General features: G+C 43.2%; 22 protein-coding genes and 3 long non-coding RNA genes across 44 annotated transcripts; 13 read left to right on the forward strand and 12 right to left on the reverse strand.

Moving 5' to 3' along the window:
- Positions 1-6,055: 6,055 nt before the first annotated feature.
- DNPEP (aspartyl aminopeptidase) lies at positions 6,056-16,772 on the forward strand. Its single transcript, XM_051983493.1, has 15 exons — positions 6,056-6,173; positions 6,789-6,873; positions 6,963-7,051; positions 7,135-7,248; positions 7,599-7,724; positions 7,959-8,089; positions 9,002-9,077; positions 9,190-9,297; positions 9,438-9,515; positions 10,099-10,182; positions 14,967-15,127; positions 15,280-15,319; positions 15,697-15,798; positions 16,168-16,335; positions 16,624-16,772. The coding sequence occupies exons 1-15, from the start codon at positions 6,168-6,170 to the stop codon at positions 16,672-16,674; spliced, it is 1,419 nt and encodes a 472-aa protein (XP_051839453.1). The 5' UTR covers positions 6,056-6,167; the 3' UTR covers positions 16,675-16,772.
- Positions 16,773-21,057: 4,285 nt separating this feature from the next.
- PTPRN (protein tyrosine phosphatase receptor type N) lies at positions 21,058-37,996 on the forward strand. Of its 2 annotated transcripts, none has more exons than XM_051983495.1 (23): positions 21,058-21,261; positions 22,738-22,788; positions 23,009-23,122; positions 23,977-24,073; positions 24,820-25,081; positions 25,179-25,557; positions 25,905-26,036; positions 26,334-26,368; positions 26,743-27,008; positions 27,292-27,378; positions 27,709-27,788; positions 27,940-28,004; positions 29,293-29,511; positions 30,072-30,272; positions 30,356-30,503; positions 30,679-30,752; positions 31,183-31,260; positions 31,408-31,527; positions 32,757-32,923; positions 35,989-36,042; positions 36,483-36,547; positions 36,805-36,878; positions 37,209-37,996. In XM_051983495.1, exons 1-23 carry the CDS (start codon positions 21,165-21,167, stop codon positions 37,278-37,280), a joined length of 2,937 nt encoding a protein of 978 aa, XP_051839455.1. In that variant the 5' UTR covers positions 21,058-21,164; the 3' UTR covers positions 37,281-37,996. The 2 variants fall into 2 exon arrangements, with proteins under 2 accessions (XP_051839455.1, XP_051839456.1); XM_051983496.1 differs by having other exon boundaries at positions 21,059-21,261; positions 25,179-25,404.
- Positions 37,997-39,067: 1,071 nt separating this feature from the next.
- Positions 39,068-48,940, reverse strand: DNAJB2 (DnaJ heat shock protein family (Hsp40) member B2). 7 transcript variants are annotated; one of them, XM_051983498.1, is made up of 11 exons: positions 48,850-48,940; positions 45,469-45,566; positions 44,305-44,414; positions 43,804-43,857; positions 43,515-43,628; positions 43,176-43,253; positions 42,777-42,876; positions 42,435-42,505; positions 41,348-42,163; positions 40,437-40,559; positions 39,068-40,107 (listed from the first exon to the last, which is right to left on the reverse strand). In XM_051983498.1, exons 2-11 carry the CDS (start codon positions 45,531-45,533, stop codon positions 40,097-40,099), a joined length of 1,542 nt encoding a protein of 513 aa, XP_051839458.1. In that variant the 5' UTR covers positions 45,534-45,566; positions 48,850-48,940; the 3' UTR covers positions 39,068-40,096. The 7 variants fall into 7 exon arrangements, with proteins under 7 accessions (XP_051839458.1, XP_051839459.1, XP_051839457.1 ...); XM_051983499.1 differs by lacking the exon at positions 48,850-48,940 and adding an exon at positions 45,965-46,098 and having other exon boundaries at positions 43,515-43,625; XM_051983497.1 differs by lacking the exon at positions 48,850-48,940 and adding an exon at positions 45,965-46,097.
- Positions 48,941-61,659: 12,719 nt separating this feature from the next.
- Positions 61,660-76,407, reverse strand: LOC127553080 (tubulin alpha-1D chain). 4 transcript variants are annotated; one of them, XM_051983509.1, is made up of 7 exons: positions 75,938-76,407; positions 75,751-75,792; positions 68,168-68,218; positions 67,173-67,295; positions 64,160-64,382; positions 63,599-63,747; positions 61,660-62,695 (listed from the first exon to the last, which is right to left on the reverse strand). In XM_051983509.1, exons 3-7 carry the CDS (start codon positions 68,168-68,170, stop codon positions 61,712-61,714), a joined length of 1,482 nt encoding a protein of 493 aa, XP_051839469.1. In that variant the 5' UTR covers positions 68,171-68,218; positions 75,751-75,792; positions 75,938-76,407; the 3' UTR covers positions 61,660-61,711. The 4 variants fall into 4 exon arrangements, with proteins under 4 accessions (XP_051839469.1, XP_051839470.1, XP_051839471.1 ...); XM_051983510.1 differs by lacking the exon at positions 75,751-75,792; XM_051983511.1 differs by lacking the exon at positions 67,173-67,295.
- Positions 76,408-76,502: 95 nt separating this feature from the next.
- On the forward strand, positions 76,503-80,470 carry TUBA4A (tubulin alpha 4a). Its single transcript, XM_051983514.1, has 4 exons — positions 76,503-76,615; positions 78,650-78,872; positions 79,180-79,328; positions 79,420-80,470. Exons 1-4 carry the CDS (start codon positions 76,613-76,615, stop codon positions 80,389-80,391), a joined length of 1,347 nt encoding a protein of 448 aa, XP_051839474.1. The 5' UTR covers positions 76,503-76,612; the 3' UTR covers positions 80,392-80,470.
- A 1,341-nt stretch (positions 80,471-81,811) lies between these two features.
- STK16 (serine/threonine kinase 16) lies at positions 81,812-85,020 on the reverse strand. Of its 2 annotated transcripts, XM_051983516.1 has the most exons (8): positions 84,916-85,020; positions 84,414-84,590; positions 83,937-84,156; positions 83,524-83,657; positions 83,218-83,338; positions 82,960-83,055; positions 82,382-82,503; positions 81,812-82,254 (listed from the first exon to the last, which is right to left on the reverse strand). In XM_051983516.1, exons 2-8 carry the CDS (start codon positions 84,497-84,499, stop codon positions 82,116-82,118), a joined length of 918 nt encoding a protein of 305 aa, XP_051839476.1. In that variant the 5' UTR covers positions 84,500-84,590; positions 84,916-85,020; the 3' UTR covers positions 81,812-82,115. The 2 variants fall into 2 exon arrangements, with proteins under 2 accessions (XP_051839476.1, XP_051839475.1); XM_051983515.1 differs by lacking the exon at positions 84,916-85,020 and having other exon boundaries at positions 84,414-84,903.
- A 404-nt stretch (positions 85,021-85,424) lies between these two features.
- GLB1L (galactosidase beta 1 like) lies at positions 85,425-90,933 on the forward strand. The gene is made up of 16 exons (XM_051983508.1): positions 85,425-85,538; positions 85,627-85,793; positions 86,096-86,246; positions 86,370-86,430; positions 87,768-87,862; positions 87,945-88,119; positions 88,205-88,263; positions 88,368-88,489; positions 88,588-88,628; positions 88,770-88,888; positions 89,065-89,139; positions 89,242-89,331; positions 89,481-89,594; positions 89,797-89,931; positions 90,164-90,379; positions 90,521-90,933. The coding sequence occupies exons 1-16, from the start codon at positions 85,482-85,484 to the stop codon at positions 90,719-90,721; spliced, it is 1,878 nt and encodes a 625-aa protein (XP_051839468.1). The 5' UTR covers positions 85,425-85,481; the 3' UTR covers positions 90,722-90,933.
- ANKZF1 (ankyrin repeat and zinc finger peptidyl tRNA hydrolase 1) lies at positions 90,873-95,754 on the reverse strand. Its single transcript, XM_051983507.1, has 13 exons — positions 95,237-95,754; positions 94,834-94,931; positions 94,634-94,736; positions 94,356-94,540; positions 94,107-94,219; positions 93,872-94,019; positions 93,376-93,604; positions 93,058-93,192; positions 92,005-92,473; positions 91,756-91,867; positions 91,494-91,661; positions 91,323-91,402; positions 90,873-91,219 (listed from the first exon to the last, which is right to left on the reverse strand). Exons 1-13 carry the CDS (start codon positions 95,376-95,378, stop codon positions 91,105-91,107), a joined length of 2,097 nt encoding a protein of 698 aa, XP_051839467.1. The 5' UTR covers positions 95,379-95,754; the 3' UTR covers positions 90,873-91,104.
- A 71-nt stretch (positions 95,755-95,825) lies between these two features.
- Positions 95,826-103,163, forward strand: ATG9A (autophagy related 9A). The gene is given in 17 exon segments (XM_051983506.1): positions 95,826-95,924; positions 96,623-96,679; positions 97,202-97,330; positions 97,413-97,456; positions 97,686-97,750; positions 97,964-98,125; positions 98,470-98,611; positions 98,694-99,021; positions 99,024-99,441; positions 99,525-99,678; positions 99,797-99,976; positions 100,158-100,406; positions 100,673-100,851; positions 101,043-101,160; positions 101,310-101,532; positions 101,798-101,943; positions 102,111-103,163. Coding segments are annotated over 15 exon segments (2,517 nt in total). The 5' UTR covers positions 95,826-95,924; positions 96,623-96,679; positions 97,202-97,227; the 3' UTR covers positions 102,117-103,163.
- Positions 103,164-103,421: 258 nt separating this feature from the next.
- ABCB6 (ATP binding cassette subfamily B member 6 (Langereis blood group)) lies at positions 103,422-109,928 on the forward strand. The gene is made up of 19 exons (XM_051983505.1): positions 103,422-104,111; positions 104,192-104,329; positions 104,588-104,780; positions 105,359-105,460; positions 105,626-105,809; positions 105,913-106,034; positions 106,434-106,543; positions 106,809-106,874; positions 106,970-107,095; positions 107,208-107,284; positions 107,381-107,444; positions 107,521-107,606; positions 107,767-107,824; positions 107,961-108,065; positions 108,164-108,338; positions 108,946-109,058; positions 109,172-109,266; positions 109,346-109,414; positions 109,624-109,928. Exons 1-19 carry the CDS (start codon positions 103,596-103,598, stop codon positions 109,754-109,756), a joined length of 2,532 nt encoding a protein of 843 aa, XP_051839465.1. The 5' UTR covers positions 103,422-103,595; the 3' UTR covers positions 109,757-109,928.
- Positions 109,929-109,988: 60 nt separating this feature from the next.
- ZFAND2B (zinc finger AN1-type containing 2B) lies at positions 109,989-114,539 on the reverse strand. Of its 4 annotated transcripts, none has more exons than XM_051983519.1 (9): positions 114,263-114,539; positions 113,604-113,698; positions 111,527-111,658; positions 111,245-111,396; positions 110,923-111,018; positions 110,802-110,841; positions 110,652-110,719; positions 110,475-110,547; positions 109,989-110,270 (listed from the first exon to the last, which is right to left on the reverse strand). In XM_051983519.1, exons 1-9 carry the CDS (start codon positions 114,315-114,317, stop codon positions 110,232-110,234), a joined length of 750 nt encoding a protein of 249 aa, XP_051839479.1. In that variant the 5' UTR covers positions 114,318-114,539; the 3' UTR covers positions 109,989-110,231. The 4 variants fall into 4 exon arrangements, with proteins under 4 accessions (XP_051839479.1, XP_051839478.1, XP_051839480.1 ...); XM_051983518.1 differs by having other exon boundaries at positions 109,989-110,372; XM_051983520.1 differs by lacking the exon at positions 110,923-111,018 and having other exon boundaries at positions 109,989-110,372.
- A 19,132-nt stretch (positions 114,540-133,671) lies between these two features.
- Positions 133,672-138,330, reverse strand: RETREG2 (reticulophagy regulator family member 2). Its single transcript, XM_051983523.1, has 9 exons — positions 138,038-138,330; positions 137,531-137,637; positions 137,403-137,433; positions 136,837-136,972; positions 136,404-136,488; positions 135,859-136,002; positions 135,659-135,753; positions 135,306-135,441; positions 133,672-135,072 (listed from the first exon to the last, which is right to left on the reverse strand). The coding sequence occupies exons 1-9, from the start codon at positions 138,313-138,315 to the stop codon at positions 134,456-134,458; spliced, it is 1,629 nt and encodes a 542-aa protein (XP_051839483.1). The 5' UTR covers positions 138,316-138,330; the 3' UTR covers positions 133,672-134,455.
- A 1,436-nt stretch (positions 138,331-139,766) lies between these two features.
- CNPPD1 (cyclin Pas1/PHO80 domain containing 1) lies at positions 139,767-145,149 on the forward strand. Its single transcript, XM_051983524.1, has 8 exons — positions 139,767-139,976; positions 140,560-140,662; positions 141,226-141,307; positions 141,493-141,613; positions 141,744-141,872; positions 143,033-143,094; positions 143,421-143,538; positions 143,854-145,149. The coding sequence occupies exons 1-8, from the start codon at positions 139,908-139,910 to the stop codon at positions 144,412-144,414; spliced, it is 1,245 nt and encodes a 414-aa protein (XP_051839484.1). The 5' UTR covers positions 139,767-139,907; the 3' UTR covers positions 144,415-145,149.
- A 400-nt stretch (positions 145,150-145,549) lies between these two features.
- On the forward strand, positions 145,550-154,084 carry SLC23A3 (solute carrier family 23 member 3). Its single transcript, XM_051983521.1, has 12 exons — positions 145,550-145,951; positions 146,047-146,204; positions 146,344-146,441; positions 146,645-146,718; positions 146,884-147,065; positions 147,369-147,489; positions 147,595-147,709; positions 148,274-148,527; positions 148,621-148,726; positions 152,891-153,055; positions 153,584-153,679; positions 153,779-154,084. Exons 1-12 carry the CDS (start codon positions 145,826-145,828, stop codon positions 154,009-154,011), a joined length of 1,728 nt encoding a protein of 575 aa, XP_051839481.1. The 5' UTR covers positions 145,550-145,825; the 3' UTR covers positions 154,012-154,084.
- A 75-nt stretch (positions 154,085-154,159) lies between these two features.
- On the forward strand, positions 154,160-257,137 carry NHEJ1 (non-homologous end joining factor 1). Of its 2 annotated transcripts, XM_051983525.1 has the most exons (8): positions 154,160-154,257; positions 155,785-155,964; positions 158,071-158,283; positions 183,998-184,136; positions 189,778-189,836; positions 255,498-255,615; positions 256,094-256,209; positions 256,730-257,137. In XM_051983525.1, exons 1-8 carry the CDS (start codon positions 154,186-154,188, stop codon positions 256,802-256,804), a joined length of 972 nt encoding a protein of 323 aa, XP_051839485.1. In that variant the 5' UTR covers positions 154,160-154,185; the 3' UTR covers positions 256,805-257,137. The 2 variants fall into 2 exon arrangements, with proteins under 2 accessions (XP_051839485.1, XP_051839486.1); XM_051983526.1 differs by lacking the exon at positions 155,785-155,964 and having other exon boundaries at positions 154,171-154,257.
- A 14,455-nt stretch (positions 257,138-271,592) lies between these two features.
- Positions 271,593-279,455, forward strand: IHH (Indian hedgehog signaling molecule). Its single transcript, XM_051983531.1, has 3 exons — positions 271,593-272,261; positions 275,702-275,963; positions 277,834-279,455. The coding sequence occupies exons 1-3, from the start codon at positions 271,950-271,952 to the stop codon at positions 278,490-278,492; spliced, it is 1,233 nt and encodes a 410-aa protein (XP_051839491.1). The 5' UTR covers positions 271,593-271,949; the 3' UTR covers positions 278,493-279,455.
- Positions 279,407-310,635, reverse strand: LOC127553091 (uncharacterized). Of its 2 annotated transcripts, XR_007951657.1 has the most exons (3): positions 310,306-310,635; positions 295,097-295,189; positions 279,407-279,592 (listed from the first exon to the last, which is right to left on the reverse strand). It is a non-coding gene; the product is annotated as an uncharacterized LOC127553091 (long non-coding RNA). The 2 variants fall into 2 exon arrangements; XR_007951656.1 differs by lacking the exon at positions 295,097-295,189.
- Positions 306,776-354,619, forward strand: CFAP65 (cilia and flagella associated protein 65). Of its 4 annotated transcripts, XM_051983529.1 has the most exons (33): positions 306,776-307,178; positions 310,643-310,823; positions 312,432-312,619; positions 313,314-313,416; positions 313,918-314,084; positions 314,433-314,632; positions 315,078-315,220; positions 315,642-315,864; positions 316,583-316,848; positions 318,047-318,247; positions 318,597-318,956; positions 325,183-325,320; positions 326,606-326,851; positions 327,378-327,602; positions 328,211-328,369; positions 330,952-331,117; positions 335,071-335,199; positions 336,546-336,759; positions 337,143-337,271; positions 342,587-342,763; positions 343,568-343,634; positions 344,116-344,226; positions 346,659-346,850; positions 347,112-347,270; positions 348,822-348,971; positions 349,139-349,255; positions 349,567-349,674; positions 350,176-350,235; positions 350,502-350,704; positions 352,523-352,642; positions 353,267-353,638; positions 354,097-354,252; positions 354,338-354,619. In XM_051983529.1, the coding sequence occupies exons 2-33, from the start codon at positions 310,650-310,652 to the stop codon at positions 354,447-354,449; spliced, it is 5,535 nt and encodes a 1,844-aa protein (XP_051839489.1). In that variant the 5' UTR covers positions 306,776-307,178; positions 310,643-310,649; the 3' UTR covers positions 354,450-354,619. The 4 variants fall into 4 exon arrangements, 3 of the variants coding, with proteins under 3 accessions (XP_051839489.1, XP_051839488.1, XP_051839487.1); XM_051983527.1 differs by lacking the exons at positions 306,776-307,178; positions 310,643-310,823 and having other exon boundaries at positions 311,795-312,619; XR_007951654.1 differs by lacking the exons at positions 306,776-307,178; positions 310,643-310,823; positions 354,338-354,619 and having other exon boundaries at positions 311,496-312,619; positions 353,424-353,638; positions 354,097-354,195.
- Positions 340,942-354,404, reverse strand: LOC127553090 (uncharacterized). The gene is made up of 5 exons (XR_007951655.1): positions 354,311-354,404; positions 348,722-348,941; positions 345,736-345,873; positions 342,497-342,628; positions 340,942-341,123 (listed from the first exon to the last, which is right to left on the reverse strand). It is a non-coding gene; the product is annotated as an uncharacterized LOC127553090 (long non-coding RNA).
- Positions 354,620-370,402: 15,783 nt separating the features above from the next.
- Positions 370,403-375,867, forward strand: CRYBA2 (crystallin beta A2). Its single transcript, XM_051991049.1, has 4 exons — positions 370,403-372,311; positions 372,665-372,806; positions 374,881-375,023; positions 375,468-375,867. The coding sequence occupies exons 1-4, from the start codon at positions 372,151-372,153 to the stop codon at positions 375,613-375,615; spliced, it is 594 nt and encodes a 197-aa protein (XP_051847009.1). The 5' UTR covers positions 370,403-372,150; the 3' UTR covers positions 375,616-375,867.
- A 4,997-nt stretch (positions 375,868-380,864) lies between these two features.
- Positions 380,865-383,752, reverse strand: LOC127557754 (uncharacterized). Its single transcript, XR_007952618.1, has 3 exons — positions 383,590-383,752; positions 381,161-381,319; positions 380,865-380,969 (listed from the first exon to the last, which is right to left on the reverse strand). It is a non-coding gene; the product is annotated as an uncharacterized LOC127557754 (long non-coding RNA).
- Positions 383,753-385,339: 1,587 nt separating this feature from the next.
- On the forward strand, positions 385,340-388,295 carry FEV (FEV transcription factor, ETS family member). Its single transcript, XM_051990508.1, has 3 exons — positions 385,340-385,377; positions 386,998-387,107; positions 387,151-388,295. The coding sequence occupies exons 1-3, from the start codon at positions 385,340-385,342 to the stop codon at positions 387,759-387,761; spliced, it is 759 nt and encodes a 252-aa protein (XP_051846468.1). The 3' UTR covers positions 387,762-388,295.
- An 18,402-nt stretch (positions 388,296-406,697) lies between these two features.
- CDK5R2 (cyclin dependent kinase 5 regulatory subunit 2) lies at positions 406,698-409,935 on the reverse strand. The gene has a single exon (XM_051983532.1). The coding sequence runs from the start codon at positions 409,571-409,573 to the stop codon at positions 408,488-408,490; it is 1,086 nt and encodes a 361-aa protein (XP_051839492.1). The 5' UTR covers positions 409,574-409,935; the 3' UTR covers positions 406,698-408,487.
- Positions 409,936-450,359: 40,424 nt separating this feature from the next.
- On the reverse strand, positions 450,360-470,962 carry WNT10A (Wnt family member 10A). The gene is made up of 4 exons (XM_051983533.1): positions 470,256-470,962; positions 468,662-468,924; positions 454,852-455,231; positions 450,360-451,450 (listed from the first exon to the last, which is right to left on the reverse strand). Exons 1-4 carry the CDS (start codon positions 470,366-470,368, stop codon positions 450,953-450,955), a joined length of 1,254 nt encoding a protein of 417 aa, XP_051839493.1. The 5' UTR covers positions 470,369-470,962; the 3' UTR covers positions 450,360-450,952.
- Positions 470,963-475,905: 4,943 nt separating this feature from the next.
- On the reverse strand, positions 475,906-507,543 carry WNT6 (Wnt family member 6). Its single transcript, XM_051983534.1, has 4 exons — positions 507,194-507,543; positions 481,819-482,039; positions 481,194-481,537; positions 475,906-478,567 (listed from the first exon to the last, which is right to left on the reverse strand). The coding sequence occupies exons 1-4, from the start codon at positions 507,268-507,270 to the stop codon at positions 478,106-478,108; spliced, it is 1,104 nt and encodes a 367-aa protein (XP_051839494.1). The 5' UTR covers positions 507,271-507,543; the 3' UTR covers positions 475,906-478,105.
- Positions 507,544-530,190: the final 22,647 nt, after the last annotated feature.

The raw sequence follows: 530,190 nt of genomic DNA on the forward strand, positions 1-530,190 counted from the left end.
TCATTCTTTTGATTTTGATTGTTTCTTAATGTTTCATAGAATCATTAGTTTCATTTCCCCAATTCTAATTTTAAGGACCTTTTGACGTCCTTTTCCATTTGACCAATTCTGCTTTTTAAGGAACTCTTATCTTCAGTAGATTTTAGTGTCTCTTTTACTATTTGGCCAATTCTATTTTTAAGGTTCTTTTTTTAAGAGGACAAATTTTATTTAAAAATTTTTAGGTATACATGTGAATTCATTTTTTTAACATATTTCCTTATATCATATTAGGAGAAAAAATCAGAACAAAATAGAAAAACCATGAGAAAGAAAAAAACAGAAGAATAAAAGGTGAAAACAGTATGCATTGATCTGCACTCAGTCTCCATAGTTTTTCCTCTGGATGCTGATGGAATTTTCCACTAAGGGGTTATTTTCTTCAGTATTTTTGTATTTCCTTTACAAAGTTATTGACTCTTTTTTCATGATTTTCTTGTATCACTCTCATTTCCTTACCTAGGTTTTTCTCTATCTCTCTTTTACTTTTTAAATCCTTTTTGAGTTCTTCCAGGAATTATTTTGCCTGAGACCAATTTACATTTTTCTTTGAGGTTTTGGATTGTAGAAGTTTTGACTTTGTTGTTTTCTTTTGAATTTGTATTTTGATCTTACTAGCTGTGTGTCCTTGAGCAAGAAACTTTATTCTGATTTGTGACCAAAGAAGAACTAGACATCATTATTGATCACAAAATAGAAACTTTTTGATTATATCAAGTTAAAAAGCTTTTGTATGAACAAAACTAATGCAGACAAGATTAGAAGGGAAGCAATAAATTGGGAGAACATTTTTATAGTTAAAGGTTCTGATAAAGGCCTCATTTCCAAAATACATAGAGAATTGACTCTAATTTATAAGAAATCAAACCATTCTCCAATTGATAAATGGTCAAAGGATATGAACAGACAATTTTCAGATGATGAAATTGAAACTATTTCCACTTATATGAAAAGGTATTTCAAATCACTATTGATCAGAGAAATACAAATTAAGACAACTCTGAGATACCACTACACACCTGTCAGATTGGCTAAGATGACAGGAAAAGATAATGACGAATATAGGAAGGGTGGGAAACCGGGGACACTAATGCATTGTTGGTGGAGTTGTGAACAAATCCAATCATTCTGGAGAGCATTTTGGAACTATCCTCAAAAAGTTATCAAACTGTGCATACCCTTTGATCCAGCAGTGTTTCTATTGGGCTTATACCCCAAAGAGATACTAAAGAAGGGAAAGGGACCTGTATGTGCCAAAATGTTTGTGGCAGCCCTGTTTGTAGTGGCTAGAAACTGGAAAATGAATGGATGCCCATCAATTGGAGAATGGTTGGGTAAATTATGGTACATGAATGTTTTTTAAAAAGCCATTAGATTTGACAAGTAAGAGATCACTCATGACTTTGGAGAGCTGTTTGAATCAAATAATGAGGTCAGAAATGAAATTGCAAAAGATTTAGAATTAAGTGAGAGAAGTGGAGGCACAAATTGCAAATGGCTTTCTCAAGAAATTTAGCCCAAAAAAGGAATGAAAGATAATGTTGATAGCAGGAATGGTAGAATTAAGTGAGAGCTTTTATTTTTAATAATGTTTTTTTATTTTCAAAATACATGCAAAGATAGTTTTCAACATTCACCTTGAAAAAGCTTGTGTTCCAAATTTTTCTCTCTCCCTTCTCCCCTCCCCTCCCCTAGACATCAAATAATCCAATATAGGTTAAACATGTAATCCTTCTCAACATATCTCTACATTTATCATACTGTACAAGAAAAATCAGATCAAAAAGAAAAAAATGAGAAAAGGAAAAAAGCAAACAACAAAAAAGGTGAAAATACTATGTTGTGATCCACATTCAGTCCCCATAGTTCTTTCTCTTGGGTCCAGATGGCTCTCTCCATCACAAATCTATTGGAATTGGCCTGAATCACCTCAATCTTGAAAAGAGATGTTTCCATCACAACTGATGCATCACATAATCTGGTCTTTGCTGTGTACAATATTCTCTTGGTTCTTCACTTAATATCAATTCATGTAAGTCTCTCCAAGCCTTTATGAAATCATTCTGCTGATTATTTATTATGGAACAAGAATATTCCATTATATTCACATACCACAACTTATTCAGCCATTCTCCAACTGATGGGCATCTACTCAGCTTCCAGTTCCTTGCCACTACAAAAATCTCTTTGGGATACAGACCCAGCATTGGATCAAAGGGTGTGCACAATCTGATAGCCCTTTGGGCATAGTTCCAAATTGCTCTCCAGAATGGTTGGATCAATATTGAGAGCTTTTTAAGGAGGAGAGACACATAGGTGTGTTTGTAAACAGCAAGGAAGCAGTCAATGGATAAAGACTGAAGATTAGAGTGGGGGTGAGAGGCAATTTATTGGAGAAGAGTGGAAAACAGGGAATCAAGATTCATGTAGAAGGGTTTGCCTTGATGAGAAAGATCACTTTTTTCTTCATGAGAAATAGGAAAGAAGAAAAAACTACATCTGAGTGATCTGAGACCAAGATGGGGAAGGGGGGGATACAACAGTGAACTCTCAAGTGGGCTCCTTTTTTGCACTAAAGTATGAAGTGAGGTCCTCAGTTGAAAAGATGGAAGAAAGATTGCACGGGAAGTTTGAGGAGGGATGAAAGGTTTGGAATTGCTACCAGCTGTGCTGAGTAAGATAGCGAGTCAGTTACAGAGGTGTGAAAGTATGACCTTGCTGCAATGAGAGCCCATTTGAGATTATGTCACATAAATTGTTCGTGGACTCAGTCACAGTATGGTTTTAGGATTTTCTCCAATTCGGTTCAGCAGCACACAAGTAAGACTGAAGGCAGTGGATTATAGAAATAAATCCAAGGTTGGACAAGGAACAGTGATATGATATGGAACAAAGGATTAAATTGGAGAATAGAGTGTAAAGATGAAGTAGTTCATCAAGAGATCAAGCTAAGGAGGGAAAGTTAGGGATGACAGCCTGGGAAAGAACTGAGTGGTGAAACAGCAAAGTGAAAAACAAGGTTCAGAATCATAAGGCAGAAGAAAAGATTATGAGCAGACAAATAAATTTCAGAGTTCATAGCTAAAGCATTGTTGAGGTAAGACATGGGGAAATGGGAAAATTAAGGAAGTGAAAAATTGGGCATTTAAAAGATATATATGCTGAAGATCCTCAGTATAATAGCAAGAGTAGGGATGGTGAAAATGACTCTGAGTCAGGACAGAACTCCTTGAAGAAGAAAGGATAGTGTTTTGTGGGTGAAGATAAATAATAGCTACATAGCTTTTTATAATTACATATTGAATGAATAAACCTCAAAGGAGAAAGTACTGAATGACAGTGAGTGGTAAAGGGAAAGCTTTGAAGTGAACACCTTCTTCACCATAAAAATGGAATCAAAGGGAATAACCAATCAGTCCGTAAACATTTATTAAGTGCCTACTGCATGCTAGGTATTGTGCTCTAACACTGAGGATACAAAAAAAGGTAAATGAGTAAATATGCAATCAATACTAAAAATACTAAAACACTAATCTAGGGAGACCAGGTCAGAAGAGGAAGGGGGTAGGAAAGGAAAAGGCTGAAGGTGAAAGTGGGTGTGTAAACTATTAGAAAGCACAATGAAAGTGATGAGAAGATCTGATATGGGATATGGGGGAAAGGAGAGTAAGGCAATAAGCGATGGGGAAAGAAGTCTGTACAATGACATCAGGGGCTCCGAATCACAGGGAGGAGTAAGAATAGGATGGGGTGGGGAGTATGGGAGAAATGAGTCCAAGGAAAGGATCCTGGCTGTCTTCCATACTTGGAATTGATTCCTTCATCTGTCTCCTGGCTTTCTTCAAGTCAAAGCTTCAATCCCACCTTCTTCACAAAGGATTGGGGAAAATCCACTTAATGCTGGTCTTTCCTCTAACATTATCTGCACCTGTGTCTTATTTGCACATAATTGTCTGCTTATCCTCTCCTCTATTAATAAACTGTCAACTCGGGAAGAGTAGGGGCTGTTTTGTTTTTACCTTTCTTCTTATCTCAAGTTTGGTATTGTTTGCTACATACAGTAGGTGCTTAATAAATAAATTGACTATTTTACAGATGGGGAAAATGAGACGAAGACTAGTGTGTGAGGCACAATTTGATCGTACATCTTCTTAACTCCAAGTCCCACACTCCATCCACCAAGCTAATGAGTTTTCTTCCTCTTCCCTTCCCCCATCTTTCCTTACAGTGGAAAATAAGGTATTAGAGAAAAAAGTAAATTTAGTTACCATTTCACAGATTTTTTTTCTTTTTTTTCCTCTTAAAAAAATTTTGGGGGGAATAAAAATTGGAGAGATCCAAGAGGAAATATAGGTGGTATCAAAACAGAAGATATCCATAAGTATTTATTTTTTAAAAAGAAATAGATGGATGAGAAAAGATTTTTAAGACATCAAAATCTATTTTTAAGTAGTTGGTAAGAAACTAAAAAAATCAAAAACCTATTAAGACAGTGAGATTTTTTAAAAATCAAGACTTTTAAAAGATAAACAGTCATTTCTGTTTAATAATAAAATAAATTATTTTAAAAATAAATGGAAAGAAACTAACATTACATCACAAAATATATTTTTAAAATGTGGGAGAAAGAAATCAAAAAAATAAAAAATAAATGGTGAGAAGCTAAAAAAAATCTATTTTTAAAATAGTGAGAATTTTTAAAATCTATTTAAAAATAAATTTAAAACCTTTAAAAATACATGGTGAGAAATTATATATATATTTAATTGTGAGAAACTGGGAAATATCAAAACATTTATTTTAAAATGAATACATGATGGAAAATTTTTTAAAAATTAAAAATCTATTTTAAAAACAAGGTGAGGAACTAATGTGTATATAATCTATTTTTTAAATGATGAGAAATTTAAAATATCAAGAAATTTATTTAAAAATAAATAAATGAGGGGCAGTTAGGTGGCGAAATGGATAGCACACCACGCCTGAAATCAGGAGGACCTGAATTCAAATTTGTTCTCAGACACTAGCTGTGTGATTCTGGGCAAGTCACTTAACCCCCAAGTGAAAATAAATAAATGGTGGGAAAGTAAGAAATATTAATCTACTTTAAGAATAAGTGAGAAACTAGAAATACATGGAAAAAATCAATTTTTTAAATGATGAGAATTTTTAAAAATTAAGTATTTTTTTTTAATGGTGAGAAGCTAAATTAAAAACACAAAAGCTATTTTTTTAAAAAGCAGGCAGGGGCAGCTAGTTGGTGTAGTGGATAAAACACCAGCCCTGAAGTCAGGAGGACCTGAGTTCAAATTTGGACTCAAACATTTAACACTAACTACCTAGCTGTGTGACTCTGGGCAAGTCACTTAAACCTCAATTGTCTCAGCAAAAAAATAATAATAATAATAATAATAAAATAAGAATTTTAAATGGTGAGAAACTTAGTAAATAAAGTTTTTAAAAATAAATGGTGAGCAGCTAAACAAAAAAAAAGATGCTATTTTTTAAAATGAGAAACTTAAGAAATAAAGTATTTCAAAACTAAATGATGAGCAGCTAAACAAATAAAAACAAGTTTTTTAAATGGTGAGAAACCTAAGAAATTAAAAAAAGCATTTCAAAAATAAATAGTGAGCAGCTAAACAACAACAATAAAAACCCAAAAGCTACTTTTTAAATGGTGAGAAATTTAAGAAATAAAAAAAAGTATTTAAAAAATAAATGGTGAGCAGCTAAGCAAAAAAAAAAAAAAAAAAAGCTATTTTTAAAAAGAAAAAACTGAGCGTAACCTTTCTAAAGTCAATCCACAAAGACCCCGGCATTTCCTTCCAAGACCGCATCAGCGTTTGCCAGGGCTGGGAGCTCGCCGGGTCGGTCCCGGGGAGGCCCCGCCCCCTGGCGGCCCCGCCCGCGCGCTGCTCTGCGGCGTGGCTGTCCCGGGAGCTCGGTCCCGGGGCGGGCTGGAGGAGCCGGCGCGCCGGGCTGTCCTAGCTCCTCCCAGTCAGCAGAGGGCTCCGGGCTGCCGGGCGGGAGGGCGGGGCCCGGGATTGGAGCCGTAATAGTACTCGGAGCCGGCGAAGGGGCGGGAGTCGAGTTCGGTCCAGGAGCGCGAAAGGAAGGCAAGAGTCATGCAGGTAAGGTGGGCGCCTCCCGACCCCCCATCGCGCCCCCGGCAGGGCCCTGGGAGGCCCGCTGCACCCCACCCTAACCGTGGGACTGCAGGCGAAAGTGAAAGAGAAAGCTCCGGCCGCAGGGTGAGGAAGGGGTCCTGACCTTCCGGGGCCCGGGGCGGGAAGGGGGGGGAGGGGGCCTTCTTGCTTGCAGGCTCGGAAGGGCTTTTGTGCATGGATTGCAGAGAATGGATGGGGGGCGCGGTGCGAGGGGAGGGGGAAGCTCAGGCCCGAGGGAAGGGGAGGGGGCTCGGATGGGGAAGGCGAGCGAGTCTCCTCCTGCCGGAGTCTCCCAGCTTGGAGCCGGGGCTGGGGGCGGGGCTGGGGGCGGGGCGCTTGCGGCTTAGACCGGGAGAGTCTCGGAGAGTTGAGGACCCGGGAAGTTTTTCCAGGTTGAGGACGGGGACTTGGCGGGGGCTCCGCGGGACGGGGCGAGGGCGAAAAGGCTCAGGGCCGGGCTGGGCGGAGCGGGGCTGCTTCCCGGGAAGCGAGATGGAGGCTGGAGAAGGGTCCCTTTCGCAGCCCTCCGCGCGTGGCCTGGGGACTGGGGGGCTGCAATCAGAATCTCTGCCTTCCCAGGCTTCAGTAGCGGGAAAGGAAGCGGTTCAGGCAGCAGCCAGAGAGCTGCTCAAGTTTGTGAACCGGGGACCCTCCCCCTTCCACGGTAAGCGCCCAGACCCCTCGGAGAGAGAAGCTGAGCCCCCTGCCGCCCCCCGCCCGTTCCCCTGACCGAGGTCCCCTTCCTCCCGACAGTGGTGGCCGAGTGCCGGAGCCGGCTGCTGCAGGCCGGCTTCCAGGAGCTCAAAGAGGCGGAGAAATGGGACCTCCAGCCCGAACGCAAGGTATGCGAGGCCGGAGCGGGTGGGGGCAGCGGAGGACCCCCGGCCGGGGCTGGGCGCTGAGGGCTCTCCCGTTCCCTCCCTAGTACTTTGTGACCAGGAACTCCTCCACCATCATCGCCTTTGCAGTGGGGGGCCAGTACTCCCCCGGCAATGGCTTCAGCGTCATCGGGGCCCACACGGACAGCCCTTGCCTCAGGGTACGGAAACGGGGGCTCAGGGTATGGAAACGGGGGCTCAGGGTCCGGGAATGGGGGCTCAGGGTACGGAAACGGGGGCTCAGGGTCCGGAAACGGGGGCTCAGGGTCTGGAAACGGGGGCTCAGAGTACGGAAACGGGGGCTCAGAGTACGGAAATGGGGGCTCAGGGTACGGAAACGGGGGCTCAGGGTATGGAAACGGGGGCTCAGGGTCCGGAAATGGGGAACAAAGTGGGGGAGATAAGGCCCAGAGAGAGAGGTCCTGGGCCCAGGGTTGTCTCCTGAGCTCTGGGCGGCAGAGACACTTCATGCAGACGCTGTCCCCCAGCCAGACTGTGTGTGTCCTTCCAGGTGAAACGCAGGTCCCGGCGCAGCCAGGGAGGCTTCCTGCAGGTGGGTGTGGAAACCTATGGGGGCGGCATCTGGAGCACCTGGTTTGACCGGGACCTCTCCTTGGCTGGGCGAGTCATTATCAAGGTAAGGACTGGCACAGGGGCCTGGGGTGAGGCAGGAACCAAGGCCCTAATGCCCCTGTCCCCTCTTAGAGCTGCTGGGGAAAGGTAGGCGGAGACCCCGGGCCAGGGCATACTAGAGGCTGGTTTGGGCCTCTGCTCATCGGAGGTTTGGGAGCCTCAGGGATTGGCCGAGGCCTTGGCAGGCGCAGAAGAAAGGCCTGGGGTCTGCATTGACCTGTTAACCCGCCGGTTACAGAATCCTTCCTCGGGGCAAATTGAACAACGGTTGGTGCATGTGGAGAGACCGATACTGCGCATCCCCCACTTGGCCATCCATCTCCATCGGACTGTCAATGAAAACTTCGGTCCCAACCCCGAGACCCACTTGTGAGAGAGGGGGTCAGGGATGGGGGCGAGGCAGGGGAGGTTAGAGATGGGCCGCCTGGGGACGGAGCTGGGGGAGGGCCGGGGTACCAGCTCTGCGGCCCTTCCTAACCTTTGGAGCATGAGGACTTCCACAGGGAGCTAGTCTCTGTTGATTGAGAAAATCCACAATGACCATTCTGATGCTTTAAGTCAGCTACATTACACATCATTCTGAATTCTGAATGCTTTAAATGAACTATGTTACTTATCGCAATAATTAAAAGTAATAGATACGTGTAGACCATATTATTTATCCTATATGAAATATGTTTGATTTTTTTTTTATTAAAGCTTTTTATTTTCAAAACACATGCATGACATTGGATTTAACATATATTTCTACCATGTTTAACATATGTTGGACTACTTGCCATCTATGGGAAGGGGGGGGAACTGGAACACAAGGTTTTTCAAGGGCTAATGTTGCAGAATTATCTATGCATATGTTTTGAAAATAAAAAACTTTAATTAAAAAAAACTATATGCATGGATAATTTTCAGTATTCACCCTTGCAAAACCTTGTGTTGCAAATTTTTTCCTTCTTCCTCCTCCCCCCTCCCCTAGACGGCAAGTAATCCAACATATGTTGAATATGTACACTTCTTTTATATGTATTTCCACAATTTTCATTATGTTTATACTAAGTCATTTGCTAAAGCAGACCTTCTCGCAGTTACTCTGAAGAGTCCTTTTCCCCTCTGGGGTCCATAGTTGGGAACCACTGTAATCTCAAAGAGAAGTTAGATGAAGGATGAAGGGCTGTTGAGGAATCAGGTGGCCATTTGTAACAGAGGCATGGGCAGGACCAGCATAAATGCAGACCTTCCCCTGTCCCAGCCTCCCTCATTCTGCTGTCCCCTATCTCCTTGCAGAATACCCATCCTGGCCACAGCGGTGCAGGAGGAGCTGGAGAAGGGCGTGTCTGATTCAGGATCTCCTGCTGCCAAGGTGAGAAGGGAGACTCGCTGAGGGAAGGGAAGGGACGGGAAGATGTTGGGGGTGGGGGTGGGAATAAAGGATCCCCAAGTGACCGCTCTCCAATTCATACCCATCCCTGTAGACGAACAGACACCAGTCAGTGCTCATGTCTCTGCTCTCTGCCCAGTTGGGGCAGAAACCTGAGGACATCCTGGAAATGGAATTGTGTCTCACAGACACTCAGCCTGCGGTAAGGAGAGGGGGGACCCCCTGACTTCCAGCCCGGCTTAGCTCTGCAAAATGGAGAGAGCAGACCACAGGGGGAAGAGAGCCGAAAGCGTGGGATTGTGGGGAGTAGAGCTGGCCAGGCTAACTGTCCCTTCTCTCCAGGTCCTGGGAGGCGCCTATGACGAGTTCATCTTCTCCCCCCGACTGGACAACCTGCACAGCTGCTTCTGTGCCCTCCAGGTGTGGAGCCAGGGGCTTGGCAGATAGATGCCCTGCTCCATCCCCATGGCACAAAGCCTTGGACACACCGCAGGGGGTCACTAATGCAAACATACAGGGTCTTGGAAAGTCTCGGGCCTCTGAGGATATGTGGGAGGGAACCAGGGGGCCGCCTCCCGCCTTTTCTTATAGTACTTCCTGTGGTGAGACTGGAGGGGGAATAGGCTGGAGAGTGCTGGAAATGCCTCAGGAACCCCCATTGTTCTGGCCTTGGTGACAGAGGGTGGGGAAGGGAGGGGGAGAGGAACTCCCATTGTTCTGGCCTTGGTGACAGTGGGGAAGAAGGAAAAAGAACCCCCATTGTTCTAGCCTTGGTGACAGAGGGAGGGGGAGAGGAACCTTCATTGTTCTAGCCTTGGTGACAGAAGGTGGGGAAGGGAGGGGGAGAGGAACCCCCATTGTTCTGGCCTTGGTGAAAGAGAGTGAGGTAGAGGGGGGGAGAGTCTCGTGGGCCCCCAAAGCAATCTTTCCTTTAAAAAAAAAAAAAAAAGCAGCGCTTGGGGATGCAGTAGCCACTTTAAAAATGCTTGTGTCTCCCTCCCAGGCCTTAATCGACTCCTGTGCTGCCCCAGCATCCCTTGCTTCAGAGCCTAATGTCCGAATGGTTGCACTTTATGACCATGAAGAGGTGAGACACGGACTTGATGGGGAAGAGAGGGGGAGGGAGGCCAGGGAGCTGGGGAATTTCTGTCCATTCCTGTGTATAAACCTTTTCTAAGGTCCATGGAAAGGGCTGGAGGTAGTAAGAAGTTAGTCACATTATTGGCTCAGCTTAGTATGCATTTCTCCCCCATCTCTGCCTAAAGTTCTCCTACCCATCCATCAAGGTCTAACTCAAATGCTGCCTCCAGGAAGCCTTCCTGGATACCCTCATCCATTTCCTTTTACCCCTGGGGAAAGCAATGGGATTTAGAAGGCCAGCCTACAAGCCAGGAAGATCTGAATTCAGGTCTCGCCCATGACACCTGGCTGTTTAAATCTATGGGCAGATCATTCAGGATCTTGCTTGTAACTGGTTGTTCCTAGGAGACTTTTTAAGACAAGCTATAGGCAAGATGTTGATCTGGGGGGATCCCTCTGCACTGATGAAATCCAAGATCAAGGTTTCTTTATGTTGACGTTCACTGGATGCACTTCTTTTCCCTACTGGCCTCTCCTGCCTTATTTTTCATTTCTCCTTTTTTTTGGTCTCCATCTCTCCCAGCCACTTCCAGACTAGGTTTTCAGCTCCTGTGGGTAAGGGCTCTTCCCCCGCATTGTACCTGGGAGAGTGCCTTGTAAATAGTTTTCATCAGATAGTTTCTGAGTGTATGAAAGATCCGGTTCCACTGGGAGTGTGGACTGCTTGCATTTTTGTTTTTCTTCCCAGGTTATTTTTACCTTCTTTCTAAATCCAATTTTTCTTGTGCAACAAGATAACTATATAAATATGTACACATATATTGTATTTAAGAGATACTTTAACTTATTTAACATGTTTGGGACTACCTGCCATTTAGGGGAGGGAGTAGAAGGAAGAAGTTGGAACAGAAGTGATTGCAAGGGTCAATGTTGAAAAATTACCCATGCATATGTTCTGTCAATAAAAAACTATAATAAAAAAAAAAAAAAAGAAAGAAAGAAAGGTCCCCTTCCCAGCATCAGACTACTTGTGACACATAACCTGGGGCCAAAGTAAAGACTCCTCCCTCCCTCAGCCGAAGTATTGATCAGGTATCTATGTTTAGATCCCTGAGATAACAAAGGCCTGCCTCTGAAAGATTTACATGCCAGGTGGGGGAAGAGAATTTTAGTTTAATAAAAAAGAAGCTAGATTTGGCATAGTACTGGTAGTATCTATAGTTGGACACTACCAGCTTAACCCAAAAGACTTGGGGAAGTTTTAAAACTTAAAACTGTACCAAGCCTTTAGGAACACCCTGAATAAATAGGATAAATAGAGAAGGGGCAGTTACAGTTTTTAAAACTTTACATAGCATCCTAGGATCTCCTCTCCCTCTAAAGTTTTATAAACTCTTCTCCATAAAATGGGATTGATAAAGAGCATTTACCACACCCTCTCCAGGGTTGTTGTTAGGATTAAATGAAATAATAATTATAAAGCACCTGGCATATAGTAGGTGCTTAATAAATGCCTGTTACTTTTTTTTATAAAATGAGTAATGCAGATTATTATTATCTCTTGCTTAGATGAATGAACTGAGGTGGAGAAGTTCATTCAACCAACAAGCATTTATCAAGTACTTGTTATATATCAGACATAAGTATAAGAAGTACAAATGTGAGTCAGTCTCTGTTTAAGGAGTTGACACTACTCAGAATGTGGCACACATTATAAGTAAATAGTTTGTATAATCTGTATCAGACTGGGGAGGAGGGAGAAAAATTTGGGACTCAAATCTTTCAAAAAATGAATGTTGAAAATTGTCTTTACATGTAATTGGAAAAAGTCAAATAATATATTTTTTTAAATAATAAATAATAGTGAGTTGAGGTAGGACCCTCAACTTAGGAAATCAGGAAAGGCCTCTTGAAGGAAGCAGGAGTGGAGCTAAATTTTAGGCTAGAGGTTTAAAGAGGTAAGGTGGGAGGTGAAAATGGATGAGCTTTATTTTCATAAGGGAAAGTTTGTGCAAAAGTCAAGAAATGAGAACCCCCTAAAATTTTTTTGTGAGTTTAAAAAAATATTTATTTTTCTGATTTTCCAATATTATGCAAATATTTTCCATATATTTCCAAATATTATGCAAAAATCATTTTCGGTTTTCACCTCTATAAAATCTTGTGTTCCAAATCTTTTTCTCCTCTCCAAGACATCAAGTGATGTGATATAGGTTAAACATGTGCAATTCTTCTAAATATTTCCATATTTGTCATGCTGTGCAAGAAAAATCAGATTAAAAGGGAAAAAACCAAGCCAACAAACAATTAAAAAGGTGAAAAATACTATGTTTTGATCCACATTCAGTCTCCTTAGTTCTCTTTCTGGATGCAGATGGTTCTCTCCTTCACAAGTCTATTAGAATTGCCTTGAATCATCTCCTTGTTGAAAAGAGCCAGTTCATCACAGTTGATCATCACATAATCTTGTTGCTGTGTACAATGATTTCCTGGTTCTGCTCACTTCACTCAGCATCAGTTCATGTAAATCTCTCCAGGCCTCTCTGAAATCATCCTGCTGACCGTTTCTTACAGAACAATAATATTCCAACATTCATGTACCATAACTTACTCAGCCATTCCAACTGATAGGCATCCACTCAGTTTCCAGTTCCTTGACACTACAAAAAGGGTTGCTACAGATATTTTTGCACATGTGAATCTCTAAAGTTTTTTATTTAGGAAAGTCAAGTGGTGAGAGCTGTGCTTCAGGAATATCCATTTGGCAGCTACATGGAGACTGGATGGGCAAGGGGAGGCCAATTAGGAGACCCTTGCAGGAGTCCAGGCAAGAGCTGATTTTTTGAAGGCCTACGTAAGGGAGAGAATCGGATGGATTTGAAAGGTGCTGACGAGGTAGAACCAACAAGGCTTAGAGATTAATTATGGGGGCAGGGTTTCAAATTTGAGGGACTGGAAGAATTTCAACAGAAATTGGAAAGTTAAGAGCAGGAGGGAGTCTGGGCGAAGATAATGTGTTCTGTTTTGGACCTGATGAGTTGGAGATGCCCAGGGACATCCAGACTGGAGAAATCCATGGGACTGTGGCTCAGAGGAGAGGTGAGAGCTCCAAATGTGTGTCTGGGAGTCATTCATCATGGAAATGATAGTGGAATCTTTGGGAGGAGTTAATGAGTTTAGAGAGAAGAGAAAATGGCTCAACACAAAGGCATGGGATTACAGGCTGAAGGCCAGAAGAGACCATAATGTCCAACTCCTTCATTTCACAGGAAGAAACAGGCACAGGAGGTTGAGTTACTTGCCTGGAATCGCTAGTAAGTTCCTGAGGCAGCCTTCAAACTCAAGTCCTGGGGTCCATTTACCACATCTAGGCTCCTCACTCTGGAATACAGACAGGAACAAAGGCTGGAAGATGGATGAGGATCCTGCAGAGGGGGCTCAGAAGGATAAATCAGACAGGAAAACATCCCCAGCCAAGCCAGAGGAAAAAGAGAGTATCCCAGAGAGGGTGGTCAGCATTGTCAGCATTGAAGAGAGGACAAGAAGGAAAGATAAAGGTGAAGAACTTAACGGCACAGAGACCTTGGGTCTCTGCAGAGAGTCGAGCCAGGCCACAAAGGGGAAGAAATGGGGACAAGTGTGTAAATGTGATAAATGTGGACAACCTTTTTCCTAGGAGTTTGGCTCCGAAAAGAGAAAATAACCAATATTTGATGGGCATGAGAGTCTTAAGTGAAGCTTCAAAGAAGCTGGGTATTTTTTTAGGCCTCAAGGGAAGACCCCCTTGGAGAAGAGGAGGTTGAAAATTATGATGATCGAAGGATCAAGTTGGTGGAGAAGAGAGATGGGGCCGTGTGTTGCAACCAAGGGCCCCCTCCGTTGGGATTTAAATCCAGGTCTTCTGACTCCCAGGAGCATGTCCTTTCCACTACACCATGGCTCTCCCCAGTTGGACTGTAAACCCTTCAAAGTCTGGATCTGTGTCTTTAAGTTTCTTTGCATCTCAAGATCAGTTACAGCTCCATAGCCCTAGTAGGTGCCTCTTAATTGATGGAAGGGAAGATTCCATCTCCAGTGGCAGCCCTTTGAGATCAGAGCAGTGTTTCATTCAGGAAATAATTAATCAAATGAATATTACATGCATGGCACTATTTTAGGGGCTAAGATGGTGGAGGTGGAGATTGAATTTTTTTTGATAAATTTTTTAATCATTACCAACACTAGGTGAATGTCCAGTGAACAGTATAAGCAACTTATTGAATGAGTATTACATGCATGGCACTATTCTAGGGACTAAGATGGTGAAAGTGGAGATTGAATCATTTTTAATAATTATAATATTTTTAAAGCTCTACAAGAGGTGAACATCCAGTGAACAGCATAAACTAAACTTATTGAATGAGTTACATGGATGATACTATTCTAGGGGCTAAGGTGGTGGAGGTGGAGATTGAATTATTTTTAATAATGTCTTTTAAACCACTACCAACAGGAGGTGAATGTCCGGTGAACAGTATAAACAAAAAATGCTACATCGGTCTTGGAAATGACTAGGCATTGCCCTGCCTCCCAGTTTTCATGAAGAAGGATAAAACCATTCCTTGGGGTGGGAACATTGGGCAGTTGGACTTCCCTTCCCCCCAGACCGCTGCTCAGGAGGAGAAGGGGGTGGGGTTTGGTCCCTTCATCTGTCACTGGGGAGCCTTGCTTGGACAAGGGCCCCCCAGACCTCCTGCCCCAGACTGGCTCAGTATTCCTGAGTTGACACCTCCCCTGCCCCTAACCCTCCAGGTTGGATCACAGAGTGCCCAGGGAGCAGAGTCGTTGCTGACGGAGCTGGTGCTCCGGCGTATCTCCGCCTCCCCCAAGAATCTGACAGCCTTTGAGGAGGCCATGCCCAAGTCCTACATGATCAGCGCCGACATGGCCCATGCCGTGCACCCCAACTATCTGTGAGTCCCTGGAGCCCTCTTTACCAACAGTGGGGGTGTTGGGGACTGACCCATGGTGGTCTCTGCTGCTCCCACATCAATCCTGTACTGAGGTTTCCAAGAGCAAACCCAAACTTAAGCTGATTGTAGAACATTTCATCTCTCTCCTCTAGGGATAAGCATGAGGAAGCCCACCGGCCCCTTTTCCACAAGGTAATCACGCCTCCCTCTCAGGCCCTCTGTCTCCTCTGTCCCAGGACCTGTCCTTCGCTTCCTCCTGCTGGACCTCGTCTCTCTCCCCCATGACCTGTCCCCATTTCTTCTTCCAAAAGTCTCTTTCCCCTACTTTCAGGCCCTGCCTTTTCCCCTCCTAGCTCTTTCCTCTCTATTTTCCCTTCCCTATATCCCTCTTTCCCTTCCCATTGGACCCTGCTTATTTTCAGCCTAGGTCTTTCCTTTTCCTCTCCACCCAAAACCCACTTTCTTCCTTCGACATCCCCATAAATCCCAGCTTTCCCTCCAGGAGCACTTAACCAGTGCTGATTAAGACTGATGGATTGGAGCCCCTTTCCCATCTTTTCTCCTCCCAGGGACCTGTGATTAAGGTGAACAACAAGCAACGCTACGCTTCCAACGCCGTTTCCGAGGCGCTGATGCGCGAGGTGGCTGGACGAGTGGGGGTGCCCCTTCAGGTGAGCATTTGGGCCCAGACCTATAGTTTGGGGGGGGCAGCCCCACTGACAGCTGCCTCGGTGGGTAACATCCCAGGAGAGAGCCCTGCATGGAAACTCGGGACCCCCGCAGCAGGTGTGCCAGTGCTCAGTGTCCCAGCATCAAGGTTGCTGCCTTTATTAAACAGAAGCATCAGGAGTCCTTCAGCCCCTTCACCCTGGAGGTTATGATGGCAAAGCCAGGACTCCCCCAGAGAACAGAGGTTTAGTCCCTCCTGGTTCTTCACACGTGGTTCACTTCATGACTCAGAAGTCTTAAGTCCTGATGGACCTCGCATCTCAGCCTGGCCGTTAGCATCCTCACATAGACTCCCCTTCCTGTCTCTGCAGGAGTTCATGGTTCGGAATGATTCCCCCTGTGGCACAACCATTGGGCCCATCCTGGCTGCTCGTCTGGGGCTGCGGGTGCTGGACTTGGGCAGCCCCCAGCTGGCCATGCACTCCATCCGGGAGATGGCATGCACCTCCAGTGTGCTGCAGACCCTCACCCTCTTTAAGGTAATCCAGCATCTGCTCTCCCTTATTCGCTTCACGTGGCAGCAGTGTCTCCAGCCTCTGGGATTGGTTGCTGGGGCAACGTCATCCCTCTAAGTGACGAGGCTGGTCACCATGGCAATGCCACGAAAGCATTCAGCAGACCAGCTCAGCCTTCCCAAGGCTGAGGGGCCTAGGCCAAACCCCAGAATTAAGGGAAAGAAAATGGAAGAGTAAGAGGGAGGATTTCCAGGGAGAGTTGTCATACAGACCCTAATACCTAGCTACTCCACCCTGCTTTGCCCCATCCAGGGCTTCTTCGAGCTGTTTCCTGTGGTGAGCCAAAATTTTGCCGTGGAATGAGACGTCTCAAGAGCTTCTCTTCCCTTCCTCACTCATTGGGCTCAGAATGTCAGTTCTCACCTGACTCAGAATTGAAATATTAAAATGAATTTTTCACTTATTCTTGCCCTTCTAGGTTTTTTGAAAGAGGGGAACACTGAGCAGGGGTGGGGGGAAGGGAAGGTATTGAGTCCCTGGTACTAGTGGAACCTGAAAGGAAGGTGAGTTGATGGAAAGAGATTTTGATCCCTTGTCTTTACCTCAGAAGTGAGCTGGCAGGAAGAATGAGGAGGTGGGACTGGCTGCGGGTGGGGTTAGTGCCCCACCCCACATCTTGGTAGTAGTGGGGCAAAGAAGCTGCTTTCACACCAGACCTCGTCCAGGCAGAACCTTCCCTTCCCGTCCTCCTTCCATGCAAGGATCTGAGGCTGCAGGGACCTTGCTGTATTCTCTCGGCATTAGTGCCCCTCTCCAGTGAAGGAGCTGGTCCATGGAGTGCTAAGAGAAGAAATGAGCTCATGCTGGAGCAGTCTCCTTGCAGTCTCAGAGCAGTCTCAGCTATTCCTATAACTTCAACATTATCAATGCATTAACTAACTCTTTTCTAATTCTAATTAACTAACAAATTCTAACTCATTATCAGTGAGAATTTTCTGAACATCCTCTGGTTTATTAGCCAGGATCTTCATGCTCCATTATGAAAGCAGGAAGGGGAAAAAGTGAGAAAGCATCTTCCCCCAGAGTCACATAATTGAAATGTCAACATTTACATAGCACTTGTGATAGCTTGCGAAGCACCTGATCAAATTGGTTCTTGTTTCTTTATGACAATTCTGTGAGGTGGATAAGGCCACAATTATTAGTGTTCCCACTTAGCAAGTAGAGACACAGAAGAACAAGCTAATTGACTTGTCCGTTGCAATGTAGTGAATCAGGGATGGAGTTCTCAGAAGTCTAGCCTCCACCCCCCTGGGTGTTCTGACTCTCAATCCAGTGCGTGGGATCCTGCCATCGATGGTACAGCTAAACACAGAACAGTACCAGTCATCATGCTCCATGACATTTAGTGCTAATTAGAAAAGGGTTAACTCTTAGCTCTATCTCAGCTCAAACTTCCTCCCTTTCTAGTACCATTCTCTCCTCTCTGCTATCTTGTCTCCTTTTGCTAAAAGAAAGATTGCTTAAGTACTGTGAAGGGAACAAAGGTAAGAAAGATCTGGATGACTGGGTCCCACAGGCTGGAACATGGAGCTGGATCTACCAAGATGAAATTTAGAAGGAATCAGTACAAGTTGCAATGGAATGAAGGCTGTCCTTGGAGTCCAGAAATCTACCTTTGATTCGCTTCCCAATGATCCTCCCAAGATATTTTTTAATAAGTTATACATAAAGTAAAACAACAACAACTTTGGAGGAATTTTCCTCTTTAGAGAACTGAACAAATCATAAGTACTCCCCCAACACCTCCAAAGGCAAATACACAATGTAATATTTCACCTTTTTTTCCAATGAATTTTACCACTACAAAGTAGGGGAAGCATACTTAGCATTATGTCTGAAAAAGATCTGGGGGTGTTAGTGGACTGCAAGCTCACCATGAGTCAACAAGGATGGGTTGTTGCCAAGAAAGCTAATACTGCCTTGATTTGCATCGAGAGGCACGGCTTCCAGACATAAGGAGATGACTGTGCCAGTCTACAGCACCCTAGTTGCACCACATTTGGAATATTGTGTTCATTTTGGGGCACCATAGTCTAGATGGCATCCGGGAGGGGAAGAGCCTTGGGGCCACCAAGGAAGGAGCTAAGACTATTTAGCCTGAATAAAAAAATACTGGTGGAAATTCATAGCTATCTTCAAGTACAATATTTGGAAGGTAGTCTGTTAAGGTGAAGCTTTTTTTGTTTGATCCCAGAAGGCAGAATTTGGGGTAGTAAGTGGAAATATCAAAGAGGACTATTTAGACTTGATATCCCCAAAAAAGTTTCCTATCAATTAGATCTATCCCCATATGAAATAGGCTGCCTCTGAAAGGTAATGAGTTCATCTTTCCTGGAGGCCTTCAGGCAAAGACTGGATGATCATTTGTCTGGTCTCAGGGATTCCTTTTTAGGTATATATCTGGCTAAATGACTGCTGAGGTCTTTTTCCACTGGGAAATTCTACAGGCAGGGATAAGGAGGGTTGGGGGATTAAATGGATAGTCATGAAGCCAAACGAACCTAAAAATCTTAGGCAATGGCAAGTAGTCTAGAACATAGATAAATGTAGGAATACAGCTTGTAAGCCCATCTAAACTCCAGCACTGTGCACTATAGGTATTAAGAATAAACGTTTATTGAATTGGTGGGCAATGGGTAGCCATTTGAAGTTTTAAAGCTAGGAAGATGTGTATATGATGGGATCAGAGCTTTAGTTTAGGAAAACAAGTCTGGTGGTTGTATGAAGAATGGCTTGGAAGTGAGAGATTTAATGTGGAGACCCACGGTCCAGTTGAGGGTACCTGAACATTTATGGAGAACCATAAGGTTTGCTAATGGCCTTAGGGAGGTGGTACAATTTTATCTCCATTTTAAAGATGAGTCAGAGAGATTAAGTTATTTGCCTACCTAGTAAATGTCAAAGGCAGGACTATCTGAGCAAAGGTTTCTGCTGACTCCAGCTTCTATAATCTTTGCTTCTCCACGAGTTGATAGGAATAGGAGAAAGAGAGGAGGAGGGGCAAAACATTGCAAAGAAAGAAATGGATTGAATTGCCAAGTAGTTGAGGGAGAGAGGAATCCAAGGTGACAGTTTTGAAGCTGGGTGACTAGAAGAATTTCAATGACATTGAGTATAAGAAATTAAGAAAGCAAAAGGAGAAACAGATTAGAGAGTGAAAGGAGACAGATGATGGGTTTGATTTTAGATAAGCTGAGGTTAAATTGGAGCTGCTGTTCCTTTGCCCTTGAATGCTTCTAATTTTTCATCTCCAGAATTAAGTGTATGATTGGGACAATCCCTGGGTTATACTCCTTTCCAGTAATCTTTCTCTTCACAATTCCCAACTTTTCCTTAAAGAGGAAGTGTCCATTTAAAAGAATTAACAGACTTACTCTATACCATTTCCCATCATTCCCTTGACATGATGGACTCCAGAATTACCTGGATAGCAAAGACAGATTAGTTCAATCTGGTTTAGTGGAAAGATTCCTGGATTTGAGTTTATTTACACCTTATCTCTAACACTGTAGCAGTATGACTAAGCGACGAGTCCAGTGTGAGCCTGTTTCCTCACCTGGAAAATGGAGATAATGCCACAAGCTTGTGAGGATCAAAACACTTTGCAAACCTTAAGATACTTCAGAAATAACTTGTCAGCCATTAGTGTTATTAGTACACCAACAATTGAGAGACACGCCAATTTAGGAAAGTTAAAACTTTGTTGGACATCAACTTCTTCTGCAAGAATGTAGGAGAATATGTATTTCTATAGTATATATAATATATAGTACAGAAATATGCATTTATATGTTTATATAGTATATAGTAGCCAGGCCCACTGCTGAGTGTATTTACAAATATTACCTCATTTAGGTCTCACTACAACGCTTTGAAGTGGATGCTGTTATTAACCCCATTTTACAACCAGGGAAATTGAGGTTGTGACTTGCTTAACATCACACCACTAGAGATCCATCTATTGCACTGCCAGCTGCTTCTGTACCACTGATTTTACAAGCTTATTGATAGCAGCTGGACTGAAAGAATCTGGCATGGAGGAGGGCCGAGCTCATTTCCAAGACAGGTGACTTGATAAGAGTTGTTAGGAGCACAATTTCAGATCAAAGTGCATGAAGTCTCCTCAATTAGGGTCTATGTGGAGGGGCACTTTGGGTCCTTGGACACTCTGGAGCTTAGACGGGGAACAGCATCTTGACTACTCGGCCCTCCTCATTTCTCACGGTTTAGCTGTGACCCCTTTCACTGTCAGGACTCCCAGATTCTACCCCGAGGGCCCTATAGGATAGGCTAAAGAAATTGCCTTCTTTTCCCTTCCACACTCCAAGGAGTTAAAGGAAGATCTTTATGGAGACTAGGCTGGAAAGGAAATGGGAAGGATGCAAAGGCTAATTCACCCTAATTCCGTTGCCCCTTGCCCCTTGTGCCCGCCCCCCCTTTGCTAGTTAGGGGTAGGGTCTGATGGAACAGATGGCAATTGGGGGTGTGGCTTGTACAAAGGGGTGGACATTCAAAGGAGGGGGTCTTCATGATGCAGACCCCCTTGAGGACCGGGGTATGACGACATTTATGACGCAAAAGCCAGTCTGAGAAAATAAGGAACGGGGAGGTGGGAGAGTCGGCGCTGGGCCCGGCCAGGATTGGAGGAGCGGCACAGTGAGGGGCGTGTGAAACCCACCTCTGAAGTGGGTGGGGTATGCCGTGGCCCCGCCCGAGCCCCCTTGCGTCCGGCTCCCGCCAGTGTCGCTGCGGTTCTGCCGGGGGAGCCTGCGCGCGCCCAGCGGAGGAGGATGCGGCGGCTCCCGGGGTTCGGGGGGCTCAGACCGCTTTTCTGCCTCTTGCTATTGACCTCTCGCCTTGGGGGCAGCAGCGCCACCAGCGCCCACGGTCAGGAGGAAGCCTGAGGGTTGGGGGGAATGGGAAGGGGGCGAATCCCGGGATTAGGGATGGAGGGGTACACGAGTCCGGAGGGAAGGGGACTAGGATTCGGAAAGGAACTGGGTAGGGGGGTGAAAGGAATCAGGGGGAGGGAGCAAGGGGGCGTAGTCTTGGGGGTGGGGCCCGAGATACGGAGGCGGGACCTTAGGGAAGTGGGCTGGGGGTGATGGGGCCTTCGCTTCAGACAAGGGGGTGGGGGTGGGGGTGGGCTTCAGATTGGAAGGGTTTAAGACCGAGGTAAATACAAAGGCCAAAGAGAGTTCTGGAAGAAGGCGGGACAGGAAAGTGGGGAGAATAGAAGGGAGTCTCTTGGGGATCGCAAAAAGGTTCCGGAGAGGAGTTTGGGTATCCCAGGCTTCAAGAGCCTAGGAAGCCGGTAGCGGGGTTCAGGGGCTCTGAAAGAGAAGGTTGGGTCGCAAGAAAGATCGAGAGGCCGGGTCAGTCCTGTTGGAAAGGGGCGATGGGGGAAAAGGAGATAGAGGGGGGAGGGGGTCTCTCTTCCCTCTAACCCCCCTTCCCCTCACCCCCCGGCTCGGCGCTGACTCACGGCTGAGCGGCCGGAGACAGAGTCAGTCGCTGACTCACGAACTGGGGGCGGGGGCGGGGGGGGGCGCGTGGGAAAGGGGAGTGAGCAGGCTGACTCCTAGTCTGACACCCCCCCCTTTCCAGGCCGGTCCTTGTCTTTGAGGACCGAGGGGAGAGCATCGGGTGGCCGTGTGGGTTCTGACAGTGGGGATGGGAACAGGCCTCGCGCAGTTGCCTCGCCCATTCCCCTCCCCACCTCCCATCACGGCCCCGAGCGGCCGATTCCAAATCCTCGGCCCCACCCGGGCCTGGGCGTCAGCACCCTGGACAGGGGCAGCCTGTGCAGGCCGGCCTGGGGACTCTGGAGCAGCCCTGAGGACGGCTGCGGTTTCCACCAGTCCCACACTCCCTGCTTCCCACCCTCAGAAGCCCCTCCTGCCCTCAGGGCCCTTTCCCCATAGGAGGGCGGTGGTCTCCGCCCTTCCACATCCCCCCCATTGTTCACTAAGTGGGAGGCCTTCCATCCTGAAGGCCTAAGAAGTAGCTGAGCTGGTCCTCCTGGTCCACTAGCCCCAGTCATGCTAACAGCCCCCTCGCGTAGGTCTCCTGAAGGTTGTGCCCCTAGGAGCAGCTGTGGAAAAGGAGTGTGTGCAAACAGTTCCATTGCACATATGGGGAAACTGAGGCTTTCAGCAACCATGTTGCCAGGCTTGGGTTCAGGCCCTAACACTTCCCTTCCCCGAGGATTCCAGACCCCTCCTGCACCATTTCTCCTGGCATATGTACAACCCTGGCTAGGATGGCTCCAAATGACCTCTCCCAACCCCCTCTCCTTTCCCCATCTATGACTATTTAATTTGCTTGGCTGGCAAATTGATGGACTCATCTGTCCATCCACAGGCTGCCTGTTTGACCGTAGGCTCTGCTCTCACCAGGAGGTCTGTATCCAGGGTGAGTGGAGAAAGGAAAGTCAGCCACGTGGCAGTGAGAACTGTGGATGGGAAGAAGGGGAGGCTGGGAGGAGGCAACGTTGGATCAGGAGCTGAGGGAAGGGAGTCCTATCTCACCTGGTCTTCCCGTTCCCTCAGGAGATAAGGGGGGGTCCTAGGGCTATGGAATATGTGAAGTGGGGTGCCTGGCTGCCCAGAAGTACCACTCCTTGTCCCCCTAGATGGTTTGTTTGGACAGTGCCAGACGGGTGCGGGGAGAGTCCGGCCCCTGCTGCAGGTCACCTCACCCATCCTCCAACGATTGCAAAGTGTGCTTCGGCAGCTTATGTCTCAAGGTAAGTGAGGTATAAATAGGTTGGGGAGAGAAGGGCAGGGATCTGTCAGCTAAAAGTGGGAGAAATGAGAATTGAAGCTTTCCATAGAACGAGGTGTCTCTTTCCTGTCCTGTATCTACCCTTACATCTATAATCATCCATTTTCTTGTTTATTTAGTGGAGCCAAGTCATCATTCGAGTAGATTGCCTTTTAATGAATATTAGAAGATTCCAAAAGGATCATTTAGACCAGAACAGAGGCTGCAAGGGCCAGCACACAATGCTCTTGGCCAGTCCCATATTTTCATTCTGCCTAAGCATCAGGACCAGGAACCTAAGAATTGTGTTACTGGAAAAAACTTAAAAAAAAAAAAAACCATGAATTGTAAGGTTAGGGCAGACCACACAGGGGAAGAAAGGACAGAGATGGAACATACATGATTCCTTATGTACTGCCTTCTCTAGGAGCTAAAACTAAAGTGCCCTTACTTATCTAGGAAGCACAGAAATGAGAGCTGCCTCAGAATCACCAAGATGGTTTCAGAGAAACCCAGCATCGTGCTACTATAATCCCTGCTGAAAGGCTAGTGGATCTCTTGAACCCAGAAATCCTGAATCTGGCACCAATATGGTGGGTCCCCAGGAGTGGGGGACAGCAAGCTGGATGAGATAGGGAGATTCCATTTCAATTAAAAACACAACAGAAAGATAATTTAGAAAGAGGTACTCAAAGATACATAAAAATATACCCATCCTGCCTGGCTCATTCTCATTCCCTTCAACATACATATTGGGAATCATTTTTTGCTCGTTCGGATTTTGTGGATGAACTAGCCCATCCCAAAGTACCATCCTCTTTGGGTTTCTCCTCCAAGGACTATCCTGGCAGGATGACCTCACTCAGTATGTGATATCCCAGGAGATGGAGCGGATCCCCCGGCTCCGACCACCAGACCCTGGTTCCAAGGACAGGTAGGGCCCGGGGACACGTGGGACAAAGACCCCCAGCACAGGCCAATGAATTTTGTAGCCCAGCTGAAAGGGTTTTGTGCTGAAAAAGGAGATTAGAAGAACTGAAAAGGTTCAGGGGAGAAGGAAAGGGCCGAGGAATGGCAGACGGGCATTGTAGGGCTGAGTCAAGGTGGTAGCATGATTTTGCCAGTCTCAGCCAGCCTGCCTCCACTCCAGGAATTGACTATCGGTAACAAAGTAATTAACTGCCCTTCTGCTCATCCCTCATTTCACATGCATATATGACATTCCTGGACCGTGAAGGGACGGGCCATATGGATGGCAGTTCCCTGGTGCTCAGCTCTCCTTGTTTGTCTCCTGAGGAAGTGAGAGCAAAAACAAAGGGGACAAAGAACACTGAGATGTATAATGTAGACAAGGCACGGAGGATGATGGGCATCTGAGTGACCTAGAGCTCTGGAACCCAGCATACAGCCTGCTGCCATGATTGGAAAGGACGGAGATTTGCCTTCCCTTCCCCACTCCCCACATTGTTTCTAACAACTGCTTTGGGGGGGCCGGGAAGACCAGTTTGGGGGGAGTTGTCCCAGCCTTGCTCCACGCTTCAGCTGCCCCCGATGTAGAAGTCACACCCGCTCAAGGCCCGAGGTCATCCTTCAGTTGATTATAGGACCCGGTGTTCCACGGCTCTTCCCCCCTGCTACCTGTCTGCCCTTCCCCACCACACACATTGCTTTCCTCCCCAGATCCGGCCTGGCATCCCGGAGACCGGCTCTCCCTGGGGAGTTGCTTCCAGCCGGCCCCCCCACGGGCTCCAGCCCTGCAGCCCAACATCGACTTCAGAGGCCTCTGCTGGGCGGGGGTGGGGGTGGGGCTGGGGCTCTGCTGCCTTCCCTCCCGGCTGACCTGCTGCCTCCACTCCTGGAGCATCTGCTGCTGCCCCCGCAGCCCCCACTCCCTGCCCTGAGCTATGAGCCCACGCTGCTGCAGCCCTACCTATTCCACCAGGTGAGACCTAAGAGCAGCCGTTCCTTGGCTGCAGCCGCCCCCACTCCCACCCCACCCCCAACTTTCTTCTGACCACGAACTCTGCTTTCCCATACAGTTTGCCTCCCAGGAAAGTTCCCGAGCCCTGGAGAACCCCCCGGGGCTGGTCACAGTAGTCCCTCAGCCGAAGGCCGAGGCCCCGGCCCTCTTCAGCAGAGCTGCTTCTAAGAATGCGTTTGGTGCCCACCCCAGCCTTTCCTACAGGAACCCTCCAGGGCCTGTATCTGCTCAGCTGTTCCAAGACCCTGGACTCCTCTACCTGGCCCAGGAGCCCCCCGCTTCAGGCAGGCTCAAGGGTCAAAGGCTACAAGAACAGGCAGGCAACAGCCAGGGCGGAGACTCTCCACAGACCTATGGGGAGGAAGGGATAGGGGGCACTGGGGAGCGGGAACCAGAGCCTCCTGCTTTAGTGTCTCTATCACCAGGCCCCCAACCAGGTAACTTCTGCCTACCTACCATTCCATCCTCCCTCTCCAGCTTCCTATTTTCTCCATCCATCTCTCTCTTCTTTCAGCTACTTGTCCTGTCTTATGGGGAGCTCAGCCCATCCAGGCTATGGCTCCTTAGATAAAATCCAGAATGCCTTTAACCCCTTTCACATGAGTAGTTTTCTCAAAACACTGGTAGACGGGCTAAGGAGTGGGCTGATTTCCTCAGTGGATATGCAGTCGATAGGTCCTCCTCATTCCCTCTTCTGCATCGCTTGTTCCCCTGGCACCACATCGCTTCCTCCCCTCTCCTCCCATCCCTATCTCCAAGCCTTCTCTCTCTGATTCCTTGGCAGATGTGGTTCTGCAGAGACTGGCAGCAGTGCTGGCTAACTATGGGGTAGAGTTAAAGCAACTGAGTCGGGAGCAACTCAACAGCCTCTACGCTCTAATGCAGCTTCTGCCCAAGGGTGCGGGGAAGAACCGGGGTGAGTGTCCAGCAGGAGAGATCCAAGGCCCCCAGGAGCCTTGGATTTGGGGGGGGTGATCAATATTCCATGGATACTATGCGTGACCAGGTATTAGAAATAAGGCAAAGAGAAGGAAAGCCTTTCTCATGGAAAGGATGAAAAGGAAGAAGGAGGATGAAAGAGAGGAGCTCATACAACAATCTGGGGGGCTAATGGATCCTAATTAATGTCAGAAATGGCACCTTGATCAGAAGTTCCCTCTTTGTGCTGGTTCTCTTCATCCTGCCTGATGAGTCTTTTCTATCCTTCCCACAGGTGAAGCTGAAAATTCTGATGCTGTGAGCAAGAAAGTAAGACAGGATCCAAACTCTGCTGAATTTACCCCAACATCAACCCCTCCTTCTCAGAGACCCATGGAATGTTATAACTGGGAAGGAATTGGAGCAATTGCCTCTAATCCAACATCCCTTATCTACAGATGGGGAAAGTGCATTTAGAGAGACGGTCACATCACTAATCAGAGGCAGCACCAAGAACTTCCATCTACTAGTCCAGGGTCTCTCCATCACTTCACGTGGCTTTGTCACACCCCGCCACTCCAGCCTCATTATTGGAGGCACCCATATGACAGCACTCTCTGTGCCCCAGAGCCCCAGACACAAGGGATCAGGTTTTAGTTTGCAGTGTTTCTACCTTCAGGTCTCTCTTTTCCTATTTTGGATAGATAATGGAAGGAGACATGCAGCACACGGGAGACAGTGGAGAATCCCCCTCTGCCACGGCCTCCTTATCTGAACTCCCTGCTGGTGGCGGCACCCCAGTTCTTGTCCAGGGGGCCGACGTGGCAGGCCCCTCAGAGCCGCCCCCTTCCCTTGGCATGCCTGTCCTGATGGAGAAGAAAAGTCCATTGAGTCCGAAAGGACTGTCTGGGGGAGATCAGCCCCCGGCTCACTCTGCAGAGGAGTATGGCTACATAGTGACTGACCAGAAGTAAGGTTCTTGAGGAGAATCCAGAGGCAGGCAAGGGGGTGAGAGGAAGGGGGATAGTTGGCTACCTGCCTTGCATAAAATATGGGCAACAAACCTCCTGGTTAGAAAAGGGAATATCTGATCTGAGAGAAGAGGGGAACTGATTGATGATAATATGGTGGGAGAGGGAGGTAAGGAGGCTGCTTCCCGGGCCCTCCCTGCTTTGCAGGGCGTGTCTCTCCCAGGATGATGTAGCTGAGAAGTCCTTCCTTCCTTCCTCTTCCTCTGCCCTCTCTAACTTCAGGCCCCTGGGACTGACCGCTGGAGTCAGACTGTTGGAGACCCTGGCAGAACACATCCACATGTCTTCTGAGAACTTCATCAATATCAGGTGGTACCGATGCCGTGAATGTTGGGGTGAGGGGTGGACCGAGAGTAGGGTGAGAGGCCAGAGTCCTCTTCCTCTCCCTGGAGATGTTGGGGATCGGAGAGGTTGGGGAGCAGCAGCAGCCAGAATGGCACCGTGTTCTCTCCACATGTCTGGACTTGAGGGCACACTTCTTAGGGGCGTGTGCCCATTGTCTGATCCAGAATTGGCCCCAGATCTTCATGTTTCCCCTAGAGAGCTTAACTTATCCTTTCCTCAGTCCTACCAAATACAGTTTTACCATCAGCAACTAAGTCTTGAAGATCAGACCATAACTTGACTCCTGCCTTTCAGCGTGGTGGGATCAGCCCTCACCTTTCGAATCCGGAACAATGAGCAGAACGTGTCTTTGGCTGATGTGACGCAGCAAGCTGGTAAATGTCACCCCCAGTCCCATCTTGATCCCTGCCTCAGGTCTGTTCACCATCATCCTGATTAACTCAGCTTACCTACGGTATGGCGTAGCAGGGGGTAGTGTGAAGGTTCTTGCAAGCTGAAAAAGCCTAAAATGTCTCCTTCTTGTAGGACTGGTGAAGTCAGAGCTGGAAGCAGAGACAGGGTTCCGAATCCTACAGACAGGGGTGGGCCAGGTACGCCAGGAAATCTTTCTATTAAGCCTGAGGCTGTTGTGTTTGGGGATGCGGAAAGGGGTGTTAGTGGTCCCCGGGGAAACTGAGCTACAATTTGGAGATCAAAGGCTTGATACCTGGGAGGGACCTCAGGAGGGTCCGGTGTCCGTCAGGCAGTAAATGAACAAACATTTGTATGCAAAGAAGAATAAGATCTCTGCTCTCCAGCTTACATTCTGTTTAGACAAATAGAATAGAATGTGTACACTAGTTTTATATACACACATATATATTATACACACATGTATATACACACATCCATATTTATACTCTCATATACCGTGCTGGTAATAAATTCAAGGTAATTTGAAGAAGGGAAAGCATTATTAGGAGGAATTAAGGAATGTTTCACAGAAGATGAGCCCCAGATGAGTCTTGAAGATAAGGGACGTGTGACTTTGGCAGGCTGCTTAGCATTCTCTAGGACTTGGGCACTGCATGTGTAAGTGAAGTCCCGACTTTCACTGCCAGTTCTGATATTCTTTGGTTCCACTGAGATGGTGATGGGCCCAAGTGTCCAGAACCAAAGATCCCCTTTTCACGCTGTTCTCTTTATCACCAGCAGGGGGTACTGCTGGATTTGCCAAATGAGAGCATCTTTTGGGTTTCCACGAGAAAAATTTTATTTTTTCCTCAGTTACATTCAAAACAACAACAAATTTTATATTTGTTTTTAAAATGTTTGAGTTTTAAGTTCTCTCCCTTATCCCCGTCCACAATTAAGAAACTACATGTGAAATTATACAAAATAATAAGAAACGGTTTGGATAAAACTGGGAAAAGGGGAAACCATAGGTCAGATTAAGATACGGTTTTGTTTCCACAAATTCTTTTGTAACTACCTGGACTAAAATGAAAATATCCAGAACACGCGGTCCCCCTAGAAGATCTGCTTTACTACCATGCCTGAAATTCTATCGTTTTGTTTCTTTGAATCAAACATCTCTTTTCTCCTCTTTTAAAACGTAGATAACCTTGGGAAGAGCAATAGATGTATTTTTATACATTAATATGACTTGAGTTGACCATATTAGTGACGGAAACGTGCCACGGTAGTCCCTGAGACTAAATGCAGGCTTTGACACTTATTTCTGTCTATTTAAAATGAGAGTATCAAGTGAGATTAGAGGTTCTTTACCTTTTCTGACCAAAATGGAAAGTGAATGAGGATGGGGAAAGTGACGTAGTTTCATTTCCATCTCCCTTAAACTCAGTGAACTCATTTCCCTACAAAATACTGTGTCAATAGCGTGAAGAAGCAGCTGCCGTGCTGCCCCGGCCGGCCCGAGGGACCCCTCCGCTTCGCTCGGTGCTGCTGACCCTGGTGGCCCTGGCAGGTGTGGCAGGGCTGCTCGTGGCTGCGGCCTTGGCCGTCTGTTTGCGGCAGCATGGGCGACTTCGGGAAAAGGAACGCCTGGCAGCCCTGGGGCCCGAGGGAGCCCACGCAGACACCACCTTGGAGTACCAGGTCTGGGGGGCTCGGGGGTCCTGCTTAGAGTTTAGAACAGGCCAGGAAAATTCTTGGGCCTGATTGGGTGGATGAACAAGGCAGGATGCAGCCGAATTAAAGTAGTGAATTCTGTGCCTGTGAATATGTGCTAGCAGAGGCTGGATGTGGAGCAGCCCTCCCGGATACTAGGGAGTGAGCACCTACCTGTATTGAATAATCTCTAAGATTTCTTTCTACTCCAAGGCCTGTGAGTCACAAATCCCATTCAAATAGGCCTTCAGCTGTAAGAAGAGACTTAGAAAAAAAGAATCCTTCCTACCAGAACTGTATTCATTTTTAAATCAACCACACCCAGTAGGTTCTGGGAGAACAGATAAGGTCCCACCTCATCTAATCTGGTATCTCCTCCAGTATCCCACCCGTCTCTCTATATTCTAGAGGTTAGGGATAGGGTCGTAATTATTTCTTGAATGAATAAATGAATAAAACTGAACAAAAGGTCCCAATATGTAAAACTCAGGTAGCTATGGATCCCACCTGATGGCTCCTGAACATAGTCTTACTTCTTGGGTCCCCAGGAGCTGTGCCGCCAGCACATGGCCAGCAAGTCTCTGTTCAGCCGGTCCGAGGGACCTCCAGAGCCTTCGAGGGTGAGCAGCATCTCCTCTCAGTTCAGCGATGCTGCCCAAGCGAGCCCCAGCTCCCACAGCAGCACCCCGTCGTGGTGCGAGGAGCCCGCCCAAGCCAACATGGACATCTCCACGGGACACATGATCCTGGTGAGGGTGGCAGCTGAGGATCAGCGGGCTGGACAGGGGTACCTAGAGGAAGGAAGGTCCCCAGCTATCCTTCTGCTTTCCAGGCCTATATGGAGGACCACCTGCGAAACCGGGACCGCCTGGCCAAGGAGTGGCAAGCCCTGTGTGCCTACCAGGCAGAGCCCAATGCCTGTAGCCTGGCCCAGGGCGACGCGAACCTCAAGAAGAACAGGAACCCTGACTTTGTGCCCTGTAAGTCCCTTTTTGTTCCAGGTTATTGGGCCAAGGGATGGTTGGCTTGAGTGAGCAGCCCAGGTATCTCTGGTGGGGAATCCTTTCTTGGTGGAGGGGCTGGCTGGCAAGGGAGTTGTTAGTACCCTGATAACCCAAAGATGGGGGTACGGGATGTGTTTGGGGTTCTGTGCAGATGACCATGCTCGAATCAAGCTGAAGGTGGAAAGCAGTCCTTCTCGGAGCGATTATATCAACGCTAGCCCCATTGTGAGTACTGAATTCCCCATCACCAGCAAAAACCCAAACCCAATTCCCATCCTGAACTTTTTTACCTTTCTCTTGGTCACCATTTCTGCATTGAATTGTTTTGGTACCCACCCTGGTCTCAGCCCCTAAAAGCAGTACCTATTATTATTCTAATAATTGACTTTTATAGAAGGCTTTAGTCTGCGAAATGCTTTCCTCACCATATCCCAGTGAAAGAAGGTATTATAAGTCCTATCATCTCCATGTTAAGGATGAACCCAACGTCACACCACTGATGGGCTAGGTTTGTCCAAATTTAACTTTTTTCTGCTCTCCTACAGTATCCTTTAGCATCTAAACTAAGGTCCAAACCCACCCCCACTCCTCCTGCCCCTGGCGGTGTTTCCCAGTTCTAATTTGACTCTCCTCCACCCCAACATGATGGACCCAGATTGAGCACGATCCTCGGATGCCAGCCTACATCGCCACCCAGGGCCCGCTCTCCCACACTATTTCGGACTTCTGGCAGGTGAGCTCCCAGAGGAAAGTGGGAGCGAGTGAGGAGAACTATCCCAGGGGAGGTCACCTGGGGAAGTGGGCAGGGATATAATAGAGCCGATGTCCTCCCCATCCCAACCCCCTGACCCTTCTGACACTGAGATCTCTCCTCCCTCAGATGGTGTGGGAAAATGGCTGCACGGTCATCGTGATGCTGGCCCCCTTGGTGGAGGATGGAGTCAAGCAATGTGACCGCTACTGGCCGGATGAGGGCTCCTCCCTCTATCATGTCTATGAGGTTGGGCAGGACCCCAAGAGACCATGGGAGGAAAGGGAGGGTGAAAGGAAGGAAACAGAGAGGGAGGAGAACATTCATGCAGAAAAGGAAGAAACAGAAGCTGGCACAAACTTTCCACTCTTTAAAGAAAGAAGAGAAGGAGTCTGGGATTAAGAGATCTAATGCCTCCCACCAGCAGTCCTTGACTTGTCTCTCAATCAGTATTTCTTAAGCACATGCCCTTTGCTCAGCACCGTGCTGGATACCCTGTGGAGATAAAAGAAGTTTAAGATATAATTCATGCCCTCCAGCAATTTATCGTTTAGCTTGGGCAACCAAAGGCACAGACACATGAAAAATTAACTAGTAATACAAGGCAGCAGGGATGGTTTAGAGAAGGATTTATGATTATAATAGCACTTTGATCCTCATGGCCAATCTGAGAGCTAAGTAATACAGATGTTATCCCCATTTCATAAATAAAAGAGCAGAGTTATTTTAGGGGACTTTCCAAAAATTACACAGTGGTTTGGAATTGGTACTAGATGAATTCAGAGACCTATATTCTAATCCTGATCCTGACTCTTGCTTGTTTTCCCTTTTGAGATCTTTACTTCTTCACATGTAAAATGAGAGCGTTGGACCATTAATCTCTAAGGTCCATTTTAGTCAAGTCAATGAGCATTTTATTAATTGAGTACTATAGGCCAGGCTTAAGGGATACAAAGAAAGGCAGGGACCTGAGTTCAAATCTTATCTCATACACTTAACACTTCTTAGCTGTGTGACCCTGGGCAAGTCACTTAACCCCAATTGCCTCAAGGGGGAAAAAAAGAAAGAAAGAAAAAGAAAAAGAAATGGTTCCAACCTTGATGGATCTCACATGTGAGAGGAAACAATATACAGAAAGCCATGTTTGTACAAGATAGATTCAAGGTAAAGCGAAGGTGTTCTAGCAGCAAATGCTATCATGAATGCCAGATGGATAGCTCAAGACAACAACTGCCTTAGAGGAGTTCAGAAGAGGGGGAGAGGTTCCGGTTAACTAGGGTGATTAAAAAAGACTTCAAGAAGGAGGCTGAGCTTGAAAAATTCCAGTAGGTGGAAGGGGAAAGGTAAGGTGATGGGTCTTCAAATGGGGGGAGAGGTGTCCAAAGGTTGAAAAGCCCAAGATATACACTGGGGATAGGGAGGAACTCCCCCCATTAACAAAGGGGATCACCTGGAGACTGAGCCCCTTCTCCATGCAGGTGAACCTGGTCTCAGAGCACATCTGGTGTGAGGATTTCCTGGTGCGAAGCTTCTACCTGAAAAATGTGCAATCCCAAGAGACTCGGACCCTCACTCAGTTCCATTTCCTCAGCTGGCCAGCTGAGGGCACCCCAACCTCGACTCGGCCCCTGCTGGACTTCCGCAGGTGAGCACCAAGTCCTGGGATGTGGGATAAAGCATCTGGAGGACAGGGATGGGACTGAGCGAGAAACAGCTTTGGTCTGGCTTGAGAGAAGCAAGGAGAAGAGAGCTTTCATAATTCAGGATAAACAGTAGCACGTGTGTTCCTGGTCAGGGGGACCAGGTTTAAGGCAGAAACTCCTTTGTCCCAGACCCTTGGAAACGGTAGAAGCTGAGGAGAATTGGGGGAGAGCTCACCATGAGGTTTGGGGTGCAGTTCCCCATTATCTCTCAGCTTACCCCTTTCCTCCATGCAGCAGCTCATACTACCTAGGCTCATCTCCTTTCAGTCCAATAATGGGGGGTGGAGAGTGAAGAACAAGCTGGGTCACAAAATCAGAGCTTAACAGTTGAAAGGGAACCTAAAGGCCATCTAGTCCACCCCTTCCCATTTTTCAGATGAAGAAACTAAGGTCCAGAGGAGTGATTGGCTCAGGGTGACACAGCTAGTAAAATGTTTGAGCTGGGATTTGAACCCAGGGCCCCTGACTCCAAATCCCATAGCTCTTTCCCCTGCCTTGAGGGCTCACTCTGACCTCTCACCCTGAGCTGCTTTCCCCTCTCCACATCCTTCAATCCAGGACTGTCTTTTCTATGTCCATCTCCTTTCTGGGTCTGTTCTGATTCTTTTGATTCTCCACCATTTCCATCTCCCCCTTATCCCTGCTTGTTCTGTCTCCTCAGTTGCTCTTCCTTTTCTCTCTGTCCCTCAGTCTCTCTCTCTCTGTCTCTGTCCTTCTCTCTGTCTCTCTCCCTCACAGCTGCCAGTGTCATTTTTGTGATCTGCAGCTAGTATTATGGCTTCAGTTGCATAGTCACAAAAGTGATCATTGGCAGGTGTGGCTGCCGCACGGACAGGATGGATGGGGCCCCAGGAAAGCCCCCCAGCAGGCTGCCTGAGAGGACAAAGGCCCTGGGGACCTTGACAGAGGGCAGGGAAGAGAGGGAGGAAAGACATTATTGTTTCTCGGGGCTTTGGTGGATTTGCTTTGGGGATATTTGCTGAGAAAGAATCCTGTTTGGCCACAACACCATAAAATCTATGGAGCTGCCTTTGGCAATGGCTTCTACCGCCACCCCCTCTGGGACCCTTCCCTTTGGATAGACAGGCAGAATGCTAAGGTTTTTATTTGTACTTTTCTACACACACACACACACACTCACCATGAACACACTGATCTGTCTCCCATATTGCACCCACCCTGAAAAAAGGGAATGAAGGAAAAGATAAGGGAAGCTGAGGTTAATATGGGAGACTTGGATTCAAATTCTGAACGTTTGGCAAGGTGTGTGTTCAGTGTCATCCTCATACTATCTGACTTTTGTCCTGGAAAAACTATATGGTCCTACTTACTCTCCCCCCAATCAGGTGGATAACCATTCTCAGAAGGAGGCTGGTCCCCCAGGTGTCACCTGCTCAAACCTGGCTCCAAGCTCCATCCATCTTCCCCGGGGAGCTGGGACGGGCTTCAGAAACTAAGCTAGTAGATCTTGTAGATGACTTACCTTTCCTCCCTAACCTGAAAAAAAGATCAGTGAGTTTTAGCATTTCCAGTATGAAGGGTGAGAGACAGAGACAATGAGTGATAAGAGACAAATCACTGAGAGATAAAGTAAGGAAAAATGAGCTATGATTAGAGTGTCAGAAAAGAATCTGGGTTCTAAATGGACCAAATGACTTATGGACACATGATTCAACTATGCAATCCCATAGGAATAGAATTATTGAAAATTTTATATTCTAAGTCCAAAATTTAAAAATCCAAGTGTTACTAAATTCAGGATCTATTTACAAGAGGACACTTTATACATAGCAACACAGCGTGCTGGACTATAATGTCTTCCCATGATACTCATCCCCCATTGGGTTCTAACAAGTATCCATCCCAAGGTCTGTCCTCCTTAACTAATTCAAAGAACTAAATCAAGCTTGGGTAAGAGTGAAAATAGTCTATAGAATTATAAGAAGGAGCTGATGGGGGGAAGGAACCACCAAGTGATCCCAAGGGGCTGAGGACTATTCTCTATTACAAAATGTCCCTCATGGCCAGGAATAAGGTAGAGGGAAGATTCCCTTGGGGACATGGAAATAATCCTCCCAATAGAGGGATTCTAGAGGCTTACACTCCATCCTCCCACCCTTAATCCCCAAAGATAAGTACAGCTTTCTCCTATATCGGTTGAAACTGAGGTGTGATCTCTAGTTCTTGCCCTGTCCCCTTCCCTGCTCCCACGCTGTTTTAGGCTGTTCCCTTTCAAATTACCCCAGTGATTCTACAGAGGGCTTATCAGGTCACTAGACAGTTGAAACCACACCCCCAAACATGACTAAACGGGGTATCAATGGGAAGCCTTAAGGGCAAAGAGGCACCTAACCCTTCTCTGTTCATGGCAGGGTCCAGCCCCTCCCAGGATGGTACCATGTTAGTTCCTAATGACAGCACATAAACTATGTCTCCCTTCCCAAATGATTTATGTCTTTGTTTGGCATTTTGTTCACAATCTGGTCTCAGCCCGTGTCTTCAGCTATTCTTCTTCATACAGCCCATGTTTTGGCCAAACCGGATTACTTAGTTAATCCTCAAATTATACCTTTTATCCCCCACTTCTGTACATTTATTCAAGCCATCCCCCCAAGCCTAGAATGTACTTCCTCCTCTTCTCCATCTTTGAGATTCCCTGTCTTCCTTCAAGGTTCAGGTTGGGTGCCTCCTTCCTTGTGAAACCCTCCCTGATGTACCGGAATTCACCGCCAGATATAAACACTGTTGTTCTTTTAATATGTCTAGAGTTCTTAATGGAAAATCTTCCCTTTGCCCCTTTCACCACTCATTACCTTGTATTCTGCTTACCTGTGTGTACATGCTGTTCCCCCTCAGCAGAATGTAAGCTCTTTGAGGGCAGGGAACCATATTTTTCCCCCTTTGCTCTCCCAAGGCTGGTCATAGTGTCCCATGTATAGTCAGCACTTAATAAATGTTGTTGAATTGAAGTCTTGTGCCTCTGGCTCACATCTAATTTTTGTTGTAGGAAGGTGAACAAGTGCTACCGTGGACGATCCTGCCCTATCATTGTGCACTGCAGGTAATGAGCTGTGTATGTGTGTGTGATTAAGTACCATCAGGACAAGAGTGGGAGTGGGTGTTCAGGTTATATTCCCAGGGCTGCTCCTTGTTGTCGCCCCCATCTCTATCCCATTGACCTGCTCTTGTCCTTTCACATTGGGGTGGGAAAAGTGAACAATAGAGATAATAGAAAATTAGAGAACTCTTTCTCTAAAAATAGAATTATTAATATCAGTGTTCCCTGAATTTCTTCAGTCTTAGAGGAAACCCCCACAATTTAATCCCTGATTTCCATACTTCATTTTTTTTTTGCTCTTTCTTTCAAACTTTGGTCTCCTCGATCCTCAGATCTCTGTCATGAACACACATTTCCAACCCCAATCTGATTTTGTATATCCTTTTCCCTTTCAAACTGGACCTGAGCCCTTCCAACCCAATCTCCCAAACCTTTCATTTCAGTGATGGAGCAGGGAGGACTGGTACTTATATCCTCATTGACATGGTGCTGAACCGGATGGCAAAAGGTGAGGACATTCCTTGCCCTTTCCCTCACCTCTGCCTTGTCTTCAGTTGCTCATCTGAGCCCCAAGCCTCCCTGGCTTTTATCTTTCTGCAAAATTCAGTTCTACAGCTGCCTCAAGGGATTAGGGAGGGACAAGTTGCCATACCCCGATATTCTTTCCCAATCTCCCTCTTGGAAGGCTTGTCATTGCCAGAGACCCTTCCTCCTCTGCGATCTCCTCCCATCTCCCCTAACTCCCTATGTCTCCCCCTCTGCCAGGAGTGAAGGAAATTGATATTGCTGCTACCCTGGAGCATGTTCGAGATCAGCGGCCCGGACTCGTCCGCACCAAGGTAGCTCTCCTCCCCTTCATCCCTGGGCTCGTCCCATCTCTCAACTTCCCCTCCTCTCTCCTTGGATCTTTTTTTAACCACATGCCCACTTGGCCCCAGTAACAGCTGGTGTAGCAGACATCCATGAAGCAATTTGCCCTGCCTCTCTGCATGTTTCTATCCTTTCATCCCAGCTATTCCCCAAATTAGGCAAGCCGTTCTTCCTGGTTTTCTGGGGTTTCTATCTCCTGGCCCTGGTTCCTAACACAATTCTTTTGCCCTCTCCATCTCTCTCCCTTTCTCTCTTCTGATCCTGATCCATTTAACACAATTCTCTGTCCCTTTCACCAGGACCAGTTTGAATTTGCACTGACAGCAGTAGCAGAGGAAGTAAATGCCATCCTGAAGGCTCTGCCTCAGTAAACAAACCCACTGTTTCTGCTTCCTGCCCCTCCTGTGGGCATGGTTCAATCCCTGTGCTCTTTAATGGTCTGTACAAGCATCTCTATCCTATGCCAGCATCCCCTGCTCTGTATCTCCTGTTCCACTTCCCAGAGCTGAATCTGAGCCCTCTCCAAAAAATGGAATGGGAGTCAGACTCTTCTCCTACACATCCCGATCTCGGGGATTTCCACATTCAGGAACCCCAGGTTCCACTAACGGGCAGTTGTCTGAAAGATAAGAGAAGGGGGGGGGGAAGGGAGAGCATAAATTTATACCTACAAGCTTCTTCCTTTCTTCTTCCACCTGGCCTTCCAGTTCCCATCTCCCCAAGGACCCCAGGGCCAGGAGGGATTGCCTCTTATTGTACACCTTTAGTATGAGTAAAAATATTGGGGGTCAGGGAAGCTTCCAGCCTTGAACTCCACTCCTCCTATCTAACCATTCTCCCAGGCCTACTCTCATTTTCCTACCTTATAAAAACCTTACCTCAAGCCCAAACTCCCCCTGGGGAGGAGGATCCAGGCATCTGGCATCCTGCCCTTTCTGGACCATCCCTCCCCTATCTCCTCACCCCACCACCCCACCAAATGACTGTCTCTCAACTCCTTTTCCCTCCAGTGTTCATCAACCTTTCTAGAAAGATCTAATTTTGTATCAATGTGAATAAAGTCCATGTTTTGTCTGTGCAACTGCAATTTTGACTCCTGCTTATCTCTATCTGCCTGCCTTCCAAGGCCCCACCTCTGGTCTCTTGTCTGTTTCTCCCAGTTCTGGGTCTTGGTTAGCTGCCAGGTTTATCTTTCTCTTGTGAACAGAAATTAATAGTTCTTTCTTGGGGTGCCAGTGGATCAATCTCCCCTCTCTACCTTCTGGACCACCTCAGTGATTTATGGTTCCAAATATCCCATCTCTCCACCACGGGAAGTCCTCCATCCATGAACCCCCACCCTAAATCAAAGTTTCATATATTTCTTAGCAGGAAGAGACCTTGAAGCTTGTGATGTTTTCATTTTATAAAATATACATAGATAGAAACTGAAGCACAAAAAGGGGAAATTTTCCCAGGGTTCCAGACAGCACCAGAGCTGGGTTTAAAACCAGAAACTGCCAGTTTTCCTTCAACTATAACACACATGTGCAAGCAACAGCTTACTGGGCAGATTTACTTGTAGCTTCACTTGTAGTCCTGCAGCTATACATTCAGGTGCTGGTTTTGAGAAGCTTCAGACAGGGGCAAACATTGCAACTCACCCTTCCTCCTCAAGCCTGGCCAAGCAGATGGTGCTGAAGGAAGCACCGACCAGAGAGCAGTTAGGGTTCCTGGAGGGAATCCCCTAACAGTGCATCTCCCTACATCTGCAATGGCTCACATTAAAAATCTCAGATTTCCACCCAATATCATCCCCATTGTATAGATGGAGAAATCCGAACTCGGGTTAGCTGCCCTGTCCAGGGTCACACATCTAGTGAAGGGGAATTTGAGCCCAAGATTTGACCCTGCTGTCAGAAGCCCTGTACCCCATTCATCACACCATGCTTCCTCACTCCATGTTCAGTGAGCAGATGGTGGTAGCCTGTGGATTTTCCACCCCCAAGCCTAGACCCAAGTCACAGCTGCGGACGGGTACCCAGGAGGTACCGGAACCCAGTTTTCAGGGAGATTCCACAATTCGTTCATCAGACCGAACAGGGGAGGAGCTACTTTGAACCTCCCCCGCCGTCTTCACCCGGGCTGGCCAATGAAAGGAGGCTCCGAGGACAGCCCAAAGGGTCTCCAAATATCCTCAGTTTATTGATTTCCAGTGTTTCACTCATGAATGCGCTAAACACCTACTGGCCCAGCAGGCCGTCCCAAGCCGACATGGTGGAGCGCTCGTGCTTCCTCACCCCTACCTCCTCCCCTCCTCGGGGCTCCATAGGGAGAGGGGCCAGCTGCGTCCTCACGGAGGGAGGAGGGTCGCAGGCCGGAGGAGTCCGCGCAAGCGGCCACGTGCCCTTCGGCCCTCCTGCCGGCCCCATTCAGCTGTCCCCACACATCTCACCCTCGCAGCCGGTTGGAGCCAGCTCCGGTTTCCCATTCCGCGCCCCATTCCTAACTCCGCACCGCGCCCAGCAGAGACCCCTGCCCCACCCGGACCCTCCCCCGCCGCCGCCGCCTCCGCCTCCGCCTTCTCCTCCGCCTCCTCCGTCAGCTGGTCCTGCTGCCTCCGGGCACGGCGCTGGGCTGCGAGCCGCTTTGTTCTCCGGGCCCCTTCGCAGCACGGATGACTGGAGCCCCCCCTCCCGCTGCTGCGCCCCCACCCCACGCAGAGGGACTCCACGCCTCCTCCCCCCTCCGGCGGAGTCCGAAGGGGAGACAGAGCTGGAGGAGCTCAGCCCCCCGGCTCTCCCCCTCCCCAGCCCCCACCCCCTCTCCGCCTCCACGACGCCAGATAGGATCCCTCTGAGTGGTCACAGGACGGGAGAGAGGCCGCCTGCGGCTGGTACTGGTGGAAACTGCATGTCCTAAGATGCATTGCTCCCACACCACTTACAGTTTCACCCAGGCAATCTATGAAGGGGTACATAGCATTGTGGGACATGTAGTTTCCAAGGGCTCCCGAACACGGCCTCTTGGGAAGTCTACTACTACTAACCCACCGCCCACCTGCCCCTGAAGCACACCATCCAGGCCATGGCTCAGAGCTCAGCATGGATGGGGGAGAGGAATGGAGGGGAATCCCCCCACCCTGCACCCAGGGAAGGGCGACATCCTGAAGGAGTTTTGTGGCGGCTCTGGGTCCTGGACATCCAGTTCAGAATACATCTGGGGAGAGAGCAGGGCAGAGGTGACAGGAAAGAAGGGTCAGCGCCAAGCAGCCTGGGGCAGAGCACAGCAGTCAAGCGGGGGCTCCCCTAGAACCTTGGGGTTGCGAGGAGGGGAGGGAATTCACAGTCCCCAGATGGGCCAAGTCTTGGGGGTCGTCCCTTACCCCGTACCATCCCCCTCTCTCCTGGTTCCCCCCCCCCCATTTTCCAACCAGTCCAAAAGCCCAACAGGGGATAGGAACAGCTCAAAAAAGAAGGAAAGGAGGGGAGCTGGGTCAGAGTGTCGGGGCTACTGAAGGAACTCCTTAGCCATCTTAGCCTACCTACCCTGGAGACCCTCGGCCCTTCCGGCTTCTTCCTCATTTAGCACCAAAGCCTTGTTGGGGAAGAGGGAAAGGGAAGGGTATCTTAGCCAGCCAGCCAGCAGGAAAGGGGGGAAGAGAGAGGTGTCTGAGGAAGGAAAAGCAGCAGGGACAGCTTCGAGGAATTGTAGGAGGGAAGCAACAGAGATAGTCAGATCTCATCACTGCCCCTCACCCATGTGGCAAAGGCAGACGCTCTAGAACTGTGTAAGAGGAACAAAGGTTGATACCCGTGTCACCCCTCACCACCACTCTAGGATAAACTCTCCCAGACCACCCAAGGCAGGGTCCGGAGTAACTCCAGGCAGAGTCCTTCCCTACAGATCCCATCATATGATGGAATGAGTCCCAGGGACAGAATTCCATCTCTACAAAGCCACCCCATTCCACTGCCCTCAGGTTCGGCACCCACTAACCCCTGCTCAAGGGTAACCTCCTTCCTGATGAACCTTTCCCTGTCCAGTCACTAGGCCCGGGTCCCACCTGACCAAGCCTGACTGCTCTGGGCTGGACGTAAGCCAAAGAACCACATCTTGTAGCAGCAGCAGTAGCAAACCCCAAGGCCATAGCAGACTCAAGCCCGAGTTGGGGCTAATGGTTAAGAAGCATCGCCCAAGGGGTCATGGAGCTGAGGTGGAGCTTGGACAGTGTTAGGGCTATGGACCAAGCTCCGGCCGAAGAGGAGACCCTCCCAGGAAGCGGGCTTAAGGTGAGTGGGTCCTGGTCTTCAGAGGATGGTACAGCGAGATGCCTTATCCTCAGAAGCCAGGCTGGACTCGCTGGCCACTCTCTGGGCCCCTTCTTGAGCCACCCCCACCCCTGGATGCTGGGCCCCGGTCTCAGGGTGTCCCCACCACTGGTGGTCCCGCTGCCCACCTGGAGACTTTTTCTCAGTGGACTCATGGGACCGGGTCTCGGGGCTCTTCTGCTGTGGACGGCCCCGCCGGCCACCTGGAGACTTTTTCTCCTCCTGGGCCCGGGGCTCCGGATTTTTCTGCCACTGGCCGGCCCGCCAGCCTCCTGTGGCCTTCTTCTCAGTTGCAGCTGAAGGTATCGAGGCCCGGTTCCCAGCTCCGTGGGCTGCCCGGTTGTCTGGACTCTTCTGTTGTTGGCCGGCCAACCGCCCACCTGTGGCCTTCTTCTCAGTTGAAGCTGTAGGTATCGAGGCCCGGTTCCCAGGATTCGGGTGCTGATGCTGAGTGCCCCCCCGTCCAGCTACAGGTGGAGCCTCCTTCTTCCTCTCCGCTGCTGCCTCCTTCTTCTCCAGTGATGCTGCCTCCTTCTTCTCCGTGGCTGCCGTCTCCTTCTTCTCCACGGCTACCGCCTCCTTCTTCTCCGAGGCTGCTGCCTCCTTCTTCTCCGAGGCTGCTGCCTCCTTCTTCTCCACCACTGCCTCCTTCTTCTTCTCCGAGGCTGCTGCCTCCTTCTTCTCCACCACTGCCTCCTTCTTCTTCTCCGAGGCTGCTGCCTCCTTCTTCTCCACCCCTGCGTCCTTCTTCTTCTCCGCTTCCTCCTTCTCAGACAGGCTATAGGCCATGGCCAGCTGCATGTCCTCATCTTCATCGGAAGGTTCACTGTCCGAGAGGGCCGCGGCATGGAATGGCTTGAGCAGAGGCCCAGGAAATTGTCTGGTCAACTGCAGCTGCTCTCGGCGACTCAGTTCCAGCCCCAGAGCCAGGTCATCAGGGATTCCTGTGGGAGATAATCAAAGATCTGGCCGGTGCCTGCCAAAAATCCTCACCTATTTTCCCACTTGTCCGTTTATACTCCTCCGCTCTGTACCCTATCCCCAGAGAGCTCCCACAAGTAGAAGTAGGACTTCTTGGAGTCCTTCCCATACCCACCCCTTTAACTCCTGCCCTATGAATAAGCCAAAGGACAATTTCTCCCACCCAGGAGCCCAGAAAGAGGGATGGAAGCTAGGAATTCCTGTCTAGGAGCTGATGATCATGCTACCTCTTACCATTGACAAGGACTGACTTCAGCTGCCCATCCTCCTCAATCTCCACCCGTTCCTCTCCATTCTCCCTGATTCTGTAACAGATGACACAGTTAGTTTCGCTGGCTTGTACCCTGCTCACCAACAATCTCCAAAGTCCTCTGCCCACATCTCCCTCTTCCCAGACAGAATCAGGCCCCAGAAGGGACTTCAAAGATCCTCTGCTCCAACCCTTTCATTAAGATGAAACGATCCCCAAGTCACACAAGGACCATATATGGCAGGTTCAAAATGAAAAGCTGAGTATAGAATCTCTCAATCTATGTCCATATACTTTGTCCACATCATACCTACAAGGAGTCCTACCTTCGAGTTGTAACTCGATGGCCATCAACAAAGGCTGTAGAGGTGGTCACAGAACGTAGGGAATGGGCCCCAGGACTGAAGGAAAAGGCTGAAGCAAAGGCTATAGAGATGAGGAGAAAGGAGGAGAAAAATAGACTCATCCAATGGTTGGAGGAATCAGCAAAGACAAGACTGGATTTAGGAGCCAATTTGTACTGTATTGTGTTGTACCAAATAAGGATGCCTCCTGAGACCTCCTGACTGAGAGAAGGCTTCAGGAGCTAGAGTGGAGTAGTAGGCTGGGGCAATACAGATCAATTGAGCAAATATTGGAAAGCAAGCAGAAGGATGGATCAAAGATTAAGAGTTGAAGGATCATGGAATTTAGGGACTGGAATGTAAGAAAATAGCGATATTTACCTGGGTGGGCGGAGAAGGGGGACCCAAAACCAAAGAAGGCTCTGGTATGCAGCATGCCCTGACCAGGGCCTAGGTCATCTGCAAACAGCAAACAACTCCATCAGCATCGATTGGACGGAAGGAGGGAAAGAGACTTACCAAGGTCACTCTTCCCTTTTCTTTCTTTTCTGAGGACTCTTGCCTGAGACATTTCAAAGATATGCTCCTCTTTCCCTATAGTACTGCTTTGGAGCTCATGCCTGAAAATTGTTTTTGCCTCAAGGACTCAAGTCTTTTCACTCCCACTTCTAGTTTTAAACCTCACCAGAATGGAAGAGGGATATCCCATCACCTACTCACCAAAAAAGTCAGCAAATGGATCTTGGGTCCCAAAAAATTCCCTGAAGACTTCTTCAGGGTTTCGAAAAGTGAAGGTGAATCCACCAGATCCAGCCCATGGAGATTCTGAACCTGCTGGGGGTGGAAAGTGGGGATAGGACAGGACAAAGATATGGCCCTCTGCTCCAGGTAGAACGGTTTATGGAGGATGCATATACTTGCTCCCAAGGTAAGCACTATATCCCCTCCCCAGCCCACCAGGAATTCACCATTTCAAATATGCATTTTCCTCTATCCCAACTCTACCTACCAGCCCCAGACAGTCCATCTTTGCCATAGCGGTCATAGAGGTTCCGTTTACGCTCTAAAAAAAAATGTGAATGTCAGCTCTTCCCATTGCCTGGGTCAACAATACAGCCATATCTTTCCATCCCCTCCCCTGGCCATCACAGTCCTGGGGCCAGCTGGTTGAGGTTGTCCCTCTTGGTGTTGCCTCGGATAAAGAATCAGTGGGTAAGAGAGATAACTGCAAAAATGAATAAATGAAGATTAAAGCCAAAAGAAAATCCCTGAAGATCCCCTTAGTGGGCAGGAGAGATAAATGCAAAAATGAATAAGTGGATAAAAATCAAAATTAAAAGAAAATTCCAGAAGTTCTCTTCAGAGGGGAAGCAGAACATACATTATCTTAGGAAGATCTGCAAGTTGAAAGAAAACAGGAAAGAAAAAAAAAGTCTATATTGGAAGGGGTAATGGTTACAGGAATAGATGAAAATTCACTCTGAAGTGAACCAGGCTTCAGGCCCCTCACCATCAGACAGCACTTCATAGGCCTCTGCCACTTCCTTAAACTTCTGCTCTGCAAATTCCTTGTTGTCAGGATTCTTGTCTGGATGCCACTGTAGCGCCTTCTTTCTGTAACTACAAGGGGGAGTGGAGGGCAGTGTGAGAGGGCCCCCCCTTCCCGAGACTCAAGTCCCTCTTCCCATCCCCTCCTTATCTCTAGTATTTGCCCAAAATTGCCTCCCATAAGAACTCACTTTCACAAAAATCACTGGGAAATTAGAAAATAATGTCAGAAACTCTACATAGACCTACATCTCCCACCCCATACCAAAATAAGATCAAAATGGGTACATGATTTGAGGGTAAAGAGTGAAAACATAAGCAAATTAGGAGTGCAAGGGATAGTTTATCTATCAGATCTTTGGAGAAGGGAGGAATTTGTGACCAAAGAACTAGAGAACATTATGAAAGGTAAAATGGACAACTTTGATTACATTAAATTAAAAAGGATCAAGAAAAGAGCAGTCCCAGCTCTAATCCCTCCAAGGAATCTCCCCAGAAGTACCAAGAATCCTTATGCAAACCTGCAATGGCCACTGAGGGGACAGAGACAAGAGTTTTCTCCATTTTCCCTAAGTGTTGTCCCTTTAACCTCAGCTCTAGTTTTACTCCAACCCATGATAATCAGGGCCCCTAAGTCGGAAAGCAGGCTGCCTGCCCAGGGACACCTCCAACAAAGGGAGAAAACTAAAACCTAATGGGACTGGGTTCAGGAAGGGAACTTGCAGTGCAAGCTGCACAAGCATTTTCATAGGATCAGAGCCTTCAAATAGGAAGACACTTAGATCATCTTGTCCAGTCCTCTCACTTTCCAGATGAGGGAGAAGATCAGAAAGATTGAACTCAGTTGTCTAAGATCATGCAGCTATTAGTAATTAATAGAATTTGAATTCAAACCCAGGACCTCTGCCTCCTAATCCAGCACTTTTTTTTCACTATATGACAACATCTTCATTTTGCTCTAGCTTCCTCACGTTGCTTCCTCAACCCATGAGACTTGTAAAAGTCTTTCATAGGGCTTTGTTCTCTCATTCTGCTAGCAGGCACACCCACTGGTGCTGGCTTGCCAGGAGGAAGTTTCCTGGGAATAGGAGAAGCTTCACAGTTGCCCAGGGATGGGGGCACTTACGCCTTCTTGATGTCATCAGGGGACGCATTTGAAGGCACACCCAGGATCTCGTAGTAGGATGCCATAGCAGCCCGTCTGTCTATCTGTCCCTAATGAGGCTGCAGAAGAGGAATTTGTCAGTAAGAGACTAGAACTTCCCCAAGTGATGGAGAGGAACATCCTCCTCCAGGGAAAACTCCTAAGCAGGCGGGCAGCTCAAGCCTCCCTCACTGGGTTTCAGGGCAAGGCATTCACATCAGCCTTCCTCTCCAAGGAGTTTTAATAGCCAGCCCCGATACGAGCCCGCCCTGGCTGCTGCCCATGTAGCAAACCCGGCTCAGGCCCGGCTAGCCCTATAGAGCTCCGTGCTCTCACTCCCAGCAGCCCCCTCCCCTTGGAAACAGAGCGGTCCCTCCTCCCCAGCCCAAGCTAACTCCAGCCCCCCGCCCAGGCCAGCCCTCCGGCGCGGCGGAGCCCCGCCCCCCGCCCCCCGCCCCCTGTCTGGGGAACTGCTAACACTGGCTGCCTTCGCTCCCGGCTCTGGCTCCCGAACTGCGTAGCTCGGCCCAGCGTTTGTTGAGTGAAGGGGCCCGAGCATGCGCCCGAGTCAGGGAAAATACTAGACTGAGAACCGCTGGCTCCGGGCCGGCTCGGAGAAGGGAGGTGGGGTCCAAGGGAAGAAGGGCGGGCGGCCGCGGCTGCTCCGAGATGGAGGCGGAGCCCAAGTTATTTTGGGCTCGTACCATGACGACACCGGCAACGGGACCGACAGGCCTAGGCAGAGACAGACACGCTCCAGGGATGACGCACTCTCTAAAACAGAAGCCCAGCCAGGCAAACAGGCTGGCACAAACAAGGTGCCAATCTCCCTCTGGTATTCATTGCGTGCCATGGAGCAAGAGCCCTCCCCAGACGCCCGCCGCTCACACGTCGTTGGGCGTACAATCCGGGGACCCCCACAAACATAAAATCTAGGCATCCGGGCTCTAGAGCTGGAAAAAGGACCCCGGAGGCCATTTAATTCAACCTCCTGAAATAGATGAGGAGCGAACCCTCAGTGACTTGCAACCTGCAAAGCTGGGATTTGAACCCAGGTTCCCCGATTCAGGCAATAAACATTTATTAAAAATTTACCATTGCTAAGTCTCACAGCTTAGAAGAAATGGAATTTTGACCCAGATCTCCTGTTTCCAAAGCCAGCAGTCCCTCCCCCCCCACTCTAGATTTTATCTTATTTGCAGTTCTAAATTATCTCCCTCTCCCGCCCTCCCCCACTCATTGAGAAGGCAAGAAAAATAAAATCCATTACAAAGATGTACAGTCATACAAAACAAATTTCTGCATCAGCCATGGTCCATTGATTTCTTTCCACTATACCAGTTCCTTCAATTCAAACTGATTTTTAAAGAATATTTTATTTTTCCCTAGTTGAATGTAAAGATAATTTCTAACATTCATTTTTTTAATTTAAATTCCAAATTTTCCCTCTCTCCCTCCTTCCCTCACCTTCCCTTTCCCTAAGATAGTAAATAATTTGATATGTTATACATTTTCAAACATACAAAACATTCAAATGGATTTTAGAAGCATTTACGGAGTGTCAGGCATTGTGCTAAGTGTGGGGAATACCCAGATTTAAAACAACATCTAAATAACCTCCTCTCAAGTAGCTTAATTTATCCTGACACTAGCAGATACTGGGAGGAGAGCTTCCCAAGGGAGATTAGAAGAGACCTTTACTAAAGTCCTTGTTTTCCCCTCAAATTTATGCTCCCAACTCATAATCACCAGGTTTCACTTTTCAATGCAAGTACAGAGAATTTGATTTCACCCTCTGCTTACTTTCATCTATAGATGTCTTCAGTCAAATATTTCTACATCTGCCCTGTGCCTACACTACACTGGAAACTGAGGAAGACAGAAGAATGTTAGATATGGTCTGGGTCCTCAAGGTCCTGTCCCCTAAGCTTAAATGTCTCTAAAGGATTGATCTCTTTTCCATTCTCTACACTTTCTTTTACTGATGTCATCAGATCCCTTGGGTTCAATTAGCATCTCTAGGAAAATGACTTTCAGACCTACATATTCAGCAGTAATTTCTCCCTGGACTCTAGTTAGGCATCATAAATTATCTATTGGACATCTCCCTGTAGATGTCCCACAGTCATCTCAAAGTCAACATACCCTAAATGGAACTCATTATCTATCCCCATCCCCAACAACCTTTCTTGCCTTTGCTTAGGACATCTATCCCTTTCAGTCACCTGTATCATAGTCTTTCCTATCCCTAATCTCTCTATGCTCAATGAGTTGTGAAGGTCAGCAGTTCCAAACTCCCCCACCTCATTTTTTTATATCTCTTTCCTTCTTTATATTCACCATCACCTTAGTCTGGTCTTTTGGCTAGATTAGTGCAATAGTACAGAGAAAGCTAGACTACATCATGAATAGAGCACTGATCTTGATGTCAAGAAATCCAAGTTCAAATCCACATTAAGACACTCACTAGCTGTGTGATCCTGGGCACGTCATTTAACTTCTGTCTTAGTTTCCTCATCTATAAAATGGGGATGTAACAGCATATACCCTTCCAGAGTTGAAGTAAGGAAAATAGAAGTAATATTGGTAAAGTATGCCATACTGTTATAAATAACCTACTTATATTCCCTGATTCTGATCACTGATCTTAACAATCTATCCTGCACACATCTGCCAAAATTATCTTTCCAAAATGTGGGATTGACCAGGTCAGTCCCCTGTGAGAATCTTCTGTGGCTCCCTAGTGCCTCTAGGATAAATTACAAGCTCTCATGCTTAGTAGGCAAGGCCCTTCATAGTCTGACTCCAGCCAACCTTTCCAACTTATTTCCAATTCCTCCTTTTCATGAGCTCTATGTTTGTTAAACTAGCCGATGTGGTTTTCCTCAAACTCAGAATTTCTATCCTTTTACAAGCAGTAACCTACCTCCCTGAATAATTCACCCATATTTCTCAATTCTTCCAATCTTTGCCTTTCTTCAAAACTCAATTCAAGCTACACCTATAGCTGAATCAGTTGAACTCACTCTCCTCGGATAATCTTGTATGGACTTAGATGTATCTCTCCAATAGAATGTAAGCTCTTTGAGGGCAGGAATGATTTTTATTTTGGCTTTTTATCCCCATGTTTGGCACAGCACTTAGCACTCTGCAGGCACTTATTGAATTGAAGTTTATACTCCAACTGTCAAGGTAAGGAGATAAGCACATAAAGCTATAGCTTTAAAAAAGTAATTGAGAAAGAATGGTTAGATTTTGTCTATCTTGGCTCCTCCACTTTTCTGAAACATTTAATCTTACCCACCCTCTCCTCCTGAACTTTCTATACTCCTTGGGCTTCTTCTCTCTCAATTTTTCTCCTACCTCCTTTCTCTGCTCCTTTCAATTTCTTTTATTGGTTTACCATCTTCTTCCTTCCCCCTAAGTGTGGGTGTCCCCCAAAGCTCTGTACTAGATTTGCTCTCGCTCCACTCTTTTTCTTGGTGATCTCATCCTGTTTCCATGGATTCAATTGTCACCTCTGTGCACATGACTCTAAAAATCTATGCATCCAGCCCAGCCCTAAGCACTTCTCTGAACACGCTAATCCTAAACCTCCAGCTGCTTGCAGTACATATCTGCCCTCATATCATACTGTCACCTCCAGCTCAACAGATCCCAGACCAAACAATTTCCTAAACCTCTCACCTTCTCCCTTTCTATTGTGGTATGCATAAGCATCTTTCTCGTCTCAGGGCCAAAATTTTGGCTTCATCATACACTTTCCCTTCATCCTCCCAGGCCACAGCCAATCACTTGCCAAGCCCTGTCAATTCTATCAACACAACATTTTTCACATGCATTCTCCTCTCTCCACCCTCCACTGCTACCATTCTAGTCTGGGCCCTCATCACTTCTCACTTAGTCTATTTGAAAAGCCTTCTGCCTGTCACCACTCTAATGCTTTTTTCAGAGACTGCAAATAAAACCATGGTTATGAACAGATCTAACCATGTTACCCTCCTATCTAAACTCTACTCCACCTCCCTAAAAAAACCTTCCATGGACTCCTCACTGTTTCTGCATAGCGAAGGCTATGGTAAATAATCTAAAATCAATTGTCTCTCTTCCTCTCATTCACTACAGCCATCATCACCAACATCAACAAATATTTATCAAACACGTACTATGTGCAGATTACTGGCTAAATATTGATATAAAATGAGGTTTGATACAGTATCTCTATCGAGACCTTGTAATATCTAATTCGGGAAACAGGAATTCTCATAAAAGGTTAATAGGAATACTATACAAATAATCAATAGATGTCAAAATAAACTATCTAGATAATAAATAATATAATATAGGTCATTACGAAGTCTGACCCACTCTCACATGCTCTGACATGATCCATGAGCATGAGTCATGGAGCATATGTGAAGCTAAGCTGAGTTTCCCAGGCTGCTTCTGGCAGGCCACTTGTGCTCTGGCTTGGCACTGAAAGACTTTGTGTTTTGGAATGATTCAGCAATATCTTGTTGGTCCCTGTGATGGCAGAAGGAGGGGAAGTCATTGAGCAAAATAGAGTCACCTCAATGCTATTGATCTCTCTTCCATCTACTGAGTATGTAAGGACTCTGGGAGGCTCTCTCTTTGACTTCTTGTGAGGGGTACATCTCTTTCTGATCCCCCACCTAGTTTTTGAATGCTCAAATGCTAGAAAGCCAGAGTATATATTTTTCTAAGTGAGCTTGAGGTCCTAGCTGCCCCTTCAACTTTATGTGTCTCTCTTTGAATATAGGTGATTAAACAGTGATCCTGAATGTTTTCAGCTTCAAAGGTTTCCTTGTGAATTCAAAAAGCCATGAGATTCTGAGTCTCTTGGTTAGAATTGATAACGGGAGTTTTCTGAAATTATACCATTCTCATGGAAGATTACCATGAATTAGAAGATGACCCCAATCCCTCATTTGGCTTACCAGAAGATGTGAAGCTTGACAGTTGTTCAGGCAGTGGAGAATGAGCAGAAATTCCTATTCATGATTAGGTTCTAAGTATCAATTTCTGAGTCTACATTTCCTGACAAGTGAGATTATGGCTTTATTCCTCTTCCTGCCAGTGATCATCTTCTTCAAGAAGAGTGCTATTTATCTGTGTGACCCTGAGCATGTCACTTAACTCTCCAAAAAAGAAGAAGTATTGTTGCAGAAAGATCTTTTTGCTGCTACTCAGCTTCACATGAGGGCTGCAGGATCACAAGCATCCATGTCAGGTACACGTGCTCAAGAAAAAAAACACTAGATAGAAGAGGCAGCCAGGGGTCTGAAGTTCAGACTCAGGTTCACTGATGTGAAAACATCAGTGCTGAGGGTTAAGAGGAGGCCTTCTCCCACCTTCACAGACAATAACAAAGACAATTCCATACTAACTTTCTAGAATCAGGAAGGAAAAAAAAGACTAAAAGTAGTCTCCTTTTACCATCTACTGAATGAATGATTCATTCTGGAACAGTGGCTAATGGTTTAAAAATAAACCCCACTCCCCTTACTCCCATCAGGGGATGAAGGAACCAGTAAGAAAACTGCTTCTTCATTTCAAAGCACAAATTCTTTAGTCCTGAGACAGAAGCTGAAAGGGGAACAAAGCCTGTGAATGCATGCTATCCATAAGATGGCCCTTGCTACATACAGAACTGGAAATGTTGTTGTTCCATCATATCCAACTCTTTGTGAACTCAATTGGGATTTTCTTGGCAAAGATATTAGCATGGGTTTGCCTTTTTTTCCTCCAGCTCATTTTACAGATGAGGAAACTGAGGCTAACAGGTTTAAGTGACTTGCCCAGAGTTATACATCTAATACATGTCTGAAGCATAATTTGAACTCAGGTCTTCCTGATTTCAGGTCCTGCACTCTAATCACTGCACCATCTAGTTGCTTGAGGAATACAAAACAATAAGCAAAGAATTCAGAGAAATAAGGGAAGACTTCCACGAACTAATGCACAGTAAAACAAGCAGAACCAGGAAGACAATATGCACAAAGGTGACAACAATGTAAGTGAAAAAAAAAATACAATGAAACAATGTTTTGTAATTATCATGACCAAGTTTTACCAAAGAAAATAAACGAGAAAATCACAGAACCACAGGATTTTAAAGTTGAAAGGGATCTCAGCTGCCATTGACTCTGACCCATACCATGCATGAACATCCAGTACAATAATATAGTAGGTAAGTGATCATGCAGCCTTTACTTGAAGACATTTAATAATGTAGACTCAACCACATCCTGGAACAATTTATTCCACTTTTGGACAGCTGTAATTGTAGAGTTGTTTTGTTGTTTTTTCCCCCTCTGACATTAAATGTAAAATTGCCTTTTTGCAACTTCTACTTATGCCTTCTATGGTCCAAACAAAATAAATTTAATTCTTCTTACATGGGACAGTCAAATATTTTTATGTAACTGATGTTACATAAATTTTTAGAGTCTGCAAGGTGTTTTATATCCTATATAATATCTTATTTAATTAAATGTATACAACAAACCTGAGAGATAGATTATATTACCCTTATTTTATAGATGAAAAAACTGAAGCTCAAAGAAGATTGCTATTATGTCCTCCCATAGGAAGTCTTTTCTTCTTCAAATTAAACATTCCTAGTTCTTTCAAACATCCATCATATGACAAGGGTTCAAGGCATTTCCTTGTGTTGGTTGTCTCCCTCTAAATGCTATCCTGCTTAAAATGTCCTCTGTGAGCTCTGGTACCCATGATGGAACCACCATACTCCAGATATGGTCAGCTGAGACAGAGTATGAGTCAAAGGTCATTAAACTTATTTTGTTTCATGGACCCCTTTGGTCATCTGGTGAAACCTGCATATCCCTTCTCAAATAATATTTCTGCCCTACATTTGTAATTGAAGAAAAAGCTAAATTTTAGTTAAAGATTAAAGAAATTAAGATGTAATTTTCCCCCATCCAAGTAAAATGGAGCCCTTGAAATCCATGGTTAAGAATTTATCTCCCCCTTATTCATGGAAACTACATTTGTCTTAAAATAGCCCAACATCACATTTGCTTTTTGATTCCCACATAACACTTCTAACATATTAATCTTTCAATCCATTAAAAACCACTATTCAATCCTATATTACTTTTTAAAATAGTATTTTTTTCCAGTTACACATAAATTGTATTAAGAAAATAGACTAGGATTTAATAGTTATTGTCCTTTCTTCATTTTCTTTTTTTTTTTTTAGGTAATAAAAGCATATGTGATTCCCCTCACCTCCCTAATTCTTTTGATAGCTGTCCTCTTGAGAAAACTTTATGAATATTTTTAATATTGTATCACCTTCTAATACAATTTTTTTTGGTACCTACCTAGTGCTGCCTTACTACTCTGTAAATTGGGACATACAATTGGATAGCCAGCCCAGTAAGAGAGGACATATATCAAAGAAAGGCACTTCGAGTACAGGATGAATTGGGCTCATAATTGAACAAGGGGAAGATAGTAGGCTAAATTACATCTGGGTAATTAGAAAGCATTTTTAGAAGAAAGACAAACTCTTTTCCAACATAAAAAGTCAATTCCCAGTAATGCTGCAAAATTTTTGAATCTTAGAATATTGCCAAATCTCTTAATAGTATAAAGAGATCTTAGGTGACTTTCCTCCCAATTCCTAGGCCCCCCTCAATCAAACAACCATTTTTCTCTCTCCCTTCCCTACTTCTGTGCTTCCTTTCCCTTTTCTCAGTTTCATCCTTGGTTGCCTGCTTCAATATGGCCCCAACTTCAAACTCACCTCAGGTGCCAGGGAAGCTCTTTTTAATTAAAGCTGAAAGCCCAGGATCTTATTCCAGGACAGCCAGATCAGAGTGTCCCTACTTGCCTGAAATTGTAATGTCTTGAATAGGAAGAGACACACACCCTTCCCTTCCTCTAGAATGACCGAGTCATAGTCTGAACACAAAAGTATCAGGTAGATCCAGGAAAAAAAGTATCAAGAAAGATGGGATCCTCCCTATTCTGGGACAGGGGCAATAACTGAGTGTGAAATATCTTTAAGAGAAAGGGAGACAACAAAATGACAAAGAAAGGACTTAGGAGAAAGAGAGGAAATGAAGGCCCTAATTCATTTTCTAGTGATTTGATTCCCATTGTTACTTCTGGAAGTGAGCAGAATATTCTGAATCATTTTCCACCTTCCTTTCACTGTTCCTTGAGGAGTATTGGTAAAAATAGCTTGTTATGACTTTCATATATGTATAAAATAATTTTGATGTTGTAAGGAAGCAATGAGTCACTAAAGAGAACTCAGAACAAATGGGTAACCTGAACTAGATGAGAATGATCACTGGACAGGAAATGGCTGTCATCTACCATAAAGGAATGAGGGTAGAAGGCATTCTTTGAACATGAACCTAAGGATTTTCACAAAAGAAAACAGTAGCTTCAAAAATAAAAAGACAGAGATTCAGACACAAAAGGAAACTGGTACAATAAAGGCAGGCTCCAAGGAAAATTATCTCCACAATTAAGGCCACAAGGACGCTTGGGAAATTAGGCTCAGATGGTTCCTTAGAATAATTATTGAAAAAGCCAAGCTTCAATCAAAGAGTATATTGTGACAGCTGAAAGAAAACTTCAACATGCAGTCATTCATCAACAGATATTTCTTACTTGCAATGCAAGGAGATCCAAAAAGAGAGATATTTCAGTATAAACACAATGAGATTTTATAAAATGACTTATTTTATATAGAAAAGCAACAAAATCAAAAGAAATACTCTATTCTGATTGGCTACACTAACAAAATACAGGAATATATACATACATTTATGTATTCTCATTGTTCAATTTTCATTGTTAAGAAATTTCTGTTGTAGTGGTGACTAGTTGGCACAGTGGATAAAACACCAATCTTGAAGTCAGGAGGACCTGAATTCAAATTTGACCTCAGACACTTAACACTTTCCAGCTGTGTGACCCTGGGCAAGTCACTTAACCCCAATTGCCTCAGCAAAAAAAAAAAAAAAAAAAAAAAAAAAAAAGAAAAGAAAAGAAAAGAAAAGAAAAGAAAAGAAAAGAAAAGAAAAGAAAAGAAAAGAAAGAAATTTCTGCCGTAGAGAAATATGTGAAGCTCCTGACAGAAATATGAAGAATGGGATGAATGTTTTGGACATATGGGAATTTGTTTTATTGACTCTGCATGTTTGTTACAAGAATTCTGTTTTCTTTTCTTCCTTCTTGACCCCCAGTTAGGAGGGTTGGGGTGAGAGAGAGAAAAAAAATTAATGCTTGATAATTAAAAAATAAAATGAATTTTTAAAAATATAGCTAGAGTGTAAGTGATATATAGCACTGAAAATCAAAGTAGGTTATAGCTAATATACAGTACAGATGATTATAGCTTTTAAAAAATCTGTTCAAGCAAGATATAGAGCAGGGATATTTTTCTCTGATAAGAATTATTATGCTTTTTTCTTTCCCAGCAAACTACAGCAGCCCTGGAATTGCTTAAGTTTACTCAAATTTAAATGTTCCTATTTAGTTAAACTCCATTTCAAGTTGAAGTAATTTTGACAGCCTGCTAGGAAATATGCTTCAGAGAAAAGGAAGGAGGCAAAGAAAAACAAGCCAATGTTCAAGAACAAGACTTCCAAGGACCTGGTACCATAGAGGCTTCCAAGAAAGTATACTACAAGACAGTTCAGCAGAAGCATTATGAGATCCAAGTAAGAAATAGTGCTTTACACAAAGACAAGGGAATGATTTTCTATGGGTCAGAAGAGAGCAAAAATGTGACAGGAATGCACCACAGAAGGGAAGCTGTGTCTGGAAGGAACTAAGAATGATGTTAGGGCCTGCACCAATGCTAATTGGAATTTAAAGTGATTTGACAGTCCCCAACCTCAAGATGAGTAGAGGAATGGGACTGGAGCATTCCTGAACAACCCATACTGGCAATACCAACTTATGACTTTGAGAGTATCCAAATGTGCTGAGTGGACCCCATGTGGTGATTTGATGGAAGCACAAGGTTTAGAGTCCCATTGGATGAGTCATAACCTGCATTGATGAAAAAAATCATCCAAATCGGTGAACTGACAGATCATTCTGAGTATTTGAATAAGAAATATATATTCTATAAAGTCATCTTTTTTATACTTAGTAAACTTTTTATTTTTATATTTTGTCAGATTGGGGAGAATTTTTAATTTAAATGTTGTTTGTTGATATCTATTATTTTTATATCACTTTTCTTTCTGACTATACCTTCTGCTATTATCACCACCATGACTTATACTCCTCCTCAATAATAATGAGCCATCTTTCATAATAAAGAATTTTTAAAAGGGTGTGTGTGTATGTTTGTATGTTCAGGGAAAGGAACTCAACAAAATTATACTAATCTAGTCCACACCCATAATCCCTCACCTTGACAAAGAAACAGGAGAATTGGACTTCATCAGTTCTTCTCTTAGGACAAGCTTGGTCTTTATCATTATACAGAGTTCAGTTTGGGACACTTATTTGGTTGTTCTTTTTATTTACATCGAAATCATTTTGTAAATTATTTTCTTAGACCTGTTCATTCTGTATCAGTTCATAGAATCATTTAAAGCTGGAAGGGACCTGAGAAATGCTGAAATCTAAATGCCTCATTTTTTAGATAAGAAGCTAATTTCTAGGTTCAGACACAGAAAGGTGAAATGATCGCTCAAAAGTCAGTGTTTGTGGTAGGATTTGAATCTGTCTTTCTCGCTCTAGCACATTCCCCATCCACTTACCACAAAACCATGTTTCTCTGATTCTTCATATTTATCTTTCTATATATCTATTTCATTCATATAGCACAATTTATTTAGCTATTCCCCAATCAATGAACAGTTACTTTTTTTTTTATTATGAATAGTGTGACAGTGAATAGTACATGAGGGATTTTTCTGTTTTAAAACTCTTTAGAAGTATATGCCTAACAGAAACTCATTCTTTTTAATGCATTTATATCTCTCCCTACCTTTTCCTTTCATTTATTATTAAAAGTTCCTTTTGAAAAAGTCCAACTTGGTTGTACATGTATGACCTCTATCAGATTGCTTGCTGTCTTGGGGAGAAGAGAGGTAAGGGAAAGAGGAGAAAAAATTTGAAATACAAAATCTTACAAAAATGACACAAAATATAAAATACAATTGAGGAAAAAGAAAAAGTTCACCTTGTCTTAGCTGAACTGAGGGGAAATAGGATTTGTGAACATACAAAGGAAAGAGTGTGGTGTGAAAGGCCAGCTCTGGAGATGCTAACAATTAGCCCTTAGTGAGATCAGAAAAAGCAAATGAAGCTAAAGGGCAGTTGGGTAAGGAGAAAGACTGCCTGAGAAGCAAAGTTACACCTTCTCATGTGGGCAACACTGGTGTGAAAACTTCTGGCCAGGTGTTGAGCCCTTACAACCGAAGCAGCTCAATTTTTTCAGCCTACCCTGGGCTCTGAGGAGTTAGTTCACATACAGCAGACACACAAGAGACTGACATAATAAACTATAATGCCAATTTGTTAATTTACATGGGAGATCAGGCTGGCAAGAAAACCACTGCTGGATGTCTATGTGAGCTCTCCCTCCTGGTGGTTAAGTCCACTCAGGAGACCAAATTACAAAGAACCAGAAGGTTTCTCGGTGAGTCGAGAATTAGAACAAACCAAGATGGATTTTCTTTAGGGATCCTGCCATCAAGCTGTGGTAATATGGTAAATTATCCTTCACATGGGTGGGGGTTGGGGGAGGGGGGGAGTAGTTCAGTCTAAAGTACTCAAAACAGTCATATATAATTAGAGCCCTCTTTCCCCTATGCTATACTGAGTATATGCTGGCAGACTTTTCTCACCTCATTCTGCCTTTTCTAGACTCCACATAGACCATACCCCCTTCTGTTAAGACAATAGTATCCCAGATGTTACTATGTAGTTAAGAAAATGACAGTTTTATTTGCTTTAGTTACATTTTAGCTTGACAAGTATCCTTACTAATGATTCAGGAGACACTGGCTCCTAAGGGAGATTTAGGGAGCTGCTCTAGTCTCATCAAAACCCCATTCACACCAAAATAAAACAACAGAGATCATCTCAGGCCTTGATTGAGAATGCTGTGCTCTGTAAATTCATTCTTTTCCATGCTTATCATTTTTACATATTTATTTATTTTATACTTTTTTCACCTTCCTCCCAGAAAATTGGCAAAGACTATAAGTAATGGAAATAATCAGTGATAGAGGGATTATAGAAAGATTCTTTCGCCTGGTGATGTCATTAGCATTCATGGGTTCAATTCTTATCTCTGTGCAGATGACTCCCAGAGTTATCTGCCCCTTCCTAAACTATCTTTTAAGCTCCACACTTGCATCATGAACTGCATATTTTGAACCATAAGTCTCATAAGTATATTAAACTCAATGCATTCAAAATAGAACTCATTGTCTTTCCCCAAAAATCCATTTCTCTTCTGGACTTCCCTACTGCTATCTAGGGCATCACCATTCTACCCATCACCGAGGCTCACAGATTTGGTGCCATCCTTCACTTCTCTCTCACTCACCTCTACATTTCCAATCTGTTGTCCAAACATTTTGTTTTTATTGCCATAATACACCTGTCCGCTCACTTCTCACTTGGAATAGTCTTGCAATAGTCTTCTAATTAATCTCTTTGTCCCAAGTCTCTCCCCAATTCAATCCATCCTCCACACTGTTGGCAAGTGATTTACCAAAATCATAGACAAATAATGTCACTCCCACCCCACAAGAGACACACACAGAGCCCCCTGCTCATATGATTCCAGTGGCTCCCTAGTACCTCTAGGAAAAATTATAAACCCCTCTTGTTTGGCATTTAAAACTCTTCAAAAGCTGTATGGTCCTGATTTCCTGACAGTTCAGCGGTATAGTAGATAGAACTCTAGACCTGGAGTCAGAAAGATCTAGATTTAGATGTCATCTCAGATATTTATATTAGTTGAGTGACCCTGAGCAACTCCATTTCTTTGCATATTATATATGTGTGTATATACACATACATTATATATATACACACATATTTACATACATATGCACATATATGCTTTTTTATTGTTCAGTCATTTCATTTGTGTCTAACCCTTCATGATCTCATTTGTGATTTTCTTTCCAAAGATACTGAACTGGATTTGTCATTTCTTTCTCCAGATCATTTTATACTTTTTTCACTTTCTTCCCAGAAAATTGGCATGATGAGGAAACTGAGGAAAACAGAGTTAAATGCCTTGCCTAAGATCACAGAGTTAGTAACTGTCTAAGGCCAGATTTGAATCCAGGTCTTTTTCAGTCTAGCAACTCAATGTATTGTACCACCTGGCTCTGTGTGTGGTGTGTGTGTGTGTGTATGTGTGTGTGTGTGTACATGCACACACACACGCAAGTATATACATACTTACCATATACACAATACATACATGTACATCATATCTACCCATCTAATATGTATATACAGGTATATCTATTTACACATAAACTATGCACAACATGTATATAAATAAATATACATGTATATTTATATATTGTTTATATACATATATAAAGAATATATATACATACATAGAATGTGTGATATGTGTGTATGTGTGTAAATATATATAGTACATAAATATGCATACATGTACATATACATATACATTCCTGTATAGAGATCTATTAGAATGGGAACTCTGAGAACAGCAACTACTTTTTGCTTTTGTTTTTGTATTCACAATTTCTGTGTCAGGTGATATGACATAATGAATAGAATTGCCTTTCCAGTCAGGAAGAGCTGAGTTCAAGTTCCACTTTTGATACATACTAGCTGTGTGACTCTCGGTAAGACACTTCTCAGTGCCCCAGGCAATTCTCCAAGTCTATAAGTTGCAGAATAGGAAATAAATTGCATTAGTTAAGGGAACTCCTTACTCAGAGTTCCATATATTGATAAAATAAAAATTTTAATGGTTTTTTAAAATTTCCCAGTGTTTTATCATAGTGCATGTCCAGTAGTAATGTTCCTGTTGACTGATTTCACTTCACATCCAGAAAATTGTCAAAAAGAACAAAAGATGGGAATAGTCATTGATGGAGGGTTGTGAAAAGATAGGCACAATAATGCTTGTGATAATACACTGTTAAAGGAGTTGTGAATTGTTGATGTGGTGCAGCTTCTAGGGAAGATGCAGCAATAACCCGAAGGTCCCTTGGCCTGGGAGTGATGTCGTTGAAAATGAGTTGTTTCTTCCCATAGATTATCCTGCCCCAGTTTACTCTATATGACAGGGTGCTATGGCTACAAATGTTGCTGGATGTCAGATAATAGCCTGTTGGTCAGTGATAACATTAGTCTCAGAAACTAATGAGCAACAATAGTGGGGTGCTTAAAATTGATATAAGCACAGAACAAAATTGGGTGTCTGCCACTTGACTTAGTGACATTTCCGGCCTAAAAACATACCTCCAAAAGGTTCCCAAGTGAGCTCTAGGCAGAAAATTATAGATAACTTACCTGCTCACAAAGTCAGAACCAGACCATCCTCTATTCTACCTCTAAGACATAAAATTAGCATATTAATAACATGAAGCACCTGGTTTCTCTAGATTTCCTATAAATTTATCTTCTGGTTCTTTGCTAACTTCTTTTGGAACTTAGCCCATCTCAAATGGCCTTACTATTATAATGAACTTTGTCCCTTGACTTGGAAATGGGTCAGTGCCTGCGAATTCTTTAGAGACATCTCCCAATGCCAGTCTGGAACCCCAATATTTTGGGATCCCCCTTGAACCCTAACAATTTCATTGCTTGATTAATATGATTAATTAGGGACAAGCTTTTTCAGATGAGAGCTTTCACTTTTTTGATCATTTTGGTTTTGTTTTTTCGGTTAATATCATTGCAGTCATTTATACTATTTTTCTGGTTCCTTTTGTTTTACTTTGTATCAGATCATTTCAGCTAAGTAATACTTTGTATTTTATGTTATCAAAAGACTGGAAACAAAGTAGTTTGAGGTATATGTACGTAAAGAAGTACTACTTAGCAAAAGATACAATGAATATGATGAATAGAGATAAGCATTGGAAGACAAATGATCTGATCCCTAAACAACCAAATTAAATAAACAATGAAAAAGTATCAAGTATTTACTATGTAGCTAGCACTGTTGCTAAGCTCTAGGGACACAGAAGGGGAAAAAAAAAAAAAAAAACATTCCCTGCCCTCAAGGAGTTTGCTTTCTAATAGGGAAAACCAAAGATAGATAGAGGCAGATAGGTAGGTAGGTAGATGGATGGATGGATGGATGGATGGATGAGAGGAGAGAGAGAGAGAGAGAGAGAGAGAGAGAGAGAGAGAGAGAGCATACAAAGTAGAAGCAAGGTAACCTTGGGTGGGGAGAGGAGGACATTTTAGGCTTAGGGAATGTTTGTCGAAGCATGGAGATAGGAGATTGTTATATGAAGAAGTAGGTCAGAGATGACTGGATTGTCAGAGTATATAAACGATGGTAGCCTGTTTGATTACAAAGGCAGGAGACAGCAGGCTGTGAAGAGCTTTAAATGCTAACAAAGGACTTTTGTATTAATTCCTAGAGGTAGTAAGTAGTCATTGGAATTGGAGGGTGGAGGGAGGCAGGGTGGGAGAGACTTGAGAGAGTGACTAATTAGAAAGCCACTGCAATAGTCTAGATGAACTGAACATGCTGGTGCATGCCTCTAAGTAATCCCATCTCTCAGGAAGCTAAAGTGTAATTGCTGGATCAATTGAACTCAGGAGTTCTTAGCTGCAGTAGAAATGCAACCTCTCTGGATCTTAAAAGTCCCCTCATTCACCACCCAGTCCTGGGCATTTCTTACAAGGAAAAAATGCAGAAATAATTGAGTTTCAGATAGATGTGATTGCTAATCCAGCATGCTTTATGATTATAAAATCCTGTAAAATCTTTTTCAGTGAACTCCCAAATTAAAAAGGCTGATTTATCCCCCTTCATTTCTCCTGTCTGAGAGCAAATTCAGAGCCTGAATAGAAAATTTGTGGGATACAGAGGCACCAAGTGCTATTTCTTCTTAAGGTCAGAACCTCAATTCCCATTCAAATTTTTAAATCTCAGAGATAGACACAATGAGGAAACACATGTGGACAAAAAGAATAAAACACTTTATTTGAAATAAGCTTCCAAGTTCTTTATTTAGTACTCCTCTCCCTCTTCTTCCTCCCCTTCCCCTTCCAAACTATCCATGCCCACTTCCTCGTAATCTTTCTCCAGAGCTGCCATGTCCTCCCGAGCCTCAGAGAACTCTCCTTCCTCCATACCCTCACCTACATACCAGTGCACAAATGCCCTCTTGGCGTACATCAGGTCAAACTTGTGGTCTAGACGAGCCCAGGCTTCGGCAATGGCGGTCGTGTTGCTCAGCATGCACACCGCCCGCTGCACCTTGGCCAGGTCCCCGCCAGGGACCACGGTGGGCGGCTGGTAGTTGATGCCAACCTTGAAGCCAGTGGGGCACCAGTCCACAAACTGAATGGTACGCTTGGTCTTGATGGTGGCGATGGCAGCATTGACATCTTTGGGCACCACGTCGCCACGGTACAGGAGGCAGCAGGCCATGTATTTGCCATGACGAGGGTCGCACTTCACCATCTGGTTGGCCGGCTCAAAGCAGGCGTTGGTGATCTCGGACACCGAGAGTTGCTCATGGTAGGCCTTCTCGGCCGAGATAACAGGCGCGTAGGTGGCCAGGGGGAAATGGATTCTAGGATAAGGCACCAGGTTGGTCTGGAACTCCGTTAGGTCTACATTAAGGGCGCCGTCAAAGCGCAGAGAAGCTGTGATAGAAGAAACAATCTGACCTATGAGACGATTGAGGTTGGTGTATGTGGGACGTTCGATGTCCAGGTTTCGGCGGCAGATATCATAGATGGCCTCATTGTCCACCATGAAGGCACAGTCGGAGTGCTCAAGGGTGGTGTGGGTGGTCAGGATGGAGTTGTAGGGCTCCACCACGGCTGTAGAAATTTGGGGCGCCGGGTAGATGGAGAACTCCAGCTTGGACTTCTTGCCATAGTCTACTGAGAGCCGTTCCATCAACAGGGAGGTGAAGCCAGAGCCGGTGCCGCCCCCAAAGCTATGGAAAATGAGGAAACCCTGGAGTCCTGTACATTGGTCAGCCTGGAAATGAGGAAAAGGCCAGGAAGGAGAAAATGAAAAATGTGACAAGATGCCACAAGTGTGAGGGGGGAAAAAAGACAGAAAAGAAAATTATTTGAAATCCTTAAAGTTTTTTTTTTTTTAAACTTTTGAAAGCCTTTCACAAGACACTTCACAGAAATGAGCAAAGGGTTCAAGGGATCCTTTTTGCTATGCCTCAAAGAAAAAAATACAATTTTTTCATCTTCCTCTTCTTTTATTTTGGAAAAATATCTGACATTCCAAAGGATCAATTTTCTGCCATTTGCTCTAGACATGATTTAAGAACCAGTTTATGCCCTCCCATTTCCCTAGACTCCTGTTTCACCCTAATTTTGGAAGCACTATGTAGTGAATGGTAAAAACTAAAAAGGGTGGTTTGTTGATTTTGTTTTTGTTTTGCTCTTAGTGAGTTGCCCAAATCAATCACTGGGTAATCAGCAAATGGCCAGAGAAAGAAATTAGTATCCTTTTCATCTATGTTAGTCAATTATAGGGATCCTTGTGCTTTATACTAGCTACCTATCTATATTTATTATGTAGGCTTTCCTGTAGGATATTTCTGGATTTCATAGCTCTCTCAACCAATCCACTGGCTTCTATATCTTGAGCTGTCACCTACTATGTGTCTAACAATGCTGTAGGATATCAACAAGATATGATCCCTACCTTCAAGGAAAATACAGTTTCTCACTTTCAAATTCTGTTAGTGGCCAGCCATTTATGTTCTAATTTTACTTCTGGGACCTCAAAATGAGACTTTCCTCTTAAACTACAATTTCCTTTTCCCCTGTCTGGTCTGACTTCTTCCTCACTACAACAGGAAAGGACCTAGCTGCCCCAATGCCCCTATGATCCCTTCTTCTTTGAATAGGCAATCCTTACCAGCTTTCGGATTCGATCTAGTACCAAATCAATAAGTTCTTTCCCGATAGTGTAGTGGCCTCGTGCATAATTGTTGGCAGCATCTTCCTTGCCTGTGATGAGCTGCTCTGGATGGAAAAGCTGGCGGTAGGTACCAGTTCGAACCTCATCTGTAATGAGCATAAACTTTGGTCTTTCCATGTCTTATGGTCTGGTTGAAGGGATAGAGTAGGCTGAGAGACTTAGGGGGCTGAAGACACCCTACTTAAAGGTCCTTATCTTTGTATCCTCATCTAGTTATAGTTATTGCTAAAGTCCTTCAAATCAATAAATATTTACCAATGATAATATATCCAGAGCAGTATGCTTTACTTTGAAGTGCAAGTAGGGGAATAGAGGATCATCTTGAACTAAAATAGATCCTTGAAGCTTAGGGACTAAAAGACAGAGTTTTGACTCCAATTAATTGCTGTAATAAGAAAAATTAAGAATAAAGAATATTTGCATCTCCTATGATCTCCAGTGGAATAAAACAGCTGGATGTGGTAAATAGGGCTAAGGACAAGTGCAAACTGAACTCACCAATTACTGTGGGCTCCAAGTCCACAAAGACAGCCCGAGGCACATGCTTGCCAGCCCCAGTTTCACTGAAGAAGGTATTGAAGGAGTCATCACCCCCTCCAATGGTCTTGTCACTGGGCATCTGCCCATCAGGTTGAATGCCATGCTCCAGGCAGTACAGCTCCCAACAGGCATTACCAATCTGCACACCAGCCTGACCCACATGGATTGAAATACACTCACGCTAGGAGAAAAGAAAAGAAAAAAATATTTGTGAAAGAGAGAAACTGGTCTTCCAGAAGAGGGTTTCCTTTTGTGCCTCAGTATAGATTATGACAATTTTGAACTAGAAAGGATTGTAGAAAATTGCCCACTCCAATGCCTTAATTTTACAGATAAGGAAATTGAACTCTAAGAGGGAAAACTGAAGTTCCTAGGATGATGAAAAAGGTCTAAATAATTAATTTTCTGGTGTCCAATTCATGAGAAATAATAATTCAACTAACAAGAATCTAATATTTGATTATTATATGCAAGGCATAGGGAATTAAAGAAAAAAAATAACATTGTCTTTTCTCTCAAGTCATTTATCAGAAGTAGGATCTGATGCTAGATCCTTAGATCCCTAATCTAGCACTCTACCCACTATGTCACGTGGAAAGGGGGTGTGTCTCAAGCATTGAGAATAACCTGTGTAAAATGACACGGATGTGAGAATAAACAGGAAGGGGTTTGATTAGAAGGAAAACAGGAAGAATTTGATTAGGATATAGTTGACTGTAAAGAGGAATAGTATGGAATAGTTCTGGAAGGGAAATTGGGAGTCAAATTGTGGAGAGTCTTAGGTAATTATCAAAAGAGTTAATATTTTATTCTGAGAGTAATGAGGAGACACCAAATGTCTTTGGGCAAGGGAGGAGCGTGGTCAGACATATGAATTAAGATTCTGGCAACTGTAAGAAGTTCTGGTTGGGAAGAAAGGGATGATGATTCAGAAAGACAAATTAGGGAGATATTACAATAGTCCGAGTAAGACATAACATGGATCTCAAATACAATGGCAGTAGTGTGAATAGAGAGGAATAATGAGTGCCAAGGATTTTATTGCCAAGGTAGAAGGGCAAGGACTTGATCTTGAATGTAAGGGAGGAGGTGGGAATGGTGGAGAGGAGAGGATGAGGAAAATTCTCAGACAACTTCAAGATTTAAGTTTAAGTAACTGGGAGAATGGCTAATGTCATCATTAGAACTAGGAATATTGACAGTAGGATTTTGAAATGAAGATGATGACTTGTTGAATTTGATGCCAATTGGGCATCCAGATGAAGCTGGTGAACATGCAGCTGGAAATGTAAGATTAGAGTGTAAGGAGATCAGATGTTGACTAGAAGGTATTAAATGCTAGGGTGCCCCAACCTAACTTTGAGCCCTTCAGGCTGAAACCCTGAAGGGCAATTGTAGATTGGGAAGTGTTGACTCTAATGACAAAGCATCTTGTAGAAAATTCTGCAGTCTGGCAAAAAAAGATACAGCTAATTCTTGCCAGAGAGGAAATGAGGATCCTTTAAAGGATGAGAGCTAGATTTAAGTGACAGTGCAGGAAACAAGAGATAATGAGGAGGAAAAGTGGAAAAGAGAGACTTTTTTTTGTTCCCATTTAAGCCAGAGAATTTAGTTGAAAAGGCAGGAATGGGTCTGGAAGCTAGAAATCCTCAGGGAGAGCTCAGTGAAACTGCTGAGGCTTTTTTCCTCTTTTAACCATACATATTTCTAGAGTGTAGTATTTATTTAATATGTCTTCAAAAAAAAGTCCCTTGATTTCCTCACCATATGACCTAAGACTGAGGGTCAAGGAAGGTCTGAATTTTTAATCCTTGTTCTAAAGCAGATTTTTGAGATCCAACAAGAGAAGGAAAAAGGTACCCATTCATGTACTCCCTCCCACCTACCCCCATTCTGTGATTCTGTGGTAACTAGATTAGCTAAACCCTTTTGTTTCTTCTCAATTTTGCCCTGTCCCCAAGTCCCAGATTTCTCAGGATTTAGAAATGAAAAGGACCTTAGAAAGCATAAGATCACAGATTTGGAATTGGGAGGGACCTTAAGGGACATCTAATCAAACACACTCATTTTACAGATGGGGAAACTGAGGGCCACTCAGTGGCTAAGATATACATGGTTAGAAAGTAGAAGGTTGGGATCTGAGCTAAGGTCTTCTGACTCTTTCTACTATATCATAGTAATCAACTCCCTCATCTTACATATCAGGAAAATGAAGTCTGGAATGGTTGTGCTTTGCCAAAAAATGAAAGTTAGTAAATAGTAGGACTAGGATTCCAACTCAGGTCTTTCAACTCCATTCTCAGTGGCTCTTTCCACTACACTATACTGCTTCTCTGACCCTGAGTAAGTGCAACGAACTTTTACTTGGTATTGATCCATTAAGGGGAGGAGTTAGACCTATTCCCTAACACCAATAAAAGGAGTTCCAAGGAGTTTTGACTATCTGGTATTTGTGACATTGATGGATATGAATTGAACCTAGGGAGATGCAGTAAGGCTGAAAAGATAGGTTGGAATCAGTTTGTAGAGGGTGTTAAATATTAAACTAATAGATTTATAGTAACTTAAAGCTAATTTCAAGTAAGAGTGTGATATGATTATATATCTATGTACCTAAGAAACTGTCTAAAGGAGGTATTGAGGAAGAAATGAATTCAGATGAAAGCAAAGGGGTCAGAAGGAAAGGGAAGCAATTAGGCAGCTCCACTAGAATCTGTGGAGAAAATAAAGGAAGCCACATCTAAAGAGGGATTCTAATTCCTCTTTGTAATTCTACTTCTAATTTCTAAAGAGGAATTAATTCACAAAGAGATGGTCAGGTAAGAAACTAACCTGAGTTCATTTCAGAGTGCTTTACAATAGCTTAATAGGGTATCAGACTCTAGAGAATTTAGGATTTAGGGCATTAATAAAAAAAAAACTACAAAAAATATTCTGAGTACTTTTCTGTTTTCTCTATAATTGCTATTACCTTTTGAAGGGGACCCCTGAACTTCTTGTGCTCAGTATTCTTAGCTGAATGAGCCCGCATATGGTTCAGACCCCAATGTCCCACTCCCAAACCGCTTTGCCTCATTTTAAAATCTGCTTTTCCCTAAAAAACAAAAAGCAAAAAACTACCCCAATCCCTCCTTTTTCTATACTGCAAGTTTCTCCTGCTTCTAGCATACACTCTCAAATTTTTATGTAAATATATATTGTTTGTTCTGGAATTACTCTTCCTAGCAACACATCTCAACACACCCCAACACACACACACACACACACACACACACACACACACACACGAGACATACACACACCCCAGTACTCTAAAGAGAAACTGGATGAAGGAGGCACTGGGGAGAAACATTCAGATAAAAGCAGAAGGATCAAAGGGAAAGGGAAGCCAATGAGCAGCTCCCTTGGAATTTGTTGGGAAAATAAAGGAAGTCACTTCTAAATGGGATTTGTCTTAATTCACACACAGCTGGTCAGGTAAGAGGATGAAATGAGTTCATTTCAAAGAGCTTTAGAGCAGATTCTTGGTCAACTCCCTAGACTTAATTTGGGCCTTTAATCATTAAAGAAAACTACCAACTTTCTGGGCTAGTTCTGTTTTCCCTGTAATTGCCATTACCCTTTTGGGGGAAACCAATGAACTTTTTCTTCTGCTGGATATTCATAGCTCCAAGAATGCAAATATGATTCAGACCTCACTATCTCCCCTATCACCTAAAACTCCTCCCCTCTCAGGAAAAACACCTTTCCTTCTTTACCGCCAGTCTCTCCTGTTTCTGGGACACTCATCCTTTTACTGAGACTTATATTGTATATTGTACAGTTGCTTCTTCCCCTAGTAACACACACACACACACATACATACACTATTCTGAAGATTTCTGTTATAGTAGCAAACAATCCCCCTTTTTGACCCTTACCCTATGTTACTTGTCACCACCACTTAAACCCCTTCTTTAGACTTACCATCTTGCTCTGATGTTGTATGCCAAATGATGCTTCAGGAATGACACTGATCTGAATGAGTGAGAACAGCCAGAGAGATCTCTTCTTATAATCTGGGTTAGACTCTCAGGGGGGTGTGTTGTTAGAAACAACCTCAGAGAAGCAGACTCGTCAGCTTGGTTACCATGGCTTGAGCTTGCTGGCCCACAGCCCAAACAGAAAGCTGGAGGAGAAGGTGCCCTGGGCTCTGTAACTGTGGGCATGGTAACAGGGCAGGTACACAGAGCCTCTGTTGCCCCAGCTTGTTTCCTGGTGTCACACCCTAGGCCTTCACAGACCGCAGAAAAGTTCTTAGGGAACTCTTTCCTTAAATTCTAACCCCAAATGTCTAGATGAAGTTTTGGAATTGGGATGGAACATCTGCAATGACTCAGAACAAATAAAGCCAAAGGGAAGTAAACACCAAATACAGGTATGGAGGATAATTGAAGGAATCCTAGAATTCTATGAAATGTTCATTTCCTCATGCATAACATAATGGAAGGATCTTTGGATTTGGCACCTGAAGGCCTGGGTTCAAATGGCAACTCTCCCAATGATTACTTGGGCAAAATACTTACTTGATGATCTCTGTTTTCTTAACTATCAAATGAAATAGTTGGATTTAATGATTTCTGTGGTTACTTACTTCCAGTTCTAAATCTTATGAATACAAAAGGTGAAATTCATTTCTGAAGCTCAACTCTTCCATCTACATTGTAGTCAGCCTCCTCTTTCCATAGAAAGAGGCTTTGAAAGACTGTACTTAAACACACGCCATTTCGTTGGTGTGCCAGCTTGGTTTTTAAGCATACTTCCATTGCCATTCTTTCTTTGTACCACTTTGACCACTTTCTCTCTTGTAGGACACTCATGGTATAACAGATAAAGAACTGTTTGAAGTCAGGAAGACTTCATATCATGCCTTAGGAGCATACTACCAGTGTGACTTTGGGCAGGCCATTTAACATCCAAGTCTCAGTTTTTCTTAAATACAAAATGGGGATATTAGTGATCAAATTAGATCATGTATGCACAGTGTTTTGCAAACTTTATAATATTATATAAATGTGAGTTATTATTATAGGTCATTTCCCTCAATCCTTCTTCTCAAGGCAAAATATAACAAAAATATCCAGGAGGTCATTCATTCTATTAGTGGAGATACATTTCTTCTCTCCTTGCATTATTTTAAAAGAAGATCATCTGGACATAGTAATGTTTGGGGAGGAGAGGGATTTAAGGGTATTGCACAGCAAACATGGTCATGAGAATTCTTTATTTTAGATCTTGATTGTTCCATTCTATGAATAGAATGGATTTGCCTGTTTAGATCACTGGCAGATATTTACTGGGACATGTCCTGTAATAGCTCATCAAAAATGAGGAGAGCTCTTTAAGTCTCATCCACTGAGGATAAATTAATTGGTTTAGACTAGTTGGCACTGAACTGGTAAACTCCAAGGGAGTTCCCTTTGCACTTTGTGCTAGGTCTTTAAAAAGGATTGTTATATACAGTATATATACAATGTTATACAATGTTATGCACGTGTAACATATTGCATATTCAGGCTCTTTTTGTTTGTTTTTGCATTTCCTTCCCCCTCCCCCATTTTCTGAGACCAATGAGCAGAGAGTGGCTTAGAAGGAGGAAATGAGGGAACACAGGAAGAATATGACTCCCCCTTTTACTCTGGGAAAGGATTAACACCCCCAATTTAGGGTATTTCACCAATGTTCCTATCACATTGGGACCAAGATTAATATCTCTAAAGCAGGACTGAGAACAGGCAGAGGATGGACACAAATAAAGATGTCACTGGTAACTATATGTGCACGCTGGTCTTCAGGCTGTGAAGTATGGGGGGGATGGGGAAAAGTGCTAGATATTGGCTTAGGAGACTCGAGTTCAATTCTTGATTGTCATTTCCTGCTTGTGTCATCTTGAATAAATCACCTAATCAATCCCTCTAGACCTTAGCTGTAATGAAAGGTACTACATAAACCTCTAGGTTCCTTTCCAACTAACAATCTATGATCCCATGATTCTGCCATGGTCTAGAACTCTAAAGTCCATGCTTCAAAGAAGCTCATTCAGCTTGGAGGTCAGGGCAGCTCCAGGATGCTGATGATAATATCTGAGTACAAAGCTACTCAGATATTTCCATATGTAGAAAAAGGGATTATGTGATTGTTTTCCAAGCCCTGAGGTCAGAGACATGGGGCAACCAAATAGGAAACTGGGAAATTCCTAGTCTGGAATATTTCTACAGAGGTTTCAATATATAGGCATAGAGGTCCAAGGGAAATGATAGGGAAATAAGGGGGTGGTCTAAAGCACGAGCAGAGGAAATAATTAGGGAACATACAGATCACTGGACAAATACAAACTAGGCCATAAACATGCGAGTTTTTTCATAATACCACCAATTAGGGTAAGATAGAGGGGTTGCTTCCCTAGCCATCCCAAGTTGCTTATTTTGGGGGAGAATCTAAGCTTTCATAATAGTATCATAAATTTGGAATGCCTATACTGATCCCCCAGGGTGAAAGAAGGACTAATTGGAGTTCTTTTTGTTTCTAAAAGAATAAAACACAGGGAGATACTATTCTCCTCTAGAGGACTGAGGAAATGCAGACAAAGGTAAAACCTACTGAAGAGGAAAGAAAAATGGTGTCTACTGTTCATGGCCTGTGTGTGTTTGTTTTTCATTTTTCCCTGAATATTTATAAAGGAGCTAAGGACCCTTTTAGTATCATCTATAGAGACCTAGGTTAAATATAGATATTTCCAAAAAGGAACTCTTATTCTGTGTTCCCTTCCTCCCCTTCCCTCACCCATAGTCTTCAAACCAACAAGATACTCCATTTGCCAGCTCCAAGAATTTTTCTCTGGCTATTCCCCATCTTGCCTAAAATATTCTGCCTCTTCATTTCCATCTACTGACTTCCTTAGCTTCTCAAGTCTCAGTTAAAGTCCATTCTACAAAAAACTTTTCCAGTCCTCCTCAATCTTGCTTCCTTCCTTCTGAGATTATTTTATCTTGTATATATCTCTTGTTCATATAATAATTCTTTGAATGCCGTCTCCTCCATTCAATTGTTTCTTGAGGACAGAGAATGTTGCCTTTTCTTTGTATGCCCAATAGTGCAGAACTTGATACATAATAGCAATTAATAAATGCTTGATTCACCAGTGGGGGTATAATGAAAAAGAGAGGGTGATTTGAAGGATGAACTCTAGATTCAACCAGTCCACGTGAGCTCTGACACTATGTTGCTGGGATACAGTTACATCTCGGGAGCTTGTCTGGGAGTCCAAACTAAGGATTAAAGTTACACAGTAGGACTCCCTAGAAAGAAAAAAGGAACCCCCCAAAAATGAATTTCTTATGGAATAATTTCCAACATAGTGATATCTGAAATAATAGGAGACAACAGGGCCCTTCCTAGAGCATCTCAAATCCCAGTAGATAGCGAGGAGACACAAAGGATCACTTTGATTTATGATAAACTCAGGAAAATTTGAGTTCAAAACCTGTCTTGGATGCTTACTAGCCAGGTGATCACTTAATCTCTTTTAGCTTAAGCTTCCTCATCTATATAATGAAGATTTTATATGTAATAGTATCTGACAGGATTATTAGGATTAAAATACCTGTACAGAACTTTGTAAACCTTAAAATCCTATATGAATGCTAGCTATCAAGTTGGTTATAAAGATGGTTTGCCTAGGCTTTAAGGGCTGTAGACCAAAGGTTCCAAGGATAGAAATGGTCTTTCTTCCATTTAGTTACTTGAGGTCCAGAGACTGAAAACTGCATTGGTTGAGGGGATATCTAAATAGAGGCTATCATAATCCATTAGAAAATTGAGGTTGCAAAAAATCTTCACTTTCTAGATAGAATGAAAAACTCCAGAGAATAGGAGAGGAGAGTCAGATTCACAGGACTGTTGTTGTTTTTCCTTCATTCTCAAAGAGGACCATGACATCAGGGAGATAATGCCAGGAGATAATGGTTGTAAATTATTTGTATTTAAGTGAGGGAGAGCTGTGCTAAATCACCAACTTCACTTTCTCCTCCAGAGCCATCTGGATCCAGTAGCAAGACATACATCAGGATGACTGAAGATAGCCTTGGATGCAGTGGGAGACCTTGCCCTTTTTAAGCTAATAGGTCTCAGTTTGTTTATGGAAAAACCCATTCAGTGATTCAGGATAGATTGGAGATTAGTCAGTAAAGGAGAGGAGATAGCCAAAAAAGAGAGACCAATGAGGCTATTAGAAAAGTTGTAAGAGAAAGGGAAAGTCACACATGACTCAAAGGTTACAAACCTAAGTGATAAGGAGGCAAACTTCAGTAAGTATTGGGAAGTTGGCAAGGCGGAACAAATGAGTTGTTTTAAATGTGCTCAAATTTAAATTCTAGGAGGCAACTAAAAATATGAAAGGTACTCAGGAGAAGCTGGGAAGATATACCAGATATTTCCACTGTGGATATGTAGGTCTCAGGGACCTGTTTGAAGAGGGCAATTTTGGGGGTCACTTTATAGAAGCTTTCTAGTACCTATTTTTTGTCCCCACTAAGATTTGCAATTAGAGAGGCACTATGATAGAACTTGATTCAAATTCTTTCTTTGTAAACTTGGTAATAGTAGGACATTTAACCTCTCAGCCAGTTCCTTATTTGTTGCTGTTGTTCATAGAGAACCAATGACATCATGGATGATGTCTAGACTTGTGTATGAATTGGATTTAAGCTAAGCAGAGCTATATAAAGTCATCAGCTTCACACTCTCTCAGAATCATCATAGTCCAGTGGCAGAACAAAAGTCAAGATGACTGGGATACAGTGGATGATTTTGGTATCTTCTCTGTCTAATCAAGCCCTAAGAGCCCTATAGCTGTTGTCTTAGCATGGACTTCAAGGGCACTGGAACACATTTTTCTCATCTGTCCAATTCCTCCAGGGAATTCACACGCTTGGGATAAATATCCCCCAAACTCAAAAGGGCCATGAGACCTATCCATTTCCTTTAACCTGGTTTAGCCCATCGGCTGAGACATGTTAGCAGGGTGTGGCTACTGCCCATGCTACATTTTCTTAAGAGTCTTAGGTAAGAGTTGAGTGCACAGTGGACACCAAAGGTGAATGAGAAATTCTGAAAAAAAAGCTAAGTAAACTCTCAAAACAAAGATGCTAGTCCTCCTTGAATGTCCCACATTCCTTCTTATTTGTAAAACGAGAGGAATAGATGGAAGGACTTCTAACTTCCCATCTAGCTCTAAATCTAAGATCCTATAGATTGATGACTCGGCCTTATAGTTCTGACTGATCATTATCTAATGTGAAAGAGAAATTCCTCTAAAAAGCAAAATAGATCCAGCAGGGCAACAACATAACATTGAGAAACAAAACTACTGGGTTCTAGTCAATCTGGTCTATCCCACAAATGCATCCTGATCATATATTTATCTCTCTCCTTAGCTGTCTAGTTAGCTAGGACGAGTTACTTGACCTCTCTCTCAGCCTCAGTTTTCTCAACTATACAATGAGAATTTTTTATGTAACAGCTCCTACTTCATAGAATTCTTAGAACTGAAATATCAGTATAGTACCTTGCAAACCTTAAAGTGTTATAGAGGTGCTAGCTATTATTAGATTAAGCTAATAAATATGACTTAACTAATCTTCATGAAACAGAGACCAAAGGCTCCAAGAGCAAAAATGTTATCTCTCCCATTTATATTTTCCTTCCTCTTCTCTGCCTATCTGAATCCTACTTATCCTCTAAGGAAAGCCTAACTCAAATTCCATTTCCTTTAAAGCCTTCCTTGGACATTGTCATCACTCTTTGAACATCTATAATATATGTTGTCTGAATAACTAATTATTTACTGATTATATATTGCCATGGTTCTATTACTTATCTTTCCATATATATGCCTTCCCCTTCTGGCTAAGATCAATGGTTCCAAAGAGTATGTCCTGAATTCCTTACTAATGTATCCCAAATTGTATAATTTATACTGATAATCATATAGTGTACTTCAATTTCTCATGGAAAATGATATTATTGGGAGCAAAAATTTTTTTGAAAATGTACTACATTGTAAACTCTTTGAAAGTTGATGAGTTTTCCCCCTTTGCTTGTGTCTCCACAGTGCTGAAGATATTGTTTAAAAGTAGACATGTAATTTATTTCATTTTAAGAGGGAGCTCTCCTGTAAGGAGCCCACCAGTGTAAATGACCCACTTCTTTGCAATTTTATAGTCTTGAAGATGGGTTTGGAGAACCCTAAGAAATTAAGTTTCTCCATTGACATCATCAACACATGTCAGAGTGAAATCAGGTCTCTCAGTACATCAATTCAAACTTTGTTCACTGTGCCACTGCCCCTTCATATATCTATCTATAATATATGTACCTATATATAATATTTATGTATCTATATATACGTATCTATAATATTTATACATATTTATATCTATGTGTACCTACATATACATACATCTATATTTCTGTACCTATATATACATATCTACTATATAAATGTGTACCTATATATACATATCTATAATATATATATGTACCTATATACACACATATCTATAATGTATGTGTACCTATATATACATATCTACAATATGTGTACTTATATATACATATCTATCATATATGTGTACTATATATACATATCTATAATATGTGTACCTATATATACATATCTATATGTGTACCTATATATACATATCTATATGTGTACCTATAGATACATATCTATAATATGCACCTATATATACATATCTATATTTATGTACCTACATATACATATCTAGAATGTAATGTACTTATATGTACATATCTACAATATGTGTATCTATATATACATATCTATAATATGCACCTATATATATATATATCTATATGTGTACCTATAGATACATATCTATAATATGCAATTATATATACATATCTATATTTATGTACCTACATATACATATCTAGAATGTATGTGTACTTATATGTACATATCTACAATATGTGTATCTATACATACATATCTATAATATGCACCTATATATACATATCTATATGTGTACCTATAGATACATATCTATAATATGCACCTATATATACATATCTATATTTATGTACTTACATATACATATCTAGAATGTATGTGTACTTATATGTACATATCTACAATATGTGTATCTATACATACATATCTATGTGTACCTGTACCTATATATACATATCTATAATATATGTACCTATATATATTTAAGTGGTGCACAAAATATTTATCAAATGATTGATCCGCACTTTTGTTCCCTTCCTTGGCAGAAGTGGAAGCAACCTCTTTTACCACGATCCAAATAAGAAGGTCCAATCGGGAAATGTGAGTGCAAAAGTGACCCCTGAGTTCAAGGTGAGACGGATCTCTCTAGCACCTAGGGCACTGAGAGCACTGGTAAAAGAGACAGTGATGATGGTTTTGAGTGGGGAGGGGGGGTGAGGGATGTGAAGTCGTACTGAGAACTCGTAGCATCCCTTACCTATATATACAAGGAGCCGCCCCTTAAATTGTTGCTGTCTACCTGTAGGGAAAGGGAAATTGACGCAATTACTCTTGCAAAGAAACCTCAGGCAATCTTTCAGAGTCGGGCACCGGGGCTTCCTCTCTCCAATCCCTCGGATTCGCCAACCTCTATCCTTTTGGGAAACTCTGGGGGATCGTGGTACCTGCTGGAATTAATAGTTGGCGTAGCCAGAAGAACGTTCAAGAGTTGATTGACGCTGCAGCTACCTGGAATCTTGTCCTGGGAAGAAAGGATGGCAAGGAAAGAAAGCGGGACCTGAGCACCTTTTCTCTAGAAAACGTGTCAGGAGCGCGGGTCTGGATCAGAAAGCCTAATCAGACAGGATCTAAAGGCTCCAGGTGCAGCCATCCTCCCCCAACGGTTGAGAAAGGAAGTTCCGTAAGATGAAAAGTTTCCCCGCTCTCCTCCCCATGCTAGCCGGCAGAGTCCTTGACCCCGACTCTATTCTGAGAAAGAGGCGTCAGAGTCTGGGCTCGTGCTCCCAGACATTGTGCAGCAAACGAAGGAAGGGTTCGGGCCGAGTGTTGCAGGGCACTCCTAGGGCTGGAGCCTCCCCTGGGTGGGACGGAGGAGAGAGAGCTGGTGAAACCGCCCCACCGGCCGACCGCCGCCGGGGTGTGGTCTCAGGGACAGCGACCTCCCCATAATGTTTGGTGGGCGTGGCATCCGCCTAAGCGTCCCCTCCTTTGTGGGCGTGTCGGATGCGCTTGGCCCCACCCAAGTCATACAAGAGCAGTGCGGCACTGCAGCTAGCGCAGTTCTCACCGAGATCCGTCACGCAGACTCAACGTGAGACATTCCAGCCCGGACCCCTACCATGGTGAGTGAGGCTCGAACTGGAACCCCATCCCCGCCTCTAGGACCCTCCGCTTCTCCCTTTTTTTCCGTAGGACACCCCCATAGCCCCAGCTCGGGTCCTCAGCCCCGCGGTCCCAGTCCCTCCTACTGGGCACATAGATTAAAAAAATGTTTGATATGTGTGTATATATGCATATGTATGTGATATGTGTGTGTATTTGTAAGGATGTAGTGATATTTGTGTGTTGGGGTGAGTTCTGGCTAGGCTAGGCAGGCTGGAGCAGAAAGCTTTACGACCTTCAGGAAAACGCAGGAGGGGATCAGGGCTGGGGGCATGGGGCTTATGTGGAGTATAGAGAGGAGAGGGCCCCAATCTCTTCTCCCGTCCCATTTTCCCCACGCACAAGTGCGTCCCTTCCCCCTCTGCTGGGTAGTCACGCGGCCTCCGCTGCCCCCCTGCACCTTGGCCTTCCCGCGCGAGGGAAGTCCGGCTCGCTGCCCCCCCATCTGGGACCACTGGGATGGATGGAACACGTGCTTCGCCGGAGAGCAGGCCAGATTATCCCGGGGGTCTGGTCGCGCATCCTTCTTCCTTTTAATATCGGCCCCGCGAGCACTCCTCCGTGACTCAGCACCCCTCATCTGAGTTGGGTAGTTGGGGGGTGGGGGTGGGGGGCGAAGAGATGCTTGGGAGGCGCTCACCGCACGGCGGGAAAGGGTTTCGGACGGTGCAGAGAGTTAACCCCTCCCCCTCCGGCCCGCACGCTCTGATGGGCAGAGACAGCTGGGGATGGGGAATGGAGAGAGTTGGGGTTGAGGCCAGGTTGGTGGGGGTGGGGGGGAAGGGCGAATGGTATTTATAGCCGGAGGTTGGGGGGGGGGGTTGTGCTGTAATCCAATCCCGTCTGGAACCTCTCTGGAAATTATATCGGTGTAGGGTGGGGTGGGGTGCAATAGTGGCCCTTGCGGAAGGGGAATGCGGAGGGAGGATGGAGGGCACTTGCCTTCGGGCCCCACCACAAGTTCCACTTCCTTTGCTGAACATTTTGTAACCTTCCTTCTGCCATGCTGCGGTGGGGGTTGGGAGGCCCTCCTGGACTCTGATCCTTAATTCTTCTCACCCTGGTTCTTCAGTATTTAGTCTCGCACTAAAAAGAACCGTCACCTTGAACGACATTTGCTATTATTCTTATAACCCCTCTGTGCTTTGCTCACTTCCTTCCTTTCCAGCTCCCTACCTTTCCCTCTGCTTTCCCCCGGCTTGGTACACAGTGACAAGCTGACGTGGTGCTTCGGGCTTGAGAGCGTGGGGGTGGAGGTGGGAAAAGCAGCTGCAGTCTCTGTTTTTTTCTTTTTTTGCTCCGGAAAGGATGGGATTTAAATTGGGAAGCAGGGAAAAGTAATAGGATACATATTAAACCTGATAGGGCAATGTCCTAACCTTAATTTATGAATGGGAGAAATTCCAGCTGCTCCTGGAATTTGATGTTTTTATCATCAAAGTGAAGCATCTGTCAGAGGTGATTATGCAGACTTCCAAAGTCTGAGAGCCTTTTGATGGAAAGGCTGTTCTGGTCCTCTATTACAATGTGGTAGGAAGGGCAGCTAAGTGGTGCAGTGAATAGAGAGTACCTGGGTTCAAATCCCAGCCTCAGACACTTATTAGCTGGGTGACTCTGGAAGAGTCATTTAACCAAGATTGTCCCCCCCAAAAGTGGTAGGGATTTTGTGCTGTTCTCCTACATCTTGTATATAAGAGAATTAGCTCCTGTTCCTGCTCATTACTTATAGTTAGCCATCTCTAGCCATTTTTGGTGAGCCCATGGACATCTTGATGAGTGTTTTCTCCTCTCAGGAGATTTCAGAATCGATCTTCGATCGTTTTAAAGGGTGCACTGAGTGTGTTGCTTACATGATGTATTTTTGGAGCTCTTTATCCATTATGAGTCTTGAATCTCCCAAGCATAATTCATCTTAAAGGAGGATTTAGAACTGATGATAGGATGGACATTCTGGCAAGTTTAGGGCTCATTTTGTCACCTCTTCCGCCCCTCAGCGTGAATGCATTTCAGTCCATGTGGGGCAGGCAGGTGTCCAGATGGGCAATGCCTGCTGGGAGCTGTACTGCCTGGAACACGGTATCCAGCCTGATGGGCAAATGCCCAGTGACAAGACTGTCGGGGGAGGAGATGACTCCTTCACCACCTTCTTTTGTGAAACTGGAGCTGGCAAGCATGTGCCTCGGGCTGTCTTTGTGGACCTGGAGCCCACAGTGATCGGTAAGAAGATGGGTATGGGGGTTGGGGGGGGGGCTTGGGATGCCTGGGTGAGGGAACAATCTGGGACAAACAACTGAAAGTAGGTCCTTGGACCCTACGCCTGCCTTCCTGTCCTTGCCGGAAAGACCCACCGGCCTGTTGAAGTGAGGTGTTCTGATCTCATTCCGAACTTGACAATGAATACAGTTTGTTGCTACCTCATGACAGGCTAAACTAAGCGCAGAGTGTCTGGGGGAAGGGTGAGGGGTGCTTAGCAAACGGCACCTCCCCTTCCTCTCCTGACATCGTACGGCCACCTTCCTTCCAGATGAGATCCGAAATGGCCCCTACAAACAACTCTTCCACCCAGAGCAGCTGATCACGGGTAAGGAGGACGCTGCTAACAATTATGCTCGTGGCCACTACACCATTGGCAAGGAGATCATTGACCCTGTGCTGGATCGAATCCGCAAACTGGTGGGTCGTGGGCTTGGGGTTAGGTTGGTTCGGGAGGCGGCCGGCTCTCCCTCCCGGACTCCCCTCCGTGACGGCTCTCTTTGCCTTCCAGTCTGACCAGTGTACGGGACTCCAAGGCTTCCTGGTATTCCATAGCTTTGGGGGCGGCACCGGCTCCGGCTTCACCTCCCTGTTGATGGAACGGCTCTCAGTCGACTACGGCAAGAAGTCCAAGCTGGAGTTCTCCATCTACCCGGCGCCCCAGGTTTCCACGGCCGTGGTGGAGCCCTACAACTCCATCCTGACCACGCACACCACCCTCGAGCACTCCGACTGTGCCTTCATGGTGGACAACGAGGCCATCTACGACATCTGCCGCCGAAACCTGGACATCGAACGTCCCACCTACACCAACCTCAACCGCCTCATCAGCCAGATCGTCTCCTCCATCACGGCTTCTCTGCGCTTTGACGGCGCCCTGAACGTGGACCTCACGGAGTTCCAGACCAACCTGGTGCCCTACCCCCGGATCCACTTCCCCCTGGCCACCTACGCGCCTGTTATCTCGGCCGAGAAGGCCTACCACGAGCAGCTCTCGGTGTCCGAGATCACCAACGCCTGCTTTGAGCCGGCCAACCAGATGGTGAAGTGCGACCCTCGTCATGGCAAATACATGGCCTGCTGCCTCCTGTACCGTGGCGACGTGGTGCCCAAAGACGTCAATGCTGCCATCGCGGCCATCAAGACCAAGCGAAGCATCCAGTTTGTGGACTGGTGCCCCACTGGCTTCAAGGTTGGCATCAACTACCAGCCGCCCACCGTGGTCCCTGGCGGGGACCTGGCCAAGGTGCAGCGGGCGGTGTGCATGCTGAGCAACACGACCGCCATTGCCGAAGCCTGGGCTCGCCTGGACCACAAGTTTGACCTGATGTACGCCAAGAGGGCGTTCGTGCACTGGTACGTAGGTGAGGGCATGGAGGAGGGAGAGTTCTCCGAGGCTCGGGAGGACATGGCAGCCCTGGAGAAAGATTACGAGGAGGTGGGCATCGACTCCTACGAGGACGAGGATGAGGGGGAAGAGTAGAGCGGCCACCTGAAGCCATTTTACTGTTTGTTGCAAAATCCTTTCGAAATAAACAGAGTCTCTGTGTTTTGAAACTAAACTTGCCCCCACCCCTTATGCTCTGCGCTCTCTTGCCACGTTTGTGAGCTGCTGCCGCTGCCGCCTCTCCTCCCTGCTGCCGCCTTCCCTCCCTGCTGCCTGGTACCTTTTCCTTTCCTGTGGGCTGAAGGTAAGGACTGATGAGGATGATCCCTGTCCCTGCGCAGGGGCCTGGCCCTGTTTCCTTGCGTTCAAGGCCCGAGGGCGCTGAGGTCAGACCAAAGAGGACCACAGAGTTGGACGTGTCCTGGGGGGGGGCTCCTTCCTCCACCGCAGCCAGCTTTGCCCGCTCCTGGCAGGACGCACTCTCTTCAAAGTGAGACCGCAAGGCCAGTTTTGCTCCTCGGTGTGAACGAGCTCCTGCCGCCTTCACGCTGCCTCTGCGCTCTCCAGAAGACAGGAGCTTGAGCCAGACCATTAGCTTCCTCCCATAGGGAGGCTCTAGTTGGGGCAGGGAGGGCCGAGTCCCTGGGTGGGGTGCCCAGCCTTCCCGGATGGGGGAGGGGCAGGGCACTGGTGCTATCAGTGGTGGTGTGTGAGTGTGTGTGTGTGTGTCTCCTTTGTGCCCCTGCCATCCCTGCATGGCCGGCTGTTCTCTCCCACTGCTTTGCCGGGGACCTAGAGCTATGGCATTAAAAGTCGGGTCCTCTCCCCTTCTGTCTGTGCTTTCTTTCCAGATCCAGCCTCGCCTCTTGGGGGCCTCCTGCCAGGGCTCCAGGGGAAATTACCACTGTGCTGATAGGTGGCCCAGGGCCCAGCCCTGCGTCAGCATGGCAGGGGGGGGGGGGGAGGAAGCATGTGTCACAAGGGCAGCGGGCGCCAGCCCTGCCTTCTCTGGTGATTCAGGGACGCGGTGCCCTTCCCTCAGGGAGTCGAGGCAGCAGCCAAGGTTGGGCCCCATTTATTCAGCAGGCCCTGCAGCAAGGGGCACTGCCACAACAGCTTGCTTATTAATCATTAACTCGATGCGTGCTAGGAGCATTCGGAAAAAGCCTGGGCTAAAATGGCTGCTGCCACCAGCACCCTGAGGCTGTCAAGACCTGTTTGGTGGCTTGCTGCTGGCCTGCTGGCCAAGCCGCTCAGGCTTAGCCATCGCCCTAGAGACTCGGGAAGGGAAGGGAAAGGCCAAGGCTGTCTGCTTTTTTTTTTTTTTTTAAAACAGCCTCGAGTTGTCCCAACCCACGTTTGGTAAAGGGTTGGTGTCACAATCTACATCCTAAGAGAGGCAGCTACTTCTTCCCTACCCTCCAAGTTTACTAACCTTTCCCATCTACTACCTAGAAAGTACAAACAGACTTTGATACCTTTTCTTCTACCCCCACAAGAAAACAAGAGACAAATATATGGACATGTTTTAGCTTTACTTCTGTATTTACATATTCTGAAAATGCTATTCCCACCCCACAGACCATGAGGTGAGACAGCAGTCCAATTCAAGGGCCTGATTGTACAGTATGTGACCATTTCTTCACTTCTAGATCAGCCAGAACCCTTCTCAAGGACCCACTCTTGGTCCTTTATGGGTAGGAGCTCAGAAGCACCTAGATATTCTTGAAATTGTGGATGCAAACCTATTGTGAAAGTCCCTTTGAGGAAAAGTAGTTCCCTCTTATAGAAAGTTCTCTGTTCTCAAACTGCATGCTCTCTCAGATGTGAGTGGTATGTTGGCCTGGAGCTGTGGGCTGCAAACTTTCCAACTGATTGAGGAGGAGAGAAGTATGTGGCCGGCACTGGGGGTCCACAGTCATCATGGAGGCCAAGAGCTGCCGTAATTCTGGGGAATGCCTAAGGGAGTACAAAGGTGGCAAGCTACACACATACATACAAGCACACACGCTCTCCTAAGGCATAGGGCCTTCCACGTCACAGAAAGGTCAAAGCTTCTAGAAGGGCCGTGTCTCCCTGCACTCACCTCGGGCTCTGGGGAATGCTGAGCTGGTTCTGTACTGCCAAGGCCACGCTGTCCCCTTTCTGGAACACCATGTCATAGGGGCCTTCCCCAAACATCATAGCATACAGCACACAACCTAGGGACTGAGCACACATCTATGATTTCTAGGAAATGGGACCCAGGGCCCTGTATCAGCAACATTTGTGAATTATCTACTATGTACTAGCCCAGTCTATACCAAGTGCTATGTCCCCCCATTCCTCGATGTGGGCAAAGGAAGCTGCCTGAGCCACCAATGTGGGGAAGGGAGAGGTCTGCTTGGCAACTGAGCTAACTCAGTGGCAGAACTGTTTGTGGGTTCCCCTTCCCTACTGGCTCTGGAGGATGGATGGAGCTCCAGACCTACGTACTCCTGTTCAGAGACTCTGGCTATACCACTTCCTGTGTATTGCCACCAGTTTATAGGAAGGAAGTGGAGGAAAAGAACAACATGACAGATTTCCTGGGGCCCCAAGCTGTAGAAAGGCAGATGTGCCCCATTTTCCCCTTAAGGCGTCACTCCGAGGTAGACAGAAGCCTCCAACTCCTTTTAAGCTCACCCAAACATCAGTCCGTTCATCAATGACACAGTGACTCTGTACAGAGAAGAGTTCAGGGGCACGATACGAGATGGTGCAGCGCTGGGCTGCCCAGTCCTGGAAGACAAGATTCCCAGAGGGAGGAGTGCATTAAGGGCTACAACTCCACCATTTTCAAAAAATTCCCTGTTAGAACCTGAGGAGTGTAGCCTGACTTGCAGTGCTGATTCCACCCCATCTCATCTCCAATATCCCCAAGCAAAGTTCCCAGGGTTCTACCTGCAGGGCTAGTGCCTGTCTGGAGCCTTCCACTTGGATTTGTGCCTGGTTCATGGAACCCAAGTCCATTAACACTGGCTGCCCATCATCTCCCAGCAAAATATTGGTTGGTTTCAGGTCCCTGTAGGAAAGGAAGCAGGACTTATGGCCCCCTGCTGAGGATTACCAGGGTCACAAGTACTCAAGAAGCCTGAGCAGGCTTCTGGCTAAGAGCAGAAAACAGGTCTGGTGCCTATCTCTGGGTAAGCCATTTCATCCCTCCTCCCACACCTTTCCCCAGCAGACATATGATACCTTCTCACTGACCTGTGGGCATAACCCTTGGAATGAATGGCCTCCAGGCCCCGGCAAATGCCTAACAGCAGCAGCAGGATTTGCTCCTCAGACAGGAAGCTGCCTTTGTCTTTCAGGCCTTCCACTTCACTCCATAGTGTACCTCTCTGTAAAACACAAGGTGCTTCCGACTCTAGCCACGGCTGGCTGTGTGTTCCTTTTCGTTTGATGGGGCTCTCACATTCACCAAGCTAGGATCCTGTCTCCCATCAAAGGTGGGCAGGGATTTCAATAAGAAAGTCCAAAGGCCTGTACTCATTCACTAGATAACTTTTCAAAAGGGCCGATGGGCAAAACCTTCCCCCCCAACACAAATCCTGATTCCACAAATTCACATCTATTTCCCTTTGGCAGAGAACTTTCTGGGTTAGCAGGGGGAGGCTCACCTTGAAGAAGGGTAGCAGCAGCCAGGCCTCCTGCTTGGAGCCCCGGTCTGTCAAGCAATAGGCTTCCAGGCGGAGGATGTTGGGGTGCTGGAAGAGCCGGTGCATGTCAGCCTCTCGCTGCGCCTCTTCCTGGTCCTGCTGCTCATGGCACAGGATTCTTTTCAGGGCATAAAACTGCCCATCCTGCAGTCCTTCCACCAGGTCCACGTAGCTGAACCCGCTTGGAGCCAAAGGAGACCACAACCACTATTATACAATGCCCAGCGGGACGCATTTTCCCCTGGAGCAGAGACCTCCTGCGAATGGGACCCTGGCCCTGCCTGTGGGGCCCGGCGCTCGGGCTTATGGAACTTGGAACAGCCAGAGGCCCGGCGGGTTCAAATTCCACGGCAGATACTATCCGCGGAACCCTAGGGGCTCAGTTTCCTTGGACCGGGATCTCCTCCCCAGGTCCCCGCCCGCCCCGGGGGCACTCACCCCTCCCCCAGCTTCTGTATGAAGAGGTATCTCTTGTTGTCGATCGTGAGGGTCCCTCGGGAGCAGACACACAGCGTGTGGCCCATGGTGCCTTAGTCATCCTCAGGGCGGGCGCGCCGGCTGCCCAGCCAGGTGGGCAGGGATGAGCGAACGCTCCGGGGGGTCCCGTCCAAAAGGCTGCAAAGGGAACCCGGGACACCGGGGCTGAGGCCGAACTGGAAGGGACCGGGGGACAGCCCACCACGGGGAGAAGAGGAGAGGAGCCCCAAGCCTACAGCGGCGCCCCAAGATCCAGGCACTGGGCGGGGAGGGCGGCCGGCGCTCCGCTCCCCACTTCCAGTCAGCGGGGGCTGCAGCCGCTGATCGAGCGATCGAGGCGGGGCGAGGAAGGAGGGAGACAGAACCCGCGCCCGGCCCCTCCCCCTGGGAGCCTCTTCTCGTCCTCAGCCCAGAGTCCTCGCTCCCCTGGACCCCAGCCCCAGGGGCCCGAGCTGCCACGGACCTGACCCAGAAGCGCGAGCGGCCGCTGCTGCGGCAGCGGCGCAGGAAGCGGTGGTGTGACGTCATCTTCCCGCGACGTGGCAACGTCTCCCCGTATCCTAGCAACCGCGTGGCTCTAGGAGCGATGTGCGCCCGAGACCGGAAAGCTCGAGTCTGGGCGGGGGGCTGGCTAAAGTTTAGCCAGGCGCTAGGGGCGGGCGGCACCTCCATGTCGGAGGTAGGAGGTGGGAAGGAGCAGGACAGGACTTTAGGAGAGGCTGCACCCCTCGCCCCCTCCCTCCCTGAGACTTTGCAGACCTCCCTTTCTAGAGGCAGCTCCTCCCGTCGCCTTCCCTTACCCCCCATTCATCCATCCATCATACACGGTTTTCGGTTTGCCTAGAAGTGTGGGAAAACCCTTCCGGGTCCAGGAACATCTTCCTTAGGGAAAAGAGAAGGTAGGGGGAGGGGCGCTCAGAAGCTAGTCCGTCGTCATCCCGCCCCGCCCCCCGTCTCTCTGCAGGAGAGGGGCCACGTGACGCCGGAGGGGGAGGAGCTTCGGCGGAGCTCGGAACTTTCAGCTACGCCATGGGCTTCTGGCTGCAACTCTGGCTCCTCCTTCTGCTCCACCTGCTGCGGGCGCAGGTGAGGTCCGGGAGGCTTCCGGGGGGCAGGGGAAGGGGAGCGCGCGCGCGCGACCTCCCCTCCACTCCCCGGGGCGCTTGTCTCCTAGGCAGCATCCCGGTCCTTCGTGGTGGATCGGGGGCGGGGCGTGTTCCTGTTGGATGGAGTCCCGTTCCGCTACGTGTCAGGCAGCATGCATTACTCCCGGGTCCCCAGTCAGCTTTGGTCCGACCGGCTCCATAAAATGCGCATGAGCGGCCTCAATGCTGTACAGGTGTAAGAGAGACCCCCTCAGACGGGGGGAGGAGGGGGAAGAGCTGAGCAGGACGCCGGAGAGCAGAATGGGTGCGGGCAGGGGGCTGCAGCCCGGACGGGGTGGGACAGAGGGCGGCAGAGAGCCTCCCGGAACCGCAGCTTTGGAGAGCACTCAACCCGCTATTCCGCTTACAAACAGGACTCTGAGGCTCCTAAAGCTCTAGGGTCGTGTCACAATGCGAGGGAGGGAGAAGGAATGATGGGAGCTGGGGGGCCCCTTCGATCCCCTCCCACTCCAGGGCCTTGTAACCGTCTCCCCCCAGGTACGTGCCCTGGAACTATCATGAGCCACAGCCAGGGGTTTACAACTTCCAAGGCAACCGTGATCTGGTGGGGTTCCTGAAGGCAGCCTTCAGGGAGGACTTGTTGGTGATTCTGAGGCCCGGCCCCTACATTTGTGCAGAGTGGGAGATGGTGAGTGGGGAAAGGGCCAGGACCAAGCTGATCGGCCCAGCCCAGCCCTTCCCACTTGCACAAGTCTGGCCCTTCTCTCCCTTCATAACTCCGTTTGTATCTCATTCTGCATTTCCTTCTTAGGGAGGTCTCCCGTCCTGGTTGCTTCGAAAACCTGACATTGTCCTAAGGACTTCAGATTCAGGTGAGTTTGATCTGAAGGTCAGAGTTGAAAAATATAGAAGACCAGAAGTTGGCCTGGGGACCTGGCTTTAGAGAGGCCCTTCCCATCATGTTTCCTGCCACTTTACAAGGTGGTTCAGGACATGTTTCAGTTTCTCTTACCAACCGTTCAGCTGGGTGGGATATAAGGTCTCTTCCTAGGGAGAATTCCTTAGGAAGTGTCCTTGTAAGTCAAGATCATGTTCAAGTACTACAGAAGGTTAAAAAGCACTGCCCTGAGCTGGTAGTCAATCAGAGTGCAGGGCCTTCAGGAAAATCTCCATGGCCAAGAAGTCTCCAGGCCTAGAGCTGGGTAATCACTCGTTTCAGACATTACAGAGGGTTTCATGATTCCCATTGGCGTTGGACCAGGTAATTCCCGAGAGCTCTTCCAACCATAAAATTTTATGATTTAAAGCTAAATTAAGCAATTCCTGGGAAACTAAAAGAGACTACAATGAAATAATATAAATGGGATTAGAGCTTTTATGAGTTTAAGTCTCTAAACAGTTCCTTATTGTTCATAGGATAGATAAATCTACCCCTTCAGTTAGTGGCACAAATGCTCCTTCTTTAAAGTTCCTCTTTGAAACTCAGAATCTCTGGATTAATAATTACATCCTTGAGTTAGTATTCCTTTATGTTGGCACTTTAGCACCTGCTTGGGTAGTATTTTATTCACTTCATCCAATCAAATGAGTATTTAAAGGCTAGCATTAGTGATATAAAGACAAAACATAGAGTCTCTAACTTCTAGATATAAAAAGATGCAAGTCATTAAGTACATACATGCTAATTGGAGTAGGTTTTATGATGCTTGGCCAGAGGCCATCAGCCTTCCATCTTCTCCGTCCCATGTGACTTTGTGCAGGATGTACTGGTTGTCTTTGAGAAGAAACAAACTTGAGTGGCATCTGGAAGAACTGTTGATGGCCTGCCATCCTTCCCACTTCATATATGTCTCTGAGTTTTTGTCTATTCCTTTCATTCACTCTTTTCTTCTATTCTTCCATTTCCTTCCTGTTTTCCCCAGTTGGAGCCTTAAGCCCATACTGATACCAAGGGCAGGTTTAACTCCTCCTTGTAGCACTCCAGGGTGCTGAACTTCCAGGCTTCCTGGGCCAGTCTCAGTGTAAGGTGGGGGTGGTGCCAGCTTGGTTTGGAGTTTTTAGTGATTCCTACATTCATTAGTAAGAGAGATGGAAGAGACCTTGGTCCAAGATGAAGAATGCTCTGGATCTGTGACCATCTCTGTTCCAGGAGACGGCTGACTGGGAAGAAAGGTAGTGATGGAGCTCAGGCAGACTTCTTTCCTTCTAGACTTTCTTGCTGCAGTGGACTCTTGGTTCCATGTCTTGCTGCCCATGCTGCAGCCGTGGCTCTACCATAATGGGGGCAATATCATCAGTGTCCAGGTGCAGAGGCAAAGGGATCTGGGAGGGTAGGGGAGGTGTGTTTTACTTTCAATCTAAACTTACTATCCCATCTCTCTGACAGGTGGAAAATGAATATGGCAGCTATTTTGTTTGTGACTTTAACTACATGAGACACCTGGCCGGGTTATTCCGGGCATTGCTGGGGAATGAAATCTTCCTGTTTACCACAGATGGGCCTGAAGGGCTCAGCTGTGGCACCCTACAGGGACTTTATTCCACTGTGGACTTTGGCCCAGGTCATCTGAGGAGAGGGTATGGGTAGGGTCTGGGGAAAGTGTATTCTGACTTGTGACATCCTGTACCCCTTCATTCCTACTGCAGCTGACAACATGACCGAGATCTTTGCCATGCAGCGGAAATATGAGCCCAATGGGCCCCTGGTGAGGGGGGCGGGGAAGGGGAGTCAGAAGACAATGCCCATGAGGGAGGGCTGTTGGTTCCCTTTTCCTTTCCTTCTCCCTCATCTTTTCGTCTAACTCTCCAGGTAAATTCTGAGTACTACACAGGATGGCTCGACTACTGGGGTGGGAATCACTCGTCACAGGATCTGAAGTCCATGACCAGCGTACTACAGAGCATGCTAGAATTGGGAGCAAATGTGAACATGTCAGTGGGATGTGGGAGAGGTTTCAGGATGGTAGCTGAGCTTCTGAATACTGATGACTTAAAAAATCATGTTTCTCTCATGCCCTTCCCTGCCTCAGGTACATGTTCCATGGAGGCACCAACTTTGGCTACTGGAATGGTGAGTCCAGGACAAGCTGGAAGCAAAAACAGGGAAATGCAGACTATTCTACATTTAAAGGATAAACAGAGGGTGGGAAATGAGAGTGATTGCTTCTCCTATAGCTGCTGGACTACATTTTTTTTCCTTCTAACCCCCTAGGGGCTGACTGGAAGAAAATCTACCAACCAGTCACCACCAGTTATGACTATGATGCACCTATCTCCGAAGCTGGGGACCCTACACCCAAACTACTTGCCATCCAAAAAGTCATCAGCCAGGTGCCTATCAATATTATGGATCCTTAATATTCTCCTGAAGAGCTCCAGGAGCTCAGAATATGGGATGGTAGGTGGGGTGGGGGTGGTAAGGGGAGCCTGTGGGGTGAGGGGTGGGTCATTTTAGTTGTGTCTTTCTTATTCCTGATGGCTCCTGACAAAATCAATGTTGGGCTTAGTTCCAGGAACTTCCCTTGGGGCCCTTGCCCCTCCCTAGCCCTAAGATGAAGTTTGGACCTGTGACCCTGAAGCTGGTGAGACCCTCATCCCACTTCATTTGGTTCCACCCATTTTTGAGGACTATCTCTCTTCCCTAGTTCCCACTGTTCTTTCCAAATTTCTCTCTGCTTTTGTAGGATGGTGATTTGCTGAACTTTCTAAATGTCCTGTGTCCTTATGAGCCCATTCGCACCCACTTACCCCTAACGTTTGAAGCTGTCAAACAGGTGAGGCAACCTCTCCTTCTCCAGCTGGTTACACCCTCCTGCAGTCCTGCCCGGTTGTCTAACCCTGCTCCATCTCCCTAAAGTCCCTTAAAATATCTCATGCATGCATGCTTCTTCATAGCCTACCTTAACCTCTTCTTTCTCAATAGGATTATGGCTTCGTACTGTATCGGACCTGGCTGCCTCAGAACTTTACAAAACCTACCCGACTCTGGGCACAGAACAATAGTATCCATGACCGTGCTTATGTAATGCTGAATGGGGCGAGTACTCACTTCCAAGACCCCTCAAAGTCTCCACCTCCCCTTTCCTGCCCTCCACTCCCTATTTCTCTGTCTGTTGAGAGGGTGGAGCTTGCAGGATGGAAGGGAGTTGGGGAAGTTCTCCTGGTTTCTGTGATGGAGCAGAACAGCATCAGTGAGAAGTATACCAGCTTGCCCTCATCGTTCCCCCACCCGTTCACAGGTGTTTCAGGGCACTATGGAACGAGACAAGGAAGAAGCAGCACTATTTCTGACAGGGCAGGCAGGATCCACATTGGATGTGCTGCTGGAGAACATGGGGAGGATCAGCTTTGGGTCCAACTTCAGTGACTTTAAGGTGGGACAAGCTAGGAACCACTCTGCCCCAGCTCCTTGTAGAAAATCACATAACTGACTGAATGGGGAACCAGACCTGTATCTCACCCCAGCAAGATTTTGCAAAGGGAAAGGGAAGTGGTTGGAAGTGGGGTTAGAAAATGGGATGCTTATGTGCTTGAAATGATTAGTAGTATGGGTTTGAACTAAGAGTTTTGTAGGTAAGGAACAAATTTCATTTGCCCATCACACAGGGCCTGATACAGCCTTTGGTCTTGGGGAATGCTATCCTCACTAACTGGCAGCTCTTTCCTCTGAATGTTGATGCCTTTATGGAGTTAGAGAATAGGGCATTTGAGACCCAAAAGTTGGATTTGAAGCCTCCCTCTGGCCCTGCCTTCTACTCTGCAACTTTCCAGCTCCCAGGTCCTGCCTGGGATACATTTCTTTATCTTCCAGGTTGGACCAAGGTACTTGGGGAAAAGTTGGGGGGAGGGGAGGTATGGTGTGAAGGGAAGCTAATAACCCTGAGGACAGATTCTTCTACTTTATCTGGGAATCCCAGGGAGCCTCTTTACAAATAGGACTGACCCTTCCCGTTTCCCCACTAGGGCCAGGTCTGGATCAATGGGTTTAACCTGGGCCGTTACTGGACAAAACGGGGCCCACAACAATCACTCTATGTGCCAGGACCCCTGCTCATGCCCAAGGGTGCCTCCAACAGCATCAAGCTGCTGGAATTGGAGCAGGCACCTCCTAGGACTCAAATCCAGTTTTTGGACAGACCGCTCCTCAATGCCACTATACACTAAATATACTGATAATGACCTCCACCTGACTGCTCTAGGGGAGGGCTGCCCCACGCCCACCTTCAGGGAAGCCAGGTCCCAAGGAGTGAGTGATTCTGTAGCTTTTCCTGATGCCTGGTTTGGCAGAGAGACTGGCAAGGTACAACTGAAAAAGTGTTTTCTTACCAAATTTTATTGCATTAAATTTCAGAGACGCTGTTTTCCTCCTCCTTCCATACACGTTTCTGCCCCTGTTTATGCTGTGACCCCTTGCGGTTCTCTGCATCATTCTTTGGTACCACAGCAGAGGTATGAGTAAGGGTAGAAATAGGAGCTGGGGGAGCCTGACCCCTTCATTCACTTGGAAATCCCTTCCCTCCAATAGGCCTGGGGAGGCCGTTGGAAGGTCAGGAATGTGCTCCCCTTCGGTGCTCCTGTAGGCATCGTGTAGAACAGAAAGAGAAGTCGAGATAGTGAAAGGGGACTAGGCCCTGGAGAGAGGCCCCACAACCCCAACAGCGCCTGAAGAAAAGAAAAACAAGGAGCTGACAGGTAGCAGCCTCTCCCCACAAACTTGGCCCCCTCACCCCCCCTCATCCCCCTCCTCCAGCATTGTCCTTTGTACCTCGTGTTGAGGAGGCTAGAAGTCTGAGGGGTGGAAGCCCCAAGCTGGGCGGCCAGTCTGCGCTCTGCAGCCAGAGCTCTCTGGAGATAAGAAGTCACAGTGAGGACAAAACACTGATGGCAGGGAAGCAACTTCAAGATCAAACTCTCTATTGCTGAGGCAACATCTCACCTTCTCCCGGTCGCTGAGCGCGGCGAATCTCTGTTGCTCCTCCTCCTCCCGCTTCTCATACTCCTCTTGTTTGCGGCGCTGCTCCTCCCGGAGCCGCCGGGCTGCCTTGTGCTCTCGCCGGCGAGCGGCTCGATGTGCCTCCATCTCTGCTGTCAGGGGCCCTGGGACCTGGGAAATTTCAAGAAAGAACCTTAGATGTGCCCTGGGTCTAAGGGAGAAGCAGTGCTGCGCACACGAGCTCAGGCTCCCCCTCTCAGCTCACTTGGGCCTTGCTGTAATCGTGAGCATCTGGATTTTTCTCCATGAACTTGCGGAATTCATTGCGTGTCATTTTGTCAGCTGCAACTGCATATGGGGGCCGGGCACAGGAATCCCTGTGGAGTGGATGAGAGAATCAGGTTAGTGTCCATTTTTCCCAGTATCACCTGGGGAGACAAAGGCTATGGCCCCAGAGTCTCAGAAGTGGGATCTGCTCCGTACATTGTTTTGGAATGCGCTTTCCTTCACGAACCTGACTGTGGGGTCAGCACCATTCTCCAGCAGTAGTTGGACTACCATGGTTCTGCCAGCTGCAGCTGCTGCATGTAGGAGGGTGGAACCCCCAGAGCCCAATGGGGCACTGAGCAGGGAGAGGACTGTCGTGTTGGAGGGGAGAGCATCCAGCTGGGGCTGCAGCTGTCCAATGTCTCCTGCTCGGCACGCTGCCCACAGGATGTCCCACAGCTCTTGCTGCCTCGTGGTTCCAGCCTCCTCCTGGGAAGGCTGCACAGGCACTTTGGGTTCCTGGGTAATCTGTGGAAGGGGCACACTTTCTTGGGGGGAGTGTAAAGCCATCTCTACCCCAGCTGCAAGCTCCTGGCTCTTCTTCTTCCTTTTTCTTCTTCTTCTCTTGGGCATTAATTCAAATTCACGAAGATCCAGAGTTCCCAGGGTCAACTCCACCAGCTCTAGCTCCACAGGGGTACTACCTCTTTCAGACCCTGAAGAAAAAAAATGGAAGGTCACGTTAGAGGATAGAAGAACTTGCTCATGGAATATGTGAGCTTCTTAGATACATAAGAATACATAAAGGTAGATGAGCTATATCAGTGAAAGCCTTGTTAAAAAATAAAAAACCTGCTGAACACTGGTGGTAACTACCATACTAACCATAGGAAAAAGTCTCCCAGCTTATGTTAGGAAGATTTACCCAGTGGGGATAGCCAGGGGACTGAAGACTAGCAAAGCCCGTGGCTCCTTGCTTTGTTTTTGTAACGTCTTGTCAGTATATAGTAGCTTGTGATCAGAGTCTTTAGTTATAACTGACACACAGGTTTGCTCTGAGAAGTCGGCGATACTGGCTGTGGTCCTCCCCTCCTAGAGGTCAGATCTGCTCTGGCAGACACCTGTCTCTCTCCACAGAAAAGCACAAAAAAGGAGCTAGTAGACTGAAGGCATATACCCAGGGCTGGGTCCAACACACACACAACCACTCACATTCTGGTGCCTTTGTGGCTGAAACACTTGGAAAGGGGGAAAGGCTTAAGTGTATGAGGCACTTTGTATTTCTTGAGGACAGACTCACCACTTGACTCAAAGACCTCCTCTTCCTCCTCCTCACTTGGCCTCTTCTCCTGACTAGTGGTCTTTTTTTCCTCACTTTTCGCTTTCCAGTCTGTCCGAGGAAAATCCAATCTGGTCATTTCCCTTGGGTCTTCTCCTGTATCAAAACAGGAGGCTATGACCTGTAGGCTCCAGTAGGCTCAGCTAGGAGAAGGAATACCAGGGTCCTCACCATGAAGATGTGGCAGGGGAACCCTGTAGGAACCAAATGATTCCCTTTTCCCAGAATTCGGGTCAGAGAATAGGAAGAAAAGTCTGAAGATCTGGGCTAAGCTCTCACCATGAATGTGCACCATGGCCAGCACCTGAAGTACACGCTGAAGCTCTCGGAAGGTAGGTCTACGGGTAGCAAGGGGAATATCCCAGAGCCGGGGATCCCCCCGCTGCAGTGGTGCTCCACGGCCCCCGAAGAAGAGAGCCCGGCCAGATCGGGGGGCTCGAAGCAGTATAGTCCCTGCCTCCCCCAGTGGCCCTGCCCAGCCTGGCCCCGCCAGCAGCTCGCGCACCTCCTAGAAAAGACAGCAGCTCAGCTCTACAGGCTACTTTACTCCATCCGTCTGTCCTCCAGCCAGACAGTGACTCAGTAATCACGAGTGAGGGAAGGCATAGAAGGGTTAAAAATTAAAGGGAATGAAGCCCTAGAGATTTCCACTCAAATTCCTCCTTAGGAAAAATATTGGTAATTAAAAAATATATCCTATTGCACTTAAATTTGAAGAAACTGAGCTGAGGGAGAAGCAGCTTTTGAGAAGAGATTCCAGTCTTCGAGACCCCACCTTGTAGAGGGCAGCTTCGTTGTAGCGCCGTAAGCTGGCTCCAGCAGACCGCGTGGGTCCAGAGCGGGCATCCTGCAGCCCCTGGGCCGTCCCTCGCCGTGCCCGCACGGTGTAGCGATGGAAAGTTTTATGTGCCACCACTTCCCTCCTGCAGACAGCAGAGAGGTTCTCCAGGTCAGAGAGCTGAAGCTAGCTGGGGAGTCCCCTCAGTCCAACCCCAGGTCCTGCTCATTACCCTCTAAAGACAGCACCAGCAAAGTGGCCTGCTGCAGCCATGAGCACCACGCAGCACTGAGGCCCCCCGGCCTGCAGGGCCTTGGACAGCACCTCTGCCTCCTCTGGGGGCTCCTACAAGGAGATTGAAATCTTGACTGGAGGCTGCATAACCTGAGGAGAGGCCCTTTAGTGTGACTCTTCCCCCTTCCCCTCCCCCCCAGCACATGCTAGCCCTGCGGACCCTGCAGGACCAGACGGCCCTACTTGCCTGCCGAGGCCCCAGGAGGCAGCGGTAGGCAGAGAGGAACTGGCCCTGGGCGTTACAGAAAAGCACACGGTGGGGGTGGAAGACGCGGGGGGCCTCCCGGCCTCCGGGGTTCGGCATGTTCTCCAGCTCCTCCTGATCTAGGTCTGAGTCTGAGTCTTCTGAGCCTGAGATGCTGGACAGGTCTCCTGGAAGGGGTCAGAGGGTTAGTGTGGGACCCCTCAGGCATCCCACCCGTGGTTGCTGCTCGACTCCGCCTCCCTCTCCTCCCAGCTGCTTACCCGAAGAGCTCTGCTTTTCAAACTCGTGGGCCGCCAGGGGAGGCCGGCCTCGAAGCCGCTGCTTCAGGTTGAAGCGATGCCAGTCGGACCTGTAATGCTCTCTCTGGAAACGCGAGGGGAGGGGGGGAGAGGAAAAACACACTCAGCCCCAAGGACAGAGGACCCCATTCCTCAAGACCCACCTCAAGACCCGTCCGCACCTGATCCTGGCGGCTCTGCAAGGATTGGCCACAAGTCGAGCAAAGCATCCGGTCGGACACTTCAGGGTGGCCCTTGGGAGCCGCATCCTTCTCAGACTCTGCAGAGGAGGGAGAAACCCTCAGGTGCTATGCCGTGGGGGGAGGGAGGGGGGAGCCAAGGGGGGTGGAGAGTGAGGAAGGAAACAGTCATGGAGCCCGAGATGATGTCCTCCCTTCTCCCAGGGATGGCCCGTCCAAGAGGAGGCTCCTCTCAATGACCCAAAGGGTGCCGTGAGTACTGACGCCACAGCACAGTAGGAGAAAGCCCTGAGCCCAGACACGGTTGCGGAAGGGGGCGGGGCACAAGTGTCCGAGGCCGAGAGAGGAAACTCCCCGCCCCCCAATCCTCCGGGCCTTCGGCTACCTGAACCGGCCGGGGTCGGGGCCAAGGCCTCGTCCTGCGCTCGATCCACAAGGCGGAGGCCCTCCAGGAGCGGGTCGCCGGGCCCGAGGTCAAATACGGACACTGAGGCGGGAGGCGGGGCTCGAGCTGGGTCCGGCGGCATGGCGGCGGCGGCGGCGGCGGCTTCTTCCACCTCCACTTCCACCTCCCGCACCCAGGGCGCCACTGAGACCACCAGCCCTCTGACCGTTACCAGGGAGACGGGCGCCGGCGGTGACTGCACAGAGTCCTCGCGGCTTACGGGCAGGTCCTCGGCGGGAGGCCCTCGGCACCCACGCCTCTTCAGTCCCACTCAGATCCCAGAAATACCACCTCGGGTCCGTCACTACGGGGCCCCACGAAGGACATACCGCGGCGCCGTCTCTTAGCCTCGCCCTCTAAGTTGCCTTGTATTGGTTCCGCTAAATCTCCACCCGCTATACACCACATGTCCCACCCCCGTAGCGAGCGATTGGTTGTCGCATCTCCACCCCCTATAGTCATTGGTCCGGCTGGCTGCGGGAGACAATGAGTGGCATCAGCCCGGCCTAGCGCTCAGGGTTGGGGCCGGAGTCGGAGCCCTGGACGCCAGCGTCTTCACCACCGCCTGGGCTTAAGGAGGAGCCGAGGACCGGTAACCGGCGACGGAGGGCCCGGAACAGGACGGGACGTACGTGCCCCCTGAACCCAGAACGATCGGGGCTGGAGGGGAGAAATTGTGGGGGAGGAGGAGCGGGGGCGCGCGTGCGACGGGTAACTGGGGGGAACTGGGCGGGGACGCGCACTCCTGGTGTTTTGATATCTGGGTACGCGCGGGCGGGAGCGCGCTCTTGGAAGGGGGGCGGAAGGTGGGGGGTCCGGGAGCGCGCGGCCAGCGTCCCAGTCCAAGTGGACCCGAGGCCCGGGAGCGGTGAGCAGGGGGGGAAGGCGGGCACGGGGAAAGGGCCCCTCCTTGTCGGGCTTGGAAGGCCAGGCCAGAAGGGAGGTGGCGGCCCCGAGGAAACCTGACCCCGTGGCTGCAGTGACCCTGAGGTTGACCCTGCCCGCCCCATCTCCGCCGCCCCTGGGTCTGCCCGGGAAGTCATTGGTTCCAGGGACCAAAAAGGGAAGCGTGTTTCGGGGGCTTTGCCGTGGCTCCTGGACGGTCGGTTAGTCGATATGGCTCGGGAGCAGGGGAAGCCTGGGGCTCCCTGACCTGGGGTCTGCACCGATTTTAGCTTTTCTTAGGGTAGATAGAAGTGGTCCCAGTCCCCGAAGGTCTAAGTACTTGATTGTGTTATGCCGGTAGCAGGAGGCAGTGCCCACCACCCCTGGGGCCCAGCCACCCTCCCCTTCCCACCCCCCATTGTCTAACACCTTCTCCTGCAGCTGCAGAACCTCGGGGCATCAAACACTAGAGTGGAACCGATGCTGTCCATGGAGCTGGTAGGTTCCCTGGGAGTCACGTAAACCCTTTGTTGCTGGTAAAGTGCCTTCTTGTCCAATCATCAGTCATGATTGTCTCTTTTATTCTTATGAAAGATTCTGGGAGAGGAATGGAAAAATCCCTTTAAATGAAAGTGAAACTCCTTTCCTTAGAAGCCACACCTAAGAGTCAGCACTGTCTAGGGCCAGTAAAAGTTCAGCAGAACTTTGTGCAATGACCTCACTGAAGCTAGGAACCATGGCTTCTAACAAGGTTCTTGGCTGGCCCCTTGGCTGAAAGGAAGCTGGTCCCAGAGCAGAGTTGGAAGTCTTGTGGAAGGTCTGGGTGAGGAAGCCAGTGTCCCCCCTTGCCCCACTTTCTTGAGATGCACAAGGCAGGTAGGTGGTGGTCTCAAGGTCTAGATAAAGCCCAAGAACTCCCCTTCCCCACTCTTTTGAGATGGACAAGGCAGGTAGATGGTGGTCTCGAGGACGGACTGGGTGAGGAAGCCCAAGTCTCCCCTCTTTCCCTACTTTCTTGAGGTGGACAAGGCAGGTAGGCTGTGGTGATGGCACAGTTTGACACCGAGTACCAGCGGCTGGAGGCCTCCTACAGTGATTCACCCCCTGGAGAAGAAGACTTGCTAGTGCATGTCCCTGAGGGAAGCAAGTGTGAGTTCCTGGGGAGAGGGCCGTGGGGTGGCTGGGGAGACTCGGCCAGAGAAGGGTGGTCCTGACTTCCTTATTTCCACAGCACCCTGGCATCACATTGAAAACCTTGACCTCTTTTTCTCTCGGATATCCTTTTGTGTTGGGTTACGGGGGAGGAGAATGCCCAAACTTAGCCACTTTCCAAGCAGACTGAGGAGGAGGAGGTGGGGTGGCATTGAGGCTGTGTCTGAGAAACAAAGGTGGGAGGCGCTCAGAGTTAAGGGGCAGAGATGTGGGTGGAAGTGATGGTTTTGGGACCCACTGTTCGGGTATCCTGGTCCCTCACTTACCCAAAGTGCTTTCTTAACGGCCACACGTCTATAACCTGCACCAGAAGAATGGCTTTACCTGCATGCTCATCGGGGAGATCTTTGAACTCATGTAAGTAGACTGAAGAGTGAAGAGTTTCAGCCTCCTGCTCCCCTTTCTCCACTGACAAAGGTAGTGGAGCTGGCCCCTGAGCTGGGGCCACACACACCTCCTTTCTGAGGCTTCTCCCTCTCGGCTGTCCTTTTCACTTTCCCCTGTGCGTCTCCCTGGTGGTGCCCTGACACCAGAAGACAGAAGTACCCTCCTGCTCCTTTTTCCTCCTAGGCAGTTCCTCTTTGTGGTGGCCTTCACCACCTTTCTGGTTAGCTGTGTGGATTATGACATCCTCTTCGCTAACAAGATGGTGAATCACAGTCTGCACCCCAGAGATCCTGTCAAAGTCACCCTGCCGGACGCTTTCCTGCCTGCCCAGGTTTGCAGTGCCAGGTAAGGTCTAATTTTTCACTTATAGCATCACATCCCCTTTGTGTGTAAGACAAAATTTTCTCTGGGAAATAGAAATTTAAGTCTAAACGTCAGCCTCGTTAGTAGTGTTGTGCTTTCTCTTGTAATTATAACTTGTTCTTCAGCACATGATGCTTATTTTTTTCTTAAGGCAGGTCAGTGCACATCAAGGCTAAAACTTGTGGCAATGTTGCTACTGCCATACAATCAGTTGGGGAGTGGTAGCATGTAGGACGCTCAGATGTAGTGACAGGCCTGCAGAATGGCCTTTGGGGCAGGCAGGCAGGTGGGCCAGGGCTCTCTATTCCCGTCCCCTTTTCCACCAGGATCCAAGAGAACGGCTCCCTTATCTCCATCCTGGTTATTGCTGGCGTCTTCTGGATCCACCGACTCATCAAGTTCATCTACAATGTTTGCTGCTACTGGGAAATCCATTCCTTCTACCTCCAGGCGCTGCGTATCCCTATGGTAAGACGGACTGGGAGAGGGGAGCATGGGAAGATGGTGACAGGGAACAAGAGCTCAGCTTCCGGGCCCATGGCTTTTTCAGTCCACACTTCCGTACTGCACCTGGCAAGAGGTCCAGGCGCGGATCGTGCAGACGCAGAAGGAGCACCAGATCTGCATCCACAAGCGGGAGCTGACGGAGCTCGACATCTACCACCGCATCTTACGCTTCCAAAACTACATGGTGGCGCTCGTCAACAAGTCCCTCTTGCCGCTGCGTTTCCGGCTGCCCGGCCTGGGAGAAGCCGTCTTCTTCACGCGCGGCCTCAAGTACAACTTTGAGCTCATTCTGTTTTGGGGACCCGGCTCCCTGTTTCTTAACGAATGGAGCCTGAAGGCCGAGTACAAGCGCGGCGGTCAGCGCCTGGAGCTGGCCAGCGCCTCAGCACCCGCATCCTCTGGATTGGCATCGCCAACTTCCTGCTCTGCCCCCTCATCCTGATCTGGCAGATTCTCTATGCCTTCTTCAGCTACACGGAGGTGCTGAAACGGGAGCCGGGGGCCCTGGGCGCCCGCTGCTGGTCCCTCTACGGCCGGTGCTACCTTCGGCACTTCAACGAGCTGGAGCACGAGCTGCAGTCGCGCCTCAACCGGGGCTACAAGCCGGCCTCCAAGTACATGAACTGCTTCCTTTCTCCCCTGCTCACGCTGCTGGCCAAGAACGGCGCCTTCTTTGCCGGGTCCATCCTGGCGGTGCTCATCGCCCTCACCATCTACGACGAGGACGTGCTGGCCGTCGAGCACGTGCTCACGACCGTCACCCTCCTGGGGGTCGCTGTCACTGTCTGCAGGTGAGCAGGAGTGCAGGGCGGCGGGAGGAGACGGAAGCAAAGGCGGCCGGCTGGGAGGGGTCACCAGGAGCCGTCTCTTCCAGGTCATTCATACCCGATCAGCACATGGTCTTCTGCCCCGAGCAGCTGCTGCGAGTGATCCTGGCCCACATCCACTACATGCCTGACCACTGGCAGGGGAATGCCCACCGCTCTCAGACTCGGGACGAGTTTGCCCAGCTCTTCCAGTATAAGGCAGTGAGTGGGGCCGAGGTTAGGGCTGTGATGGCAGCCGGGGGAAGCGCAGGGGAAGGCTGGCGCCCCTGGGTCTCTCTGGAGTCTGCATCTCCCTGATCCCCAGCCCCTTCCACTTCAGGTATTCATTGTGGAAGAGCTGCTGAGTCCCATTGTCACACCCCTCATCTTAATCTTCTGCTTGCGCCCACGTGCCCTGGAAATAATCGACTTCTTCCGAAACTTCACTGTGGAAGTTGTTGGAGTTGGGGACACTTGCTCTTTTGCTCAGATGGATGTTCGGCAGCACGGTCATCCTCAGGTGATCCAGAGTGCCCATGAATATCTCCGTCATTGTTGGTGGTTCCACCCCCCCCTCCTCCCCCTAGCAAGTTACAGAGCCACTGATTTGGCTGCCCATGGAGTAGGGGGAGGACTGTCACAGGGGGCCCTGTGTGGAGAGACCGACAGCTTCTCTGATAAACCGTTTTCTCCATCTGCAGTGGATGTCTGGGGGCCAGACAGAGGCCTCAGTTTACCAGCAGGCAGAGGATGGGAAGACAGAGCTGTCGCTCATGCATTTTGCCATCACTAATCCTGGCTGGCAGCCACCTCGTGAGAGCACGGCCTTCCTGGGTTTCCTCAAGGAACAAGTTCAGCGAGATGGAGCTGCAGCTGGGGTCCCCTCAGGGGGACCCCTTCCCGAAAATGCTCTTTTCACTTCTATCCAGTCCTTACAGTCTGAGTCAGAGGTATGCCTTGAGAATAAAAAGCTCAAATGTGGCAGTGTCCACCTATGGGCCCTGGACGGTTTGGGTGGACAGAAGCCCTGCTTGGTGCATGTGGCACTAGGCCCCATCCAGGCCAGCCTTTTCAGACATGGGGCCTTGGGACTGTGAGGTCTGGAGTTGGGCAAGATTCGAGCTTGGCCACCTTCCCTCCTTTCAGGGCGGAGAACCTTGGAGAACAGGGGACCCTGTCTTCCTTGGAGCCTTCTGACGACTCCTCTTCTTTGCAGCCACTAAGCCTGATTGCGAACGTGGTGGCGGGTTCGTCGTGCCGAGGTCCCCCCCTGCCCCGGGAGCTGCAGGGCTCCAGGCACCGGGCTGAAGTTGCCTCCGCCCTTCGGTCTTTCTCCCCACTGCAGCCAAGCCAGGGCCCCACAGCCCGAGCGCCCGGTACTCTGAGTGGCTCAGGGTGAGGAGCAGCGGGAAGGCCGAGCTCCGGAGGGGGCTCTCCTTTGGTGGGGAGGGCGGCGAGGGGAGGGGCCAACTCGAGGGGCTTGGTCTGGGTCTGTGGAGGAAGGAACAAATAGAGAGCACTGCTTTGGAGAAGCAGATTCCTCCGGCTCTGGTGATAGAGCTGTGTTCTGGGGCTATGGGGGACAGGGTGGATGCCCGGACAGCCAGTTCTGGAAGCAGCGTGTGGGAGGGGCAGCTGCAGAGCCTTGTGCTATCTGAATATGCTTCCACAGAGATGAGCCTTCATGCCCTCTACATGCACCAGGTGAGTGGGCTGGGGCTCGGGGCACCGGGTGGGAATGTGGGGGGCTGGAAACCACTAGTCTGGGGAATGGCCAACTTGGCAATACAAGGGTTGTTGGGGAGGGGCATTTCCTCCAGTGCCATGCTGCTTGATCCCCTCTATGCCCACAGTTGCACAAACAGCAAGCACAGGCAGAACCAGAGCGGCACGTGTGGCACCGACGGGAGAGTGACGAAAGTGGCGAGAGCGCCCCCGAAGAGGGAGCCGAGGGCTCTCGGGCCCCTCCCAGCCTCCCTCGCTCCGCCAGTTACCCTTGTGCTGCTCCTCGGCCCGGAGCCCCAGAAACCACTGCTCTTCAGGGGGCCTTCCAGCGGCGCTACGGGGGGATCACCGGTGAGGACGAGGCCCACGGAGGGAGAAGGTTGTGGGAACAAGACAACTGGGGCATCCCGAGATGAGCAGCAAGTCAATGATTGCCTCAGCCTCTTTATGTAAAATTGCAATTCTGGGGTGACGACTCATGGAGTAGTTCCTGCCCACATGAGAGCATGGGCACCCTAATTCTGCACACGTGAGCGCAGCATACCCCATAGTTAGGCTGGACAGCCCCCCGCCTGCCCACTGCTCACAGGACCTTGATGGGGGTTCTCTTCTCTAGATTCGGGCTCTGCACCCCGGGCTCCCTCTCACTTCTCCCGCCTCCCCCTCGGAGGGTGGGCAGAGGATGGGCAGTCAGCGTCACGGCATCCCGAGCCGGTGCCAGAGGAGGGCTCCGAGGATGAGCTGCCACCCCAGGTCCACAAGGTAAGGAGTGGCCTCAGCAGCTTCTCCCCCTCTCCCCAGCCGGAAGCCTGAGGCACAGGCAGGGTGACCCTAAGCTCCCCATCCCTTCAGCTCCAGGATGACTTGGAGGAGGGCAGAGCCTCAGCCCTGTCTCTGAGCCAGGCACCTGCTCTCCCTCTTCTTCGCAGGTATAGCCCTGGCTGAGGAAGGCCCTAGGGCCTCGATGAGCAGAAGTTATCCTCGACCCCCATGTGGCTGAGATCAGCTGGACACGGGGCTCCCTTGGGATTTGCTGCCTGGCTGTGCTGTGTTTGTCTGAGTGGGGCCCAGGGAAGTGCCAACTCTGTACTCAAAGTAGATCCAGAGAGCGGAAGGCCAGTCCTGGCAGCTGTAGGGCCTGGGGACACTGGACATTGGCGCAGTCCTGGCTGCCGGGCCCTGACTGCTGGCCCTACCCCCCCAAGCTTCACAGTGTGGTGCTAGGAACCAGCCCCCAAATCCCGGCCGCAGCACTGCCACCTCCCCTTGCTACTGCCTGCCCTGCCCGGGCCATGCCAACTGGGGTGCCCGTGCCAACAGTGGGGAAGCTGGGCCTGGGCCCTTCCCCCTCCTCGTTTGGGTGGGAGTCGAGGTGCTGAAAGACCGTGGACCCACCCTGCCCTCCCCCTTCCCCCCTCGGCCCTGCCTGCTCCCCTGCTCCCCGGGGTTTGTGTGTTTGCCCATTTGCCCTGCTAGGGCTTGGCTTATGCTTTGCACAGCTCCCTCTGGCCGAGATGTGGCCGGAGACCCCCGAGGGAGGGCTTTGCTTTGTTTTGGGTTTTTTTTTTTTAATCGCCGGAGCGGGACTTTGGAGCTCCTGATTTCCTAGGGTTTGGCCCTCCCCCTTTCATAGATTGGGCCCCTCGGATCCTCCCCTAGGTCCTTCCATTCTTAGTCCTCCTGCTGCTGGTCGCCACCTGTCCTGTTCCCGCAATCTCCTGCTTTGGAAGTGGGGCTGGCTCTGCTCCAGGATTTTGATTACCCACCAGGACTACACTTCCCGGCTTGCAGCGCGCAAGGGCGGGGTCGCTGCTCCCCCTCTGGCCCTCGCTGGCGCGTTGCATGCTGGGATTCAAAGTCGCTACGCCGGGCACCGGTAACCACCGACCGATTTGCCGTGGTGGCTTTGGATCCGGAGTGGCGGAGCTCGCCCTGTAGGGCCGTGTACAGCTGGACGGCATTGAATAAAAGAGGGACTTTGATTTGGTTGTGGTTCCCTAGCTGTTTGGTGTTCTCGGCGGCGCTCCCCTTTTCCCGGCCCAGCGCCGAACTCCGTCCCTCCTTTCCCCTCCCCCCCCCACAGGCGGGGAAAAGTTGGAGGAGTCCGGCTCGGACGAGCCACCAGAAAACCCTCCGGTTTTCTGCAGAATGCCGTCGTGGTTATTTGCGGGACCCCTTACCTCTCGGCTAACTCCGTCACGTGATGCAGGGTCGTCCTTGTTATTTTGTTACCTCCGCGTGCAGCGTGGCCTCCGCCCCTCGGGCAGAATTGGCCAATGGAACGTCTCTAACGGAACCTGGGGGCGGAGTGACAAACTGGGTGGCCGGGAGGCTAGGGTGGAGTGGGAACGTGCTTCAGAGGGACCCGAGTCCCGGAGACCCCGGCGCATGCGTCGCCGCTGACCTACCCGGCCATGCTGAGGCTGGACAGCTACTGCGGGGCCGAGGGGCCGCCGACCCCGCGCTGGACGAGCGGCGGCCTGAGCCCCTGCTTCTTCTTCACGGCCGCGCCCGCAGCGCTGTTGGCGCTGGGGGCTCTGGCCCTGGCACTGCGGCTGCGGAGGGTGTGCGCGCCGCGCGCCCGGCCAGCCACGAGTCCGGGTCAGGCTGCGCGGGGCCTCCTGACCTGCCTGCAGCTGCTACTGGGCGGCCTGCAGCCGCTGCTGCCCGTGGCGGCTCTCGTTGCCCGTGCTGCGGCCGCCGCCGATGCCCCCATCCCGGGTTACGCGCTGCTCTGGGCCCTGCTCGGGGCCGCCGCCGGGGCCTGTGCGCTGGCGCTGCAGCTGCTGGAGCGGGCGCCGGCCCGCCGGCACGGATACAGTGCCGGGCTTCTCCTCCTGTGGGCCGCGGCGCTGGCAGCCGAGAACTTGGCCCTCGTGTCCTGGAACAGCCCGCTCTGGTGGTGGTCCCGGCGGGGCCTGGACCAGCAGGTTGGGGGCAGGGCGCGGGCCTGATGGGAAGGGGGTGGCTGCTGAGTCACGGCTGCTGAGTCACGCTTGTCTCCCGGCAGGTGCAGTTCGGCTTGTGGGTGCTGCGCTACGTGGTCTATGCGGGGCTCCTGGGCCTGGGGCTCTGCGCCCCTGGATTTAGGCCCCAAACCTATGCCCTGCAGGTCAATGGAGATGGTGGTGACCTGGAGAGCAGCCAGGTGCCTCATAGCCCCTGTAACTGAAAGTGGGGATCGCGAAATTGTGGTTTGTCTTCAGAAAGTGGGTCCCCTAAAAATGTCCCTGGTGGAAAGGGATCACGGGTGGGAAAAACGGAAGAAAGAACCCCGCTAGATCCCTAGCTCAGACCATGCCCATGGAACTTTGCATTTGCCCCCGAGGCTGGGCTTATGGATAGTCTCCCCTCCCCACCCCCAGCCTGCCCCTAACTCCCGCCTTCTCCCCCCCTCCCCCCACAGCCTCCACAGCCTCCCGGCGCCTCCAGACACACGTCCACGTGGAGAGATCTTGGACACAAGTTGCGGCTGCTGAGCAACCACCTATGGCCCCGGGGAAGCCCGGCCCTTCAGCTGGTTGTGCTGGTGTGCTTGGCCCTCATGGGCCTAGAGCGAGGTCTGAACGTGCTGGTGCCCATCTGTTATCGGGACATCGGTGAGGGCCCCGCACCCACCCCCCTTATCTGTGGCAGCTCTCTATCTCTCTCACAAGTCTGTTCCCCCCTGCCCCTGGCACACCCGGGGTGTTTAAGAGTACATTGTCGGTCTGTTCCTTTCCTGTGACCCGCACCAAATGCTTCCCCACCCTTTGCCCAACTCATAACTAAACTAGCAGGTTCTGGAAGAGACATGCAAATGGGAGTGGGGGCATTCAGGAGAGGGAGAGATCAGCTCTAGCCCTGGAGACCCACGAAGGCTTTGGGGAAGGGGGGGATGGAGGGGGGAGAGTTTGAATCGGGTCTTGAAGGGTGATCACAGTCAAGGCGGAGAGGGGGTTGAAAACAGCAGCACGGGCGAAGGCAGTTGGACGAGGCGGCACCGGCTGTGTCCATTGTGTCTAGAACGTAGGTTAGGAATGGAGTCCTGGTCCTGCATTAGATGGCAGGCCCTTGTGATACCCACACAAGCTGCGGGTGTTAACTGGCAGCCTTTGGGGCACCAGGGTAAGGGGAGGCAGGAATGGCTTCCCCAGAAAGTGGCTACAAACTGGTTCCAACTCTTGTTTTCCCACAGTGAATGCACTAACCGCAAGGGCCCCTTGGAACTCTCTGGCCTGGATCATCTGCACTTACGTTCTACTCAAGTTCTTGCAAGGGGGAGGCACTGGAAGCACCGGTACACAGCTATTTTTTTAACCCACTCCCAATTTCGGGGGCCACAAACAGCCTTCCAGGGGACGGTTCCCCTTCCCTCAACTCAGTTTTGTTTTTTTCATATGATAAACATAGCCTGCTTCCCGGCTTCAAGCCGTCCCTCCTCACGTGCTTGTCCCTTGCCCAGGATTTGTGAGCAACCTGCGAACCTTCTTATGGATCCGGGTCCAGCAGTTCACAGCGCGGCAAGTGGAGCTGCGTCTCTTCACCCATTTGCACGGGCTGGACCTGCGCTGGCACCTGGGGAGACGCACGGGAGAAGTTCTCCGCATTGTTGACCGAGGCACATCCAGTGTGACCGGGCTGCTCAGGTACCTCGCAGGACCGCGGGAGGAAGCGCGGGAGAGGGTCCCGGCAGCAGCGCCGCCTCCCTCCCCTCCCTCCATCCTCCGTCTCTCTGTGCTCGCTTGGCAGCTACCTGATCTTTAACATCTTGCCCACCTTGGCCGACATCATCATCGGCATCATCTACTTCAGCATGTTCTTCAACGCCTGGTTCGGCCTCATCATCTTCGTCTGCATGAGCCTCTACCTCAGTGAGTGCCGATTCCCCGACTCGGGCTCAGCCGGGGAGGGGGCCGGTGTCTCCCGTGGGCTCTCGCTGCTCACCAGCGGCGACAGTCCCTGGGAGCCTGGTGACGGCCGGCTGAGCCGCGTGAGGAGGGAGAGAACGAGCACTTTCTGCTGCCGGTCTGGGGCGGGCCCAGGGTCGTTTGTTCCCTCACAAAATCATTCGGAAAATAGGAAAGCGTGCTCAGTCACCGCGAGACTGCGGGGGGTGGGGGGCAGAGAAGGAGGCGCCCCAGCGTGTCTGGAGAGTGCCTTCTCTGGAGCATCTGCTCCCTCTAGGTTTGTACTTGGTTGATCCTGGCCCGAACTGTTGGGGAAACTGCTGTGTCTTCTCCCCTCCCCCAACTGCTCCTACCACCCTCCAGCCTTGACGATTTTAGTCACTGAGTGGAGAGCCAAGTTTCGCCGTGATATGAACACACAGGAGAACGCAACCCGGGCTCGAGCAGTGGACTCTCTGCTCAACTTCGAGACGGTAACGGGGTAGCTCAGGATCGGGCGCCCGAAGGCCAAGGGGAGGAGGTCCGGAGAGAGGCGGCCCCGGGTCCTGCTCGCGCCTCCGTGGCCGCAGACGAGCGACGGCTCCGGGCTCGGGGCTCTCTGTCTGCGAAGCCAGGGAGTCGGACTAGATCGGCGACTGCCGTCTCCTACCGTCCTGCCTCTGGGCTGGTGGGGGGCTCTGGGCAGCGCAGCGGGGCTGGCGCTTCGGCCCTGGGGCTAAGTCGGCTCTGACCTTCCAGGTGAAATACTACAACGCCGAGAGTTACGAAGCCGAGCGATACAAGGAAGCCATCATCAAGTACCAGGTGGGGCTCCCGGGGCCAGCGGGGGGGCGGCGGGCCTTCTGGGGCCAGGTCGCCTCGGCCCGTGACGCGCCTCCCCTCCGATCGCCGTCCCGCAGGGCCTGGAGTGGAAGTCCAACGCCTCGCTGACTCTGCTGAACCAGACACAGAATCTGGTGATCGGGCTCGGGCTTCTGGCCGGCTCTCTGCTCTGTGCCTACTTTGTCAGTGAGCAGCAGCTCCAGGTGAGGCGCCGAGGAAGGTGGGAGGGGGCCGAAGGGACGGACAGAAGGGCACCGGGGGGAGCGGCCTTCCGGAGCCCTCCCCGCGCTGACACCTTCTCCCTGTCGTGCGAAGGTCGGAGATTTCGTGCTGTTCGGCACCTACATCATCCAGCTCTACATGCCCCTCAACTGGTTTGGCACCTACTACAGGTAGCGCGGCCGCCCCCCCCCCCCCCCCCCCCCCCCCCCAACCCCCCTGTCCCTGCTCTCTCTGTCCTGTCCCGACACCTCGCCCTCCCTCCCCAGGATGATCCAGACCAACTTCATTGACATGGAGAACATGTTTGACTTGCTGAAAGAAGAAGCCGACGTGAGTAGAGGAGGGGAGGGGGGAACGCGGCACCGCGCAGGATCCCGTGGCCGCAGCCGTGCCGTGGTGTTTGTAGGTGAAGGACGCCCCGGGGGCCCCAGCCTTGCAGTTCCAGAGAGGATACATCGAGTTTGAGAACGTGCACTTCAGCTACACCGAGGGGTAAGGGCCTCCCCCGCGGACCCTTCCCCCATCCCCAGCACGTCTCTCCGCTGCTCTCCTCACGGGCGTTTTCTGCCCCTCTCTTCTCTCTTTAAGGGAGAGAGGGCAGGATGAAGTGAGAAGGTCTCGGCCCCCTCGCTAACCATCTCTGTCCTCCCAGGCGGGAGACCCTGCAGGACATCTCCTTCGCCGTGATGCCCGGGCAGACGCTGGCCTTGGTGAGCAGACGTGCCCCGTGCCCCTCTCGGGCTCCTCCCCCACCTACTGGTGCCGGAGCCCCTCCCCAGGGGGCAGGGGGGCCACGGGCTGGCCAGCTCTCGGGCTCAGCGCCTTCCACCGCTTCTCCCGTGGCAGGTGGGGCCCTCCGGGGCGGGGAAGAGCACCGTCCTGCGCTTGCTCTTCCGCTTCTACGACATCAGCTCCGGGCACATCCGCATAGATGGGCAGGACATCTCACAGGTGAGAGCCAGGGAGGGGTCCGCGCCAGGGGCAGAGGTCACCTCCCGGGCCGGGTTCCCAGGCGGCGCTCAGAGCTATTGCCGCTCTCTCGGCTCCAGGTGACCCAGACTTCGCTGCGCTCCCACATTGGAGTCGTGCCCCAGGACACCGTCCTCTTCAACGACACCATCGCCAACAACATCCGATACGGCCGCGTCACGGCCTCAGAGGCCGAGGTGGAAGCTGCCGCCCAGGCTGCCGGCATCCACGACGCCATCCTGGCTTTCCCCGAAGGTGGGAGGCCCTCCCCACAGCTGGCTGCGCCCAGCCCTCCGCCGCGCTGTCAGTCTGCGCGCGTCTCAGCCAGTTCCTGGCACGTAGTGCTGGGTGTAGGTGGCAGGGTGCAGGGAGCACCGGCTAGAGTGGAGGGGCCCGGGCTCCTCGTGCCCCCGTCGCCCGCAGGCTCCTCGCCTGTAAAGCTGCACAGGGCTGCGGGAGGGTCACGTGAGCGAGCACAGCGCTGGGCACATTTTGTCGTTCACTTGTGTCCGACCCTTGGCCGTTTCTTTCCCCAGCCATTTTACAGAGGAGGAAACTGAGGCAGAGGGGGAGAAGCAATTCAAACTCATGAAGATTGATCTCCCTGACCTTGGGCCAGCCCCCCTATGTTCTATCACTGGCTGCCCTTGGCACACATGTGCTAGTGGATAAGGGGCGCACATCGTGCTGGGGAAGACGATGTGTAAATGTCCAGATAGATACAAGATAGATATAGAGAGAACGAAAGACAACGTCAGGGGGAGGGGGGAGGTGAGCCGAGGAGGAACAGGCGGGATGGGGACTCACTCCATGCACGAAGGGCTTCCCAAGTGCTGTGTTCTGGGCTGGGGGGTGTCCCCAGGCTATGAGACCCAGGTGGGCGAGCGCGGGCTGAAGCTGAGCGGAGGGGAGAAGCAGCGGGTGGCCATCGCCCGCACCATCCTCAAGGCTCCGGACATCATTCTTCTGGATGAGGTGAGACTCCCTGGGCCCGGGCAGCTGCACCTTCGCAGCCCAGCCCCGGCCCCTTGGGCCGCTTCCCTAACACCCGTCTGGCAGAGGTCAGTATTCCGGCTTCTTGTTTGTAGGCAACCTCGGCACTGGACACGTCCACTGAGAGGGCCATCCAGGCTTCCCTCAGCAAAGTCTGTGCCCTTCGCACCACCATTGTGGTGGCCCACAGGTATGGGACTGGGCGGCGGGGGGCAGGGGGCACTCCCCAGGAGAGGAGGCTGTGCCCACTGGTCTCTCTGACTCCCCAGGTTATCAACAGTGGTCAACGCTGACCAGATTCTCGTGCTCAAGGACGGCTGCATTGTAGAGAGAGGAAGGTAAAGGGCGCAGTTTCTGTTGGTTCTTGTTTTGCAGAGGCTGTCTCTTATAACAAAGAAAAGAAGTGCAGCAGGACCAGCGAACGCGCCGAGTGTGGAAGCGCCTTCCTAGTATCATTCTCGGGGGTTCAGGAAAAGGGAAGGGTCCAGGGAGCAAGGTAGTTACTACTGCTCAGTCCTGACCTTCATTCTTTCCCTGTCCCACCTAGGCATGAGGCACTGCTGGCCCGAGGAGGAGTATATGCTGACATGTGGCAACTACAGCAACAGGGCCAGGATGAGGAAGCTGCAGATGCGAAGGGCCAGGCGCCAAAAGGGAGTCCTCAGCCCCCAAAGCCGTAACGGAGGCTGCAGGGAGCATCCTCGTCGGTACCGGCTCATGGGAATCCCGTGATCGTGACATTCGGCTTCTCACCCCACTTCACCCTGTTCCTGGGGTACATTTGTGGGAAGGCCATACCTCCCCCTTCAGGGAAAATGAGACCTCAGAAATAAAGTGTGGAGTGAAACCTGAGCTCCGTTCTGCCTTTATAGAGAGCGAGCTTGAGAAAGATAGTCGTAAGAAGGGTACCACTGTTTGGTAAGATGCTTTATTCCTTTCCAAGTCCAACCTGCCTGCTCACCGGCTCAAGGGACAGAGGCCACAGCTCCAGGAAAACCTCTCCATGGGGGACACAGAAGGAAAGAGGGGACGGGGGAGAGGCTGGCTGCTTCTCTCCAAGCCAAACTCCACCTTCCCCCTTCAAACATGCGTAAACAGTAGGGCTTCCGGCCTCAGCTCAGGCACTCCTGGTGTGGTCTTCCTGGATTCCCGCCGTCATTCTTGCTTTGAGCTTCTAGCCTCTTCCAGGGGATCCTGGAAGTGTGAGGGCCATAGCCCCTCTAAGCTGAGCCACCCTCCCCACTCCCGGGCCTAACAAAGGCTGCAGTTGGAGGGTTTCGGGCTTCGGCTTTGGGCCTGGAGCAGGGAAAGGGGAGAGAGAGAGGGAATGGGCAGAGTTAGGGCAGCCCCAGGGTAGAGCCTGCACAGAGACCCCTCCCCTCTCTGTTAACCCCATACCTGCTGCTTTCGGTACTCTTCCTCACTGGCTGACAGTGCTTGGGCCAGGGCTAAGTCTTCTTCCTCTTGAGTCCTGAGAGTCGAAGGTCAGCTTGAGACAGGATCCTTAGCCCCTTCAGCCCCCCACTCAGCGCCTCCCCCTCCCCCCCATGCCTCCCCAGTTCTCAGAGCAGGTACCTGGGAGCCACAGGCTTGCCTTCAGTCAGAGACAGGATCAGCGCCTGCTGCAGGGCTTCATCCTCGCTCTGCCGAGAAAGACAAGTCACTCATCCCGCTCTCACTCGCCACCCATTCACTTCCCCTTCCTGGGTTCCTATCTCAACTCACCAGGCCATTCTGTAAGGCGTGAGTCGGTGACTCAGCAGCTCTAGGAGAGAGGAGAAAAACATAGCACGGGGATGGGAGCACAGGTGAGAAACAAGGTGGGGACGAGCGGAGACATACATACCTGCTGTGAGAGGGGGGCGAGGTTCTAGCCAGCCCTGGGCCAGGCTCAGGGGGGGTGCTAGAACCTAAGCCCTGGGCTCTGGAGATAGCAGCGTGTCTGCAGGGGAGAGATACCTTCTACATATACCCCAGGAACCAGTCACCTTCCCAGCTACCTCTCCTCCAAGGAGCAACCCAAGAGAAGTGCTCCACTGGAAGTGGGGGGGGGGGGGAAGGGGGAGGAAGCTGTTGTTCTAGGGAGCCACTACGGAGTATGGGGCAGTTGGGGAGTGCCTGAAGCTTGGGGGAGGGAGGGTCCCTGAGGAAAGCGCTCCTCGAGTTACCCGGGCTGGCTGGAAGGCAGTCTGTGCCCAGGGCATTCGTGGTCTAGCGGGTGCCTGTGCTTGAGACAGAAGTTTCGGCTGCATCGTTCACAAGTCAACTCCATCATTTCCCGTTGCCGGCAGCCGGGGCGGGTACACTTATTGGTGAAGATCTACGGGGAGACGGAAGACACTTTACACTCATCCACTCCTGTCTGTGGTTGCCTAAAAAGCCAGCCTTCCCGCACAGAGTCTTTACTGCCAGAGGCAGATAGGATAAAGCAAAGCACAGGCGAACCTCACCTTACGTTTGCGTTGGGCTGGGTCGGATCGGCAGTCCCTGTCGATGTGCTCCCCCACGGCACGATCGGGGGATTCCCCTCTTGCCACAGGCACTGGTACATTGCACAGTGGGCACACAGGCACCTGAACATCCTACAGCCAGGAAGGACAGAAGGAAAGGCACTGTTTATCCGATCTGCTTCTGGCAGTAAAGACAGTCTAGGAGAGCCCCAGGACGTGAACTGTGGACTCTGGGAACCCTTTTCCCCTCCTCCAATAACAGCCCTGACATAGCCTCAAGCTTAGATAAAGTAAGGAGATACATTCAGTGTGTATGTAGCAAGGCTCCTACTGTGTATGACAAACCATACTAGGTGAGACCCAGCAGTGTGTATCCTAGAGAAATATGACGGATGACTGGGTGACACAGTGGGTAGAGAACTAAACCTGGAGTCATAAAGTCCTCAGTTCAAATTCGGCTTCAGGTATTAAGCAATGTGACCTTGTGCAAGTCAATTAAGTTCTGGCTGCCTCAGTTTCCTCAACCTATAAAATAGGGATGATAATGGCACCTATTTCCCAAGGTCACATGAGCATCTCCCTAAGCCTCTTTGAAAACACGTAAGGCACTGTATAAATGCAATATATGACACGAATGATGAGTCATAAATACAAATCGGCACAACGCAAGACAAATTTGAGCAATGCTATAAAAGATATATAAAGAGATCTATAAGGATTTAGAGAAAAGACATATCTAGCTGAAGATATCAAATCTTCATGTAGGAAGTGACATTTTATCTGGGTATTGAAGAATAGGCAAGATTTAAACAATTTGGGGAGGAAGGGGCAGCCGCAATCTAATCCATAAGTGGCAACATCCAGGATAGATCAGAGAAGTTCTAAGAGTGAAGACTAGAAAAGTAGGTTGGAGGACTGTTAAGGGCCACAACTCTTGAACTTGAAACAAAGGATTCTTACAAGGTGCTAAGTCAGTGGAATTGAAAGAGACAAGAGTTATTTAGTGTGGTGCTTAACAGTTCTCTAGTTAAGTAATATAGTTTCACAAGATTCACACCTGTGATAAGAGAGCATATAAACTCGGACAAACTGAACCAGAATCAGAACTGGAAGACAGAGACTGTGGTGGCGGTCCTCCTGCCTCCCTCACAGAAACCAAGACACATTTAGGAGGACCTCAAGAAGCTGGGAGAGGCAGAGAAGACAAAGGACTGGTGGCAGGAGCTTAAACTCTCAGAACCAAGAAGAGAGATGGGTCTCTAAGAAAGCTAACCGGGCCCCAGGAAAGTGCAAGACTTGGAAAGAGACAATAAAGGATTTGGACCAATCCCTGGCTGCACTTGTGGTGATTACTGAACTGAAACCAAGGCTGCCTCCAGAGAAAACCTCAACAGAGAACGTTACATTTTAGAGAGACTATCACAGAGGACTATGAATGTCAGGCTTTTGAGTATCAGAGAATCAGAAAACTGATTGATCAATGAGAAATGCATGACTAGTGATACATTTTAGAAAGACTTACCTGGTATAAGGGCAATAGAGGGAGGAGAAAATGGAGGCAATGACCAATTAGGCTAGTTGAATAGCAAGGAGGTTCTGGACAAGTGGAAGTAATAAGGGAAAGCAGTAGATAACTGAGAGATATTTTAGAAGAAGAATTGAAAGTGCTAGTAGACTGAAAAAATGGGAGGGATTAGAAAGAGGGAAGAGGCAAAGAAAATGGATCAAGCTTGGATGACTCGGAGAAAAATGAGAAGGCATCCAGCAGGACATGGAAGATAGGGAAATCATTCTCATACAAATAATGCCTGAAGGCAAGAGACCGGAGGAAATTATCAAGGGTCAAAGTATATGGAGGAAAAGCCTCTTATTTATTGAGGGTGAGGGAAGATAAAGAGGAGCCCTCAGCCATAGATCACAGAGATAAAGAGCCAAGGGAGGAGTGAGATGAAGGACACACAATCAGCGTCCATACGGTCCGGGTTTCTCCAATGCTCCTCCCTCACGCCCCAAAAGAGACAGAAGTCCCAACCACGCCCCAAAAGAGACAGGAGTCCCAACCACGCCCCACGCTCACCTTTTGGTAGGCAGAGCCACAGTGATGCTGGTCATAAGCCACGTGGTCCGCGCAGAATATGCCAGAACAGGCGTCACACTTGAGAGGCAGGAAATCTGCCAGGAGGGAAGGACGCTTACTTAGCCGTCTCTGAGGAGCCTGATGCTAAATCACGCCTCATTCATGTCGTTCCCCCCGCCCTAAGCTCAGCCTTGCCCTTTTCTCGGCCGTCACTGCACTCCCCCAGTCCCCGCCCCGGATTCACTCCCTGTCCGTCTCCAGCTGCATTTTATACGTGTTTATGTGTACATGTACGTCTACACCCACAACAGGACGTACACCTTACGGTGTGCATGCATACACATGTACACACATATAAATGCCCATACAATATACATACATGTGCACACACACACACATACATACATAACGCATTACAGCAGCGCTTTGGGACTTATTTAATTTCTTTAGCCACCACGCTTCCTCTAGGCTCCTCCCACTCCTCAATCCCGGAAGTCCGTACCGGTCCCAGCCCTCGGCAGACCCCAGCCACACACAGCCCCAGGCAGGGGTGTAAAACCTGCCTTCCAGTCCAGACCCCGCCTATCTGGCCCCGCCCCCAATCGAACCGCTTCTAGGCCCCGCCCCCAATCGAACCGCTTCTAGGCCCCGCCCCTCACCCAGGCGCTGACAGGTCGGTTCCGAGCAGTGAGCTCCCAGGTCCGGGAATTCCATGGCCGGGGATGGAGGGAGGAGGGGCCTCTGTGTAGAGGAAGCGAAGAGGGAGCGTTGCGATGGCGCTGGCTCCAAACCTGGGCGGACCTACCACGCCCCCGGGGGCTCCTCTGCCGTGATCCACTCCGTCCCGGGCGGACCCGCTGCTCTCGGATCCGAGACCCAGCCGCCGGCGACCCTCAAACATCTGCAGGCTCGGCTCCGCCCCCTTTCCGCGCCATAGGCGCGGTGACGTCACGGCACGCACCACTACGGGCGCGTCCCCGTCCCGTGCAGCGAGCAACCTCCCCCCACCTCTCCCACCAAGCCCCGCCCCTTCATCCTTCCCCCGTGATTTTCCGTCTCCCCTTCCTCCGCAGGAGGAGCGAATGAGCGAGCAGGTGCCGGAGCTGCCGTGAGATCCTGAGCCTCCCTCACGAGCCCCTATCGAGAGCGCTCTCTGCTCGAACACCTGTAGCGACAAAAGTCTCATAACTTCTGCGCAGCCTCGCGTGGGCTGTGCGACCGTCGCCCCCTCCGGGCGGGTCCTGCCTGGAAGGGCAGAGCAAGGGGGCTCAGAAAAGGGACCTGAGGTAGATCCACACGCTCACCCATTTCTGGGCTAGAGGTATAAGGTCAAGACATTTTCCCTAGCCGCTGTCTTCTCACGTGGGGACGCTTCAAGTTCACTAGTTGTAGGACCCCGGGACGGCCACAGCCTCCCGTGACTCAGTTTCCTCATCTGCAAAGGTGAGGTGATGGTCACGGCTATTTCCCAGCGCTGTCATCGGGATAAAATGTAACATTTGCAAGCACTTTGCAAACCTTACCGATATATACATGCTAACCATCATTAGCTATTGATGTTTTCAATGAACGTGCTTTTTAAAAGCTGATTGATGTCACCTGGTTAATAGGGGGAGCCCATTTATACCTACCCCCTTTCACGAAACGCTGGTCACACAAAAGATCACAATTCCATCCAGCAGCAAGCGTTTATAAACACCTACCAGGTACTAGGCAGCGCCGAGGGAACAAATGAAGAAAAAACAACCTGCCCCTGCTCTCGAGGAGCTCAGTCTAATGGGTGAGACAGCACGTAAACCCAGGGATCCAAGTAAACCTAAAAAAGGAATCAGAGCTCTTATACATACTAGAATGTATGGGAAAATACAGGAATACTATGAGAGTGAGAAATCCCAGCCCAACCAAGAGAAAGGCCCTATCTTACCCAATGGAAAATTTCCCAAAGTCGCCAGGGAAATCACGGGCACGTTGAGGTGCCAGCTTCTCTTCTGAAAGTATTTTTTCCCCTTTCCTCACAAATTTCTCCCACAAGATAGTCTGGAATCATACAGACACATATATACAAACCTACAAACACATACATAGGTATATATGCATATATGTTTATACATATATGTGTGTGTGTCTATCCATCTATCCATCTATCTCTCTATCTCTATCCATCATCTATCTATTCATCATCTATCCATCTATCTCTATCTATCTATCCATCATCTATCTCTATCTATCCATCATCTATCCATCTATCTCTATCCATCATCTATCTCTATCTATCCATCATCTATCCATCTATCTCTATCCATCATCTATCCATCTATCTCTATCCATCATATATCTCTATCTATCCATCATCTATCCATCTATCTCTATTCATCATCTATCCATCTATCTCTATCCATCATCTATCTCTATCTATCCATCATCTATCCATCTATCTCTATCCATCATCTATCTCTATCCATCATCTATCTATTCATCATCTATCCATCTATCTCTATCTATCTATCCATCATCTATCTCTATCTATCCATCATCTATCCATCTATCTCTATCCATCATCTATCTCTATCTATCCATCATCTATCCATCTATCTCTATCCATCATCTATCCATCTATCTCTATCCATCATCTATCTCTATCTATCCATCATCTATCCATCTATCTCTATCTATCTCTCCATCATCTATCTCTATCTATCCATCTATCTCTATCTATCTCTCCATCATCTATCCATCTATCTCTATCTATCTCTCCATCATCTATCTCTATCTATCCATCTATCTCTATCTATCCATCCATCATCTATCTCTATCCATCTATCTCTATCTATCCATCATCTATCTCTATCTATCCATCATCTATCCATCTATCTCTATCCCTCCATCATCTATCCATCTATCTCTATCTCTCCATCATCTATCCATCTAGCTCTATCTATCTCTCCATCATCTACCCATCTATCTCTATCTCTCCATCATCTATCTATCTCTATCTATCTCTCCATCATCTATCTCTATCTATCCATCTATCTCTATCTATCCATCATCTATTTCTATTTCTCCATCATCTATCCATCTATCTCTATCTATTTCTCCATCATCTATCCATCTATCTCTATCCCTCCATCATCTATCCATCTATCTCTCCATCATCTATCCATCTATCTCGCCATCATCTATCCATCTATCTCTACCTATCCCTCCATCATCTATCCATCTATCTCTCCATCTATCTATCCATCTATCTCTATCCATCATCTATCTATCTATCTATCCATCTACCTATCTACCTATCCATCTACCTGTCTATCTACCTATCTATCATTCCTTGGAGAATAAAGAAGAATTGTTCTGTTGTCCCACTTCTCACCCCTTACATAGGCATGGGGTTTCCAGGTCTCATTCTTTCCTCTATTTAGAATAGCCTTGTCCAAAATACTTCAGGCTTGAAATCCTAGGTTTCAAGCTTCAATTGTGTTCTGTGTATGAAGCAGAACAAGTTGAATCACTTTTCTCTTGACAGCTCTTCAGCTATTTGAAGATCATGATTGTATAACTTCTCTTTTCCTCAATCATTGCTTATATAATAAGGTTTTAGGTCACCTCACCACACCCATTGTATCTTATTTTGAATGTGCTTAATTTTTCCATTGTCCTTTCTTAAAGCATTCTTCTAGTATTCTTGTCTACCTAATATGATTTGGCAGGAGAGGTCATTATGTTCCCTTGAACTGAGTATAAAATTATACTATTTATTCCTTTTGTATGTAAGGGTTTTCAGTTTTGGATCTTGGAAAGCATATTGCACTGCTCTTGTATTCATGTTATGTTTTGTAGTATAATTTTTAAAATATATTTCCTAATAAACTGTAATTTCCATGAGGGTGTAGCACCCATTCTGGGCTTACTCTCTCAGCTGGAAATTGGCTTGCAAGTTTGATCCCTAGAAGTCAGCTGCTATGTTTATTTCCCAAAGAAGTGAGGGTAATCCTGAGGAGATAAACTTTCTAGTAGTTCCATTCATGATTCCCTATCTATTGTGCTCCCCTATATTAATCAACTAATCAAACAAATTAATCAATTAATTTTTAAAACCATATTTACTATTGGAGAAGTGGGAAAACTGGGATACTAATGCATTGTTGGTAGAATTGTGAACTGATCCAGTCATTCTGGAGAGCAATTTATGCCCAAAGGGCAATAAAACAGCATATACCCTTTGATCCAGCAGTATCATTACAGGTTTTGTATCCCCATGAGATCTTAAAAAAGGGAAAATGACCCACATGTACAAAAATGTTTATAGCAAGCTCTTTTTGTGGTGACAAGTAATTGGAAATTGAGTAAATGCCAATCAATTGGGGAATGGCTGAATAAATTATGGTATACAAATATAACAGAATATTATTGTTCTATAAAAAATGATGAACAGGCAGATTTTAGAAAAGTCTGGAAAGATTTATATGAACTAATGCTGAGTAAACAAGCAGAACCAGGAAAACACTGTATATAGCAACTGCAAGATTGTGTGATGATCAACTATGACAGCTTAGCTCTTCTCAGCAATACACTGATCCAAGCAAATTCTGATAGTCTTGTGGTGGAAGTCGCCATTCTCATCCAGAGAAAGAACTATGGAGACTGAATGCAGATTCAAGCATATTATTTTACATTTTTGTTGTTTTATTCTTTCTTGTTATTTTCCCCTTTTGTTTTGATTTTTCTTTTACAACATAACTAATATAGAAACATGTTTGAAATGATTACACATGTATAATCTGTATCAGATTGCTGTCTTGGGAAGGGGGGAGAAAAATTTGGAACTTAGAATCTTACAAAAATGAATGTTAAAAACCATCTTTACATGTAATTGGAAAATATTATTAAATGACAAAAAAGCATATTTGCTGAGAAAAATAATAGCTAATCTTTATAAAGCACTTTAAGATTTACAAAGTGCCTTACAAATATTTTCCTATCTTATCCTCCTGACAACTTTGGGAGATAAGTGCTATTATTATCTCCATTTTACAGATGAGTAAATTAAATCACAGAGAAGTTGTGACTTTCCCAGAGTGAAAATTTAAATCTAATACTCTATATACTATTACCAAACAGCACAGCAAGACTAGAAACTTTTAAAAATTCCCCCAAATTCAATGGGTGTCTCTCTCTCTCTCTCTCTCCATACACACACACACACACACACACACACACACACACACACACACACACGCAGGATTCCTGGGGAGAATGGACTCAAAATTAAGGTGCAAAAAGTGTACAGGATACTGATTACCTCATGCTTACTGGCTACTTTTCTCCCCGTCAGAGTCCCCAGTTACTCTGCTGCAGAACAAGGCATCTCTTGGGGAAAAAAATCTGCCTTGCTCATGTTCCTTGGCTCTTTGCTAGGTGTGATATCCCCGATGACCGGTAGGTAGATTCATACACTGCTGGGCTGGGTCCAGCAAATCTGCTGGTACAGTGGCTTCCCAGCAGACACTGCTGCTACTGCTACTGCTCCTGGCTGCTAACTGCTGGCTTCTGGCTGCTACTGCTGCTGAAACAATCAGCAGGATGATTTCAGAGAGACCTGGAGAGACTTAGCTGATGCTAAGTGAAATGAGCAGGACCAGGAGATCATTATACATGGCAACAGCAGGATTATTGATCAATTCTGTTGGACATAGCTCTTTCTAACAATGAGATGATTCAGGCCAGTTCCAATGACGTTGTGATGAAGGAAGTCATCTACATCCAGAGAGAGGACCTTGGGAACGGAGTGAGAATCACAACATGGCATCTTTACTCCTTTTGTTGTTGTTCACTTGCATTTTGTTTTCTTACTCATTTTCTTTCCTTTTTGATCTGATTTTTCTTATGCAGCAAGATAATTGCATAAATATGTTTACATATTTTAACATGTATAACATATATTGGATTGAGGGGAAAATTTGGAACACAAGGGTATGCAAGGGTCAATGTTGAAAAATTATCCATGCATATATTTTGAAAATAAAAAACTTTCAAAAAAAAAAGAGGAATTCCCTTAGCTTCTTTCTCCATTCTCTCAACATCATTAATCTTTTTATTATTATTATTATTATAGCGTTTCTACTATTATCTCATACATCCTGGATTCAGCATAATCCCAAGGAGAGTGAAATCAAACTTTTCTCACATTATCTGGCTGGGTATGCTTTCACTCTGGAGTATTTATGACAATCTCTTAAACTAAACTTTGCCATAGGATAAAAATGAAGATACTGTATTGAATGAACTCAGCTCAGTTCAGCTGTCCTGCTTCTACGTATCCATAATGGTCTGCAGGTCAAGCATCAAAGAAGAGATGGAGTTTTGTACTCATAATTATTTTGTACTCAGATGATAAAGAAACCACATCAACATCAAGAAATATAGTGTCATAAGCCAATTAAATCTCAGGGATAGTTTTAATATCACTTCTATTCTAAAAAATAAATTTTTATTGATATTTTTATTTTTACATCATTTAGATTTTCCTCCTGTATTCCTCCCACTCTGGTCTCTCAAAAAGACATTTTTAACTAAGAATTTTTTTTAGAAAAAAAGAAAAATCCAGCAAAACTGATCAAAAATGGAAAAAATGTAATGTCATATTAATAATTATATTAATAAGATATTAATTAATATAACAATAGTTGTACTTCATATATTACATGTAGTGTTTCACACTCATGGACTCTAATCTTTGCAAAGAAGGATTTTTTTCTCCTCATATATTTTCTTTGGGGCCAAGCTTATTTTTTTTGTGATTTTACAATATTCACTTTTAATTACTTTGTGGTTATTGTTCTTTCTATATACATTTTTTAGTGTTTGCTATTTTTCTGGCTCTGCTTATTTCATTTTTCATCAGTTCATATAAGCCTTTCCATGCTTCTCTTTATTCATTTTAGTTGTTTCCAAAAGTATAGTAACGTTCAATTATACTTACATATCACTTTGCTACCATAAAAAATCCTGCTATAAAAATTTGTGCATATGGAGCCATTTTTTTTTTGTCATTGACTTACTTGAGATATATGCCTAGAAATTTTAATAGCTTTTAAGGAAAAACTTCACACTCAAGATTATTCATTCTCACCCCATCTCCAAGATTAGAATCATCCATTCTCAGTGTATCAGGGGTTAGACTCAAATACTTCTTATGGAGCAAGGCATATGTTCTGATTTTTCCATTGGGATAACTGTTGTGGCCTTTTACTATAGGACATAAGTGACTAACAAGCTCCTGGTTGATCCCTATGCATCCCTGTGACTGGAGAAGACCTTGGGAAACTGCTCTCAATTACAATATGGCATTAGTTAGGTCTCCCCCTTAAAATGGATTATTACCAAAAAAATTAGAAAATTAAATGGATTATTACATAGTTTCTTCTACAAAATGTACTCAATGGGCAAACTCAATATGGAGTATTGAACTGTTTTTTGTTTTCTCTATCACAAAAGAAATTCTCAAAATACACAAAAAACTCACATGTCCACATGAGCAAATATTCAAACATGAAACAACAATCCACTCCCTAAATAACTCTCCAGAAAAGCAAAAACACTTTGTAGAATTGATAAATTATTATTTTACTTTTATCTTTGACCACTCTCTGTGCAACTCACAAATATGGAACTTCTGAAACTAGAGCATGGTTTGTGCTGCCTTAACTCTTTCAGCTACAGCATCTTTCAGATTCTAACCTCACCACCATGCTGCTCACTCAACTCTGGGTTGACATTACCTCCCTCAACCTCCTCTCCCCTCTGATTGGAGAGTTGGAAGGTGGAATACCAAATTCTTCCTTGTTGTTATTTAGTCTCTTCAGTCATACCTGAGTCTTTCTGACCCCATTCAGGGTTTTCTTGGCAAAGATACTGAGTAGTTTGCTATTTCCTTCTCCAGCTCATTTTACATATGAGGAAACTGAGGCAAACAGGATAAGTGACTTGCCCAAGTTCATACAGCTAGTCTCTTAGGTCATATTTGAATTCAAGTCCTTTTGATTCAAGCCAAGGCTTGTACCTAGCTGTCCAAACTCTTTCTAGTGTTTTCCTTTGTAGAAGACAGAAAGTGGGCTCTGAGCTCACTTCTCTTTGCTTCTGCTTGGTACCATTTTGTGTTCCATTCCACTCTGCACTTTCTTGATTCCTTCTGTATGTTGTCTCTTTGCTTAGAATATGAACTCCTTGAGGGCAAGAGTTGTCTACCTTTTTATTAATTGTACCCCCAGTCTTTATTTAGCACAGTACCTCAAACATAGTCCTTAATAAATGTTTAAACAATTGGATTGGATTGGAGTTTCTCCTAGGAGCAGTGTATCTGGTAGGAGACAAAAAGTTTCTCCCAATATCAACTTGTATCAGCTCAAGATTTGGAAAATCTTGAGCTCATGAGGAAACATCCATCTTTATTTTTCCTTCCCTGAATGTGAAGGATTAATAGCATGCTATCAGGGCCCAGGACACATGAACTTTGCTAATCCTCCACAACATTACTGTGAATGATTTGTGTGATGCAAGGAATATAGGAAGCATTTGTCCCAAAGTCCCATAAAGTGTCTTTATCTATAATAAGTTTAATCAAGATAATGGGTTATTGGAGCATTTTATTTCTATATTTGTTCAAAGACAACTTGAGTCTTTTTCCCTTGTGCATTTTCTTTGATGGGTGAAATGATTTTTTCGTCCTCTACATAAACATTATACTAATGCTATGTCCATTTGGGAATTGAACAGTCTTATGCCCACTTCTGGGGAAATCTAGGCACTAAGCATTTATAAGCTTTATTCAGATTTTCCCAGAATTTTACTCTAGAGTGAAGGCAATGATCCAAAGAGAGAAACTGACCTTTGGAAAATCAGCCCCAGGTCCATGTGAGCCAGAGTCTTTGGGGGAGGCAAAAAGAGGGCAGTCTTTAGAGTTCATTTAAGATGCAAAGGTTTGATTTTAAACTCTGGTTCTTAGTCCATTGGGAGAAGCTACACACAACTTTTGGATTTTATCTAAATTTATTTATTTTCTTTTAAGCTAGCCTATTTTCCTTTGCAGGAAATTGGTGGGAAATTCCATTTAGAAAGTTATAAAAATTACAGGGATATATTGGAGAAAATTGTGAGTGGCCCTATGAATAATCAAAATATGACAAAAGTTCAAAGGAACTTTTCATGCCTTTCAAGACACAAACCTGGATTACTTCTACTATCTACCTCCTCTGCCCCTAATCACATACTGCTGAATGGCTCTAGAGAAAGTTGACTGCTCTACAAATTTGTATTCTCTAAACACTCTCAACCCAGAATCCGTGAAGTTTCATTGTTGTTGAAACTTGTTTTATCTGATTTATTTAATGTTTCCCCATTTATGTTCAAAAAACTCTTTAAAAATTTTTTTGAGTTTTAGGTTCTCTAAACATTTCCATACAAATTAAGTTGTAAAAGAAAACAGATTTCTCACCCTAATGAAAATAAAAACCCTCAAGAAAAACTGTTTTAAAAAAAAGAGATAGAGAAAGAGAGAATGCTTCAATGTATATTCAGATACAATCAATTCTTCTCTGGTATGGATAGGATTTTCATCATAAATCCTTCAAAGTAATCGTGGATGATTGTACTATTGAGAATAGCAAAGTCATTTACAGCTGGTCATCCCAGAGAATTGTTATTACTTCATATACAGCACATTTCACTTTGCTTGAGTTCATGGAGGATTCTCCAGGTAGGGTGTGTGTGTGTGTGTGTGTGTGTGTGTGTGTGTGTGTGTGTGTGTGTGTGTGTGTGTTTCTGGAAGCATCTTGTTCATCATTTCTCAAAGAACAATAAAATTCCATGTGTTTTTTTAAAAAAAATTTTGATAATTGAATTTAATTGGCTTCCTTTGTAATCCTCTATGTCATATATTTAAAAGGTTTACCCATTTTAAAATAATGGTCTAATGGACCCTTACTACAGCAAATTGGTGCTTTTCAAATAGGGTCATGAAAAGGCTGAACAGCAGCAAATGGATTCTCTATACTATTCACCACATTAGATGTTCTAAAATTTTTCTCTCCTTACCTCTTTCTTGACTGTCTTGGCTGAAGACCTTGCCTCATTTTTTACTGAAAACTTTTAAATTAAATTAAAATTTTTAATTCTAAATTTAATAGATACCTCCCAGTGAGCATTCCTATACACAAATAGAAGATAAAAAGATTAGATGCAAAAGCATAACTCTCAAGTCCATATAGCATGCTTCTGAAAAAAAGTATATAATAAATTCAGTTTTATTTTCCAAGTTTTCCTGCTTACCTGTGTCTATTTAGGTAGTATTTCCCTTCTGATCCCTTTTGTCTTCCTGTTTCTTCTCTTTTTAGCCTTGCTCTTGCCAGTTTCCATATTCACCAATTGATCTACAGATTGACACTCAAATCCTGAAAGCTGCCTCAATTCAACAAATATTTCTAAAAGTGTCTGCTCTTATTTATGGAGTGATCCAGAATCCCATGGAGAAGTCCATCGGAGCTGTTTTTTTTTTTTTTTTTTAAATTATTGTTTGGTCAGGTAATTAAGGTTAAGTGACTCGTCCAGGATCACACAGTAAGTGTCAAATGTCTGAGATCTCATTTGAACTCCGATCCCCGCTTGCAGGATTGGTGATTTATCCACTGCACCACCTAGCTGCCCTAATTGGAACTACAGCTGGAGCTTCCCACTGTGGATGTATCTTGCCCCACTTTGTACTTCTGTTTGTTTAAGTCAGGTGTTCCCAAGTCACACCTAAATAGACATCTCCTATTACTCTATGTCAGTCTTCCAGGCTTCATTGTTCACACTGACAGCTTGCTAGCCAATCCGTGGTCTTGTGAACTGATTAATGCAGCATTTGTGGTGACTCATGCTATTTCAGCTGGGCAGTTAATTAATCCTGGATTGTATTTCCTGTTTACTAAATGCTGGTGGATGCTGACCCAGAATGATTATGTTGATGATGTACCATGTGTTTCTGCTTGTGTATTTCCCTGTCCAATACACAGCTTGTTTGAACCTTCCTTAGGATCATATATTCAAAAGCTGGAAGGAATTTCCTGTTAGCAGAGAGTCTGGCTGTTTACTCCTCAGCTCAAGTCCCATACTTGAGGGGGATTGATACAAATGATTCATGGTACTTAGCCTTGGGAATAGATAGGAAGGTAAATGATCAACTCATCTTGCTACAGAGCAAACTGGTTACATATTTTCTATAAATATCTATATCTTACTTAATGCTTTCAAAACCTGAGATTCTGTCAAACATTGTCAGGAATATTTACAAAGTATACAGGCCCCACTTATGTACTAGGTTGGAACCTGAAAACCTGTTTTATGCAGGGCACAAAGTATCATGTAGAAATTTGTTAATGGCTATTGGGTCATTGGAATCTTTGGAAAAATATTTAAAGCTCAGTAGCATAGCTTCTTGGGGGGAAAAATAAATACCTAAATCACTTGGATACCATTTCCTTTCAGTAAAATTATTTTTTTTTCCCCCTAAGGCAATTAGGGTTAAGTGACTTGCCCAGGTTCAGTAAAATTCTTTTTTTTTTTTCTTCTGAGGCAATTAGGGTTAAGTGACTTGCCCAGGGTCGGTAAAATTCTTTAAATAGGAGTTCCATAACTGCTTCTGGGACTCATGAATCATTCAGGTGGCTAAATTTTTTGATCCCTAATTGTTTCAGTTTTCTATTTATATTCCAAAGTGGTACCACCAAGATAAAGGGTTTAATATTTACTTCATATTATCACCTTCTTACAATTCTGCATTTCAGCAAAAATCAGTCTTCCTGCTATTTCTCACCTCCATATCTTGAATAGGTTGTCCTTGATATCTGGAATGTTCTTCCTCTTCCCATTCACATGATAGGATCCCTAATTCTCTTCAAGGATGAGTTCAGATGTCTCCAGATGTAAGGAAGATACTTTTAAAAACATTCTTTTTTGTCATTTTGAACTCGTCAAACATCAACAAATATGAGCATTTCCATATACAAATAAGAACAGAAAAAGATTGTATGTGGATCCATGAACTTATATTAATACAGCAGAATTTTTTAAAAGTACATTATACATTCAACATATGCATTTCAAAGTTTCCTTGTCTGTGTCTATTTCTGAACTTCCTTTATATTTCTTATGTGCATTAAAAACAGACTAATTATCTTCCTTTTCCCTTCCTCTTTCTTTCTTTTTTATTCTTCCTTCTTCCATTTCTTTTTCTTCCTTCTTTCTTTTCTTATTTTCTTTCTCTTTTCTTTTTTCTCCTTCCTTCTCTCCTTTCCTTCCTTCCTCCCTCCCTCCCTTCCTTCCTTCCTTCCTTTCTTTCTCATACTTCTGTGTAATTCTTTCTCATTAAAATAAAATCTTTGTTAAAAAAAATAAATCTACATTTAATTCTCCTTGACAGTTCAGATCCAACTCATCATCACTAGCTGGTTAAGTCCTCAGAATAGAGCTATTATTATTCTCAGAGTTCTAAGAAGTGACTCAGTGGGTATCTATAGTCTTAGGTATTAGCTGATGAACTATTAGTGTGATTGTCCTCAATAGTCAGCTAGGAGACCCAGTTGTCTAGCAAACACATTTTTTTTTTCAAATAGCATAGCAAAAACAGCAGTTTTAAAGCTGATATGAGGGCTCTCACTCTCCCACAATATATCCAGAGTCCAGGAAGAACAAAGAGCTGGTAAACACTTAAAGTATGATTGTACTTTGACACATATGTCAGGACAAAAATAATCAAGGCAACTTATAACTACAAAATCATGTCTTTCATTCTAGTGTCTAACCAGTATTTGCTCCTAGTTGCTCAAATGTTCATCTGGATTTACTCCTAGAGTCTGGTGTCAAGGTGAGCTGCTGGACCTGTTCAATCCAGCCATGGTGGCTATGCTGTCTTCCTCACTACAGTGGGTTCCATTGCTTGCCTTTAGCACTATTCTTAGGCTTCAGAATATCAATGATCCACTGGTCTCTTGCCATTGCTCTTCAATTGACAATTATAATCTTTGGTCCTTGGATGGGCTAAGTGACACTGCTCTCTTCTTGGATTATTGTGCTCCATTTTTTTTCAGTGAGGGATAAAATCCTAGGCTTTATTTACCATTCTTTGTGGGGAACTACTTTTCCTAAAATAGCAAACACACTGAATAAACAAATCTCCAATAACTCTAAGTTGAATGTAAGCTGCCTGCTGTTAGTGAGTAAGGCTGTTTAGTTTTCTCCTTTTTTTAATTCCAGAACCTAATAGTAAGCCTTGTAGAGGTTTAATACATGTTTGTTGCTTTTTGAAAATCACATTCTGGATGCTAAGCGAAGTGAGTAGAATCAAGAGAACATTGTACACAGCAACAAGAAGATTATGTGACAATAAACTGTGATGGACTTGGCTCTTTTCAACAATGAGGTGATTCAGGGCAATTCCAATAGACTTGTGATGGAGAGAGCCATCTGTATCCAGAGAGAGGACAGAGTATGGAGACTCAATGTGGATCACAACATAATATTTTTAGCTATTTGGTTTCCATTCTAATTTTTTCCCTTTTTAATCTGTTTTTTTCTTGTGCAGCATGATAAATGTGAAAATACATATAGATGAACTGTACATGTTTAACATTGCTTGCTGTCTAGGGGAGGGGATGGGAAAAGGGAAGGAGAAAAATTTGGAACATAAAGTTTTTCAAGGGTGAATGTTGAAAATTATCTTTGCATATATTTTGAAAATAAAAAAATTATTATTTTTAAAAATAAAAGAAAATCATGTTCTACCTCTTCCCCCCCAAGATAAGTTCAGAAGGGGTGCTAATGTTTTTTGAGCACAACACAGCAACACAATTATTTAAAAAGGCAGAAAAAAATTTAAAGCATACAAAATCTTAATAGCATACACTTTTAAGTTATATTTGTATGACTAATTGCAGGTTTTGGTTTGATCTTCAGATACTGGCTGTGGCCCAAGTTCAAGTATTGTTGATATTTTCTCCTGACTAAGCACCTTCACTGGAGAATCTTGGCCAGAAGAAAAACCTGGATATCCAGTTCTTCAGTATATTGAAGTAATCTTTATTAAATAAGAAATGAATCATGGATATCATTTGGTACCATTTCTATTCAGTCCTTAAGGATACAAACAAAAGGTGCCCTGGCCCCAGAGTTTATTGGGTCTCCATTGGTCCTATCCTTTGTAGGCTATGACATGATTGTACTAGCCTTTTGCTTACAGAGGCCTAAAAGTAAACTTTGTTGTTAAACTTTACTTAGGTTATAGACACCTCTTAACAGTTTGCTAAAGCCTATGGGGCCCTTTCTTAGAATAATGTTTTTTAAAAAAATCTTTCTCAATTATATATATATATATATATTATATATATATATATATATATATATATATATAATATATATATATATATATATATATATATTTTTTTTTTAAACATTCATTTAAAAAGTTTTAGTCCTAAAAGTCTTCTTCCTTCCCCTTTGCCTTACAGGAAAGTAATTGATTATACATATAAAGTCATGCAAAACATATTTCCATATTGCAAAAGAAAACAAAGGAAAAAACCAAGAAAAATAGAGAAATTTTAAAAAGGGATAGACTTTGATCTGTATTCAGGTTATTAGTTCTATCTCTGGAATCTCTGGAATTTCTGGAAGTTGATCATTTCACGATATTGCTGTTATCATGTGCAATGTTGTTCTCACTTCACTTTGCATCAATTCATGTAAGTCTTTTTTTCAGGTTTTTCTGAAAGCATTCTGCTCATTTCTTATAGCATAATCGTATTCTATCACAATCAAATACTACAACTTATTCAGTTATTGCCCAGTTAATAGGAGTTTCCAATTCTTTGTCATCACAAAAAAGCTGCTATAAATATTTTTGTATAAATAGGTCCTTTTCCCTTTTCTTGTACCTTTTTTGGATATAGACCTAGTAATGGTGTTCCTGGGTGACAAATATGTACAGTTTTAAAGCCCTTTGGGTGTCATTCCACCCTATTAACTTTTTAGAGAAATGTGATTTTCACTGAGAGCTAGAGCTACCTGTCACACTTAAGCTATGCCCAATTACAGAAATGTAAATTATTGGCAGTCAAAATACTAGACTGTCAAAGCAAATAAGATACTTTAAGAATCACAGACATATTTGCCTCAAGAAAAGTATCTTATTTTTTCTGCCATTGTTCCATAATTAGTGCTACTTAAAATTACTCACTATGAAGCTTCTAAAGTGGATGATCTACTTTAATCTCCCTAAAATCATATATCCATTCTCAACAGTCCACTTCTAAATCAGATAGTAGGCAACCCTGATTCAGAAGCTGTTTCTGGATATTGGACCTTCCATTTTACTTTTTAATTGCTGCCTGTGACTGGAAGGCTCTTGAAATAGTATTAACTACCATCTATTTGCTCTGCCAATTTGATAAATTAGCTAAAACTAGGTAGTTAAATCCAACAATGACATATTTAGGCTATTTTTCTTTCAGGATAACGCTTAAATTGTTGAATGGCATTATATTCAAATTTGCTATAAAAGGTTATTTTATATTTCAAAACAAGTTTTTATTGATATTTTCTGTTTCTTATATCACCATAGTTATTTTAAGCATCGCTCTGTTCTCCCCATCAAAGAACCATCCCACATGATAAATGGTATTTTTTAAGAGGCAAAAAAATCAGCCCAACTGATTGTTCAATTGAAGAAATCTGGAAAACATGTACAATGTGTCATCATATCTATGGACCCAGCACCTCTATCAGGGGATAGATTGGAAGTGTCTTTTCAACTTTCATTTGAGTCCTGCTTGATCTTAACTTTGTTACATTTACTTTTGATTTTTTGATATGTAATTCTTTCCATTACATTGTCATAATTACCGTTTATATTGTTTTTTTGATTCTGCTTATTTCACTCTGCATCAGTTATTATAGATCTTTTCATACTTCCCTGGATTATACACACATATGCACAATACACACCCACATACTTCTTATAGCACAGTAATATCCTATTATCTACATGTACCACAATTTGTATAGTCATTCTCCAATTGATGAGTATTTACTCTGTTTACAATTTTTAGCTATCACAAAAAGTGCTGCTATAAATATTTGGGAGAATATGGAGACATTTTTCTATTCATGGCTTCCTTGGACCATAATCCAGTAATGAATTTCTGGTTCAAAGGATGTGGCTCTTGTAATCACTTTATTTACATAATTCCAGATTACTTTCCGAAATGGTTGTACCATTTCACAGCTCTACCAATAATTTATTAGTATTGGAGTACCTAGGTGATGAAGTGGGTGGAACACTACCTCTGGAGTGCAGGACTTGAGTTCAAATTCAGTTTCAGATATTTGATACTAATTGTCTGACTTGAGGCAAGTCACTTATTCCTACTGCTTTGTCCCCCACCAAAAACAAAATGTATTAGTATGCTGTACTTTGACAAGACCTCCAACAATGATTTGCCATTTTTTGGTCATTTTTGTTTATTTTCAGGGTATGAGATGAAACTTTAAGGTTTTTTTTTTTTTTTAAGAATAGTTTTTCATTGATTTTTAGCAAGATTTTTTACAAGATTTTGATTTCAAAATCTCCCTCACCACTTCTGAAGATGGTAAGCAGGTTGATATAGTTTATACATATGTTATCATGTAAAACATATTTCCATATTTGTCACAGTTGTGAAAGAAGAAACAGATCAAAGAAAGAATGAAGTGAAAAAATGTGCTTCAAGATGAATTCTCAGTCCATCAATTCTGTATCTGTAGCATTCTCCTTCAGGAATCCTTTCTACTTGTCTGAGATCAATTTGTTGCTGACAAGAGCAGAGTCGATCATACTTGATTATCACACAATGTTGCTGATACTGTGTAGTGTTTACCTGGTTCTGCTCATTTCATTTTGTATCAGTTTGTATTACTCTTTCCAGGTTTTCCCTGAAATTTGCTTGTTCATTTCTTATTGCACAGTAGTATTCCATTATATTCATATATTACAGCTTGTTCAGCCATTATCCAACTGATGGGATTCAATTTCTAATATTTTGCCAGCATGAAAAGGGATGCTGTAAATGTCTATGTGCCTTCTTTTCCCTTTTTTATGATCTCTTTAGGATACAGACCTAGTAGTGGTATTGCTGGGTCAAAGAATATGAAGAGTTTGGTTACCCTTTGGGCATAGTTCCAAATTGCTTTTCAGAATGCTTTGGATCAGTTCAAAGCTCTACCAACAGTACATTAATGTCCCAATTTTCCCACATCCTTTCCAACATTTATCACTTTTTTTTGTCATATTGACCAATCTGATATCTCAACTTTGTTTTAATTTGCACTTCTCTGATCACTTCTTCATATGCTTATAGCTTTGATTTTATTTGAAAACTTCCTTTTATATTTTTTGGTCATTTATCAATTGGGGAATGGCTTGTATTCTTATAGATTTAACTCAATTCTCTATATATTTGAGAAATTAGGCCTTTCTCAGGGTTATTTTAATTTGCATCCCTTATTAGTGTTATAGAGGATTTTTTCATATTGTGAATATTTTGTAAATTTTTTGAGAACCATTAATGTCAATTGACCATTTATCTACTGGGGAATAGCTATCACTCACACACACACACACACACACACACACACACATATTACATTTTGATACTAAACTCATCAGATATATTTGATATTAAGCATTTTCCCACTTTCCTTCTTATCTAAGAAGAATTAATTTTGTGTGAAGCTTTTCAGTTTTCAAATGATCAAGGTTATCCATTTTACCTTTGTAATTGCCTTAGTCTTGTTTGGTTAAACATAATTTCTTATCCATAACTATGAGGGGTAGATGATATTTCTAATTTTTTTATAGTATGATCTTCAACATTAAAGATTGCTCACCTGTTTAAAATGTATTGTGAAATGTGGTGCAAGGTGTTGATTTAAGTCTAGTTTCTGCCAGACTACTTTCCAGTTTTCCTGGTAGTTTTTTATTAGTTTTTTTCTCCTAATTTTTCTGCATCAAATACTGGATTATTTAATTTTATAGCTTAATTCCTTTACCTTCTCCCTGGATTTTAAAGACTATTTTGTGTCTATCCATTAATCTTGCATTTTTTTGTGTTCAAAAACAGTAAAATTCTTCTCTGACAAAGATGAATTTAAAAATTTCCTCCCCAGGTTTCCCAGTTCTGGACCCTGGATTCAGTCCACTTTCCCTCCCACATGATCTCTTTTTGAAATATTTCAGGTCCTACCATGTGTCCAATAAATTTTGTCTTCATTTTTTGGCAGTTGTTCCTCCTGTGGTATCATTTTGAGACTCTGCCATCCTCACCACTTGTAAGTTTGCCAATGTCCCTGTTAAAAGTGTGACACCCACAAGTGAACACAATATGCAGCACAAAATACAGGACTATTGCTTCCCCTGATCTCTACATCATACTTCTATTATTGCACCTCAATTATGCAATTTTTTTTTTGTACTCCCATCACATACTGTTGGCTCAATATTAAGCTTATAGTCTACTTGTCTATCACTTAAGTAGAAACTAGAAGGCGAATTTTTTCCATACTGAACATAATTGTTTTTTTGACTCTTCAGATTTTCATCTACCCATTAGTTTAATTATCAAAGCATCTTTCTCCAGCCTGCTAAGAAATGACCAATTGTCCACTCATTTATAGTCAAAGTAGCAACCACTTCTGGACTAGGCTGGACATCAAAATGAGAGGAGGCATTTATTGCAAAGCTGATTTAACAGTACAAATCACATTTTCCCCATTTTAACAGATGAGGAAATTGGGGTGAGGGGACTAAAATCACACACAAATTGGATTCAGAACTGAAACTTTTGTTGAATCCAGGCTTAGGTTGCAAATGTCCTGCTTCTTATTGACTATTGTGCCATAGCCTCTCAAAACCCCACAAGCTAAGAGGATTTATCTTCATGTCTATTGTGGGATACATGGGGATAACATTGCTCCCAAGTCTCTCTTCACATGACTCCATTCTATCCTGACCAGATACTAGTGAATATTTCCACTTCCCTTTCTTGATTTATCATGACTTACTAATTTTATTCATTAGATGGCTTGGGATGTCTTTCTCATTAAATTGAAAATGGTTTCTACATATACCTAAAACAAAGGGAAAGGCAAATCTTCTCAATATCTATGTGGGCTGTGAGGCGAGGCAAGGCAAAAACAAAAATACCTCAAAAGTTAGTGGAAACCATCAGCCGTCAACCACGAAGCAGCCTTCAGTACTGCTGAGCACTGAAGGGGAGAATTGCGTAGGGCAGAGAACCAGAGCTGCGTCTGAATCAAGTTCCCATCATCCACAAGTCCTCAAACCCACTCCCGTTCGTGGTCTTCTCAAGTCGTCGACACCTCTTGTGGGTGCTCCCTGCTTACTTGGTCCTTAGACAGGAACAGGGTTGCTTGAGCGCCAAAGGAATCAATACCTTCAGTTGATTGATGGGTGGCCACTTGGTGGAAAGCTTTGGTTTGTATCACTAACAGCTCAGTGAAAACCACCATTACCAGACTGCTTTAGACCAGGATAGTCCAAGACACTTTTTATATTTTTCATTGAACTGTTCAAAGACAGAGATTGTGCTTTAGCACACACTCCCATCCGTGAAAGGGGAGAACTGATACTGGCACGACTTACTTCCCCGTGTGGCACAGTAGCACCCCTGGAACAGGGAGGACTGACCTTGAGAGGCCAGGTAGCTGTGCCATCCTGGGCAAGTCTCTTCGCTGATTGCTTCCCCCCAACAACAACAAAAAGAATAATCAACGCGAGATCTTCGCAAATTCCAGAAAACTCAGACAACAGTAATTCAGGATAGCCACGTAAAGCTCTGGGCTGTTTCAGGCATAAGTTTTTTGCCCTTCTCCAGGGCAGGGCTCTAAGCCGTTTAAGTGATCTCAGTAAAGGGCAGTTGGGAAAAGGGAGGAAGTGAGCAATCCTGTCAAGCAGTGGGCAAGGGGGCAGGAAGGCAGCAGCAAATCCAGCCAACCAACACATTTTATTATTCTAGTTGATGCCTGCACAGGTGTTACAGTCCAGATCCAAACCCAGTCCAGGACACCCTCCTTCAGGTCTTCAGCATACCTGATGTCCAGGTGCCCAGGTCCCTCCTCCTCTCCCTCCCTCCCTCTTACAAGTATCCCCCCTCCCTCCCACCCCCAATCAGCTTAAAGCCAGGCTTTGTGCTCATCCAACCCCAGTGCTGGTGTATGTGCTGTGAGTTCCCTCATCCCCCCTCCCCACCCCCCCACCTCCAAACAGCAACCTCCCCAAGTTCAGCTAGCGCCCGGTATGGGGAGGGAGCTGGGGCAGAGCAGCCTAGCTGTAAGATGAAGACAACAGGGAAACAGAGCACAGAGGGGAGCAGGAGAAGAGGAAATCGGTAAAGTGCCTTAACTAAACAACTTGGTGGGACACTAGGGCAAAGCAGCACAGGTCCCTGAGGCTGGAAGGGAAAAGTTTAGGAGCCCATTGGGGTGAGAGGGAGAGTAGAGTGGGGAGGAGGGAGGCAAGCGATAGGCTGCAGGCAGGGCTGGCTTCCCTAGGCCTGCACATATCCACTAACCCCAATTTAAAGTTATTTACAAACTTAGAACCAACGTCAGGCCCAGGTGCAGGCGGGATGGTGGAATGGTCCCGGCTTCGCTGCTCCACTCCCTGCCTAATGCAGCGGGCCGGGAGGAAGAACAGTGGTACCCTCAGCTAACCAGCCAGACCTGCGCCTGCCTCCCCACTCTGCCTCTCCTCCCACCCCTCAGCTGGCTCAGGGTGCCGCCGTAGCCCCAGCCTTTTGGTCTGGCAGTGCAGGAAGAGGAGCCTCAGGAATGGGGGGTGGAGCATCAGGGGGTTCTGGGGATGTGCCTGGCCCCAATCCCAGCTCCACTTCCAGCTGCTCCAGCTCCCTTTGATCCAGTAACTCAAAGTCCTCAGAGGTCAGTGTCTCCTCCTCCTCCTCAGGGGCCAGGGCAGGCAGGGGACAGTCCTGGGGAGTAGGCAGGAGGACAGGGGGGGAGGGAACTTTGCTGCTTTCAGCATGGCAAAGTGGGGTTGACAGGGTACTGGGCACAGTGTCGAGGGAATCACTCACTAGCTCAGGGCTAAGTGACTCCATTGGTTCCCCAAGGGGAGCCCTGATCCCAGCCCTGGGGGACCCTGCCCCATTGAAGTGCGTGTTCACAAAGTGCAGTGGGGAAGTGAGTTGAAGCAAGGTCCCCTTGGCGGCCACCTCCTCTTCCTCCTCAGAGTCCAGTGCCTGTTTTGAAAGGGCATGTTCATGGTCCAGCGGCTCCTCAGAAGGGGCCAATTCTGTTTCTTCCCCCTCTCCGAGATCCCTGCTCAATGCCTCCTCTGGCTCACTTGGCAAGCTTTGCTGGTCCAGATCTGCAGGGATGGAAGTGGGGTCAGTCCTGTGTTTCTGATGACCAGACTCACTAGACAGTAAGAGCCCTGGGGCCAGATTTCCCATGTGCACAGGGAGACCTCGGCAGGGGCGAGAGACCCCTCTGGGGAACCTAGAGAGGGCTTGGGTAGGGAATCAAGGGTGGAGCCCGAGCACTCTGCATTGGAGGCCTAGCAGGGATAGGAACAGAGCAGAGAGGGAGACTTCCCCATACCCTCCGAGACATCTGTCAGCTGGGGAGTCGTGGCCCGGGAGACAGAGAAGCCGCCGCTCTCCAAAATAGAGGCCTCCTCATCTGACAGTTCTGAGTCTGTAATGGCCAAGGCAAGGGCTGTTTTCTTCATATCTACCTGTACCAAAGGAATGGACAACAGCAACTGACCCTTGTGCAGGGCCTGAAGCTTTAAAAAAGTCTTACACACGTTGGGTCATTTAAACACAGGCAAGCAGGGAGGAATCCCCTCTGTCTACGCCTTCCATCCCCGATATGCCAACATTTACCAAATGTGGTTCCCCCGACAGTATGCCTCCCTCCGGGAGCCCCTCACCCCTCTACCCAGGACTCACCACCGGGGAGAAGCCCGCCAGCTCGGCCTCGCTTTCGCTCTCCGTCTCTGCCATGGGTTCATCGCCTCCGGGGGGCATGCTCCTCACCTGCCGCTCTGGGGGAGAAGGCAAAGCGGGCTCAAGGCTGACCGCGGGGACCGGTGTCGGGGGTGCCCCTGGCCCAACCCCCGGCCCTCCCCAAGCCCAGGGGCCGCCCTTACTCCTCTTGTCGTGTTTGTGGTGGAGGGCCTCGGCCTCGGCCTTCATGCTGTAATCCAACTGCATGAGCAGGGGCTCCAGCCGCGTGTACATCCTCTGGATCAGCTCGTGATAAACCACCAGGGGCCACAAGAGGATACTCAGCACTGTGAGTCAGAAAGCCTCCTCAGTTCCCCGGACCCCCTCCTTCCCCCCCGGCCTACTCCTCCACTGAGACCTACACAAATATATGGTCTGGGGGAAAGGGAGGAGCATGGGAAGTGTCTGTGTGGCCCTCACTACGGGCCAGGCACAACCACCCTCAGAAACAGGGACTACTTTACACGGAGGAAATTAAAGCAGATGGAGTTGCAATGACTTGCCCAGGGTCACACGGCTAAGGGAGCATCTGAGGCCGGACTGGGCTCAGTCCTCCCGACTCCAGGGCCACGGTTCTACTGAGGGTCAGCTAGCTGCCGAGGAGGCAACGCCTTTCCTGGCCAGGACCGGATGAGGAAGACCAAAACCTGGGGGCTCAGGGAAAGGTCGGTGTCTACACTCTACTCACAGACAATGTAGGAAATCATAATCCCTGGAACATAGTGTCCCAGCATGGCCAGCACTGCACAACCAGAGCAGACGCGAGCGCAGAACTGCAGAGAAGAGCATGGGTCTGAGAATGGCGCTCGGCTGGCTAGGAGGGGCATCCCCTCCGCGTCACTCTATACCTTGTACGTCACTGAAACCAACACACCCGAATTATGAACCCGAGGCCCTTTGTCCCTGGCATCTCTAAGATAGGGTCGCCTTTACAGCTACAACGATTTAACCTGAAGGGCGAGCAGCCCCAGGACGCTGGGGACCGACCTCTAGGGCCCCCCAGGAGGCCCCACAAAGGTCTGGTCATAAGGACAGTCAGAGCTTTGCCCCCCGCCAGCAGGCAGATCCCCTCCTCCCTCCTGGGGCAGAGCAGGGCGTGGGGCTGGGGCCGGGACATTTACCTGGGCTGGGTTCTGTCTCTTGTACTGCAGCAGCTCCTGAAGATGAATCTGGAAGGTGAGCCAGCTCTCAGCCAGGTATCGGCACAGCTCAGGCACACTCAGCAGGTGAGGCCGGGCGCCGGGCCCTGCACCCTCACTGGGGAGACAAGACGCCGCGTCTGGAAGTCTTAGGCATTAGCTGCCTGGGCCTTCCAGACCCACCTGCTCAACCTAAGCTCTCCCAAACCTCCGCCCCCCCACGCTACAAAAATTGTATTTAAAGTTTCTATTATAATCCGTTGTTGGCATCTTACATGCTTTGTAGGTTTCACCAGATTGCCACGAAGCAGAAAACCCCCGAACGTCCCTATTCTGAGGGTGCCAGCCCAATACGGGGGCTAACCCCGCCATTCCCAACTCAGATGCCCCATGTCCCGGCCCAAAGCCCACAGCAGCCAATGCCCTGTCTCAAGGAGTCGCAACCATTTCCACTTGAGCCTGTGATCCAGCAAACTTTGTGGCTAAATAGAGAGACAGTGCTTCTAGTGGGGCATGGGCCCAGAAGGGAGGAGGGAACCTGCACCTACCTGTCAGAGTGCGTCTCTTCTGGGGTTGAAGCTGGAAAAGAGAAGCAGGTAGAAGGGGGGATGAGTCCCTCACTCCCCCCCATCAGGATGTGGGGTGATGGGCTACCTCCCACTCCCCTCCTGCTCACCTGAAAAGTCAGCCAAGAAGTGGGGCTGCCAGAGGTCCAGCAGCAAGTAGCCCAGCAGAGAGATGCTGAGGAGGAAGAAGGGCCGGAGGGAGGAGGAGGACAGCACCCTTGGAGAACAGACAGCAGCTAGGCTCAGCTTGGGTGGCCCCTCCCCTTCTGTTACCCCCTCCCCAGCTATATTCTCAACTGGTCTGAGGGGTGGCCTGGTCTGACTGGGGGGGAGGGGAGGAGGGGGGTCGGGTCTCCTCTGTCCCTCCCTTTTTACTGCCCCCAGTCTCCAAGTAGCACAAGACCGTTGGGGAGGGGGATAAAGGGAAAGAGACCTGGCCCCGCCCCCCCACCGCGGGGGTCTCTTTTGCCCTCCTCTTCTACCCCCCCGTTTCCAGGTAGCACCACATCGGACCGGGGGTGGCCCGGCCCCGCCCCCCGCTGCGCCTCGGGCCCCGCCCCCGGCCCCGCCCCTCCCCGGCCCCCAGCTCCGGCGGTGGCGGCGGCCGTGGCCGTTACCAGAAGAGGCCGTTGATCGCGGCGGCTGAGACGAGGCTGTGCAGCGGCCTCTCCCACACCAGGAGTCGCTGCGCCGCCGCCAGCACCGCCTCCCAGCCCCGGAGCCGCAGCCACAGCGCCGTGGTCAGCCGTCCCACCGCCTCGGCCGCTGCCTTCTCCTCCGCCTCGGCTGTCGCCTCGCCCATAGCCAGGCTGAGACCCAGTCCCACGCCCAGCCCCAGGCCCGAGCCCGAGCCCGGGCCCAGGGCCCCGCCGCCGCCGCCGCCGCCGCTCGCCATGGCCCAGCAGCAGCTGCCGCCCGGAGCGAGCCCGAGCTGCGCGGCCGCCGCCGGGGGCGCGTCAGGCGGAAGGGGGCGCACGCTGCAGAGACCGCCCTGGAGGCCAAGGACACCACGTGACTAAGGCGGCCGCGGAGCGCGAGCTCCGCACGTGACCGGGGACTAACCGCCCCGGGGGCGGGGCGTAACACAAAGCGCGTGCGCGACCGGCGACTCGCCTCCCGGATGTAAATCCCAGAGTACGGAGGAATCTCAATCATCAGGATCCCTGGAGTCTGCGATTGGGTCCCCCCCTTTAGGCGAGCCTCTGGGAGTCCCCTACCACAGTGGATATTCCTGGTCTTGATTTTCTGGGAGGGGTAATAGGGCTGGGGAGAGGGACGCTTCAACACGGCCAGTACTGCGGGCTACCTCCCAGGTGACCCAGACTAGGGCGTCAGGGGTTGGCAGCCACGGAGCCTTAGGGTCCAGCAGCTATGGGTTGCCCTCATGACCTTGAGTTCCCTGGAGCCCGGGCGCCTGAGGGCGGTTGAAGTGTGCCGGGAAAGGACTGGATCCTTGCGGGGCTGGCACCGGGCACCACGCACTGCCAGCTCCGCCCCGTCAGTTGCGTAGCAAGGACCATCCCCTTGCCCCTCCTCCGGGTGAGAAAAACAAACAAGGGCCAGTGACCCAGTTAGGGATCTTGGGCGGGCGGATGTGGGCTACGCCCTGCTGCTTGCACTCGCCTTGTCATACCATCGAGAAATTCACGCTAACCCAAACATCTTGTGATGATGGTGCGGAGACTCAAGAGTTTTATTAACGCCACCTCAATCTTCTTAAGCACCTCCACGCCGGTTTGGTTGTTTTTGCTCCCGCGCAAGCTTTGCAGTGGTTAATCTTTATCAATAAGCGAGCAAAGTGCGTACGACTAATTAACCAAGCTTTTATTAAGTGCACACTAAGCGTCAAGCAACGAGCTAAGCGCTGGAGATAAAAAGAAATACAAAGTCCCTTCCCTCAAAGGACTTGATTATAATCTAATGGAGAAAGCGTGTATCTAAGTCATATCGCCAGTTACAGAGCAGGTGGAAGGCAACCTGCCCGGGGGAAGGGAAGGGACTTGTGTGCGCTGAGTGGGCGGCCACCAGCCAAAGATTCTAAGAGGCCGAGGTGAGGGGAGAGCATGCCCCGTTTCCCTCCTGGGATACAGCGCGCACAACTTGTTAGGTACTCGTAGCTCTTCTACGTTGGGGTATTGGGTACCCAGAGGGGGCGGATTTTCATAGCTCCGCCTCCCTCCGCCTTCTTCCCCCTCCTCAAAGCTAATGCCGGGGGAGGCGGGGGGCGTCTCGCTCTCGGCTCCGCCCCTCCTCTTGCAAGGAAGGCTGGGGATTGGGGGAAGACTGGGACGAGGCCCCGCCTACTCCGGCGGAACCGGAAGTACGGATCGCGGAAGCTGCGCTAGAGCCGGCACCGCCCTGCTGTCGCTGTCGGATCGGTTGCTGAAGAGGGCTCCTGGGGCCACCTTTTTCCTACTTTTCCCCCCAGGCGGCAGCGGCAGCGGCGGCGGCGGCGGCAGCAGCGGCGGCGGCGGCGGCGGCGGCGTCATGGACCTGTCCGGGCTTCTGCTGGACGAGGAGGGTGCATTCTCGCTCGCGGGCTTCCAGGAATTCACGGTGGGTCCGGCGGAGGTCTCAGGCCTTCGAGGACCCGAAGGGGTCAGGGACTCCCGTGCGGCGGCTCCCGTAGCAGGAGCCTCTCTTCGGTCCGGCCGGTATACGTGAGGCCGAGACATCGTAGGCCCACGGTAGAGAGGGGCAGGCAATATGAGGTGAACCTCGGAACCGCCTTCAGGGTATACGGGGCAGCCTGGTGCTGTGGAATGGGGAAATTGGAGGGAGGGTGTGGATTCAAATCTTACCCGTGAGGGACCTTGGGCAGCCCCCTTCTCCCCAGTGTGTCTCTCTGAAGTAAACTGAGAGGTCCGAATCGTGATTGGATTTAGAGTGTAGTTCCAGGTCAGTGAATCTTCCTACCACTACACCGGCGTCCAGAGGACTATCTCCTGAGGGGGAGGCGGTGTGGCAAAGGAGGGTAAGCTGGCCTTGAATCCTGCTGAGGACTCCGAGCTTGCTAGTTGTGTGGACCTGAATAAGGCCCATCTCAAAGCCTCCTAATGTGGACACCTAGCTCGTCTGGCTAGAGATGAAGGAATGGAGGGTCTTACAATTGCCTTTTCCCCTGTTTTTCCTCTTTCAGTTTCTCCCTGGACATCAGAAACTGAGTGAACGAGTCAGGAAGCGACTCTACTATGGCTGGGACCCAGATTGTGGCCTAGAAGAACTATCCAGTCCCGTGGCAGGTCAGCCTATGTGTGTGGGATACATTATTGAGAGACACCATAAACTTCAGCAGAAATTAAGCTGTCAGAAGTTGGAGTTGAGCAAAATAATATTTTCGTCTGCTGTTCCCTGCCTCAGATTAGGAATTCATTTTCACCGTTTTGATAGTCTAGTAGGAATTTGTTTTCTTCACTGTCACCTGTTTCCTTCTGAAAACGTAATCTAGATGGATATCCTGATGGCTAGTACTTAGAAGTTAAAGTCAAGTAGATAAACATCATTGTCACTTTATGAAGTATGAAAAGGTTTAATTTTTCAGGATTTGGTTGACTATCTCTTCTCAGTATCAATTGGTTGTGAAAACTACCCTCCAACTTAAAGCTAAAATTTACCTAGGAAAGCTACGGTATGGAATGTGAGGGGAAATAGTTCTTTTGATTTGGTTTGTAGTTTTTGCAGTTCTTTTTTTTAGACCATTGACAAATCTATCAATATATCCCTCTAAATTTTGCTATATGAGAATGAAGGTGAAAAGGAAGTTGATAGAAGAGTACTTCTTTATTTTGATCTTTATTTTCTCTAGACATTGCTGTGGAGTTGCTCCAGAAGGCAGCCCCCAGCCCTATTCGACGGCTTCAGAAGAAATATGTGTCTCATGTGTCCCGGTGAGTCCAGAATTAAGGGCAGTGTGTTTGGTGGGGTGGGAATTGATAGGGATAAAACAAGCTCATAAGGAGGGTTGTGGATATATCTTGAATGAAGAATGGAAGATTAGAATAAAGTGAACAGAAGGAGAAGGGATATGGAACTAATCCTAGGGACTAATGCTTATTCCTTTCCTAATCCTCAGGGAGGCATGTATCTCTCCATGTGCCATGATGTTAGCCTTAGTTTATATTGAACGGCTCCGGCACAGAAACCCTGACTATTTACAACATGTGTCATCTTCTGACCTCTTCCTCATCTCTATGGTGAGCCCCCAGACTCTTCAATACCATTTCTTTCTTGGGTTTTTCTACAAGGTCTCCATCTCTCTTGGCCTATTCTATGGATAAGGATGTCAGATAGGGTACTTTTAGTAATTCTATCATGCTTTTCCAGATGGTGGCTAGCAAGTACCTTTATGATGAAGGTGAAGAGGAGGAGGTCTTCAATGATGAATGGGGAGCTGCAGGGGGTGTGGCTGTGCCAACCCTCAATGCCCTTGAGAGAGGCTTCCTGAGTGCTATGGTGAGAATCTGCTTATTTCCTTGACTTACTTCTCCTTGTGTTATTATGACACAAGTACCTTAGTACTACTTTTAAATTTCATGTAATCAGAATTAGTCATTTTGCATTTTGTAGTACAATTATATCACTACAGCACACTGAGCATGTGCCAACTATAGAACCATTACATCACACTAAGTACTAAGTATATGTGAACTAGAGAACCATTATCTCATCAATCACACTGTGTAAACACCCTGCTGTAAGTAATTTTGCTTCAAGTATACTTTTCTCAGCGTTTCCCAATACCTGCGGTTCTCTACAGTTTTCAAATAGTAAATTGCTGTAGTCATTTGCTATAATATATTATGTACTTAATCTGTTCTACTGATCTGCCATTGTATTGCTTAGCCAGTACCAGGTTGTTTTGATGATTACCACTTTATAACTTTAGGATGAGTGGGCCAGGGGCCCCACCTTATCCCAACCTCCAATGAGATTTAGGAGAGTGAGGCCATTTGCCATCACTTTTTTTTCCCCCATTGATTCCTTTGGTATTCTTGACCTTTTTGTCCTTCCAGATGAAATTTATTAATTATTTTTCTAGCTCTCTAAAGTGATTGTTGGATAGTTTTGTTGCTGTAGCAGTGGAAAAATAATTTAATATAATAAATAAATTTAGGTATAATTGTCCTTTTTGTTACATTGGCTCAGCCCACCTATGATTTTTCCAGTTGTTTAGATCTGACTTTATCTGTGTGAAAAGTATTTTGTAATGATGTTCGTATAGTTCCTGTATTTGTACTGGCAGGTATGTCATCCAAATGTTTTGAATTGTCTATAGTTATTTTAAATGGAATTTCTCTTACTACTAGACTTTGTTGGTAATATAAATAATGATTTATATGGGTTTATTTTATATCCTGAAACTTTGCTAAAGCTGTTAATTATCTCTAGTTTTTTAATTGATTCTCTAGAAGTCTCTTCCCTTTTTCTTTTTGTTTAACTTCTCATGTACTTCATATAAGGATTAGCTCTATCATCATTCCTCTCATATAATACCCAAAGCCTTTGGTGAATAGGAGTATTAGTTTTAAGAAAATATCCTGTCCCATCCCCTATTCTCTCTGTCTTGATTCATAAATACTTTCTTTTTCTTTTTCTTTTTCTTTTAACTCTAGGACTGGAGCCTTTACACTGATCCTCGGGAGATCTTTGAGGTGCTGAGTTGGCTGGAGGGCTGGTAGGTCCTGAAACACTAGAGGGGAAAGACTGATAGGGAGAGGGAGGAGAGGAAAGTATGTTAGAGTAAAAGCCACTGAGGGGTATCTGGAGTGTGAAAAGATGAACTCAAAAAAACACATGGCAACATCTTTTTCCTTGTATCAGGTATAGCAGAAAGAAGGATTTTCATGGCAGATTTATTTGACTTAGTTTTTAAAATTATAGTTTTGATAGATCCCATGGACACTTGTATAGAACGTCGCCTTTGGCACAGTGGGAAAAGTTGGTTGGGGCAAAAAACTTTCATCTTGCTTGAACCTTTGAAAACATTTCATCTTCTATCAGTGTTGCTGAGCAGCAGGGACGACGACGTGGCTGGTATACCTACACAGACTTATGTGTGCTGTTGGAGCAACGAACCTGGCAATTGGCTTTGGGCTCACTGTGCCAACGTTTAGCCAAGGTGAATGTGATCCTAGGAGTGGAAGTTGGGTTGATGGGTAGTGTAGGAAAGGAGGTGTGATGAGAGAAGGTGACTTGGGGGGGATAGGTAAAATAAGAGCCAGAAGAACTGTAGAAATAGGACTTTTGAGAACTAGACAGAGATTGGATTATATATATATATATATATATATATATATATATATATAAAATCTTAAGAGAGGATAGAACTCTCCATTTTTTGAAGAAACAGGAGTAGGTTTTGATGAAAGAACAGACTCTTGATGTGTAAGGAAGTGTTTTTGGGCTCTGACATTTGTTTTTCTCTCCCTGACAGCTGGCTTGCCTGTTAGCCTTGGCTTATGTGAGCAGTGTAGCTGTGGCTGTAGCCTCAGTGACTGTGCTGCACCAGACCTTGGGACTACATGGCATTCCTCATGGCATTCCTCCTCCAAAGCTCCCTGACGGTGGCTGTCTCACCCCCAAGTGCCCACTGGGGCCGTGTTCTCTGCCTGCAGCTTCTGTTCCACAGTTCCTACCCCTTTCTGCTAATACCTCCCAGAATCCAATGGGGGAAGTAGGACTGCATTCACTGTGGGGAAGTCTTCTGGCTACACTGACTACTTCCTTACCTCCACCACCTGTGCCAGGCACCCCGAATTCTCAGCATTGCCCTCTTTGTCGGCAGCTCCAGTTAGACTCCCCAGCCCACTCAGCCTGTCAATGTACCAACTCTACAAGCACAATGAGACCTCTCAGTCCCTGGTATCCTCCGCCTGGCCAGACTCCACCCTGGCCCTGGAGCCCCGTGACGCCTGTCCTCCCCCAGCCACAGCAGTGTTCCTTGTTTGGTGCTATGGAACTGGCCCGTCTCAAATCCTTTATCTTTCCTGGATAGATGGAGAGTCTGGAAGTGTGTTGAGGGGAGTTAGGTTGCCTTGGGGGGCTTACAGGACAAAGGTTTATCTGTTAGGAAAGAGGGATTTAAAAACATGGGATTTAGTTTCTCTCTTCTTTTCTGGGTTCTTTGTTCTCTTTCCTCTCAGGGGAAAGGTAAATGGGATGGTGGCAGTGGGGTGGAATATGTTGTCTGTCTTTGTGGCCTTTGCCCTCTCCAGCTGGACTCCGCAGATTTGGCTTGTGATATCACTTGGGGGAAGGCTTGGTCCAGGTGACCTGTGTAATGTCACATGTAGTAGGCCGTGGGAGGGCTCTGCCACCTCTGAAGCTTTCTAGAGTTGATAATTTTTGCTTTTGTTTCTTAGGATGAGTGGGCAAGTAGGAGAGTAGTAGGAGGACAGGATGAATGGGCAAGTAGGAAAGTGGGGGACAAGTTGAAGCTGGTCTGTGTGAAGTCCCTAGCACTTGAGTGCCAGGGGATGATAGGACCAGGGACTCAGAGGGTGCTTTGGAATAACATCAGGAGAGGTGATGGAAAAAGCCCTTTTTGAGTCAAAACTCCAGGGCCTTTAGCCTTTTTCCTTTAGGGCTCCCTGCCCATCCAGTTTACTCTTTGTTGGTACCTTTCTCCTGTGTCTTTTTTCCTCAAGTCTCTAGCCCCCTGGTTTGTACTTCGTTTTTTTCCATACTTTTATAGAAGAATTTGAAGTTTCAATAAAGAGTTTAAGTTGCATGTCCTGGACTCTGTTTCCTGCGCCAGTCCCTGACCCCATTCAAGAGACTTCTCAGCTCTTTAATTTCTCAGAACTTTTCTCTGCATCTTCAAGCCTCCAATTATTTTCATAGATTTTGGTTTCAGTTTCAAGACTGCTCTACGATCCCTGTATCTTGGTGGTCTTCCAAACCCTATCTCTTGTACAGTGAGGTCCTGGAAAGTTGTGACTATGTCATTGTTGTTTTAAAGGTTTGTCACTCATTCTGGGTGAGCTTGACCCTTAGAAGTGGCTCAGGATTAGCCATGAGAAGTAGTTGAAGATTTGTTTTAACCTAGCAGGCCTCCAAGGGAGCATCGTTGATGGCCATTTTGGAAAGCTAGAATGAATGACATGTATGGTGTGCCATCCACACTTTCCTGCTCTTCAGGAGCAGGGGATTTGGGAAAAAGACAAAGACCAAGAACTTGGGGGAAGGGACTTGGACTCAGCAGAACAAGGTCCCCCAGTTAATAGGTGATGGAGTTGACCACAGAGCTGGGCAAAGGTGAATGTGATCTGCTGTGCTGCCGCACATTCCCTCATCCCCTCGTGTTGCTTTGCTGCCACTTGGCCCCTCCCTGAAGTAGGCAGCTCACCCTTTCCGCTGGTGGCCCCAGCCCTGGATTAGAGCAGAAGGGCCAGAGCGCTGGCAGCATGAACAAACAGATCCAGAAACCTCATCCACTCCCCTTGCTGGCTCCCCAGAGCCCCTCATCCCCGCCCTGGGATTCCCTCTGTGGGACCCCTTCCTGGGCCCTCAGCTGGCTCTTGGCTGCCCAGGTAGGAGGAAGCAGGAGATGCCTCCGGGGACATCTGGGAGGTAAATGTGGCTGGGAGCAGTATTTGAGAGTCTTTCCCCCTCACATCTCCTGCAGCACATTCTGGTTCTGGCCTCTCTGCTTTGTGTCTCCCACCTGCTCCTGCTTTGTAATCTTCCACCAGGAGGACTGTCCTATCCTCCTGGTCAGCTCCTGGCTTCCAGTTTCTTCTCTTGTGGTTTGTCTACAGCCATGCAGACCTGGATGGGCAGCAGGTGAGGTGAAAACATGGAGGGGAAACATCTGGTTTGGTGGGCCAGGGGCTTTTAGGAAGGGAGATTCCCCCCACCCTATCCCAACCCCCAGGAGCTTTTCAAGTTAGTGATCTAGCCTTTTCTGCCTGCTTTCACACAGGCTGCCTCTGGTCCAGGCCCCATCCTTTGAGTATCTCATTCCTGCTCTGGTATTGACCAGCCAGAAACCATACCAAGCTACTTGGGCACCTGCAAACAGTGAGCATTGGGCAAGGGCATGGGGAAGGGGTATCGGAAAACCTCTGCAAGGCTAGAAAATGGAAATATTACAGGAGGGGGCAAGAGTGAGAACACGGGTTGGGCGAGATACTATTAATTGGCACTTCTGGGCAACAAAAGTTGGTCTTCATCTACATAGCCTTCTAATTCTTATACTTGTTCTCCCCACCATTTTTTCCCAGGTTCTGATGCACCGAGTCCGTGTGTGGGAACGGGCTGCCCTTCCTTGGGAAGCTGGGATGAGTCTCTCAGGGAGGTAGGTATTCTTTCTTAGAGGGATAGGAAGGGTAAAGGTGGCTTAAGTGGGTCAGAAGGGACAGAGATTGGTTTTTGCTTATTCTTTTCACCAAGGTTTCTGGGACCTAACCAGTTTTGCCTTCCCAACATTCAGGAAATCCTCTTTCTTTCCCTCCCTATTCAGGTGTCAGGTGCCGTGCTGATATCTGGGCTGCTTCAGGGAATACTAGGGTTGTTGGGGGGACCTGGTCGATTGTTCCTTCATTTTGGGCCTCTGGTCCTTGCTCCCAGCCTGGCTGTGGTAGGGCTTTCTGCTCACAAGGAAGTTGCACTGTTCTGTTCTGCAAATTGGGGCCTTGCATTGCTGTACGTGAGTCTCAGCAGCCTGAGTTGCCTCACTTCAGTAAAGATTATTTTGCCCAACCTTTCCATAATTTTATCCCCCATGAATGATTCTATTCGTTGCCTCTTTTCCCCTATGCTTCTCATTCCACTTTTCAACATTGCTCATTCCCTATAAATCCCCTATGGTAATATCCCCTCCCTCACTTTCCCCACTCCCTTATGGTACCTAATTCTCATAGCAAGCAAACTCAAATCACTCCTTTTCCCACACATGCCTTGCGCTTACTGCAATGGTTTCCTGATGCCAGAGTCTATCTCCTTTAGGCCTATCCTCCTTATGGTCGTATGTTCTCAGCATCTGGGATCCTGCCTGCTGCCCTTGTGCCCACTTCGAACTCCTGTTCCTCCAACTCACACCTACGTCCCCGTCTTCCGCCTCTTTTCGGTACGTGGAGGCCATCCTGCCTGTCAGCGTCCCCTGTGTGTGTGTTTCTGCAGGGAGGGAGCTGGGGGCAGGGATTCTGTCCTGTCTCAGTCTCGTTTCACGTAGGTGCTGTTCCCTGTCATCTGCGTTTGGATGCTCTCTGCTTTATTGGGCCTTAGTTTCACTCCACAGGAGCTGTCTGCCCCTAACTTCAACCCTTGGCTGTGGTTGCCTCACCCAGGTATAACCACCCAGATCACTTTTGTCCCCTCAGTCTAGTCAGCGTTTCTTAAGTGCCAGGCACCGTGCCAATTGCTTGAGCTACAAAAAGTAAAAAAAGGGCACAAATCAATTTTACCTTCAAGGAGCTTATAATCTAATGGAGGAGACAACACAGAAAAAGTCAAAGGGGAGGTATGTGTCAGGGCATGATGAGGTCATGAATCTGGGATGGGAAATGATGTGAGGGGGGAAATGAGTTTTTGAGCTGGTTTCATGTTGAACGATGAATTATTGGTGGAGATGAAGTAGTCCCAGAAAATAGTAGTTCTCTGAAGCCAGTGTTCAGTGTTTTCCATTTTGAGCTTAGGACTTGTTTCCCCCCAAGCTTACAGCAGCAGTGTTTAAGATTTTGTGCTTGTGGGAGAAATAGTTTTGTTGTGAGTATAAAAGAGTTAATAAGAATCCTCACTTTGGAACAAGTAGATTGCCAAGACTCTAGGCAGGGAGCACATGGGAGCAGATTGGGCATTTCAGATTTGTGTTAACATCTGAGATGCCAAAGGACTCCTCACCCTCTTTGCAGGTGGATGGGGCTGGCCCAGGTTAACCCTCCGAGGCCTGGCTGCAGGCACCACCATGGCACTGGCGGCCTCTACCAGCTCCTTGTGCTGTTACGCGCTGTGTGGCCGGCTGCTGCAGCTGACACCTCCCCCTTCACACGCTTGCAGCCGAGGCCTGGGCTTTGAGGGCCTGGGCAGCCTGCTGGCTGGACTGCTGGGGAGTCCTTTGGGCATTTCCTCTAGCTTCCCCAACGTGGGAACCATCAGCCTCACCCAGGTATAGACCTTGCAGGTGGAAGCTGAAGGGGAGGTGTCCTGAGGAGGGGAGGGAGTTGTAGCTGTGCAACTGAGCCCCTATCCTCCTACTTAGGCTGGGTCTCACAGAGTGGCCAGGCTAGTCAGCCTCCTGTGTATAGGGTTGGGTCTCTCTCCACGCTTGGCACAGGCCCTCACCACCATCCCACTGCCAGTTCATGGTGAGTACAAATCCTTGCTGTAAGTTTTCTTGCCTACTTAGTCCCCTTTTAAAACTTTTTCTCTTCCTCATCAAAATTTCCAGTTGAGTTAGTGATACCAGGGGATGGGATCTGTCTTAGTTCTTCTCATCCTGAGGTTTTGTCATCCTTGGTACAAGAAGTCAAGAAAGCTTTCTCTGCAAATGGCACAGAGCTGGTCACTATACAGAACTTTGATGTTTACCTTTCCAACAAGCCTTGGCCAAGTGCAGTGTCCTTTCCCCCAGCTCTCTTGCTGTTGGGCCTCTCTTTTGCATTTACTAAAAAGCTTCCATCTTGCTTCATCCTCTCTTCTTTTGGCTACCTGTAATCTCATTGACTCTTCATCTTCCATCTCTTCAGGGTGCTCACTTCTGGGACCTACCCAGCTTTGCCTTCCCAACATTCAGGGTGCAGCCTTTATTTTCCTTTTATCCCCAACCCTCTTTCTTTCCATCCCCATTCAGGTGTTTTGCTCCCCAGTGTTTTGTTCTTAATTATTCCCTTATACACCCAAAGAAAGAACACTGGGAAATGAATATAAATTGCTTGCATTTTCATTTTTCTTCCTGGGTTATTTCTACCTTCTGAATTCAATTCTCCCTGTGTAACAAGAAAACTGTTCGGTTCTGCACACATATATTGTATCTAGGATATACTGTAACCTATTCAGCATGTAAAGGACTGCTTGCCATCTGGGGAGGGGGTGGAGAGAGGGAGGGGGAAAATCGGAACAGAAGTGAATGCAAGGGATAATGCTGTAAAAAATTACCCTGGCATGGGTTCTATCAATAAAAAGTTTAAAAAAAAAAAAAGATAAAAAGTAATGAAAATTTTGCAAGTTCCTTCAATTACTGGGTTTTTTAAAATTGAAAATTGTAGATAATTTAGCTGGATGTGATATTTTTGGTTTTCTGTAGATGTGTTTCCAATACCTGCAGTCTTTTATTGTAGCCATTGATAAGTCTTATACAATTCTAATTGTTGCTCCAGTGTATTGGAATTGTTTTATTCCCCTTGTTTCTTGCTCTTTGATTTGGGGGTTTTGAAATCTAGCAATTATATTCTTATGTGTTTTCCACAAAGGATTTTTTTGAGGTGGTAATCAGTGCATTTTTTTTTTTTTCTATTTCTACTTTCCCCTCATTTTTAATCATTCCAAGACAATTTTCTAGGATTATTTACTGCATTATATTGTGTCAAGATTCTCTTTTTGGTCACAACTTTCTGGTAGTCCAATTATTTTTATACTGTCCCTTCTTGGTCTAGTCTCCAGATCTTTTGTTTTTCTTATGAGATGTTTTACATTTTGTTCTATTATCCCATTCTTTATATTGTTTCACTGTTTCTTGACCCCTCATAGCTTCATTGGCTTCCTCTTGCCCAATTCTAATTTTTAAAAATTATTTTAAGCTTTGAGACGCTGTACCTCCTTTTCTAATTGGGTAACTTTTTTTTCATAATCTTCTTGTTTTTCTTGGATTTCATTTTTTTCTTTAGTTTTTCCTCAATGCCTGTCATTTGAGTTTTGAATTCTTTTTTGAGTTTTTCCATAAATTTTCTTTGGGCAGAGAGCCATTTCACATTATTTTTGGGGGCAGAAGCTTTTTTTGCTAAAGGATACTCTTCTGAAGATGAATTCCAGTCTTCCCTATTCCCATAATATATTTTTTGACGCTTCTTTTTTTTTTTTTTTTTTTTTTTTAACAAGACAGATTTTAATAGAAGGTATTAATGTAAGCACCTTCAATCACTGGGTGGGGGGATAGTGCCTTAAGGTTCCTTTTTTCTTAATTTGCTTCAATAACCATTTTAGGAAAAATATTTTGTAGCTGTAAGATAAGGATAATGATACATTTTCTTACAGCTTACAATTAAAAATAATTTAATCTTAATTTTAAATTATTATTTAAGTTGAAAAACTTTTACTTCTTTATTTTGCTAAACTGATACTTTATAGAAATATGCTGAAGAGCGTAAGCAAAAATTGGATCCATTACCTTCAAGAAATAGACATACAGAATCTATGAATAGACATCTTCAAGAAGAAGTGAAACAGAAATATGACAGGCTGCATCTTAAGCATCATTTAGGATAATTTAACTGCATTCGACTACAAGAATATGGACCAAAGGTTAAAGAACAAGTGAAGGGAGAGGCTGAAGAACAAGTAAAAAAAGTCAATCCATTATTAAAGATTCAAGAACTGAAAGCTAAATCCCTCAGAAGAAAAATTGTACATCAAGAGTTGAAGGAAGATCTAGAGAGAAACAGAAAACAATTTTCTCAAGAATACAGATTTACTACAGGTCCCTTTCTGAAGCCAATGAATGATGACTTTCTTGATCCTTCTGTGGTACTTCCTAGAAGAAAGTCAATATTTTTTACCGAAAATACAGAGTCTTCAGGAAATTCTACTGAAGATTGCTTTTCAGCGATACAGCAGGCGATGGAAGACTCTGTAGCTAAAAGTGATGATGCTGTTTCTGAGCTTCCATCTACATCTCGCTGGGATGTAATAGAATGTAATAGAAAGCCAAATATGAATTGGGGTCCAGTTTCCACGCAAACTAAGCAATACTTAGGAAATTTTAAAGGAAGAAATAATGTACGAGAACTCTACTCCCATCACTATCAGTTTGATAAAGCTCTGTATGTAAGATTCAAGAGCTGTGACTTGCAGAATCCAAGTTAATTTGCTTCATTATAGAAATTTAGCCGTTGTTTTTCCTTCTCATAGTGACCAAGCCCACTGTGACAGAGTTAATAATTAAATGCTAAGTCTCCCCCCCCCCAAAAAAAAATTGTTCCCTTAGCAGTGTCATTCATGTCATAGCTTTAATTATTACTCTGCGTGGTTGACTTCTATCTTTAGACTGGAGCTCTCTAGCCTCATGTTTACAACTACCTGCTGGATAATATCCTCTTGGGTATCTATCAGCCAATATTTGTTATAACTCTAGGATGTGCTGGGCACTCCAGATGAAAACATCTTAGTTTTCAAAGAACTTATGTCCTCTCAAAGGAGGTGACATGTGCACGTGTAAATATTTGCAGTATAAAATGAAAGGGAAGATGGTTATTTCTGTTGGGGAGGCATTAGAATACAGGAAAGGCTTCATGGAGGAGGGGGCCCTTGAGCTGGGTAATGGCTGTAGAAGAAAGAAGGAATTCTAAGACTGGGAGGTGAGGAGGGAATTCAAAGGCACGGAAACAGAATTTTGTGAGGAACAGCAAGAAAACTGCCACAGTTCAAACATACTTCAAATTGAGGTTATTTTCTCAAAACCTAGTCAATCCCTCTCATGCTGTTGCTATTTCTGTTAATAACACCATTCTCTGAGCCTCCTTTCATTCTCATTGAAATCACTCTGGTTCAAGTCCACATTACCTCATGGAGAGGTGTTTGCAAAAATTCAGTAACTGGTTTTTCTTGCTTTGTTTTGTTCCCTAGTCCTCCCTTTTCCATGTGGTCTTCCTAATGCATCATTCTGGTCACAGTATTATTTTTGGACTCTCAAATATCTCTTTATTCTAGCATTCAAGCATAGTGTTCTACCATCTGACCTCAGCTTCCCTCTCTAGCGTCATCTTGTGCGATTCTTCTGCTTCTTTTATGGTGTACATTGTAGAAATGGTCCTGCACTTTAGTGAGAATTTGTTTTCTATCTGTCCCCCTTAATGATATGATTCCTTGAACAAAGCATTTCATTGTTCAGAAATGTTTTGTTTAGATTCCTTGTCTTTAAAATAAGGCATCTCTTCACTGCTTACCTCTAGAGTTCTTGTGAGTGAAGTGCTTTGTAAACGCTAAATGCTCTGTAAGTGAGTTTGATGGTGATTATTTTGCTCAAGCAACTTTTCTCATGCCTTGAATGAACTCTTCTTTGTCTCCAGCTGTTGGAATTATTTTCTTCCTTAGGGCTTGGCCTCAGGTGATCAGTTTCTCCAAGAAGTCTTGACAAACCAGCTGAAAGGAAGTTTCCTTCAGTTTTCACATCACACTGTTAGATGATTTCTTTCCACTTTTTACATGGTTCACTTTATTATGATTATCTGTGCACATCTTTGTACCAGTGTTAGTGGTAATCTCTTTGAGGGTAACCCCAGCCACTGGCACAGTATTGAAACGAGTACCCTACCTAGGTGCTGTGCTGGGAGTGAACCAGGCAGTCATCTTGTCCACTGGCTTTTCCTACTTCTACTCTACGGACATTGACTCAGGGCGGAATGTCTTCATTGTTGGCTTTGTCATCTTCATGGCACTGCTGCTACCTCGATGGCTTCAGGAGGCGCCCATTCTCAACACAGGTGGTATACTTAGGAAGGAGAGCAGATCTCAAGTAGACATGGCTGGAGGATTCCAGTCTTTCATAGGAGAAGAACCGGGGGCATTTGGAGCCAGGAGAATCCAGCGGCCTAAAGGGTGCTTGATATTTTGAGGGGCTGGGAGCTCAAAAGCAGAAAGTATTGAGCTGATGGAATTGGTGAATGAAAGAAAAGGGAGGGGAGGAGGCTTGCTCCAGAAGGCTGGGCTTTTTAGTTCCAAGCGATCATCTGAAAAATGAGGAGGTTGGACCAGATAATGGCTCCTATTTATACAGCCCTCTGCCTTTTCCAAAGTACTTTTTTCACAGCCACCTTAAGAAGGTGGGCAATGCAGGCAGCATTCCCCCAGCTGACAGGAAAGGCCAGAGTGAGCTAAAGGGCCTTCGAGGCTCCGCATGGACCCAACTCTGGAGTCTGGGTTGGGGACGGAGGCCCTTCTCCCAGTTTGCATGACTCCCGAGGGCGGCTGGCCCTGAGGGATTCTCATGGCAGTTCTCCCCCGTGGCGCAGGCTGGGGTCCGGCGGACGTGCTGCTTGGGGCCTTCTTGGCCGAGCCTGTGCTCCTGGCCGGACTCTTGAGCTTCTTCCTGGAGAACACCATCCCAGGCGAGTGGCTGAGGGCACGGTGGGAGTGGGAGGTGGGGGCGTCCCGTAGGAAAGAATGACTCGCTCTGCTGACCCGTTTTTTCTCCAATGGCTTTTCAGGAACTCGATTAGAGCGGGGTCTGCCCTCTCGGAAAGAAGCTCAGGGCCCTCTGGAGCTCAGGAAAGCGGCCCTGGAGTACGAGCTGCCCGCGCCCTTGAAAAATATATGTGCCTGGCTCCCCTGGCCCCTGCGAGGCTTCTGCTCCTCCCCTGAGGAGCCCGAGGATGAGGAGCAAGGGCGTGCGGAGCCCCTAGAAACCGTCGACCTGCTGCCCAGCCCCGACCAGCGCTGACCCCTCCTCACTGGCTGGGGCGGGTTTCTGGGGTCCCGCCCCCGCCCTATAAATTTCATCTAAACCTTAAAAACAGGTGGAGCGTATTTTGTTCGGGCGTAGCAGCAAGGTTGAGAGCGGGGTCACGGGAGGGACCGCCCTATGGGAGGGGCACAGGAGACCACGCCTAAACCGATGTACGGTCCCTCCTCCCCTTGGAAAGGGTGCGCACGCACGGCGGGGAGGGCAGGCGGCTATGACGTCACGGTAGGAAAGGAAAAGCCCGAGTGGGAAGAGAAACGGGCAGTTGGGCTGGGGGCGCGTGACGTGGGTTTAAGAGTTGCGCGTGGAAGGGGGTAGGGTGGGTGGAGACGAGACTCGTCCCGGGCAAAAGTGAGAGGGAGCGCGACTTGAAAGTGCCGGATGGGGGTGGGGCGGGGCTAGGGCGGCTCGCGCATGCACTAAGTAGCCCCAGCTTTCCGGGGAGCCGGGGTGGTCTTAGAAGTTGGGGCTGGTCCTTGGCTCGGGTTCTCGACTGCGCATGCGCCAGGTTGAGCCGGCAATAGAGCGGGGCGGCATCGCCCCCTGGAGGCGATGCGATCCCAAGGTCCTTCAGGGAGAGAAAATGATTTGAGCTGCGGTGGGCTGCAGTGCCCCCTGGCGGTGTCCCAGAGGGAGTTGCTCACGGAGGGTCCGGCCCCGCGGCGCCTTACCCAGCTGAAAAGGCGGGTGGCGATGCCATTCCGGGGTTAGGGTAGGCTACCATTGAGGAGCTGCCCAGGATCTTAGTAGATCCGAGGTGGGAGACGAGATGCCGAGCTCCGCCGCCTTCCTCCTGCCACGTGTTTGCCTCTGGCCCGCTTCCCTTCCCTCCCACGGCTGCAGCTCCCCGTTCCCCCAAACTTGGATTTTCGGTATTTACAAAGGCCCCAGTTCAGCTCCTCAGGCGCGGAGAGAACACGTGGGCCGGCCGCCCAGCGCTCCCCCCCCCCCCCCAGCCCAGCCTCCACTTCCCCAAGGCCTCATTCCCTTGCGGTGGCCCTGAGCTTTCAACGACCTCAAGTTGCTAGCATTCGGTCACTATTCTGATTGGAGAAAGCCGAGATGAAGCTGCATTGGGGCTCTTCTCAAGGACAGAGGGTCATATAAAAACAACACGCTCATAACAAGCCGTAGCTTGCAAGTAAAAAGCACGATGCATGGAATGCTCCCTCTGGCTCTACCCACGATGGCCCCGAGAGTCACCTTCTGAAGCCATTCCCCACAAAGTCACAGCAAGGAATGGTAGTGCTAATTGCCAGCATTCACTTAGTGCTTTGAGGCAGGAGCAATACCTGTGGCCCACCAGTTGGGGGTAGTGTCGCACGGAAGGATACTGTGTCTCTGAGGAAAAGGGGGTATGGTTATGTTCTCTGGGAAATCAGGAACGATCATTTCCGTTCCATAGACTTAAGCCGGGCTCTGGCTAAATACTAAGAATACAAAAGCAAAAAAAAAAAAAATCCTTTGAGGTGCTTGTGTTCTACTTGGGGGAGCAAAGAAGTTCTTGAGGAGATGAGGCTGACTCAGGGCCACTAACGAGTATTCCAGGTAGATCTGTACTGATCTAATGGCATTTTGAGTTTTTTTATTCTTAAATCTGCTTAGTGTTAGCGATAACGGGAGGAATAGACACTTTGTTCTTTTTTTTATTTTTAATTGAGGAAGAGGTTTGAATAGGCTGGGAGCAGGGATGGAAATACCTGGTTATTGTCCTTTCGATGCAAGGCTGGTTGAGTGGGTATTCTCCTACAGATGGAAGAACTGGAACAGGGTCTGCTGACCCAACCATGGGCCTGGCTGCAGCTTTCAGAGGACTCCCTTCTGGCCAAGGCCTGCATCCTGACGGACAAGGGCTATGCCATTCTTCTCTCTGACCTCCAGCATGTGTGGCACGAGCAAGTGGACACGAGGGTGGTCAGCCAGAGGGCCAAGGTAAATGTGGGGGGTAGGAATGGCAGAAGGCAGTGTGCTCTCCACCCGGTAAAGCCCAGGAGGACACACCCCCAAATTAGGGCTTTTGGAATGGAAGAATTAGTGGAACATAATAGAAAGGACCCAGCGCTGGAAACCAAGACATTTGGGACTAGCTTTGTCCCTTTAGACAAAGCATTTAATTTGGGGGGGGGGTCTGTTTCCTCAGCTAGAAAATGAGAAGACTGGATCACCTGAGTTTCAGCTAAAAGCCTCTTCTGTCATTGAAATTCTATTTGCAATAATTCAGAGTGAACATTCTTTCGCTTTGACATTAAAGGCTCTGTGCATCCTTTTGCAGTGGGGTCTGATATTATTTACCTTCCCATAGGCTACACTTTTGCCAAATTGGTCCTTAGGATCAAGTATTGAATCCCATCTCTGCCTTCTGCATACATGTAACTTTGGGTCTGAAACACTTCTGGGCTTCAGGTTCCTCAACTTTACAATGGGAGCTTGACTTCTATGCCTTTCATCTCCATATCGGTAGTTCTGTAATGTCCCTGAATTTTTCTGCCTCCTTGGATTTGCTTACAATGTTCCTCCTGCCAGAAAGGTCATCTCTTTCCGCCTTCCATTTGTAAAATTACCTACCCATGCCTTAAAGCACAGATAAAATGCCACCTTCCTTCCCCATGAGGGTCTGCTCTGGTCTCCCCAGTTAACAATGATCGTTGCAAGACATTAAACATTTATTAAATGCCATTGGATGCAAAGCACTGTATTCCCAGTGAAGGGTAAAAAAGTGAAACAAAATCATTTCTTCTCAGTGAATTTATATTCCTCTGAGAAGACAAAATATGCACATTTAATTGTTTATATTTTTTCTCCCCCATCCTCTAGTAGAATCTGAGAGGAGTTGGGGAGATGAGGGACAGCTTTCTGGAGAAGTTAGCACCTGGTGTAAGTCTTAAAGGATGATAAGGATTCTGAAAAGGAGAACATGCTGTTTTTTGGGGAGATTCTGAAAATAGCTATGATTGTCCACTTTGGCTGGAGTATGAAGCATATGAAGGGGCTTTTTAATGTGAAATAAAGTCAAAAGTTAAGGTTGGAAGCTGTCTAGAGATTATGGAGGATATTAAAAGTCAGTTTCCATTTTATCCTAGAGACCATTATACAGAGGCACTGAGGATTTTGGAGAAGATCAGATCTCTGCCTTAGGAATATAATTTTGGAAGAAGTATGGGGTATGGATTAGAGGGAGAGACATCAATTAGGTGTTGTCCGAGCAAGAAGAGATGAGGAACCAGGCATGTGAATAGAGAGAAGGGGACATATATCTTGTGAGAGAAGTTTTTGATAGGATTTAATCATTTGTTGTCAGTCAGGTAAAAGGGAAAGCGAAGGATTCAAGAATGACTGAGATTACTATCCTGGGTGCCTTAAGAGGATGAAGGTCTCTTCAATACATTTATGGAAGTTTGAAATTAGGTTTTAGGGAAGAAGATGAAGCAGGCTGTCTTGAATGTTAAATTTGAAATCATCTTAAACATTCAGATGGAAATGACTAGCAGACAATTTAATGATCTAGGACTTCATTTCAGAGTTGGATACATAGATTTTGGAGTCATCTGCATACATAATAATTGGGAACTAGCTCATGAAGCAACAGAGAAAAGGATCTAGGACTGATCTTTGGAAAATACCTGTATTTAGGGAAGTAAGAGATAGAGGATGATCCAGTAAGGAAGACTGGGAAAATCATTCAGTTGAATAGAGGAAAGTCATGGAAACCAGTGAATATCCAGGAGTAAGACATGATCAGCAACATAAAACATGAGAAAAATCTATCACATCAATATAGTTGAGGTCTTTAGTAATGGAGCAATTTCAATTAGTGTGGACTGATCTCCTAATGGTGGGATCAAATGCTACAGGGAAAGGGGCTGAAAAATGAGTTGGTGGTGAAATGAATGGGTGAAAACTAATTACCCCCAAACACTAAGGACAATCATAAGAATAAAAATGACCACCTTATTAGATTTGGAGCATTGTCTTAGGCTACTCTGTTCTGCTCTTGAAGGACATTCTGCAATCTCTGCCTCTCTTCTGGTATTCTTACAGGAGCTAAATCGGCGACTGACTGCAACTCCTTCTGCCTTCCTCTCCCACTTGAGAGACCTCATATGCACCTTGTTAGAAGGTTCGGCCGATCCCAAGGGGGCCATTTTCTCTTGTGAGCGTTTGCCAGATGGATTGACAGTGCGTGTTCGAAGTGAGCTCTCTGGTCTACCTTTTCACTGGTACTTCCAATGTGCCTTGGCCAGCCCTTCCATGGTGAGTGGGGAATGGCCTCATTAGGCCCTTTTTAATCTATAGAATTCTTTTCTTGTTGGAGGAAGAGATTTTTTTTATGGTGAAAAAAAATCAGAAATATTGTTCTTTTACTTCTCTAAAACTCTTTTCCCCTAGAAGCCTTCAGGCTAGGAAAGAGGCAGACTTGAATTTTTTTTTTTAAACTTAACTACCACTTTATTTTAGAGGATAATTTAGCTTATAAATTATCATGCATTTGGTCCCTAAAATCCAATTCAATGGAATAATACATAAGTACAAAAAGATGAAACAATTCTTTCTTTTAAATACTCTGTACATATAAAATTAACTTTATACCAAGATGTAAATCAAACATGAGAAATTTGAGGGGACTGTGTAGATATTGCTAAGTTTTCCACTTTTGGTACAAAATGGAATTTCTCATTTAGAGCCCCCAAATAGAGGGAGATCCTAAAAATGTATCAGACATACTTGTACACACTGGGTTTCAGTAATCTAGTTTGTATAGAAATGTTTCCATTAAATTCATATAGTCGATTTTAGAAGGAGGGACTTTTCACTTAGTCATCTGTCTAACCATCTGTCACTCTTTAACAGGCTCCCATATTTGGTAAATTGTGAAAAATTTTTGAGGCAGGTCAGTCGTCATATTTTCTCATGGTTCTACATTTTTCTTTCTGTTAATAATCACATCAATTTTGAAAAGGGAATAATATGGACATGTAGGCTGCTCTAAATCTGGTGAAACTCATGAATGTGATCAAAGGAACAAGTTCTTTCTTTTTCATTATAAATTGTAAGATATTCACGATTGCAACTTTTTGAGCTGGTACATGAGAGAGACTTGATTCTTTCAACCTTTCCCCTTCAAAGGGAACTTGAGTTAGGTAGTTAGAATGCATTTCCACAGCTTTTTAAGGTTCACAAAGCCCATGCCATTTGTTGGCTCACTTCACAACAGCCCTGAGAGTAGATGCCATTAATCTGTAGATGGCGAACCTGAGACTGAGTTGGGATGCTTGAGAGCTAGTAAATGTCTGAGGCTGGATCTCCAGCCCAGCCCTCCGGCCTGCACACCTTAGCTTTCAGTGAAACTGGGAAATCAGCGGCGTGCATAGTCCTTTCCCTCGTGCACATTGCCAGCTGTGAATTTTCATCCTGCGCCATCCTTGTCAGTGTTATTTTCCCCTAGAATACCTTCCCAGAGGGCTCGGTGGGGCAATGGATGCAGATCTGGGATTAGGAAGACCTGAAGTTGAATCAAGACTCAAACATCCTGGCCAGGTCATGGGAGCAGTAACTGCCCCTTCTGCCCAGGCCTGTGGTGAGAATCCAGCGAGATAATAACTGTAAGGTGCTTATTACAGAAGATGCTTGGTAAATACCTCCTCCCTCTCCTCAGAGAACTTCAGCCGTCCATTTTGTATCACTTGTTTGTGCCCCATCACTGGCTCGCTCCCTTTTCTCCTATCTCCTCAGCGCTTCCGGGACATTTGAAGTATACCACATGCTACATGGACATATAGATAATAGGCAGCATCCTTTCTATGTGTGCGGATAGAGAAGGCTGCACCCAAACACATAGATGGTGCAATTCACTGACAGGCCACGAGGAGGCAGAAAGACTGACCTTCACGAATTCAAATGATTTAACTCTGCCTTAGTTTCCTCAATGAATTGGAGAAGGAAATGGCAAATCACTCCCCTATCTTTGCCCAGAAAACTCCAAAGGGGATCACAGAGAGTTGGACCCAGCTGACACGACTAAACAACAAAAATTCAGAGGATTTTGGGTAATAGGCATTTTTAGGACATCGACTTTTTCCTCTGTGGGTTATCAGTCAATTCCTTTGCATGATCATGGATTTCATTGAAAAGGCCTTGTAAACATCTGGGGGAGGGGGTGGAGGGAGGGAGGGGAAAAATCAGAACAGAAGTGAGTGCAAGGGATAATGTAAAAAATTATCCTGGCATGAGTTCTATCAATAAAAAGTTATTAAAAGAAAAGAAAGAAAAGGCCTTGTAAAGTCAGCCATGATTACACCAAGGACCTCACCATCTCTACATCACCATTACTCTTCCATTTATTTTTTAATGTCCAGAGTACATAATATTGTGGTCAGTCTAAGTTTCTGTTTCATACCTCACTTTATATTGCACAGATATTACAGAGTAATGCATAGAGCTAATTCTATAGAGTCTTTCAAGGATCCTTGCATAATCTTAAATAAGCAAAGGAAGCACCTTATTGGAGGAGAGCCTTTAAGGACATCCAGCATTGTCAGATCATAATAAAGGAGCAGTAAACGTAGTGGGATACTGTATTTTCCTCCCATTTCAGATGCTGGTGTGATTGTAAAAGGGGTAAGTTGATGGGGAATATTGTTTGGGAAAGCTTGCCTATTCTTCTATTTTCATTGTGAATGCTTCCAACACATGTAGCTCATTCTCCTAAAGATTTTTACAAAATTAGGAAGGTATTTTGTGAGCAACTCTGTGTGTGTGTGTGTGTGTGTATGTGTGTGTGTGTGTGTGTGTGCATCCACACAATCTTTTAGGGCATTATTTTATCTGTGATTATCTCTGAGTTATCTTTTTTTTCTTTAAAGTATAATCAGGAAAATATTTTAACATGTATCCTTGATTTTGCATTTCTCTACTATTGTCCCTTATGACTTCTTTCTATAAAATCCATACAAATTTTTATAATTTAGTTATCAATTAGATGTGGATCTCCTTCACTCAGCATTTATCTCAAACACTTTTTTGTGTATAAAATGCTGCCCTGGAATCTAGCAGCTCTTGATATCAACTACTTCCAATCCTGTACTAAATCTATAACATTTCTTTTCTGTTCAAAGTTTCTGTACCTTTTTTTCCAAAGATGACAGCAGGGGGCAATGTCTGCTCAGCGATTCTACTTAAGGAATCAACTAGTTCATTCTTTTGCTGCAAGGTGACGGTTGGGTGGCTGTGCAGTTTTGTCCTTTCCTGGAGGACATGGTCCAAGAAGATTGAGACCAAAGAGGCGACTCCCTGAGAAGTCACTTGACACCCTGTAGGCTTTGAGCTGCTATTTTTCAAATGAAAGCAGTCAGGAGGCTCGTGCAAGGAAAACCCTTTTAATTTTAATGTATACAAATCCATAGCATTTAACGGTGCTGGGTCAGCTTTCTAGGGGAGCCAGGAGCTTAACTGTGTCACTCTATAGAACAGCCTCAGTAGCATAAACCAGTTCAGCTAGTTGGTGTTTGGGGTGTGAGGATCGGACCTATATTAAGCACAATTCAGCCGTACAAGTGATGGTGGAGGTTTGGTCAGCCGTAGACTGGGTCTGTCCAGAGGATTTCTTGGCTTGAGGAAAGCTCAGAGTGCTGTCTCTCACTCTGTTTGTTGAATTCTTATCTTTTTAAAGGAAGATGGAAATATCACCTCCATGAATACTCCATGAATACTTGCCTTGTCAGTGAACCTTTGGACCTCATAATCACATTTTATAACTTTGGAATGAGTTTACTAGGGAGAGTGGAGTAGTGTAATTGTCTATGTGCACTTATCAGTATGGGATATGCCCATGAGGATAGGGGGTACGTGTCTCAGTCAAAATCGAGATCTTTCCTAGCAGCTAGCATAGCATTCTGTACTCCGTAGATGCACGTAGGATCTATTTGCTGAATAAATTAAAATGGTGGAGCTGAGGGGCCCTGGCAAGAATGTGATTATTGTTGCTGGTGCTGGTTCAGGTCTGCTTCTGGGTACCGTGAGGTAATATTTTCAATATATTCAATTTAATATTAATATTAAACATTAATATCAACAACAATAATCTTAGCCTATATTTTATAGTGATCTGAAGTTTACAAATTTTATATTAGATGGAAATGAGTCTTAGGAGAGGTTAAGTGGTTTGTCTCTGAACCTACAGCTCCGGAGGGCAAGAGCTGGGATTTCGAGTTGAGTCAGTGGTGGGGCTCCAAGCATGGTTTTCTATCTAGTCTATTAAAAGTATTGTTTAGGGTGGACAAGAACAAAGGCCTATTGTCATCTTTCAAGATCAGAAGAAAAGTCTAGAAGGAAGAAGACAAAAAATACCTTTACGTGCTGCTTTTAGAAACCTTATTGGGCCCAGCAGTACCTTTGGGTGTTAATGACAGTGCTGGGGAGTAGAAAAAGATTTTTTTTTCTGAAAAAAACCTTCCCATATTAACATCTCTCTCCTCCCAGTTATCATTTTCCTTCCTTTTAAGAATCCACTGTTTTATTTTTGTGTTATCTCTTTTTATCTCTACAGTCTAATATACTATCTAGGAATACCTCAGAAATGTTTCAGTTCTCCATAGTTATAACTCAACATTTCTTTCTTTTCTTCCTTCTTAACATTTCATTAATGCTCTAAGTTGTTTATCCTTTAGTAATAGTTGATATCTATATAGCTAAACCTATATACTTTATTCTTTGGTTCTTACTGTGTGGACTGTACAGAAGGGCTAAAATGACTCATTTGTGGTCACACGATGAATCAGGAAGGTTCCATGCTAGGATCTGAACTCAAACCTTCTAGACTTAAGAATCTAGCATTCTTTCCACTATTTGATGCTTCCTGCTAGATTTTTATGGTTTTTCTTTTTATATACATTTTCCCTCTCATTCTGTAGTTATTCCTCATTGTTTTGTTTAGACTCCTTATTCTTCTTTCTCTTCTTTTATGAGAATTTTAAACCGCTTTTCTATTGTTTTAAAATTCCCATCTCTTTGTAGATGACATTTAAGAATCAAAGAATTTTAAGATTAACAGCAAACTAGTCCAATTCACATCCAAAAAAAACCTTTCTACAAAATATCTGACAAATCCTCCTCTGGCCTTTGCTTGAAGAAATCAGTGAGGCTGCCTATAATTTAGATTACTGTAATTATTAGGAAGTTTTCCTGACTTCAAACCTAGATTTGTCTCTGCAGATTCTCCCCATTGCTCATCACCCTTGCTTCTGGGGCCTAATAGAATAATCTAACCTTGTTTTCATTTGACAATACATAAGTTTTTCATAAGTAGCTAAGTTGCATAGTGGATAAAGTGCCTGAAATCAGGAAGACTCCATTTTCCTGAGTTCAGATCTGGCTTTAGACACTTATCAGCCATGTGATCCTGGGCAAGTCACTTAACCCTGTTTGCCTCATATATAAAATGTTCTGGAGAAGGAAAAGGCAAACCACTTCAGTGTGTCTGCCAAGAAAACCTCAAAGAGGGTCATAAAGAATTGGACAGGACTGAAAATAACTGAACAGCAGCAAAGATACTTCAAGATAGCTATCAGGTTTCCCCTAAATCTTCTTTAGGGGATGTTTACTCTAGAGAACAATATGCATTTGATGTGGACTGGATTGATTGGTGTGGATTTTGATTGTCTTTCTGTTGATATTCGACTTAAAATATTCTTAAACTTCTGATGCCTAGATCTGAACACAGTATGCTCCAAATCTGACTTTTGGATTCTAGTATATTAGGATTTTCATCTCTTATTCCTGAACATATTCCTTTCTTAACTCAGGCTAAAATCACATTAATGTTTTTGATTGACACTGAATTCTAGTCATATTCTACTATTAGTCCCAGGTCTTTTTCAGACAAATTGCTATCTAAAACATATCTCCTCTATCTCATACTTATCAAGTTGATTTTTTAAAAATTCAAATGTAAGACTTTACATTTATTCCTATTAAATTCAACCTAATGTTCTGTTTTTTTTTTTGTTTGTTTGTTTGTTTGTTTATTTGTTTTTTTTGGATCTTGATCCTGTCTTCAGTATGTATAAATACAGTCTGCAAATTTGATAATGCTAGCTATGTTTTCATCTAAGTCATTGATAAAAATATTAAATAGCACAAACAGGGATTTGTTTTTTCAATTAAACATCTTTTTCTTCCTTCCTTCCTTCCTTTCTTCCTTCCTTCCTTCCCTCCCTTTCTTCCTCCCTCCTTCCCTTTCTACCTCCCTCCCTCCCTCCCTCTTTTGCAAAGCAGTTGGGGTTAAGTGATTTGCTCAGGACTTGGTATTAAGTGTCCGAGGTTGTATTTGAACTCAGATTTTGCTCTGTCTACTGCTCTGTCTAGCTGCCCCTATAATTATTTTCAATTAATAAGCATTTATTTTCTTTCCCATGCAATCCATTCCAGTGAAGAAGAAAGAAAAGAAAAAAAAATCCTTCTAACAAACATGCAGTGTTAAATTCTGACATTATCCAGATCTCTGGCTAATCTAGGTCTCATTCTACATGTTGAAGCTGGCACCTCTGTCAGGAAATAAGTAGTGTTAAATCTTCTGTTTTCTTGGACCATGGTTGACATCACCTTGAGCAGAATTAAGTCTTTCAAGGTTGAATAGGTACTAGTATCATTTCAATGGAGACCTTTCAAAGTTGACTTTGAACCATAAATGATGACTTTTTGAATCTGACCATTCAGCCAGGTCTGAACCTGTTTTATTATGTATTATCTATTCCTCTCTCCATTTTTCCAAAACAAATTAGCATACTTTATCATAATCTGTGCTAAAATTCAGGGAGATTTGCAGGATTTTTCTACTATTTTCTACCCTGCCAAAAAAGTTAGTGACTTTCTTTTGTTGAAGCCATGTGGACTTTTTCTGATTATTGCTTTCTTTTTCATAGGTTCATTAAAATGTATTTAAAAGAACTTAACATAATCTTAAAGAATTTTGTCAGGAATTAAAGTCAAATTCACTGACCTATAGTTTGCAATTACTGTTTTTAAAATTTTCTTTTTCTTAAATGGGGCATTTTTTTTTTCTGGTATAGTGCTGTTGTAATTTTCCTATTCCCTATTATCATTCTTTTTTATTTTCTTTCATTATCTTTTGAATACTACTGGGCAGTGGCTTAGTAAATACATCCACCACTTTCCATACCTGAGGATGTTATTCATCTGGATTAGTTGACTTACATTCATCCAGAATACCCATGTTCACTCTTCTTATCTCTTTGTTTGTTTTAAGTGTTAACTCCCTGTTAGCCATTTTTTGCTCTTTCTAGACCAAAGGTCCTTCTCCTTTGATAGAGGAAAAAACAAGGGGAATCAGAGTAGTGGCCTCTCCTTTTTCCCTGTATTGTCAGGTGGTCTTGCCTGGAGTGGGGAGGAAGGGCTTTTCCTTTAATCCTTCTTTACCCATAGAGTCAGAAAATCCCTTTTTGTTACCCTGAGCTTTCCTTGATAGCCTCAGCTCATTTTGAGCTTTAGCAGTCTTGTCAATATTATTTTAATATTACTTTTATTGATATTTTGCTTTTTAGGTGTCTTTGATTTTGAATTTCTCTCTCTTCTATCCAGCAAGCCTATCCCTGAGAACAAACATTTTAAAAAGGAAGGAAAAAAAAGCAGTTCAGCAAAACCAGCCAACTCCTTAGTCCTAATAATGTGTGCAGTATTCTATACCTGTAGCCCCATATCTTTGCAGAGATATGTAGCTCCATATCTTTGTTATTTCTTCAACTCTTCTCCATGGTTTAGTTTGGTCATTATAATTATACAGTGTTCAGTTTCTTGCTGTTTTTTTTTTTTTTTTCCATTTTCTTTGTGGTGGCCATTATGTCTGTTGTTTTCCTGGTGTTATTGACTTTACTTTTGGTTAGTTCATATTGTTCTTCCCATGCTTCTCTAAATTCTCCTTATATTTGTTTCAATAATACTTTGTCATATTCCTATATCATAATATGGTTAGCCACTTCCCATTTAATGGGTATCCTCTTTGTTTCCAGCTTTACTATCACAAAGTCCTACTATGAATATTTTGTCAAGTGAAACTTCCCTTGCAGTAGAATCTCTGTTTTGACAATATTCTTAAAATGTTTTGTCTCTCTTGTGTCTTTATCCTTTGTTACTTGCTCTTGCTTCCCTTTTCTATTATATTTTAACAAAAATATAAGTTGGTTGATGAGTTTTTTTGTGTATTTATACTGGTCACTTCAGACAACTATATTTCCCCTCCTCTTTGGAATTGTTTCTCTTTTTATTTTAGAATATGAGATCTTTCCATTTTTCCTGGACTATGGAACTGTTCATGGGATCCTGCTCATCCTTCTTCTTAACCTTTTGAAATTTGTTCTTCCCCCAAACTAGGATCTTTCTGAGTTTATACCTAGCTTTCCCTTCTTCACTATTATTTATTTTTGCCAAGATAACTGGGGTTAAGTGATTTTTCCAGTTTCCCATAGCCACTAAGTGTTAAACTCTGAGAACACATTTCAACTCCGGTCCTCCTGATTTCAGTGCAGGTGCTCTCTCCTTCACATTCAGAATTTAATAGGAATAGTCAGTTCCCCAAGGGTCCCAGGATTTCTATCCCAACAGCCAGTTACTTCTTGTCAGTGACAGTGAAATCTACATAGACTTTTCTGTGGTGAACTTCTTAAGTACCTTTTTTTTCCTTATAAAATTCTATAGCTTATTAATTTTTAAAATAAATCTGTGATTTCTTTTATGTAGTAAGCTGCAAATGCTTTGCCAATGGAGATTGGCATCTTCTCCTCAATTTATTGTCTGGTAGTCCTGAGAGAGAGGGTGAATCACTTGTTCAGGTTCACACAGCTAATATGTGTAAGAGTTGGGAATTGACCAAAGATCTCCTGATTCCAAAACTGTCTTTCTATCCATTTTGCTTTAGCCTTCCTAAAATGTGTCACCCAGAAGTGAATATAATGTTTTGTTGGGGTTTGGGGGAGGCAGTTGGGGTTAAGAAACTTGCCCAGAATCTGAGGCTGACTCCAGGGCCAATGTTCTATCCACTGTGCCACCCAGCTGCTCCAAATATAATGTTTTAAATGTGGTTTAACCAGGGAAGAATATAGTTGGACTAAGTTGTCCTGAGAGCTATGATTCTTTGAAAAAAAATTTTTCACTTATTTATTTACATTTTTAAAATTTTGATAATAGCTTTTTATTTTCAAAATACATACAAAGGTAATTTTCAACCTTGTGTTCCAAATTTTTCTCCCTTCCCCCTTCCCCAGACAATAAATAGTTAATATAGGTTAAACGTGCAATTCTTCTAAACATATTTCCACATTTATCATTCTGTACAAGAACAATCGGATTAAAAGGAAAAATTGAGAAAGAAAACAACAACAAAAACGTTGATCCACATTCAGTCCCCATAGCGTTCTCTCTGGATGCAGATGGCTCTCTCCATCACAAGTCTATAGGAATTAGCCTGAATCACCTCATTGTTGAAGAGAGCCACATCCAACAGAATTGCTCATCATGTAGTCTTGTTATCACCATGTATAATGATCTCTTGGTTCTGTTCATTTTATTCAGCATCACTTCATGTAATGTAAGTCTCTCCAGGCCTCTCTGAAATCAACCTGCTGGTCATTTCTTATAGAATAATAGTATTCCATAACATTCATATACCATAACTCATTCAGCCATTCCTAAACTGATGGCATCCACAGTTTCCAGTTCCATGTTACTACAAAAAAGGCTGCTACAAATATTTTTGCACATGTGTGTAAAGCTGTGCTTTTTAAAAACAACAACAAAACAAAAAGACCAATACTTCTTTTTTTTAACTTTTGGGTTTTTTTTCCATTACCAGAGTTTCTCATAGTACCTTTCCTTCTTCCCCTTCCAGAGAGCTATATCAAATAACAAATGGTGTTTAAAAGTAAAAAGAAAAAAGAGAAAAAAGTCATCATAACTAATCAATATAGGTCAAAAGTTGAAAATGTCTGCAGTGTACTACAGCTGTGTACCCACCTCAGCAAAGGAGTGGGTTGGGAGTATCTTCTTATATCTCTTCCCCAGGGTCATGCTTATATTTTATAATTTTACAACTTTCATATTTGATTGTTTTGTCATTGTTTTCCCCATTTCCATTACTGTAATTATTGCCTATTTTGTTTTCTTTCCCTGCTTAGGAAGCTATGGCTCTTAATGCAGCCTGATATAACATTAGCTCTCTTCCATTTTCTCTCATTTCTTTGATTTCATATTGAGCTTGTGCTCTAGTAATTCCTCAGATTTTTCTCAGAAGAATTCTTCTCTAGTTGTGTGCTCCCTACTTTTATGCTAGGAAAATGGATTTTTTGAGTCCAGCTGTTATACTTGTCTTCACTGAACAAGTTTTTCTCCTTTTGACCCTTTTTCTTTGATGCTTATATTTGTACATAGGACCTTCATTTGGAACCCAACGCTTTCAAGGCAGAATGCTTAGGATATAGCAAGACAGCCAGTCTTGAAGGAGAGCCACAGTAGGGTTGGAAGTGATTTTAGAAATACTATAATGTAGCCTCCCATTGCCACACATGGCCTTTGAGGGGGAGGATGTGTGACTGCGTGAGTTTTACAAAGTGGGAAATGGGCCTCAGTAGGCCGAGGGACTTGCCCTAGACCATGTAGCTGATTGGTGGCAGGTGAAGGCCCAGAACAATTGCCTTCTAGCCCAGCACTCTCTGCCATGAACCCTTTTAGGTATTACAACTTTTGACTTCCTTCCTGAATGCCATCAGTGAGCTTCTTCAGGCTGTCTTCTCCAGCTTATTTTCTTAGCTCTCATTGTCTAGATTGGAGGATAATATGCTTCAAGGCTTTTGCTTTGCCTTTTGTGGACCCCCGAGATTTGCCAGTGCTGAAACACAGTATCTTGAATTTGCAAGGTAGAGCTAGCGAAAGGCCGGTTACCTCCTTCTGAGATATTCCGCCTGTCATTCCTGGCACAAGGTGGACAGGGGCTCTTTAGCATAGTAAAGCTTACTCTGCTTAAGCTACCTCCTGATGAGGCAGATAACTTTGTATTTTACTTGAAGAGACTTTGTAGTGTTCTGAGGTTTTCACTGTAGATCCTCATCCCTATGATATCTTCTCTAGTCCTTGTCAGAATTCCCCCATAAATTTATAAAAGATCTGTCCAATGTGGTGTAGAGGCCTTTGTCTTTTTTTAATCTCATTTGTATGAGCCACTTGTGTTGTCTGTTTATTGTTAATTTTTTAAAGTCAAATGTGCTCTCAAAAATATTTTTATTCCTCATATAAGCAAATGATTCTGTTAACATAACCATATCTTGTTTTAACCGGCTACATATCTCCTTAGTGTTGTTCATAATTTTCCTTCTTCTGTGATTGTTCTGTTCTATAATTTGCCACCACTTGGGAGAATATTGGCGTTAAAAAGATGGATTTTTGCAGGAGGGAACAATTTGAGATTATTTAAAGCACTACACAGTTTCCCAAGTGCCATTTGGCATAATTTCTTTTTAATTTATGACTCAGCTCTTCCATTTGTAATTTGTCCAAGATAAAGATATTGTCCTGTTTCTGGTAAGCTCTTAAAATGTTTCTTTGAATTGAATTGGATGAAATGGTCCAGGACATCTATCTTGTTGCTTCATGAGGCAACTTGGTGGCTTATTGGATAGAGTACTGGAATTGAAGCCAAGAAGATATTAGTTCAAATCAAACCCAGGCAAGTCACTTGGCTTTTCTGTCTCAGTTTTCTTACCTGTAAAATTATAGCATCTACTTCACAGGCTAGTTGTGAGGATCAAATGAGTTATAATATATGTAAAGGGCTTTGCAAACCTTAAAGAGCCATATAGATATTAGCTATTACTGTGCTATAGTCTAGATAATACATTTTTCATTTATCTTTTTTTTTCTTCTGCAAATAACTTTGTATTTTACTTGAAGAGACTTTTTAGTGTTCTGAAGTTCAATGCAATTAGTACAGTGTCATTTGTTAAAAGGCGTTTTTGGAGAAATTTCCAGTAATGGAAAATTATTTGTTTATTTAAATATTCTATTAAAAAAAAAAAACCTCCTGTGATCCAGCTGAATTCTGGGAGAATATTGTTTTTTGCCCTCTTAAAATTGTCCCCTTTTCTGAGCTTTCCCATTTCTGTTGAGGGCACTTGTTTTTCAAATCAGCTGGGTTTGCAACTTCAGTGCTATCCATGTTATTCAGTGCTCTCTCTCTCTCTTTTATTCCATATATCTCTTCAGCTTCTGTGTCTTGTCATTTCTATCCTACATGTCTGTCATACAGTCAGTGTCCTAGTTCAGCTTCTTATACCCCTGTTTAAACGTTGCATATATTGCAATAATTTCTTCTTTGGTCTTCTTGCTCTCTACGTTGCTGCAGAAGGGATTTTTCTTAAGTAAAGGTTTGACCACTCCACTCCTTTATTCACTAAACTCTAGCAAATCTCTCTCACCTTTCAGATAAAATACAACCTTTTTTTTCAATTAAAAAAAATTATTCCTAATTTAACAAGTTAGTATTTTTACATACAAGGTAGAGCAGATTATGAGGATTATGCATGGAACTACAGGTGTCCATTATGTACTACAGAGCTGCCCACAGAACTCCCAGTGGGATCCAAACTCAGTTCCAATGTAATCGGACAATGTTCAACAAAATAAAATAAAATTCAACACGACAGAAACATTAATTTGTAATTTTCTATAATGATGTTGTAGAAGGGATGTTGTCTACAGGGATCCACTTCTACTTGAGTTTGACCTCACTGATGTTTAGCTACTTTTCTTTTTAAGTATGCAATAAATTGAGGAAATTAGTGTGCTTTCAAAGGTGTCCTGTTCATCTTTTTTTCCTTATGAATTTCTTTCTGTGAACTTTAAGAAATGTATAAATAACCTTGTGATTTTTTTTGACAATACTATTATGAGCCCCTTCTCCCATTGAAAGGAGCACTAAAAAAAAAAAAAAAAAAACAAACCAAAAGACCTTTATAACATTTTGATAAGACCTGACCAAGCAAACTAACCCATACTTTGAGCAAGCCTAAAAAAGCTTAGTTGCCAAAGTGCATACTGCTCTGGGCTACTATCTCCCTGAGTTCAAATCTGGCTTCAGATACTTCCTAGCTGGGTGATTCTGGGCAAGTCATTTAGCCATGTGAGCCTCAGTTTCCTCATCTGTAAAATGAACTGAAGAAGGAAAGAGCAAACCAGCATCTTTGCCAAGAAAACCCCTAATGGAATCACAAACAGTAAATGATTGAAATAGCTGAGTATTAACAACACAAAGGCATTTTGCAGCATGATCATCTCCTAGGAGGTGTATAGCATGCTCCATCAATTGAGTCTCTATAGTCATTATAGGTCATTTCATCAGGCAAATTTTTAAAGTCCTTCCAAAACTGTTTTTCTTCATTATTGTTGTATAAATTGTTCTTATGCTTGTTTCCACTTTGATCTGCAATAGTGCATACATTTCTTTCCAGGTTTCTCTTAAATCATCCTTTTGTCATGTCTTATAGAATAATAATATTCCATCACATTACAATAATAATTTTTTTAGCGATTTCCTAGTTGTTAGGCAACCCCCTTCATTTCCAGTTTTCTTCAATATTAGAATTTGTTTCACTTGCAACTAATTCTTCCCATTTTACCTCTCTCATTCTTCCTGCCTGTTTCCCTTTTGATTTTAATGTATTCTTTTTTTTTTTTAACACTAGTTCAGAAACTTTGGAGTATTCTCTCTGTTTCCTCTCAAACTTCTTTTTTATTTTTTCTTGTGTATTTAAAAATATTACATTGACTCTCTTTTTTTGATATTACTATTATTAATACTAACTCTCCTCCTAATTAAAACACAGAGAAAGAAAAAATAGTTTTTGTCATAAATAAGCAGAGGCAAGTATAATAATCCACAGAAACATTTATTTCAAGTGTTAGAGAGAGAAAAACTATGGGAAGTTAAATTCATTAATGCCCTGTTGGTGGAGCTGTGATTTGGTTTAATGGAAGACAATTTGGAGTTTTGACTCCAAAGTTTTTAAACTGTGTCTTTCCTTTGACCCAGGAATACCTCTACTAGGCCTGAACTTCATAGAAATAAATTCAAGAGGAAAAGGACCCATTCTGTGCAAAAATATTGATAGCAGCTCTTGCAGTGACAAAGACCTGAAAACTAAGAAGGTGCCAATTAATTTAGGGAGTATGTGAAAATAAAAGAATATTATTGTTGTTCCATTATGTCTGACTCTTTGTGACTCCATTTGGGATTTTCTTGGCAAAGATACAGGAGTGGTTTACTATTAGTTTGCTATTTCTTCCTTCAGTTCATTTTATGGTGAGGAAACTAGGGCAAATATAGGGTTAAGTGACTTGCTCAGAGTCACACAGCTAGGAAGTGTCTGAAGCTGGATTTTTCCTGACTTTAGTCCCAGTACTCTATCTACTGAGCCATCTAGCTGCCTCATTAAAAAACTATTGCTCCTTGAGAAACATGAGGAAAATAATTTTATTGGAAAGATTCATGTGAACTAAATGCAGAAGGAAGTACACAGAACTAGGTATAATACAGTAACAACATTATACAAACAAACAACTTTTAAAGACTTAAGAACTCCAGTCAACATAGTACCCAGCCACAATTCCAGACGGTGCCTGATAAGACTCACTATTTACCTTTTGACAGAGAGATGATGGACTAGGGTGCCAATGAAAACATGCATTTTTTGGATGTGGCCATTAGTTTTGCTTTTACTATATTCTATATTATACAGTGGTTTGGTTTCTTTTTCTTTTTTAGTTAAGGAAGGAAAATTTTTCTTAATTGAAAAAAAATTATAAAATTCAAAGTATGTCTCTTTCTATACCTTGTATTTGTCATTTCTGTCAGGAGGGGAGTCACTGGTTTTCTGATGGGTTCTCTGGAGACATGGTTGACCATTGAGAGGGTTCTTAAGTCTTTCTTTTTTATCTAGTCATCCAGTTTATTTATTTTGTTCTTAAGTTTTATAAAGGTATTTTTGTTTGGTTTTGTTTTTACAATGTGGCTGCCCTTATATAAATCATTCTGGTTTTATTCACTTCACTCTGAGGTAGTTCATACGACTCGGGTTTCTCAGAAAGATCCTCCCTTTCAGTTCCCAGTTTAGGATCAGGAAGGTTGTTTTCCTTGTGACTATTCCCTTCCCAGTATTATCCTTCTTATAGCTCCCCTCCCCCAGCACTGCTTGTTTCCTCCTGTTGAGTATGATGTATTTTTGCACCAAACTCTGTGTGTGTGTGTGTGTGTGTGTGTGTGTGTGTGTGTGTGTGCACATGCATGCTCAACTCACCTTTGTCCAGTTTAGATCAAAATAAGGTTCATCTAATGCCTACCCCTCCAGCCCTTATTGGTATTCTCTCCTCCTGTATTCTTTTCTCAGAAATATCATTCTTCCTCCTTTCACACCTCCACATGAAGTGGGTGGTGTAAGGAAGGGATTACCCATTTATATAGCATCCCCTATGAGCCAGGCACTGTATTTAGTGCTTTTTACAAATATTATGTTCTTTGATTCTTTTAAAGACCCTGAGAAGTAGGTGCAGTTATTATCCCATTTTACAGTTGAGGAAACTGAGAAAGACGGGTTTAAATGACCTGCCTAGGCTCACACTGCTAGCAAGTCTCTGAGACTTCCTGAACTCAGGGCTTTCTGAGTTCACTGCCTCTATTCAGTGCCTCTAACAGTCTCCCCAGAGTGTAAAAAGACCCAAAGGAAGACTTCCAGCTTGCTGGGTGGCTACTCTGTGGAAAATGTGAAACAGCACAAAACAAGAATGACATGGGATGAAAATTCACCCCCAGCAGTCTGCAATGGGGAAAGGGCTGAGCACCTCAGGGAGGACACAGTTAGGATAAGAAGGGGCTGTGGGGGGCCCTGAGATTTATGAGCTGTGGGATCTCTGTCTCAGTCTGAAGCTGAAGGAGAACCATCTTCCTAATTAAGTCTATGACTCTGTATTACCTGGTAGTATGGTGGAGTTGGGTTTGGCTGTCAGATCATTGGGTCAGTTAGTGTAACCTTGGGTAGGAAGTGGGGGAGAGGGTGTCAGGTGTGCTCAGAGTAGGCTTTTGTTTTTGGTTTTCACTTTTTCTATATTCTATGAGATCCTAGACTAGAGACACAGCTAAAGGTGCTTTGTCTTTGGCTCCTGGTTTCTGTTTTGGAGACGTTCGAGAGCTTGTGAAAGTTGGAGAAAATATCTAGTCCTTCAGCTTATTGATCCCATGATCCAGAAGTCTTTTCCCAAAATTATTTCTACTTAATGGTTTTTAAAATTCAGTTGTTTTTGATATCAGATATCTTGAATTTTCTTATGTTTTTACAATCTTTTGATTTTGTTCTAATATTTCTTGCTGTCTCATGGAGTCACAATCCATTTCTTGAGTAAAGTATATTACTCTTTTTTTCTAAACTATTTGTCTCCCTTACTATCCTTTACTCCAGAGATCTTAACTAAATTTCATTTTCTAATCTCTTATTTCTCCTAGGATTATGTAATCTTGATGAAAAATCCATTTTTTTTTCCCCTGTGAGTTGATACTTGGAGTTGTTACAGTTCTTTTTAAGTCTTTCTTTTTGGGACTCTCTAGATAAACAATATTTTTTGATGCTGTTTGATGATGCAATTGTTTATTCATCTCTAATAGCACATAGTTCATGAATTGGGGCTTTATACCAGGGCCAAACTCTTCCACCTAGCATTATTTTGGCCAGCGTAGTCCTTTTGGGGTGGAGTGGTCGACCTTGATTAGTTTTGCCCTGGATCCCTGGGTTCCTCTGCTGACATAAACCTCCAACATTAAACTTTGCTGGATCTTTGAAGTTTAGAGTGCTGGATCTTAAGGACCTTCTCTCAAGACGCTTCTGGACCGTAGCTGTCTTGGACTGAGTATTGCCATGCTGCTCTGGTCATTTTCTCCTGAAATGTTATTCTGGCCATTGTTTTCTGCAGCCATTCTCCAATATTTCCAATAATCTTCTATACTGGAGCTTTCTGACCACTCTTAGGGAGTCCTCAGGGGAGTCCTTTGGTTTTCCTGCCTCTGGACACAGAACTTTACTGGCTATAAGTGATCCTGACCATCGTGGATCCTGTTGGGAGGCGTCCCTGTTTTGGGGCTAGCATTTCTTTCCTTATTTCCTTGTCCTGTTAACTGACCTCTGATTCATTTCTGAAGTGAAAGAAGTCACTGTTGGGGGAGTGGGAGTAGAGCAGAGAACTGACTTTTAATGAAACTGAGGACTTTGAAGTATTTCTGATAAAATATTAGAGCTGAACAGAATCCTTAAAATACAAACTCTGCTGAGACGGCTGTCTGAATAAAGGCGGACTGCCCAGCTTCCACACACCTACTCCAGTAAAACCCTGACATTTGTCCAGTCTGAATAATGGTCAAGAAATCCACTGTGACGTGCAGTAATGGACTTCTCCCACTAAAGAACCGCATGAGGGCTCAGTCAGTAGGACAAGAGGACTAGGGAAATATGTATACATATTTATACAGTTATCTTGCTGCACAAGAAAAATTAGATTTAGGAATATGGTGAAAATAACTTGAGAAAGAAAATAAAAATGCAAGCAGACAAGAAAAAGTGGAAATGCTATGTTGTGGTCCGTACTCATTTCCCAGTATTCTTTCTCTTGGTATAGCTAGTTCTGTTCATTATTGATCAATTAGAACTGATTTGGATCCTCTCATTGTTGAAGGGAGCCACGTCCATGAGAACTGATTATCATATAGTATTGTTGTTGAAATGTATAATGATCTCTTGGTTCTGAATCACATCTTATTTCAGTATCTGACATTTCTTTTTAAAAAGTATTTGTTAAATCCAATATATGTATAATTTTTTTTACAATTATCTTGCTGCCCAAGAAAAATCATATCAAAAAGGAAAAAAAAATGAGAAAGAAAATAAAATGCATGCAAATAACAACAACAAAAAGAATGAAAATGTTATGTTGTGATCCACTCTCAGTTTGAATTATTTTTTTCTGGCTGCTTAAAGTGCTTCTCCACCCCTCTCCCCCCCCTCATGATCTGAAAAGATTTTGGTTATGATAATCGTAGGAGTTTTGATTTGGGGGTTTCTTTTAGGAGATGACTGGTAGATTATTTCTATTTTCACTTTTCCCTCTGGTTCCAATAGATCAGTTTTCCTTTATGATTTCTTGAAATATAATTTCTAGGCTTTTTTTCTTTATCATAGATTTTGGGTAGTCCAATGTTTCTTAAATTTTTTTCATCTCAAACTAATAAGGTTTTTTTTCTTTACCTTCTTTTTTTTCTATTTTTTTCAGGTTTTTGACTTTGTTTTAATATTTTTTGCTGTCTTATAGAGTCAGTTTCTCCTATTTGGCCCATTTTGATTTTCAGGGACTTTGCTTCATGGGTAAAATTTTGAACTTTTTATACCAGACTGTTAATTTCCTTTCCAATTCTTTCTTCCATTGCTTTAATTTCTTTTAATAATTTTTTTTCCTTTAATGTTCTCATCTATAAAAATATTTTAAAGTTTTAAAAGAAACTTTTGTTTCTTCTTTCAGGAATTCCAGTTGAATTTATTTTGCCCAAGTTGTGTTTTAATCTGAGACTTGCTTTTAAATGTTTTGTAGTCATTTTCTTCTTCTGTGTTTGTGTCTTAAACATTCCTATTACCATAATAGCTTTTAATGTTAGGATTCTTTTTTTGTTTATTCATCCTAATAGCTTACTTCTTGACTTCAGACTTTATGTTAGGGAGCAGCATCTACACATTTCTGTAGGGAGTATCTTGAGTTGAGTTTGTGCCCTCCAAGGTCGATTGCTATTTTCTTGGGCAGTTATGTTATTTCAGGATCTTATGGACAGCTCACAATGGGGACTTGCTAGTTTTCCACACTCCCAAAGTTGTCTTACCCAAGTCAAAGTCTGATCACTGAACTTTGTATGTTTCTCGATCTGCATTTGGGCCTAAGCTGCACATCTTGTGGGCTTGCTTAAGTTGGACTTCTAGCAGACTATTGCTAGATCCAGCCATTATCAGTTAGCTTATAAAGCTTTGCTGGTTTGGTGACAAAACTGCAAATTCCCTTTTGGTTTGGGATTTCAGACCTGGTTGTTCCACTGCAGGCCTCAGCCTGGGCTTGGGGCTAAAAATGAGTTCTACTAGACAACTCCATACTGATCTAGATAATTTACCAGACCAGATCTTGATAGGGGAGTCCAAGAAAAAATTTTTCCAACCCAAAATTGACAAAAGATGAGAGATATAGTTACTGAAGAGAGGAGTTATGGCTGTGTGGAACATTCTAATGCAAAGAGAGGCTTGTGCCAGGGCAAGAAGTTCCAGGTTCAGTCCAAAGAAGTCTTTCTTTGTGAAGGTTCAGGAAAAGGTGCCAAATGGCATTCCACCAACATTTCCTAGTTCTAGATGATAGATCAAGGATAGATTTAGGAAAGGACCTGGTCCTGGTTGATCAGGGAGCATTACAGAAATAAGCAGAAGCACAAAATAGTTTTTAATAGATTGTTTTAGTTTCTTTTCAATTGTTCTAAATGCTCTGAGGAACTTTGTTTTTCTTTTTTCTAGTTCTGTAAAATATTACTTTAAGCATTTGGCACAATGTGGAATAAGTAAATTAATTTAGATAGTATTCTAATTTTTATCATATTGGTTCAACCCACCCATGAGCAATGAATTGTTTCTTCAGTTATTTGCCTCTTTATTTCTTCAAATTGTGTTTTATAGTTGGATTCATATAATTCCAGGTTATATCTTAGTAGCTATACTCTCATATATTTTATAGGTAAATTAGTTTTTTGAATGAAATTTCTCTTTATATTTCTTGTTGAGCCTTTTTTGGTAGTATATAGGAACACACACTGATGATTTCTGGATTTAAATTATTTTCTTTAAATTTGTTGAAGTTATAATTATGCCGGTTAATTTCTTTGGTTTGCTACAGGATTTTCTAAGTCAATTGCCATTTAATTGATACAAAGAGATATTTTTATTTTCTTTCTGCCTTTAATTATTCCCTTGACTTCTCTTTCTTTTCTTATTGCTCCAGGTAGCATTTCTAATGCTATATCAAATAGTGTTGATGGTGGTTATCCTTGCTTTTACTCCTTAAATTATTAGAATTCTCTCTAATTTTTCTGCATTACATATGTTTGTTTCTGGAGTTAGATAGATATTATTTACTGTATTGAGGAAGGTTCTTTCCTATATTTTCTAGAGTTTTTAATAGAAACAAGTGCTGGATTAAAAAAATCTTTTTAGCATCTTTTGATAAGATTATATGATTTTTACTTATATTACTAATATGATTTCTATTTATAATCTATTCTTATGTCCGAATTCTTGACATAAATCTAACTTGGTCAAAATATGTTATCTTTTTAATATATTGTTATAACCTTCTTGCTAATATTTTATTTATAATGTTTGCTTTAGTATTCATTGAGATTATTGGTTCATAGTTTTATTTCTCTGCTCTCTTTTCTTAGTTTACATATCAAGACCATATTTTTAGCCTAAAAAGAGATTAGAAGGATGTCTTCTCTTCTTATAATTGCAAACATTTTATGTAAAATTTGAATTTATTATTCTTTGATTATTTGATAGAATTCACTTGTAAATCTATCTGGTCCTGGATTTTTTTTTCTTTGGGAATTAATTTCAGCTGTTAAATATTATCAAATGCCTACTCTGTTTCAGATACTTTGCTAAACCCTAGAGATACACAGAAAGTCAAAAGATCCTCAGGAAGTTTACAGTCTAATAGGAAACCACTAAAAAGTGATCTGAAAAGGAGGAAGGAATAACTGTGGGAATGATGAAGTCTAGAGGAGCACGATCAGATGGAAAATAAAGAAATGGCTGATTTGGGTGTCTTTCTTAAATGGAGGTCCTAGGAGGATCTTTCTAGTCTCCAACTGTTGACAGGGAAGAGCCCCAGGAACATAAATAGATGAGTTCCAGGGCTGACGTGACTTGGAAAGAGGTACATTTATGACTTGCTCAATTTTTCTTTTCTTACGTTATCTAATTTTGCTAATCTATATTTTTTATAGTTTTATAATTATTATTCCCATTTCCTATAAATTTTCAGTTTCTAAGCATATAATTACATAAAATAATTTTTAATAGTTTGTATTATTTCCTCTTCAGCCGTTCTAAGTTTTCCTTTTTCATTTTGATACCAATCATTTGGTTTTCCTTAAAAAAAAAACAAAACAAAAAACTTATTGTTTATCTATTATGTTTTTTTCCTAATTTTCAAGGAACCAGTATTTAGTTTTATTTCTCATTTGAGTGATGTTTTATGCTTTTGATTTGATTATTCTTTAAGATTTGTAATTTCTGTTTTCTAATTTGAATGAGGATTTTTTGTTTGTTGTTTAAGCAATTGATTTACAGGGAGATGAGCCTTTCTAAGAGGGCTTTTACCAAGAGATAATCTGGAAGCCACTGCATACTCCCATGTCTTCTCCACTAATTGTTTAACCTGTAAAAAACAAAGATAAGACAAAAATTGATATCTATGAAAGTAATGCCCTATTTTATAAGCTTAAGAACAGAAACTAGTATGAAACTTTTTGGCAGGTTGAAGGGAAAAAATTGGTGGCCAAGAGAGAAGGAGATAGGCTGCACAGAATCTCAGAGAAATATTTTCAGAGTAGACTACAAAAGCAGGCCCTGATGGTGACAAGAGACAATTTCTGAGTTAAAAGTGGTGCTAAAACCAAATTCACCCATCAGAATATGTCTTCTATAGTCAGGAACAAGAAACAAGTTAAATTGGAGAAGTTTAAAAAAAAAAAAAAGATGTTCCATAAACACAAGGATGTGAAATCTGAAGCAAAAACCATAGAAATTCAGTGTACTCAGAAGGTATAGATTGAGGAAATCTCACCACAAAAAAATAATATATTTTTGTTAGGGACAACTGATGACAAATACATGGAGCCTATTTTTATTTTGACTTGGATTGGAGCTTGTAGAGTTCATGTTTGTTCATAATGGGGGGAAAATAATCTTATACAATACTGTGTAATCTGTTGAATGAAATCTGGCCTTTGAGATAACTTTGAAGTATAAAAATTACAATTTTAGCAAATAAACAGAATTGCATAAATGTGAAGGAAAAATTAGTTGTATGTCTTGTTGAATAATTTATTCTTTCTTTTTTGGCGAAAGCATTTGGAGTTCTAAAATTTCCCCTCAAAACTATTTTAGGTGCATCCTCTTAAGTTTTGCTACTCTTATTATTTTTTGATGATTATTTCTACACTTTTTACTTTGACCCAGTAGTTCTTTAGAAGTATAGTAGTCTTCCATTTTTATTTATCTTTATGAGTCTTTATTGGATATAATTTTTATTGTACTGTAATCAGTAGATGATATTTAGTGTTTCTACTTTTCTACATTTTTGAGAGGTCTTTTTGCTCTAATACATGGTCAGTTTTTGTTAAAATGCCACATATACTTATGAAGTATGTAAATTCTTCTTTATTTTCCAGTCAGTAATTTCCAGGGATCTAACATCTCTAAGTTTTCCTTTTATTTTTTCTCTTTTTAAAATTTCACTTTTTCTTTTCTTTTTTTTTTTTAAATCTCTTAATTTTTCTAATGTTTTCTTCAGGTCCTTAACTTCTTTCTTATATTTCTTTTATTAAGATTTGTTTAGCTCTGAAAGTGGTACATTAAGGTCCTCTTATATTATAATTCTGTTATATATTTCTCCCTCCATTTAATTAAATCTTCCTTTAAGTGTTTAGATGTTATCCTATTAGAAGTATATAATAAGTTTTGATATTAGTTCACTATGGAGCTTTTCAGCATGATCTAGCTGTCCTGATTATCTCCTTTTGCTATCTATATTTTACATGGAATGATATCTGAAATCATGATTGTTTATATTCCTTTTTTGAATTTAGCTGAAGGATAATGGATTTTGCAAAATCCTCATTTTAACTCTGAGTGATTCTTTGTGTTTAAATGTTACATTTCTTCCTTCCTTTCTTCTCCTTTCTTCCTTTCTTTCTGCAGTTGGGGTTAAGTGACTTGCCCAGGGTTACACAGCGAGGAAGTGTTACGTGTCTGAGACCAGATTTGAACTCAAGTCCTTCTGACTTTAGGGCTAGTGCTCTATATCCACTGCACCACCAAGCTTTCCCAGGCCCCTTGTTATTTTAACTTTAAAGATGTTAAGGTTCTGGGAAGACTTTTGCCCCCCTCCTTAACATGCAGACAGTTCAAACCTACCCATTCCTTTTCCAATTAAACAAACATGTGGACCTTTCTATATTTCTTTTGGTGCCTATGGTTGCATTTAAAATTATCTTTTCTTTTCTGGTGTTTTCATCAAGGATATTTGGAAATCTATATTTGCCTGGAGTATTATTAATTTTATTAGATATGTTATCCTTGATTATGTGTCTTTATCTGCCTTCATACCCGTCTCCTTATGTACATTTAGAAAGAAATCTTTTATTATTCTCTCTAAGGCTTAATGGAGTATTGCATTCCCTATCTCCTACTTACGCCCTTACAATGTCCTGTCCCTATTCTTCTCCTTGTATCCTTAGTTTCTTAGCCCATCATCAGCAATTTAGAGCTTTGCATTGCTGGTGCTATGGGGTTGGGACTCTACCTACTCTACCAGTCCCTCAAGCAGCTTCACTGCCAGTAATGTGGGAGTGCTAAGTGTCTGTTTAGATTTTTTCATTTTTTTTCACTTCTTTTGGATTTGAGTTTCCTATACCATGAAGGCAGAAAAAATTGTTTTATTTTTTGGTGTATTATTGTCTGCTTTGATGTGGTTGGGGAGTTCTTAGGACTGGAGAAAATGGCCAGTTCTTTATCTTGCAACTTGATTCAGTTGTCTTATAAATATGAATGGATCCTTATAAGGTTAATTGTTGTAGAAGAAGCTTCTAATAGTAAAATGAGGAAGATTTATTAAAGACATGAAAAAGCACAGGAGAAGTTGAGTTTTGTGGAGTATGGGGTTTTGATCCTTATTTAAATTTATCCATAGAATAGATTGAATAGCCCAGTTTAAAGGCATCCCAATCTCAGATTCCATTCTTTCATCTTAACTTTCCCCTAATGTCATCTTTTTCTCTTCTTGGGTTTTCTCCTTCTCCCCTCTAGAGGAGTAGCTGGGACAAGGACGAGGCAAGATAATAAATTATTGATTTGACTAATGGGAAATTCCTACTGGAGAAACCATCATACTTTGCTAGTAGGACATTTTTATATTAAAAGCTAAAGATTAGAGAAATATCCTAGCAATGTTTTGATATCTCTAGGCCTTCTTGATCATCCTTTCTCCCTTATGAAGGGCTCATGATCTCTTGATAGCAAGCTGATTATTTTAATAAAAGGTTTGACTATTGGTCACTAACCTTTAGGCTTTGCAGCCTTTATGGGAACAGATTGAAAAAATTAGGATCATCGTTCTTGGTATCAAAGGATTATCAAAGCTAAAATGGTTCCTAATAACTATCCAGATATCCTTCAAAGCTCTCAACCTATTTCTCTCTTATGTTCTTGCTTCGTGTATCCTAGCTTGCACTGTCCATTTTAGCCTGGGTGACCCTCTCATGCATTGGGTTTGTAGGGTCTCACTGGGTTTCTCTCACTCAGTTTTTTCATGCTTGCATCTAAGCCTTTATTTAAGTTGTTGCAAATTCTTGATTCAATCTCTCTCCTCTTTACTACACAAAATCCTTCTCTTAAATCACAATTTATGGCCGTCAGTTGTAGGAAACTTTTCCTTAGTATTTTTACAAAAATTCCAATAACTTTTATAATTATAACATAATTGTAATTCTATTTATGTCACTTTCTTGCTTATCTATTTTGTCTCTCCTATGAGGTGGTAAACCTCTGGGTATATTCTTAAGCCATCTGAATTTGAACATGGCATTCCCTTCCTCAGAAAGCCTATTAATTATTCCCATTATGTCTAGGATAAAATATGAACTTCTCTCTTGAGTACCAGAAATCCTTTGCAGTCCAGTTCCACATGTCTGTTCTAGCTTATTCCTTGGTATTCCCCTTCAGGCACTCTAGGTGCCCTTCTCAGGGACTTCATCTCTGCTAGTTGCTCAGTGATTTCTTAAGACCTTGCCTTGTCTCCACCAAACTGATGTCCTCCTTGTTTTAAGGAGGCCAGGTCTCCCGCTGCATTCAGGGGTTTCCTTCGTCGTGCTGATCTGAATCTGGATGGTTGCAAAGGAGAGACCGGTGACTTTGCCTCCTCACTTAAATCCCACTGACTTGCATGTCATGACATCACTTCCATGTTGTTCTGGTCTTCTGTAAGAGCAAAGGGCACCGTCCCTGACCCGGTTCTGCCCTGGTGGGAATGCACTTGCCCGCTTTGGCCTCTTGCTTTCTCACTTCCTTAAAGCTTAGCTCAAAGACCGCCTGCTACTGGAGTCTCTTCCTGATCCCCTCGCTGTCTAGCGCCTCGTACTGGAAATCGCCGTGTGTTACATTGTGTTAACTCTGTGTGCCCTCGAATGTCCCAGACCAGGATCCTGAGTAGGTTCCCTTATCCCCTCAGCCCTGGGCAGTGCTGGAAGATTATAGACTGTGGAGGGGCTGCCCAGCTATATTGCTGCAGAGAGTTTCTTCTCCTGGGAGCTCTGTACTAAGGAAATCGGTCCCTTATTTTTATTCCTCCTAGAACATAAGTTCCTTGAAAGCAGGGACCATTGCATTTGTGTTCCCACTTCTCAACGCCTGGTGCCTGGCACAGAGAAGGCCTTAATAAATGCTGAATGAATTCATGTGTGAGTGAGTGGAGGGCATGTCCATTCTTTTGGCCTGTTCTTCAGGTTATGGTTATAATACCTGAATGGGTTATATAAGGCTTTTCATGGTAGACATCTCCTTTTTCAAAGGTTTCCCAGCATCTCATACGTCCCCTGATGGGCATGAGTCTGGTACTGCAATGCCAGGTGAGAGAGCTGGCTTCTTTGCTTCGAATGAAGGATGCAGAAATCCAAGACTACCAGGAGAATGGAGCCGTCCCGAGCCGAGGTGAGAGGGGACAAGATGATTTTAGGAGGGTGAGGGTCGCAATGAAGAAGGAGGAAGAATCGTTTGAAGTTAAGAATTGGCATTGGCCTGATTATAATAGGTAATCCATAGGGAAGAGAGAGGAATACTGGGGAATGAGTAGAAATTAGAAATTAGATGCTGGGTCCGAAAGTTCTCTCTTTGTCCAGCCATACCTGGACACTAGCACGAAAAGCCTTTGGAAGAGTGGCAGTAGTCATACAGCTTTGGCCTAGGATATCACAAGATTGGGGTATTAGGAAGCTTACAGTCTCTAAATCTCTCCCCCTAAGAGAAAAGGGATGCTACAAAAAGTGCTCTCTTAAGTATCATTCAGAGGAATGAAGCACTGATAATTTTTCCAGGACATCTCTTATTCATCCCTTCTCTCTTTTTCTACTGCTGCCACATTTATTTAGATCCACATTACCACATTCCAGGACCATGACACTCACTTTCTAAAAAATGTTTTCTACTTTAACTCTCTCTTCCAATCCGTGCTTTATACCACTGCCAGAGTAATTTTGTTATAATTGGTTCATTCTTCTGCTAAAAAAAATCTTCAGTGATTCCTAATGTTTAGGAAGTAAAGTTCAAACTTCTTTGTCTGACATTCAGGATCTTGTGCAATGCTACCACCACCTTGCTTTTCCAGACATATTTCATACTCTCCCCCTCTTGCCAAACCAGTCTATTCTTTGTCCTCCTTACATTTTGTATTTCTCTTGATTCCTTGCTCCTTTACTCTCAAATATTTTTGCTCATTCTGTTTCTTGTGCTTGGAATATTCTCCTTCACTTCGTCACTTGGGTTTCTACATGCACTTTAAAGCCTGATTCAAATGCTTCCTCCTTCATCAAGCCTGCTTCTCCTCCTAATAATGATTTTTTCCTCCTTAGACCACATAGGGTATTTGTCTTGTACATGTCTGATACATTTCTCATGTAATATCTAACGTATCTAATAGGCAGACTGAAGCTCGGGGGAACAACTAGAGCCAGATCCTTGGATCTGAGAATCATCTGCAGAGGATTAAAGTTAAAAATATGGCTGCTGATGAGGTTACCGAGAGAGAGAATATATAGAAGAGACCTGGGATAGAATCTTGGGGAACACCCACAAGGGGCATTTGATGTGGAGGTTGATCCAAAAAAAGGCTGAGAATACAGAGAAGGTGGGAGGATGGGAGAGTAAGAGTGAGTAGAACCAAGAGAGAAAAACCCAGAAGGGAAGAATGTCCAGAAGAGGATGATCAGTAGGCTCAAGTGTGACAGGTTAAGAAGAATTAGGTCGGAACAAAGACCATCACATGGGATGGCTAGGAGATGATTGGTATCTTTGGATAGAATGGTATCCATTGAGTAATTAGGTCAAAATCCAGATTGCCAAGGGTTGAGGAAGTCAGGCAAAAGTTGCAGGTTCCAGGAGAGGGGATGATGGATGGATGCGTTCTCTTGGGGAAGATCGGAGGAGGGGTGATGGAGGGCACATGTAGAGGGGCTGGCCTTGGCCCAGAGAACAATTACTTCTTTGTCAGATGCTGGGAGAAGGGAATGAGTGCGAGGTAATGTAGACTTGTTTAGAGAGGAATGGAGCGGGAGCACAGTGTTGAATGACCTTAATGTTTTCCACAAATTCAGAGGGGGTGTTCTTAGCTGATGGTGGGGGTGAGGCGAGGGATGTGGAGACATCGGGAGGGAAGAAGGGATTTGGAATAACATCTATGGAGCACGAGATATTCAGTTAGAACACATGGTCTACCTTGCTGCAGGACACAGGTGAGGCTGCATAGCATGGATTGTAATGAACCCAGTCAGAAGGGTTTGGGGATTGCTTGTGAGTGATAGGGAAGGAGTTGTGTAATGGGAATAATCCATTACCAGGGTTTGTCAAGTGAAGAAGGGTGGGATAGCACAAGGACATACAAGATTCCGGAGCCACTAGGATTACCTCAAAGTTTGCAAACTTTATCCTCACAACAACCCTGAGAGGTTTACTCTTTTACTTAAAGAAATCGAGGTATAAAGAGGTGAGATTACTTTCCTAGGGACACATGTGCCTAAAGGCAGATCTGGCCTTAGTTCAGTTAGTCAGATAGCTCACATGTGTGCCAGCACTACCAAAGTTGGCTAGGCAGCTCCCAGTCTAATGGGGAGAGGCAGCAGGTAAACTATATACAAACGAGAGGTGCACAGGACAGGTTGGGAGTAGTCCTAGAGAGGAGACACCAAACTTAACAAGGACTGGGAACCTTCAGCTGAAACCTGAAGCCAGAAGTGAATATGAGGGACATGAGTCACTGAAAAGGCTCAGGGAGCATATAGTATCATATTTGAGGAAGAGTTGGGAAGGGAGAAAGATAAGAAGACTGGAAAAGTAAGATAGGTTTTTAAAGACTGAGAACTAAACAGAGGATTTTATATTTGCTCCCAGGGACATGGAGGAGTCACTGGAATTTATTGAGGAGGGGGTGATATCATTAGATCTCTACATTATAGCATGATCAATTTGACAATTGAATTAAGGATATGTTGGAGTGGAAAGAGATTTGAGGCAGGGAGATGGAGCACAAGGCAGTGGTAATCTGGGTGTGAAGTGATGAGAGTCTGCACCAGAGTGGTTGTGGTATCAAAGGAGAGAAAGGTACAAATCCCAGAAATGCTAAATTAAGCTAAAATTAACAGACCTCAATATTGGATTGGGTATGGGGAAATTAGGGTTCTGGGCCCACAATCAAGAAAACCCGAGTTCCAGTCTAGCGTCAGAAATTTACTAGCTGTGACCTGGATCAGTTACTTAACCCTGTTTGCCTCAGTTTCCTTATCTGTAAAATGGGGTTAATGATAGCACCTATCTTGAAGGGGTGTTATGAAACTCATCAATTTTGACTCTAAGAGAGAATAAATAACCTAATCATTCAGTTGGTTATAGAAACTTATCTAACCCTATAAAAAAGTAGGAAGAGAAAGGAAAAGAAAAGGGACAGGCTAGAAGGCAGGGAAGAAACACTAGAGAAAAAGGAAAGAGAAGGGAGGAAGGGTTGATAGAAAATAAGATAGTGGATAGAGTAGATTAAAGAAATACTTCAAAATTAAGGGGGAAGAGTGATAGGAGATAAGGTAGTGAGTGGGATGGGTAAAACACACACACACACACACACACCACTAAGGACAGGGTGGAAAGAGAGACAAAAGTATATACAGGGAAGAAAATAGGATAGAGGGAAATACAGAGCTAGTAATCATAACTATGAATATGAATGGGATGAACTCTCCCATAAAATAGAAGCAAATATTACAAGAGTGGATTAAAAAGCAGAATTCTACAATATGTTGTTAATAAGAAACACATTTGACACAGAGAGACATACAGAGTAAAGGTAAAAGGCTGGAACAGAATTTATTATGCTTCATCTGAAGTTAAAAAAAAAAAAGCAGGGTTAGCAATTCTGATCTCAGATAGGAAAGTACATCTTGATAAAGGGTACTGTAAATAATGAAATAGTAATGATACTAAATGTGTATGCACCAAGTGGTAGAACAGGCAAATTCCTAGAGAAGATTTTAAGCCAATTCCAAGAAGAAATAGACAGCCAAACTATTCTAGTGGGGAATCCTTAACATTCCCCTTTCAGAATCAGACAAATCTAACCACAAAATAAACAAGAAAGAAACTGGGGAGGTTAATAGAAACCTAGATATGATAGACCTCTGGAGAAAATTTCCTCTGAGAAAGAAAGGCAGTACTTGGCACCTACACAAAAATTGATCATGTGTTAGGGCAAGAAAACTTCATAATCAAATGCAGAAAGGCAGAAATAATAAATGCTTTCTTTTCAGACCACAATGCAATAAAAATTATATTCAATAAAGAGAAGGACTTAGGACAGAAGATAATGAGTTCAATTTTAGACATTTTGAGTTTAAGATATCTATAGGATTTTTAGTTCAAGATGTTTAATAGGCATTTGGGGATAATAGACTGGAGGTCAATAGAGAGTTTAGTACTAGATAAATAGCTCTGAGAGTCACTTCCATAGAGATGGCAATTGAACCTATGGGAGTTGATCAAGTTGTATATAGGGAGGAGAGAAGAGGGCCCGGGACAGAGCCCTGGTGTTTTCTCATGGTTAATGGCTATGAGATGGATGAAGATCCAGGAAAGGAGCTCGAAAAGGAAATGTAAAACATAGAAAGAAGAACCAGGAGAGCACAGTGTCACAAATACCTGTATTAGGTATGGATGGAGTATCAAGAAGATTAGAGTCATCCACAATGTTAAAAGCTGCAGAGACCAAGAAGGGAAAGAGTTCAATAAAGGTGTTGGATTTGCCAATTAAGAGATCATTAGTGACTTTGGAGAGAGCAATTGTTCGAATAATGAGGTCAGAAGCTACATTGTAAGAAATTAAGAAAAGAGTAAGAGGAAAGGAAGTGGAGACACTTATTGTGGGTGGCCTCAAAAGGAGGTTTAACCTCAAAAGGATGGAGAGATATGGGAGGATAACTAGTGGGGATGGATGAATAAAGGATTCTTTAAAGTTGGAGAACACATAGGCATGGACAATAGGGAAGTAGCCAGTAAATAGAGAGATTGAAGATTAGTGGGAGAATGGGGATGATAGAAGGGGCAGCTTTTGGAGAAAACAGTATAGAATGGGATTATTTGTAAACATAGAAGCTTTTGTTTTTGGAAGGAGAAAGGCCACCTCTTTACATGAAATTTTAACAGAAAGGCTTCTGGTTAATGTAAGATGAGGATCAGGGGAGAAGGGAAAGTTCTTGGCAAATTTTTTTCAGTAAAATATAAGGCAAGATTCTCATCTGATTAGTTGGGGGAGGAGGAGCTGGGAGAGCTTTGAGGAAGGATGAAAGGATGGGACAGTGAATTGATTAGGTAGGTATAAAAGGATTTCCTGGCTACTTTGAAGGCCTAGTTAACCTCATGGAATTTTAATTTAGAGTAGACCAAATTAGCATGGTTTTGTGAGTTTTCTTCAGTTTCACTTAGCATGATGGGGGAGCAAAGGCAATGGTTGGTGAGAGTAATCCAAGGATAGCGTTTGGCAGGGCAAACTCTTTGATAGGATAATGGGGTAAGGGACAGAATAGAGTTTGCTTCACCAAATGGTCAGGATAAGGAAGGGAAGAGAATGTACCAGTTTAGGGGTGATGGTGTCCTGAACATTGGAAGTGAGATCGTTTTGACTCCAGATCTAGGATTCTACTACACTTTAGTACTACAGTGGAACTGACCAACTGGTTAACTGTTGAAAATGGGTTGTGAAGGGAGGCAACGAACTGAGAAAGTACTGATAGATGGAGGGAATGGAAATCTTTGGTGAAGGCAAAGAACAGGTATAAGACAGATGACACTAAGAGGAAAGCTGACAAAAAATGTTTAAAAAGTAAGATAAAGTCTTTTTGGTTCGTTGTGATGATAATATTGCTGTTAAACTACATTAGGTATTTTTCAGAGGTTTAATTCTATTACATAGTGAGCTCCAAATAAATTATTGATTAGATGAATGAACAAATAATCCTAGACAAGGCTGGATCTGCTCTTTGCTCTTCAAGTATAGATCCTTAAACTCTTTTCTTTTTTCCTTCTTTTCGGGTTACAGATCGATTGAAGACAGAGCTATTTGATGAGACTGCTTTCCTGGATCGGGTCATGACAGAGGTAAGAATTCCTCCATTTCCTTACTTCTCAATTAGCTTCTGTTTCCTAATTCTATCCTGGTCACTGATTAGGGACCATGATTTTCTGATACTTTTAAGCTTCAAAGCCTGTAAGAATCAAAGAGCTTTTTTTTGAAGAAAAAAAAATCACCCACAAAAAAATGGTTTAATTTGACAAGCATAGGTGGTAAGTGACAATATGCTTTTAGTTTTTTTAAATTTTTCAATATTCATAATAAACTAATTTACTAGAAACTAGTAAATACAAATAAACTAGTCTTTGAATCCCCTAAGATCATTTATCAGGGGTTCAGAAAATCAAAGATGTTGACCATGTGGCACTGAAAAAAACATTTATTTTTCACACAGTGATTCACAATCTTAGCATTAGCATGGTGATAAAAATGCAGTTTATCTTGTACTATTTAGTAGCTGTTTTTGTGTTCTAGGTGAGGGGCCCTAGGAACGTCCTCAGTTAGGATTTCTCCACAGTGCCCTCCTCTTTCCAGTGCTGGAGGTTCAGCTGGTTTGGATCAGAGCAGGTTTAAAGCCAGGTGATTCACGTGTCAGGGATCTCTCGTTGAATGGTTTTGCTGAATGTAGAGCTAGGTGTTTACAGAATCCATAGGAGCTCTGGCAACCTCCATCTGGTCCTTTCCGACTTTGCACTTGACCCCGTTATTGGTGCAGTTCATGCCATGGATGTGGGAGATCCTGATTCGGCCCGTGCTAGCATCACCTCATAACTCAGCTCTGTGAATTCCGGTCTTTTCTAACCCAAGAAGATTCATTCAGTGCTTCCTCTGGGCTGGGGGCTGGGAATATAAAGACAGCAGTTCCCACCCTCCAGAAGTTCACTTTGTGCCGGGGGCTGACGTGCTATGTGCAGACGGGACAGTTTGGGGAGGGTGCAGGAGCTATCACGGTGCTTCCCACATGGGAGGTCCAACTCTTTGTTGTTGTTGTTGCTGAGGCGATTGGGGGTAAGTGGCTTGCCCAGGGTCATCCAGCCAGGAAGTGCTAAGTGTCTGAGGCCGGATTTGATCTCGGGTCCTCCTGAGCTCAGGCTGGGGCTCTGTCCACCGCGCCCCCTAGCTGCCCCAAGGAGGGGCAATGTCCAATGAGCTGTTGGGATAGTCCCGCTAACAGGTGGCTGGCTGTTGTCCTTGGGTCGGTACTTGTTGGTTGTTGTACCTGAAGCACTCCAGGTAATGAGAACCTAGATCAGCATCGGGGTCCAGGGCTGGCCTGGCCAGGTAAGGGGGGAACGCCCAGGTGGCGCCCCCCGCTGATGAAATGGAAAACTAGCGTGCCCCAAGCAGGGCGACGGCTTAAGTACGGGGTCAGCGCCGGGGGTCCCAGACCAGTTCTCGGTGTGCGGGGAGGAGCGGGTGGCGGGTCCGCATGCCCCCTAAGCCTCCACAGGTAAAGCTTGCAGAATGTTTCTTCTCGAGCACTCAGGGCTCTGTCCTTTGGGAAGCTCGCTCTCCTCTTAACGAATCTGCAGATTGTTCTGTATGGTTTCCTGAGGCCGCTGGGCGAGCAGCGGGACCCGAAGCCGCGTTTGCGTTGGATCACTGAGGAAGCAGCTCGTGCGGCGCCACTGTCCCAGTCCCCCAATGTCTATCGCAAGAAGCCTTGCTTCCGCTCAGTAACCACCTTGTTCTAGTCCGCAGACTGGCCAAATCCTGGGTCCGAGGCAACAGAGGCCTGTCGCAGTTCCCGCCCAGCTCTCCGGGAACAGACCCACACTTTGCAAAAAAGGGTTTAAAAAATCTTCCTGCTGTTGTCGCTCCGGATCCCTTCTTTTCTTGTGTTTTTCCACTTGTTATGTTATACAGTAAGTACTTCCAACAAGGAGGCCTTCATTTTCCTGCTTGTATTGTCTGCATAGACTCGAACGCTGTGTGCCACTGTTACACAGACACACACTATTGTCTTACTCATCGTCACATGGGTGTATCTCTTATCACCTTGCATTGCCTCAGTCAAACTGAGACCGTTAAGGACCTTAGCTTACAAAGGTCAAGGTCTCCCGCTGCGCCTGGAGCCATCTCCAGTCATCCTGAGCTATCTCTGGCCACTGGAGCCCAGTGGCTCTGGAGGGAAGGCGAGGCAGGAGACCTTGCACAGCCCTCCTTCACTTAAATCCAATGTATTTGCATGTCAGGCATCCCCTCCCTGATGTCATGGTCCTCTTGGAGAAGAAAGAACAACAATAACCATGATAAAATTCTCTCCCACAGGCTTTGTTTATACTTTGTAGCATGTAATGCCTTCCGCGGTACAAGGAAGATGGCAGGGACTCACTAAAAACCCTTTGTTCTGTTGCGGCCCCTGTCCTGTGTCCATGTTGTAGGAACAGAGAGAAAAGGCCTAGGGAATCCATGGACTTGTTTGGGGAAAGGAATAGCACCCTTCTGAGTTATTTAGGCAATACAGCTGTTTCAAACCCAAGGAATATCAGTGTTCAGAGGGACCATGTATCATTTAATCTAGCCTTCCCTCATGTTATAAATGGGAAACTCAGACCCAGAGGCAGTAACTGATTGTACGATGCTATGTGGACTTAAACCCCCTGACTCCTAACTCCTAATCAAGTGCCCTCTGCATTGTGCCCCATTGCTTCAGCTGGTTCTTGTGCATTTGTGAAGGTTGTGGGAGGGAACCACTGGAGAACCCTCATGGTCTCTTAGGATACCCTGTTGTGTTTCTAGTGTGGGACATTTGCTACTCGAACTGGAAGGTTTCTCTGAGCAGTTGTGAGCCCATCATGACCACCAAATTCTTGCAGCTCCGGCAAACAGGACACAGTGAGGTCAGGGGGTCACCCAGGGCTGAGCTGGGAGGATGTGCCATTAAAATAAGCAACGCTGAATAGGAAGATAAACAAACTGTGGACAGAGAGCTCTAAATGAAGGATCGGGGGGCCAGGGCTGACGTCAGAGGGCTGGGGGGTCAGTAGCTGGGGTCTGTGTTTCCTGAAGGGAATAGAGTTGGGCGGAGGGCCAGAAAGATGATGTTCGAGGGGTAATAGGGTGGGTAGCCTTTGGTGGAAGTGACCCAGAGGTCTGAGACAAGGAGAAGAACTTGAGAGGTTGAATAGGGCTAAGTTCGGAGCAATAATAAATCTTGGGTTTGAAATCCATTTTACCTTTACAAATGACAAAAATCTTTTCTCTTTCCTTACTTGGACTTCACTTGGTGATTGCCCTTTCCTCTCTTGCCTGGGATCCTTCATTTCTCATTCTCATCCCTGGTCCCCAAGGAGACCAACCTATGAGGAACCTGCTTAGAGAGAGTCTGGCAGCTGAGATTCAAGAGGAAAACAAAAGAGACAAGGGTTGGATAGAGCAGAGCCCCATAGGGGATGTTTCTTAGGAGTAAGAGCCAGCTTCAGGATTGGGAATGGGGATGGCCAGTGTCCGAGAAAGACCATTACTGTACAGGAGCCTTGTGCCCAAGGGAGCTGGGCTAGAAGAATGACAGAATGCCCTCCCAGCCGTGTCCCTCACGGTCCTTCCCACCCCTTGGCCCTCTCTGTGCATCCTCCTTCCCATCTGGTTGCCATCAGGCTGTGTGGCTGCTGGCGGGCTCTTTATTTATTTATCCCAGCATAATGGGGTGAGGAGGGAGCTGGCCCGGGCTTGGCATTCCGGGGCCGTGCCACAGAGCCACAGGCGGTTTGCATGGGTGTGTGAGTCACTAGGGCCGCATGCTGCTCAAACCAGACGTGGCCAGGCTCAAAATAGAGCTCCGCCCTCTGCAGCTGGCTACCCCTGGCCAGGGACCAGCCCTCAGCACTGGCACTTGGGCAGCTTCATGAAGTGGGTTCCTCCAGGGTGGGGGTCCTGGCGGAGTTACTGCCTGTCATCTCCCTGGCCCCGAGGGGCTTCAGTGTAGTTGGCTACTCCCCATTACAACACTGATCCCAGTGTTGAGCCCAGATCATGATGGCTCTGGTCGAAGTCTACAGGATTTACCTTCCAAAAAGAAACCCAGTCTCAATTTATTGCAATTTGGGATCAACCCCTTTCTTCCCCTTTGGACACCTGGTCATGTCCACTCTAGGGCCAACATCATAACATCCTGCAGCTGATGCTTATGAGGTCTTGGACATGTCTGTCACTTGCCTTCGGCCTTTCGGTGTCGTTGCTGCTACGTAAATTCAGTCTTGGGGGGAGGGAGGGCGGTGATAGCCCCACTCAGAGGTAAGCACAGGGTGTTAAAATGCATTTTGATAAGGCCTTTCCTTTCAGTTTTGGGAGTGCCATGGTTGGTGAAGAGGAGCCCATTGGTGATACTGGACTCTAGTACTCTCTTCCCTAAATTAGGACTATTTTAAAGCAGATAGTGTCTAGTATCAGTGAAACCTTCAATTTGATTTTCTGTATACCTATATTGTCATTACTCTTCCCTTAGGTCTGGCCACTGCATCGTCTTTAGTTTTCATTTGAAGTGTCTTCAAAACAAATCGATCATTTCTTTACAATTTCTTTTTTATCAATGCATAGATATTTCTTGACAAATGCCTACACCAATCCCTTCGGAAATTACAGTTTAATTTGTCGTTAACAAAAACGATCAGGGACATGTCTTTTACTTTGGGGAATGTGATATTAGGATTGACCATTGTGTTTGACTGAAGTTGGATGGCCTCTACACGCTGACTTTCTTTCCGTTGTTACAATTGTGTATATTGTTCTTCAGATGTTTCCTTCATTGCATTACCCCATACAATTAAGACTTTCCAGTGCTCTGAATTCTTCACATTAGTCACACCTGACAGCACTATGATATTTCTTTACATTATGATGGTATGATTTATTACTGATTCCCCTGTGGGGCACAAGTTTTATTTATTTATATATATTTTAATTTACATCCTTGATCTTTCTCCTGATCTTCTGTTTCATATTACCAATTGCGGTTGGACACTCATCTTCATCTGGATAGCCTATAGACATCTCAAACTTAATGTGTTCATTATATGCTTTTCCTCTGCCTTCCTCCCAGATTGCCATCTTTCTTTTGAGGTCACCACTAGCTTTCCAGTTTCCCAAGTTCATGACCATCAGTGTCATTCTATCTTACTCTTTTCCCAACCCCTCCCTTGACATTGCCAACAAATTGTCAAGCCTTGTCGATTCTCCCCCTAAAATGGCTCTGCCATCTTTCCTTTTCTTTTCAGTTATATGACCATCACTTTAGTTTAGGCTTTCATCCTCCCTTCCCTTAATTGTTGCAGTGGCCTCCTAATTGCTTTCCTTGCATTCACTTTTTCTTTATACTATCTTTCTCAGTTCTGAAGCTAGGTTTGATTCTATAACTCCATGGCTTAATAATCAGCACTGACTCCCTGTTACCTCCAGAGTAAGTACAAATCCTTAGCCTGCTTTTTAGTAAATAAAATAAATATGAAAAATAAAACACACCTTATATCTATATAAAATATATTATTATATATAAAATAGATAATAGGTAATAACTATATATGTATATAACATATTTTTGATGATCCAGCCAAAATGGCTTTCCCTCATGGCCTACCTTCTCCTTTTCATGTGTCTTTGCAGTCAGTGTCTGTTCCTCATTCTTAGAACTCCTTCATTCCTTCTCTTTGCCTCATAGAATCCCTTGCTTCTTTCAAGATGCAGCTCAAATCCTACCTTCTCCACTAAGCCCATGTTGTTCTCCCAGACTGCTAGTGTCCTTCCTTTCTTCCTAGTTACCTTATATTTTATTTAGTATTTATTTACTTAATATTTTATTTAGCCTTTATTTAGTATTTATCCCATATACATATAAAGCACCCATAATGCATGTACAACCTTCTTTGACTGAACTTAAGTTCCTCCATAGGGACACTTGTTTCCTTTTTCTCCTTGTAGCCTCAGCCCTGGCACAGATCTGGGTACTTAATAAGTACTTATTGACTTATGGAATGATTAAATGTTTTATCATGGAAAGAGCCCAAAGGAGACCTTGATTCAAATTCTGCCTCTGAGCTGTGGGGCTTCTTTAGTTATAAAATAGAGGGGACTCCTGTAGCTGCTCCTGTCGATAGAGCTGTGGTAAGTGTCAATGACATGATGTTTCTAAAGCCTTCCAGAATTTCTCTACCTCCTGCCTCTCTCACCCTGGTGATGTTTCTGCTCTGCATCCTTCTATTCTGATTAGTCTCTGACACAGCCCGCTATCTGTGAGGTCCCCAGAACATATTTCTTTCAACTTTGGCTATCCTCCATCTCTGGAATTTTCCATCTCTTCTCTTGTTCCTCTTTGGGTACCCTTCTCATCCCTTCATTTCCTCCCCACATTTTTCAGGTCCCCTTTTATTTATCGACTTCTTCCTTTAGAATGGAAGCTCCTTGAGGGTGAGGGACTATCTTTTTTTGCTTGAATTTAATTTTAAATTCGCACAGTGACTGACAGTAATTTTTAAGGAAGTACTTAAATGCTCTTTTTATCTGTCTTTATAAATCTTAAAGTACTATATAAATGTTAGCTATTGTTACTTTGTGGGCTGATATATTGGCATTTTTCTCATGGAGATTAGATTTATTGTGGAGGGACCATCGCCAATATCAACAGATTATCTTTATTGAGCACCTTTGTAGTAAATACAGTGCGGTTGTATTTTTTAAAAATTCAATATGCTTCTTGTTCTCAGGGAGTTTTCAGTCTGGGAGGAAAAACAAGCCAAATGAACACTGATACTATACATTTACACATATTCCAAATGAACTAATAATTGTAAAGCACTTAGCACAGTGCCTGAACATAGTAATCACTTTATAAATATTAGCACTCATTTTTATATAATACATTTACAAATAGCCATATGTGTGTGTATATATATATACACACACACCTTGAGAGAAAGTAGGAGATTATTTGATTATTTATGATGGACTCAAGGTTTATGCCAAGTTATTTGGAGAGGGGGTAACAGTCTAATGTTATAGAAGGAAAGATTCTCTTGCTCTCTTGGGTGGTCTTGCTTTAACTTTCTTTTTCTTTTCTTTAACTGGAAGTTGTGTGGGTGCTTATTGGAAAGTGATTATGTAAAAAGCAAAATGCATTTATGTATGCATTTGCAAATACAGTATTTGTACTATAATATGCAAAATGCATCTTAAAAAAAAAAGGCTTCCTAGAAAACAGATAATTATCTGAGATATAAATTAGAAAAAGTATGCTTTTTCATTAGTAAAATCATTCCTATATAATACATATTCAAATAATCTTATATATACCTTAAGAGAAAGTAGGACATTTTTTGTGATGGACTCAAGGTTTATATCAGGTTATTTGAGGGGGCAGGTAACATTCTAATGCAATAGAGGTACAGATTCTCTTGCTCTTTTGGATGGTCTTGTTTTAAGTTTTTTTTCCTTTTCTTTAACTGGAAGTAATGTGGTTGCTTATTAGAAAGTGATGATTGTATAAAAAACAAAATGCATCCATGTAAGCATTTGCAAATACAGTATTTGCACCAGAATATGCAAAATGCTTATTTTTTGTTTTTTTAAAGAAAAGCATCCTAGAAACTATACATAGGTCATTATCTGAGAAATAAATTACAAAAAGTATGATTTTTCATGAGTGTTAGAATGAGTGATGAAACTGAAAATTTAAATAAAATAGAAAGGGGGTCTTTGATATAACTGATTAAGGCTATCTTCCTCCTTTGAAGCTTGAACCGAACAAGTACTATAGAGTGTCTTCCTCCCATTTCTTATCTCACTACTCCCTTCCAAATGATTGTGGGTGCATGTAGAGTGAAGAGGGTCTTTTGGAAGAGTGGCCATATACTATTTGGCTTGAGGAGAAATTACCTTCAGGACGTTCACTCCGTAGGAGCTGACCAAGAAGGAGAAAGGACCAAGTTGATTGTCTAGTAGCATTCTCAGTTTCTTAGTGAATACCAGTGTGGGCAGAATTGAAAACTGTATCCCTTAGTTACTTCGTCATTTTTGGAATTATCAGTAATTCTGATAGATAAAAATTTGTTTGAAACCTTCATATAATCCCAGTCTGGAGGGATATCCTAATTATCCTTGGTAGATATTGTTGAGTGCACAGAGTTGTCACTAGACTTAGTTGTATTCCACTTCTATCCAAAATAGAAATCACCATCCTCCAAGAGGATTGTCAAGAAACAAGAGGAACTGAAGACTTTGGCCATGGGACCTTGAATGTGGCTATCTGAGAGAACTCCAGTAACTGCCTTGGTGCCTTTCCCTCATTATTTATTGTTAGAGGGAAGCAATATGTATACTTTCCTTTGACTTCATCTTAGTTATTTTTTTCCTTCCTAATGGTCTAGAACCTTAGACCCATGAGACATTCTTACTGCTCACTACCCTAGTAGTAATGGTAATGCTTTAGAGATCCAGGGCTGGTTCCAGTTGTGCCTGCCCTCGTTGGAGCTGTCCAGGTTTGACCAATAGTTATTGACAGATTGAGAGCCTCTCATCTCTTAAGCTGCCCCAGAAGTCTCTGGCTTGAATCAAATGGCCCTTGTTATGGCCCCATATAGAATTCAGAATATCACTTTGCAGTTTGTCCACATGTATAAATATATGTTTCTATAGATATAAAAATTGAGAGAGTCTGTGAATTGCTTTTTTTTTTCTATACCCCTTTTCATGGGGCAGGCTAATGAGATGCATGTCATTAAAGGGCTGATGTTTTGTGGAATGGGAGCCTTTTAAACTGGATGTGCCTGGCTTAGTCATGGCAAATATTTACCAAAAAAAAAAAAAAATAGGGACATACCATATAAAATTAGAGTTCTGAAAATAGTACTGAGAGAGGGAGAACCAAAAAAACCCAGGACAGAAAATACAGCCCAGACTGTTCAGGAGAGAAGGAAAAAGAGATAAAACGAGAGAAACCTCGGCAGTAAAAACAGCATCTTGGTAAACAGACTATAAAAAAAAATTGTGACCTGCTTTCTGGCAGCCCTGGCGGCTGTTGAGCAGGCGAAGGTGGCGGAGCCGGCGTCTGTGTGGACATGCGGTGCCCGGGGCGCACGGCTCCCCCGGCTGCGTAGGGCGTTAAATTTAGCCACATAATGATGGGCCTGAAGAGCAGCCTCTTGTTGACCACATAGTAATTACTGCCTCGCTTTATGAATTTTATTTTGCTTATTCTGTTTCCTTCTCCTTTGGCACGAAGGCATCCTGGGGAGGGGGAAGTCCCACTCCCATAACCCTCCCTCCTATGCAAACCACAGTCTTTGAGGGGGCTAGGGGCCTTAGACCATGAGGGGGAGAGGTGGCTTTTCTGGTTGATCAGGGAAAGGAAAAAGGCTCCCTGGTGCCCAAGATCCTCAGTTTATCATTGGGAAAGGCCCATGTGGGACTTGCAGTACCTCCTACTCAGTGGACCTGGAGAAAGTGACTGTCCTCAAGACTTTGGTCTGGGATTGCTTTCATTTGGCATTTGACTCTGAGAAGCTGGGCTTCCCAACTTAAATCCAGAGAGCTAGGCTTCTGGGTATTGTTTAATATTTGTACTTTAGTCTTAAATAACTCAGTTCCTTCAAGTTCTCACCTGGAGCATCATCTTTCTAGACCATGGAGAGCTTTACTATGCCATAGTTAACAACTCCTACAGCAGCTAGCGTTTTCACAGCACTTTTAAGATTTGCAGGGCACTGTATGAATGCTGTCTTGTGCATATTGTATTGGTCTCATCTCTGAACTGAGCCCCAATACAAATAAAGATCTGCTTTAGATTATGCTGCTCTGGCACAATGACCATATGATAATGTATTTCCACTGGAAATAACTTGTTGAAACTTTAAATCCTGCTCTGGGCTCTAGACCAGCCCCTCTGGCATCGCTAGGGTTGAGCAGCGTGTTTATATCCCAAGTGTCTCCCATCACTCCGAGATGCGTTATTACTTTGAGAACTGGCTACCTCCCCAATCGTGAGGACAGGGTAGGAAGCCCTTGGTTGCAGGCCAAAACAGTCTGGTTGGTGTGGGGAAGGAGATGGTTGAAGGGCTGTTGGACAAGTTGTGTAGGCCAGGCAGATGGGTCATGAGGGGCGAAGTTTCTGAATGGTGACCTAGGCTGTCACCTGTGCCCCCACAGTGGCTCCCGAACCAAGGAAATAGTGGAAAAGGAAAAGCAAACAGGAGCTGCAGTTGGGGCATTTGGTCTGTCCCTCCTTAACCAAGACTGTCCTGTTTGTGTCTAGGAGTGGGATGGCTCCCAAGGCCAAGTGGGAACGTGTTGGGGAGAGGCCTCTTGCTGCCCTTATTTTCCCAAAACAAAGGAAGCTCCTTGCATTGCTGGAAGTCGCGTGCTTGGAGTCTGAGTTTGTTATTGCCTGATAACCCGGCCACCGGCCCCTGCCCTTCTCTTCACCCCATACAGCCTCTGGTGCAGTGTGAGCAGCTTCCGGCCCCTTGTCGCAGGCCCTAGATTCACTTTCCATCCTGGGCTGGGAGGGCAGTGTCTCGTGGTCTTAAAATCCATTGTGCTGAGCAGTTCCCAGGTAGATTCAGGGATCAGGCCCCAATCCTGTCTAGGAGTGACAGACGGGTCAGGGAGTTATTGAGGAAACTGGGGAAGCCCGGGGGGAATGTTTCCTTAGCCTTTGGTGCCCAAGTGCTTCCAGCTGGCATTCAGGGCCAGTGTTGGGCTAGAGGACCTCGGGGGCCCTGCTAATATGCTAAATGAGAGCCATGAGGCAGGCCAAGGAGGAGGAGAACTCTGGCAGCGTGGATGGAGGGCTAGATTTGGAGTCACAGGAACTGCGTTTTAGTCCTGGCACTGCCATTACCTCCTTGTGGGCAGTCGGGTGAGATAGCCAACCTCTGGGGAGCTTGATTTCTTCATGGGTAAAATGAGGGAGTTGGAAGAATTGATCTCCTTGGTCCTCCCTTTAAGCTTGAGATCCAGAGGATCCTATAGCTAGGGCTACTTTTTTAAAAAAATAGATTTTCATTGATATCTTTTGTTTTTACATCACAGCCTTTTCAAATGGTGTCCTAAAATTGCTTTCTTGATGTAGTTTTGATTACAAACCCTGACCCCAAGATTTAGGGTGCTTAGGAGCAGGAATGTTTTAAAGAATGGGAGTGGTGAAGGGAAGGCATTTAATGTATCTTGAGGTTGTCCTGTGCTTTAGTGAGTGGTAACCGTATTGATCTCTGCAGTCATTATCTGAAAAAAAAACTGGATTCATAGATCAGTGCAAGTTTTAGTAAGTTCTTTGGGACTCAGAGGACACACAGTAGAGATGTCTTGGGTTAGAAATGTGAATTATTGGGTACTGTTTTGCAGGGTTCTGTAGAGGAATTCAAACAGAGACAGCAAGAAAACAAGGATGTGAAAAAAAGCTGGTGGATGAGTGGGTGTGAGAAGCTTAGTTAAAAAGAATTGTTGTTGTTGTTGTTTTCCTGCTAGGAAAATAGAAATGAAAGAGCAGAGAAAGTCAGACAACACTATGTGGTAACGAAACCAAAAATTCGGATGGCTTGCCATCTTCATGAGGATGAGATTAAGAGCACTCTGGATTCTATGTTGATGGAGAGACTGATAAAAAAGAAATGGCTAGTCTTAGTTTTGCAGTTGGCTGAAGCATTATCTGTTTTCCATAATTGGAAACTGATAAATGTAATTGGAAGCTTTGAGTGAAGCAACGTGTTGGATGGCCTAAGAAATCCTGGTCTGGTCCAGTCTTCTTGAGAATATGTTTCAAAGTGGTAGAAAAAAGTAGGGCAACAAGCTAGGCTGTGTTAGGGAAGACTAAAGGAAAGGGATAGGATTGGAGAGATTGGAAGAATGAGAGTAATAACAGCTGCCATTTAGAGAATGGGACTTCTCTAAGTCTCTAAGACACTTGACATACATTATCTCATTGGAGCAAATGAAGCAACTGGGGGCTAGTCTGCACTTTTTTGGTCAAGACGAAGAAGAAACTTCATGTTTTATACTGCTTCCTTATACTCCTTGGACCACCTAAGGAAAAGAGGATCTCATGAAATGAGAATAGGAGTGAGTGATGCTTTCTTCCCTTTTTCCTAGCTTCCTTAGACTTGACTAGCAAATAGTAGAGTCCAATCAAGATGCTGATGGGTTTAGGCCTTTTCGGGGCTTTCAGCCATCTCTCTTAGCCCCACTTATTCTTCAGTCCTAGTTTCCTAAACCCCAGTCAGTGGAAATGTAGGCTTTAGGCAGGGCTACTCGGGTCAGGTCCAGAGTCATTTCTATGTGTGAGCATTGGGTGGGAGAGGAGCGTGGCCCTGTCCCTGTCACCAGCAGGGAGCAGTAAACTCTGGCCATACCGGACCCAGACGTTCTTTGTCCGACTGTGTTTTCCCAGTGTCTCCTGGGGAGTGATTCAGGGCCAAGGTGACCGTGGGTTTGGAGCCCAGATGAAAGGATTCCGGGGACCACAAGACAAGGTCCCTTGTGTGGCAGCTGGCTGGAGGATGAGGGAGTGAGCGTGTGGAGGTCAGTGACGTAATTCCTGCACTGTTCAGGGGAGGAGGAGGAGAAGGTTCGTGGTGTGTCTCCTTATAAAGAGGCCCTCACCACATGAAGTAATTGGTGAAGGTGATCCCACCGTGAGTCACCCAGGAAGGGACGCCGTGTGCCGGAGCCCAGGAGGGAGGAATTGTGGATTTCCCTCTTGCTCCTTCTATGTTTTTATGCATCATGTGGGTCATCTTAGTCACCCAGGCTTTCTTGTCTAAGGCCCATCCCCTGGTATTTTTTGTTTGTTTGTTTTATTTCTCATCTATCATTTTGTTCTTGATTTTCAGTCTTTTATCTCAGGTTTACACTCTTGCTTTCGGAAGACCCAAACCACACTTACTGTGTTTGCCATTTGAGGAGGTAGCCTTGTGGCTCCTAGCCCAACTTGGTTTTTCCTTGACTTTAGGTTTGTTTTCCCCTTCCCAGGTGGGTAGCGTGTCCTGGGATTGGAATTCTAAGAAGCCCTAGGGGGCCCCTGAGCCTGGGGTGTCCATCAGTTGGGGACAGCTCTAGTCTGGCCTTTATTGAGGTCTGGGGCTGCATAGAGCTATGGGGAGTGCCCCTGTAATCAGCCAGCCACCAACCCCGTACTGCCTTGTAATAAGGCTGCTCTATATTTGTTCTGTTTATATTCTCCTCTGTAATAATGCCATAGCCCTCATTGCTTTCTCCTTTTGGGGAGATTTTCTGGGTAATAGAAAAATTCGAAATGGTATGCATGCGAAGTCCAAGAAAATTTTACTCAGGATGAGTCTTTTAATTGGTGTGTGTCTGTGTGTCTTTGTGTCTGTGTATGTGTGAGAGACAGAGAGAGAGACAGACAGGGAGAACGACAGAAAAAGAAACAGACAGGCATTATGGTGTTAGGATTATATGAGGAGTGGGTAGCACATGGGCGTGTGCTATGTGGTTGTAGTAGATATGGAATGAATTTCTGCAGGGGCAGTAACAAGTAGGGAATGTGGTTGGAGTTGGGTATGTGTGGGAGATCTATGAAGGTGGATAGTGCAGTGATGGAAAACCCTTCTGAGGCACATGGCAAACCAAGTTTAATATTGAGAATTGGAACATGTGGCCTTAGCTAGAAGAATTTTAAAACTTAATCTCTTGAATCTGATACCTCAGGTAATCTTGATCTCATCTTCTTCTGGCCTGGGTGCCCCAATGCCATCCAATCTTGTGAACATCCTTTATTTCCTTTGTTTCCTGATATCAGATCCAGGAGAAAGTCAGAGAAACGGTTCAGCATAATAGATAGGTGTTTCAACCCACTCGCCTTGCCATAACTCAGCCAGAACAATTCATTGTTGAGCCCTATCAGGAAGAAACAGGACTGAGCTAAGGACTGTTCCTTAGCTTTGTGTTCTTCCTTATAGACTCAAACTAATTTACCTGTTAGTGAGTTCTAGGAGCAGTTATTGCTGAACTGTAGCTTAGCAATCTTAAGACACCTCCCCTCCCCCCTTTCCCCTTCCCCTTGTGGTGCACCCCCCTCCCCCAACTGATTCTATAAATACTTTATTATATGGCACCAGTAAAACTTCAAGTATTTCTTTTTATTAGTGCTACATAATATGGTAATTGTGTGACAGAGTAGGGCTCCTGTGAACAGCCTCCACCCTTTTCCTAGGTGTGGCTTCTCACCACCAAAGCTTGGGCTGGGCCCACAGACCCCTCTGTTCCTCTTCAGGGATGCTGCTAGCTTGGAGGAGGGGGCTGGGTCCTTCCTTAGGTAGTGCTGAAGGGGTCTGGGGCCTTGATGGAGCCGGGTCTGGGCAATGAGATAGCTGTCTTTCTCTTCCTAGAACAACTAGGGTCTTGCTAGGTTATTTCTAACCACTCCATGGGGCATGAGGGCTGCCCTAGCCTTTGAATGTGGCCCTCACGTGGCCAAGGAGGGGGTGTGAACTTGGACCCTGGGCAGTGGTGGCTGCCCCCGCCTGAGGAAGTGTCTGGTTCACGGGCCTTGTCAGCTCTTCTTGATAAAAGACCATTCCTTCTAATTTCTCTAGGACTCATATTCTGTGGTGATAATAGTAAAGCCACATCTCTCTCTGCCTTCTGTCTGCGGTCAGTTCTGTGTCCCCTGTATTTGCTCAGACCTCTCTACAGCGGGAGGTTGGTGATTGAGGCTTGTGTCCCTTGTCTGCTGCTGTATGGAGCACTCTGATGTCAGGCAGTCCCTCTCTGACTCCGTAGCCTCTCTAGCTCCTGTCGAGCTTTAATCAGCATCTCTAGGCAGATGATGCTCAGGTCCGGGTGTACCTAAACCCAGTCCTGGTCCTCCCTGCAGTCCTCCTCACCAGCTGCCCCTTAAAGGGCACTTTATCCTCCTCTACCTTTGAGCTTCCTCTGTCCCCCAGGGTCTCGGCAGAGGCCCACGTTTGCAACCTTAGCGCTCTCTTCAGCTTCTTCCTTTTCTTCCCCCATGTGGCCATTTAGTCGTCAAATCTTAGCTTTGCTCCCTCCAACATGGCCCTTCACTCCTTTTTTCTCTATTTTATGATGTCCAGCCTATTTCAGGCCTTTACCACCTCTTTTCTGGACTGTTGTCCCAGCTTCCTCCTCGGTCCCTCTTCTTAAATCCTCTCTTCCCTGATACATCCTTCACACAGCTCCCAGAGTGATTTCTCCGGCATAGCTAGGTCATTCTCTTACTTAGTAAACTCTAATCACTCCCTGTTGCCCCTAGAATCAGATGTAAGCTTTGTTTCTTCAGAGCCTGTCTCTGGCTTACCTCCTCAGTCTTAAGCGTTCCTGCCCTTCCCACAGCATAATCTCGGATTCAGCCATGGTCTTCCCTGGACGCTAGCCTTTCTTACTGTTCCTCACGTAGTCCTTTATCGCTCACCTCTTTACCTGGGCACGGGCTCCCCCCATGCGTGCTGCCCTTATGGGCTTCCCTCACCTTCATCTCTTAGAAGCTCTTTTTTCTTTCAAGTCTCTGCATGTGCCATCTGATGCAAGAAGCCTTCCCCTCCAAACTACCTTATGTTCACTTTGTGTACAGGTATGTATGGGTGTGGATATATATGCATTGTATGTGTGTGTGAAATAAGTACTACATATCTGTGTGTGTGTCCATGTGTTGGTGTGGTTGTATGGTGTGTAATGTGTGTATAGAGACAGTGAATACCTGTGTGTGTGAGAGGATGCATGTGTAGAGTGTGTATGTGTCTGGGTAGATGTTTATAGAGTGTGTGCATATCTGTGTGTATAGAGTATATATGTGTGTGCACATATAAATATAACATATAACATTAGTACAATAATTTCTATGATTATTAATTCTTGTTTCATAGTCCCTGCCCTCAAGAAACGCACGTTCTTTTAGAGGAGACTATCTCATTTTTGTCTTTATAGCTCCACTGTCCAGCACAGGTAAATTCTTGGTGATTGAATGAAATTTTTCATTTGGAAATATATTTTGTCTTTTCAGTGCTGCCTCCATAGCTGTTCCTGTTTCTTATTTCCTAAAGTGATTGGTTTCTTGCTGTTTACTTACTGATATGGTAAAGATGTTGCATTGAATCTTAGTAACTTCAGCAGCTGCTCTCAGAACTAAGTGACCCTGAATATCAATAGGGAAGAGAACTAGGGACCACTACCTAAAGAGTGGTTAACTGAACTATACCCCTCCATCCCCAGGCATTGGGAGTAGAGTCGTATGGATCTCTTTGCTAGCTGCCCACCTTCTGCATGTGAGCCAAACTCCAAACTGGACCCTGCTGTCCACTCTTCAGTTCTTCTGTGGATCCCTGGGCATCACATCTTTCCACCCGCTGGACTCAGCCAAGGTTAATATTAGACCTAGCTGGGCTGATGTTCCTGAAAGCCACAGGGTGTTGTTAATATTTATGTGGCCACAGAGGCTCATCAATATTCATGAGACTTCTGCATCCTTCCTTCAGGCCCCTAGCCTAGAGAAAATAGTTATGATTAGAACTTCTGGGGCCGATATAATGACTACGTGTTAACCTGTATTCAATGAAATGAGAGTTTGTTGGATCCTAGGAGATGGTGAGGGCATTCCTTCTATGTGGGGGTGTTGGAGTTAATCACAGAAAGTTTCTTAGAGAAAATAACAGAGCATATCAGGTATTAGGGATACCTTAAGTAGATCATTTAAGGCAGGAGATGGAGGGTCTTGCAAAAAAAGTTGCAGAAACAATTTCCTGGCAGAAGGAAGGGATATGGCTAGGGTTAGGGACAGAATTCTTATGTGGCTTTTGGTGAGAAAATCAAAATCAATTTAAGAAAAATAAGGTGACATCTTTTTTACTCTCCACATCTCCATTTGTGACAGTTCTAACTGAGCTCTCCCAGATCATCCTAACTCTACTTCGTTGGTAGAAGCTCATTCCTATGATTTCCCCCCTTTCTCCTTCCTTGGGGAGTTTAGCTTGTTCCTTAAAGGAATAGCACATAGTACAGTGTTTTTTGAACAAATCAAAAGCTTGGTTTCAAAGGAGGCACAATTGTGGTATGGTCTTAGTGTGGATTTTTTTAAGTGACATTAGTAGGGGAGAGGAGCAGGGAGAATGAGAATTTGGAACAGAAAATAAAACAAAATTAATTTTAAAGAGTAAAATCTAACACGGGAGCATTTTGAAATCCTCCTAGTTTACTCAATTCTACTGTTGCCTTGGCATTTTGGTCCCCATATCTTAACAAAAATGTGAATGTCCGTCCATTTCCATTGACATAGAGCTTTTTTAGTTGCTTCCAGCTGGAAACAATCTTCCTCCACTTTTCTCCCCAGTGCTTTTTACTCTCACTTTCCTCCCCCCCCCTTTTTTTTAGTGGGGCAGGGAATGAGGGAATGACAAGTAGGGAATTTTTTTCTCTGATGTGGATCTGCAACTCATAAGAGCATGTAAAGAGAGATTTAGAGCTGGAAGGGACCTTGAAGTCCTTCTAGTGCAGCCTCCAACTTTACAGATGAGGAACCTAGAGAGGATGACGTGGCCAGTCTCACCTCAGTAGGTAAATAGCAGAGGATTGACATGCTTTCCATGGTGCCATGCTCCATCTTGGAAATTTACCTGAGAGGTTGTATGTCATCAAAAACAGGACCGAAATCCAGGTCTTTTGACTCCCGCGTCCTCTCCTTTTTGTTGACTCTCATTTACAGTATTCTTATATATGTAGTTGCTATGTCTTATTAGATTGTCATCTCCTTAAGCTCTGTAACTGGTGAGTTATTTGTATCTCCTCTCTCCTTATTAGCACAGTGGTATAGTGGGTGGTTAAATGGATAGTTGCATGAAATGAATGTGAAATCTTTATTTTCAAAGGACAAAATAGGAATGGGGTAGGAAATAGCACCAGTGGGAAGAAACTAATAGAACTGAGATTATTTAACTCACAACAAATAAGCAGTTATTAAACATTGTGTATAAGAGACTTGAGAGAAAAAACTCCAGACAAAGACAAAATTGAAGTGTAGTTACAATAAATCTTCATGCATAAATAATTAAACTAAGTAGCTATCAGCTTTCCATTTTGAGACATCAAGAAATGAAGGGAATAGTTTGGTGAATTAGAGGCTGGACCAAAATGGCAAGAGTACAGGTTGGGACCCAGCTGAGTTCTCCCAACATTTCTCTCCAAAAAACTTTAAAATAATACCTCAAATTAAATTTTGATGCGGCAGAGCCAATGAAAAGTCAAAGGGAGGCATTTTTCCAGCCTAAGACAAATTAAGTTGACAGGAGAGATCTGTAACATTTGAGGTTCTTGAAAATGATGGCAATAGTAGCCGCAATAGCAGCAGCTTTGGGAGCTCTCAGCCCAGAGATAGTAAGGGAGCAGGGGGTGGGGGAGGTGGGGGGAGTGTCAAACAATTAGTCAAAAGGAGATTACAGAGGACTTTTTGCTGGTACTGGGTGTAGGTGACCTGATCACAGTTCCAAATCCAAGAGGAGCACTAGAACTTGTGTCTACAGGAAGCAGGGGCCCTTCCTAGGGAAAGACTGAGTATAGATCCAAAGAAGTGACCATACTTCCCCCAGAATAATACTACCTTGGAAGCACTGAAAATTTGCAGATCACCAGAACTAGGTCTAAAAGCAGTAGCATGAAAAAGCCTGAAGCTTTATACAATTCTTCCTCACCCCCAGGTGAACAGAGCCCAACTTTAACATAAAGTTACAAGTCAAGAAATAGACTGGGAGAATGAGCAAGTAATAGGAAAAGAACTTCACCATAAAAAGCTATTGTGATAGCAGGGAAGACCAAGACACAAAAAAAACCTAGAATGTGAAAACAGCTACAAACAAAGTCTGAAGACTTTGAAAATCTTTTTCTTAATAGAAGAAGTGCTAATTGAATCCCAGATCTACAAGAATTCTTGGAAGAGTTCAAGAAAGAGGTAAAAGTGGTAAAGTAAAAACTGGAAAAGAACTTAGCGTGATGCAAGAAAACTTACGAAAAAAGAATTAACAGCTTGGGTAAAGAGACAAACTACTGAAGAAAATAACACCTTAAAAACAAACACAGAATTGGCCTAATGGTTAAAAAAAAAAGACAGAAATTCACTGAAGAAAATAACTTCTTTTGAAAGCAAAATAGGTCAAATAGAAAAAAAGAGGTACAAAAATTCTTTGAAGAAAATAATTCCTTAAAAATTAGAATTGGCAAGTAGAAGCTAATGACTCCATGAAATTTCAAAAAAATCAATTTAAAAAGCCAAAAGAATGGGGAGGGGGGATATAAGAAAATGTGAAATATCCTATTGGAAAAAAAACAGCTAACCTGGAAAATAGAGGAGAGAGAATTTAAGAATTATTGGACTAAAAACCATCATTTTTTAAAAAGCCTAGCCATCATATTTCTATAAATTGTCAAAGAAAACTTTCTTAATACCTTAAATCCAGAGGATAAAATAGAAATTAAAAGAATCCACTGATCACCTCCTGAAAGATCCCAAAATGAAAACTTCCAGGAACATTTTAGCCTAATTCCCCAAGAAACCAGAAAGAAACAGTTCAAATATAATGGAGCCACAGTCAGGATCACACAATATTTAACAGTTTCCACATTAAAGGAATGAAGGACTTGAAATATGATGTTCTAAAAAGTAAAGGAGCTAAGATTATAACCAAGAATAACCTACCTAGCAAAACTGAGTATAATCTTTCAGGGGGAGAATGTATATTCAGTGAAATAGGACTTCCAAGCATTCCTAATGAAAAGACCATAGCTGAATAAAAAATTTGACATTCAAACAAAAGTCTCAAGAGAAGCACAACAAAGTAAATATGAAAGAATAATCATAAAGAACTCAATAAAGTTAAACTGTTTATACTCTTATATGTGAAACTCCTAAGAACTTTATCATTACTATACAGCAGTTAGAAGGAAACAGAGGGCATGAGTATAAGTCATATTGTGATGATTTCTAAAAAAAATTTAAGGGGAGAAAGAGAGATACACTAGGAGATGGGGGAAGAGGAGGTGGATTGGGGAAACTTTTTTCACATAAAAGGAGTGGGAAAAGAAGAGCTTTTATAGTAGAGGGGAGAATGGGGGTGGGCAGGCAATGCTTCAACCTCATTCTACTCAGAATTGGTTCAAAGAGGGAAAAAATGGAGATATACATACACATGTACATAAACAGTCAGGTGGGTATAGAAATCTTGTCTTACCTAATAGGGAAATAGAAAGGGAAGAGATTAACAGACAAGGAAAGGGCTGAGATGATAAAAGGGAGGGTAGACTAAAAGAGGCAGAAGTCAGAAACAAAGTAGACTTTTGAGAAGGAACAGAAAAAAGAGAGAGCAGAAGAAAATGAGAAAAGAGAAATTACGCAGTCATTATAACTGTGAATGGAATCAGCTCATCCATAAAATAGCAAAAAGCAGAATGCATAAGAAATCAGAATCCAACAATATGTTGTGCATGAGACATATTTAAAATGGCAAAATTCACAGAGTTAAAATAAAGGGATGGAACAGAATCTATTAAGCTTTAGCTGAAGGGGGAAAAAATTTAGGGATCATGATTTCTGAAAAAGCAAAAGCAAAAATAGACCTGATTAAGAGAGAGAATCAGGGAAACTACATTTTTGCCAAAAGTACATGGAAAATGAAGTAATACAAAAAATTTATAATAAGTTTCTCTGATAAAGGCCTCATTTCTCAATTTATAAAGAACTGAGTCAAATTTACAAAAATAAGTCATTTATCAATTGATAAATGATCACAAGTTCTAAAAACTGGCAGTTTTTAGAAGATTAAATCAAAACTGCCCATAGTCATGTGAAATAAATGCTCTAAATCACTATTGATTAGAGAAAGGCAAATTAAAACAACTCTGAGGTATGAGGTATCACCTCACACCTGTCAGAAATTACAAATACTAGAGGGGGTGAAGGAAAAGAGGTATAATTAAAGGATTGTTGGTAGAATAATGAACTGATTCAACCATTTTGGAGAACAATTTTGAACTATACCCAACAGAGTGTTAAATTGTGCCCATCTTTTGATTCAGCAATACCACTACTAGGTTTGTCCCAAAAAAGATCAAAGAAAAAAAGGAAAGGATTTATATGTAAAAAAGATATTTATAGCAACTCTTTTTGTGGTAGCAAAGAATTGAAAACTGATTGGATGCTCATTGATTGGGAAAATCAAGTTGTGGTGTATGGCTGTGATGAAATATTATTAATAGTACTATAAGAAATGATGAGGGGGATGATTTCAGAAAAACATGACAAGATCTATATGACTATAGTGAAGTGAGAAAAACCAGAAAATCATTGTACATCATAATAGTAATGTTATAATGAAGATCAACTGTGAAAGACTTGGTTACAGTGATCAATAAAATGATTCAAGACAGTTCCAAAGGACTCATGATGAAAAAACACTATCCACTTCCAGAGAAAGAACCGATGAACTCTGAGTGCAAATTGAAGTATAATTTTCTCATTTTTTGGTACTATGGCTAATATGGAAATTTGTGTTATGTTATTTCAAATATAATTAATATTTTGTTTGTCTTTTTGGTAGGTCGAGGAAGGGGTGAGAGAAAGGGAGATAAATCTGGAGCTCAATTTTAAAATATAAGAACACTTAAAAATAAAAGATAAAAATCAAAACAAAAAGGATTGAAGGGATTAGATGAGCTAGAACTTTCTGCCTAATAGCATCACCTGTGAGAAGTTAAACCAGCTAATCTGTAAGCTCAATTTCAGCTTTCAAATTTTACAATTTTAGGATGATTTGAACATCTTACCAAGAGAAAGTTGAGGGTGTTTTCAAAACCTTTAAATTCTTCAACATACTTTTCCCTCTTGCTCCGGGACTGAATGGGATGTTAGTATTGTCTGCATGGAGAGAAGTCCTAAATGGCCTTGGAAAGTGCTGATCAGCTCTACAATTCTGAGATCTACCGTCTGCTTCAGTTGATTGTAGTGATTCATCTTGAGACTGATGTGGAAGCTTCTCCTTCTTTACAAGAAGACACTGACTAAATGAACAAATGAAAAAACATTGCCTAAGGACTTAACTATGTTTTCAGTACTGGAGATACAGAAAAGTCAAATAGCCTATGCTTTCAAGGAGGCAATGCTTGTTTTCTCTTCTTTTTGCTTTTGCTGTGGCAGTTGGGGTTAAATGACTTGCCCATGGTCACAGAACCAGGAAGTGTTAAGTGTCTGAGGCTGGATTTGAACTCAGGTCCTCCTGACTTCAGGGCTGGTGCTCTACCCACTGAGCCATCTCCTCCCCTAAGGAAGCAATGCTGAAAAGGAGCATTAGCTCCTGTGGTCCTTCAGGTACAGGAGGGAGGCAGATGATAATGAAGCTTCTTTAGTGTTGCTTTTCATTCATTAAAAACCATACCCATTTCTGATGTGCCAGGCTTTTGGTGGTAAAAACTTTGTTTTCCATCAGTGTGGCTGCTGAGGAGGCAGGAATTATTGAAGTAGTTGCCAGGATATAACACAAGATTCTGGCTCTGGAGGACAAGCTGGAAGTAGGGCTGGTGATGGGGATGAGAGTAGGAGGGACAGGGGCCTCAATGGCCAAGTTCCTGAGGCTTACCTGACCACTGGTGTGATGGTCTGAGCAATGGCTGATCTCTTCCCTTCAGAGGTTTCTCTCTTGTATAATGGCTTTATGAACTGATACTGATTGACCATTCAGTCTACGAGTATTTATTAAGCACCTGTTATGTATGTGGCATTTTTATTTAGGTGCTGGAAATGTAAACACAAAAATGAAATAATGCATACCCTCATGAAGCTTGCATTCAAATGGGGGGATAAGAGTATGTGTACATTTATAAACCTATGTACAGAGTAAATAGAAAGTGAATAAATACAAATAAATTCAGAATAAGTTACAAAGACAGTAGTTTGGGAGGGAGGGCATTTGCAGAGGATATTACATGAGATTTCATCTAAAGGATGGTGCTTGAGATGACTTTTGAAGGAAGAGACAGATTCCATGAGACAGAATCAAAGAGCAAATGCATTTCAGGTACAGAGGAAGGCCAGTGCAGAGATGGAGGGATGGAGGTGGAGTGTTGTGTCCAGAGACTAGATCTTAGAGTGTGAATGTAATGTGTAATGAAGCCAGAAAGATAGGTTGGTGCTAGGCTATGAAAGACTTTAAAGACTAACTAGTCATCTTTATATTTCATCTTAGAGACTGTAGGGAGCCACTGGAGTTTGTTTTTTGAAATAGCTAATAGCTAACATTTGTGTAGCATTCACTTTGAGCCAGCACCATGCCAAGTGCTTTATAATTTATTATCTCATTTGATGCTCACAACAATCTTGGGAGATAAGTGCTATTATTACCCTTGATTTCCAGTTGAAGAAACTGAGGAAACTGCCTAGGGTTACTAGCCAATAGATATCTAAGGCTCCACTCTTTTTTACTTCAGGCCCAGAGCTCTAGCCACTGTACCACAGGTGTCCCAGGATCATTGAATGGAGGAGTCACTTTGGTGGCAGTGTCTTGATAGATGGTGTCTTGGAAGAGGGAGACCAGTTAAGAAAGGTTTGAAAGGTGAGGGTCTGAACTAAAGGGGTGACATTGTGAGAAGAGAGAAGGGGTAGGTGGAGAAAAGCAGCAGTAAGACTTGGTGTTTAAGATTGGAAGAATGGTGGTGATTTTGGTTGTCTTGACAGAAACAGGAAAGTTTGGAAAAGAGGTGAGTTTAAGAGGAAAATAAGAGTTGTGTTTTGGATATGAATCCAAATTGTCTTTAGGACTTCCAGTTGGAAATGTCCACTTAAGAATCAATCAACAAACATTTAGTAAGCACCTACTATGTGCCAGACACTGTGGATGAAAGTATAAGAATGAAACAAACCCTATTCACATGGAGTTTATAACTAATGGGAAGATAACAAGTACATATAAAAAGATTTGCAGACTAAATACACATACATATATACGTATTTATATGTATATACAAAATAATTAAATATAAGGTAGTTTGGTAGGTGGAGGATCAGGAAGGGCTTCTTGCAGAGGATGGTGCTTGAGTTGCATCTTAAGAGAAAGGACTCTGTAAAGCAGGGTATTGTGTAGGTAATGCATTCCAGACAACCTGTACAAAGGCATGGGGACTGGAGATGGAAATGTTTTTTAGTAAGGATCTAGAGAAAGCCAGTCTGGCTGAATCAAGAGGGTTCGAGGGCAGTAATGTACAATGAGCTTGGAAAGATAGGTTGGGGGAAGTTTGTGTTGGGATTTACAAACTAAACAGTGGAGTTTATATTTGATCCTGGAGATAATATGAAGCCATTGGAGTTGATTGAGTAAGGAAGTCACATGGTCAGATTTGCACTGAAGGAAAAATACTTAGGCAACAGTATGTAAGGTGGGACTGGAATGGTGGGATCCTTAAGCCAGGGAGACCAGTTATGAGGCTGGCTGCAGTAACCTTGAGAGGTTATGAGGTCCTGAACTGAGGAAATAACTGGGTGAATGTCAAGAAGGTAGAAAGGGCAAGATTTGGTAAATGATCAAATAGGCAGAATGAGAGAGAGTGGGCAATCTAGATAATGAAATCATGCCGAGATTAGGAACTTGGGAGGCTGGAAGGAGGGTGACTCTTTTTGACAAAAATAGGGAAGTTTTGGATTAAACTTAAAAAAAAAAAGGTTCTTATTTTTATTTTTGTTGGTTGGGTTATTTTGTGGAAAGATTGTGAAATTTAAGATATCTCTTGAGATGTTCTGTCTGAATAACCAGTAGAGAATTGGTAGTATAAGAGTGAAGCTTAGGAAGAGTCCTAGGACAGGATGCACAGATCTGGAAATCTCTTTGTGTAGGTGATCATTAACCCTATGGAGTTAAAAAACACTTGGGACAATGCTTCCACTACTGAGGCTGGCAGTTCCAGCTAAGAGTGCAGTTATGTTCCCAGCTTTCTGTTAAAGGGCTCCATCCATGTCCTGGATGTGTGCGATGCTGCACTCATTTGATCTGATTTGTGATTCCTGAAGTTGGATCAGGGATAAGTGCAATAAGGAAAATTAATTGATTTTTCTTTAGATGGAACCATACTTTTAGTCTTTGCCTCTGATTTTCCTTTTCTATTGTCTTCCTTTCTCAATCTTTCATCTTTTCACAATTCAAAACAAGCTATGTTTTTGTCTAAATACCTAAATGAGTTAAGGTTGTTCATTAGGGTGGGTGAGAAACTTCCATATAATCCTAGGGGATCAGGCTAATGGTAATTCCTGTAATGGGGGCCAAGTAAATTGACTCCACAGTGGTGTGTTTACTGTCAGAGGTGTGCCCAGAATGAAAAGTAGTATTCAAGGCATCATTCCTTCCTCCGTGTCAGGATGGCAGAGTTTTATGAGGTTTCTTTCGATAGCTTAAGTAGGTAACTTGACTTTTATTTCTAGTGAGTTGGGCCATTTGTGTACACAAGCAGAATTTCTGCTTAATATCAAGAAAAATGCATTCATCTAACTCAGAAATGCTTTTTAAAGTTTGCAGATTACTTTAAGGAAAGGCCTTTTTAAAAAAATTATATTTCAGAGATAAATCTTACATCTCTTTAGTCAAGACCCTAGAAGGAAAACAGATGTTAAGACAAAGAATAAAACCTATTGCTTAGGTTTTGATTGAGGAACAGAGGGTTTTCCGAGACAACTGTCTCATGCAGTGCAGTGGGATTTCTCCACTGTGTACTTTAATGTGGGCACTCTTTTTTTGGGATCAGGTAATTAGCCAAGGGGAGGTAGTAGAGTGGGAACAGTACCGATGGGGAGTCCACATCCCAGCTTTGCTACTTTCTACCTTTATGGCCTTTGGAAAACCTATTAACCTTGCTAGGATCCGTGTCCTCATCTGTTACATCCGGGAGTGGAGCGAGATAAACCTTCAGGGAAGCTCTCAACCTGGTTCTCGGACCCGAGGGATGATCAATTCATGAACCAGTTGCCCTCGTCTGTTAGGAGCGGGCAGCAGGTGGCGCTAGAGCCTTACTATCCCTATGGCAGAGTGCTGACTGAGGTGCTGCAGGGTCTGGAGAAAGGTTGTCCTTTGCTCTGAATGAGGGGAGTGGGCGCCCGCTTGTTGCTAGGTAGGAAACCTTAAGGATTCCTAGGGGGTGTGCCCAGCTTCTCGGGAACAGCCATCGCTTCAGGGGCTTAGTGTGGGGGGGAGAGGAGGAGATAGGAGCTGGGGGGCCGGAGACACTGTCTGTCTCCTGCTGCCTCAGTGGTCAGCCGGTCCACTGGCTCCCTCCCTCCCGTCCCAACTTTCTCAGCTCCAGGGAGCTCTCTGCCTTTTGGGGTTCGCCCATCTGCACTTCCTTGGGTTTCATTATGGCGTGGTGCTAACAAATAGATGCCCAGTTCTTGTCCCCACTTTTCTTTGAAGCTTTAGCTTTGGTGCTTAAAGGGGTCTAGGACTAAAAAGCTTTTGTGTTTTCTACAGACCCCCCCAAAATAGGGAGATTAATCTGGATTTGAAGCGGGAAGTTGGAGGAGCCACATTTAAAACGATCCCCGGGTCACACAGCGGCTGTTTGGGGCTCAGAAGGGGATTTTTAGTGGCAGTGGTTGTGGGGGGGGCGGGATTTAGAACGTGCCCTTCTTACATTAACCCTGGCTCTGCTCCTTATACCTGGGTGATTTGAGATCAGGCCCTTAACCTCCCCAGCTTCAGTTTACTTAGATATAAAATGAGGGAGTTAGACCTTTCTAGTCCTGTGATCCTCTGCTTCCCTTGAAGTAAGTAGTGCAAGGGTTATCTCCATTTTCCAGGTGAAGAAAATGAGGTTCATCCCAGTTAAATGATTCACCAGTCACACAGATGATAAGGGCCAGAGCTAGGCCACAAGTGCTTTTTCTCCTCAGACACACGTCGCCTTTGTAGTAACCTGACGGGAGGGTGATGGGGAGGGAGAGATGGGACATGGAGATCTCTCCCGCCCATAGAGCCAGCTGGGTGCTCCATCCCTGTGTGTGTCAGGAGATCCTTTCACACCTCTCCTTTGGTTCTCATTGCCTGGCCCCTAGCTCTCACCATCTTTCCTAGCATTGTCCCTACCCCCTAACCTCCCCACCCCCTCAGTAAACCCGACGGACTGTCTCCAAGTCTCATTCCTCTGGCTGGTTCCCTGGCCTCCCCCTGTCCCTGGGGCAGGTTTACAGGGCTGGGCGGGGCTGTCCGGCTAAATCCCCTGCGGCCCCTTCAGTTCCTGGTTCTATATATATCCCTGTCCTTCTCTGCACGGGGTTTGATATGGGCTTTATGGGCATTTCCATCCGCTTTACAGACATAGCCATCACAGAGGCGTGTTTCACCCGAGAAACCTCAGAGGAGCCGGGCCTGTAGCGGCCCCGTCTGGCCTCTTGAATCAAGGCTCTCTTCTCTCCTTGCCCTTCATGGCTCCCTCCCCCACTGAGCAGCAGAGCCCTGGGGAGCCCTCAGCCTGACTGGCTGAGGATGTTGGACCCCCAGGGGCGAGGGGAACAGTTGTTAGAGCTCTTTTCTCTACCAGATCAGTTTGAAGAGGTAGTCCCTTTTCTTTACCTAAAACCCGTGCTCCCTTCCACCTTTGCGCCCATTCTAGGGATCCTTATTTGGGAACAAAGCAAATGAAGAGGAAATAGAGAAGTCAGGAGAGAAAGGGATGAATGGCAACTCTGGCTTTAGGTCAATTAGGACAGATGAAGCACTTCCCCTGTTTGAGCCACTTTGGCTCTGTGAGGTTAAACACTGAGATCAAATCAGACAAGAGGATGTTGGTTGGGATATGAAAAGACCTCGTAAACTTCTTGGATTATGGAAGTGGAACAAGTCAGTTTTCCTTGTTAAATTTCCCCATCTGTAAAATGGAATGGTCGAATAGATGATCTCCAAGATCCTTTTCATTTCTAAACCTGTGACTTTCTGAGAAACCTTTTTAGATCTTTCATGCCTCTAGTAGTATGGCTTGCCTGTGTTTCTCCTGTGAGTTCTCATTATCCTTTTCAGATCTGGAGTGACCTAAGTGACCCTTTGAGCCTGGTAGTTTCCAGGATACAAGATGCTCGGGTGGTACCCAGGGATGGGCTGGCATCTGTGACCCTGAAGCCCTTTGCTACTCTTGGGTTTGGGATCAATTTGCTGCCTTTAAACCTGTGTCCTGGGCAGGTCCCGGAGACATCAAACCATCTGTGACTGGGCTGCCTGGAGTGGCCTGGAGAGGTGTTTTCTTTCCTTGTGATGTTTACTGTTCTTTCGTGGGATTGCAGGTTTCCGTGATGGCGGAAGGCTTATAAAATGAGGGAGGTGGGGGCCGTGGCAAGAGTCGGGAGTTGGGACAGGCCGGGCCAGCAGCACAGACACAGCTTTTATAATGGTGCTCGGGGCTGGGAGGCTCGTAAAGGCGACGCAGGCAGATAGGGGGATAAATCATGCGAGCAGTGGGCAGGGTGGTGAAGCCGAGGTTAGGAATTAACTTTGTGTTGGATGAGTCCCAGGTTGTGCGGTGGGAAGAGAGGCCTCTCCTCTCCTTGACTCTCCTCCCTGCTTGGCTCTGTCCACTGCAGCCTAGGACATGTTTGCCTGGGCTCTTCCTGCCCCTCCCCCAAGTTGTCTGGACTAAATCAACAAAGGAGAGAGGACCCCAGAACCAGGGGAGGAGATCAGGAGAGACCTGTCAGCATCCAACTGTTGGACCTTCATTTAGTTTGGAGATGGGACCTTGGGACCCCTTTCTTCCCAGCTGGTGGGCCTTTCACACTGTGCCTCCTCGGGAGGGAAATCTAGGAAAAAGGGGGAAAGTCTCCCTAAGGACTGTGGCGAATGCAGAAGAGTCCCTTTTATAGGCTTTTGCTCACTCCATGTATCTTCTCCAGCTTAACTGATGCATCTGTGTCCCAAAGAGTAGCATGCTTGTCTGTCTGGCTTCTTCAGAAGGCTGAGACTTTCAAGTGGCTCCTCACTTAGAAGTGAGATGGCTCCACCTTTCTTCAGTGGGGTTATTGTGGGGGTGTCTATGGAAATGTACAGAATTCAAGGAGATGGCCTGGTGAATGAGGGAAATAGAAATGGGCATATGGAGCATAGAGAGAGCAAATCAGCCGTGGCTTCTCTCTCGGGGCATGTATCGGTAGAGTCTGCAAGGAGCTTCTTCAGGACAAAGAATATGTTGAGTTTCCTTTCCCTCTTTACACAATCACTTGTATGGCTTTCCCCAAAGCAGATAATTTGAAAATGCCTTGTCCCAACTGCTTTGGTGTCTGGGAGACTTGTACAGCCCTCCCTTCCACTTGGGTCCCTCTAGTTGTCTCTAATCATCATGGCTTTCAAGTGGATGGTTCAGCCCAAACAAAAGTCATTGACTGTTCTTCTTCCTCCCTGGTTCTTTAATAGCATTGCTACTTTTCTTTCTAATTAGGTCCTAATTGAAAACTGGTTGCATTGGATTTTTCTTCTTCTGCTCTGCTTTTTAGTTCCAGTGGTGGAAAACGATTATGTTGAGGTTTGGGTTTTTTTTTTTTTTTAATATGGCAGAATTCTTTTGGAAAGGCTGTCCCCTGCCTGTTGGAGCCCAGCTCACAAACACCAGCCTTCTCCTGGAAGACGGGATCTTTTCAAGTGGTTTGCCCAGAACACGTCGGAGGCCCCCAATGCCTGTGACAGTTTCTGTTAATTATAGAGGCTCTTTCCCCCTCTCACATTAGTCAAAGGAGTTTTGTGTGTTTTAACAGCGTTTTCCCTTGGCCTGAATAAGACTCTGTTCAGACATTTCCCAGGGCTAGTGAGTCGGCAGCACTCCCCAGTACCCGGTAGCAGTGTTTCCTTGTTTGCTTCTCCAGGGGCTTCCAAGATTAAGTTGGAGAGATGCTTCCTTGTAGTACGTTCAGGACTCAGTTGTTTCTTATACATAACTGGTATTTGCATATTCAAAAACTTCTGTAATCAAGCATAAGATAGTATTTGTACATTTGTGCTACTGAGGTCTACTGATCTTTTTGAGGTATTTCTACTCTGTTCAGAGCTCTAGAGAAAGAGTTCCAGTTTGCTACTGTTCAGGCCTTGCTAGCAAATTGTACTCCATACTTGATTTTCATATTCAAATTTAAAAATTGCTCTCCCTTATTGACTTTTGGGGGTTTGTGTCTGTATTTCTCATCTTTGTCACTAAGGTTCTCTTGCCATTTGCCAGTCCTATTATGAAAAATCATAGGATGACTTTTTATCTTGCTTGTGATAGGACATTCTGAAAAAGCACTGATCCTGAAACATGCTGCATCTGAAGACTTTTCAGGAAAATCAGCTTTTCTCATTTTGGCTTGAGAGGAGCAGGAAGTCTTTGAAAAAGAAAAATCATTAACTAGAAACTTTACCTGGGGCATCCTTTTGTTGGAACAGACGATCTGAATTCAGTCCTCGAGTGTATTAGCAGCATGTTTCAGATTAAATTACAGGGTAGGAATCAGAAACCTGGGCATCTGGACTTCACACTGCTATCAATGGTTACAGTTACCTTGAATCTAGGTGACTGATAATCCTGTTGTGGAGCAGATTTGCAGTGGCCAGTTTAGCTTACTCAAAGCTTCTAGTGTGGGGTTATGTGCAAGAACATTTTGATTTTTTAGTTGTTTTCAGATCCTCCCTTTTTTCCTAGCATAAACTACCTTTTTGTTTGAAAAATTATTTTCATTTGGTCCCTGGTGAGACATTGCAATAATTACAGTTATCATGTAGAGATCATAGGATGAGCTTTGGTTCTGTTTAGGGATGTTACTGTGACACTAGCAGTTTTGCAATGGGATCCTTCAGAAATTTAATGCAGCAAACTTTATTAAATATATTTTGTGCAGAACACCGTTGATGAAGAGTGACACACAAAGTTTAGATGTAATCACTGTCATCATGAAGTTTATAATCTAGTATGGAGATAAAACACAACTTAGTTTAGAAGTATAATACCTAATAGGTGTTTTAGAGGGATCCAAAACAAAGTGCTGTGTGGAATTTAGAGGAAAGGTCATTCCATACTGAGAGAGATTGGGAAGTTTTATGGAAGAGGTAACATTTAATTGGACTTTAAATGATGGATAAGTACTTAAAAAGCAGAGAAGAAGATCGACCGTTACTGACTTGGGATACAACATAAGTAAAATATCACAAAAGTGGGATGATAACAGGACATTTTGGGAAATAGAGTAATTTAATCTGGAAGGAGTACAGAGTTTTTGGAATGGAGTAATGGTGTGAAGCTAGGAAAGTAGGATGGCAATTAGGAAAGCTTTTTATGATAGACAAAAGATTTTTTTTTTTTTTGGTATTTGGAGTTTTACTGGTAAATCATAGAGTCCCATTAAAGATTTTTGAATATAGAAATCACAAAACCAGATTTGTGCTTATAAAAAATTAGTCTGAAAATGCTGAGGAATCTTGAATATAGGAAGACCTATTAGGAGGCCACTATTATAGCCTAGGACAGTGGTAGTGAGGGCCTCAGAGTTGGTCTCATTGAAAATGGATTTAAGTACTAGCACAGAGCAATTCTTTTTTGGGGGGAGGGGAAGAAGATGTAGAAGTACATGAAGTTTGTCCTGAAGTGTGTTAGAGGCCTGTTGGACAAATGACTAGACTGGTTTGGCTTGACCCATGAGGCAAAATGACAATGTGTGGGAATTGCAGAGAGATGGGCTTTTTTGCCTTGATGGGAAGAAATAGTTTGTAATGACTATTCAGAAACAGTCTGCTGGGAGGTAATAGTCTTCTTTCTACTAAAGATTTTACTATGAAGAGTGAATATAGAGGACCAGAGAATCTTGAAAATCCCTGCTATCTCATGAGACCACAACTCTTGCTTTCCCAGCTCTTTTGGAGTGAGTGAATTGTTTTAGCCAACATAATCATTCTGGGGAAAGCCATAAAAACCTTATATCATCTCCTTGGGTGCCTTGGGGCACTCTGGTAAAACTGTGAGTCCTCAATTTTAATTTGTTATGTTTGATGTAGGACCTAAAAGCACCATCCAGGAAGAGATATAATTCACTCAACTTATGTAATAGAAAGTAAAACTGAAACCCCACAAAGGGAGAAGCCATTTTCTCTTGATAACATGAAGAAATGCTAATGAAAAAAGAAAAAATTTTTTTTAGGTTTTAGTGATTATAACTTCATCAGCCTGAAAGAAACAGCCTGTTTAGCTTTAGCAGAGTCCTTAGGAAAAGGCAGAATTAAAGAGAATAGATTGTGGAAGTTAATGAAGTTCAGGTATAAAATAAATTCTGTAAATAAATAAAGCTAGGAAAGTGGGTCTTCTAGTATAATTCTATCCCTTTCCCTTCTCTCTTTATTTTTGGCTCATTGTTCAGCATTTCTTCAGGGTATCCAAAGCAGAATTGTCTATTATTGTTGTGTGATCATAGAAACAGCAGAATTGGAGTCTTCTTCAGTTGAAAACAGGGTCATGTTGTAGATTATGTATCTTTATGACATATTTAACTATGTAAAGGGTTATATTGTTACATTAAAGTAAAACATTGAACAAATCGAATAGGAGCCAAAATTCTGGTTATGTGCCTTTTGGTTAACAATGAGGTTGTGTAGAAAGGGCCTCACCTTGCCCAAGATCTTTCTTTTTTACCATTGATAATGTTGTCTTTATGAACTGTGATCACAGGGCGTGTAATATAAAACTTGTGCCCTACAAGAGTTCACAACTACTTTATTTTTCTGTTTTCTTCAGTGACTTAGGGTCCATTTGTTTCCTTGCTCTGATTTCAAGCATTTATATAATTGGGCAATTGATCCAAGCAATATCTTTGTATATTAAATGCTTCCAGGACTGTTTGCTCAAGAGAGGACTTAAGAAAAAAACCATTTATAGCAAAGTCATAAGGAAAACGAATTCAGCCACAAAGGAATCATTTGTAGGTGCTGTTGTATTCCGAGTGGTTTTTAATCATCAAAATCAGGACTACAGAAAAGAGTAACAGCATTCCAGGAATTAGAGACAGACTGGAGCTATCCATTCTTTGCAATAAAGAGCAAAAATTAAGTTGAACCTATGTCAAAAATTGCTTGTTCCATAGCCTGCCAGGCAATGCTCAAGGAATATTGCAGATGGGTTTTTTTCCTCTTGTTTTAGTTCTTCGACCTCATAGGTGCTCCAAGTCAAGATGTCAGGATCTGTATAAGATTATTTAGTTGTTTTTTGGGCAAGAGCAGGGTTTAGATGTTTGCCACTGGGCAGTTTTGGAGAAGACTGAGAAATCTAGGTAGAACTGAAGCTCTGCTTCCTGACCTTTCAGCTAACCCCTTGGAAGACTACAGCCTTTGGATGAGTTTTGGGGAAGAACAAGCTTGCCTTAGGAATTGTACAGTTAGCGGAAATAAGACCAAGCCATCTCAAGTTGAGAGGGAAGATTCCAGCTGCCTTCTTCAGATTGCTTACCAGGTCTTCCACTTCAGTGGCTCATGGCCTGACCAAGGGCCAGAGTTCAAAAGGATAAGTTTCCTAGCACTCTGTTTTCACTCATTTTCAATCTCTTGCTCCAGCTGGCTCCTTTTCCTTCCATCTCTTTCTTTCCAGCACTTATAATTTTTTCTTTTTCTCTCTCTCACTCCATTTCTCCCCTCTCTTTACTTGAAGAATATGTACTCTCTCCACTTTCGTGGAAGTGCCTCTGTAGGAAGCCAGAGGAGCTCTCACCTTCCAATAGAGTCTCTGCATTTAGGAGACTGTTAAAAACGTCTCCTGTCCCTTCCCCTTCCCCCCTCTCCCTCCCCCCTCCCCCAAAGTGCGGCCTCTTCCCGTCCTGCCGTCCGGCTGGCTGAGCGCGTGGGGCAGCTGTGGTCAGTCCCATTTATAAAGCTGGTAAATATGGGACCGGTTTCTGTCCCCTCCAAAGGTCAATATTTGTGCAGAGTTTAATTTTAACTTAACAAGCAGTTGTTTTCTGCAGCTGCCCTGGTGTGTTGTGTTGTGTGTGCTTTCCTCTTCCTCCTCCTTCTCCCTGATTAACTGTACGTGTATATGTATTTTTTGTTTTAAATAAGTTTTTATTTAATATCAGCATATATCAGTATAATTTTCCTCCACGTCCTTCTTCTTCCTTCTCAGAAAACCATCCCATATAACAAATTATATTTTTTAAGACAAAAGAAAAAGAAAAAAAAGAGGAAAAAATTAGCATAACTGATCAGCACATTGAAATAATCTGAAAATATGTGCTGCAATAGAAATCAAACCCATGAGCTTTCACCTCTGAATAGACATGTGCTGACTATGACTTCTCCTATCTCTTCTTTTGAACCATGCTTGTACTTTATAATTTTTTTAACTTTTTTTTTTCTGTATGGTGGTTCTTTCTGTTTACATCATTGTAGTCATTGTATATATTGTTTTCTTGGCTTTGTCTACTTCATTCTGCATCTGTTTATAAAGATCATTCCATGCTTCTCTGAATTCATCATATTCATAATTCCTCACAACACAATAATAATCCATTACATTTATGTGCTACTTATTTTGCCATTCCCAGTCATTAGGCATATAATTAGCATCCAGTTCTTTGCTATTACAAAAGGGGTTGCTGTAAACATTTTAGTGTCTATGGGGATTTTCCTCTTGTCTGTGGTCTCCTTGATACATATATAAACTTAGTAATGGAATTTCTGGGTTGAAAGGTATAGTACTATAGCTGTTTTATTTGAATAATTCCATATTTTTTCCACAGAGGTTGTACTGATTCATAGCTCCACCAACAATGCACTAGTGTATCTCTCTTCCACAGTTCTTTCAACATTGATTCTTGTGTCATTCTGTCATGTACAGGATGTAAGGCGATCCCACAAGGTTATTTTGAATTGCATTTTTCTTATTATTAGTTATTTGGATTATTTTTTCACATGGATCTTGGTAGTTTGTAATTTTCTTTTGAGAATTGTTTGTCCATACCTTTTAACTACTTATTCATTTGGGGAATGGCTTTTAGATTTTATGTATCTGTGTATATGCAAACACATATGCATTTTATAGATATATAGATATAGACATATATCTATTAATTGTTTATATATCTTGTATTCTAAATTCTTGTCAGAGAAATTTTATATGTTTTTCATAGTCCTCTGACCTGCCCAAGTTCAGCTGTATGAGTGACATGGGGGAAGGGAACCCCACAGCTTCTGGCAATCTGGCAGGACCTTTTCTAAGAGCTTCCACATCTTGGTTTAGACTCCTTCAATTCTCTTAGCTAGACCATTTTCACTCTCTTGTAGGAAGTTTTTCAGAAGGTCATGATGTTCACCATTAATCATTCTTCTCTCTCCAAACCTGTTTCTTTTATCACTCTTTCCCCCATCTCCATCCTTTTTGAAGTACAAATTTGGAAGCCAGTGTTGTGTCTCCTCCCCTGGGTCTCCATTTAGATCCAGGATGCTTAATCTTTTTTGTGTGTGTCATGGACTGCTTTGGCAGTCTGGTGAAGCCTATGAACCTGTTCACAGAATAATGTATTTTTTTAAATTTCTTAATTTAATTTTTTTTTTGGGGGGGGGGGCGCTGGGGCAATTGGGGTTAAGTGACTTGCCCAAGGTCACACAGCTAGGAAGTGTGAAGTGTCTCAAATTTGAACTCAGATCCTCCTGACTGCTCTATCCACTGTGTCACCTACCTGCCCCAGAATAATATTTTTAAATGCATAAGGTAAAATACAGAAAATTACAAAGGAAACCAGTTCATTTGAAATAAATGATGTCACTTTTCCCATCTAAGTTCGCTCACCCTCCAGAATTTGTCAGTGGACTCTCAGGTTAACTTTTGATCTAGCTCAATGCTATAAAAAAGTTGGATTTTAGACCAGAGGATCCAAGTTAAAATCTTGAATCTGTGTTTACTGCATTTGTGACCTTGGATAATTTCATCTTCCTGCTCAGGGCCTGCATCCTCAGCTGAAAAATGCTATTGGGTTATATGCACTCTAGTTCTTCCTACTTCTAAATCATATGAGGTCTGAAAATGGGGTGATATAGAAAGTACTGGACTGAAACTTGGGAGATTTGGTATTTAAGGCTGGTTTTACTGTTAACAAACTCAACAAATAGGTAAGTCTGCTGTCTTTGGGGCTCAATTTCCTTATTTGTAAGATGATTTCTAAGGTTCTGATATCTTTCAGCTCAAAAATTGTATTATTACATGAAAAACTTCAGGGTTCCTGGGATACATTCCATCTCCTAGTTTTGCCACACTTAGGTCCCTTCTTCAGGGTGGGGCTTTAATTTCCCATCCTTTAAATTAAGGAGCATAACGACCCCTCTTTAATTTTATGAGGATGAATGATATCCTTTTTACAAGAATCTTGAGCTACTGTCAGAGAAAGTGGAGAGGACTACCTTGAAATTAGCCTTTCCCCACTTGAAAACATTTAGGAAAGGTAGTTCTTTCTGCTCAGCATTATGTCAGATTGGGAGGCTGAGTCCCAAGAATTAGAGGCCAAATCTCTCATTAGTCTATGCTTTGAGGATTCATCATTCTTCCTCATCTGGGCCTGGAGTTCCTCATGTAGGGGTCCCAAGTCAAGGGTTGGGCAGAAAGGGCTTGTCCCTCCTGGCCTAAGGTAAGAAGGTGGGATGGTGGTGCTCTTTGTTCTTCCCCTCCAACCTCCCAACCCACCTCCACCTCTCCTTCCCCTTTCCTTTCCCCTCTTTCCTCCAAACATAGCCTGATCCTAGGGAGAACATGCTGCCTATATTGTGAATTGCTGTAGTCCAGAGACAGAGAGCCCTTGACAACAGCAAGCGCTTCTCGTGACATCATCCCTGTGGCTTTGGGGGAAAGGCTGTGGCTCTGGGCTCTCGAGGGAGGGGGCTGTTTTTCTCTACTTGATCATTCACGTTGGTGCCCGTCTGACTTATAAACTTTAATGGCCAGTTTTAAAGGTTACTGCCATGGGGCACCTTTGTTGCCAGTTTTAGTTTTTTAATTTGGAAACTTTTTTTTCTCCTTGTGGTCTTGGGAGGAAAGATTTGGGGCCATTTGGGGCCGGGGACTGGCATTTGTGGGTGAGGATGAGACAGCCCAGCAGCGTTCTGGTTCTGGTCCCAACAACTAGAAACCCCAGCACATTACCCAACTACCCATAGGAGCCCCCAAATCAGTGTAGTGGCAGGAAGGAAGGGCCAAGAGCTTGGAATAGACAGATGGGGAGAACAAGCTGGAGGGGAGGAGTAGAAGAAAAGTTGGGACTTGTGGAGGGTATTGAAGGGGAATAGTAAGGGAGGGTGTCGGGATAGTGCCTCTTCTGGAGGGAAGAAAACCTTTCTCCTCCACTTAGAGCGATTTATCCCAGCTCCTTATTCCCCATGCCTTATGCTTTGAATCAGAACTCAGCTAAGGAAGGATAAGCTAAATCAGGATGTGAAGAGGGTTTCTTTTAGGAACCAAAGATAGAATTGATAGAACAAGCTGAGGCTTGTCAGCAACTTTACTGTGAGCTAAGATCATGCATAAGTGATAGAAGAACCTCACAGGGCCTTGATGCCAAGAGTTGTGGTCTTCCTCTAGTGGCCCAAGCCAACCCCATCTTTGGGGGTTCTATATCACAACCCTCCCCTCAATTTGGTGAGGCACAAGATACATACTTTCCCACTTAGAGAAACTCCATAAGTCTCAAGCTTAGAGCCAGCTATATTTCCAGAGAAGTCACTGAGACCCCAAAACTATTGGTACCTAGAAAACTCACTTTATAGAACTGTCTGAAATTAAACTCTGTGGGTTTGAAATGAATGTGGCATATTTTGGGAAAGGGACCCTCTAACAGGTAAAGAGTCTTTATGGAGTTCTTGTGGTTAGAGCTTATGTGCATGTTTTTCATGGCGTGGAGAAGGGATAGAGTAGGAAAATAGGTGGGCGGATGGGTAGATACACTAATGAGCAGACATGTGGGCATTTGTAATAGGTAGACACACTAACTGCCACCTTTGGGAATCACAGTGCCTTTTTCTCCTTAAATTAACTGATCAAATTAGTTGGAGAGATATGTAGAGGATTACCTCTTACAGCAGCCCAGGGATTTGGAGGAGCATTTGGGACCAGAAAGAGGCAACTTGGATTCCCCAAACAAATGGCCCAAGGACAGATTCTATCAATCAGACAATTCTATCTCCTTCTTCTTTGGTCTTAGGTTCAAATCTTACCCCTGGCTATTTTTCCTGGGATAGTCAGAGCTGGACTTACTTCTTGTTCCCTGAGCTACAGGGTGGAGGAGGAGGTGTGGGGGTTGGCACGGGGCTGGGCCACAATTAGTGACCTGGAAGCCAGGCTGGGCACCCAGAAGCTATAAATAGCAGGCATGAAACTTTCACTGAGCGTGGTCACAGCCCAGCCAGACTAGCCGCGTTTCAAGTGGTCTGGGTGGGATTTTTTTTCCCTGTTAACCATTTGTACATCTGGTTTCCTCCACATTGGTGGGGAGCAGGAGGAGGGAGGGCCATGAGAAGAAGCAGAAGGCCTTCATACAGAGAATAACTTTGAGATACTCCCCTAGCATGAGTACTCAGAGACTTTTGGGGTCCTAAGTATCTAAAGGACCTGGGGGGTACAGGCCAAGCTTTGTGGCTTCGTTAAAGGGAGATCAGACCTTGTGGGGAAAGCATGAAGTTCGTAAATTAGAGTTCTCTTATAGGGTCTTAGTTCCTTGGTTCATGGATAGGTATATTTAAGAAGGGGAAGTCTTACATGGTTCTACTAAGAGCCTTTGAAAGGAGATTAGAGATTTCCATCTCTGCTCTCCAAAACAACAAAACTGTTTTGATTTGTTTTTGCTTTCCTTTTCAAACTTGCTAACTTCTGCTTTTATGACATTCTCTTCTCATGGAACACCCCTGCTATTCATCTCTAATACAGTGTATGAAGTATTCATTAAAATATATTATTGAATGAGCTTCGCTGTGCACAAGCTATGAATTCAAAGGTGGCAAATACTTTGTCCTCAAGGAATTTACAGCTTGAGGGTGGACATAAATAATATATGCGATTGTTATAAATGACAATGTGATTACACACATAGGAGGGGAAAACAGTATTATGAGAAATTTGATGAGGAAGAGCTCACTTTTAGCTGGGGTTAATCACAAAAGGTTTCACGAAAGAGGTGTTGCATGTACTTGGTCTTCAGAGAAGGGATATGATGTGGTGCAATGGGAAAGAAACACTGGCCTGGGAATCTGAAAGGACTACACTTTGCCACTCAGCCACTTAGCCATCTGACTGTGGTCCCATCATTGAGTTCCTCTGAGGCTTATTTTCTTCTTCTTTTTTTAAAGCTTTTTTTTTATTTACAAAGCATATGCATGGATAATTTTTCAACATTGACTCTTGCAAAACCTTGTGTTCCAAAATTTCCCCTCATTCCCCTCATCCCTTCCCTTAGATGGGAGGTAGTGCTATACATATTAAGTATTTTAAAATATATGTTAAATCCAATATATGTATACATATTTATACAGTTATCTTGCTGCATAAGAAAAATTGGATTTCTGATAAAGAAAACAAAATGCAAGCAAATATCAACAGAAAGCATGAAAATGCTATGGTCCACACTCAGTTCCCACAGTCCTCTCTCTGGGTGTAGATGGCTCTGTTCTCTCTGAACAATCGGAACTGGTTTGAATCATCTCATTGTTGAAGAGAGCCATGCCCATCAAAATTGATCATCGTACAGTCAGCTTACTTACTTTGTATGCAAAATAAGAGAAACAAAATTACCTCCAAGTTCCTTTCCAGTTCTGCCATCTGATTAGTCCTATGATTCCAAGTATTTTGGTGTGGGAAGATATGAAAATCTGTTCCAGGCATGGAGTTCAGCATATTCAAACATCCTAAAGTGGGAGAGAGCATAGTGAAATTAAAAAATTAAAAAATTCAGTTTGGCAAAAGTATAGAATGCATGAAAAGATCATAGGGTCATGGATTTAAGAGTAGAAAGGGACCTTTAAAGCCATCTCGTCTAACATCTCATTTTTTAAAAATTAAGTTTTATTATTTTTCAATTAATAAGCATTTCTTTTTTTTCTTCTGACCACCTTTCCTCCACCCTGCCCCTCTACCTACCCCAGTCCCCACAGAAACAAAGAAAACCTTTGTAACATATTTGCAAGGTCAAGGAAAACAAATTCCTACTTTGGCTATATCCAAGAATGTTTGTCTCATTCTGAATATTTAGTCAGTCACCTCTTTGTTAGAAGGCAGATAATGGCTCATCATTGGTCCCCTGGAATTTTGGTTGATCATTTCATTGACCAATAATTCTTAAATCTTTTGTAATTGTTTTTGCAACATTACTGTTAGTAATTCTCTTAATTCTCCTTTAGTCTTTATCGATGCATCTAAGTTTCTCTGAAAGTCCCCCCTTTTCCTTATTGATTTTTGTAGTACAGTGGTATGCCATTATATTCATCATATCATTTAGCCATTTCCTAGTTGATGGGAAATTTTGTATCTTGTTCTTTGTCACCATAAAAAGAACTGCTATTATTTTTTATGAATAAGAACTTTTCTTTCTTTGATCTCTTTGGGGTATAGACCTAATAATGTCTGATTATTTGCAGCTAAGGAAACTGAGGCTCAGACACTTAGCTATTCCTTGCCCAGGATCACATTGCTCGTAAGAGTAAAACTCAGAAGTTGAACCTAGCCCCTTCATTTCTCTGAGCTCAGCATTCTTCCTACTGTGTCATACTATGCTAGATAGAGCAGTATGAAGTAAGATGAAAATATAGGTTGCAGGAAAGCTGTGGGACATTGGATTCTAGACCAAGGAGTTTGCATTTTATTTATCAGATGAGGAAGATCCATTAGAGGTTCTGAATAGGGAGATTGTATATTTGAATGATTACTTTGGCAAACGTGGCTGATAGACTAGTTAAGGAAAGAAAATGGAGTTAGGCATCCCATCAAGAATTATAGTGCAGGTGAGGAAGTAATAAAGGCAGATTGTAATAGGGGAAGGGAGTAGGGCATTTTAAAGTTAAATAGGTAGGATATGGGTGGCTTCTGCTGAGAAGCAAAAATCGAAGATGATACTGAAGCTTTAAGCTTAGGAGAAGAATGATACAATCAACGGAAACAGGAAAGTTAAAAGAAGGAAAGGTTTGAGATGATTTGCTGTCAGGACTGAAAATTCAAAGTACAGGTCAAGGCAGGGTACATAGATTTAGGGATCATGGGAAAGCAGCATAGACTTAAAAAGAAAGGACCAAATACAATTCCTTAAGGGACAGTTATCCTCCAAATTTAAGAAGCAACAAGAGGAATCAGAGAAGAAAACCTAGAAGATTTATCAGAAAAATGAGAAAAGATGACAACTTCAAAGAAAGCAAGCAGCAGGAAGCACAAAGTAGGAAAGAAAGTGATTAGTGATGCTGTGCAGCAGAAAAATCAAGGGGGATGACGAGGACTCTTTAAAGGTAGCTTTTGTAAATGTTCTCCAGTTATTTCATATTTGCATGCTGTGTGTCTCTTACTAGACTTATACACAGTAAAGACAGGGATCTCTCTTTTGCGTTTGTACCAATGAGTACCACAAACATAAGTCCCTAATGTGTGCAGAAGTTCATCTTACAGCTTTCAAAACTGTCATCCTACTCTGTGCTCTAGTCTTTTTTCTTTTCTCTATGGTTTTTCTTTTTTTAAGATGCTTCAGTGACCTATCTTCCTTCCTTCTTTCCTTCCTCTGTTTCTCTCTGTCTCTCTCACCTTCCCCTCTTCCTTCTTCCCCTCTCTTTTTCTCTATCTCTGTCTATCCCAGAGTTATCAAGTTTTACAAAGTATTTTTTATATTGCTGTCATTGTATAAATTCTTCTTTTGGTTCTGCTCACTTCACTCTTCATCAGTTCATGTAGTTCTTCCCAACTTTTCCTGAAGTCATCTATTTTTATCATTTTTGGGCTACAATATTACTTTCATTATAGTCATAAACCATAATTTCTTTAGTCATTTCTCAGTAGATTGGTACCTCTTAGTTTCTAATTCTTTGCTAGTACAAAAACAGCTGCTTTAAGTAATTCTGCATATTGCACCATTTCCCTTTTGAGGTGATATTTATTTTTATTTTCAGTTTTTAGAGGCTGTACTATTCCATGGCTCAACATAAATCACACTATTAGAAGAATATTGGTGTTAAGATTATGGGCTTTTGGTGTCACTAAAAGAGTTTTGCAATTTCCTAAAGTCATTCTAAACTACTTTTCTGTGTCATATTCAATTCTGGTCCTGACTCATTGTCCATTTATAATAAATGGCCAAGACGATTTTTATAAATTGCCTATTGAATTATATATTGGAAGATGAACAATAACCATTTTTCATCCATTTGGTTTTTCCTATGGAAAAGTTAGAAAAAGTTTTTTGACTGGTTATGGAGCTCATTTAGGGGGCCCTGAAGTATTCTGGTACTTCATGCAATCGAACAGTATCATCCTCAAACAGATGTATATAGAGGATCTCATCATTTATTAGGGAATTGCTCTTCAATCTTGATTGTCTATTGGAACTCCTTCATGACTATAGCAAATACCTTTGAAAAGCATATGATCAAAGTTATGTGCCTTTGCTTGATATTTTTATTTGGAGGATTATCAAATAAGGTCATCTTTTTACTATAACTTTCAGGAGTCTTGTATAATTTTGACTTACCTCATGCAGATAACTCTTAGATCTGTATATTTGATCTCATTTAGTCCAGGCTTAAGTCTAGTCCATTGGTTCATGCTCAGGATCAGAATGTGTAGAGGTGCTCATGGATCATAAAATATAGTAAAAACAATTTTACTTAAAATAGAATAAAATATACTTATTGGTTAACTTTAATTAAAATACCACTCCCTCTATTTCAGTGTTGAACATTGTAATACTAGATCATAAAGGTATTTCTTGAGGGAAACGGAATTTCTGCTAAAATTTTGATATGAATTCCCTAGAAACTGCATTTTTTTATGCCTCAGGTAGCAATGAAGCCAAATGGCTTAGATCAGCCTAGACACCAGCCAATAAAACAGATGCCATTCCTGCCACAAGCACTGACTTCATTTGAGTTCCAGTTTTATACTTCAGCTACTTGTGTAGCATCACTTAGATATGCAACAGTATCTTAAACTTAACATGTCCAAAACCAGAATTGTCATATTTTCCCAAAGTCTTTTCCTCTTCTTATTTTTCATATATATATATATATACATACATATACATATACATATACATATATATATACATATATGTATATATGTATATATGTGTATATATATACATATATATACATATATATATATATATATGATTTACTCAGAATTTAACCCTTCTCCCTAAATTACATTTCCATAGACAAAGCAGAACACAGAAAGAGGATCCTTCCAAGAATTTTCATTTCACACTACTTGCTTTTAAAAAAAACCCATAATTTTACCTATTACATTCAAAACTGTCCTTTTGTTCTGTGCTTCCTTCGATTCTCTTCTCTGCCTTAAAAAATGTTTCAATAGTCAGTCCTCTTATTTGAAATTATTGTTATAACTCTTGCTCCCTTTAATCAAGAGAAACATAGGGGGAAAACCTTTTGTAGTAAATAAGGATAGTCACACAAAATTAATCTACACAGTGGCCATGTCTACAAATGTATGACTTGTACCTTGGACCCATTATTTTTATTACATTTATATGCCATAATTTGTTCATTCATTTCCCAATTAATGGTTAGTTATTCTCTTAGTTTTCAGAAGTATGAGGATTGAGGAAAAAAAAACATCAGATTAAAAGATTATTTAAAACTTTGGAGAGAACAGTTTCAATTTAGTGATGAGATCAGAAGTCAGATGACAAAAGAATAAGAAGCAAGAGGGTAGAGACTGCTTTTCCTAGGAGTTTTGACTATGAAAACATGAAGAGCTATAAGACAATAGCTTGAAGAGGTGATTGCATTTAGTAAGTATTTTGAGAATGAGAGATTTGGGCCTATTTGTAGGCAAGAGAAAAGAACAAACAGATGAGGAAAGACCAAATATTGAGTGTGAAGAGATGATCATGAAGCATTTAATAGAGAAAATATGAAGGAATGGGATTGAGGGTAAATGCATTGGCCTTTGTGAGAATACACAGTTAAGAAAAATGTATCAAGATTAAAGGTGGAAATATGGTTAGAAGAATTGCACATATTTACCCTATGTAGGATTCTTGCTGTCTAGGGGAGGAGCAAAGTTGAAGAAAGAGGAAGGAGGAGGAGATTGAGAAAAAAATGGAACACAAAGTTTTGCAAGGGTAAATGTTGAAAATCTGCAAGAGGTAGTTCCAAAAAAAAAAAAGAAAGAAATATGGATCAATATATTTAAAATGTATTGTGCTCTTGGTTGAAAAAAAAAGAGAAAAGACACTTCTTTATCAGATACTAGAAGAGTAAGGGAGAATGGGGTATAACATCAAGATGTTTTGTGATGTGGAAAAGGGGGAAAGAGAGTTTGCAAAAAAGTGCCCTGTTTTCTCAATAAAATGTGTGACAAGATCCTCAGCTGAGAATGGAGGGAAGTGAGACTTGGGAAAAGAAGATTTAAAAAAATGGCTTCTTTGAGAAATGGCCCTGAGGAGTAAATAAGAGGAGTTAAAGGATTGTCTTGCTACAATAAATGGTCTGGTATCAAATAGCATCTTGTTGGAAAGAGTTGGAATACTTTTTGGTTGTGGAAAAGACTGACCTCTTATTAGTGGTCTCAGATGTTTCAATGAAGTAAGGAGGCAAAGGCAGTGTATTGTAATAAATACTTTTATACCTATGAGTTTTTTCCCCTGTCAAATTTAATCTCTTTGGAGAATAAGCCTTGTAATAAATTGCTGGGCTAAGTAAGAAGTGTGCACAATATAGTGACTTTTGAGGTCATAGTTGCAGATTGGGTAGACTCCTTCACAGATTTAAACTTTATCCATGTATTTTTCCTTGCAGGTCCTCCAACAATTGGCATTTTTCTCTTTGTCATCATTGATCATCCAATGATTGATATTGCTTTGATTTGCATTTCTCTTATTATTAGTTATTTGGAACATTTTCTCACATATTTATTAATATCAATTGCTTACATTTTAAAAAATGCTTTACAAAAGTACTTTCATGTGTATTATTTAATTTATTAATAAATGAGTAGGGATTCTGGGTGTCAGATCACACTTCTCCCCAGAAAGCATTAAACCCTTTGGCACTTAGCCATTATTAAGTAAGATATGATAGAAGATAAGATAGATATGATAGAAGAAGATAGACTTAATTGAAAGCAGGTTGCAAAAGTGAAACTCCTAGCAGGATTTTTTTTTTTCTTTACTGGGTTCTAAAATTCCAGAACTGCTTCTTTGCTGATTTTGAGTGTCCTTCTTTTTCCTTTGCCTTTCTCATTCAGGTTCTCTTAGGTTGTAGATCCATTCTGTTCTTTGAAATTGCTTTGTACATTGCATATCCCCAAAGTTGTATTGTTTTGTGGTAGTGAAGGGCCTCCCATTCCTTACATTCATTATCTTATCTTGTCTGAGTTCAGCTGTGGCTGATTCCATTTGTATATTTTGTTTAATAAAGTACTCCTTTAATGCTTAATTGTGGTGTAGAAGAGAAAAGGAAATCATCTGTTTGTAGATATACACAACAAGATATAGGATCTTACTCTTCATATCTGAAAGCGATGCTGTTGATGGTAATTGGTTTACCATCTTTGTTCTTCCTTTTCCAAAGAACTTTTGTGTATGTGTAAATATGGATATAGATATCTGTGGCATTTTGCTTTATTCCAAGGAAGAACAGTGTTTCTCTTGAGAGGCCTTTCCATTGGACTTTGATCTTCCTTCCTTTTGTTTCATCCTTCCTTAATACTTTTAGCCCCTTGAACCAGGCTAAACAATTCCTCCCTTCTTGCATGTTTACACTCTTCCAGTGTTAATAGAAAGTTATCATGTCTAGCCTCAGATGTCACTTAGACTAACTGTCCAACTCAAACCCTAATCTTTCATCCCTTCCTTCTACCCACTACGATCACTTTTCTCCATTAAGTTTTGTTTCTCTTTTTTGAGACTCCCTTCAATTTTTTTTTTTACAGTGTTGGCACCAAAGTGGTCAATAGTGAGCATAAAGTATGATCTCCTTAGAGAGAAAGAGACTCATTTTCTGTATCCCCAAGAGACAAAGCCTTCCAGATCTGGGATTTTGAACAACCTAGTCATCCTGTTTTTGCCTTTCCTTCTGTCCTAGCATTGTCAACTAGTATCACTTCATTAACATACATTTTTTCTGCTGATTCTGTAATCTTTTGACTTTGTCCTGGTTCTTTCCTCTTGGCCTGTGCCTTCATTTCAATTCATTTAGCATTAATTGCCTACCATGTGTAAAGTTCTAATGACATAATTCACCATTTTTCAGCCTCCTTATAGTCTACTAGTGGAGGGTGAGGAAAGGGCAGCCTTCTTAGAAGTAACAGATATTTCATAGAGCAAGGTACTTAGGTCACAATGATGCTCCTAATTAACATTAGGTGCTATTGTGGTGCTATCCAATCCTGATGTGCCTTCTCAATACTCAAATAAAGATCAATTTGTGGTCTGTATTTAATGTATTTTCATATATACTGAAAAATGATCTTCTATATTTGGTATAAATGGCAATAACTTTCTATTACTTCAAGTATCCCATATTTCATGAATTATGAGTATTTCCTCTACTGCCACAGATTACATTCTCTGTAGAACTCTTGAGAATTTCTGTGACTCACCTGTCAGACTGGCTAGAATGACAGGGAAAGATAATGTGGAATGTTGGCAGGGATGTGGGAAAACAGGGACACTGATACATTGTTGGTGGAATTGTGAATACATCCAACCATCCTGGAGAGCAATTTGGAACTATGCTCAAAAAGTTATCAAACTGCGCATGCCCTTTGATCCAGCCGTGTTACTACTGGGCTTATATCCCAAAGAGATCTTAAAGAAGGGAAAGGGACCCACATGTGCAAGAATATTTGTGGCCAGAAACTGGAAACTGAGTAGATGCCCATCAATTGGAGAATGGCTGAATAAATTGCGGTATATGAATATTATGGAATATTATTGTTCTGTAAGAAATGACCAGCAGGAGGATTTCAGAAAGGCCTGGAGAGACTTACATGAACTGATGCTGAGTGAAACTTCAACAACAATACTATATGATGATCAATTCTGATGGACTTGGCCCTCTCCAGCAATGAGATGAACCAGATCAGTTCCAATGGAGCAGGAATGAACTGAACCAGTTACGCCCAGTGAAAGAACTCTGGGAGATGACTAAGAACCATTACATTGAATTCCCAATCCCTGAATTTTGCCTGCCTGCATTTTGGATTTCCTTCACAGTCTAATTGTACAATATTTCAGAGTCCGATTCTTTTTGTACAGCAAAATAACGGTTTGGTGACGTACCAAAGAGAGAGAGAGAGAATTTCTGTGACTAAAAAATTATTCATCCTGTATCCAACCTGATGGTGAGCCATTCTGAATTTAGGCATTTTCTTACATCAGTTTATCATGTGACTTGTTTTTAAAAATACATTCTTATTGGTGTTTCTTGGTTTTTTATATCACCAAAATTTCCCCCACTATCTTTCCTCCTCTCCTTCGCAGAGAGCCATCACATGTAATGAAAAATATTTTACAAAAATAAAATATAAGAGAAAATAAGCAAAATCAATCAGTATGTCCTAAAAACATCTGAAAATATGTACAAAGTACATAGACCTCCTATCTCTGTAAAGAAGCAGAGTATGGATATTTTACCTGGTTGTTCTTTGTAATTTTGCAATTGACTTTTTTTTTTAAGAGTGACTTGCCCAGGGTCACACTAGTAAGTGTCAAGTTGTTTGAGGCCATATTTGAACTCAGCTCCTCCTGACTCCAGGATTGGTGCTCTATTTACTATATCACCAACTGCCCCTGCAATTCATCTTTTTTTTAAAAAAATAATTAGAACCTTTTATTGACAGAACATATGCCTGGGTAATTTTTTTACATTATCCCTTGCACTCACTTCTGTTCTGATTTTTTCCCTCCCTCTCTCCACCCCTTTCCCCTGATGGCAAGCAGTCCTATACATGTTAAATATGTCACAGTATATCCTAGATACAATATATGTGTGCAGAACTGAACAGTTCTCTTGTTGTACAAGAGGAATTGGATTCCGAAGGTAAAAATAACCTGGGAAGAAAAACAACAATGCAGACAGTTTACATTCATTTCCCAGTGTTCTTTCTTTGGGTGTAGCTGCTTGTGTCCATCATTGATCAATTGGAACTGAATTAGATCTTCTCTTTGTCGAAGAAATCCACTTCCATCAGAATACATCCTCGTACAGTACTGTTGTTGAAGTATATAATGATTTCGTGGTTCTGCTCATTTCACTCAGCATCAATTCATGTAAGTCTCTCCAAGCCTCTCTGTCTTCATTCTGCTGGTCATTCCTTACAGAACAATAATATTCCATAACATTCATATACCACAATTTACCCAACCATTCTCCAATTGATGGGCATCCATTTATTTTCCAGTCTCTAACCACTATAAATAGGGCTGCCACAAACATTTTGGCCCATACAGGTCCCTTTCCCTTCTTTAGTACCTCTTTGAAATATAAGCCCAGTAGTAGCACTGCTGGATCAAAGAGTATGCACAGTTTGATAACTTTTTGGGCATAATTCCAGATTGCTCTCCAGAATGGTTGGATTCATTCACAACTCTACCAACAATGCATCAGTGTCCCAGTTTTCCTGCATTCCCTCCAATAATAGTCATTATTTTTTCCTGTTATCTTAGCCAATCTGACAGGTATGTAGTGGTATCTCAGAGTTGTCTTAATTTGCATTTCTCTGATCGATAGTGATTTGGAACACTTTCATATGAGTGGAAATAGTTTCAATTTCATCATCTGAAAATTGTCTGTTCATACCCTTTGACCATTTATCAATTGGAGAATGGCTTGATTTCTTACAAATTAGAGTCAATTCTCTATATATTTTGGAAATGAGGCCTTTATCAGAACCTTTAATTGTGAAAATATTTTCCCAGTTTGTTGCTTTCCTTTTAATCTTGTTTGCATTAGTTTTGTTTGTACAAAGGCTTTTTAATTTGATATAATCAAAATTTTCTATTTTGTGTTCAATAATGATCTCTAGTTCATCTTTGATCACAAATTCCTTCCTCCTCCACAAGTGTGAGAGGTAAACTATCCTATGCTCCTCTAATTTATTTATAATCTCATTCTTTATGCTTAAATCATAGACCCATTTTGATCTTATCTTGGTGTATGGTGTTAAATATGGGTCCATTGCGATTCACTTTTGATAATTTTTGTAGTTCTTTCTATTTACGGTGTTGGTCATTATATACATTCTCTTCTTGGCTCTATTTACTTTACTCTACATTGATTCCTACCGATCTTTCCATGCTTCTCTGTATTCCTCATATGCCATTTTTTATAGCACAGTAATATTCCAATTATTCATGTATCACAATTTGTTTATCCATTATCTATCAATGGCAACCTGCTTCATATCCAATTCTTTACTATCACAAAAGTGTTGCTATAAATATACCGATATATATATGGGGGTCTGGTTCCTTCTTAAAGCCTTTCTAACTTTGCATAGGACATGTGTGCATAATTTCCATTGGCACAGGCATTGAGAACCCAGGGTAGTTTTTCCATTATAATGAAGCATTGGAAGAATACTGTCTATTGACTGGAATATATAATGAACCATAACAGCCCATTCCCAATCCTGTCAGGTAAGTTATTTACTTAGTTTGGCTGAGTCTTTCATTTTCCTTCCTCGTTTCCCCCTCTCCTCAATCTGTCCCCCTAGAATCATGCAGTTCCATGGCTATGGTGAGTGGCCCTTGATGTATGTGGTGTCTATCCTTTGCCTCTTCCCTCGATGATATCTGGGCTTCCCTTACTTTAATTTATCTATTTATATAGCTTTGGGTCATTTAATTTGCTGAATTCTGCATGTCTTCCTAAGACTTCAATTGCTTTTACATCACTTCTGGGAGAGACTAAGCTGAGGAACAAGTCCAGGATTCCATTCATTTCAGAGTCACCACAACTGGGTTTCCTCTCAGCATCATTTTCTCCTGGGAACATTTCCAAGGCTATCCTTACTCTCTAGGATACTTTTCATGGGCTGAAGAGGAGGGTGACAATCTGGTCTTTAGGTGGCCATTTTTCCTACTACCTTTTCTAGTGTAGCATCTGATTACTCTCTTGCTGTTCTAGTAGAGTTTGGGCTTTATTTCTTTCTTCTCTTATACTTGGAAAAATTGAGAGGCCCATAGAAATGAGTACCATTTGCTCTTTGGTCTTCCTTTTTCTTTTCTTTTTTTTTTTTTGTTCTTCCTTTTTCAAAGAACATTTGATATTCCAGACTGTAGTCAATAGGAACCCCCCCTCCCAAGGCTTATTTCACCTTTCTTGGGCCTGGTTCTGATGCCTTTTTATCTGAGATTGTATCTGAGTATACTATGACAATATTATCTGAGTAGATGAGTATCTGAGATTGAGAGATTCCTTGCCTGTTAAATCATGTGCAAAGAATGCTGGACCTTCAATCAGTAAGAGAACAGGGTCTAAATTCTGCTCCTGACATTAGCTGGGTGACCACAAACATGTCATTTAATTTCTTTTAGTGTATGCTTGTATCTAGAAAGTAAGGATAATAATACCTGTGCTATTGATGTCAGAAAGGTTTATTTTGAGTTTCAAATATGATGCTAAACTTTGTAAAACTTCAAATGCTTTGTAAATGTGAGTTGCTTTTATTAGTGCTTCCCAGCAAGGGGTTCTCTAGCTTCCTGATGAATGTGGAGTCTGTCCTTCAGCTCTAGAAGCTAGACCTCTCACAACTCCATACTGACTTTACAATCCTTAGGACCCTGTTTCACTTTCCAAGCTAAGGAGATTTAGAGTTATTCAATCCAGAAATGTTATTGAAGGACCACATTTTTAAATTATGATTTTAAGTAGTTATTTTTCCTTTAAAAAAAAGAATTTTTTTGATACCTGAATTTTTACATCATGTATATTTTTCACTTTTCTCAGAGAGCCATTCCCATATAACAAATAATTTTTTAAAAGAAGGAAAAAATCAGCAAAACAAATCAGTACATTGAAAAATCTGACATTATAGACAATGTTCCATACCTGTAAAGCCTTACATCTGCAAAGCAGCAGAATGAAATGTCTTCTTATATCACTTGGAATGACCATTATGTTCCCAGCATTGAACACTTGCTAAGAACTGGTGGTTAGGTAGAGGGATTTACTAGATATTAAGTCACTGGTAACAGGGACAATTTATTGTCTCTTAATACCAAGGGCAACCATCTCTAGTTATCCCATCTATCCAGGTTTCTGAAGGGAATTGAAGAAGATATTTTGGATGCTTGATAGTTGGAATTAGTCATGAAACTGGGAGTTTTCCCAGCCTTGGGTTTTGACTACCAGTCTAAAGCTCCATATATCTATCGTCCCATTGATCTCTGTCATCTTTAAGGGGAATGCTTCACCTGAACCCTCTTCTTCCCACATTTTGCCAAGTCACCTATGTGGTTTATTCATTAGTAACTAAGGAAGGAGGAAGTTTACCTGCTTACTGTTTTCTTTCTCCTCCCTATTTAGGGTACCTTTGGAAAGGTCACATTCATTCCCTCTGTTGACCTGGCTTTCATTCCTCCCTCACTCCTCTGCTCAGATGCCCTTCTGCTGGAGCCACGGGATTTCGGCTGATTTGCTGTTCTTTGAATTGGGGATGAGAGAGAAATAAAATCCCTCTCTTGCCCTTTTTCTCCACTTTGACAGGTAGAAGGCCAAGCACTTGACAGGAGTGTTTTATTGTCAACAGGTGTCTAGGATGCCCTGTAACCAGAGCCTGGATGCAGTCCTTTACTGGTGTCCTCACCTAAAGGTGAATCCTGGGGCAGTTACTCTGCTACCCAGGGTCAGCCTGGAGTCAGGGCTGTCTCCTTCTGCCTCTAGGCTGTGAAGTTAAGGAAAACAGTTAAGGGTAAACCAGCAGGGCAACTACTGCCGGCAGGGAGAGGGGGACTACATCTACAGTACATGGTTTCCTCCTTCATAAAACCTGGAGCAGAGAAGGCATGTGATGTTCTTTATCCACAGATGATTTAGGCATTTGAAACAGGTCAGATCAAGTGGGTCACAGCAAGGAAGGAGGAGCATTTAACTGAGAAACCAAAGAGCCTTTAGCTCAGAGTAATTCCTACTCTGAGTCTCAAACAAGTCCTCATCTAGAAGACAGAGATAGAAGCACAACTCCCTTAGGCTTTTTTTTTCCTCCCTAAGAAGTCCTGGCCTTTGGTTTATTAATTGGGAATCAGTTTCCCCTTTGTGCTTCTCTTATAACTTAGTTATCTGCTTGCCACAGAACTAAAACATACAGTCATGCTCTACTCCATATTTCTGTCCTGTCTTTTCTGGAAGCGCCTTAGTCCCCTAGTTAGGCCTGCTCAACTTTGACTAACTTCCCAGGGCTCTGGAATGCAGGGCAGCCATTGGCATGGATCCAGCCCAAACACTCTGCCCAGTGGGCTGGGCAGAAGCCGATAAGAATGAGCACTTTGAAAATACACAATCTGGCTCAGGCAGCAGGTAACTCCTGTCTAACCACTGACCTCCTAGTTCTCTGACCTCCTTAACCCCTAACTACCTAGCTCTTCTAACCTTATTGACTTGGAAGGGAGCTGCTTATTTTAAGTGAATTTCTTACCTTTAGTCCCTGACTCTACAGCTTCTTTGCCTCTTTCTTTGGTTGATGGCATCAAGAGGGGTGCTAAGGTATTTACATACAGCTGGGCTACTCTTGCTAAGAGCATTGGTGTGAACATGCATTAGTTTGGTAGGCTTTATACACTTTGGTTTCTGTAGCTGTTGCAGATTTTAGTCTCAACTCTAAGGAATTTTTCACTTTTTTATTTAGGTTATTGATTTGATTTGGTTTTAGTGGATTTTTTTCTTTTGATGAGGGGGAAATGTTGAATAATTATAAAAAAAAAGACCATTCCAGAGTCTAACCTCCTTGCTGCTGTATATTTTAACCTTTTTGCCTTACCTTCAAGGACTTAGTAATATAATGAGAGGAAGAACCAGAAAAACCTCAGGGACAGCAAAGTGGGAGTTTGAGAAGTTAGTATTCTCTCAGGATTACCCACTGCTTCTCCCCATTTGCTTTTTACCTAACTCAAGATGCTTCATGGCTGAGCTTTGAATTTCTGGCTAATTGAGCTTCTCTTCTGTTCCTAACTTCCCCAGACTTAAAAATCTATAATCGTTTTGATAGTATTGGTACATCTGCATTGGGTAAATATGTTACACCATTTTGTTATTGTGCCTTATACTTAGAATTTGTAGTTTTAAGTTACCTTTTAGGTTTGACTTTAATAGGTAAGGTATAGATCAGCCCCTACTTACTCAAAGTCATCATCATCATCATCATTATCCAACTAACTGAAGTCTCTTTTAAAGTTCAGGAATTGCTAAGAGCTATGGAATTTACAGAATTCAGATTAGCCATTACCTAAGACTTTAAGAAGTTTATAATCTAGCGGGAAGATAATAGTCACAGGGATACAGATATATGCTATAAATGCTTGGGTTGGTTAGAGCGGTTATTTAGAAAGTGGTATTAATGAACCAAAAATCAGTGACTTCTTTCTCAAATCTACTTGGTGGCTTTGCTATTCATATAGCATCATGGCCATAAACTAAAGTAAAATCTTGTCTAGCTATCTAGCTAATGTGGGCTATTAATCACCAAAGAGACAAAGCAAGAGAGTATGAATGGACCATTCTTCCTATTAGTGGAATTTAATTCAAGGTATGAATCCTACTGATAGTGAATTCAATTGAATAAGCATTTTTTGCACTCCTCCTATTTGCAAAGCAAGATGAATGCAAAGGCCTGGGTATATAGTAGCATAAGTGAAAATATCTTCATATAGAATATAATACATATAAATGTTAAAATATATATAATGGGGGGAGGGAGGGGGAATGGCCATATAGAGAGCTGTAGGTTAGTAATTAGCCATGGAAAATTTAGCAGGGAATATTTCATGGAAGAAATGAATTTTGAATCATACTCTAAAGTTGGAAGGTTCCTACATTGTTTCAAGTCTTTTTTTTCTCTAATCCATCTTTTATGTAACTGCCAAATTGATTTTTGTCCTACAAAAACTGGTCAAATAAAATCCTATAAAGCTGACTACAGCAATTAATCAAGAAATTGATCATTATGACAAAGTTGGACTAATACTTGGGATTCAACATTAGGAAAAAAATCAATGTTAAGTATATTAAAAAACAAAAACATTCAAAAGCACATAATTATCTCAGTAGATGCAGAGTATTTTGATGAAATATAACACTCATTTAAGCTAAAAATCCTAAAAAGATATAGAGGGACCTTTTTAAATATAAAAAATATCTCAAAGCAAGCATCATATGCAATGGGGATGTACTACAAGCTTTCCCAATATAGAAGAGTAAAGCAAAGATGCTCACTCTCCTTACTGTTATTTAATATAGTTTTGGAAATGCAAGAAATAAATAGCAATAAGACTAGGAGAAAGAAATTAAAGGTTAAGTAGAACTAAGTAAAGAGGAGATAAAACTGCCCCTACTTGCTGATGACAAGGTGGTTTATTTAAAAAATCCTAGGGTATCAGCAAAGATACTAATTGAGACAATAGCTTCAGCAAAATTAGAGGCTATAAAATAAACCCTCAAAAATATGTTTTCAAATAATTGTAAGATGCATACACATTCAGGAATCAATCTCTCAAAGTACACAAAATCCTTTTATAAATATAATTACAAAGTGCTCCTTGAAGAAATTATGATCTACTTAAATAGCTGGAGGAATGTTCAATGTCTATGAACACTGAGACATAACAGTGTGATAGCAATACTACCAAGTTAATTTATAGTTTTAATGTCATATCAAAGTTTTATAAAGATACTTTACCAAACTTGAGAAAATAATATCCAAATTCATTTAGCAAAATAAAAAATGTAGAGTATCAAGGGAAATAATAAAAGAGATAGAGACGAAAGAAGATTAGCATTTCCAGACCTCAAACTATATTATAAAACAAGTCATTAAAACTATCTGGTATTGATTTAAAAAATAGAGAAGTAGATCAGTAAAACAGACCAGACAAAGGAGAAATCAGAAATAATGAAAGTCAGTAACAGAATGTTTGAGAAACTAGAATACATAAATTACCCTATTTATTAAAAACTGCTGGGAAAATTAGCAATCTGGTAGAAATTATGCTTAGATCAATACATTAGGCTCTATTCTGGAAGACATTTTAAATGAATAAGCAACCTTAATATTAATGGTCATACTATAGAAAAATTCAGATTAGCCATTGCCTAAGATTTTAAGAAATTTATAATCTAATAGAAAGACAATAATCAGAGAGATACAGAAATATGCTATAAATGCTTGGGTTGCTTAGACTGGTTATTTAGAAAGTAGTATTAATGAACCAAAAATCAGTGACTTCTTTCTCAGATCTACTTGGTGGCTTTGCTATTCATATAGCATCATGGCCATAAACTAAAATAAAATCCTGTCCAGTTATCTAGCTAACGTATGCTTTTAGTCATCAAAGAGACAGGGCAAGAGAGTATGAATGGACCATCACGTCTATCAACAGAATTTAATTCAAGGTATAAATTCTTAGGTACTTATCAGAGAAGCAGATAGCTGGTATAGGATGAGCAAGCTGGCCTTGCTGACTGTAAAATACAAAAATGTGCCACAGCAATGGTCGCTCTACAACAACCTGATGTAATGTTAATTAAGGTATTTGAAGAACAAGGGATGGTGGTAGTGAATGTTAGATCTTGAGATATTGATGTTGCAATATGTGCAGTATTTAGTAAGAGGTTGTTGTCCCAGATTTCAAGTGATGTCATTATACTAAACTAGGATAGGAAACCCTGCCCTAATGAGCATTTGCGTGTGTGTGTACGCGCGCGCTATATATATATATATACCTGAATTAGAGAGTTTACTGAGTACCTTCTCAAAGAACAATTCTCTGAAGAAATTGCTGTTTTCTATCTAAATGCAATGATTTGTCTAGAGTTAGAGAATTGGAAGCCCTCATCTGCTCGTTTCCCCCATTCTTTGACCATTTCTCTAAACGCAACATCACTTAAGAGTATTTCTAATCAATAAAAATGACAAAAGATGGTAGTGGGAGGAGTTGTGGAAAGACAAGCACACTAATGCTTTGGGGATAAGGATCTGAATCAGTACAACTTTTGGGGAAAGTAAGTTGGAATTATACAAATAAAATCCCCAAGACTACATCTTTGACCCAGAAAGTCCACTGCTAGGCATATGCCCAAAGGAGGTCATTGGTAAGAAGAAAGTCCCCATATACATCAAAATATTCATAGCAACACTTTATAGTAGCAAAGAATTGGAAACAGTCTAGATGCCCATCAGTTGAGGAATGGTTAGTATGCTGTATGAAATGAATATGGTAAATGGAGAGAAGCAGAGGAAAACTGATATAAATTGTTGCAAAGTGAAGTGAACAGAGCCAAGAAAACAATATACATAGTGATTGCAACAATGTTGTTGGAAAGAACAATAATCATAAAATCAAAAATTTATATTGCAGAATTACAAAAAAATAACCTTGGCTCTAGATAAACAATGTGAGAATACATTTCCTTTAACCCATTTGCAGAAATAAGGGTCAATGGATGTGAAATTGTATTTTGTTCTATGAGTTGATTAGTTTTGCTAATTTTTAAAAATACTTTGTTATTTAAAAAAAGCTTACTGGAAATGAGGAGGGGGGCAGGCATAGAGATAGAAATGTAGGTTATATAAAAAACAAGAGATATTAATAAAAATTGATCTTTAAAAAACCCAGTATGTCCAGGATTATCAAATGACTTGGACACTAAGCTGTTTCATGCTAAGAGTTGTACTTTTTAGTTCTCTTTACTTTTTTCCTTAGGTTGGGGCAGGCAGAGACTACTCCAGAATCCCTTTTTCTAGGGGAACAATTTTATAGATGAAATGTAAAGAGTGAGGAAATGGGACTTAAAGAGATCCAATGCCTGGCCATGCAGTCCCCCACAGGAGCTCCAGAGTTCAGGCCATGTCATCTTTTGCTCTCTTACCAGCTGCCCCAACACCTCCAGGGTGACATTTCCCAGAATGAAAATATTTTCCCTTTACAATTTCCTGCTACACATCCTGAGGTCTGACCATTAATGCTAGCAGGTTTGAGACAATGGTGCTTAAATCAGAAGCTGATTTTCCCCATCCCTTCTAATCTAAAGTTTGGAGATTGTAGAAATGTATTCCTCACTCCCAAGAGTCTATCTTCTTTCTTATCTTTATTTGGGCTTGGTTCACTTCTAAGATGGGACTTGGTAATTGTGCAAGTGTAGATTTGAAATAGGATGGAGAGGGCAGTTGTGGAACCAAACAAAGCTGAAACATCTCACCCAATTTCTGTAGCTTGAGATTTCCAAGGACGTATCTGGAATTTGTTTAGCTGCTTTTACTGTCTTCCAGTCTTGAAAAAAACCAAAACAAAACCAAAACTGCTTCTTGGCCTAGAGAGCATGCAGCAGAATATTTTTTACTACAGACTAATCAAGTGCCAATACTCCCAGACCTCATCAGGTTGGCCCTAAGCAAAAAGCTGGGTTTGGGATGAAGTCAGACAAACTACAACATAGCTTAGGCTGCTAGAAACAGCTGCCCAAGTAGAAGCCAAGCCGATTAAACATAGAAGGTGTCAAGAGTTCAACACTGCCAGACTCAGTTTACTCCTTCCCTAAGGGACTGCATAGTGAATGTGGGAAATGGGGTAGCACCCTTTGCCGTCCCCATCCCTGACCCCACACACTTTTGCCCCCAGATTTAAATGTTTTTGAGAGGGAAAACATTTACAAAAATGACTTTAGAAGTGGGCTTAGGTTGAACATTGCCGGCTTGCTTTGACTCAACTTCAGCCCTAGGTCTGTCAGCTCATAACCATCAGTAAGCATTGGGATTTGGTGGTGCTAGAGGAAAAAGTCCTCAGAGCCCCAGCTTCTCTCTTGCACTCTGGAGGTGACTGCCAGGTTTCTTCTCTCATCCGATATACTACTCAGTGAGAACAGGAAGGGAGACTCAGCCTCCATCAGAGATTACTAAGAGGAAGGTATATTGTTGTGGTGGTTGTTGCTGTTGTTGTTTGTAACCTGCTTTGGGGTTTTCTTGGTAAGAATATTAAAGTGGTTCGCTATTTCCTTCTCCAGCTCGTGTTACAGATAAGGAAACCGAGGCAAACAGAGTTAAGGGACTTGTCCAGAATCACATAGCTAATGAGAGTCTGAGACCAGATTTGAACTCAGGAAGATGAGTCTTTTTGTCTCCAGTTCCAGCATTCTCGTCCACTGTGTCACCTAGCAAGCCACATAGAAAGTCATAGATTGTCCTTAACGTGTGCCATCATTTCCCCTCGCCTGCTGAGGCTACTCAAAAGCAGAGCTGAGTTTGGAGCCCCGAATCCTACACCAACATCTCCCTCCTTAACTTGGATCCCCAAAGGCTTTGTTTTAAGTTCCTCAGAGAAGTCCATTTTCTTAGTTCCATGTATACTCAGGTTTTTTTGTCTTATGCCTGCCTTGCCTTCTTTTCCCCCTTCCTATGCATCTTCCTCCTTTGTCTGCACCAGTTTTTCCCATTGTTAAGAGTTGCTTTTCCTATGGGTCCTAGCTTTGGGGTTCTGCTCTATGAATGGGCAGCAGTGAAAAATGCCATTGTAAGCACGAGGTGTGGGGAGTTGGGGAGATTCCTTTTCCCACTGACATCAGGGGTAGCCCAGATGGTAAGTCCACTCGGATCTTTCCACATTCAGATAACCACATGTCACTGAGTCCCGTAAATGGCCACTTGGCCCCCGGTAGAGCCTGGACCTATTCTTAGTTAGGAATACAGTGAGCAGTAGAATGAAGTTGGGGTAGAGTGGAATCTCCATCCCTCTGTCTCTGTGCACTACTGGCAGCCAGAGCCATTTCTGTGGGAATGGCGAGGCATTCGCACCCTTTAGAATAGAATAAGATCTCTCTAGATGGGGAGGGTCGGTACGCTGCACCTGGTGACAGAGAAACTGCCATAGGCTGTGTTCCCAGCTGTCAGGCGTGTAATTTGGGGCGAAAGAGAATCCTCTTGTGGTGGAGATGCTCCCAAGCACACGGGCAGCTCCCTAAATCACCCCTGCGAGCCACGGGGCCCACTGACTGCCCCTCTCCATCCACCATGCCGAGGAACAACTGCAAGTCCAGGCCAGTTCACAGCACACTGGCCTTCCCCATGCCTTTCTTTGTGGTTGAAATTTCCCTTCAGGCGGGCCTCCCCTGGCCTCAGTCCCCTCAGAGAAGGCGGCTGAGCTACTGAATAGGGAGAGATTTCAGATTTCCCACCTCCTTGGTAAATGAGCTGGAGCTTACAAGGAATGGGGAAGAGGGAAGACTTCTTCTTCTTGGGGAAGGGTAGAAATGGGAAGAAGGAACAAAATCTGCCATTGCACTTGCTGGGAGGCCTGAGCCTTCTCTCTTCCCCCTTTCCTCCTTCCTTTGTACTTCCCTTCATACACACACAGAAATCTCCTTTCCCTGGTTTGTCCCCCTCCAGCCTTTCCACTAGGATCTGCACTAGGGCAGGGTGAGCCAGGAACCCTTTAGGGAGGCTCTGCTTCTCCCTGGGGGTGGGGGGATGCCAGTGAGGAGAGGGGAAGGTGGGGGACTTGTCAGACATTTGGAAGGGTCACAGCTCAGATGTGTCATCTTGACAAGTTTCACCTTCCCAGGCAGCCACCACAAAGGGTCCTTATAGGAGCAGCTTTCCCCATCCCCCACTCCCTCTGCTCTTGTTTTTCTTTTGGGTAGAGCCTGGGGGTCTGCTTGATTGGAAAGGAATTAATTTGTCTAGAACTTCTGCCTGTCCCTTGGGGGTGAAGTACCTCAGGTATTAATTTTTCTGAATCTCTAGACCCCAGTCTTATCCTCTGGAAAGAGTATTTCTGCTTTTATCTGGCAGACCACTCAGGGGGAGCAAGGAGGGAAACAGCTTCCATCACTAGTTATCAAGGAAGGTAAAGGGTGCCTCTTTCCACCGCAAACCTGTGAGCCATTTGCAGGAGAGAGGAGGAGAGACATGGGGCTTAGAAAAGAAGGCAGTCCCAGCTATGTCTAGGAGAGGCTAGAGCTCTGCTGAGTAGTGCAACCTGGTACGATGTGGGGGAAATTGGACGGGGAATCAAGATGTGAGTCACTAAGATCCTATTGAGCTCTGTGACTGGGCAAATCTCTCTCTGGACCTTAATTTCTTTTTTGTTATATGAAAGGATTAGAGACTAGATGAGCTTCTTAAATTCATTCTTCTCAGAAAGTTCAGTGTTCTAATTCTGGTCTTCTTTTGTTCTTTCCTCCCTAATTCTGTTTCTATGCTCTCTGAGAAATCTGGGGGATTAGGCTTCAGTTGACTCATACAAATCAGGATAATATCAGTAGGATCTAGGCTTTCAGAATTTCTTAAACTATGCCTGTCTTATTTCCAGTACATTTTCTTTACAGTTACTGTGAACAAATTGTAGAAGGCTGCAGAATATTCCCATTTTGTAAGGAATGAACCTAAAATCCAGAAAGAGACCCAGGGACTTGGCTGGAGTCTCTTTGTAAGACAGAGCTCCTCAATCTGTCTAAATTCCAAATCATGAAACTAGGTTTCAGATCACTTCAGTCTTTGCAGTAAGGAAGCCCAGAATTCAGATATGATTGGGAGCTGGAAGTATATTGTGGTAATTATTTCATCACCATCAAGTAACATGATGAGGAAGAATATGAAACTAGAGGCAATCCATGCTCTAGGCACTGAGCCTGGGTTAGGCAGACCCAAACAAAGCTAAGCCAGACCAAACACAGATACATCATCTGTCTGTCTTGTCCCTTGTGTGTAGCTTCTCAAGGGCAGAATATCTCGTATACATTGGGCATGACACCCAGGTCATCAAGGTTTCTGATCATAGAAGTGGCCAGTAGATGAGTGGGGAAAATCCTGGGGGACAGCATGGATTATCTCTGGGATTCATCAAGGATCCTGTTTGGGAGAAGTTGCTTTTAAAAAGAATAAAGGAAAAGAAAGACAGCAGATTGGGACTCAAAAAAATCTCTTGAAGATTGGCAAATAACCGTCCTTCCCCTTTTTCTCTGTCCCCATGAGTTCTAACCACGAGGCCCAGAATTCAATTCAGTGAGAATTTGTTAAATGCCTTTTATTTTAAGTCCAGCATTGTACAACGAGAATACAAAGCACAAGCACTAGAGATAAATATGAAGGCAAGAATGAAATGGTCTCTTCTCTCAATGGCTTCTTCAACAAGCATTCATTAAGTACCTGCCATGTACTAGGTGCAAAATTAAGCTTTAGAGATACAGACAAAAATGATAGTCTCCATCCCAAAAGAGTTTGTAGCTGTAAAAATGTTCTCTAACAAATGTCCTACTGTTGTGAGAAGTTCACCTGTGTCAGATTTTATGACAACTACTCCCAGAGACAGGAAGTAACTTGCCTATAGTTATAAAGATAATAATAAAGAATTGAGTCTGAATTGAAACTAGTCCTCTGAGTCCCAATCCGGAGGGACTACCCTATGATGCTTCTCACCATGTTCCTTGTTTTCCCCACTCCTGTTTGAGAGAATCTTTTGAGGAAACCACACACACACACACACACGCACGCACACGTGCGAAAATATCATTTGTCTTCTCTTTCCTTGGAGTAAAGACAAGTGCCATGGTGAAAATTGTCTTTATCCTCAAGCAGGAAACTCCTAACTCTTTTAGGAAGGAATGAGGGAGGTCTACACCCTCAGCTTTCATTGAATTTTTCTAACCCTGTAGCAGAAAAAAGTGGGAAGGGCATCCCTTGTCCTTGACAAGGTCACATGATGGGGGTTCTTTGGATGTTGTGACTGGCTGTGCTGGGTCCTTGGGGGCTGTGCCAAGACAGGGACAGAAGGAGAGATTGCTGGGGAGGAGCTGTTCAAGGCTGAGACTGAGCTGGGTTTCTCAGCTGGAGAACTCCATCCGTATCTTTTTTCCTCTTTATTTGTCTCTCCTGCTTGAAATATTACTCTCCCTAGGAGTATGGTTAAATGACACGACAGGTTTTACATCACCGTTCTTCTTGTCATACCTTCCCAACATCCTGAAGGTAACTTGCAGGAAGAGTTACCTCTTTGGTTATTTTCTAATTGAATGTAGTGATTTTTAATCTAATCTGTTAAAAGCAGAAGTCTTTTTGGTGGGATCCTTGGAAGTCCTCATTGCAAGAAATAAATCTGGACATCAATGGAGATGGGAGTGTCTGCTGAGGAGTAGTGGAGCTGAAACCCTTGGGGAGCTAGGTAGACCTGAATAGTAGAAGAGAAGGGGAGGTAAGAGATTCTGTAGGATATCAGGGTCTGGTTTTTCTAAAAGCCTTTCTCCAAGAAAACTGGGTCCAGAGTCCTGGAAAGACCAGAGAGTGTGGAATAGCATTCATTAAGCCTGCTGGAGATTCACCCTGAAGTGGTGAGAGCTATTAAAAATCCAAGGTGAATTATGGAGATAAGAACTAATTAGAAAATTCTGAAGGAAACTGATAGGAGAATTCTGGAGAAAAGGATTGTTTGCTCTTTGGCCATATGAACGTTACCGGGGGAAGTAGGCTTCATTTGGCAGCTGCCCGATCTGAAGTGGTGTGTAAAACTGAGGAGTGGGGCATCCCTAAGACGATGAGCCCAGGTGTGAGGGCCCTGCCGCGGGACTGAGCTGAGGCGCTTTCTCGCTTTCCTTCCCCTCCCCACCTGGGCAGTGACCCGCATTGTGACTGGTACACTTTGCTCCTTGCTCAGTCATTCTCGAGGCAGGGGGCACTGCTGTTTGCTTTTCTCTGAATCCTGACTCCAGTATTCTCCCTTTGATCCGTGCCGACTGCCTCAGCCAGACTCGGCTATTGTCCTGCCTCGAAAGTTAATGTCTCCCTTTCCTGGGCTGAAGCTGCCACTCTCACCTTTTGTCCCGCTTGTTCTTTAGCCTCTGTCTCAGGGGTCGGTGATGCTAGGCAGTGATGCTCAGAACGAACGACTTCCTCCCACTCACCCTTGGCTAGGATATGTGTCCCCTGAAGGAGGGCCACGCTGCCGGGGCATCTTGTCCAGGGGGAGTTTCTCATCCGGCCTGTCGGCGGCATAGCCGGATAACCTTGGGCATGAGCTTCCAGGACAACATTCCCGTGTGTGTGATGTGGAGGGGGTGGGTGGGAATATAGGGGATGGTTAGTTTATCCATATGGCTCTAAAGTATGACTACACTGAGCTTCTGAAAGAGACCTCTGACTTCCTTTCCTCAGGACAAGTGGAAAGAAGGGGAACATAAAAGGGAAAAAAACCCAAGGCAACAATTGTAGGACTAAACTAGTAGCCTTAGAAAAGGGGAGGAGGGAGGGCTAGCATGTAGGTTATGGGTTTGGACTCTGGCCCAGGGCAACCCCGGCTTCAGTGGCCTTTCATCTCTGACGTTTGGTTTCGAGGCCAAACACAGGGGCTGGGTAAAGATCATCCCAGGAACCTTTGAGACAGGATTATTGAGGCCCCCAGCAGCTTTATGGATTTGCTTTGCTCTAAGAGGAGGGCAGAGGGAGCGCTGGCTCAAGGGTCTCAACTATTCTTACTGGGTAGGCTTTATCTGGCCTGTTTGTTTACTCAGGACGGCCATGTTAAGGAAGCTTTATGGGAATGACTGAGGCAGAGGCCGTAGGTACTGAAAGGTTCGGAGGAGAGCCATGGAGATAGGCGTAGAGGCCAATCCGCGGCCTCTGAGATAACAGAGTCTTTTTGCTGCAGAATAGAGTACCCCTTTGTGGGGAAGTGGGAGGGAGGGGGCAGAGGTCTTGGCCTGGGGAAGAGGGTGTTTAGGTCTAAAACAGGCATGACCTAGGAATTCCCCTTCCCCATTTCAGTGCATTTCCCAGGGCCCCTGGAGGCAGGCTGCCAAGGGGAAGTGCTATTCCTTCTTAGCATGAGTCTGGGTCAGAAGCACGGCTTGGACTCTAGGCTTGTTGCCTAATCTCAGACTCCAGCCATTTAAAACTGCTTCTGCAGTGAAAAGTCCAAACCCACCAGATAGAATCCTACCTGGTGGGAGGGACAGTGGGCCAGACTTTGGGTGGGTGGGTGGGGTAGGATTTGGGGAATGGAGATGAGCATGATGTTGCATTTCCTGGGAATATCTCATACCAGGTTCCTCAAACTGCCTCTGCCCTAAAAGGAAGTTGGATAAATTCCAAGAGATAGAGCTAAGTTTGGGATGCACGGAGGGTCACTTTGCCTCCCGGCTCTCCACTTCCTTCCTGTGCCTAGGCTTGGTTTCCAGGATCAATTATCCCCAGCACAGAGAGAATACTCACAATAATTACTGGTGGGCCAGGCCAGGGTCTCTGTTCTCAGTCCCATGTGAAACGGTAGTTGGTGTGGCTGCCCCCTTGGGCTTTGGCAATTTGGCTGGGAGCCACAATGTGTGTGCACAGCTGTAGAGGGAACAGCTTAGGGCCTTGCCAAGGATTTAGAGCTACTTGTAATATCGGTAGGTTGGGTTGTATTGAGGAGATACCCAGGCATTTTAGCAAGAAAGCACCTACTTAATCCAGGAAGAAGAGAAGCTCTGTATATCCTTTTGCTTTCACCTGTATCTCTACTACCATTCTATTATATGATGGTGATGATGGGGAGGAAGAGGAGGATGGTGATAATTAGCTGGCACTTGCATAACACTCTACAAGTTATTGTTACAGAGCTTTCTTTACAATGAAGCTGTTGATAATGTGGAGTTTGAGAGATTCTGAGAATTTGTTGCTGGCACTTAGTTATGTAGCTAATAAGTTGTGGACCTGGAACTTATTTATGTACAACTCTTTTGATTCCGTAGCCAAATGCTGCTTTTCTTTATGTTGTAGGATTCTTTCGTCCATTGTCTTGAATCCTCATTTCATGTTTTCTGTTTCCTTCAGCCTCAATCCATTTCTCCCACATCCTCCACCACATCTGCGTCCTCACAATCTACATTCCTTCTTTCTCTATTGTTCCAAGATTGACCTCTCATCATTTGCCATAGACTCATATCTGTTAGTTTTTACCTTTTCTCTCCATCATAGAGATTGAATATGAACTTGATTAAAATGATCATCTGTTTAGTGATGAATTGGAGAATTTGGTCTCCTAAACAGATCTCTCAGGGAAAATCAATTAGACCAGACTAGAAACCCATGGATATAACATGAGAAAATGAGATGGAATTAAGAATTGGGAAATATGAAAGATTTCCTGCCAAAGGAAGCGTTCCAAGTGGGATTCTTTCATATAGTTGGGTTCTAATGGGTTTGAAGCTCTAGTCCCACACCAGACTAGCTTCTTACCTTCCCTTCTGTAGGGATGTCTTTTTTGGGGGTTGATGCCAGTTCCATGGTGGAAAAGAGAATTTCAAAGTCCTTCCTTGCTGTGCATGTCAATGACAAAGGTTTTATTTCTCCCATAGAATCTGCCAGAGGCATGCAGTATTGAGAATGGAAAACCTTTTGCTATGAAGCTACAAGATCTCTATGTGGCAGTAACTAAACAAAAATTCCAGGCAGGAAGAAAAAGACAAGGTTCAGGTAAGTAGTTCAGGGTGTGTGTGTGGGGGGGGGGGAGCATTCTCTTCCTCTTCTGGATATCTAGGGTTGAATCCAATCCTTCTGGGACATGCCTGGAGGTGCCAGAGCTCCAAGCCATAACATAGCAGCAAGAAAGCTTTATTTCTTGTTCTCCATTTGCCTATTGAGCATCTTTATTTGTCATAACTGGATACTGATTGTGAGACTGGAGTTGGGACTTTTGAAAGCTTGAAGAGAGCTGAGATTTGTGGCTTCTCAATTGATACTGAGTCCCAACCTCAAAAGTGCTTGTCTGGGACTGAAGCTTCTCTAACCTTCCAGCAACTAGCTCAGTCTATGTGACTCTTGGCAATATCTGTGAGAGTTGTTTGGGATTTAGAACCGATCACTCTAACCAGCTCATGATGAGGAACTTGTCCCTGTCCCTCTTGATGGGTGGGAGATTTCTTGACCTTCTGTCACATCTCTTTAATTCCAGGAGACTCTCAGGCCTCTGATGGAACTTCATCCAATGAAACTGATGGTGGGCTATTGACACAGCCAGAACAGCAGTCCTCTGCACCATCCCTGTCTGTAGCTGAGACTTTGAATATGGTAAAAAAAAAAAAAAAAATCAGGGAAACTTGGGAGCATTTTTGAGAGTAAACTTAAGAGTTTGGGAGATCAGCACTGAGAATTAACCTACTTCTTGCCCCCAGTGGAGTTGCCACCATGTTACCTTTTTCTTTTAAGTACTTAGAGATGTGGACCATGACTTTGAATACTAGATGCATCTCCAATACCCTTACTCTTTTCTTACCCAATAACTTAGGTAATTGTTCCTTTATCTTTATATTCTACTCTTAGTCTGGGTCTTTTAAAGATCAGTTCCAGTGGGAAGAGAAGAGATTCTATCTTTTTTTGCTCCCTCCTCCCCTATTCTCCACATATCTCTAAGAGAGTAGCATATATTTTCAGCCTAAAAGAGTTAGGTGCTCATTTTAAGATGAGAAAGGAAAAGTAAGAAGACCCTAAGAAATAAGTGTCCTGCCTGTAACTCTCTCGGTATGGAAACCCAGGGGATAGGGAAGATGCAGATTGTTTCTCCTTTAATTTGGGTTTTATTCTTCTTTAGGAGACTTCCCTTCCAATGCAGAGACCTCATCTTTCCAAAGTCAAGAGAAAAAAACCAAAGGGACTTTTTAGTTGAACCAAGCTCCCGTACATGCTTTGGCTGTTGAGGAGAATTTTGTCAGCATTGCCTTGAAAGGATCTTCTCAGGTGAAAGCTCAGACCTTGGACAAAATCAGGCAAGGCTGGAGCCTTGGATTGGCGTCCAGCTGTAATGTTTGTGTTAGTGGAGAGACCTTCAGTCGCAGTATACTCGTGACATGCTAGGTTTCCTGACCTAAGGAAGAGCCCAGACCTGGGAAAATATTGAACCCCATTCTTCCACAGGACTCTTCTTTAGACTTTGTATGCATATATTTGTGGTGGATGTACTAGAAACACAACAACAAAAATAAAAGCTTCCAAAACCTCCTGTGCCATCTTTTTTTTTTTTATTTAATGATTACTTTATAATGACATTATCCCTTGCACTCGTTTCTTTTCCGATTTTTTTTCCCCTCCCTCCCTCCACCCCCTCCCCTAGATGGCAAGCAGTCCTTTATATGTTGGATATGTTGCAGTATATCCTAGATACAATATATGTTTGCAGAACCGAACAGTTCTCTTGTTGCATAGGGAGAATTGGATTCAGAAGGTATAAATAACCGGGAAGAAAAACAAAAATGCAGATAGTTCACATTTGTTTCCCAGTGTTCGTTCTTTGGGTGTAGCTGCTTATGTCTGTCATTTATCAATTGAAACTTGGTTAGGTCTCTTTGTCAAAGAAATCCACTTCCATCAAAATATGTCCTCATACAATATCGTTGTCGAAGTGTATAATGATCTCCTGGTTCTGCTCATTTCACTTAGCATCAGTTCATGTAAGTCTCGCCAGTCCTCTCTGTATTCATCCTGCTGGTCATTTCTTACAGAACAATAATATTCCATAACATTCATATACCACAATTCACCCAGCCATTCTCCAATTGATCTATGCCATCTTAAGATAGTTTTAATCTACTTCTGTATTTACACTAAACTCACAGAGCCTGTAGTTATTCCTGTGATCTGAGTAAGCTCCCCAGATTTTGATCTCTTCATAAGTCAAGAAGTACTTGTTTTCTCTTCTCCCCTCTCCACCTTTCTCCTCATGGGCAGTAGTCTCTCATACCCAACACTTTCATCAGGTTCTCTTTAGTTTTGTTTTTTTTTTTTTTTTCCTGTGACTTAAATGAAACCTTGCCTTTCATCTGGAGTCACTTTTCCTATAGTTGACACAAAACATCACAGATTGCAATTTCCTTTTTCTCGATTCTGTCCATCTTCCTATCTTGTTTCAAGGCAAAGATAACAAATTGGGGTGTGTAAATGCCCTAACAGGATCCTTCTGTGCCAGACAAAGCCACAGGAAAGGCCTGGAGTCTCTGTGTCCTTCCTAGCCTCCTATTCTCTAGGTAAAGCGTCTTCCGCAAAACCTAGACAAGGTGCAGCATTAGGAAGCAGCAGAGTGGTCCCCGAGATGGCTTGAGATGTCAGCAGGGACTGGATCCTCGACCCAAAGACCCAAGGTGAGCACAGTGTGGTGTGTGTGTGTGTATAAAATCGCTTAGCCAGCTTCTGGGGAAAGGAGCTCGATTAGCACCTTAGGGTTGAATGGAGCTCTACATTTTTGCCCCATTCCCCTACAGAGGCAGGGCACACAGCTTCTCCTGATGCTGAGAAAAGGAGCCAAGGGCACGAGTCTTTAGGACTTAGTCCAAGAGAAGATCCTGCTGGGGCTGGATTGGTGATTTTTTTCCCGGCTGAGGTTGTTCTTCTCTGTCTGCTCCTTTTCTAGGTGATTCCCAGCTTTCACTAGAGAGCCCCAGACCCCCCTGGGGATGTAGATTCTTCCCCTGGGCCCCCTCGCTGGTCTGCTGGGCTCCTCCCCTCTCTAGCCTCCCAGGCCAACATTAAGAGAACCTGTTACCAAGTGGCTCTGTTGGTTCTCCAGATACTTTCTTCAGGATCCAGAGCTTGGTTTCAGCGAGTGTCGGGCACTGGGCCGCATGGGAACCGGGGAGGAATCCCCAGCAAGGGGCTCGGTGGTCTCTCAGCCATTCATTTTTGAGGGGCTGCTGCCCCAGGGCCCCACCTCCCGCCCACCATTCCAGGGGCCCGTTTCAGGAACTTTTTCGTTTAGACGACCAGATAAAGGTGGTGGCAGAGAGTGGCCCCCCCAGGGCGAACCCAGGGAATCCCTAACTGGAGAGATTGGCCCAGCCAGGCCTTTCTCAGGCCCTGCCCTTGCACCGGCCCCTCCCCCAGGGCCCTGGCCTGGCCCAGCCTCCACCCCAGCTCTACAGGCACATAAAAGGGTCGAATTCTAGTGGCTGCTCCATAAATTTTATTCCGTAAATATTAGTTTTCCCTGTGTTTAATAAAGCAGCGGCCCACCTCCCCGCCCACCCGCCCTTTCCCCGGGGCCGGGGCTGAGGCTGGGGCCGGTGGTGGGAGAAGGGACTCTTTCAATTGCTTTGGAGTATTTTTAGAAAAAAAAATAATACAAGGTGGTTTACATGAGCAAGCCAGCAAAGCAGGAGCAGGACTGGAGACCTCGAGGAAGTGGCTGCCCGGGCCGGACCTAAAAGTAGGGAAATAGCGCCACCTGTTCTGCAGGCCCGGCTGCGGGCCGCCCCTCCCCCAGGCCGGCTCCGCGGCTCGCGGCACAATTCCTGCAGAGAGCTTCCAGGGCATCTCCTGCGCCGCCGGGACGCCGGCCGAGGCCTGCAGGACTCCCCCTCGGCGCCCATTCCCCTCCGGCCTCGGCAGCCGGCGCATCGGGCCCGGAGCGGCTTCTTTCCCAGCCGCAGCCCTGGGGCGGAATCGGGAAAAGTTCCCCCGAGGCCCCCCCAGGTCCCACCCGGGAGTGGGGCCTCCACAGGCGCGGCCAGGCCCGGCCGTCGCACCCACGGCATCCCCGCAGCAAGCCCGGGGGCAGAGCCCGGAGCCGGAGCAGCCGCCCAGCCCTCCGGGGGCCGCTTCCTTTTCCAAGTCCTTACACTCTGCTGGGCCTAGGACCCCCGCGTCTGCATTCACTCCCCGGGGGCCGGCCCGGCCCGGTACTGATCCGCCTGGTGGCCTCCCCCGGAGGGTCCCGGCCCGACTCGCCCTGAGCCCGCGGTCGGGCGCGCTGCCTCTGCCCCCTTCCCTCCCCAGCACCGGCGGGCCCTCCCGTACCCGGGACAGTGAACACGGGCCACCTTAGAGCCCAGAGTCTGTGCCTCGCTTGCCCCTCGGTGCTTAGCACCGGGCGGCCCCTTCAGACCCTGCTCCTCTGCCTGCAAGTTCAACCGGCTGCGCACCTGCTGCTGGGTCTGGAGAACCCAGCTGGGACTTAGAGCAGTTTCCAGGCTAGTGGGTCGGTGTGAAATGGTTCATTCTAGAGGGTAACTGGGAAGGATAAAATTAGCCCATCCTCCCGTCAGGCCTGCCCGGGAGCCCGAGCTCTCGCAGTTCTGTTGGTGCGGAAAGGTGAACTTCCCACTCAAATTTATAGCGCAGTTTCCAGTCTAATGGGTCAGTGTTGGGATGGATAATTCTAGATTCAGACTGGTGAGGACAAAACGCACATCTTTCTGTCAGCTCTGCCCGAGAGGGGTTGTTTTATTTTACTGATGGAAAAGCTGAAGTTTTAAGAGCGAGTCAGACGAGTCAGCAGCTGGCCATCCTTGCCCACAAACATACAAAGTGGTCACTGTCTCACAGGTGCTGGGCCGGGGGTTGGGAACAGTTAAAAAAGGGGGGGGTGAGATAGCCGTCTCTAGGGGGTTCTCTCCAGCTCTGAAGAAGCCCCTCTAAGACACTGTTGTATGACGCTCCTCCAACAGGTGAGGAGACCCAGGAGACTTCACCCCTGAGATGAAGCAGAAAGTGCCCACCAGGTAATCAGAGTCAAAGAGCAATGGTTCTTGATCAGAGATTCTTGCCTCCCAGAAAACCTGGAGAGCTGCCTTTGTCAGGGATGCTTCCTTCCTTGTGAAGTCACCCTTCTCCCCAGCCATGAACCTAGAGGCAGTTCCAGGGGTAGTAGCCGCCTGCTCCATACTCCTGCATTCCTCCAATTGATGGCTGGTCTGGAAGTACCTACCCAGCACTATGGGCCTTGGGGCCTGGGGAGCCTGCAGGAGTGGGGAGCAAGCAGCCGTGGGCTTATCTTGGACGACTGCACTCAAGTTACTTGGCTCTCAAGCCAGGGGCTCACCCTTCACTCACTCTGGGGCCAAAGTAATAGGGTCAGAAACGGGGAGTAGAACCTAGGGGCTGCCGAGGCCTCCTTGCTGAAATCTGGGTGTTGTATTTACTTTTTCATATTGGCAGCTGGAAGGGGAAGCCCATCCCAGCTCGGCATTGTTGTCTAACATGGTTAATCAGATCCTATAATCCTGCTGTGGAAATATTGGGCCTCACTCAAAACAATAGAGACCAAGAATATTGTGGTTAAATTTCAACCAGTTGCCTCCCTGGCCTGTTTGCCTAACCCCTACCCCCCTCTTCTGGGCCAGAGTCCTCCTAGCTTTATGGACCCCTGATAGGATCGACAGCCGGTCAGAAATGAGTGACTGGAGAGGGGTGAACAGACTAAGGCAGAGATAATCTTGCTGGCTGGCACCCCAAGCTGCTTTTCTTCTACCACACTTGGTAGGGTGAAACGAGGTGGAGCTTGAGAAGGGATAGAAAAGCCTGTTTGTAATAGAGGGCACTGGCAGGCAAGCTAGAACCTAGTATGCACTCAGATGTCGGAGCTAGAACAAGAGAGTGGAGAAACCGAGGCACAGCATGGGCAGAATGGGTTCCACTGTAACAACACTGCTTTTCGGACGAGGAGAAGGAAGAGGGAAGCCTCTAGGTTTTTGGATGTGAGGGGGCAGATTGTTGTGTAAAGAAAATGGCAAATAATCGGGGAGGGCGAGAGATTTTCACTAAAATATGACCATAGTATAACAGCATTACAAATGGTCACTTACTAAGTTAAGACTGATATCAGCCAAGAAGGAAAGAATGCTCATTTTATTCATTATACTGCCAAGAAACTTCCAGGGCAGAGGAAGAGATCCGCCAGTCCAAAAACTCCAGGCTAGTAATGATTTTTCTAGTTCATTGTAATACTAATACAATCTGCATAAACATAAAGGTGAAATTATGGTTACCCAAGATGATTAGGGCATGCACTTGGAAATATTTGTCTAGCAGTGGTGATGAAGTGGCACTTACCTGTCCCCATTATCTTGATTAGTACAATAAATATAACAAGGATGGTAAGATAATTTGCATGATTAGTCTATCAAGACAAAAGGTATAGACCACTTTAAGAAAGATAAATAGAAAAAATGGCAGGTGGTCTTATCTTTCTACCATAGATTTGAAGATGTACTTTTAAAATTAAGAAATAAAAAAAATGTTGGAATCAAGATTATCCGTGTCCAGAAAGAGATAAAAGAAAAGTTATTTAATTGGAATTGTGTATAAATTAAAAATGCAAATGGATTATAGGGGGGGGGAAGGGAAAGAACTAATATATCTATGCAATGTCTATTTTAGACCTTGAGCCCAAAGGAAAAGATAGAGAAAGTGTCTGCAGAATTCTTCTAAGGGACAGAAAATACATATGGCTGTCTGGTGGACCTAACTATAAACATTGCCATCACATAAACAAGAAGAATTTTACATGGATAGTTGCTACTGGAAATGTCAACCAAGCTGACCAATACAGTGACGAAAGAAAAGGAAAAAATGCATGCCCCAGCTACATGTGTGTAATTGAAAATAAAAATAAACCTGTATTTTTAGAATATAAAGAATATAGGTCAAAAAACCGCCAAATGCAATTCAATGTTTGCCCATTGTCTAGATTGTCTACCTAAGACTATTTTTTCACCTCCAATAAAGTGATTGAATCAGGGCTGGGCAGGAGGCCCAAAGAAACATAAAATGCTTCTAGGTTTGATTGGGGATTGGGGTGAGATTGGGGAAAGGAGGTAGGTGTATGCTTTAGTTAAAGTTTAGTTAAAATGACTAAAAATGACTAAAAAGTGATAGAAATTCCAAATAAACGAAATAAGAATCCCAGCAAAAAAAAGAAAGCTGATTTCAACAAAACCCAATTTAATAAGCTCAGCTTTTGGGAAATCTTCAGTGGGAAGAAGGGCCAAGATAAAAGGTGCTCAGGAGAATAGAAGTATCTAGGAAGGGGTATAAGAAGCTAAATTGACTAAATCTGGTACAACTAGATTTAAAATTTGAAATGCAAATGGAATAGTCTTAAGCAAGAGATTGGGTTGGGTCAGTAGAAGGGAATTGCAATAAATGGCTGAATTTAATTGAACAAACTTTTATAAAATTCCTACTCCATCTAGGCACAAAGACAAGAACAATTTCTGCCATTTTGAAGATTAAATTCTACTGAGATAGAATACAAACTGTAAAAGGAAAATTGAGATGGAAGGAAATACCAACAGCTAGTGAGGAGGCTTCATGAAATGGGTGCCACCTGAGGTGTAATTTGTAAAAGTCAGCCCTTCTTTTTCCCCATTGTTTAATTACTAGCCTCCTAGTTGCCTAGAAGAGTTCATCTGATTCCCTAACCATTTAACATTCCCAGAGAGGAGACCTGAGTCCTGGGGAAGATGGGGCCCATTAAATTTGTTACAACCCACATGCAGAAATATGCACATGTGCAAATTTGCAGATGGTCAAATGAGTCCTACTCAAAGTGTACAGACACATTTAGAGCTATCTGGAATTATTAGGACTTTTAGCTCTGACTTGAGATAAGCAGAATAAACTCTCTACTCAAATGGGAACTAGTTGTGCTTTTCTAAATCACCAAGTCAAAGGTCTTGAAGCTAGATATTCACAGGTGCTTTCTCATGGGTTCATTGTTAGTGTCTGATGTTTATGGCAAGTCACATAAATAAAAATGATGTTTTTATTTAAAGCTATATATACATATATACTTACACACACACACACACACACACACACACACGCACACATATATAGTTCTTGCCAAAACTGGAGAACCATTTTGAAACATTCAAAATGAAATGTCAAGACAGTAAGAAAGTTTATTATAATTATAATTAACATATATGCATATGTGTACGTATATGCATAAATAAAATTTGTAATAGTTGCCTTTCTTTGTGTTTGGATATTTCATTTGATTTTGAATATCTCAGAGGTACTCCATATATATATGTATATATTCAAAGTACCTCTTTGAGATATATATATGTATATATATATATATAGTTGTAATAGTCATCTTTCTTAGTATTTTGATTTTTTATTTGATTTTGAATATCTCAAAAAGGTGCTCCAATTTTATCCAGAACTGATCTGTTCATAGTAGATAAACCATCAGATCAGGAACAGGTAGGTATCAGGGTATCAGAATGATCCTATCCAGTTGCGGAAAGAGATTGAGACTGCCTTGAGCAATCATCAGCATCATGCTTCCTTCCAAAAGGAGGGCAACGGTAGGGTAAAGATATCAGTGGATTTGGAAGGAGTCAGAAGGCCTGAGATTTAAAACCCTATTTTGCCACTTATTAGCTCTGTGATCTTAGTTCACTTAATCTTTTTGGACCTCAGCTTCCTCATCTATAAAATGGGAATAGTGATATTTACATTGTCTCTGAAACCTATGTAAAATACTTTGTAAACCATTAAAACCTTGTGTAAACCTTGCATTATATTAAAGAGCCACTCACCAGACTGACCCGTGTGACCTTTGGGACTCTGCTAATGCTTCATTTTCCTCCAGAGGTATCTCTGTCCTGCATGCATAAGTTTTGCTTCCACCTCGGTCCCTTTGTTCAGACCATTCCAACCCCATCCCCCATCCCTTTTGCTATTCCATGCTGGTTATAATCTTCAAATCTCTTCATAGAACTAGCAGTATCTCTGTGGTCCATTCACTCTTTAAATCCCAGTCACCTTAGATCCAGCATGTGTGTAAATATACCTTAGTATTTATACCTGTACAGTATAGAGATCATTACAAATCTGTGTACAGTACATATTGATTACATCTGTGATTTGTCAGTGTGGAGATTCACTCCACTGAGGAAAAATCTTGCCCATGATCCCATAGCCAGCACTTGTCAGAGGCAGTATAGGAACAGAGAGGGGTCTTTCTAACAGCAAGCCCATCCTCCAGCCACAGTGCCCTGCTGCCTTTCAGGTATTTGTACAAAGAATCCATTCTTACCATCTTGCTCTTTATGTGTTTTATCATTGTTTTGTGGATGGCCCACGTTTGGTTCTTTAAACTAAATTGTAAATTCCTTAAAGAGCTTCCCAGACTGGGTCCCTTGATTTCCAGAGATAATTGAATCAATTTTAGATCTGTCCCAAAAGGAAGCTATCTAAGGCCTAGATACTATCTACTATTTCTGTCTCTAGCCTTTGTCTGGTCTGAAGCTCAGGATTTTGCCATTCACTGATTCAACTCTAGATCCCTAAACACTGCCACCCTAAGAAGTCTATCATATTGTGTTCTCTTTTTTTCCTTTTGTCCTATCCCACACAATAGTCTCTGTGCTTTTTATAGAGATTTTCTCACATTGGAAAAATCATAGCCAATATACAAAATAAAGGTAATAAGGGGGTAAAAGAAATCTGTTATAAAATGATGTCTCCCAATCTATTGAATCTAGTTGCTATTTACTTTCCCAGACTTATCTGGGGTTAATTCCTCATTTGTTTTAGAAGTCATCCACATGGACCTTTTTCATTCTGAATCTCCTTTGAAGAGAATCTTGTTCTCAGGATTCTTTATGAACCTTTGGTTCTACCCAAACACTTTGTCATGATTTAAAATTTGGTATCAGATCCTTAGTTAATTAGCAGTCACCTATCCATGAAGTCTTGATGTGGACTTATTCACAGCTACTTCCCAAGGTATTAACAGTATTAAAGTATTAAATTCCAAAAAATGAACACGTTTTCTTCCTCATCACCTCAAAACCCTTTCCAAAAGTTCATGATGCCCTGCTTCTTTCCATCTGTGAATAACTCTTCTCTCTCCTTTGTGTTGCTAGGCCCCTTTAAGTACCTTTTATAATATCATACAAACTTTGCTTTAAAATGCTTGAATAGTAATACCTTTTATTCACTCACCCAGATCACAGACACTATACTGTGCCTTGATTATTCCCATATCTACCTGTTGATGGGTTGATTCAGTGAATGGCAAGTAACTAATGTCATTATAGTAGACTAAATCTAGTGACTCAAATGGGCTTTCAACCCATGCATTCCTGAGTCCAAGCTAGTTCTGACTGAGCAAATTTGGAATCTGACTAGCGGTTGATTTCACAGTTAAAGTCTCCAAGTGGCGACAGAGACATAAATGGCATAAAATGCCACCCTTTCTGAGCTTCCTAGTTACTCTGCATTTGTCTTATGCATAAAACATTTGAATTATGAACTCTATTCAAATGTGAATTACTTGAGATGAGGTGCTGTTTTTACTTTTCTTTGTATTCCCTAGCACATAGAAGCCATTTAAAAAATGGTTTTCGATTGATTCAGATAAACTCAGATAACCATAAAGATAACTATACATTGAACAAATCATTTAACTTGTGTTGCCCTCAGGTTCTTATCTGCAAAAATGAGGGGTTCGGATGAGATAACTGCTAAGATTCCTTCCAATTCTGAGTCAATTATCCTGTGATCAAAAGAATGATTATAAACATCATCCCATGTCTCTCCTCCCTTTTGGAGCTAAAACTCTTAAGAGAAGGCGACATGTCCTCCTGCAATAGCTGCTTCCATTGTCTTTCTTCTCAACTCTACAATCTGGATTCTAACCTCATTATTCAACCCAAACTGTTCTAATGGCCTTTTCTCAATCCTCATTCTCATAGACTTCTCTGTAGCCTTTTAAACAATTGTCATTCACTCTTTGATCCTCTCTTCTCTAGGTGTTCGTGCTATTGCTCTCTCATTTTCCTTTTAGCTTTCGGATTACTCTGTCTCTTCTCCTGGATCTTCATTTTATCACACTCATGAATCCCCCCAAGGCCCTGTACTGGGCCCTCTTTTCTTCTCCTTCTATGCTATTTCATTTGATGATCCCTTCAGCTTCCATAATTTCAATGATAAATCTCTATAGAAATTACTCTGGGTTCTACTTTGTGCATACTTGTTTGCCTGTTGCCTTCTTCGTTAGACTGTAAGCTCCTGAGGGCAGGGATGTCTTTGTCTTTCTTTGTATTGCCAACTTTTAGCATAGTGTCTGGCACATAGTAGGCACTTAATAAATGTTTATTGACCAAAACCTCTATTCCTACCTCTCCAGCTGCCTAGTAAACATCTCCAGTTGGAAGTCCCATAAACTGAACACATCCAAAACTAAACATTATCTTCCCCCCCAAACTATCCCCTCTTCCAGACTTCTCTTTTACTATTGGGGATACCCATATTCCCATTTATCCAGGTTGCAACCTGGATGTCACCCTGACTTCTCACTTTCATATTCCATATCCAAAATATTGATTTTACCTTCACAGCTTTCTCTTTATTCTGCCTCCTTTTTCCCCTCTGACACTTCACCATCCTGGTCTGTCCCCTCATCATTTTACATGTGAACAATTGCAGTAGTCTTTCTGCAGTTTACAATTTGAAGTTGCTCTTTCTGTTCTTAGCTGTCAAATTAATCTTTATGTTCTTAGCTGTCAAATTAATCTTCCTAATCTGCACCCTAAAGTACAGCTCTGACCACATATACACCCAGTAGTCCCCCATCACTTCCAGGATCAAATATACCATTCTCTGACATTTGAGACCTTTCATAGACTCCTCCCACTCACTGCCCAGCTTTTATCTTTCCAGTCTTCTTACACCTTATTCCCATCCATGTATTCTGGCCTTCCTTCTTATTGTTCCTCAACTTACTTGACACCCCATCCCACAATTTGAAATGCTTTTAGTTGTTCCTCATGCCTGGAATGCTTTCCCTCCTAATTTCTACCTGCTAGCTTCCTTGGTTTCCTTAAAGTTTCAACCTTCTACAAGAAGTCTTTTCTAGTTCTTAATTTTAGTGCCTTCCCTCTGGAATGATTCCCAAATTTCTCAGGTATATATCTTGTTTGTTGTTTTCCCCTTTGGGCTGTGAGTTCCTGGAGAACAAGGATTGACTTTGCCTTTCTTAGCACAGGACCTGATAGTGGGTGCTCAGTAAAGTGACTCCTAGCTACCTTGTAAGACTTTCACTTTGGGAAGTTAAGATCACTCAGAACCGAACTGCTCGTTTTGTCTTCCACAAACTAAAAAGTACAGAACAAAGAGATCATCAAAGCCAAAAACCATGTGTTGGTAACTTCAAACCCCCCTCCCCTCAATTTGATATTCCAGCCACTGCTACTCATTTGTGGGCAAGTTGCAGATGTTCCAGAGCTGTCTCTGGCTACTGGCATAGAAAAAAAAATGCTCCCATCTCATTACCATTGCTATGGCAGAGATATAGCTTTATTCTATGAAGTCAGGGGGAAAAAACACGATCAGGATTCTCAGGTAATTACACCCATCTGTTAAGTCCACTACTAAATCTGTTTTAGAATTTCCTAAAAGAACGTTTCCCTTGATAGTAGCTCTGGTTGTGTGGCCTAGACCTTAAAAGCTCTTTGGGACCAACAACTAAGAGGAGATAACAGGTAGGTCCCCAATAAGTTTATTTTAACTCAGAAACTTTGAGGCTACTCTGATATCACTGAACAATGACTTTCCCAGGTAGTAAACCACAAATCTGACCTCATGTTTTTGAGGTTCTCTGGGCCTGAGTAACATACTAGTTCAGGACCATAGCTGGCAAACACGGCCATTCCCTTTCTCTCCTCTCCAAGTCCAAAGGCCAGAGCTGTTACACTGGTCCTGAACCTAAGCTTATCATTCAGCACTCTGAGTCTTCTCCCAGAATACATGTATCAGATTCCCTATTGCAAGTGAATTAAATAAAGAAATAAATGAAATAAGGTGAATTAAAAGGTGGCCGGGGGTGATTTTGGCTGTTAGGGGAACTGTTAGAGCTAGTGGTTGAATAAGCAGGCTAATTGTTTCGATGATAATTAGTATAGGGATTAGAGGTGTTGGAGTGCCTTGTGGTAGGAAGTGGGCAAGTGAAGCTTTTGGTTTATTGTGAAAGCCCAGTACCACTGTAAAAACGTCAGCCAACTTCTAAGCCAGACAGTAGTGACGCAGTTTAGCAAGCAGCCAACCAGAGGAGCAGGTTGTCCACAAGGTATCACTATGTTTACAGAAAGAGAGACAATATATGATAAGATGTTAGCACCCAAGTTGGGGAAAGTCTTTTCACTCTATTAGGGAATAATCCATTGAGGTTCTGAACCCAAGTTAGAGTGTTACAGTTTGAGAGAAGAAATCAGAGTTCAGGAAAGACAAAGCTAAGAACTTGTGATGTGAGATTTATGAGGAAAGTAGAGGAAAATTCAAGCTTTTTGCTTAAAAATGAATACATTTAGAGAGGATTTGCCTTTAAAACTGATTTCTTCTTCATCCACCTCCTGCCAGAGAGAGGATGACTTAAACATCAGAATGAGACATATTTTTGGACATGACCAATGGGAATTTATTTTGCTGATGCATATTTGTTATAAGGGTTTTCCTTCCTGTCCTGCCCCTCTATTCTATTGCAGGAGGGGAGAGGACGGTTGAAGAGATAACACATAAAAATAAATCTATCTATATTTTTTAAAAAGACTAATGGTCTGGTAAGGACAGAGCAGTAAGAAACATGAATTGTAGCAGAACTTCCAAAGAACTGTTAGAGAATCCTAGAAGACATCACTAAAGGAGGCTGTGGCTTTCTTTTTATGAATCTCTGTAATAAAAGGAGATGCACCCCTACTTTGTCTGGGCTAGGAGTGGGGGAAGCTTTCTTGATCAGTAAATGAACCAGCAAGCGTTGATTAAGAATGTTCTAGACAATATGCTAGGCTCGCCTGGAGATCCAATTACAAAAGAAAAAACCCAGCAAAACCTGGAGAGGTGCAAATATGCCATTCCTTTGTGGGGAAGGAGAGAAAAGGGGGAGCTGCTTATAGTGCAAAACCACTTCATATATGATAAGAGTGGAATGAGACTTGGATGACTAAGGAAAAAAATTTGAAACACTTCCAGTAGAATTAAGATTGAGATATTTTTGATATGAAATACAGAAGTTTTGGAGGACCAATATCTTGTAAGGATTATAGGGTAGTCTGTCGACCTCAAATCTTGACAGCTGCGATTTAAACTAGATTCTCTAACCACAGATTGCACCCCTAATGCTTATGACCGTGTTTTTTAATGGGGACATTGTGAGAGTGAGGATGAATCGATGCAAATTCATCCTTCCTTATAGGAGAAAATGAACGTCTCTAGGTGCATGCTCTTCCCAGGCTTAATTTGGGAAGGTCATCTTTGGATGTAAAGAATAATGAGCTCTCCTTTTTAAAAGACTCAATCAGTACTTGCTGGAATTAAGAGACAATTGTCTTGGTTCAGTTATAAAAGTTCTTCTCCAATCCTTGTTCTGGGTAAACTGCTTTATGCTAGTCCTGGAGCCCTAGGTTCCACACATACCCACCACACACACACACACACACACACACACACACACACACACACACACTTCTTCCTCCCCCCCCCATCCTTCCCCCACTCCCCCGCCCCCGCCCCCCCTCCCGGCCCTTGCTACTGCCGTTGCCTGGATTTCCTACAAGTTTTCCACGTCCTTTTTAATCTGTAGCTCCTAGAAGTGCGCAATCCCATGTTCCCTTCAGGGGCTTACCCTTGCTGAGTCTACTGAGAGGATTAGTTTACAGTTCTTACTCGCAATTTGACTGAATCAGGCCTCCGTGTCATTTTTACCTTCTTGTTCCTATTCATTTTGTGGTCCACGATGTGCTTAAGGTTCTTATTATCCCTTTCAATTATAACTGGTCATTCTGCCACCTCTATTCGTTTCACTAATTGCTCCATCCTGGTTGCTCTACCTTATACCTTGTACTGGAACTGCATTCTACTTGTTCTGACCACATTTCCAACTTCACAAGACCTATTAAAATCCTATTGTTCTCCTAGAGGCGTCCCACCCCCACCCACCTATCCCAGCTGGCGGGACAAACGCGTGACTGACATCTGGGGTGTATACTCAGCGAGACAAAAATCTGGGGGTCAGATCAGGGAGAGCTGAGGTACGGAGCAGAGCTTAAGCAGAGAACAGAAAGGCTAGGCTGAGCAGCGTGTAGGTATCGAGGTCCGAGGTGCAGCGCCCGGGTGTCGATGACCTCCCCGGGTCTTTCGTTTGTCTCCCCGCAGGGAACATCGTGGGCGGCTGTGCTGTCCAGCCACCGTCCCCTGCCCCTCCCGTCCGGCCGCGCCGAGGGCTGCGGTCAACATGGGGTGAGACCTCCTGCCCAGGAGATTTGCGCTTTGGCAGGGTCCCGCCCCAACCCCCCACCCCCACCCCCCAACCCCAGCCCCCTGCAGCTTGGCTGAGCCCAGAGGCGAGGCCAGGGCGGGGCGGGGCGGGTCCCGGCGGGCGGGGAGGGCGAGCCCAGGAGGTGCAGGGGGCATAGAGGGCAGCGGGCGGGCGGCCGGGGATCGGGGCAAGGGCTAGTGCCTGGGGCCGCCCGCCCGAGGGGGAGGAGGCTGCGGCTGCCCCTGTCGCAGGTTCGCTGGGGAGCGGGAGGGAGGCAGGGACAGGGATAGGGTGCGGTCTGCGCGGGGCCCGAGTCCGGATCTCTTCCATTTCCCCCTCTCACTCGGCCCCGGGCCGCGCCGCAGACGGCAGCAGCTCCCGCTCTGCCCTAGTCGCCTGACCGCCGGGCCGGGGTGCAAACCGCGGGACCCGGCCAGCCCGCCGGTCCGACCAGCCCAGCCCAGCCCAGCCCCACCGGCCCGCAGTCCCGCCGCCCCCCGCCGCCGCCGCGTTGCCAAAACAAACGGGCCGGCCTATTTATTGGCGGCCGGCGGGCTGGGCAGCTCAGAGCCGAGGCGCCGAGGGGGACAGAGCGCCGCCACCAGCCCGGGCCCTGGGCCCCAGTCCCCCACCACCCCGCAGAGCTCCGTCCCGCCCCCGCCGATGGCGCTCCCGCCCGGAGCCCCTCAGCGCCACCCCAACGCCTGAGCGCCCCGCAGCGCCCCCGCCCGCCCGCCCGGCGCCCTCGGCCGCTCCCCCGGGGCTCCCGGCCATGTCTCCGGCCCGGCTCCGGCCCCGACTCCGGCTCTCGCTGCTACTGCTGCTGCTGCTGGCGCCGGCGGCATGGGGCTGCGGGCCGGGCCGGGTGGTGGGAAGCCGCCGCCGGCCGCCGAGGAAGCTGGTGCCACTAGCCTACAAGCAGTTCAGCCCCAACGTGCCCGAGAAGACTCTGGGCGCCAGCGGGCGCTACGAAGGCAAGATCGCGCGGAGCTCGGAGCGCTTCAAGGAGCTCACCCCCAACTACAACCCCGACATCATCTTCAAGGACGAGGAGAACACGGGCGCCGACCGTCTCATGACCCAGGTGAGTGCGACCTACCCGCTACTGACACCGCCAGCGCCCGGCGGCCCAGCCGACCCGACCTGGCTGGCACCTTCTTCCAGGCTGCCCGGCCCGCCCCCTTGGCACCTGCCCACGCTGGTCCGCCCTGCCCCCTTTGGCCTCCGTCGGGCCGGCTCGTGCCCCACGTTGGGCTCCTAACCTCCCAACCTCCCCGAGGAATCCCGGAGGCTCAAACTGGGAGCAGGTGCACGCCAGCCCGCCTGAAGTTCCAGGGTCGAGGATCAAGGTGGGATAGACCGACCAGACGGATAGCCCGCGGGTGGGATGGTGGTGGTACGGTGGGAGAGTGTCCAAAGGAACTCTGACTCGGGGATATCGGACGTCTCACTGTCTCGGGGATCTGCAAGGTTTGTCCCAACTTAGTTCTCCATTCTGCCCGGGGCTGCGCACTTAACTCCTGCACCCAACCCTCTCTGGTCCCCGGAGCGACGCTGCTAGGAGCGCGGGGACAGTTTCCTCTACAACGTCCTAGCAGTCTTCCGCGCCGGCCGCTCCTGGAGTTGAGTCCCAGCCAAGTCGGAGACGTGTCTGGGGCTTGTGAGCGCAGGGACTTGGGGACCCCAAGCAGCAGAAGATGATTTGCGCGAGTACCGGATCAGGAGGGGGAGGGCACCCTGTGGGAGCTGTCCCTGGAATCCAGAGGCTGAGTGTGTTGCGGTGCCTCAAGCTAGATTCTGACACGGAGATCCAAAGCAGAACTGGGTGGATGGGGGGGTGGGAGGGTAGGATTACAGGACTTGGCTAGGGGAGTTGAACAGGAGGGGATGGAGCTTCAGAAGTGGGTTGGCATGTGAAAGGGCCAGGATACTTGGGAAAGTTAGAAGAGAGCTGACCGGAACCTCCCGAGGCCTCTGGCGGCCCGGCGTAGAGCCAGGGTTGGACAGGAGTGAGTCGCCGCGCTGGCTGGAGCAAACCTGCCTTTTAAACAAAGGCGGTAAATGGAGAGAGCTCCGTCGCGTTCACTGTTCCAGCCTCGGGATTCACTCGGGAGTTCCCCGTCTGCTGTCTCTGCGGCTCCTTAGAGGACCACCGCCCCGGCATCTGGGCTTTAGCTGTGGATCGGGAGGGGAGCGCTGGCAGTGGCAGTGCCGGGCAGGCCCTAGTGAGGCCGAAGGTTGGCCGCTGGCGGGCCCGGCTCTGAGGAATGCAGATAAGGATCCCGGCGGCGGGCTCGACAATCATTGACAGCGCCCAGCTTCGGCCCTGGCCCAGGGAGAGAAGGCGGCCTGTCCGGCCGAGCAAGGAGCAGAAATAGACTGGGGAAGAGAGGTCAGGGATCCACTTATCCCGGAGGGAAAGGGAAATGAGAAAAAAGGCCCCTTCGAAAGGGAGAAAGCGCCTGAGCGGGGAGAGCACAAGCGCAGGAGACAAGCTGCTCGGAGCCTGCCTGCAAGCCGGCCATCTAGGTTTTTCCAGAAGCGGCTGCCCTCTCTACCTCTCTCACCCTACCTCACCCAGTTCTCTTCAGCGCCGTCCCTACCCCCACCCCACAAAAGGGTTGCCGCTGTTGACTCCCGACCTGAGGAGTCCAAGGGTCTGTGAGGCTCTACTTGAGACTGTTCAGTGCCCCGGCCCCAATGAAGGGAAGAATAAGGTCAGCTCTATAATTCAAAGTGGTCGTGCCCGGCTTCCTGGAGTCTCAGATATGTTCCCTACTAGTCCATCTCCCCACGCCCACCTCCGTGCCCTCTCAGTTATCCGTTTTGCCTTCAGGTCCAGTGTAAGCGTCAGTAGTCTCTATTTCCTTATTCCCAGGCTCCAGGACTTCAGGCACTAGGGAGTCAGTGGCGACTTCAGCTCTTCCCTACATTCCCTTCCCTCCGGTCCAACTGACTTCCCGGGTCCCCGAGTTTGGGGGGGAGGGCAGTTATCTTGGTCTGCACTGAAGAATCCATTTCTCTTTTCCAGTCTCTATTTGGGCAGGCTTGTGACCCCCGCCCCTCACCAAGGTGCTGAAGGCGCTCTGATCTGGATGAGGACTTCGTTTAGGCTGTCAATGTGTTGCTCTCCACTGTCCAATTCTCCCTCCTTTCCCACTCCCCAACCCCAGCCAGCCTTAGACCTTGAGGGCAATTGTTCTCCTCTTGCCATCCGACTTATTTTCCCACTCCGGCCACTCCAGAGTCGTGGTCAACACTTTCCTGGTCTCTGTCTGGGTCCCTGACTTCAGATCGGCAGGTGTGGACAGGGAAGGACCCCAAAGAAGCAGAGATGGCTGGTAGCTCTAACTTGAAAGACATTCCCTGATGCTCTCACGGGATCTAGGATATAATAATTCAGTTATAAACCTTGGCCGGGGAACAGGGGGGTAAGAATGGGGTGAGGAGGATTGCCGAGATGTTGGGCTGGGTGTATGGACCTTTCGCCCAACCAGGGTGCTCTTCCTACACCTGTCATGACCTGGACAATCTCATCCTTTTCGGGACTTCCAGCCCTGAGGCTGCGGTGACACCTGCTGGGCATAACGGTCCCTGCACCCCCTTTCCTGTCCGGTTCCTGCTAGTCCTGAGAACTTGAAACCCCCTGCCTTTGGACCCAGCCGGGTGGGATGAGAAAAAAAGAGTTCCGAAGTCCCTGAAGCCGAAGTCCGAGGCGATATAAGAGAGGGCAAAGGGATCAAGACATATGTGCACAGATTGGTAGAAGGCTTTGGGCTTGGAAGCAGAAGAGGAGGAGTATTAAATAGAGGCTCTCACTCGGAACTGGAGCTTAGGCAGGGAACTCAAGAAAGGTTTTCAGGGACTTCTGCTCTTAAAGGCCTTAGGAGGCAGGGTCTAGGTCTGGAAGCCAGAAGCTATCGGTTTCGTTCAGAAAGAGGGTGGTCCAGGAGATAGAATTGTAAGGAGCGGGATTCATCCTGATGGAGTGTCTGAGTCAGGAAAAGAAAGGGTTCTATCATTTCATATGCTTCCTCAAAAAAGTACAAAGTTGGGAGGTCGTGGCCACGGGAGCGGGAGCTTGTCCTGTTCCTGCCGGCACGTGCTCCCCACACCCCAATCCTCTCTTATTTGGATTGTCGAGTTTACCCTCCGGTCTCCTGATCTCTGCCTTTTGACACCTCCCCCCTTCCTAACCCCAGGCAATTCCCTTTATTTTTTCACTGACTCAAGTCTTCCAGCACCGAGCCGCCGGCGCGGGCGCTAGTGGCTAAAGCCGAGGTCACTGGAGGATCCCTGAGGTTAGATCCAAGTGAGACGAGACAGAGAGGTCCCCAAATTAGGGGCACAGAGCCTGGTGATTAGGTTAGCCGCTTCTTCCCTGGAACAATCTGGTATCTGGACTGTCTGGGCTGAGCTTCCAGCCCCCTCTGCCCTTCTTCCTCCCCCTCCCCCAATACGAGACAGCGCTTTCGGACTCGGGACCCCAACTTTCCATTTCTGATCCCCTCTCTGCCCTCGCAGCGCTGCAAGGACCGTCTGAACTCGTTGGCCATCTCGGTGATGAACCAGTGGCCTGGCGTGAAGCTGCGGGTGACGGAAGGCTGGGACGAGGACGGTCACCACTCTGAGGAGTCGCTGCACTACGAGGGTCGCGCGGTGGACATCACCACGTCTGATCGCGACCGGAACAAGTATGGGCTCCTGGCAAGGCTGGCAGTGGAGGCCGGCTTCGACTGGGTCTACTATGAGTCCAAGGCGCATGTACACTGCTCGGTCAAGTCCGGTGAGCCTTCGGGAGACTGGGCCCGGGAGGGGCGGGGCCGAGGACAGGGCAGGGGCCGGTCGGAATGAACTGAGGTGAAAAGAGGGTGGGTGGAGAAACAAGGCACAATGGCCCTCAGCAGGACGCGGATACCGCCCCCTTCCTCTGCTTGTGACCACTGGTCCGGCCTTTGCTTGATATAACCTGATTAGCCAGCACTCTGGAGTGGGGGTTCAGTGCCCCTGCCCCGAGCCTGGGGCCACAACCCAAAGTCACCCTTCAGGATGGGCCCAACACCCCCCAAGCCGCACATGAGGAAGAGCAAGACCAAAACGAGATGGACCGATGGAGGGAGCCAGGGGCTGGCAGAACCACTCAGTGCCCGAGCCTTTGGGCTGGAGAGTGGAGGTGTTGAAACCGGGGTGCAGATGGGGAGAATGCCTGAGGCACTTTGTTTGGGGAGCTGGGATTTCTACTGTATAGAACGCGACCCCCAGATCCTTGGAAAGTTCAGAGCTTGGAGGGAATTTCTGTATGCCGCCATGCAGGTCAGGGCCCCCCTCCTACCGGGTAGCTCCCTCTACCCAAGGGGGCGCAGGCGACCCCCAAGCCTTGACGCTGGGCGATTTGGGGCCAACCAAAGAATGAGAGCCAGAATGGGCAGCATGGAGTTAATAAAGTGGATTTACCTGAAATGGCTGCCTTGTCAATCAGAACTGCCTAGAGTCGGGGCTTGCATTACCAATTTCCCACAATGACTTTACATAGTGCCCTTTGGAAGAGGATACAAATTTATTACCCACATTACTGGTTCTTTCCTAATGATTCCTGCCTCCACTGGTCCTGCACAGTAATGCTATACTCTGAGCCCACAAAAGGGTCCATACCAAGACCTTCACACATTCAACACAGCACATGGATCCCTGCAAATAGCTCTGTATCCCAGCTGTCCAGAATTTATTGGCTTTCACATCAATGATCAATGGTCTCACACTGATAGTGTGATAGTGAATAAAATGAGCCTCCCCAGTCCCTCTGATTTCACCCAATACTTCATAGCTAATAAATTCATTCATCACTCTTTCCCTTTAATCTTGACCATCCTGTTCTCACATATTGATACCACACATTTCTGTTACCCCCAATTTCTGCTCATTGACCTTGACTCATCCATTAATCTCACACTGCACTGTCCCAATACATTGAGTCTGCACACTGACCCTAAGTGTGGACTGGAACTTGGTAATCTTTGCAATTTGTACTGACCTGATTTGATTACTAATGTACAAACTTGTACTCCATTCCCTTCCCACCCTTCCCAACCCTTCCCCCGCCCATAACTGGACCTATATTCCACAGACATACCAAATGCAATTAAGGCAGGAAAACTGGGGAGTAGGCAACGTGTGAATGAAGAGTGAGAGAAAGAAGGGAAATGATACTCTATACAGGAGTGGAGATGTAGAGGATCTATTCCTTTTCTTTCCATTCTTCCCCATAATATCACTAGGTTTCTCTTCCTCCTTCCAGTTGTGCAGATACTCTTGTCTCAATGTTATAGGAAGGACCCTTGAGCTTCCCCTTCCATTCTGTTCTCCTTCCCTTTGCCCATTTCCTGTCATGGTTCTTAAAGTGGGGGCGGACTTTGCTGGGGCTTTAGTTATGCTGCATTCCCAAAATGAATGGGGATGGGATGAGGAGAGGCTGGGTTTGGGACTGGCACCGATAAGTCTGCATGTAGTTCTGCATGCAGGATGGAAGAAAGGGAACTAGGCTAAAGAGCTAGTTATCTCCTGCCAACGGGTGAGCTGAGGGAGTGAGGGAGTGAGGCTAGGAATCTGCAATCCATGACAATAACCAAGTCTCCCTACCCTGTCCATTCTCCCCACAGAGCACTCAGCTGCAGCCAAGACTGGTGGCTGTTTCCCAGCAGGAGCCAGGGTTCGCCTGGAAAACGGGGCTCAAGTGGCTCTGTCTGCCTTGCAGCCAGGGGACCGGGTACTGGCCATGGGGGAGGATGGGAACCCCACCTTCAGTGATGTGCTCATCTTCCTGGATCGGGAGCCAGCCATACAGAGGGCCTTCCATGTCATAGAGACGCTGGACCCGCCCCGGCGCCTGGCACTTACACCAGCACACCTGCTGTTCACTGCAGATAACCACACAGAACCTGCTGCGGGTTTTCGGGCTACCTTTGCCAGTCAGGTGCAGCCTGGTCAGTACGTGCTGGTGGCAGGAGTGCCAGGGCTGCAGCCTGCCAGAGTGGCCTCTGTTTCCACGAGAACAGCCCCGGGGGCCTATGCCCCTCTCACGAAGCACGGGACGCTGGTGGTTGAAGATGTAGTGGCCTCCTGTTTCGCAGCTGTGGCTGAGCAGCAGCTGGCTCAGCTGGCATTCTGGCCCCTTCGCCTCTACCACAGTCTGTCATGGGGCAGCAGAACCCCAGGAGAGGGTATTCATTGGTACCCTCAGCTGCTCTACCGCCTGGGGCGCCTCTTGCTGGATGAAGACAGTTTCCATCCCTTGGGAATGGCAGGGATGGGCAGCTGAAGTGTCCCATCCTCATTCACCCCCAACCCACCATACTAGGCAAGAAGCCTCCCCCACCTCAAATCCCTCTATCCCTCTGCCAGGAGGACTCTAGTCCTGGTGGATGGTGAAGGAGAATAGGGAGGGGGGTGGGAAAGGGAAGAAATGCACGCTGGGAGACTTGTCACATTTAACACTAAAGTGAGTGACTCAAGGTTCTTTCCCCAACCTGGCACAAAGACAGTAGATGTGGGTTAAGTCAGAACAAAACAGCTACCGGGGAACCCTCTAAAGACCTCGAAATTGGCTTCTCGCTCCCATCACTCCCAACCAGCCAAGCCTCTCTTCACTGACTCCAAGAGGCCTCATGCTTCCACTCCCAGGTCTTTACCCTTGGGTTAAGGTGCACCTTCCTTGATGCTGCTAGATTTCCCAAGAACAGGGTGGAGAAGAAGGTAATAAGTTCCTGGGCATATGGAGACAGAACTTGCGGAAGTTCTTCACTCAGCCATAAGGACTTGTAACTGCGATACACTCCCGGCCAGCCCTAAAAGACTTGTTATTGGTGGATAGAGTTCTTTAAAGCAAACGGAACCCTGTGATCTAGCCAATAGGATGGAGGCACCCGAGCCCTTCCCCTCGAAAGACCTGTGCGACCCAAATCAGATACCACCCGGGGAGCTCCACAAATCGTGTGTAGGGGTGGGGATGGGGTGGATAAGTGCCACCCAGGCCCAGATCCTTCAGGACTTCGTGGAGGGGGGAAGAAGGCTCCTCACAACGTGAGATGGGGATGAGGAGCATTGGCTCCTGGACTAAGCACAATTCACTCCCCATCTAAATCTCCCCCCACTACACCCCCTCCTCCAGTCGTGTCCCCCCCTTCTTATTTATTGGCGCGGAGGGGGCGGGTCCGTGGGGGCGGTTTTGAAGCATTTTTGTCTTCTCTCTCTTTTGTAATAAACGTTATTTAAGATGTCACAACCGTGGGGCAGGGTCATTGTAATGAGACCAATAAATTGATTCAACGGTGATGTGGGCAGGTCCTTTGCCCCCAAATTCAATTCATATTCTCGCTCAGCTATAGAGGTTGGTCTACACAATGTTTTCCTCCCAAGAGCCTGGAAAATAAGATAGTACAGCATTGCAATCAGTATTTTACACCTTCACCACAGCGCGATCCCCTTGTACTCCTTCCAGACTCCAACCGCTGCTTAATGCAGCTAATTATGGCAGAGGAGGAAAGCTACAAGGAACTAATATAGTTAGGGGATATCCCCGACTTGGTTTATGTTTCCTTCTTCAGTTTGGCCTTCTACGGAATTATTTCTATTTCTTGTCTGAGTCCTACTTAGTATTTGGCATCCTACCTTAGTCTATGGATAGCCCTGCTTTTATTGCAGGCTTTAAGGTTAACAAAATGCTTTCCTCACAAGGAACCTATGAGTCAGGTAGCACAAACAGTATATTTTATAGGTGTTGTAACTGAGACACGAAGGAGTAGACGGAGTAGACGCTGCCTTTTTCTGCACCCCTCCTTAGGGATTCCACCCATCCCAGACAAGGGATGGGCCTGGGTCCCACCTCCATAACAAAGAGAAATTGCTTCTCCAAAAAAACAATGTCTAATTCCAGTTTATGGTTTTGTCCTCCCTTCTGTCTCTCCGCCCACTCAATCCTGTTGAGCACCTGTCAAATAAGCATGTTATGTCGAATGCTCTTTCTGGGTTTTTTGGTTTCAGTTGACAATCTGGAAGTCTATTTCTACATCTATTTAACTCTGACTTCTGTTCTAGGGTTATCTGACCACCCCACCCCACACACAAGTGTCATGCCCTCTTAACTTTTGGTTCTAGATGAATAAGAAAGGATCATCCTCCCACTGACCTGGCAGCAGATAGGAGGGAATCTCAGATAACACTCAGAAGAGAAAATCTTGGAAAACAATTTTAAAGGATGGGTGGCTAAAAGAAGGAAAAGCAGCTTTTGAAAGTCTGGCTTTGGTAATTAGGAAAAAAAGTTTTTTTTTTTTAATTTTGAAAAAAAAGAAAATCTGGCTCCAGCCCCTAATATGCATAACAGCTGCTGCACTCACTAAAAAATCTCCTACCCCAAACTCAGATTAGGTTCAGGAAAGAGAACACCTTTGACTTTTGCCAATTAGAAGTTCAACAAAAAGCAGTGGGTCTCTATGATTTGTAGCTCATGGTCTGAAAATCTACCTCCCTTGAATCAGGGTCTTCCCCTGCTAATGCAAAACATTTTTCCTCTTTGCCTTGGTGAATCTGCACTAATTACTAGGGTGAAAAATTAGCCAAGACAGTGGGTGATTTTCTAATACCTTCTCCAGGCTGGGATTTGAATGGCAGACAAATAGACTGATGTCAGTAGTTCTCTTCTCCTCCTCCCCCCCAAAAAAGCCTTTCTAGGTAGATAGAACATATAGGGCTTGAATTCAGCTGGGTAAGCCTTTGATAGATGGATGACAGGCAGATGTGATAGATGAAAATCAGATGAGATAGATAAGTAGATATGTAGATAAGTAGAATGATGCAAGAAACTCTGAACAATTTCCCCTCCCAGATTGATCCCCCCCACCTTTTTTTTTGATTAGGTAAAAAAGGCCCTTTTCTGCTTCATTTCTTACCCAGCCTTAATCACTGAATGGTGGTTACCTTGATCAAAAGTTAAAACTTAGCTTAAAAAAGTCAAGGTCTGCAGTCATCCTGATCTGTATCTTGCCATATGGACTCAAGCTATCTGGAGGAGAAAATAAGGCTGATGGCTTTGTATAGCCCTACCTCACTTAAATCCAGTTCGTGTAATGGCAGTACCTCCATGGAACTAAGGAAGAACAGCAAGAGTTACAAACCCTGCCCTCAAAGAGCTTTCACTCTAATGGGCAAAGACAATGCATAAAGAATGGATCCGAAAAGCAAAAGAAAGGGATTACTTTGAGAATGAATGTTCCCCTTCTTGTCCTACTGGGAGTATCGTAGTGAAAGAATAATGGCTGATGTTTTGATAGTACTTTCAGATTTATAAAATGTTTTTATGTATCCAATCTGGTCTGATCCTCTATCAACCACATACAATTAGTTTTCATATCCTTGTTTTCTCACTGGTGAGTGCTATAGAAAAAAGAAGGCACCCTAAAAGTTGCACTTGACCCCTCTCTTTCTATTATGGCCTCTGAATGAAGTAGCATCTGAAAGGAGGAAGATAGGTTTTATCCCCTCCAAATCCAGGTTACTGGATTAGTTTACCCTGGTTCTGACTGAAAAAGGAAGACAAGCAAGAAAGAATAAAAAAAAGGAAGGAAGGAAGGAAAGAAAGAAGCAACAAAAGGAGAAAGGAAGGAAGGGACCAAAGAAGGAAGGAAAGGAAAATTGAACAATGAATAAAAAACACTTAGCACTTTCCCTGTACTAAGCCCTCTTCTAAAATAACTCTTTTGTGGCTTTGCTGTATATTCAGGCAAGTAAGTGTTGTGAACACAGAGGGATCACAAGTCTAGATAGGGCAAGAGAGTGGGGATACAATGGAGGTGGGATTTTGATAGATTAAAAAGTTAATTCATGTTAACTGGTTCTAGTCTTAATAAAGAGAGACTTTGGAGTCCAAAGTGAGGAAACAGTAAAGACAATTTGGACTATCATGTTCATTTCTGCATGCCACTGTTTTTCTTTTTTTTCCTTCCTTCCTTCTTTTCTTAAAACAAATTGGCAAGCATGCAGAGGAGCCACGAGCAAAATGATGTGTGAACTGGACACCATTCCATATGAGAATGGATTGAAGGAATTGGGGAAATTTAGCTTGGAAAAAAACAGAGTGAAAACCATCACATGAGCAAGGGATGAAACTTGTTCCAGAGGTTAGAATGAACATTGTAGTACCGGAGGAAAAGTTCAAATCCTAACACTGCCTTTTATTGTCTTTTTGGCTAAGTCACAGTCTTTCTGAGTCTTAATTCCTCCTTGGAAAATAAGGGGACTGAACTAAACAGTCTCTAGTGTGCCCGCCAGGTCTGATTCTATGCTCAGTGGAATGAAAGCTTTGGTAAGGTACACTTTCTAATATAAGGAGAATCTTCTAACACTTCTAATCATTCTGGATATCAGTTTGAAATCATGTAAGAAAAAGGAATAAATTATTTATATCTTTTGATCCACTCACCTCACTACTAGAATATAACCTCAGGGAAATCAAAGACAGAAACAAGATAAAATATTTGTTGTTTGTTTGTCCTTCATTCTGGAAGAGGACCATGACATCAGAGAGGTGATGACATGGCATGCAAATGAGTTGAATTAAGAGAGGGAGAGCAAACTTGCCAGCCTCACTTTCCCCTCCAGATATCTGGGTCCAATGACCAGACATAAATCAGGATGGTTGGAGATACCCCTGGATGCAATGGCATCGTTGTTCATGGTCCATAGATTTGGAAATAAAACAAGTGCTCCTTGTTGGGGAATTGCTGAAAACACTGGCATATGAATATGAACATTAACTTTAAAGAAAGAAATGACAAATATGAGGAATTCACAGGAACATGGAAAAATCAGATGAAATGGTTAAACAATGAAATAGGAATAGATACAAATGGAATAGGCTAAGTCAGGAGAGTTCCTTCTCACTGAATGTCTTCAACTGGAGATTCTATGACAATGTTCAGTCTTGGTCAGATAGGTCAAAGAGCAGATGACTCTAAGAAGAAGTCAGATGACTTCTTAAGTTCTTTTCAATTCCAAACTCTGTGATTCTAGTGGTTGGTTTTCCCTAAGTGATCAGAGTTCCAAAACCTGTTTGAATCTGGGGTAAAATTCGAACTCTGGTCCTCTTGACTCCAGCCCCAGATCTCTATCTACTGTGTCACCTAGGGGTCTGTAGTATAATGACTCTCCAATTATAATAGAAAGAAAATTTGCATTTGAATAGGAGCAGTGAAAGGTGTTATTATTTTTACTTCATTATTGAAGAAGATCAAGACTTTCAGGGAGGTGATACCATGAAAAGCAAGTGAGTTGGACTTAAGTGAGGGAGAGCTGTCCAAGGTTACCTCAATTGCTACCTAATGAGAGGTGAAAAAAGACACTGAAGGAGGACTGAGAGAAAAAAACACTGGATCTGGAATCAGAGCATCTGAATTTGAAGCCCACACCTAATGTTTGTTATCTATAAAACTTTGGGCAAATCACTCTCCAGACTTCAGGTTTTTTCATTGTAAAATTAGGGGAAGGTCATTTACAATGATTTGTAAGATTTGTTCTAGCTCCAAATTCTTTATATGATGATAAAGGACCAAAAAACAAATGTACTTCCCTTCTCTGAAAAGACAGATTATAGGTGTGGAATCAGGCATACTCTGTTAGTCATAGCCAATGTGTTGATTTATTTTGCTTAATTCTGCTTCTTTGTTACAAGGAAAGTTTTTTAGCTGCTGAAAGTCAGTGAGAAATAACAGTACCATAAAAAGTACAAACAAAACACTTTAAAAATAATCTTATTTTATTTTTAAATTAATAAGCATTCATTTTCTCTCCCTCCCTCTTCCTCAGCTGGAAATTAAAAAAAAAGAGAGAGAGAGAGAAACAAAACCCTTCTAACCAACTTTGCATAGTCAAGCAAAACAAATTCCCACATTGGCCATAAAGCATTTATTTTATTTTAAAATTGTTTTCAGGGAAGGTTGTCAGGACTGGTTTTTTTTTATTGCATTTTTTGTAAATAGTATTTTTTTCCAATTACACATAAAGTTTTCTTTTTTGTTTTGTTTTTATTTTTATATTTTGTATTTATTTCATTACATTTTTCTAATTGAATTAAATTTTTTAAATATTCATTTTAAAATGTTGGTTCCAAATTCTCTCTCTTCCGCCTCTCAAAAAGTAAGCAATCTGATATTGATTATATATGTGAAATCATGCAAAACATATTTCCATGTTAGCTAGTAAAGATAGATTTCAATATTCATTTTTTATAATATTTTAAGTTCCAGATTTTTTTCTCTCTCATATTCCTCTCCAAGACAGTAAGCAATCTGATATAGACAATACAAAAGCATTTATCTTTAAATGTATGTGATAAAGTAGTAAAATCCAGAAGGGAGCAGGACCAGGTGTAGGAGTGGGAAGAGAAGGTAGGGACTGAGCCAACAAAAGGGAGAAAGGGGAGCAATACAGGAGAGCAAAATGACTTGTCTCTTAACTACTCCCAGACATCAGGACTGCAAAGCCTATATGGAGCTAAGCTTTAGATGTGTGATACAAATGTAAACAATCGGCTCTCACCCCCAGCAGCAGATTCCCTCTTAGATGACTGGAAGTAAAAGAGGCTGGACCCAGGTAGAGAGCCAAACACCTGTTGAGGCTGTTTGGAAGTCAGAGAACCAAGGGCGGACCCAGTCACTGCAAGATAAGCAGGTTATCTCCCTCACCCTTTTGCCCTCTGCCAACCCTATGGGCATAAGCCACTTTAGCTTGTTATTCCCTCACCCTCACCTGACTTTCAAAGTCTCTTTGTTCACTTTTTGCTTCTTCTCAGACTCAGCCAGCTCCAATCTGATAAAATTGCAATAGGCAGATAGGAACCTTACCAGCCCCACAGTCTCCCTCCTAATCTCACACCCCTGGCAGCTGGGTGCAATTACTCCCACACCTCAGGCACCCAAGTGAGTGAACAGTTTCTAGGTAATAGCTTCTCAGAAACCACCCACGCACCTAGTACAGGGAGATGAGGTATCGGAACTCCCTTCACTTAGAACAAAGTCTAACTTCAGGATTTTCCTTGGCACAGGCAGAAATGAACCCTTCATTTTCCTGAGCCCTCCGGGGCCAAATAATTTATGCCCCTGGAGGGACAGGATATCTATTTCCTTCATCACCTCTCATTTTTAGGGATACTGGTATATATGTATATATACCAGGATATCATATCTAAGCCTCAGGTGGTTTTAGAGATAATTTTATTTAGTCCCCTCATTTTATAGCAGAGGAAACTGAATCCCAGAAAGGAAAAATTATTTGCTCAAGATAATATAGTTAATAAGCAGAAGAAATGGGATTTGAACCGTAGCTAATATAAATTCAATTAATATAAATTTCCACCAAACCCAATTAAATACTAATATTTAAAATTTTTATTTTATTCTGAATTAAAGAATAAAACAAGCATTTCCATAACATAGTCGAATGTAAAAAATCTGATTTAACATATAATTGCAAATCCATTATGTACAACTTGCTATTCCTTTTAAATATATATTAAAGTTGCCAAGTTAATCCCCCCCCCTTTTTTTTTAAACATTCTGCAATAGTACTACATTTTAAAGTAAAAAAAAATAATCTGGACTCACATTATGGGTAGTTTTACAATTTCTATACTAATGAATAACCAAAAAACTACTGAATTAAATAATTCTTTAAAATGAAATATTTGATTAATTTCAACATTTACATGCACTTGTAAAGTAAGTAGTAACATATGGGCTTGGAGTTAGAAGGTATTTTTAGGTCATTTTAGGAATTCTAATGCATTCATATAGCATTTAGCTTCACAAATATTATTTCATTTGAGTCCCCTTGGAAAGCTAAACAACTCTGAGAGATAACTGCTATTTATTATCTCCATTTTGCAGATGAAGAAACTAAGATAAACAGAATTAAGTGACTGAGATCAGATTTGAAATCAGGGCAGCTAAGTAACAAAGCAAATAGAATTTGGGAATGGTAATCAAGAAGAGTCATCTAGCCTCAGATGCTTACTAGCTCTGTGAGCCTGGATAAATCACCTAAAACAGGTTCCTTATCTGTTAAAATGAGTTGGAGAAGAAAATAGCAAACCACTCTTAATGTTGTTTTTTTTTTTTCCAAGAAAACTCCAAATAGGGTCATGAAGAGGCAAAAAATGAGTGAATAACAACTATTTCCTGACATAGGTCCAGTGTTCCCACCTCTCAGCTTCAAGTATCTGGATCATTCCAGTTCAATCCCGACATTTTACCAATAAGGAAACAATGAGAGGTCATGACTCATTCAAGTTCATGAAAATAGAATCAGAGCTGAGATATGAAATCAGACTTTTGGACTCTAGATCTAATATGATGTTGGCTGTACCATGCTATTTTATTTATATACTTTAAAGAAGCTAAGCTTGCTCTTTTTAATTAAATATACTGCTGACAAGAACTTTGTGTAGTAAGCCATCTGATAATATTCAGTCTCAAACTCATCACACCACAAGCCTTTCCTGATGATGCTATTCCTCCATTCTCCCTCAGTGTAAGTCTGAGGTCATTTTTTTCTTTTTAGAACTTGAATCACAAAGGAAAGGGATACACTTCCAGGAGCATAAAGAAGGATGGGAGATTTTTAGAAGTCTATCACATTAGAAATGAGACTGTGCTATAGATTTGGACAATTTCAAATGTGATCTCAGTATTAAAAAAAGTACTACATGGAGGCTGGAAGAAATATCATTATGTAGAGCAAACTGGTAGCCATAAAAAAGGCATTCAATCAAAGAACACTTGATAATATACTGGTTTTTCTAGAAGAAATCATGCCTCATTAATTTATTAGATTTCCTTCAAGAGAAATTAACATAAATATAACAAATGAACAATGAATCCTAGATAGGTTAAGTGGCCAAAAACTATAAATAGATGTTAAAAGAAAAATCACAAATTTCTAATAACTATGTATAAGATTGTTCTAAATTACTACTAATAAGAACAATGTAAATCAAAACAACTCTGGGGTTTAACCTCACCCTCTAACAGATTAGCCAAGATGATATAAGATGGAAAATAGTCATTGCTGAAAGGGTTGTGGGAATAAAGGAACACTTAATTGTTGGTGGAGCTATGAATTGATCTAATCATTCTGAAAATTGATTTAAAATTATGATTTTTAAATGTAATAAAAATATCCACACCCAGAGTTCTCACTGCTAAGCATATACAATAAGCAGGTGAAAGACTAAAATGAAAATATATCAAGATATTCATAGAAATACTTTTTTTGTAGTAGGAAAAATTGGAAACAAGTTGGTGTTCATCAACTAAACAATGGCTAAACAAATATTAAAAGAATATTATTGTGCCTTAGCCAAGAATAAGAATATGATCCAACTATCCCAGCCCTCTTAAAATAACTATTTTAATGAGACTAGGACGCTTTTATTTATTTATTTATGCTCAGATTAGGAATTCCATGAATATTTATTTCATCCATTAAAAAAAATCAGAATTTGAAACTTGGAAGAGATTACAATAGCTATCGAATGCAACTAATTACTGAAAGGAATCACTCCTATAATATACTTGATAAAAGGTCATCAAGCTTCTTACTAAAGAACTCTTTTTTAACCTAATAATATTTTATTTTTCCAATTACATATATAGTTTTCAATATTAATTTTTCTAAGATTCTGAGTTCCAAAATTTTTTCTCCCTTCCTCCTTTCCCAAGACAGCAAGCAAATCGATGTGTATTATAATATATAATCATTTTTAACATATTTCCATATTAATCATGTTGTGAAAGAAAAATCAGAACACAAGAGAAAAACCATGAGAAAGAAAAAAGGTGAATATATATACTTCCATCCATATTCAGTCTCCATAGTTCTCTCTCTGGATGCTGATGGCATTTTCCATCTCAGTTCTATAGGAATTGTCTGGGATTACTATCTTGCTGAGAAGAGCTAAATTTATCATAGGGGATCATCACACAATCTTGCTGTTACTTTGTACAATGTTCTCCTGGTTCTGTTCACTTCACTCAGCATCAGTTCATGTAAGTCCTTTTAGGTTTTTCTGAAATCAACCTGCTCAAAATTTCTTACAGAATGATAACATTAGGATGATGCTCTATTCAATTGAGGGCAGTAGAGTAGGTGCAAAAACATCCCCAAATCCAAATTCTACAGCATTGTGGAAAGAGTGAAGACCATTGGATGAAGTGAAGTAATCCTGCAAATAAAGTGGATTGGTATTGGCTGAGGAAACTTGGTCACATCTTGGAAGGGTCTCCTATAAAACAGCAAGCCAATTTCAAATCCAAGAATTCTGAAATCTGGCCGTTCATTAGAAAGAACAATTCCTATCAAACCCAGTCACCTGCTAGGCTAGGCTGATTCTTCATATGGCACAGAATCTCTTCAGGAAAGGTTGATTCCTTGCTGGACTGGACCAAATAGGTAACTTAGATACCAGGCATGATGACTGCTGAGATGAGCTGGAAAGGTCCTCAGCCCTTGGACTTTTCACAGGAAATAACATCTCTGCTAGATCAGTTGGTCCACTGTATTCTCTGATTTTCCTTTTTGATGGGCAGTTTCAGCCTCCACCAACTCCAGCTCCAGCTCAGCTTGGTATTACTGAACTCTTTCCAACTATTGGATTATTGTGCTCTTTTTGTCTGGAAGGCTACTGAATTCTTTCAGCAGAGGCAGTAAGGATATGCAGGAGTCTCTCTCTTTTTTTTAAGTCTTTCAGGGTTTTGCCCTTGTTTCCTCCACAAGAGATGGAAGAGGTCGAGCACTGAAGGTGTGAGAATTTTTCCTGATTCAGAGCACCCTTCCTTATGTTAATCAGTTACAATTCTCAGATTCCCACTGGGGTCTTGTGTGAGTGAATGACTGGGGATAAAGGTGTACAGGCAGTCTGTGCGAGCTGACAAATCATTGTCTTTGCTGGTCTTTCAAGAAATAATTGATATATTCAAGCCCTAGATATGGAACGCCTCCTTTACATTTCAATGCTTCTCTTTGATTCCTCCCTTCTCTAGCTTTGCTGAAATTTAAAGGAACCCACCTTAACAAGTACAATCAAGCAAAAAAAAAAAAAAAATTCAGACAATGGCTGTGTGCAAAAATGACAGGAGATAGCCTTCATCATTTGTCCTCTGGAAGTCTTGAAAAGTCTTTGAATGGCTCAAAGTTCTGATGTTCTGAAGCCTTTCAAAGTTGTTTTCTTTCAAATTATTGCCGTTATATATTCATTGTTCTCTTGATTCTGTTTGTGTTACTTTGTATCACTTCATTGAAGCCTTCAGTATTTCTCTGATCCCTTGAAGTCTTCACAGTTTCTCTGATCCCATCTTCTGTCATTTCTTATGGCATATTAACATTCATTTACATTTGTTGTGAATATGCCCTCGTGCTCTTTCCTGGATCCAGACTGGCCCCATTGCCTTTAGGGTTCTAGTGTAACCCAAAGGATTGGAAAGGGCATGCTATTTTCTAGCACAATCAACTTGAGCTCCCATCAGCTGTGTTTCCCCCATTTTTGGAGATCCAAAGAAACTAGAACTCCATTTCATTTAAACATTGTTTTTTTCAGAAGAACATTTACTTAAAAGATATATTAATAAACATAAGCATTACCCCAACTCCTCTGGGACATACTACCTCAATATGTGGAGGTAATCTAGCTCAGTTCTTACATATCATTGACCTCACCAAATTCTTTTTCAAAAATAGCATAAATGCTAGATGAATCCTCATCTCCACTATTATAAGCCTGGATACAAAAGGTCACTCTGCTTCTCAGGGCATTAATGCTGGGCTGGCTACAACATCTGGTCTACAACCTAGGTCCAAGAATGTTGGGATGCTCTAGTGCCCTCATGATGACCTTTTATTTTTATTTTTTAAATAAAGCTTTTTATTTTCAAAACATATGCACGGATAATTTGACAACACTGATCCTTGCATAGCCTTTCAGATTTTCTTCTCCTTCCTCTCACCCTCTCCCCTAGATGGCAAGCAATTAAATATAAAACATGTTACAATATATGTTAAATCCAATATTTATATAAGCATATTTATACAATTCTCTTGTTGCACAAGAGAAATCAGATTTTAAAAAAAGTAAATGAGTAAGAAAACGTAATGCAAGCAAACAACAACAAAAAGAGTGAAAATGTTATGTTGTGATCCCCATTCAGTTCCCACAGTCCTCTCTCTGAGTGTAGATGGCTCTCTCCATAACAGGATCATCGGAACTGGCCTCAATCATCTCATTGTTAAAGAGAGCCATGTTCATCAGAATTGATCGTCATATAATATTGATGTTGTCGTGTACAATGATCTCCTGGTTCTGCTCATTTCACTTAGCACATGATGACCTTTTAACTTCACTAGTTTAGTACAAATGAAAAGGTTAAGAGCCCAGTCTTGTTTCTTGGGGTCTTTAGGGATCAGATCAGAATAAAGACCTTTCTTTATTCTCACTGGATGGCATGAGAGAGTCACCAAGTTTCCTTACACAGTAGCGAAGTAAAAAACTCAAGCTGATTTAAGCCACTTTGAAGATGTCACATGCAGCCAATTGAAAAGGCTGCTAACCAACCCTGTGGCTAGTCAACCATAACCAGTTACAAACTATTCATAAATGCCTCCAAATGCAAGTGTGCCCCTCCAAGTCTCTTTCCTTACAAAATGTCACAATTCTCCCAGAAGGAAATTTCTCAGTTCCTTATATGGGGGGATATTACATCAACTAAGCAAGCTAATGGAGTATGCACATGTGCTACCCGACATCCACTAAACATTCAAATATCATAATTTGTTCAGTCATTTCCCGATTGAATTGATGGGCATCCAGTTTGTTTCCAATTTTTTGCTACAGCAACCAAAAAATACTGCCATAAATATTTTTCTATCTACACATCCTTTTTCTCTGTCTTTGACCTCTTTGGGAATATTATCTACTGGTGGTCTTGCTCAAATCAAATTGCTACTGTTTAATGATTTTTGGTCCTAGTTAAATACAAATTGTTATCTAATATGATTTGAAAAACAGTCCTCTTAATAATGCATGCTTATTCTCCTTTCATCCTTCCAATAATTATCCTTTTCCTTTTCTGTCACCTTTGCCAATCTGAAGGATATGAGGTGAAACTCCAATTATTTAAATGTGCGTATGATATTTGTCGTATAGAGAGTTGGTTGGTTTCTTTTAAGCAATCAGGATTAAGTGACTTGCCCAAAGTCATACAGCTAATAAGTTTCTCAGCCACTTTTGAACTCCAGTCTTCCTGACTTCAAGAGCCAATAATCTATCCACTGTGCTTCTTATTTTGTAAAATGATGGGGATTGGACTAATATGCTCCAAGGTCTTTTTCAGCTCTGACAATGATAATTATTTTATAACTCCCTACCCTGTGACCTAAATAGGCTGTTTCAAGTTAACAGAATTGGCACTTAATGGTTTTTACTGGCAATCTGGTCCCCTAAATTGCTTTGAGCACATACCTTAAACCTTTAAAGTTAGTCTTACAACTAACTCCACATCTGGACTATACATGGCTATTAAATTGATGTTAGCCAGGTCATTCTCCTACCCTCCCATTCCATAGTTAAACAGTCTGAAAAGAGAATGATCCATTCCTCATTTCAGAGGAGAGAGGAACAAATTCACAAACATCTTAGGGGGAGTGATGTTGGTTGGGGTGGATATATATGAGTGAGAAAGGGAGGGGAGGGAAAGGAGAGAGACGGAGGGGGGGAGAGAGAGAGAGAGAGAGAGAGAGAGAGAGAGACAGAGACAGAGACAGAGACAGAGACAGAGACAGAGACAGAGACAGAGAGACAGAAAGAGACCGAGAGACAGAGACAGAAAGAGAGAGAGAGAAGGAAGAGAAAGAGACAGAGACAGAGACAGAGAGACAGAAAGAGATAAAGAGACAGAGACAGAGAGACAGAGAGAGACAGAGAGACAGAGACAGAGACAGAAAGAGACACACACACACAACAGAAACAGACTCAGAGAAAGAGAGACAGACAGACACAAAGAAACAGACAGACAGACAGAGCGTACATTTTGTTTGATTTAGGACATTACTCCAACTGGCAGAAACCTTAACCCTTATGCCAATCCAAGGCTAAAACTATTTTGACAGCCTCCAAGGTCTCTACAAATTCCTTCATTTTAGAACACCATAGTCATTAAGGTCGTGTCTAGTACTGCAATTTATCAAATATTTATTAAGCATCTACTATCCATAAAGTACTGTACTTAGAGATGGGGGTACAAAGATACAAATGAAGCAGTCCTTGACCCTAAGGAGCTTCCATTACATTAGCATTTAGGTTCATTTTCCAAGTAAAATGCAATATTTTTATCTGAAAAGATCAGTGATTCCTGGAAGTGAGCTGGGTTCAGTGGAATATACATTGGCTTGAAATCTGGTAAATCTAGGATCCAGACAAGACCCCACCACAAATTTGCTAGATAGTCTTCAGCTATTCCATCACTGGGGTGTCTGTTTTTTTCAATTGTACAAAGTGATCTAACCTTGACACTTTTATCTCCTATGCCTATCTTTTAGTTTTTCTTTTCTTTGTTTTTGTTTGTTTTTTTCAGAACAATTTGCCAAAGGGAAGAGAGGGAGAATTTTGAAGGTCTCAGAATCTATGTCATAGCTAGTGAGGTTTGTGTTGCTTAGCAGCTCTGGAAAAAACTTTTTTAAATCTGGGTAACATAGACATATGATGGCATCTTATTTTTCCCACCCCTCGTCAGTAAATTTGGCTACAGGAGAGGTGTCATGGTCCTTTTGTTTCCTTCTCTTGGAAGGGGCCAATTTTAAGTTTATCTTAAGAGGCAGTTATATAATAGCCTCTTGGTATTAAAATCAGTTCTTTTTCACACTAGGTCTTTCCTCTCTCCTTGGGGCAATTACTTTTCTTTTGAAAAAATATATTTGAAATTTTCAATAATAATTTATTTTTCCAAATATATGTATAGATAGTTTTCAACATTTACTTTATGTTCAAAATTTTTCTTCCTTCTTCTATAACCTCCCCTCTCCCCAAGACAGCAAATAATCTGATATATGTTAAATATATGAAATTCTTTTAAACATATTTCCATATTTGTCATGTTGTACAAGAAAAATCAGTCCAAAAGGGAAAAACTATGAGAGAGAAAAAAAGGAACAAACAAACAGACAAAAATAAAAAATACTATGCTTCAATCCATATTCAGTCTCCATAGTTCTCTCTCTGAATGTGGATGGCATTTTGGGAAAAAAAAATATTGATACATTTTAGTTTGATACAGCAGGCACTTCCCAACAAACATACAAAATGTATTTTCAATAAAACAGTTAATCTATTGTTAACAGAAAGGAGGGATGTGCCCTTTAATTTTGATGATGTGGTATTAACAGTGACCATTGTATTTTGAAATAGTTTGATTGTGGTTCCACATTGATTCTATTTTATATGGTGGATACTATCCTGTTAGCTTGATTTTCTTCATTCTGTGTCCCTTCTTATAAGTCTTTCTGAATTTTTCTAAATAGCTCATATTTATTATTACTCATGTTACAGTAATATTCTGTTACATCCACATACCCATAATTGATTCATCTATTCCTCAATTGCTGGCCACATTTTTTGGTGTGTCTCAAATAATGCTGCCGTGAACATTTTTGGGGATACTTATGGGTCTTTTCTTGTTGTCAATTACCTCTTTGGAACACAGTTCCTCTAGTGGAATCTATGGGTCAAAGGAGATGAACAATTTAGTGACTCTTCTTACATAATTCCAAATTGTTTTCCAGAACAGTTGAACCAATTCACAGTTCCACCAGCAGTGAATTAGCATGCCTGTCTTCCCACAGCCTCTGTAACAATGAGTTTTCTTTTTTTTATTATGAACTTGACAACTGTCACAAATATCAAAATTACCCTATATAAAAGACAGAAAAAGAAAAGGAGGTTTGTAATTTTAACTATTTATGTTATATATTTTTATTTTATGTTTAAAAAAGTTTTTAACTGGTGTATTTTTTAAAATCATCATAGTTTCCCTCAGTATTCTTTTCCTTATTCCTCTCATAGATCCATCTCACATACCAAATAGTATTTTCAAGACAAAAATAAGAAAAAAAGGGGAAAAATCAACATAACTGATCAATAAATTGAAAAAGTCTGAAAATTTGTACATTATACAGCATTTGTGGGACTCCTACCTCTGCTAGGGGTGAGACAGGAGTGTCTTCTCATATCTCTTTTTTGAAGTCATACTTGTTTTTTATGATTTCGCAGCATTAATATCTAATTTTTATGTGTATGCGCTTTGTGTTTACATTGCTGTAGATATTATATATATGCATGTGTACACACACACATATATGTATGTATGTACATATATATACATACATACATATATATATATATACACACACATATAGGAGGTTTCTTTTCCCTCTGCCTATTTCATTATGCATCAATTCATATAAATTTTTTCATGCTTCTCAATATTCATCCCAGTTGCCATTTCTGACAGATAATACCACTGTTACATTCATGTACCACAATTTGTTTAGACATTCTCACTATTGATGGGCATCTGCTTTGTTTTTTAATTCTTTACTAACCCCAAAAGTTGTTGTAAATATTTTGATGTACATTGGGATTTTACTCTTTTAATGGCTTCCTTGGGGTTTAAACTTAGTAATGAAGTCTCTAGATCAAGGGATATGAACATTTTAATTATGTTATTTGCATAGTTCCAAAGTATAATTTGATTTTTTAATGATATATATTAACTTTAACATGATAGTACCCATACCCTTTATAACATCCCCAAATAAGGAGGATCTGCTTACTGCTTGAAGACCATCTTGATGAGAATCTAGAGCAGTGGCTCTCAAAGTACGGTCTAGAAAAACCTGGAGGTCTCTGACACCCTTTCAGAGGATCTACAAATTAAAAAAATTATAATATAGTAATATGTAAATAAACCCTTATAAACAAAAACTCTTTGGATAGATTCTCAATAATTTTTAATAGTGTAACAGGATGCACAGGACAAAAGTTTGATAACTATTGTTCTAGAGGACTTTCCCCAATTGGGTTCAAAGACCTCTAGAAACCATTGAATATTGTATAAATGACCATTCTATATTGACATTGTCACTTTTCTGTTAGAAGTTCTCTGAGATGGTTCTTCTATCTCCTGGGCTTATTATCCCAGCTCTTATTGTTCATTTATTTCAGTTATATCTTCATGGCCCTTTGGGGTTTTGTTGGCAAAGATATTTTAATGATTAGCCATGTGCTTCTACAACTCATTTTACAGATGAGGAACCTGAGGCAAACTGGGTTAAGTTACTTGCCCAAGATCATATAAGTGTCTAAAGCTGAATTTGAACTCAGAAAGATGAGTTTTCCTGACTCCAGGCCCAATGCTCTAACCACTGAGCAACCTATTTTCAGTATCAGACAATACCCAAAGGCCAATCAGTAGCCTGGTTTTCTATAGGTCAATACTTACAATAGTAAGTTATTCCTGTAGTGGGTCTGCTTATTGCCTTCTAGGTGCTCTGTGACATAAGCAGAGCAAGGAATCCATAGCCTAGTCAAAAACTGAAACTGAATTCCCTCTTCCCCATTCCCAATATATTACTATCCATTAGAGACTGAGTCTTCATTAATGCTTGTAACTTGATACAAGCAAATAAATGCCTAAGAAACTTGGACGGTGGGATTTTCTGACATTAAATTGTCATTGGAGATATGATTGTGGAACATTGTCAGCCATTTTCAATATGTTGGTTAATTCTGATTTCCTCCACTCTTTCCCCCCATTTTATTATAACATATGTCTCTCTGAGGAGAGAAAGATTATATTGGGTAATATAGGTGATGTAAAAACAAAATATTTGAATACAATTTTTTAAAGTGTGTTGGTCATTGAAATTCTTCTCTCTTCATAGTTGAAATTATCTTTGTGGCTATGGACCTTGTCCAGATCCCTACTTTACTTCAGGGTGTTAAAGATTCAATTATTTCATTTTATTCATTCATTAAACAAACATTTATTGATTGTTCTATGCCAAAGTCTTAGAGAAGACATGGAGTTTATAATCCAATGTGGGAAGACACAGGCAGAGATTACTATTTTGCCAATATTCAAGTAAGTATGAGTCAATATGGTGTAATGGATGAAGCACTAATCTTGGGGTCAGGAAACCTGGGTTTAAATCCCCTTTCAGGTACTTTCTCGCTGTGAAATCAGGCAATTCACTTAACAGCTCTATGTTTAAATTTTCTCATTTGTACAATGAAGGAGTTGGACTCTCAGACCTCTAAGGTCCTTTCCAATTCTTTGTTCTTGAGGTCCTGCAATATACATTAGAGAGCACATTAACACATAAAAGGCACAATATAATGATCCAAAATGGAGGTCATTCCCAAAAATGCAGAGAAAGTGGCACTTGTGTTAGGCTTTAATAGATTAAAATTCATCAGGTAAGGAAGGAAGAGAAATGGACAGTCCAGACAAAGGGCTCAGTAGGGAGAAAGCACAGGATATGTTATAGAGATATTATATTAGAAAGATAGAAATAGTCAAGCCATAGTACAGAATACATGGATGATAGTCACATGAGATAAGGTTGGAAACACAAGGTAATGGTGTCATGGAGGACCTTGAATGCTATGTGGAATGGTTTGAACTTTACTCAGAAAAAAATAAGGATCCAGGGTTTTTTGTTTTGTTTTGTGGAGAAATTACCAAATATATGCCCAGATGTTAAAAAAAAAAAAAAGCACAAAACCAAAAACATAGATGATCTATAATTTGTTCCATTGCCCTGGGCCACTTTTCTACAGGAAGATCATTTTCCCTTACCCCTTCTATGAGGAAGCTACCCCTCAGTGTGATTTTCTTTACAGATCTACTGATGTCTTGGGTACTGGTTTTCTAACAATATGATCCCATCCTGGTGTCATTAGCAGGGAGAAATCTCCTTATCTTCATTGCCTGCCTTCAAATCTGCCTTGAACATGGCTATAATCTCCCCACAAATCAAGGGCTCTATGCAATTTGTGGTGTTTCCCTCCCCAAAGCTGTTTCTATTTTCCTTTGAAGTCTGTCTACTTGAACCTAATTGTCTTTTGTGTCATTTTGTCCATGACCTCTAGTAACATTTCCATTTTCTATGGCTTATGTTTCTATGGAAATCTCAAGTTCACAATTATTGATACTTCTGGAAGTACTGAGTAGTTAATAGACTATTCCCAATAAACTAGAAGTGATGGTTAAAATGTAATCATCAAAGAACAGGAGCTCACATTTCTACAGTACTTTTTTTCTTTGTAAAAATTTTGTTTTTATAAAGTTATGTTTGATGTGCTTTGCTTTCACCAATTTTCTCCAATTTCTCTCCCCCTACTCCTTCCAGAGAGTCATTCCAAATAAGAAATAGAATTTGTTAAAGACAAAAATAAAAGAGAAAAATTAATTTGTGGATGCAGATGTGGAAACTGAGGCAAGAAGAGACTAAGTGATTTGTCCAGATTCTGAAACAGATTCTGCCTAAAGTTGTCTAGACTTCATATTCAGTGCACTCTACAAACTTTGCCACCTAGATGGTATCAAAAACATATGTAATGGACCTCCAACTTCTTCATTTCATCATTTGAACTATGCTTGATTTTTTTATTTTTGCAGTATTCACTTTTGATTTATGTGTGATTAATTTTTTCATTACGTGATTATAGACTTTGTATAAGTTGTTTTCTTGGTATTTCTACAGTACTTTAAAGATTCCAAGAAGCTTTCCTCATAATAGGTTGTAGTGCAAGCATTAATATTCCCCTTTTACAGCTAAGGAAATTGAGGCCCAGAGAGGTTATCACATAGGTCATATATGCTACAATGGATCTTAAGTCTTCAAACTTCAAGATTTATAGGATTGCTTCCATTTTTCCATGTGGCTATATTTCCATGAATAAGTGAAAATATTTTAAAACATAACAGAGAGAGACACAGAGATATGAGACTGAGAGAGACACACATACAGAGAAGAGAAAAAGAGAGACAGAGACAGAGACAGACAGACAGACAGACACAGACACAGACACAGAGAGAAGAAAACTAAGGCATTAAAGAAGAGGTCCATGCTAGAGGTGATAGAAATCTGAAGGCTTTGAAGAAATGATTTTCTGAAAAGAGGGAGAATGCAGACGCCTATAAAAATATCACAAATTATTTTACTATTAAAAAAAACAAAACAGAAAATTCCAATTATTACTGGTCAATATGCCTATTATGTCATGTCTACAAAATTTTTATGATAATTATATCCTTATCAAGGGCATCTTTGATGAAATAATAAAAGGGAATATACCAACTTTTAAAATGATTTCCAGGAACAGACCATATTTTTATGTCATATCATTGTCTGAAAGATATACAGTATACAAAATCTCCTTCTGCTTGTTTGTGGACAAGAATTGGCCCCGTGATTTCTCTAATATAAGCAATTTCAAGCTGGAGAAACCCTCTCTACCAATACAGATTAGCATCTTTCTCTGGGACATAAAGTCTTAGAGAGTAGCCTAGAGCACTGAGTGTTTAGATGATTTGCCCAGAGTCATACAGCCTGGAATCCAGGTCTTCCTTGATCCAGAGGACAGCTCTTTGGTCATTATGTCACAATGCATTATAAATGTTTTTAAGAAAGAAATTTTATTATTTATGCATATATTAGTAATAGCTAACATTCACTTAGCATCTTAATATGTTTTATGTATGTTATCTCATGTGATTCAACAATAAGCCCAAGGGAAGTATTAAGATACTATCATTTTACAAATGAGGAAACTAGTCCTAGTCATACATAGAATAAGTTTCAGAGGTGAGCTTTAAGACCGGAGCTTTTCTGATGCTAAATCTGACCCTTTCTACTATATCACTGCTGCCCCCTGGAGCATGACCTATGAGGTTCCGTGAAAGATTCAGCAATAGAGGCAACTCAGTCCTATGGCAACTGTGAACCCTCGGATTATTCATTTTCATTGAGAGGATATTTGACTTCCCTGGTCATTCAGTTAATATAATCTCAGAAAGCAAGGGGCACAAGGTATTGTCACACTAATTGGATGCAAAGACATGTATTAGGGACTTCTCTGATTGAATCAGAAGAAAAAAAGATCAAAATGACAAAATTACAGGTCACCAAAAAGGCAATAGATTAACACACAATAACATTTTTAAAAAACATTCATTAAACACCTACTGTATATGAAACAGAGTCACAAAGAATCAGACATGACCATAATGACTTCACGACAACAACAAAATGTGCCAGGCATTTTATAGATATTGCCTCATTTGATTCTCACAACCCCTGAAAGATAGATGCTATTATTATTATTTTGTTTTTTTATAGAATATTTGTAGAATTTATAGAATCCATTTATATAATATTTATAGAATTTGTAGAAATTCATATATTTATAGAATAGATTCGTTTATATAATTCACAAGAATAAATGAATATAATTTATATTATATAATTTACTATTACAATAATATTATTATAATTTTTCTCTCATTTTTATAGCTGAGAAAATTGAGGCAGGGCAGAGTTTAAATAATTTGTCCAGAGTAATATCAGGCTAGATTTGAATTCTCAGGTCTCCCTGACTCCAGGTCAGTGTTTTATCCACTTAGCTATTCGATGATGGGAATAATAGGCTACAGCATTTTACCAAGAACTGTACACAAGAAACAGTACACAAATGTATAGAAGAGATGAAGGATAAGAAAGAGTCAACTAGTTATGTAATCAAGAGGAAGGGATAGTCAATGGATAACATGAATGCTATGTTGATACATATATAATATGAAAAGTCCTAGCAGAATCACCTCAACATTTTGAGTTTTCTTTGTAGAATTTTCTTGGAGATAAGAACATTGTGTCCTGTTTCTCTGATGTTTAGGTTGATTAGGGGAGGATAATGGGACGGAGGAAGAAGAAAAGATAAAGAACACTTCCACCATCATCACCTAAGGATGTGATTCAAATGTATGAAATTATAAATAAGTATGAATAAAATAACATGAAATTCAAAAATCCCAGGATTAAGTATAGTGGAAAGAACATTGATTTTGAAGCCAGCACCGATGGATTTTAATCCTGGTTTTATTATTAATTATATGATTGAGGTTAACTTGTTCAAACTATTTGAGTCTTCCTTTGCTTATCAGTAAAATTGAGATAATAATTATACCTCCCTCACTGGATGGTTGTGAAAATCATGTGAGATTATATATAGAATATGATACATAAATTTGAGCTGTAAATTTTCCCTATAAAAAACATGTTATGGTCCTTAATATTCGACCAGGACTGAGAAACACTCTGTCAAAACCCAGCAAGATAACACTGGGCAATTTTTTAAAATAAGCAAATTAGAAAAATGTACTTTTTTCATAAAGCAGATGATAAACTTTCCATCAGATGTAGTATGGGAAGAAATTCAATCTGATTTCAAGAATTTAGAGAAAATTGTGGTTGACAAGAGACATGGCTACTCAGAAAAGCTTCTGGCTTTTTAAGTTGGTGTATGAGAAGACACCAACCGCTGACCAGTTGCCGGATAAATAGGTAAGACCAAGAGCCCAGGGAAAAACTGTGGTCTCTAGCTCAACTATGAACCTGCTTCCAACCTGGCCCTACCCCAATCAGAAGAGACCCACCAAACCTACCCCCAACCAGGATGACCATTGCTACTAAAGATTCTAAGAGTCTGGAAAACAGCAGTGCCTCACAGACAACTAACTACTACCATTGTGTCCCCTTTAGTCACTGACTAGGGGAGCAGTCTTGGGGATAGGATCTGGTCACTGCCTCTGTAAGTACCACAACTCCTACTTTTCTTTTAGTCACAGTTGAGAAGAATTCTCATGAAACACCTTCAATAGTTCAATATGAGAAGCAGATATGGTTTTACTAATGAAAGTGTAACTTTAGAGACATTACTCACCTGCCTTGCCACTAAACTTTAAGTCCATTGGATTTTTCCTTAGGACTTAACAGTTGAATGTAAAGGACTGCTTGCCATCTGAGGGAGGGGGTGGAAGGAGGGAGGGGAAAAATCGGAACAGAAGTGAGTGCAAGGGATAATGCTGTAAAAAAATTACCCTGGCATGGGTTCTGTCAATAAAAAGTTATTAAAAAAGGAAAAAGAAAAAAGAAAAATTACCCATGCATGTTTGTAATGAAAAAGCTATAATAATAAAGAAGTTTTGGTTTAGTGAAAAAAAAAAGGACTTACAGTTGAAGCATGTGGTCTTCCTCATTAGAGTGTGAGCCTATTATATTTGAAGAGAAGATTGTCTTATTTTTCTTTATTTGTATCCTCAGTATTTAGCACAGTGTCTTGCACATAGTAAGTGCTTAAGAAATGCTCTTTCATCCATTCATTGCTTTGTGGATAGAGGGAAATAAGAATACTAAAGAAAGCAGGTACAGTGTGTAATTTGTCCATTGTGGTTCAGAGAAAAAAGTAATATGATTGATGTGAGAAGACCCAAATACAAATTTGAGCTTTGCTATTTACTACTTGTAATACCTTGGGCAAATCACTTTAACTTTAGTTTCCTTGTTTGTAAAACAAATGAATTATAGTAGATCCATTGTTCTCAGACTTTTTGAATACACACACACACACACACACACACACACACACACACACACACACACCCTGGAGAGGGAGAGGGAGAGAAAGAGTAAGGGGGGGGGGAAGAGGGAGGGAGACTTTCTTAGCATAGTTCCAAAATGATTTTGATAATGGTTTGATGAATTTGAAATTTTACTAACAAGGAATTCCTGTGCCTATTTCCCCACAAATCCTCTAGTACTATTTCTATCTTTTGTCATCTATATTACGTTGCTGGTTGTGAGGGGGGGAACTTAGAGATACTTTGATTTTTCATTTATTATTAGTGATTTGCAGCATTGTTTCATATGATTATCAATAGTGTATAATTCTTCTCTGGGTAATTGTGTGTTCATATTATTTGACCACTTATCTATCAAGGAATGGCTAAAAAGATCATGGTAAATTACTGGAATGAGCTTATAGTATAAAGTATAATGAATATAATGAACAAAGAGAAGCATTAAAAATGGAAACAAGTCCTATGAAATTATGATGATCAAGTTTGGCACCCCAAAAGATAAGGAAAAAGGTTTTCCTTCTTTGTAATGAGGGGACATGTAAATGTGGACCACTATGGATAATGTCAGACTTTTTTGATGTATGTTAGTTTGGCTAAACTACTTTTTTATTCCTTTTTTATTAGTTGTTATAAGAGTTCTCTGAAGGGGAAGAGAGAAAGAAAATATTGAGACATGAAGACAATCTTAAAAGCCAAATTAATTCAAATATAGGCTTTAAAGACGTACAGAGGAAATAAAAGAAAAAAAATGGCTTTTGAACAGAACTGAGAAGTCAAATCAATATAGGATAATTGGCCAGCATGGAGCTGTCCAACAGGCTGTTGAATTTAGTTGCACCTAGAAGATGCAGTGGGGGGCCTTAGTCTATATAGTCTGCTTGGAGCTGTCCAAGGTTTCATCCAAAGTCATGTTAGCAGAAGAGGGAGGAAATTGTGATTGGGTGGGGGAAAGTGAAAAGGGAAGGATATTATGCAGGAGATAAAATGAGGAATGAGTAGGAGGAAGCATCTGGGAGATTCAGAAGAGGAGTCATTTTATTTGGCTAGGGGTAAATAAGAGAGCCTCTAATTGTTTTGGGGATGCTGGATGAGAGGAAGGGATTATTGATACAAGAAACAACTTTAATTTCAGTGTGTGTGTGTGTGTGTGTGTATGTGTGTGTGTGTGTGTGTGTTTGTGTGTGTGTTTGTGTTAGATTTGCACTCCCTCAAATACCCTTACCTCTCAGTTCAATTTGTTCATTTCCCATGATCTACTCCTCCACCCCCACCTCAGGTACATACAGAGATCTTTTGATGTGTTATCCCCCCATAAATGCTCCATTTCCCTATTTATGGATTCTGAAACTACCTTATTTGATTAAAATCTGTTGTTATTTTTTCTCCTTCCTCAAAACCCTAAACCCTTTTCTTCATCCTCAACATGACCCTGAGTCCCTCAGCTCCTTAGTTATTTCCCAAATTATTGCTCTCACACTGTTCACACTCTAAATTCCTCAACTTGACCCCTTAGTGAATTCAATTATACAGTCTGCTTCTCTTGAATTCTTCCTACCTGAATTGGGATCACTGTGATCTTACCCTGCCTGAAGAATTTCCAACATCTCATATTTCATTGAAAAATAATGAGGTCATTTGCAAAGTACTCCCTCTTTTCCCCTCCTCCTCATCTCACATCACCCCGATGCCTTCTACTACCTCTCTATCTCCACAACTATCTCTCATAAGGAGGTAGCTGCTCTTCTTGCCAATGCAAAACTCCTATCTATCTCCTCCAGTAGATTACTTCCTCTATCATCACCACTCTTTCACTTCTCATGAATTTTTCTCTATTGGCTGTTTCCCTACTATCTACCAACATTCCCACTTCTCCCTTCTCCTAAAAAAAAATTTGATCCCTTCATCCTCATAAGCAATCATCCCATGTCTCTCCTCCTGTTTGTGGCTTAACTCTTTGAGAAGGCCATCTACAATGGATGTCTACCTCTCCTTTTCTCTCACTCTCTTCTAAACTCTGTAAATGTGGCTTCTATCATTACACTAAACCTGTTTTATCCAAAGTCAATAATGATCTCTTAAATTGCCAAATATAATGGTCCTTTATCGATCTTCATTCTTCTTGATCTCTCTACAGCTTTAGTCAATCACTCTTTTCTCCTCATTTATTCTCTTTAACTTTTCCAAACACTACTCTCTTCTGTTTCTCCTCCTATTTGACTCCTTATCAGTCTCTTTTGCTGGATTTTCATCTAGATCATTCCTGGTACTCATGGCTTCCCCCAGGGCTTTTTCATGGGACATCTTCACCTTTCTCATCAGCCTCCAACTATTCAATGATTATCTCTGTGTTAATGAATCTCAAATCAACTTATCTAGCCCTAATTTCTCAGCTGTTCTCTAGTCTCAAGTCACTGATTGCCTATCAGACACCTTGAACTGAATGCGTTATAGACATCTTAAATCGAACATACCCAAAACTGAACTCATTATCTTAAAAACTCCCCTCTTCCTAAATTCCCTATTTTGTTGATGGTAACACCATTCTCCCAGTCACCTAAACTATCAAGCTATGTAACATCTTTGATTTCTTGATCTCTCTTATCTTCCATCCTCATATCCTATCTATTAAGTAGACCTGATAATTTTGCCTTCAATAACCAACCCTGGCATATGTCCTTGTGGATATTGAACATAATTTTTTGCTTGTTTTGTTTGCTACAAGTCTCTCCCCACTCTAATCCACCCTCCATTCAACTTCCAAAGTGGTATTCCTAAATTGGAAGATTAAGCATGATACACACACATCCCCTACCACTCAATAAATTCCAGTAGTTTCCTATCACCTCCAGGATCAAATATAAAAATATAAATATAAAATATACATTTCATAAATATATTTTAAAACATATAAAATATAAAGCCTAGTGGCATTCAAAATCACCCATAACCTGCCCTCCCTTTTTAGTCTTCTTACACCCTACATCCTCTGTTTTTTTTGTTTTTTTTTTTTTTTTTGATCCAGTGACACTGGCCTTCATGTTCCCTCCACAAGATACTCCACTTTTGAACTCCATTTTCATTGTTGGTCTCCTATGCCTATAATTCTTTCCTCATTGCTATCTTCTGACTTCCCAGACTTCCTTCAGGTCCCAGGTAAAATCCTATCTTCTACAGAAACCTTTCCAGGTCCCCCTTAGTTGCACTGACATCCCTCTATGGATTATATCCAGGTTATCCTGTGTATAGCTTGTCTGCACATAGTTATTTGCGTGTAATTTTTTCCTGTGAGCTTTTTGAGAGAAAGGAATGTCTTGCTTTTCTTGGTATCTCCAGTGCTCAGCACAGTGTCTTTTATGTTATAGCCACTAAATATTAATTTAATATTGACTGTTATAGATAAATAGAATCACTGGATCTTAGTGGTAGAAGAGACCTTGAGAGTCATTTCCTTGAATCATTGCCTGAAGAATGCTATCTGTAACACAGAAGACAAATGCTCAACCAATCTTCAAATGAAGATATTTAGTGAGGAGGAATATACTATCTCTACAGGCCACCATTTCAAATTTGAATATCTAATTGTTAGGTAATAATCTAAATTGTCCCTAAATCTACCTTGCCCTAAATTCTATCCACTATCCCAGATTCTGACCTTTGAAATCAAGCAGAAGAAATCTAATCTCTTTTTTATTTAACACTCTTTCAAATACTTGTAGCTATCATGCCCCTCCAAGCTCTCCTAAACCTTCTCTAAGATAAATAGATAGGAAAGATCTCTATCATAGCAATTCTCAAACTTTTGATCAAGGACCTCTTTTCACTCTTAAAAATGATTAAGGACACCCTTCCCCCCGAAAGTCTTTTCATTTATCTATATCTATCTATAATCTAAGACTATGTAGGAGAGTTGTGGACTTGCTTTGGCGGAAAGATTTTCCTCAGTTGGGAGTTCCTTTTATACCAATGAAATCACAAGTTTAGCCCCTTTCCTATGTTTTGTATTTACTCATCTAGATAGAGTTTGGTTTTTTGCCAATACAAAATAAATTCCTTGAAAGCAGAGATAGTTTAGTTTTTGTCTGTATATTCCCAGTACATAGCACCATTTCTAGCACACAGCAAGCACTTAACAAATAACTTATTGGATGAATAAATGAATCAATTAATGAGAAGCAGTTCTGGAAATATTCAATATTTGAACCTAAGTATTTTCATCTGTGAAATGAAGAGGCTGCAGTAAATGATCCCTAAGAGATGATATTTGTAAAAGCTCTGTATTATATAAATAAAAACTGATGTTCCACCTCTCAGATTGGCTAAAATGACAGGAAAAGACAATGACGAATGTTGGAGGGTTTGTGGGAAAACTGGGACACTGATACATTGTTGGTGGAATTGTGAATGGATCCAGCAATTCCAGAGAGCAATTAGGAACTATGCTCAAAAAGTTATCAACTGTGCATACCCTTTGATCCAGCAATGTTACTCCTGGGCTTATACCCCATGGAGATCTTAAAGGGGGAAAGGGACCCACATGTACAAAAATGTTTGTAGCAGCCCTTTTTGTATTGTCAAAAAACTGGAAACTGATGCCCATCAGCTGGAGAAGGCTGAATAAATTATGGTATATGAATGTTATGGAATATTATTGTTCTATAAGAAACAATTAGGAGGATGATTTCAGAAAGGCCTGGAGAGACTTACATGAAGTGATGCTAATTGAAATGAGTAGAACCAGGGGATCATTATACACAGCAACATCGAGACTATTGGATTTAACATATATTTTAACATATTTAACATGTATTGGACTGCCTGCCAGCTAGGGGAGGTGGTTGGGGGAAGGAGAGGAAAATTTGGAACAGAAGGTTTTGCAAGGGTCAATGTTGAAGAATTATCCATGCATATGCTTTGTAAATAAAAAGCTATAATTAAAATTTTTTAAATAAAATTTTAAAAAATTTAAAAAACGGGTGATTTTGTTGTCGTTTGCTTCCTACTCCTGTGATCTCTTTCTGGAGTATAGCATAGAGGTCAGCCTACGAGACCACTTCCAACCCCTAAGGAGCCAGTAGCTTCTCAGATGAGGCGTGGCCCTAGCGAGCCGCCGTCGTTTCTAGGGGCTACCAGAAGACGCTACCCCAGAGTTTGCTTCGTATCTGTTGTGATTCCTGCAGCTCTGGCCCCTGGGACTCCAGAGACCTGCAAAAGAGGTAGGTATCGGACTCAGTCAGAGGTCCGAGCCCCGCCGCGAATTTCTCCAGATCAAGAGCCTGCCTCGGACCTGTGGGGTATGAAGGAGAAAACGGGGAACGAGAGCAAGAAGTGTTGCAGCCAGGCCAGGCACCCCGCCTTTCTGCGGCTCTTTCGGCCCCGTACAATCTCCTTGTACAACCCCGTTCTGACCCACGTTTCCCGTGGGAACCTGAAAAGACGATATAGCTCGGGGTGGAATAGGAAACAGATGGAGAGAGAGGAGAGGAAGAGGGAGGAGGGGGAGAAGGTCTAGAGAGAAGAGAAGAAGGGAAGGGAGGGAGGGAGAGAGGGGAGAGGAGGGAAGAGAGAGAAAGAGAGCGAGAAAAAAATAAAAAAAAGAAAGCGAGAGCGAACGAGCGAGAGAGAGAGAGAAACAGAGACAGAGACAGAGAAACAGACAGACAGACACACATACACACACACACAGAGAAGGGGAAGAATGGAGAGGGAGAGAGGCGGAAGAGGGAGAGACAGAGACAGAGACACACAGGGAGAGACAGAGACAGAAAGGAGAGAGAGAGACAGAGAAAGAGAGACAGACTGAAACAGAGAGACAGAAACAGAGATAGACAGGGAGAGGAAGAGAGAGGGAGAGGGAGAGAAAGAGGGAGGGAATAAGGAGGAGGGGGGAGACAGAGAGATGAGTGATATATAGATAAAAATAGATATATATATAGAGAGAGGATATAAAGGTAGAAGTAGAGAAAGATATAGAGTTATGTAGACAGAGATAGAACTTAGATAGCTATATAGATTAATAGATATATGAATATAGGTAAATAGGTATAAAATTGAGATATAGATACATAGATATTTATAAAGATAGAAAATATAAAGCTGTTATGTATATATGCATATGTACATATTGATGTGTATATGTGTATTTCTTTTCTGCAAAATAAACCAATTGACTGGCTGACTTGGAAGATTTCAACTACCTCTGGGGTTCTTAACCTGGGATCTTTGAAATTAAAAAAAAATTAGTCAACTATTTCAATATAATTTCCTATAATAGCTTGTAATATTATATACTTCATTGTATGTGGTTAAAAACATTGTTCTGAGAAGGGGTCTATAGGTTTTACCAGATTGCCAAAGGGATCCTTGACACAAAAATGTTAAGAATCCTGTGCTTTAAATTCTATGAGAATAGATGTTTTGAATCCTTCTAGTATCCTAGTGATGTGCTCTTGTTTCCATTTTTCCAGATGAGGAAATTTCGATCCAGAAAAGTGACTTGTCCAGGGTTACAGTGGCTAGTAAGTGGCAGAAGAACAAGAATTCAAATCACTAAAATCTTAGACCAATAGTTTTCCCACTGTGCCATCTTAGATGGTAAAGAGAGGAAGGGTCTTAAGTCAAAAGATCTTGACTTTGACTAAATCAGATTGACTTTGGGCAGAATGCAAGATCCTGAACTAGAAGACCCAGTATTTAAAAATCATTCTGCTCCATTCCCTTCACTCTTTCCCTGACATTGTTTTCTCCCCCCTCTCCATCTTGAGCCCTTCTGAAATTTTTAGGCGCTCTGACAGAGGGATATAACTCAGAATGACCTCAGAACACCAGGCAGAGGTGATTGGTTGTTGAATATAGGAATCTCTGGGGGTCAGGGAATTGAATGAGTTAAGATTGGACAATATAGAACCTTTGAGTGGGTGAAGAGGGAAAAGATGGGAGTGGGTTTGAATCAAGGGTCAAGTGGTCTTGATTTATATTTGTTTGTTTCTGAATATTTTCCCCTCATTCTAAGATGATTCCGTCAATAGATTCACTGTCCTGCCAACCCCAAATACCTATAACATCCTCACAGAATATACTCTTTCTCTCTTTTCCAGTCCATTGTCTCTGGAAAAGCATTTGTATTCTGTTCAGTAATTAGTCTGAAACATATCCAAGCATCTTCTTTATTCCTATTCTAGGTCTCAGCAGACCCCTAGAGAATCTCAAATAAGATCTAAGTACATTGTATAGATGTTCAATATTTAGGAAAGGAAAACAAGCAAGGCAAGTAAATTTGATCAGTGAAAACTCGGGACTGCTGAATACAGACTCTAAGAAACTATAATTCTTTAACCTGGAAAGAAGATGGCTGAGTAGATAGATCCTTAAAATCTTAAAGGGTAAGTTAGACTTGTTCACTAAATATCAAAGCATTAAAACTGTAGGGGACACTCATCAAAACTTGACAGTGGTGATTGGGGACAAACAAAAGAAGAGTATATAAAGGTAAAAGGTTTATAGAATTCTATCTTAAATGGGGAACAGGCTAAAAACACAAGTAATTTCAAAAGAGTGTAAGTGTATTGATGAATAAAAGCTCCATAAGATGTTACTAAAAGAAGTTAGGTATATTTGAAGTCTAATTTCAAATTTTTGAGATTGATACCAGGGGAGCTCTGAGCTAAGTTGATCAGAGGTATAGATGACAGCTTATTCATGTAGAGATAAAAATCTACCCCCTGAATTCTCTAGTCCCCTGCTCCAAGAAAATGAGGATTTCAGGTCATAGAATTTTAGAAAATCTGAATCTTGATCAATCCAGTTTTTTAAAACTATTCCACAGAGCCCTGGTATTTGATATGGCTAGAGATTCTGTGAGAAAACACTAATACTAATATTTTTGTCTCTAAGTATTAGAGATACTATGTATGTATCAAAATATTTTTTCAGGAATAGCTTCCTCTATTTTATTCTAAAATTTCCCCAGACTCCCTAGCCTTTATTATCCTGGTATAGATTCCTGTATCCCTAGTTGACCCAGACCAGCACGTATGAGTTCCTTCAGCATATTTTAAAACTTAAAGTATTCTGTGACCAAATTAGTTTGGGGAGACTGCTTAACCAATTCATTAATTAAAAAGAAACATAAAGCATTTGTTCTAGGCCCTTCAAAAAGCACAAAAAAAGAAAATATGGACTCCATGTTAGCTCCCCTAATCCTGGATTATACTTATATATTATTATAGAAAACAACCAGATAATTGATGTGTTATGATAAAAAACCAAAGACTAAATTAATGACAAAGAACACAAAATAGGGAAGGTAGCCAGTGTGGGACAAGGCTGAGGACTCTTACTCACCCCCTATACCTTGCTCTCCTCTGGTTTGGTTCTCCCTATAGAAACATAGCTGTTGCAGTGATCTCCAAGTTTCTTATCAACATTAAAATTCTATGATTCTAAGGTTCTATGACATAGTGATTCCATTGTCTAGTCTTCTATCGATCTTTTTTCAAACTCCTGAGCCAGATTTTTCTTAGTTCTGTTTCTGCCTTCCCATTGTAGCTAAGTTTTCTGTTACATTTTAATCTCCTCTTTAGTTCCCCTCCAACTTTGCCATGTCCTTTCTTAGACGCGAATCTCTATACTGTGATGACAATGAAGACGAGATTAACTTAACCACAAATTATTTTTTCAGGAGCCCAATGCTCACGCAGGTGAAGAGCTGGGCCTTGAGCCCCGACTCTTTGCAGAAACCCAGCGACAGCTTTGATTGTACTATTAACTCCAGCCCCACCTTCAGTGTCACCAGCAGGGCCAGTGCAACTGGCAGCTCTTCAAGTACTTGTGCCTGGACCAGCACTAGCATCAGTGCCCAGGTGAGGGAGGGCCAGCCTCAGCAGGCTGAGTGAAGCAGCCAGAATCTTGTGTGTATTCAGCTGGGTGGACTGTATACACGGGGAGTGCAGCTCAGGGTTCACACCTGTGTTGTATATTTGTTACTGTATATCATATTAGATGTCACTGTTAGAATTGGGAAGTATTTTCTCATGGGGCAAGGTAGAGGTTGAGTGAAGTTGTATAGAGAAAAGGGACAACGCAACCCTTCTTACCTAATCCCTGTTGGGGCAGGAGCTGGAGTAGCTCTTCCCCTCATATGGACTATTCTGGTGTTGGCCCAGGGGCACTCGGGCAGTATAGTACCTTCAAAGTCCAGCAGAAGTCCACAAATGAGGTGACAAATGCTCATAATTCATAGGACTTTCTCTGTGTCGGCACCACGAGGCGAACCCCCATTTAGCACATATTAGTTACAACTCTGGTGGCTGCATTCGAGACTTATACACTCTCTTCCTCCCAATTGATTCCTTTTTGTACTTTGGCAAGTTGGCTGCAAAATATTATATTCATGTCTGAAAATATGAATTTTATATGTATATATTTTTTCTTTTTTGCTGAGGCAATTGGGATTAAGTGATATTATATGTATATTCTAATCTACTCCTGGGATGGTAATATATAATGTGATAGGGACTATACCTCTGATTTTATAGGCATAGGGATCTGCTGAGTGAGGAAGTGCCCTCTACCAATGGGGTATCCTTTCTGCAGTTTATAATCTTAAAGAGTCTCTGAACCTTGAGCAAGGCTGCATAACCAGTACAGGTCAGATGTGAATCCTGCTCTCTTCCTGTTTCCAGGAGAACCTAGCTCTCTCTCCACTACGCCAGACTATCTCTATTAATGCTATATAATATTATCATCCTCATAGGAAGAATGGAGCTAAGGTTAAGAATAGAACTAACAGTGACAGGGGGAGACTCCAAAGTGGGTTTTTCACCATTCTCCAGGATGCTCACTATAACTTTGGAGTCTCTGTGGAGTTCTTCAGAGACTTCTTAGGGATATTTAGAAAACTGAGAAGCTACTTGGGACAGATGGAAAAACAAAAGCATAGCCTGTATCATAGAGAAAAGCCTAGGGCAGTGCTAAGAATGGAACCCAGACATGCTGAGTTTCCAAGCCTAGTCTCTCGCTTTCAGAAAGATGGCTCCTAAGTCACTTAAGAGAGAGTTGGAATGGAGATCTGATCCTGTGTTACTGGGCAAATGAAAAGGGGAGGGACCTGAGTGATATGTAGGAGTGATACCTAGAGTCAGAAAGAACTTCTGGAGGAAATTCCTCCAAAATGAAAAAAAAAATTAATGAAAAGGAAGAAAAAGAGGGAAATTTAAGAGAGAATAGAGAAAAGGGCACAGAGTGAGTCAAGTAGTTTGACCTGAAATGGACAGACCTTATGGAAAGAACATGGGTTTGTTTGCTAGAGATAATAGCTTGGAGAGGGAGCCAGTGATAAAGTAGAAAAGGTCATCACCTGGAGAGGAAAACAGTGGGGAGAGTGGAAAGGATGAATTATTGTTGATCCTAGTTGAGGAATGGAGAGGAAATCCTTTTTTTCTTTTCTTTCTTGTATCCTTCCACTGAAGCAACCAGAACAAGGTCTAGGGACTATACGATGTATACGGAAGAAGCAGAGCAAAGTGAAGAAGACAGTCTTCTGGGGCATCCAGGTGGCTGAGTCAATGATCTGGAGAAATTGGATGCTAGGCAAGGAGATCACCAAGAACTTGACTCTGAAAAATATACACACGAAAACCCAGAAGCTGAAATACAGGTATAAAAAGGAGGTGCCCCTTCCCCCTCAAGTGTTTTACCTGAAGACCTACTCACCCCAGCCCACCCCTGTCTTGAGGCCCCCATGTCACATATCCCCATATTCCCATAAAAGACATCCTCAGGTCTTTTCCTCTGTCACAACCATTCTTTTTTAACTTTCTACCAGAGGAGATTTTCTTGAAATTAGGTGCTCTCAGATACTGTGTCCAAAGGCGTCCTGATCATTCTTAAAGCTTTCGTGTCTCCCTAGACACCATTTCAGTTTCAGCCATTTTCTGTTTAAAAAAAAAAAAAGAGCTTTTTCATCTAAGAAGGAAGCATTGAAGCAAAGCCAAAGAATTACATGAAGTATGTGAAGGAGATCTTGTAGCCCAGAAGGCCACTAATATGTTGTGTTTGGAGCTGTTAGGTGGTGCAGTAGATAAAGACCCCCCCCCCAATCAGAAAGACCTGAGTTCAAATCTGGCTTCGGATACTTACTAGCCTTCTGATCTTGAGCATGTCACTTAGCCCTGATTGCCTCCCAAAATGTGCCTATGTCTATATGTCTTCAAAGCCATGGTACCTTTTCATTAATTGACCCTCCCCAGCTTCTCAAACTCCTCTAGATTTGTAGATTCTCAGCCCTACAAATATTGCTGGTTCATTTAGTTTTGTTTCTAAAATGTGTCTCTCCTGGCTCTGTCCCACAGGCTTCCCAGCACTAAATTCTTTTTCACAGTGTACCCACAGACCATCTTTTTGGGCCCCGGGATGTCCTTTACTCTTCCTATAATCTTCCGGCCCTTGGAAGAGGTAGGTATGGGTCAGTTCATAGGCCATGTGGGAGGAGGGAGGAACTTCACATCAGCCATTCCTTAAACTCTTTTTAAGGCTGAATCTTCTACTTGAGAAGTCCTGAAAATTAGATATTCAGCCTTCAATCCTACTAGAATTTGGGGAGGAAGGAGGGAAAGTTTCCTTAAGGAAATATGGAATAAAGGCAACAGGGGATTTGGGAAGTAATATTCCTGTAGCATCTGACCATCAGAATCTCCTGGATCTTTCAGAGACCCCAAATTCCTCCTTCTTTACTCACATATTATTCTAAGACATGGATCATTCTAATTCTACTTTGTGGGCCGTACTAGCCATCTTCCCCAAATCCACGAGGAGCTCTCTGTTCTTGTGCTGCCCATCTCTGGTTCTGGTTATCTTGACCAAGCAGAGGCGCAAGGAGAGTAGCTCCTGCCTTTCCCCTTCTCTGTACCTGTCCCCCAACTCTGTTCATCCATTTCATGCCCTTTCTTACCACAGAAGCAGTATTTGGATCGTCTATGTTTTGAAATGGCAGAAGGTGAGTTTTCAGTGGAGCTTAAAGCCATTCTGCCTATCCACCAGTTATTCTGCCCCCCATCACTGCAGTTGCCTCTGTGTGCTGTGTCTGATACCTCTGAGGCCTGGTTCAATCTATGCAATGTGGGGTGAGTTCATTGTTATGATACCTGTCTATCCATACTTAGACTTCCTGTACTTGTCCCTCCAAGCTCTGTCAGTCAGGAGCAGGCTAAATATGGAAAGGACATTTGATGAGGAAAACTTTTCAAAATTCCAGGAAACCCCCTTCCCTAGGAAACTGGAAAACACCAAAGTCAGAGAGGTTCTGGGAGTACCCCTTTAGGTTGGGAGGTGACTTTAAGGAGGATTCTGGGAAGGAAGGGGGCCCTTTACCACCACACATTACAAGCCCAGAGAAAGGAGAGCTGGGATGAGGATGTTATGAAAAGTGGGGAGCAAGAATGAGCTCTCATAGTTCTGATGTTTCCCCCCAGGGACATGCCCACCTTCTTCACATGGGATTCCCCCAACCCATTTCACATATTACCCACCACGGGATTGTTGGAGCCAGGCTCAATATGCCAGATCAAGGTTTTATTCCAGCCTCTTGTGGCCCTCATCTATGATATCCAGGCCAGCTGTTGGTATGGAGAAGCTGGTGAGCAGAAAACTGTCATCCAACTCCAAGCTGTTGGTAAGCCCGCCACCTTTTTTGTCCTTCCCATTGGCTAGGCCACTGGGGATGGAGCTCATAAACACTTAAAAACTTAGACCTGGAAGGGACATCTAGTCCAACACATTCAATGAGGAAACAGAATGATTTTTCAAAACCAGCCAGCCAGTAAATAGAAGAAGATTGATTCTAATTCCTGACATCCCTCTCCGCAAAACATAACATTTCCTTTATTTTCTTCTCTTCCACTGTCCAGCTTCTCTAAATTGACCTCTCCAAGACTCTACCTCCTTGTAGTCTTTCTCAGGCATAAAGGCAAATTTACAGCCTTGAAATAATCAGGTTTCTCATGCAGCTAGCAGGTTGAATATTTAGGCTTTCTTTGGCATAGGACTCAGGTGTTCTTGGGTGTCCTTGGGTATTCTTCCAAAATTCTAACACTGTCTCCATTTCCTTTCTTCCTCAGCTAAATGCTGCCAGCTGCTGGTATGTATAAACAAGGACGAGCCTGAGGAGACTGAGCTAACCTCTCACAAGGAAGTGAACTTTGGTCCTGCCCCAGTGGGCTACACTACGAAGAAGTGCATCCAGCTGATTAACCCATCTGTGGTATAGTCCAGGGTCTGAGGAAGGAGGGTCTGATTTATCCAACTCCCAGGGGACTCTCTGATTCACAGGGCACCAGATTCTTCAGGAAAAGCTTTGTTCCTCCCGCAATATTGCTTCCCCCTAAAAGCATCATTTATGTGGCATTCTCTGAAACCCTTAAAGAGATCTATGGATCTCAGTTATTACAATAATAACTATTATCCCCTCCCTTCTCTTCCCCCTCAAGCCAGATCCCACAGGATCTTGTTTCTTAACTCCCAAGACCACTTGCTCCTGAGACGATCACAGATCTGCTCTTTCATCTCATAGAATTTGGGACCGAGCGTCTGACCGTTGCAGATGAGACGGAGCGGCTCCCTGAGGGCAGACCCTCCCATCTGTGGGCTGCTACTGACTTCCCTTTCCAACTCTGGCTCTGTAGGTGAATGCCCCATTCCATATTGAGGTGAACCGGGACTTGTATGAGGACGACCGCGTATTCACCTGCCCGATCGCTCGCGGGGTGGTGTTCCCTGGGGAGCAGATGTGGCTGTCGCTGTTATTCCGTCCTCAAACTGTGGGTCTTCAGAGCGTGGACTACCTTAAAATTTTACCCCCTGGGAACACCTCTGAAGTCTCCCTCAAACTAATTGGCATAGGTGCAGGTACTCGTATTCCCCATGCCCTCATCCCCTGCTTCCCACTTCCCCAACGGGCTGAGTGGAAAAACATGATTCAAGTTCATCTTGCTTCATACTTTCCAAGTGGGTGTTTAATGCCCTCTGGTGGCCTAATGTAAGAATCACATCTATTCATCTATAACACGGGTGGCCATTCTTAGGGGGACGGGCACCCTGGAAGGTTTCCAACCTCCTATTGGGGGGCAGGGAGGGTCATATGCACAACGTGCTAATCTAGGGATCCTTCCCGACAATAGCAGACTAAGGAGGCTTCCTGGAAACTGTCCGGTTATCCTACTGTCTTCAAGTTCACTACCCTCCAGCCAGACTGACCCAGGGCTTTCCTATTCTTAGAAAAGATAATAGAGAAGAAAACTTCTGTCCTCCTTGTCTTAGCGGCTGCTGTGTCTCATGTGCTCGATGCTCCGTAGGTCCTCCCTAATGTCTAACCCTCATCTCTCTACCTTTTGGCATTAAAGTCCATTTCCTTCTGTAGCACTACAGGCTCTTGGTCCAGAAATCCATCTCTTATAAAGGGGGAGCCCCTGTGGATGGTTTCCTATTACGCCCTCTTTTGTTTCCCTACTCTCTCCAAGTGAGTAGTTTAAGGCTGGAGCCACTGAGAGAAGTGAAGTCAAAGGCTGATTGAAGGGAGTTCCCCACAATGAGTATGGCGGTCTTCCTCCTTTTCCTATCTGTTTAGGCCCTGCTGTGTCCTTCAACCATTACTGCGTTGATTTCTACTGGATCAGCTTAGGCAAGAGTGCCACAAAATTTCTGACGATGCAAAATGCTGCAAATTGCCCGGCTTACTTCATGTTTGAGATTGATAACCAAGAGAGTGTTTTCTCCCTGGAGCCTCAAAGTGGGCTCCTGGGTGCTAATGAGAAGAAACTGGTGACTGTCACCTTCCAGCCCACCCACCCTATCATCTGCTACCGAAGAGTAGCATGTTTGATCCACCACCAGGTAGGATGAAGAGAATAAGTTGACCTGAAGACTAGAAAAGGAGGGGGATTGAGTAGCACAGGCAGAAGCTCTTTCCAGTCTTTTATAGAGAGAAGAGGGAAATATTAGGACACATGAGACACCGTTTGGTGGTGAGCAGAACTTTCCCGGGAAGTAGGATTTTTTTCCAGTTTTGACCTTGATTTTCTGGGATATACGTATGATCTTCCCTCTCCAGAGATCTATGGACAATAATACTTTGTATGGCAAGGATGAGTGAAAAGCAATATGAACCCATTGGGCACTATTAACACTGGCCATATCCCTGAATTTCTCTGCTCTCTTTGATGATTGGATGCCCATCTGGCCATCATTGCCTCTCCCCACTGCTCCTTCCCCAGCAAGACGCAGTGTGACCTAAGCAGAATAAGCTCCAATTCTACATCTTTACTCACTGTTTGTGTGATCTATTTCTCAACTCCCTTATCTGTAAAATGAGGGGAGTTAATGACCTCTTGAGATCCAGTTATGAATAGATGATTCTGTGATCCTATGACATGGAAGGTAGAGGACTCTTGTTTAAATCTCTACCCCCAAAGTTAGTCCTGGGATACAGATGATTAGGTTGCCCTCTGCCTTGTGGTTTGGGACAGTCTTCCCTGCTTAGTGGGGTAGATCTCTGAGCCATGACTTGGGAAGGAGGTTGTAGTTGGCCAAAAAGGATCAGAGGGTCTCCTAAGTTTGAGTCAGTTGATTGGGCCTATCTCTTCATCTTTCTACAAACTCCATTGCCTTGGATGTTCATGTTAATTATATTTTATCCTCTTGAAATTTTGAGAGTGGGCTAGCTGAGTCCACAGTAGTTTGGCCCAGTTCACTATAGTATCCTCCAGGCTACCTAGGTGTCCCTGGAACGTCCTTTAATGTTCTGAAAAGCATAGTCAAAGGTGTGCTGAAAGGACATTAGTTTCTTCTTAAAGAAGGCATCTGACCTAAGGGGTGGAAAACAATTCCAGCATCTGTTCTTATACTGTTACTTTATTCTCAACCTTATCACTTGTCCCTGATCTTAGTCATTGTTTCCCATGTTCTTCCCCATGGCCTCTTGAGTTATTATCCTGTTCTCCATCCCTAACTTCTGCTCCCAGACCTACTTCCAACCTCCAAATCCACCATGACTCCCCTTCCATTCCTCATTACCACATTTGGGGTGTTGCAGGAACCTCTGTTCTTGGATATCATTGGAACCTGCCACTCTGAGAGTGCCAAGCCAGCCATCCTGAGACCCCGACACCTTAAGTGGTACCGTACCCACATGGCACGGGGGTTGATACTGTTTTCACCAGACGTATTGGGCATCATGCTGAAGGAGAATAAGCTCATTCGGGATGAAGATGGAGCACTCATGCTGCGCCAAGAGGTACTAGCTCATCACCTTGCCAGCACAGACTCCCACTCCCATGCTGCCACTGTAGTACTCTTCCTGGTACTCCACAATCCAGCTAGGATATGATAACCCCTCCAATGTACACTTCTGTTGTCATCAGAAATCAAAGTGTCATTCCCAGGCCAGCTCTTGAGAGACTTTTACAGGAAGAAGAAGGCCATGAAAAGCAGCCAGAAAAGGGGGGTGGGGGGATATCAAAACCAAGACTAATTATCCTGCTTCCGTTGGCTGAAATACTTGGTAGGAAATAAATCTGAGTGGGGCTAGGCCCTTACCTATAAGCTTTAAAGGATGATTTGAGCCCCCCTTTTTGTTCACACAGGACCCTCAGAAGCCACTCCCTATAAAATATCCAGATATTCCTCCCTTCAGTGAATATTTCCTCGATGGTACCGATGACACATCCATCTTCCTTCCAACGATCGGCATAGAGCCCCTTGTAGTGAACTTCAACAGGTGCTCTACTTTGGGGGAACCCGACCCCTTCCCACTCTGCCTGACCAATTATACCAGAGGCAAGATTACAGTCGTCTGGACTCATCAAGCCAACAGTCCCTTCCAGGTTGTACCTGAGGTTGTGGACATCCCCCCACTCAAGAAGACAGTTGCCCGTCTGCACTTCCAGCCTCAGTACCCCAACAAAGTCTATGCAGCTGAACTCGAGGCCTTTGCCTACTACAAGGTACGTGAGTGTTTGCCCAATGTGCCATATATATATATATGCGTGCCTCTGTGTGCACCATGCATGAGTGTGAATATGTGAAAGTAGAGTGTGTGTGTATGTGTGTGTGTGTGTGTGTGTGTGTGTGTGAGAGAGAGAGAGAGAGAGAGAGAGAGAGAGAGAGAGAGAGAGAGAGAAAGAGAGAGAGAGAAAAGAGAGACAGAGAGACTGGGATCCTTTTTTGTACCTCAAGATGGATGTGGAGAATTGGAAGGGTAGTACTATGACTTACTTCTCTTTAAATGTCACAGAATTCCTTCTCTTTATGCTTCTTATAATTTCTGAGGAAGCTGGAGACCCGCTACCTCCTTTGGCACTAGCTTCTTGGTCTTACTATGTGGGTTTGATTCATGCTTTGGATAGGTTCATGCTTTGAGGATTTGTTCATGCTTTGGCAAGTTGTATTTTGTTCACCAAAGTCCAAGAGAGAGCAGATGGCAGGTTTCTTAGGTCAGGGACTTAAAGGGGTGACTGCATCTTGGTAGAATCACTTAAGAGTTTATATCTGATCCTTAACTTTGCAAGTTAAGAAACTTATATTCATGTCAATAAAAAGTTATAATAAAAAAAGAAACATATCCATTCACTCAACAGAGTGATAAAATTCTAAGAAAATGAGTCAACAACCAAATTTATAAGAACTGATTTGTTAGAAAAAATAGTTTAGGAATTTCACCTTAGATAATAGGCCCTGGAAGAGTAAACTTTTCAAAATAGTTTATTTTCTTTGGAACAAGACTCCCTTTCATTTATTCAACATATTTGGAGCCTTAGAGCTTGGTCAGATAGTAAAGAAGTCAAACTGCATTCTGGCTTATCCCCAGTTTTCTTGACAATAATCTTTCCACTGGACCTCAAAGAGTCTGGAAGAGAGAGGGAAGTTGATAACTTCATGCAATTCTGTCTCACTTAAATCCAAATAGATGTGATCCCATTGATTGGTTGTTTCCTCTCCAAAAATGCAAGTTGAAAGACCATCCATGTCTGCTCACCCTGGTAGTCTGGGGACAACCCAGATTTGGGTCAGTCAGGCAAATCAAGTTTGGGATTAGAGTTAAATGAGACATTTATGGACCATCATGTAATAAAAAATTTACTTAATCTTTTAATTTAAGGTAGTTAACTAAAGTTAAGTTAGCTATTTAACTTAGCATAGAAGAGTTAGTCAGCTAAGATACAATGTTGATTAAATTACTTCCCCTCCTTTTGTATTTGCCATGCTGGTACACCTCCAACAGCAACAGATACAAGCTTCTCCTCATACCTAAAGGGTTTTTGTATTTAGGTGATCAGGAAGTTATGCTAATAGTCTCAAGCATGGTTTTATAACCTTTAAGAGACAAACCAGTCTGGGCAACTTGGAAGATAGATATTGCCTCTACCACATGCTACCCCCTTCATGGCAAGGTCTTAGAAGTCTTCTAGAATGGTGGTCTCCAAACTCCCTTGTTTATGCTCTCCCCTATCAGCAAAAACATTTTGAACTTGAACCACCAAAATGTATATGTTGATTTGTAAATAAATATATTAGTGTGATAGTAATAATCAGTGTATTATAAAACTTATACAAAATATAACTTTGAAAAGAATACTAGAAAGACAAAATAATATATGATCCAGGGTCAATAGGAATTCACTAGAGTTTTCTGAGTAGGAGATTCGTGATGTAAACGGGTCTGCAATTAAGGAAAATCATTTTGATAGCCAAAGTATAGGAACAAAAGGAGAGACTTAAACAAGTAGGAAGGTAACCTGTCTTGTCTTTAAACTCAATCCTTTGGGGCAAACTCTTCCCTCCTTCAGCCAGTGGAAGGAGAGAGACGGACCAAAGGAATGATTTCCTATGTCATTCAAAAGTTAAAAGTCCTTTGAAAGTAAGCACACATTTTCTTGGAAGTCACCAGGGTATCTCATCAAATGCTCTGTGATACGACCCCCACCACATTTGTCATGGCCTCTTTTACTCCTGTTCTCTGAAGTTCCTCAACAGTGATATATAACTACCTATTCACATCCCCCATGTGCTTCTCCATTATCCTTTTTATTGTGTGTTTTTAATCTTGAGAGATGATTGTGTTCCTTGGCTCACAGTATTAGTGTACCAATAGAATATTATTATTATTCAGGGCAGCTAGATGGCATAGTGGATAAATCACTGGATTGGCAGACACTATCTGTACGATCCTGGGCAAGTCACTGAATCCTGTTTGCCTCAATTTTCTCATCTATAAAATGTGTTGGAGAAGGAAATGATTTCTCCAATATCTCTGCCAAGAAAACCCCAAATGGGGTCACAAAAAGTTGGAAACAACTAAACAACAGAATATTATTATTAAAAAAGATATGCCTTTGTTTCTAGAAGAAACTTGGGACCATTAAAGATTTAATATTCCTAAAGGTAATTCAGATCATTTTCTTTTTCTTCCTATTTAGTTTTTAGCCTATCTAGTTTGAGTATCCATCTTGGTTTTTTGTTTGTTTGTTTGTTAGCACTATTTACATATAGACAAGGTCTACCTAATACCATGTCATAATCTGGGCACTAGACTTTCTTTGTCTTTTCTGTGTATGTGATTAGACCAAACATTTTTAAAGTGGTTATGGTTCTATTTCTGGGATCTACCAACATTCCAGGGCCTGCTGTAACCAGTATGGTATCTCTTTTTTCCTTAAAATAAGATTTTTTAAATTAATGTGTTTTGAATTTTTTATAACATCAACATTTTCTACAGTATCTCTCCCTCTTTCCCTTTTCAAAAGCCAATCCATATGATAAGCAGTATTTTTTAAAGTCAAAAAAAAGAAGGAAAAAAATCAGCACAACTGATCAATATATCAAAAAGACTGAAAATATGTACAATGTACACTTGTAGACCTCCCACTTCTACATAGGGTTGGGACATAGTTTCCTTTTTATATCTTTTTTGGAGCCATTTTTAAATAAAATTATAACATTCACCTTGGATTTTTTGGGGGGAGGAATTATTTCATTTTGTACCATTGTAGTCATTATGTAAAATGTTCTCTTAGTTTAGTTTCATTATGAATCAGTCCATATAAAGCGTTCAGGGTTTCTCTGTATTCATCACACTGATCACTTCTTACAGTACAGTAAGATTATATTACATTCATGTACTGCAAATTTATTTAGCTATTCCTTAGTCATTGGACATTCACCTTGTTTCCAATTCTTTGTTATTATTAAAAGTAATATATAGTTGTGTATAGGTTGTTCAGGGAGGACTAGCACCTCTGGTATGGAGGCTACCAAGTCTTTTTCAGGGCTACTCATCCACCTTTGGTGTTTTTCTAGCATTTGAATCTTACCTATGACTCCAAGAACTATAGCATGAACAACAGCCACCTCTTAGTCTTGGTAATTAGGCTAAACCAGATTGAAGGTTATCAAACAGGCCTCAAATCCATTATTGAATTAGGGGGTTGTCTACCACTCAGTATGTGAAGAGGTCCCCTCATGGAATGGACAGATGAGAATAATCTATTCCAATGACCATGAAAGTAACTGAAGCAGATGCTATGGGACCTTAAAAGCTTGGTTAGTAAAGAAGCCAAGGTCATCCACTGCATCCTGGCTTATCCCTGGTTATTTTGCCTTTTGTCTTTCCATGGGAAGACTCTGAAAGAGAGAGTGAAGCTGACAATTTCATGCAACTCTATCTCACTTAAATCCATTTATGCATGAATCAAGACACCATCCCGTGATACCACTGGTCCTCTTTATAAATGAAGAGAAAACAATAACATCACAAAAAGTGCTCCTACAAACCCTTGGATTATGTGGGGTTTTAATAGGTTTTTAAAATTTTGTCTATTGTTTCTGTATCACTAAGATTTCCCATTTCCTTTCCCTTCTTCCCAAAGAGTAATCCCTTATAATAAATAACTTGTTAAGAGGAAAAAGTGGAAGAGAAAAAATTCAGCAAAACAGAATAATACATTGAAAAAAAATCTGACAATGTTGGTGATGTTCCACACCTCTGAAAAGGAGTAGTGAGTGAAGGATAACTGCCAAGTATAATATCATATGCAAACAGGTTTGTCTGGAAGACTTCACCATCCTTAGAAACTTTTCTTTCATGTTACATATGTTGCTTCTCTCCCTCATCTCTGTTTCTGGAGACTTAATTAGAAATACATTGTTACAAGTTTTAGCTCAATACAATGGCTCTTCACTTCCCTGTAGTCCCCTTCTGTATTGTTTTATGGAGTTTTTAGCAAATGAAAATTTAGTAGGACAGTCATATTTGCTCAGAGCCAATTAAGAAGATTCCTAACACTTAGACAGGAGTTCGGTTCACAAGCTAATCCTGATCTCTTTATGATTGACATCAAAATTCAACTTACCAGAAACATTTGGTTAGAGAAGGAAGGAAAATATGATACAGTAGCTGTTGATGAACAGGCACTGGGAGATAAAATTGGGAAAAGAGCAGGATTTATCTTTTATTTCTCTTTTTAAAAAAATCTTATTCAATATTTTTTCAGTTACATTTAAACAATTTTTTTTACATTTTTTAAATCATTAAGAAATGCAAAACATTTCCATAAAAGTCATGTTGTGAAGGAAAACCTAATAAAAAAAACCTCAAGAAAAGAGAGATAGACAGAGACAAAGACAGAGGGGGGGGAGAGAGAAAACGATTCAATCTGTATTGAGACACAATCAGTTTCTTCTCTGGTTATAGATATGATTCTTCATCATAAATCCTTCACAGTAATTATGGATCATTATGCTACTGAGAATAGCAAAGTCATTTACAACTGATCACCCCAGAATGTTGCTTTTAGTTTTATTCAGTACATTTCATTTTGCTTGAGTTCCAGGTTTTTTTCCCCAAGAGCATTCTGCTCATCACTTCCCATAGAGCAACAATATTCCATTTTGTTTACTAGAGCAGGCTTTATCTTGAAACATTCCTCAGTCCTTCAAGGGGTAGGTTACAACCAATAGCTCCAGTTTGCTGACTCTAGATACTTATAGGGCCAATGGACCTCTCTATTTCCTGATTCTTTATTATAGATCACGTAGGTGGGTGGGGGATAGCATGCTGCTGGACCTGGACTCTTGAAGACCTGAATTCAAATCCATTCTCAGACACTTACCAACTTAACCCTCAGCATTTGTCTCATTTCCTCCTTCTGTATAGCACCTACTTCCCAATTCTTTGTGTGGCTCAAATGACTTACTATATATCAAGCACTTTGAAAACCCAAGAGTGCTATACATAAATGCTTGCTAATGTTGCATTTTCCCATTGCCCTTGTACTGTGGATTCTTTCCAGCTTAACTTGTTTGGTCATAGGCAGGGCAGGGGAAATTGATCCCAGTTGTTCCAGCTTTTGAGATCCTTCTGATGAACTTTGTATATCACTTTGTCCGTATCTTCCCATATTTCTCTGAATTCCTCATATTCATCACTTCTTCTTATGCAATATTATCCCATTGCATTCATATGTCATATACAGGGTGCTTATCAGCATCCATTTCTTTGCTATTATAGAGTGTTGCTATTAATATTTCAGTACATTTTGGATTTTTCACCCTGTCTTTTAAATCCTAGGGATATATGGTCAGATAAGGTAATGTAAAGTAGTTTGCAAACTTTGAAACACTATATAAATTTGAGTGATGTTGATGATAATGATAATGATGATATCCAATGACTGGGTCACTAGATCAAAGTCTATGGAAAATTTAGTCATTTTTCTTGCGTGATTTCAAATTGACATTCAGAACGGTTGGACTAATTCACCAACAGTGTATTATTATGCCTGTCTTCCCAAAGTTCCTCCAAAATTGTCCCATTTTTGTTACCTTTATTAGTTTTTAGGGTTTTAGGTTATAAAGTGAAACCCCATACTTGTTTCAGTTTGTATCTTTCTTCCATTTAGGATTTGAAACATGTTTTCAAATGGTCATTTATACTTTACCATTTTGGGGGGGGGATTGGAATTTTCTGTTCTTTGACACCACTATTTTGCCGATTCACTTGATCTTTATAATAATGAGGCTATTTTGACAGAGAGGAAAGTCCTTCTCCACATCTTCATCCTGGGAATTCTCCTTGTATGATCTCTGAGGACTAGGAAAAGGACTTTGGGAAGATCAAAGAAATCTCTAGAAAGCATGACTATATTGTCTTGGATCCTGGTCTTTGTCTTGCAGGTACTAAGAAGCTATAACAACATAGAGGAAGACTGCACTTTGTTTCCATCCTGGTGTGTTAGACTGAAGGCCATGGGGCATACCTACGAAGTGAACAGAGAGCACAATTTCCCTCGTTATACCTTAGATGTTCCCAAGGTGAGTGGTAAGCCACAAAATGTAGAAACTGAATCTCCAATTTTAGCATGAATTATGAATTTATGAGCAGACAAACCCCTTTCTGTCTCTTTCCAGTATATCCTACAATTCAGCTTAGCAGTCACCTTAAGTGCCTCTGCTTTAATTTCTAAGGGATGTATTCTTGTTAAAAATTCTCAGACCAAGACCCAGTCACTCCACTGGGGTTTTCTGGGAAATCTGAGGGATTTCAGATCTGTTTTGGGAAAACATTGATCCAGGAATTGGGCTCCTCCTTCCCATCAGCTCTAAATAGCCTGACCCCTAATTCACATTTCTGAGATATTTGAGAACTAACATTCTGCCATACTCAGTCACTTCCCCTCGGGCCCAACCTTCTGCTTCTGGTTCCAAGTCCTTCCCCCCTTCTTTTCTTTGCCCCATGCGCCATGCAATCTCGAGTCCAGTATTTGTATATTAGGGATCTTCTTCAATGTGTCATGAAGGAGACCTGTATGCCTATGAAATATGATCCCTGGCAGCACCTCCCAAGCTGGAAGGGATCTGAGTATAGGTCTAGCAATGGAATATTTCTGTCTTCTGAGGATTAGCAAAGCTACCTCCAGACAAGCCCAGAAGGGCTTGATAGTACATGATCTTAGGTATTGATGGAGTGCTAAATTTGAAATCAAGATGTAAATTTAAATCCTCTCTAGGGCACTTAATAGCCATGTGACCCTGGGCAAGTCAACCTCTCTCTACCTCAATTTCCACATTTATAAAATGAGAATAATAATAGCACATTCTCCCAAGGTCATTATGTAGATCAAAAGGGACAACATATATAAAAATATACTTTAAATCACCATATAAATGTTAGCTATTATTCAACATATTCACTCATGAACACTATATAAAGAAGGTTTTATAAACTCTCCCTGCAAAGGGAGTACCTAGACTGGTAGCACCCCAGATCCTCAAAGAACTGAAGTATGTATATAATGGAACACATTCATACAAAGATACTGAGAATCAGGCATTTGAAAAAGAAGTAGACCCCAGACAATTTGGGCAGTCTATAAGTTTCTTGTTGGTCTGATTCCCACCAATGCTGGGCCAGAATTTCCCTTCACCTCTTAGGATGTGCTCATTGCTGGAGTCTGGGGCTTAGGTCTTCCTAGAGATGACTCCCACCCAGGTCCCCTTCCCTAACGCTAATGCACACCTAACCCTGGTGTGATAGAAGGGTCTAAGAGCATTCCCCTCATACTCCTCTTTCCTTCTTTTTCTGTTTTCTCCTCCTCAGCTCTTCCCTGCAGTATCTTCCAAAAGTACAAGTTATCGTACCTTATTGCTCTACAACAGCGGATCTTTGATGTTCACCTTCAACCTGATGCCAAATAGCAGTCCAGACATCACATTCCGACCCACCACAGGCTTCCTCCTTCCTGGGGCCTGCCAGATCTTCCTCCTTTCCACCTGCCCCAAGGGGGTCCCTTGGAAACAGCACCCATTAACCCTGCAGTTCAACTTCTGTCCCAAGTACATCAAGGTAGGGACTAGGAACAGGGGACTGGGGACCTATTGCCTTATCAGATCTGTGTCTCCATTCACATATATCTCTTGTTCTACTTTTCCTGTTTCCTCAGTGTAACAAAGCATAACATAGTGGAGCTAGAAAGGACTTTAGAGGTCACTAATCCAACTCTTTAATTTCATGGATAAATAAGAGGCCCAGAGTGATATGTGTGAATAAAAAGGAAGGAGAGAGGAAGAAGGAATAACAAGTATTTGTAGTCAAGTAAAACAAATTACTTACTGACCGTATCCTAACACTTTTCAAGGGGCCTACAACTTGTAGGTATTACCCCTCACTTGTTGATCTGAGTCAGAAAATGAGAGAGAAACTCTGGGGCAAAAAGTGATTAAGGGAGAAAAGATACCTTGCTCTCCTCCACCCCAACTCCCCACTTACAGGAACCAGTTCATTCAAGGTTGTTAAGACTATCTGTCCCATTGGCAGAGTGAGGGGGATGGGAAGCTCTCTTTGGCCACACTGCATTTTCCTGGATCCGTAGGACATCATGATGATGAGCCGGGAAGAACCACTACAGCTTCAACTGGAGTCTGGCAAAATCCTCTATTTCAAGCCTACTTATGTGGGAGGCTCCTCCACCAGCCCCTTTGCCATCCGAAACACCACACGCCTGACCCTGTCATTTGAATGGAGGTACGCCTACCACAACAGCAAGGTGGTGTCTGTCCAGCCTTCCAAAGGTATCATCTTGCCCAATGAAGTTATGGTGAGTTCTGCCTTGCCTCTTCACTTTTGAGAGATTGTCTGGGAAACTAGTTTCAGTCTGGAAAGCCACTATTACACCTTATTTGACTTTAGAACATGGCAGAAAAAAATGGAGATAAAGAGGGGGTGGGTGATGCAGGAAGCGATGGTAAGTCAAGAAGGACCCAGAGCTCCTGAGGGGAAGAATTCCAGTTGCTAAGGATGGATCCGAGAAGAAAGGAAGGGTAACTCTCTGCAGGCAAGACCTGTCAGAACTCCCTGTTCTGCCCTTTTTGTTGACCAAAGGCATGTCAAGAGTCTTCAGCTGAGGGAATATGAGTCCCCAGAGTCAATAATAACACCAACAAACATTTCTTAATCACCTGCTATGTGCCTCACATTTTGTTAAATTGTTGTGATGCAAAAAGGTCTAAGACCAACATTTTCCCCACTCTCTTGGGGATTAGTCTAGTTAAGGAAAATGAAACATTTTATAAAGTAAAATACCTTGTGTGAAGTGTTTTAGACTATAAGAGCTGTATATTGGAGTTCATAAGTTGGAAAGCTCTCAGAAGGCAATTAGGAAAGATTCTATGAAACTATGTGCATGTGGTCATCCTGTAATTTCAGATTCATACATGGACCTTCACCCCCTCTTATGAAACCAAGTACCTGATTCGGGTTGTCCTGTGGGGATGGGATGCAAGAGTTTCTTCTGGCTATTCTCCTTCCCCAACAACTCACTACCTCCTTCGAGTAATTGGGGAGGGCATTAAGGGCTTCATTACTGTGAGTATCCTTCCCTTAGATTCCTTTTTTTGCCTCACTCAAGATACACCTTCTCATCTTCTCCTTCACTGTAACAGCTCTTTCACATCTCTTTCATGTGAGATAATTTATCCTATGATATTATTTTCCAGTGTATCCCTCTTTTTCACCCCTTAATTTATGGGTTTTTTTTTTAATATCAGTCCATTATAGTTAACTCACAACCTCATTCTCGGTCTATGCATGCTCCTCCTAACTGCCCTAATAATGACAAAGTTCTTACGAGTTGTGTCACCTTCCATGTAAGAGTGTAAACAATTTGACCTTTTTGAATCCCTTATGTTTTCTCTCATGTTTACCTTTTGATATTTCTTTTGAATCTTGTATTTGAAAACCAATTTTTCTATTCAGTTCTGGCCTTTTTTATCAGAAATACTTAAAAGTGCTCTATTTCATTAAATATCCATTTACTCTTGGATTATGTTCAGTTTTGCCAAGCAGGTAAAACTAGCTCATAATCCTCCTTTTGCCTTTCTATCATATTCTAAACCTATGATGTAGAAGCTATTATATCCTGTGTAATTCTGACTATGGCACCATGATATTTGAATTGTTTCTGGCTGCTTGCAGTATTCTCTCCTTGACCTGGGAGCTCTGGAATTTATATTATAATTCAATAATATGATAATATATAATATAATATTTGAGATCTCTTTCAGTATGTGATTGGTGGATTTTTTTAAATTTCTATTTTCTCCCCTGGTTCTAGGATATCAGGGCTATTTTCTTTGATAATTTCTTGAAATATTGTTCCATAGGGCCTTTATTTTTTAGATAGAAAACCAAAGTACTTTATTTTATTTAAAGTTAATTTTCTAAATTCCTCAGGTCCCCAAAACAGTGTCACTTAAATATATAGATAACTGTCTTTTCCTGTAATGTACTAAAAAAATTTCCCAAAAAAATACTTTTATATACTTTCATTATCCAGTCAATGTTTCTGGGCTCTTAACTCAAGGAGTCCAATAATCCTTAAAATATTCCTCCTTGATTTATTTTTCAGGTAATTTGTTCTTCCAATGAGAGATATTTCATATTTTCTTTTATTTTTCATTCTTTTGATTTTGTTGTTTGATGTCTCATGAAGTCATTAGCTTTCACTAGTCCAGTTCTTTTTAGTTCAGTGAGCTTTCTTAACTCCCTTTCTTTGAGGTCAGTTCTATTTTTTTAAGGAATTGTTTTCTTTAGAGAATTTTTGTACATCTTTGTCCATTTTTGTGTGTGTTTATTTACCAAGCTGTTGATTATTTTTTCATAATTATCAATAATTATCATAATTATTTTCATAATGATCTCATTTCTTTTCTCAATATTTTTTTCACTTTTCTTTTTAAAATCTCCTTTTGAATTCTCCCAGTTTCTTTTGGAGCTGACACCAAATTCATATTTTTTTTTCTTGGAGAGTTCACATGTAGCCATTTTGACACTGTTTCCCACTATTGAGTTTGTGTTTTGATCTTTCCTGTAATCATAGTGACTTTTAATGGCTAGTGGGTTTTTTTTTTTTTACTTTTTTTCCTGGTATAGTTTTTTATGTAAAAATTAAGCTCTGCTTCTGTGGTGGAGGGGGCATTGTCCCAAGGTTCATTTTTTTTTGTGCAGCTGTCTTCAGAGCTAGTTCTGGGGGTCTATAAGTTTTCAGTTTAGTTCTTCTATTTAAGGAAGGATTTGAGCATTGCTCGCCTGACCTTGTGCTGGTCTGTGAACAACCATAAACACACTTTTCTTTCTGGATCAGTAACCAGGATCTCTACTTCCCTGGGGTTGCATCCTAGTGTCCTAGAATTCCTCCTCATCCTGAGATGGTGACCCAGATCTATAACCTGGGTCCCTGTTTGGGCAATAAAGCAGTCTTGCACCAAATACCAGCAAAGTGTCTCCTGTAATCTTCTGTTCTGTTGTCTGGTCCCTTTACCATCTGTGAGCTGAGAGTTCTGGTAGTCACTGCTGTCACTGTTGCAGCGGTCTCCAAGGTCCGCACTGACTAGCTGGGCAGAGCTGCAGGAGCACAGGATCTCACTGCTGCCTTGCTGGGATGCCTGCACTAAACAGTTCTATTCTCACATCAATGAAACAGATCTTTCCTATAAAACTTCTAAGTTATCTTGGGGTGAAAATTGTTTCACCCCATCCTTTTCTTAGTTCTTTCACTCCAGAATTCAACTTGAGGCATTATTTTAATTTGTTTGAAGGAGAATTTGGGAGAGCTCAGGCAATTTCTTCCCTTATTCTGCCGTCTTGTAATGACACAGTTAATGCTTTGTAAACCTTAAAAGACTGGATAAGTGTGAGCTGTTATTTCTGAATCCTGCTCTCAAGATAAGATTTTAAGTAAGGGCTTGTTACTTAGATATCATCGGTGCCTGGAGTGGTACCTCTTTTCCCAAGACCTACAGCTACCATGTTCTAGCTTTGGGAAGGATCTCCTCCTTCAGAGTGGGAAAGAATTGTTTACCTCTGTATTTGGGGAGGCTCTTTTCTATGAGAACATCTCCAAAGTTTACTAAAAGAATTCTCTGCATGGATTGGGTTTGGGGCCCTAGGCAAAAGAAAAAGAGCTGGATTTTGGGAATGTGCTCGTGGACAGTGAGCAGAGGAAAGACCTGGTCCTGCTGAATAATGGGAACTGTGCCCTTCCCTACCGCCTGTTTGTGGAGCAGACAATGAAAGGGCCTTGTGATCCAGAAGAGGTGGAAAGTGACCCAATTGGTATGGAGACCTGAGCACCATGACATTCCCTTGCACAGGGAACCCACTGGGCTGGGGCACAACACACAGAGGCTGAGTTGAGGGACTAATAGTGTTTGCATTCAGAGCACAGACTACTAACCGTAGGTTTAGTCCATTGCCCATTCATAGGAGTCAAAAGGGAATGGTCTCATCATTTTGGAGAAAAGGAGGTAGAAGGTTCATTTTGAGCTCTTCTCTTCTGGTTGGTTCTCCACAAAATCTACTTTTAAATCTCATCATGGCTTATATGGACAGAATTCAAGCTCTTCCTGGTTCAAATGTGCTGGAACAGTTTCAAGCAAGCTCAACAATAGTCTACTATAATCTACTTCCTGAGAATCAGCCATTTTAATATAAAGAAGCTCATCACTAGTAAACTAGTCACTAAGTGATGAATTCTTTGGCCATGGCAAACCAAGAAAGATACAAAATAGCCTTCAATCACTGAATTTCTTCCTTCAACTGTGAAGTTTTAGCAATAAAATGGGAAAAGAATCATCATTTTCCCATCATCCATAAACATTAATATTAATTTATTGACACTCTACTAATGATTGTATTGCTGGAGTAATTGAATCATATTCATTTTTAATATTCTCACCTATGAAATGTGAAGCCAGAAGATTGAAAGAAGTTAAAGTTAAATGGAAGGATATTATAGTTTTCCTAAAGAGGAAAATAGGGAATAGGCTCTGTTACTTTAATTGTGTTTCTGAAAAGAATAACACATGTAATTTAATAGAACACTAGGCTATCTCACCTTGCTATGCCCTAAATGAGCAAAAGCCAAAAAAATAGAAAGAAAAAAAAAGACTACCACAAAAATAATTGTGGCTTTGTATCCAACATCCATTGCAAAAATGAGAAGATAGGAAATCAGAATTTGGTAAAACCCTATAAAATAAATCAATATGCACATTGAGAATGAACAACTTAAATGCAAGATTGTGCTTCAAGCTGGACTGAGAAAATATGTTGGACATATGGATCAAACTTTTTTAAAAAAGGGAAAGAGGCCCAAAGTTTTTTAACTATGCAGAAATATGAGATTATGGACAATTTCTTCAAGAAAAGATAATTGATGTGCTGGACCTGACAACCACCAAATAATGTCACCAAAAAATGAAATAGATTATGTTTTAGTAGATGAGAATAATTGGTTATCAATATGGGAATCATTTCCAAGCTAGACCATCCTCTTGGTAGAACAAAGATCAAAATCAAATTGGAGAGGAGTTACAATTTATGCAACTACAACCTGACCTATTTAAATAAACTGCTGACCCTAAAATGGGAAATAGAAAGAAGAACAAACATTAGCACAGGTTGTCACCATATCCTAAAGTTTAATTGATGTGAATAACCACAATAAAACCAAAAGAGGCTCTAATCAGCAAATATTCGATTTCCTTGCCAAGAAGAGAGTTATGGTAGTCAAGCACATAATAGTTTTGAACATAAACTTGTTTATAACACCTTTTGGAAAATAGTTTAAATTGTTGGAATAGTTAAAAACTGTGAATAATATCATAAAATGCTCAGAAATGTTAGAAGGAAAAATCAGGTTGGCTTGAGAGCCAATTAAGTCAGAACATCAATAATGAAACTAGGAGAACAAAAGAAAAAATAAAAAGATTATTCAATATTTCTATAACAAACTGTTTTCTCTATCAGTCTCAATGAAGCGATCACATTTGAACTCTTAACATCATTAACTCTGGAGGGGATAAATAAGCAAAAATAGAAAAGGAATTGGATTAGTACAAGTGCACATAATGATTATCTGTGGTGGAAGTAACAATGTTGAGGGTAATAAGAGGTTGTTCTCAAAGATACATGAAAGAAGTAAAGCTATAGAATTATTAGGAAAAATATGTATACTATTACTTTCCAAATAAAGGTGACCAAGAAGATATCATACTATCCCATGCATGTCTATTTTCTCATTTCTACCGTATTTTAATTAATGAGATCTTTTACAGCATGGGCTATATTTTGCCACCTTTGTATGCCCAGTATCAGATTTGATTTATAATAATCTATAAACACATTGAAGACATTAGGAATCTGGGAAATGGAAGGAATTTGAGAGGCTTTTTATGCTATACATGAATAATACACCCAACAAATAATCTAGCCTCTTCTTGAAGTCCTTCAATAAGGAAGAATCCAGTACTTCCTGAGGTACTTTATAAGTGACATATTATTGGAAGTTTTTTCTTACATCATGATAAACATCCATACACAGGTGGCCACTTGTATTATGGCTGTGTAGCAAATAAGACTCAAACCCAAATAAGGCTCATAATTATCCCAATCTGGCTCATAAAGGCAGCTTGAAATAGTATTGCCTCATAGCCATAAAGGGAAGTATGGACACTCAGTTCTGGGTTTCCTGAGTCATCAAGCCACCTTATTTGACTGATCATTTGAAGACCATCACAGAATAACACCTGAGTTATCATGGTCAGGAACTCTCCACATCCCACCCTCTAACCCCAAGACTTCACATAGTTACTTGCATTGAAATCAGGCTGGTAGATATATGCACATGTCTCAAGGGATGACACTCTCCGAGACAATCCACACCTGTTACATAGCTTTTAAACTGCACACACCTCTTTTTGGTGTCTTTAGTTTTCAGCAGCTACAGTTCCTTCAGAGACATATTTTCTAATTTATAATGACCTTCCATATTTGTATATATCTTTTTTAAAAAAATCTAAGTTGCTTGATGGCTTCTCTGTGTACTCAAGTTCCTTTATACATCTTGTCTCAGAACTTTTTGTTTTTTCAGAATTTTTACAGAACTTGCAATTGACAAAATTGCATAAAATGCAAGATTCTGTTATGCTCATTTTTTATTTTCTACAAAAATCATTGAATTTGATAAGAGTAAAAAAATCACTTTAAAAGCTTTTTTCTAACAAGGTATCTCCTTCAAGAATGGGAATTCTCCCCCCATCCTAATTATACATATGAATAATTAAGCTATAAAATAGGAAAATGTGTGCTAACTCAAAGTTCAGGCTGGTCCTGGAGAATTACGTGCAAAGGCCACATGGAAAAAGGTTTCAAGGTCCTCTTTGCAGATGACACTGCACTGACTACATCAAGCCCCTGGTACCTTCCGCAGTATTTTGATATGTCACTCAGAAGAATTCATCATAAATATTCACATAAGAAAAAACAAGTGGATGAATTCTTACTACCCAAATGATATATGGGTCTGTGAATATCTCATAAAACTGGTCCATCAGTGTTGGACAGACTTTACAGATGGAGAGAGAATAAACTCAGTTCAGAATTGAATATGGAAAGTGACTGAGAACTTTTAATTACCTCAAGCATTTCCCTGAAACAAAAAAAATCACCTTTTAAGCTTGATATTCCTCCATACTGACTGTAAGTCATGAAACATCTCCAAAGAACGAAAAACTTGAAGTGTCTCAAAGGGCAATGCAAAGACTTTTTTGAGAAGCAAATAGACCAGCATTTTTCCAGTGATGAATTATGAGCAAGAAGCAGCATGAGATATTTCAAAGAGATTTAATAATGGGAAAAAAGTGGCTTAGTTATGCAAGGAGAATGAGACAGACTCATCTTCTACATCCATGTAATGTTAAAATGCTTCCCCTTCCCTTCAGCACAGTGGGTGGATTCTCTGTGCAGAGAGGATATGGATTATAGGAGGATACATATATATGTTAGAAAATATAAGAAAATGGGTTGCAATCTGCCCTACTGGAGGAAGTATCCACATGGAGATATCATAGATAAATTGAAGTATTCTCCAGTTCTCTAGTGGACCTGGATATGTGGGGATAAGGAGTAGGGGAGAAGAACTAAGTATTGGACATAGTTGAATACGGGGTGGGGAAGAGGAAAGGCAGCCACACTTGCCTACTCATCTTTCTTTCCTTTCTGGGCAGCTCTGAAAATGGACAAAATGGAGGGAACGCTGCCTGCCCGGTCACAAGAAACCATCTGCCTTACCGCCTGCCCCACTCGGCGCCTACAGTACATTTGGACCATCAGATACTCCATCCTCACCCGTGATGGTACTGAATATTGAAAGACAGAGACAGAGATAGAGAAGGTGGGGAGGAAGAGAGACAAGTGCTTACATTGTTTTGATGGGGATTCAAATTAGCAAAGTGTAGAAGAAGGTACAAGTAAAAGATTGTGGGTATGTCTGTACAGCCTAGTGATCATGGGATATTGAAATGTACAGTAAGAATATAGGTCAGAGGGGGAATGTTACTGGAGCCACTCGCTAGTAGCTGCTGGGGATCTAATTCTGACAAGCAGAATAAGATGAGAGGATGATAACGATACAAGGAGACTGAGAGGCAGTTGCATTCTCTGACCTTCCTCCTCCTCCCTCTTACCTTCAATTTATTTCATTCCCAATTCACAAGCAATATCTGCACCAGGAAAGGCTGATTTTCCAATTCCTTCAAATGTATTATGACTCACAGCTGTGGGGACTTTCAGAGAACTGCCCCCCCCTTTAATGGTACAGTCCCCTTTAACCCTTTACAGGCTTTCTATGTTTCACATTTAGGCATAATCCTGAACAGGGGAAAGACTGTTTCTGCCCCTAATTTGCTGTGTGACATTAGGTAACTCACTATGCTTTTCTGGATCTGTTTACCTATTTGTAAAATAGTTAACTACATCTACTTTACAATGAAATAATGGCTTATGGTATTTGTAAAGTACCATAAAATGCTATTAAAATGCAAAAAAAAATGGTCCTATGCAAATGTAAGCCATTTCTCTTATTTTATATAGCTTTCATTTTCAAGAGTAGAATACCAGGGAAATGTAGACTGTATAGGTTGCTATTCAATCAGTGATCAAAAAATGTGGCACCTACTATATGCCTAGCACTGTGGATACAAATAAGAAAAGATTCTCCCCTCAAGCAGCTTATAATCTAATTGGGGAAGAGACACATAAAAGAAAGCAAGGTATGTTTGTGAGTGATTTGTGGAAAAGTTCAAGAAGTCTAAAATGGGCAAGGGAAGTAGAAGTGAAATGTTTGTCCTTTGTTGTCCCCTCCTTAGATGAAGGTGAGAAATTCATTTCTCCATCTTCCAATCAAAAGGGGCAAAGGGTACCAATGAGGTATGAGTACCAAGGAGAAGTGGATCTTGTAAGATTTACCAGGAAAAGAATATAGAACAAAATTCCAGCACTGGGAGGGATTTCAGAGATCATTTTATATAACCCATCATTTGGTAGAATAAGAAATTAAGATTCAAGAAGGGAAGGATCTATAATCACATAGATAGTTAGGGTTAGAACTAGAATTACATCCTGGTGGTCTGACATTAAATGTAGCACCTTTTTTTAGGCAAAGAGACTTCTGCTCTCCTTAACTTCTTTTCTTCTTCTTCAGAAAGTAAATATAGAGCTAAGGAGGTACTATGCAAGGTAACAATGATGGGGGTGTACCCAACCCTCTCAATTGTGGATGCCTGTGCAACTGGCAGTGCTGGGGGCATCACTCGCCAGCATTTATGGCAGCTCCTCTCCTTAGAAACTCTCAACAACTACCTGGAGCGGGACCCCACCTCCTGGGAACTTACCTATAAGGTGCCCACCCGACACAGGTAAGGGGATGGCTACCTGTGTGGAAGTAGAAGGGCAGGGTTCCACTGGTTAGGACATAGAAGATGAGATGGGAATGGAATAATGATTGAAGTGGAATTTCTGGAGAACTTTACTCTGTCTCCATGAATATGCTTGCTGGTCCTTCTTTGCATGTCCCCTCTTGCTCTGTTATAAGATGCCTCAGCCTTCTAGTCCTGGGACTGCGTATTCTCAGGAATCTCCTCTTATGAACCCCAGTGGAATAAAAGGACGTCCAGAATCCAGAGCAGTTTCTGGGCCACTCCCCATGGATGAGCTAGTCATGTGGATCTCGGGTGAATGATCCTTCTGAGTTTTTCTGGTCCTCTTTTCATGACTTTCCTGCTTTCTCTCCTCAATATAGCACAAACAGGATTCCCTCCTTCTTCACTCCTTTGAGGCTTGATTTCAATTTTGGGGCTTCACCCATTGGATCTGAGCCTTCAGTGGTGTTCCTGTTGCTGAAGAACAGTGGCGTGGTACCTTTGAACTGGTATGGCCAACACTGGAGGAGGGAACTGGGAGACCAAGGTTAGATAAACAGAAATAGAGTGAAGTCTACATTGGAATCTGGAAGGGTGGTGAAACCAGAACAGTGGGAAAAATAGAGAGGCTGGCTTAGAAGGCCAGTAACCTAAGTGCCATTATGATGAAACACAAGGAGAGGACTCTCAGGAAGACATCTCCTCAAGTTCATGATCAGCCAGTGTTTCTGCGTATAGAACTTATTTCCTTCTTTGTTTTTTTTTTTTTTTTTTTGGTAACCTTAACACGAGTCTTTCAGATATAGTCCTGTCACCTGCTTAAAATACAAATGTAGGGGCTGTATTAAATGAGTTTTATATAATCCATATTATACTTTTGATTAGTAAAATGTCTAAATTTTCTACCCTCACCTATTCTGCTCTCGGAAGCCCCATGCATCAGTTCTCCTGTACTCAGGACAGATATTGGGAGTCCATAGAAAAGGCCAAACTGATGATGGTAGGATGTACAGAAAAGGATGATTGTTCTCTCCTCTACCCCTATTTTTATAGTTTTTAAGAAGGAAGGACCTTTGGTGGTAAAATTGATAGAAATTGGTCACTAACTGATACAGGATTTCATTTGATGTGTAATAGCTTGGATGTTCTATTGGTAAAGATCTTATTCAGCTCCAGTATTCCCTGTTTTTTCAAGGTCTACATAATTGCATGAGTTGTTTCAGAAATGTAAATGTAGTTAATCATGTTACATATGTTTATCTGATCATGAATTCTGCTTAGTATAGCTCCTGCATCTTCATCTGTAACTTTTCGTCCCTAGAACAGTCAGATTTCCTCTTTAGCTATAATCTTAAAAAATACTAGGATTCTGTTTCAGAAATAACTCTTGTCCTAAATGAAAACAAGAGTTATATAAGTTAAAGATGGCACATGGGCCAGTTTTTATTGACAAATTACTTGGGTATTTTCTTCTTTTTTTTAAATTACACATTTAAATTACACAGCCAAGTGACTCAGTGGAAAGAGCACCAACCCTGAAGTCAAGAGGACCTGAGTTCAAATCTAGCCTCAGACACTTAACACTTCTTGGCTGTGTGACCCTGGGCAAGTCACTTAACCCCAATTGCCTCAGTTAAAAAAATTAAATTACACATTGCCTTTTAAATCATGTTGGGAGAGAAAAATCAGAGCAAAGGGAGAAAACCATGGGAGAGAAAAAAAGAAAAAAAAAAGAAGTGAACACAGAATTCAGTCTTCATAGTGCCTTTTCTGGATATAAATGGCATCTTCTGTCCAAAGTCTATGGGAATAAGAAGAAACAAGTTACCTGGGTATTTTGGCATCCCCTTATCTCTGCCACAAGACCTGCTGATTGCTGCCCACTAACAACTTCCCACTCCCAAGTCAAGTCACTGCCTGGTAAATAGTTTCAGTCACAGAGCAAAGTTGAAACAGAAAGGGAAAAGAGAGTTGGTATGTAATTACTACTTCCTTGTCCCCTTCATCAGCTCATCTGTTATCTCTCTTCTTAGAGATGTTTGCTCCTCTGTTAAGAAAATGTCCATGTTCTCATTGCTCTGTGAACTTGGAATTAGGGACTGTTTTTGACTTTTCTTTGGACCCCTAGTACACAGCATATGGTGCCACTCACATTGTAGGTATTTTATAAATGTTTATAGACTATTTCTGTTCATTTTTGGACCAACATCAAATTCAGTTCTTTAAGTGATTTTTGATCTCATCATTGAGTATGGGTATTCCCTACCTCATTGCTGTTCACAAAACCTTCATGTCTCTTCATTCTGTGTGGCTCTCATCCATGTTCTTCCCCAAATCAACCTCCTTTTCAAGTGATTCTTGTCTCTGACTGTTTATATTGTAACACTTGTAAACAGTTTTTCACAGTGGCAATGTTCAAGTCTACTCATGATGACCAGGCACTTCTGAATTGTCGACTTGAATTCTTTGAAAAACATGATAGTCCATGTTTTACAGTTTCAAAAAATTAGTTTGCATCTGGGTGAAATTTGATATTTATTGAAATTTCCAAGCAGTTTCTCAAATGCAACTTAGTTTACACTTTTCCCATTTAGTTCTGGGTTCAATGCATTGTCCTTCTGTAGTGTCTGTGCAAAATGTTGTCCATTCTTCATTCTCAAAAAGAATAAATGACATCATGAGGATGATTGATGAATGAATTGGATATGAGTAAGGCAGAGTTGTGACAAAGTTATCGACCTCATTCTCTCCTCCAGAGTCATCAAAGTTCATTGCCAAGACAAAGGTCAAAACAACTGGCAACATGGACTAATGAACTTCATATCACAAGATAGATATTAGGTAGTCTTTCTTCATTTGTGCCAGTGGATCAACTCTTTTGCATGATTATGCATCTCATTTAGAAAACTCTGATATCTCCTAGGGCTTGAAGCCATCAAAACAAAGTGATTCATAAATGGTACTATTTGAATGACTTCATCAGTCAGGAAACCCCTCTTCTATTTAGACTCTGTCCTCCATGACTAGAGCAAACATTGTGGCTAGCATAAAGCTGCTACTTTTATGCTTCACTTTATATATTTCATCAAACCAAATTATCTCTTTATCTTTGTTATTGGCTCTTTCAAGTAATTATGGATGTTTTCTGTGGACGAATGAGAGGAAAACACTGAGAAGGGAGAGCTTTCATGGTGGCATTTTCTATAAAATAGGACTTAAAAAAGATACCGTAACAAACAATGAGCACAATAGATTTAAGTTAAGTACTTTTCAGTCTATATGACTATTAAGATGTGATTCAATGGAAAATGTTGTTTACAAAATTCTTGCCTGTTCCCCATTTCATTTCTTCATCAAGAACTAATGCAACTGTAATTTTATCTTAAGATCTTCCATTTCTGTCTTCATAGACAGAATGTCTCTGTCACAACTTCCCAGTAGAATGTAATAAGCTTGGTTTTTTTCCAAACTTTTCAACTTTTTGTTTTTGTTACTGGTTTCCATTTTATGTTTTCAGCACATTTCATGGTACCTCAAGCTCAGTAGGCATATTGTAAATGTTCAAGAAATTTGATTTTGCCTTTTCCATTTTGTGTCTACTTGTCTTCACAGTTTCATTAGATTGGTCTGGCTTCATTGGGTCTCCAATCAAGATTTCTTAAACTTGATATTGTTTTTGTTTTGTTTTGTTTTGTTTTGCTGAGGTAACTGGGATTAAGTGACTTGCCCAGGGTCACACAGACAGGAAGTGTTAAGTGTCTGAGGTCAGATTTGAACTAAGGTCCTCCTGATTTCAGGGCTGGTCCTCTATCCACTGCGCCACCTAGTGCCCCTTGTTTTCCTCTTCATTTCAAGCTGTTTTGTAATGCTGGTCACATTTTTCCACAGATTTCCACAGATAAGTTGGTATTCCAAAGTAGTGCTGCAGTTGATAGCTCTATCTTTCTCATAAGCAGAAAGATCGAATATTTGTGGGCTGAGGACACATACTCCTCATTGTCAAATGAGGGAAGTTTTTAATCCAAAAGTGTTTGTACCTGGTTTGTCCTAGGTACAAATATTTCTGGTTATGGTTTTGATAGTCTGTGTCACTATCTACTTTTCCATGAATCTTCATACACACACACACACACACACACACACTCCTTTTTTTAGCATCACAAATTTTAATTTGACATGTCATTATTTTTATTTTAAATTGGTATTTAACAAGTGAATGGCTGGACTATCCACAGACAGCTGATTTGGAAATGACTTCTGCCCTGATGACCAGTTGTTTCTGCCCGTAAAGCCATAATCTGCTTCATTTTGTGTGTGATACTTTTCAGTGTTAGCCATATGCAGAGCTTCCTGACTTTCTCCTTAAAGAAAGTAGTTATGATATGTTAATATTTTCTATAAGTCCTGTGCTTCTTTTTTTTCATGATCTTGAACCATCCTTTCCAACTTTCTTTTTGCCAAGCTTCCACATTTGCAATGAATCCACTAATTGTTAAAGTAATTAAAGTTGATTTATTGTAGAAAGCATTATTAAAGTCTTAATAGAATTTTCCTCCATCTTCATCCCCTGCATACTTTACTATGAATGCTACCATTATCTTCATTTACAAATACTTCTCATGAACAGTGCAGTATTAGATAACCAAGATCCCATATATCTTTGCATTTTTTTTTGCCTCTGGAGGTGCAATAAAAAAGCAGCTTCATTTGACTCTTTTAGAAGGACCTCCTATGAAATAGTTCTCTATTTAACTACAATTTATTTTTAACAAATTAAAATTGTCCTCTTTGCCACTTCTGGCTATGCCCCTGGTACTGCTCTCTAGGACCAAGCATAATCCCTTTTCCAAAAAGAAACTTAAAACAATCATAACTTCCTCTATTTTCCAACCTGAGCTTTCTTTAGGAAAAATGTTTCCAATCCTTCCAATCTATGCTCTTATGGCATGGCTATAAGTTCCTTCATTATTCTGATGATTATAGTGTCAAGAGCCCTAATTAAAACCGGACCTCCCATCCAAATGGTTTCCTAAGTGATATATCCCTATGTTGTTTTTTCCCTTTTCAATAGTATTTTATATTTCCAATTATATAGAGATGGTTTTCAACCTTCATTTTTGTAAGATTTTGAGTTCCATTTTTTTCTCCCTTTCCTCTTCTCTCCCCTCCTCAAGACAGCAAATTTATGATATAGGTTAAACATGTATATACCTATGTTGGTCTGTGGACAAAGCTCTCACATGTAGAATTCTAAGAATTAAATTAAGGCTTATAGAGCATCCAAAAATTGCTTCTTAACCTTCTCCACTCCCACCTGGTCGTCAGTGAACTAGAGAGAAGCCATAAAGAAATGAGGGCCATCTTATCTCTTCCAGTTTCATTAGTTCCCATAGTCAAAGAGTTTGTCCCCTAATGGCCAGGCCTGGGGATGAGCTTTTTCATACTTGACTAGACTTGTCCTTGGAGATAAAAGTACAACCTGCTATTAGAATGTATCCAGAGTCAAAAATAGTACTCACTATTTGCCAGTATAGCCTTTGAGTAGCCAGGAGACAAGCCTCTACCACAAAGAGGCACAAGAGTAGGACTTTGTGGAGGATTATAAAATTAGCAACTATCAAACCTACATTTACAACATTTTCTAAGATAACTTGTCTATTCCTAAGGGGATGGGGGAGGAGGAGAGGGAAGAGTGGTGATATATGTAGAAAGGGAGAGGGGAAGCTTTTCTCACTTAACATCCAGAATTCTAGCCAAGGTCTCCTGTAGATCCAGATTGTCTGTATTACACAATTGACTCTTTCTTCCTCTTCCTTCCATACAGGGCTTTCCTCTTCCCCAGTGACCAGCAAATTGATCTGGAGTTCTGGGCAGAAAGGACAGAGTTAGATTTTGCTGAGTTGCATCAGATGCGTGTTCAGGACAACCAGATCTTCTCTATCACCCCCAAGTCAGGAAGTCTCTGTCCTGGGCAAGAGCAGACAGTAGAACTCATACACAGGTGACACCAGTCCAGGGGCAAATAGCTCCCCTGAAGTGTGTGTGTGTGGGGGGTTGTTTTTTTTCAATTGTGTAGGGTTTTGTCCAGTTGTGTGCAACTCTTTATGACTCCATTTGGGATTTTCTTGGCAAAGATATTGTCTCTGTCTCTGGTCTCTTTTTCAACTCATTTACAAATGAGGAAACTGAGACAACAAGGTTGTGATTTGCCCAGAGTCACACAATTATTAAGTGTTGGAGGTCAGATTTGAAATCAAGAAGATGAGACTTCCTGCCTCCAAGCCCCTAATTTTATCCAATTTGCCACCTAGATGCTCCCATCACGCAGCTTCAAGACCCAGAAGCAGGACTCTTTTTACCAATGTCTAATAAATGTCTGGTTTTGAACCAAACTTGCCCTATGGGGCCACTATTCAATTTTTTAATAAATTAAATTAACATTTTTATTTTAAAAAATTTTCTGTTCCCCCCAGTTAAAAAAGACAAAGGCTTTGTAACAAATATTTAGAGTCAAGAAAAAATTTTACATTGGTCATGTAGTGTGTGTGTGTGTGTGTGTGTGTGTGTGTGTGTGTGTGTGTGTTCAGTTTCTTTGTCCACAGTCTCAATCTATCCCCTGTATCCATCATTGCTGTGTAAGGAACCCAGCATTTGAGATTTGGGCTGTGATTTGGTCTCTCTGTGACCTTGTAAGGAGGACCAGGCTCCTGATTAAGCCTGTTTAGTCTCCTACTTCTCATTAGTGATGAGAAATTGACTCCTGGTCCTATGTGTCTCTCCCTCCCCCCCATCCCACCTTCTTCAGTCATGTCTTCGTTGGTACTGATCAACTGCCTGTGCTGCTCAAAGTGTCCCATGGCCGGGAGATTCTGGTAAAGCATTTAAATATCAAAGGAACATGGGCAATGTGGGGAAAATACTCTTTAAGGGAGACCTGAGAGGGTACCCCGGGAGAAAGCAGCAGCAATAGTCCCGATATTAGGCCAGTCCTCTTTTTGGAGAACCACATTTTTAACCCAGGCCTGGGGGATTCTAGTCCACCTAAAATTAATCTCCCTCTCCCTCTCCTTCTTTCTCTCTCCCTCTCTCTCCCCCTCTCCCTTTCTCTGCTTCTCTCTCTCTTTCTCTCTCTCTCTTTCTCTGTCTCTCTTCTCTCTCTCTCTCCTTCTCCCCCTCTCTCTGCTTCTCTCTTTCTTTCTCTGTCTCTCTGTTTCTCTGTCTCTCTATTTCTCTCTCTCTCCTTCTCCCCCCTTCTTTGCTTCTCTCTCTCTCTCTCTCTCTCTCTCTCTTTCTCTCTCTGTCTCTATTTCTCTGTCTGTCTCTCTCTCTCTTTGTCTCTGTCTCTCTCTCCAGCTGAATTTCATAGGAGTGACAGTGCAGGTAGGAGAGAAGTATGTCCACTTCACATCCACCAGTCATCGATTCACCCCAGTTGCTATTGGCACAGCCCTTCCCTCACGTCAGGTCAGTCATCATTATCATTAACATCATCATCAACAACTTAAATTAATAACAATCTTAAATTAAGCCTCAGTGCCTGGATGCTTGCATAACACATTATTAATTGCCCAAATCCCTGACAGTTTAAAGCAAAGGACTAATAAATGAAGGCCCAGGAATCCTGGGTTAGTGAATTGAGAGCAGAGTAGCAAAGGAGTGGCTGAAGATGGAAGAAATATCAGTAGCTATTCAAGTCTCCCCAATAGCCTTGTCTATGCTCCTTTCCAGCTCTAAATTCTATGCAACCTTCTGAGTAAATAATTCCTCCCAGCATGCAGCCTTAAGATATTTACCTTGTTTGTCTTCACACATAACCACAGATCTGGAAAGTATCATCTTAATCTTAAATGTAGAGAGAATCAGAAATCTAGAGAAAATCTAGAATCAGAATGATTTCTGAGTGAGATGCTGAAATCTGGAGAGGCTGTTACTTTTTTTTTTGCTATAGAGAAACTCATGTCCTCTTTTGTCTGTTTCAAGTTTTACTAATGTCTTCAGTTTTATTTTTTTGCACCACAGTCTTTTCTCAGTACCCTCCCTCTGTTCAAAATCTGTTCAGCTCACAAACTATTGTAGCAACTCTGTTGGCCATCCCAGGTGATATTCTGCAACTGTGATTCTAGCACCACCTGGAGGTGCTCAGGAACCTCTGTCTATGGACCCGGGAAGCAGTCATATCTTCAAGAGGCAGACAGAACTGACAGGCCGTCCTTAGAAATGTCCTTCTCCATCCTGAGAGCCTCAAAACCCAGATTGCATTTCTGCTTGCTTCTGAACCTTAGCTGGGATGCTTACTGGGAGCTCTTTGACCTGGGGAACTAACACCCCAAAGAAGGGTTGAGAGCACCATTGAGGAAATCCTTTCCCAAGAGTTGAGGAATTCCCCCAGACTGGTAGCCTCTTCTATGTTACTGAGGAGTTCATCTGAGTTTAAGTGACACTGTATGGTATAGTGGAACATATAGCATTGAACTGGGAGTCAAAAAAATTAGATTCTAGAGGCAACTAGGTGGTGCAGTGGATAGAGCACCAGTCCTGAAGTCAGAAGGACCTGGGTTCAAATGTGACCTCAAACACTTAACACATCCTAGCTGTGTGACCCTGGAATTAACTTAACCCCAATTGCCTCAGGAAAAAAAAAAATTGGATTCTAATCCAAGCAACTCAGCAACACTGTGAATTGAGTGCTCAGTCTGGAGTTAGAAAGTTCTAATTTCAAATCTAGCTTCAAATTAGCTTAAAGCAAAAGACTAATAAATGAAGGCCTAATAAATAAATACATAATATATGTTTATATATAATAATAATATTATAATATAATATACACTGCATATATAATAAATATAAATAATAAATAAATATCCAGAATCCCAGGGATAATAAATTGTGAGCATAGTAGCAAAGGGAGTAGCTGGAAATTGAAGAAATGTCAGTAACTATTATGTGGCTCATCTGTAGAATAGGGAGACTTACGTCTCCCCAATAGTCTTCCCTGTGGCCTTTCCAACTTTAAATTCTGTGCAGTCTTCTGAGAAGATGATTCCTCCCAGCATCCAGCCTTAAGATGTTTAGAACAAAACACTTAATCACTCTCTGCCTCAGTTTCCTCACCTGTAAAATGGGAATAATAATAGCACCTACCAAACAGGAATGTTGTAAGAATCAAATAGATAATTATAAAATGCTTAGTACAGTGTTTAACACATTGTAGGGGATTATGTAAACTATATTTTATATAGTTTTATTTATCCTTATTACACAGCTAAGTCATTTTGTGATCTTTGGGTCTCCATTTCTTTACCCATAAAATAAGGAAATTTGATTTTTCTAATATTTTTCCAGTTCTTCCTTACTATTGTTCTCCAATCTCATACTTTAAATGGAGACTTTATGATCTCAGACTCCCCCCATCCCCTTTGCCTTATTAGAAATGTTTGCCCTGAAAGAATTGACTTTATGAGGATGAGCTATAGAGTTTAGGAGTTTTCCATATGAAAAAAAAGAAAGACGATGCAGTGAAAATCTATTCAGTTGTGAAAGATGTGGATAGGTTATATATACTAATCCCACTTTATAAAAATCCTTCAAGGTCGCCCCTTAGGCTTGAAAATAACAACTTTACAAGGTGGGTAACAAACTTGCAAAACTCATCAGTTGGAAAGCAAAAGTTAAAACATATAAATCACTTTTTTAAAAAAAGGTTTCATATACAATCATAAGTAACAGGTACATAACAAAGTAATCCTGACAGGAAGCAGACGTGGTTTCAGATTTGTCCTTAAACTCTGAGCTTGCTATTATGTTTCAGAACACCTTCCCAGACTGGTGCCATTATTGGGCTGAATGGATTATGAGTCTGACCCACTTCAACAAATCATGTTCTTATGCTTTCTTAGATTTATGAACTATATAATGGCGGTTCGGTGCCTGTCTTATATGACATCCAGTTGGACCCTCTATGGGAGGTCCAAAGTAAAAATTTCCAGCACCCCATCTTCCAGTGCCTCAATCCCCATGGAGACATCCAGCCTGGCAAGACTACTCAGGTCTATTGGATCTTCTCACCGATAGAAGCCAAGACTTACACTGTGAGCTGATACCAATTTAACTCTTTCTCAGTCTAATTCCAGTTTATTTTTCAGGATGGGGGGAGAAAGAGTCTCAATTCCCTAGAGGTCCTTCCTTCTGATACATCAGGAATTCTTAAACTTTTTTCCACTTCCAACCCCATTTTGCCCAAGAAATTTTTTTTCCACCTTGGATACATAGGTATATAAAATAGGTACCTCAAATCAACCCTGAGGCTGATTTGGTCTCTTGTTGCCCTCCTTATCCCATATATTCAACAGGTGGATGTCCCGATCAACATCCTGGGTTGGAACTCAGCCGTCGTCAGGTTCGAAGGCGTGGGCTATGACCGTTTCGTTATGGGAAATACAGCCCCATTCCATACTGTCACCAACAATGACCAAACTCCAATGGACACCAAATTAGTTATACCTGGCCAGGTAAGGATAAGGTAAATGGATAAAGACTGAAGGAATGGCAAGGTGGAAAGGTTGAGGCATAACCTCAATGCATAAGTGCAAGAGAAGGCAAGGAAGAGAGCTGTAAGATAGTTGATGCAGGGGAACAGAGATCAGGGAAACTATAAAAGAGAAGGAAACAGCTTGAATCTCTCCCTTTTTTCCACTTCCAAACCTATCTTGCCCAAGAAATTTTTACTCCACCTTGGATACATAGGTATATAAAATAGGTGCCTCATATCAAACATTTACTGATAACAAATCATAATTTTGTGACCAATAATTTAAGAAGTTTTAGATAGAACCTCAAAGTATACATGGCATTTTAAATATAAATATCTCATTCAAGCCTCACAATCTTAGATAAAATTATCAGCAATTTTGCAAGTCAGAAAACTAAGTCTCGCCCATGGTGACACACCATATTTTTCCTGATCCCAACTTCAGTGTTCTTCCCACTGCAACTCATTCAATGCCTGAGGACCTTCCTCCAGGATCTGATTTGTAAAAGTGAAGAGCTTGGTCTCTGGAGTCTTTATTCAGTTCTGAATTCTATAATCCTTTAATTTAATAGATTTATTTGTATGTGTGTGTGTAGATATATATATGTCTTAGATATAATCTCAAACTCTAACTGGACTGTGAGTGACAGAGATCGTGAAATGTGAATTTTCATCTTCATCTCTCACTAATCACACAGTCCAATAGCTTGCACACACTAGGCAATTAAAAAAAAAAAATTTAAATTGGAAAGGGATGGGGAGACAAGCTCTTCAGTTAGGCCAAAAAAGACAATGTTACACCGCCACCTAGTTTCCATTCTCTGAAACAGCAGGAGGAAATGTCATGGGTTTTTTTCTTCTCATTGAGGGGTTTGTCCTAGCATGATTTGAGCCATTCAGAGATAGGTTGAAAATTGTAGAATTAACCAGGAAAGAGTAGTTATTTCCCACTTGTTCTTTCTGTCTCTATCCCCATCCCCACTTCAATCGTCCTTCACACTTTGTCGAAGTAATCTTATTTTGTAATACTTGATACGCAAATGTTTTGGTAGCATGGAATCGGATAAAACCCAATACTCTGGTGGTTTGTTGCCATCATTGAAGAAAAACTTCAATTTCAGTTAGAGATTAGTGAAAATAAAGGTGTAATTTTTTTCCCATCCAAGTTCCCAGATCCTATAATGTCTATCCGCGGATGCCAGGTTAAGAATCCCTCATGATCCTTGCTCCCAAGATCCAGGATCAGATAAACTAGCCCCTCTTGAAGCTCTAATGGATGTTGATGATCTGTGATTTCTAGGAAAAAACCCCACTAACCCTCAGTTTTCTGTTCCACTGTCAATCTCTTTACTTGTTAGAATGATTCCCCAACTCTCACTAATTTCTTCTGCTGGTTAGTACTTTATTCTAATAAATGTAATTCATAATAACCTTTAAGAAGCATGAAGGTTATCCTCTTCGGATATTCTTAGCTCTGGGTTGACTCAGTCTCACATTATTCCTTCTCACTGCCATAATCTTCATCCAACAGGTTGTATTCCTATCTCAATCTCGAATTTCCCTGGGCAACATCCCAGCACACGCCAGGTGTAGTCGTCTCATATTTCTCAACAATGCCTCAGAGAAAGAGATTGTCATCTTCTCCTGGGATCTGGGATCATCAAATATAATAGATAATGTGGTGAGAATCCCAGTAGGCACTCACTGGCCCCATTCCTGACCTCTCCCTCTGAGCCCTGGTGGACCTTACAAGTTCCTCCTCCTGTACAAACCCCACTGGCCCTTCTCACTGGAAGAGCCTCATGGACACCTCCTCAGCCTGGTATCCCCTGCTACCATCCATACTAGATACTGAAGGTGTCTCCCATGATGGGAGTGGTGGCTCCTGGGGAAAATGTCCCTTTTGTGGTGACCATGAAGGCCTCACAGAACACCTGTTTCTACAGCTTTGACCTGATCTGCAAGGTAAGGAGCCCAGAGACAGATGGCCACTGTTATCTAAACCCTGGGTGGGAAGAGGACAGGGAAGTGACTCCTGAGGAAGAGTAAAAGAGAAGCCAATATTATTTGGAGGGTGGTCCCTAATATTCCTCTCCTTTACATGGACTTATGCTGATAAATATCCTGTAACCTCAGGGCTCTTTGTACTTGGAGAACATGGTTTAGCTACTGAAGACTGGCCAGGAAAGTAGGCTGGGCTAAGGGGTTTGCTTTACTGACCCTCCATTCCCCTTCCCACTTCCACTCTTCCCCCTTACCTTTTCTTGGACCCTTAGATTTACCTACAGAGAGCCCTGACCCAGTATGAAGCAGAATTGCAGGCCTGGGAGAAGGAAAAGAACCGGCAAGAAGTTGAGTTCACAATCACAGAAACAAATTTGGAGGTGAGACTCAGAAGGCCCAGGATGCTCCCAACACAGCTGGCTCAGTTTGCTAAGAAGCATTAAAGAGATGATAAAGAGAAGAGCAAAAGTGTCCACCCACACAGAATGACCATGCTGAGGGACTCCCTCTCCTCATCCTCCCCATTCCTATTCCTCAAGCCTAGAAGTACCGAGTGTCTCCCCTTCTAATTACCTTTCTTGGATATCTCTTTGGCCTCAAGATTGCCCTTGGGGTTGATTTTAATAAGATTCTGCCTTTAAAAAGGTGAAAGCTAGAAGCTTATCCAGCTTATCCTAGCCCTGACATCCCCCCCCACCCTGGAGGAAGTGAGGTTTCCCTAGGAATTGGGGGAGAAAGACAAGTTCCCCTAAAGGGGAAGCCAGAGAAAAGTCTTTGGATTTGAGTGTTCAGTCCTTTCAGGGTCTGTGGTGGGGGAGGAGATTCACCACTTCGGGGATCTCCCATCACCCTTTGCCAGGGGTTCCATTCCCCTTCTACAGGGACTACCTGAGTTCTTGAAATCCAGTTCATCCTGTACAGCGTGTGGCAGGAAGTATAAGGTAATTATATCTCCTCTCCCTACTCACCCCTTTAAGGTCCCTAGGGATATTCTCAGACAGACACTTGAGTTTGGGGGAGGGTGTTAAAGAAATTTTGGAGGCCTGGAAAGTCCCGGGGCTAGCTGGCACTAACATTCTTCAGGGGGGAGATTCTATTGGACCCCAAAGCTTAGAACTCTGGGGCTGAGCCCTCCAATGAAGGGGTAGGGAAGGAAAATGGGTGTACACTCCAGACACCTGCCACTTGTACATCTCCCTCTCCCCAGACCTTGCCCCCTATCCAGAAACAACCACCCTATACCCCACCAGTCTCCTGGAAACTGAGGAGCCCCAAGCCCAGGCCGATCAGGCTCTGTCCTGAGGCACCCAAGCCCTGCCTGCTGTACTTGGGCCTCACTGCTCGTGCCCATAACTTGGATGACTTCGAGTCGAACTTCTACACTGAACTCCCTTGCTACTTCCTCTACCTGTGAGTTCCCAGAGATATTGGGTCCCCTCATCCATCATCACCTGCCAAAAGGTTGTATCAGGAATATTATGTAAGCAAAGTCACAGAGTTAGAGAAACATACCCTCTATGACCTCTCTGGTGGTGGTGGGGTGTGGTGGTGGGGTGGTGGTGGTGGGGTGGTGATGGTGGTGGTGGCAGCTTGAGGGGAAAGGGAACTTATTCATTGTGTTTTGAGCATGTAAAGAATAGTAAGAAAACACTGGATGGAAAGGCTGGAGTTAGCTTCTGGAGGACCTTAAATACCTTACTGAGAGCATTGGACTTAATTCACTGGGCATTTGAAAGCCACTGAAGTTGTTGGGGTTTTTTTTTAATGATCTCACAATCTGTGTATAAGAAAGAATAATTTGGCAAGAATGTGAAGGATGGATTGGTTAGGGAAGTTATTTGAAGACAAAGAACTTAGAAAACTATTATAGTGCAGGAAGAAATAATGAAAACCTGGATTATTATGTGTCCAGTGCCCTAAAAAGGGGAAGAAGGAGACTTATGAGAGAAATATTTAAGAATTGAAATCTATAGCATTTGGCCACTCAGTTGAGGGAGGGGGGAGTCTACGGTTAATTTAGTGTGGGGAAAATGATGGTATTGTTCATCAAAATAGGAAGATCAAGAAAGGAAGCAAGTTTGGGAAGAAAAAGGATAAATTCCATTTTGTATATTTTGAATATTAGGTGTTTGCCCCAAACAAAGGCAATGGGTAAGTAAAAACTTGGATACAGAGCTCAGGAGAGAAGTTAGTGCCAGAGATAGCTATTTGGGAGCCACTCTTACAGTGTGATAATTTAAATCATAGGAGGAGAAGAGGATCACCAAGGGATAGAGGAAAGAATGGGGGCTAAAGACAGAAACTTGGGGTTGAGAACATTAAGGAAACTGGGGAACTTAAAGGAGTAATCAGAGATGGAGGAGAACCAGGTGTGTGCAGTATTATAGAAGCAGAAAGGATTAAGGATAATAAAGACAAGGATTGAATAAAGATCATTGAATGAGTCAGTGATGGGTCCTGGGTGACTTTGTGAGAGAGCAATGGGGACAGAAGCCAATGATTTTGAAAGAGATTGAAAAATGAACAGGTGGTGAGGAGGAAAGTCAGAGTATGGACTATTCTTTATAACAGCTTAGGGATGAAGAGGAGAAAGAAGATGGACTAATAGAAATAAGTGGGTAGCACAGGTAAGGAAGTCTGTTTCTTATTTTTGCTTTTTAGGTTAGAGGAGAACTAATTATATTTGTAGGTGAAGCAGGAGGACACTGGAGAGGGAAAGATTAAAAATTCAAGAAAGGGAAGGGTTGATTAATGGAGCAAGGTTCTGAAATAAATAGAAGGGGATGGGAACAAAAGCACAAGATGGAATTGTGTGCCTTGCTAATAATGGTGTAACCCCCCCCCCCATTCCACTTTGGCAGAAGTGTTAAAACAGATACATTTTGAGGTATGGAACCCTTTATCTCAGGAAAGTAAAAGAAAAGAAGAGATGTCATCTCTTGAGAATAATGAGGTTTGAAGTGTGGTTTAGTGTTTTGAGGAGAGAAGGAATTCAGAATAATTGCTTTGGGGAATGTTATTGGGATTCAGCTGAAGTTTTACTCACTATAGCACTGGTTAAAGATGAACAGAACAGCAACCTCCAATTAAAAGGACCAGATTTGCTTCCTCTCTAATGTAAGGAGAAACTCCTTGTTCAAGGTTGAGACTGAGGGTGGAGTGTTGCGCTGGAATCAGACTTATCGTATCCTTTTGGTAAGCTACAAAAGCTCCAACACCTATTTGCAGGCCACTCAAAGAGAAGAAAAATGAGGGTGAATCGATGATATCGGAGGATAAACCTGAACAGGTTCCACTTTCTAGGCAGGCGAAGAGGATTGTGACAGATATTCTGACCATGGTTATCAGGTATTGATCCCTAAACTCTTAGCAGCATTCAACTCGGCCTTTCTGGCCCATAAAGCTAGCTGAGCATCTGCTCACTCCCCATTCTCTTGTCTCCATTGCTGCTGCTCCTCCCATGGCCTCTATATTCCAAATCAACTTTAGAGAGTATTTCCTCAAATAACTAACCTCTAGGTAACTAGGGTTGTAACCCTCTCCTAGTGGTGTCTAGGGCAATAAGCAAGGTCCCAGTAATGCCAACAGTTGCTCTTCCTCTTCCCCATTAATTAATTAAGCCAACCCTGTAGCCAGCAAAACTACTTTTTTCACCATTATTTGTTAAGGGAATTCTGGAAGCTATCATAGAATCCCTGTTCTTATCCCTTAGATCCCAAACTTATCATTTTCCTCTTAAAGGGCTTCGGAGAGGGAAAATCTTTCATCAGAATGAGTGGCAAGTGAATAGTTCTTAGTTGTCTTGGCTAGAATCAAAGTTGACAATTGATTTGCTCCATTCCTTTTCCTAGAACCATTAGATATGGTGCTGTCCCCATGAAAGGGTCCCCATGATCCCAGAAAGGCTCACGGGGTGGATGGGAAAGGGCAGCCCCAGTCAAGCCTTTCCCATAAAACTGGCCTTCCTATCAGGAGCTTACTGGAAGACAGGAAGTTCCATGAAGATGTGGAAAATGCCCTGGTGGAACCCATTCCTTACTTCAGCCAATTCTGGAGTGAGGAATCATCTCAGATGCCAAAAAAGAAAAGTAGTTTGGATCGTGTATCTGATAACTCCATCTTATGTGAGGGAGAAGAGGAGGGAGAAGATGAAGGTAAAGAGGATGAGATGGGAGATGAAGAAGAAGAATCCTGGGATAAGGGAAAACTGTTTGAGTCTCTGGAGGAAAGTATGTCTCATCAAAGCATCATACAGAAAAGGTCTCTGCATCACTTGCTATCAGAAGGATTGAATAGAATACTGGAGGAAGAAAAAAGCCGTAGGGAAAAGGAAGCAATCTCCCGGTGAGCCTAGGAATGGTTGGGGAGGGAAGGAGTAGAGGATGGGGATATTCTGGTCCTAAAACGGGGAAAGGGAACATATCCTGCAGGACCACAGGGAAAAGTCAAAGTCTGTCTAGCTCCTGCGACTTTAATGTAGAAGATACTTTTTTTTTAAAGCGGGTTTTGGTTTTTTATTTTAAATTTTGTTTTGTTTTCAAGAAGAGGATTGGTAGAGGAACTCCCAGTGTCCAGTCTCTATTAATGCTCTGGACAACTGGGTTCCTAACCATTACACTACACTACCTTTTTTAAAAAAATGTTTTATAAACCGGAGGTTTATCTACCCTCTTCAACTGTCTGTCCCCCGGCCACCTCTGCTGACTTTTTGTCCTTCCTGAACTGTATCAACCCCTCCCCTTCGTTCAGTACCCCCTTCCCCACGTCCCGGCAGCAGTTGTCTGAGCTCAGGTCCCTCTTAGGCTGCCCAGCTTCCTGAGTCTTCGCCAGTCAGTGCTGGAAAACATGATCCAGAACATCATGATCGAGGCCAGCCGCGGGGAGGTGGTGCTGACCACGAAGCCCCGAGTCATCGCCCTTCCTCCGCCCACGCAGCCCCTCACGAACAACTTGCCCAGGTGAGAGGACGGCCGCTGGCTCACTTGGCTCTAATCGGGGCTAGAGCCCCACACTCACCAGCCCCTGATGCTTTGTTTCTCCCAGTGAGCAGATCCCAGAGTCGATCCCCCGGCGCCGAAGCTTCGGCTCCATCTCAGCGCCTCTGCCCCAGATGCACGTCTTCCCGAAGCAATCCATCTCCGAGGTGGTGGTCTAGGCTTGTCCAGAGCCGGGGCCAACTGCCTGTCTTCGTGTCCTTCCATCTCCCGGCCCTGCAGCAGGGGGTCCTGTGCGCTCCAGGGGGAAAAAAAGTTTGCCAGTCACTCCCTAGGCTTCAACCAAACCTCTCGGTCCTGTGCTCTTGCAGTAAAATCGCACCTGGAGTCAGCCGTGCCTTCTGTCTTGACTCTTGCCCCCACCGGGGCCTGGACTCCTTGGGGGATGGGTTTGGGAAGAGTCGGTGGGGGGAAGAGCTATTGCTTTCCCAGCGCCCCCTCACAAAATGTAACGTGCAGTTTCTTGAGGGAGTGTCGGGGCTGATTACGAGGCAGGGCAAGTCAGAGACCGGCTGGGGCGCGTGCGCCCGGGGCCCGAGCGTTCTCACGCTCTGGTCAGCTACTCCCTTTCGATCTAAGTGCTACAGGCAGATGGCGCTGCTTTGTGGTCGGGGCCCGGCTTCTGGGGTGCAGTGAGTGCCCCGGCCTCTCGCACCCTTGAAAGAAGCCTGCCCCGCTGGCTACCCCTTAGGGAGGGAGTCGGAGGTGGGTGGCCGTAGCGGGACGCGGCGGACTTACGTCAGACCCGAGCTTCTGGGCTTTTTTAAAAGTTAGGTGATAATCCCTGACTGAGCAAGGTTGGTGACAGCTTCCTTCAATTGCCGCCTCCCCACCCCCATCTAGCGCTGCGCGGGTTCCTTGATCGGCCTGCAATCGCCTCTCATTTCTTTGCAATCTGGGGAAACCGAGGCACTGGCCGGGGCTCGGGGGAGATCCATGTATTAAGACCTTCCCACAGATCCTACTGCTAGACTCGGTGCAATGCAGAAAGACCAGATTTAGCTAAATGTTCCACACTCTGTATAAATTTGGCGTCCCAAAGCCAGAGAGAACCCCCCCATTTCAACCTCCCCCCACATTCCCACCCCCAGCTTAAGTGCAGTATTGCAGAACTCCAGCATCAACTCTTTCGCTGGGGTTGCTCCTCCCTCCTCTCCCCTTCTCTTCAACCTCTCCCGGCTATCCCTCCCCCTCTCTCCCCCCGCCCCCCGCCCTCAGCATGGCAGGTGGGTGGAAAAATGACATCTGGTGTTGTTCCAGTGACTGCCATGTCCCAAGCTTTTCTCCTCCTTAGACCCCTCCCCCCAAATTAAGGCGTACACGTAGCTCCCAACTCCCTGTTCCCGGGGGTCCTGAAGGCTCAATCTGGATTGAGGGTGGGGACCCCAAGATGGTGGGGTCCCAACTGGTGGAGATGTAGGGGGAGAAGCAGCTCCGCCTCCCCTGAATCAATATTTGCCCCGAGTAAACTCAGCACCAGTCCGGACAGGTGTGTGTGTGTGTGTGTGTGTGTGTGTGTGTGTGTGTGTGTGTGTGTGTGTGTGTGTGTGTGTGTGTGTTGGGGGCGGGAGCCCGAGTAGAAGGCGGTGATGTGGGAGCCGAAGAGGTGGGGGGTGGGGGCGGACAGGGTGTTATAAGAGCCTGCCCAGCCTGGCCTCGGCATTCCGCACTCAGACTCCAGCCAGGGACCACGCCGAGCAGGTCCGCCTGGGGGAGGGAACAGGGAGGGGTTGGTGGGGAGGGGCCGAGCTGGGAAGGCCGGGTCCTGGCACACCTGTTGCCTCGGCTGCCAGCCGGTCCGCCGACGTGTCAGCCCCGAGAGCCACGCAGGTGAGAAGAGCCGGACACCTGGAACCCCGGGCCCACGGCTGCTATCCGATCCGCCATCCTGTCCCCCTCCCCGACTCCCCACCCGATGCCCGGCCAGCAGCAGCAAAAAAGAGCAAGAACGCCTCAGGGCCGAAACCAAGACCCACTCCGGTGATCCCGTGCCGGTGTCCCGGGCCCTCCGCTCCCGACCCGCGCCGAGCCCCTCGCACAAACCGGACCTGAACGTTTTGTTCGTTCGGCTCGCGTGAGGCGGAGGCGGCCTGTCTGCGCCCCCGGGACACCGGGCACCGGGCCCCAGCCAGAAGCCCAGCAGCCTGGCACAGCTCAGCAAAGGGCCGTCAAGTGCTCCGAAGTACAGCGCCGCTCACCGCTCAGCCACTCAACCACCACTGGAACGCCAGCTGCCCAGCTTCGCCGCTGTAGCCCTCGCCGCGTGGCTCTCTCCGGCCCCCACCCCAACCCCAATTTCCTGCCTCCCCTGGCGATTGTTCCCCCAGATCCGGCTCCTATCCGGCTACGCTGCGCCAGAACCCGCCCACCCCGCCCCTCCCCGCTCCCTGGGCCGGGTCCCGGGGACTGTGGGTAGTCTATGTGGCAGCCCGTGTGTCCAAAAGCTCATCTGGTTGTTGGGGATTGTAGTAGCAACCCCGTAGATTTAGCCCCACACTGGGGCTCCCTGGCTAACTCTGAACATCACAAGAAAGAGTAGGGGAGAGAGCCTGCGGTGGCGATCTGTGGGCTGAGGTGGGTAGATACCTGGATTTGGAGAGGATCCAGGTTTCAGCGGGCCCTGGGCTAGGTCACCAACCGTGTCAGCGCCTTTGATGTATCAGTCTTAAACTCTCCCTCAGCTCAGCCTTCTCTCTACACAATTAGAAAAAGACAAGAAGGAAGAGTAAGTTTCTGATTCAGACACAGGTTCACTGGAGCACAGGAAAGTAGAACTTTTTCCTGACTGAGGAATATACACTCATTAATTTGTCTTATTATTTACCTATAGTTTTTTTTTAATCCACATTTTCTAAGGAAAAACTTTCTCAGTTGAAGGGCTTCTCATGTCCAACTGGAGGTAAGAACTGGACCGCTGAGCTGTCAGGGTTCCGTCCAACTCCGATTCTTGATCACAGTCTGACCCCAGATGCCTCATTATTAATCCTCAAACCCAAGCCACACAATTCAAACACTAAAAACAGAGGTCAGAGCTCATTAAACACATCTAAATGCTCTTTACGAGATCTCAGCTAGAGAGATATTGATGAGAGGGGAGAAGAAAAAACCTGAGGGAAGCTCAGTCTAAACTGCCTTCCCCCCAATACACTAGGTAATTCATCTTTAACCCCAGTCCCACCCTGCCCCCTACCTAAAATACCCCCAAAAAACTTTTCTTCTGTCCCAAACTGAAGGGGGCACATCATACTTTCCCCAGTTGCTTATTTCTGGAAGTTTCCTCCTTGACAGCTGGGACTTGGGGACAGTACACTCCCATCTCAACTCAACCCAGAGGGAGCAGCTGCAGGGAGTGATGATAAGTTGTCCATGGAGTCAGGCCTACTGCTTGGATGAGGAAAGGGGATGGAAGGGAGGTATAAATTGTGCTTCACTGGTGTTAGATAGAGCTCCCTCCCCACCATTCTGGGAGCGGGAACACCAAAGGCTCCTGAAAATGATACAAGTTCCCACTGTCCCTAGAATGGCCAAAGCAGAAGATTGCCCCGAGGGAGATAGTGTACTGTTCTCTATCCACTTCCTTTCCCACCTCACCCTTGCATCACCTCCCACACAGTGTCCACCTGGCTCAGTCTTTAGGACTGGGAAGAAAAGCAGAAGAGGTGGTGATGGTAGAAACACAGACACACAGAGACAGTATAAGTAGAGATGGGGCCTTAAAAGGAATAGAGTCAGCTCACTGAATTTAGTAATGATCATGGAGAGAACTCAGTTCTCATCTCTTCTCCCCAATCAGCACCAGTGAACAAACAGAGGGGAAAGGAAAGGAGGAAAGGAAGCAAAAGGGCACATCTATCTTTAGTGCTGGACAGTAGGGAAAGGATGCTGGATATTTGTGTTCCTCTTGCCCCATACCTAATAAGCCATCCTTTGTCTAGCCCCTCCACCTTCTGTTGAAATAAAGATGATTTGCATAGGGTGATAGAATAAGGTCTGGGCACTAAGATCTTTCTGATGCATGAATTATGGGAGAGCTCCTTTCCTTGCCTTCTCCTACTTATCCACTATGGATGGCAGAACCTATCACTATTATGCTCCTAGAATCTGGGATTGGATGTCTCTTCCCTAACACCTTCATGCAGCCCTGGGTGGGTGCACAAGGGTAAGACCACAGAATGTTAGAAGAATCTTGGAAAAGCTCAATCTCTTGTTTTACAAAGGAATAAATAGATCCTTGAGAGGGAGAAATTTACTTGGCCAAATTAACACAACTAAAGTGGCCAAACCAGGTCTCCTTTCCTAGTGCTTTTTCCACCACATGAACAGGTGTCTCTGTGTCCCAGACTTGGGAGATGGTCTGGGTAATGGGATCCTAAGCTATCCTTTTAAAAATATTCCATGATGACAGAGAATCACCTCACCACCACCCCCCATCAAGTCCCACTTCCCTAGATCCATCATCTCCCTCATCAAATCATTATGGCCCCCAGAGCTGCTTGGCAATGAATAAGAAGTGAATAGTAGCCTGGAACCCAACCCCCCTCTAGGGTGGAGTCTAGAAGGCGCCAGGGAGCCTTCCAGGTGCTAGTGGTGATGAGTGTGTGTGTGGGGGAAGCCAGCAGCTGGTGTTCGATACTCCCCCCCTTCTCTTTCCCATCATAGCTTGAGGCCAGAGCCTGTTTTCCATCATCCCAAAGAGGCAACTATCAGCACCCTAGATGGGAGTTGGTCATGGGAACAAGAGTTGAAGGAGATAGAGCCAGAGAGATGGGGGAAGGGAGAAATCAAGCATGAAAGAGGAACACCTTGAATGAGATAGAGAATGAGAGACAGAAACAACCAGTATGGAAAAACAAGAGAGAAACAGGAAAAAAAGTTAATGTAACAGGCAGAATGGGAGAAGAGGGAGGAGAGACAGAGGGACAGATGGAGAGGGAGAGGAAGAGGAGTAAAGGAAGAGAGGGACAGATAGGGGAAACAGGGAAGAGGGAGAAAGAGACTGACCAGGAATGGTCAAATATAGAATACAGAAAATATACAAATACAAAATACAGAGAAAAAGGAAGCAAGCTGGAAAGCCATTGAGAAATACACACATAGTCATTAAAGTGGGAGTCCCCAATCTTAGATTGGGGCCTACAACCCTGACTCTATGTATGATGACAGGGGTGGAGAGGAAGCTAGCAGCATGATAGACATCCATCATCCTCCTCCCAATCCACCTAGTACAAATATGGTAGGAGCGGGGATTCTGGGCCGGAATGACATCTGCAAATGAATCATCTCCCCAACAAGAGCAATTGCTGATTAAGAGTTTAAAAAAAAAATGAGCACTAAGTGAGAGGGGTGGGGCACTGTGCCTTTGTTTCCCCTATCTTATTCTTAATCCCAGAATCACATCAAATACTTAGAAAGAGAGGCTGTTAGATTAAATACTCAACCAGCTTTCTGTAACTAACGGTGCAAATCAATGAGGCAGCTGTGGAGCATCAGGTTTTGCTTTTTAAATCAGAGAAATTGAGGAGCCTTCGAGGAGGAGGGGAAATAGACTACAGCTTTTTCTTAGGGGGGAAGACAGGAAAAAAAGCATAGGTCCCCAAGGTAGGGTTTCCAGGGACCTTGTGTGTGCCAGGTTTGGAGAAAGGGAGGGGGGTAAAAAGAGCAGGCATGTTCACACCCAAATGATAATCCCAGGGCATAGAGTAAGAGCGGATCTGGGCACCTCAGTGACCTTCTCTGGGATTAATCCCCATGGGAACCGAGGTAGCTGTTCTGCCCCTCACTCTCTAGAAGGGGGGTTAGGGATTGGGTGGAGAAGCCATGAGGATGGGTACAGGGTGTTGAAATTCTGTCTAACTAGTCAGAAAGGGGAGAGGGAAGGTTGGGCCAGATTTTGGAGAGTATGTTTAGGAGCTAGGTCTCAAAAAAGAAAAGTCTGAAAAGAAAGAATAAAAATTAGTTGAGGGCCCCCCATTTTTCACAGTCAAGAGTGACTAAGCCATTGGGGGAGAGAGAGGAAGGAAAAGATTTCCGAAACTGTTCTTCTATACTTGCTAAAACCAGCTGTGGCATCAGAAACTCAAGTGTTCCTAGTCTTTCCTCCTCTCTCCTCTCTCTCCCAGGTAATCACAAACATAATTTTCCTAGTGCACCAGTCTAACTATGTCACTAACCCTAATCTAAAACCTATATTATTCATGGAGTAAGTTGAAAATTGTTCAGTCTAGTCTTTATTTTACAGTACTTTCTTCTATTCATTCTAGTTCCAATCAAACTGAAACATTACATTTTCCACCTCTTAGGTTCCCACTGGCTATCTTCAATGTGTTCCTTTTTTATTTTTGTCTTTCAGAATGCTTTTCTTCAAAACTCAGTTCAGGATTCACCTCTTCATGTAGCCTCTCAGTTTCCCAAGATATCCTTCAACTATTTCTGGAGTAATTTATCCTCTTTCTCCATCACTCCTTACCTGTTATTATACTTCCCTGTGTACATGCAATATCCATCCATTTTCCTATCCCACCCCCAGTAGAATGATAGCTCCTTGAGATCAAAATTAGTATTATTTTTGCTTTAGTATTTCCAAAACCTGACATGGAACCTTAGGCTGAAAAGGTGCTTAATATATATTTAATGGAATGAAAAGGGCAGTTCCCAGATGAGGCAGAAAGAATAGAAAACAGTGCCAGTCCTACTGTGATCTCCCAGTTATCCTAAACCTGGAGCTAGAAAGTGTGTCCCAATTATTATGAGTTTGTATGAATTATTAGATGTTATTCCAATTAGTATAAATAATAAATTCAAAAAAAGTGCTCACATTTTAGAATTTCCATTGTATACTTCCATGGGACTAGAACCAATCCCCATATTTTACAAATAACTGAATAGTGTAATTTTAATAACTCAGCCACTTCACAGGATTCATCATTCATGCTAGTGATAGAGCAATCTCTGGAGATTGTTCAGGTTGAGAGGGACCTCAGCAGATGAGTTGGGGTGGGGGTGAGATAAAGCTGGGCAGTCCCCTGAGAGTTAAGTGCTGATGGGGAGGGAAGTAAGAAGAGAGAAAAGAGAGAGACGTGACAATAAGCCACTAACCCCGGAGGACAGGGAGCTGTGTAGCACCCCTCAGTCTGGGCCCCAGCTCTAGCCCAGCTGCCCAGAGGCTGCCTGTCTTTAGCCTGGTCCCTGTGCCGTTATCTCTGTCTCCTGGGTAACCAGGCCTGGTTCAGCCCTAGGGAAAGCGAGTTACATCGTGTTCCAAGCAACCTAACTAGGACCTGGAGGGCAGTGGGAAAATGGGGTGGGGTGGGGGACAAGAGGAAAATCAAATTAACAAGGGGACAGGTGGGTCCAGAAAGAAGAGGGGATCTGGATGTAGCTCCAGGTTTGGGCCGTTGGGGAAAGAGAAAACTTTCTTTGAATTTGCATTTTCAGCCTCTAAAACCCAGGATGATTTCCCAGTGAAATGAGGGGAAAGGGTGTGTATGTGGGGGTGGGGCAGTGAATAGAAGGCTGCCCCGATCTAGTTATGTGTCATCCTAATGAGACCAGAAGGTTCCTGTAGAATGGGGTTTAATGGTAGCATTCGAGCAAGCCTGAGGGAAGATAAAGGTTTATGGGCTCTGAAGGTCTCTCTAAGAAGTAGAGATATCTTTGTGGGGAGTATCGTGGTCTTCTAGGAGATGTGATGGGGCTTCTCTGAGATCATAGGGTAGCCCTTTGGGGTGGAGGCCCTTTCTAGGGGTCCGTGTGATAATCTTTGGGGGGATTTCAGTCTTTCCAAGTGAATATATGAGCTCTCAATGTAACTAGAGGCTAAGTATGGAGGTTTGTTTTTTATTTTATTTTTTTACCCCTCCTCATTAATTCTGAGGATCAGCAGGATAGAGGTAGAGCACGGCTGAGTGGGAGGGGGGAGCAGGAGGCGGGGCAGAGAAGAGCGGGGGTGGGGAGCCCAGCAAACAAAGCCACCTGTGAGTCCATCACTGCAGGAAGCACCCAGAACAACCGACCTGAGAAAACAAACAGAAGCAGCTGCCTGGGAGAAATCGAGCTGGAGCTGGACAGCCTGGGGGTGGGGAGTGGAGCAGGGGAAACGGAACTGGGGAGGGGGCTGAAAGGTGGACTAATAGAGGGAACAGTCTAGGAGACACTGAGCAGCCTGGGAAACTCCATCTTCACAGCACAAGCCAAGAGGGTTGGGGAAGGAACTGGGCAGCCTGGGGGTGGGGAGAGAAAGAACTCGGGAGAAGTGGAATAAGGAGGGAATGGTGCAGTAGGCGTCAGAGAGCTGGGAGACTTCATCTTCACAGCCCAAGCAGAGAAAGCCAGAAGTTCCAGCTGCTATGGCCTCGGCCCTAGCTGCACCTCTGATTATCCTACTAGCTTATTCAGTTTGTTTCCTTTAGGGAGCAGAAGGGAATGACCAGAGAGTTGGAGATAAAATTATGCAGCCGATAGGGAGCTTAAGAAGGAAGTATCAATAAGGTTGGAGTATAAGAGTTAAGATCTAGTATTTTTTATGAATGAATGAAAAGTGATTTGCTTTATTTTTAGAAATGCCTTTTAAAACATAACTTTAATTTCCCAATGTATTTCTCCATTTTTCCCCTTCCAGTTAGCTATCTATTATAACAAAGAATATTTTTAAAGTTTGGGGGAGTAGATAATAGTTTAGCAAAACTAAAAAACACTTAAACTAAATCGAATATATACAGTTTCCCCCCTATTTATAGTCCCCTCCTTCAGCCAATAAGGCAAGACTGTACATTGTCATGGTAGTTGGTCAGTCAATAAGCATTTCTTAAGTACTTACTATGTGCTAGAAACATTTCTAAGTGCCAGTAAAATTCATTCAAAAATGCAAGTCTCTGACCTGAAGGAAAAAACATTCTAATGTAAGAGACACCATGTACGTGTCTAAGTATATCTATATAGCCATAAACCATATAGACTGAAAACAAGATGATTATTGGAAAGATGGGGGAGGGATCAGGAAAGGTTTCATGCAGACCATGACTTTTGAAGGGCAACAGGAATTCCAAGAAAGAGAGATGAGCAGACTATTCTAGGCATAGGAGATCTGTTGCCAATACAAAAGAACAGAGGCAGAGATGGAATGTCCTGTGTTCAGAAGGGTGAGAAGACCAGTATAACTGCAGCAAAGAATGCCAGAAGGGGAGCACTATGCCTGAAGACTGGAAAGGTTGAAGAGCTTTGAACACCAATTAGGGAAGTTTCCATTTGATGCTTGCAGCCAAAAGGAGTCACTGACATTTGTTGAGTTGGGGGGTGGTAAGACTTAGGCCATAGGAAAATGATATTGAAATGGTAGGGAAGACAGATTGGAGTAGAGAGAGGCTTGAGGCAGGGAGATCAAACAGGAAGTTATGGAAATCATCCATGGACTAGGCTGGCAGTTTTGAGGAGAAAAGAGGAGAGGGTGGTGACCACATTTAGCCAATGCTTGTATTGATGGAGTACATGAGAATGAGGAGTAAAATACTATCTTGATGTTCCCTTTCACAATTAAAAAAGATATTTATTTTGACATAAATTTAATATTTATCCCTTCCATTACCCTCCATTGAAGAAAGAGGGAAGGGAGGAGATAGGAAGCTGCTGGGCTTTATTGAATGGGGAGGGGGGTGTAGAATGACATAGCCAGACTATGTCAAATCCAGAGTTACAAAGTCAAAGAAAAAAATGCCACAAGCAGCCAGAAAGAAAAATGTCAAGGACCAAGGAAATACAGGCAGGATTGCACATGATTTAGCAGCCACTCATTGTAAAACAACTGGAAAGCTTGGAATATGATATTCCATAAGGCAAAAGATATAGGATTATAGCCAAGAGTAACTTAACTAGCAAAACTGAATATAAACCTAATTGGAAAATAGAGGTCTTCAATGAAATAAAGAATTTCCAAACATTCCCGAAAAAGGACTACATGTGTCTAGAAACTTTGATGATCAAACACAGAAATTAAAAGAAATATAAAAATGTAAAACAATCATAAAGGGCTAAACAAAGACAAACCACTTCTAATATGGGGAGATAATATAAATGTCAACTCTGAATCCTATCATCATCATCAGTCATAGAGGGAATTTAATTAAACAAGGCCTGGGAGTTGTTTTATGTCTTGATCTTATGAGAAGAATGGAAAGAGTACTATATTAGGAAGTGAAAGGAAAATAAAGTTAGAACTGGTTGGAAGGACTCAAAGAGTAATTGTTAATGGCTCAATGTCAATGTGGCAGAAGGTCTCCAATAGAGTACCCAAATGATCTGAGCTTAGTATTGTGCTCTTTAATATTTTTGTCAATGATTTGAATAAAGGCATAGATTTTTAAAATTTTAATGTAATTCATTTTTTTATTACACCAAGATCAACCACAATTTTATTGAACATCTATCTTTTATCGAATATCTCCTATGTTCAAATCTAGAATTGAATTCAATTAGAATTCTTAGAATCCTGGGAGTATATTTCAAATTTTTAAGGAAATTTAGATTCAAGTAATATAAAATTTTAGTTCAAGAAGGGACCACAGAGATCATCTTATAGATTGTAAAAAAAATTTTTAAATTAAATTAAATTTTTAAAAGTCTTTTTAAAATTATTATTAAAGCTTTTTCAATTTCAAAACATACACATAGTTTAGTTTTCTCTCTTTTTTTAAGCTTTTTATTTTTCAAAACATATGAGTGGACAATTGTTAAGTACCTGGAATTGTTATTCCATGATGATGATGGTGATGATGATGATACAAGGAGACAGAGATAATTGCTGTTCTTTGACTTCCCCCACTGAGAGGCTATTTCGGTGTCTGACCTCTCTCCTCTTCCCTCTGCCTCCAATTTATTTCATTCCCAGTTCACAAGCAACACCTGTGTTAGTAAAGGCTGCCCCGAAACTCCCTCAAGTGTCAAAATCCACAGCTGTGGAGGACATTGGAGAATTAACCTATCCTTTCACCCAGGCATGGTCCTTAACAGACAAATCTTCACCATTAGTCCTTGCACAACCTTGTGTTCCAATCTCCCCCACTTCTCCTATGCCTTCTCCTAGATGGTAAATAGTCCAATATATGTTAAACATGATAGAAATATAAGTTAAATCCAATATGTATTTATACAATCATAGTTTTGCAAAAGAAAAATCAAATCAAACCAGTTTTAAAAAGAGAGAGAAGCAAAATAAAATGCAAGAAAACAATAACAAAAAGAGTGAAAATGCTATGGTGTGAACCACCCTCAGTTCCCCCAGCCCTCTCTCTGGGTGGAGATGGCTCCCTTCATCACTGAACAATTGGAACTGATTTGAATCATCTTATTGTTAAAAGAGAGCCATGTCTATCAGAATTGATTATCACATAATCTTGTTATTGCCGTATGTAATGATCTCCTGGTTCTGCTCATTTCACTTAGCCATAGATGAAATAATTATCACTTGTCTAGCAGGTGACCCCAAGCTAGAAGGAAAAAGTTATTATAATACAGCAGATAACAATTGAGATCCAAAAGGATCTTAATAAGCTAAAGCAGTAGACCAAATATAAAGATAAAATCCATTGGGGAAAATGTAAAGTGTCTTGTACTTTGAAATAGTGAAATGGAATGAAAAAGGCGAAATAGAGGAGCAGGTCATAAGAGGTGATTTGTTTGAGGAACTGGGGTGGAAGCACAGATGAGGGAACATCAACATGAATATTGAAGCTTCTATGAGGCTAGGAGTTGAGTGGAGGAGGTAGGCTGTGAGACAATCCCTAAATTAAGAGAAATTATTAATTTTAATTATTAATTAAATTAACTAGAATCAATTAATTATTTAAAAATTAATTAAGGGAGTATATTCAAAGAATCATTAGACAATAACTACCAGGCTCTGGTTTAGGTGAAAATAGAAAAAACTCCAAGGCTGAGAGATTGCTCAGTGATGGTGGTAGGAGAATTTGGAAATAGCTTTTGGGAGCCCAGAGAATTCTGACTCCCCTACTTATAAAGACCAGTGAATGGGAGTGAGGGCAGGTATAAGAGAAATTATGGCTAATGATGCAGTATCATCTGGAAGAAGGCAAGTATCAGAAGATAGAAACAGGAGGAAGGGAAGAGAGATAGAGAATGAAAGTAAGTTTGTTAGTTATAGAATAGAAGTTCCTAAGAGCAGAGTGGAGGGGATAGACAGATATAGAGTGGTATTTTGTAGGAGGATGGGAATGGGAGTAGCAGGCGGGAAGATGAGAAATGTTATTGGGTAGGGGGACATGTAGAATCATTGGAATGGATTGAAATTGAAAGAATACGGGGGGTTATTTTTACAAGTTACAGCCTTCTGGTTTTATTATCCCTGTATGGAAAATGAAATATTTGGATGAAGGGGCCTCTGAGGGCCCTCTCATATCTAGAATCTTGATCCTAATTGGTGTAGCTAGCTCAGGAACATTCTCTCCAGGCGTAATTACATACATCCTCCCATCTGTCCCAGACACACCCAAAATACAGCCCAGCACTATCCGGCGAACTCTGAATTGCACACTCATTGGAATAAAGACAACACAGATGTATGTACACGCTAAGCCACATACTATTGTGCACCTGTCAGCTCACACAACCCTTTCCTATTCTCTGCCCTATAAAGTGCCAGATTTCCATTAAATGTGTCTCGGACACACCCTCTAGTGGTTGCATCTGGGATTGCTGCAGTTTTGACTTTGGTCCCTACTTTCTACAACTCTCCTTTCCCTCCCATCCTACTATAATCGCATATTCAAAACAGCAAAGCTTCCTCTCCCCTCTGCACCATGAATCTCAGACACTATCCTGCTAAACTTGAGTTAAAAGGTAAAATCTCCAGCTCACCATCACTGGTAATAAACCATAAATAAAGCATCTTGCATTTCTCCAGTGTACTTTTCAGTAGCATTTACTGCAACATTAATAACTGCAACAAATATTGCATCAAATGAATTACTAAGGCTTGTGACTCATTTCCTTAATATTCCACGTGAGTTTTTGTATTTTCTTCATTTCTTAGAAGTGTTCTATTCCTAGTATGTTAAATTTAAATTCCTAAATGTTAAATTTAGAGCCAACTCCTACATAAGGCCCTATGTGGTTAGTATCTCCCCAGTGGTTAGTATGTCCTTTCTCCTCTCCATCTAATTGCTTTGTGTTTTCTTTTAATGTGTGTGTGTGTATATGTGTGTGTATATATATATATGTACATATATATATATACATATATATATATATATATTATAGCAGAGGTATGCTGTAATAAGTACAAACTAACTCCCTAGAGCTTATTATTCTACATTTACATCTTGGAAATTAGTAAACGGGACAAATCAGGGCTTGATTTATTGTTGATTATCTAGACATAAGTAAGTTATGGACAAAATGTTAATACAGATTAAATATAAAGGTGTGCCATGTATACATTTTTCTAGAGAGCCCTTTATTAAACAATTACCAGCACATCATTTGCAGATGCATATTATACATTTAGATAGATACAATATACAATAGATACAAATCTATACAAATTATTTTCCCCAGTAGAATATCAACTCCACAAGGAAAGGGACATTTGATTTTTGTCATTGAAGCTACAATGCCTCGAAGCACAGATTTGAGATTTGCTAAATTAGATTGAATGGAGTATAATCGAATAAAATGGACTGAATGAATGAATCTGGATCTCAGTCTGGTCTTATGACTCTCTTTCCAACTCAGGTATTTCTTGTTCTTCTCTGTGACTTAATTTCCTCATATGCAGAATAAAAATAGTAATTCTCAATAGTAATTCTCAACGTATTTTCATATACCTGCCTTTGTGAACCCTAAAGTAACATGGAGATATAATAAATTCTTAATAACACTGGCACAAGTTTTAGGACAAGACAGACTGTGATCAATGAATATGTGTGTATGGGTGCATGTACATATACATGTTTTTGTTGAGTGGTGTCCAATCCTTGGAACTCCATTTGCAGTTTTCTTGGCAAAAATACTGTAGTCGTCTGGCGTTTCCTTCTCCATTTCATTTTATAGGTGAGGAAATTGAGGCAAACAGGGTTAAGTGACTTGTCCAGGGTCACAGGTCTATCAAGTGTCTAGTCAGATTTGAACTCAGGAAGATGTGGCTTCTTGACTCCAGGTTTGGCATTCTGTCCAATGTACCACCCAGCTGTGCATAGAAGAGGTCAAAGAAAACAAAGACAAGTTTTTCCTAGCTCTGCCAAAGACCAGAAGTGATTAATCGAGTTTGGGGGGAGGGTGATATCACTTGGTCCCCAAATCTCTCTAGTTACTTAGTTTTACAAAGCTCTTCCCCTCTAATCTTCTCAGAAAGGTGGCACACAATCCATGAAACAGGCAAAAAACCTATTTTACAACAACAGGGAGAAAAAGTTGGAGAAACAGAAATATACAGTATTGCAACTGAATTTAATTCCAAAATTTATTAGGAACTTTTTGTATGCAGAGAAGGGAAGAAATGAAGTATAAATTCCTTTACCTTTGTTCTTAGAATTTACAGTCTAGTCAGAGGATATGTCATACAGAAATTTGTAACACACAGCAGTCAATGATAAGTGAATTCTGTGGCAATGAACCATAATTCTAGATGTCTAAGAATGAAGTGTATTACCTACCACTTAACAGGTCATTCTGAACATAGAAAATGAAACATACTTTTTGACATAGCCAATGTAAGAATTTTATTTGCCTGATTATGGATATTTTTACAAGAGTTTTGTTTTTGTTTTTCCACTGTGGTGGTGGTAGGGGAGGCTGATTTTTGTTCTTTAAAAAGAATTAGGGAAATTTAAAACTGTTATATAATTTTAGGGCACAAATTTTATAAAATTTAGATGGGAATATGGGAATACAATTTAAAAGTTCTCCTGTACAAGAATTCCCTTTATGGCATAATAAATGGGATGGAAAAGCATTTAAGTGCCAAGCACTGTGCTAATCAATGGGGGGGGGGGGAATGGAAAATTAAGCAATCTTCGATCTCAAAGAGCTAAGAAAAGGAGACAACACACACAGAAGAGTTCTGCTGCAGGCCATTTCCAATGGTGTATTGGGCAGGATAGAAAGCAAAGCTTGAGATGCTTAACATGTCAAAGAACAAAATCTCATATTTGTTTAAAAGGTAAGATTGCCCCAAGTTTTATTAAGCAGTTGGACATCTAGGAAAAATAACTTTCTTTCTGATGTTTTCACCTGTTCAGTGAATCAGAGCAGCTCCTATGCTTCAATAGATAGAAAGAAAAAACTTTGAGTACTCATGAGGAAGATATCATTGAAGTCTAGATATGTTTGAATATAAGCTTCTAGTCATACACATTGAAGAAGGACATAAAGCTTCCCAAGGGTCACTTAGAGTGGGTTACTTTTAACAACTAGACAGCATCTTTCTGGCACAGAAATATACAGTTTGGGGGAAAGTGGAGGAATAAGTGGTAGTGTCCTTAGGCAACAGGAAAATGATAGGTTTTCTTTTTTTAAAAAACTTGTACCAATTGTACTTGAACCAATTTGATTTCCATAAACTTTAAACAGTTATAGACCCTCTGCTTGAAAATCCCCAGACTTGGAGGATTCACTGCCTTTTATTCACTCATTTGTTTATTTTTTTAATTTATGGAATAAAACAGGCATAACATAATATAATGGGAAAAAATGGCACATGAAAATGCAAATTCATTATGCAACTTGCTGTTTCTTTTAAAATATAGTATATAAATACAATGTATTTACAAATATAAATATATTATAGTAAATAAATACTATATAAATATATAATAAATTATACTAATAAATATGTTATAATATAATTTCTTTTAAATATATGATAATTTCATACTTTTTTCTCACAACTTGAATATTCTTTCTCACACTATGAAAATCTTTCTCCCTGTAACTTCAACCTGTTGGTCATGATTATGTCTACTTACAAATTGAGGGATTATCCTTAGAGGTAGAAATTTCAGAGACCATCTGTTTCAATGTCCCTTTCCCTCCTCCTTCCCCTCCTCCCCCCTGCTACTGAAACCATTGGGGTTAAGTGACTTGCCCTGGGCCACACAGCTAGGAAGCGTTAAGTGTCCGAGGTCAGATTTGAACTCAAGTCCTCCTGACTTCAGGGCTGGTGCTCTATCCATTGTACTACCTAGCTGCCCTTCAATGTCCCCTTTTAACAGATGAGGAAACTGGGATCCATCTAGGCAAAGTGACTTGGTCACACAGGGAGTTAGTGGAAAGTAACAACCCAGAAAAAGAAGCCAGGTTTCTTTGACCCCTGGTTTAATACTCTTTACACACATCTCATTGACCTAATACATATATTAGTCTTAATCTACTCCCTGGAGGCCTTAGTTGATCCCTAAAGTACTTGCCTTCAAGCTGCTCCTTAGTTCTTCCTTCTACTTTCTCTCCTGAGGATTGAAGAAGTGGCCTTTTAACTCCACTTGATGGACAAGCAGGTTCAGATTTCTCACCAGATCACCTTTTCTTCAGGATTAGAAAGCATTACTTCCAGCCAACAATACTTCCCTCCAACCACCAGACATATTAAAAGCCAGACTGGACTTCACAAGGCTCCCTTTCAAATCCTCCTGGACAAAAGAGGAAGGGACTTTTCCTACCAAACAGAATGACCCTCTAACTCTGATTGGAAAACTTCAGGAAATAACAGTGAGAAACCAAGGCTCTTCAAGCTGAACCTAATTTTACCTTGAGCTGATTTGAAGAAGACAAAGCTCTGAGTAACTAACCTTGGATGCAGCTTTATCCAAGGAATCTTTGAAAAACTGGCTACTAGGATATTAGGAAGAAGAATGGGAGGGGTCTATGTGAAAAAGAGAGAGTGGGACAGGCAGACACAGACATAAAAAGACAGAGAGAATGCAGAGAGACAGAGGAGACAGAGAGGCGGGGAGATAAAGGAACAGTTTAAGTATCCTTCAGTATGTTTAGCCTAGAAGGGGTGTGTGTCGGTTGAGTCAGGAAGCAGGGGGTTGACCAAGATGACCTCTGGCTGCCCCTATCTCCATCTCCACTGTTCAGAAAGAAAAGAATCACAGTGTCAGCTTCTAGCTATTGTGCCGGAGCAGGTGGCTCAGCACTTTCTATTCTGCCGAGGGGTTGGGGGTCAGGAGTGGGTGGGAGCGGGGCCGCGGATGGAAGGCCCAGATAGCTTCTTGTTTCCTGGGGCGACTAACAGGACTAGACATCAGCCTGCCTGCTGACTCAGCTCAGCTGTTTCAGCAGGGCCAGGGGGCTACAGAGGGCGGGCTATAAAGGCCCTTTTTCCAATGTCAGCCTCTCACGGTCGAGCAGCCAACTTACCAACAGCCCCAGAGTTGCCTGGGTCCACCCTGTGAGTACTAGACATGCAGGGGCTGAAGGGTTTAGGGCAGGAAGACGAGAATCTGAAGAGAAATCGGGAGCTGGGAAGAGCATTGAAAACAAGGAGAGTCTGTCCGTCCTCCCCTTCCATCATAAACCGCTCACCACCCCCCTATCCACCAGTCTCTATTCCCTGTAGTGGAGGGACAGAATTCCCAACCCCTACTACTTCGTTTCCAGCTTCCAGGCCCCAGCTCCTGCTGTGTTTCCTCCTGCTCCTTTGGAGTCTACATCCGGGAAGGAGCCGCAACTCGGAGGGAATCCCAGTCTAGGAAATTACACAGATAGTTAGAAGTGAAGGCGGCAGATGTGTCCGCAGGACAAGAGAATCTCCTTTTGAGGTCCCCGACTTCGCCTGCCTCAGATCCAGCGGCGAACCCCGGGACCTCGGGCACTGATCCCTAAGCCGAGGAGTTTATCCGTCTCGTTGCAGGCAGCATGAGCGGCACCCTGTCCCAGGGCTCCAGCCCAGCCCGCCTCACTCTCTGGGAGGAAGAGAATTTCCAGGGCCGCCGCTGTGAGTTGATGAGCGAATGTTCCAGCATCCGAGAGCTTAGCGGCTTTCGCAGGGTGCGCTCTGTCAAAGTGGAAAGCGGCGCGTGAGTCACCCCCACTTCTCATCTTCCCGGTGCCCCCATCCAACAAAAACCCCGATATTCTCCATTCCGAGCTACTTAGTAGGTCCCAGACTCCCAGATCCTAAGCCTCCAAACTCCAAACCCCTAGACTCTTAGGAGCCAGAGATAAACCAGTCCCTTTTCCTCTCCCCAAAGTCTTCCGGGAAAGCAGAATCAGACTCACAGCTCATAGGACCTGAAATCTCAGTCTCAATCTTGCGCAATCCCTCCGAAAAGAGGGAAAGGGTTTGGGTCCTGGCGAGCCCCATGCTCCACGGGAGGCGATGGGGGTGGTGCTGGGAAGATAGCAACTCCTCCCCCACATCCTCTCCCAGATGGGTGGGCTTCGAGTACCCGGATTTCCAGGGCCAGCAGTTCATCCTGGAGAAGGGCGACTATCCTCGATCTACTGCATGGAGCGGCAGCAGCGGCTACCGAACCGACCAGCTTCTCTCCTTCCGACCCCTGCTCTGCGCCGTGAGTCCAGACCCCCGAAACCCCTATTCCGCCGCAGCCGCCCCGGAGCTCCAGCTCTGAGAACTTAGCGCTACTGCCGCCAGACAACCACCTGCTCCCTGCATCCTAAGGCGCCATCTGACCCGGAGGATCGGGGCAGAATGACCTGGAGTAGCTCTGACTGGCTGGGAGTGGGGTGGGGTAGCATAGTGAATACTTACTTCCTGGATTTCATTTAGGGTTTTTGTGAGGAGGGCAAAATAAGGCTCAGGTTAGATTAGAGGTGTGGTCAAAGGTGCAGTAAAAATCAGGGTTAGTGTGAGTGACGGTGGGTGAGGATTGGAGTCATTATTATCCATCCAGGAAGTCAGTCTATATGTTTTCAAGTTCTATGTTGAATAGGTTGACTCTAACGAATGTGGAGCTATAGAACTGGAGAGGGAGAGGAAGGAGACCGAGAGGAAAAGCCAAGAAGCAGGTGCTGAAAATCCAATGCTGTCTATCTCTGACTCCTATTCATTGGGAGTCAATTCAGTGGGAATGGGGAAGAACGCTAGCCTGTTGCGGACTTCCATGGGCCACGGGATCTAAAGTTGTAAGAAATCTTAGAGACCATTTAGTATAAATCTCACCTTCTACCAATTAGGAAACTGAGAAAGGTGAGGCAAAGTGCCTAATGTCTAGCTAGTGCTAAGTGCTAGCAAGCAGCAGGACTGATATTTGAAACTAGGTCTTCCCACTTGAAATCTAGGGCTCTGGGCTCTTTCTCCTGTACCAGTAGGTACTATTCATTCCTGCTGACTTACCTCACCTCTCCAAGTCTTACTTTCTTCAGCTGCATTTGAAGTCATCTTCTGCCTGTAAAACACTATGCTGGGCATAGCTGGGCATTTAGAGAGGGATCAGACTCTGATCTTAAGAAACTTATACTCTACTGAGGGGAGGACAAATATACAAATATGTATATGTATACATGATATTATATATTATATACATATAATTTGCATTATAATTCAAATTAGAGGCCAGGTAAAGTGCTATTCAAAGTTTTAGAAGGGAAAGATCATTTTCACTAAGGGCTCAGGGAAGTCTTTACGAAGGAGGTGAAATCCAATTGGGGTTCTGAAAAGGTGAGGGACTTCAACAAATAAAGATGGAGTAGCGCTGATCTATTCTCAGCATATAAAGAGGCATAAAGGAGAAGAACAAAAATTGTAGTCTGGAAACGAGAGACTGAGAAAACCTGGGCTAGCCTGACTTAGCAGGAAAAGAGCAGTCTGATATAAGGTTGAACAGTGAGACAATGTTTGTAAAGTGTCTTGCATATCTTAAAACGCTATGTAAATGCCAATTATTGTTATGATCATCATTACAGAGAACCTTGAATGGCAGTCAGAATTTATACTTTAGTTAGTAAACAATGGGAACCACTGAGGAATGTCAGGACCACTGGAAAGAGAAATGAGAGAATTGGGAGCCAAGAGGCAGGAAAATCAGATAAGAATCTGTTGCAATAACCTGGGGAAGAAGAGAGAAACTCAGTTTATTTGAAATAAACTGAACTAGGAGCTTGGAAGAACAAGTGCAAAAAGGCATCTGGATTCCAGTCATTATCTCAGAGGTAGAAAAATCAGGATTTACCTATTGAATAGATATGAAGAATGAGAGAGAAAAGTCAAAGATGACTTTAGGTTAGAAGTCTGAGAGACTGGGAGATTGGTAGTTTCATCAATAGGGATAGAGGAAAAGAAATAAATCCTTTGCAGATCTGATATGCTTGTCATTCTTTTATGAAGTATCCATCATTCTACCATCCTCATAAAGTCCCTAGAGGAAGGGTCCAGCAAAGAGACCCAGACTTCTATCTTATCCTTGAAACGTGACATGTAGAATCAGAAAATTGGCTGGATTGGTCTCATCACTCCCTGGGTGCAGTTGTGCATGAGTTGAGGGAGAAAAGTGGAAGTGTTATGTCTATGTGTGTGTTTGTTTATTTGGCATGGTAAAGCAGGAGGATTAGAGTCACCTTTCTGGGGAAGGTAGAAGAGGCCTCTGCCTCCTCAACCTCCCTTCCACTTCCTCTTTGGGTCCTCAGAATCACAGTGACAGCCGAGTGACCCTTTATGAGGGTGAAAACTTCCAGGGATGCAAGTTTGAATTGAGTGATGACTATCCATCCCTGCCTGCCATGGGCTGGGCCAGCAAGGATGTGGGCTCCCTCAAAGTCACCTCAGGAGCGTGAGTGCTTGGGGAGTGGGATGGGAACTGAGGGAAAGGGGTTGATGAGAAGCAGAAGACAAAGTAAAAGGATGGGGAAAGAAGAATGATTGGGAGGGCAACATGAAAGGGATTTGGGAGATGGAGTCCAGGGAAGTATAATGGGAAAAGGGCAACAGAGAAACTGGGACCAGGATGGGTGATAAGGAAGTAGGATTGTAGAGATGCAGAACTGAAAAGGGTAATGGGAAAGAGAGAAATTGGGAAGTGACAAGAAATAGTACTTGGAGTAAGGACAAAGATGGTAAGCAAGGGAGGACAGGGAGAACAGAGAACCCAAATCAGTAAGGGTGATGGTTCCCACTAGGGAGGGAATTGTGTTGCTCATAGATGCCTAATACAAATAGTTTGGAGGAGGATGCCAAAGGTCCTTTGTGACCCATACTTTTCTCTCCATGTGTCTAGATGGGTAGGCTACCAATATCCTGGCTTCCGGGGCTACCAGTATGTATTGGAGCAGGACCGGCATAGTGGAGAGTTTCGAAAATACAGCGAGTTTGGTACCCAGGCCCATACCAACCAGCTGCAATCCATCCGAAGAGTCCAGCACTAGATTTGGCTGTGTTTGCCCTCATTTAGGGGTCTCCATGAGCATCTGACACATCTGGACCCAGAACCATCAATAAAGGCACTGAACTTGCCTCACCAGTTCACATTTCTCTTCATCATCTTGAAGTTTCTGTAGGGGCAAGACACTTCCAACCTCAGGGCCTGCCCTCATTCTAGAAATCAGATTGCTCCTCTCTGTACCCCTGTAGAGTTCACTTCATCCATTTGTCTTTTTCCATATGCAATGACTTCCATCTCCTCCAACCTCCTTCTCCCCAATTCTGCCTGATGAAGATTTTTCAAATAGAAAAGATTTAATAACTTTGTTCAGTCTCCTCTACCATGTCCCTCAGTTTTTCTCATCTAGAATTTTCTCATCTAACTTTATTCCTTCTTGCTGTGATGCCAGCAAAATTTTCAAGCCTAGTTCTGTATTTAGGATAAGATATATATGCTTACTCTCCCATTTTTATAATATTCCTTCAATGATCAGACATTTATTATTTAATCTTGACTCCACGTTTTTTACCCTGCAATATTTCCCAAGACTGTTTGGCTTTACATGCCCTCATATTTTTCTTTGTCTCTAAACTACAAATTCACCTATCCTGAGAGCTCCTGTCTGTGAATTACTGGAGCTTCAGAGAAAATACAGGTGGATAGGAGACGCCTTATAATTCCCGTTACACTGCAATTAATCATAGGTACTTGCTGAGTTTAGAGCAAAGAAGCATACATTCCTAATTTACTGTGATTCTCGGATCATTTCCTATACCCTCTGCCTTCATCAGAAAAGAAGGAAGTGAGTATATTCAAATACCAGGCATCCCAATCTCGTAATTTGGTACTGAGGCAGCTAGGTAATGTAGTGAACAAAATATTGGACCTGGAGTCAGGAAAGTTCAAATCAGCCTTCAGACACTTCCTACCCATATGATCCTGGGAAATTCACTTAATTTTTGTCTCAATTTCCCCAAGTTTAAAATGGAGATGATATATTAATAGCACCTACCTTACAGGGTTGTTATAAGGATCAAATGAGATATTCATAAAGTACTTAGAATACTATCCGGCACACAATAGGTACTGAATAAATTCATATATCCCTTCCCCTGATTCAGGATATCCCATTCAGGAGGACCTGGAAAGACAGGCCTATAGTGTCTGATTTTGTCACTGTAGGCAAATAACAATTTCTCTGAGCTCAATTCCCTTATTTGTAACATGGAGATAACATAGATAAAATGAAGATGTTAAGCTCAAATGAAATGACATTTGTAAACATATATTCTAAATTCTTAAATATACCAGGAGAGGATTTGTTAACTAGAGTAGGTGTAAGTTGACATATCCCTAAGAAAAATTATCCACTAATAATAATTAGCATTTATACATTGTTTTAAGGTCTGCATTGTACTTTACAAATGTTACCTCATTGTATACTAAGAAAGATTCTATTATTATCAGCATTTTACATATGAGAGAGCTGAGACAGGCAGAGATTAAGTGACTTGCCAGGATCCTGCTGCTAGTAAGTTTCTGAAGTTTGAGCATTCAGGTCTTCCTTACTCTGAGTTCAGTGCTCTATCCACTGTGCCACCTAACTACAACTGGACAGTGGAACACCCACAGATCTCTTAATTGAACCATTTATTGTTAGGGTTTGTAGTATCAGAGTTATAATTTCTTGTGTGCAGAAAAACCTAGAATCCCACATGGATGATGTCTTTTGATTAGGGATTCTCCATTCCAACTTACGGTTTGAGCTACTTAAAATTGTTCTATGCTAACCATGTTGAAGATCTGATCTATGAGTTCATCTAGTACTCACAGCAAGAAGTGCTCACTCCCTCCTCTACTGTAGATCAGTTGTAATGCATCAGCTTTGCACCTCTGAGTTATTTTGGGAGGGGGGATTAAGTGAATTGTCAAGGGTGATCTTTTCCCCATGGGTCATTCCTGACTCGAAATCCAATTCTTTATCAGCCTAACTTTGTCAAGTTTTAAAGGAAGTTTTTCCCAGAATTTTAAGGAAGTAAACTTTAAATTCCCAAAATGACTCTAACTGGTAGGATGTGGTTAGAAGATTCTTGGGTGCTCACCTCCCATCCTTATTCCAGAAGAATAGCACTATGATAGAAAGGAGTTAGGAGTTAGAAAACCTGAATATGAGTATTGTGTCTGCTACTTGCTACTTGACTTGGAAGAGTCTGTTTTCCCATCCATAAAATTAAAGGTTGGACTAAAATGACTTTTCATGACCATTCTGGTTTTAAATAACTAATCCTAGGGATAGGAGTAAGCAATCTGGGCGCCACTTCAAAGGGACTGTCATACCTGATAAATAATTAGAGCTCCGCAAAAATGACATGAGCTACTTTGTGATATAGTGAGTTTGGGGGGAAGGGTGTTTGCAAACACAGGCTCTACAATATGACTGATTTGTAGGTTATGTTATCAAGGAGATTTCTGAGGGACAGTATGGAAAAGTAAAGAGCATAGTAGAATTATAATCAGGAATATTTGAGCCACAGTTTCCTCATTGTCACTGGAAATAATACTACTGTGACTCATCTCAAAGAGTTGATGTTTGGCTCAAATGAGATGATGTAAGTAAAGTACTTTGCAAACCCTGAAGCCTATAAAATTGGCAACTATTATTGTTTCTTCAGCCTTGGATAACATGCTGACTCAATTACAGAATTTCAGTAGGAAAGAAACTCAGGAGTTGTCTTAGACCAGAAGTGTCAGACACTATAACTCTCCCCAGAGAACTGAACCAGAGTAAAATTCAATTGGGAAATATTTAACAAAATAAATAAAAATATAACAAAACATGATGGTTAATGTGTCTTTCTAACTATATGCAGCCTACAGGGACCCTTAAGTGTGGTTTAATGGTCTTTTTGACATGAGTGCTTTAGTTCATAGCTTGCATAAATTAGAATTGTGTGGATAAAAAGATTTATGATGTAAAATGTCATTCACAATCCAAAGTCTGAATGCATATCCAGGTATATTCACTTTCCATAATTTCTCTTCATTTTTTCCTCTTTTGCTATTTCTTGTCTCACAACATGACTAATAAGGAAATATGTTTACATAATTGCCCTTATATGACCTATATCAAATTGCTTACTGTCTTAAAGAATGGTAGGGAAGGAGAGAGGAGTACAGAAGGGAAAGAGGAAGAAAATTTGGAACTCAACTTTTAAAAATTGTTTAAAATTGTCTTTACGTCTGATTAGAAAATTAGGAGAACAGGGTAGTGCCAAGGAGGCAGGTAGAGAGGGCGGCAAGAGAACGCTAGGTTCTTTTCTCCCTCTTCCCTTTCCCCTATCCAGAAATCTTGGTATTACTAACAAGAAAAAACTTGTCAGTTTTTCAGTCAGTCAGTAGTGATAACTTATCACTTATCAGAAAAACTTATCAGAGCTTAAGAGGGTAGTGGGAGCAATAATTTGAGGTATCTTTTCAGAGGATTTAGGGTAATCAGCAAGCAGAGTTCTGGGGATATCAGAAGAAAGGCATCCTAGACAATTAATTCAGGCAAGACTTTTCCCCATTTATAATGAATGTGGAGAACTTTGGCCAAGTAAAATGTACTGTGGAGAGAGACAAATGAGGAAGGAAGGGACAAATGGAGAGCAATATATGACAAACCTTAGCAGAATTTTCCTATTGCACTAAGACTGAAGTGAATTGGGTGTCAGGCACCTAACTTTCAGTTATGGCTTTGTCAAAGAGTCATCAGAATATAATAGTTGATAGCTGGCCCTGGAAACAGATCTCTTCTCTCAAGTCCCTTCTTTGCAAGCCTATGAGAAACTTTGACTGTGTGACCCTAGAAAATCATTCAACTGCTCTACCATCTAGGAAGTCCTCTAAGACTAAAAATAGCAAAGAAGGTACTAATTTGCAATGATAGCCAGAGTTTCTTTAAAATAAAAAAAGAGTTCAGCCCCTTTCCTTGTGCACTAGATTATCTCATACTTAGTATTCCTTGAAGTTCTGGCAGCGTGTCTATTGCCAGATCTCAGATGTGATGCTCCAATCTTGGATCCCCTCTAGCTGGACCCTTGGGTTGAGCACTAAAATGTTGGGGTTCCCCTCAATCTTCTGGGCTCCTTTGGCCCTTTCATGCACTTTTGTATTGTTTCCTAGATCTCTGGGGATGATGGTCCTCCCAAAATCTTTAGTAATACAGAACAGCCATATTGTCTTCCCCCAAGAGATGAAATCTGGATCTGAAGGAGATGGGATTAGCCATGGCACCCACTTACATGGGGTGTGTGTGTGTGTGTGTGTGTGTGTGTGCTATGTGTGTTGGGAAGCATCCAAAATCCACTTTCCTGAACTCAGATTGGTCTGAGAGAGAGGGTGGCTAGCAGGAAAAGGCTGTCAAGGAATACCACAACATGGAACTCTGACAATCTTACAGTCTCACAATCCATTTAATTTCCCTAAGCTGGAAGAGCAAAGAAACTGTGATCATGGTAGTAGTGATTAAAAGTATTTTTTCCTCGTGGGGCAGAGAGGGAAGAATCACTGTCTCCTCAGGGACTGGAGCCTCCTTATTGGGATAACCCTCCGGTCACGTTTGACTTTGAAGACATCCTGTCATTTTCTGACTCAGTGATCCCGCCTAAACCTGAGTCCCTTCCCATTCCAAGACTTAGTCCAATGACACTTCTCCTAGGGCCTTCCCCATCCGGAGATTCTTTCCCTTCGCCACCATTTCGATCCCCAAAAGAGCGTTTTGGCTTCGGTTCAGAAAAAAAATTTGGCCTCAAGATATTTGAGATAGGGGAGGGAGCAGGGACCTGGGTGCCTACTGCCAACCTCTCCATCTCTGTGGCCCGACTCTGAATCTCCAATCTCCTTGCCACGCTTGGGGAAGTCAAAGACTAAGATCCTCGGGTCCAAGGTCCAAGAGCCTCACGATCCCAAAGATCAGAGCCACATAATAACACAAGAAATAAGGAATTCCTCACCTCCTGTCCTATATTCCCCGCCTCCATCTTCCCCTTCCGCACCTTCAGAAAATCCTCCAGAAAACTAGGTGATCCTCGGGTGAGGAAGCTTCTTATTTACTACTGTCCCTCCCTCCCTCCCCTTTAAGCTAAATTTTTCCTCCTCGGGATTTTCCCGGAGTTTATATGTTCTTCTTAGACGCCGGCCCAGTCCCATCCCAACTCCGCCTCTACCCCTACCTCAAGGGTTGTCCAATTCCCTCGGCTAATATTTCAGTTCTTGCCGGCACTTCCGTGCTCTCCCCTGGTTTTCAGCAGGCTGTAGGGTTATATGAAGAATCAGGACGCTAAAGCAAGTCATGAGTGCGCTGGAGAGCGTGTCACCCTAGAGAAGAATAAGCATAACATGCGCGGCCAGGTGGGAATGGAAAGGGCATATTCCTAGTCTCCCGGTAATCCCGGCCTTTGGGGACTGACCCAATTGGAGAGGAACGGGCACTTCGCTCTCTCCCGGGGCGGTGCTCACACAGGAATTTCAAGAAGACTGGCCCCCAGCCCCTCTATTCTTCGACCTACCAAGAGCGTTGGGGCACGGAGGAAGAGTAGGACAGATGTGGAAGCAGGCTGGGGGTGCGAGGTGAGATGTGAAGCCTGCCAAGGGGGCTTGATTTTGTCCCTAATCTTGATTCTCATTTCTTCCGGTATTTTATTTTATTTTTTTCTTTTTACGAGCTGCTAAAAAGAAATTAATAAGTGAGGTTTGAGATCCCTGGCCGGGAGACATGAGATCAGGATAACCAATCCCTGCCAGGTCTCCCTAAATCCTAAATGCCTGGAATGGAGAGAGAAAACTATCGTGAATATGTCTTCGAGAACTCTCAAGTGGACAGGGCCCATCCATAGATATGGATGCCCAGGGATATCCATTTGCTGCAATAAGGAAAAAAAAGTGGGATAGGGAGAAAAAGAGAGGATATATTAAAACGACAGGAAGGATAATAAAGGAAGAGAGAGAAAGTGAGAGAGAGAGAAAGTGAAAGAGAGAGAAAGTGAGAGAGAGAGAGAGAGAGAGAGAGAGAGAGAGAGAGAGAGAGAGAGAGAGAGAGAGAGAGAGAGAGAGAGAGAAGGTATAGAAGGGAAAAGAGAGAGGAGAAAGGGAGGGAGAGATTGAGATGGGAAAAGGAAAGAAAGAAAAGGAGATGAGAGTAATTAAAAAGTGAGAGAGTGCTAGATGGCCAGGAAAGAGGAAAATGGAGAGGGCATGAAAAACGCTGATAGTGTTGTAGAGAGGAAACAAGAAAAAACTACAAGCAGTTAGAAAGAAAGGAATAAATATTAGACAACGCCAGGAACCAGGAAAAGTAAGAAAGTGGGGAGGAAGATGGAGGCCAAAATAGGCACAGAAAAAATGGGGACGGAAACAGGTGAAAGTGCAGAGTTGGAGGGGATACAGAGACAGGGAAAGGAGAGAAAGGGAGAAAGAAAAGGAAGGGATACAAGAAAAGGAGAGAAGAGAGAACGTGAAATAGGGAAAGAGGAAGGTTGGACAAGACGACCTTTAAGGTCTCTTTAGACTCTTATTATTATTCTATGGGTTCATGAGGAAGAAAAAGGAAGAGCTGGGGAGGGGGGAATGACAGTGTATGAAGGGAGGCGGGGAGGAGATAAGGGGAGCGGCAGATCGGGCTGGGAGCGGAGAGACGCGAGAGAGGGAGCGCTGGGGAGAGGGAGGGAAGCGGAAATTTAAAAGTGAAGATGGAGATAACGCAGCCAGGAGACGGGAGGGAGGGAAGGAAAGGGAGGGATGGGAGGAGAAAGGAAGAGAATGAAGGGGAGGAGGGGAAAGGGGAACGGTGAATACAGGGGGATTAGAGACTTTGGGGGAAAAGCGAAGCTGAGAGTTTAGGGGGAAGAGGGGAAATGGGCCCCATTATCAAGTTGAACCCTGTACTCCTAATCCCAGTCCTCCCAGTCTCTCTGGCTGTCCTCTAAACTGACTGTTTGCAAAGATTGAAGAAGAGAGAAAATGGGTCCCTGCATCCCGGTTCCCTACTAGCGCTACCCAGCCCATCAGAGTCCAAGTCTTCCCTGCCCCTCGGTCCCCCATTTCCTCCCGGCCTCCCAATGTGTCTACTTGGTCACGGTAAGGGGCGGGGGGGAGGATGCGGGGGGCAGGGGGCGCTGCTCGGCTGCGTTCGACAGCAGGGACTTTATTGCGATGGAGCCGATAAGAGGGGCGGGGGGGTTTCGAGGCGGCAGCACTTTAATTAAAAAGGAAATTGCGGCCTCGGCCTGAGACGGGGGAAGGGGGACAGGAGAATAGGGGGGCTGGGGGCGGGTCTCCAGGAAGCCCCTGTGTGAGCACCGCCCCAGGCCCTCCCTCCAGCCTCCTAGACCGCCAGGCCTCCCAAGCGCCCCCCCGCACCCCAGGGTGCCCCCTCCCTCGGCCGGGCTAGGCCTAGCTCCATCTCCTACTCCTGGGTGAAGGCGGCGGCGGCGGCGGCCTCTGGAGGGTCTCGGGGGCCCCGGAGCGCAGTGCCTGCCCTCCCCCGCCCCTGGCCGGGACCGGCCCCCCTACACCCACCTCCCACCGCCCAGTCCCGAGGTGGCGATGAGACAGAGCGGCGCCTCCCAGCCCCTGCTGCTGAACATGTACCTGCCAGGTGACCTGAAGGGTCCGACTGGGGAAAGCGGCTGGGAGGAGGCACAGGGCCAGGGGAGCTTGGGGTTTTCGGGACTATCAATATTTAGGGAGCAGTGCAGGGGGAGAGGGTTAAAGGACCGGGAGATTGTGATCTAGTGGGTGAGGAACTGAGTCTGGGGATCTAGGGGTCTTGAGGATGGATGGGACGGGGTTTGGAGGAACGGTGGATCGGAAGATTCGAAAGCTAAGGGCTGGGGGATCAAGGACAGCGGGCTGTAAAGATGCGTAGTGTGGGAACAAAAACCGTGGAGGAGTCGGGCACACCCCCACCCCTAGGCTCATCGCACCGGCCTTTCCTCACCTTTCTTTTATTCCTCTACCTTTCTGTCGTGCTTAAACGGTTCCTCCTCTCCACTGAAGCTCCCGGTCGGCTTTTTAATCTCTGGGGCTCCACAAATGGAATCACGGGCGCTCTTTCCTTTGGGTGTCGGGACTCCCCTTCCCTGTCTCAACTGCTGTCTCCCTCTCCGGCTCCTGGTCGGGTTCTCTGGGACCCAGCACCCCCTATATAAGGATCCCGCCAGCTCGGTCGGAAAGCGGATTTCCTTTTTCCTGGACGCGTTTCCTGACTTGGGCTCCACTGAGGCACTCAACTCCTCTCAGCGCTGCGCTGCGCCACACCACTGCTGGATCTGGGGGACAAGGAGTAGAGCTGGCCGGGCTGTGGACAGAGGGAACGATGGAGGCCTAGGCCAGTATGCCTGCCACGCCCAGTTCTGCCACCCAGTACCTCAGCTCTGCTCTCTGAGGAGCCTCCGCTTCTTTAGGGTCCCAGAATCCTCTGGTCTTCCCCCAGAGGCCCTACATTCCTTCCTTTTCATGCTCCTTTCTATCTCAATTATCTTCTCCACAACCTCCTGCGCCTTTGGATATTTCCCCCCAATTCTCTGCACACTAGAGACTTTCCCCTATGTCTGTTACCCCTTTGGATGTTCTGTCTTTTCTTCCTCAAGTCTTCTTTCTACACAAGAGTCCCCTCTTTATCTGACCCTTTCCCTCTTGGTTTCTTGCACAGGGTTCTTAATTTCCTCCCCACATTCTCTGAACCCTTGTAAGTCTGAATGAAGTTCCAAACCTCTTACAGCCTCAATTGTCCTTTCCCTCCGGTTCCTTCGAGCCTTCCCCACTCCCGGCTTCTCTATCTGCTCTCAAGAAGCCCCTGAGCAGCTTCTTTTTTTCGTTCAGATCCGGTTGGGGAGAGTCTTTTCAAAGAAGGCAAGAGTGGCTGGGGACCCCTGAGTCCCGCAGTGCAAAAAGGTGAGTGTTCTAGAATGAGAATCTGGGAATCAGAACTAAGACACGGGGATGCTGGGAGGGGCGAATCTTGTCAGGGGGTGAAGGTACTCCCCGAAAGAGCTAGCTCTGGGAAGCACAGGGGAACTGGGGATGGAGAAGACACGTGTGGCAAAATTTACAGAGGGTAGTGCCTTGGGACATATCTATCGGGGCTCAGGCCTACGCATAAATACTGACAGATTCACAAAGAGGATCAACAGAGGATGGCTGAAGAAGCAGACCCAGAAACAGAAATTAAATGGTTACTTTCCGTTTGGGGCCTTCTCGGAACTGACTGATAACAGTCTCTCACAGTAGGGCAGCACTTGTTCCTTACAAAGTTCTGGGATTTAGGACAGCATCACAGCCTCCATTTTAGAAAGGAACAAAGTGAAGTTCAGAAAATGAGGAGTCTTTGTCTAAGCTAACAAGTGCCAGAGCAAGAACTGGTCCCCGATCTCCCAATTCCCGATAGCGCTCTCCAAAGCAACCTCATTGCTTCTAGAGAGGCAACCGAGAATTTCGGGAGAGCCTCTACTTGAGGAGAAAGGGGGAAAAAGCAAGATTGTATGTAGAGGGCATTTTTCAACTTTGCTCCTGATAATGCAAACCTTGGGACATCCCTCCTTAAAAGTCTGATCTAAGGTGAGGTGAAAAGCGACTTTCCTCTGGCTCTAAAGGGAATCGGAGGTAAAGCCCGGCAGACAGAGAGGGGAAGAACAGGACAAACTGTTTACCAGACCGAACAAATTCTATTGCGAGTGACATCATCACTAATGTCGCTGGCCCTGGTGCTGCCTCGAGAGCTCGAAAGGCAATGGGGGAAGGGGGTAATGTCAGATTAACCTATTGAGGTTTAAGTGGAAGAAGCCTGGGCAGAGAACTCGGGGAAATATGGGGACAAATATGTGTGTAGGGAGAGGGTGATATGGTTTTTGGCGTGATTGGTTCTAATACTTGAGGTAGCCATTCGTCGGCTTTTCGTTTTGATTCATCCACTGTAGTACTTTGTTAAGATTCAGGGGGAAGTGAGCTTTGGGGGTCTCACTTGGCCTCATAGCAACAGGTTCTGGGGCCCCAAACCCCCAAATCAGATCCACACTCATTGCTTACTGTTCCCACCCTCCTCCGATCCCTGCAAAGGATCTAGGACATCCCCTCCCCAACCTCTCCGGAATAGGAGTAAAGGGGCCCGGGCGCTTTTCACAGCCTTTATTCTTCGAACTCCCCATTCCAGGTCTCTTCAAGCTTTGTATTGCCGTTTAGACTGGAGTGGGGAGGGGGACTTTGAAGTAGATTCAGAAAGGAATAATTGAGAAAAGAGGGAAAGGTTTTCTCCAGAGTAGAAATGAAAGAATTCTAATGGGGCAAGAAAAAATTGTTTGCTTCTTTGTCCCTTTTCAACGAAAGCTCAAGAGACCATGGATTTTTTTCAGGTGCTAGAGGCTGAGCATCAGGGTCTTCTCGGGAGGAGAAAGACATGCCAGGAGAGGAGAAGGCTGAGGGGCCATAAGGAAAGACACCTGGGACTATACGGGATTTGGGATGTGACAGTCTAGGGAAGGGTGGGGAGGAAATCAGGAACCGGTCACAAGACATTTTTTAAGACCATTATGAGAAAAGGATACTGATTTCATTTGTATAAGAAGCCCCTTCCCCCAAGCAATCTCCTTCTACTATTGCAGCTGCAGAACAGGCAGTTGTTAAGGGCAACTGCTTAGAGAGCTGCCTAATGTCTCAAGAGGTCAAATGATTTCCCCAAGGTCACACTTCATAAGCTTATTTGACTTTGTCTTATCGACTTCAGGCTGACTTCTCTTTCCACTAGGAGGCACAGGGTAAGACACTGAAGTGACAGCACACAGTGTACTTAAAAAGCCCTTCGTCAAAATATCCCTACAGAGTTATTTTGTAGCGCAAACCTATGATCCCTATTTTACTTCTGAGGAAACTGAGACCTAGAAGGTAAGTTGTCATTAAGCTAAGACCCAAGCACGTTAAGGAAGAACACAGCTACAGGGGTCCCGGCTATAAGGTCCTCATCAAGATGTCTACAATTCACAGAGAGACCCCAGAACTTTTCTTGCCTATCACAGAAGGAGCTTCATGTATCATTCTCAAACTGACTTCCACACACCATACGTCCCCTTCCCCGTGGATGAGAGACTCTCAGAGGAATTTCTTAAGCCTTAGGGTACTGACATAATTACAAAAATTAAAATTAAAAAAGGGCATGAAGCAGAAGATGGAGAAGAAAGTCTCAGACAAGGCAGACAAAGAATAGGGGTGGGGGTGAGGGGGAGAGCATCCCCAGTTGAACTCTGAGAGTAGACAAAGTAGGTGGCCAGATGCAATGTTGAGTGCACATTTTGATCCACCAGCCTAACTGGACTTGGGACAAGGCGCCGGGGATCCCACTGGGTCTCCCTCCTAGTTCTGAGCTCTTACGCTTCCGCTTCGGGCCCCCGAGGGAAGGGGACCAGCTGAGACTGGGGAAGGGGGGCGGCACCTGTCCTCAAAGGGACAAGCGCGACCTCGCCGCGGGTCCATCGCCACTGACCCAGCCCGTCTTGTGTTCCGAGCGCAGGCAGCGGCCAGATCCAGCTGTGGCAGTTCCTGCTGGAGCTGCTGGCTGACCGGGCGAACGCGGGCTGCATCGCGTGGGAGGGCGGCCACGGCGAGTTCAAGCTGACCGACCCAGACGAGGTGGCGCGGCGCTGGGGCGAGCGCAAGAGCAAGCCCAACATGAATTACGACAAGCTGAGCCGGGCGCTGCGTTACTACTACGACAAGAACATCATGAGCAAAGTTCACGGAAAGCGCTACGCTTACCGTTTCGACTTCCAGGGCCTGGCCCAGGCCTGCCAGCCCCCGCCGGCTCATGCCCACGCTCATGCGGCGGCCGCAGCGGCCGCCGCCGCCGCCGCAGCTCACGACGGCGCGCTCTACAAGCTGCCCGCGACCCTGGCGCCTTTGCCCTTCCCCGGCCTCTCCAAACTCAACCTCGTGGCGGCCTCCGCCGGGGTGGCCCCCGCCAGCTTCTCCTATTGGCCCGGTCCGGCCCCTGCAGCCGCGGCAACCGCCGCCGCCGCCGCCGCAGCTCTCTATCCCAACCCCGGCCTCCAGCCTCCACCCGGGCCCTTCGGAGCTGTGGCCACCACCTCACACCTCGGAGGGGTGGGAGGGCACTATCACTGAGGAGGTCATCCCGCCGCCTCTAGCCTTGCCTCTAGACCCTTGAAGGGACCTCCAAATCCTTTGCTCTTGTATGTCCTCAACCCTCCAACGTTAAAGAGCCTTCTCAATCTTTCTCCAGCTCCAGCTCTTATTCCTGACTATTTTGAGGACTTCCAGACGGCACTTGTAACCTTCCCCCTTCTCTTTCCATTCCTGAATCTTTGGGGATCAACTCCTTTCCACCTTTTCTCATCACTACCTGATTCAAACAGCCTAACCAGTGAGTCCCCCAGCCCTCTGGCCTCATCTTCTGTCGGTGACATCGGCACCCCACTCACTTAGCGGGACCCCAATGCTGCCTTATCTCCTCTCCGTTCCCCATTGAAGTCATTTTGGGGAACGGGCTGGGGAGGGAAGCTTCGAGTGGGAGTGGGGCTTTCCCGATGGCTCAGTTCCTCTTGTACGTAGTAGCTCCTTGCCACCTTTCCTTCTGGTCGTAGTCCGCACACGTGTTTCTATTTTCCTTCAAACCACTATTAAAATGTTTAATCCATCTCCCAGGCTACCGGTTTTTTCTCTTTTTAAATAAATGGTTCTGAGCTAAGGGGTGGGAATACAAACATATTTATGCAACTCAGGTTTACAAAGCACTTTCCTCACAATTACTTTGTGAGGCGAGCAGTAGAAGTATCATTACCCTGTTTTACGTAAAATGAAACTATGACTCAGAAAGGGCCAAATATTTACGGACGGCTACAAAATAATGTTCATAACGATCCTGAACTTCTAAGTTCAAGACTACGTTTTTTCCTCCCTGTCCTCCTCCAAGAACCTTTAGTGAAAAGAAGGGGTTCCTAGAAGATGTCCTGCGTTGAACTAAATTAACAAAGACAGACAGATGATTCCCTAGAAACCGTGTCTTAGTTTTACATTCACTTCATTCTGATTAATTCTGGCCTTCTTTCACTTTGATTCTCCCGCTTCATCCTTTCCGGCTCTCTTAAAAAACGGCCTCCTTCCATAGACCTCTGGCGCTCTCTCCTGGTTAGATAGGGCATAACTGAAGAGTTTTGTGATTTCCCTAAGCTCCTAGAGGGGATGCGATCTTACCAGATCTTACTTTAAAGAACCTCAAAGTCTGTGTATTATCCCCATATCAATTTTTGGCCACCAAAGGCATGAAAGGATGGGACGTTCCCTGTACAGGACTCACCACTGACAAGATTATAAAACCTTAAAGTTTCATTCAAGCCACCAATTGTGGTGTAACTAGTCACTTGTGATAGGGCCTTAGAGGCATACTAGTGCAGAAAGGATAGTCCTAGCTTTGGAGTCAGAAGACTCTATTAGTAATGTTACTTAGTGTCTGTTTGATGTGGGGAGATTCACTTCAATTCTCTGTGCCTCGGTTTATTTATTTATAAAAAGAAAAGATTGCACTAAATGAACTCTTAAGATCTTTTCCAACTCAAAATCCTATGAACTTGACCCTTGGACCCTGTATTGTTAACTCTGCTTCACTCTCTAGTTAGGTGTGCTACTTCTCCCACAATGCCCTTCCCGCTCCATTAAAAAAAAATCTGTTCAAAGGAAATTATAGGTATATGTATTCACATGTATGTGTAAAGTGCTTAGAAAGTTTTTGTAAAATGTGTTATAGCAGGAGAGTCACATTTTGAGGGATAAAGATATGAATGTTCCTAATTATTAAATTTCAGGAAGAACCAGAATGGGGTGTAGTGACACCAGGAAGGTATTAGGAGGAGGGGGGAGAGAAAAGAGATACTTGACTTAAATCACTTTTGTTCCTCATTTTCTTGTTCCTTGCTACTCTTTTCTACCTTCTACTCAACACTGCTGTATTATTCTGTCGGTCAACAAGCATTTATTCAATTTTACTATGAGCCAGGCACTGTGCTAAGTGCTGAGGTTACAAAGAAAAACAAAAATATGGGCATTGCCCTCAAGACTTTCATATTCTAGTGAGAGGAGACAACATTCAAATAACTGTGCATTCAAGGTATATACAATGGAAATAAATGAATGGTAATCTTATAAGGAAGACACTAACCTCAAGGGAAATTAGGAAAGGTCTATAAGTTTACAACGTTGCAAAGAACTTGAGAAAGAGGACTACCTAATGTAGTAGAAGAAAGAGCCTTCTAACCCAAAAGTCAGAAACCTGAACACCAGCCATAGTACCATGGACTCAGCTAGTTTGATGTGAGTTTGGAAAGAGAGCCCTGCCAAGGGGAATTATGATGTTTTGTACTAACATTTTATCAATGACTTGGATTAAAGTACAGGGGGCATGCTTCTCAGATTGGCACAAGGCACAATATTGGAGGGGAGAGTTGACTATAATAAAGTTAGCATTGGAAGAAATCCTGGACAACTAAATCCAATGAGATGAAATTAATAGGGAAATTATATATTGTTTTATACTTAAGTTTTTAAAAATCAACTTTTCATGTTCAAGCTGAGGGAAGCATTAACCATGCAAAATACTGGTGGTATCCCATAGGCTACAAGCTCAGTACTTGTCAAAAATGTGATATGGTGGCCAAAAAAGCTAATGAAATCTTGGATCACAAAAAGCAACATTAACAGACTAAAGGGATGATAATACAGAGTCCTACTGGTCAAATTAGATCACTTGTGGCGTACAGTGTTTGTCCAGTTCTGCATGCCACATTTTAGAAAGGATACGGATAGACTGGAGAGTGTCTAGAGATGGGTAACCAGGATGGTCAAGTCACCAAAAGTCAACTAGCATTTATTAAGCACCTATGGTGTGCTGGGGAGGGATGTTTGTTGTTCAGTCATTACAGTTGTGTCCCGTTCTTTGTCACCATTTGGGGTTTACTTGACAAAGTTACTGGAGTGGTTTTTCCATTTCTTTCTCCAACTCATTTGAGAAATGAGGAAACTAAGGCAATTAAAGTGAAGCAACTTGCAAGGGTCACGTAGTTAGGAAGTATCAGCAGAAGTGAAATGAGCAGAACCAGGAGATCATTATATACCTCAACAACAATACTGTATGAGGATGTATTCTTATGGAAGTGGATTTCTTCAACAAAGAAATCTAACTCAGTTTCAATTGATCAAGGATGGACAGAAGCAGCTACTCCCAAAGAAAGAACACTGGGAAATGAATATAAACTGCTTGCATTTTTGTTTTTCTTCCCGGGTTATTTCTACCTTCTGAATCCAATTCTCCCTGTGCAACAAGAGAACTGTTCGGTTCTGCACACATATATTGTATCTAGGATATACTGTAACCTATTTAACATGTATAGGACTGCTTGCCATCTGAGGGAGGGGGTGGAGGGAAGGAGGGGAAAAATCAGAACAGAAGTGAGTGCAAGAGATAATGTTGTAAAAAAAATTACCCTGGCATGGGTTCTGTCAATAAAAAGTTATTAAAAAAAAAAAAAAAAAGGAAGTATCAGCAGGCAGATTTCAATGAGACATGCAAACAACTAGGTACAAACAATATCTAGACAGTGTCAGTTGTAGCTGGGCTCAGATGGAAGGCACTGCAAAATTAGACAATTAGGAAAGGCTTCTTGCAGAAGGCAGGACATTACTTGAGACTTGAAAGAAGCCATGGAAGCCAGGAAGTAGAAATGAGAAGGAAGAGAGTTCTAGGCATGGGGAATGGAATGTTAGGTTTCAGAAATTGCAAGAAGCTAGTGTCATTGATTCAGGGTAAGGTATAAGAAAACGGGACAGGAAGGATAGTTATGAAGGGCTTTAAGAGCCACAGGACTTTTTATTTGATCCTAGGGAGCCACTAGAGGTTCTTGAATGGAAGGTTGTTATGGTCAAACCTGTTCTTTTTGACATTTGAGAGGAAATTGAATAGGAGTGCAGAAAGACTTGAGATCGAAGAACAACCCACAAGTTTTTGTAATAGTCTCACTGTGAAGTGATAAAGGCTTGTTCCAGGGTGGTGGTACAAAGAAAGAAGAGGGCACGTATAAGAGATGTCGAAAAAGTAGAAATGGCAGCACTTGGCAACTGACTATTAGGAGGGGAGGGTAAGATAAGAGATAGCGGAGAGTTAAGGAGTACACATAGATTGAGAATTTAAGAGACTGAAAATAATGGTGCCCTTGACAGCAACAGAGAAGTTATAAAGAGAGAAAGATTGAGTAGGAGATAAGTTTAGTTTTGTTAGACATGTTGACTTTAATTTATCTATGGGACATCAGTTTGAGACATCTAAATAGGCAGTTGAAAATCCAGAAAGCTGGAAGAGAACTTAGGTCTGCGTGATTAGATCTAAGAATCTTTTGCAGAGAAGATAATGGAAACCATAAACACTGAGGAGATCACCAAGTGAAATAATCTAGAGGGAGAAGAGAAGGCCTAGGGCAGAACCTGGGGGACCCTCATTGTTAGTGGTCACGACTTGGAAGAAGATCCAGCAAAGAAACCAGAGATGGAGCAGCAAAAATAGATAGGATTATAAATGGTCTCCAGATTATAGTTTATAAGAATCAGTTGAAGGATCTGTTCCATGTTTAGTCTAGGGAAGAAAAGATATGGGAGAAGGAATGCATGCTAAGCTCCCTGAAATACTTGTCACATAGAAGAGGGGTTTCACCTGCCTCAAGGTGGGAAATGGGCAGAAGTTGCAAAGAGGTAAAATGAGCTTTGTATAGGAAAAACTTCCTGATGATCCCAAAATGGAATGGATTGCCTTGGGAGCTTGCAGGTATGTCCTCAATGGAGGTCTGCAAAGATATATTGACTTATCCCTCCTCAGGTAAGAAGAATTCCCATTCACAAAGATATTAAAGCAGAAAATCAATGAGGTCTCTCTTAAATTTGAGATCCGATGACTGGTGAATCGGATCACCTTGACAAAGTGATTTCATTTCTTTAAGCTTCTGTTTTCTCATATGCAAAGGAAGGATGTTGACTAGTTCAAGGGCTGACAAATTATGGCCTAAAATCTACTCCCTATCTTGTTTTTGAAAGGCTGGGATGCTAAGAATGGTTTTTGCATTTTAAAATAAAGTAGTTTATTGATCTTTTGACTAGATGATCTCAAGGGCTCTTTTCCGGTTCCAGAAATTTTTTCATTCTATTTGTCTTCCTCATCCTTCAGCATCACTAACCACCTTATTACTGTTGTGTCTCCCAAGTTTGGAGTATGATGTGTATTTTGGAGAGGAGAGCACGTGGAGAAAAATTTTGAGGCCTATATTTTGCTTTCATTAGGGCTTTATTTTTGTGACTATTTCTCCATATTCCACCTCCCTAATTGTGCTGACCTGTTCTGACTGTCCTACATCCCCTTTGTTGTTGCCTGATGTTCTTACTTAACATAACCACATTACTGGATTCTGCCCTGGATTGATGTTGGTCACTCAATCAATCAAAACATATTTTCCCCAACAACCTCCTATTCAGAAATCTCTCCTTTACTCAGGCTGGTGTCCTTTACAAGTGTATCAATCCTGAAGTCATCGTACATCAGGTAGTGATTTAAATGAGATGGTCCCTCAAGCCTGTCCAGCTCTGAGACTCCATGATTCTATGAATTCATCCAAGTGCTATGACAACTATTATGGAGAATCTCTTTAACTGAGTCACAAAACACATTTAAATCTCATTTGATTTTCATAGAAAACACATTTAAAAGTCATTTGATTTTCATACCAGTCTTGTGAATGCTGAAGAGTTAGCAATGATGAATCTCATTTTTCAGATGAAGACAGTAAGACTCAGAGAGGCTAGGTGACTTTCTCCAGTATAAAGAAGCTAAATTTGACCTACGAGTCTCTTGATTCCCACTCTTTCCACTGCACATTTGTCTGTTCATAATCCTGGGTTCCCTCCAGGTCTTTTAAGGATCTCTCCCACCCCATCTCCAGGGACCACTTTCATAGTTAACTAAGGCATATTTAAATTCATCAAACAAAATATAACCCTACCTAATAATAAATTCCTCATTTTAGAGCTCAAATAAAGTGAAATTCACAACTGTATCTAAATTTAATGCAACTATATCTAATTCTTTCTTCTTGCTTTCTATTTCGATTTTACATTATTTACTCTTCACAAAACTCTCTGCTCCTCTTTTAGACTTGCTTAGCCTTTCTCCCATGACTTCATAAAATTGTCTTCATTAATTTCAGACCACTTTTCAGGCATTTTATAGTGCAAATATGTGAAAATGAAGTCTCAGGCAGGAAAGGAACCAGAAGCTACAGTCCCTCTTACAATTGTCCTCCTATGGTCCTCATAGAATAGTGGGTAGAAACCTAATCTTCAAGTCAAGAAGACCTGGACTCAAGACCCATTTTTGACACTTACCTGGCTCAGTACCCCTAGACAAGCTATTTAATCTGGTAGTGCCTCAGGAAATTCATTGAGTATAAATTTCTTTTTTTTAAAATTTTATTTATTTAGTTGCTGAAGCCATTGGAGTTAAATGATTTGCCCAGGGTCACAAAGCTAAGAAGTGTGCTAGGAAGTGTTAAGTGTCTGAGGTCAAATTTGAACTCAGGTCCTCTTGACTTCAAGGCTGGTGCTCTATCCACTGAACCCCCTAGCTGCCTCAAGTATAAATTTCTAAACAAGTGTCAATCTACTGTGGTAGAGGGAGTTTTTACACTAATGAAGCCACAAGTCCTGTCAAAAATAGTGTGAGGAAATGGGATCCCAAGAAGGAAAGGAACAAGAAAGTTATAGTCACACCTGTGGGCATCTTTCTTTTCTGTGCTTAACTCCATCACTACTACTGGCTGGCACCTCTGAGTGCCTTGTGTAAGAGTGCCTTCTTTATCTAATTAGGCCACCAGTTGTGCTTGATCTCATTGAATGGATCCTTCATTCCTTTTAGTATACTCAAGACAAAAGTTCAGTTTTGCAAATGAGTTTCATTAGCATTTGGGAAATGGCCTGAAATAAAAGAAATTCACAGAGCACAGAACTGTCCAATCACAGAGCATTGGAATTTTCTCCTAAGACAATCCCTTTATAGTCAGGAGCCCCATCCTGACCTAATTAGCCCCATGCCTATCTTACTAGTGTCTTGCACTTTCCTTACTCCATGGCTAGTTGCAAACCTGCTTTGGGAAAAGACTATGGGATCCCTTCCCAGAACTCTAGCTCATCAGGCTACCTCTCCTTATCCATTTCAAAGCTGTTCTCTCCTGCCCAATCCCACCTTCCAGTCAGCCAACTAAAATTTATTTAAAATGCCAGGCTTTATGCTAAATCCTGGGGCAAAAGATGCCATCAATCTTCCATATTAGCAAGGCTTTACCAAATAAAGGGAGGGGGAATATTATTTCTGCCCAGGATAATTTAACTGTACTAGACCAATCTGGTTTGTGTAAGTAATCTTTAATCTGTTGCTTTATAATACTAGCATGCCTTTCCACCTTCTCATCACGAGGGTGCATATTCAAGATATTCAAGCAAATGTGGTTTTGAAGAGGGACAGAAGTAAAGAAATAGCAGAATTGATGCAATTTTAGGCAATCAATTTAAGCACCAAATGATGTGATTGAGGTTCAGGTGCCAAATATTGGGGGCAACCATGTGAAGAATTCACAATAGCCTTTCTCTTTTGTCAAAAGATAGATTTGTAGGGACAGCTAAGTGGCACAGCAGATGGAGCACCAGCCCTGAAGTCAGAAGGACCTGAGTTCAAATCTAGCCTCAGACACTTACCACTTCCTAGCTGTGTGACCCTGGGCAAGTCACTTAACCCCAACTGCTTCAGAAAAAAAGGTAGGTTTATTTAGGGGAAGAGGTTACAGACAAAATGAAAAGATACAATAGATACAAGGAAGTGAATATGAAATAGAATTGGGAAAGAGAATATAGTTAGTAAGGAAAGAGTTAATTTTAACAATTAACAATGGAAAAGACAAGTTTCCTAGTGATTCTCACAATTAACCATGAGAAAAGGAACATCCCATGAGGTTGGATTATGCACTTAGCTGACAGGGCTAAATGTTAAAAGGGATTTAGCACATTAAAAGAGTTAGTTAGCTATAAGAAGCAAAAAGACACCTTTAGACATGATGAGGGGAATGAGAAGAAAGATACCATGTGGCATAGGGGAGGGGGGGAAGGGAAAGAACCCATGAAGCAGAGTATCATGGTGGACTATAACTCCAAAAGGGATTCAGTAAAGATATCATGGGCCATGGACAGATTTATAGGGGAAGTTTAACCTCAGGGGTTTGACATAACTTGGATTTCTGACTGGACATAGGAAGATGGGGCTACCATGACCTCCACAGAAGACTATAAAGTTGAACTGATCCCCATCAGTGCCCTTCCCTGTTTGCCTCAAGAAGTAATTCCATCAGGGCTGCTAAGTGGCGCAGTGGATAGAACACCAACCCTGAATTCAGGAGGACTTGAGTTCAAATCTCACCTCAGACACGTGATACTTCCTAACTGTGTGACCCAGGGCAAGTTACTTAACCCCAATTTCCTCAAGAAAAAAAAAAGTAATTCCATTAATACTTCAGTTTTTCTCTGTCAACCCCATGTAGCTACTCCAAACCTCGTCATTTCCACACTTTTAATTTGTTAAAGAAATCTTCTGAAAAATGGGTTAAGATCCCTAAATTTTACTACTGAAATTTTAGAGAACAAATCCAGAAATATTTGTTAAGTAATGTCCAGAAGCTGGGAGTGAAATACAGTGACCTGTTGGATGGGAGTATTACAGAGATGAATTTAAACCAAAGTTTGGTGATAATACAGAGGTATAAAATTGGTTACCAAGGCACAATAGTAGATGATGAGGTCCTGAGTCACTGGGTGAGGTTGATAAAGACTAAAGTATTGATGGAATTACTCCCTGAGGTGAGTAGGGAAGGACACTGATGGGGAATCAATTTAACCTTATAGTCCTACCCTCTGGGGAGGTTGTCCAGTCAGAAATCTGAGTTATATCAGATCTCTGAGGTTAAATCTCCCCTTTAAATCTATCCATGACCATGTCACCTTTGCTGAATCCCCTTTGGGGTTATAGCGCACCATGACATTCTATCTTGTGGTATTCTTCCCTTCCCCCCACCCTTATGCCACATGGTGTTTCTCCTCTCATCCCCTCCTCCCACCATGCTTTCTTTCTCCTTCTTGTAGCTAATTAACCCTTTTAAGGTGCTAAATCTCTTTTAAGATTTGGCCTGTCAGCTAAGGGCAACTCCAACCTCATGGAGTGTTCCCTTTCTCTTGGTTAATTATGAATTCCACTAGGGAATTTGTCTTTTCCATTGTTAATTGTTAAAAACACCTTTCCTGGCCAACTATATGCTCTTCCAACTCTTTTCATATTTACAACTCCTGATATGTATTGTATCTTTTCATTTTGTCTATTTTAAATAAATTTACATTTTTCCAAGAAGAATGGCATTGTGAATTCTTCATATGACTGAACTCCAACATTTAATGCCTATATCAATTTCAATATTTAGTGCTGAACCTCAAATATATCATTTGGGTGGAAATTACTCTTCTAAATTACATTATTTGGTACCTACAACCACATCAGGATTTCCCAACCTGAGCTGACCAGTTGGGTGTCCAAGGGGCACTACTAGTACTCACAGATTGTGTTGTTTGTCTTTCATTCTTGAAGAAGACCAATGATATCACAAGACTGATGTCTTGACTTGTTAGTGAATTGAACTTCCATGAGATAGAGTTGAACAGAGTTAGTAGTATCTCTCTTTCCAGAGTCGTCAGAATCTAATGGAAAGGCATAAGTCAAGACGACTAACAATGAACCAAAAGAATATGTTTTTTATCACTTATACTTCACAAAGTATTTTGGGATTTGGGGACTAGGTTTTCCCCCCTTATTTATCTTATCCTTTTTTTTCAAAAATCTTGGATAGTGAATTCTTTGGATCCTGTAGTTTTCATTTATGATTATTTGAAATATAGCTTTGAAAAAACAGGCCTTGAAAAAATCCATTGTGGTTCCTTGATTATGCTTTTAAACCCACTTAAACCCAATTCACTTGAAATTCAAGATATCACTTTCATGATATCATTGGTCCTCTTTGAGATCAAAGGATGAAAAATAATAATAATATTAATAACAACAATAATAACTGACAATTTGGTGCTTTAAGATTTGCAGGTTGCTTTATTTTTATTCTTTCATTTGATGTTCACAATTCTGTGAAGCACAATTGTCAACACCTGTCTGAATCATGATTCAAATGCAGACCTTCCTGATTCTAAATACTTAAGCATATTTTATGTTATTTAATCTTCTTTCTTGAAAAAGAAATTGTTTTCTCTGACCTTGACTTTCCTCTTAGATTAAAGACAATGTTTCTATTTCGTAGTATTTTGCAGTCTTTGGTTTTTCCATTTTTTTCCCTTCAAATTTTTGCCATTTTATTGATAAAGAAACTGAAGTTCAGAGAGAGTAGATTCAGAAAATATTTTACTTGAGCCTGCAGCACTGTCAAGTGTACTGCATCTAGTGTACTAATGACATTATCTATAATTCAGGGACTGTTTAGACATCCAAAAGTATTTATGAGCCATCTCAAACTGTAATTTCCATGTCTTACCTTTTTTGCCAGGATCACACTCCCTTTCGACACCAATTCCTCCTACCTCCTGCGTAATACTCCATAACAGAATTGCTAAACTCCCTGGATTTGGTACCACAGATGTAACTTTAAATTCCAATTCTGCTACTTGCTATCTATGTAATCCAAGGTCTCAGTTTTTTCTTTGTAAAATGAGGAAGTTGAAGATCATAGATATTAAATTAGAAAGGAACCTTAGAAGTCAATTAGAACAACCCTCTACATTTTACAAAGCGGGACATTGAAACATAGAGTGTTTAGATCACATAAGTAGAAAATAACAGCTGTGGTTTGAATTTTTTATTCTGTGTTGCAATGGGAGAGGGAGATAGATTAGCTCAGCCTTCCAGCTCTAAATCTCATAATGTTAGTCACAGAGATAGTCTCATACACTTATATGATATTTGCCTGCTGTTTTACAGCTAAAAATGTCAGAGCAGAAATTAAAATCCAGATCAATATCATATAATATTTTTGCTTTTCACATAAGAACAAAGAAGTAATAATCATAAATTATTGATTTATGTATAAAGTAGCCAGCCTTTTCCCTAATCCCCTACCTATACTTCAACCTATGCTTGTGTATACATCAGAGCCCAAAATATATCAGGTTGTGAATTAAATATAGAATCCCAATGTTGAATAAATGTGGACATCCAAAACCAAAATGGGTTAACTTATTTGAAAATGGCAAATTTTGATCTTAATAACAAAGTTATTAGATGCATAGATGTAACTAAATTTGCTGCTCCTAAGTGATCACTATCTCCTGTAGGTTGAACTATAGATGAGCTGTTTGGAGGGATAAAATTGGGAAAGACCTCAGTGATCAATTGTTACACCTGACAGATGGTCATTCAACCTCTATTTGAAGATATTTGAGGAGAAATCCACTATTTTCTTTGAGGTCAAGTGCTCTTGCCACTATTTTTGAATCTTCTTATCCACATCTACCCCCATCCCAATTCCTATTCCATAGAAGAAGAAAAAATATAGAGGATGCTCTGGGACACCCAGACTTGGAAACAGGTTTACATTAGAACAAAGAAAAACCTACAAGCCACTTGTATTGTTGTATCCTGAACCCAATCCTCACTGTAGGATTTAATCTCAACTTCTAGAGCAAATAAAGAATTTAAGAAAATATTTAACAGGAGACTCAAAACAAACCTTTTACCCTATTTTTAAAAACTTGTGACCAACTTGTGTATATTGCAAGCATGGTCTTGTCCAAGAGAAAATACATACTATCTATGATGTCACTCCTTTCTTCATTAGGATGCATCTCCTGAGCTATCAATGCCTCTTCCATCACTTTGCCCCAGTGCTACTTCTTTCAATATATTAATGAAAAATCCACTGGTGTGAGTTTCCCAGGAAGAGGAAGGAGCCAAGAGGCATAGGGCAACCGGGCCCCAAGCATCTGGTTCTTTTTTCTGGGAAGTGAGAGGAGACCAAGTCGCTTAGCAACGTAACAGGAGGTTGTCAGGGAAGCTGTGAGCAGCTTTGTACATCTCAGTCCTACAATGTGGAGCGAGCTGGGGGAGGGGATTGAACAGGAAAGGCAATGGGAGAGTGGGGAAAAGGGGGAGATCATGAAAGTTTGGGGATGCACTGAATATCAGAGCTGGAAAAGACCATCTAGTCACACTGGATTATTCATTTATGAATAACAATCATCTTCATTAAATGTCCCACAAGTTTTGGGGAATTCAATCTCCTTTCAGAATATGAGGAAGAGGAGTAAACTGAAATGATAATCTACCCCTGAGAGATATGGAGCTTATAGAGTCTGAAACTGGCATTAAGGATTAGGTGGATTTCTATACAAGTGATGGAGGAGTCAACACTGTAAGACCCTAAGAAAGAGCAATGGTAAGGGCATTCTTGGCCATGGACAAGAGAAAGATTAATGCTCCTACACATACAAAGTCTATATATGGAAGAACATGTCTGAAGATCAATGAAATTATCTAGAACTAACAGAAGAATTAACAGGAGACTCACAGAACTAAAAAATGAAGAGAAACAGATTTCAAACTACAAGTGACCTTGTCCAACACCCTCATTTTACAGTTGGGGAAATTGGGACTTAGGGAACTGAAATTTCGTGTCCAAGATCATATAACCAGTGAGTAGCAGAGCCAGATTTTAAACCCAGATTCTTTTCCTTCAAGTCCAGTAGAATTTCCACTGCATTTAGTTGTTGTAGTTGGAAATATTAAGGTTTCACCTCTTCCCCAGTTACATTCCTCCCAATGGAGAGGGACGATTAAATAGTATAGTAGATGGATTGCTGAACTCAGAGACAGGAAGATCTGAATTTGAATCCTATCTCAGATACTTGCCATCTGTGTGAAACCGGACAAATAAATTATTTAAACTTTGTAAATCTCAAAAATGCTACATAAATACTAGTTATAGAGATACCCCCAAGATATATTTTTGCATTAATACCAGTAATAACCCTGTGAAGAAGATGATACAAATATTACATCTCAGTTTTACAGATGCTTTTTTTTTATAAGAGCACAGAATTGTCTGGGCTGATGGAGCTTGTAAGTGTTCAAATCAAGACCAGATCCCAGGGATTTTGACTCCAAGTTGGTACTGTGTTCTATTGCTATACCTATATCTCCATGGATAGATATGTTGAGGTAGACACACATACACACACACATGCATGGGCAAAAAGGTACATGCATACACACATAGTCACAGATTCAATCTCATATTCTTGCAAGCCTGAGCTGCAGGTTCTCAGGAACGAGGGCCTAATGACCTATCCTGATCCTGGATTGTACTAGGGGAAGTGCTCCATTTTACTAGTCCTGGAGCATTTTAGGATCAGTCCTGGTGACTGACTAGGTATTGCACTCTAGCCTTAGAGTAGAAACCTGAGCAAGGTATGGATCCCAGAATATCCTTTCAGTTGGGCAGAGCCAGAATCAAAATTTACATCCTGGCATCCGAGGTAACTTTCATATCTAGTCTGATAGGGAAAGATTCTTGGGCTCTGCTGGGACTGAAGGCCTGAAAGGAGAAATGTCCTAGCAGCTGAAGAGTAAACAAATATCACCCAGGACACAGGATAGCTCAGGGGAGGTCTAGGTTCCCAGGAGTCTTTAGTATGCTAAAGACAAGTAGAGATGGGCAGAAGAGTCTTTAGTCTCATTCTGAGCTCTGCTTCTAAATCCTGCAGAGCCATCTAAGCCAAAATTGGTGAGCTTTTTCCATCATGGGTAGCCAGGCTCTTGGTTTCCTAGAAATCCTTCTCAGATATAGGAGGTTAAGAGAAGCCTTTTTTAAATGAGAGCTCCATGCTAGAGAGTTCTCTCAGAAAGAGATCCTGCCTCTGTTTTACATCCTAAATTCTGTTCTGATGACAATACCTCTTACTAACCCTCTCAAGATAAACTCAGAGCAATTAATCATAGAAAGCTTGGGAAGGGAGTGGTATTCGGGAGTGAAATTCAGTCTCCTTTCCTCCCTCAAAGATCCTGAGGCTATTATGACTAGCTTGCAGTGGGGGATCCTCCAAGGAAAGAAACAGATAAGATTATACTAGGATCATAAAATCATAGATTTAAAGTTGGAAGAAACTTCAGAGGCCACTCTAATACAACTCCTTGATTTTGCATATGAAAAAACTGAGGCTGAGAGAAGTTGTACCTTGCCCAAGATCACATAGCTAGTCAGTATCTGAGACAGGATTTCAAACTCAGACTATTATAACTCGAAGTCTAATGCTCTATCCACTGGGACAATGAGCTGTCCAGCCCAATCTGGCTTGGTAAATGGCAGGGTTATTATTTTGTGAGTCTGTAGGAAAATGTGCAACTATGCAGATTTCCCACCCCTCCTTCCAGAAAGAGTCCATGTATGGACCTGGAAGATGAAGAACAAAGATATGGTGAATGGACCTTGGGGAAAGGGGGGAAGGGTTAACATAAGCTATTTCTATAGCTTTCCTTATAAATGACATCGCTGTGACTCTTTAAAATTTACAAATCACTTCTTTCCCAACAACCATGTAATGTGGATAATGGTAATAATGTTATTTTTATTTTAGAAATAAAGAAATGGGCTCAGTGGGATTTAATGAGTTACTCATAATTACACAACTAGGAAATATTGACAAAAATCTATCTGTACTGACCTTCTTGTTACTGTACACATCATGCCTCTCTTCTAGGACAATTTCAGTCATAGACCAGCAAGGCATAAAAATCCCCTAAACTGCTGGCTCTGAGGCCCAACTTTACTCTGTATTTTTTAAGTCAGAAGAGAGACATGGTACATGAGAATGTGGTATATGAGATGTGATCAAAGAGAAATATACAGAGGGATCATGAATAAAGCCCACATACCACATTTTTTGCAATCAATTCAAGGAAAAATAGGATTTCTAGGTTAGTCTCTCAAATGAGAAGGAATTCCTGGAGCCTAACAAAAGAGGCCTGAGATGTCGAGTTAGCCAACTTGAGAGGTGGGAGAAACATACTTTGAGAACCTGATCATTGTATTTTTTTTAAAATAAAAAAATATATACTTTATTTTTTTTTCATTTCCAACCCAAATGCACAAATGTTGGTACTAGAATTAAAGCAGAAGAAAGCAGATCACATTAACTTTTGGAATACTGAACGTTTTCTTTAAAGGCTCAAAAAACCAAAAACTTGTCTTTTGAATGCCAATGTTCTGCAAGTGTTACTGCATTTCATTAAGACACAGAATACTGCAGTTTTTCAAGATTTAAACATAATTATCCTTTAGTGGACAATGAAAAGAAAGGTCACAGGGATGCTGATTATTGTGTTAAGGCAGAACATAATTATTTTAGAAATAATATTGTGTACCTGTAGCAAATCTACAAATAATTTGTACCTCAAGATTTCTTGGAGTCTACTGATTGGGCTTATGTTGTACTAAAGACTCATGGGTGAGATGCATAGGAAAGGAGTAAAGAGCAAAGGCTGTATAGTCCCCAGGTTTCATTCTTTGGGAAAAACATCATAGAGAAGTGTGTGTGTGTGTGTGTGTGTGTGTGTGTGTGTTTGTGTGTGTGTGTGTGTGTCTGTGTGTGTGTGGCGTTCTGACCCATTTTTACAGGAGATGAACACTGGATAGGTATTGAGGTGTGAAGTCGGCAGAAAGCACATATTACATGTGCTGTAGAGCAAAGCTTCTTAAACTTAGGGTCATGACCCCATATATGGCTGCAGAATTGAATGTGGGGATTGCAAAATTATGATTTATTATCAGTAAATGATTGATATACCTACTTTGCATATTTTATTTATTTATATATATTTTTATATTCTATTATAGATTTGTTTATATATTTTGCATATTCAAGTGTATCTTATACACCTGAAGTTGCAGAAAAATTTCTTGGGTGAAAAGAGCTCTCAAGTAGAAAAAGTTTTAGAAGCCCTGTTATAGAGTAACATATGAAGGACAATGGGGGAGTTTAAGCCTGTTCTAGTAGCTATCCTTGGTGACCTGGGAGTTGGTTGAAGGGACTTTCTGCATGGTTTTTATTATGGAAATCTTCCTGAATTGTCCATATGGATAGCCTACAGCAGGTGCCCACAGGATAAGAGCTCATAGGACAACTTCATGGATGCTGCCAGATGCTCTGGTTGCCAGGCACCTTGGCAAAGTGGTTACCATGGCAACTTCAGAGACATGTCAGCAGTTTTATGCCTGCTTCCCCCTCCCTATCACTTCCAACAGCTCATTTCTAGCATTAGGATGCTCTTCTACAACACCTGTTCCAGGTGGGTGATGAGGATATCAAAATAGAGCCCTTAGGACAGGATGTCCTCCACCTAGGAAACATATTCTTCCTCCCCCCTCCCATTGAAATAACACTGTCAGTGGAAACGGCTAAGATATATGCAATCCTGCTGTTCACATTTTTACATAAGGTGACATCTTTCTACTAGTTTCCACGAACTTTCTACCTCTGTCTCTCTGTCTTTATCTCTGTCTGTCTCTGTGTCTGTTTCTCTCTCCTTCCCTCCCTCTCTTTCTCTCTTTTCCCTATCATGGAAGAGAAGCTGTATACCTTTGTTTCGAGGAATGCTGAATCATGGGCTCAGTATGTCTGACATAGATTGCAGCCCCATCTCATACATTCTTCTGATTCTATTAATGCTCTATTTCCTCCCCATCCCCCATCATGCTCCCCTTTCCTTACTCTATTTCTGAGCTGAGTTCTGGTAGAGAAGTGGGAAAGAGTCTCCAGTACCAACCGACCCAGGGTCCTAAGCATCAGTCTGGGTTTCTTTGCCTTTGCCTCAGTACAGAATTATTCATTTTTCCCTCTCTTTCTCCAGGAGTCCAGATTTGTTCTGTTCCGTGGGCCCCTAGGAGACTAACTAGCCTACAAGATACCTTCTCCATCTTCATGCTGATCCCTAGCATCTGCCTCCCCCTTGCTAATCTGATTAGGGAGGGCACCGGGGACAGCTGCTTTTCTCCCAGATAACCTTTATAATACGGCAAAGAGATTTGACCTTACACTTGGTCATCCCAGTGTATCCTAGGCACCCAATGTCATTGAAGGGTCCCAAGACAGTTGAAGGGCGTTGGGAGTGAAACATGGATGTCTAGATTATTTAGTTATAGAAGTCTCAATGATTGTAGTTCTATTTGGGTCTCTGGTTGACTGTAGCCCGAAAGGGATATTTCAGGGAATATATTCTTCGGTGTATGTTGGGGGCGGGTGGACCGAGAGCAGGCAGGTGCAGCTATGGGGCTGGAACTCAGGTTATCTCTCCTCAAAATTAAGGTTCTTTCTGTTCAGGTCCTCTCTTCTTCAATCAGACACTTGGCTTTCTTCCCCGCGGACCAGACGAAGATCCTCCCTCCGCCTCCCCAAAACTCCTCCCCACTACCCCCCACTCCAGTCCTTACTATGGCAACCCGGAACGTGGCTCCAGCAGGCTAGCCACCTAGAGGGACAGGGGAGGGAAAACCACGCCCAGCTCCGTCTGGTTACTATGGTGACAGCCGCAGGGTGACCTGAGTGTTCTACTCCTTCCGACCCCCTCCTCCCTAACTCCAGGCTTGGTAAGGAAGATGACGGCGCGCTGCTGACTGCGCCAAAATCTAGCCAATGGACGGTTGCTCTAGTCTCTCCTCCCTCTCCCCCCTCCCCCAAGATAACTCCCCTAGGAACTTGATTCACAAATCTGTGCTAGGGATTTCCGGCTCCGGGGAAGTGGTGCTGTGGGGGGTATGGGATTGGTGTAGATGGGAAAGGCTTGCGGGTCGGGAAAGGGAAGATCCTTTTTCTCCTGGAATGGAGAGCTGAGGAATGGGGAGATAGAAGGAGGTCCCAGAGTTTTCTCGTTTGGCCTTGATTCCACCTAGAGCCCCAACTTCATGGGGACACCAAGTCATATTCCCGTTGCTACAATCACTAATGTGCTCGCACACGCACACACACACACACACACACACACACACACACACACGGCTCTCCAGGCCTCGCTGACATCTGGTACCATGGACAGCGGTGCCAGCAACTCAGATTTGGAGATCCCATCTCTTAGTGTAGACAAGCCAGCCCTGGACTGGAAAGGGTGGGGCTCGGGAAGGTTGTTAGACAAAGAAAGTGACTTAGCATTGACTGAGGTCAGAGACTCCTCTCGAACCAGTTTTCCAAGGTCAAGGGAAATGGATAATAGAGGCACAATCTGGGCAACTGAGTAGAAAGTGGCTATTGGACTCTTTCTCTCCACCTAAAAAATCTGCCTGTGCAGAGCTAGCTTTTCTCTATATATATGTCAACTCTTCTCTAGAGCTGATGAGAGAAGAGGTTATGTTTCAGTCTCTAGGGCTATTCTGGGTTGGAGTGAGAAAAAGAAATAGCTTTAAGGGGTGTGGTGAACCTCAAAGCTGGCAGGGCCTTGATAAAACAATATTTGACTAGAGCTAAAGCAGGCCCCCAATGATGGAATAATTCTACTGTCCTCTCGACCAGTTGTAAAGGCCAATGAGGACTGGGGAAGGGAAAAAGGGAGACAGAGATTGGTCAAACTGAGTTTTATTTTTTCCTAGTCTAAAATGATAATGGTCTGTTTTCTAACCTCCCTTACCAAGGAGTCTAAGTGAATTAGGAGGAGATTTTTAGTTTCCTCCTATCTTCACCACTCCACTTCAAGGAGTTTCAGCTTCCCCACCAGATCCAAGTCTTTAACCAGCTTTAGCTTCCTTTTTTTGTGAAAAAGGGAGCAAACTAGAGGAATTAAAAGGGCATTGATTTGTAGATTTTTCTGCTTCCCAATCGGCGATTAAATCTCACTTTATCTTCCCTCCCACCCAGTCCCCAAAGAAAGGCAGTCGCAAAGACTTCTGCAGGCGCTTCCAGCGCTTTATAGCTCCCTCAGGGACAGACAGATAGTTCAGCCCGCGCCTTCGGTTCGCAACATTGGCACGTTAGACACGGCCTCCAGGCCCAATCCGGCCTCAGGCCCCCTCCCCCAGGAAACTAGGCCCCGGCTCAGCACCTCGGACAGCTCCCGACCGGCCAGCCCTCTCCCTCCCCTTCCCTCCCCCAGGGATCACTTCCTGAAAACATCCAAATAAATAAAAAGAGGGGAAAAGGGTCGAAAGGGGAGTTGAGAAAGGGGGAAGGCCTCTTCTAAAGTGAGAAGAGTTTTCTTTCTCTCCCTTCCTCCATTTCTGCTGAGCTGCGCCGGGGCCTCTCCCAATCCACCCTACCCAGGACTCGGGGTGGAATCTCCCCCCCCACCCAACTCCCTCATCCCGCAGCACCTCCCCCCCTCTCCCGGCATGCACCGCGACAGAAAAGGTGGGGAGAGAACAAGGGGCATCCTGGTGGTTTAGCTCCCAAGACCGCAACTTTCTGCTGCAGGAGAGACAACCCCAAACCACAATCAATCCAATTTTCTTCCAGAGAGAAGGAGGAGGAAACGGGGTGGGTAGGAGAAAAAGAATAAAGAATCAGAGACTCTTGTAGACATGAGAAAAGATGAACAGAGAAAAACACATGGAGAAAAGGGGAAGAGATAATCACAGAGAGGGGCAGTCATATATCCAGAAAAGAGGAAGAAATGGACTAAGGGGCATACAAGACGCAGATCTCTCTCTCTCTGTCTCTGTCTCTCTCTGTCTCTCTCTCTCTCTCTCTGTCTGTCTCTCTATCTCTCTCTCACACACACACATACACACACAGGAAACAGATAAGAGGAAAGTTGGACAGAGATATACACACACACATGCAGACAAGAGGAGGAGGGAAATAAAAATGGATATAAACAAGAGAGTTGAACACATATACTTCCAGATAAGACAGATGGTTAGAGACATACTTCTAGATAAGAGAGATGAAAAGACACAAGCATCTTTCTAGACAGGAGAAATGAACAGAAAGGGGCAGGAGAAGGGATGAATAGAGACACACACAGGAGAAAAGGGCAAAGATACATACAAGCAGAAGAAGAGATGGACAAGCACAAATAGGTACAAATAGGAGGAGAGAAAAGAGACATAGACGGGGTGTAGACCCTCGTATAGACAGAAGCGGGGATGGACAGAGATACACAGAGATAAGAAGAAAGGATAGAGACTCATTTGCAGGAGAAATGGACAGACACAAACAGATACAAATAGGAAGAGAGAAAAGAAACAGAGAAGAGGTACAGACAGGGAAAAATGGACAGAGACACCCTCAAATAGAGAAAGAGAGGGACAGAGACTAAAGCATATAGGTAAGAGGAGAAATGGAGATTTAGAAACACATATACAGAAGGAGGAAAGTTGGACAGAGAAAGTGATGAGAGACCATAGGCAGAAGAGAGAATCCATTCTCCCTCTCCCATTTCCTCTTCCCAACTCTTCCTCTCACCCTCCCGCTGCTCAGCTCTCCCTCCCCCCCGCAAATCCAAGACCAGCAGGACCCAGGTGTCCTATCCGCCATACTCCAATGGGTGGTGGTATCTCCTCGGTGGAGGGGGGGGGCAGTTGGTTGGAGAAGCAGCAACAGCGGCAACAGCGGTGATGGCGGCGGCGTCCCAGGGGCTCCGTGGATGTGTCCGGGGTAGGGGGGAGGGGACCCGGTCATCCCCTGTCTCCGGCCCAGGTGCCCCTTGGCGGAGGCAGCAGCAGCATCGCCTCCTAGCGGTCCAGATTCATAGTCCAGTGCTTGGCTCCGGCGTTGCTGTCTCTGGCGTTGGTAGCGCCACCGCCCGTGGGACCCCCAGCCCCCATGCCGACCTCGCCCTCGTTCTTGAGGTCCTGGAAGACCTGGGTGAAGAAATGGGGATCGGCGTTGAGCCGCAGCATCTGCGCGCTGAGCCTCTGGATGAGCCGCAGACAACGCTGCCAGAAGCGCTCCTTGTCAGGCTCCACTAGGAAAGGTTTGAGCGGGTAGGAGATCTCGTTCCCCATGTAGGAATAGGCGAGGTAGAGGCAGGTGAGGAAGGCGGCCTGCAGCTCGGCGGCCGAGCCCAGCTCGTCCCCGCGCAGCGCCTCCCGGCACAGCAGATACACGAACACCAGGTTGGCCGGGGTGATGAACGCCTGGTCTTGCCACCCCTGCAACAGAAGGGACCGGTCCACCCCTCGGAACCAGCCCACCAGCTCCCCAGGACTCAGCTCCTTCAGCCGGTAGCAGCGCCGGCACACAAAGTCGCCCAGGCAGCGTAGCAGCTCGCCGGTGGAGGCCTGCACGATGACCCGTCGGGGGGAACCCCCGGGGACTGAGGGAGCCTGAGGGGCCGCAGGCGGCGGCGGCGGCGGCGGCTTCCCTCCACCCCCTCCCGAACCCGGCGGGGCCGAGATGCTGACTCCGGAGGACTGCTCGACGATGGTGGGCACTGTGGGCACGGGGACGGGCAGGGGCTTGGCGGCGCCGCCGCCATCTGGGGGTTCCCGGCCCTTGCGGAGAAGGTTCTCTCGGTTGCGCTGTTGGACCAGTAAGTCTGGGCCCGCCTGGGAGGGTTTGGGCGTCACCTTCTTGCTGCCCTTCTTTTTCTTGGCGGACGCGGCCACCAACCGCTTCCAGGTGAGCGCCGAGATGAGAACTGACGGCCGCTTCAGCCGGCTCTCGCCCTTGCTTCCCTTGCCCGACGGTAGCTGCCCGTAGCCTCCCAGCGACTCCTCCCCCGCGGACTGCTGCGGCTTCTTCTTTTCGTCGGGCAGCCCGCCTGGCCGCCGGCCCTTGGCCGAGGAAGCAGGCGACAGAGACAGCACCGTGCCCATCCTGTGGGGCAGAAAGAGCTCACGGGGCCCCGGGCGACGCTCCCCGTGGGGGAGCCAGGAAAGACACCGCCGCTGCTGCAGCACCCGGGGACCGGGGCCTGATGAAGGGAGGAAACCCCGGGCTCGGGGAGGGAGGGGGGGGATAGGAGGGGGAAATGTAGCGGCACCGCGGCGGCGGTGGCGGCTGCTCTCCGGGTCTGAGCTGCGCCAGCTGCTGCGCCAGCCCCACCCCTCAGGCCCCCTCCCACTGGGCGCCGCGCCCCGCCCCACGCAGCCAATCCGAGCCTGGGCTGCCCCCACGACTGGCAGCCCCTCGGACCAATAAGGACTCTCTTCGGGATTCCAAGTCCCGCCCTTCCCTCCCCACCTCCCATCCTTCCCCCCACCACCTTGTTCTCTTCGCTCTGTGGGGGGGCGGCTGGGAACCTGGGGGTTTAGAGATGCTATTTGTAGGAAGCCGAGGCAGGGCCGGGGGGTTGGGGCTGGCCGTAGTGGAGGATAGGGGAACGATTCTCCAAGCACCCGGCGGCTGTCTCCCTCTTCCCACTCCTCTGGGGTCCGTCTTCGGCCTGTCTTGTTTTGGTGCAGTGGGGCCGAGTTTGCGATGAGGCTGAGGGGGAGCCCGCACTGGGGGCCCCAGGGCGTGGGGTAGGGGAGAAGAGTAAAGGGTTGGCGCTCCTTGCCTAGTGATGCCCTGCCCCCCCAAGTTGCGGAGAGGCAGGTCTCTGAGGACCATCCCTCTCCCTTACCTCCTCCAACCTTCCCTCTCTTCCTCTTCCCTCCCGCCATGAGAGCCGCTGCAGAGGTTGGGAGGGATATGAATTGTGAGACTCAGTGTGTGTGTGTGTGTGTGTGTGTGTGTGTGTGTGTGTGAGTGTGAGTGTGTATCCGTGCGTGTGTTGTGCAAAATATGTGTATTGTGTGCATAGGTGTGCATTGTGGCCACGGATGCAGACTTATGGATTCTTCCATGAGTTTTTGTTCCCCCACTTTTCTTCCCCATGTCAGAGGTTTGTGCTTTGGAGGATGATGCTAACTCCTTATCTAGGTACTTCCTTTATGGCTAGCTGAAATATGGCCCAGCAGCCTAGTGAAACAGGGGATCTCTGCAAGGGGTGGAGATGAAGCTTCTGACTGCCCCATTCTGGGGTCGCAATTTTCTGACCCCGAAGCTGTTGCATTGGGTATAGAACTCCATATCTCCAGGAAGTCACTATTCTAGTCTCTAATCAGCTTTTCTCAAACAACCAAGAAACTGTAAATTCATCCTAAAGCAAGAGTCAACCCTCCCCCTTCCCAAACTTGCATCTACACTCATAAAGCACACCACTTGGGAATGAGTTGCATGATTCCTTTCCTTCCGTTCTCTCTCCACCCTCCCCCCCACCCTATTATACCTTTATGGTAGTTTTCATTAAATACCTCTGACCAAAGCTGTCAAGATCATTGTCTCACAGCATTCTTTTTCATCCATGTCTGTGATCATGTCACTTCTGTCATTAAGATCCTATTGATCAACTGGGGAAAGTCAAAGACTCTATTTTTATATAGGAATCCCAGATTTACTTCTTCCCTCTCTCCTCATCCCACAAATACACTTCACTCTGCTTCCTCTATTCCTTATTAGGGCTTTCCGCTCCCTATTCCCAACTAACTTCCTTCCAGCTTCTTTCTACCTTCTGGTGTTTCCCCACATTGAATCATCTACTTGGGATAGCTTACATCCAAGATTTGTTCCAACAATTCCTGAAATCTGACCTCCTTCAAGAAACATTTGTGAAGAAGAAGTTAATTTCAATAAACTCACTCTGATTTTGCCTTTACTACCATCAAAAGGAAGCTTATAAGTTTCATGCTTATTTGCACAGTTGTTCTTGGTACTAAACAAAAAACATTTAAGGTCTTTCTATGTCATTGGGCTATAGGATTTAGAATGAGAAGACACCTCAGAGATCATCAGATTCAACCTCATAATTTTACAGTTGACATTTTTGCCTCAATAAATGTCTTGCCCAAGATCATCTAGCTAATAAACAAGAGACAGAATTTAAATTCGGGTCCTCTGATTCATCCAATGCACTTTCCATGAGACTATGCCAATTAATATCTCAAGAAAGATAGGATTAGTAGGAATGAACTTATAGTGGGTACAAAATTCTTTCTTTTAAAGGAAAATCAATCAACAACTTAAATAGAAAGTGAATTTCCATTACATGCACGGCAAAATGGAAGACTTTCAGGGCCATAAGGGCTATAGGTATTCCATATTCATAAAAAAGTGAGGGGCTAGAAAAACTCTTACTTTTGAACAAGTTGGGAAGGTTTTATAGAAGATGTAAGATTTCATGGAATGGTTGGGAAACTTCCAATATTCACTGTTCTACTGTTTCCTTTCAATTTGTTTGCAGTGTAAATATCTGTTGTCTATATATCCATTCAATCAATCAACAAATATTTATTCACCTTGTGTGAGAAATTATTTTAGGTTCTTGAAATACAAAAACATCAATTAAATAGTTCCTGACTTCAAGGATCTTACATTCTATTTGGAGAAACATGTATATTTTAAGTATATATGAAATATTTGCAAAGCAAATTCTAGATAATTTTGGAAGAAAAGGATTAATAGACAAGAGTATCTGGAAAAGCCTCAAGGAGGATGTGATGTTGGAACTAAGCTTTGAAAAAAGATTAGGATTCAAAAGGTAGAGATAGGAAGTGTATTCCAAGCCTAGAAGCTATACAAAAGCATAGAACCAGGAGACAGAATGTTGCCTGGGAGGGACAGCATATAGGTCAGTTTAGTAAGAATACTGCATGTGGTGAGGAATAATATGTAGTAAGTCTGGACATGTAATTCCCGATTGTGAAGATTTTAAAATGTGAACAGAGCATCTTGGATATGATCCTAGAAGGAATAGGAGCACTGAAAGTCATTGATCAGGAGAGTAGCGTGATAATACCTGTGCAATAAGAACACTCCTTTGAGAGGGGGTGCGGAGAGAGAATATTTTATGTTCACCAACAGAATATAAAAAAAGACAAGAGAGCCCAGGATAGAAACCAGGAGCATACTTAAACTGGGAAGAAAATGGATAAAGATTCAGTATAGAAGACTGAGAAGGAAGGGCCAATGAAAGGAGAACCAAGGAGGAAAACCATTTTAGTGAAAAGAGAAGCTAGAGAGTTGCTCACTCTCAGGAGTTCCAAATACTACAGAGAATTCAAGGTGCATGAAGATTGAGAAAAGATCTTTGGATTGAACAATTCTTGTTGTTTGTCCTTCATTTTCAAAGAGGACCAATGACATCATGGGGTGATGTCTTAACTTGCTCATGAACTGGATTTAAGTGAGGTAGAGTTGGGCAATTAGAAGGTTATTGATAACTTTGGAGATGGTCATTTCAATTGGAAAATTAGGTTAGAAACCAGAATTTGAAGAGTGAGGTGACTGAGAGGAGAGAAAAAGGAAAAAAAGATAATAAATGTAGACAGAATTCTTGATAAGTATTATTCATGGAAGGAGATTTTAAAATATGGTTTGAATGGGTGGTAGAGTAAGTCAAAGAATTTTTTTTCATCTTAAGGATGGTAAATTCTATGTAAGACAAGAAATCAAAGCTCACTTTTCTGTGTACCTCTAGATTTATCATTCTTCTATCTCTATATTTTTGGCATCATGGACAAGTCAATACATTTCTTTAGATCTCAATTTCTCATGTGTAAAATGAGAGTTAGGATGGTTGATATAGTTCTGCTACAGCTCTAAAATTCTGATTCAGTGGTTAGGTTAAGGTTCTCACTGTATTTCTATCTTTATTAGATTGGAAATTTCTTAAGTTGGGGAAAGGAAGAAGTTATTTTTAATTTTTGCATCCCCAGTATTTCAAACAGTTCCATACACATAGTAACCATGACCTCAGCCATTTGAGTCACTCATTTCCTCTCTTAGAAGGTGGAATGATGCCTTCCTGATGACAGAAGAAGTCAGAGAACAGGCCTAAATCAAAGCACCACAGACAACTAGAAGGTTTGCGTTAAGCACCCTCCCCCAAAACAGAAAACTCAAAAGAAACCCATTAAAACAGAAATTATTCACAGGGACTTTAGAAACAGCCTAGATGGAATCATAGATAAATGATGTTTCTTGTTCTTTCCCATCTTCCTTACTTCCCCTGATGATATTCCAGTTTTTCTACCAATCCAATGGAAAATATGTTCTCATTCAGCTCCATTCCTGCTTTCCAGGTTCAAATAGTCTTCCTACCCTAGAAGCAACAAAATACTGCAGAAGTGAGATCCTAAGAATAGGATAGAGATCTGTAAAGAGTTTAGTAAAGTGACTAACATATAATAGGTACTTAATAAATACTTGTTTCCTTTTCCCCCTTTTTCAAATTCTCACATGTCCTCTCAGTTGTTCTACCAACAGGCTAGAATAATTAAATAATTCAAATATTGGGTTGGGTTGGGTTTTTAGAAAAGAGAATGGATTGGGAGCACATTTGAGGAATAGCAATCCACTCTGAGGAGCAGAGCAGCAGAGGCTACTGGGTAGAAAGTTGTCTAAGATGAAAGGGATAAAATTCGGAGATTTCAGAACACAGTTTTGAAGCCGTGTACAACCAACCACTTCATACACCCCTTACCATATATCTCTGTCTCAAAATCAAAATCACTTGCAGTCTCTGGTAGGAAGTTCTTACTCCTTGAGGGACTTTTTGTGGATAGAGAATTATTCAGGATGAGAGTTTCTGGAATTCAGAGAATTGGTATCAATTCCAAAGCAAATCCCAACTCTAATTCTGTCCAGCCCTCTCTATTTTTCCTTTTCTGGCCTAGCTCCCCCAGACTTTTTTATCCCTATGCTATACCCTTTGTTTCCCTGTTGCTGTTTGTAGATGCAGTGAATAGTGTTGGATTCAGTTTCAAAAAGAGCTAAGTTACAAATCCTGCCTCAAACCTTTACTAGCTATGTGACCTGTAAAATGGAAATAGTAGCACCTACTTCACAAGGTTGTCGTGAGAGGTAATGACTTTAAAGTGCCATGGAAATGTCAACTCTCATTAAAGCCACCTCTGCTTTTTCTAGTTCTGTCCTCAAAATTTCCCTGCCCAGGATTCTGGCTCCCCTTCTCTCTCATTTCTTTCTTTTTTTTCTTCTAAGTTTCCTGATTTTACAATGCTTTCCCTAGCTTTATGTTCCTTTTCTTTTTTTTTTACCTCTATTCCCTCCCTGTCCTCACCCTGCCTTCCCCTCCCCACCCCAAAGCTCTTCTCTTGAACCCCTATGGCTCCCAACATGGCATTCAAAATATAGGAGCATATCAAAGACAGAGGGGGTGGTGGCTGTTGCTTCCCTAGGATATTCTTAGTCCTGTCTGGGGGCTGGAACCAGAATCAGCGTTTCCATCTCAACCAGGCAGGTGGCTATGAAAGAGTATTTCTCCATATTTCTCTGTCTCTCTGTCTCTGTCTCTGTCTGTCTCTTCTCCCCCACCTCCCCCCGCCCATGTGTGTATGTCTCTGCCTTTCTCTGTCTCTCTGTCCTGTCTCTGTCTCTGTCTCTTCGGGAGGTATGTATGTCTCTGTCTGTCTCTCTGTCTCTATCTTTCTCATTGTCTCAAATCACAGCTTCAAGATGGTTTCTGTAGTCAGATTCACCTTCCCCCACATTCCTCCTTACTCCAAGGGTTACATTTCTTGGCTAGGGTTCTATTCTCTCCAGTCTGACCACCATTGTGAAAGAGAGATCTAAGGGACTCAGGGCTTCTCTAATTTAGGGATACCTTCAGTATGAGTAGTTGAATTAATGAGTGGTGAAGAAGTAGAGGCAGAGAGGCTGGGCAGGAGGGTTTGGGGGTCCCTAAGGAATCCTTGAAGATTTGGAAGGATGGGAGGAAAGGGTCTTGACAGCAACCTGAACCTAGAGCCCCCGGAAACAGAGAAATCTGATCTTTTCTTTTCCCAGTCCTTCATTCTGCTTTCTAATCACTCTATCCAATTTTCCCCCAACCCAAATTCTTTTGCCTACACAAGGCGAGGGGGTGGGGAGGAGAGGTACTTCATATGATGTCCACATCCACCAGAGGATATTTGGTTTCCATGATCCTGATAATATCTTAGAACCTTTAGGTTCTTCCTCACTCCCAACCCTACCCCTACCTCCAGTGAAAAATCTCCCTACTAATCCCTTCACTGAAAAGTCTATATTCTGCTGAGGCTGAGGGCTGAGACTGGACTCTAATCTTAGCTATGTTCCTTGGTTTCCTTTATATTGTGAAGGGAGAAGTCAAATAAAAGAGCGTAAGATTCATTAGTAGCAAAGGAAAGATTTTATACCCAGAGAGCAGAGGAGAGAAAAAAACTCCCTCAGCCCATGCCTCATTAGCATTGGTTTTTCTCATTAGGGCATTCATCATTAGAGACCAAGCTTTCAAAACTCTACTTCCCCCATGAGTTCTGTTGAAGCTGCCTGCTCATGTGCCCAGAATTTCCATGGGGCTGTTGTTTAATTTGGTCCCTAATGTGATTTTATCATAAAGGTAACAGAACGTCAGTAAGCTGGGTGCTAGTTCTGTTCCAGGAAATCCATTCATTTATTCCACGGAAATTTATGGCATGCTTGCCATGTATAAGGCAATGTGATTTAGTGAGCTTCTATCCATCCCAGTCCTTGCTCCTCCTCCTTTCAGAATATTTGTGTACTTTGGTTATTCTTCCTTGGCAGCTCATGATTTATCTAAATCACTAAAGATTAGAATCGGTAAGTCTTCAAGTATATTGGAAAAAGCTTTAAGGAGAAACTGGTATTAGGGAATAGGATAGGAAGGTGTGGTTTCAGACTCTTCTCAATTGCTTTCATCATATGAGACAGATTACAGAAGTAATAAGGTGCTAATGTATTAAAATAAATGCAAAGGGAAGTCTATCTTTATCTCCTTACAAAAGGAAGAAAAATTTTGAATTGAATTGGAAAGGCAATTTGTCTTTGGATGGATAAACCCTAACCCTATGCCCCAAGTGGCCAGGGTTTGAGTTGAGGGAAAGGAGGGTAGCCCCAGAGTTGATGCTACACTATAAAATTAGAAAATCAGCAGCAGCATTAAATATTGGGTTCTAGGGCACAATTACAAGACATAGTCCCTACCTTGGAGGAGCCTACAATCCAATTAGGGATATCATATCTAACTATAAAAAGGTAAATGTCAATACTTGCGCCAATACAAATGACAAATGATTTGCATAAAAGATAAGCATCAAAGACTCAAATTCAATTAAATTCAACACATTCATTAAGTATATCTATGGCACTGTTTGGGGGTTTAGAGATTAAAAATTTAAATAATAATAGGTAATATTTGTATAGTGCTTTAAGATTTACAATTTACTGTACAAACATTATGCCATTTGATCTTCACAATGATTCTGTGAGGTAGGCACTATGGGTTATATTTACATATTTTATATTTTACAGATGAAGTATGTGGAGTTCAGACAAAAATGGCATAAAGCCTGCCCTTAAGGAAAGCAATATAACAAATACACATGTAGAAGGTGAAGTTATATTCAAGAGGAGCTTAGTAAGGCCCTACTGAATCTTTCCTTAATTCCTTCTCCCTCTCTCTCTGAGGAAGAGACAAGAGGCAGAATGTGTCAGACAAGTTAAATCATTGCCACCATTCCAACCACCATTTTCTCTCAGATCCTAATGAAGGCAATGAAGGAATCTCAGAGCTCTGGAAATAGCCATGTCCCACTACTTCTAGCTTTGCCCCTGCAGCCATCACTGAGGGAAAAATTGCCTCTAGAGAAGGAGCTCCTCTTCTTCACCACTACCTACAATAAACACTGGACAATGGTCAGCAACAGAAAAAAAAAAAAAGCATATATCTATCAGTCAGTTTAGCTTTCCAGATTCCTGGTCCCATATCCTTTCCTCTCATTTGGATGTGTGGCTTGTAACACTGTTAGCTCTCCCTGGACTTCTTTCAAAGAAGATAGATTTCTTCTTCTCTTCCCATGGAAGCTATGGGAACTATTTGCATGTGGCAGGAAAAGCATATGCTCTTTCAGTGATCCTGAGACTAGATCTCCAAACCCTAATTACATTTTCTACTTTGTGTTTCTTTACCTGGGCACAGGTGGACCAAAAGCAACCCCAAGTTCTTCATATTTTATAAAATTCTTATGGGTTGTATCATACTTAAAATAATTGTCATACTTAAAATATTCATGACACTTTTAAAAATTTTTTGTGGTGGAAGAGATAGCTAGTTGTACTGAATCTTTATTTTTAGTACTGTTTGAAGGGTAGGGCAATCAATTTAATCATAATTGAAATTCCCTAATTGTAGTAAGTAACAAGTGCCCATTCCTTTATTAAATGAAGTGAGAACACATCTATCAAATCAATTAATGAGAAGTATGAATTAGGTGTGAATGAATCCTAGTTATTTTTATTTAATCAATCAACCAAAGTCATTAAATTAATTTGTCCTGTCATCATGTAGGTCTTCTACAAACTAACAAAACAGTTTGGAATCCAATTTGAACATCTGGCAATTTAGAGGAGAGCAGTTTTATTTGAGCTCTTCAGAGGAAATAGATGAATGGGGGCACATTTGGGAATAGACTCCTTGTCTCCTTCCACCACCTTGACCAGAGGACAGCCTTGTGAATTTAAGGTCTGACAGTTTAGTCCAAAGCAATCCCAATAGATTTTGGATTGAAAATACCATCTGTGTCCAAAAAAAGAACTAAGGAGACTGAATGTAAATCAACACATGCTATGTTCACTTCTTTTTTCTTTTTTTTTCTCTCTCCATTGGTTTTTCCCTTTTGCTCTAATTTTTCTCTCTCCACATGATTCATAAAGCAACGTGCATTAAAAATAAATAAATTTACCAGAAAAAATGATTAAAAAATGATAATTCCAAACAAATTTTTAAAAAGAGTCTGACAACTTAGACTTTTCACTAGAGTCCACAGAATCACTGGAGTAGGAATGATTGGGATCAATTTTTACATTGGGAACCAAGGGAAAACTAGACCCATTGAGAAAAAAGCAGCTTTAAGTCTTTTCAGGAATCCCAGCAGAAAGCTATATTATACTTAAGGAGAACTTCATGAAAAGTTTCATGAACTTCCAACATCCAAGAAAGTGTGAGTTATACTCTTGCCACATATGTTCTTCAAGCTTAAGCCCACTTCCCCCTGGTCTTGATATAGCTGATGAAAGGGTGTGTCACAGCTTCTTGGTGAGGGGAGAGGTGGAATATGTATCATACTAATTATTTCTTACTATACTTAGTAGATACCCTTAACTAAAGACTACTTAAGTCTGACTAGGTAATTAATAGCAATTGATAATCAGATGGAAAGCTCAACGATGGGTACTCATAAACTATAGAACTAGAAAAACACCTCCTACTCCTTTAGGGTCCCTAAAACCCTGAAGGAAGAATTAGCAACCACCTTCTGGAAACTCAGTCCGCCAATCTGAGTGAAGGTTAGAAGCATATGTCCAGAGTATGTACTAAATTTCCTTTTAAAAGAATACAGTAAATCACTTTTTGGGAGGCTCTCAACATGAGCCATGCCTAAACTTTAAGAAATTTCTTAATACTGAAAAAATCTTTGCATGTATTTGGAAAAATAAAATGCTATTTAAAAAAGAGAAAATTTTTTCTCATTTCCATGGTAGAGTTATGACAAGCCATAGGATGAGAGAAGAGCTTGACTTCCTGCTTTGGGACAGGCTTGTTCAGGAACAAACTTGGTCCATATAAAACCAGAGTTGTATTTTCTTTTTTTCCTTAATGGGAAAGGTTAAGCTTGGGATCTTTACACATTTTTCAGTCTTTGTTTCAAGATATGACTCGTTGAGTAGTGGAGGAATATTCAGAAATGAAGATGATGGGGGGGGAGGCAGGTAGGTGACAAATCTGACCTCAGACACTTAACACTTCCTAACTGTGTGATCCTGAGCAAGTCACTTATTCCCAATTGCCTCGGCAAAAAAAAAAAAAAATGAAAATGATATAAAAAAATAATATGGACCAAACTATTTATTTAAAAAGCATCAAAGCTAAAGAGGATAAATCATTGAAGAATAAAGAATGTCAAGAGTATCTGGAATGAGGGGAAAATTTTTTCAAATGAACCCAAAGTATATGTGTATAAGAGGAGCAGAATCTCCCTTTGCCTCAGTAACGGGTACACATGCTATAAACTAATTCTATATATATGAGTCTCAAATCATTTTTAGCATGAGATGGCAGAGACACCTCCTACCTACCAGCTGCCTCTCAGAATCTTCGCCCATCCAAAAGCATCATGGTCCAGTCCAAATTTGGGCTGGCCCAATTCCCCATGCTTTAGGGGCCGCTCTGATGTTCTCAAACACTCACTCCCTCTTCCTCTGACTCTTCATTCCTGTTCCTATTTTCCTCAGGGATAATGGGATGGAGAAGAGGATTTGACATTCAGTAATAATTTATTCAACTACTTGAGAAGTTCAATTCAACAACTATACCAAGCTCATACTATGTGCAAGACATTGAGAATACAGAAGAAAAATGATAGCCTTTGCTCTCAAGAAGATTACATTTTAATTGCAATTCAATGTCAATTCAACAAATTTTACTGTCTACTGTGTGCCAGTCACAGTGCTAGAGTCCTAGAATGCTAGGAATAAAAGATAGTTCCTGCCCTTTAGAAACTTAGATTTTGTATATTGTATATTTGATGTCTGTTTTAGCCTTCATTCTGGAAGAGGAGCAATGACATCACAAGGATGATATCTTGACTTGGGAGTGAATTGGATTTGCTTTTGTTTTTTGGGTTTGTTTGTTTGTTTTTGCCAAGGTAATTGGGGTTAAGTGGCTTGCCCCGGGTCACACAGCTGGGACCAGATTGGAACGCAGGTCCTCCTGACTTCAAGGCTGGTGCTCTATCCACTATGCCATCAAAATGCCCCGAGTGAATTGGATTTAAGTGAAAGTCATCAAGCTCACTCTCTCTTCCAAAATCTTTGAAGTCCAATGGTAAGACTTAAGTTAAGATGACTGCTAATGGCTTAGATTGACTAGACACAATGTCAATACAGATAAGTTCAGGTAAGCTAATTTGAAAAGGGAGAGAACACTAGTTGAAGTGGTGAAGAAAGGATTCCTGTAGGAAGATCTGAGCGAAGGATTGGAAGATGCTAAAGATTTTAAGAAGTAGAAAATAGGAATGAATGAATTTTTAGGCATAGAGAACAGCTTATGGGAAGTCACAGAGATCAGAGAGAGTCAAAATGCGAAGTTCGGAGAACAGAACTTAGAGCAGTTAATCTAAAAGGCTGAGTACATAGAGGAAAGAAATGTGATTTAAGTTTGAAAGAGTTGACTGAAGCTCAATTGCAGAGGGTTTTAAGTATCCATCTAAGTTTATATTTTATCTTACAGACATTAGAGAACCATAGAAGATTTTTGAACAGAAGAGTGACATTTGGAAATTTATTTTATTATCTTTGTGGTAAATGGATTGAACATGGGAGAGACTGACAAAAGGAAGAACAGTTACTTGGCTTTTTCAATAGTTCAGGTAAGATATGACTAAAACCTGAACTAGGTTAGCCTGATGAACACATCACTGGGTGAAAGATAGGAGAAATGTCATGGAGACATGGAGAGAGGGAATATACCCCCTAGATAGATGAGAATGTAAACCAGCCAAAATGATTGAAGATGCTGCCTCAGAATGAATTTGGACTAGATTGATGGACTTGCATGTCTACTAGGATACGAGACATTTTCCCTCCATTATAAGCTAGAAGGTGAAAGAGGAGAACTTAGAGAGAAATCATACTAGCCAGAGCTCATATATACAGGCTTGTCTCTTGCCCATCAGTTGGGGATATTTGGACAGTGCCCTGGGCTTTCATCCCTTAATGTTTTCTTCTTTTACTCAACACATTTTATTGAAATCTTTTGTCTTTACAGCATAGTCATTTCAACTACTCTCCTCCGGAATTAAGCATTCCTTGTAACAAAGAAAAATAATTACAAAAACATGCTTAGAGTAATCCCATCAGACATGGACTATTTTTCTTCATTCCTCATCTCTCTGCCACGAAGGAGGAAAAATGATTCATTATTTCTTGTCCAGTACCATTCCTGCCTTTTCCATTCCTCAAAGTTCAACTTTCCTTTAAAGATCTTTTTGTTTACATTGTTGTAGAATTATTTTCTTGGCTCTATTTATTTTGCTCTGCAGATGCTCACATATATCTTCCTATGTTTCTCTGAAGTCCCCCTATTTGTCATTTCTTATTGTCCATTAAATTCAATACTGGGAAGGGTCACACAGTCACTCAGGATTGGTATCTTTCCCAACTCAGCTTGCTGGGCTTCTAGTGGTTCTTTTGACTTTGGGGGTTATGGGTTTATACTTGGAACTCCAGTGAGTAAAGATGTAAACACAAGCATTGTATTAATTAGTTTTACTTAGTACCTTGTTTCAGGTTCTGGCCCAAAACATCTTCTTGTAAGATTAGATCAATTCTAATTAGTTAGCAGTTTGTAAAGATTCCAACATTGGGTTTTGCAAGGCATTGTACCAAAGGAAAGAAGAGAGAAATAGCAAAAATGTCAATTCTGGATACAGGTTAGGCTACAAAGGCATCTATCTACCCATCAGCCAGACAAGTGTGGGAAAGCTCACTGGCTTTTCATAACTCATAAGATTTTTCCTTATACTTCATGGTCAACCAGAAAGACAAATTTTCTCCTTTGGAGGCTTTTGTACATATACTCAGTTCCTGCTCCTCGTCCAATTAAAAGGCAAAAAGACAAGGGAAAGTCGTAGAATATCTATCCTGCTCTGAAATGGTGGGTTTGTCCAGAGGTAGGATCCTCATGCATTCACAGATCTGCACCAAGTAAAGCAGATTGTACATGCTTGAAGGACTGAGCACCTATTGGTTAGACTTCCATGATATACATATACAATAGTTTCTACAGCTCTACTCTAATCAGTGAAGAATTACCTTTTTTAGTCCCAGCACAAAGTGATGCAATGAATATTTTAGTACATATCGAACTTTTGTTTCCATCTCCCATTTGCTTATGGAAGATGCCCAGTAAAGAGATCACTATATCAGAAAATGTTGTCCAATCAGTTTCTTTTTTATTCTATTGTGCAAATTTCCAAATTGTTTTTCAGAATAAATAGACAGCTTCTCAATGGTTCAGTAAGCCTATCTTCCTACAGTCCTTCCATCTTGACTGTATTTAATTTTTGTCATCTTTACCAATTTAAATGGTATAAAATAAAACCTCAGTTATTCTTATTTAAGGATTCTTATTTTATAGAATATCAACATGTATTCCTTTAGAATTTATAATTCTTTTGATTATTGTATCAATAAATAAGTGATTCCTTACCTATTAGCTAATTATGCTATATATTTTCAAAATATTTTGGAAATATCTTCTTTCCCAGAGCTCCCATAGCAAGCAGGCTGTGGTCTAAGTTTGACATAATAATCCTTTGCTCTGTGGAATGAGAGCACCCTCTGGTAAAGTGTACTTCTCAGACTAACACCAAGTGTTCACCACTGTGAATAGCTCCCCTATTTCCCAGGGCCATCCATCACATATTCACTATCTTTGTTGCTTGTTACTAATATATAAGGCACTCCTTTCCCCATCACAGAATAGGTTCAGTGCCTGAAGGTTCAGCACAACCCTCAAGACTTGAGACAATACCATTCCCATAGGGCCTATGGGAACAAGTAATTCAAGATCTAAAAATGATTTTGTCAAAAAAAAACCAAAAAATATTTTTTTCATAATACAGCCCATTTGATGTACATGGACCTGCCTTTGTTCCAGTATGTTAAGCCCTCCTTCTTAGGAAGGGGAAACTTTTGTTTGCAAACCTCATTTTCCTTGCTCTGAAATTAATTAGGCTTCTGTATGTGTCCTGACTTTACTGTCTCTAGCCTGCTATGTTTCAGCTCTGGCCAGTTTCAGTCCAGTTGACACAATTCTAGATGTAAACCAGACCCACCAGAATTCTGGGTTTACACATATTGAGTTTGATCCTAAGTGCTGACCTCAACATAGCAATTTCAGTTCGTTGCCTTAAACTGAAGTTCCTCCAGAAAAAATCTCCTAATTTATAAACTTTCCCAAATGTGAGTAATAGAATGCCCAGCTTCCCTATAGGTAATCAAGGTAGCAATAACTATGGGTAAAGGGTATGTCTTTATTTTGCTTATAAAAAATGCAAAAGAAAAATAATGAGAGTCTATAAACACAGAAAGTACAAAAAACACTCCAATAATATTATGGTTATCACTGGGGAAACACTTTAATATGTAAAGTAGTCTTTCCAACAGGTACATGCATAATCCTTTCAAGATTCATGGTATCCTGTTATTTAAACTGCCCTCACAAGATAATACTGTGAGGTCTGCATGGGAAAGAATCCCCCTTGCAGCAGATCCCCACAATCTAACTAATTCATTAACATTGTTTTTCAAAGAGGATGGCTTCACAAGAGCTATGGAGAAGAGTTGAGTCATCAACAATCATTTATTAAGCTTTGACTATGTGCCAAGAGGTACTGCACTAAAGTGCTTTCGATACAAAGAATGGCAAAAGCATATTGTAATGATGGAGATTATGTGCAAACAATTAAATATATACAAGACATATTTAGTTAAGAATCCATCTAGAGATGGAGAGATACAAAGACACAGAGAGAGGAAGAGAGAGAGAGACAGACAGACAGACAATGAGAGAGAAAGAGACAGACAGAGAGAGAGAGACAGAGACAGAGAGAGAAAAAGAGACAGAGAAATAGAGAGAAAGAGAGAGAGAGAGAAAGAAAGAGAGAGAGAGAGAAAGAGAGAGGGGGGGATATTTTGATTGGGGAAGGCATTAGCAACTGAGGGGATGTTAAATCTGCTACAGTAAATGAAATATGAATTGAACCCTGAAAGACAACAGTGAAACTAAAATGGGGGAAGAGGTAGAATATTGTAAGTTTGGGAAACTATAAGTGAAAAGGTACAGAAATGAGAACTAGTGTCCTATTCAAGGTATTTTAAGTAAGCAGGTATAACTGGATTATAAAGTGGAAGAATGTGGGGAGGTAGTGGAATATAAAATAAAAGAGGATTGGAAAAGTACTAAGGGACCAATTCATGAAAAGCTTTCAATGCCAAATAAGGGAGCATTTGTTGATCCTGAAGGTAATAGAGAGAAGAGCTCATTAAGAAAAGATGAGGAAGTGTAAAACATGTAAGATGTTCTTTAGAAAAATAACCTTGCCACTGAAAGCTAGAAAATAGCCTGGAAAAAATATGCTTCAATCTGTGTTCAGAGTTCATCAGTTTTCTCTCTGGAGATGGAGAGCATATTACATCATGAGTCCCTTGAAATTACTGTTGATAATTATATTAATCATCATAGATACTTTTGCTATTCATCATTATCACTATATTGCTATTATTGTATATAATATTCTCTGGTTCTGTTCACTTCCTTTTGCATCAGTTCTCAGTTTTTCTGGAAACCCCTGCTCATTATTTCTTATAGTATAGTAGTATTTCATCACAATAACATGCCACAATTTGTTCAGTCATTCCCAATAAATGCGTATACCTTCAATTTTTAATTCTTTGACACCACAAAAAGAAGATGCTACAAATATTTTACATATAAATCTTTTTTATTCTTTGATTTTCTTGAGATACAGACCAAATAGCACTATTGCTAGATCAACAGATTATGCAGTTTTATGGCTCTTTGGATATAGTTTGAAATTGTTTTCCAGAATGATTGGATCAGTTCACACCTCCACCAATAATGCATTATTGTACCTACTTTTCCACATCACCTCTAACATTTGTCATCTTCCTTTTTGGTCATATAAGGTGGCATCTAGAAGTTATTTTTGTTGTATTTCTTTATTAGTCATTTGGAGCATTTTTAATGTGACAATTGCTAGTATTGATTTCCTCTTCTGAAAGTTGCCTGTTTATATCCTTTGACCATTTATCAATTGAGAAATGGCTCTTATTTTACAAATTTGGCTCAGGTTCCTATATATTTAAAAAGTGAAACCTTTATCAGAAAAATTGATTGTAACTATTCTTCCCAGTTTCTTGCTTTACTTCTAATCCTGATTATATTGATTTTATTTGTACAAAATCTTTTTAATTTCATGTAATCAAAATTATTCATTTTATTTCTCATTCTCTAAATCTCTTGTCCTAAGCACAAACTCTTTCCTTATCTATAGAGTTGACAGAGATGTTCCATGATCCCCTAATTTGCTTATGATATCCTCTTTTATGTCTAAATCACATTCTCATTTTTACCTTGTCTTGATAGATGGTGTGAGATGTTCATCTTTCCTCCTTTCTGCTGGACTGCTTTCTAGTTTTCCCAACAGTTTTTGTCAAATAGTGAGATTTTGCCCCAAAAGTTTGGATCATTGGGTTTCTCAAATACTAGATTACTACTGTATATTGTATAACTCATCTATTCCCCTCTTTTTCTTAGTATCAAATTATTTTGATGATTATCATTTTATTTTGAATCATTTGAAATCCGATACTACTCATTTTCACTTCACTTTTTTTTCTAATTCCATTGATATTCTTGACCTGTTGTTTGTTGTTTCTTCCAGATCAATTTTGTTAGTATTTTTCTAGCTCCATAAAATAATTCTTTGGTAATTTGATTGGAAGAGCAGTTAGGTGACAAAGTAGATAAAGCCTGAAGCCAGCAAGATTCCTTTTCCTGAGTTTGAATCCAATCTCAGACACTTGCTACTTTTGGTAAGTTCTTTAACTTTATTTGCCCCAGGTCCTCACCTGTAAAATGAGCTGGATAAAGAAATGGCAAAAAAATTCCAGTATCTTTGCTAAGAACACTCCAAATAAGATCATGAAGATTTGGACACAACTGAAAAGACTGAACAAATTTGATTGGCAACATGTCCTGAATAAACGAATTTAGGGAAAACTGTTATTTTCATTACATTGACCCAATCTACCCATGAACAATGCATATTTGTTCAATTATTTAGATATTTGTGTGAAGTATTTTCATAATTATGTATAGTTCCTATGTGACTTGGCAGTTAAATTCCCCCTTTATTTTATACTGTCTATAGTTATTTTAAGTGGAATTTCTTTTTTTAATCTCCTCTTGCTGAATTTTGTTATAATATGTAGATATACTGATGAATTATGTGGGCTTATTTTATATCCTATAACTTGGCTAATGTTGTTTTTCCACTAGTGTGTTTAGTTGATTCTCTTGGGTTCCCTACTATTATATCATCTGAAAAGAGTGAGTTTTGTTTCCTCATTGCCTATTTTTATTCAATTTCTTTCTACTGGTTTTATTGCTATAACCTGCATTTTTAAAATATGTTAAACCTGGGCAATTCTTCTATACATATTTCCACAATTTTTATACTGCAGAAGAAAAATCAGATTCAAAAGGGAAAGAAAGATAAAGAAAACAAAAAGCAAGCAAACAACAATAAAAGTTGTGATTCACATTCAGTTCCTGAAGTCCTCTTTCTGGATGCAGATGGTTTTCTTCATCCCAAGTCTATTGGAATTGGCCTGAATCACTTGACTGTATAACCTGCATTTCTAATACAATATTGAATAATAATGAAGATAATGGCTACCTTTGCTCCACTCTTGATCTTATTGGAATGGCTTCTAGCTTATTCCCATTACATATAACATTTGCTTTTGATTTTAGAGAGCTACTATTTATCTTAAAAAAAAAAGACTATTTATTCCTATGCTTTCCAGTGTTTTTAAAGGAGTAGGTGTTGTACTTTATTAAATATCTTTTTTGCATCTATTGATGTACTAATATTATTTTTGTTGGTTGTGGTATTGATCTGGTCAATTGTGCTTCTAGTTTTCCTAATTTTGAATCAGTCCTGCATTCCTGGTATAAATTCCACTTTGGTCAAAATTTATGATATTTGTGATACATTGTCTATAACTCAAAGAGATCAAAGGAAAAGGATCTTTTATACATATACAAAAATATGCATTTCTTTTTCGGAGTAGCAAAGAACTAGAAATTGAGAGATGAGAGTTCCCATCATTTGGGGAATGGTTGAACAAATTTTGGCATGACTATTGTGATGAAAAAATAAGCAGAATGAGAAGACTTAGATAATCCAAGGCAAAATCAAGTAAGCAGAACCAGGAGATTTTTTAAAACTATTTTTACATTTAAATTTTTTTTTTTAGTTTTCCCAGGAATTCTTATTGGGTTTGTGTCCAATCTACATTTTTCCTTTGGTACTTTGTAAATATTTTCAAATCATTGTCTACTTTTCATTTTAATTTTTGTAATTTTTAAAATTTTACACTTAAATAGAAAATTAGAAAAGAAAAAAAGTGCCATGTACACAAAAGACTGTAGGAGAGGCCTCAATATAAAATAATAAATTTTTATTTCAAGAAAACCTATATAAGAAATATTACATATTGTTTTCAAAGCGGACCAGTTTTTTTTGCTTCATGATTTTCTCTTGTTCTCTGCTTTGTACTTTTTATTTTAATGTTTCCCCCTTCTTTTCCTTCCCCTCCTCCAACCCTAAAGAAGACTATAATTAGTCATGGATATACATATATGTATAGAAAATATATATGTGTATGTATACACACACATACATGGAATTCTATAAACAAAGACACATATGTAAGGTCACACTATGCTTATTTCTTCCTATCATCTGTTTCTCTGAAGGTGGATAGCATCTTCCTTCATAAATACAAGTCTTTCCACGGTTTTTTTTCCCCCTAAATCAACTAGCTCATCATTTCCTCCAAAACAGAAAATTCCTTTCTGGATTCAAATAGCATCTTTCTTCATAAAATCTTTGAGGTTAATTTGGGTATGATAACCAGAATCACTTAGTTAATCAAGGCTGTACTTAAAACAATACTGTTGTTACTATATATAATGTTGTCTTGATCCTGCTCATTGCACTCTTCATAATTTCATGGAGTTTTCTCCATGCTTTTCTAAAATCATTGAGCACGTCATTTCTAATAGCAGAGTAATATTCCATCACAAATATAGACCAAAATTAATTTAGTCATTCACCAAAAGACAATCATCCCCACAATTTCTAGTCCTTTGCCACCACAAAGAGAACTGTGATAAATATTTTAAAACATATAGGTTTTCCTAATTTTCCCTAATCATCTTGGGAAACAAACCTAATAGTGGTATTGCTGGATCAGAAGGAACAGGCAGTTTAGTAACTCGTTGGACATAATTCCAGATTCTCTCTGAAATGGTTGGATCACTATACAGTGATCAATTCTGATGGACATGGCTCTCTTCAACTATAAATTGATTCAGCTCAGTTCCAGTTGTTCAGTAATAAAGAGAGCCATCTACACCTAGGGAGAGGATTGTGGGAACTGAGTGTGGAACACGACATAGCATTTTCACTCTTTCTGTTGTTCTTTGCTTGCATTTTTGTTTTCTTTCTCAGTTTTTTTTATTTCTAGATCTGATTTTTTTTGTGTGTGCAGCAAGATAACTGAATAGATATGTATACATATATTGGCTTTAACATATATTTTAACACGTATTGGAATACCTGCCATCTAGGGAAGGGGGTGGAGGGAAGAAGAGAAAATTTGGAACAGAAGGTTTTGCAAGGGTCAGTGTTGAAAAATTATCTGTGCATATGTTTTGTAAATAAAAAGCTATAATAAAAAAAATAAAATGGTTGGATCAGCTCACAGATCAACCAACAATGAATTAAAATTTCAATTTTTCCACATCCTTTTCAACATTTGTCAATTCATCCTTCTATCACTTTAGCCAATCTGATGGGTGTAAAATGATACTTCAAGGTTGTTTTAATTGGCATTTCTCTAATCAAAAAGGATTTAGAATTTTTTTTATATGATTATAAATTGTTTTGATTTCTTCATCAAAAAATTGACCAATTGGGGAATGATATCCATTCTTTTAGACTTGACAAAGTTCCTTATCTATTTAAGATATGGAACCTTTTTCTGAGGAATTGCCTATAATTTTCCCTCAGTTTTCTGCTTTTCTTCAGATCTTGGCTACATTTGCTTCATTTGTACAAACTCTTTTTAATTTAATGTAATCAAAATTATCCATTTTATATCTCACAACACTCTCTATCTCTTGTTTGCCCATAAATTGCTCACCTATCCATAAGTCTGATAGGTAATATGTTCCATATTCTTCAATTTTTTTTATAGCTCCCTTTCTATATAATTCATGCATCCATTTTGGTTTTATCTTGGTAAATGGTGTAAGATATTGATCTATGCCCCATTTCTGCCAGTCTGATTTCTAGCTTTTCCAGCAATTTTTACCAAATAGTGAATTTTTATTCAAAGATTTTATATTTGTGAAATACTGGGTAACTATGCCTTTGTTGCTATAGATTGTGTGTCTACTCTATTATATTGATCTACTTTTCTATTTTTTAGTCAGTATCAGATAATTTTGATATTTATTACATTATAATATAGTTTAAGATCTGGTGCTCCTAAATCTCTTTCCTTTAAATTTTTTCCATTAGTTCCTTTGATGTTCTTGACCTTTTGATGCTCCAAATGAGTTTTGTGATTATTTTTCTACTCCATAAAATGATTTTTTTTGGTAATTTAATTGGGTTGGCATTGAATATATAGATTAACTTTGGCAAAATTGTAATTTTTGTTATTTTGGTTCTGCCTATCCATGAAAATTAATATTTCTCCATTTATTTAAATTTAATTTTATTTGTGTACAAAACTTTTTTTTGTTTTTGTTAATATAGATTCTGGGTTTTTTCAACAAGTGTGCTCCTAAGTATTTTATATTGTTTAGAGTTATTTTAAATGGGGTATCTTTTGCTATCCCTTTCTGCAGAATCCTATTGTAATATATTGTCATAATCTTTTAAGTTTTTAGGATTTTTATTTTATTTAGTATTTTTGCATCCATATTCATTAATGAAATTAGCCTATAATTTTTCTTTCTCTCTTTTTCTTTTACTGGTTTAAGTATCAGTATCACATTTGTTTCACAAAGGAAGTTTGATAGAATCCTTTCTTTCCCTAGCATTCCAAATAACTTATTTAATATTGAAACTAGTTGGTATTTAAATGTTTGATAAAATTCACTTGTAAATCTGTCTGGTCTTAGTGACTTTTTGTTAGCAAGGTTATTTACAGCCTGTTCAATTTTTTTTCCCTAAAATAGGTGTTTTTTATTTTATTTTACTTCCTTTTCTGCAAATCTGAGGAGTCTGTACTTTTGTAAATATTTTTCCATTTTACTTAAGTTGTTGACTTTTTGACATATACTTGGGCTAATTAACTCCTTTGGCTTCATTTTCGTTAGTGATATATATTCGTTTTTCATTTTTGGTTTTCTTTTTTCTATTTTTAAATCACATTAACTAAAGGTTTATGTATTTTATTGATTTTTCATAATACTAATTGATAATTTTATTTGTTAATTCAAAGGTTTTCTTACACTGTTTTATAAATTTCACTTTTAATTTTTAGGATTTCTAATTTAATGTTTAATTGGGGATTTTTATTTGCTCTTTTTCTAGTGTTTTTTTTTTTTATTACACACCCAGTTCATTGGTCTTCTTTTTCTCTTTTTTTTACTGATAGAAGCATTTAGAAAGATAAATTACCTCCTGATTCCTGCTTTTTCTGTATTTAGGTTTTGATATGTTGTTTCACTATTGTCATTTTCTTTAATGAAATTATTGATTGTTTCTATTTTTAAAACAGTCTTTATAATTGGGTTGTTTAGCCTCCAATTAGCTTTTTTCCCTGTTTCCACTGTTCCTTACTAAACATAATTTTTATTGCATTGGGTCTATAAAGGAACTGTTTAATATTTTTGTTTTTAGTTACAATTTTTGTGCCCTAATATATGGTTGTATCATAATGTAGTTTCCATATTTATCTCTTCTAATTAAATAAATTTTACTTCAACCTTGTGGTGTATAAGGATTTCTATCACAGTTTTTTTTCCCCTTTTTGTGCTGGCTGAGGCATAATATATTCTACTCCAGTCTTTTATTTTAACTCTTTGTGCATCTCTAATTTTGAAATGTGTTTCTTGAAAGCAGCATATTATTGGATTCTGATTTTTAATCCATTTTCTATCTATTTCTATTTTATGAGTAAATTCATGCCATTCACATTCAAAGTTATTACTATTTGTGTATTTCTTTTCACCCTATTTTTCCTCATTATTGTCCTTCTCCACCTCTCTCTTTATCTTATCCCTCCTCTAGTTTACTTCTAACCACCTTCCTCTTTACACCCTTTTAAATCTGGGGGATGGAGGGATCTTGGGAAAATGATGGAGTAGGTTGATAAATTTCAAGCTCTCCAGATTTCCCCCACAAATAAAACAAATTTGCACCTCAGGGCAAACATAGATAGTGAAAAATCAAGAGTTGGGGCAGAACAAGGGTCCTCCAGGAATAACCTGAAAACATCTGAAAAAAGACTCCAGGGATTAGGGATTAGGCTAGGGATCAACCCAGAAAGTCCAAATTCTGGGCTACTTCTGCAAAAACACAAATAGGGAATTCTGGGGCTAATTGGGTTTGACTAGAGCTTCAACAGGAAATACAAAAACTTTTTAAAACTGTTTATGGAATTGGGGTTTAAGTCTGAGAAAATTTAGTGAACCTTGGCTGATTAGAAATGCCAGGCCCAACTGTGCTGCAGAGATGCATCCCTGAGTGATAAGGAACCAGCACAGCCATGAGTGTAGAAGTAGAGAAGCAGGGACAATGCTGGCTGTGGGCACTTTCTGGAGGGGAAGTTCTTGGTTGGGGGTTCCAGGTCAGAGAAAACAGCTGAAATGAAATGTGAGGCACCATCCCCTTTCCCCATAATTAGAGGTGCTTACACTAATACTTCTTATTTTAAAAAAAGAACTATCAAAGAAGAAAGAACCCCACTATAGAGAGTTACTATGGAAACAGGGAGGGTGGGGATTCATCTTCAGTGGAGGACACTTTACTTCAAAGAGTAGTGTGAAATGGTTCCATGACCAGAGAAAATGTATAGAACTCAAAAAAGAATTTAAAAATCAAATGAGAGACATTGAGGGAAAAAAATTTAAAATAAAAACCATCCATGAAAAACAAGATTATGAAAAAAAGTTAACCAACTAGAGAAGCTGATACAGAGTCTCAAACATGAAAATAATTCTTTGAAAATTATAATTGGGTGAGGGGAAGCCAGTAAAGTCATGAGAAACTAAAAAATAACAAAACAAATTATAATAAAAAGGAGAACAGAATGTGAAACATCTTATAAGAAAAATGACAGATTTGAAGAACAGATCAAGAAAACAAAAATATAGGAATAATTGGACTATCTGAAAGTTGCGACTAAAAAAAGAACCTTGATATAATACTGTAAGAAATAATCTAAGAAAATTTTCCTAGAGTGATAGAACAGTAAGAAAAAGTAGAAATAGAAAAAATTCACTAATCACTACCTCAACAAGATCTTTTGTGAAATTTTGAAATCCCATGATCAAAGAGAAAATTTTGCAAGAAAAAAGATTTAGAAAAAATTCAAATACACTGGAACTACAGTTAGAATTGTACAGGATTTAGCAGCAGCCATAATAAAAGACCACAGGTCCTGGAACCATGTTTACCGACATTCAAAAGAACTAGGCCTGAGGCCAAAAAATACCACATCCAGCAAATTATCTATAATAACAAATGAGAAAAAAATAGACATTCAACAAATTTGAAGATTTTTAGGACTTTCTATTAATCAAACCTGAATTTAATAGAAAATTTAAAATATAAGAGACAATATCAAAGATAAATTTCAAGTAAGTCAATATGGACAAATTATTTTTTGAACATGGGAAATGTATACCATGTGTTTAAGATCAACATCAACAATTGGGTAACTCAAAAGAAATATTAGAGCAGAGTTAAATTTAAAATAATACTCATGTTATATAAAAGGGTGCAGAGGAAGAATAGAAAGGAGAGAGCTCATAGTTCTGAAAACCTACTCACATTGAGAATGGATTAAATATATAATATTTATATTATATATATGTATATATATATATATATTACAAAAGGTATAGCCCCCTCCAAAATCTATAAAGAAATAAAGAGGGAGGAAATAATACATGGGGAGTATCCATGGGTGGAGGGAAGTTAAATAATAAATAGCAAGACAAATTAAGGAGCAGAATTAAAGCAGAGAGTCAGCAGGGATAGGAAAGATATGTGTGTGTGTGGGGGGGGGGGGTATTTATGTATGTGTATGTTTATGTTTTTCCTTTTCTTATTGCTTTTTAAAATAAAATAATAAAAAAAGAACCTCTTCCTTGTTCTCTCCTCTTACCCTCCTTTTCCTCATTCTACCTACTCTTCTAAAGGTTTCTCTCTTTTTTTCCCCACTCTCCTAAACTTTAAGCCACACACCCTTCTATATCATTTCCTTATCCTGTCCCTTCACCCTCTTATTTCTTTATACATTTAGAAGACTTTTATATCCTTCTGGAAGTATATGCTGTTTCCTTTAAACCCAAATCTAAGGAGATTCAGGTTTCAGCACTACTGACCCTCCAGTCCTGATTCCTCTGTATCAATTTTTCTTCTCCCACCTCATTTGTATGAGATAATTACTCTTTTTATCTTTTCCTACAATTTTTTTTTATTTTGATTTTTTTAAGAATCACATTATAACCAGTTCTTCCCTAATCTTTCTTCCTAATTACCCAATTACTAATTTTATGCATACAGTTTAAATTTTCGTGTATAAAAACTAAACAGTTTATAATCTTATAATTGTTCTTTGATGTTTATCTATATTTCTTCCTGATCTTGTATGTCAAATTTTCAATAAAGGTCTGATCTTTCGTGACAAAATCCTGAAAGCCTGTCAATTTATTGAATTTTTTTTTCATTTGGGATTATACTTAACTTTTCTTTGTAAATTATTTTTGATCCCAACTCCAGTTCCTTTGCTTTTTGATATAAAATGTTCCAAGACCTATGGTTTTTTAGTATAGCAGCTGCTAGGTCTTGTGTAATCTAATTGTTGCTCCACAGAAATTGAATTTTTTTGTCTCTTGTTACTCTTAATATTTTCTCTTTAATCTGGGCATTTAGAATTTGACTACTATATTCATGTAGGTTTTCATACTGAGATCTCTTTCAAGCAGTAATTGATACTCCCCCGCCCCGCCCCATTTCTACTTTTCCCTCTCATTCTAAAATTTCAGGATGGTTTTCTTTAATTTTTTTGTGTAAAAGGTATCAAGATTTTTTATCTGATCATAGCTTTCAGGTAGTCTGATATTTTTGGTTTTCTCTTCTTAATCTATTCTCCAGATTGTTTGTTTTTCTTATGAGATGTTTCACATTCTTTTCTATTTTTTCATTTTTATTTTGTTTGATTTTTTTTGGTCTCTTATAACATCCTCCATTTCCCCTTGCCCAATTTTCAATGAGTTGTTTTCTTCAGATTCTGGATCTTCTTTTCCAGTTAGTTGACTTCCTTTTACAATTTTCTTGATTTTCCTGGATTGCTCTTATTTTTTTTTCCCTAATTTTTCTTCAGTCTCTATTATTTGGTTTCTAAAATTCTTTTTTAAGTTCTTCCAAAAACTCCTTTTTAAGCAGGTGAACATTTGATTTTATTCTTTGAGATAAGAGACACTTTTTTTGCTTCAGTATGCTCCTCTGAAAATGAACTCATCTTCTCTATTCCCATAGAAGCTATCAATGATTGGATTCTTTCTCCTTTGTTTATTCATTTTTATTTTTATATTTTTAGCAGCTTGTTATAATCACCTTTAGTCCTGAGATGTGAGGGATGGTGTCTCTGACCTCATATTCTTGCGGTTATTTTTTCGAGGTTTCAATCTCATCACTTTTTCCCTTCCAAAGCACAGCTAGGACTCCAGATACATTATGCTGGAAATGCTCCTGCTCCCTGAGGAACTTCCAGTGACTGTAACCTTCAGTCCTTCCTTCTGGCCTAGAACTGAAACCAAGAACTCCACCCTCCTGTAAGTGCTCACAACTGGCTGCATCCCTACTCCACTGCTTCTGCACTCACTGAGCATATGCTGGTTCCTTCTCACTTTCAGCTGCTAGAGAGTCTTGACAGCACAGCTGAGCCTGGCATCCCTTGGAATTGAGGATTCTTCGAACTTTATCTGTCCAGATGGCTAACCCTTCTTACCTCCCTCCCAAACACTGTCATTAAGGTGAGAATTTCTGTGGATCTGGCTGAGGTCATTATCCAACCCAACTGTTCCCAGGGCTTGTTGTTTCAGTAAAGATAGTTTGGAGGTATTTTCACTTCTCCAGTTGTCTCAGGAAGACTACTGCTCTTTCCCAACTCTAGTTTATTTTGCCACTCATGTTCACCCCGAGGAGCTATTTTATTTTGTTTTGTTTGTGGAGAAAATCTGGAGAGCTTGGAATTTTTTAAACCTATTCAGCCATTTTCACAGAATCCCCTCACATTATTGTCTTCTGAGTTTGTGTCTTGACCTTCTACTATCACCATAGTAGCTTTTTGTGGAAAAGTTCCTTTTTTTGAGTTGGTTGTTCATTTTTTCCAAGTTATTTCTTGGCTTTGATTTTATGTTAGAATTGAGTTCTACTCACCTGACAAGAAGAAAATTTACTTTTCCAAGCTTTGGGCTTTTTTATCTGTTGTTCTTATAGCTAATTCTGGGTTGGGCATTGAATTCTCAGCTAGGCCCAACCCCAGTGTCACAAACCTTTCCTTTCAATCTCTTAAATTGTTTTGGGCCAGAAAAAAATGACTTAATCCAAAATTGTATTGGCTATGTCACCCCAGAATTCAATTTGATAAGTTATTTTAAAGTTGTTTAGAAATGTTTGGAGAATCCAGTGATCTCACTACTTGGTCTGTATTCCAAAGAGATCATAAAAAAGGGGAAAGGACCCACATGTACAAAAATATTTATAGAATCTTTTTTTATAGTGGCAAAGAATTAAAAATTGAGGGAATGCCCATCAATTGGGCAAGTTGTGGTATATCAATGTAATGGAATATAATATGAATATAATAAAATACTACTGAGCTATAAGAAATGATGAGCAGGCATATTAAAAAAAAAAAAAACTTGGAAAGACTGATATGAACTGATGCTGAATGAATTGAGCAGAACCAGGAAGACATTGTACACAGTAATAGAATCATGTGATAATCAAACTATGATTAACTTAACTCTTCTCACCACCACAATGATCCAAGACAATTCCAAAAGACTCATGATGGATAATAGTATCCACATCCAGAGAAAGAACTATGGAGTCTGAATGCAGATCAAAGCATACTATTTTCTTTTTTGTTTTTTGTTTTTCATGGGTTTTCCCTTTTGTTTTGTTTTTCTTATGAGATGTTTCACATTCTTTTCTATTTTTTCATTTTTATTTTGTTTGATTTTTTTTGGTCTCTTATAACATCCTCCATTTCCCCTTGCCCAATTTTCAATGAGTTGTTTTCTTCAGATTCTGGATCTTCTTTTCCAGTTAGTTGACTTCCTTTTACAATTTTCTTGATTTTCCTGGATTGCTCTTATTTTTTTTTCCCTAATTTTTCTTCAGTCTCTATTATTTGGTTTCTAAAATTCTTTTTTAAGTTCTTCCAAAAACTCCTTTTTAAGCAGGTGAACATTTGATTTTATTCTTTGAGATAAGAGACACTTTTTTTGCTTCAGTATGCTCCTCTGAAAATGAACTCATCTTCTCTATTCCCATAGAAGCTATCAATGATTGGATTCTTTCTCCTTTGTTTATTCATTTTTATTTTTATATTTTTAGCAGCTTGTTATAATCACCTTTAGTCCTGAGATGTGAGGGATGGTGTCTCTGACCTCATATTCTTGCGGTTATTTTTTCGAGGTTTCAATCTCATCACTTTTTCCCTTCCAAAGCACAGCTAGGACTCCAGATACATTATGCTGGAAATGCTCCTGCTCCCTGAGGAACTTCCAGTGACTGTAACCTTCAGTCCTTCCTTCTGGCCTAGAACTGAAACCAAGAACTCCACCCTCCTGTAAGTGCTCACAACTGGCTGCATCCCTACTCCACTGCTTCTGCACTCACTGAGCATATGCTGGTTCCTTCTCACTTTCAGCTGCTAGAGAGTCTTGACAGCACAGCTGAGCCTGGCATCCCTTGGAATTGAGGATTCTTCGAACTTTATCTGTCCAGATGGCTAACCCTTCTTACCTCCCTCCCAAACACTGTCATTAAGGTGAGAATTTCTGTGGATCTGGCTGAGGTCATTATCCAACCCAACTGTTCCCAGGGCTTGTTGTTTCAGTAAAGATAGTTTGGAGGTATTTTCACTTCTCCAGTTGTCTCAGGAAGACTACTGCTCTTTCCCAACTCTAGTTTATTTTGCCACTCATGTTCACCCCGAGGAGCTATTTTATTTTGTTTTGTTTGTGGAGAAAATCTGGAGAGCTTGGAATTTTTTAAACCTATTCAGCCATTTTCACAGAATCCCCTCACATTATTGTCTTCTGAGTTTGTGTCTTGACCTTCTACTATCACCATAGTAGCTTGTTGTGGAAAAGTTCCTTTTTTTGAGTTGGTTGTTCATTTTTTCCAAGTTATTTCTTGGCTTTGATTTTATGTTAGAATTGAGTTCTACTCACCTGACAAGAAGAAAATTTACTTTTCCAAGCTTTGGGCTTTTTTTATCTGTTGTTCTTATAGCTAATTCTGGGTTGGGCACTGAATTCTCAGCTAGGCCCAACCCCAGTGTCACAAACCTTTCCTTTCAATCTCTTAAATTGTTTTGGGCCAGAAAAAAATGACTTAATCCAAAATTGTATTGGCTATGTCACCCCAGAATTCAATTTGATAAGTTATTTTAAAGTTGTTTAGAAATGTTTGGAGAATCCAGTGGTCTCACTACTTGGTCTGTATTCCGAAGAGATCATAAAAAAGGAGAAAGGACCCACATGTACAAAAATATTTATAGAATCTTTTTTTATAGTGGCAAAGAATTAAAAATTGAGGGAATGCCCATCAATTGGGCAAGTTGTGGTATATCAATGTAATGGAATATAATATGAATATAATAAAATACTACTGAGCTATAAGAAATGATGAGCAGGCATATTAAAAAAAAAAAAAACTTGGAAAGACTGATATGAACTGATGCTGAATGAATTGAGCAGAACCAGGAAGACATTGTACACAGTAATAGAATCATGTGATAATCAAACTATGATTAACTTAACTCTTCTCACCACCACAATGATCCAAGACAATTCCAAAAGACTCATGATAGATAATAGTATCCACATCCAGAGAAAGAACTATGGAGTCTGAATGCAGATCAAAGCATACTATTTTCTTTTTTGTTTTTTGTTTTTCATGGGTTTTCCCTTTTGTTCTGTTTTTTCTTTCACAACATGAATAATGTGGAAATATGTCTAACATGATTTGACATTGTATAACCTATATCAGATTGCTTACCATCTTGGGAAGGGTGGGGAGAGAAGGGAGAAGAAATATTTAGAACTCAAACCTTTTTTTAAATGAATGCTGAACAGCATGATTTCAGAGAGTCCTTGAGAGACTTACCTGAACTGATGCTAAGTGAAGTGAGTAGAACCAGGAGATCACTGTACATGGCAACAGCAAGATTATATGATGATCAATTCTGATGCACATGGCTGTTTTCAACATTGAGATGATTCAGGCCAGTTCCAATGGTCTTGTGATGAAGAGGACCCAGAGAGAGGACTGTGGGAAGTAAGTGTGGATTACAACATAAAATTTTCACTCTTTTTGTTGTTTGCTTGAAATTTATTTTCTTTCTCATTTTTTCCCTTTTTGATCTGATTTTTCTTGTGCAGCATGATAATTGTGGAAATATGCATAGAAGAATCATATGTTTAACATATGTTTGATTATTTGATATTTAGGGGAAGGGATAGAGGAAGGGAGGGAAAAATTTGAAATACAAGGTTTTGCAAGGGTGAATGTTGAAAATTATGCAGATGTTTTGAAAATAAAAAATTTTAATTATAAAAAGATGAATGCTGAAAACATTTATATGTAATTGAGGGAAAATAAAATATTATTTACTAAAAAAGAAAAAAGAAATGTTGGGAGAGTTTGGTTTTACTGCTACCTCTACTCTGTCCTCTTGGCTCTATTTCCTTCTTTGTTTAGTTCTATAAAGCAATCTTTTGGTAATTTGATTAATCTTTAAATGAATATAATCATTTTTGTTATATTAGTGTAAACCAATAATAAATAGTGTCTCTCCATTTTTTGGTCTTCCTTTTATATCACCTGGGCCCTCTTAATGTGTGGGCTCCAGAAAACCACCGCAGATTTAAGATAGCCAAAAAAACTTATGACTTAAATCCCCACTAGGGTAGTTAAAAGCAAAAAAAAAAAAATGGAAATTATTAATAAATGAAAGAGTATTTATGGAATGCTTACTGTGTGTCAAACACAATATAAAAATGCTAGGGTTACAAGTACAAAAAGAAAAGACAATTCTTGTCTTCATGGAGTTCATATTTTAATGGGAGGAGACAATACACATAGGGAAGTGTGAATAAAAGGAGATGAGTTTCTGGAATGGGACCATAGGGAATCAGACACATCTCTTCAAGGAACAATGACAGAGCTAGTTTGATCATAGTTTTCAAAACTGGAGATGTAATAGTGATTGAAAAGGGTATACATGTGACAATATGTTTGTTGAGGTTGTAGAAAAGATGGCTATGGGAAGCTTTTAGGAAGTGAAGTGAAGCATGGCTGGAGCCTTTCAAAAATGGTAGATAAAAATTGGAATGGTAGAAAAATTGAAGTTCTAAGATGAAAGGGCTAAAACCTCCAGGCCATAGTCTATAGTACAGAGAGCCAGGCAACTGATGAAGTTCATGGCTGAGGAATAGGGAGGGAAATGAAATATGGCTAAAGAAACATTTTAAATTAATATCTGACCAATTTGTATTTTAATACTTAGACAAGTATTTTCAGAAATAAGTACCATTTAAGAACACTTAGAGAAAATCCATGTGTTCACTGGTATTTCACAACATCAAGAGAAATTCATAAAGACCCTTTATTTTCCATTGACATGTTGGATAGATAGCCTATGATGAAGTTATGGGAACACATAAACAAGAGTTGTACAGAATATGTAGAGATGTTTGTGATCATTGTTGGATGGAATACACATAGGGATGAGAGCACAGATTCACTTGAATATTAGAGTATATGGTTAATTATGCTAAAATATTGAGCTATGTTTGTCTGACATAAATGCAATTTGATCATGACATAATTTTTGAATGTGAAATTTTTTCTGACTTTAAAAACATATTGATGAAATTGGTCTATAAATCTAGCTACTTATCCTTGCCTCATTAGTGTGTGAGAGAAATAATTCTTTTTGGATCCCTACTCTATTCCAATCAGTATTAATCAATTTGATAGAATCATATCAAAGTTATATATATATATATAAAATCCTAGAGCTGTGAGCTGCAGATTCTAAGTTCCCTTGCTTAACAACAGGAAATTAACTAAAGGTCCTCCATCCTTGTTTTGCCTTGTGATGATGATGACCAAACCCAATTTGGCAGTAGTGACAACTATATGGAAAGTCCACCAAAATATTTTTGTACCTCTGGATCAATTACTTGTCCAAATGGAGCAGATGATCATCTTATGACCACTTAGATCACTATGATAGCTTGTACCATTTTCCTTCTGCCCAAATTAAGGAAAAGCCTATCTTATGTAGAGATATTCCTTGCTTCACCCAACTTGTGACCTTGCTGATATATTATTTTAGTTATTCAATGGAATTATTCTGTATTTGGAATAGCTCTTCCAGAATTACTGAATGTCTAGCAGTATAAAAATAGAGCCCTGGAAGGAGGAAGCATTTCAGATCATGAGGAAGATCTAAGATCTACTTCATTAGAAGGGACCATGGATTCTTTAATAAAGTGCCATTGCCTCAGATTTCTGCCTCAGTCTTATTGTAGGTGGGATAATTTTAATCTCTACATTTGTCTCCAAAAATAAATATGGTAGAATCTGCTTTCTTGAGTATTTAAGCATAAGTATTATTATCTCTTTAAAAATGTGACAAAATTCATTTGTAAATTCACATGATTCAGGATTTTCCCTCTTCAGTGTTTCATTTTTTGCTTATTCTACTTCTATTTCTGTGATTTGTTTAGAAGCTCGAGTTTTTGCTTTGCTAATTTGAGTATTTTATACTTCTGCAGATAATTATCCATTTCCTTTTGTTTCTCAAGAGGGTTTTCGCACATGGATATAGTAGATATGAGGTTTAGAACTGTCATTTCATTGATATTCATTGATAAAAATTACCACTGCAGATCAGCTCTTTCCTTGCAACTTAAAGTCTTTGAGGATTGTATAGAAAATTGAGAGGTCAAGAGATCTGTCCAACAATAGTCAATGACTTTAGTAATCTAGTGTTTTATAAACCCAAAGATCTCAGCTTCTGGGATAAGAACTCACTATATGACAAAAATTGCTGGAGAAATTGGAAAATAGTATGGCAGAAACTAGGTATTGGCCAGCATCTAATACTCTATTCTAAGATAAGTAGAAATGGATTCATAATTTAGATATTAAAATATAAAGGTATTTAGGTATAAAAAATGATATATTAAGCAAATTAGAAGAACAAAAGATGGTCTACCTCTCAGATCTGTGGAGAAGGGAATTATGAGCAAAGAACTAGCATACAATATGAAATGCAATATGGATAATTTTGATTATATTAAGTTACAAAGTTTTTGTACAAGCAAAACCAGTGCAGACAAGATTAGAAAGGAAGCAGGAAACTGGGGGGGGGGGGGTTGGAGAGGAGGGAATCTTTACATCCACGGGTTCTTATAAAGGCCTCATTTCTAAAATATAAAGAATTGACTCAAATTTATAAGAATACAAGCCATTCTCCAATTGATAAATGGTCAAAGGATATGACCAGACAGTTTTCAAATGAAGAAATTAAAACCATATCTAGTCATATGAAAAAATGCTTTAAATCAATATTGATCAAAGAAATGCAAATTCAGACAACCCTGAAGTACCACTACATACCTCCCAGATTGGCTAAGATTACAGGAAAAGATAATATTAAATGCTTGAGAGAATATGGGAAAACTGGGACATTAATACATTCTTGGGGAAATTGTGAACTGATCTAACCATTCTGGAGAACAATTTGGAACTATGCCTAAATGACTATCAAACTGTGCTTACCCTTTGATCCAGTAGTGTTTCTACTGGACTTGTATCCCAAAGAAATCATATAGAAGGGGAAAGGACCAACATGTGCAAAAATGTTTGTGGTAGCCCTTTTTATAGGGACAAGGAACTGGAAATTGAGTGGATGCCCATAAGTTGTGGAATAAATTATGGCTTTTGAATGTTAGGAAATATTATTGTTCCATTAAAAATGATCAGCAGGATGGTTCAGAAAGGCCTGGAGAGACTCACATGAACTGATGCTAAGTGAAGTGAGTAGAACCAAGAGAACATTGTACACAAAACCAAGAAGATTATGTGATGATTGATTTTGATGGAAGTGGCTCTTGTCAGCAATGAGATGATTCAGACCAATTCCAATAGACTTGTGATGAAGAGAGCCATCTGTATCCAGAAAAAATGTTAGGACTGAATATGTATTTTCACTTTTTGTTGTTTGCTTTTTTAATTTTTTTTCCTTTCTGATCTGATTTTTCTTTTGCAGCATTATAAATGTGGAAATACGTATAGAAGAATTGCATACATTTAACATCTTTTGGATTACTTGCTGTCTAGGGGAGGGGAAGAGAGGGAGAAAAATTTGGAACGCAAAAGTTTTGTAAGGATGAATGTTGAAAACTATCTTTGCAGGTATATTGAAAATAAAAAGTTATGATTAAAACAACAACAAAACCAAAGAGGGCTTCAAGAAAAAAAAGAGAGAGACTTGTCCAGAGACACACAGCCAGTATATATCAGAGGATCAGCTAGATGGCGCAGTGGATGGAGCATGGGCTCTGAAGTCAAGAGGATGCATGTTCAAATATATTGCTATCTAGACTCTTTCCAATATTATATTATAAAGTTGAATGTTTTAACCCAAGTGTAAGACTTCTTAAGCAAAAGGAAGTCATTGAAGTCTTCTGAGCAGGATAAGGACATTATTGTATTGGTACATTAGGAGAATTATTTGGGCAGTTTTTAAAGGTTGGAATGGAGAGAACAGAATATGGAGAAATTGAGACCAATTGGAAGACTATTATAAAAATCCAGCTGTGAGTTGAAAAAGACCTTAGTCAAGCTGATAGCAATATAAATAGAAAGGATGAACTCAACTTAGATGCCACTTCTTCTATGAAGCCTATTCCAGTTGTTAGTATTCTCTTGTTCCTTAAATTATATTCCATTACACCTCTCTATATGCATGCTGTATCCATTCAGGCAGGTACTGTTTCATTTTTGTTTTTGTATACCTAGCACCTAAAACAATGCTTTTTGTATTGTAGGCTCTTAATAACTTTAATTAAATAGATACTGCAAGAGAAAGAAAAGGAAGGAAGGAAGAGAGAGAGAAAGAGAGAGAGGATGGGAAGAAAGAGGGAAGGAGGAGAGAGGAAAGCAGGAAGCAAGAGAGAGGGGAAGAGAGAAAGAGAAGGAAGAAGAAGAAAGAGGAGGAAGAGGAAAGAAGGAAGGAAGGCTGGAAGGAAGAAGAAAGAGAAAAGAGAAAGAAAGAAAAAAGAAAGAAAAAGGGAGAAAGGGGGAAGGAAGGAGGGATGGGGGATGGAAGAAGGGAAAAAAGAAAAAAGAAAGGAAGAAGAAAAAGGAAAAGGTAGGTAGGTAGATGATATATAGATAGGGATGCATAGACAGATGAACTGACTAATTATTAGGTCTTAGTGGAATTCCTTATTTTGCAGATAAGAAAGCTGAAGCCTAAGGAAAGAATTGGATCACCCAGGATTACACATAAAGCATAACAGAGACAAATATAAGAAATATAACATAAGTTAGTCTTGGTGAGAACAGAAGTAGTAGAAGTTTCAACAAAATTGTTTCTCATTTAATTTCTCCATTCTACGGGTAACTTTTCCAAACAATATGACAAAGAGAATGTACTGACTTGCTTTAATAATTTTTTGTTTTGTTGGGGTTTTTACTAGCCTGTCTGTGTCTTTTTTTTTTTTTTAAACTGGCCTATCTCTGTCCCATTTTTTAAAGGAGAAATGGCCCCAGCAAACTGACTGGAGATAGGTGAATGGTTCTCAGACTGAAAGGAAGAGAACAGAAGATATTGGGGGAGGAGGAAGATAAAAAGCAAATGAAAAAAAGGTATGAATGAGAAAAAAAGAGATGGAATGTAAGATCAGGGTGATAGCACTGAGAAAGATTAAGGATAGGCAACGGTATCCTATTTGGGGGAAGAATACAGACAAAAAAATACTGATGGGGGATAAATGCAAGTAGAGATCAGAGAAGCATTTAGATTTCAGGAGAGATAATGAGTGAGAGAAACTGGGGAGGGAGGAGTTTGTGGAAAGGAAGGATGGCGGGTGATGAGACAGTTCTATTCCTGGTCCAGTCCCTCCTCTCTCAGGTCCTCCAGCAGAGGGCATGTTCTCCCCAAAAGTAGAAAGTGGGCGGCTCCCAGCTGCCGGCCAGATGTGGACAGCTGGACTGCGGGAGATGGGAAAGAGGACCAGAGTTCCTGGGGCACTGCATGGGGGGGGGGGGGAAGCGGGGGGGGGCGGGAGGAGATGAAGGAGGCGGAGAATGATGGAGAAGTAGGGATCAAGAAAGATAGAGGGAGATGCTAAGGCACCCCCATTTTCTTCCACCACCCCAAGCCTTTCTTATTCAGGACATCTCCAGGAACTGCAGGCTACACCCTGAGTTTTTAAAAATCCAGATTGGGCTGAGGGAAGAAGAGGAACAAAGTGAGAGGAGGTGGGTATGGAATAAAGTCCCTAATTCTGTAGAAGAGGCGAGTAGGGACAGAAATAATCGTCTGTGGACCGACCTAAAAGGGGACTTTCTGTCTCCTAGTTTAGTAATAAAGTTTCTCTTCTTTCCCCTGCCTCTATCCCTCCCGTTGTCATAAGCATATGCTAACCTCTTCCTCCCCCAATCCCTCTCCCCATTCCCCCCAAGATCAAAGGTAGGAGAGAAATTGAGGAGCCACAGGAGGGAACGTGTCTCCGAGCTGTCACCTTGAACCTTGAGCCATGTAGGGAAGCTTCTGGATAGGCTGGAATCAGAGCAAAGCTTTACTGGGGCTGGGGGAGAGGGTGATGTCGAGACTGAAACTCAGATTTAGGACAGAGGGGACAATGGCAAGGGCGGGGCAGCGGCGGAGGGGAGTAGGGAGCTACGGGAAACGGAATGACCCTAGGACACCCCCCCACTCTGACTTGCCCCCTCCCACCCGCTTTCCCCCTCCTCCCAGGTCTCCCGAGCCCCTCCCAGACTCTGTCCCCGCCCTTGCCCCCGGCTCCTCGGGTAATCAGCTGCTGCGTGGCTGTAATTGGCGGTGCCTACCGGCCCTGCGGAGGGCGACTGAAAGAGAGGATGAGGGGGTGGGGGGGGGGTGGAGAATGGAGGGAGGTTAATTGTAGGGCTGCAGGGCCGCAGTCTCAGCTGTGGCTCTGCTTGGCTGGGGTGGGGATGGGGAGGAGTTCGAAGTGGGGGGAGGCCAGAGGTGGATGCGCTTGCCTCCACGCAGGCCGTGGCTGGAGCGGCCTGACCCGTCGCGTGCAGTGGTCAGGAGGTCACCTCCTCAGGGGACAGTGGGACAGAAAGAAGGACACATAATGAAGCATATGGGGAAAACCGGAAGGAGGGGGAGGAGGTGGCGAGGGAAGCAGAGGCTGAGAGGCTGGGGGTGGGGATTGAGGGAGGGAGAGAATACTTTACTCCAGAGCTTAAGAGAAGGTCTCCTACTCTTGGGGATTGATGGGACATTTCTTCAAAGCTGGATCCCCGAAACAGCTGACTAGTTGGGGGGAAGGGAGGAGACTGTCCTGGGGGCACCTCTCTTTTGGATTTCTGCTCTGGACTCCACCCTCGGTCCCTCTCCTTCTCCTCGCCCCCCTCCCCCTGTGTCCCCGGGGCCGCCCCCACCCTGGGGAAGAATGTGCCCTCCTGGCTCAGCCCTTGCCATGGCAACGGCACACCCCCACCCCCGCTCACCGCAGCGGAGGCTGGGGTGGGAGGGGAAGATTGGGGGGTGGGGGGGTGGCAGGAGCCTCCCTGCCCCGGGGAAGCTTGTCGGCTGCCCTTGTTACCACAGCAACAGGGGTGTCGCTGATGTGCGCAACCGCCTAGGAGATCCCCAGGTTCCAGGATGGAGTCTCCACTTCCTGACCCGAGCACCGAAGCATCCGGAGGGGCACCCCCTCCCTTCAAGTCCAATGGGTTGGGGGGGTGGGGATAGCCAGAAGATTTCTAGGTCACTCTGGATAGGGACTGAAATGGCATCAAAAATTAAATTCGGGAGTCCTGTCCTTTGATAGGATATCATTGCTCATGATGGAAAGGGAAGGCTGTTCCCCTTGTTCCCCACCTGAGGAAGAGGAAGAGTCACAGTCAAAAACCAGACCCCCCCTCCCCTTTTCCTGCCTGGAGAGAGCTAGGGGGTGCCTAGGGAGGGGCCTCCGGGAGGTGTGTATATGGGGGAGGGGGTGTTGCAAGCCCTGCAGCGAGGCTGTGATTACAGGGACCTGTCCCTCCCGCCCCCAGCTCCCACTCTCATTAAGTCATTTTTTCCCCTGTTGGAAAATCCCTGTGCCCAGAGCTCAGGGGCTGGGGCGACCGCAGGCAGCTGCCGGCAACCACATGAGAAAAGGGGTGAGGGGGGGACAGAGCTGGGGAGGCTGGGGGCGGGGGAGGGGGGTATCCTGGACCAGCTCCAGACATGAAAGGCTCTGGCCCCCCTTGGGGGCTCAGCTGTGGGGTGATTAAGTTGGGGGGGGCAAAGAAAGGGGGGTGGTGACTCCTCCTTCTCCTTAATGGCAGTTGCCTCCCTTCTCCAGTCCTGGCATCCTACTGACTCTCTCTTCTCCTGACTCCTTGCCTCAGCTGCCTTCAAGATATTTCTCTGACCTCTGCCCTTCTGCTCCTGGACCTACTTCATCTTCTCCTCCCAGGTTAAGAGTGGTCTGGGAAGCTTTTTTCTTTTCCATTCCAGGTTCTCTGTCCCAGAACCTTATCCCTCTTTTTTTTTTTTAATTCCAATTCCATGCCTCCACTTTTGCTTCAGTTTGATGTGTATCTCATCATATTTAGAGCTAGGAAGGACATTAGACATCATCAAATCCAACCAACCTCCTCAATTTACTGATGAGCAAACTGAGGGTCAGAGAGGTTAAATGTTTTTTCCTAAAGTCAAAGAGATCTTCAGTCAATCCAAGATTCCACCACTAAGCCACACTGCCTCATCTGCCACTTCTTAACTTACCCTCTCATTTTCTTCTATTCTCCAGTTCATTCCATGGTCTGACTGGGCTTTCAAAGGTCTTCCTATTCATTCCTTGCTGCCTGGGAGGATGAACATAGCTTCTCAGTCAGATGAGGGGTATGGAAGCACAGGAAGCTATTCCCCTTCACTGACAGATCCTGAGCCAGATTATTTTCCTTTTATTCCCCCTACCCCCACCGCTTAGTTCATAAATTTGTGCTGACACCTAGCCTCTTCTCTCTCCTCTCACTCCTAGATCACTTTTCTAATAACCTTCAGACTCCGTTCATTCAGTCTCTCATTAGCCTTCCTTCTTTAGGCTACATAAGCCTAACTCCTTCTAGTCTTGCCTCTCTCCATCACCATGAGTCCCTTCTAGTTGCTTTCTACCTTTTCCATATCACTTTTTCCATTGTGGGATTTAGCCCAGGCCTCAGGACCCTGGCCAGTACCTGAATTCAGATTGAGGATGAGTGAGACACATCACTTACTTCCCTAAGCCCATCATTGGATGGGGGCTCTCTCCCCCTCATTTTTTCAAGTAAGGATTCCTCATTTACTTCAAGATAGTTGAACCAATAGCTTTGTAGCCCACTGTGACCTATCAGTCCTTTTTGTATCATGCTCAGCATAATAATACTAGTACTTTCCCATATTATATCTCTAACTATATCTGTCTCCACTCTCTTATGAATCTCTGCCTTGACTTTTCCTAATTCCAGTTGCTCTGTACTAGCTCAATGTCCTCTTTGGGTTTGGGGTCAGGGCTTGACCCATCCAGGAGATGGAGTGAAGCACAGAGGTAATGGACAGCTCTGGAGTATAATAGTGTAAAATCCTGCTAAAATGGTAATAGCTACCTAATCCTCACTCTATCCTTCCCATATCTTCTCTTCCCCCACCTCTTAGACCAATGAGGCAGAGGAGGGATTGGGAGTGGGGGGGGGGGAGCCCAGCCCCATAGCTTCCTCCTAAATGAGCAAGAGGAATGGAATGAACCAGGTGTGTCTGACTGCTCCTACCCCCCTCCCCACCCACCTCCCCCTTTCCACCTCTCTTCCCAGGGGCCCCACAGCCTTCTGTCTTCCTGGACTTTCTCCTAGAGGATGAAATTTTGGAGATTTGTCCTTTTTAAGCCTTATCCAGCCAGGTCTGGAAAATTAAGTATTAATGAGGTCTAGATACACTAAGTGAATCTACTCCTTAAAAGCTGCAAAAATTTAGGACTGAGAAAAATGTGTGAGCTTCTAAGTAGTCCATGGAGGGCTCCTCTCTTGGCTGGCTGGGCAAGGTTGGATTTGAAAGCGTTAGCAGAGTACAGACATAGCCAAAATGAACAAGAGTCATCCAAATTCTGTTTTCATTTTCACCCAAAGGAGGTGGCCTAAGTCAGTGTGAGGACATGGATCACCCCATCTGAATTGAAGATTAACTTTTAGAGGTGGGTCTAGAGGACCCCACTTTTTGTTCCAGATTTGAGGGGATAAAATGAAACTAGCAATAGGGTTGCAACTGTGGATAACCTGGGATTTAAAGTAGAATTGGCTAAGATTCCTGGATTCTGGTCCTATCAATCAATAGTTTCTTCCTCTGTTTTGTTCCTCTACCTTATCCAGGTGTTAGTTTACTCCTGGGATCAGATATCATAATCTAGCTCCCTTTAAGACTGGGAGAAAATAATGGGGGGAAGGTTAGGGAGAAGAAAACTTTCTGCTCAATTATCTAGGCATATATGTGAATGGATGGGAACATGTATGTACAAGGTTATGGAAAGGGAAGTATTGAGATGAGCTGGCTGAATAAGGAAGACCTGGGGAAGAATAAGAAAAATAATAGAGAACTGGGAGCCTTTGCTAAGCACTTCAATCTCCTTCCTGGCTCTCCGATCTCTACCATACTCAGTTCTAGTCCTGGGAGTGGAGAATCTAGACAGTAACATTCCAGACAGTGAGTCTCCCTAGCCCTCCCCTTGGCCCCACCTCTTGGCCCCACCTGCTCCCTGGGGCTCTGGGCTTGGCTATGCCAAGCCGTGCCCAGGGATTACCAACGACCCGCCTTCTTGGGGCCATTCCTCACATGGGTGCCTCCTGACTGCTCTGTTAGGCTATTGGGTACTTCCCCCCCCCCCCAACCAAACACATACAAATAATTTCTGCCTTGGGGGTATAGAGAAGGGAACTGAGGCCTGAGTGCAGTTCCTGGGGCTGAAATTGGTGTATGAACTCAAGTATCCAGGTTCCCAGACTGGAACCCTAAGATAACAATGCCAGGAGAAGGGAGAGGAGGCAAGGAAGGAAGTGCCTGCTCTCTTCATAGAATCTCTGTTGCCCAATTGTCTCTATGTCTTTTCTTTAATAAACCTCTCCATTCCACTCAACAGAATCGGTGTTTTCTAGGGAGGGCATTTTTTGAGGGAAAGAGTAGGGAGAACTGACTGATTTCTGCACCTCCCCATATCTCAGCGCAGCTCCCGAGTCCCTTTTTTCGGAGCTCTTTATCAGATTGGCCGAGGGTAAGAGTCCGGGTGACAAGGCGGGGGTGTGGGGGTGTGGGGGTGTGGGAACAGCTGCCGCTGTCTTCCAAGAGGAGTCCCCAAAAGCACAGGCTGGAAAACACTTTAGAGATCGCGCTGTAGCCCAGGCTCTTCTTTTACAGACGGGAAACTGAAGCACGAGGAAGGAAATGACTCGGCTAAGACTGCACAGAGGATTGTGGTGGGACCCCGAGTGTTTTCATCACCCCTCCAAGTCTGCCAGATGCCCCCGGAGCCCGGCCCGTGGAGCTCACTTGCAGACACTGACCCACTCGGTGATTCGGCACTCTTCGCAGACCACGAAGCAGCACCAGTGGAAGCGACAATGGCACCGCTCACTGCGCGTCTGCCGCAGGATGTTGTGCCCTCTCCCGCAGCACAGGCTCCCGCAGCTGTCCGGCCCCGTGCTGCTTTTGTTGCACAGCCTCCCGGCCGTGCCCGCCGAGTCCAGCCGGGGCTCCCGCTCGCAGAAATCCGGGGACTTCTCGAAGTAGACCAGGTCTGTGGGACTGGCTCTCCGGCGAGCGGGGGGCGACCCCGGGGAGGGGAGGGGTCCCCCAGCTGCGCCCAGCTCCAGCTGGCCGCCGTTGCGGTTGTGAGGCCGGATGAGAGTGGCGCGCTGGAAGCGGGCTCGGAGGAGGGAGCCCACCGCTCGGAACTCGGGGGTCACCTGCCAGCACGTCTTCAGCTGACAGCTGCCCGATGTGCCGTGGCATTTACACTTCCGGCGCATATTCTCCATGACTGCCTAGGGGAAGGAGGGGAAGGAGACAGGAGTCGATGACTTGGGTACTAGATCCCCTCTGCCTCCCAACTGCCCCCCTGAAGCACGTACCCCTACTCCTTTGCATCAGCCTGACCCAGCTCCACTCCATCCCCAGCCCTCAACAGGAAGTCCTCTTCGAATCCCCTGAAATGGGTATGAGCATCCTGAGCATCCAGGGTCTGTGGACCACACCCATACAGGAAACAAGCTTTGATGTCTCCCAAATTATCAGAAACAGAAGAGGAAGGTATTACCCACCGTGGGACTCAGGCTCATTCTTTAGGCCCTTTTCTCTTCACTATATACACACATACTTTGCCTTTTCCAAACCCTCTAGTCCTATATTCTGCTGATCCCTAATTCTGTTCCCACAAGACCAGAACCCAGGGGAATCCCCGGCTTCCTGCCCCCTCCAGTTCCCCACTATCTCTAATGGAATGAGGAGCCCCTGCTCTCCTCCCCTTCCCACCACTGCTCCCCCCTCTACAGCAGCTGCAAGGGACCGTTGGGGCTGGGGGGGTCTTTCCCCCACACTTCAGCCTGCTCTTACTTCCTGAGGGGGGATCCCCAATCCCCAGGGAAATCCCCAAGCCCTCCTTTCCTAGGTGGGGGGCAAGAACTGGAGAGGCTGGGGGTGTGGGCCCCGCCATGTCCCAGCCCGTAGATCTGATGGCCTGGCCTGGCTCCAGGATGTGAATGAAGGCTGTGGTGAGATACAGAAAGTCCCACTGCTTTCTTGAGGCCTTAGAGTCCATTTGGGGGATACCATGAGGAGGAACGAAAGATATTTCCTCCTCTTGGAATGGTCAGATGACTCTGACTTTATTAAATCTCCAGTGACATCTGCCCCACTCTCATCCTCAGTTGCCCCCTTTCTAAAGTGACATTTGAATGAACCACCACTGAAAAAAAATTTTTTTCCTCAGACTCAAAAACCAAGGATACAGAAGAGAAATGAATCTGAACAGCCTAGCTCCCACTCCACTTCCCAACTCCTTCCAAAATGGAAAGTGAAGTAAGATAAGGAGGTAAGGGCACCAATTCATCTCAACTCCAACTGAATCTGGGAGAATAAGACAAACAATGGGATATACCAAAAATAACCACCAGCTGTGCAATCATAGCCCTTGAGTTCTGGTTCCCACCTCTGCTACTGACTACCTGTGAAATTCTGAGTCACTCAACATCTCAGAATGTAAGATGGAGGTTTTAGAGAAGATGTTCCCTAAGGTCCCTTCTATCTCTAAATTCAAGTAGCCTCCCAGACAACCCTGCAGTTAGCTTCAGCATCTTAGACCACTTAGTAGAATCACAGCATACTTTCCATCCCACTCTAGAATATTATCCCAGATCAGCCATGAATGATGGCAAGGGTATGAGGACAAAGTCCAACCCTCACATCTGGGCCATCCACTTTTGCTGTATCTAAGGTGAACCTCAGACCCCCAGGGTTAGGAAGGTGTTAACCCTAGTGGACCTCTTGAAATGCAGCTGAAGCAGGCAGCATTAGGGTTCTAGGGCTGGGCAATGCCCAGGAATTCCCTGTTTTGAGGCCACATTAGAACAGCTTTGATGCCTCCCAAGTCCAGCAATTCCAAAACTGCTTCCCACCAGCAGCAGCTATTAATTAACCAGTTTAACAAGAAGTTGAAGCCATTGGTTTGGGGGATGGGAGGGCAAAGGTGCTAAAGCTAGGAGGAAGATCTGCCTGGGTGGAGTAGGGCTGGGAGGAGTTTGAAACTTCGGGTGCAACCCCCCCCTTCCCACTGTGCCTCAGTTAACTCTCTCAATGTCTGGAAAGGAGCTTCCAATGATCTGAATCGAATGGAGATGACACTAAACAGGACAAGGGAAGACAACTAGATGAGAGGAAATCAGGGAAATGGAGGGGTCAGGGGTCGTCACAATGGTGAGAAGGAGGGGAAGAAAAACAGAGATTGTGGGGAGAAGAGACTGAATTGGAAAATGAATTTGGACTTCCCCAAAAGCCAGTGATGTCTGGTGGCCTGCAGTATACCTTGTACCTTGAGGAGAAAAGGATGAAATAGAGCAAAGATACATAATGGAAAGTAAACTGCCTTTGGAACTAAAAACAGAAAATCTCTGAGTCTTTACAGACCTTCAGAGACAATCTCATCCAATCTAATCCAAGAATCATCTAAACACCAACCCTTGTCACCCAGCTTTTGCCAGGAAGGCTACGCTGGTCCTTCTTAAGATAGTCATCTCCATTCTGCAATAGCTCCATTCGTTAAAGTTTGTTTCCTTCCTTTATCAGCATTGAATTTGTCTCCTTGTCACATCCTCCTATGCTTCTAATTCTGTTTCTACTTTGGAGCTAAGCAGAACAAGTCTAATCCAAGTGCCATGTTTTAACCCCTTGGGGTACTTACAGCCAGATATCACAACTTCCTCCCAAGCCTTCTCTTTCCAGGATAATTATCCCCAGTTCATTAAACAGAGATTTATATGGCATGATCTCAAGGACCTTCATAGTCTTGATTTCCCTTTTCTCAATATACTCTAGCTCAGGGGTCCTCAAACTTTTTAAATAGGGGGCCAGTTCACTCTCAGACTGTTGGAGAGCCGGACTATAGTAAAAACAAAAACTTTGTTTTGTGGGCCTTTAAATAAAGAAACTTCATAGCCCTGGGTGAGGGGGATAAACGTTCTCAGCTGCCGCATCTAGGACCCCTGCGTCTAGCTTCTCAAAATCTACCTTAATTATGCGGTGGACAGAACTAAACACAACCTGCAAGCAATGGATGAAGGTGGAGTCCAGGAGGAGAAAGAGCTGGCTTTGAACGCTAGCTTTACCCTTCGGGACACAAGTGTCTAACTTCACTTCTGTAGGACTCCATAAAGTAAGGGAGTTTGTACAAACTCGGCAACCAAAATTCCATGATCCTCAAAGGACTTTCTGACCTGGTAACTTGATCTATTGGACTAGCATTATGGGAATCACTAAACCTGCTCAAGGATGGTAGGAGTCTGACATCCTTAAAGAGGAATGCAGTAAAAACCATATTGTGTGTTTTGGGAAGTGGAGAGGGAGATATCAGAGATCATCTAATCTAAGCTCCTCATTTTACAGACAAGAAAATAGAAGAGAGACAAATTGATTTGGCCCTTATCACACATTGACAAAGAATGGATAAAAATCAAATCTCCTGACTTCCAGGCCAATGTTGGAAGCTTTCCCACTGTACTAGGTAGGGGAATCAAGGTAACAGAGAAAAAGGGAACAGCAGGAAGAAGGGAGCAGGAAGAAGGGGAGAGCCAGTCTGGTAGTATACTAAGTTTGAAGGAGTGAGATAGGGTTCCAAGGAGTAATAAGAATTTATCTAGGATGAGCTCCAGGATTTTGGAGCCGGGCTTCTCACCTGCCTCCCAACGCGGTTATTATGGAGCCGCATTCTGGCATGAATATCCCTGTGTGGTTCCCTGGAATCCAAGAAGTCCCTGGAAAACCTCTCTCCAAAGCTGACATCTGGGCTGCAGCCCCCCCATTCCCAGGCGTCCTGAAGTCCAGAGGCAGCAGGGGGCAAGGCCGGATGCTCCGGGACCCCATGGCTCATGCCCTTGCCCCTCTGTAAAGCATCCAGCTGGAGTTGGTGCAGTTTCTGCCTGAAGGCCTCCTCATCCCCCCGGCGAGCCTCGTCGCAGCCACAGGCCCTCAGCTTCCCCAGGGCGCAGGCATTGGACACGGCATGGACCACACCAGCTGCTGCAATGGCATAGGCAAAGGCACTCTCTCGGAAGCCTGCACACAGAATGGGAAGAAGGGCACTGTCATCACCACCCAGTCAGGGTCTTGGTAAAATGGGGAAAGAGAAGTTGGTTTTCATCACTGCAAAGAAATGTTCTCCATCATCCTCAGAATGAATTCAAAGATTCTTTATCTTTTTTGTGGTATGGACCATTTTGGCAACCTGGCAAAGCCTATGAATCTCTCCTCAGAATTATGAGTAAAATAAAATACTTAAGATTAAAAAAGAAAACATTATATTGACATATAGTTATCAAAATATTTTAAAAACAAATCCATAGCCTTCTGAAATCTATCCACAGACCCCATTCCAAGTTAAGAATTCCTTTATTCTCCAAACAACTATACCCTTCAGGTGGTTGTCCTTCTGTTTTAACTGCCATCCTTCTCTTCTGGCCTCCCTCTAAGGTAGAGGTACTTAACCTATGATCCATGGGAACCATAGTTAGATTTCAGGTGAACCACGAACTTGAATGGGAAAAAAATTCACTTTAGCTGAAATTTAGCATTTCTTTCAATCATGAATGTAGACATTAAACATTATTATGCAAAGGGGTCTGTCATACTTATATAGAAAGAGAGATTAAGATTTCTGGTCTAGGACATATAAAAAACAAAAGACCTTTTCTAACACACTTTAACACAGCTGAGATAGAGTAAGGTTGAAAGAACACTAAAACATAACCTTCAAAGGAAGATACAAGGCCTATGAACAATCACCATTTGCAAATGCATAAAATTGTTTGATTCCATGAAAATCAGAGGCATTGTGGTACAATGGAATAGTCTTTGGCTCTGAAATCAGAATTTAGGTTCAAATTTCCACTGTCATTTTTTGCCCTTGTGATATGAGGTGAGTTACTTGACCTCCTGTCCATTAGTTTCCTCACCAATAAAATAAAAGTCAAGTCACTAACATGCTCTAAATATGGGATCATACTTGATAAGTCTAGATTTCAGCTGTGAATCTATCCTTCTTATCAAAAACCCTTTCCCTACTGATAAAAGTGTATCTAAAGGAACCAGTGAGCAAAAATGACTGGACTCCTGTAAAGTAGCCAAGAGAAAAGACCTGATGGATGAAGAAGGTGGAATAACCCTTAAGAGCAGCCAGGCAGCTCACAAAGACCACAGGATGAGCAAAACCTAGATGGTCCAGGTGTGCTAGGACAGAAGTGTGCATATTGAAAACTGCATGATATAATAGACAAGGAGGATCAGAGAAAGTTAAACACAAAAATAGCTTTCTATGAATTGTAAACTTGACCAGTAGAACTTTGTCTCTTCTTTTTGTTTTTGATGTATTTTTTCCTAGCAACATTTTGTATCTTTCTTTAAATTCTACCAAGTCTCAGTGGGATTGAGTAAGGAAAGGCAGGGTTATTTTTATTTTTGTTTTTATTCATTTCCTAGAGCTGGAGAGCTGGGAGGAATCTGAGTATCCAGAAGGTCAAGGGAGGTTCTAGTGGCACTGGAATTTGGAGAGGTTACCCCCACAGATCTGGGGTCAACTTATTAGAGAGTAAGGAAAACAGAGAGAAAACTAGGGGTAAGTTTATATGTTCTACACCTTATCTAGCTCACTTTTGTTAGAAAAGAAAGTTTGCATGTCTGTACATTTTAAATACTATGTAGGGAGTCCAGCCAGGACTTTGATTTGATTTGATTTTGTCCTTGACTTCCTATGAGATCTTGTTCAGAATGTCCTCTCCTTAACAAAGTGTGAAATTCCTATCACAAGGTAAACTCCTTTGTGAATTGTCCATTCCTTACCTTGTCTTGAGTTAACCAATTAATAACACATCAGGGTGATTAGTTAATTCACAGCCTATTCATACATCTGGGCTCTAAGAAAGAGTGGCAAGTATCCTCAAAGAACTTTCCCCCAAGAAAAGGGGGGGGAGAAAAAAAAGGACTTACTAATACAGGAGTATTTTTAGCCACTCTTTTTGTGATGATAAAAAATTGGAAACTCTGTGTGTGCCCAGCAACTGTAGTTTGAAATGGCTAAACAAACTACAGCACATGAATGTGACAGAATCCTATTGTGCCATAAAAAATGATAAATTAGGGTTTTTTCAGAGAAACCTGAGAAAATTTGTATGAATAACACAGAGTGAAGTGAGCAAACCAAAGAGAACAATTTATATAATAACAGCAATTAGTAAAGACAAACACTTTTGAGAGACTTAAGAACTCAGATCAGCACAATGACTAACCAAGATTTCAGAAGGAATGCCGAAATATACTGAGAGAGAAACGATAGAACCAAGATGCAGAAGGGGACAAATATTTTTGGACACTACCAATGCAGAGACTCATCTTGCTTATTTGTTCAAAAGGTTTTCTCTCCCCCCAAAAAAAAATTATGGGGAAAGGAAAAGAGGAAGGAAAAGGAAACAGATTTTTGTTAATTCGCAGTTAATAATTTTTAAGGGAGTGTAAAGCAAAAGAGAAGAGAGAAGCTAGACAGACATAGACTTATTTCCATGGAGAAAAGCATGGGTAACCAGAGGGCCACTTCATGAAACTATACATTCTGGGAAACCATACTAGCAGTGGAGTTCTTCAATCAGAGTACCTGGACCAAGTGGGATTTGGGGCTTGAGATCAACAAGGAAGAGCTCCATAATGTGAAGGAATAAACCCAACCCTTGCCTTCAATTTGAATTATGAAGACTATGCAGTTCAACTCTTTAGTGACCCCAAATTCTTTCCTTTTGTGGAGGAGCTTCAAGCAAAGGGTGGAGCAACTGTGTAGGTCTCTGGGAGAGGTAAAGCTCATCAGAGGGGGAAGCTTGTTGAAGTCTCGAAACTCCCTTTGGGAGGGGAGTGTTCAACCCCAGAAGAGTACTACAAGTCGAAAAAACTATATAGCCCTTTGGGGAATATGAAAATTACTCAAGAACTGCAAGAGAGTTGTCTTGACTGTTTGTAGGCATGGGTGTAAGCAGTGGGCTTGTGTGTGTGTGTGTGTATGTGTTTGTGTCAAATGAAATAAAGTGTATGTTGTAGCCAACATTTCCTTAGCCTGAGTGCTGGTATGAGCATTAAGGGGTTTTTACTTTTTGTCATGGGTGTCCCTAAGAAAAATCCTCAATGGGGCATAAGCCAAAGAGAAAATCGAGATGGAATCACCAAGACTGAACCAGTCTGTGTAGATGCAGAGTTTTAGTTCCCCTACATTGCATCAACAAATATTAAGCAACTATTGTATACAAGACATCCCTGATAGTCACTGAGGGAGGAATAAATTTTAAATATGTCCCTCTGACCCCAAGGATCTTCATGCAATGGGAAGATATGACATAAGTACAGATAGCTATAAAACATAATATCACACAATAGATATATTAGCAAGGCACCACATGCTATATAAGCCTCCCCTCCCTCCATTTTCCTCTCTTTTCAATACCCCAAAATCTAATGCTCATAGTAGGTTCTGAGATATGTGGTGAAAAACTGAAGAACTCCCGCATCTTAAGATTAAGAAAGGACGAAGAAAGGGTAATACATTTAAAAGTGTGTGAGTGATCCCTTCTTTGAAAGTCTGAGGTACTGCAGATGTGGGATATTATATACATCATAAGATTCAGAATATGTGCTTTTTATTTTGGAACTTTTTTATTTTTAAAAATTCTTTTAAAAAAAATTCTTTATTATAATGGATAGCCAGGTAGCTCTAGATTTGGAATCAGGAAAATCTGAGTTCAAATTCAGCCTCAGACACTAGCCATGTGATGCTGGATAAGTTACTTAACCTCTGTTTACCTATCCTTCCTTATCTCTAAAATGCAGATAATAATAGCAACTATCTCCTAAGGTTGTTGTGAGAATCAAATGAGATAATATTTGTGAGATTCCTTGCAAATCTTAAAGTGCTATGTATAAATGCTAGTTGTTATAGCAATAATTTTTAAATTAAAGAAAAAAATAAATGAGTGAAACAAAGAGAAGGCAGTGATTAGCCTAAAGAATAAATAACTAATGGTGGAATTTTAGGCATGTATAAAAAAGAGATTTTTGAGCAGAGAGGCCTTCTTGAATTTCCTGCAGGATGATCTATCATGACCTCACTTCTAAGGCTGACCCTTTCCTAATTAATTTTATACATCCTTCTTGTCAATTTTTCACCCACCCACCAAAATATCTCTTTGAAGAGAGCAAAGAGAGAGGGACTACAAAGTTCTCTTTGCCTTTATTACTAAGCTTGCAGAGAAAAATATTCCCCTCATTTTCTGTAACTACCTAAATCCCTACCCTACATTCAGACTGGCAACATGAAAAATGCACATTATAAAGAAGCTGGTTGTAGTCCCCAAAAGTGATCCTACTCCTAAGTGCTTATACACTGTTTTTTTCAAACTATCTTGAATTTTTTATTTTGTATTATGTATATATATATAATGTATGTCTATATATTGCCTCCCTTGATAGGCTATTAATTCCTTAGGAGTAGAAATTGTTTGGCATTCTTTTTGTAGGATTTCTTGTGCATTGATGTCCCCACTGAAAACCTTTTGAGTTGTTTTACTTCGATTTATCCAGCTCTAGGAAGAGAGTGGAGAGAGAGTGTTCCTTGCTCATGAATCTGATACTTTGGGGTCAGGTAAATCTGGAAGCCTTGAAGAGAGAGAGGAAGAGTGGAAAGGGGGGGAGACAAATCCTAAATTCAAGTTTTTAAAAAAAGTTGAGTTCATTATTGGCTCTGAAGCTTCACCAATTGCCCAGTATTTCTAGAACTACTGCAAGTTAGTTCAAAATGGATAAAACAATATATAAAGTAGACCAGATATTTGAGGGAAGGTACTGAAGAATAGGTCAGCTGAAACAGCCCAAAACTGGGCTATGGGGGAACTATGGGGGAAACTGGCAGGATGCTAGTGAAAGGAAGAATGTGAAAGCACAAAAAATTGACAGAAACACACTTTAGTTCATTCATTTTTCCATTCACTGAGTGCAGACTATGACTATTCCCTTAGGAACGAAATAAGGCTCCCTGTCTTACATTCTCTCATAGCTCTGAGATAACATCGTAGAAACAAGAAAGTGATTCCCACAGAGGCACCAAAGTTAGGTGGAAGTCAGAGAAGGCACAGGCCTAACCATACCCACACCTCCACTTTGGTCATAATCTGATCTCTATTGTTATTCCCTAGAATAATTTTTTTAACCCTGGCCTATGTTCAAATCTCCCAGATCATCACAGGAGTCTGAGAAAGATGAGCAGAGAGTAACCATTGAGCCCTAGAATTATAGACTATCTCCTAGAATGATGGGAGGGTCACCCCATCCATCCCCTGACCTCCAGACAGGATGGCCCCTAGTGTTGAAAAATGTCACAGCTGGAGACAATCCCAAAATGATTCCACATTATACTTCTGTTACCTATTAGACCCCTAATACTTTACTGGGGATGTCCCTGATATCTGACCTCATTCTTTCCTGTTGCAGTTTTAACCTATTTAACTTATTTCCCTTCATTCCAGAGCAACTCTGTCTCCTCTGAATAGTAAATCCTGTATAATAATAAATATTTGGAGCCTTTATTCAGTTATTCCTTGCTCTTTTTTTCCCTTCAGACTAAAAAAACCCAGCCCAGTTCCTTTTTCCTTTTCTTATGAGAAGGCAAAAACAACCAACAGGGGCAGGAGGGGAGAGTAAGGGAAAGGATTGTCAGAGAGCCTTCATGCAGAGGCTACTTGGGAAACTGCCCCTAAGGTGCTACGGCTGGAGGAGTCTAGCTCCCAGAGGAGTACACCTAGTATTTTTCCCATGCTTTCATCTGTCAGTCTCAAAGAACCTTCCTGGACGCTGGCGGGCATTGTAAGCCTGCTTGACAGGCAGAGAATCACAGAACATAAACTTTGAGATCTGGATGGAACCTTAGAGCTAATCTCATCCATCCCTCCCTCATTTTACAGATGAGAGAAATAAGATCAAAGAGATAAAGTGTCTGTCCAAAATCACACATCTACTTAGTGGCAAAAGCATATAGGGATAGAACTCAGGTGTCCCTGGGATGTGGGAGTACTCAGTTTCCTCCATGTGCTTTTTGCTGCATTTTTATTTTTCAGTGAGACTTCTGAAGCTAAGTGTCATTAAATAGACTAGGTTTCCACTTTAGTGATAGTTCACACAATTACTGCGGAGTATGGAAAGCCAGTAATTGGGAATCCCAGGCTGTGCCTTTGGATGTCACAGAGATTCCTCTTAGAAGGAGGGAAGAAGACAGGGAACAGCCTTAGGAGAAGGGGGCTTGGGAATATGACACAGGGGAGAAGATCACTTTCAACCTTGTTTTATATGATCCTTAGGGTGAGACATGATGAAACTTGAAAAATATGGGAGGCGGTGGAATAAAAGCAGAGAGGGGGGAATTTCAGCCGTAGGTGGCTGGAGACTGCCCTCTCCCACTCCCTGTAAGCTAAGCAGCCTGAGAATGAGAAAGAAATATGGGAATTGTCATAAAGAATGAGACACTCCGAGGCATAAACACAGATAAAAGAGACAGAGAGAGGGAAAAGAAAGATAGGGAGTAAGATGTTTCCCGAGTCCAGAGAGGCCTCAAACTGCAGGGGGAGACTTCCTCGCCAAGATCCTTCCTCCCTAACGCATCCCTTCTGGCCTTGGGGATTTAACTCCATCCCCAGGACTCTGTCTTGCTCACTCTATCATTTCGAGATGTGCTTAGTCTCACTTAGACTGTATTCAGGTGTCAATTTGTGTGAGGGAAGCATTGTCTGCGGATGAGCGTGTGAGGTCTCCGTTCCTGGTCTCTCACAGGAGAGTCTGATGTTTTAGCCTGGCTAGTCTGCCCTAGCTCCGGTCCCTGGGCCCCAGTCCTGGGCCCGGACTGTCTGGGGCAGATACAGGCAGAGGGCCAGCAGGCCAGCTGGTGGGGGAGAGGGGTGGGGCAGGGTGGCCAGCTGGGCTGCCTGGAGGGAGAGGGGGAGAGCTCGTTAAGACGCACAATTAGCTGTCCTGCCTTTGATCTGAGACAGGGACTGCCAGGGTCTAAGTAAAGTCAGCTGCAGCTTCTAGCCCCAGCCAATAGCCGGGAGGAAGGGGGGAGGAAGACAAGCCAGTGAGGAGAGATGAGGGGACCGGGAATGAACAGCTGGGGAGAGGGGGTCAGGGAAAAAGAGACCCTGAGCTCACTTTACTGCTCCAGACCCAGGTCAGAAGGAGCTGGAGATATCAGGTGGCCATTCCTTGGTAGGGACACTTGGCGTGTGTGTACGTCCCTGTGTGTCTGTATGTCCAACACGTGGGGATACTTAGACAGAGACTGTTCATGTAGGTGGATGCACGCACATATGTGTGCATGTATGAATGTGTGTGACTATGTGAGTCAATGGTGCTTTCAGATCTGATTCTTCTCTTGCATATCTTAACCTATCTAATAATACCTGACGTTTCTATAGCACGTACTATATGACATGCTCTAGACTAAGTATTTTATGAAACTGAACACAATGCTAAGTACACCGTAATGTTCTTTTTTGTTGAGGAAAGGGAATAAGCATAATAAACACTTGTATAGCATCTATAGTACATCAGGCACTACCCCCTAAGCATCTGATTCTCACAAACAACCCTTCAAAGTTAAGTGTAGTACTTATTATTGTCATCTCTGTTTTACAGTTGAGGAAACGGAGGTTAGCTGACTTGTTCATGGTCAAAAAGCTAGTCGTGAGTGTCTAAGATCAAGACTGAACTCAGATTTTCCAGATCCGGCTCTCTGCACACTGTGGTGGCCCCTAGCTGCCTCTGTCACTCTGAGGCAGAGTGGACCGTGCAATGAGTGCTAAACATGGAGGGAGAAGAATTGAGTTCAAATCCCTACTCTGACACAATATTTGTATGACATTGGGTATTTAACTTAAACTCCCTAAGCTGCACTTTTCTCATCTATAAAAAGAAAGGATGAGTTTAGATGGCTTTCAAGATCCCTTCCAGTTCTACATCTCTGATTTGTAAAATGAAGGGATTGGACTAGATGGTCTTTCACTCCTTTTCCCTTTCCACCTCTATATCCTCTATAGCCATCCCAACACCAGGATGCCTGGGACTGGTCCTTACTTCAAGTCCTGGATAATCCTCCCCGTACCTTAATCCCCCTTTCCGAGAAGGTCCCGTCAGCCTTTCCTAAGAGCAGGGAGATCCAACAGAGTTCTATTCTAAGAATAGATGCTACAAGAAAAAAGAATCAAGAGCTTTATGAAACCTAAGCTCCCTGTCTTTCCTGTCCTGAGATCAATGAGCCTCAGAATCTAACCTCTTGGAATAACGTGTCAGTTTTTTCACCTTCTCCTGCCTCCTCTTCCTTACAACTCCTCCCTCTGCCCTATTTTCTCCACCCTGAAAGGCATTAGGATTTGGGAGAGGGTAATCCTTGTGCCAAAGAAAGACCTCCCACATGGAGTGAACTGGATATATGATGCGGCCTTATGCTGGACATATAATAGTAAATGGGTCCCTATAAGAGTTTGGGACACTTTAATGTGTATACAATGGAAGGATTGCTATCAGGAAGGATTTACAGCTAGGGAAGGACTTTCAAAGGAGGAATAATAATCACTCCCATTCCACTTCTATCCAGGGCAACAGCCCATGTTAGCTAAGTGACACAGGTAACTGGTTGTGATTTCATTAGTGTAGTGAACCCCAAATGCAGGACTGCAATTGATAGTTTTAAAGAGTTATCTGCCAATTCACATAGCCAGGATGTGTCAGAGGTACCACTAGAACCCTTGTCTCCCCAATAGGAATAGCAAGTATGTGGTTAGAACATTGTATCAAGGATATCAAGGATACAATGTTCTAACCACCACACCAGGCTGTGAAAGTAGAACAAATGAAATTTATATTCTATAGATGAGAAGATTTGGGTTCCATTTCTTTAAATGATTTGAAAAATTAAATAAGAGCTATATTTGAATTCCAACCACAGTATTCTTTCTGCTATAATACAAGCCTTCCTGAATAGTTATAATTCTGACCTATGATTCCTGATGTTGTGAGTTTGTTTTCTCACAACCTTTTCTCCTTTGATTTTCATATCTTCTACCTTCCCTCCACTGCTCCTTCCTGTTGACACTGACCACAGCCTAACTCTGATTGATGTCTCTCTCCTCATAGCTTTCTTGCATTTCTCACTTCCTCCTGGTTCTACCTTCAGCTTCCAGGTAGCTTATATAGCTTAGCTTCTTAAACTGTGGTTCAATCCCCTATAGAGAATCTTATAACTGAATGTGGAAGTTGAAAAATTATGATTTACTATCGCTAAAGATTTGGGTTTTATATCTATTTTATATACACATATATCAGATACCCAGTCCTTGGTACAAACAGTTGGTATGTATGTATGTCCCTGTGTGTCTGTATGAACAACACATGAGGATACTTACACAAGAAACAGTTATATATAGGGGTCATGAGTGGGAAAAGTTTAAGAAGACCTGACCTAAAAAAAATCTTCAAGTTAGAGAGTCATACCCCATTCCCACTTCCTCATCCCACATCATGTTTTGCCCAAAACCTAGGACAGGTTACCATGAATGCCAAAGAACTGATGAGAGGTGAGTTTTAGTGGTAACCTTGAACAAACAATTACTTCTATTTTCTTATATGTAAAAGTAAGTTTTACATATATTGGATTACTTGCAGTCTAGGAGAAAGGGTGGGGAAAAGGGAGGAAAAAAATTTGGAACACAAGGTTGCAAGGGTGAATGTTGAAAATTATTGTTTTGAAAACAAAAAGTTTTAATTAAAAATTAAATTTTAATTAGATATCTAAGTTCCCATCATGATCAAACTCCTAAGATTTCCAGGTCTCCTTTTCTTTGTTCTTCTAGATATTAACTTCCCCTTCCTCCCCCACCCCACCTCAAGTTGCTCTCTGGCTACCCTAAAACCTCATTTTAATATCCTACCATATATAGATTCCTCCAAGTGATCTGTGCACCAAAATTAATATCTCTCCTATTCTCCTATCAAGTGGAATTCAAGTGTTAGAGTAATTCTTACTTAGGTGAGGCTGGTAGCCCTTAAATTTTACATTAAAAAAGGAATTTGTGAATCCAAATATATTTTGGGGAGAAGCTATGAGCCAGAAGGGCCAGAATCAGCTACTGACCATTCCATTTCCCTAAGGATGCTGACCACATACCTTTAGTCAAAGAGCTCATGTGATATTCAGTGACAGTAGGAAAAGAGAGAATATATTCAGACCAGGGAGACAGACAGTAAGAATGACCTTTTGGGTTCATTTTTCTGAGCTTCAAGTTTCAACTTCCCAAACATCTGGCCATGGGTAACTTCCCCACAGGAAATGAGTTGTTCAGAAGCAGCAGAGACAACCCCTTGCTGGGCTTGATCACCAAAACTCAAGGAAGGCTTCAGTTAGGCTAGACCAAGAGGGGTCTTCAGAGGAGCTTGTGACCTAAACCAGGGAAAGGAATGCAAAAGGAGGAGGAACAAAGAGCAAGGACCTCTTAGTTTTCTTGGAACCCCAAGAATCAACTTTTCCAAAATTTTTCTAGTGTACCCTTAAGCTAAGATAGAGTCAAGAAGAATCTCAAATTGAGAGCAGGAAGTGAGATATTTTGGGGTAGGACTGGTTCTGGGGACTGAGGGCACCTGAGGGAGCCGTTTCCTCCTGGCTCCTCAGCTGGTTATCCAACCCCCTCCTCGATCCTGGGTGCGGCCCCCCTCTCTGGCCAGCCTCAGCACGTTTAGCACCCCCCCTTAACCTTCCCCACCACCACCACCCCAGCTTGCCTCCTGCTCATTAAACTGCAGGTGAACTCGGCAGCATCTGGCAAGAAGCCAACCCCCTCCGACTCCGCAGCTCTGGACTCGCCCCCAAGCTTCAAAGCCACTTCCCCCAGACCCCTGAGCTCCAGTTCCCAAGAGGCCATCTGGGCTAAGCCTAAGTGAAGCAGGATGCCTGAGTGCCCCCCTCTTCCTCCACCCTCACTAGATTAAGAAAGGACTAGACAGTCACCCCTCTTCTGGGCTCCAGACACTATTCTGTTTCCTCTCTGTACCCTTTCCCCCATACACACATGCAACCTGGCCTCTTCAGCAGAGTGGATATTAAGGGACAGACAGAAGAGCCAGGGGATTTGGAAAAGGTGGAGCTGGAGAGCCCCAGCCAGCCTGGGATAAATCGGTTTCTTGCCCTCGTTTCTCTACCAGTATAATCCGGAGAGAGCTACAAGGTCCTGGAGTTTGGGGATGGGAAGGAATATGTCAAAGGATACAGATAATCAGACACAGGAGGCAAGAAGTCAGAAAGACTAGAAACAAGATCCAAACGGAGAAAGAAAAGGGAAGGAAGGACGGCCCACAAACGGAGACTAAGAAAACTAGCAATGAAGCACAAGGAGGAAGGGCGGGGAGGGGGCGAAATGCCGAGCCAGAGACCCGTGGAGAAGACAACCCAGAAAATCTGGGATGGGAAGAAAGATCTGGTGAGGTGAGTGGAGGGAGAGGAGCTGAGGCCGGAAAGCCGCAGAGATATGAAAGTCTGAAGAACCTGTCACTTCGTGTAGGGAAGCAGAGGCCACAAAGGGCGCGGAAGCAGGAGGGAGTCAGAGAGGTGGGGGCGGAGGAGCAGCGAGGAGGCTGGGCCCTAAAATGGGCCTTGCGGGACGGGGAGAGCCAGACAGGGAGTAGTGGGGGGGAGGGGGTTGAGGGGCCACCGTGAGTCTCCTCTTCACTGGCCCTATGGGCTTTGCTCCACGCGGGTTGGGATCGGGTGGGGGGAAGGAATGGGGGGGAGCCTTTGAAAGCAGCTTGTCTGGAGCGCGGGAGCCGTCTGGATCGGCCCCGGGGGGATTAGATCGCGGCTACATGCCGCCACACGCGTGTCGGGCTGGGCTCAGCCGGGCAGAAACACAGCCCCGGGCGGGCGGGGGAGGGAGGCGGGGCAGGAGGAGGGAGGCGGGCGGGGCCCGGGGCTGGGCTTGGGGGTGGCTAGGGCTGCTCCCCATCCTAGGGGTCGAAAAATGGGTATGAGAATGGCAAGAAGGGACTGGCTCATTAAGCTGGCCGTCCACATCCAGCTTCCTTCCGACGACCAGGTGGAAGCCTAGAGTTTGTCCTCCCCACCTCTGTCCAGTCCAGTCTACAATTCCAAGGGATAGTTTTTCACTCCAGTTTTGGGGGGCACCCACTTTTAAAACGAGTTTGGTTGGCAAAAGGCCTAATCTGTCCCAATACACCAGCATGCTGTTCCAACATAATACTGTCCACTCTTCCGCTGATAAGAGGGACCAGTTTAACTAGCCAGGCCAATAAAATGTGAACTTGAAAGGAATCAATAAAGTCTTAAACCACATCAATCTGGGAAAGGCAAGTATGAAAAGTAAAACCAGGAAAATCCCCTTCCAGAGAGGTCACTTAACTTGGAAGCAGAAAGCTGCATGGGAATCCTGACTAAATTTCCTGTGTGACTCTGGGCAAATGGGAATTTGACCTGATGATCTCTCAGGTCCTTCCAGATTTCAATTCTGTTTCCAGTTTCCCCCATTGAAGTTCTATCCACTGTCAAAGAGGATCTTGTCATTCAGTAGAGAGCTCTTTCAGTGCTGAGAAATCTATGAATCTGATGTGCAGAGAAGTACAGTCAAGACTCATTTCTCCCAACCCTTCTGAATCCAGAGAATTTCTTAAGAGTAGGTGACTTAGAGCAAAGAAATTTGTGCACTAAGGTGGGAAAAATTCTAGATGAATAGACGTTGCTGCCCAAATATAAAGACTCAAGGCTTCATCCCACCTCTTATCAAACTCCAAGTCATGAATGGGAGATTATCACCAAATTCAGGTTTCTATAGTTCTATCCTGGCTCTAGCCAAAAGCCAAAGTAGATTTCCAGCTGCCCTCTTTTACCTTCTACATCTCCCCTTGCAAACAGCCCTCCTCTTTTCCTTCTTAATCTTAAAAGGTAAAAGCAAACTACAGAGGCCTGAGATTTTTTGGCCAAGGGAATAGCAACCATATTTCCAGAGCCCTACCTCACTACATCCATTTTAAGTAACCCAAGTTAGCTTCACTCCCCCTAAAGAATTAGGATAGTTATTCAGGATACTTGGATCCCTAAACTCTGGACATTCTATACATTCAGTCCCTTCCATGTAACTTAGTTTGTTCCTTTTTGCTCCCAAATCAGAGCTGTCTGGAATCCGAGTAATATTTGAGTTGAGAAAAACAGGAGGGGAATAGGAACCACTAAGAGTCAGAGGCTTTGAAAGACAGAGAATTAGGAGAATATAAGGACCCAGGGACCAGAAAGCCTGACTCAGTAGGAATCAAGAGTAGAGAAGGGCTAGAAAGTAGAATGTATGTGGAGTATTTTAGGGTGTGGAAGCTCCAGAGGCTGAAGTGGTGCTGAGGGAGAGGAAGGATGAATTTACCTCTGCTGAAGATGGGACTTTCATAAGGGATCTTGTTTCGGGTCTCCAGGCTGGAGCAGTTCCAGCGCTGGTCCCGAAACTGGTGTTGGCATTCATGTATGGCAATCTGAATGCCCTGGATGGCGGAGGCTGCCACATCCGGGTGGCGCACGCACACTTCCAGTTGGCGTCGGCTCAGCCCTGGCAATGTCAGGCACACCGTGTTGGCATTCAGCACAGGTTCTGGTGGCAGTCGAAGGCCCAGAATGTCATTTGGTTCTGACCTGCAGGTATGGGGGACATGGGAAAAGTAGGAACCATTAAGTAGGCCTTGAACTGAGCTAGGAAGTCAGGAGAGCAATGACACGGACTGTTTCTTAGACTTATTTATCTCATACATATAAACATATACACATACACACCAAATCTAGACCTCTCTCTCCTAAGTTCCTTCCATTCTTTCCCCCACTTTCTACTTTGACTTCGCAAATGATAACAACCTTCCACCTCATATCTCACATAAAACTTCCATTCTCACTTTTCATGAAACATTGTTTATAGTTATCTGTACTGGTGTCATCCCTCCAAATTAAGGGAAGGATGAGAGCATATCTTATTCCAAAGTGGGTTTTCTCCCAGGAAAGCCCAGTGCTAACTCACACAGTAAGATGCATTAAAGAATGAATGAAGACTTCAGCAGAACCCTAAATATTCCCCACGACTCTGCTTCAGAGTTTCCTCCCTAATTTCTTCCTTCTCCCAACCACTTTCTCAAATATAGCAGACAAATACAAGCCCAACTTTCACACTCATACAGATCACCTCCCATTGATTCACACAATTTACAGTAATCACACCTATAGAGTACAGATAACACACTATCTCTTGCATATTTCTAGAGACAGGAAGATTTACATGGGGGAGGGGAGTACTGACATCCTTAATATCAGCACCTTGACTGGATTCTGAATTCATTATCTGAAATAAGTATCACACACACACATTTATAGACCATAAACAGAACTCTCCCAAGGCATGAATAATATAATACTCACACATTTTCAGAAAAACTTTCAGAGACATCTATTTTCAGAAATACAAGGAGCCAAGCCACACTCAAAACGGGAGAACTCCCTTCTGTGCCCCTTTGCTGACCCCACCTGGGGCCGCCTCTTTTTCCCCCACCCCCATCTCCTAATCCCACCCATGGGGGAGATCTTCACAATGGAGAGGGCGGGATTGTTTCGGGGTGCCTTTCCTGAGAGTCCCCCTAATCGGAAGACATTAACTAGGCATGGTTAGGAGATTGAATTTGGCGGTTGCCCCCAACACTGAAGGACACTGATAGACACTGAAGGGTCTATCTCCTTTGGAGCATCACCGGATGAGTCCTCTGAATGTTCCCTTCTCCCCAGGGAGGACAGCTCCTCCCCTCGGGCCCCTACCCCAGTCGGGGTCCAAGAAGATCGTCCCCTGGCCTGGGCACACTACTCACTCTCGAGCAATGCTAGCCGAACCTTGGGGGTCTTCAAAACTCTTCGGGAATCTTTGGTGTCCCGGAAGGCGGGGCATGAGGGAGGCAGGGAAATAGGGAGAGAGGGGGCGGGGGTCTCACCTGGGCACGGCTGCGGCCAACAGGAGCAGGAGCAGCAGGAGCGCGCAGAGCGCCGGCCGAGACCGGGCCCGGGGTCGGGGCCGGAGCCGGGGGCGAGAGCGGGCGCTGCCCATGGCTGGGCCGGGGTGAAGGGCTTAGAGCCCGGCAGGGCTGGCGCGCTGCTCCGCGGGCGGGGGGCGGCAGCGCATGGTCCGCCGGGACGGGGGAGGCAGACCCGGCGAGCAGAGCTAGCGCCCGGGCGGCCGGCGGTGGCTCTGACCCTCTGGAGATTCCGGCTTGGGCTCGAGCTCTGGCTCCAGCTCGGGTCAGGGCTCCAGGGGCAGACGCCGCCCGCCTCCCCGCTCCATGGGGCAGCGCCCCGGGGCACCGCCCTCCGGGGGGGCGGGCGCGCGGGGCACCTCCTGGCAAGGGTGGACGAGGGGATTTCCCCCTTACCCCCTCCCCTTCCAGAGGCTCCTGGCGAAGCCTGAGGTGTGCGCTGGGGAGGGGGAGGGGGGGAGGAAGCCGCCAGGCACAGTTTAGGGTGGCGGAGTCAAGGGGCAAGGAGCCGGCAAAGAGCTGGAGGCTGGAAGCAGCGAGGCTGGACTTGCTAGGGGTTCTGGGCTCTCAGCACCAAGGGGCGTAGCTGTCTGTCCCTCCGTCCCTCTGTCCCGAATCCCAGTGTATAAGTGACTGTCCTGGCCCAGAGGAACTCAACCGCCTCAGCCTCCTCCTCCCCCCGCCACCCCATTCCCCCACACAGCTCACCCCACTCCGTCCACCCCTCCTCTCCCCCTCCACCCTCAGCATTTAGTACTCCGGCTCTACCTCCTAGTGACGTCACCGACCGGGATTGAGGGAGGGGGGCGGAGCAGGGGGGAGGAGAAGGGTGGGTGCGTGCGGGTGTCCGAGGGCCACAGAATCGGCTTCAGGCTTCGGTGGGAGGTTGGACGGCTTGCACGTGTAGAGAGACTCGGTGGATGTTGGCGTTTCGGCGTTTGTTTGTGGGCCGAAAGGCCTCTGTTTGTATTTATGGCTGTCACTGTGTGAGTTAGAGTTAGGTCGGGAGTTGTGTTTTTGTGTGGGTGTGTGATGTCAATGTGTGTTGTGTATGTGCCTGCGTGTGTCTTCCCCGCAAAGGCAACTGCCGAGGTCAGCCTCCCCCTGCCACCTGCAGCAAGGGCAGGAAGTCGGGGCTGGAGAAGTTGCTCGGAGTACAGTTCCTCCTCCAGCCAAGATCCTGCTCAAGAAGGACCCTAGCGGTGTGTGGGGTGGAGGCTAAGCCCGAAGTGGGGAGGCTTGCTAGTGCCCTGGTCAGTTGACCAACCTCGTTTTCAGCTGGTTCCCTATTCGAAGAGGAGGCAGTCTGATGATGTTGTTGTTGGGGGGGGGGACGACCAGGGGTGTATTCTGACCCATAAAGGAATGGTGAACTCTGTTCCCATCCCCAGCTGTGGAGATCCTCCATATAGAGTATTATAGGTATGTATATGTTCCCCAGAGGTCCAGGCTAAGGAACCAATTTTGGAGAATCTGAGGGTGAGGGAAGGGGGGAGACCCAGCCTCTATTTCCATCTTGGTCCCAGTTTACTGGGGGGCCTGGGATGAATGCCATTTTCATAGGGCTTCAATCTCCCCTCCTTAAATGGGGATGACCCATAATAGGCATGCCACATCCCTTCCTGACCCCTCCCAACATCACCGTCTCCTTCTAAGAAGCCCCTCTTGGCTGAGGAAAGGGACTGCTTGAGTCTCTGGGCTCAGAGACAAAAGGGGCCCATTCCTGGAATCTCCCTTCCCTAGGGAATCAGTTGGAGGAAAGGGGGGAGGGACAAACAGGGAGGGACCTTCCCAGTATCCAGATCATCAGGTGGTAGGGGCAACATGAGCGGGGAAGTTTCCTCCATCCTCCCCTTCCCCCGCCTCAATAGGCCCTCCAGCCACAGCAGCTGTCAGGAATTAAGGGCTTGAGGCTGCTGGAAGGGGTGGGGGCAGAGGGGGAGAGTGGTGGAGGGCAGTGGTTAGGGAGAAGTCTGGCTGGACAGCAGGAAAACAGCTGGGGGCTGGAAGCAGTCTGCGTCAGCAAGCCTTGTCTGACCTTGACCCAACTCTCTGCAGACCCCCCACTCACCTCTTCTCTCAGCAAGCAGGACAATGGCATCTTTGGCCTAAGAGACTGAAATGTCATCCAGAAAGAACAAAATAGAACGAGACAGAGCAGTATAGGACAGCATTCAAACAAAGTATATTTCCAAGGTAGGAGGGAGAAATGAGAGGGAGAAACTGTCCCAATTAAGCCTCTTTTGATCCAGGCAAAAGCAATGTGCTTTCTTCCTGGAGACTGGGGAAAGTGGTTCACTGATTAGCTGGGTGGCCTTAGAAAAGACATTTAAGTTATTTGGATCTTAGTTTCCTCATCTGTCAAATGGATGGAGAGGTGTTATAGCTACTTCATGGGACTGAGAAAAAGATCACTTGAAAATCTTAAAATGTACTTAGAAGGGTGCAAGCTATTTATTAATATAGAATCATAACTTTTAGTGCTACGGTGATCTCCAGATCACTGTGCTCATTACATAGCTGAGAAAACTGAAATCCAGGAAGGGAAGTAATTTTGTTATTAGAAAACTCTTTGAGACTAGATCTCTCCTTAGGTAACTCAGGTAGGTGGTCACCTCATTTGTTTTCCTTCTAGAGATAAGACTAGCATCCTCTTGCTCCATTTCAACAGTCCTTGTAGGTCTGGAGTAAGGGGTGTGTGTGTGTGTGTGTGTGTGTGTGTGTGTGTGTGTGTGTGTGTGTGTGTGTGTGTGTGTGTAGCTTCTTTGAGGTTCCACTCAGTACAGAAAATGATGTACAACCCCCAACATCCAACCTTGAATCCTCTTTACTGGGAGATTGAAGTCTCTTAAGGATTCTTTTTCCTCCTTTCCCTTACCCTAACCCCGGAATCGAAGAGTTGACTCTAAATAGAGGCATTTGGGGTGCCCCAGAGCCATATGGACTCAGGTTCTGAAAGACAGGAAGTGAAGTTCAGAAAGGGCATTCCAAGACCCAGGACCCCTACTGTTATATAACCCATTTCATATCCCTATCATCTCCCCACCCTCTGTCCCTGCCCTGTGCTCTGGCCCCTATCCCAACTCCAGCCCCCAGAGCAGCAGCAACAGCCACCGCCTGAGACCACAATTACAGGGGCCACTGGGGGTGGGGGCAGGAGGGATGAAAAGCAGCAAGGAGAATAGTTCCAGCTGTGCTCAATGGGAGGGGGGTGCAGTATACAGGGGTAGTCTGGGGCAAAGCAGGGAAATTGGGGACGTCTAAAAGGGAAGGGGAAACAGGTGGGGGAAAATAGGACCCTCTCCATAATCCCCCAGAATCAGGGCTGTCCCAAAGCACAGATCATATCATCATGCTAAGGTCTGGGGGAGACAGTTCCATTTACCCTGTCCCTCTAGCCTCTTGAGTATAGATTCAAAGGCTAGGGAAAGAGGCAGCTTCATTTTTATGCTGGGAGACAGTTTCTTTAGCTCCTAAAGAGCCTGCTGGACAAGCTTCTCAAAAGACATAAGAAAAGAGGGAGTAGGGGTGTCCTTGAGCCCCAATTCTTCCTGCTTCCCTAAACTACCCCCTGGGCCCTGAGCCTCATTCATGTCCTTGGCCCTGCGCCTTGTCCTCCCCACCCCCGCCTGCTTGCATTCTCTGCTGTTCATGATGTGGTCAGACACATCTGGGGCTGCTCTGTTCTCTTCACCCCCCTTCACCTCCCTCATCCCCCCCAGTCAGGGGGGACTGGGAATATACATCAGACTCTTTAAGGGGGGAGGGAAGAGGGGAGAAATGGAGAGGTGGGAGAGAGAGACAGACCTGAGAACTAATTCCTTCCTTTACTTAGCAGTTAGCTCAGAGTCCCTTGCATCCTTGCATTTAAGAGATTAGAAAAAGGCCAGGACAAAAGTTTGGCCGGTGGTCTCAGAGTGGGGAGAAATAATAGCAAAACTCTTCCTCCTTCTTGTCCTCCGGCTCCTTTCATTTCCCTCTCCCTTCTTCTTAGCAGTGGAAATATTGTGTAAGAGCCAAGATTCTAACCTGAGACCTGGGCTCCCTTCTGTAGTAAAGTCGCCTAACTCTTGCCTTGCCCCAATTACTTTTCGGACAATAGGGAAGATGGGTTCTTGAGGAGGTTAGGACTCTCAAGGACAGACAGCAGGGAAAGTCAGGGGGTTCCCTGAGTCCTAGTCCCAGACTGAGATGATCCCGAAGTTCCAGACAGTATGGAGACAGAAGAGGCTGAGAGGGACTGAATCAACTCCCCTCTCTTCTCCACAGCCTGCCTAGAATTAGGCCCCATCAGTAGGGAAACCTAGGTCAGGGCTCCCTCTGGTGACACTAAAGGGAAGTGCAGGAGAAAGGTTAAGGAAATGGGTCATTGAGGGGGGCGAGAAGGGAAGGGGCAGACAGATTTGCTCATTTCTCCCAAGCAGCCTGATTGCTAGTGGCCTATTCCACCTAGGAATGGCTGCCATCGTGGAGTGGAGGAAGCAGACGGCAGATCCCCTCAAGAGAGATATCCAGAGTCCACCCCCTCTTTAGCCCTTCTCCTGACCTTTCCCCAAGGCCAAATGTTCCCTTGGGGAATTAGGGCTAATTCAGACTTAAACATCTGGAGTGAGGAGGCAGAATCCTCCTCCCCTCGGTGGGGAACAGGAACCAATGTCCCCACAGAATTCTGGTTCAAGGCTCAGGTAAAAGCAGATGATTATCCCCTTGTAAAAGGTCTTGGGTTAGTGGATCAGTCTCTCCCAATAGCCAATCTAGAATCCAGACAGGAGGGTTTCTGGAACCCACAACAAAGAATTTATTTGTCCTTTTCTCCTGATTTCAGCCTGATGATAGATCCCAAAACACACTACCCCGACTCTTCTGATTTTTCCCCCCTTTACACACACAAACACACACACACACACACCCATCCTATTCCTTTGATTCTGGCTCACTCGGATTCTGCAGAGTACTGACTAGTATGGGGCTGATGCCCAGAAAGGACTGACCCCCTCATTTGGTCTGATTAGAACAAGAAGACTCCAGGACTCTCACCTCTCCTATCTTAATGCAATTTAAAAACACGACTCTGGGGCCTGCCATTACATTCATGGAATTCACTAAAATCCTCAGATCATAGATCATGAAATCATAGATTTAAAACTGGAAGAAATCTTCAAAGTCAAAGTCAAGCCCTTCATTGTACAGATGAGGAAACTGGCTCAGAGTCACACAGTTAATAAGCATGTCAGGAAGAATCTGAACTCGGGTTTCCTAATTTCAAATCCAATACTTTTACCACTAGGCTGCTACTACTTTCTTCCACATAAACTGAATCTATCACATAAACTGAATCTATGATCAAAGTTCGGGATCTTGCATGCTATTCCCCTAAGGCTAGCTTCTTCTCCATGTTTTTCATGTTTACTGTTAAGAGAGATAGGGATATGCAAGTAGCCATCATAATCTAGGGGTCTGATCTCCAGTATACCTTTCTCCCCACTGACTCCATATGGCCCTTTAGTAAATTCACCCCCTGGGACTATTGAGAGTCCTAGAGAGAAGGAAGAGTGTGAATGCAAAGAGTTAATTAGCCTTGTGATAAAATATCCTTTCCTTTCCCACTTGGTTGTGAATAAAAATGCTTTATTGTCAGTCGGTATTTGAAATATATTCAAGTGGCTCATAAAGGGACTTGTAACAATTTCTGAGTCGACAAATGCTGTAGTATTAATAAAGTGTTGGGGGGCGATTAACAGGATACCTTAGATTCCATAAGAAGAAAGGAGGCGGCTATGAAAATTTGGTTGAATTGAATTAAATACAATTTAGGAACAATCAACAACCAAGGAAAAAAATGAGAATGACTCCATCCTTACTTACTAGGTTTCCTCCTTGTGGCTTAGGTTTTATGGCTGATGGGAGGGAGGAACCATAAGAACATAGGAAATACCACAATGGGTAAGACTATGATCCACAAAGCCCAGTCTTCCATTTCTAACTAGAGTACAAGAGTGGCTGTGGGAAGTCCTTGCTGCCCTTTTTGCCATTGACATGGAAGTAGCACCATGTCTATGCCTTTCCTTTCCCCTTATATTACATGTAACTTTCTAACATTCATTTGTATATATTACTTCTTCCTCCCATATTGGATTGTTAACCTGAGAGCAGGAACTGTGCCATCTTTCTTTCACTTATGCATCTGCAGTGCCTACCTGTAGCAGGTACTTAAGAAATATTAAGTCAAATGTATTGAATGATTAAAGACTCAAGAAGATCTGGGTCCACATCCTGGCAGCTCTCTGAGATTGAACTGGATCCATTTCCTGGCAACTCACTGAGATTGTAAAATTACTGAGGTGTTGAATGTTATTTATGGAGGAAGTTCCTTGCTAAAAAATTCTTTACAATGATAAAATACTAAATTCAAATGACAACCTAAGACCAAGAAGTCTACTGGGAAGAACTGGGAATTTAAGGTAATTCAGAAATTTAAGTCATTTCATCTTTCTAAGATTCAGTTCCTCGTCTGTAAAATGAAGAGGTTGGACAATCTCTCAAATGCTGGGTTGTTGTTTTTTAAGCTGTAAGACACTGTATGTTCTCTTTTTCCATAAGCTAATACATAATAAAATCAAGTTGTAGATTGTCCCCCACTCCCTTTTAGTTACTACACTGGATGGGTTGTTGTTGTTTTTTAAGCTGTAAGACATTGTATGTTCTCTTTTTCCATAAGCTAACACATAATAAAATCAAGTTGTAGATTGCCCCCCACTCCCTTTTAGTTACTACACTGGATTAAAGGTGAAGTGGAAAGAGGATCCCTACCATGCCAGAGAGAAGGCATAAAATGCCACTTTAAGAACTTCAGACCTTGAACTTCCAGAAAAGAAACAAAGTGGAAAGAGGATCCCTACCATGCCAGAGAGAAGGCATAAAATTCCAATTTGAGAACCTTAGTCCTTGGACTTTCAGAAAAGAGGCAAAAAAGGCAGCATGGATTTGAAGTCAAAAGATCCTGATTCAAAACTCAGCTGTGTCTCAGATTTGGGCAAATTATTTCACTTATCTGGATCTCAAGCCTTCATCTGTAAAATGGGGAGTTGGCCCAGAGATCTCTGGGAGGGTCTGTCCAGCTTACTAAGGAGAGAAGCCCCAGGAGCACAGAAGGTGGTAATCCTCAAGGGTTTCTTTCCAAATTTAACTCTCTCTCCTCCTTTCCCTTTCCCAACCCTATACCATGATGCTGTGTCCCTTCTTCGAACATGGGCCTGGAGAAACTGACCACAGCTTCTTTCTCCAAATCCTCATCTGAGTCTACTTGCTTTAAATAACTTTATTAGTACCAAAAATCACCCCTTTGCTACCTCCTGGTGCCCTCCCCAACCCCTGTCATTAGGGGTCCCCCATCCTCCAGTGTCGTTCCCCTTGGCTTTTCTCCCATTTCCCAGACAGTGCTTTAAGATGACCCTGATCCCCATTCCAAATCTCCATCTTTATCAGAAGATACTGAAGGATTTGTCAGTTAGAATTGAGCAGGGCAGGGAGCTCCCTCCACAGCATCGCCCGTTATACTGGTACCCAGGAGCACTAGTTGTTCGACAGTCCCTTTTCCTGCATGCATCGGTTTCTGCTCCTGGAAGAATGGGCCCCTATGATTCGGGAAGCCAGACATCCTTTGCCCAAGTTCTCCGACAGAGGATAAATACTCCCCTGCTGAGACCGGCCCGAGGCCGTTCTCTGCCGGGGTCCGGCCGCCTCTGGCTGGCGACCCAAGACGCAGGCTCAGCCTCCTGAGGTTCAGGGGCGCGGGCAAGGGCACGTCCGCCTCAGAGGCAGAGGCTGAGCTCCTTGCGCACGCGACAGCGGTGACACTGCACCACGCAGCACCAGTGGAAGCGGCAGAAGCAGTTCTCCTCGAGCTGCACGCTTTCCTGGCGGTGTCCCCGGCCGCAGCACAGCAGGTCGCAGCCGCTCAGGTCCAGGGCGCTGCTGTTGCAGGCGCGGCCCCGCGTGCCCGGGGAGCCCGTCCGCCGGTTGGCCGAGCAGAAGTCGGGCGAATCGGCCGCGTAGAGCAGGTCGGCGCGGTCCGGGGGCTTGAGGGTGTGGCCAGCCGGCAATAAAGCTTTGCCGTCGTTGGTCCCCATGACCCTGGAGGCGCCGTGGAAGCGCTCCAGCAGCCGGGCTCCCACCTCCCGGAACGGGGGCAGCTTCTGCCAGCAGGTGCGAAGGGCGCAGGAGCCCGACAGGCCGTGGCACTTACATTCCGTGCGCGTGTGACTCCGCACCGCCTGCGGGGAGACAGCCGAGGGGCCCGTGGGAAACGAGGCAGGGAGAGACAGAGTCGGGGCGTGAGGGAGGCCAGAAAGTCCGCAGGGAGCACGGGAGAGCGGCAGCCAGTGGTAGGACGTGGGAGACGAGAAGAGAGAGGGATGAAATGAGAGGCGAAGAGGGAAAAACAGTATAGATATGTGGGAGACAGCCAGAGAAAGCCATGGGAAGTAGGGGAGCAGCCGGGATGATGAAGGGAGATTTCCAAGGGGTTATGGGAGGTGAGAAAGAACCAGGAAGAAGCATCCAGGAAACATGGAGGATAAGACAAGACATTGGGAGACGGGGGAAGGGAAGAGAAAAAAAAGAAGAAATATCAAGGGATACATACAGGAAGAGAGAAAAAAAACATAAAAAGGGGGAATGAAATGAAAAGAAGTTTGGGGACGTGATGAGGAAGGAGAAATGAAATAAAAAGAAGATTGGGAAAGGAGAAATGAAATAAGAAGATTGGGGAAGGAGAAATGAAATAAAAAGAAGATTGGGGAACATGATGAGGAAGGAGAAATGAAATAAAAAGAAGATTGGGGAAGGAGAAATGAAATAAAAAGAAGATTGGGGATGTGATATAACAGTGAAGATAAAGGCAGCAAAACACAAAAAGTATAGGGAAACACATTTTGAGACAAATAAGGACATAGAGATTGTGTGAAAAAGGAAAAAGTAAGATGGGGAAATATGAAAGGAGGAAAGACAAGAAAAGAAGATAGAAAAATGGGGGGAAGGGGAGTTTAAGAAGAGAAGATTAGAAAAAAATGAGAATGTATAAAGAGAGAAGGGGAAAGATGAGTGTAAAAATAGGATGAGAGAGAAGACATGGAAGGAAGAAAGGACAGGAAAAGAGATGAGATGGTAGGTAGATAAAGACAAACAAGAAAAAGGAAGGAGCAGAAAAAAAAAAAAGCACATGAACCAATGATGGAAAGAGACAGGAATGCAGAAGTTAAGGGAGGTGTGGGGCCATGAGATTTGATGGGGTAAAGAGGAAAAAATAAGAGGGGGTGAGACTGTATCTAAGAGATGCTAGAACTGGGAGTGGAAGGGGAGGTGATAAGATGTCAGTCACCCCCATCCCTTCCTCCTTTTTTACTCTTTCATTCCAGCCCCTCATGTCCTCAGGGAGGGACTGATCATAGACGCAAAGCTGGAACAAGGCTGGCTGGGCGGCTCACCCTTCCAAACAAATATGTGGGCCTGTCCCAACATCACCCTCTAGTTTCTTTCCCTTCCCCTCCATCCCCTGTACAGGACCACAAGAGGCCCAGCTGTCATAAATGGGAATGTAAGATGAATGCGTAGGGAAAAGTTCCAGGGCATCCCGGAGGCATGGAGTAGGGGTGGGACCTCCAGCGGAGGTGGGAACCCGCGAGTTCTAACTTCCAGTCCTCCTAAGGTGGGAGTTTATATCAGAGGCTTAAAGGTGGTGAGTTTGACTGGGGATGATGAGTGATGGGAGGCTGCGGGACAGAAGGGTAACCACATGAAGTGAGACTGTAGATTAGCTAAGGTCAGATGATCCCAAAGGAATTTTAACAGACAAATCCTGGGGCCTAGTACTCCTGTTTTCCAGTCTACTTTATCTTCCCTCCTTCCTCCTCCCTCCCATCCTAAGTTCCTCAGAAGGCAATAATATATCATTTCTCTCTGATTGAATGATAGTCCCTTGGGGTTCCCATTGTGGGAGATAAACAGGACAAATGGTGGGGAGAAGAGAGAGAAATGAGGAAGGACAAAGGTGAATTTCAGTATAATGTGAGAATGGAGGGCCAGGCCTGAGGGATGGAGGGATGGAGGGGGATGATGGTTAGGTGTAGTTAATATTTGGCTGAACAGAACAATTCAGCTAGAAGAAACCTTTGAGATCAATAGCCCAGCTGCTTCATTCTACAGATGACAAAAATGGGCTCCCACAGAGTTTAGGTAATTTACCTTAAGTCTCATGAATAATAAGTAGTTGATTCAATATTCAAAGTCATGCCCTCTGACTCCATAATGGATGCTGGTTTGACTCTATCTGGCATCCTGGCTTCCCTTAAGATTCAGCTCAAAGCCCACCTTCTGTGAGAGGCTTCTCCCTGACCCTCCAGCTTCTATTCTGTAGGCATCTTATGTATAGCTAGTGGGTATTTACATGTTATCTCCTTGATTGGAATTCAAGGGGACTTTGAAATCGGGGACTGTTCCAGGTTGGGAGCGGGGCAAGATGGGGAAGGAGCACCATACCCAGTACATAGTAGGTGTTTAATTAAAGGCTTGTTGACTGATTGACTAGTTGACTGCTTCAGTCAAGGTAGGCTTAGCTTGACTGGGATTAAACCCATTGCTCAACTTCACAGCCCTTTGTCACTCCCCAACTGGCTCAACCCAGCCCTGAGGTCCTACCCATTATCCTTCATCCTTCCCTTCTCCTCCCAGGTCCCACCCCTAATCCCCAGCCCCCTTTTTAGGCGGATTCTTTCATCTCTTCCACACTCAGCCTGGCTTCTCCAAGCTCATTTCCCACACCCTGCTCCAGTCCCCACCCCTTGTTTCCTGGCATTCCAACCCCCCCCCTTACCCCGTCCCAATCCCTCCGGGAGTGCTCACCAGCCGTCCAGCCTCATTGTTGTGCAGCTGCACCAGTGCCCGGATATCACCCCGTCCCCGCTTGTGCCGAGCATCCATGAAGAGCCGGGACTTCTCATCCCCGAAGTCCACGTCGTCCCCACAGCCCCCCCACTCCCAGGCTGCGTTGCCATCCAAAGAACTCCCAGGGCCCGGAGGACCTGGAGTGCCAGAGAGGTGGGGGAGCCCAGGGGGCCGTGGGGGGGCCCGTCCACGGGGGGCTTGGCAGCCACACTGCAGCAGCTCTCCCATGGAACAGGCCTGGGTCACCGCGTGGCTGGCTCCCGCTGCCGTGATGGCAAAGACGAAGGCTGTCTCCCGGATATCTGAGGGAAGAGCCAAAGAGGGTGGGAGTAGGGGAAAGGCAAGTTAGGAAGACGGTACTCTGGAGGCTGGGGTCAGGGCACCAAGGGATGATGGAGGAGGGGGTAAGTAGTCTGGGCCTACTGTGTCAGGAGACTGAGATCCACTGTAATTGGGCTGGGAGTTGGGGTTCAAGTCAGGCCCTTTTCTCGCCTCCCCAGGCTGTAAACCCTCTAGTTTTGTCAGTCTCAGAGCTCCCTCCTCTTCCTCCCGCCCCCTACCCAGGCCCAGGACTCCCACTGACCCTGCTGCAGGATTCGCCCAAAGGCCTTGCTGTGGCTGGAACAGTTCCAGCGTCGGAATCGGAACTGGAACTGGCACTCCCTTACACCTAGCCGGGCACCCCGTGCCAGCTCCGCCACCAGCTCGGGCTCAGCCTGACACAGTTCTGCCTGCCGTCCTGCTAGCCGCCGAGCCTTCCGGCAGATGCTGGTAGGGTCCATGACCAGGGGGCTGCCCACAGCCCTGGAAGGGGCAGAGAAGTAGCTGGGTTGGGGAGGTGCAAGGACAATTCTTGGACCCTGCCCCCCAAGGCGAACGCTTGTCTCAGGATCGTAGGTTGTAGACAAAAGAGGGAAATTAGAGATTATTTAATCCAACCCTGTTACTTGACATATAAGAAACTGAGGCTCAGAGAAATAAGATGATTTATTCAAGGGGGAAATGGAAGTAGAAGTAGGTTCAAAGTCAGGAGCCTTTGATACTAATGCTATAATGTTCACTCTATGTCAGTCTCTGTTTTTGTATCTCTTTCTGTCTGTCAGTCTGTGTTTCTCTCTTCCTGTCTGCCTATCTCTAAAAGATGGATGGATGGATAGATAGATTGATTAATAGATGATAGACAGAGAGATGATAGATAGATAGGTAGATAGACAGATAGATAGATGAAAGATAGATAGAAAGAAAGAAAGAAAGAAAGAAAGAAAGAAAGAAAGAAAGAAAGAAAGAAAGAAAGAAAGAAAGAAAGAAAGAAAAAGAAAGAAAAGCTAATTCAGTATATTAGGACTTGAAAAATGGGATATAACAACCGGGCTTCTTCAAGTGACAACATTGGACAAAGGTTCTCCCTGTCTTCTCTAAAAAGCTGGGAAGGGACTAAAAGCAAAGAGGTTAATTAGTAGGTAACCCTAGGGGAGACTAAGGGAAGGGAGGGAATGACATACATTTTGACACTTGGATTTTACCCACATCTATAACATATTGGATTGTATCCAATTAATCACTTTATATTTACTGCCCATATTATTATTCAATGCATACACTGGATGTAATGACAAGAGATTTGGGTTTAACCCCAACTCAGCCTCTTATTAACTAGTCTCTTCACTTCTTTAGAAAATATACTCATTTCTAAAGTTTTTTCCAGCTCTGCAGTGATACACAGCTGTGATTCATAGCACACCACAATCTCAAGAAAATCAAAAGCAACAGAATAACCAACCCGCAGGGGAAAAGATGTATGATGGACATAAATAGAACTGGGTGCTGTCCTTTCTAAATGTTCAGTGACTTCATCAACTCCCAATGAATTCAACTATCATCTCGGTGCATGACTCTTGATGTTACATAGCTATGATCTCTCCTCTAAGCTGCAATTCATCATCTCCAATTATCTGCTTAATGTCTCAAACTCAACATGTCCAAAAGAGAATTCAGTACTTTTCTCCTAAGCCCATTTCTCCTCTTAACTTTCCTACTTCAAGGACACCCATTTTTCCCACCACTCCCAATTTACCATCTTCAAATCATTATTATCTCACTAACCTCTAATCAGAACCCTCATAAACCTTTCACCTTGACTCTTGGGTCTCTATCCATGCACTTTCTCTCCTTTCCAATCTATCTTTCACGCAGCTGCAAACTAATACTACAATTGTACTAAATACTAAGAAGTACAGGTTGGACCACGCCATTCCTCAGCTCAAGAAATGTCCATGATTTCCTATTGTTTCTAAATTAAACAATTCCCCTGTTTAGCATTTCAGACTTTTAAAGACTTCCTTAATCTACCTTCCTCTTCTCTTTTTAGGCTCCTTATTTGCTTTTTCAACCAAACGGGTCCATTTACTGTTCTCCAAACATGATGTTCCACCCATTTTGGGGCCTTCCAAAAATTGTCCCCCATACCTGGAATGTTTACTCCTTCCTCATTTTGATTCCTCTGATGTCTGACCCCTTCTAGTCTCAGCCCAAGGTCATTTCTTCCAAGAGACAAAGACTTTTCCCAAGGCAACTAAATAGTACAGTGGATAGAGCACCAGGCTCGGTGTCAGGAAGATCCAACTTAATATTTACTCATACACTTACTAGCTGTATGATCCTGGACAAGTCATTTACTTTCTGTCTGCCTCTACTTCTTAAGCTATAAAATGGGACTCACAATTGTTCCTACATGCCAGGGATGTTGTAAGCATCGAGTGACATATTTGTAAAGCACTTAGCAGTGTCTGACATATAACAGGCACGGAAGAAATGCTTGTTTCTTTCCTGATTTCCAGAACAGTTTTTTGTATTTATTTTGTATTTATTTTGAATATATATTGTATTTATTAATAGAATGTAAGCTCCTTATGGGCAGGCAATGTCTCAACTTTTGTACCAAATTCCCAGCATCTAACACAGTACCCAGCATAGTATGCACTTAAATGCTTATAGAGGCAAGTAGATGCTTATTAATTGGCTGGACAGTCAGCATATTACCAGCAGATTATCAATGATGACTTGCACATGAGAAGTAGTGTGAAAGATATGGTGGGAACATCAGGACTGGAAAAGGAGGTGAGTCATGTGGTGAGAATGAAGATTAACAGATGTCAATTCCCAACGCTACATCAGTATCTTGAAGATAAGACCTGCCTTAACTCATACAGCACATTGAATGGGTTCTCTATTTATTTATAGAAACTCATGAAGGAGCACAGTGCAGAATGAACCTATTCCCATAATAACTACAATCACCCTAGCATTTTAAGACTTGCAAAATGCTTCTCTCATAATTCTGTGAGGTAAGCGATACAAAGAATATTATCACCCTTTTGTGGCTAAGGAAATGTTACAGTCATATTTTAAAACCAAATCTGCTAACTCCAGTGCTCTTGCTAGTATGTGTGCATGTCTGTATGTACACATATATTTATGTGTATGAATGGGAGAAGAAGCCAATACTTTGGAATCTGAGGAGGAAGAGACCACAAATATAAGATAATTTGAGGAGAAAGAGACCACTAATGAATCAGAATGATTGACACAAGAATTGGCAATGGAGCTGGAACCTCGAAAGAACCTTGATTTGAACCCTGGCTCTGCTGCCAGCCTTGACCAATCACTTCATCTCCCTGGGCCTCAGTTTCCCCATCTGTAGAAGAATATGTGTACACACTAGATTCATTCAGCTCACTCCCTCTCACATTTGGATATGAACTTGTTCAGGCCAATGTGAAAAAGAAACCTCAAGTTTGAGCCCATTCTCCCTAGAGACTGAGATGGTATAAAGAGAGAGTTTGTCCCCACTGTGTTGCAAATAAATGTTTGTATTTCTATTCTTGATATATCTTTAAAATAAATATCCCTTTGTAAATACTAGTTTTAAAACAAAGAATTGGCTAGATTATCTCTAAAGTCCTTTTTTAGCTCTAAAATCTATAATCCCTTAGTTACAAATCAATACAAATGGAAGAATCCTTGCTGGTATAAGTCTAGCCCTGACAAACAGCTCAGAAAGTACTTATATTTTTGCCATCTTCACTGAATATAGCTCAGTGCTGGACAGGAAATAGATATTCAATAAATGTTGCTTGAATAGCATAAGGGAGATCAGATTTTGAATTCATTAAAACCAGAATGAAGGGGGAAAAAGCCAGCATGAAGGAAAAATGTGGGAGAAACTGACAAAGTTGTTAGGGACTCTAACAGGCTGAAGAAAAGATACTGTTCAATTCAATTTTTAAATATATATATATATATATATACATATGTATATATATATATAAATATTCGGTTTCTATTACTTTGAAGACAGTGCAAGGGACAGAAAGACTAAAATTTCGAGAAAGAATCTGTGCCCTTATCTTCTGTTGAGTAATACCACATGTAAACAAATACAAGATAATCCGAGGAGGAAGAGACAAAAATATAAGATAATTTGAGGAGGAAGAGACCACTAATGAATCAGAATGATTGACACAAGAATTGGCAATGGAGCTGGAACCTTGAAAGAAGCTATGGATTCAAAAAGTAGAATGCAAGATCCTTGAGGACAGGAAAACTTCTTTTTACTTTGTAATCTCAATCTAACAGAGTACTTCATACATTTTACATACTTGAATACACAGTAGACACCCAATAAATACTTGTCAACAGATTCAATAGGAAAAGAAGGGGAAAGGGAATAGGGATTTACAAAGGGCCTACTATGTGCTTAGTATACTAAGTACTTTTACAAATATTATCTCATTTGATCTTCACATCCATCTTGCAAAATGAGTGTCATGCTTCCCATTTTACATTTGAGCACATTAAGGCAAACAAATTAAGTCACTTCCTTAGTATCACAGAGCTAATAAGTGGGGCCAGATTTCAACTCAAATCTTCCTGACTATTCAGTGTACCATCAAGTTGTCCCTCGAACTCTATATCAAATAACCCAGTTTGCTGAAGGGCAGTAGCATGAAATGTCTGAGCAAGTAGATCAGAGCCAGGATATAAAAGGTTTTAAACACCATATTGAGGAGTTTGTATTTTTATCTTAAAGGGAACCCCCCCAATTTTTCAAAACAGGAGAATGATGTGGTCAGAGCTGTGTTTTAAGATTTGGCAGCTCTACGGAAGATGAGAAAAGTTAGAGCAAGATAGAGGCCAGAAGCAAGGGAAACCAGTTTTAGGAGGCCATTATAATAGTTTGGGAAACGGGAACCTGCATGGAGATGTGGCCATGTGGATGGTGAGAAAGTGACTCATGGAAAAGAAATGACAACACTTTGGGAACTGATTGGATGAGGGAGAAGGGAGAAGGAAGACTCAATGATGATCCCAAAGTTTAAAACCCAGGTAACATAAGTCATGCCCTCAGTGGAAATAGGGATGTTTAGTAGTTAAAACTGAGTTCCCAATAGAATATCTTTCAGAGGTATAAATGTTCAACAGACAGCTAATAATTCAGGACTGAAATTAAGACAATGCATAGGGCTGGAAATACAGATGATGATAAACTACTAGAGCTAATGAACTTGGAATGAGAGAAGATATAGAGAGAAGAGAGTCCAGGAAAGAGCCATGGGTAACATCAAATAGTTTCTATTGTTGTTTAGTTACTTCAGCTTTTCTAACTTCATGATCCCATTTGATGTTTTCTTAGCAGAAACAATGGAGTGCTTTGCCATTTCCTTCTTCAACTCACTTTACAGATGAAGAAACTGAGACCTACAGCCTTAAGTGACTTGCCCAGAATCAAACAGCTAGTGTGAGTCTGAGGCCATATTGGAACACAGGAAAAAATATCTATTTGAGTTCGCTCAATCCACTGTGCCAGCTAGCTGCCAACATCCACAGTTAGGGAACCAGAAATGGATAATGATGGGGCAAAGGAGAAATGAGAAGCAGTCAGGTGGGAAAAGGGGTCCTAGAAAGTCAGAGAAATAGTATATAGTGGTGGTTTTCAAAATGTGGTCTAGAGAATCCAGGGTTTTCTCTGAAATGCTTTGAGAGGGTCTACAAATTCAGAATTAATTTTTATTTCTAATACAGTGAATATTAATATAACCCACATAAACAAAAACTCTCTGGACTGATGCTGAATAATTTTTAATATTATAAAGAGACCGAGAGCAAAAGTTTGATAATCTCTGTTATATAGAACAAAGAAGTAGCTGACAGTTTCAGAAGCTGCAAAGAAGTCAGGAAGGATCAGGACAGGAGAAAAGGTCATCAGGGAAATAAGTTGAGATCACTGATAACTTGAATGGTGCAATTTCAGCTAAGTGGTAGTTCAGAGGGCTGACTGCAAGAGATTGAAGAAAGGAGTGGAAGATAGATGGAGACAGATCACAGAGCTTCCATTGGAGGTATTTGGTTGTGAAAGAGAGAAGGCAGAAGATAACGTGTCAGGACAGCTGGAGCCAAGGAAAGGTTTTTTTCAAGAATGGTAGAAATTTGAGATTGGATATAAGCAATAAAGAAACAAGTAGATAACAAGTGGTTGAAGATGGGTAGATTTTTAGATGGAGTGAATTACAGAAAGAGCCAGTGCCTAAAGGAGCCAGAAGGGGAGAATTGCATACAAGTAGACTGGCTCTAGAGGAGGAAGAAGAACCTCTTCATCAGAGATAGAGACTGGGAGAACAAAAATTATATGCAAGAATGGCATAGGAGGACCTAGGGCATAAGCAGAGCAAGACAAATAGAGCTTAACTTTGGAGCATGGAACCTCAGAACAGGAGGATCCTGGTTTTATTTATTGTGATGGAGCCCTGAGGTCATCCCTGATGAGATGAGCAGATGGGGATCAGTAGGGGAGAGGGTTTGTACTTTCCCTGCATCTAAAGTTATCCCCCCTGAACCCTTCTTCTCCAGACCAACTCATCTCTCTCCCCTATTAATCCTCATGTCATTAAATGTGAAGGCCAGAGCTGGGTACCTGGACCAAAGGAAATGCTTGGAAAACAATGGTGATCTCAGTCTAATATAATATTACATTGTTATATATAAAGTGAAAGTCTTCCATATCTTGAGCCTTCATTTTCCCATCCTAAAGTGAATATTAGACTCAATAGCCTCTGAGATCCAATTCTAAATCTATGATCCTTTGATTCTTTTTACTAAGAACACCCTAGCCTTTTATCTAGAGACATCATTCTTGTTCCTTGTCCCAAGTACCCCAATTACTGGTGTCTCTCCCCTTCCCAGTGTTTTTAGAGCATCTTGTTCTCTCCACTTCCTAATTTATCTCATATTCCTCTCTGCATACTGGCCCCCCACCTCTGCCCCCCAGACTCCATGAGCATTTGTTGGACTGAAGCAAGTAGAAAAAGTTCTCTCACATAGTCTATGAATTACACTACACTGAGTCATTGCTTATTTTAAAATGTAAATAGCAGGATGGGTGAATCTATCTATCTCTCATTCACATCCTAATGTGAATTACTTTAGTCAGATAATCAGATTATCACCACCTTTTCCTGACTAGTGGCTGAAAAGAGTTGTATTGTGAGAATGGGAGTTTTGACAGGAAAAGGGGGGAAACTGGAAGCTAAGAGATAATGTGGAAGCTTAACCCAGTGATAATAATCACCACATTCACAAGAGTTCATGAAGGAGGTAACATATATATATATATATAGATTCCTATACATACGTTTGCACACATATTTCTACATGTTTATATAGATACACACATATTTCTGTATATATGTGTGTGTCTATGCAATTAACAGAAAACTTCCCTCACAATAACCCTGTAAAGTAAATCTAGCATATATTATCATTCCCGTGTTGGAAATGAGAAAATTGAGGATTAATAAGTTTAAGATTAGGCCTGTCAGTTGGAGGGGGGATTTGGGGCAGTGAAGACCAACGTGTGGTTAAGGGGACTTCAGAAGGTCAGAGAGGGCCGCAGAAAATAAGTGAGAAGGTGCCAAACAAACTTTCTTTCGTTAGCAATTGTCTGCCTGCCCCAATGGCCACCAAACCATCATTTGCTTAAAAGCTGTGGGTTTTTCCACTGAAAACAGAAAGGAGGAATTAATGTTTTCTGTAGTAAGGAACACACTTTTTTTTTTTTTAACAACACTGTGAGTTGCTGTAACAAGTGGACATCCTGGAAAGCTTGCTGACCGTGTCCTCAAAGGGCAGGGCAGTCTGACCCTGGAAATGGGAGTGCTAGGTATGAAGAAGCTCCTCACTCCGAGCATCCAAGAGGATGCTTTCATCCTCTACTCTCTGATGTCTTGGTCTCTCTCCATTCATTTTCCCCTTTCTCATTTGGACAGAAAATTGGTCTCTCAGACCTTCTGTCTATGTCCTAGATGGTCCATTCATGTGTGTCTGGATCTGTCTCTCCTCACCTCTTCATCCGCCCCACTAGTACCCTCCTCCTCCAGTTCCTCATTACTCCCTTGTTCCAACAACCCCCCCCAACCACAAACTCCCTATTCTCCAAGGTTAAATAGTCTTATCTTTCCAAGGTCACTCTGCCCCAACTCTCCCCTCCTTTTTCCTCCCTTCCCCATGTAAAATCAGGAGACAGGAGATGGAAGGAGGAGGGAGTCAGTCATGGTTATGGCAGCTCTCGGAGGGTGAATGGGGAGACTGCCCTGGCAGGGGAAGGAAGAGGCCACGCTTAGTCCTTGTCCTGCCCCCTAAACTGGCTGGCTGGCTGCCTGGGAACATGGATTGTTTACCAGCTGTGGAACCCTGGGGATGCTGGGGGGTGGGGGTGGGGAGAGGAGCGGAGGGCTTGCACATGGGGACTGCTGTCCTGGGGAAGGAGGGCTGCAGTCAGTCTCTCCAAGACCCCCGGATGGGCACAATCCCTGCCTTCCTGATCTTCCTCTCCTCTCCCGTTCTACAATCACAGAAAGGAGAAAAAAAACTTTGTAAAACGAGAGGCAGAGTCTTTTTTAATGAAAAGCAAACCTGCCCTGCAGTCAAGAGCCCCAAGGTCTGCTCCTGCCTCTGTCACCTATTAGCTCAATGGCCTTGGACAGGTCACTTAGCCCTTCCCAGACCAGTAGCTGTGTCCAAGGCCCCCCCCCCCCAAAAAAAAGGAGGAGTTGAGTTGCTTCATCTTCCCTTCTGTCACCTATTAGCTCAATGGCCTTGGGCAGGTCACTTAGCCCTTCTGAGGCCAGTGGCTGTGTCCAAGCCAAAAAAAAAAGGGAGTTGAGTTGCTTCATCTTCCCTTCAGCTACAAGATTCCATTCTATTCTAAGAAGGAATAACATCCTTTTTGTCTTTCCTGACCCTACTCCCTTTAACCTTTCACCTTCTCTGTGCCCTTCCTCATCCTCCAGGAAAAGGGAGTGAATTGTCCATCTCTGGTCAGGCAGAGGGACTCTATCGCAGATCTAAAGCTGGAGGGGAGCTCTAAGGCTTTAACAGATAAGGAAACTGAGGTCTAAGAGGCTAAGTGACTTGCGAGAGAGCTTCTTTCTCTTTGTAAAATATTTTGTGCGTAACTGCCTTGTAATGCAGGTAGTGTACACATTCTTAATCTGATTTTTCAGATGAGGGGAGGGATTCAGAAGAATGAGATCGTTTCCCAAGGTCACACAGTTTAATAGGAGAGTCAGCATTCTAAACTGTGTCACTTTGGGGGAGGTGAGGGTATGCAAGTCCAATGAGTCCAATTAACCAAGTAACGAGGACCCAGAAGAAATTAGGTAAAGCCTAAAAGAAAGAAAAGGCAGTCAAAACAGGATTCGAATAAATATGGAAGTTTGGATCACTCCCCCCTGGCATTGTCCTGCCCTTTCTCTTTTGATCTTAGCCAGAAGATGCCAAAAATTGATGGTCTCTGTCTTCTCCCCCGGGGGTATTAGCCAGTGTGAATTCCCAGATAAAGCAAGGAAGTTATATATGGGATACACTGAAAGGAGGAAGGGATGGAGAGCCTGGAGACCTCACTGCATAGAATGCTGGCTCTCTTATTAAACCTTGGGAAAATGATCTCATTTTTGTGAACCCCTCCCCTTATCTGAAAAATCAGATTAATAATGTGTATACTATCTGTATCATAAAGCAACTATGAACAAAGTATTTTATAAAAAAAAAAAGAAGTTATCTATCAGTGTATCTTTCTTAGCTTTATAACTATAATACCTAAACAAAAAGCACTAAAGTGTTTCCTGGGGGCAGTGAGAGAGATACTTTGTTTTGCGTAGGATTACATAAGCATGATATCAAAGATAGGACTGCCATACCTTCCTGACCCTATGGCCAGTTCTCTGATCACAAATTCATAACTATAGCCACAGTCATAATCTCTCCCCCCCCACACTGTCTCTTTCTCCTTCTATTCCCCCCACTCCTCTCTTTCCCCTCACTCTCTCCCTCTGCCTCTGTTTCTGTCTTTCTGTTTCTTTCTCTCTCCTCTTTCCTTTTTTCTCTCTTCCCTCTCTTTCTCTCTTTCCCCCCCCACTTTACCTCATTTCTTTGTCTTTCTCTCTGTCTCTCTCCCCTTCTTTCTCCTTCTCTACTTTTCTTTCCCCCTACTTCTCCCCTCTCTCTATGTCTGTCTCTCCCCCCATCTCTCTCCATCCTTGTTTTACCCTTCTCTCCCTCTCTTCTCCCCATGTCCCCTTCTTTTTCTCTCTCTTTGTCTCCTTTCCCTCTCTTCCTCCCCACTCTCTCTTCCCTCTGTCTCTATCTCTCTCCCCCACTCTTTGCCCCTCTCTCCCTCTCTTTCCCTTTACTCTCTTTGTTCTCTGTGTCTCTCCCTCTCATCTATATTAGGTATATATTACATAGATGGGATTATGTATATTCACATACATATATTTACATATGTGTATATATATATATAAGGAAACACATACATATATACAGAGAGAAAGATGTAGACACAAACATATTGTGTATGTGTGTGTATATGTATGAAAAGACCTCACTGACTTCCCACTGTTTATTAGAAAAAGTCCCAACTCCTTAGCTTTGATGTAGAAGGCCCTTTACAGATTCACCAATTTGCTTGTTCTTAAACTCAGAATAATAGAACATTTTTCAAAGTGAAAGAGGAGGGGCAGCTCGGTGGCACAGTAGTTAAAACCTTGATCCTGGAGTCCCAAGTTCTAAATCCAGCCTCAGATATTTGACGCTTACTAGCTATGAGACCTTAGTCCAGTCACTTAGCCTAAACTGCCTCTCCTCCCTCCCAAAAAAGAGCAATGTTAGATGTCAGGAGCTCCCTTTTAACTAGGATATTCTGTGACCAGACTTACCTAATGTCACAAAAGTAGTGAAAGGTGGAGCTGAGCTATGAATCCAGATATTCTAATGGAACCACACAGTGCAGAAGAAAGATGCTGGATTTGGCATCAGAATATTTGGGCTCAACTATTTACTATCCTTGTGATCTTAGGCAAATCATCTAGTCTCTGGGACACAGTTCCTTACTTCTAAAATGAAAGGCTTATGACAAAAAACAAGAAACTGAGTGGATGCCCATCAGTTGGGGAATGGCTAAATAAGTTCTGGTATATGAATGTAATGGAATATGATAATATTCCATAATTATAATTAGATTATAATAATAAAATCATATTCTATAAGAAATAAGGAGAAGGAGGATTTCAGAAAATCCTGGAAGGATTTACATGAACTGATGCTGAGTGAAATGAGCAGAATCAGGAAAACATTGTACACTGTAACAAGAAGATTATGCGATGATCAACTGTGATGGACTTGGCTCTTTTCAACAATGAAGTAACTCAGACCAATTCTAATAGACTCGTGATGGAAAGTGCCAATCACATTCAGAGAGACTGAATGCGGATGAAAGCATAATATTTTGACCTATTTTTGTTACTGTTGTTTGTTTGCTTGGGATTTTTTTCCCCTTTCTCATTTTTTCCCTTTTTGATCTTGATTTTTCCTATACAGCATGATAACTATGAAAATATGTTTAGAAAAATTGTACATGTTTAAGCTAAATCAGATTGCTTGCTGTCTTGTAGAGGAAGGAGAGAGAAAAATTTGGAACACAAGGTTTTGCAAAGGCGAATGTTAAATATAATATTTTCACCTTTGTTATTGTTGTTGCTAACTTGCTTGTTTTTTTCTTTCTCATATTACCCCTTTTGAGCTGATTTTTCTTGTGCAGCATGATAAATGTGAAAATTGCACGTGTTTAACCTATATTGGATTATTTACTATCAGGAAGGACATAGGGAGGGAGGGAGAAAAATGGAACACAAGGGTGAATGTTGAAAACTCTCTTTGCGAATCAAACCATTCTCCAATTGCTAAATGGTCAAAGGATATGAACAGACAATTCTCAGACGAAGAAATTGAAACTATTTATAGACATATGAAAATATGCTCCAAATCATTATTAATCAGAGAAATGCAAATTAAGACAACTCTGAGATACCACTACACACCTGTCAGATTGGCTAGAGTGACAGGGAAAGATAATGTGGAATGTTGGAGGGAATGTGGGAAAGCAGGGACACTGATGCATTGTTGGTGGAATTGTAACACATCCAGTCATTCTGGAGAGCAATTTGGAACTATGCTCAAAAAGTTATCAAACTGTGCATACCCTTTGATCCAGCAGTGTTTCTATTGGGCTTATACCCCAAAGAGAAACTAAAGAAAGGGAAAGGGACCTGTATGTGCCAAAATGTTTGTGGCAGCCCTGTTTGTAGTGGCTAGAAGCTGGAAAATGAACGGATGCCCATCAATTGGAGAATGGTTGAGTAAATTGTGGTATATGAACGTTATGGAATATTATTGTTCTGTAAGGAATGACCAGCAGGAGGAATACAGAGAGGACTGGCCAGACTTACATGAATTGATGCTAAGTGAAACGAGCAGAACCAGGAGATCATTATATACCTCAACAACGATACTGTTTGAGGATGTATTCTGATGGAAGTGGATCTCTTCGATAAAAAGAGATAACTCAGTTTCAATTGATCAAGGATGGACAGAAGCAGCTACACCCAAAGAAAGAACACTGGGAAATGAATATAAACTGCTTGCATTTTTGTTTTTCTTTCCGGGTTATTTATACCTTCTGAATCCAATTCTCCCTGTGCAACAAGAGAACTGTTTGGTTCTGCACACATATATTGTATCTAGGATATATTGTAACCTATTCAACATGTAAAGGACTGCTTGCCATCTGGGGGAGGGGGTGGAGGGAGGGAGGGGAAAAATTGGAACAGAAGTGTGTGCATGGGATAATGTGGTAAAAAAAATTACCCTGGCATGGTTCTATCAATAAAAAGTTATTAAAAGAAAGAAAGAAAGAAAGAAAACTCTCTTTGCATGTATTTGGAAAAGTAAAAAGCTATCTTTTTTTAAAAGGTGAATGTTGAAAACTATTTTTGCATGTATTTGGAAAAATAAAATACTATTAAAAAATAAAATAAAATGAGAGGCTGGATAGCCTCTCAAGGGCCTTTCAGTTGTAAATATACCATCTAGTCACAGAATATCCCATCTGGAAGCAGGCTCCAAGGCCAGCGACTCCAGCCTATTCCTAAACAACAATGCTAAGATCCAACCCCGCCATTTACAAATGAGGAAATTGAGGGCCAGAGACAGGGAGCCCCATTTGTGATAGGGCTAGGAGTATTAAATGAAAAGAAAAAGTAAGACTCGAGTATCTTAAATTGTATGTCTAAATGAACATTTAAAAAGGATTATGCTATCCCCTGCTATTCCTTAATGAGAATCAGTATTTTAGAACATATTGAACTTGGAGTCCAGAGTTGTTGTTGTTGTTGTTATTTCAAGGGTGCCTAACTTTTTATGACCCCATTTGGGCTTTTTTTTGGCAAAGATAGTGGAGCGATTTGCCATTTCCTTCTCCAGCTCATTTTACAGATGAGGAAACTTAGGCATATAGGATTAACAGAGTCACACAGCTAGTGTCTGAGGATGGATTTGAACTCCTGAAGATGAGAGTTTCTGAACCAATGCTCTGTGCACTACGGCGCCACCTAGCTAGGGGGCAATGGGGATGGAGTCCAGGGGCTTCAGTTATTAAGACTTGAGTGCGAATCTAGCCTCAGATACTTACCCAAAGTGTGACCCTGCCAGTGAACTTGTCTGCCTCAGTTTCCCCAATTGTAAAATAGGTATAATAACAGCTACCTCCCAAAGTTTCTGTGAGAACCAAGTGAGATAATAGTTGCAAAGCAATTGGCACAATACCTGTAAGATACTAAGTACTTAATAAACCAATCCTTCTTTGCAAAGCATTTAGCACAATACCAGTATATATTAGGTGCTTAATAAATAACTCCTTCCTTCCTTTGCCTATGTCTGACGTATAGAAGGTGCTTCATAAATGAATCATTCCTTTGCAAAGCACTTAGCACAATGCCAGGCATATAGCAAATGCTTAATAAATTTTTTCTCTCTCACTCCTTTCCTTCCTCCCTCCCTTTCCTCCTTCTTTCCTATCCTCCTTCCTCCCTTTCCTTCTTTCTTTCTTTCTTCCTTCCTCTCTTCTCTTTCCTTCCTTTCCTCCTTTCCCTCCCTCCCTTCCTTTCTTTCCTCCTTCTTCCTTTCCTCTCTTCTCTCCTTCCTTTCTTCCTTCCTTTCATTGTTTCTTCCTCCCTTTTTCCTCCTCCTTTTTCCCTCCCTTCCTTTTTCCAGGTTTCCACTTATTCAAATTCTACCCATCCTTCAATGCGTAGCTCAGTCCATACCTCTCTAAGAAATCTTCCCTGGAGAAGAATATGAACTGTTGAAGCCAGCAGAAACCAAAGAGCAATGTACATAAAATCTAGTCTATGGGGATGAAAAGATCACTAAAAGGAGGCAGAGGAAAAGCCAAGGATGGTCCTAGGAAATAACCAATGAAGCCCACCTCCCTCCTCAAAGCAGGAAGATGGGAGACCACTACTGCATCTTGTTTTGTTTACCGGAAGAGAGGGCTCAATCTGGAGGGGGAGGACGTTTCCTCCCAGAAATGACTGTCATATAAAATCAAGAGGCATCAATAAAACATTTTAAAAATCTGCCCTGACTATACTTGTCTACTCCAGACACCTCTCCTTCCTCTCACCTCCCAGTAGTTATTTTCTGTTACCATCATTTGCCATTAACATGTGCCAACAGAAATTGGGATTTGAAGTGTTGGTTTTTTCATGTCTTATTTCCCCAAATGAACTGGGGGATTTTTCCCCCTGAGGCAATTGGGGATAAGTGACTTGCCCAGGGTCACACAGCCAGGAAGTGTTAAGCATCTGAGAACAGATTTGAACTCAGCCTCCTGACTTCAGGGCTGGTGCTCTATCCACTGCCCCACCCAGCTGCTCCTGGACCAAAGATCCTTAAAGGCAGCATGATAGAATAGAAAGCTGAACTCGAAGGCACGGGAATTTCAGCTCTTCTACTTACTACCTCTGTGTGATCCTCGGCAAATCACCTACTGGATTTCCTTTTCCTTATCTGTAAAATAAAAAGGTTGAACAAGATGACCTCTTAGATCTCTTCTAGTTCTAGAGGCTTGATTTATCCTATGATTATTACACATACACCCATTATCAGGGTATCTTACACTCAGAAGGCTGTTCAATGATACTTGCTGAGGATGCTAATATACAAATGGATACTTCAACTATTCGCTTTGACTTCCTGTCTCCCTGCTCAGATCTTTCCATCTCTCTTTTCCCACTCATCCTATCCAACCAAGTATTCCGTGTACGCAGCCTGCAAGGACAGGAGCTCCTCATCACAGCTTACTGATAATGTCAGCTCGTACAGGTTTAAAATAGCCCATTGTAAAGCTTTTAGGACAAGCATTTCCACCTTGGAAATCAGCAAATGCTCCAGATCTGGGCTTGATTTACTGTTTTGTGAACTGCCCAGAATTAAGAAAACGATGGAGAAAATGTTAGTAATGCAGGTTAAAAGCAAAAGTGTGTTGTATCTTTCGGAGAGCTAATTGTCCAACATTTACCAGCACATCACTGGAGAGGGAGAGTCCTCTAAAGATAGGTAATGCTGAAGCTGAAAGAAATCATAGAGAATCACAGAATTACATCTTCTCGGAGTGGGTCCCAGGACCTTCGAAACCATTCAATTCAAGCCAACATCCCCAAAGAAAAGTTCCCCTCTCTTCAATAGGGGTATAACCCCCCTCCCCCAACAAACCATAAGATTTTTAAAGGCAGCGCAGTACAAAGACAACTGATCTTTGAGTAACTGGAGTCCTGAGTTCAAATCCAGCTTTTGCTTAAAAGGAATCAGCCACCTCCAGAGGGAGCTCATTCCACTTCTGGGAAGAAAAACTTGACTCCAGCCTCAATTTGCTTCTACAAAAATTCTACTCATTTTTTCCTAGTGCTATCATCTCTGGTCAAGCAAATTAAGTCTAATAACCCCTCTTACATGGGACAGCTCTTCCCATTTCAAACAACTACTGTGTACCTCCTCATCTTTTCTTTCCCGATCTGAATACCCCTATTTAATTAATTAATTGTCCCTGATTCCCAGAGTCCCTCCTGCCCATCCTGGCTGCCTTCCTCCAGCCCTGTGGACAGTTTTAACATTGACATCATCTTGAATACAGTCTCCGGGTGTGACCAGTTCAAGGGCAGTGGGATATCCGGGACATCCTCTTCCAGCTAGCCCCTTCGTTTTATAAAAGAATAAACTGAATCCCCTCGAGATGAACTAATTTTTTCAAGGTCACACCATCCCAACAGTTCCACAGTTCAAACTTGAACTCGGGGCTTCTGATTTTTAAGGGCTGATTTCTTTTCCTTCCCATTCACAACTCAGAAACAGCTATTGGTTCAGTGGACAGAGCACTGGGACTAGAGTTAGAAAGACCTGAATTCAAATTCAGCCTCAGATACTTCTTACCTATTTGTGTGATTCTGGGCAAGCCATTTAACGGCTCTCTGCCTCAGTTTCCTCAGCTGTAAAATGCACCCAGCTCAAAGTATTGTTGTGAGGCCCAAATAAAGTCAACAAACATTTAGCCCAGTGCCTGGCACATAGTAGGCTTCTTCCCTTTCCTTCCAAGATAGAAGGGTGAGGATGTAGGTGACAGACACCTAACCTCTTCTTCCAGATACCAGTGACAAAGGAGACTGACTCAGTTTAACCAAAATCCCTTTCCTTTCTGAGCCTCCCTTTACTTAACTATAAAACAAGAGGGTTGGACTAGACAGTCTCTCAATCTAGTCACTCAGCTGCCCACCTCCTCCCCTTCCCCCCATCTCCTCCCAGGGTCCCCCGCTTGGCTCCCACCATCTGGGAGCCAGCAGAGGGAGCCCTGAGCCCTGGGGCTGTGGGTGGGGGCTGGGTGTGGGTGGGGGAGGTGGGGGGCGGAGAAGGGGCAGAAAAATGTTGCCTGACTGCTGTGGCGGCAGCGAGAGCAGCAGCAGCGGCAGGGGAAGGCTGGGCCCGGGCCTGTGCCCACCCGCCCATCCTGTCCTGCTCAGTAACTCAGTAATTACTGCTCCCTAGTGCCCCCCTCCCCCACGCCCCTCCACCTTCCCCCCCACTCCCACCTCCACCACCACATTCAGGCTAGGAATGCCCCATCCTCTGTTAACCCCTGCCTCCCCACCTGCCTGGCCACAGCTCCCCTCATCCTCCCCCACTGGCCCATGATGCCCCGGTTCCGTCACCCTTTGCCTTCAGAATCATCACTACTCTTCTGTCCTTCTCTCTTCCCTTCTAGTCCCGGTGACTTGAGTAGAGACTTCATACCCTGGAAGAGAGGGCCCCTGGGGAGTGGGGGGATAAGGAGGAAGGAAGGGGGGAAAGAGTTCAGTCATCTTCCAGCTACAGGACTAAAAGATCGTCTGTCAGGGCTTCTCAAACCGAGCCCACAGATTCTGTTGGATTTCAGGATGCCTGTGAACTTGGGTAGGAAAAAAAAAGTACCTCTTTATCTTCGTTAATCTCTGAAACATAATATTTCTTTTGATTATAAATGGAAGCAATATACATTCTGAGAAGGGATTGCTATGGTTTTCCAAAAAGCCAAGGGGGTCTACGGCACAGAAAAGGCTTAAGACCCCCTACTCTAGTCCAGTCCCCTCATCTTACAAGTGAAGGTTATTCTCTTGTCCCTGAGGCAGGGGAGGGAAAGAAAGACTGCTAGAGAGATCAGAACTGGTTAAACTCGGTGCACTTGGGGACTGACGTAAAGTCCTTCATGAGGTATGGTAAGTGGTACAGTAAGAACATGTTCTCTCTCCGGCTAAGACAGGAATCCCAAGCCCCTTCTGAACCCTAACATCACTTCCTCTTCTCTGAAAAAAAAAAAAAAAAGTGCCCAGCCCTGAATAAGTTAAATAGAAGGGAGGGGTTCCTGTATATCTAGGGCTCAAAAGAAGCCAGTGGGAGAAGGACAAGTGAGAGAAAGCAGAAACAGAAGAGCAGGTCCTCTGGGTGTTGTGTCTTTCTATCTCTCTGTCTCTGTCTCTGTCTCTCCCCTTCTCTGTCTCCCTTTCTCTTCGTCTCTGTTTCTCTCAGTGTGTCTTTCTCTCTGTGTTTCTGATTCTGTGTGTGTCTTGGTGTGTATGTCTCTCTCTCACTCTCTGTCTTTGCCTCTCTCTGTGTCTCTCTGCCTCTCTGTCCCTCTCGATCTGTCTCTCTGCATTTCTCTCTTTGTCTCTGTTTGTGTGTCTCTGTTTATCTTTTTCTATGTGTGTTTCTCTGGCTCTGTTTTTCTTTGAGTGTCTCTCTGTCTCGTTCTCTCTGTCTCTCACTCTGTCTCTGTCTGTCTGTCTTTCTCTCCATCTCTGTGTGTCTCATTACATCTCTCTGTTTTTGTCTCTCTGTCTCTGTCTCTCACTCTGTCTCTGTCTCTGTCTGTCTTTCTCTCTGTCTCTGTGTCTCGCTCCGTCTGTTTTATCTCTGTCTCTTTGTGTCTCTGTCTCTGTTTCTCTGTCTTTCTCTATGTGTGTTTCTCTGGCTCTGTTTTCCTTTAAGTGTCTCTCTGTCTCTGTCTGTCTCTGTCTGTCTTTCTCTCTGTCCCTCTCTGTCTCTGTCTCTGTGTGTCTCGCTCCATGTCTCTGTTTTTGTCTCTCTCTATCTTTGTCTTTGTCTTTCTCTGAATGTGTCTTTCTCTGTTTCTCTCTGTATGTCCTCCTGTGTTTCTGACTCTGAGAGAATGTCTCTCTGTCTTTGGCTCTCTGTACCTTTGTCTCTCTGTGTCCCTCTTTCTCTGTCTCTCTATATTTCTCTCTTTGTCTCTGTGTATGTCTTTGTCTGTCTGTCTTTCTCTTTCTCTGTGTGTATATCTCTGACTGTTTCTGACTGTGTCCCTCTTTCTCTGTCTCTCTATATTTCTCTCTTTGTCTCTGTGTATGTCTTTGTCTGTCTCTGTCTTTCTCTTTCTCTGCGTGTTTGTCTCTGTTTCTGACTGTGTGTCTCACTCTGTCTCTGTCTCTCTCACTCTGTCTTTGCTTCTCTCTCTGTCTCTGTCTCTCTCACTCTGTCTCTCTGTGTGTCTCTGCTCTGTCTCTCTCTGTTTCTGTCTGTCTGCTTCTCTGTCTCTGTCTCTCTCACTCTGTCTCTCTGTGTGTCTCTGCTCTGTCTCTCTGTTTCTGTCTGTCTGCTTCTCTGTCACTGTTTCTTTCTCCCTCTCCTTTCTTTCCTTTCCTCACCTGTCTCTTGTCCATGTGATCCTTGGTTAGGATGGACAAGAGCCCCTCCCTGCCCCAACTCCTCCAATGTCTGGAACAAATGAGACCCAAACTTTTGTCCATAAACACACGTGTTCTCAGAGGATGAAAAAAAAATACCCTTCCCTCTTTTGCCATGTGTGCCCACTCACTAAGCCCTGGGCCCTCCAGTCAGCCTGGCCATGTCCCCCGAGTGCCCCCTTAGACCCAGCCGCAGTTCTCAGTTAATACTCATACTCTGGAATCCCCCTGGCTGGGCCCTGGTGTTTCCTGTCACCCCAGGGCCTTCTCCTGATCTGCCCCTCCTCCCCCCCCCCAGCAGCCACCTCCACAGCGTCCTCAGATAAGGGTTGGGGAAGCATGAGAGGGGCCCAGTCCATTCCCTCTAGCAATGTCACAGTGCCAGGACTCTAGTGGGCATAGGGCGAGCTCTGGCCAGGCTCTGGCTGCCCCCTCCCGACCCTGCCCTTTCCTGCTCACAGCCCCATTGTCTCCCTCCTTGAGAAGCTGCCAAGATGATGCAGGGAAGGGGGAAGGATGGCCACCTCCCCCACCACCCCCACTATCACCACCCAGGCTGGGTGGGGCTAATATAGCACTACCCATGCCGTGCCAGGGGCCCCAAGCTAGGACAGGATATGAAAGGGATGACCAGGCCTGGTCAAGCGGCGGGGGAAACTAAGAGCATGGCAAAAGGAGGGGGAGGAGACACAAACAAGGATGGCTGCGTTCTATCCCTGTGCCTGTGGAAGTCCAGAGATGAGATCTGAACTCGTCTGTGTTTCTGGCTCAGAATTTTTTCTTCCAAGAGAACTAACTGGGGAGGAAGAGGATGGGGGAAGGGAACCAGGCTGTGTTTTTTCTAGTGGCAAAGGAAGAGGGCCAGTTCACATCAGAGAAATGGGAAGGAAATAAAGAGGGAGGGAGGAAAGAAATCAGGAAGAAAGAGGGAAAAGCAAGTTTGGTCATTCTGTGAGGATAAACTACTTTCTTTTTCCACCAGAAAGTAACATCATTCTCATTCAAGGAAACAACTCGAACAGTTAAACTGAGATCTTTGAAAACACTTAGCAAAGATGGCAGAGCGGAAGACTTTGGAGGATGCGATCAGGGGGCAAGGCACCTGGCTCTTTAGGATACGGCTCCCAGCCGGGGCAGGGGAGGTGTCTGCGGGGGGCCGGAGAAATGACCCCTCGATGGCCTGGCCCGCCTCAGAACCTGTGATCCTCAGATTCAGAGAGGAGAAAGGCAGGCCGTCCTCGAGGCCGGATCACACCACTGGGCCGCCCGCGGAAAGGCTGGAAGGGGAGCCTGAGAATCCGGAGCCAGAGCTGACCCAAGGCTTGAACGTATTTGCTTTGACTGCTTCTTCCCACCTAACCTCAGAGAAGTGAAGCTCTGGTCAGCAAGGCCATCTCATTCTAGACTTTTAGGGGAACTTTCGCTTTCTTTCTCCTCGAATGTGGCCAGAACTCGAAGGAAACCAAGAAGCAACCACCCCAGATCGGGGGCCTCTTCTGCTGAGTCGAGCTGATCAATGCATGGCTGGAAGGGAGGGAACAGAGGAGTGCATTCTGCTTGCAGGTTAGAGAGGTGGGATCCCCGGGGAGCAGACCAAGGATAACGGACCATCAAGTACCCCTGAGGCTGCCTTTCAGCCTAGGGATGATCTTGTAGGGAACGGGGGCAGAACGCTCGAGGGGGACAGTTAACAGAAAGGGCGGCTCTCACCGAAGAAAGAGATAAACAAGGAGAGGGAGAGACAGGTGGACAGACAGAGAGAATGAGAGAGACACAGAGAGAAAAGAGAGAGAGGGAGGGAAAGAGAGAGGAGGAGGGATAGAAGGAGGGAGAGAAAGAGAAAATGGAGAGAGAGGAGAAGGGGAGGGAGGAAGAGAGAGGAAGAGGACACAGAGAGAGCTGCTATACGAGGCAGGGGGCGGGGGAGAGGGGGGCAGAAGAGGGGAGGTGAGTTCTCTCAGATCTCTCTTCCTGAGGAGTTCCCTGGCCCAGTCCCCCTTATCACCATAGCCCCTCTGTCCTCGCCATTCTCTCCTTGCAGCTGCAGCTGTGAACGTTTCTCTGTTCTCCCCACACCTGCCTCCTTGTCCTACCTCATCCCTCCCTCCCCCACATCCCTTTCTCCCATCCATCTCCCACTCCCCCATTCCTTCAGCTTTCCAGGCATTCAGGGATAAGACTACCTAGGCTCAGTTCCACTTCCCTTATCAGGAGACCTCACCAGGATCTGCTCCCCAGATAGCCAAATTTCCTTCCTTCCATAGCCTAGTTGCCACTTCAATATTCTTTCTACTAAATGGGGAACCATATCCTCTCAAGAGGTAAAGGGAAAGGTCCCTTTGCAAGATTTTTCTTGGGATCCTAGCTTTTAAATTTTATTACTATACCCTGCCTAGCTTCTGGGGATTCTAAACAGATCAACTTGGGGGAAACTGAGGCACCATCCATGATCAAGCTAAGAATAAAGAGATGAAATACTATTCAGGAAACTTAATGCAGTGAAATGTGCTGAAAGGCCAGAAAACCCAAGTTTTAGGTCTCCATTCTGACACTAAACCAGCTGTGATCCTGATCAAGTAGTTTTGCTTGGTTTTCGACATCCACAAAACCCAGATAATAATATTTTCACTACCTACTTCACAAAGTCATCATAAATAAATGACTTTGTGGCCACTTAAGGCCACTACAAATAGGAATTATGTTTCTTCTTCCCTTCTCTGGGCCCTGAGTTTTTCATAATTTGTCCCCAAGTGACCCCAAAAGGATGCCGCTCTCTGTGGTGTCACAGAGGGTCACAGGCCTGAGAATTCTCCCTTTGGCCATTGCAGCCTCCCCTCCCAAAGAAAGATCATCTTCCTTCTCCACCCCAAACCATCAAGGTGGAGGGTGGGAGGGTCACAGAGAATCATATTTCAACCAATGACTTGATGGTCTGCAAATGAATGAGTTTCTGGTCCATGGACTGGGGAACCACATCTTTCTGTAGATGCCCCTCCCACTGTTCACTGAACTATTTTCAGGTTCTTCCCTTTCCACTGAAGAAAAAAGAAAATCTTGAACATTAGAGAAGTCCTTGTTCTAATTCCTACCTGATCCAGAAACCCTAATTCTTCAGCCTTTTCTACAAAGTGCCATTGACTAACCCCAAGCTATGGAGATAAAAGCTTCCCTCTGTTTGTCTGAGCTATTCCAAGAATCAGCCAGCAATAAAATGGGAAATACAATCTAAATCAGGATTTAGCCTTAGAATACCAGAACTGGCAAAGGCCTCAGAATTTAGGAAATAAAAGCAAAACACAAAGACCGTTAAGAACTGGAAGAAGCACTTAAAAGACAAAAGATGGAGTATCAGAACACAGAATACAGAATGTTGGAGCTATGTGAAACAGAGAACAGAACATGGAATACTCTTGCTGAAAGGAACCTAGAGACTCTCTCTTTCTATTGAGTTGGAACCCCATATGAGGTCTCCTAATTGAATGTGGGGCTCACAAAATTATGATTATCAGAAAATGTTTCATTTGCATACCTATTTTTTATATATACTCAGCGTTACACAAAAATTTCTCAGGAGAAAAGGGGTCATGTGTGGAAAAAGTTTAAGAAACCCTGATCTATTCAAGCTATTTATTATCTAGTCTAACTTCAATAGCACTCCTGAATCCCAGCAAGTCTGGAATTGATCATTTGGCACAATGCTCCCTCGTTTGATGGCCCTGGCTCTTAAGCTTTCTTTGCCTTTTGACCTCAAACTGGAGGTGGTAATAGGCTGTAAGCTAAGGAAGGAAATCCAAAAGAAGTGCAGGATCACTGAAGTTAAAAGTAGCATAGATTCTAGTTTATCTAATAACCAAATTTCCCCTCATATTAAATATAAGATAACAATATGAGATTGCTTGTCATCTTGGGGAGGGGAGAGGGAGAAAAAAATTAGAAATCAAAGTCTTATAAAAAATAAATGTTAAAAACTAAATAAAATGAAATAAATATAAGGTAACTGAGGGCCAGAGAGGCTAAGGTTTGCCCGAGGTCACATAGATAAGTATCAAAGTCAGGGTTTTAATTTTCTGATTCTAAATCATATGCCCTTTGCTCTAGGACATGGTCTGAGTTCTTTCCTAAGCTACAAAGGAAGTAAAAAGAGCCAGAAGAAACCCTTGATCATAGTGAGTGTGTGTGTGTGTGTGTGCAGACTCAAGCTCATACAGGAAATAACCATCACAAGCAATATTTTAACCCAGGACTCCTCCCCCTCCCCCTTTATTTAAACCAAACCTATGATTCCATTATGTAAGATGCTCCTAGTAATCTTTTTCCTTTTATCAATTCAGATCAGCATCTGCTCTTAGAGAGTTGTTTAAGAGAATTAAGGCCCTGGAGTGAGAAGGACCTGAGTTCAAATTTAGTCTCAAACACTTATCACTTATTAACTCTGGGCAAGTCACTTAATCCTAATTTCCAGGAAAGAGATCGAGACAGACAGACAGAAACAGACAGAAACAGACAGACAGAAAACACTAAGGATGAAACACTTGTCCAAGATTACACAGCCAATATGTATCCACAGTAGAACTCGAATCTAGGTCTTTCTGACCCCAAAGCATATCCACTGAACCATGCTGCCACCTTCTTGGTGAACTTTCTATTGTACTATGATATGTTCCCAGTTCTCTTTTTCTGATTCATCCTTCCCTGATTCAAGGATTAGAACTATTTTTGTCTCACAACAAGAATTTAAATTCTTTCTTAATTATTCAGAATAATTTATATAGCATTGTTATTGATTGCTTTTTTAAACATTTGATGGAATTTAACTATAAATCCATCTGGACCAGAGTTCCCCCTTTCCTTTATCAATGCCTTTATGATATTTAAGTTCACATTCTGGGATTTTTTTTAACATTGGAAATTGGCAAAAACATTGAATTTTGAGTCTGGGGACTTGAGGTTCAAGTTTTGACTTTGTAATAATTTCTGACTATGGAATAATCATTAAACCTTTCTGGACATCAATTTTGTGATCTCGAAATGAGAGGTTTAGGCTAGATGGCCTATGAGATCTTTCAAAGCTCCAAATTTCTTATCCTATGTTCCTTCAGTCCCTCTCCTTTCCTACCAGTGTAAAGTCTTTTGTAGTCTCAGGGAAGCAGATTAAATAAGACCATTCTTTCCCCTCCCAAAGTGGGACATCAAAGACACTACATTAGAGGACTCTTCTATTTGACCTCAAATGTGGTTTTTGGTTTTAAACTTCAGTGCAAACTTAGCAACAGGTATACTGTTATCTCTGTTTATGTCTCATCTCCCTACTTGACTCCAAAAGGTCAGTCTTACATAAGCTTTGCATGTCCCTCAACACCTAGCATAGTGCTCTGCACACTTAATAACAGTAATAAATGTTTGTTGAATGAATGGATGAATGAGCCTTGCTTGCTTCCTCGGCTTCCTTTCATGCCCCCCCTTCTCCCTCCTTTTCCAAGTTCCTCCCTTTTACCCCTTTCCAAAAAAAAAAAAAAATGTTCCTCCTCCAGCCCCTCTCCCCGCTCCTTTAGTTCTATGGTCCTGGAATCATTCCATTACCACCTTACCCTTTTTCTCTGATGGCTTCCTCACTATCATTTATCGAACCCCAACTGTGCTGGAGCTTTGGACTAAGTATTGAAGGGAGCAGGATAAGAAGGTAATAATGTGAGGGAGAAGCAGGGGAAGATGGGGAGGGAATATGAAAGAAGTGAAACTTGGTCTCTGCCCTGGAGGAACTTCCAGTTTAGTAGAGCATATAAAACGTACATGAAACGACATGACAACTACATAGAAGCTCATTCACAATTACTTCAGAATTAACTTAGTTCTCCTCGTTCCCATCTCTCTTTTCCCCTCACTCCTCTGCCCCTGCTGCTTCCTCCTCCCTCGCCAGCAGTTCATCCTTCTCTCTATGTCTCTGCGGAGACATGGAGCCTGGATGACTTGGGGCAGGCACTAGAAAGCTAAGATGAGGAAGGATTTGGCAAAGGACTGGGCAAAGGAGTAGCGAGTTCCAAACCTTCTCCTTTTTCCCCAACTAGAAACGATTCCCCACCCCCACCCTAGCCCTCTCCTTCAGCGTTTCCCCACTCCTTGTGCCTCTCCCCCGGAGCCCCCCGTCCCAGCCTCTCTCCCTCCAGGCCGTCTCTGTGCATCTACCCTGGCTTTCCAATGCCCCTGCCTCCGACCCTGGCGCTCCACGAGATCCACTCAGGTCTCCTAAAGAGCTCCAGCTCCAGCCCTCTCAGCACTCACCACCAGAGCCCGCCGACGTGGGCGGGACAGAGCAAAAGCAGGACAAGTCCCAGTCGAGTCGGAGCTGGCCGTAGCATCTCGACGGCTGGGCTCCGGCTTTTGGGGAAGGGCAGGAGAGATAGAAACCCGAGGGCGAGTTGATGAAGCTGGGGCGAGGGGATCGCGGGCTTTCAGGGGGAGCAGTGGGGCAGCCTGGCGGCAGCGGCTACAACTCCCAACCCCATCCCGAGAGAGAAGGGAGAGGCAGAGGCGGAGGGACGGGGAGAGCCAGAGCTTCTGCCTTCTCCAGAACTCCGGAGACGAAATCAGAGCCGGGGGCGGGGGTGGGAGGGGAGGGGGGCCGGGGTGGGGGCGGGAGAGAGGGGCAGGGGAAGAGTGGGGGGGTGGCAGTTGCGACAGCTCGGCGGCGGAGATCTCCAGAGCCTTGCGCCCCGGGGCTTCGAGTGCAGAGGGGCGGGGAGCCGGGGTCTCTGGGCGGGGCCGGGGTGAATTCCCAGTCCAGTGGGGCAGGTCCCTCCTCCGCCACCCCAAGGGCTGGCTATCTCCTAGGTCCGTGAGCTGCCCTGTCTGCCCCCAGTTCAGAGCTTGGAAGAAAACTGTGTGGGAAGGGGGGCGGGGAAGAGCTAAGAAGAGGAGGGAAGGGGAGAGGAGAGATGGGGAGGGGGGGAGGAGAAGTTTGACAGGTTTGTTGACTGTAAAGAGAGAAAACTTCCCAGGAATGAGGGAGTGGGGGGGGGGGGGGGGGGGAGACCGAGAGTTAGAGGAACATGCAGCCCCGGGGGCCAAGACAAGGAGACGGGGTGGGGGCTTAGGATAGGGGTGCCTAACTTAGAGTCGCAGACCTCCTGAGGCTAGCTGTTCTTTAGAGAGGTTACCGGCTCCCTTCCTCTGCCTCCAGAATTTTTGATCTCTGCTAGCCAAAACTCAGAAGTCTCTCTCTGAGCAAAAGCATCCCCGGAGAAGATTCGTAGGCTTTAGAGTTAAAAGAGGAGAGAGAATCTAGCTCCCACACCTTCTCATTTTACAGATAAAGAAACTGAGACCCACGGTCACATAACAGCAAGTAACAGAATCGGGACTGGAACTCAATTCCCGTAACTCCAAATCCGGGGATCTATGAGCGGCTTCCTCTGGGCAACCATTTCCATGGTCCTCACCGTCAAGGAAGCTCCTCTGACTTCTCTATCTCTTGAGAATTGAGACCCTGTGCTCTGGGCCCAAATGCCCTCCCTCCCGTCTTCACTAGGGAGGGGGCAGGGCCGTGGGTCGTCCTGAGGCCGGTGAGCTTCAGAGATGGAAGGAAACTGAAGCTCTTTCTCCCCGCCCCCAGTTCTGTACCCCAGTACCGGGGTGAGCACCAGCTCAACCCCAGCGGGTCCCTATTTCCCTGAGCCTGCCCCTCCACCTCCTTTCCACCCGGCATCCGCCCCTGGCAGCCGCTGGGCGGTGTTGTGGGGGTGGGGGAGCCCAGCTGCAGGTGAGACGGCGTTTATCTGATTCTCTAATGCCACAAAAATGCCTTTGATGCCCCCGGCCCCCTCCCCACTGGGAAAGATCAAAGGGCCCTGTGGGGAGGGGGCCAGCAACTGGCGAGAGGGGGGACAGCACCATTCATCACACCTAGGTTCAGGGGAGGGCACTGAAGGGCTCACCTCCTCCCCCTGCAGGCAGGGGTCCCTCAAAGTGCCCCCCGACGGGTGCCGAGAGACGGATGGATGTCAGGATTCCAGAAGGGAACAGCAGTCCCCGTCCGCCTTGGCCCCAACTTTAAGGTGCCTCGGGGTTTAGGGGTGGGGGCGGGGTGAAAGGCAGGAAAGTGTTGTTTGAGACAAGCCCTTAAAGAGAGACCATAGCCAACACGGGTGGGAGGAAGATCCAGGGAATCTTTTTCATTTCAAATTTTCAGGAGGTGGGGTGAGAGTTTGGGGGGAGGGGAGGAATAAGGAGCCTTCTTGGGCTTACTTTGTGGGGTGGGAGGAAAGGAACAGATTGAGGAGGATGAACAGAGGCACCCACACTGACTTAGGGACAATGAGACAAAAGAACTCCGGAGCAAAAGGGAAGTCTAATGAAGAAGGAAAAGCAAGCCAGAAGTGGAGGGATGAGTGGAAAAGTCTGCTAGGAAAGAAAGAAAGATGGAGAATAAGGTCAGACACCAAGAAGACTAGTAAGGGAAGTTCAGATAGAGCAACAAGGACAGAAGCAAAGACCCAGCCTTTCTGAATTCAAAATGGACTGGGAAAGAGCAAAAACAAAAAAAAAAAAAAAAACAAACAAACAAAAAAAAAAAACCAGTAGACACAAAGGTTTGGAGGGGGGGAAATGCAAGAAGATGGGGTGGGGGAGAGATCTAGGAGCTTGAGGACATTGTAGAATGAGGAACAAAGGCTGTTAGACATGGAGGAAGACAAGCAAGATATTAAGCCTGGAAGATGATGAGGGGGAAAGGTCAGGGGTCAGTTGGCCTTGAAAGGGAAGAAAAATTGGGGGATATGGGAGGAACAGGCCTTTTATAAACTGACATCTGGGGAAACACTGGAAGCAGAAGGATGGGGCTCCAGGTTGATCTTTGAGGTGAAAAGGGGGAGCAAGATAAGAGAAAGAATAGCAAACAGTGGAGAAGAGACACAGAGGCTGGGGGCTACTGAGAAAGAGAGATACTAATGGAGGAGAGCATCCGGGGCAAAGAGTCTCTGTCAGACTAGAATGAGGGACAGAGAGAGTGTGTTGAACGTTAGGGGAGAGAAGAAGAGACTGGAAAGAACACTGGGAACAAGAGCAAGGGTTCTAGAGACAATGAGGGAGAGAGTCATTAACTTGGGAAGATGCTGAAGGGAGAAGAGCTGAGAGAACACTGGCACAAGAATATAAGAATAGGGATTGATGGGTATAGGAGAAAACCTCATGGCCTCTTAGATTTAGAGCTGGAAAGGACCTTAGAGATTACTCAATCCAGCCCGTTGATAAGGCTCAAGGACAAAGATAAAATCATAGTTATAAAGTTGAAAGGTTCCTCAAAAACCATCTAGCCATAACCCCCTCGTTTTACAAATTAGGAAATTAAAGCCTAAGGAAGTTAAATAATTTGCCCAAGATCATAACAGTATTAAGTGTTAGAGGTAGAATTTGAACAGGGGTCCTCTGACTCCAAGAATAAATTCTCCCTCCATTATACAAAATCAAATGAGATATTTGTAAAGCACTTAGCATAAAACCTGGCATTTAATCATTCCTTAACAAGTGCTTAATCTCTTCCCCTTCCCAAAAGAGGGAGCTGAGTGGGAGTTTAGGGACATGATAGGAGTAAAGACACACTGAAGGGACAGGGGCTTACCAGCATCAGGTACAGTGGGCAAGAGTTGTGGGTGTCCTGAAGGGAGAGAAGCAGGAGCTGGGAGAACAAAGGAGAAATAAGAGCAAGCCCTGAGGGGGCATTAGGAAGAATAAAGTTGAAATGGAGGCAAGAAGGGCAAAAGCTTGGGCAGATTTGGAAAGGTTGGAGGCTAGTGAATACTCAGAGAAAACAGGAATGGGGCGAGGTATTGGGAGAGAAGCAGGATAGGACAGGCAGATAGGGATGTAGTTTAACATTTAATGAATAGAATTCAAATGAAATGCAAAATAAGCCACATGAATTATTTTTAACAAATGTTTTGCTATGGTAGGGCAGTATCCACAGAGGGAGAAAACCCAATACATGCACAAGAGCACACAGAGAGATAAACAATCAGACATAAACAAACTAAGGAACATGCAGACCTAGACAGAAGCACAGGTGGATGGGAGGGCTTGGGGATCCAGCACCCCTAAGGGAAGGCCCCAGGTGGCCTGAGGAGAAGCCCACAATTAGGCCCACTCCCTCTGTCCAGAGCCCTCCTTGCCTGCCCCCTGCCCCCTCCTACCACTGTTATTAGAGATTATGAAACATTCTCCCCATCCTGCATTCTTCTCCTCAGCAAGAATTTTAATATATTTGTCTTTGCTGTCAGGGGACCAGGGCTCGGGGACTGCCCTGCCCCAATCTGAGCAGGGGGTACCCCAAATCTGCCCGGGGAAGAACTAAATTCCAATTGGACACAATCCCTTGCTCTCTCACAACCCTCAGCTCCTTTGCACCACGTTCTCTCCCCCACCTCGTTCCCCCCACTATGCCCCACCATCAAGTCCCTGCTCCTTCCCTCTTTGGCTCTCAGACCTCTCTGTGGGGGGGACAGAAATGATGTTATTGAAACAACAAAGATGGGGGAGGGTGGCAGGGAGAGGGGATCAGCTCAGGAAACTGGGGCTCCTGCCAACAAGCCTTCTCCCCTGCAGGGGGCCTTTCTGTTGCCCCTTTCTCCCCCACCTCTTCCTTTAAAATACACATTGCTACACTCCACCAGCCCAGCAGCACATTGGGCCAGACTTTAGAGCAGAAGAACTGGAAGCTTAGTCAGAGGGGGGCAGGGGTATCCAGCTGCATTCCAGAAGTTAGACCTGAGCCCCCAGGTCCCTCAAGTTTCTGGTCTTCATTCTCCTATCCAGGATCCCAATAGTAGCATATTGACTTCCCTGACTAGAAGCCCTGGGCTGGAGGGTGAACAAGAATCCTTGATATCCAGACCACCAATGAATGAATGAATGAATTAAAAACATTCATACCAAGCACTGTACTAGGTACTGGGGACATAAACGGAGAAGCAAGCCAGTCTCTGATCTGAAGGAGATCACTCTCCACCCTTCATCCACCACGGTGAGCGTCTTGGACATTCTAAATTGGTCCGAGCTATAATCCCTGCTCTCATCCCCACTCCCTTTCCGGAGATTTAAGTTCAAATGTTCTCCAGAGGTCAGATGCAGTTAACCAGTCATATTATGAAAGAGAAGTGAGGGGTTAGTGGGGGAACATAAAGATTTTTGATCCTAGTAAAAAAAAAAAGGAAAAAAAAACGACCATAGAAAGTAAACATAATCACTAATGAAACGAATTTAGCATACATTCACCCCAAGAATCAGCTCTATATACCAATAAGCACACTCCTCGGCATTCTCCTGCTCTTGTGAAGTTGTACACACCCATCCTCTGTGACTGAAAGCACAGCAGTACCTGGGTTCAAATCCCCAACTCTGCTCGTGGCTATCTGTGTGATCCTGAACAAGCTCTTTAACCTGAGAAGTTCCTCAACTGTGAAATGAGAGGGCTGAATTCAGTAGCCCCTAACTCTTTTCTAACTACCATATCTCTGATCATGTGATTTCCCTCACCTCCAATAATCCTTTCCTGTTGACATTCATTCTTTCTTATAAGACCAATCTCAGGTACCATTTCCTCCATTTTATCCTCTCTGATTTCTCCATCCAGAAGTAAACCTTCCCTTCTCAAATCGCTTCCATACTTCTAACTTCCGAGATCGTCCTGGGGAAAGTACTTTGTCAGCCTTGAAGCATTATATAAATATGGGTTATCTCAGGCCATATTAATAATATATTAAGACTTAATGGGAACTATTCATATAATGCAAAAGCACTTTACATATATTATCTTATTCGATGTCAATCTATAACTCATGTATGTGTCCAATTTTCCTAATAAGATGAAAGCTTCCTGAGGACAAAGACTCATTTTTTACCTCTGTATCCCCAGTATTTAGTCCAGTGACTAGCATCTGCATTAGTGGGTTCTTGGAGAAAGAGACAGGGATTTGAGGTGGACAATGGGAGAGAGGTAGGATGGGATAAGCAGAGAAGGATGCATTTTAACATATAATGAATACCATGATTCAGGCCATTTCTAATAGACTTGTGATGGAGAGAGTCAACTGCATCCAGAAAGAGAACTATGGGGATTGAATGTGGATCACAACATAATATTTTCACCTTTTTTATTTTTGTTGTTTACTTGCATGTTTTTTCCTTGCTCATTTTTTTCCCTTTTTGATTTGATTTTTCTTGTGCAGCATGATAAATATGGAAATATGTTTGGAAGAATTGCACATCTTTAATCTATATTGAATTACTTACTGTCTAGGAGAGAAAAGAGGTGGGGAGGGAGGGAGAAAATTTTGAAACACAAGGTTTAGCAAGGGTGAATGTTAAAAACTATCTGGGCATGTATTTTGAAAAATAAAAACTTAGTATAAAATTAATAAATAACATTAGATACTTAACATTTTTCTGTGTTATAGGTCCTTCCTCCATCTAGGAAACCCTATGTACCTCTTCTTAGATTAATCCATTAAGAAATAAAATAAATTTCAATCTTAAAATCCTTTTTATAAATAAAATAAAATGCATAAGATTACACAGGAAGCCAACTATATTGAAATGTAGTTACCAAAGTATATTTTTTAAAACCAAGTTCATATTTTCAAAACATATGCATAAATGGTTTTCAGCATTTACCCTTGCAAAACCTTGTGTTCCAATTTTTTCCCCTCTCTCTCTTCCCCCCACCCTCTCCCCTGGACGGCAAGTAATCCAATATATCACATTAAGAATTTTAAATGCATAAAATAAAGTATATAGAATTACAAAGGAAAATAAAATAAAATGAAAACCAAGTTCATAGACCCTGGGTTAAGAACTCCTATTTAAAGAATTTTTTAAAAAAAATTTCCTCAATGTGGGTACTCCCTTCACTGACTCAGATTGAAACCCCTCCAAACCTCAGTAGATGGTTTCATGTGTTGCAGAAGCCAAAAAGTTTCATCACCTCCCGGTGATGTACCCCTCCAAGCAGAGAGAGTCGGATCTTTGAGTGACAGTCTGTCACCAGATCCATCTGTGGAGTTTCTAAGCTTGGCAGGACCTAACGGAGCTTGTTCTGGGCTAGCATCACCTTCAGGGACCCGGGGCCACCTCCACTCCAACTTGGGACATCTGAGGAGCCTTAAGGAATGCCTTGTATAGAATATGAATTTAATCAATGTTTGTCAAATAGAGTTAAATATGCATGGACAGACACTCGGATCCTCAGATGGGAGTGGGTCACGCAGAGATAAACACTCACACCCTTGACCACATGGGCAGATTCTCAGCAGCTGGAGTAAGGGAAGGTCCAGAGTAAGTATGGAACAGAATGGCCTAGAAGACCAGCCCAGGTCTCCTTTTTGCACCCCACTGCCTTGCTCCAGGACCCCATAGAGCCTTTTCCTCAGGTGTCCAATCCCTACTCTTTGCCTCAAACCCTGGGAACCTGTTCATTTTTCCTTGGAAGGTGGGTGGAAGGAAAGGGCAGTGGGAAGGACAGGAGGATATTCCGAAGGGCAGGAGAGGAGGGGCAGTTCAGGGAAAGCTGCCAACAGGCAGGGGTGAGATAACATCAGGATTGCTCCAGGCTGAAAGCAAAACCCTCAGGCTCACTCTCTAGAGAGCTCTCCTCTCTGTTTTTCTTCTTTTCCCTTTCTCCATTCCTTTTCTTGCTCCTCTGCCTCTGTCTCCTCATCTCCATAATTCTTCAGTTTTTCTATTCCTGTTTCTGCTTGTGTCTCTCTATTTCCCAGAATGCCCAGAGCAGCCAGAGCCTGGGAATTTGGACCTGTGACCCTTCTCCTCCCGATATTCCCCCTCTGTTCCTCCCTCCCTTTCTTCCCATCCTGTGACTGGCCCTAACTCTTTACTGTGGGACAATGCTTGGGAATTCTGAAGGGATCCCAAGGGAATGAAGAAGGGAGGGGCCTAACCCCCAGAGAGACAGGGAGAAAGAGTTCATTCACTTCTTTGCCCTTCTCCATCACCACCAACATCTCTTCTAGGTTCTTGTCTATGCCCATCTTAGGTTCGGCCCACCTAAGTCCCCAGAATGTGACCCCGCCAATCAAGAATGGGAACCCCGACACCCAGTTCCTACACCTGGCCATAATTTTATTCCTGATTAATAAGTCTGGATCTACCAAAAGGGCTGAAAAATTCAAGAAGGTTGGAATGATAATACTTTTGGGTTTGCTCTTAAAATACTTCCAGGACACATAACCTGGGCCATATAACAATGTCCTCATCTATAAAATGGGGGTAGCATATCCCAGGGTTATTGTGAGACTCAAATGAAATATATATGTGTAAAAGACTTTTTTAAACCTTAAAATGCTACATAAGTGTTTGCTATTATCATTCTTCCCACTAAAGCCAATCATCTCTGGACTACCTTAGACAAAGCTCAGTCTCCCTTTAGGAAATACATAGCCCACAACCTCTTCATCCCTTTTTCAACATCTTTACCTAGCTAGAAACTCGAGGAGGAGGAACTGAAAAAGAAGAGAGGGAAATCCTCCCTTCCCTGCTAATCCTTTTCCTCAGCCCCTGGCCCACTTTCCCTTTTCCCTCATTTCCCTCTCTCCTTTTTCAGGGAAAAGGGAAAGTGGGGCAGGGGCTGAGGAAAAGGATTAGCAGGGAAGGGAGGGAGGGGCCACCCACCAGGGCTGGGTTGGGTTGAGAGCCAGGGAACATTTGTTTCCGCTTAACTCACTTTCCAGCAAGCTTGGAATGGGAGCGGTTGAACTCAAGGAGCATCTCTAGAGATTTCCCCCTTGGGACTAGCTCCTGGGGTCACAGAAGATGAGGTGGACAGACACATGACATGATCTCAGGTGTTCTGAGAATGGAAAGAAGCATGTCTGGGGAAACTGAGGCACTGAGATTCCTGCCCTGGAAAGATAGGAGTAAAGAGTTTGGCAAAATGTAAGAAACTCGGCCCCCCAAGAGTATGAAAAAGATGATATGGTGAGATTGTGATGGGTTCCTACCACTTAGGAAGCCCTCCATGAGTTCAGATGGTAACTAGGGCAATTGAGGGCAGTCAAGATCCCCCACTATAACCCATCCCCTTCCTCCTTCTACCCTTCTCTAGGAAATTAAGCACAGAGTCACAGCGCAACCTTGTGGTAAAACTAGAAAACTCTCCAAAATTTAGCTAGCCTAGGGGCACCTATATAGCTACAGGCATCTTTCTCACTTTCCTCATTAGTCTCCCCTTCCTTCCCTCCATTCCCTCTTCCTCTTCCCTTTCTCCCTTCCCTCTTTTCTTCCTTCCCTTTTAGATTAATCTTTATTTTTAAAAATTTATACAAATCTGCTTCCTTCTCCCCATAAGGGGAAGGGGAAAGAGGAAAACAAAATCCTTGTAACAAATATGTATACCATGATTCAGGTCAATTCTAATAGATGTGATGGAGAGAGTCAACTGCATCCAGAAAGAGGACTATGGGGACTGAGAAATTTTCTCATTTGCTAGGTCCAAAAAATATGTTTCATTCCATATGATGAGTCCATCATCTCTCATTTGGGCTCCCTCCCTTTTTCCTCTCCTATTTTTCCTATAATTTCTCCCCTTCTTTTCTCTTGATCAGATTAAAACAACCTCAGTTGGCATTGGAGACCTAGAGGAAATGAGAAGGAAAATTAAATAAGGGGAAATAGCTTTGCTGAAGGCAATTTCTCCTCACAACTTATCCAGTGGTTAGTATCTCTATGTTCACTCAATATTATTGGCAGATGGGTAGAGCAGTGATTATGTCGAGAAGACCCGAGTTCAAATCTAGCTCCAAGTACTTGCTAGCTAGGTGGCTTTGGTCAAATCCCTTAATTGTAAACTATAAAACAGGGGAAATGAGAGCACTTACCTCTCAGGGTTATTGTGAGGATCAAATGAGATAAACTATGTAAAAAATGATAATTTAACAAACAGTAAGTACTTCTGGTATGTAGAGGCATTGTGAAAAGAAATCTGGTTTCATAGTCAAGAAGATGTGGATTTATGTTTTACGTCTGTCTTATATTTGTTATGGGGTCCTAAGCAAATCACCTGACTTTTATACATCCCTAGCAGTTCTCCAAGACTATAGATTTCAGACAAGTTACTGTTTAGCACTAGTAGGGGAGCTTTCTTACTGGGAAAGCTAGAAAAATCTATTGTGTGTTGAAAATGTGTTAGAGATATCCAACATTTAGAGAAAATAAGACTATCTTGGCTGTTGTACAACTTGTGGTCTTGTAAGAGAATTTTACACAATCTAACACAAAGACAGATCACGGTAATAGAGAGCAAATATACCGCCTTCCTCTAAATCTGACAGGAATTGAGGTTTAAAACATCTGTGTACAGTGGTTCATCAGGATGGATGAGTAGATGTTCATGAACATGACCTAACCTGCTGGTTTTATAGATGTCATCAGCCTTGAGAAGACAGGAGAAGATTTCCATCTGATATATGATAATGCGGGCCCCTTTGCTATTCATTACATCACTTCAGAGGAGGTAATATATAAATCATGAAAACTGAGATTTTTTTGTGGGTGTCTTCCATCTTGTAATCCACAACACCCATAATATGCACCATCCAGATCAAAATGAATGACACCATTCGGGGAATGACTAGATTACTAACTTCATCAAATTAGATACTAATAACCTATACGTGGACATTGGTGGAGCTGTCTTGGGTTGAACTGTGTGATCAACTGGGAGACACATTCTGGCTCCTTTGATGGTATCTACGTGAATGATGTCAATGACAGTACCTTTGCCACCAGACTTTATATCATTTTTATTAGTGACAAGATAATAAGGTTTGGATTTCTCTGGTCCAAGGAAGTGGCACTTCTCTTATCATTGCCAAAGAATGAGATGGGTTGGCAGTCAAATAGAACAATGGATAAATAAATTCAGATCACAACAAGATTGCTCTGCTCAAATAAAAATGTTACAACATATTTGTGAAAATAATCATTAAGTATGTTCCAGGCACTATTTTAGGTGTTGAGGAGGGATACAAACACAAAAATTAAGTTGTCCTTGACCTCAAAGAAATTATATTCTCCAAGGTGGGACAATGTGCACAGAAACTAGTAGCTGGAAGGAATCAGGAAAGATTCCACATAGAAGTAGCACCTGAGGAACAGGTAGTCAAAGAAGCTGCAATATGCAGTGGAAAAATCACTGGTTTTGGAGTCAGAGGACCTGAGTTTAAATCCTGCCTCTTGTGTGTGACTATGGATATTCTATTTAGCCATTCTTAATGTTTTCCATCAGGCCCAAGGGACTTCTTCAGCCTGCAAGATTACATCAGTCCTGGAAGTTATATCTTATCAGTAGCCTTAGCCACAGAGGCAGAGAAGATAGCTCCTTCTAAAGCCTCCATTTAAGGAAAAGTGCCATTTCTTCATTTCTCATCTGGTTGTACTCCTATGGATTTTTCCTTCATTCTCATGGATTGAGCGTCCTTCCCTCCCACCCCCCTTTTCAACTTTCTTTTCTGTTTTGTCTTCTTCCATTAAATTAAGTTCCCCAAGGACAGGGACTATCTTTCTTTTATTTGTATCACTTTGTATGACACGGTGCCCTGGAACACAATGGGTGCTTAATAGATGCTCGTTGGTTGATTAGCTAATTAATAACAGAAATCCTCAGAAGGAGTGAAGAATACTGGCAGAGATGTCACGAGTGGTCAGAGAAGGATGAAGAATCTTTTCCTCAGTCTTCAAGAGTATAAAGCAGATCCAGTCTAGGAGGAACTGGCTCAGAGATGGACTTTCCTTTGATTCCCAGAACACTACACTATTTTTCTGTGTAGAACTGTAAACAGAACCCAGAAGTCCTGGTGCCAAGAAAGAAAAGAATGTTTTGGGGAGAAGATTTCCAGTCCACTCTATCTACTTGCTATATGATCTTTAGCAAAACATTTACTTCTGACATGTTTTTTTTTTAATTTATAAAATGAAGGGATCACATTAAATTATCTCTAAAGTCCCTTCCAGCTTTTAAATTCTGCATCCTCTATTTGGTCAATCGTTAGTGACTTGGCAAGGAAGGCAGTAGATTACAGGGACACAGTAGCAGTAGAATACTTGAAGGATAAAACCCTATCCCCCTTTTTTTCTTATTATTCTACTCATCTTGCTGTGCTTGATGTCTGCTTGTTCTGGTCTGAGCTTCAGGTTCGGTTTCTGAGTGAATGAGGGACCCCTTTAAATCTTTCATGGCATCAGAAACCTGCCACATGGTTTACCAGTAGGCAAGGAGATGTAGGGAAACTGGAAAGTGCCGAAGAGTTGCTGTGAGTCCCCCAGCTTCAGCCCAGTTCTGAGGTTACCTCCAGGAGAAACTAAGGTCTAAAGAATTTACATTTGGAAAGAAGCTTTTGCCATTCCTAGTACCTGAAATAACTTCCCCTGTTTGCTCTCTGTTAGTCAATGTTTCTTACTTCCTTTAAGACTCCTCTTTTATAGGAGGAACATCTTCCAAAATGGACTTCATTTAATTCTATTAATGCCTCTCTGTGAGCTGAATTCATTTGGAAGAATTTAGGCAAGTTTTAAAAATTCATGCCATCTCTAATCTCCTATAATGACTTCATTAAGAGATTAAAGATTAGGGGCAGCTAGGTGGCTTAGTAGATAGAGCACCAGCCCTGAAGTCAAGAGTACTTGAATTCAAACCTAGCCTCAGACTCTTAACACTTCCTGGCTGTGAGCCCCTGGGTAAGTCACTTAACCCCAATTGCCTCAGCCAAAAAAAAAAAAAAAAAAGGTGGGGGGGAGAGATATCATGGATCAAAACTGGAATCAACCTCAGACATCATATAATCCTCTGTTTTTTTACCAAAAGGGAAACAGTCAACCCAAAGATTCTAACTTTGGGGATAAGATTTCATTATTTGATAAAAACTGCTGGGATAACTGGAAATTAGTATGGCAGAAATTAGGCATGGACCCACACTTAACACCATATACCAAGATAAGATCAAAATGGGTCCATGACCTAGGCATAAAGAACGAGATTATAAATAAATTAGAGGAACATAGGATAGTTTATCTCTCAGACTTGTGGAGGAGAAAGAAATTTGTGACCAAAGATGAGACCATTACTGATCACAAAATAGAAAATTTTGATTATATCAAATTAAAAAGCCTTTGTACAAACAAAACTAATGCAAACAAGATTAGTAGGGAAGCAACAAACTGGGAAAACATCTTTACAGTTAAAGGTTCTGATAAAGGCCTCATTTCCAAAATATATCATTGCACATTGCACCAGTTGATCATTGCACATTCTTACTGTTATTGTGTACAGTGTATTCCTGGCTCTTCTTCTTTCACTCAGCATCAGTTGATGTAAATCTTTCCTGGCCTTTCCATAATCGGCTTATTCATCATTTTTGTAGAACAATCATATTCCATTACCTTCATGTAGCACAACTTGTTTAGCCATTCCCCAACTGATGGACACTTTCTCATTATCCAATTCTTTGCTCCCACAAAAAGAGCTGCAATAAACATTTTTGCCCAGGTGAGTCCTTTTCCCTCCTTTATGATTTCCTTGGGATACAGATCCAGTAATGCCACTGCTGGGTCAAATGTTATGTAGTTTTATCACCCTTTGGGCATAGTTCCAAATTGCTCTCCAGAGTGGTTGATCATTTCACAACTCCACCAACAATTTGATGCCCCAATTTTCCCACATCCCCTCCAACATTTATCATTATCCTTTTCTGTCATCTTAGCCAATCTGAGAGATGTAAGTTGGTATCTCAGAGTTGTTTAAATTTGCATTTCTCTACTCAATAGTGATTTACGTAAATATCTTTAATTGTCTCTCAGTTACTATTAACTGACTTGTTCACCAAGGAGACAGAGAAAAGTTTTTCCCTAAGTCCAACATTTCTTTCAAGAGGGAATTTGGGGGAAGGTAGAAGGGGATCAGGAAAGACTGCAAGGATAAGGCTGGGAGGGGTATTGATTTATAAAGCCTGAGCCTTGTCTCTTGGTTCTTTTTGAAATCAATCAATGAATCAATCAACAAGGATTTGTTGAGGGCTGGTCATATGCCAGGTACTATGGTAAGTATCACCAAACTCTCACCTGTTTCTTCAAGAAATTGTAGCACATACAAATGCCACATTCCCATTAAATTGTCTCAGCAGATGGGCTAAACATGGTTAAGGATAACCAATGAGCCTTAAACCTATTCGAGAGTTTAAGGGAATGTGGACCCCAAGCATGTGAAGATTTCTCCAGATGGAATGGGCACACATGAAAAATTTGTTCCAGTGGTCATGAAAGCAGCTAAAGCAGGCACTGTGGAGTGCTTAGAACTTGGTCAGTCATTGCATTTGCCAAGGTCTTTGTCATTAAACTCTGATGACTCTGGAGGACAGAATAAGTCTGACAACTTTACACAGTCCTGCATCACTTAAATCCTATTCACATGAAAGTCAAGACATCATCCTTTATACCTTCTGAATCCGATACTGTTCGGTTCTGCTCACATATATTGTATCTAGGATATACTGTAACCTATTTAACATGTAAAGGACTGCTTGCCATCTGGAGGAGGGGATGGAGGGAGGGAGGGGAAAAAACGGAACAGAAGTGAGTGCAAGGGATAACGCTGTAAATAATTACCCTAGCATGGGTTCTGTCAATAAAAAGTTATTTTAAAAAAGACATCATCCTTTGATGTCATTGGTCTTCTTCAAAAACAAAGGACAAATATGGCAAGTATCAAAGACACAAAAGTAGATTTCAAACAGTCCCTGCTTTAAGGGATCTTATATCTGGAGAGATAATGTATATCCATATAGCTATAAATAAGATGTATTCGAAATGGTATTTTGCAAGGGGATTAGGGAAGGTTTCTTGGAAAAGATGGCCTTTAAACAAAGTGATAAAGGAAACTAGGAGTGCTAAGAAGTGAGGAAAGAGTCTGTTCCAGGCACACAGGACATGCTGTACAAAGGAAAAGAGACAAGGGATATGTGAGAAGAGCCCATTTGGCCAGAAAGGAAATTGAAGCCGGGGTAAAGAGTTTTAAATATCAAACAGAGAAGTTTGAATTTGAATCTAGAAGTAATAGGGAGCCACTGGGGTTTAGTGAGCAGGAGAGTAGCATGGTTAGGCCTGTGCTCTAAGAAAAGCACTGTGGTGTCTGAGAACCTGGAGAGTATATAGCCTGAAGAGGATTGAAGAAGATAACTTCTTCTAGACCAATTAGAATTAAGATAATAGATAAGAGCTGGATCACCCAATCCAAATCATTCATTTCATAAATGACAGGACTTGTGCCTAACATGCCTACGACTTGCCCAAAATAACATAGCTAGTTTCCTAATTCTCATTAAACTATGCTGCCCTTGAAGTATTCTAAGCACAAGATTTCGTGTCCCAGTGTTATTTTGCTCTTACGGTCCTCCACAAATACATAAAAGAGAAACTGAGATTCTGAAAGGGCATGGAATTTAGATCATAATCAAATGAAAACAGGGGCAGAACTAGTGATAGGATCTTGGGTCCCAGACCAGAGTTATAAGGCATTCCATGTCACTTTGGGGCAACACTGTTAGGAAGCATTTTCCTTAACATCAAGACAAAATCTGCTTCTCTGCTGTTTTTTCCCATTGCTTTTCATTCTGATCTCTGAGGCCATGAACAAACCCCTTTTCATATGGAAGCCCTAGAAATACCCCAAGGTCATTCTACACCTTTCCTTTTTCAGTTTCTCTACCTCATTTTCTCATAATATGAGCTTCCTTCATTATCCTGGTCACTTTCCTTTGGATGTTCTCTAGTTTATCTTCTTCTCTCTGAATCTTTTTACTCAAATTATTATCTAGAAATACTTTCCCTATTCTGTATTTGTGAAGTTTCTGGGATTCATATATTTGTCTATCCAATTACTCATTTGGTAGTTTATGTATTTATTCCTCTTTAATTTAATTTCTTGAGAGTAGGGATTGTTTGATTCTTTGGATTTTGTGTCCTCAGTATTTAATATTGAACCTGACATATAGTGAATGTTTAATAAATACTTGTTAATTAATTGATCATATTTAATTAGCAGAAAAGATATTTTCATTCAAAGTTTTAGCTTTGTGTCAATTACAAATTGAACAAAGCATGCCATATATGCCTTTATCCAGTTCACTGAAAAGTATCTTGAGTCTGTTAATAAGCATTTATTAAGTGACTGCTATATTTAAAAAAAAAAAAAAAAAAGATAGTCCTAATTTCCAAAGGAGCTCAAAGTTTAATGGAAGAGGCAATATGCAAATTAACTATGTACCTATGTGCAAATAAGCTAGAGACTGGATATATTAAAGCTAATCATAAATAAATAAATAAAGATAGCTAGAATTAAGGAGGATCAGAAAAGGCTTCTTGTCAATTAAAAAGAACAGAGTCAAGAACAGCTCTCTGAGGCATCCCACTCAATACTTCCCTCCAAATTGACCAGATTCAAAGCCCAGTGATAGGGAATTATCTCTTCACTGGTGGAGATTCCCTTATGCTGTGTGAAGGTCAGGAAGAGCTGGTGAGAGTGAGAGAGAAGAGAGACTTGTTCAGTTCCTCCAGGTCCTGCTTTTACCTTCCATTACTATAAAAAGAGAAAACATATGGGATACCAACTTTTCCACAGAGTCATGAAGGAAGAAAGTCTCTGGGGGAGATGTCAACTTTGATCATGTCTATATTATCATTTTGTTACTCTGGAGACCAGAGAATTTCCCTTTGGCTGAGATCTGGGAATCTCTCTGTGTGTCTCTCTTTTTCTCTATCTATCTTTTTCTTTCTGTATGTCTGTCTCTTTCTCTTTCTCTCCCTCCCCGCCCCCTTCTCTTTCCTTATCTCTCTCTTTCTCTGTTGGGCTGAATTACCTCACTTCCAATGGGAGAACCCTTCATACCACATTATTGGATATATATTCTCTTGTGTTTTCTATTTTTTCTATTTTTATATCAGCTTGGGAAGATGTGTGTCTTCACTTTTTGCTTTGTATGCTCATTCTGGAACTAATATTTAGTGGAAAGGGAATCAAACCTAAGATATAAAGCTTGGCATTCGCCCGTCCCCCATAAGAAACAACAATCAGGACTTTAGCTTAAACCTAATAATTACACCCCCTAGACTAATAATATTTCAGGAAGATAGAAATAATCCTAACCCAGCTGCCCCTCTCTCTGAAGAGGCTCTGGCCCCAAACTCCTGCTTCCTTTCCTGGCAGGAATTGAAGTCTCTCTTGGAGAAGCCTGGGGAGAAGAGAAGCTTGAAATGACTCTTCTGCCTCCCTTTGAGCCACACAATACACCCCCTTGCTACACTAGGTATTGGGGGGGGGGGAACAAAGATGAAAAACAATACAATCCTTGCAGTTGTTCTGTGACATGTATCCAAGTTACTGTGAAACAAGGGAAAATGTGCTTAGTACAAAAAAAAAAAAATCCAGGCAAAATAGCTATATGAAATTTAAGAAGAGAGAAAGAACTTTGAGCTTCAGCCACTGGAGTATCTAAAGCGATAGGGCCAGACTTTCATAAGATTATTTAGGCATAAAATGTTTGTGGCAGCCCTGTTTGTAGTGGCTAGAAACTGGAAAATGAATGGATGCCCATGAATTGGAGAATGGTTGAGCAAATTGTGGCATATGAATGTTATGGAATATTATTGTTCTGTAAGAAATGACCAGCAGGATGAATACAGAGAGGCTTGGAGAGACTTACATGAACTGATGCTAAGTGAAATGAGCAGAACCAGGAGATCATTATACACTTCAACAACGATACTGTATGAGGATGTATTCTGATGGAAGTGCATTTCTTTGACAAAGAGACCTAACTCAGTTTCAATTGATCAGTGATAGACAGAAGCAGCTACATCCAAAGAAAGAACACTGGGAAATGAATATAAACTGTTTGCATTTTTGTTTTTCTTCCCGGGTTATTTATACCTTCTGAATCCAATTCTCCCTGTGCAACAAGAAAACTGTTCGGTTCTGCACACATATATTGTATCTAGAATATATTGTAATATATTTAACATATATAGGACTGGTTGCCATCTGGGGAGAGGGTGGAGGGAGCGAGGGGAAAAATTGGAACAGAGGTGAGTGCAAGGGATAATGTTGTAAAAAATTACCCTGGCATGGGTTTTGTCAATAAAAAGTTATTATTAAAAAAAAAAAAAAAGATTATTTAGGCATTGTATAGTTGAAAGAGTCCCAGGTTAGGCTTCAGTAGACATGCATTCTCCTACTTATTATGTCAGTAACTCTCTGGGTCTCAGATTCCTCCCATGTAAAATAAGGGTGGGGAAGGAGCAGAGCAGATGACCCCAAAGGTCTCTCTCAATTCTGGTGATTGTGAATCTCTTTACTAAGAATTGTAAAAAGAGCAACTTTCCTTTAATTGTGTAGTCAAAAGAAAACCAGAAGGGGGCACTAGATGCTAAGAAACTACAATAATTTTTTCATCAAAGATGAATTTACATAATTTTTAAGACCTAGAAGAATTAAGTCCAAAGGGTGTGAAGGAAAGAGGAAGGTAGGAAAGCAGGTGGTTAGGAATTCAGACACTGCTATGATACTGGAAGGATGTCCCCAACAGAAGGACCAGATGGCTGAGGGACATGAGGCTGTAAATGCTATTAAATTGTCCATTGAATTGATGTGTATTTTAAGGTAAGAAGCTACCCTTCAGAGGAAAAGATGTCAAGAGCTAGCAGTAACAACAGAGCAAAGCTCAAGTCTAGTGTCTCATATAAATGCTTAATAACAATGTTAATGTGGAGGAAAAAATAATGATGATAACTTTTTACTTCATCTAGTTGATACTCAATTCTTCTAAGATATAAGCAGCATTTATTCTTCCTATTTATCTTCAGATAAAAAAAAAAAAAAGGAGGCAAAGTGACTTAACCAATATCATCTTGGCTAAATAATAGCAGTGAAAACTAGAACCCCAATATCCTGTTTTCCACTCAACCAAGGCCTCTTTTCACTAACCAGAACAGATGTGTAGGATTTGTATCAATAGAATTCATATGCAAAGGCCTACAACTGGAAAGGCATGTTTCAGGACAGGATTCTTTCTGCATTTGATTTTGAGGTTTTTATATCGTAATACATGGTCAATTTTTGTATAGGTTTCATGTACCACTGGGGGGTGGGGGGAGAGTATATTCTTTTAATTCTACTTACCTTCTTAACTTCTTTCTTGTTTATTCTGTGATTTGATTTATCTAAATGAGCAATGTTGAGATAGTTTTGCCGTCTATTTCTTCTTGCAGCTCTCTTAACTTTTCTGGAAATTTGGATGCTATACCAGTTGGTGTCTATATGTTTAGCATTGTTATTTCATTATCTATGGTATCCTTTAGCAAGATGTAATTTCCTTTCTTATCTCTTTTAATTAGATCTATTTTTGCTTTTGCTTGATCTGAGATCAGGATCACTACCCCCTGCTTTTTTTTTTTTTTTTTTTTATTAACTTCAGCTGAAGCATAATAGATTCTGCTCCAGCATTTTACCTTTGCTCTGTATGTATCACTCTGCTTTAAATGCGTTTCTTGCAAACAACTTATTGTAGAGTCTAGCTTTTAACATAGGTTGCTATCCACTTTTATTTTATGGGAGAATTATCTCAGCATGGTATTCAATAGAAGAGAGGTGCCTCATTTGGTATAGAGAGAGGGATGATCTGGAACCAGCTCAAATCCTCTTGAGAGAGTTGATTATTAAATTTTCAGTGTAAGCATTTACAGCTTGCAAATCAGTCCTTCCCTAAATGTTTTGTTGATTGTTTAGAATCTAGACCTAGTCTAGTCCTGAGTCCGGTCTCTAGATTTAAGAAAGTTATAAAGAAAATGTTAACGGTTAATAATAAGGGGCAGCTAGGTGGTGCCATGGATAGAGCACTAACCCTGAAGTCAGGAGGGCCTGAGTTCAACTCTGGCCGCAGACCCTTAACACTTCCTAGCTGTGTGACCCTGGACATGTTACTTAACTCTAATTGCCTCAGCAAATTTATTATTATTGTTATTATTATAGTAATAGTTTAGTACATTTTCAGAAGTCTTTGTTATACCTTTGCCAGCAGATCTCTGAGTAGAATTCTGTAAATTCAAGCTCTATATTCTTATGTGGGCCAAACTGTTTATCCATCTGCCTTGGTATGTATGTATGTCAGTATGTAACATCCAGATGGACCTATAGCAGGCAGGAAGTTAGAGGGGGAAAGATGTAAGAGTTTGTCTCAAAAAAAAAAAAAAAAAAAAAAAAAGAAAGAAAGAAAATCATAGCTTACATTTCCATAAGACTTAAAATTTTTCAGAAGGTTTGCCCCCTTATCTCCTCTGAAAAACAGTCCCTCATCATCTCACACCCAATAATCTGCTGGTATTATTGCCTTCTTATACTAAACCATACTCCAGCCACTAAAGAGATTTCCTAAAGTGCAGCAGGTTCAACCACGTCACTCCTTTACTCAGTAAACTCGACTGGCTCCCCATTACCTCCAGGATCAAATTGAAAATGGTCTGTTTGGCATTCAAAGCCCTTCATAACCTAACTCCCTTCTATCTTTCCAGTCTTCTTAAACCTTGCTTTCAACACATACTCTTCGATCCAGTAACACTGGCCTCCTGGCTGTTTCACAAAGACACTCTGTCTCTCTCTATTCTAGGCCTCTCCAACTGCCTCCCATGCCTGAAATGCTCAATTGCATAACTACCGATTTCCCTAGCTTCCTTCAAGCCACAAGGAAAATCTAACCTTCTATAGATAGTATCTTCTATTAATTACTTCCTATTTATTCTGTATTTTTCTAGCTTCTATATATTTGTTTGCATGTTATCTCCCCATTAGATTGTAAACTCCTTGAGAGTAGGAACTACCTTTTTTAATCTACTTACTAATATTTTATTTTTCCAAATACATGTAAGGATAGTTTTCAATATTCATTTTTGTAAGATTTTGAGTTCCAACTTTTTTCTCACTCCCTCTTTTCCCTTTCTCCTCTGCAAGACAGCAAGAAATTTTTTATAAGTCATATATGTTCATTCATTTTTACCATATTTCCATATTAGGTTGTGAAATAAAAATCAGAACTAAAGGGGAAAACCATGAGAAAGAAAAAATGAAAGTGAAAATAATATGCTTTCTATATGCAAATATTGTATTTAACTTATATTTTAACATATTTAACATGTATTGGTCAACCTGCCAGAAGGGGTGGAGGGAAAGAGGAGAAAAGTTGGAACAAAAGGTTTTGCAATTGTCAATACTGTAACATTACCCATGCATATAAATTGTAAATAAAAAGCAATAAAAAAAAGAAAATAATATTTTTTCATCTACATTCAGTCTCCATAATTCTTTCTCTGGATATGGATGACATTTTCCATCCCAAGTCTATTGAAATTGGCTTGGATCACTTTATTGCTTATAAGAGCTAAGCTGATTATCACATAATGTTTCTGTTACTGTGTATGATGTTTTCTTGGTTCTGCTTACTCCATTCAGAATCGATTCATCTAAGTCTGTCTTTGTGAAATCCAGAAATCTTTTCTGAAATCTTTCGTCTCTTTTCACATCCTCAGAACTTAGCATAGTGCCTGGGCACATAATAGTTGCTTAATAAATGTTTATTGATTAATTCTTTAACTTGCTTCACAGCAATCCTGTGAAATATGTATCATTATCTCCATTTTACAGAAAGAGAAACTGAGACCCAGGTCATGAAAGTCAGTGGTAGAAATGATGAGTGTTTGGGGGTCCCCAGATCAGTGTGGCAGGTATTACAAAAGAATTCACAATCTGAGGCTCTAAGTTGAGTTGGCAACAAAAAAAAAAAAAAAAGTTTATTGAAGTGGAGAATTCTTAGCCGGCTAGATTCCTGATTGGAAAATAGCAAAGAAGTGAAAAACAGAGAACAACTTTATCCACTCTTCTATAGCCTAAGGCTAAGGAGTATAAATTGATTCTATGACCCAATGCTAAGGAGTAATTTCCAGATGAATTAAGGGTGGTGGGCTAGCAAGTAATCTCCAGATGAATTAAGTGTGCTAGTTGGGGGGCTAAGGAGTGGTCAGAATCAGGAGAGTTTCTTGAGACAGATTTCAAGCTGGAAGAATTAGGATTTCCTGACAGCCCCCCTCCCTAAAAATCAGGGGACCAAAGAATTCTATTACATCTGAATCAGTTTCAAAATCCCAGGTACTGTGGTCCCAGATCAGTATACTTTGATTTAAATCTTTTTGTGTGTGTGAACATTCCTATATACAAAATAGCAGAAAAGAGGATCACATATGAAACTGTGCATTTCTGTTACATAGTTACATCTTTAAATGTGTAATAAATTCAACACTTTGTTTCAAAGCTGTCCTGTTTGTATCTTTCTCTGAATGTCCTCTGTTCTCTCCTATGTGCATTTTAAAATGTTTCAACTGCCTTATTTTCTTCCTTTCCTTGAGACCAAATTTCATGGTTGACTTTTAAAGGCCTTCATAAACTGTCCTTTTCCTACCTTTTCAGTCTTTTTGCATCCCATCCCACCCCCTCCCAACGGCCTCACTGTACATGATAATCCTGACTCTGGTTTCTTTTGTGTTCCTCAATAATGAGGTGGGACACTAAAATAGGAGCATCAGGAAACTATGCAATCTTTATCTCATTTCAACAATCCGGGGAATGGGTGCTATTATTATTCCCATTTTTCAGCTGAGAAAACTGTGGCAGAAAGAGGGAGATTATAAAATTGCAATCTTTATTTCAACAACCCTGGGAATAGGCACTATTATTCCCATTTTACAAATGAGGCTAACTAACTTGCTCATGGTCACCTAGCTAGTAAGCATTTGAGGTCAGATTTATTTGAACTCAGGATTTCCTGATTGCAGGCCCACCATCTAAACACTAGTTCATCTAGAGCTTCCTTCTCTCAACTCTCCATTTTCACTGATTATCCCTCATGCCTGAAATTTTCATCCTCTTCATCACTCTCTGGCTTCCCTGAAGTCTTGGTTCAAATCCTTCCACAAGAAGCCCAAAATACTGACTCTGTCTCCAGATACCCGGCATTCTCACTGGTCCATATGAAAACTCTGTGTCTGGAATTGGTTTTGTTTTCATCTCCAGCCCTGGGCTTCCCAGCTAAAATCCTACCTTCTACTTCTACTGCCTTGATCTCCTTTTGTATTAATGCCCTAGAACCATATTGATTATCCAGTCTGCATATATGTAAATTCATTCTATA

This window comes from Antechinus flavipes, chromosome 3 (genome assembly GCF_016432865.1).
Source record: "Antechinus flavipes isolate AdamAnt ecotype Samford, QLD, Australia chromosome 3, AdamAnt_v2, whole genome shotgun sequence".
NCBI classification, from domain to species: Eukaryota; Metazoa; Chordata; class Mammalia; order Dasyuromorphia; family Dasyuridae; genus Antechinus; species Antechinus flavipes.

Coding starts and splice junctions, on each gene's coding strand:
- DNPEP (XM_051983493.1), top strand. Junction 6,874..6,962: donor GGGACCCTCCCCCTTCCACG/GTAAGCGCCCAG, acceptor TCCTCCCGACAG/TGGTGGCCGAGTGCCGGAGC. Junction 7,249..7,598: donor CGGACAGCCCTTGCCTCAGG/GTACGGAAACGG, acceptor GTGTCCTTCCAG/GTGAAACGCAGGTCCCGGCG.
- PTPRN (XM_051983495.1), top strand. CDS start 21,165: ATGCGGCGGCTCCCGGGGTTCGGGGGGCTCAGACCGCTTTTCTGCCTC. Junction 21,262..22,737: donor CAGCGCCACCAGCGCCCACG/GTCAGGAGGAAG, acceptor GTCCATCCACAG/GCTGCCTGTTTGACCGTAGG. Junction 25,082..25,178: donor AGCCCTACCTATTCCACCAG/GTGAGACCTAAG, acceptor TTTCCCATACAG/TTTGCCTCCCAGGAAAGTTC.
- DNAJB2 (XM_051983498.1), bottom strand. CDS start 45,533: ATGGCATCCTACTACGAGATCCTGGGTGTGCCTTCAAATGCGTCCCCT. Junction 42,506..42,776: donor CATCGAGTTACAACTCGAAG/GTAGGACTCCTT, acceptor CATCTGTTACAG/AATCAGGGAGAATGGAGAGG. Junction 40,560..41,347: donor CACTGAGAAAAAGTCTCCAG/GTGGGCAGCGGG, acceptor TTCCTTCCTCAG/ACACCTCTCTCTTCCCCCCT.
- LOC127553080 (XM_051983510.1), bottom strand. Junction 64,383..67,172: donor TCAGGGGTCCCCTTCAAAAG/GTAATAGCAATT, acceptor CTTTTCTCCTAG/CGTGAGTGTATTTCAATCCA. Junction 62,696..63,598: donor TAGATCGAATCCGAAAGCTG/GTAAGGATTGCC, acceptor CCTCATTTCCAG/GCTGACCAATGTACAGGACT.
- TUBA4A (XM_051983514.1), top strand. Junction 78,873..79,179: donor CCTGGAGCCCACAGTGATCG/GTAAGAAGATGG, acceptor CCTTCCTTCCAG/ATGAGATCCGAAATGGCCCC. Junction 79,329..79,419: donor TGGATCGAATCCGCAAACTG/GTGGGTCGTGGG, acceptor TTTGCCTTCCAG/TCTGACCAGTGTACGGGACT.
- STK16 (XM_051983516.1), bottom strand. CDS start 84,499: ATGGGCCACACGCTGTGTGTCTGCTCCCGAGGGACCCTCACGATCGAC. Junction 83,056..83,217: donor GACAGGCACTAGCCCTGCAG/GTAGAACCCTGG, acceptor CTTGTCTTCCAG/GACTGGGCAGCCCAGCGCTG. Junction 82,255..82,381: donor AGCATTCCCCAGAGCCCGAG/GTGAGTGCAGGG, acceptor GTACTCCCTTAG/GCATTCCCCAGAATTACGGC.
- GLB1L (XM_051983508.1), top strand. CDS start 85,482: ATGGGCTTCTGGCTGCAACTCTGGCTCCTCCTTCTGCTCCACCTGCTG. Junction 88,120..88,204: donor CACTGTGGACTTTGGCCCAG/GTCATCTGAGGA, acceptor TTCCTACTGCAG/CTGACAACATGACCGAGATC. Junction 88,889..89,064: donor TCCAAAAAGTCATCAGCCAG/GTGCCTATCAAT, acceptor TGTTGGGCTTAG/TTCCAGGAACTTCCCTTGGG.
- ANKZF1 (XM_051983507.1), bottom strand. CDS start 95,378: ATGCCGCCGGACCCAGCTCGAGCCCCGCCTCCCGCCTCAGTGTCCGTA. Junction 94,541..94,633: donor TGAAAAGCAGAGCTCTTCGG/GTAAGCAGCTGG, acceptor GACCCCTTCCAG/GAGACCTGTCCAGCATCTCA. Junction 91,662..91,755: donor ACGATTACAGCAAGGCCCAA/GTGAGCTGAGAG, acceptor GAAATTTCCCAG/GTCCCAGGGCCCCTGACAGC.
- ABCB6 (XM_051983505.1), top strand. CDS start 103,596: ATGCTGAGGCTGGACAGCTACTGCGGGGCCGAGGGGCCGCCGACCCCG. Junction 104,330..104,587: donor GTGACCTGGAGAGCAGCCAG/GTGCCTCATAGC, acceptor CTCCCCCCACAG/CCTCCACAGCCTCCCGGCGC. Junction 109,267..109,345: donor ACCATTGTGGTGGCCCACAG/GTATGGGACTGG, acceptor CTGACTCCCCAG/GTTATCAACAGTGGTCAACG.
- ZFAND2B (XM_051983517.1), bottom strand. CDS start 114,317: ATGGAATTCCCGGACCTGGGAGCTCACTGCTCGGAACCGACCTGTCAG. Junction 110,720..110,801: donor ACGCCTTACAGAATGGCCTG/GTGAGTTGAGAT, acceptor CTTTCTCGGCAG/AGCGAGGATGAAGCCCTGCA. Junction 110,373..110,474: donor AAGAGTACCGAAAGCAGCAG/GTATGGGGTTAA, acceptor TCCCTGCTCCAG/GCCCAAAGCCGAAGCCCGAA.
- RETREG2 (XM_051983523.1), bottom strand. CDS start 138,315: ATGGCGAGCGGCGGCGGCGGCGGCGGCGGGGCCCTGGGCCCGGGCTCG. Junction 137,638..138,037: donor GCGATCAACGGCCTCTTCTG/GTAACGGCCACG, acceptor CTGTTCTCCAAG/GGTGCTGTCCTCCTCCTCCC. Junction 136,003..136,403: donor TATGATTTCCTACATTGTCT/GTGAGTAGAGTG, acceptor TCTGACTCACAG/TGCTGAGTATCCTCTTGTGG.
- CNPPD1 (XM_051983524.1), top strand. CDS start 139,908: ATGGACCTGTCCGGGCTTCTGCTGGACGAGGAGGGTGCATTCTCGCTC. Junction 139,977..140,559: donor CGGGCTTCCAGGAATTCACG/GTGGGTCCGGCG, acceptor TTCCTCTTTCAG/TTTCTCCCTGGACATCAGAA. Junction 141,614..141,743: donor ACCTCTTCCTCATCTCTATG/GTGAGCCCCCAG, acceptor ATGCTTTTCCAG/ATGGTGGCTAGCAAGTACCT.
- SLC23A3 (XM_051983521.1), top strand. CDS start 145,826: ATGAACAAACAGATCCAGAAACCTCATCCACTCCCCTTGCTGGCTCCC. Junction 147,490..147,594: donor CCGTCTTCCGCCTCTTTTCG/GTACGTGGAGGC, acceptor CGTTTCACGTAG/GTGCTGTTCCCTGTCATCTG. Junction 148,528..148,620: donor GAACCATCAGCCTCACCCAG/GTATAGACCTTG, acceptor CCTCCTACTTAG/GCTGGGTCTCACAGAGTGGC.
- NHEJ1 (XM_051983525.1), top strand. CDS start 154,186: ATGTACGGTCCCTCCTCCCCTTGGAAAGGGTGCGCACGCACGGCGGGG. Junction 155,965..158,070: donor TGGTCAGCCAGAGGGCCAAG/GTAAATGTGGGG, acceptor GTATTCTTACAG/GAGCTAAATCGGCGACTGAC. Junction 189,837..255,497: donor TGGATCGGGTCATGACAGAG/GTAAGAATTCCT, acceptor TTTCTCCCATAG/AATCTGCCAGAGGCATGCAG.
- IHH (XM_051983531.1), top strand. CDS start 271,950: ATGTCTCCGGCCCGGCTCCGGCCCCGACTCCGGCTCTCGCTGCTACTG. Junction 272,262..275,701: donor CCGACCGTCTCATGACCCAG/GTGAGTGCGACC, acceptor CTGCCCTCGCAG/CGCTGCAAGGACCGTCTGAA. Junction 275,964..277,833: donor ACACTGCTCGGTCAAGTCCG/GTGAGCCTTCGG, acceptor TTCTCCCCACAG/AGCACTCAGCTGCAGCCAAG.
- CFAP65 (XM_051983529.1), top strand. CDS start 310,650: ATGCTCACGCAGGTGAAGAGCTGGGCCTTGAGCCCCGACTCTTTGCAG. Junction 316,849..318,046: donor CATGTTTGATCCACCACCAG/GTAGGATGAAGA, acceptor GGGGTGTTGCAG/GAACCTCTGTTCTTGGATAT. Junction 352,643..353,266: donor ATTCTGACCATGGTTATCAG/GTATTGATCCCT, acceptor CCTTCCTATCAG/GAGCTTACTGGAAGACAGGA.
- CRYBA2 (XM_051991049.1), top strand. CDS start 372,151: ATGAGCGGCACCCTGTCCCAGGGCTCCAGCCCAGCCCGCCTCACTCTC. Junction 372,312..372,664: donor GTCAAAGTGGAAAGCGGCGC/GTGAGTCACCCC, acceptor ATCCTCTCCCAG/ATGGGTGGGCTTCGAGTACC. Junction 375,024..375,467: donor CTCAAAGTCACCTCAGGAGC/GTGAGTGCTTGG, acceptor CCATGTGTCTAG/ATGGGTAGGCTACCAATATC.
- FEV (XM_051990508.1), top strand. CDS start 385,340: ATGTCGCTGGCCCTGGTGCTGCCTCGAGAGCTCGAAAG. Junction 385,378..386,997: donor CTGCCTCGAGAGCTCGAAAG/GCAATGGGGGAA, acceptor TCTCCCTCCTAG/TTCTGAGCTCTTACGCTTCC. Junction 387,108..387,150: donor CAAGCGCGACCTCGCCGCGG/GTCCATCGCCAC, acceptor TTCCGAGCGCAG/GCAGCGGCCAGATCCAGCTG.
- CDK5R2 (XM_051983532.1), bottom strand. CDS start 409,573: ATGGGCACGGTGCTGTCTCTGTCGCCTGCTTCCTCGGCCAAGGGCCGG.
- WNT10A (XM_051983533.1), bottom strand. CDS start 470,368: ATGGGCAGCGCCCGCTCTCGCCCCCGGCTCCGGCCCCGACCCCGGGCC. Junction 468,925..470,255: donor TTGGCCGCAGCCGTGCCCAG/GTGAGACCCCCG, acceptor CCATACCTGCAG/GTCAGAACCAAATGACATTC. Junction 455,232..468,661: donor AAGTCCCATCTTCAGCAGAG/GTAAATTCATCC, acceptor TTCTGTGTGCAG/GCTTCCGAGAGAGTGCCTTT.
- WNT6 (XM_051983534.1), bottom strand. CDS start 507,270: ATGCTACGGCCAGCTCCGACTCGACTGGGACTTGTCCTGCTTTTGCTC. Junction 481,538..481,818: donor TGGGCGAATCCTGCAGCAGG/GTCAGTGGGAGT, acceptor CTCTTCCCTCAG/ATATCCGGGAGACAGCCTTC. Junction 478,568..481,193: donor ACAATGAGGCTGGACGGCTG/GTGAGCACTCCC, acceptor GTCTCCCCGCAG/GCGGTGCGGAGTCACACGCG.